At 42.7% G+C, this 576,716-nt stretch overlaps 4 protein-coding genes and 2 long non-coding RNA genes across 20 annotated transcripts; 2 read left to right on the top strand and 4 right to left on the bottom strand.

Annotated features, from left to right (window-relative positions):
• Positions 1-996: 996 nt before the first annotated feature.
• LOC138718952 (uncharacterized) lies at positions 997-16,078 on the top strand. The gene is made up of 3 exons (XR_011337165.1): positions 997-1,049; positions 11,996-12,133; positions 15,798-16,078. It is a non-coding gene; the product is annotated as an uncharacterized lncRNA (long non-coding RNA).
• A 704-nt stretch (positions 16,079-16,782) lies between these two features.
• On the bottom strand, positions 16,783-27,974 carry RBM24 (RNA binding motif protein 24). Of its 4 annotated transcripts, none has more exons than XM_069853639.1 (5): positions 27,820-27,974; positions 27,379-27,566; positions 26,742-26,865; positions 25,206-25,260; positions 16,783-18,912 (listed from the first exon to the last, which is right to left on the bottom strand). In XM_069853639.1, exons 3-5 carry the CDS (start codon positions 26,857-26,859, stop codon positions 18,582-18,584), a joined length of 504 nt encoding a protein of 167 aa, XP_069709740.1. In that variant the 5' UTR covers positions 26,860-26,865; positions 27,379-27,566; positions 27,820-27,974; the 3' UTR covers positions 16,783-18,581. The 4 variants fall into 4 exon arrangements, with proteins under 4 accessions (XP_069709740.1, XP_069709738.1, XP_069709742.1 ...); XM_069853637.1 differs by having other exon boundaries at positions 27,356-27,566; positions 27,820-27,932; XM_069853638.1 differs by lacking the exon at positions 27,820-27,974 and adding an exon at positions 19,783-19,834 and having other exon boundaries at positions 18,618-18,912; positions 27,356-27,686.
• A 143,454-nt stretch (positions 27,975-171,428) lies between these two features.
• On the top strand, positions 171,429-418,300 carry ATXN1 (ataxin 1). Of its 11 annotated transcripts, none has more exons than XM_069853662.1 (7): positions 190,771-190,902; positions 196,186-196,306; positions 249,853-249,979; positions 268,887-269,036; positions 321,653-321,776; positions 399,895-401,935; positions 409,610-418,300. In XM_069853662.1, the coding sequence occupies exons 6-7, from the start codon at positions 400,055-400,057 to the stop codon at positions 410,138-410,140; spliced, it is 2,412 nt and encodes an 803-aa protein (XP_069709763.1). In that variant the 5' UTR covers positions 190,771-190,902; positions 196,186-196,306; positions 249,853-249,979; positions 268,887-269,036; positions 321,653-321,776; positions 399,895-400,054; the 3' UTR covers positions 410,141-418,300. The 11 variants fall into 11 exon arrangements, with proteins under 11 accessions (XP_069709758.1, XP_069709759.1, XP_069709763.1 ...); XM_069853659.1 differs by lacking the exon at positions 268,887-269,036 and adding an exon at positions 311,597-311,673; XM_069853657.1 differs by lacking the exons at positions 190,771-190,902; positions 268,887-269,036 and adding an exon at positions 171,429-171,556.
• Positions 418,301-418,798: 498 nt separating this feature from the next.
• On the bottom strand, positions 418,799-468,390 carry GMPR (guanosine monophosphate reductase). The gene is made up of 9 exons (XM_069853691.1): positions 468,277-468,390; positions 462,006-462,125; positions 461,234-461,317; positions 459,395-459,568; positions 451,262-451,343; positions 448,875-448,981; positions 442,852-442,894; positions 435,106-435,265; positions 418,799-423,574 (listed from the first exon to the last, which is right to left on the bottom strand). The coding sequence occupies exons 1-9, from the start codon at positions 468,361-468,363 to the stop codon at positions 423,394-423,396; spliced, it is 1,038 nt and encodes a 345-aa protein (XP_069709792.1). The 5' UTR covers positions 468,364-468,390; the 3' UTR covers positions 418,799-423,393.
• Positions 468,391-508,868: 40,478 nt separating this feature from the next.
• Positions 508,869-524,917, bottom strand: MYLIP (myosin regulatory light chain interacting protein). Its single transcript, XM_069853642.1, has 7 exons — positions 524,752-524,917; positions 523,437-523,627; positions 514,498-514,683; positions 513,530-513,727; positions 513,054-513,218; positions 510,588-511,008; positions 508,869-510,231 (listed from the first exon to the last, which is right to left on the bottom strand). Exons 1-7 carry the CDS (start codon positions 524,836-524,838, stop codon positions 510,142-510,144), a joined length of 1,338 nt encoding a protein of 445 aa, XP_069709743.1. The 5' UTR covers positions 524,839-524,917; the 3' UTR covers positions 508,869-510,141.
• A 20,858-nt stretch (positions 524,918-545,775) lies between these two features.
• LOC138718950 (uncharacterized) lies at positions 545,776-569,303 on the bottom strand. 2 transcript variants are annotated; one of them, XR_011337164.1, is made up of 3 exons: positions 569,256-569,303; positions 546,688-546,806; positions 545,776-546,043 (listed from the first exon to the last, which is right to left on the bottom strand). It is a non-coding gene; the product is annotated as an uncharacterized lncRNA (long non-coding RNA). The 2 variants fall into 2 exon arrangements; XR_011337163.1 differs by lacking the exon at positions 569,256-569,303 and adding an exon at positions 547,571-547,646.
• Between the last annotated feature and the right edge of the window lie 7,413 nt (positions 569,304-576,716).

A 576,716-nucleotide genomic window follows, 5' to 3' on the forward strand; every position in this document is an offset into this window, starting at 1 on the left:
TACGCTGAATATATAATCCCATTCTCATTTCTCACTGTCAAAGATATCTGGTGATCTCATGTGGAAAGTTCAGTGTGCTGTGTCATGATCAGCATATTTAGTTTCTTTGGAACTAGGCAACCCCAGCTTAGTCTATTCCAAACAACAACATTTCTTATTAATAGGGTTCTTTTTAGAGTATTGATAGTACTTGGCAGGTATGGAGAACTGCGTGTGCTAGATGATGGCCTAGTTAATTGTGGAATTTGATTCTCTTCTATTTATGAGCTGACTTGCAAATTCTTTCTCTTTTTATCAGAGAAAGCTTTTCCTAGTGCTTTTCGGAAGTACCAGAAACCAAACTGGGGAGGAACCTGGGATTTTTTTTTCTCAGTTCCAGTAACAATCTCATGTGTTGCACTTTGGAAGTGTTTGAAAACATCTATTAATACACTTCATTAAAACCATGTAGTCTTAAGACCTGATCCAGTGTCCTGTGAAGGTATCTGGAGAGCTTTCAGTGATTTCACTGTACTGTCAAGAAGGCCACTAGACCTTTGAGAAGGAAACTGTTTTCAGGCACTTTGAAAATGTCTGTGATTCTGTTTAAAACCTCTGTTCCAGCCTTTCCTCTTCTTTATCCTGTCAATTCTATGCTCACTTCTCTCCTGACCACTGTAGTTACCAAACTGGTTCTTAAATTCAACCTGCAAGCTCCCCTTGGTGTTTTTAAAAAGCCTCAGGATACAGTTCTTTTCTCCTTCTCACAATTTGAGAATGAACAGTCACATCCAGACGTCCTTTTTCCTCTACTAGTGCCAAGGGTTTCAGAGAGGAAAAGGAAAGAGGGCGAGCAGAGAAGCCTTCCTCCACAGTGGGAGTAGGGTTTCTTTCTTGGGCACTTCCAAACATGTCCCCCTTTCTGCAGCCTGGCACGACATTTATAAATGGATTTTCTGAGTTCATAATCTATTTCAAAGCAAGTTCTGAATGCCAACACATTTTGTTCTGGCTCAACTGTAGACAGTGGGCAGCTGCTGCAGAGAAGGTTCTTCGCCCAGGCCTCTCCAGTGAGTAAATCTAAGCTTCTGTCTGGGTAACAAAAGGTCTTGGATAAAAAAGAATAGTCCTGGGTGAATCAGACAGAAACTGAGATGATGCACAAATAAGATCTTTGGGTTTTTTTAGAATTATTATTATTTTCTGAACTTTCAAGAATTTATATTCAAGTGACATCATTAAAATGGAGTTTGTAGAAAACCAGTTAAGATGTAAAAACTTTTATGTTCCCCAGATGGCCAGATTTCATTTTACTTTTGCCAAATATGGAGAAAAGGAAGGCAAATAGCTTTGAAATTTAATTTTGAATACATTTCAGTAGATGACAGTTAGATTTCCCTACAGCCATTTTACAAAGTCAACATAACATGAAAGTACTACTTGCTCTTAGAGTGCAAAAGAATGCATGAGAATAGCCATCAGGTGTGTGTCTTAACTGTCACACAGTTAAGAGGAATTTGTGTATAAAATTTTTTTTCGTGACCACTAAGGTCAAAGGATTGACATGTAACAAAATATGTTTCTGAAACATAAATAGAGCTTCTTCCGTGTCAGTTCCAGAGGCTGCAGTCTTGCAAGAATATGGTAAGGACCAGAGCACTGTTGGGCTAGTGATTCCAAATTTTTCAGCTGAAATTGGTTCTGAATTTCAGAGCTTTTGCACACAGTGAGGGAGATTGAGTAGTGCTTAGAGAACGGAGAACAAGATACATGAGATCTGTGAAACGGCACAAGATGAGGTTTGTTTATTTGATTATGTATTGTATTTTTTACCACCTTGGTGATTTAGCACTGTGCCCTCCTCTTCCTCTCACCTTCCCAGCAAAAGTCAACAGCCCAAAGAAATTTTCAGTTTGGTGCATGAAAATCTTGAAAGGACTTCGATGGGATTCCTATTAGGTTAGTGAGAGGCTTTGGAAATCTGCTGTAATCCCATCAGCCCACAGAAAGACTCCAAAATACCATATTCTGGGGGAGACAATGGAAAGTATCTAGAGCACCAAATGTGGCAGGTGGAAGCAATTATAAAGTACACAAGCTGGGTAGGCCAGCCGTGTTATGAGGGGTAAGAGAGGCAGCTGGGAGATTTAAAAAGAAAGGCCTGAGAACAGCTGAAAGATACCAGCAGTCAGCTAGTGAGAGCATCTGAGAGCTAAGCGGCTGTGTGTGATGAGAAAACATGCCAAAATGATAAGAAAAACAGCTGGAGAAAAACAAAATTTCAAAGCTTCTGAGGCAGGGATGGGTATGCAAATTCTGCTAACAGTAGAATTGTTATTGTGTGTAGTTGTATGAGTAAATTAAGTACTTTTTTCCCCTCTCTGCTTTCATAAGTTCCTCTTGTTGTCACAAATGACCTCTTTCTATAGAGACTACAAGAGTCCTTTTCTGCTGTTTCCTCCTCTTTACCTTTGAGGTTTTGATTGTTTCCTCCACAGAAAATAGATATATCTGAATAATTAATTGTCTCTTAAGCTAGCATTTTAACTATTTATTTTTTTCATTTCCTGACCTTCTCAATGCTCTTCCTGCTTCTCATTCTGAACTTGAGAAGCCCTTGGTGGAATACCATTCTTTGTGAAGAAAATTCACTAGTAGCAGTTGATTTTAATAGTTTCAAATCTCATTTGGGGTAGAACCTATAAGATTTAGATGTCTTTGTATTCTAGAGGACTAGCTGGAGGAGTTGGCGGGCTTGGAGGGTCTGATGAACAGTCTCTAGAATTTGGCAGGGTATAAACCAAGCTTATAATAAGAGCATGGTGACTTTGGAAAGTAAACAATAAAAATGTACAGTGGGGAAGATTTTCAAGGCTTTATGTATTACAACTGCACCTGTGTCTTTGCATGTATTTTGTTATACACATAGCTTATAATTTACTTGCATCTGATCACATGTTTGAGTCTAGTCTAGGTGCACGCATCAAAAATGTGAAGACATCTGCCAATATCTGTATACAGTAGTATGTTCCTTACCTTTGAAGTTGTGGCTCTGCTGTTTTTCAGCTGTGAAAGCAAGATGCAGTATATGTGTACAATTTTTTTCTGTAGATTATAAGGAATAAAGAGCTTATGTGAAGAGAAAAGTACAGGAGAAGATCTTAATAGATTCTGTCCTATCAAAAACTGAAATACAGCAACATGAAAAGAGCAAACATGCTGTCTAGCTTCTCTGAAGCTGTTTGCTAATGACCTCCAATGAACTAGAAAATATTAGAGAGCGTAGTCTCAGCTTGAAGCCTTAGAGAAGAAAAAAAGCATGCAGAGAGAAGGATGCAAAAAAGGGAAAGAGGGAAAGGAAATAACAAATAATTATTTTCAAACAACTACAAAACTGTAATCACGCAGGAAATTTTGTTATAGCTTTCATGCTGCCTGACCTATCCTGCTATGTCCAGGAGGAGAAACAGCAGCAGCAGTTTTAGAGGGCATGAGGTAGACTCACATAATTATAGAGCAGAAGAGCAAATTGAAAGGGGGAGAAAGTATGAAAGTGCAAATTAAAATATATTATACAGAGCATTTATGAAAGACATCTGAATGCTCACCACTTATTATTGGTGACATAACTCATTATGTATTGTACAGTAAATATTTTGAATAAAGAAAATAATGGGGTGAGGTCAAAAGATTTACAGTCCAATCTGATAAAATACCAATTGATTCAGAGAAAGCTAGAACATTTGCTAGGGAAGGTTATGTCTATCTGGCATAGGGAAAAATACTTGAACTGAGTGAGAAGAGATATGTTCATGGTGCAAATTAATTCTTTCTAAAGAAAGCATTTAAATTAACTTTTCAGACACCTGAAATCCTATGACTATATATTTTAAAAGAAGAGCTTCTGTTTTGGAAGCCCTTAACATTATATTCCCCTAACAGGAGCAATTAACCAAGAGCATAAACTCACAAGAAATTTTACATATAAGTTCTAGAGTTGCTCTTCTTATGCTTAAGTAAATTTCTCTCTTGGAATACAGAATTTCAACTTCCCTTCCTGATTTTCTCCATGATTAGCAGCAGACTAGGCAATTTATTATTCTGTGTTCTTCTGTAGATGGGCCCTGGTTTTAGGGGGTTTTTTGGGTTTTTTTTTTGTGTGGTGTTTTTTTTTTTTAATTAGTGAGTGAGAAATGAGTGCAGGTGCGCTTATCTGGAAAATAAGTGAGATTGTGGATTTGAAAAATAATGGGGGAGGCACTGTCACTGCTTTTGCAACTCATACTTGAAGTAGCTCTGTCTTAGAGGTGTCCTGCTTCCCAGCCTGTAGGTGAAGATCTTTGCCAGTGGCTTTGCACCACCTTTTGACTTAGGAGAATTTCCCCCCAGGAAAGCTGTCCAAGTTCATGTAGCTGTAGACCTTGAGAAAGAAGGAGGATTTCAGTTGCAGAAGGAAGAACGGTTTGGTCAGTTGTATTTTTAATTAAAATGAGGCAGTCATGGAGGGACTGGATTTGTGAGGCCTCCTACAGCAGGAACATATACCTATAAATCAAGACCAAGCTGCTATGAAGTTTATAAACTAGAGAGCTGCCTAGATGGTTCTATTTCAATGGAAAGCAGTACTTGGCTTTTGTAATTGGCATGGTCCTCCACATGCTGTTCTCTGAGTGATCTTACTTCATATTGTTTCTCAAAAAATCCTAAGATGTAGTGCTTTCTACCACTTCTCAAGAATGAGAACACCCACCTCACTACAACCTCCTTTCAGGAAGAATCATAGAATAAGCAGGTTGGAAGAGACCCACTGGATCATCGAGTTCAACCATTCCTATCAAACACTAAACCATGTCCCTTAGCACCTCGTCCACCTGTGCCTTAAACACCTCCAGGGAAGGTGACTCAACCACCTCCCTGGGCAGCCTGTTCCAGTGCCCAATGACCTTTTCTGTGAAAAATTTTTTCCTAATGTTCAGACTAAACCTCCTCTGGTGGAGCTTGAGGCCATCACCCTCCTCTCTAAACCCACCTTTCAGGTAGTTGTAGAGAGCAATGAGGTCTCCCCTCAGCCTCCTCTTCTCTAGGCTAAACAACCCCAGCTCTCTCAGCCGTTCCCCATAAGGCCCTTCACCAGCCCCTTCACCAGCTTCATTGCTCTTCTCTGGACTCGTTCCAGAGCCTCAACATCCTTCTTGTGGTGAGGGGCCCAGAACTGAACACAATATTCAAGGAGCAGTCTCACCAGTGCTGAGTACAGAGGCAGAATAACCTCCCTGGACCTGCTGGTCACGCCGTTTCTGATACAAGCCAAGATGCCGTTGGCCTTCTTGGCCACCTGGGCCACTGCTGGCTCATGTTCAGTTGCTGTCAACCAACACCCCCAGGTCCCTCTCCTCCAGGCAGCTTTCTAGACAGACTTCTCCTAGTCTGTAGCACTGCATAGGGTTGTTGTGCCCCAAGTGCAGGACCTGGCATTTGGCCTTGTTAAACTTCATGCCATTGGACTCAGCCCAGCGGTCCAGCCTGTTCAGATCCCTTTGCAGAGCCTCCCGACCCTCCAGCAGATCGACACTTCCACCCAGCTTAGTGTCGTCCGCAAACTTGCTAAGGGTGCACTCAATGCCTTCATCCAGGTCATTGATAAAGACATTGAACAGGGCTGGACCCAGCACTGAGCCCTGGGGAACCCCACTTGTCACTGGCCTCCAGCTGGATTTAACACCATTTCCCACCACTCTCTGGGCCCGGCCATCCAACCAGTTTTCCACCCAGGAGAGTGTGCGCCTGTCCAGGCCAGAGGCTGACAGTTTCCGAAGCAGAATGCTGTGAGAAACTGTGTCAAAGGCTTTACTGAAGTCCAGGAAGACCACATCCACAGCCTTTCCCTCATCCAGCAGCCGAGTCACTTTGTCATAGAAGGCGATCAGGTTAGTTTGGCAAGACCTGCCTGTTGTGAACCCATGTTGACTGGGCCTGATCACCCAGTTCTCTTGCATGTGCTTCATGATAGCACTCAGGATCACCTGTTCCATGACTTTCCCTGGTACTGAGGTCAGACTGACAGGCCTGTAGTTCCCTGGGTCCTCTCTGCGACCCTTCTTGTAGATGGGCACAACATCAGCCAGCCTCCAGTCCAGTGGGACTTCCCCAGTCTTCCAGGACTGTTGGAAGATGATGGAAGGGGGTTTGGCCAGCACATCCGCCAGCTCCTTCAATACCTTTGGATGAATCCCATCCAGCCCCATAGACTTGTGGGTGTCTAGTCAGGCTAGCAAGGCTCTGACCACCTCCTCTTGGATCACGGGAGCCTCATTTTGCTCCTCTAGCTCCTGGGTTTGTACACAGAGGGAACAACTTTCTTTACAATTAAAGACTGAGGCAAAGAAGGCATTAAGTACCTCAGCCTTTTCCTCATCCCCTGTCACTGTTGTTCCTTCTGCGTCCAATAGGGACTGTATGGTCTCCCTAGTCCTCCTTTTATTATTTATATATTTATAGAAAGATTTTTTGTTATCTTTCACAGACTTTGCCAATCTGATTTCTAGTTGAGCCTTAGCCCTTCTGATTTTTTCTCTACACAATCTCACTTCCCTCCTGTAGTCCACCCAAGAGGCCTGTCCCCTCTTCCAGAGCCCATAAACATTCCTCTTGTTCTTGATATCACTCAAGATCTCTCTGTTCAACCAAGCTGTTTTTTTCCCCTGCCGGCTTTTTTTCCGGAACATGGGGATGGCTTTCTCCTGAGCTGCTAGGATTTCCTTTTTGAAGAGCTCCTAGCCCTCATGGGCTCCCTTGCCCTTAAGTACTGTCTCCCATGAGACTTTGCCAACCAGCCTTCTGAAGAGTTCAAAGTCTGCCCTCTGGAAATTTAATGCTACTGTCCTGCTAACCACCCTCTTCACCTAGAACAGAAAACCCTATCATCTCCTGATCACTTTGTCCTAGGCGTCCACCTACTGTCACATCCCCCACAAAGCCTTCTCTGTTCACAAACAGCAGGTCCAGGAAGGCGCCCTCCCTGGTTGGTTCATTCACCAGTTGTGTGAGGAAGTTGTCTTCCACGCACTCCAGGAGCCTCCTAGACTGCTTCCTTTCTGCTCTATTGTACTTCCAGCAGATATCAGGAAGATTGAAGTCTCCCACAAGAACAAGAGGCATTGATCTAGAGATTAACTCCACCTGTTTATAAAAGAGCTCATCAGCTGCTTGGCTGGGTGGTCTGTAACAGACTCCCATCACAAAATCTACCTTCTTAACCCACAGGCACTCAATCTCCTCATCACCACAGTCCATCTCAACAGTGTCCAAGTCCTCCCTTACAAAGAGGGCTACCCTGCCTCCTCTCCTACCCGTCCTATCCTGCCTGAAGAGTTTGTACCCCACCATAGCTGCACTCCAGTTATATGAGTCATCCCACCACGTTTCCATGATGGCAATGACATCATAGGCTCCTTGCCCTACAACAGCTTCCAGCTCTTCCTTCTTATTACCCATGCTGTGTGCATTGGTGTAAATACACTTCAGTTGAGCTGCTGAGCTTTCAGCCCTCTTGGAGGGAACAGAGTTCGTTTCCAATTGCCTGGTAACTGGAGTAGCTAGCACCAGAGTGCCTGTATCTCCCTTAGCACCCCCAGGTGTGTTCTCCCCCTCTGTGTTCACCCTCTCTGAATCACCAGTGGCCCACGTCCAGGCTCGCTCCTGTCTAGCCTGGTCTCAACCCTCTCCTCCTTTCCATCTAATTTAAAGCTCGATTTATGAGCTTAGCTAGGTTTTTAGCAAGGGCTTTAGCCCCCCTAGGAGACACACGTGTCCCATCCTTAGCAACAAAGTCTGGGGGTGCGTGAGCCACCCCATGATCAAAGAAGCCAAAGCCCCTTTCCTCACACTAGGCCCGGAGCCAGGCATTAATCGAATTCTTCTTCCTGACTTCCAGCTCCTCTCTGTTTAGCCTTGGGATGGAGCAGAATACTATTTGTGCCCCAGAGTCCTCCATCATTTTCCCAGTGGCCCTGAAGTCATTCTTGATGGCTTTGGTCTTTCTGTTTACTAGATCATCATCACCAGTTTGGACTACTGTCAGAGGATAGTAGTCTGTCTCGTGGACCAGGGAAGGAAGTTTTCTAGCTACCTCCTTCCCTGATGCCCCTGGTAAGCACCAGACCTCTCTGTGGAGCAGGTCCGGTCTGTAAATGGGTCCCTCCGTTCCTTTTAGGAGGAAGTCCCCTACAACAATCACCCTCCTCTTCTTCTTGATGGAGGATGTTTTCATCTTTTTCTGAGGATGGTGCGGCCTAGGGAAAGATTCTAGGCTGTGGGAGCCATCATCCTCATCCTCAGGATTGGATTCCACCTGCATCACCTGGTACTTGTTCACCAGGGGGATCTGGGGTTTTGCTGTCTGGGTGAGGGGAGCAGGTTTCCTTCATCTGGCAGGAACTTGCTGCCATTCCCCATCTCTTGTAACCCCAGCCTTGCAGTTTGCAGGTGGATGGTGTTTGGACACACCAGCTCCAGCAGGCTGCTGAGTTAGTGAGAGGGCACTACTCCACTGGTCTATCTCCCTCTCACACTCCCTGATGGTCCTCAGCCTCTTTACCTCCTCCCTTAACTCCTCCACCATGTGAAGGAGTTGCCCCACTCGAGCGCAGCTTTCACACGTGGAGCCAGTACCAGAGGCCCGAGCTGGTGTGGGAGGGAGACAGTGCCTGCAGCCCAGGGTCTGGGTAGCTGCCTGCACCCACTGTGGCTCTGGCTGGGTGGCAGCATCCACCCTGCCTGCTGCAGCACACAGAGCAGCTTTAATCTTCTGCCGGGTGGCCGCCATAGTCTTCGGTCTAGTCTCTAGGTCCCCTCTGCGCCCTGCCTGCTCCAACTACCCCGCTTCTCTTTACGGCGCTCCCAGGGGACCGTTTAAATCTCCCGCGGTGGCCGCCGGGACCGCCCCCTCCCGTCAGGCACCGCGGGACCAGCGTGTGGGGCTGTCAGGAGCCCCGCCCCCGCCTGGGGTTTTCTGGGATTTTCCCGGCTCAGGGAAGCTCCTGCCGCCTCAAAATGTCCACCCCACTACAGAACTCACCGTCCTGCTGCCGGCTGCCGCCGAAGAAGCGGTAGTTGTAGAGAGTGATAAGGTCTCCCCTCAGCCTCCTCTTCTCCGCGCTAAACAACTCCAGCTCCCTCAGCAGCTCCTTATGAGACTTGTTCTCCAGCCCCTTCACCAGCTTCGTTTCCCTTCTCTGGACACGCTCCAGGACTTCAATATCTTTCTTGTGGTGAGGGGGTGCAGCCTCACCAGTGTTGAGTATAGGGGGACAATCACTTTCCTGGTCCTGCTGGTCACGCCGTTTCTGATACAAGCCAAGATGCCATTGGTCTTCTTGGCTACCTGGGCACACTGCTGGCTCATACTCAGTTGGCTGTCGACCAACACCCCCAGGTCCTTATCTGCTAGGTGGCTTTCTAGGCACTTTTCCCTGACTGGTATGACTGACAGAACTGAGATTTTGTAAGTAATCCTGCCTAGATTCAGTAAAATCTCACTAAGAAATATTTTTTTTCCTGTTGGCATATTTATGACTTTGTCCAAGTGCAAAGTCCTGCACATGGGTCTGGGAAATTCGAAGCAGAAAAACAGGCTAGGTGGAGAATGGATCAAGAGCAGCCCTGAAAAGAAGGACTTGGGGACACTGGTGGATGAGGAGCTCAGCGTGAGCTGGCAGTGTGTGTACTTGCAGCCCAGAAGGCCAACTGTATTCTGGGCTGCATCAAAATGAATAGCAGGTCAAGGGAGATCATTCTGCTGCTCTCCTCCGCTCTGATCAGAACCCCTGCCTAGAGTACTGCATCCAGCTCTGCAGCCCCCAGTATAAGAAGGCAATGGATGTGTTGGAGAAAGTCCAGAGGACTTTCCCAAGAGGACTTTCCCCCAGAGGAGGGGAATGAAGATGATCTGAGGGCTGGAGCACCTCTCCTATGAAGAAAGGCTGATAGAGTTGGGATTGTTCAGCGTGGAGAAGAGAAGGCTCTGGGGAGACCTTATAGCCACCTTCCAGTACCTAAAGTACCTGCAAGAAAGCTGGAGAGGGACTTTTTACGAGGGCATGTAGTGAAGGACAAGGGGTAATGGTTTTAAGCTGAGAGAGAATTTATTTAGATTAGATATTAGGATGAATTCTTTTACTGTGAGGATGGTGAGTCACTGGAACAGATTGCCCAGAAAAGCTGTGGATGCTGCCTCCCTGGAGGTGTTGAAAACCAGGTTGGATGGGGCTTTGAGCAACCTGATTCAGTGGGTGGTGTCCCTGCCCAAGGCAGAGGGGTTAAAAGTATGTGATCTTTAAGGTCCTTTCTAACCCACACCATTCTATGAATCTATGCATCACCAAATGGGAATGAGTACCCCCATTCTCAGCGAGTTAACACCTGGAAGAACTGCTCTTAGTTTTTAAACTCCAAAGTATTGTACCATCCTTGTAAGCACATTTGATACCACAGTAAATATCAAGAATCTATTAAAACCTTTTCATGTTTGCAATTAATCGCACCTTCACCACCACCAAGCAGACTGTACTTTCCCCTCCTTTAGAGCAAACCTCTCTGGCTCCCAGCAATTCTCTTAGGGTATATTCATGCAGGTCTTCTGTTTTCATTTTCGGCCTTGGCTCCAGTCCCTGAGTGTCAAGCTCATCTCGATTGTGCCCAAAGCTTGCTATTCTGTTCAAGCTGTCCTGCTGGGGCAAAATGTCATTAATACAGTGCAGCCACATTTCAAATCAACCATATCTTGAGTGCAAAGGAAGACAGAATAGAGACAGGGTAGTGCCTACTCCTCTCTATTAACTGCTGTTTGCTGGGTTTAGGAAAGTCAGATTCCTTGAGGCTCCTCCACACACTGTTTGTATCTCTGCCAACCCATGTTCTTAGAGAACTGCTGGCAAGCACTGCTGCCATTGTCCGGATGAGGCAAAGGCACCCCATAGGGTTTGCATTATATTGAAGACAAGATCATAGAATCATAGGAGCAGGTTGGAAAAAAGCCCTCCAAGATCATCAATTCCAACAGTCAGTCCCCTTTAGCAGAAGAGTTCCAGAACTTTAGAAGACTCAAAATAACATAAATCCCACTCTCACACCTAGAAATTGCCACTAAATAAAACCCTTCTGTAAAAGATTTTCCCAAAAGCTCTATATTTAAGATGGTGTAGGTACATTAATTGCATTAATGTGCTACTTAACATCTTCCAAGGCTAGGAAGAGAGCGTACTGGACAAAGAAAGCAGCCTGCTTTTAAGGCCCTTCACTGCTAGTGTGATGAATAAATTACATTACAGTTGAGACTGACCATCACTTAAAAAAGCTTTGGATATACCTTGAAAGAAGGCTTGTGTTTCGACTTGATTTTTCTTGGGTTTTTCCTCTTGCCCGTATTTGCTTGTCTGCATAAATGATTCCTAAATTGCCTGACTGTGCTCAGTGAAGATAAGATTTGCTTCTAGAGTTTCATTATTTCTAACTTCATTAAGAAATATTACTAGTGAATAAATCAGGAGAATTCCAGTGGTTTGAACAAATAGCCAGGGAATCCCAATTTTTGGCAAGCGTATGGTATCCATGTCCTCCTTTTGAAGGAGCTGGAAAATACACTGATGTGTTTCTGTTGAAAACCATTCAATTGTAGTGGTTCTTGTCAGGAAAAAGTCAGAACATTCTACTCTGGTTCTTTCTAAGTGCAGGGATAGTTTGTTATTGAACAATTTATGATTTTTTAAAAATAGCTTTTTTAAATGATCAGAACACAAAATATTTTAAAAATTACCTGATTTTTTTTTCTGGAAAGGAATTTTGTTTACTGCTGCATTTTAAACTGTGGGTTGTTTCTGTCATCACTACAAGTCCAGACAAAAAAAATAAAGAAAAAGTAAAAGTTTTCCACAGGGTGGCAAAATCCCATATCTGCAGTGCTGGATAAAAATGTATTTTGCTCAAGTGTATGGTAAAGATTGATTTGTGTCCTTGGCAGGTGCAGTGACAAAACTCTTCGAGAGTTGAATGACAGATGATGGATTCATTGAGCTTTTCTTATGATCTACCCCTGCCAGTTTTGGTATTTCAACATGTTTTGCTCTGGTTCAAACAGAATCAGTGAAATCTGAAGAAGGTGAGCTGTGGATGGGAAGAGCTTCTTTGTGAATATTTTTCCAGGTTTCATAAAGTTTATGGGGAAAGACTGTGGAGTTTTCTTAATGTCACTGAAACATTTCACCCAGTTTAAGTCTTAATAGGAAGTGTGTGGGGACCTGCAAAAGAAGTCTGGTCCAGAGGTTAACATACAGCTGCTGAGCTAAAGACTCTCTCCATGTGTGTATATATATGTATGTGTATATATATGTATGTGTATATATATTTATGTACCAGAGACCTCTCGCCAATTAATTTGGATAACATCTTTTGACTTTCAGATGCTTGGTGATGAAACTGACTCTGGTGGGTTCATCCCTACTCCCAGATTGTTTGGGTCAAAAATAATAATAGTGTAAGTTAGCCCAAATTCATGGCTTATCTCAGCAAAGTTGGCACATGGTAGTGGGTAACACTCCAGAGCTAATTTTCTTTATGTTGAGAAAAGCTGGTAGTTGTTCTACGTACACATTTGCATGTTTGAACATGGTTGTAGTTCTAGTTTTCTCCTTATTCTTTGACACTATGTCAGGATTATTTCTTCCTCATAATTTTAAACTGGGCTTTGGAGGTAAAAAAGAATCCTCAAACAAGCCTCCAGAGCCCAATCTTCTGTCATAGTAAGCATTCTGTAAATTCACACAGTGCTGTTTTCAAAATCCTTGGAAATCTTTAGTTGCTGCTGTTGGCAGGGGTTTTCTTGGATTTGCTAAATGTAGTATGTAACAATACAATGAATACATTCCTTGGGATCCATATGCCCAGGAATATAGTGGCATGAAAGTAGCTTAAAAGAGCATTTCCCCATTGTTTTCAGGGATATGCAAAGAGCAGCTGGATGTAAACTCCTCACATGCATCATGTGGAACTGTCTTGCTAGCCAATAGGATACAATATGTGGTAATATTAAACGGAGCATAAGGTTGAGTGGTTTTCCTTTTCTTGCATTACCCCATTCTTCCCTCTTACTGTATCCCATTCACAGCACAGCATTGTGTATTTTGGTGACAGTTACAAGGGCAAATTCCATTATAATCCTCAGTTTCTAGTTGCTCATAAATTTTTCATTAAAAATTTCCTAAAGGCCAGAGATTTTTACAGTTAGACTTTGCCTAGAGCCTACTTTATTGCTAGTTTGAGGAAGTATAGCCTAATAGTTTGAAGTTCAAACACCCAGGAAAACACAAACCAAATGTTACATACTTTGCAATCTGAACACACTGCTTACATGTTTATTTAAATCCTGGAATACAAATTGAAATTGAACTGAAGGCAATTCAAATCACACGTGCAGGATCTTTAGAACTGAAACATAGGTTTAGAATAGAATGTGATCTCCAAGGAGACCTTATAGCGACCTTCCAGTACATGAAGGGGGCCTGCAAGAAAGCTGAGGAGGGACTGTTTACAAAGGCTTGTGGTGATAGGACTAGGGGCAATAGCTATAAACTGGAGAGGGGCAGATTTAGACTAAACATAAGGAAGAATTCCTTCACAATGAGGGTGGTGAGGCACTGGCACAGGTTGCCCAGGAAAGCTGTGGCTACCCTATCCCTGGAGGTGTTCAAGGCCAGGTTGGAAGTGACCTTGGGCAGCCTGATCTAGTGGTAGGTGTCCTTGCCCATGGCAGGGGGGTTGGAACTAGATGGTCTTTAAGGTCCCTCCCAACCCAAAACATTCTATGATTCTATGATATTTTGGACAAAAAATTTTGAGTGTAACTTGGAAATTGCTTGGTTTTAGATGTCTCAGCATCTGGTGTACAATACCAAGAGGTGCTTCATATGGTTGCATCAGTATTTTATATAATATAATCCTTTTATGTGTTTGAAAAATCCGATGAAAATTAGATACAACGAACTCTAGTAATGCCAAATTATGTTCTCTAGTGAATAGGAAAATACAAATATTAGGAAAAACTACAATTTTAGCAGCTGGGTCATCAATATAAGCTTTCAAGATATTACACCCTTTTAAATCTACATATTCCTTAGCAATGATCCCTAGTTTTGACTTCTCTCTCCTCCCCTCTCTCTGTAAGGAGCTCAGCACTGGTCACTTTTCAGTATAAAATCTCTTTTGAAAGTTTTGGAAACACAACTGGAAATTGTATTGTGTGCAATTTCTTGCTGCTTAGGTGTATGCCATCTATCAAGTAAAATGCTAACGTTTCTGCTGAGTCTTCACATATTTCACAATCAAATGCTGCTATTTCTCAGTTATTTTATTTTGGTGCTGGCAATATGAACTATTGGCATTTTGAGTATGTGAGATGTTACTGAGGTATATTTTCTGTACAAAAGTATGCTCAGCTACACATTTAGCAAAACCAAGAGTTAGTGTTCATGTTGTATGCCCAAAGCTAGGTTTGCTAGTGGAACTTGCATATTTACATTTTTGCTGAGGTTATTTAATCTGTCACGTTATAGACCCAACATGCAATGGACCTTTATAAACTGAATCATAAACTTCTTTTCCATTCCTCTTGTAGCTTACCACAACACAGTCCCCCTGCCAGGGTAGCAAGTATTCCCCTTCACACCCCACCCTGAGGTGTCTGCCACCTCCAGATGGACATCCCAAGGACATTGTCAAGGATGTACACCAGTAGGATGAAGATGCTTTCTTCATGAGGCATCAAATAATAGGTTACTGTGCCATGTGGTTTCATGAGCCATCTGTGTCCTTTCTGTCTTCCATTCAGAGGGACTTTTGATTCTTACTTGATACTGTATCTTGTAGGCAGACCCTCTCTGGGGAAGATCAGGGCGAGGAAATGGGAGAACAGAGTAGAAAATGGCATTTATTGAGTGTTTCCTACTCACTCCCCTGCTGGGTGTTTACATGGTTCTTAGCGGAAAGAACACACTACATTGGGCTCTGCAAGGTCACAGATCTTAAGGTCAGACTGCAAAAGGCAGTATCAGAACACCTCTTGGCAGCCGGGCTATAAGCATCAGCCCAGGACGTTAGTGAGTTCTGAACAACTCAGTTCTGGACAACTGAGTCTCATAATGCTCTGCAGTGAAATGAAATCTGACCCCAAGGCCAGGAAAAGTCTTCTCTATCACTTCAGTTTCACTTCTGCCTTCTTTTGCTGATGGAAAAAAGACCACTTTTGTGGATGAAAGAACAGCTCAAATCCTGCAGTCAAGCCTGTGCTTCTGCTGAAGTCACTGTAAAAGTGACAGCTGCAGTAATAAATTTTAGTATGAAGATTATATGAACATTCTCCCCATTCCCCAAAGGACTGGCCAAGACTCTCATGCATTTCACACAGGCTTCTTTCAGGCATCAGGCAGCAACTGCTTTTGGTTATTAGTGGCTCGGTCTGATATTGAAATGTTAAGTATTTCTAAAGATTAAAAATCCATCATCATCTGGATCTGAGCAGCTATTTCAATGCTTCCCAGTTCAAGTACTATATGTAAAAAGGTGGTCTGGCCTTTAGGTTTTTCATAATATTTTGTACTCACAGGTGGGGTTCAAGAACCAGAGAAACTGACAGGCGTGAAAGGGGGTTGATTCAGGGACCTCTTGAGGAATCTCAATCCATGTAAGTCCGTAGGACCAGATGGGCTGCATTCAAGGGTACTGAGAGAGCTCGCTGTTATTGTGAGGCTACTCACTGTCATCTCTGACAGGTCATGGAGACTGGGAAGGACCAGAGAAAGGCAGATGATGCACCTTTTTTTCTGAAGGAAAGAGCAAGGACAATGTAAGGAACTACAGAATAATCATGGACTGAGCCATCTTGAAGGTAATTTCTGGGCACATGAAAGAGAAGGCGGTGATGGGGAGTAGCCAGCATGGACTTAGAAGGGTAAATCATGCCACACCAGCCTAATTGCCTCCTCAGATAAAGGGTAAACAGAGAATGTTGTCTACTTTGGGTTCAGGAAGGCTTTCCATGTAGTTTCCCACAGAATCCAATTTCAGATTGTCCAGTCTAGATAGGCAAAAAAAATGACTGGATTATTGGTCAAAAGGGCCCCTGCTCTGCCTGAAGGCTGGTTACAGTGGAGTTCCTCAGAGGTCTGTCCTGTCTGGTATCTTTGTCAATGACTCAGAGGGAAAGACAGAATGCAGTACTATCAGGTCTGTAGCCTGATGATGCTAAATGGAGATGATACTAAATGGAGGGTATAGTCAATATGGCTTGGCCTGCCGAATAACTAGACCAACAGGAACCTCATGAAATTCAGTGAGGAAAACCAGAGAGTCCTTCGTCTCTCAGATGGACTAACCCCCTGCACGCCCCAGGGCATGAGTGGCTTGGTAGCTACTCAGCTGAAAAGGACATGGGAGGCTTGGGGCACTATCACATGTTTTTAGGTAGTGGAATAATTACACAGAGGGGCTGTGCAGTCTCCCCATGGAGGATTTTAAGACCCTACCAGAGAAAGCCATAAGCAGCCTGGGACCTCCCAAAGTCCCTTCCACCCTCAGGATGGATCTTCTCCATCTTCTCTTTAGAATTTCCTCCACATAATACAGTTCATATCAATCTACGTATTTAAAGTCAGTGCGTATGTGTTAATTCACCTTGCAGACCAGGAAAATTACATAAAAATTGCCTCTTTAGTTTTAACTAAACAAGATTTAAGGCAATTTGAGCAAGAATATAACTAGAGAGGATGCGACAACATTTTTTTTATTGTTTTAATACAAGTGAATAGATTAAGAGATCTGAAATGTTGTAAAGCAATATACATACTGAATAAATAATATGCACAGGAGAGTCATGTCTACATTATAACACTGGCTAGTATTCAGAATACTTAAAATAAATCCAGTGACGTTGGATAAAGTCCATAAAAATGCTATCCTGTCTTCCCTTGTATGAAATTGTTCAAGTATAAAAAAATCCAATACAGTGTAAAATATTAAATTCCATTTCGGTCAAGAGTAAAAATTGCAAGTATTGTAGTTTCACAGGACAATGTAAAGCAGCATTTTCTAGCAAAGGGAAAAATAGGCTACATACAGATAAGTGAGAAAACAGTACTAATGTATTTGAGAGGTCTACATGAAAAACTAGTAGAGGGAATTCCCAAGAATGAACTAGCTATGTTTTCTGTAAAAACCTAAAAAAAGTGTTAATTTAAGAGTACCCTCATACAGTGCACATACTGAATTTAAATAAATCCAAGTCAACATCCTTAGTTAATTAGGTTAATACTTAATATGCTACATCTAAGCCTACTAAATAATTTATGCCATGAGATGAATACATAATTTTACAGTGTCACATCTAAAGTCGCTTTCTTTAGAGCGCAGCATAGTAAAACTTTCAAAATAAATATTTCTTTTTAAATAGCATAACAATTAAGGCACAGTATAATTCACATACCATTAACCCTTCAAGAACTGCAGTCTTGGTAACAAAAGTCGCCTCATGTACTGTATGTTTGTGAATAAATACTTTAAATATAATCCTGAAATAGATATTAAAATTGTACAAATGGTTTCAGAAAAGAACATTCCCTTAAAACAGTTCTTAAAGGTTTTAATTAGTTAAGCTTCTTCCTGCCTTTATTCACAAGTTACGAATAGATGCAATAAATAGAAAGAGAAGGCTGTTGTAGTAAAGGGCTGATCCTATTTTAGAATCAGAATAGCTGACACCAGCAGTCAAAGTTTCCCAAAAGTGAAACAGGATGGGGCGAGGGATTAGGATGTGACAAGCTCATCACATGAGCACGAGTGATGTGTTCTGTCCAGAACTGTCTGTGTTATTGATTGTCTCTACAGCTGTTGCACCCCTTACTTCCACATCACTTGCTCCATAGTTCCACTCATCCAGAGGACAGAGAAGAAAATAACTTTGGTGCCTGTCCGCCATCTTACTAGCTGGCCATCTTCCTTGCGTTGTTCGATGCCCTTAAATGAGACAGCGAGAAGGTACTGTCTCTGTCTCATGAAGACAACTTCTGAAAGCTAGAAAGGACAATCAGTGCTTTAAGCTTGTTTCCTCTTAAAATGGATAAAGATTACATATTGCTGACTCAGTTTTTTCCCTGTTTAAACTTTTCACATACCATTTTCTTACTTATGAAAGGCAGTTTTGCTTCCCTGATACTGTAAAGAGTACACCTTTGCTTTTTTTTTTTGGGTTCTTGTTTGTTTGAAAATATTAAGTCCCATTGCTACTCCTGCCACTCTTTCATGACAGTACAGTATTTTTTTTTCTCAATTTTCTTCTGGCTTGATAATTCAAACTAGACATGCCGCACTACCCCTCCCTTCTAACGACACGATTTGGATGCATACTGTATGAAGACAGTGAAATAAAAATCTTTAGTTTCGCAAGAGCATCGCTTTCCTTAAAGCTCCTTAGTTACTATCAATTGTCTCTGATTAACTACTTATACTGGAAGGCTGAAAAGAGGAAGAGAAAGAGCGAGCTTCCTTCGCGAGTCCATCTGCTATTGCATACGGTCTGTCTGCAGCTGTTGGGGCTGGTACTGGCCAAAAGCCGCAGCGGCCGCGGCGGCTGTCCCAGGCGCTGCTGCGGCGATGGGCTGCTGCACCGCATAGCCATAGCCCCCCGCTGCCACATACCCCGCAGCGGCAGCCGGAGAGGCAGCGTACGGGTACTGCTCATAGGCAGCTGCAGCAGCCGAGTACTGGGCGTACGCCGCTCCGGTGTAATCGATGTAAGGCGTAGTAGAAGCAGCAGCTGCTGCGGGCTGGACGTGGGGAATTACCACTCCGGGCTGCACAAAAGCCTGTGGATAGACATAGTGAGCAGGTATCCTGTTGAAAGATGGGAGAAGGAATTAGAATTGGTACGTGAGTCAGTGCCTAAGAGTCATATCCATACTCCGAACTACAACAAACTCAATTTAGTTGTTGTTATGTGCATAGGGTTGCCACAATAACAAGACTGAATAGACCAATTATCAGTTCACTGGCCCGAAGAGAAGCATTGCTCCGAAGCACAGCATTATAGCTGACTTAATTAGGAGGACATAATGTTGCTTGGGGATATTATGTTTAATGCTATTAAAATCTTTAGAAGGGCCAGGATTACTGATGTCAGTTTTAAGACAACTCTAAAGGAGTAAGCTTGATTACTCCATCTGGAAAATTGTGGTACTCGTTTTTTTCAAAACACCTGTAAGTCATTTTTATTACTCTGCTTCTCACTTAACTACTCAACTCTTAGTAAAATTATTTCCTGCAATACTTTTATTATTAGTAACAGAGCAGTTTGACAGCATCACTACAATGAGTTTGACAACAGCCAATGAGGCAACAAAGTGGTTGAACCCTGACTTTATGTGAAGCGTTCTCGGGGAGCAGGTGGAGAAAAGAGTGTATTGTGGCAACCCTACTTAAGTTGCTATGCAGACTCAGCACACATTAATTTCTCTGCAACCTCAGTCACCCTTATTAAAAATAAGAAAAAACCAACACAGGCGACAAAGGAGTTTAAATAAAGTTCACAAGTGTGGTAAACACAGCAAGAATCACACTTTCCAAACGAACGATAGTGCAGCTCACTCCGTCACAAGAGGCCATTGAGGGGAAGCTACATAGATGCTATTAAAATCCATAACAGTGACTCCTAAGTACATGTGCATCACACTTCTATGAAAGTTTGTAAGGACACAAGCGTCAAACCTGTTTGATTATCAGGCCACTGATGTCCTGTTTTGTGCCAGCTTGTTTATTTCTATGCAAGACATACAGCATAGAGTTTTTTGGGAGATGGCCATAGGATTAATTCTAAATAGATCTGGTGTTTAACAAAAACACCCCCCCCCAAATTTACAGCTTAAAACAATAACCATTCTAAACAGGTCTGTACACCTTTTCCCATCTTCTCCAAGCCACAAAACTTGCTTCCTTGGCTTGTTTACTTAGCCCTTCAGTTTTGAAAACTGGTCGTATCGTGTTCTTAGCACACAAGTGTATGTACAAGTTCATCTCACAAGTGTATTTTATAATATTTTTTTAAAAAATCATATACTCAATATAATTATCATTTTACATTCATAACCCTGTCTTGCATCTGGATTTCCACAAAGAAGTTCTTCATATATACAGCTACTTTCCAGTCAAGTGAATCTTTATAAATCCAGGAAAAACTGCTTATGCAGATTTACTACTATTTCTTACTGAACTTTACCTTTTCAGAGAACTCTAAAGACTGCACCAACCTTGAGGCGCACTATAAGCACAGATGCAAACTGCAACAGTAAAAACTGTCCTCTTTTCTCCAAATTCAAGATTTAATGTAAAAGGGCTTTTTTTTCTTGTTTGTTGCATTTTTAAAATAACTTCAAGATTTACTTAATTGGTCAACAAGGAAACATTTCAGTCAGAAGGGACACTGTCAACTAGATTCATAGCAAAACATAGGTTAAAATAAGTGATAGTCAGGCTTTAGAACAGCCTAGTTTTCCTCTTAAGAAAAGAAGAGCTCAGTTGATTGAATACGAATATTAGCAGAAAGAAATGTTCAACTGCTGTTTTTAAAACATGAACACTACAATCGTAAAAACCCAACATGTCAATGAATTTTTTTTTTAATTTCCGACTGTGTGCAGGGAGAAATGACAAAAAAAAAAGAAGAGTGACAAATAGGGATTGGGAAGGAAAAGAAAACATAAAGCAAAACCATAAGTTGGGTTTTTAACACTCACCTAATTTATGAAGTGAATAGCCAGAAGTGCATTTGAAGCATACTTAAGCTGGCTCTGTGCATTTAAATACACATCATTACCTGAGCTCCCCATACAAAAGGGATGAGTATAAACAAGCATTTTGTGTTGGTCACTGATCAAGTACAATCCTAATAAATATAACACCACGTTTTTCAAGTATTAAGGAAAAAGGTCTAACACTAAACTTGAAGTCACTGAAAGCCTCTTCTGAATCATTAGGAGTCCATTTAACATGACATCAAAGGAATCTTTACATACAGTGTTTATGAAAGACAGTAATTCTAACAGAAGAGACAGTAAGCAAGCTTGTGTTGGCTTGAGGTGATGTTACTAAGATCTTCTGAAGACATTAGGACACAGCCATATCCTTGAACAAGATAGAAAGATGCATGTGCTCCCGCTTAAACTCTTGTGACTTGTTTTATTTAACGCAAGAAGCTAACAGGTGGTGAAGTTCTGAAATGTTATCTCTTTGCCACATCTTACCCTACAATAAACATAAACCCTGTGCAGGCTCCTCACCACCATGCCATTTCACACACGGTGATTGACAGCCGAAGCTGCACTGGGGCTATTTTTGATCATCTGTCATGCTACAACTGTTTTGAGTCAAGTAAAATGGCTTTATATGGCCAGAGTACGTTTCTACCTAATGCAGAGGCCAGCGCATGTAGGTCTCAGCCATTCAGAACCCAACTGCTTGTAATGCTCTGCCAGGTGAAAAGCTGAAAAAGCAATCCCCAGTTATGCTGGATATCCTAAATTCTAAATAAAAGCTGCTGCTTTACTGTTGAAAGTAAAAGTGTGAGACTTATACAGTATTCCTTGCAGTACTTTTTATTTTAGTACATATTTATTGGTGTATACTTTTGCAATAAAGAAAAAGGGAAGCCACAGTTAACTTTAGCAGTAAGCGTAGCTTTGGGATATTAAAAACTGAATGACATACACTCCTGCCATTTGCCGTAAGACCGTCATTGTTGTTGTAACAGAAGATTTGTGTTTAACTAAGACCTCAAAAATGATCCTATAAGCAATAATGAAGTGAAATCTAATTGTTTCAAATGAAAGAAAACACTGTGTAGGCTAATGCAGACAGCTGTGGCATACAAAAAGTCAGCAGTAGCAGTCCATCATTGACTCTCGACATTAAATTCTTGTGAATGTAACTATTTAACTTTGAACTAAATGTTTTGCTTTGGCCCCTGCATAGCATCATCTGGTTTAGTAAGCATAATTAGAGAGTACGTTTTCACCAATGCGCAGCTTTCCTTATAGCAGAAATAGGTTACGTAAACATCATAACATACGAGACCCTTAAAATGCTTCCTTTTAAATTTGTGCCTGATACCATTAAAAAGACACTTAGCATTCTGCAAGTTAACTTCTGGCTTTTCTAGCTTCATTCCCTCTTTCCAGATTATCCATAGTCTAGAATTATACAAGTCTTTTGATCATAAACTCAGGAGAAGGGCAGAATTGCCAAACTCTTGGAAGTTAATACCAAGCAGGTAGTATCAGCTAACTAATGAACTTAATAACTTTGGATTTAACTCTGGTCTTTCTTACTAAAAACAGTGGGGAAGTTCTCATTTTGATTGCTATACATGTTTTCAACAGAAAATAAAGGAAAAAACCCTCTCCAACAGAACAAGTCATATCCTACACCAGTACTCCTGTACAACCCTGTATTTTCCTGCCAATATGAAAGTTAAAAGTACATAAGTAAAATGAGAAAAGCTATCTTAGAAGGCAAAGTCATGATCCCCCCTCCATAAATTCCTATCGAATTCAAAGATAGTATTTTAATAAACAATCCCGAAAACAGAGCTGTATAGATAACCAGTCCTGTGAAAAAACAGCTTTCTACGAAACACACCAACAGTAAGATAGATATTGAATGTAAAGAGCAGGGAGAAATGTTATTTGGTGGATGAATTGATCTCTGCAGCACTGAATAAAGAAAATTTCCTAGCATTTTAAATGCTGCATGCATTGAAGCTAATCTAGTTTCTGGCTCCCTCCCCCACAGTAATGTTGTCCTTAATTCAAAATATTGTTCTTCTGCACCTTCTCAGTAAAAGTAATGTAGCATAATCCAATTATTTTCAGTTTCTTGTTTGATAGGCAGGGAACCATATCAAAACACTGCTGACCACACCAGAATATGGCAGCATCTAACTAATTTGCAGTCAGTTAGGTAAAAAACCCAATGCCAAGCATTTGGGGCTTTTGTGTATGGATTAGCAGGATATTGGTAGTGAATCACCACTATGAGCCATTTTACCCATTTTACTTTTAAAATGTGCAACTGCACAGGGGAAAGGCTTTAAGGTGACCATGTATTTCAATGCAATCCGTGTAACATCCTGCAAGAGTGAACTCTTCAATAAAAATAGATTCAAGTTAGCACTGAAACAATCCCTCTAATTGTCAAGGAATATAGCAAATGAAGACATTCATTCATCCTAATGAATGCTGCTCTTCTTAATCTGAACTACATTCTTTAGAAAAGGTACAGGTCATTGGAAATTTTGAGGAAGAAGCAGGATTAGTAATCTCCCTTGTTTGCACATAGCAAAAGATAGGCAAAAGCCAAGGATTAAAAATGACCAATTTAATATACAGATGACCCTGGGACCAACATTCATTTTCTTCAGATTTATGTACATTGCATGATAAATAAAACCTTATTCAGCCTGCTGGGAGAATTTCCCTGATCTAAACACGATTTACATGATCTGTTGTTGGCTCTTGGTAAGGAAAGCAAGAAAGAGCCCTGCATTTGCACAGTCCTTTAAGCAAGGGATTGCCACAGGTTCTCCTTTTCTCTTATGCTCAGCAAAAACTCATTCTCTCCATGGCTGATCCCCAGGCTGTCCTCTTTGCAACAAGTGCTTTTATAGCTCTGGAGACAACGTGCTCCTCCTCCTGCCTACCTTATCGCAAGCATCATAAACTGATCACGGCATACACACTGATGTCTTCTCACACTTCAAAGAAGCCAAACAAATACAGAGGATAATCATATGAAGAAGAAGAAAGAAAAAAGACAAAAAGTTTTCCACAACGTCCCCATGTGTTTCAGAAGGATAAACATTTGAAAGCATGTGAAGTTTCTAGGAAAACTTTTTCCTACAGTTTTGAGGGCAGGAGCTGTTTCCTACCATTTTTACGAATCAAACTACCAAAATGCTATCATTGCTGGATAACAGCTAGGCAGAATATTCTAAAGCTAACTCAGTCAAATAAACAAAATACATTTGTGACGCGTTTTCCCTGCATTATTGTTAGGTTACTCATTAATTACCAAAATGCATTATTTTGCAATGAGTTTCTCAGTCAGTGTGTATTAGTGAATTGACACTGTATGGAAAGTTTAAAGCAGACTTCACCTCCTAATCTTATGCCTATAAGAAGCAAGAGTTAGATCGACTTAGGAATAGTATATCAAGTAAGGGAGAAATGCACTATATATTAAGGATAGATTGAAAAAAAAAATCTCCAATTAGAAAGCCCAGATGGACGCACATTGTTAATAAGGAGCTCCACACCCCTCCCAAGAACAAATTCCCCCCAAAAATTATGAACATGCAAGCAATACGTTGATTTACTTAAAAATTAAGAAGTCACACAATTTAGCACTCACTACAAAATACGGTTAAAAAAAAAATCACAGGCTACAGCTTGAAAGCAAGGAAAAAAAAAGGTCCCTTTGCTCCCCATGGCAAAGTCACTCCTCAACAACAAAACCCAAATTAAAAAGAACCACCCCCAAAAAACTTTCACTACAGCTCTTTCAATTAAATAAAAGCACACAGTTTAGCTATCAACACCACTTCATTACTGTAATAAATAAATAAATAAAGCACACGGAGGTCTATTGACTATATGAAAAAAAACATACATGCATCGTTAATCACCATTTTAGGTTGTTTGTGTTTGAGTCTACTGGTTACAGAGTTTAATTCCAAACAGAACTATTCCACCTCTTATCATCATATCCTTCTGATCAGTTATCTTAACTGTAAACGACCCCTGTCAGATTAGAAAGAGATAAATAACATTGAGTCAAGCTGAAAAAAGAGAAATGGGGCACAGCAATCTTGCATCAAGTCATACCTCCTTGTTTTATCATAGGGTCATACGGGACTGGACAGCTTAGGTGGAAGGGACACGTCCCACACAACTTGACTCAGCTGCCGCATTTAGAACATGACCGACAAGGTAAGTGCATTTACAGGTATGCATTTATAAGTCTGAGAACTTCAGCATTGCTGGTGAGTTTATAAGGCTGCTACTGTGAGAGGCCTTCAAGGATCATACTTTTTCTTTCCTTTTTCCTCCCCTATTTGAGGTCCCATTGAACAGACTTACCCAAAAGGCCTCTGTATGAGAGCGGGATGAAGCTGCTGGACACCAAAGGCAAAACCTACCAAGAAAAACACACGAGTGTTCTTTTGGCTGCTTCTATATGCTATATATACATACACACATAAACAGGGAGTAACAGCCTTCACTAACAACCTCCAGTGACGATGTCTGAAAGGCTGCAGAACCACAAATTATAAAGCAAAATATATCAATCCATACATACATGCAAAGAAATACATGCATGCAGAACTTAAAACAGTAAAGCACAAGCCTTCCTAGAGATGTTTCAAACAACTTTTTTTGAAAACAGGAAGCACAATGTTTTCATTCACATTTCATTTTGTGCTCCATTCTGGTCCCTAACTGCAGCCTCTAAAGGATTATATGGTACCTTCTGTTCACCAGCGTGTTGTATACTTTATACAGACTTAAATTTGAGTCACCTGTACTCACAAGGACTTGGCATGGGGGTCAAATCCTAACCTCACTTCTGTTCTTCAAGCACCTAAGCGTAAATCTCCTTCTTTCTTTGGTGGGCACTCAATTGCTCACACAAGTGTTCCCCAGGCTAGGCACTCGGGAATTCACAGCAGCCTACTTTAGAGCACAAATGTGCACACACTCTATGCTCCTGTCACTCCTGCTGCAAAGCAGCCGCTTGGGAAGTGGCTAGGACATGAGATTGGCTCAGATGTGGTCTTAGGAAGAGCAGTTTCATTTTAAAATCTGAATAATAGCTCCCATCTGTTTGAGGAATTGCATTAAGATATTGTTTGTATTAAAACAGACCGCACGCATTGGAAGCGATTCATTCCTAGGCCAATCTTTCCCTGCAAGGATACTGTAAATGGTCAGCGTCACACACTCCCAGCGTAAGGAATAACCAATGAAGTGCCCGAGCTGTGGAAGTCTTCCTGGGAAACTGCAGATAATTTATCTCTGATTGCTTTTGGTTTTTCAGTAATGCACATGCATGAAACAGCTAGAAAGTTACCACACGCTGCATTTAACAACCAAACCCAACGCACACCCACAGTGAGCGAGTTTCAGGGAAGTGCAGGGCAGCACCACCTTTTTTTTTTTTTTTTAAAGGTTTTAGGTTTTACTCCTTTTGGAAACGTGAGGTACAGAAAGGAATAGACATTTGGGGGGCCAGCTCCTCACCTGGCTGCATTATCAGCGCCTGGGCACCCAGGTAAATCATAGAATCACCAGGTTGGAAGAGACCCACCAGATCATCGAGTCCAACCATTCCTATCAAACACTAAACCATGCCCCTTAGCACCTCGTCCACCCGTGCCTTAAACACCTCCAGGGAAGGTGACTCAACCACCTCCCTGGGCAGCCTGTTCCAGTGCCCAATGACCCTTTCTGTGAAAATGGTTGAACCTTGAGTTTACGTGAAGCATTCCTGGGGAATGGGGGGGAAAGAGCATATTGTGGCACCCCTACTTAAGTCGCTATGCAGACTCAGCGCTCTGCAACCTGCCACCCTGATTCAAAATAAGAGAAGAGGCCCTTTGGGGGCCGCCCGCTCACCTGGCTGCATGATCCGCGGCTTGGCGCCCAGGTACGCCAGGTTGACGTTCGCTTTCCTGCCGTCGATGATGGGGTTGGGGTCCTTGCAGGCGCGTTCCGCAGCGGCTCTGTCAGCCATGGTGACCTGCGGGGACCACGCTGAGCATCAGAGCCCTCTCCGCGGGGGACGAGAACCCTCTCGCCCACCTGGGCGCCCCCTAAACCCGGGAGGCTCTCGGGGACGAGCGAGGGATGGTGGCCGCGACCCCTCCCGAGCGGAGCGGGGCAGGGCGGGGGGTGCGGGGCGAGCTCCGCCGCGGGGAGATAAAACCCCTATCAGGGAGCAACAGGCGGCTGCCGAGAAAGTAGGCGATTCCCCCCACCCTCCCCTCAATCTCCTTTTTCAGTAACTGCTTTCCTTGTCCCATCCCCCGCCTCTCTTCCAGGCTCCCCAGCAGGAAAAGATGGGGGGGGGGGTGTAACAAAAAAACAAACCAAACCAAAAAAAAAGAAAATAAAAAGGGAAAAAGGGAAAAAGGGAAAAAGCCAAACGTTAGACACCCCGTCTGCACCCCCCCGGCTCCCTAGAGCGCCCCCCGCGGTCTCCCCGCGCTGCCCCATCCCGGGGCACTTACAAAGCCGTATCCCCGGGACTTGCCCGTCTGCCGGTCGGTGATGACCACCGCCTCCTCGATGTCCCCGAACACCTCGAAGTACTTGCGCAGGCTGGAGTCGGTGGTGTGGTAGGGCAAGCCCCCGACGAAGATCTTGGTGTACGTGGTGTCCTTCTGCGTCGTGTGCATCTTCTGCTCTGCACCCACGCGTGGCCGCCGGGGCGTGCGGGTCCTGGGCGGCGAGACCCGCTTCCAGCCTCAGCCCCGAGCCTCTTTTTTTGTTTGTTTGTTTGCTTTCCCCCCTCTTTCTTTAGTTAATTGTTTATTTTATTTTTTTTTTCCTCTCTATCCCCCCCTCCCCGTCTCCCCCCCCTCCCCCCCGCCACCCAGTCACAACGCGATTCCCGTTCGCTCGTGCAAACAGAGCTTTCCTCCTCCTTCCAGAGCGGAGCCCCGCAGCCTCCCGAGGTTTTTGAGGTAGGTACCGGCACAAGGAGGAGGGGAGGACGGGCAGCAGCCAGCCTGGCGGCCGTAGCTCTGGGAACGAGCAGGAGCAGCGGCTGGAAGGGCAGCGCAGGGCCAGGGCGCTGACAACCGAGTGCCCTCCTCCCCCCCTAAAAGCCACCGGGTCGGGCACTCTCGGTTCCTCCTCCTCCTCCTCCTCCTCCCGCTGCTGCTGCTGCTGGCAGGGGCGGGGATGGGGCGGACCCCGCGCTCGGCCGCTGCCCAGCCGGGGCTGACAGCCAGATGTTGGCAGCAGCTGGATGCTCCCTCCGCGCGGCTGCAGCGGGACCTCGCCTCGGCCACCAGCTGCGGGGTCACCGCTGCCAGGAGGGACACGGGGGGCTGCGAGCACAGCTGGGACACTGGGAGCTGGAGGTTCTCCAGTCATGGAATCGTAGAATCTGTAGGTTGGAAAAGACCTTTGAGATCATCAAGTTGAACCGGACCTGTCCACTACTAAATCATATCCCCAAGTGCTTCATCTCCTAAAGAAAGCTGGGGAGGGACTGTTTACAAAGGCTTGTAGGGATAGGACTAGGGGCAGTAAGTATAAACTGGAGAAGAGCAAATTTAGACTAGACATAAGGAAGAATTTCTTCACGCAGGGGGTGGTGAGGCACTGGCACAGGTTGCCCAGGGAAGCTGTGGCTGCTCCATCCCTGGAGGTGTTCAAGGCCAGGTTGGATGGGGCCTTGGACAGCCTGGTCTAGTGGGAGGTGTCCCTGCCCATGGCAGGGGGGTTGGAACTAGATGATCTTTAAGTTCCTTCCCAACCCAAACTGTTCTGTGATTCTATGATTCTACCCGTCTTTTTAATACTTCCAGGGATGAGGACTCAATCAGCTCCGTGGGCAGCCTCTGCCAGTGCCTGATGACCCTTTCTGTGAAGAAATTTTACCTAATATGAACTTCCTCTGGTGCACCTTGAGGCCATTCCCTCTCATCCTATCACCTGTCACTTGGGAGAAGAGACCAACACACACCTCAGTACAACCTCCTTTCAGGTAGTTGTAGACAGTGATAAGGTCTCCCCTCAGACTCGTTTTCTCCCAGTTCCATGCTTTTCTCCCAGTTCCCTCAGCCACTAGTCATAAGACTTGTTCTCCAGCCCCTTCACCAGGTTTGTTCCTTTTCTCTGGACACGCTCCAGGACCTCAATGTCTTTCTTATAGCAAGAGGCCCAAAACTGAACACAGTATTCAAGGTGCGGCCTCACCAGGAGGAGAATCACCTCCCTGGACCTGCTGGCCACACTGTTTCTGACACAAACCATTATGCCACTGGCCTTCGTGGCCACCTGGACACACTGCTGGCTCACGTTCAGCTGGCTGTCAACCAACACCCCCAGGTCCTTCTCTGCCAGGCAAATGTTTTGATCCCTCCCCAAAACCTTGTGATGAAACCCCTGCCACCCTCACCTACCTCTCTCCCCAAAGCTATGTTGCTGCAGCACTTCCAGATTATTACTGTGGTGGTGACAGCGGTTGTGGTTCTTGTTATTGACTTGGACGCAGGAAGACAAAAAATGGTAAAGCTGCTTCCCTTGTTTTCTTCTTGCTTCCTCTGCCATGTGCTGGGACTGGGAAGGACACAGAGGAACAAAAAAGAAAGGAATGTCTGTGTGAAATGGAGAGGCAGAGGACTGTGGGAGTTGGGGTGAAGGGAGACAGGAAGGTTAAAGATTGCGTAAAACAGATGTGCACATGTGTATAGACTTCTAAGCCATTCTTTTGTGGTCCCAACGTCTTGACAAGTACTTATGTCTCTTCTCTCTCCCATTTCCTCTGTCTGTTAGACTTTTTCCTGTGAAGTCCCTCTCTCCCTTGAAAAAAGGAGCGATGCAGCCGTTTGTGGGAGTGACTGGCACCATTTGATTTATTCAGCAGTCATTATCCTAGTTCTAATGGTCTATACAATGTCATGCTGTCACTAAAACTAACCCCAAGCCCTACTTGATCCTTCAGACTCTCCAGATTAAATAATTTGGCTTAATATGTTAGGACTAACTCAAGTTGAAGCTTAGCAGCCCTAGCAGGAGCCATATGTAAATGATACTTTTCAGCTCAAGCTATGACAAGGCCTGAACCTTGGCCTGAACCCAGTTATGCCAGCTAACTCTGCCCCAAAATTTCTCCCAGCACGGCTCTCATGTTGGTCTGGAACATTGTTTTAAACCTGACACTCCAGCCACTTCTGTTCTAGGGGCTCATTGTAACCTTAAACTCTGGCTCAGTGACCTGAACGTAAATACTAGCCCGACTAGTCAGTGCTCACTGAGCACTACAGCATACGCACTGCATCAGAGTATGTTTAACTTCTCAGCCCCTTGTGGATCTGAAAGAGGAACTTCACCTAAAACCAAACATAACCCATCACATTCCTTTTCCCTTGTTGAGTCCAGCCCTCTTGCATGCCTTGTGTCATCTGCAGGAACAGTGAATCAGTCATTACACAAACTCCAGTATTAAGGCTAGAAAAGCAACACTTGGCTATCCCAGAACTAATTGCAGCTGTATTAGGGAGTTTGCCTCCTTCATCCCACACATATGGCCCAACAAAATTTGAGTTCAAGTGGAAGACAGGTGATGTTGACAGACTCAAACCTCAAACCTAGCCTTTTGATCTAACAGCAGTAGCAGGTCTTCCGGGATCCAGAAACGAAAGCTAATTTTCCACATCTAAGTCTCATCAAAGGACAAACTTCTTGCATTCTGATAGTCTTCATCAGTGTTAATCATGACTTTAACTCTAGGTTTATCTGAAGAGAGATTACCTCTATCATATGAAAATTAATTAAAGATCATTTGAACACTTCAGCATTCGGGAATGTATTGTATGCTTCTCTCCTAAACTGTATGTTAATCTGAAATTTTAGACTGGTCTTAACCCAAAAGAGGTCTCCACAAACACCCCAGAAGGGTAGTTCTTTCAGATTACACCCATCTCAGATATGTTCTGGCCTGATTAGGGCTTGTGTCATTGTGGTAGGATTAGGGATCAATACAGTGAAGCTTGAACAGCAAAGTTCATCTATGAAACCTGTAGGTACCATGGGAAACTGATGAGCTGGATCAATTTTGAGATGAGGATGAATCTAGAGTAAGCTCTTGCATGGTGAGATGGTGTGTACTTGTGTATGCTGGATATCTGACTAACTTTGCAGTCACATTAATGGATTTGAAGATTGAAAAGCATGGACTGTAAATCATCTATTATGCTGCAGGCAGGTTGGTGGGCAACTTCACCAGCGTTATTATCCTAATGGCTTGAGATAATATATATTTTGTGTTTTGGGATGGGTCACTGGGATGACTTACTGCTAGGGTTGTGGCTTTGGAATGCAAGTGTGGAAGAAAGAAATTTATTCCTATATCCTGCAAATTTCGCAGTAATGATGACACTGGTGAAAGCGTGACAGTTCAGGTGAGGTGTAGAAAGAGGGATGCATAGGCACAGTATTCTTTGGGACAGACGTGAACATGGGGTTCTTAAACTGATAAGGAGGTTTGGAAATTGAACCGGGGTGACGCACATCCTGGTAAGTACCACAAAGCGTAAACTACCTGAGAGAAGTATCAGTCTCATAGGTGGCATTCTCAGGATCTCAGTTTTGAATCAAAGTAGAACGTAGGCCCCTAGGTCCTTCTTCACTCATTCATATCACTGTATGTTGTCATTGTGGCTGAAGGCTGACAATCACCTTCTGTGTAATTTTAATGGTTTTAAAAAATATATCCGAAGCTATACATTAGAAAGTGGTCTAATGTTTCTTTTGGAACCTAGTAGCATGGTTTGACTGAAGGAAGCCCCAAAAGCTCTCAGTTACAATTAATTGCTTTTACTCAGAGATTTGGTGGTTTTGCTGTCAAGGTAAGATAGAGTAGACAACTTGCCAGCTTACCAAATGTTACCACTCACTAGTAACAGCATAACTGTATCATCATGCTTTTTATTTATTTATGAGCACCATATGCCTGTCATGTCAGAAACCAGTGGATGTCATGTGTTCATTCATTGGGTTTCTGAAAACAACAAAGACCCCTGATTATGTTGCACAGTGTTCATTCTTGCTAATGCTTTATTTCAGTAAATAATAGTGGTCTTCAGAACATTCAGTACACCATCAATTAAACAGGTGGAATTTCTCTATAAATTTACATATACATATACATATACATATACATATACATATACATATACATAGATTTTATTTGCTAACACCATGATTAGAATCCCTAGGGCCTGAAACTCCATGGTTTTTAGATAGGGCTGAAAATAAAAATGATTATTTTTCTGATAAGCTAGTAAGACCATTAATTTGGTCAATAAGACCTTTCTGCTGAAGTTCCAAGACACCATAGCTCCATGAAAACATACAGCTAATAACATTAAGCCCACCTTTGTCTGCTAATCTGTGCACTTTCACCAACCACATCCCCTTACAGAGAGGAGCAGAATGTCTAACCTCTGCTTTGTATGTTACATGGCCAGGAGTTTGACTTTGTCTAGGGAAGCACGAACTACAGTAGTATGTAGTACATACATGTTCTTAAGCAGTGTGAGAAACTTAGAAATCTCATTGTCTTCTCATGCTTCTTAGTGTTGTACAATCTTTATCTATTAATAATTCATGAATTGTCAATTTCTGCTAAAAATTTCCTAACTGGGGGAGGTTCCACCCCCTCCTTCAGATGGTATGTCCCCATTATGATAGATTTCATCAGTCTTTTTTTTCCCTGAAACCCATTAATCTTAATATTTTCCAAAGTCCTTTTTGCTGTAGTATTTAAGCACTAATCTGCATGATCTTGACTATTAAACCCTCCCTATGCCCAATTAAATCACCACATATAGACCACCAAGGGTCGTATCTATCTGATGGCAATATTCTTCCTTTTTCAGTGATTGAGAATTTTTGTGATTCAGCAAACAATCTCCAAAGCTTGTGAAACTGTGGATGCAAGACATATTGCCTACACACAGGAAAGTAATGGGCATGTCAGGTGAAGCAGGGGTGAATGGTAAGTGTACCCAGAAGGCTGAATGCATTCACAAAGGTTACAATGAGCATGTGCTATTGGTAGGGGAATACATGGAAAGGAATGGTAGAAAAAGAAAAAAAAAGGGAAAGGGTTTATGAATACTAAATCATGAGTCCTATACTGAATAGTGCTTCCCAGTGCTAGAAAGGATCAGAAGGTAGAATGAGACTAGCGCCTGGCATGAACTGAAGTTGTCCTATGATGCTGTAATGGAGAGGGTGCTCATGCCAAAGGCCAAAACTGCAAAATCAAAAAGCTCCCACATGCACCGTGTGACACACTGAGAGTCATGAGAACAATGATTCTTAATGTCAACAACCAAGGCAGTTGTGCAGGGAAAAGAATAAATGTGGGTTTGCAGACTGTCTGAAGCTTGGAAATTGGAGTGGGAAACACTGGACTCTCACACTTACCTGTCCTGCTCACAGGCAACTAAGAGGCAGGCATCTAACAACTCTGCAAAATTCCATTGCTGTTGATTTGTGTGATGTAATAGCTAGAGGACTCTAGGCTGAGCACAACCCTCTCTGCCCAACTCCTATGCATCCTTAAAATGTTGTACAGCCAACCCCATTGTGATACCTAATGGAAAAAACAGTACTCAGAGCTGCCTGCTGAGCAGTACACATGTTGCCTGGTCTGATATGACCACATAACTCATTGTTTACTTGTATTTTGTATGCAAAACTAGAAGTCCTAGCATGAGGAATATTTTTGAGAACAAATTCTTTGCCAGAGTAAATTGGTTGAGTTCTGCTAAAGGCAAAGAAACTAAACCAAATTACATCAGATTACACCTGGCCTCCAGTCAGGATAAACAGTTAAAAGAGAAACAGAAATACGGGGATGCTGGTGAGAGACTGAAGCCACTAAACCCTAGTCAGTTGTTCTTACATGGGATTAAACTGACAGTCGACAAGCTATACGCTAGACATTAGCCTCACAGCACAGTGCACATCTGTTAGCAGAAGTAGGTTATTAGAAAAGAAAAAAAAAGTAGGTAGGTGGATAGAAATGCAGAGAAGAACTCATTCACACACACTTCAGCTCCTCCAGTTCTTAAGCCATGTTGGAAAAATGCTACTGGGGAAAGTCCTTCATGAGCAACTAATTACCTGTCACATGAATATCCTAGTACTGCAGCTCTGGATTTGGGAATTGCCTTCTCCGTGGCCTCATGCATTCTCACTGCTCCAGAGAAGTGACTTGCACATTCCTGTCTGAGAGCTGAAAGGCTCTGATTTATGGCCAGGAGATACCACATCCTCATTTGCCAAGTTCAACCCAACACCTCTTTTTTTTTTTTTAAAGGGCTTACTTCTTGCATAGTTTGTGCTGGGGAAACTGAGTTTGCAAGCAACTTGGCTTTCATCTAACCTCTGAGGCACTGAAAACAGAGTTCAAAATGTTCCCTTGCCTACTTTTCATAAAGAGAGAAAGGGAGGGTCCAGCGTTTGTCAGTCCTCACCCAGGGGTGTACCTGCTAATACCAGTGTCAACAGAGAAAGAGAGGGAGAACTGCTCCACAGAACTGTCCTCTCCTTTCCCTTGAAGGTATCTGGGGCACAAAGGCACACAGAGGAAGAAAGGATGGATGAAATCTGTGCTCTGTCTTCTTCACCCCGAATCTTTTGCTAGGGCCATGGAGGAGTCACTCGTATTGTCAGTTGGACACTCAAGACTGGAGCTTGAGGCTGCCTTTGCAAGTGTTGGAAGACAGCATTTAGGAGGGAAAATGGACCCAGTTACATGTGGTTTTCTTTCAGGATATTGCCAGTCTCACACATAACCACCCAGGGAGGTGGTTGAGTCACCTTCCCTGGAGTTGTTTAAGGCATGGGTGGATGAGGCGCTGAGGGGCATGGTTTAGTGTTTGATAGGAATGGTTGGACTCGATGATCCGGTGGGTGTCTTCCAACCTGGTGATTCTATGATTCTATGATAATGTGCTGGTCAGTTGTGTTATAGGGGTATGTAGCTCCTTTATTAGTTCATCTATGTTTTCTTATCCAAAGATATCATATGTTGCTGTCAAGTATTTTCAGTCTGAACTCCTTAATAGCCCGTTTACAGTCTTGGTTTCAGCAACTAAAAATAACTCCAAGACAACAATAGCTTTTAGGTGGTTCCACTTTTTTTTATTAGACACAACTTGCTGAAAAAAAAGTAGCAACATGTGATGGTAGTTTGGTGCCTTCCTTCTAGAAGGATTGTGGAGTAGATTTCCTAGCCTGTGCCTAGTCTCACCATCTGCTGCTGTGGCACAGCTAACTCTCCTCTGTGACACAGCATTCCTCTTCTTCAAGGACTGTCAGAGTAGATTATCTTTTTGGGTTCAGAGGTTTTTTTTTTCCTGGCTGGAATTTCTTTCTTTTTCTGGTTGGTAGAATGAGCTAGGTTAGAATTTGGCCCAACCTCTAAAGTGGAATAAACTTCCATCTGAGAAAGATCACGGAGGCTTCCTTTGCACTGCTCCAAAAGATCAGGACCTCTTTAGTACATTCTCTTGGTAAGGCGATACCTGCAGGTATATAGTATTTCTCCCATCTTCCTGTTATACCTGAACAGAAGTGACTCAGAAGGGAGGAGTTCTGCCTGCACTGCCTCACCATCACCATTGCCTTCTATATTTACTCTACAAATATAAAAGTCAAATTCTGTCAAAAAAAACTCTGTTTAACCTGTAAGATCCTAGTCCTGAGAGCTACAGCTTCAAAACAATGCAGCAAGCTGTACGTGGTGTTTTTGTTTGTTTTGCAGTGGAAGTGGAAATTTGAGCATGTTAGTGCTTGGGCAGTGGGAGTTTCATCGGTGTAGCATCTTCACGCTCACTGCTGCAACCCAGTAAGGTAATGTGAAGTTTTCAAGCAACTCTTATAGCCTTTATTGTCCTCAGTTGGAAAATACATGACATTTGCCTTTAAAAAGAAGTAAAAAAAAAACCCTTCTGACTTTGTCATGAGAATAAAATTAGTACTGTTTGGCTGGTTTGTCATATTTGTCCCTTAGTCTTAAGTTTCACAGTTCATCTAAGGTGTGAGGTTATGAAGTAGGACACAGAAAACATGTCGTGCTCTAATGCCTCCATTTTCACCTCTGGAAAGGACCTTTGCTAAGACACTACATCTGTGAGTATGTTAACAGTACTGCAGGAAAGATATCACATTGCTCTTTGGTGAGCTATGTACAAGGATCAAATCAGATTTAATCCTACTGAAGAATTCTTATGGCTTTGAAAAATGGACCCTGTCAACATGAAATAACTAAAATTTTATATAATTGCTTATAAAGCTCAGGTACAGTGGTTGGATTTTCTAAAGACACAAAATGCAGTCTGTCTCTTCAGTCCTAAGATAAACATCCTGCCTACCCAATTAGCTTTTGTCAAGGTCTGTTAATTTTCACTGAGGTTTACCAATTCATGACTTTTAAAAATTAGAGCCTGAGCAATAATTTTTCTGAGATGTGATCATTTTACCAAGATCTGTCAAGGGGTCATCTGACCTGATCTTGCACATTGCCTTCCCACTGGGAACCACAAGTATTTCGCAGTGCGCTGTCGCCCTAGGGAATTTGGAAAAAGGTAGCAAATACTGGATCTTCTGCAGGAGTGTGTCTGGGACCTTGGTGAGGTCTGTGCAAAACTAACTTGCTGTCTGATCTGTATGTATTTTGCCTTTTGAATGAGCCTAGACTAGCCCGGACTGCCTCACCTCAAAGCACAATGGTGATTTAGGGGCCTAGAATGCAATACGGTTAAATGAGAATTACGAGAAGAAATTGGATTCCTGAATGTTGATAAACAGGATTTTGCTACACTGGCTTGCTCACTACTCTTAAACTGTCAGGCATTCCATATTGAAAACAGGTCTATTAAATGATAGAAGGAGACAACAAAAGCTTCGTATTAAAGCATAATAATTTTAACCTCTCTGGAATAAAACCTTGGTCATTTCAGTCCATCAGCTATTTCCTCGGTATTTATTTTTCTCTGTTCATCTTTGAAACTCAATAAGGAAATAAAATACCAACATAAATAAATCAAGAAGAAGGTTTCTCAACACAAATAAGCTAGACAAAAGAAACAGAACACTGGGGAATGTTTACTAATTCATGCTATCTTCATGAATGCCATACTTTGGAGGGAATGGGAGATTTTTGTTCATGTTTGACTCTCAAGTGTGTTAATCAGGTTTTATTAAAATGGAGGTAGATGACAATTCACATAAAAAAAATAGAGAAGCTAAATGCAGCCAGATTAAAAGTTCATGTGAGATACTAACAAGTAAGAGGAATTGTTTATTGTTACTACTATATGAAGGGGGGTGGGAAAATATTTTCATAATCTTATTTAAAGGAAGGAAATCTTTGTGAAAGGATGCATGTTTGCATGGTGGAAGTACCAAGTTTGTTCTGGGAGGTTTTTTCTGTTCTCTTAGCTGTCCTGTAAAAGCATTCTGTGTAAGTTTTAGTAGTTTTATCTGTGCTGTCATCCTATCTGCTATGCATCTTCTTAAACATGGGAGAAGGCCCCTTGAAAATAATGACATTCCTTATGAAGAGTTCAGTACATGCATAAATGTTTTCAAGATTTCAGATTACCAGCGGTTTCAATCCATACCACCTGTCTCCCTCTCTGTCCCTGTTTTGTGTTAGCTAGTAGCACAGGGAATGCTGTCTTAGGGTTTTTCTGTACTGCTGTGACCCTGGAAGTGTCAGGAAAACAGTCCTAAAAGTGAAATCCAGGTGTAACGCAACAGTTTTCTTATCTGGCTGATTGAGAATTGACAGCAAAGTACAGGAGGATAGAAGCAGGAACACCCCTCTTTTCTTCCCTCCGTATTGGCAAGATTATAAATTAAAATGTCAGATCAAGCCTTGTCTGGTGAAATTTCTCAGACCTTCATCTTTGCAATATGCCTCATAACTTCTCTTACCACAAACGATTAGCAACTCAGATTGTGTTATCTTAAAGTCTATGCGTAGCAAAGTCACCATGCTGCACCTCAGAGGATTGGATTCAAGAATACAGTCACTAGAGCCTGTTGGATGTTTGTATGGTCTGTCTAATGTCATTTCAAGTTATCTGATAGCGGTTCTTAAAATGGTGGCAGTTTCCATGCTGTTAGGCAAATGAGGCTTACAAGAATTAACATATATATATATATATATATATGGCCAGTGACATAATACAGAGCAATGAGTGCTTTTCATTAAGTGGTTTCTTTGTAGATCTTCTATTCCAGGATTCCTTTGCATTTGTTACATTTCCCTTATTCCTTTTTAAAACAGCATTAGAAAACAAATGTCAGACAATGCTACGTTACAGTTGTCACCCCACTAACAGCTACCCTGGGGCTGGGGTAACTTCTCAATTCAACCACAAAGGACTTCAGATTTTTATGAACTACATACTTATGGGGGAAGTCAGCTTATTCTTTAACACTGGACAAGTCTGTTAGCATTTACTTTTACTAGAAATATTTGCTTTTTAAAAGCAGTGTTAGTAAATACGGTAATACGATGCCAAAAGCCCAGCTGAAAGCTCTCAGAGCAGCCTGGGCTAATGTGCTGGTGCTGCTGATGTGGGTGAGAGGTCAGTTGTTTCCTTTGCTCTTTCTGCTGTCCCCAGAAGGTGACTTGTGTCAGGAGGAGCTTGAATGCTAAAGATGAGAGGGAGAGTAGTCATGTCAGCTCCAGTATTTTGATACTGATTTCTCTAAATATCTTATTTCAACTATAGCTCTTTCATTTGCATCAATGCCAAGAATAAAACACCAACAAAACCCCCAGAAGTTGCAAATCAGAGGCTAACCATGCATTTCCTCTGCTCTGGGGATCTCTGTACGGCTCTGCTGAAGTTTTGGTTGTGTGGAGGGTGTGGCTTGATCTTTGCAAACCTAACACCTCTCTTGCATAAACAGATTTCTATTCTCCAAGTTATCACATGGGAATTAAAATAAGTAAATGAATCTGCATTGCAATGTGATCTCAGTCTAAAGCCACACATCTGAATAGGCACAGGTAACTGTAAGAGACACTGAAAGATCAATATTAACTATTTAATTGTTCATGTAAGACTGGCAAGGTCAGGAACACTGGGATTTATGAAGGCTGATTTCATACAGAGACCCAATTGATACCAGTGTCTAAAAAGGGTGCCAGCTCCTACCAAACATCTCCCATGACTGGGGCAATCGTGTGTGTGTGTACTTTAACACCTTTTGCCCCAGTGCTAACGTGGGTTCTTGCATAGCTAACAAGACAGTAAACTAATTTTTCAAACAGTCAGGGCATAGAAGGGATCTTTTTTCTCTGTTTTCATGAAACTTTTACAAACTTAACTGTTTTTGAGAACTGACCGACTTTGCTGCATTTAGTTGACATTGCCAATGGATTTGCTAGTCGTTACGGGAAGGAAATACCTGGACAGCCATATGCTGTGACCACATACTTTTATAGTCACTGTTGAAAAAAAAACAGGGAATAAAAGACAGAGTGGAAACATAGACTTGCCCTAGAAATACCCTCTCGTTTGGCAATGGGCAAGGCTGGTGTACAGATGAGCTTATGAAACCCTCTGAGTTATCTACAAGCTACCAAAGACTCAATCCACAAAGCATGGCATTTGCAAAACTACATGGAGGTTGTGGCCCAGTTGAGTGAGTTCAGAGACTGTGCATGGACATGACTTGAATATTTTCACCATGTGCTGCATGTAGGACCTCGTTTTTGTGACTGACGTGGCCAGGAACATATTTTACAGATGGGATCTCGGAAAACTTCAGCACCTTTTCTTTTCTGTTTTTGTCTAGTGTGGACATAGGCGTCAGCCAAGACTGTCTGTTGAAAACATCAGTTTGTTTTGTGCCATCCTTTTTCTAGCGTTGCTTTTAGCTGATGCTACTGGTGAAGGAGTCACTTTAATATCCAAATTCAAAGTTGGAGCCCATGAAATTTCTCAGTGCAGCAGAGGCTCTCACTGTACTGAGGAGGCAGGAGGGAGGGAAGGGAAAACAATGGATCCCCATTTTGATTTCTTAATAATTTTTAAGTTAGTGTTGAATATTACTGAAAAGGAATTTTTTTTCTAAAATACTTGGATGTTACATTTTTTGTCTTAGTCTGTAAGAATATGTTCAATACAAACAAAAACCCAAGAAAAGCCAAACAACTTTTACCATTGTTAGTAATATGGGAAGGCCATAACTGATTAGAAGCAAAACTCCATCCAGGAAATATTTGTTGCCATAGTGACTATATTTAGTTGATTCCTTTTTATGCTCTACAGATCTGATTTAATTAATACAGATATTTATAAATAGCTCCCCACAGGGCCAAAACTAATGCCTGGAAAGTAAAGTTGTAAAGACTTAGGATATGCAGCTCTGTACGGACAGATGGAGACCCCACTTCAGCAAAGTAGTTAATGTGAGCACACAGTTTTAAGTGTTACATCTCATTTGACAGAATTGTATGTGTGCTTAAACTCATACATGTGCTGAAATAGCCTGTGGCGGTTGACAGCAGATAGTGAGCATTTCTCTTCTAAACTTTGTGGTTTGTTTTGATCTGACTTTCATAAGCTTCAGTGGAAATAAGTCCTTAAGTAGTTACACCATTAGTCATACTAGGAGTGACCAGTCACTTACTCAGCAGTTGCTGTGAGCATTACAGAGCATTACAGAAAATATGGGCATGTGCACCTTTCATGGTTTCACATTCCTTACATTAATCCACAGCCCCTGTGAGTTGTTCTCTACAGCCCTTTTCTCCTTTTAATATCCAGTAGTTCAGGTCTCTTCATTAGGCAGTTCTCTTGAAAGGATAGACACATGCCAAAAGTCTTGCAGTTACTCTGCATCATTTGCTTAGAATATCAAGTCCACATCCATTGACTCTGTGCTGTCCCAGATGCTAGTTCTGCCTTGTAAATACAATCACATGGTCAGTTTGGGAGAGAGAGGCATGAGGAAATATTTAAAAGATTTACTATTCCTGCTGCTTTTCAGAGGTTTTTATCCCTTCCAGTAAAGCATGGCATATGCAAATAATTCTCTCCACGTTTGGCCCATCAGGGGGCATTAGCCTGTCGTCCAGCATCAGAGTAGCAAGGGGTGGCTGAAACTGGAGGAACAGAAAGGGAAAAGTCCAGAAGCAACTTAAAACTTACAATGACGCAAATTGCCCTCTGCAAAGAGAAATAATCAGAAAACTGGTTAACACCTCTATCTTTATCCAGATCCCTTTCACATATTTTCAGACCATAGTTTGTATCAGTCATTTGACTCTTTTCTTAGCCTCCTGCACTCAGTCTTTTCTAAAATCTGGCTTTTGCATTGTGAATCTGGTTTTGTCTAAGAGTCAGAATCCAGGTGGCATCTCTGCTAAAAAAAATGGGGGATTTTATGCACCTCACACCCTGAGGGGTGGTTCTCACTTTCTTCACCCAGAAATTACATGGTCTTTGCTGTTTTCTTAGACTTATGGACACCCAGGCTGCAGGTCCTCCGAACTGCACACAGGGAGGATGAGTGAACTGAACTTCAGAATTCACTCTTTCACTTGCACTGTAAATCCACAGGAAACAGTCAAGACACCTTAAGATTGTATCTGCAAATGTCCCGTGGCCAAAATCTACCCCATGGTGCCTCTTACTTCTTTTCACCAAGGCAACACTGGGTCGGAGAATTTTGTGGTGCAGAATGTCCCTCTTGAAGCTGTATTGCTGTACAGACGTAAGGTCTTTTCCTGCAGCATTTCTTTTGGAATGTCCATCAGGTCTGGATGCCTAGTATCTACTTTCCTTATTTTACCGTGCATGTTTGTGGGCAGCTTTCCCTCTATTTCACCCTGCTGAAGTATTCTGGGTAGCTTGCAATGGTCCTCTTCAATGGAGGGGTTTTTTGGAGGAACAGCAGTCTGCCCAGGACTGAAGTGAGTGCTTGTCAAGGAGCGGTGCCAAAGCACTATCTGTCCTGTCCTCTCTCCTGTCTTATGGGAACAGGGTCAACAGCCTCTCCCACCGGAGCCTTTATGGGATAATTATTTGATAATTGTAGGCTTTTTTGCTCTGCAGTCCTTACTAGTTTTCTCTCAGTATCATTGCATTGAACTTAGCGGGAGAGTATTCAAATAAATAAAAAGTGCCTCTGTTTGGAACCCAGTAAGCTCATGTCTTAGAGCAGTGAAGTTGTGACAAGCAGATGCTTTTGTTCTCAGTGTGGTTTTTATCAGAGATTTGGAACTTTTACACACCCAAACAATGCAATTAGTGGGGAAAGGAAAAGTCCTCTTCTACACATCTCATCACACCTCTGGGTGAGGAATGCCATTTTGTGTTAGAAGCTGAAACAAGCAAAATCAAATGAAGGGTCAGGGACAGGCATTCCTCTGCTTTGACAAAGCCAGAAAAGGACATGCTGGAGGACCCCTCAGAGGAGGACCCAGACAATCCCAGAAGGATTAAGCTGTGATATACTGTACACGGTAACCAGAGCTGAACCTGGCAACATGCAGCCCCACAAATCATGGCTTCAGTGCTCTGTGTTACAAGAGGCTGTTGTCCATCAGCTCTGGTGTGACCCTGTGCACGCTGTTATGACAGCTGTTGGAAACTGTTATGTCAGTGTACCCTTTCGGTCTCTTCAGGAATAGAAGATACTGTGCTCTTTTGGTTTTTTTTAATGCCCTCCTTAGTCTGGATCACAAGTTAGTGAGACATTGATAATTTTAACCGTGCACTGCACAGGCCTATTTGTTTATATTGCTGGGACGTGCTCTGTGATTCTGGCAACACTTCCAGACGAAGCCTATGCAGATAGTGGCTGGAATAACTTCTCTTTCCTTACACCTTTATCTTCCCTCTTTCTTCTGCAGAACATTGCTATGTTATCACAGTATTATTTTTAAAGAAACTTCTCTGTTTGAAGTTTCTTTTTGGCACCATGTTGCTTCTTTTCCAGTAATTTTGTAGGGGAGAGTGTCAGTTTGGGTTTTACCTTCATAACAAATGCATTAGTTTGTTTCTGTTCTCAAACTTGCATAAATCCACTTTAACGCCAGTTTTACAATTGCATTCCCTGCTTTTCTGCCCCTGCTGCTGTTTGATTTTCAGAGGGAAAGGGAGAAGTTAAATATTTATACAAGGGAAACTTCATTTACATAGTAAATAAACAGAAAAAGCAGAAAAATATTACCCCCCTCCTGCTCTTTAAGTTTCAGTAACACTGCATGTAGGCTGTTTCAAAGATAATGTGCCTCCTACCCCCATCCCAGCTTCAGACATCCCTTGAACTGCTCATACTCCTTTTTAACTCCTTTGCATGAAAGAAAAACTCCCATTGTGTCTCAGAAATTCAATATGATATGGAAAACAGATAGGTTGTTTGTGGATTTTTTTAAAAAAAGAAATGTCTCCTGCCCAACTTTGGTATGTTAAGGAAATTTGATTATCACTTGTTGACAGGCACGCAGGTCACATCAAGTGCTTCTGACATGTCTATTTTTAGTTAAGCTAGAATTTGTATTTTGATTATGACAGAGTAAAAATACTTGAACAATAGATAGTCTTTGCCTGTGAATGAAAATTGGAATAAGCAAGTTACGGTGAGGCAGATTTCAATTAAGAGATGAGGCTTTGGTTGGTCACAGCCCAGATGTCCTAATTTGAAAAAGAAAAAAAAAGAAACAAAACCCCCTTACCACTGACCCTCCTCTTACATTCAAAGAGGAAAACATCATCACAGCAACACAAGAGAACTAACATTAAATTACTTGTGAGAGACCACTGGAGATTTTCCTCTTGCCCATTTTAGTCAAGCAATAAAGTATCCACCTCCTTCTGGTTAACCGTCTGTTTTATTCCACAAGCCTGCATTTCTGCAGCACACATGTTTTAAGTGTTAAATGCCCTGCAGGTCCTGGCTCACAGCAGTAACTAACTCAACCAGAGTCAACAGCTCAGACCTAGAATGAAGCTGGTGTGTGGTCAGGAGCAGGGCTCTTAACTGGCTTGTTGCATGCTGAAATCAGTTGGCTTCCTTCATGACTTCAGGAGCTGGCAGCAGCATCATCACTGCACAGCCCCCTGCAAGCCTCTAGCAGCTGGCTGAAGCAAGTTAAGTCTACGTCTGTAGGTCTGAAACTAGGGGTTCTCTCTCTGTGTGGAGTCTGTAATCTGTAACATCAGGAGCAAAGTAGAGAGCCCAGTCTGTGGCCATTTATCTGTGCCAATATCTGGGGTGAGAGCTCACCAGAAGTGGAGTTCTAACTTGCAGTGGGGTCATGGTAGAAAACCATGTCTAACAGGGACACTAGGTTTGAGAGCAGTCCTCAGAGGAACAAACCTCAAGTGTTGTTTTCCAAGCAGTTGTGTGGAGTCTGAAAGTGAGGACAGCGTTGGTCAGTATTCAGCTCACTCCTTTTGGAAGTGGACTGATTCTTGGAAGAAAAAAATCGTCAGAGGATGTGAATGTTTCTCAAGAGGGGGGATGCCGAAACTTTGCTGGATTCAGCGTCTGTTTGGTCTTTATCCAGCTCTGAGCTCAAAGGCAACACTTGTGATAATACATTTTCTTCACCATAGAGACAAATGCACCTCCTGAGGGAAAAACAGTTGCTTTGACATTTCAGGCTGGGAAGCCTGTCCTTGACACATGCACAAGCCCTGATACATGGTGTCTTGGCTGTGCATGCTTAGGGCTGTCTGGGAGGTTGGCACTGTCCTTCTTCAAAGGCAGCAGCATGCCAGCACCACAGCGGTGTGGTCCCCAGTGGAGATGTTTGCACTGGGAAGGCAGCAAATATCGTGTCTGTCATAGTAGATGATGTTCTCTGCATTAGCCATGGCTTTGTGCACTTGCTCACACATAGTAATGTATTTATCTAAGCAAAAGCCCCGATGGGACAGGGAAAAAAAGGAAACAGAGCTTATGTTATGTTGTGGCTGCCAGCAGTCACAAACTGCTCTGTGGCAGGAAGCTGAGTGTAAGAATCAACTGTGTTTTCAGACTTCTTCTAGGAGCTGCCGTCTTGATTTGCAGAGCTGCCAAAGACCTGCAGTGCTCATACGTTCTGCTGGAAGGGGGAGTAGTCACAGAATCGCTTATGCTGAAAAAGACCTTTAAGGTCAAGTACAACCATAAACCTAACACTGCCAACTTCACCACTAAAACATGTGATGAGGCTCTGATAGTTACGGAGACTCCAATACATCCAGCTTTACTGCCTGTTTGTGCTTCTTCACCATTATAATTCTCCTTCAGCGAAATAAGTGCTTATTGACTGGCTGAGAGGTTATAGGCCCATAGAACCAGAGGACACTTAAGAGATATCTGTACATGTGACAGTAAGATGAACAATCGCATCGAAACACGAACTGTGCCATTAGTATTACTTACTGTTAAAGCGTCATTATCCCTCCATTGTTCTCTCTCATTAACAATTAGTCATTCAGGCCCTTGAGAACTTTAATACAATAACCTCTACAAGCTCATCAAGCAAATCTCACACAGTCACAGTTGCATACAAGATTTATAAGATGGAACTGGCTGGATGTGAATGAGGGAGTAATGGTCCATAAGCAAATGTGACATAAAAAGAAGTCAGCCAGGAAAGCAGCGTACTGAACTCAGAAAGCCTAGCTGTAGTGGGAGATGCTGTTATTTCAGAATGGCTTTCTTCTTTTGAGGTAGAAGGGATTAATTTTGTCATAGGAGGAGAAGCAACTGCCTAATGTCCATGGCATTTACATACTGGTCAATGAAAGTCAGTCTGTAGTTTTGAAATCACGGATCTGTATATATTTTCCTTTTGAATCCTGTATTAGAAGAGTCTGTGCTCCTCCATTCTCTCCCCTTTCCTTTTCAGCAAAAAGAGACTCTACCAACAAAAAGAAAATAGGTCGAAGGCTCTTGCATCCAGACTCTTTAAAGCGAAGCTTGAGAGAGACTTTGGCACGTATGTCTCTAACATTATGTTCACTGCCCTTAGAAAGCAATAACCAAATACATGCTGCTGGCAGTTAGCAAGTGCAGTGATTTCAACACAGATGAGAGAAAAGAGGACAAAGAAAGAATATGCTTAGAGCATCCCTTTCCCTATGAACCTATGGGCCAGCTGGAGTGTTTACAAAGCTGTAACGCCAGCCAGCAAGGAGTTGCAATCATCTAATTTTAATTATGTGACAAAAGCATGAAGAATCATTTCAAGGGCTAACAGAGGAAAATGGTTGCAGCCTGCCAATATTCCTTAGATGGTAAAAGAAGACAAGTTAGCTCACAGAATTTAGTTGTTTCTCAAAAGACTAAATGGGATCTATCACAACTTCCAGCCTGTTGTTGTTAGAGAACAAATTGGTTGCCAGAAAAAGGCTTTAGACGTTAAAGAAAGTTCCCAAGAGGCATCTAGGCAGAACAACAATACCTATGCTTCTCCTCTTAAATAAAAGATATACTCTACTGGTGAGAAAACAAAGTCCCGTAAGCATATTAAACTGGCTAATATGAAATGCAGAGTATACATTTTGCTAGCTCTAAATTGACAGAGCTTCAGTCTGAGTTCTCCAGCATCACAGCCTTCTGGCAGGATCACAGTAATAAGGCAGCTGTTTTGCTGTCCCAAAGCAAAATACAGAAATACAGTTTAAAAAGCAAAGGAGAAGGAAGAAGAGGGAAGTAGAAGGAATGGGGTGGAGGGGGTAAGAGGAGGGGACAGCATAGTAGGGTGTGGGGGGGAAGGGAAAAGAAGGGGCAAAGCTCAAAATCCTCCTGCTTTGCACATATCACAGCCCCTTGGCAGAAAAGAAGTGTTGTCTCCTGACAACAATAGAACTGAGACCACAGGAATGAGCCAAATTATTTTGACTCCATTGAGCAGATGGCCATAGTGAAACATGGTGAAATGAGTTACATTTCATGCTAACAGAAGATGAATCCATGGGTTCTTATTTTAGGATTTTCTTTTCTCTGGATGCACCGAATACAAACTTTTAGTACAAGATTATCCTTAATTTTATTGGTCAGTAATACCTTATACTATCATGGCTTTCTTTCATTTGCAAATGGACAGGGTTTACACGCTTTGGTTTTATTGTTGCTTGAGACATCCTAGTAGTGAACAAAATTCAAGTCTTTTGCAAAGGCACTATTGGAAATACTGCATTTTCAAGAAATTCACATTCCATAATGTAACAGTCACTAGGGGTTGGTGATACACTTGAGCCATTCTCCTTGCCACGTTTTCACTTTGATGACAACACTACATAGTGCTACGTAGGATGCCAGAAAGTGCAAGTAGCGTGGTTTTGCTTCTACTCTTTATTATTCCACTAAGTGAAATAACATGCTGCTAAATATGTGCATGACTTTCAAGTTCAAGAAATGTTAACTTTGCTTTGCATGTGTAAAATCTTTTGTTAAAGTACCTTATAATAATCCAGAACAATTGCAATTTGAAACAGGAGTACACTACACTATTATGTGTATATTAAGCAAACACAGAATATGTTGTAGTCACTGTGTTAGCATAGTCCTGTTTACATATGGGTCTGCAATTTTGCACAGATGATGTATCGTGGAAATAGGATCTGTCTCCTGTATAGGCAATGGAAAAGCATGTGAAACTGGTGAAATATTTATTGTGATTGTCCTCACAATTAGTGTAGTTCTCTCCATAGAAGCAATTAGCGCTCTCTGTAGAGAGCCTTCTTAATAAAAGCCTCTACACAAGTGCAAATTATTATTAATTAGGTATTCTACAAATCATTAATTATAAAGCAACAGACTTTAAACTTTTCTCTGCTAACATTTTATACCCCTCTCTTTTTTAGAATGGTCTCAGCGATAATGACTACTGAACTGAACCTCAGAGTAATTATTCTGAACAACACTACCAGCAGATATTGCCATCTGCGAGTTACTTTTCACTGTTATGTGGCAGTGATGTTCTTATTTTTGATCAACATGGTTATTCAGATTTGCATGACCTGAGGTCTTTTTGTGTGAATTTAGCCACTCTTGCATGAGATTTTCTACTAACACCAAGTGCTTTTGGCTCAGGTTAATAGCACCTTTTTGCATTTCTCTGGAGTATGATTTAAGGTGTGATGTTATCATTCCTTTGCATGCTTTCAAACTTTTCCTGGCCCAGGTTTTAATGCAGGCATCTTGCATACACCTTGAAAGCATGTCTTCTGTCGCATGGTATTATGTACTGCCAGCACACCTTCAGGCGCAGAAAAAGAAGGCAATCTCCTATGTCCCAGTAGTCTGTCCTCCTCAGTGACTGCCTGTGGTACCTCTGTGCTAGAGGAGGTGGGAATGAGCTATCTGACCACCATATGCTGCTTGAGCATCAGTTCTTGCTACCAGTGACTGAAGGTGTCAGAACAAGAAGAGGAACAAGGTGAAGCAATAATTACTGTTGTGAGGGCTGGGAATGGGTTTCCCTTGCAGCCAGAATCACTGATGCATCGGTTGAGCGGTGCTACTGGGGCTATTGAGAGATGTAGCATGATACCATCTTGGGTCTTAAAATGTAAATTAAATCAGGTTTGCAGCTAGACAACAACCACTAGGCTGCTAATGGTTGAATTCAGCTAACTAACAGTTTACATGGGCAAAGGTAACTTCTATTTGAGTCCTTCTATCCAAGCTGTAAGCTATTTCTGCTTCTTTGAAGCATTTGGTAGGTCTGAAGTCAGACATGAATTCTGGGCAAATCATTGGACAAATTTAGGAAGCACTTGAGAAAATGGGAGAGTGGTTGGGGGAGGAAGGGGAAGTAAGAGGAAAAATTGGAGGTACCATCAGCTTTCTGATGATGTAGATTTTTGTATAAATGTTTATGCTTACCCGCTGACACAAATAATTCTTCAAATAGCTGCCAGGTAGTTGTGTTATACTATACTGTTATTTTGTTAGTAATGTAGTGAGGGACATCTGCAGTTTCCACAAAACTGCAGCCATTTGCCAAGAAACTGGCAAACTAGGGTGAATCTTGATAATTAGTCCAGAGGTTAAAAAAGAGGGAAGGGTAAGGCCTTAGAACAAGTGTCATTTTTTAAACAATCCAGTTTAACTTTTCATTTTAAAAGTGATTCTCCTTCATTTTTGCAGTGAGATTTAAAATGTAAAAGCATGGGATTTTAAAAAAATTTTTTTATTTGATGCAGAGCCTAAAGTGAAAAGTCCATTATTCAATCAGCTCCAAAGGGTGTGAGTTTCAGAAGCCAGAACAGGGAACTAAGGTGTGAGAGCAGGGCAGACTGGAGGGACTGATAAGCACAGCACTAGCTGCTGGTTGACATTACAAAGATTGTTTTTGTCAAAGGAAGAGGTAGAAATATCCTCTGTCCTTTTCTATTTTTTGTTCTTTAAAGAAAGCTGAAGTTCACAATGGCATTCCTGAGTGCTTAAAAGCTATGCATGTCAGTGCCCTGCTCTCCCTGAGGCACCACGAAGATGTTTTCTAACAATGTGCTTTTTCCCCTCCAACAAGATAACTTTTCTCCAACTAGGGAAATGCCTGGAACCCAAAACAGATGCCTTGAGAATATTTCTCCCCCTACGTACACATTTGAGTTTTCTGAATTCTGGGGTGCTTTACATTGGAAATTTTCAAGCACCAAGGAAGCCCAGAATCTTTGTGGACTGCCAGCTATGACAGAGCTGTGGTATTCCTGTAAGGCAGACAATGTGCAATGCAGCATCCTCAGTGAAATATTATAGAAAGGTCTTCTTTTGTTTTATGTTAACTGAAGTCCTCAGCAGGCTAATGACTAGTGGGATACTGTGGAATTATAGATCTGCAGTGAAAATCTTTAAAATAGGTATATATTTGTTAAAACTGTTAGACAAAGAAGTATGTACAAACATCTAAGAATGTGGTCACCAAGTTTTACATCAGCATTAACTGTACTGAATCCAAAATGTTATGTAATAGAGTTTAATGTTTCAGCCCTACACAAGGCACACCTGCATCTTTACAAAATACTGCCCTGGAGTCAGCTTGGCAGCTCAGATTCCAAGTGGGCTGTTTGGTAACTTCATAGATTGAGTGTAAGCAGGGGAAGAGCCCAGAAGTTTGCCCGCTGCTCCATCTAGTGCTTGTGTTTAGTATCTTAAAGGATCGTGAAGCATCTCTTCTGATTGCTGATATCCTAGGAGAGGCACGGATATGCCAAGGAGCAGCTTAATTGCTGGAGACCACTTGTAGTGACTTCCTAGCTCATGAAGACTATCTACCTATTAGAAAGTCTTCTCTTTCACTTGATTCAATTTTTCGCCTGTCATCCTGCTCCAGTGAGCAAGTGTTCCCAAAGAATGGCTGAACTGCCTTTGCAAAAGTGCGATCTTCCAGGAACTCCTTGAAGGAATAGATTTACAAAAACATGAGACTTATCGATCTCTAGAACCACTGTGATAAAGTCAAGCAGACTGGATCTAGTTTAGTGAATTTTGTATTTAATATGTTTATTAACTAAAATAGATAATTTCTATCAGGTTAGTATCAAATCATGGGAAAATTAAGTATTTTGTCAGTGTACTCACAGGCACATAATACAGAGGATAGAAGGTGGAATATTATTACACTAGTCAGAAAGGTGAGGAAATGGGTGTAAACTGGAGAAAGGCAGATTTAGACTAGATATAAGGAGGAATTTGTTCACGATGAGAGTGGTGAAGCACTGGCCCAGGTTGCCCAGGGAAGCTGTGGCTGCCCCATCCCTGAAGGTGTTCAAGGCCAGGCTGGATGGGGCCTTGGGCAGCCTGATCTAGCAGGAGGTGTCTCTGCCCATCACAGGGAGATTGGAACTGGATGATCTTTAAGGTCCCTTCCAACCCAAACTATTCTATGATTATATAAATACGTCATTTCATACGGACTTGTGTCCACTGTAGCAATTTAAACAGTGTCAAGGAAGGTTTCTGAATATAAACTAAGCTGTCATAAATTCTGTTGTCAGAACAGTCTCTGGCAGTTAAGTTGGCTAGCAAGCCTTTTCCCAGGCAGCTTCCAGGCACAACTCAGAAGATACTCTGGATCAAGGAGCATTTAATAGGATGGATGTTGGCATTCCACTCCACTTAACCCAGGCATGTTTAGTTTCCCAATGTAGAGGAAGTCAAAGTGTGTTACTGAGAATTTTGATCCCTTGTAGTCCTAGCCTGAGGGCTTTGGCTCTGTAACTCCCAACTGTAACGGCTCATGTTTCTACCTCTAAGCATCCAGGGACTGTAACAGGAAAGGTAATGGCTCTCAAAGCTAGGTGGAAAAACAACTTCAGGAGGAAGATTTTAGCATCTAGCAAGACTTTCTACAGTTTGCAATTCTGCAGCAGGTTCTCACTCATTTGATTTTTAAAAATGATTCTAATCTAAGCAGCTCTCAGAGGTGCCAGTGCCGATAATCATCGACTTCCATATCACTAGCTGGCTTTAATATCTTCCAGAATATAAAACGGCTTAAAATAGTGGAAGCAGTCCTATCATTATCCTGTACTAGCCAGGCACTACATATTCCCACAACACACTAAATACTCTAATGTGGAGGAGTGAAAATTTTCCCAGTGCTTTCTTAGTAAATCTTTTTCTTAATTTGTTTATGTTTATCTTAATAATTTACTTTCTCCCACTTTCCTCACCTCCAAAACAAAACAATTCTTCTGCAAAAACTGCCAGAGAGGATGAACGGATCTAGCACCTGCTAGAGATGTTCAAATATTAAAAATAAGGGATGGCCTGTTAAACCCAGAGGGACAAGAGAAGACAGAATATCAGTGGACTGGGAAGGTGCTGGTAGAGGGCAAGTTTATTCTGCTATTTAAATATCAGAAAGGGTTTTATTTCAGAACAAATCACTCCACAGAATAAAATTCCGGGCAGAAGGGTTAATGGAGTAGCTGTGAGTGAGTGCACGCAGGGGTCACACACTGGAGTGGGACATTCTAACTCTGCTGTCCTCACCCTCACAAAGATAGTGTCTGTCAGCTGGAAACACATCTCCAGAGCTGGCTGCTTCATGGTGAGGAGAGGCTGTGACCAGAGTTTATGTACAATACCTTGGTATCTTGGCAGGAGAGCTCCATTAATATCCCTGATAAGATCTCTTTATCCCATACCTTCCTAATTTTCAAGATGACAGGAAAAGAGAGGAAATTCATTGTGCTAAACTGAGTCCCTGCTGTGTGTAATTGGTACTGGCTTTACTTTGTAGAAATTGTCTCTTTGTTTTATCAAATGCTTCATGTTTTGAAGGTTGTGGGTTTTTTTTAAAAAAAGGAGGATGGAAATATTGTTATTCCCATTCTGAGAGGAGTTGCACAGCAGAGACTTTTCTATCCTAAAGCATCCCAGTATCCATCCCTCTCTCCTCAGTAATTGTGCCCTCTCCCACTGACCTCTGCCCCTAAACTTTCCTTAGTGCATGAAGACCTGGGAATATTCTGCCAACTGGGTTTTCTTCAGTAATTGCTTACACAATCACTAATGTCTCTTTTCAGTACTTGTTGATCTAGTGCAGGGAAGAGAAATTATGGTTTCTCTTGATGTTCTGTCTGAAATAAGAACTTACTAGTTTCTCAAAGGAAACCAGCACTTCTGACAGCAGTTGAAAAGCAGCTGAGTTATTCTGAAATGTTTGGAAATATAAAATTAACAAAGAAAAATGAAGGGAGGTTGAAAACCCTGATTAATTTTTTCATTTAAGATCCCTCTCTACCCTTAGTACTACACTCAGTAGTACATGACATAATTTACTGGCCCTTCCTGTCATTAAGCTTCCTGAACTCATGCCAAAGCTCCACATTTTGTAGCACAATTGTACCCCCAACATTTAGTAATTTGAATTGCTCTGAGGTACATTGGTAGAGACAGGCAGCTAAAGGAAAGCTTAAATAAAGGACTAACAACAACAACAACAAAAGGCTAATAAAACAAAGCTCTAAGGGCTGAACTTAGTTTCATCCTTCCAGATAATATTAAGTGTGCACAGAGCAAGTTAGGAGACAATGCAGCTTCACAAGAGAGAGCTCCCGAGAGCTGCTGCAGCGCACTAGTTCAGCACTACAGGCTGTTTGTAAAAGAGACTTAGACAAGGTAGAACCTTTTGGATGCTGAGTTCAAACACCTCAGAATCAGAGAGAGATCTCTGTTCCTGCCAGCTGGTTTTTGAATATAAGGGGTTTATTTGGGAATGCTCCTCTTGGTCTAGGTGTGTATTTCATTTCTCCCAAGAAATGTAGGGCATAGTGGTCAACTGGGTCTTGCTTTTTATAGGGCTGTTTACCCCAGATGTTCACACAGTGCCTTGAAAAGGGAAAATTTTGGTAGTCCAGCAGCAAGGACTGACATTTTAAATGGAACATTCTTCTTTGATATATAGAGAACTGCAGTGCAGCAAGGACAGGATAAAAACTAGTGACTCTCCTGCATGCTGGAGAGAAGGCAAACTGGGTGAGAAAGAATAACAACATCAGAGGAACAAATGAACAAGATGAGGAAGGCAAGAGAAAGATACAAAATCAGGTGTGAGGGAAGAAGAAGCACATGAAAGGACCTGCCCAAGAATGAACTCTACAGACAAACATGCGTGTTAGCCTCAGGAGGGGGATCTGGCCCTGCACACTCACATCAGCACAAGATCCATGCTACTGCTTGTCCTTCTGACAGACGCAAGCTCCCATCACAGCAAAATTTGTTCCTGATCCATGGGTTACATTGAATATTTCTTTCCCTTCCTTTGAACTCTTCATCTCACGTGGAACATTGTCCTTCAATAGAGGAGGTTTGTGCAGGAAAAAGCTTGTAGGGAGGTGTTGGTATTGCTTCAGGTGGTAGCATTGCCTTTGTGGCAAGAGATAAAGCAAACTGACAGTGTAGGCATCATTTCACTTCACTTTAGCTTGCCTTTCTGTATTCTTGGAACTCTATTTTTTTCCCTTGTTCTTCTTCCTAGAGACAGCGCTAACGAATAGCTGCTCACATCTTAAGTATCATAGGAAACTGTGGCTGAAAAGGAAGGTAGCATCAATGTTGTATGCATTCTGCCTTCTTGTTCAAGAACTCGTGGGGAAAAAAGAAACACAGGGCAGAAAGAAATGCCTGCCCCCGAGCCACAGCCGGTCCAGCCGTGCCGGGAACAGGCTCTGCTGGGTGTCTTTCCCTCTTGGAGACGAGGATGCTCCCTCGGCCAGAAGAGGAGGGGAAGGTGAAGGAGAGGAGCTGCTGGGCGTTCGGCGGGGCAGGGTGACACCTGCTGGGGTTGGAGAGGGAAGGGGCGAGCCCGGAGCTCTGCAATGGGAGAGGAGTCCAGCGTGGGAAAGCCTTTTCAGCCAGGGAAAGCTTTCCCAGCTTGGTCAGCCTGGGAAAGACCTTACAGCAGCCTTCCAGTATCGAAAGGAGGCTACAGGGAAGCTGGGGAGGGCCTCTTTACATGGGAGTGTAGAGACAGGACGATGGGTAATGGTTTTAAGCTGAAAGAGGGGAGATTTAGATGAGATATTAGGAAGAAATGCTTTCCTGTGAGGGTGGTGAGGCACTGCAACAGGTTGCCCAGAGAAGCTGTGGATGCCCCATCCCTGGAGGTGTTCAGGGCGAGGCTGGAATAGGCTTTGAGCAGCCGGGTCCAATGGGAGATGTCCCTGCCTGTGGCAAGGGGGCTGGGGCTGGATGATCTTTATGGTCCCTTCCAACCCAAACCATTCTATGGCTCTATGATTCTATGATTCTACAATGCAGAAGCTGTGCCTGGGAACAGCTGGATGAATTACACTTGAGAGGGATGGGGAGGTACCAAGAGCCCTGGTGAGGCCACCCATCTGCTCACCTTGGCTTTCCACTAGCAAGCTATCTGTGTGCTTCCTCCATCAGGCTGCACACAGCCCTGACGTACTTCATGCTGAAAGTCAGTAAAACCCAAAGAAAATCCCTATGACAGGCAGAGGCACAAAACCATATGCTCAGAGGAGTTTGTCTAGGTGTTGTACCCTGGCCAGTTCTTCATTGCGTGAGCAGCAGGCTCCAAAACACTTCCCCCCACATCTTACGTGAGACAAGGGCTCTCACAAAGACATCTGAGGGGTTTAGAGCAGAGATGACAACTAGTCCCCAAGTGCCAAGGGTGGGAATCCTCTAGCCTGCACGTTACCTGGATGCTGCTGATCACAGCGCTTGTCATGCTCAAACATCTGTAGCTCTGTCTCAGTTCACCTAGTTGCTCAGCAAGTTCAAGTTCAGTTTTGGAAAGTAGCTGTCCTCCAGCAAAGCTTAAGGGAGCAAATTCACGTAAACCGCTCCTGTGGAAATATTAACAGGTCCATGATGGTTTTAAGTGTCTGAGGAGAGCAAGCCCTGGTTGGCCGGGATGCTTCTGCCCTCCCTCCTATCTCTGCTCTAGCACAGAAGAAAAGGCACCTTTGCTCCAAGTCAGCCTAGTTTAGGCTTGCATGTCTCTCCCTCCATTCATGGCTAGCAGGAAGAGATTATACTGACAGGGAGACTACTGCTTTCTTGCAGAGTTGCTATGGTGCTGCAGACTCCTACTGCCTACCTGTTGCCTTTTCCAGATCTGTCAAGGGACAGGGTTTAGTGCAACTGTGGCTGTGTCACAAGTCAGTGGTGCTTGGTCATGTTGCTGAACATGACCAAGGTCTTTGGTAAGAGAACTAGCAGTCAAACAGGAGAACGTTAAATACTTTAAGGCATTTTAAAAGCAGACACCTAGCACCTGCTCACTGCCCTGCTTTTTTTGTACAAGCAGTAAGCCACGGGTGGGAGCCCTGCAGTTGTCAGCTATACCTCAGTGCAATTTTATATGCAGGAATATTCACAATGTTGTGTCCCTTTGAACTCAGTAGAAACAGCAGGCTGTTCCTTTGCTTAGAAATGTAGCTTTGTTCTCCCCGCTTAGCTATTCTCTTGCTGCATCAAAAGACAAGTCCAACATCCACTGAAGGTAATGGAAAGACATGGTTGGTTTTCAATGGGAGTTAGATCAGTGTTCAGATAAATACACAATTCAGTAAGGCAGGCGTAAGTTGATTCTCTTATTAGTAATACAAACATTAGTTTACTCAACAGAAAGATTTGATCTTTATTTTTAAATTATCTCCAACATCAGAAAAGATTTAAACTGCATGCCCAACCAAGAGCTTGTATCTTCTATTGCAGGAAAAGGCTCGGTAACTTACAATGCCAAAAAGTATCAAACGGTTTGTTTCAGTAGATCCTCTTAAAAGAGGCAATAATTAAAGCTGTTGTCAACATTATATAAGGAGAAATCCATGCGTGTTTTCTAAGATTGCCTTCCACTGTTTGCACAGTGTTTAGCCTCATCCAACAAGTGTCCTAGGAAGACTCTGCATGTTAGTCCTGCTGGTAACACAACAGCCCCTTGATAAAGCATATACCAGGCTACCTACCTTTCATACCCACACTGCTGCATAGAATCAAGCTCCTTGCTGTGGGCTTAAACTCTCAGATGTGCTCAGAAGGAAGAATTGAGTGTTTCACTTCTGAAATAGGTCTGTCCCCTCTGCAAGTGTAGCTGACAATCTGGACAGAATCGCTTCTCATCCTACCAGTCGAATTACACTGTGCAACAGCTTCATCTTGATTCTTTGATTCCATGAAGTTTTTCTAAATAGATTGCTATTAGTAATGACACTTGCAAAGGCTGTCTTGTTTCTTGTTGCTTTTTTCAGGGTGCCTTTGCATCATAGTTGATTTGAGAGACTAGCAATCATGTCTGACACACAGATAAGCCAGGCAGAACCACATGAGTGGTCCTATTACAAAAAGGCCCCTCTCTTGGTGTTGTGCTTCTCTCCCTGTATCACAGGGGCTTAAAGGGTTTTGTGTTGCAGGGAGCCAAGATCCTTGCCTAGGAAAACAGTGGAAGAAAAGGCATCAGCTGGGGCCATATTATCGTTTGTCCTTCTGAAACTATGGGAAGGCATGGGGAGACCATTAACACTTGAGTAACTTCACTGCAACGGGAGGCAAATTGCTCTAGCTTGGTGGAATATATATATCCATACAAACACTAGTTTTTATTCTGAGCCTGGCCAGTGGCTAATTCCAGCCTTGGCTTGAAATACCTAAGAGATAAAATTCAGTGAACAGCCTGGGTTAACTGTGTGGTGAGAATGTACCCTCAGATCTATTGCTTCTCTTTTTTTGTCAGGTTGTTGGATAATTTTGACCAGCTTAGTAAAGTTTCTCTGTTTCCTAAGGCTTTTTTTCTTTTTATTTTCCTGTTCTTTTTGGACAACACAGGGTGATTTTGGGGTTTACTTCTGTATTGCTAATAGATTTTTTTTTTTCCACAAAACCTGCTAAATTGGCCGGGCCTAGAGCTGGGTTAAAAGAATAGTCTCTTTCTGATGGGCTGCCTTACTCAGCTACTCAGGTGGAATCCCAGCTGCTCAGGAAACGAGAGGAGCTCTTGCTCCTCCCCTTAGTGATTTAGTACAAGTCTGGCAAGAAAAGAGAAAGCATGAAAGCTGTTTTTTTTCCTGAAAATGATAGGGAGCTCTATCCCAAGACTGTAAAAATAAGGACTATCTTTTTATTTGTTCTGTAGTCCCTGGTCCTGTGCTGCAGCTGAATTTCCTTGCTGTGGAAAGGAAGAATGTGTCACCTGTAGCTGGAGGTAAGAAAGGAAAAAGCTAGGGTAGTAGCAGAAGTGAGTGTGGTCTGGGATTGATGGGGGAGGGGAGTGGGTAGAGCCGGTGATCTAAATGGAAGTGGGGATGGACGTGTTTAGAGGTGGACCAGAAGGGGGTGGCAGGGGTGATAGCAGGGAGAATGTGAATGGCACAATTGCTTTACTTGCTGCTTTTGGAAGAGCTGGCTGTAGTAAATATTGTGTGCACATTGGAGGTGGGGTGTGGGGGATTCCAAAGTCAAAAAACTGACCAAACACATCGCTCTGCAACAGGAACAGTTGTATCCTTCCATATGAACAACTCACTTGTGCTTTGTGTATCTCAGCCTGTTAGTTGTTTTCTCCATTGTAATATCAGTGCTTGTTCTGCCTTTCCCTCACATACTCAATGCTTGTCAAATAGATGTTCTTAGGGACTGTTGTCACCTTACTATCTGTAACTCTCACCTCTTTGCAAGTTGCTCTACAGAATAAGTTAAATGCCTTTGTTCTTACTCTTAGGGCTCCACCATGTCCTACTCCCCCAAATCCCTGCTGGTCACAGCTTTTCCCCTGTGCGCACACCTGCTTTTGTGTCTTCCTGTGAGTATACAATGAGTTTGCAACCTTGCATTCCTTTCTCCCTAAGGAAAAGGAATCTTTTCATGGAGCCATCTAAGAAGTGAATTAAATTTAATAATAATAAAGTAAACTTGATAAAATCATGATAACGTGTACATGCTTGAACTTAGTGATAATCTAGTTACTAATTTGTGTCTTCCTGGCTCTTCTAATTTAGAATCATAGAATAGTTTGGGTTGGAAGGGACCTTAAAGATCATCTAGTTCCAACCCCCCTGCCATGGGAAGGGACACCTCCCACTAGACCAGGCTGCCCAAGGCCCCATCCAGCCTGGCCTTCAACACCTCCAGGGATGGGGCAGCCACAGCTTCCCTGGGCAACCTGTGCCAGTGCCTCACCACCCTCATGGTGAAGAAATTCCTCCTTACATCAAGCCTAGATCTGCCCTTCTCCAGTTTATACCCATTCCCCCTCATCCTGTCACCACAAGCCTCTATGAATAGTCCCTCTCCAGCTTTCCTGTAGGCCCCTTTCAGGTACTGAAAGGTACTTCTACTGCTGTTATTGCCTTCAGCAGTACCCCTGGCTCATCGTCTAAGGGTGAGGATGTGGAGTGTCTCTACCTACTTGACTTTCAAAACTTGGGCAGTTCTTCTCAGTCTGGTTACCCATAGTCTGGTGGGCAGCTGCTGGAAAAAATGTGACGTGTTGTGGCATTTTGTTCAGTTCCTCTTTCCTAACCTAGAACAAAACAACAAAACCAGCAGTGCTTTGTGATGATGGATGGAAGTAGGTATGTGTCAAACACATGTAGCAATTCTTCCTATCTGTTTACCCAAATGTAATCAGAATGCTACTCCGTTTAGCACTGAATTTAAGCAACTTATTCTTGAGTCTATAGAAGATGTACCTTTTGCTATAGGAATACAAAAATTCCTCAAAACCTGCTCCAGAAGTTTCATCTCCTATGCATATTTTTAGAATAATCTTCCAGGCTTTCAGCAAAAATAAACCTGGGCTCCCAACGTCTGTGATATGAAAATAGGACCCACTGTACTGCCATTAATCAGGTTTTGCTAGTAGGTTGTACATAAATTGTCTGCATTAGCTCGATTTATAAAAAGGAGAGGGGTTTAGGTGATGATGCAAGCACTGGAAAAAATCACAGGAGAGTTAGATGACATCTTTCTTTTTTTCAGCAGAAGTCTTCATGTCTGTCACTGTAAAATCACCCACTTCCTTGTTTCCAAGCTTAATATCCAGCTTAGCTGGTGATTTCTTCAGTGTCTCTTCCACGGCATCTCTCTGTAGAGACACTAAAAGCTTTCAGTGGAATATATTTTGATGTTGGGGTGACACTTTGCTGCTTGCCTTCTGCTTTTTTTTTCTTTTCTTTTTTTTTTTTTCCAAGCATGGGAAATGGTAATGAGGCCCTAAGCAGTTAGGGAATTTACTTTATTACTGCTGAAGAGATTTAAGAATGGTTTGGTTAGAGCTTGATACTGCTGGCCTCTGCTGCGTATAAATGAGCAGCTCAATCCTAGAGCTCCACTACTGAGCGTAGCACTTACTCCTGGAAAGATGTTGTGGTTGTTTGATCAGCTAAGAGGCTGAATTCTACAGCCTTCTGTAGGATAAGCAGTTTTAGCAGTGTTAAACCCAAACCAAGGACCTGTAGTTGAAATAATCACTATCTTGTTTCAAGTTTCCTGAGTTACCTGCTCCCCAGACTTATTGCCATAAATAACTCTACAAGTCAGGCCTCACTGCCAGAAGTGTTAAGTGCTGCAAATAGTATTGAGGATGACTCATTCAGTGAGATGAAGGTGGAGCATGATTCAGTAGGAAGAAAACTGATATACAAAGGAGACGTTTGGAATGCAAATGACACAAAAAATCTGAACAAAGTGGTGTTCAATCATGACATAAATGAAACAAAAGAGTTTTTCAAAAGAAAAAAAAAAAGAAACTCACTACTCTTTCTAATAACAAAGGCCATTCTAGCAAAAGCCCAAAGTGGGAAGGTATGACTGATTGTGTCATTCTTTACCCAAGATAAACTGTGGACTGCATAGGAAGAGATGAATGGAAAATTCTTCCCAATATGTCCAAGCTAAACAGAGTGTTCAGCAAACAGGTTGCTTTCCAGATTGTTCTGTGTCTATATAAGCTGAGAAAAGAACTTAGCTTTGAGCTAAACAGTTTTGGGAGATCAAGAGTCCTCTAAGCTTAAAGAAGCCCACACTGAAAGCTAACAGCAATGGAAACACTAAAGTAAAATAACCTGTGGGCATCCTTGTAAATGATAACCCATGGTAAATGGATCAAATTCTCATAGACCACTCTATTTGAAACTACAGCTTTTGGTCCTTTTGCTTATCCTCTAGCTCACACACATAGGATTGTCTTCAAAGGTAGACTTGGAGAAAAAGTACCCAACAGACTAACAAAGCAAAGTGTCCAGTATTGCCTATAATGCAACTCCTGCTGCATCTTGGGAGTAGGAGTGTTAAGAGCTTGATGAGGTGAGGATTAATCTTTTCCACCTTTTTCATGTTTGCCATCAGCTCAAATATTTTTGAAGCACTGGAGGGGAAAAAATAGCAGTTGCACCCTACCACCCCCGCCCCCCCCCAATGCATAAACCTATTAATGTAAAGAACTCTAGGTACAGGTATCTTGAATGGAAGCTCTGGCTCTGTTGGCATTTTTGAGAAACAGCCACTGTTAAAATTGTAGTGGCTGGCCTACCTTGTAGCATGCATAGCCCTTCCTTGGCTTTGTCATGCTAGACCCATAAAGTAAAGCTCTTCTAATGCCTAGAAACAGGTATAAAAAGCCATCTTAACCTGTACTGTTAGAAGTTCCTTTGATGAAGTGAGGGATGGTCAGAAGACTGAAGGCTTCTAACGTAGCTGTTTCACAGTGTTGGCAATGACAGGAAATCATGAGAAGATGGTTAATGCTGCCAAGGCTTAAGGGGTGCAGCTACTTATGAGAAGCAAACTATATATAGGAAGGGAAAGCTCTTGCAAGGATATCTCTTGTCTCCAATATTATTATGAAAATAATCTCAAACCTAGTCTTTCATAGTAGTGAGGTCTGTGAGTTTGTTTCCTTGTTGAAGCTGTTGCTGGACTGAAACTCAGCATAAAGCCATTCATGCTTATTGCAGAATCACAGATCTTTTTTTAGTTGAAAAATATCTTTAAGCTCAAGTCCAACTGTAAAAAAACAGAGAGGAAGAAGCTAGAATTCCTGGTCAGTTCTAACATTTCAGATGTGACTTTACCTGTGTGTTAACACTGAAAATCCAGAGCTGCATGTTGATATTTGGAATGTGTCTGGGTAATAAGCCTTTTCTACTGCATCTGTGTTCAGTGCGTTTAATTCCTCTATTCACAGGTAATCTGCTAGGTTTGAGCTCTAATGGAATACGTTATTTTTCCAGAAGTTAGCACAAGCCAGATTTTCTATAGCTGCAAAGGGAAGGCTAATAGTTAACATCTGGTGAGAGATTTATGTTTTCACTTGTAGGTTACCCAGCAGTGAGCCCAGTTCAAATGTAAAAGTATCATTTGGAAAAGTTGCCTTTGTTAGTGACAAATACGAGGTTTGCATTTAAAAGCTGTACTGATTTCAGGAGGGGGAAAAAAAATGCCTTCCTCCTGTTGGGAGGGTAGCAATTGTCTAAGGAGAAATAGCACAGACTGGGTTTCTGTCAATAAAAGAGTAGTATGTGTAATTTCATACCAGACAGGTTTTTAATACAGAAGGAAAAAAAACCCAAAACAAACAGACACTTGCCTGCCATATGAAGGGGGAAAAATACAAAAATCTACCTGCAGTACATTACATAAATTTAGCCACAGAGGGGATAATCCTCTTGGGTACTAAAAAAACCTCTGTGAAGGGAGTAAGTAAAGTCTATGAAGAAGCTGCACTCAGAGACCCTCCAGCACCATTTTCCAAAGTGCTGACAATAGGAAATGTGTTGGGCAATACCAGTGGCCAGACTGCATAGTGGCACTTGCTTGTTTACTCCTTATGAAAGCTTCCATTTGATCTTCAATAATATGTGGTCAAGGTTAAAAATGTGTGAATGGCTTTCCTTAAATGACAAAGCTACTCAGAATCATCCTTGATTTGATCTTGATCTGTTCCTGTGCCCAAGCAGTGGTGGGATTGTGCTTTGGACAACACATCCATAAATGCATTAAACTTGTAAACACCTTACAGACCTCCCTCCTGATGTCTGCATCTTGAATACCGTGTTCAGTTTTGGGCATCTTACTACAAGAGGGACATTGAGCTGCTGCAGCACAGCCAGAGAAGAGCAATTAAGCTTGTGAAGGGGCTGGAGAACAAGCCTTATAAGGATCAGCTGAGGGAACTGGGATTGTTTAGCCTGCAGAAAAAGGAGGCTGAGGGGAGACCTTATCACTGCCTACAACTGCCTGAAAAGGAGGTTGTACTGAAGTGGGTATTGGTCTTTTCTCCCAAGTAACAAGTGATGGGACAAGAGGAAATGGCCTCAAGTTGCAACAGAGGAAGTTCAGATTCAATATTAAGAAATATTTCTTCACAGAAGGGTTGTTAAGCATTGGAACAGACTGCCCAGGGAAGTGGTTGAGTTGCCATCCCTGGAGGTATTTAAAAGATGGGTAGATGAGGTGCTCGGAGGAATGGCTTGGTAGTGGACAGGTACGGTTGGACTCAAAGGCCTTTTCCAACTGAACGTTTCTATGATTCTGCTAGCAACCCTGTCTGGAAAAGGCATCTGATCCTTAACATAGTGCTTGACAACAAAGAATAAACTTGAATTCAGAGGCCAAAATAAAATCCAGATTATCATTTGGAATGAAAAGAAAATGAACACTAGCTTCCTAGTTCTGTAATTTTTTTTAAATCCATTTTGTAATGATCTCTTAGTCTGAGATCAAATGTAAACTGTAAATTTCTCAGAAGTGTGAATATTTAGGTTTTCTGAGCTCTTAATTGAAGGCTAATTGTAAGCCCTGACAGCAGTATTTCTTTTAGTTTCATGGACATGAGAAACAGGTTCATGGCACATAACTTCCAGTGAGTCTTTCAAAGAGCAAGTTCTTAATACTGTCGCTGTCTCTTTTGTCCCCATTTGGAACAAGCCTAGAAGCTGTAAACAAATGAAAACTGCTGCCAACTTGTGTTATTTTAACATCCTCATAATACAGTTCTCTGTTTAAGAGCTTGCCTCTAAGGTCCTGGGGAGGTACGCCTGGATGGTTTGTGTGTGCAGAAACTGAACTTTGGGGTGCTTGTAGCAGGGTCAGACCTATAGCAGGGGTCCTACCTCATATAAAGACACTTGCCACTGCCAGGACTGGAGAAGTATCTGAAAGCAAGGTACTCTGGCTAATTCATTATTCTCTGCTTCCTCAGTAGCTCAAGAATGTCTGATGATTTTTGCTTCTTTTTCTATAAGGCCATAATTTACTCATGTGAGTGAACTCATTGGTGAGGAGTACATCTTCAAAACATGAAAACATTTAAACTCAATATATGTAGAGCACCTGGCATTCAAACAAAACATCATGATATAAGTCCAATGCCTGAGTTTTTATTTAAGAGGATACATACTAAGATGATCCAATGGAGAAGGCCTGCTTGAGGCTCTCTTCACTGTTTAAAATTTGCAGCAAGCTTTTCAGTGGCTTGATAAACTGCGCAGGCATCTGGTTTGGTTTCTCACTTTTGTCAGGTACATCCAGGTGAGGGACATTCAGGAAAGTGTGTCACCATATGCTGAAGGCCTGTGAAGCCAATTTTTGAGTGCATTCCCTAATAGGGTCTTTGGGAAGCTTTTTAAGATTCAGTTTCTCAAGCGTTCTATGATCTGGTCAGAGAAAACCAGGCTGGGCTAGGATAATACAAGCCTACTAATAGGCTCTCTTGTAAAGAACACTGCACTCTTCTTTTGAATGAACCCAAACTTTCATATGCTTTCATAGTCTATGATTTTTGTTGTAATAGCATTGCTACATTTGAGCAATAAGCAATTTCATCATAAGCATGCCAATGCTTAATTATATATTTATAAACAGAAATTAAGAATAAAACACAAATTATTTTTGTAACCATGCTGAGTGACTGTTTAGTTTCCACATATTAGACATGAATAAACAACGAGCAACTTTATATTGCCAAGACCCATCAGGTTTTTCAACCCTCAGTTGACAGTTCTACCATCTGCCCAACCTCTATTGGCAGAAGTTAGAGCTTTTGTATGAATAATGCTTGGACCAAAACAAAATCGCAATTATTTGACATCTGCTGGTCTTTATAAGCAGAGTGGATATGACAACATTGGCTTGTTTTTTTGAGTGGTAAAACAAATATACACATCATCCACCATGTTGTGGAAGCTGACTCCATACCTCTCCTCAAATAACTGAACCAGTCACCCCTTAAAGCACTGGGATTCGGCTGTCAGTCAGCACACATAAATGTCAGAATCCAGTATACAGCAAAACATATCTCTACAAAAAATAAAAATATGATGAGTGGGGAATGTTAACAAATTGTAAGAGACAAGCCTCAAGCAACCGTATGGTGGGCTCGAAGGGAGCCCACCCTCTGTCTCGAGGGATTTCTTAACCATTCCTGTTGCTGGAGGGCAAGAGTATTACTGGGAGAGGCCTGGTGCCATTTCTTTCAATATGACAATTCTCAGTCACTCCTGAGGCCAGGGCAGGGGGGGAATGTCCAGAAGTTCTGGTGCTGGGGGCTGTAAACAGGGGCATGGGCAAGCCCTGTGGATACTCTACACCAAATGCCTGTTGGTAGGTCTGACTCTGGACAGGCTCTCTCTCTCTGCCCATTTGTTCCATTTAAATTTCCTATTACAGTTGTTTGTTTGTGTACGGGCCTTGTGTGTTAATCAATCACCTTTATTCTCACCGAGGGAATCCACAAATCTGAGTCACCTCTCCCTCTTCCCCGCCACTGATCACTTTGACCTAGAACTGATGTGGGGACTCAGTCTTGGGCAGTAATCTGGGATGTGACGCAAGTTAGGTGTGGATTTGTATTGGTTTTACTAATCTATTAATTCAGAAGAAAAATTTAGTTGAAATACTTTGGGATGGAATTTTTTTTTTGTCTTGAAATAGAAGATTGAAGCATGATTACAAAAACTTTGCTTAGAAATTTCCTATGGCGTTATCTTGTAGCAGGTGAAAGGAAAAAGAGCTTGAATTAAATGAAAAACTTTATTTCAGAGCAAGCAAATAATTTTATTCATTCTGAAATGAAATCCTTTCATCATGTCCTTCTGTGGCATTGGGAGTTAAGTCCTCTTTAATGAATAGTAAGCACCAGTAATTACTTCTTTTGTGTTCAATTTGAAATATTTTATTACAACCCTTGTTTATCAGGGTAAACAACTCTTGTAGATTTTGCATTTACTGCATGTGTTTGTGAAATTTAGGCTGTTCATGGCACTTGAAAACCACAAAAGTTACACTACAAAAGTAGGAGGAGTTAAATGTGCCAAAGATGGTGCCACTTTTCCATTAGCAACTCTTACTACAATGGTATCCTAAGATTATAGAAAAGTTTGGCTTTAAGTGTTCACTTGTACTTCAAATATAAAAAATTTCTTTGTAGACCATTGCTTATGTCATGACAACTTTAAGCATTTTTATACTTTTTTTCTATGTGATAACTGGCCCTGCAACTTTCAGTTGCAAACTTAAGGAATAACATGGTATTTACTTCCTGTCTCTACCTGATGCTAGTCAGGGGCATTGTGTTGATCATTCTGTTGTTAAAACTGACTCATTGTCAGAGCAGACTGATGATATCTTCTCAGTGTGCTGTGATCCCAGGTAGAGAAAGCTACCCCTGGGGGCAAGGCTGAGTTTGTTCTGTTGGTCTGTCCCAGGCGTCTGCCCTGAAAGTGTCAACCCTGCTGCCTGTTCTGGTAGTGGGGATTGCATCATGGAGTTATCAGAACATAATTGTGAGCTGGGAAATACTTTCTGCTACTATTGCGTGGCTTAAACCAACACTAAGAGCTCAATCCCTTTGCTTCTGGGTTGCTCCATTTCTAGAACTGGAAAGAAGTTTAGTTACTGTTTTACCTGTGCTTTGTGCATGGCTGCTTTTCTGAGAAGTTGTAAATCATTCTGGTAGCTCCCCAGGGGAGTCCCCCTCAGTGGTCTTATCTCTGAGTTTGCCTCCATCCTTTAAAGTGTCTGTTGGCCAAGCTGCCACATTCAGTGAGAGGACAGGCTCTGTTCCAGCAATGCTGTCATTTTCAGTCTACAAGAAAATGGAAGACTCAAATCAGAAAAGGTCCTTGGACTTCTAAACATGTAAAGTGGTGTCTAGGATGGTCCCATAGAATAAGCAGGTTCAGAGTCGAGTGGAAGGTTTAGGCTGGACATTAGGAAAAAATTCTTCACAGAAAGGGTCATTGGGCACTGGAACAGGCTGCCCAGGGAGGTGGTTGAGTCACCTTCCCTGGAGTTGTTTAAGGCATGGGTGGATGAGGTGCTAAGGGGAATGGTTTAGTGTTTGATAGGAACGGTTGAACTCAATGATCCGGTGGGTCTCTTCCAACCTGGTGATTCTATGATTCTATGAAGACAGAGGTGTCCCTGATACTTGTCTGTATTCTGTTGCAGCTGGATGTTGATGATGAGGAAATGTCTCTTAGAGCATTTCTGAAAGGAAGCAATAATCTTAAGCCAAAATGTGACCATGATCCAGCTGACTATATTGGAGTATTTTTTCAGTACTTTAAGTGCCTTGTGTATGTGAATCATTGGTTAGAAATTTAAAACAGTTTTAAATCAGCACTTGGTAAGGTGTTAACCTGGGTATCTTCTAAACAATAGCTTTGAATGGACAAAGAATGCAGGATTAGAGCCTAGATGTATTCTTTTCTCTATGTTTGGTCTTGAGCCACTTCTGCATAGGACAAGAGGGAATGGCATCAAGCTGCATCAGGGGAAGTTTAGAGTGGACGTTAGGAAAAATTTCTTCACAGAAAGGCTTATCAAGCACTGGCAGAGGCTGCTCAGGGAGGTGGTTGAGTCCCCATCCCTGGAGGTATTTAAAAGGCGGGTAGATGAGGTGCTTGGGGACATGATTAAGTAGTAGACAGGTAAGGTTGGAGTTGATGATCTCCAAGGTCTCCTCCAACCTGATGATTCTGTAATTCTTTGATTCTAAGTTTGCAGACTTCACAAAGCAGCTGGACCCATGTATCCTATAATATTTGCATATATAAAAGCCCCCTGCCTCCTAATAACTTCTTGAGGCAAAACCCACCTTGCCGCTGTGTTGTAGTTCATTGCTGGTGCAGGAGCTAAGTGCCTCTATTTGTATCTTTAATGTGGCAAGTGAGACAGACTGTGAGAAGCCACGTTTAAGATGCTGGAAAATCAAGTCATGGCCAAATCCTGATTCTGCTTCCCCTGTCGCATAAAGGTTGTATTAAGCTGAGTGAGCGATAGTCTGTCTCTTTAAGAGTTCCCTGACAAAGTCAGAGCCACCATTAACATAACCAAACCCGTTTCTCTCTTATGCATGCATAAGTATGCACAGTCCTTGTACATTGGTGTGCTAACACATCTAACATACTTTATACAGTCTGTTTGGGAGAAGTGACTGGGGCTTTTGGCTTCACAGTTGTTCTGTAGCTCCTCAGAAGGACATTGACCCTGTTAGAAATACTGCAGCCCATGGTGAAAATGTGACCATCTGCTTCTCCCTGCTGCAAGTCCAAGGGAGTAGGAAAACCATGGTCTCTTCCTTTGGAGCTTGGTTGTTCACTATCACCATGGAGTCTACCTGTTGCCAGGGTGTGTTGATACAATAAATAACACCACAGAAAGCTTTCTTCATATGTCCTGACATACCGACATCATCTTTGTCCAGGCACCCTCATCTGAAGTGAAGAGGGAATGTGCTGCTTCTGTGCAGCTGGGATGTTGGTCTGAGCACAGAAAATCTATACAGGTCATTTAGTGAGTCTCCTGTGGGAACTCAGGCTAAGACACTTCAGTATCCCCTGCCGTTTTTAGTTGTTTTCTTTTTAGATACAAGGTACAGTCAGGTATAACAGACACAAACTTCAGTCTCTGGTTCTGATTTCTTAAATAGTCTTCAGCACTGCTAGCAATTGGAAGCGATCAGTACTGAATCTGGAATTCCAAGCAGAAAGACAAGCTTTTAAGTGGGAGGAAAGGTGGTCAGGAGATAGGGACAGGCTGTGGTTTGGGAAACTGTTCTAAGGGTCCTTTGAAATCATTGTACAATTTCTTGATTACTGTTTGAGTCTGTTCACACTCTTAGATGTCTGTAGAAGATTTAAAAAAAAAAAAAAGAAAAGCAACTGTAGGTTATGCTTCCAAGAAGTTGCTATGAAAGAAAAAAGTTGTTAAAGCAGTGCTGTCAGCTGAAGATCATAACTGGTCTTGGGTCACTTGTGCTGGGATCATCAGCTGTTATAGTTGGAAGAAATGAAATCCTTTTTTCCCCCCAGATATTCACATGAAACAGACTCTTTGTATGAAATGTAAAGATTCAAAAAACCACCAAGTAATTACTAATACCTATAGGAATTGTTTTTTTAACTTCTTGGGACCGTTGTAACAGATGAATGTCAGCTTGTGACCTTATCCTGATTTGTAATGGAAAACTTACTGTAAAACTTGGCAAATTTCTTTTCCATATACATGAATCGGAGATGTTTACATGACTAACGTTTCTTTCAAGTAGTAGGGCTGGTGAACTTCCAGAATCAAATGAACACCACCACTGAGACAGGGTGACTCCAGCCTAAGAGATCACTCTGGAGGGATGGCTGCAGGGAGCCCTGTGTTCCTCTTGTCTGTAATCCAAACCCTCAGCTGGTCTGGTTGGAAAGCTGAGTAAACTCACTTGCATGGCAGTGAGCCTAAAGTTATTTTCCCTTCCTCAGGGTGCCTTATTTGACTGTGCAAAGCACTGCACTAAGGTTACTGTATGGCTTTCAGGTTGTACCTAGCATCTCTGCCCAGCTCATAGTGCATGTGTGTGATTGTATTATACCTACCTGTCCTGGCATCCTAGAGCTGCAAGGAACTCTCAAACATGCATCTACTATCTCTTGAGAAGCAAGTGCCTTCCAGGAAACTTTGTTCTTTTTCCATCCTTAATCAATAGGGCCCTGATTCTTGTGTCCAGTGTGAATTAACACAGAATGCAAGTCAAAGAATGCTTTGATATGTGTTGTTTTTGTTGCTGTTTCATTTTTTTCTCTCTTTAGCAGATGGTTACAGGTTGTGTGTGATAATGCTGAAATGTGAGTGCTGCTTGATGTATGACAGGACATGATGTACGGGCTGAGCTTCTTGTTTGCATTTATGGTTGAACACTTGCTGTGATGGTGCAGTTCTAAAACTTGTTCATAAGCAAATAATAGGTGAAATTTTAATCCCTCCAAAAAGGTGATTTGTATTTGTTCCTTCAAACACAAATAAGGTGATAAAATTGAAACAGTATCAGTTATCAAAGTAAGAAAATAGATTAAAATCATAGGCTATAGCATGATCAAAAAACAGGTAAGCTTTGTGAATTGTGCTTTACTGACTGATTATTACAGAACCACAGAATCACTAGGTTGGAAAAGACACACTGGATCATCGAGTCCAACCACTCCTGTCTTTTTATTGGAACATAAAAAGACAAGTATTAGTTTGAAGAAATAAGAGTACATGGGATGTAACAAGTGGTATGAAATTGACCCGCACTGATATTTATGGAAAGAATTTTCTTGGATCTCAACAGAATTTGTACACTTAATCTGGTCTTTTACTGTCTTGCACACGCGGTTAAATTGACATGGTGAACAGTATGTTTTTGAATAATTGGAGCTGCAGGCTTTCAAGAGCAGACTGCTCTCATGCTGATGCTGACTGATGATAGAAAATCTTCCTCTCATTTTAGCAGGTTTTCATCATTCTGTAAAACTAAAAATGAGCAAGTTTCAATGCAGTCAAGGCAGCAGGATGTGTGGTGTTGGCTGAAAAATAGAGGATAATAATTCATAAATACAAATAGAAGTTATTTCCCTTTAAGAAAACCTAGGGAAAGAGCCTAGATGAAGCACAACATTGAAACTGGAGAGAAGGAGGAGCTATGAGAAAGCTAGTCATAGTGGGAAGGGGAAAAAAAGGACAGGTCTCTTCATGCCTTGTCTTGGGAGAATGAAAACAAAAGCCAGTCACAGGAATGTGCATGGTTGGGAAAAATCACTACAAAATCAGAAACAACTGTTTCTATAATTGCTGGTGTTATGTGGAGGAAACTGAAATGTACGTTTTCAAAACTCCCAAATCCAAAGCCTTTTGGTGGCTTGCAGGATAATTAGGAAAACTAAATGGGAGGCAGGACATCTCAGTGTCAACAATGCTATTGGCTATCTCCAATTTATATTCCTAGATTAGTGAGCAGCGAGGTGAGAAAAGGACTATCTGTGGAATGGCATTCCTGATACACAGCAGCACTTTGCTGCTCTCAGTAACTGAAAGGTTCCCACGTAATATCACTAGCCTGACACATATGCAGATTAAAAGCACTCTCCTAAGACTTAGAGGCTGGCTGAAGTTATTAACTAAACAAAGCTTCGCTGGTTTCAAGGAGAGAGGCAGATTTCTGACATTTTTAGCCTGACAACACTCCTACAACAATAGAAAGCTACAGGGTTGATTTCTGGGGGACTCTGAGCAGCCACGTTTCCCTTTGAAAACAGGACTGAATAGTTGGGCAGCTACAGAGGAAGTGTCCTGACTGTTAGTCAGTACAAGTAGCTTTTTGGGAGAGAGTTTGAGGCCAAAAGGACTCTGAAATTCAGGCTGTGGCCCATGCAATGTCTCAAGAGGGAAAAAGGTGCCCATTTTCCCTGTACTCTGACTCTCCCCCTGCATGCTGCTGCAGTCTCAAAGAGGAAGCTGTCTGCTAGAAATACAGGTGATGGAGTGGAGGGGAAAAATCCACCCCAGGAGATGGAGGTGGCACCTGGGATGGAGTCTGGAGGCTGGTGGGCGTGGAAGACAAGAAGTGAGCTGAGTTGTGGGGTAGGCAAAAGGAAAGGACAGGGAGGGAGGTGAGGAGGGTGGGCCTGGCTCCATAAGGTGACTTGAAACCAGAAATGCTGGATGCTGACTAAAACTGAGAAATTTTGCAACTGAAGTCAAAGGCTCTGCAGACCATGTGAGAAATGCTGCACTTCAAAGACTGGTTGCTTAGCTAATTCAAAGTACACTTTCACAGGCACTTCTTTCCCTGTGGTTTTCTTGTTTCCAATTTGAAATCTTACCTGGATGGTAGTGGATTTGTCAGGGCTTCCATCTCAAACTCTTATATGTCAGGCTCTAGGTATCTCCCAGAAGGGCTAAACAGCTTGCAGAGCTGGCCCTTAATGTGGAGCTCAAGTTTTGACATACAGCTTAATATTTCTAAGACTGAGAAGGGGAAGATGGCTAGAAGGGGAGCTGCTGACTTGGTGGCTGTAGTCAATGGAGAAGTGGCAGCTGGCTGCACAATGCTAAACTAGCTCTCTGTGGCTGGCTCGTGTGTGTGTGTGTTGAATTTCAGTGCTGCATGTGATCCAAATGCTGTAATCTCTCCATGGTGACTGCACAGCATTTGTTTCTATTTAAGGATTGAAAGAAGTCTGGGTTTTTCTGCCAGAATTCCCACTCAGGTGATTACACTTCTGCCTGCAGAATTTCCCCATAGTTTCAATTGTAGTAGTCTTTCTTCACTCCCTCTCCTAAGAAGTGCATACGCAGACCTGCTGCTGTGTTTTAGGAATCCAGCAGTGGTTGCTCTGCTAAGGCAAGTGAAGTGACCCTGCCATACATCGTTTATGCTAGATTTGCCCCTAGCAGAGAGCTGCATCCCATCATGCTTCTCTGCAGCTCTCATCTTTCTGTGCTTGGCTTTGGCATAACAAGTTGGTCTTGCTAGTGATACTGCTAGATGATAGTGAGACAGCCAGCTGGAAGCCAATGAAAAGATGATTAAGAGCCAAGAGAAAACCATATGGAGAGAGAGGAATTTCTCTTTACAGAGTTATAAGTAAAAGTGTTTGTCTTTGGATCCCACTAGCTGTTTTTTCCCTTCTTCGCAATCAGTGTGCTGGGTGGGAGGTGGTTGCAGTTGATTAGCAAGTTCTATCGAATCTCTTTAGCTAGAACAAATGTTGTAAACAGTAGATGTTTCAGGCAGTTCCGTCAGTATTAAAAATCAACATTCCAACATTGTACTGATAATAGCAAATATTTAACAGTTATTAGGCTGATGTTAACTACAACATTACTTAAGATACCAACATTATATAAATAGTATTGTTCTTTAATATATGAGATGTATTAAATGAAGACTCTCGTCTCAAACTTAGATGTGTGGTGATTTTGTTATTTACTTATTTATTTTACCCTGAACGTAATATCCAAGCCAATGAAAATGAACCCAGTCTGGAAAACACTTCTGCAGATGCTTAATTTTCTTTGAAGTCAAAGTAAACAAAGACCTTGCTCACTCAGAGCCTTATACAGAAATTTAAAACAGAGGATGTCCAACATTAAGACTCATCGAACGTGGTGTAGATAGTAAACAGAGCCAAGACAATTGAAACAAATTATTGATTCATGGAATTTAGTCTTTCTCTACACAGAATGTTCACATGCGGATTGTGTTGCAATTGAATACAGTTCTTATTCGGATTTACTAAATGAATGTTATGGTGAGTGTGTGGGTTTGAAAAAAAAAAATCTGTTAACTAATTCTATATAGTTCACATCCTCAAGCTGTTTCACATATGTTATTGTTTCAGTTTCCCTGACTGAATGCTCTTCAAATGAATAGCACTGAATCCCTGCTTGAATCAGTTTTGAGAGCTGGAGTGCTTTAAAGGCTGTCTTTAGGGTTGCAAGTTTCTCCTGAACACGGGCTAGTTTAAGGAAAGCCCGGCGACTAGGAAGTGGGGAGTTTTTGACAAAACTTGGTGTCTTCCTCTCCAGTAAGAGCAAGTGAATTCTACTAGTTACTATTACTAGAAGAGTCATGTACTGTGCTACTTAGTTGAGAGCAGGATGTGCTGTTACATTTTTCTTATTGCAGTGTTCAAAGCAGCTTTTGCACAGTGCTCCCTTGAAAAAGGATTCAGGCCTTCCATGGTTTTAGTTGCAATATAGCGAAACACTGACTGGGTGTTTGTAGGTTGGGGGTACGGGTACCTGACTGTAAAACTGATGGTTTTGAAAGACAGATAGTGGTCAGAAACTCTGTATTGTGTTCCATCTCTGCATCCAGTTCTGTGCTGAGCACAGCTTTGTGCCTGAGAGACACAAGCTTTTCTTTCCCTATCCAACTGTAATAGCTTCTGAAAGTTGAAGGATGGTGCTTATCTGAAGTATATCTTCTGTCTGCATTACTCTTTCCTCTTTTTCCCCTCCCAAGCAATAGCAAAGCCTTCCTGCTCCTCTTTTACATGTGTTTTTGGTCTTAATGGGATCTGTGTTGTCAGCCCTATTTGAATTAGTGGGTGTTTTGGTCTTCTGAGAGAGCTTGTGTTTCTGCCACTGAAGAGTCCCTGCAGAGTGCATGGTATGAAAGAGTTTTGCACTCTGCATGGTATCTCACAGTGACATTTGCTCTCCAAAAATATTCAATGCAGCCAAAGGTACCTTTGGTATCAGGTAGGTCAGGAATAGTTCAGAAGCCTTTTATCAGTTTGTTAGGCTGAGCTTGCCTTTTTCCCAGGCCTTTTCAGACTTGTACCATTTTACTTTGAATACTTGATGCTGGGTATGGCTTTAGATTTGAAGCTAATGACACTAATGACTAAGTTCTCGAAGATGCGGTGGAAATTGCAAGGGATTCTCCTTCTAAGCTTTTGAGCTAAGCTGAAATACACTTTCCCAAGGGAATGCAGGTACGTGGAAGTGCAAACTCTTGTAGCGGGGCAAACTAAACCCCTACCTGGGGATGAAATAGGTGTGTAATCCCATGCAGTTCTGCTTGCTGGAACAGGCTGGGAATATCCCAGGTATCAGCCTCGCTCTGTTGTGAAGTGATGCTAGAGTTCCTTTTGCAGAGCAGGGCATGTCTGCTCCTGGAAGAGTGTTGTCCCAAGATAGCACCACCTGGCTCTGTAGCGAGCTAGAAGGGTGGCCAGCCTGGGTCGGCTGGCATCCTCACTTGCTCCTGATTACAGTCTGGGCTTTGTGAAAGGGCTCGGGAGAAATGTCGTTGTCTGAAATCTAGATGTCTGGCAGAAATATAGAGAGATAGTGCCTGGCTTAAATGTAATTTTCCCACACTAGAGGTAAGGGAGATTTGAGAAGTTAATTAGACTCCAGATTTGAACTTTCCTCATGGGCGAGACTGGTGTTCTCCTTTCAGCTTATTTGCGTATAGACCTGCTGCACAGGGCTGTTACATGTTGGACTTCAGATGCTCCTGGAATGAGAAATGGAGCGTATCATATATCTGCTTTCCAGGGACTGCCTTGTCAGAGTCTGTGATTCAGCTCTTTGCCTTATGGATTAAACTTGGAGTATTCATGTACTTTTAAATTTCTCTTAAAACAGTTTGCTGAGATGAAGTCTGTGCTGTTAATTAGAGCTCTGCTGCTGCTCACAGAATGTTGCCTGTGCTGAGCAAAGCTCTTCAAACACTGTTTCCCTGAATTTGAACAGGCAGAGCACTGGCCTCTCGTGCTCCCTGAGCAGGCTGCAGGGGTGAAGTGAGGTAAGGAGCTACTTGTTTCTGGTGGCATTTCTGTGCTGCTGGGAGATTGGCCATGCAATGAGGTGGAGCCAGCACTGTTCATCTCCTAGGTCTCTTAAGAGCACCGAGAGGCTTACTGCATTGCTGAATGCAGTCCATCATTACTGTGAGCAGCACATCGTAAACATGGTTTTTGCATAATGACCAGATACCATTTTAGGTGGTGTTTAATGCAAAATTGTCAGAGCTTCTAAGGAAACTGTGCCACAACTTTGTTCCTCTGCTCAATGGCAACTTACTTCAGACTCCCAGCGTTTTGTCTGTAACTGGTTCGTAGTCATATACTTTAACCTTTTGTGATCATTTCGTCCATCCCTTGATTCATCGTGTCCCTTTCTGTTGTCATGAAGTACCCATTCAGCCTCTGCCCCTTTCTGAGTGAGGGACCTTCATACTTCGCTTATTGTTGCCTAAACCCAGTTCTGTTTCATCTATTGCCTTGTTTTGTTGTGGGACGGGGACTATGACATTTTTTGCACAACCTGCACAGAGCTGAGGTCATCCTGCTAAGAGTTTTAGATATTCGTGTGGTGCAAAGTAGTATGTGGGAACAAACATCATAAATGTGTAGTCTAAGAATCTGCTAAATATTCCCTCTTATTTAGCTGTTGTTCACACTCAATTCCTTGAGTCCTCTGCTATACGTTTACATAGAGTGTTTTAAGTCCTAATGCAGAAGCTGTTCAGAAATAGATTGATTCAATTTTTCTGTCTAAATGGGGAATGGTCCAGATTTGTGTGAGAGCTGAGATCAAAAACTTGTTGTTTGCTTCTATTTAAACAAAATATGTTAAAAAACAACATCCAAAGAGGTTCCAAAATTTCTCCTGAAACATTTTGCAATTTCTTATATTTTGAAAAAGATTAGCAGAAACATAGAGCTGCTTCAGCAGTTGTGGAGATGGAATTAAAAAAACGTGAGTTAAAATACAACTGCTCAAGCTGGGGTGAGGGGGGTGCAGGCTGAAGAGTGTTTACTAGAAGCATATGAGCTGTGTGGCTCAGATAGCTTTTAGATTGGGAAAATATTACAAATCTGTTCGCTTTACATATGGACCAGTGGCGATAAACTAGAGTGCTGTGTGTCATGTGTAAATGCTGATTATAGAAATGCCTTGTTCCCAGGAAGCCTTCATCTCTGGAGTGGAAAGCAGCAGCTATTTTTAGTAGTGTGCTGCAACGTTACACGGGAGAGCACAGGATGATGCTGTTTCCCCAGCTCACTTCATGGATGGACATTTCTAATTTACTAAGGAAGGATTGTTGACAAACCAGTAGAACCAGATAAGCATGAAAACAGCTTCACGCATCTTGGAAAGAAGTCAAGCAAAGCTGTGCTGGGGAATAGTCTGAAACACAATAGCAAAAAATACTGCATTAGAGAAGAAGTCTTTAAGCTATGCCTGGGAACTGTAAGGGCTTGAAATACCAGCTTTTAGAAATAAGCATTACAGTGCAGAGCCTGGGCAGTTTGTCAGGTGCTCAGAGAAGTGGGCACTGACACATAAAAAGCTGATTGGTCTTGTGTTAGGATGGAACATGTTCCTTGTGTAACAGGAGACTTGCATCTTAATTTAAGTCCTGTTTCAACCCCATTCCTGAAGATTTAACTGATTCTTAGACTAGATAGTGCCCTCCATGCATACGTGCGATGTGTTTTGCATTCCTAAAAGAGAAGGACAGTCTCCTGCTTTTCTGATGTGTGATCAATCAGAGGTGAAATCCTAACATGAAACCTTTAAAATAAAGTTTGCGGTGGGCTTGTAGAACTCTTGGTGAGTGTTGCCAGGTTGCTGGAATTCCTAAGTCAGTGTTTTGCTTGGGCAGTGATAATAGAACCATCGCGTTTATTCTTCTACTGACAGCTGCTCTGCTGATTTCCCTCTGCAAATGACTTTGGGTTTTGCAAGTGTAACTGGTGAAGAGCCCTGTGAGTGTGACAGAACAGTATGTTCTGCAGTAAATTGAAGAAGCAAAATGCAAGCACAGTCAAAATTTCACCTCTTGTATCCTGACTGCTCGCTTTTAAAACTGGAGTGCCCTATGTTCGGTGCAGTTATTCTGTGCTTTTTCCTAGTATCTGTTTATGTATTTTTCCTACTCCAGGCTGTCTTCATTATTACATAAAAGAAGTTATAAGGCCGAGTGTCTGCTGTTGTTGAGGGTGGAATGTGGAATTTGGTGAGCTAGTTACTAAAAGACAATATTTCAGTAGCTGCCAGAGAATAGGTATGTAAAATGTAAAACTGTAGAGCTGTCTAAATTTGTCAAGTGCATCCAGAATCTGCATTTTCCTGATTAGCAGAAGAGCTAGAATTATTGTAAAAGCAAAGCGTAATTATAGGTTGCTCTGTTTAGACCATTTTCTTCAAGAAAACTGAAATGTGCACACAAAATCATGTTTAAAAATGAGGGATTTCAATGCAGTTCAAAGATTTGTGAAGATCTAGCCTTTTTGGCATTTATGAAGCCTTGCAGGAACATTTTAGTAGTTGGTCCTGGTACATTTATAACACTGCATGGTGGTGGTATTGGAAGAGGAAATGATGTTGTGCTGTGCATTTGTGAGCAGGGACCTTCAGTTGTAATCACAATATAAATATGAAAAATGTATTTATGAAATCAATATTACAAGCTTTGGAATTTGCATTCATGTAAAGGAAGACTGCAAATGGATTTCAGTCTATTTGGGACTGTGATCCGGTTTGTATATTTGTCATCACACATCTTTAATGCTATGTATAATTTAACATATGTCCTACATAATGGTACTAGTAATATTTCTCTTTAGAGTAAACTAAGCAAATGTTCAGCCTTTAAATATCCATGATTATTTCTCCTGTTGTTTACAATGGACTCCCATTGTAGCCATTAAAGAAGAACATATGGCTTATTGATACGTCAGCTTCTTAAAGTATTTCACACTGTGCCTGTTATAGAGCTGATGGGTATCTGACATGCAATCTGAAGCACTGAGAAAGAAAAATACCTTTAGGTGTCAAAAACAGTTGAGAACCTCACAGCCAGGTGAGTGCCTCACAGCCAGAAGGAATAACAAGTGCACTCTGGCCTTCAACTATCAATTACCTCCCCTGCCCCTGTGCTCTTCTAAGTTATACTGACTTATATTTAGCTTCCTCTGAAAAGAATTTCAAGCTTTTAATGCAACTTGTTTTATGCGAGCCTTTACAACACAATTCACCCTTAGTTACAGGGCATCTGTGCTGAGTGGTGGGAGGGTGAGAACTCTGTCCTTCATGAAGTTTATGACAGCCTTTAAAATGATAGTACTAGAATAAATTTCAAAGTGTGGCCTTAGTTATTTTCCCCAAGAGATCTGGTAGGTAAGATCTGGCAGGTTTTGCTGTGAGCTTTTACAGCATTACATTCTTGCATACAGCCAACATCTTGCCATAAGCTGCTTGTGAAGACTACATATGAGAATATTTTGCTGTTCCTACTATAAGAACAGTTGCCTCTGGCTGAAAGGAAGGTGGGGAAGGAAGAGTGACAATTTGGATTTACTATGGCTGAACTCAGCAGTGCCTGTTTGAGAGTCAAGTTTCTTGTTGGGTTGTTCTGGATGTGGATGAACTTTATTTTGTTTCCATAACAGCTACTGTTTCCAAATTCTCAGCTTTTGCTTACTTAAAGTAGAGTCTTTCTTCTGAAGCCTCTAAAGCTGTTGCACTCTGACTGGTATGAGACTGGGATCCATACTGACATCTGTAATGGGAAATATCGCAGGGCTTTAGTAACTGAGCTGTAAAGATATTTTTTTTCTTTTGTATTACCTACCCTAATTAAAAAAAAAAAAAAAAGCTGAAGAGCGAGAAGTTTGGGAAGGTTATCCTTTATTTTAGTTACATGGCTATTCTGGTGTCAAAGCTGTTCTTTCATGTAATTAAGCTATGTTCAAGCTAATTCAAGCACTTTAAACTTGCCTGCTGGGGTGCAAGCATTTTGGGACAAGTGTTACAAACCAGATGAAACAGCAGCTTCAGTTCCAGCTTAACTGCAGATCTGAAATCAAGTGAACAGGTGTCAGCCACCTGTTTGCACAGGGCACCAGACATGGTATGGGCTTGGCAGAAGGGCTGTGTTTTGTCAGAGGAGGGGCTCCATCATGTAAGGTACTTTGCAGTCCAGCGGTGTGGGGCAATCTTACTTAGCTTGTTGGACCACATGATCAATTAAATTGGCCCTAAGACAGTTTTCCTATGTTTCACTGAAGAAAAGTTTTGGGGTTTTATTTTTGATGGGGTTTTTTTCTGTGATTTTTGTTGTTGGTTTTTTTGGGGGGTTGGTTGTGTTTTTTCTTTGTGGGGTGGATTTTATTACTTGTTTGTTTTTATTGGGAAACCAAACCAGATTGGCCTTGTGAGTCTCTGCCCTGCCTTGCGAACAGTCAGGTCAAACATGGGGGACTTAGAATGACACAAAGTTAGTGGACTGCTAGTGGGGACCTAGCAGCGGTCTGCCCCAAGCAGAAACAGTGTTTTCCAGAAGCACTGACTCTTCCATGACCCAAACTTTTTTTTGTTGTACAGTACCTGACGTGTGGCTTTCTTGGGGCTGGTCCTTTAAAACAGGCAGATTCAGCTGAGCTTAGCATAATGCAAACTTTTGTCTGCATTCCTTTTTCTTGACTCAAGTCTGCTCTGCAATGACTGTATCTAGGGCTAGGAGAAGAGTTTGGCTTGTCCTGTCTCCAATACATTCATCCTTGGAATACCCTTGTGGGTAGGGAAATACTGTATCTCTAGCACAGTGTCGGGTGACTAAACCCCGAGGAAACCTGTGACAGAGATGTAAGAAACACTTCTTCACTGGTAAACTATTGAAAAGGACAAAGTCTTCGGAGCAAAGGTAATAATATTTTTATTTTACAATTCAGTGCTGAATTGGATGCCCTTCTATAAAAGGCATATCATCTTACAAAAGTAGTGGGTATATGTACTAGTTTTAGACAAAAGAACCATATAAATCTCTCCAAGATTGCTGATTATATTTTTGGAGTATTCGACCATGTCTGGAGACTCCTTTCAGGTTATCATTTGATCTAAGACAACTACATCTTGCTAGACAACTAAACATCATACCTGGAGATTGTCTGCGTATTATCTCTTGATACAAGACAGATTTATATGACAAGATAATTAAACATACCAACCAGCTACAGTAAAACTTATCAATTAATTCTAACTGAGATAAGACACAAACCTACTTTTCTCAAGGCCAAAGACAAGCCCCCAGGCATGGAGGTATCCTTCCTCTCTTGTGCAGTCCTTGCTGTTCTTGCCACAACCGCCAGTGACAGCTGTAAGGAAAAAATGCTCACGTACAGAAAGCTCCACTCACAACCCTACTGAACATCGGTTCTAAGTGTGTTTGTCATGCTTAGCATGTTTCACTTCTGCCTCTTTGGAGATCACATTAATGTTATCACCTCTAATCAAACATTACTCTGTGCATAATTTGCAAGCTGATACATAAGTAGGTTGCGCAGATTTATTCAGCAAGCAACAATTGCTGCTTAAACTCTGTGGTCTAGTAGTTAACAGCTGGCTGGTTTGAGTTGTGTCTTTAAGTGGAGAGCCTACTTATAGATGTCAGAACATGTGCACATCCTCGTCTGTGCTACTGGAGATCCTAGTTAATCTCTTCTGGTAATAAAGTCTAGCTTATCTGCTAGCATACTGTGTATTCAAATTAGTGTGGGAGAGTGTTAAGAGTTTGTGGGTTTTTTTCCTGTTTCCGTCACTATCTTGAAGCTTTGGAGAAGACTGATAGCACAGAGACAGGCTGCTTGTCTCTGAGGGCAAATGTTTCCCTCATAGATGGTTTCTTCCAGAAACAGAAGTGACCCATTTTGATGGTGTCTGACACAAAATGGCATCAAGAAACATTCTTGTGGAGAAAGATCTGATTTTAAAGATGGTATGTAGTGCATGTGCATCACACCCCACTCTGTACCCAAGGGAAGGCAAATTTCGTCAAAATCAGATGGCAGGCAAAGTGTCTGTGATGATTGTTCACAAAAGGCAGGTCTTGCCAGACTAACCTGATCGCCTTCTATGACAAAGTGACCCGGCTACTGGATGAGGGAAAGGCTGTGGATGTGGTCTTCCTGGACTTCAGCAAAGCCTTTGACACAGTTTCTCACAGCATTCTGCTTGAGAAACTGTCAGCCTCTGGGCTGGACAGGCGCACACTCTCCTGGGTGGAAAACTGGTTGGATGGCCGGGCCCAGAGAGTGGTGGGAAATGGTGTGAAATCCAGCTGGAGGCCAGTGACAAGTGGGGTTCCCCAGGGCTCAGTGCTGGGTCCAGCCCTGTTCAATGTCTTCATCAATGATCTGGATGAAGGCATCGAGTGCACCCTTAGCAAGTTTGCGGACGACACTAAGCTGGGTGGAAGTGTCGATCTGCTGGAGGGAAGGGAGGCTCTGCAAAGGGATCTGAACAGGCTGGACCACTGGGCAGAGTCCAATGGCATGAGGTTTAACAAGGCCAAGTGCCGGGTCCTGCACTTGGGGCACAACAACCCTATGCAGTGCTACAGACTAGGAGAAGTCTGTCTAGAAAGCTGCCTGGAGGAGAGGGACCTGGGGGTGTTGGTTGACAGCCGACTGAATATGAGCCAGCAGTGTGCCCAGGTGGCCAAGAAGGCCAATGGCATCTTGGCTTGTATCAGAAACGGCGTGACCAGCAGGTCCAGGGAGGTTATCCTCCCTCTGTACTCGGCACTGGTGAGACCGCTCCTCGAATACTGTGTTCAGTTCTGGGCCCCTCACCACAAGAAGGATGTTGAGGCTCTGGAGCGAGTCCAGAGAAGAGCAACAAAGCTGGTGAAGGGGCTGGAGAACAGGCCTTATGAGGAGCGGCTGAGAGAGCTGGGGTTGTTTAGCCTGGAGAAGAGGAGGCTGAGGGGTGACCTCATTGCTCTCTACAACTACCTGAAAGGAGGTTGTAGAGAGGAGGGTGCTGGCCTCTTCTCCCAAGTGACAGGGGACAGGACAAGAGGGAATGGCCTCAAGCTCCGACAGGGGAGGTTTAGGCTAGACGTTAGGAAAAAATTCTTTACAGAAAGGGTCATTGGGCACTGGAACAGGCTGCCCAGGGAGGTGGTTGAGTCACCTTCCCTGGAGGTGTTTAAGGCACGGGTGGACGAGGTGCTGAGGGATATGGTTTAGTGTTTGGTAGGAACGGTTGGACTCGATGATCCGGTGGGTCTCTTCCAACCTGGTTATTCTGTGATTCTGTGATAGGAGGCTGGGAACTGTCTCATTCCTGCCCAGGGGCTGGGCTAACACCCAGCAGAGGAAAACCTATCTGTATCTGCACACTTGACACCATCAGTGAGATGGAGAGTATAGCCTAATGCTTCTAAGCACCCAAGGACTTTGTCTGTGGCACTGCTGTTTAGAAGTGCCAATTGCCTGAGTCGCTCTTAATACTTCCATGCTTAAAAGGAAAATGCTGTGATGATAGAATAGCATGCAATTAAGTGCTTAGTTACAAAATTGAAAACAAAATTGAAGAGAAAAATGAGTACAGCACAACTTCAGATTATGTTAAATAGTAGCAGTGTTTTTCTTAGTTGCTTCAGCATCCCTATTATTTTTTAGGGACTATAACGTGTTCTAGAGGACAGGGAAACTGTATTTCTCCCCTTATCCCCTTGCTTCTTCCAGGATTCACATACTTCTGGGCTGCTTTTCTCTCCTTTTCTCCAAGAAGGAATTCCCCTGATCACACAATCTTTCTTCTCTGCTCCTTGCTGACTCATGCTGTTACTTATTTCCACATGTAGGAAGTTATATCTCCCATTGTTCCTGCCCCTGGGAGCTTTTCTGCTCTTATAGTCATGCTATAGTCTTTATTCAGCACTTTCTATGCTGCTGGTCACAATATCTTCAGGGGCTAGTCCAGCATTTTATAGGAATCCCAGGCTGAACGAAACATTTTGTTGATGGTAAATCTTACTGAATGTCATGTCTCTGGCCTCTGTAAATCAGTTTCTAAACTGTAAGGATTTTTCTCTGATGCATGGCCAGCAACTGAGGCAAGCACGGCTTCTCTCCCACCTGTGTGCAAGAGTTTTCTATCTGAGAAATTAAACGTGGGTGTATAGAAGGGTAGGAATAGGTCTGGATCATAGCCTATCATGACTAGCATGCATGAACAGACCCAAGAGCTGAGCACCGCTCCAAGCTACACTACAGATGTAGCCGTGGGATTATTGCTAAAGAAATTGTAATGCAGTCTGGGTGTTTGATTTTTAGAGGGCTTTTATTTTGTCTTAGGTCACTTTTACAGGTCCTTTATATTACCTCATGAGCACTTACTAAACAGGGAGCACTGTGTTTAGTTGCATTGCCCTATATTGGCAAATCTTCATGGACCAGGTTCTGAATGGAGAAACCAGGGAGACTTTCAGAAAGAGTTCTTTGGTGCAGCCTTGAAGTGTCTGCTGATGCTGGAGGCAGATTCCAGGGGAATTTTTCTTTCATCAGAGTGATAGAGTTTGTGATTTGTGGCCCTGAATTAGCAGGTTATTTCTTGTGTATTTATCTCTAATTGTGTGAGTGATTCCTATAGTGGGAGATATGTGCTTTTGTTTGTGAACAAGGTACAAATTAGCTGGGGGATTAGTAAATGTGCAAGTGTGCTTTGCTTGCCCAACTCAAAATGACTTAATCCTCCACACTTAAGATGACTGACCAAAGAAAAAGTTGGCAGTGGTTCACCCTGTGCTTTAGGAAATGTGATTCTTACTTCATGGGTTGTCAGGCCTATTTCTCTGGGCCTTTTTCCAAACTCCCAGCTGAGCTGTGTGTATGGGACACCTGTGAGTGTGAAGTCTCTGCTCCAGTGTATTATCCAGAAACTGCATTCCCTTTGGGAATACTGACTATCTCTTCTTACAAGAAGACTCTGTCTCTGTCTGCAGCAGCAAAACATCCAGTTCCTGAACAGAATTTGTATTTTGGTGTTATTCTGCTGAACAGGTATGGGCCAAGATATAACAAATGTGAACTTTTAATGGAACTTCTCAAGGGAAAAAAAGCATTTTCAAACTATTAGCCAAGTCTTACACAAATCGGTATTTGGCTCCAAGGCTACTGTCTTCAGCCAAGGGATATTGCTGAGTCATGTGCCCTAATAGAGGGAAGAAGAGAGATGTTCTGTCTGGCTGCCCTCTTTGTGGTAAGAGTGCTTCAAGCTGCTCAGACAGAAAGCACACAGCTGCCTTGGGAATACCTAGAGAGGGAATAATGCCATCCTAAAAGGACAAAGGAAAGGAGTGAAGTGCAAAGACTGGTGTCCCAAGAAATCCAGTTATCCAGTCTTTGAGGGACTGGCTACTATGAACAGGACCTGAGGATGGAAACAAATGGTCAAGCGGTTACAGCAGTAGAATAACTTTTTTCTGTTTGAAGTGTTGTTACTTCTGAGACATGCCTCATGCAAGTATCTTGTAATTTAAGGAAGCTAGTGACAGTTTACATTGTTCAACATTCATAGGTACATCTTCATTTTAATTCCATCCCAAAAATTATTCTATGTGTCTGAGGGGGGGAAAAAAGACAGCTTCAGTTCTGTATTGTGCAGAATGTAGAACAACATGGTTCATCCCTTCTCTCTGTCTCTTGTCACACAAGTCCCTGCAATAAGCAGTTTGGAAATAGCTTCAGTATGTGCCTGTGGAGCAGGAGAATGAAGTTCTGTAGGGTGAGCAACAAGTACAGACTGAACACCAACTAGAACAATGAGGACATGCACTTCATATTCAGACATACAGGCACAAGTATTGATATAGTAATTCAAACATAAATGAGTAGCATCCATGATATCACAGGGGTTCATTTATAGCAAAACACCCCCTGAACATCACTTGTGTAAGATCACTGGGGGTGTATTCTGCACTGACTGGCAATCTACTGCTGGCAAAGGATACAAACCAGCATAGGCTGTAGTGCTTTCTGCAGGGCACTCTGCCAGCATGATACAGATGATGGGAAAGAGATGAGCAGATGTGTAACAACTCTGTTTAAATCTTCCCTGTTCTGTCACAAAAGCACCCTGTATAAAATCAATAAAAGGTAAACCATGCCAGTCACAAAAAAAAAAAAGAAATCTGATGACTGATTCTGGCTGCCTGCCTTGTGCTAGGTTTTCCAGGCTCTGAAACATATACTTGTGTCTTGGAAAGTATTTAACTTTACCATGGACTTTTGAAGGCCTGGGATGATTTCTGAAGGATTTGCTATATGGAAATAAGACGAGCAAGACTCTTATCATGTGACTTAAACCTACTTTGGAGGAGTTGGCACCTCTGTTAGAAAATGATGAGGTCTTGTATATTGTAGCTAGTCAACAGCTATGTTACTGGAGTTTAATTGAAAACCTGAAGATGAAAGAATGTCTTAGGATCTCTGGCACTGAGTGCCAAGACCACCCTGCCCTTTCTATGCCAGGCTGACGTTGGTGGGACTTGACTTTGGTTAGTAAAAGGAGATTTGTTGGTGATTCTGTTGTCACATGTTTTCCTCTCAAAATCCAGAACCTGCCCTGGGTGATGATCAAGCTGCCATCATTTAACTTCCCACATCTGAGCAGGCTGCAGGTCTAGGGTTTTTTTTTTTTGCCTGGATGGATAGTTCTTTAGGCTTTTTTTAGACTCCCAGTAATCGTGTTGGTGCAGTGAGGACTCCCAGTTGCTTAAGTGCAACTTCTCTCAGAGATGCAAGAGTTGCCCTCTCTATATTTACAGATCTTTGTAGACAAATGGTAGTTAAAGCAAGTAAGCCCACAGACTCTGAAGTGTCAGAACCAGTCTCTTGGAAGCATGAGAAATGCACAGATCCAGGCTATGTGATACAACATCTGGATGTTTTCCCTCATCCTAGCTTTCTTGCTGCTTTTGAGCGCTCTTTGGGGTTTGGCTGAAGGTGAACCCCAAAATGAAGGGCATGCCATCTTATCCAGAGTGGTTTGTCTGTAAACATCCATTTGCTGATTCTGTAATTGGGGAGGACCCCTTTATTGTGGTAGGCATGAAGGTAGCACTTGGCAGAAAGCATGCAAAGTAAACCAGATTTGGGAAATGACAGGATACAGGTGTTCTTAAATAGGTTAAATCAAACTGTAATTTTTAAGTTGTACGTAGGCAGATTCTCAAATGCGTGTTCTTTGAGAAGACCTTGAAAATGGGAGATGAGGCTGGTTTGTTGCAGTGTTTGTAAGTGAACTTTGTAAGATGGGGGTTGCAGCGGCAGTGCTGAAGGCATGAAGTACATGCTGAAATCTCCTACCTCACAGCTGTAAGAACTCTCCCTGGTTCTCATGTGACCCTTTTGTTGGGAAACAAGACCCTAGATGTGTTTTCTTGATTCTTGGACCTATGGGAGCAAGGAAGGGGGGAGAGTCTGGGCTTGGAGAGCCAAAGATATTGCCAAAGCAGGAAGCTGAAGCTATTTGGTGCTTCCACTCCCTCTGACAGTTGGAGTAGACTTGTGGGTTTTGTGTGTTTCTTTCTGTGTAGGGCTGGTAACAAGTAACTTTTGCCTCAGTTAAGTGACCTCCTATGGGCTACATTTTGGAAATCAATAGAGCTGTTTGTATTGTTTTATTCTGATGTTCTTGAATCTCTTTTAGGAAGTTGCTATCGCTGAGCCATCTTCAGAGCAATCAAAAGACAAACATTCTGAGGCCTGTACTTGTTTAAACAGCTAAATTAAATTGCAGGGAAGCTATACGGTCTGGCATAATAGGATGATGATCATGTCCAGATTTTATTGGTAGACCCGTGCCTCCAGCCCCATTAACAGAAAATGACGAGCATGCAATGTGACCTGGAGAGGAAAACCACCTTCAGCATCAATCTGACCAGACCTCCTCCCATCTCACACGGCAAGGCAGGCAGTTCAACACAGTGAGCTTCAATGAAGAAACCAAGCAGTGCTAGCTGCTGCTGAGGAGAAAGCAAAGGTAGATGTGAGGGTGTTTCCAGAGTGCAAGTGAGCACCTGGTGGCTTTCAAACATGTGTAGATTTTAAATGGCAATTAAAAAACAGCCTAAGCTGAATTTTAGTTATCAGAAGATAAAAGTTGAGTTGAAGCTTTAGATTGAAATGTTCATTTTGACTACCTGGTTTTAACATTGTTACATGAGTTTTCCTACTGTTTTGATATTGTCAAAATCACTTTACAGCAACGGGTCCCAGCAGATTATAATAACATCTTGTAATATTTAGTCTGTTAAATTAAATCTTTATGGTAGCAGGATATGGTTTGAAAGCTACTCTTCCAGAAGTCTGAACAGGGAGGAGGAAGCTGACTGTTGGTTCCTAATGGGAAAGGACACACGGGTAATGGGATAGCTGCAGCAGGCAGGCAAGGGAGAGGAGTTGTGGTGTGCCTTAGGGTTAGCCTCTCTGTGAGTCTCAGACTTGGAGTTGCAGTAGAAGTGCTGGAAAGCAAAGTCCTGCTGGTGATGGACTTCCAACTTCCAAAAAGAAATTAATCACCTCCTTCCTGGCTGCATGCATTTAAAACTGTTGTAGGCTTGCCTCCACCCATTCCTCCTCAGCACCTTTCCCTGATAAGCCATAATTCTGTTCTCTTCTGCACTCGCAGCCTGCTGTGCTTCCCCTCCCTTCTCTCCAACCCTTGCCTTGTCTCCCACACCCCTGGTTACCTGGACTCGGGATCAGCTAAGTGGAGGTTTCTTATTCCCCAGTCATTCACCCTTTGCCCACCTCATTGGGGCATGCAAGAAAGCTGGCGAAGTACTTTTTACAAGGGCAATGGAGTGATAAGATGAGGGGGAATGGCTTTAAATTGGAGGGGGAAGATTTAGATTAGATGTTAGGAAGAAATTCTTCATGATGAGGTTGGTGAGACTGGCATGGGTTGTCCAGGGAATTTGTGGATGCCCCATCTGCAGATGTGGATGACTCATCCCCATTCGTGGTGCCCCCAGGGGTCAGAGCTGGGTCCAGCGCTGTTCAATGTCTTTATCAATGACTTGGATGAGGGGATCGAATGCACCCTAAGTGAGTTTGCGGATGACACTAAGCTGGGTGGAAGTGTCAGTCTGCTACCTGTAGAGGGTAGGGAGACTCATCAAGGGGATCTGAACAGGCTGGACCGCTGGGCTGAGTCCAATGGCATGAGGTTTAACAAGGCCAAATGCCAGGTCCTGCACTTGGGGCACAACAACCCTGTGCAGTGCTACAGACTAGGAGAAGTCTGTCTAGAAAGCTGCCTGGAGGAAAAGGACCTGGGGGTGTTGGTTGACAGCAGACTGAACATGAGCCAGCAGTGTGCCCAGGTGGCCAAGAAGGCCAATGGCATCTTGGCTTGTATCAGAAATGGTGTGACCAGCAGGTGCAGGGAGGTTATTCTCCCTCTGTACTTGGCACTGGTGAGACCGCTCCTCGAATACTGTGTTCACTTCTGGGCCCCTCACCACAAGAAGGATGTTGAGGCTCTGGAGAGAGTCCAGAGAAGAGCAACAAAGCTGGTGAAGGGGCTGGAGAACAAATCCCATGAGGAGCGGCTGAGAGAGCTGGGGTTGTTTAGCCTGGAGAAGAGGAGGCTGAGGGGAGACCTTATTGCTCTCTATAACTGCCTGAAAGGAGGTTGTGGAGAGGAGGGTGCTGGGCTCTTCTCCCAAGTGACAGGGGACAGGACGAGAGGGAATGGCCTCAAGCTCCACCAGGGGAGGTTTAGGCTGGACATTAGGAAAAAATTCTTTACAGAAAGGGTAATTGGGCACTGGAACAGGCTGCCCAGAGTCAGCTTCCCTGGAGGTATTTAAAAGACGGTGGATGAGGTGCTGAAGGACATGGTTTAGTGATTGATAGGAATGGTCAGACTCGATCCTGGAGGTCTTTTCCAACCTAGTGATTCTGTGATCCCTGGAGGTGTTCAAGGCCAGTTTGCATGGAACAGCCTGGTCTCGTGGGAGGTGTCCCTGCCCGTGGCGGGGGGCACTCGGAACTGGATGATCTTTGAGGTCCCTTCCAACCCAAGCCACTCTGCGGTTCCTCCCCGACCCTGCCCTGTGCTGTGCCTGCTCCCCCGCACCCAGCGCCACCCCGCTCCCTGCCCCTCTTCGCCCCGCGGAGCCGCCGTGCGGGGAATCGGCCGCCAGGGGGCGCGATGCCGCTGCCTGTGCCCAGCCGAGCGCCCGGGGCGCAGCTTCCAGGCTCTCCTGCCCCGGGCTCGGCCGCACGGGGAACGAATTCCCTGCCGTTAACGCCATTTTCCCCTTTTTACCAATTTTTTTTTCACTTTGAAAAATATGTTTTACCCCCCCTCCCACCTCCCCACCCCTTTTTTTTTTTAACACACTTCTCAAAGAATCATATGATCAATAAGGTTGGAAAAGACCTCTAAGATCAAAGAGTCCAGCCATCAGCCCAACATCACCCTACCTACAAAACCATGTCCCATGGCACCACATGTACATGCTTTTTGAACACCTTCAGGGATGGTGACTCCACCACTCCCCTGGGCAGCCTGTTCCAATGCTTCACCACTCTTTGAGTAAAGAAATTTTTCTTAATATCCAATCTAAACCTCCCCTGGTGCAACTTGAGGCTGTTTCCACTCTTCCCATCACTTGTTCCTTGAGAGAGAAGACCAGCACACACCTTGCTACAACATCCTTTCAGGTAGTTGTAGAAAGCGATAAGGTCTCCCCTCAGCCTCCTCAGCCCAGCTCCCTCAGCCGTTCCTCATGGGATTTGTTCTCCAGACCCTTCACCAGCTTTGTTGCCCTCCTCTGGACACACTCCAGCCCCTCAATGTCTTCTTTGTGCTGAGGGGCCCAAACCTTGACACAGTATTTGAGGTGCAGCGTCGCCAATGTTGAGCACAGGGGCGTAATCGCTTCCCTGCTTTTGCTGGCCACGCTAGTTTTGATATGAGCCGGGATGCTCTTTGCCTACTTGGCTACCTGCAGGGACTTGGTGGCTCTGAACTCTGCCTGGTGCCAAGCTGGCCCTGTGCTGCTTTTCATGCCCATGGAATAGCCACCTGGTGGCTGGTGTGGCTGGGCTCTGACCTAGAGGCTACACTGTGTCACTTGGACTACAGACTACAGCGGAGTTAAAAAAAATAATGAAGGACTGCAATAAGTAGTAAAGCTTTTTGTGCAGAACAGGTTAGTCATATACTGATGCTTGGACACTGAGAGTGTTACCTGCTAATGTAGCTGAAAAGCCTCAAGAGGCCAGCTTTCTAACAGGAGCAATAAGGGCCTGGATGATAATTGCCAATTTGACATCCATCCAAGTTATGCAACACTGCTGAAACACAAGATTGGAGTGCCCTTGAGGAAGTCATCTTGTACATCACCCAGCTTTTAGGCAGGATCTGTACTTAAACTCTCCCGACAGATGAATTTGTAGCTTTAAACCCTCCTCTGAAAATGATGTCATGACCCTCTGAGTAGTTGAGGCTACTGGTTTAATTAAACTTAGTTAAATATTGAAAGGGGTAAACCTTTCTAAATCCTCTCTACTTAAAATTATGTTCAAGGTAGCTCGTGAACAAAGGGTCACATAAAGTCTTTCGTTGTTTAAAAATCCCAGCCTTTTACATCTTGGAAACCTATTATAATCACTCATAGTTTTCCTTTCTCTGACTGAACAAACAATTGTTTCAACCTTTCTTTTTCATTAATGTTTTCCAAACCCTTGCAGTATCACTGCCCCTTTCTGTATTCTCTCTAATTTACCTGTGTTCCGTGGTTTGCTGCACCACAGTGGATGCAAGTACCATATAGTTGCCAATGTGACATGTAGTGATTATGTCTGCTGTGAATGCCTGCAGTGCACACTTAAGAAATCATTGGGAGTATTTTTACATTTATTGTAGTGTAGTTTTTTTTCAAGCTGGCATCCTTACAGCAACATTTTATGTTAGAGGAAAAAATAGCTGAGCTTTTATGCCTAGATAAAACCTCTTCCTCAATCACCTTATTTCAAATAACTACCTAATAAAATTAAATTGAATCTATATCTTTTGTGTGCCAAAAAGTGTTTCTTGGGGCTTGAACAAGGCTATCTCTGTTCAATTAGTCTCTAGCACATTCAAAAGGAAATCCTGAATATTTTTGTTTCTGCATTGTTATAAGTTTCAACAAGATTTCTTATAGCAAAGCTTACAACAACATGTACCTTTCTTGTGCCACTTCCTTTGGAATTTGTTTCTCTTGTAAGCAATATGAGCCTCAGGTCTCGGCAGGTATGCTCTGGGTTGTTCTAGTCCTCCACTGGTCCAGGCTGAGCGTTAAAAACGCTGCTTACAAATCTGTCAGTCGATACATTTGATTGTGGGTCTCTCGTGAAACAGGAGCATCGTATGCTGTGAAGGGAAGTAAGTTCCCTCTCTCGAGGTCAGTGGGTGTCAAGTTTGTGCGTCTGCCTTGAAGGACTACCTACCACTTTTGGGAGAGAATCACCAATCTGTGCACCTGTGCTGAGAAATGGAGGGTGATGGCTATGAATGATAATCTGTCACAGAATTCTCAGTTCCTCCTGCTCCTGGCTGCCCTGCAGTCCTTGGTTTCTGTGAGAAAAGGTGAATCTTGTTTGCTGGCTGGTCCCTTCAGCTCAGGCGGAGCAGCTTGGTCCTTGGGGAGGTCTTAAGGGTGTGCAGTATGGAAGGACAGTAGCAACAGACTGTTGCTGTTAGCCAGAGGAGATGGGAAGACAGTCAGCAGCCCAACCTACGACTCTCAGGCTGAGTTAAATGTTTCATGGGACAACTGAAAATGTGCTTTCTGATTTATCCCTTCAATGTACAATTGTTCCCCCCCAGTTCTGTGGCTTTGAGAGCATTACAACAGACAGTATGAAGTGACATGCACAATTGACCCTTCATTGTCTCCACATGCACTTAAGAGGCCTTGCGAAGAAGGGCACAGACAGTATCTCTATTTGCTCTCTACTCGGAGGGCCTAAGATCCTAGGCTGTTCCTTGGGCTGCTAGCTATTCACACATAAAATGAAGAGACTTGTTCAATAAAGTAGATTTGAAGTATTTATATACATCTTCCTGGGAATTTTGTTTAGCTCATCCTCTTGCTAAATGCTAGGCCCTGTATTGATGTTTGTAGCATCTTAGATGTTTGGATGATGATTTCTTTTTTTCACGCTGGCACATTGCTGTGTAACCTACTAGGAACAACACTTCATCTTTAATTTTGTGTGCAGCTTAAAAATCTTCTGTCTGTGTAGACGTTTAGAGTAGCAGCACATCTGCCTGCTACTTTCTTGCAGCATAACTTTTACTTTGTGCTTAATTCTGAGTTTTAGTAGTGTATATATATTTAGAAAATGCAGATGCTGCAATGGGGAAATGGCTTGTTATTACTCTTGGATTTTATTCAGATGCTGCAACTGGACCTTTTTATGCTTAAACTAAAGAGGCCAGAACTTGCCATGTAAGGGTACTGCTTCAGACCAGCATTGCTGTGCAGGGAGGAAGCGATATAACATGATTGCGGTCAACGTTCGTGTATTTCGTGGTTGTTCTCTTCCCCTTGCACTCCCTCTATTCATACCTGTCTATTTGGTTTCCTATCCTCTAGAACTTTGCCCTGACCTTCCCATCTGAGTACAGGTTTGGGGGTTCAAAGGGAAGCAGGATGGAGAAGACAGAGAAGGTGTTTCTTTCCTTTAATACATATATTATTTTCCTTTTAACTTCACTGTACTCTACAGCCTCTCCTCTTTCTCTTTCAAGTTGCTGCCATGCCCATGCTGTTCAGCAGTCACTGTGTTTATCTAGCAGCTTGGGAGGGAATAACTGCATAGATAGGTAGGAAAGATGGGGACACCAGTCCATCAGGGTCTATGTGTGGCCACTAATCATGTTTTCTGAGTGGCTGAGGAGTTTAGTGCCCCATGGGCCCTAGTGGAGCCTGACTGAGAAGAATCCCTGTGGGGTAAAAGTGGGGGTTGGACTGCAGTTTAGGGTTTGGATACAGTCTTGGATCTGCTTCTGACTAGCCAAGTGTGTATGGTCTGTGCAAAAAGAAATGGATGCTCGATAGCCTTCTGTGCTGTAGTAGCTTCCAAATAGAATTATTTCCTCGTATCACACTCGCTTTTCATGTGATCATGTTCTTCAACAACAAGGTCTTAGTAAGTAATCAAGAGGGATGAGAGAGATACAGATTTTATATATATTACGCTTTTTAAAAAAATCTCTTTGTGTGTGTATGTAATAAAACTGTTATAATAACAACAACAACAACAACAAAAATAATAATAATAATAAGAAGGTTGCTGGGGCCTTCCCCCATTACTTTTTGAGGTTTTTTTCATTCTATGTAATCTCATACAGTGGTGGACACGTGCAAAGACACGTTGTGTGCTGGGTAGTCCTCTGTCCATGATACCGAGCTCTGGCAAGCCTGGTGGTGGCTGACATAGTGTGGGCATCCCTGCTACTCACAGGTTATGGATGTGAAAGTGAAATTAAGAGACTGAACAAGTTATACAGGAGAGTTGTAGAAGAGCAGGGAGCTATCTCAAATATCAAGCTAGTGTACTGGTCAGGTTTTTTACTTTAATCAGTAACAATTTTATAGTTGTTATAATAAATGTGAACAACTTGTGAACATTTCCGTTCTGAAAAGGGATCACTTATGTCTCAAAAAAACCCCAAACAAGTGATGATTGAGGGTGGATGGGATGCTCCATGGGGGTGGTTTTTGATGTTGTTTAGTCTGGGTTTTGTTTTTATTTTTATCCCAATGCATACTCCACTGAAAATTCTCCCAATATTCTGGCTCTGGTCTTCGTACCTAATTCAGATAGGATGATACATTTGATAGAACTCTGAACAATTTCTTAAGTTATAACTTCAAATGCACTTAATGCAAATCTGTAGTTTCCAATTAAAAAAGATTATTTCTTTGATTCTTTTCTGTTTGTTTGGGTTTTTTAAAATATCTGAAATAATAGCAGATTCATTAGTTGCTCGTTGTATACCTAACCCTAACTCTGACTTGCTATGTGACTGCCTACATAGGATGCAGATATGAGTATTCTGAGTGGAATGTCTTGCAGCACCGTGATGCATCGTTGTTCTGCCCCTTAAGACGAGCCCTAGGGGAATCTCATCATCTGTCAAATTTGTGTTTCAGCTTTGGGCTTAGTGGTCTTCAACTCTGCAGCTGATGCAACTGAATATGCTGAACTTCCTTCTCCAAGCATGAATATTTTGGTGATAGTTTCAACCAGGGACACTTCAGAATTAAAATAATAATAATTTTCCCTCCTGATGCTTTTTTCCCTGTTTGTCAGAATTTTGGCAGAGAAACATTACCATTTTCTAAGGGTTTTGGTGGAAGATTTAAATACAATAGAAAACTACCTTAAAGAATGGTTTTGCTAGATCTCTATTTTTTTATATACTATCCCTATACAAGGTCACAGACACCAGAGAGGGTAGTAGCAGAGCTTTCGTACTTAGATTTGAGCATTTGTGAAAACAAAAAACTTATTGTTCTTTTGAAGCTCTAACTTTCCAGTTTTCCTGTTCGTTCTCTAAAGCATAAAATTTAAAACTCGGTTCATTCAGATTAATGGAAACCTGCAGTCTACATTGGACTTGAGACCTTGTACAGCTATTAAGCCAAGCAGTTCTAGAAAATGCAAGATTAAGATTAATACAGTGTGAATAGAACAACAAAATCTCTTTGAATTGTTTCAGAGAAAATCCTCAACTTTAATTCACAACTTCTTGGTGTACAGAATTAACAGCTTATAACAAGTTCAAAATAATTGAATTAAATGTGGCATGTTTTTTTTCCCCTGTGTACAAAGGTGCAACTTTCCCCTCTGATCTGTCTGAGAGATTGTGAACCACACCACAAAACAAAAGCAATGCGTTGCACAGTCTCGTAGTTCAAGATGACAGTGAAAAACAAATAGAATTTCTGCATATTTCACTGAAGCAAGTATTTGAAGTACAGAACTACTTAGTGAGATGCTGAAAGATGCCTATTGAAGATAATTCACTGTTTGTATGTCTGTGTTTATTACCAATTTTGAGATAAAGCTGCCGGAGTTGCTATGATGATCAATGATTGTGTGTGATAGTCATATGTGCTCAGCTTATGATTTTTGCACAAGAAATAAGGACAGTACATGAAATGCATCTATTGTTATTTGCTTTTTTAAAAGGTAATGTCTAATTAGCAGACTTAATTACTCTGATGCTTCTATTGAAAACAGCAGTAAGGCTTCCAATATATTGCTGCCTTCTTTTTTTCAGTACTCATTACAATGTTTCCTGGCGTTCATCAACGCTTCTAAATTGCTAGGAAGAATGTGATTAATCATTCACTTCCTTATGCTTTCTACCAGACGTACACAGATCATTGCAGGCAAGTTGAAGTAAGCCATTTCAAATTTTCAAAACATGCTGCAGCTAGTGGAAATATGGGGTAAGCACCAGTTTAGACAATCTATCAACAGATTACAGTACAAAAGGTAGCTCAGTGTCTGACTGCAACTGAGGATCTGATGACTAACAGTTGATGAGTTGTGTTTGAGGAAGGATTTCTCTGTCACTGAGTCTATAAAAATTCAGGCAAGGAGTCCATGGAATTCATTTTGAGTCCAGCTCAAATGTGTCTCAAAGCAACTTGGGAAACCAGAGTTCATATGTCAGAAGCCCCAGATTTGGAGCCAAACATCAAGAGCTGACTGACCCATGTTTGCATTGGGATTTATTTGGGTTTGCTGGATTAAATTGGAATTCATAGATACGAGTTTTATTCAGGCCCAAAAGGAACAGTAAACCAAATAAACAAGTTCAAACTACAAAGACCAGAGTTTTCATCTCTATTCTGCAAATATGGAACATTTGGAAAGCCTTGTGTAAACTAAAATTCTGCCAAGTTTTCTGTAATAGTTACTATCTAATTTGTCTGCATTATTTTTACTTGGTAAAAATGCATGTTGCTCTGGTTTTGGAAGTGAGAGCTTACCTGTGAACTGCAACCTTAGGGAAAGAAAAAAAATCTTCTCAAATTCTTTGTCAGCAGAAGATTAAGCCTGCTTCTGTCCCCATCCACCCGTGCTACTTTGCAAACTTGCATCACTGCTGGAATGAAAGCACCCCGGCAGTCAAAGAACAGCAGCCAAATGAATTTAATGTGCTGCTCCACGAGGAGGGAAGAGAACAAGAGTTCTGGCCAAGAACTGAGTGAAAGTATTTAGTCTGATTTCTTCTGAAAGAATTAAACAGTCCTTTCATGTCCTCGTCGGAAAGTAACGGCTTTCTAATCTCCCTCTGCAGCAGTCTTTTCTAGAAACCTGTTCTTCGAAAGAACATAGTGCAGCATCTTGCTTCAGCCTTCAAGGTTTCCACCTGTAGCCAAAGGAAATACGAGTATTTTTGAGTATTTTTTGAGTATTTTTGAGCTTAGATGAACAATGGTAATAAAATCCCAGTAGCTTAAAAAAACCCACCTTTGAGCGTTGTCGCTTGAATATAAAAGTCATTGTTAGTAATAGTTATCTCACCAGTTTTAACATAGTAATAAACTACCACATTTCACCCTAGATTCACCCTAGATAATAAATCTGTGCTAAAATAAGCATAAATTGTTCACAGCAAAGGATTCCAAATGAATGGAAGCTGCGAAGTTTCTTTTCAGTTGGATATAAGATTCCGCTACCATCCCATCTTCCCGACCCCTCTCTACCCTAAAGGAGAGAAGCCTGGTTGCTGGTTTGAAACATCAATAATGTGAAGTTTCTTCAATGTTTCTGTGTTAAACACTATTTTTTAGCAACTACTACTAAAAGAAGGGAATATCATAGAATCATAGAATAGTTTGGGTTGGAAGGAACCTTAAATATCATCTAGTTGCTGAATACTTGCTGCAGAACTGTTTTCTCAGTTAAATGTATAAGCAGACCTTAGCATATATGGACGCATGATACCAACAGCTTTTTAAAATTTTTTTGTCTGACTAGTCCCTTCTCTTTATTAACACTTAATTATACAATGTCATTAGGTAGTGGAAGGATAAAACCTATTGTTGTGATGGAAATAGAAGTAACCAGGCTAAGGATAGTGTCAGTGTTGGCCTTGCAACTGACTGATGTGGGAAATATTTAAACCTGCTTCAGGTTGTGGTTCTTAGGCTCAGCTTGCTGAAGGCATTTGGCTAAAGACAATCTCACACCTGGGCTGTGAAGGCCAGCCGGGGAGGCTCCCCAGGGGAATGACAGGACATGTACCTTGCTTGTTTAGTCCTGTTATAGCCCAAATACATTATTTTTCATAACCTGCACCCTTTAGACTTAAATCATGTTCCTTTATAAACCTCGTAATAAAGGAAATTAAGTGTTTTAGGTACTCTAAGAGTCCTAGAAGTAGATCCAAGTGAATCTCCATATGGGAAAATTCCAAGGATGTGAGTCCTGTGGGCTTTTAAAAAGGGGGGGGGGGGGGGGGGGGGAGAAAAAGAGAGAAATAGAATGTAATTGCCATGTTGGTCACAATTCCATTCCATGGAGGAATGGCTATTGCAGGAGAACTGCCTATCAGACAGAGTGAACTTGTAATCTGTTTGTAATGGCAAATTCCATGTTTGGCTCATTGAGGTGCCTCTGTCTGAGCTGATTATAGAGTTTGAGGAAAAAAAACAGCAATGGAAGCCTCTCTCAGAAACCCAGTTTCAGAGGAAAGCAGAGTACAATTCAGTACTACTTCTGTCTGACACTTCAGCTGCTGAAATCACTGCGCCCTTATTCACACAGACAGTATGGTCTGTGGAAGGGTCCTGTGTTAAGAAACAGCCTGTTGGGTGCAGTTTTGTGTTGGATACGCTTCAGGATTAAATGCTACCATGATGTTCCAGCATTACTTATTTTCAGATCACTCTGATATTGCATTCCCTTGCATGTTCTCTGTTTGTGACCTATTTTTGATGAGTCTCACATCTGCTTTAGCAGCTCTCTGACAACCAGAAAACAGAGCTGTTTACTGAGTTCATGGCTGCTGCCAATATTGATGCTACTAGCCAGAAATGACTGTTTTCTTGGTTAGCTCATGCTGTTGAATGAAGCTCTCCTCAGGGTTTGTTACAAGTTTGTTTCAACTGGAATGCTATCAGAAGTTCCCACATCTGTGAAATTCTCATACTTCAGCCTTCCTAGAAACCCGGAAACATATGCACCCTCACTAATTCCAGTAACTTCTTATATTTCCCATGGCTTAACTACATCAGCTTTTCACAGATAGCAAAAACATGACAGCCTGTTTGTACAGCACAAAATTCCTGCTGTCATTAGTTAACGCTAATGCAACTGACAGCCTTGCACTTGAACAAAGCCTTTAAGGAAATGAGTCTTCTAGTCTAGTTTAAGGACAGCATTAACTAACATTTCATGTGGTAATGTTTTATTATGGCAACTGAATTACCTTATTTTTCACGTTATTTTTTGCATACAGATGAGGTTTGAGCCAGCGAGAATGTAAATTAATCATGCAGTAATATGAGTTTCCTTGCATCACCTTTGTTGTTCTCTGGGACTGTCTTGCTCATAGTGCGTGGTTTCTCAGTAAGGCTGCATCCTTTAAGACTGAATTCCTATCTGTGCTGTCATCCTAGTGTTTATGGGCAGTTTGGCACTCTTGCACTTCATTACTCTATGGATTAGTTACTTCTGGAACACTTGTTCCTACCAAACAAAGAGATTATTGGACCTCTGTGGTTTAGGTGTAGGAAGTTGAAACTGTGTGAAGTCCAGATACAGTTTGGTTTTGGGTTCTTCTGTCAGTTTTGCACTTAGACATTGATTAATAATACAGTGTTGCAGGTAGTCTGTGTACGCTTCTGGAAGCAAACAGAGGTCCCAGGCTTTGTGAAGTGATTCAGCTCCTTCAGTTCCAGCTGTATGGGCCCTTCCCTGGAGACTGCCCTTCCTGATTTCGAAATACTCTTCAGAGGTGTTATTGATAATCTCTTAAGTGCTCATGTTTTTAATAATTGTGTTTTCAAAGCCCATGTCTTGGATCTCAAAAAACTTTCAAGCCTTTCTATTTCCTTGTAGGGTGAATGTTGCAGGTTAACTGTGATCTGAATTAGGGGAGTGGAAACAACATCACAAAGAAAGAGTATAAAAGATTTGTTGGAGTCATTTCAGTGCATTGGAGAAAAAATTAAGTGAAAAAGATTTCTGACTCCTACCTGTGTCCTACTCTTCCAGCAGTTTGCATGCTTCGTTCAACTTGGGAACTTCTGCTGTCACGGTATCTCATAGGTAGCTTTCATTTCTTAATGGTTTTAAAGATCGATTCCTCGCCCTTCACCCTTTTGTTTCATTTCCAGTTGCTAATGAAGCATATCTTGAATTTTCTTTGGACCACTGTGAAACTTTTGATGGTGACTCTAATGTGCTTTCTGATCCTTACCCCCTTATTCTTAGGGAGCGATACAAAATGTGCTGACCAGCCTTTGCTCTCACGTTGTCAGCTACAGCCAACAGGAGGTACTAGAATATTTCTTTGGGCTCTTCTCAAGATGGACTAAATTGTTTAATTGGTAATATGCTTTTCAGTTTGCCTTGTTTCAGCCCAGGTGACCAGTGCTGTGTGGTAGCTTAAAAACATTGGTTGTGGTAAATAAATATGGTCTTAATAAGTTTAGTTGTTTGTGCTGTGATGGCAACAGGAGACGCTAATAAGGTGAGAGCCCATCAGAGCAAGTGCTGTTCCAATAACCCTATAATCTTACCAGAATGCTCATTAATCACATTTTGGTATCTAGAAGTTGTTTTCAACCAGTACTGAAGGAAGCCTCGATGCACAACAATCCATTCTGGAACTGTATTTATTCCTTCTCAGGCGTTTAATCTGAGAAGGGAAGTCTTGTTCTTTTGAGATGTCTGCTTCTTTTCATTTGTTGTAAAGGGAGCCTAGATGAGTGGCCGATTCTAAACTTCTAAATTTGAGAGAGCTAAATCTGCCCAACGCCAATCCCACCTGAGTTTAAGGTAAAACATAATGGTGGTGAAACAAATGGATTGTGAGTGGGCAGTGTGGAGCTGAATGTGGCCAATGAAGAGCCTTACATTATCATTACACAAGTCTCAGTATTGCCTTGTCTTACTGAGAGGCAGGAAGAACTAGAAAATTAACCCAGTCAAGATGTCTGTTTGTGGAGGTTGTAGTATGACACGAACACAGCTCCCTGACACATAGATTCCTTGCCAATACATTACTGCTTCTACATCTGTGAATCTCCTGCAATCTTTCTGCACCAAAACTCATTTTTGTTACTTTAGCTTTCTTCCTCTCTGTGAAATTTTAGACTGTAGAGACGGCAGGTACCTGCAAGGTTAGCAACTCCACATCCTCTAGGCAACCTGTGCTGGCTTCTGATCACCCTTAAAGTTTTTTTTCTTCAATGGACATTTGAATAGAGTTCCTTGTCTTTCAATTTATAGCCACTGCAATTGGAAAGGAAGAGGCAGCTGCGTAGGTGGATTTCAGCAAAGTTAGAAGGATGGAAATAAAGTATCATACTTGCAATAAGAAAGGGAATTTAGTAGCAAAACCATCAAATTTCTATGACACAGTACAAATCAGCAGATTCTACAGACTGGAAGAAGGGAATCCTTCCAGCCTCAACTGAGATAGATGAGGTAGTTCACACCTTTCAGAATTGCAGTTTAAGGCTGCCTGAAAAATGATGGCGAGCGAGTTATGTCAGCATATGCTCAGTGCATGTTCTCACCTCATCTGTACATGTGAGTGCAAGAAAACTCTCTCGTTTTTTTTAGAGACATGCTGGGTTTCTGTGGCAATTGCTATTCTGTGGTAATGGGTGAATTCCACAAGAAAGCTTTACAGCCGCAGAACATATGAAGTCTGGAACATGGATAAACTGGTTAGGATAAAATAGAAACCAGCAAAACTCTCTGCCAAAATCTGAAGTGAAATGAATAGAGGTTCAAAAAAAGTTCATTCAGTATGCCTGGCTCCTTGTTTCCATCATTTAAGAATAATTACATTTTTGTCACTAACATTGTTTTTAAATGTCAATAGAAACCAGACGAGTACGTTTGTAAACCCAGCTCTGTCATATTGAATACGTTAGGTTTTCCAATAACAATCCCTTTTAAGTAAGAGTGAAGAAGCAATAAAAGCTCAGTAACTCTTGAATGTGAGGAAGCTATTGAGATAGCTTGTTAACCTTTATGAGAAGTAAGCTTAAATCCACTAGGGCTGGAGCTTTATGAAGGAGTCAGGCAAGCCGTCGTTGAGGAGAGGATAGTACCCAAGAGTTTGAAGACCAAATGATTTGTGCAAAGGCCATGTTGGAAGGTTTAGCGTAAACAAATGGGGCTATCCATAGGGAAAGTGTTAAGCTGAGGCCAAAACACTTCCTTAGCTTGGTTTCTAAACACGAGTTAGTCTGTCTAAGCAACGAAGGCATTTTCAGTTAGTATTTCGTCTCTTCCATACTTGGGCCAAGGAGCCATTTTCTGTTACCTAATTCACCACATTTGTTCTGACATGGACTTTCCTTAGCCTCTGTGGTCTCTCTGCTAATCTAGAACATTGCATGAGTTTCTTCTTGCAGTCCTAGATGGGGTCTGTTAACTCTCCTACCCCGCTGGCTCTGTTTTTGTTCTTCGTCTTTGGTATTCTGCTAAAATATGCCTTCTTCTTTGCACCTATAATTAATTTTCTGTTAGAAATCAGATTATTTTTGGTTCTGATGTCTTTTACTAGACCAGTTTGGGTACCTAGAAATGTAAACTATCTAATGGCAACACAGATCCTACTATCAAACTAGACATTTTTCCACATCCTTAGATTAACATCGTGGCTTGAGCAACAAGGTAATGATAGGAACAATCTTTTGTTCATTTATATTCTAGCTTTGAATGCCAATTTGAGGATTAGTTCAGTGTTACCAGATGCAGAGATACTTACGTGACTTTTGCAGGTCTCCTTGTGCTCTGTCTTGGAGGTGTGTGCGTAGTCTCCTTCATATAAACTGAAGATTGAGAGCTCCCCAGAAATTTCCCTTTAAAAAAGCCCTTGGTCTCAAATGGAGTTGCATTGTAAAGAAAATGTAGCTCTATGGAGACAGTTTGGGCTTGTATTAATCACTGCATTCAGTTACTGGGATTTAATTGTATATAATTCATAGACCTGTCAAAATGCAACAGAGCTTAAGTTATCTACCACTTAAAAACTAGGTTCTAGAGGACCTAAGCATAGATATTGTCATTAGAATATGTCAGCTGAAGAAAGAGTCCCTTGAAAAGTAGATCAGGAAGCTGTTACAGCTAAGCAGTTGTTATAGCTGTTGACGGCTAGCTAGAGAATATTACATTACGCTAACTCAATTTTTCCCAAAGGATAGGAATATTTTACACTTATTTCCTTTTTTACAGATATGACAGTTCTGGGATATGTAAAACACAAGATAATAGGGAAGCAGGAACACTTTAAAAATCAGTGGTTTGAAATCCTAGCTTTCTAATACCCTCTTGTATTATATATATGCTCTCTCTCTTTGCATAACATAGCTGGCTGCAGAAGAAACATCTTTCATTTTAAGATCATAAATTATCAGTGTCCATGACTGAACTTTCCGGATCATCCCTTATCAATGTACGATTACATTCTCTAACCCTTGCTGCACCTTAAACACCTCACCAGGCATTCGCCATCTGCAAGCGCATCTCTGAGTCACTGCAAACATTCTTCATGTAATCCTGTGGTTCCTGAGCAATTCAGAATAGGCAGACTCATTCCAGTCCTACCAACTTACTCCTAGCAGAGTCAGGGAGGACACAGAGCCTTTGTGTAACCCCACTATCATGAGGAAATGTCACCATCTATGAACAATGACAAATTGTTGTCAACAGATCTTCATGCAGAAAACTTAGAATAAAATGGAGAATCAGCTTTGTCTCCAGCCTATATGGAAATTGATCTGATCTGCCTGCTTTATTACGCCAGATAAAGCCCAGTTTGAAGAATAAAAGAAATGCCATCATTAAAAACCAGAGCAAAACTAAATGGTAGCATGCTCTATGCTGAATGTAGGCAAACTGGCATACCTTCTATGTAGACCTACATTTCTCCAAAATCACATACTTCAGGGTTTAAGGGACCATCCTGCACAGCAGCACATGGCTGCACCACAAAACAGAGACAAGTTTCTTTATTCCATGTTTATATATACCACAATTCTTTAGATGCTATCCTCTTACTGAATGCATTAGCTAGAACCTTATCCTGCTTCATTATATGCCAATAGCCCAGGTAAAAGTTCAAACTCTATCAACCAGCATCACTAAACTTAAAGTGTAGTCATCTCCCATCTCATGGCTCAGGAATTCATATTCTGCTACTGATCTACTCACTGACTTTCCTGTAACTGCAGTTCTGTTATGGTAAATTGGAGAATTCTATGAAATTCTAGAACTATCTTTCTCTCTTCTTTTTCACAAGATATGTTTTCTAGGACTTCTTTGAGAATTATACTGGGGATATAATGAAGTAATCTCAGAAGAGCATCTTATTTGCTGATTGCATTGTAATTATCGTGCCCGTCACAAAGTATATATTCATCATCTTAATAGTGGAGGTTGGAATCAGGGAAAACCGCTGCATGGTTAACCTTGCAGATATCCAATGTGTGTAGCAGATGCCAAGTGGAATGCTCTGTAATAATATAGCAAGTAAAATATATGAATATGTTATTTCTTCTTCTCTTTCCTGCCACTTGCTTGTGAGAAGCAAGAGGTTTTGAAAAACTGAGAAGTCTACTTATGGTTGTGTAGACCTTTGAGTAGTTCTGTTTGGGGTGTAATTTACAGCCTTAAAGACACAGATAGAAAGAGAACACTTCCAGGAGAAAATGTGACTTAGGTTACTCAGTATTTCTCTGCATGTTTGAATCATTTACTTGGAGGAAATCCAAAACTTTTTAACTGCTTGTAGTACCTAAATAAAGTATAAATTCAAAACTTCGAAAAGTACTTATCTTTGTATTATCTTTTTCTTTTGGATTAAGCGAATTCACTTGTTCTCTTTAAGGGAAACCAAACTAGCATTCTGGCCCTCTGCCAATCTTTTTCAAGATGAAATTTGTTCTTTATGAAAAGGAAGATAATTAATGGCAACAGTTAATCCTAAACATTAAAGTACCTTTCTACATTTGCTGGGCAGTGATTTGTTTATTTTTCACACGGATAAATTTTGAGGTAAAATGATTTATCTATGTCTAATTTCTCTTTTTACAGATATTGAACAGTAAAAAAGTTAATTGGAAAGGGCTAATGAAAGGCTTGCAGGAAGGGAAATGGGAGAGAAAATTAAGTGAACTTTAAGGTCTGTGTCATAAAGATACCAGCCTAACCTGATTATTGCCTGCTCTCTGGAGAGGGGAAAATCTTATAGAACTGCATTAAAGTTTAGAAAAATGAGAAGCTGAAAAGAAAAGGAAATTGTATTACTGTCTATGTCAGATTATGTGGTACAGTTAACAAATGATGGTCACTTACATTCTTTCAATGTTTGTGGTTTTTTTAACACCATGTAACTGAACAAGAAAATGCAACTATAAAAAATATTTTTTAATGCAACCCCCCCTTTTTTTAACACACTTCTCAGAGAATCATAGAATCGTTAAGGTTGGAAAAGACCTCTAAGATCGAGGTCAACTGTCAGCCCGACACCACTGTGCCTACTAAACCATGTCCTGAAGCAGTACATCTACATGTTCTTTTTAACACCTCCAGGGATGATAACTGCACTGTTTCCCTAAGCAGCCTGTGCCAATGCTTCACCACTCTTTCATTAAACAAATTTTGGCTAATATCCAGTCTAAACCTCCCCTGGTGCAACTTGAGGCCACTGCCTTTGTCCTATCATTTGTTACTTGGGAGAAGAGGCCAGCATCCCACCTTGTTACAACCCCCTTCCAGGTAGTTTGTAGAGAGCGATAAGGTCTCCCCTCAGCCTCCTCCAGGCTAAACAATCCCAGTTCGCTCAGCCGCTTCTCATAACTTCTGCTTCAGACACTTCACCAGCGTTGTTGCCCTCCTCTGGATGCACTCCAGCCCCTCAATGTCTTCGTTGCACTGAGGGCCCAAAACTAAACACAGTAGTCAGTTGCAATCTTACTAGTGCTGAGTAGAGGGGCAGAATCACTTCCCTGCTCCTGCTGGCAACACCATTTTTGATATGAGCCAGGATGGGCATCTGGGCACACTGCTGGCTCATGTTCAGCAGGCTGTCAACCAGCACCCCTAGGTCCTTTTCTGCCAGGCAACTTTCCAACCATGCTTTCTCGAATCTTGCACTATATCTGAGAAAGCGAGGTGGGATATCCCTTAATGTACAACTGGTTTCTTTTGCATAGGAAACCAAAGAGTCTCCCCTCAGAGGAATGAATTGTTGACAGGTTTGGAAAGGTCTGTTACATATCCTTACAATTATTTGGTAGTCATTTGATGTTGATGGCATTGTAAAATCTATATAGTGCCCCACCAACTGTTTTCACCAACTGTGAAGTTTCACTTTCTTGAGCATCAAACATTATTTCTAGGCTGATGTGCAATTCAACAAAAAGAATTTCTTGAGGAACTGAAAAGCAAGTCTCTCTCTGCTATGCTATATATCCTGTACCAGTTACCCAAGCCACAGGGCTACATCAGTTGTGGAAGAAGAGCACTGGGAACAGGCACTGCTTTGGCGCACAGTCTGAGTCCATCTTGCTGGAGGCTCAGCCGGTCTCTTCCCTGCTGTTGAGCAGTATCTGAACATCTTCTCTTGGAGGACGGGCGTTAGTGCTGCTGAGCCAGTGCTGGGAAACGGACAAGTCGAGGGACCGTGCCTTCACCTGATGTTTGGTATGGTGGCTAAGTACAAAGGGACCTCGCTCTTTGATTTTTCTATGGGAAATGGGCTTTTTTTCCTTGAAAAGCCTAGCTTTATGTACAGCCTCTGTCCTCTTGCTTTATTCAGAAAGCACAATTTTTGATTGATTCACACTGAAGTGCCCAAACTGAAAACATTTCCAGAGTTACACAGCATGGAAGAAATACAAAATTGAAGTCCTTCAGTGTAAAAGTATACATGAAATGACAGATATTTCTGCAACTTTTGATAAGTAGGTTGCCTTTCAACTGCTTCTACTTCAAATCCATTCTGGGAAACTTTTTCAGTAAAAGAGCATTGTTAGTTCCTTCACTCTCTTTGCTGGGAAGAATGACCAGCAACATTTTTACAAGTTACTATCTTGTCGTTGAAATGTGCTTACCAACAGCACAAAATTATTTATCTGTTGCAAAGAAAAATAGAAGCATTTAAATGAACAACGGTCCATGCACTATATACACTATTTTGTCTTTCAGCTCTGCTTGAAATGCAGAACTGTATGAAGTGCTAATTTTGTCACATTTATTTGTGCAGCGGCATGTATGTGTCTGGTATTTACCTTAAATTTCATGTACAATATTTAGCCTACCTGTTTGCCTTCATTAATAATGGAGCAGGGCAAGAAGGTGCACTGGACTCAGTAACATGGTTGCCGACTACTTTGATTAGATGCATCGGTGGGATAATATTAAAGTTGGATTTCTTGAAAGTGTTTTTGGTGCAAAATCCTTGAAAATGATTAAATAGTAGTGTTACTGTATGAGAAACTGTCATCTTTTAGCTAAGCCTTATATGAAGAGAAACGAGTTATTTGCTGCTGCACTGCTTTGAAATGCAAGAACTTAAAATACAGGCATCGGTTTACTTTACCTTTTGTTGGACTGAGAGCTTTAGAAATGTGCAGAGCAGAGAATACAGACTTTTTTTGCTTTTTTCTTTTTTTTTTTTCTTCTAACTGAGGGTTTAGTGCGCTGCTGACACAGTAGGAAATACCATTAGATAGATACAAGAAAAGCCAATATTCCACATTATTCGTGCAGACAACTAACATTTGAGACTTGCACGAACTACTTCCACTTAAAAACTGTCAGTCACATTGGTTATAAAAAGCCTAGAGCACTTAGAAACTGTCAATCACCTCCTAGAAGAGAGAGATGACACCTTAACATTTACTTTGCCAGTATTTACCAAATGCAGAAAACCAAAGGGTGAAAATGCAAATGAAAACACTCATTCTGACTGATCATATAATACAAGGGAAACATTTGGATCAGTTTCTGTAGCTGCTTACCTAGGAGCCTCCAATCCTAAAAAGATTTTTCTTTCTTGCTCTATGAATAGAACTGCTGCAGGCTGGCTCTGCTGTGTTGCAGGGAAAAGGCTTTTGCACACAGTGCCTGCAGAGAGCTGTCACAGAGTCATCAGGTGAGGAAACAGGTTGACTGACCCATTATGGCCAGGGGAGCAACAAGAAATGTGCAGAGGACTTCTGAAGGGCACATAAAGGGCGTCCACCTTGCTTTTTTTCTTATGGTAATAGAGATGTGGGTGTTGTAATTACCATGTTCTCATGTAAGAAGGGGATTGGTAAGGAAAGGAACAGGAGGAACTAGTTAATTCAAATACATCATCTGCTCTTTTTTAGTATGTTTCTAGATCTAGTTACATCTGGGTTGCTCTGAGAAGTGATGCTTTAGATACTGGTCTTCGTGCTTCAGTGGGACTGCAGCTGTAGGTAGCACTGTGCTAGAGTTCTGCATCTGGGACTGCCAGTCAGGACCACTATTACTGTCCCAGAGCAGGAGGTCTAGGAGCAGCAGTGAGCAAGGTGCAGAGCCGGTATGTTCACACGTCACAGGCCCTTACACATTCTTGTGCTGCTGTACTGCCAAACCCTGTCTCATGATGTAGCCTTTTGAGGTATATTGTCATGAAGGTAAAAGCGATGTTGTCATTGAAACTGCCTCCAGCAGTTTGCTGGAGCTGAGCAGCAAGGCTCACGTTCCCACAACCACATGCACCTAAAGGGATCCGTACAACTGTTGATCCTTATTCTGACCAGGCTGTCAGTCTGTAAGTTGGCAGAGCCAAACACAGGAATTAAGGAAATGTTACAGAACTTGACTTCATTTAAAGTTACTCATGCGAGTGCATTTTTACCAGTGTCTTCTGGAGGTACAAGCCAATGGTAAGGAGGTTCCACCATTGATTCCTCTTGGAGTAGTGCAGTCAGTATTTAGAAAATGTCATTCACTGTTGAGCCCAGAAGTTTTGTTCACTGTGTGCATCCGAACAGCTGGAGAAGTGGGCCTGTGTGAACAACATGAGGTTCAACAAGGCCAAGTGTGAAGTCCTACATCTGGGTCAGGTCAATTCCCAGTTTCAGTACAGGTTGCAGAATGATCATCAGAGGGCTGGAGCACCTCCCAGACGAGGACAGACTGAGAGAGTTGGGATTGTTCAGCCTGGAGAAGAGAAGGCTCCAAGGAGACCTTATAGTGACCTTCCAGTACCTGAAGGGGGCCTCTAAGAAAGCTGGGGAGGGACTGCTTCCAAAGGTTTGTATTGTTAGGACTAGGGGCAATGGCTATAAACTGGAGAGGGGCAGATTTAGACTAGATATAAGGAGTAATTTCTTTGCAATGAGAGTGGTGAGGCACTGGCACAGGTTGCCCAGAGAAGCTGTGGCTGCCCCATCCCTGGAGGTGTTCAAGGCCAGGCTGGATGGGGCCTTGGGCAGCCCGGTCGGGTGGGATGCGTCCTACCCACTGCAGGGGTTTTGAACTAGATGGTCTTTAGGGCCCCTTCCAACCCAAACTGTTCTGTGATTAGCAGTCTTGTAATGCTAACTGAGTCTATGCCTCCACAAGTCATTTTCTTCGCAGGGTTCCTCCTGCCATTTGGAGTGGAATTTGGCCTTCAATTAGCGCCCCTAAATGAGGCTTTTAAAGATGCAGTGTAACTGTAGGTATTTATATATAAATTCATAAACTCAGTTGTGTTTCCATTTCAGTTCCCTTTGTAGTCAATGAAGTTGAAGCAGTGCGGTTAATGAAAACAAATTATTTAGTTTACCATGGAGTAGACGCCTGTTAAATGTCAGCAGAATGGTTCTGTAGCCTTTGTGGACTATACCGAGTTGGTTTCCTTTGGCTATAATAGGAATTCAGACACTTATTAAGTGCTTTAATCTTGAATCCAATCTCATCCTTGTAGCCAGCCACTTAAGTGACACTGACCATCTCAGGGACATGCCCACTAATTTCTTTCATAGTAGGGCTATCTGATGTGAAATATGCATACTTTAACCTTTCTGGCATCTTTAGCTTGGATACGGGTAGTCCTACAGCTGTGGCAGCCCACAGCCCACTGGATAAGTAGACCAAGAATTTACTAATTATTTCTGATCTCTCTCTCACTTTGATTTATGGATTAGCTAGTGGTATTCTTCATACCAATTAAGTTTTGGGGTACGCATAAACTAGTTACGTGGCAGTCAAGATGGCCTTGCTGCTGAGTGTGCATAAGTGCATGTGCCTGTGCTTAAGGAAAGTAGTATGTGTCACAAGCAGATTACAGAAGGGTTCAGATAGAGCCATAGAATCATTCAGGTCAGAAAATACTTTTAATATCGTTGAGTCCAACTGTAAGCCTAACACTGCCAATTCCACTACTAACCCATATCCCTAAGCACCACATCTACACGTCTTTTAAGTACCTCCAGGGATGGTGACTCAATCACATCCCAGGGCAGCCTGTTGAAATGCTTGACAACTCTTTCTATGAAGAAATTTTTCCTGATATCCAATCTGAACTTCCTGTGGTGCACCTTTAAGCTGTTTTCTCTTATCCTGTTGCATTTTATTTGGGAGTAAAGACCAACACCCACCTCATTACAACCTCCTTTCAGGTAGTTGTAGGAGCAGTAAGGTCTCCCCTCAGCCTCCTTTTCTCCAGACTAAACAACTCCAGTTCCCTCAGCCGCTTCTCATAGGATTCGTGCTCCAGACCTCTCACCAGTTTCATTGCTCTTCTCTGGACACGTTCCAGAGCCTCAGTGTCTTTCTTATAGTGAAAGGCCCAAAGCTGAACAAAAAATTCAAGGTGCAGCCTCACCAGTGCAGAGTACGGGGGCAGAATCACTTCCCTGCTCCTGCTAGCCACACGATTTTTGACACAAGCCAGGATGCTGTTGGCCTTCTTGGCCACCTGGGCACACTACTGGCTCATGTTCACCCAGCTGTTGACCACCACCCCCAGGTCCTTTTCTACCAGTCAGTTTTTCAGCCACTTTTCCCCAAGCCTGCAGCACTGCATGAGGTTGTTGTGACCCAGGTACAGGACCCAACTCTTGGCTTTGTTGAACTGCATACAGCTGGCTTTGGCCCATCAATCCAGCCTGTCCAGATCCCTCTGTCATGCCTTTCTACCCTCAAGCAGCTCAACACTCCTGCCCAACTTGGTGTTGTTTGAAAACTTATTGAAGTTATGCTTAATCTTGTTGTTCAGATCATTGATGAGGATATCGGACAGAACTGGCCCCAGTACTGAGCCTTGTGAAGTAGTGCAATAAGTTCAAAGGGTAGATATGTCTGGGGACTTGACTGGAGCTATAAACTTCCCCTGTTTTCCTCTTGGAATGGAATAGCAGGCTCCGCTGTTTGTGACCTTTACTTACCAAGGAAAAAGCATTTACCAATTGTTTCTTACATGCCATCTCTTTATAAATAGGCCAGACGTATTCTCTAGTACTTTCTTTTCATATTAGGAAGTTCTTTCTTCCCTTAGGGAGGCTCTTCATCCTCCTTTCAAGAGTAAATAAAGAATGCTCTTCACAATAACAATGAGCCTAGAAAAAGGAACAGGAAAATAAAATGTTTCTATATACATTTCGAATACCTGTTAGTTAATTATATCAATGCTCTGCTACTCATCCTCAGATTTTAATGCCCAAAGCCAAAAGACTGTGTTTAGTATGGACCAGAGGTTGGGCCTAAGAGATGTTCCATAGCTTAATATAAGAAAATGTAGACTGAATGTATATTGAGTAGTTTCCTAAGACAAATATCCACTGCTATGTGTAATAGACTTCTGTGTTCCATAGAGGATGTTAAATGAAATGGGTTGGTTTGTTTTAAGATATATGGCTCATAGGGTCAGGAAAACTGATGATGGACTCCTATGTGCAGTGATTATCCTTGTATTCCCCTCCTCTAATGATACAGAAAATCAGAAAACTCTAGAAGTTGCAACATGGAGTTCTATCAAACAAAGAGGTGATTACAGCTAAGAGAGTCTAGGATGTGCCTCCTGCCAGTCTCTTGCACAGGTTTGGGCAAGACACGGAATTCCATGTAGCGCTGATTCCTCGTCTGCAAATTAAGAGATAGAGACCTGTCTGGGTGCCGTACAAGTTCTTGCTCCTGATTAAATGCCAGTGTGTGGTATCAGGGATCCCCTTGTGAAGAGCTAAATGCAAATTCCGTGAATTGTTGGAACATGTCCCCTATTTTCATCTGTGGATGATAATACAAAAGGAACTCCAACAAAATTATGCAGAGGAAGAATAGGAACTGACCTAAAATATTTACTTAGTTCTGGGAAAATAATCAGCTAAGAGTGGCAGCATGTACATAGGACTGCTTCTCTCTCTGAACGACATGATCTTCAGAAAAGATATTGAAATTACTTCTGACATGGTCATTTGATTTGATGTTTTTTGAAAAATAACAGGTTTTCTTAAGTTCTTTTTATTTAAAACAACTGTTACTGTCAGTTATAAGCAATGCTTGTGATGTTTTTAAAAAAACTTATTACAGTTCTTAGGTGTGCAGATATTGAAAAGAGGCAAACTTTTCTCCAAACTACTGTAAAAAGTTAATTTTGTCTTAAAATGACAAATAGAATAGAATTCAAATATATGTGGGAATTTGAGAAACCCAACCATTTAAGATGGTATAAGAAAACTTGGGAGCAAGACACGGCAAATGTAGGTTTCCTTTTGCAAATTTCAATTGACTTCTTAGACTAATGCAGTAAGACAGAGTTAGGATTTACTAATGTAAAACCCTGAATTGCTGTGAGTTTGGCTTTAAAATAAAACCATGATAATTTCTAGTTTACTTTTACTTTGCTTTCCTTCCTTCCTCCCTTTTTTGGGGACTTTACACTTTCAGGGTTTTTCCACTACAGCAATACATATATTATTGTATAATAGTTACATATATATATGTATTTAGCAATGATCAAGATTCCTATAAAACTAAATAGGCTTCAGAAAAAGGGCCTATAAGAGAAACGTCAAATAATGTGAGATTCATAATGCAGTCTTAGGAGTTGGCAGCATAAAATGAGGGGGTATTTCAAAGGCTCCCTAGGCAGCAGTGAATAGAGAGAGGGCTACCAGTATAGTTGTTAGGTTACTGTGCTGGATCACCTTGTTCTCCATTGGTGTTTCTTCTCCACTGACGATAGGAAGAAATGTGGCCTCACCAGGCTCAAGTTAGCTTTTTTGAGTAGCACTTCAAGTGCACATGAAGACAGGCTTTTAATGTAAGGAGCTGCTCTTCTAATCCCATGTGACTGTACTGATCTCAAAATACATGAGGGCTATAATTCTGCCCTGAATTAGATGAAGTGGTTCAGCCTACCAGAGCTAACACTTACGTGTGCATGTGTCCGTACTGAATAGTAGCTGCTGGATGCCTGCCTGAATTTGGAAAAGGGGTGATAAACAGTTTTGTGACAAATCGTTTGATACGCTATGATGCTAATAGCTTGAAAGAGCGCTCAGTAGGTAGAGAACCGCTGTGCAGACTTAGTCAGTCACCAATATGCTCACAGTGCCGTACTAGTGGTGGGCTGCGAATTTGAGCCAGACAGTTGGTATGCTGTCCTGTAGGCATCCAGACAAGCCTGTTCTGAGATGACATTTGCTTCACTACAGATATGTCACGGATCATTTTTCACAGCCCTGTTGAAGTGGCTTATTTATTATCATCTGTTCTGGTGTTATATCCTGGACATGGGAAAACTGTTTACTGTACCATAGTGCCAGGAATTCGTTGTTACTGTGCAATCTGACTCCCGGAGAAGGCTTAGAATAAGACTGAATGCTTTCCTCGAGGCTGCTGCTGGTAAAGCAGGGCACTCCAGACTGAAACAACAAGGCAAATCCCAGGAGTTACAGCAGAAGTTAGAGTTTTGATATTTAAGTTAGTGACCTCTAAGTGAAGAGGTTCTGGATTCATCACCATTCCACTTTCCCCAGCTTTAGAAATAAAATGCAAAATTGGGGCCAGCAGGACAACTTGGCCTTGGATGTAGGCAGCTCTGTCATTAATCCACTCAAGATCGGTTGAAGCCCCATTATGAAAAGCAGTGATCCACACATCACTAGCAGCTTGCAAAGCCATGCTGCCTTAAAAGATTGATGTTACAAGGCAGTTTGGTAACCTGAAATGCATTCAGAAAGTTGACAGTGATCTGTGAACAAAATGCCAGGGAATTGCTCCCGTTACTGCTCTAAAGCATGAGGCGTTTTCAGTGTTAATTTTCACAGGGAAAGAAGTTAATGAATCCAAGCAACGGCAGCAGGACCTGGCTGTTGTATTTTCTAGACTTACTGTATCATTCTTACAATTTTCTTTCCTTGCCCTGTATCAAAATAACATTCAAAACCCTTGAATACTGTAAAACCACATTTTGGGGAAAGTTGCTCACCTTTCTCTGGGCCCACTCCTATGATTTGATTTGTGTTGCTGTGCTAAAATAATATTTCCAAAGTTTCTATCAGCATATTCGATTAAGTTAGCAGCTGAAATCTGTCATCCCAGGTGACTCTCTGTTATTATCAGGAAGGAATTAGATTGATCTTCATTGAAACCAGTCTAGTGCAAATGTCAATTACGCTGTGTATCGTAGAATCATAAATAGTTTGGGTTGGAAGGGACCTTAACGACCATCCAATTTCAACCCCCCTGACACAGGCAGAGACATGTCCCTCCAGATCAGGCTGCCCAAGGCCCCATCCAGCCTGGCCTTGAACACCTCCAGGGATGGGGCAGCCACAGCTTCCCTGGGCAACCTGTGCCAGTGCCTCACCACCCTCATCGTGAAGGAATTCCTCCTTATATCTAGTCTAAATCTGCCCCTCTCCAATTTATAGCCATTGCCCCCAGTCCTATCACTACAAGCCTTTGTTAACAGTCCCTCCCCAGCTTTCCTGTAGCCCCTTCAGGTACTGGAAGGTCGCTATAAGATCTCCTCAGAGCCTTCTCTTCTCCAGGCTGAACAATCCCAACTCTCTCAGCCTGTCCTCGTCTGGGAGGTGCTCCAGCCCTCTGATCATCCTTGTAGCCCTCCTCTGGACCCATTCCAACAGCTCCATATCCTTCTCATGTTAAGGATTACCAGAACTAGACACAATATTCCAGATGAGGTCTCACAAGAGAGGAATAGAAGATGTATGCTGCAGAAGATGAGGCTGAATCTACTGGAGAACACCTATGTTCAGTGTACAGGTTTCCAAGTGATCCAGCATAAGAATAACTTTGTTTCTGGTTGTTATTACTGCCTGTATGAAGGTAGGTCTGGGAGATTCAAACAGTAGTGTTGGCCCCATTGTGCATGGTCTTGCACAAACATGGGTCGTTCGAACAGCAGATAAAAGCAGTCATCTTTTTTCTAGTCCGCAGCAAGGAGGTAGGAGAGATGGATTGCCTGTGATTATATGGAAGGGAACCGATCCCTGTTTCCTTCAGGCCCAGAGTTTCAACTGTTTGCTGCTTCTGCCATGCCCAGTACAGCCCAGTCTGGGCTGGAACAACACACACTGGGACCTGTTGGAGAGGAAGCCTCCTGTGACTGTAGGTAATACTGGCTTCCATCTGGTGAAATGAAAGGCTAGCAATCTGCCTGATTAAGGATAGAAGGTGAACAGGCTGCCTAGAGGATTTTTGTTATTGGAGGAGCCCTTGAGTCAGTTTGGCACAGCCGCTGAGCCCTGCCTCGCTGTGGCAGGAGGGTCTTTGCTGGGGCGGCGACAGCACAAGTTCCTCATTTCAAAATTGGGAGAGGGAGCATGTCTGGGGCTGCCTGCCCTGCTTTCCATAGGTGACATTAACGCTACCCTGAGCAGCAGGGAGGCTTTCAGGGCATGTAGAGGTGCAGTCTGATAGGTGAGGGGAGGTCCATAAACCTTCTTCTTAAAACATGAATCCACATCTTGTTCTTCTATTGGCAATGGCAGAGGTTTTCCTGTCAGAGCAGTCAATGATGGAGAAAGAGCAAGAATTCAGCTAGCTAGAGAAAATGATCTGGGGCTTGAAGCAATGAAGTGGTATAAAGTGTTAAAAAATGGGCTGTAGACAACTATCTGAAGAAGTGTTGTCACTTACTGAGAAATTTGTTTTGCCAGATATTCTAAATCCAAATATTAAAGTTGTTAAGATTTTTTTTTTAAGCAACTGTAGCATGAATGGAAAATCTATTGAAGATGTTGAGACTTTGTTTTTTCTAAAAAATAGAGCTTTGCTGCTGAGCCAGGTCATGAAAAGTGGCTAGAAAAAAACTAAACCAAATTAATCTGTTCTTATCCAATAGAATACAAAAGTAGGCTTAAAACAATGATAGAAAAAAAATGAACCCAAATTTATAATTCTTCTGTTATAATGTGGCAGTAATCATTAACAAAGGAAGCCTGTTTCGCTTCATTTATTTTGTGATGTTTTTTGGATTAGCAACATCCTGTGAAAATACTGCACCTCAGGCGATGTAGTACAGGTTTTTCCAGAATGTGTTTAAATATTCTTATTTCTTGTGTACTACTAAAATATGCCATGCAGCGCTCTGAATTCTAACCTGCTATTTTAAGTGTTTTAATTTACCAAATAAGAGTGAGTTGTTCTTCAAGGATTTAATATGCACTGTCCCCATTATTTCTCATAAACATACCCTGTTACCTGCTGGATAGAGATCTGCAGTAGTTTGGTGGTTTGTATATGTCAGTTCAGTTAGGTACTATGGGTTATCCTCCGCTCTCTCTGAAGTTAGCTGATGAATTAGAGTAATTCTAGGCTTATGACTATATAACCAGGAGCAAAATCTGGCCTGTAACAGGTTGTTAATAGTGCAGGAATGTGTTTATCTCTTCTTGTTAGGTATACTTCCTAATGAAAATAGTCATGCTTTAGGACAGACCATGTCAATTCTTAATCTCTCCTTTCACGTGATACGACCAATCTTTTAGGAACTCATGGTCTGTTTCAACCAAATTTGACAGTGGCCTGGGATGCGGCAAGTATCTATGAATTTCTGGAAAGGAGGTGGCTGGAGAGAAGCAAGAAGGCGTCGAGAAAGTTTCTGGGCTTAAAGGATCCAGAACTTGGTGTTTATCAGTCATCAGAGTGTCTATGGCAGAAGGAAACTCCAAGATGCAGTTGCCCATGGGATCTGCTCCTCATGGAGTTAAATTTCTCTGCAAGGAAGACAAAAACACCTATGGGTCCACATGAATTCTGTTTCTGCTCATGATTCTAAACAATTTTGCATTTTAAAAATACGTACTGCTTTCTGTTTCAGATAGAGAGAGGTAGAGAAAACCTCGGACTTCGCACACCCCATGCCATGGTTTTATAAGTGTCAGAGATGATTTTAAAAGTGCACTATCTACAATAAAGAGACCCAACTTGTGCCTTCCCTCTGCTGCTCTCCATCATCCCCTGCCCTGGCTGCACTCTGCTTCATTTCTGTGAGCTCCAGTCCCCCCCACCTTTCCAACCTCTTCTTTTTAGCTGCGCTCATTTTCTGCCAGGGTAGTGAGTTGAATCGACGCACAGGTATGGAAGGAGACAGCCTCTTCTCACCTACACCCAATTTCACAAAGGCAGACACCAAGTAAAAGAATTGGATGCTCACCCAGGCCCCTCTGCTGGCCGAGGAATGGGAAGCAGAAGCAACCTATTTAGTCTGTGGTAGGGCCTGATTCTGCAGATGTGGCTCACACGTTCAACATAATCCAACAGGGCAAGAGCTCTGAGAGCATTTTCTTTTCTATTTGCTTGTCACTTTACAACAATTGCTAGAGCCTGCCACAATGTAAGAAACATGGTGAAATCCGACTTGGTGGAAAATCCTCAGATCCTCCTCTGGCCTTGGAAATGTTACACGTATTAACTGAGGTACTAACAGCAGAAATGGTTATGCTACCAGCAGAGGCAATAACAGGCACAGAAAAAGCATCTGGGTTTCTGTGTGCTCTGTGCCTTGCAGCTTAAAAGCATCTCAACATTGGTTGTAAGATGCTGAAATAAGTAACAGTGCTATCTGCTGTGACTGCAGTGGTTCTTGTTTGCTCAAACAAAACCCAAATGCACACATTTTGCCGTTTGTGTGATGTTTGTATGCATGGCTGTTGTCTTGGCAAACCAGAGAACACTTTGTTTAAATCTTCTAGACTTGTAGACTCAATGTTTTTAACTGATTTCCTTTGTGCAGTAAATTGCAATACCTTTCTCTTGTATTCAGGGAGCAATATATGGCTCGTGGCTAATTTAACATCTCCGTTCCTGTGCACAGAAAGCTAAAAGATTCTGATTTCTTGGCAGAAAACAGCAGTGAGTTCAAATCCTATTGAACTCAAGTCATTAGGGTGATTTCTATTGCAGTGGGAGAAGCAGTAGGAGGAAACGATTGTACCAAGCCCACACCTAAGACAAATAAAAAAAAAATCTCCTAAAAGTTCCAGACTAACTGAGAGACCACAGCTTTATTTTCAGAAGTGCCTTTCTGGGTGCCCACCAAACCTTGGACACTTAAAAGTGAGGTCTTGTCACATGGAGCTCATTATAGGTTTGGGATGGGATGGAGTCTAGAGCTGCTCTTCAGTCCTTCTGCTCTCTGCATAGGGATACCAAACCTGCAGTCCAGATGCCAGATCTGCTGTCTGTACCCTCCTGTTTTCTTTCTTGAGGGTTTCACAGATCAATCAGTGTCACCTGATGGGGACCTTTCTTGGTCCTGGTGACCTAGCTACAGCAAGTGGTTTGTCCTGTGACGCCAGCCTTGCCACCCATTTTCCCACCCATCCTGCCATTTTTCCAGGAGAGAGCCTACCGTGTAGCTTGCTGACAAAAAAACTGCAGTATCAACTGTAAGGACATTTTAAGTGAACAGCTGGCTTCCCTAAGGCAGATTTTTGGGTGAGGTACATTGACAGTGCCAAGACCAGCTACCACAGTTGAAGCTCATATACTTCATTTTTATTTCTTTCTGACATTAGTTCTAAGCAAGGTTGTTCTCACAGTCCTGCCTCAAAGCTTGTCTTTGCTTCACAGGTCATGGAACCATGTCACAAATTAATATTGATGGAAATTATAAGTGGCAAGGTAGTACAGGTTCTCATGTTGTATCTGTTTGCTCTGGCACTATACTAATTGAGTCTCATTTTCTCTGTTTCTGTTCTGTAATGGTATTCCCTGTCTTATCACTCTGTTTTTCTAGTTGGTCCACCTCTGCTAAACGTGCATAATAATTCAATCAACAAATAAAACATTAAATGAGGAATTGTGCAGTTTAAATATGAAACTCTGATTCATATGGGAAGTGGTTTTTTCTTTGTTTTAATGAAAACAGTCTCAGTAGCTCACAGACAAAAAAAAAAACCAAAAAACCCACACATGGAAAATGTGTGTAAGCTGTTTGTTCTTCAGTTTTGAGGAAAATGTTTATGTTGTGTCATAGTTAATACAAATTAAATTATTGTTAGATTCCAAAATGATTTTTTTCTGTTGTTTGAAAATGGGATGGGCCCATGCCTTTCTTTATTTGTAGGAACAAGCAGAAAACAGAAAATGATCTTACTGAGATGATTTGTTGTTTCAGTTTACAACCATGAAAGGGAATGGCATTTTCAGGGCTGTATGTGTGCCTGGCTGTGGGCAGCTCACATTTCTATGGTTAGGATATAAGCTTATTCCTAGAAAAAAATATTGAGTTATTCTCTGTCACACTTCAAATAGTCATTAGCAGTCTGTTCCCAGCACTAACAAGTCAGGCTTTGCTGTCCTGCGTGTATGAAAGTAAGTGGCTAATGTCTGCGTGCAATAAACCTCACTCTTCCAACACCTGATAATCATAAGCAAACTTCAGCACATTTCTGCTCTCTTTTCCTTGAAGTTTCTAAAATATACATTAACTTTCTTAATGAACAGAATATGAATGGTACACAATTTAATTTAAGTACAGTCTACCTATAGTGCTTCCAAAACTACTGGGCTTGCTTAAAAGAGTGGCAGTTTCTGGATTTAAAACATAGAGGTTACAAAGTTAATGTAGCATTTTTTTTCTTTTCCTTTTTGCTTTGTGAATCCCAAATTCAATTATGCTTTCTGGGAGGCTGACTAAAGTTACATTTTAAATTCGAAAGTTCAAGTACAATTTATTTGGGCTGCCTGATTTCTGTTCAAGAGAGGTAGATACCATTTCTAAGTGCTATTTTTATCATCCTCTTTGTAACTACTAGATTCACCTGTGGATTTGGAAACAAAACATTAACAGCAGTATCAATATAAAAAAATGAGGAAATGCTGTTGTTGAGAACAGAGTAATCTAGGCTCCTTACTTCTTCCTGCTTCTACTGTCCATCTGCAGCGGGCTTGAAGAAATTATTGGTGATGCAGAAAATTGTACCAAGTGCCTTTTTCATTTATAGAGCATGTAGAGGTGAAGCTGGGGGTCCAGGTGTCTTGTGGCTAAGTTAAAGAAATAGTGAAAATAGGAAGAGGTAGTCCTCTGTATAAAACCATGCAATACTTAACCAAAGGTAAAAGCAAGCCATGCCACTGTCCTCCTTCTTGCCAGACCCTTGAACACACAAGAGTGGGCAAATAGGTAAGTTTTGTAGCATCTATTGCAGGGTCTTTGAAAGCAGTGTAGAATATTACTTCTAACACCATGAAATAATATTGTGTGGGTTATAAACTTTATTTGTTTTTTGTTCATTACTTCTGGCTCTCTACTTTTCTCTGTAGACAAAAACAACCAAAATTTCCTTTTCGCTAAGGTCACTGAAATTTTCCCAGGTGTGCAGTAACTTATGATCTTACAAAAATTTAGACTTGCTCAAAATTTCAATTTCAAGGGAAACAGACTCCTTAAACTTTGGTGTCTACTGCCATTATTAAAAAAAACCCCAAAACTAACATTCAATTAGTGTTTGGGAAGTATGTCCTATAGTAACTGAGATTTGGGGGAAAAAAAATCATTATGAAAAAAAGTAGCTTTCTGAGCATGCAGGATTTTATGATGTAACTTGCAAAATTAACTTAATCTTCATTGCAATGGGAAGTCGTTTAAAATTAGCAACTAAGGGATGAGTATACAAACTAAGCAACATCAAAAAAAATATGAAAGACAATTTCAGTTTTATATTAGCTGTACATATGGAACTAGAAGACTGCAGATCACAAGAGGCAGTGAATCCAATCCTTGCTTCTAAAGAGGGCTTCTAGTTCTCAGAAAAGATGTGCTTTTGTCTGAGAGAAGCCTTGGCATCTGCATGATGTACTGGAATGTATTGCCTTACTTCCAAAGCTGGAACTGTGTTATGGTCAAGATTTTCTTTCATGATTATTTTTCCATTTTATTTTTCTGCAAGTTTCAAATTTGCCTTTACATGTTTACTTAGGGGTGCACTAAAAATAGCCTTGTATACGTTTTTACCTATGTATCATCTCCTTTAGCATTTTAAGGAAACATCAGTGTTCTTGATGGGTATGACTATTTTATTGTTTACCCTTGCCCACCCCCCACTGCCTTCTTTTTCTGGACACAGGTAGTCTTTTCTTTAATTAGAAGCTTGTTTTGCTTTCTTTAGTTTTCTTTTCTTTCTTTTCCTCTGTCTGTACCCTCCCATGGAATTTGACTAGCAGAACCAAGATTTTTGTCTCTATAATCATACATTGTCAACAATGACAAGAAGTGTAATTAGCTTCAAAACCATATTATATCATGAATCACAATCTCTCAAATGTTTAATTCCATTGGCTGTGAGTCCAGACAGCTACCTGTAATTGCCAGCTACAGAAGTGTTTGCAGGTCTGTTATTGGTTTCCAGAAGCTCAAGTGAGACTGATTTGTTGAAAAGTGTTAGTCTCCTGTTTGGTTTTAAACAGCCATCTTTCTATAGCAAAGATTCAGTCACTCTAAAATCATCACACATGCAAATATCAGCCTATAGATTCCAGTAGGGAAGGATTTTTTCTTAAAAAAAACCCCAACAACTTAGTTTTAGGGTAAATGCTAACTCTGTGCAAAGTTAGATGTGCTACCACTTAGACAGCAGGGGAGCACAAGAGCACCCCGTTTACTGGATTAACCTGAACAAGGCTGAGGGGATTGGATAAAGCCTAATGAATTAAACTGACTTTTGAAAAGTCACCAGTATTTCGAATAGTAACTTTGGACTTGGTCATTTGCTCCAGAGAGTTAAAATGGTGCAGTAGGCTACTGTTGGAGGCTCTAGGTGTTAAGAATAAGGGTCAATTCTTGGTGCCATGGAAATAAACAATGCAAGTCCCACAGATTTCAGAAAGGAATCATGATTTAACCCAGCATCCGGCTTTTTTCCCTTGCCAAAGCAGACACTAAAATGCAAAGCAATTGCAGGAGAGAGCAAAGGAGAGGAGAGAATTTTCCATGCAAACAGGCATTAATCAAACAAGGCATTTTATAAAGAAAGACATAATAATGAAAGCTTACTCACAGTTAAGGGAATTTTTATGTCCTGGGTTTTTCCAGTTTTGCCAGATGCTTAGTTGAAAACAAGGCAGGAGGAGGAAGGAGAAGGCCATAGAAAGAAATATCTTGGCTGCTCCTAGACTGTGCAGAGGATCAAGCCTCTCAAGATCTTGAGCTAGGTTTTAAGTCTTATATGCCCAAAGGGAAACATCAGAAAGAAGTGCAGCATTGTAATGAAAGTATAAGTGGACCCAGATCAACGGGAAGTTTGCTGTGATTCTGACAGGCTTTAATTTGCCAAAACCTTGCTTGTACTGCAGTAATTTCTCTTTATCCCCACAGTGCAGATGTCTTCAGGAGTGGGAGGGATGCTCCTCCCATTCCAGTTTCCTAGAAATGGATGAAAGCTTCAAGATTTCTACATGCAGCATTACTTCCCCCCCCGCCCCCCAACTCCCCCAGCAGACCTATTTCTCAGTTGGAAATTTTCATTTCTCTGTCTTTGCTAAAGTGTTTTACAGTTCCTTTCCACTGGGGGCAATCTAATACAGATATTGATGTGGCCAGTGCTGCTTGTGCTTTGCAACCACAGTCCTGTGGAGTTCGTTATAGTTAGTCTAACTTAAAAGAAAGAAATGGTACTGTAAGACCAGATAAAAACCATGTCTACTGTGTTTCACTAGAAAATGAGAAGATATTTATCTCAGTAAGAAAGAAAGAGGATAGCAACTTCAAGATTTAAATTGATCCAAGTATATGATGCTAAAGATCTTAAATTGCGGAAGATTATCTTGTAATTTGTATATATTGCTTCTGTAGGCTGCTGAGGAAGCTAATTGCGATACATCCTGTGGTTAAGTTATCATCTTTCTCAATGACTGAAGATCATAATTTTATCTTTAGGTGAGTTTAATGCTACCCGTCTGTTATGTTCATTTGTATGCTGGAGCTGTGCTGACAAGCCTCCTGTTGTTCCCTGTACAATTTGTGTCAGCCAACCAAGTTAATGGAAGGTTCACCTCTATGAAACTACTGTATAGGAAGCCAGCTCAACACCCAGATATCAGCTTTTTTTTTCCTTTTTTGGTTTTCCTTTCGAGTGTGGCCAGTGAGTCGTAGCTGAGGCTGGAAAGAGGCTCTTGGGCTGCATTCACGTAGATTCTGACCAGCCTGACTGCACATTTACAAATAAGAAAGTATGCAACACCAAAGCAGGTGCTTATTAACTGCACAGCTGTAGTAGAGATGAGATATCCCTGGGGTAATGAGGAAAGCTGGTTGTTTTGTTGAATGGCATTCACATTGCTGCACATTGTCCCCAGGATAAAAGCAGCCAATACAGAAAGTCTGCTGAGAAAAAGGAATTGCTGCTCACTTCCATTTGCCCTCACCTCAGCAGTGGGAGCACTGGCATCTGGAGGAGAAGTCACACACGTCAGCTTCATTCCAGTCTTGTATTTTAATCTTTAACTAGCGCACTAAATGCAGATCAGAGAGACAGTCAGCGGGAACACTGGTTTCCTTAAGCAGAAGGGTAAATGAAACAGAAGAAGGAATTTTTTTTGATCCCTTGCATATGATACTGTTTACTTAGCTTATTAAGTGAAAATCATGTGGGAAATGACAAAAGGAAGATGCACATAACTACAAAGAAGGAGCAGGAGCAAATGAATTCCAGCTATGTTAAAAAGGCATGTAGGTTTTCAAAAAAAAAAAACAGACCCAAAACCACAACCAAACCCCAACACAAACAAAAGAATAATCTAGATGTGTATGGTTGTTTTTTTAAATACTCACACTTCAGTGTTGTGTTTTTGACTAGCCCAAATAAGACATGGCAATCCTGGGAAGAGTCCTCTGTAATAAGGAGTTAAGTCTGAGGAAAAAAATGCTAGGATAAAGAGAAAAAAATATCTCAGCAGTCTTGCGTATAGAATCATTTTACAGAGGAAGTGAAACCAAACCCCTGCATCTGAGTATGACCTCCAAAAATGTTGAAGAGTATTTAGTTTGGGTTTAGGCCTAACTTCAGATTGGGTGAAACTCCAGGTTGTCTCTCAAAGTTTGCTGTTATTCATGCTAATTAGAGGATAGATGTCAGGGCTTGTCTGTATTCAGCCACAGAAGACGAAATAAAGGAAACTCTTCTCAATGCTTCTCTTAAAATCAATAATGAGATCTGATGTCAACACACTCAAGCAAATGTTGCATTTCAAGACTAGGGCAGAAATGTTGCTGGGCATCAGGTTGTGGTGAGTAGGCAGTTTCCAATGGAGATGGCCAGATGTTTGGGCTGTTGGGTGATGAAATGTGAGCTGGAGATGGATGTGGGAAGAGGGAAGGTGACCAAGAGGTGTTAATTCTTGGCACAGGTACTGGATGGGCATGGCACCATTGTTGGACAATTTGTTGACGAGAGTCATGAACCATTTTGAGAGGAAAGGTATCAGGTGAAAAACCTGCCCACGCATTTCTGAGCCTCTGAATAGGCTTGGGTTTATTGTGAATGTTGATGGTGACTTGGATGTACAACAATTCTCACTTTTTTGAACATTGAAATGTAAGACTATCAAGTTCTGCTAATGCCATCTATGTTAAGTAACTTTTAGAAATAACTAACTTTTACAAATAGACAAGTATGCTAACATCTGTGTGAATGGAAACTTCCCACACTAATCAGATCTCCAGGCAGAAAGAAGGAAACATTGGAGAGACTGTCGGTCCTCACAGATGGGATTTGCTTAATGTATATGACCAACCTTGAAACAGGTACACTAGTTTGGCTAAAACTTTGGAAGCTACCTCTGAAATCCAAGTGTCAAGCTTAATGCTGTAAAATGTGATGTATTATCTGTAAAAATAGAAGTGAGCTATTTCTTAGCCATGTCCTAGCCACGATCAAATGTTGGTCTGGATGAAATGGCTGCAAGCAGGTTTCTAACCAATTGAATAGGCTGGACGAGCTTGTGTGTGCCAGCTCCACTTGGCCTAGTAAGCTGTACAGTGTTTTCCTACACACACAGCACAGTGGCTGCCCCAAGAAGAGACTGGGAGCTCCCGTGTTGGTTAAAGCAAAGGGTCCAAGCACTTCCCCAAGATGGGAGATCAGGCAATGAAATGGCAGGTGTACCTCCGAAGCCGTTTATGTCTAGTGTTGCAAAGGCTTGAGCAAAGCCTTGCTGTGCGAACTAGTGGGGTGGCAGGAACTTGCAGCCTTTCAGCTTTAGGATGAAAACACTTTTGATGTGGCCTTCTTGCTTACTCACTGTAGCAAGGAACGGGTTATTAGCTGCCCTTTTGGCTGCTCTCTGCCGTTTGGGTTGCGACACGCTTGGGCGGTGGTTGGAGGGGAAGGAAGCAGAGCGCCGTGTCTCTGACTTTGCACCACATGTTTCAGAGCGCGGTTGTTCACTCTCACATTTTACAAAATCAATTTCTATTCTGTCATGGTATTTCACACATTTGCGTTCTGAATAAGTTAGAGAATATTCTACAACTTACAAAAATAACTTTAGTTTTAATTTTTCCTGTTACATGAAGAAACCTATCCATACTTTATCTGTTACAGATGGAAAAACTACATATGGAGAAGTCAGATCTATTAATTAGTTTATAGGCACAAAGTCCCCTAAAGAGTGCCACAGATCCATGTGTTATTCTTAAGAGCTGTCTGAAGTACTTGCGCTGAATAATTTATTTGAATTTAGCCCTGTTTCTGCTGTTAATTATCAAAGATCAGACTTTGCATTTAGGATTTTTTTGTTGCCTTTTTTTAACCATTCTCCCCATTTACCTGAATTCACTGAAATGCTCTCTGCATATATTTCAATCTACTGAGGTATTCAAACAATCAACACTCATTGACTGTGCTCTGTTGTCTTTAAGATGTGATAAGATGATCACTATCTTCTGTTGTTTTTAATCCTTGAGTCATTATTTAAATCTTGGAAGAACAAAGAAAGGGGGAGGAAAGTAGGAGAGTCAGAAAATCGACCACATGGGATCCCTGAACAGTATTGTGTCCAGTTCTGGAATCCTCAACATGAGAAGGATATGGAGCTGTTGAATGGGTTCAGAGGAGGGCTACAAAGATGATCTGAGGGCTGGAGCACCTCCCATACAAGGACAGGCTGAGAGAGTTGAGGTTCTTCAGCCTGGAGAAGAGAAGGCTCCGAGGAGACCTTATAGCAACCTTCCAGAACCTGAAGGGGCTAGAGGAAAGCTGGGGGAGGGAGTGTTTACAAAGGCTTGTAGCGATAGGATGAGGAGGAATGGCTATAAATTGGAGAGGGGCAGATTTAGACTAGACATAAGGAGCAATTTCTTCACTGTGAGAGTGGTGAGGTACAGGTGCAGGTTCCCCAAGGAAGTTGTGGTTGCATCGTCCCTGGAGGTGTTCAAGGCCAGATTGGATGGGGCCTTGAACAGCCTGATTTAGTACGATGTGTCCCTGCCTTTTGCAGGGGGCTTGGAACTCAATGATCTTTAAGGAAGGTCTTTTCCAACCCTACTATTCTATGATTCTAGGTTTCCGTCTCTGAGGACTGTTTCAGGACCCCAGCTAAGAACCTGGCTCTGTAATACTAGGGAAACAGGATCAAACAGCATCTTCCCAGTGTTGTGTAGCAATTCTGTGTGGGAGAGGGTTGGGGCTAAGCCAGGTAGGAGCACATGGTGGGACCAGGGAACATAATTTCTATGCTCTATCTTGGTGACTTTTCCCTGGGCTGAGCAACTTCAGACTCCACTGTATGATACTTGCAGCAAGGGAGACAAGAAGGGCCAGGGCAATAGGTTGGGAAAGAGTTGTGTAAACAGGAGTGAGGCAGAAGAGCTGCAGTAGTCTGAGAGTTGAATTTTTAGTTGTGGATTATTTTACGTGTGAGATTTTAGTTGGCCTGTTTATAAAACAAAACCAGCAAAACACATGAAAAGCAAGGCAGCAGGGTAACGTAATCTGCACCTTCATTGAATTACTGTAAGTTTTGCCTGCTAAATTACAATTGTTCACCTTCTCTATGCAAAACTGCTTTTTCAGCATTTTTCATGCATCTGCTGTTGTGTAGTGCAGCGGTAGTAATACTTATGGAAAAGCTATCCAGAAAAACTAAATTAAAAGCTACTGCAATTGGTGGCTCTTTACCGCTATGTTTCATTCTTCTAACATTCCCCTTTGAAACATTGCCACCTGTGTATTAGACAACGGGCGCTCCCATCCCAGAGCATAGGGTCAGACCTGGTGAGGATCTACAGGCAGCTGAGGATAGAGGATATTTGCTGTCATTCTCAAGGGCAAAGTGAAGTGCCATATGGGATTGTTGAGAGCACTGGTTGCAACTTTAGCTGGCAGAACACCTTTTGAAATCTGTCTCTGATCCTAGATAGACAAGAAAAACAAAGAACACTGGAGAACAATGTCCATAATTGTGTCTTTCCCAGAGGGCCTCAAAGGAAAAAGAGTTAGATTTCTTGGAATTAGATAGAGAATCTGAAGCAGTGCTGGACTTTGAACCCAGATCTCCAAGTATGTTGCCATAAACACAGAACATAGAAATGCTTTGGGAGAGTGAATGGGAAAAAGGGTCAGAAATTCATTCACGGCTGTGTGTGAGAAAATATTTGCAGACACATCCTCTTACTCATTCCTCTCTGTCAGTTAGTACTACATGTTGCATTTGGGACTCTGTAATAACTGGAAGATTTATTTAGCTGTACATGATTTATTTTTTTTTAGGTAACTCCCTCTGGTACTATTTATGTAGTTGTGCATTTTCATATTCCAGTAAGTTGGTGAAATGCAACACATTGATGCACAGCTCGAATGTAAGGAAATAAGCACTGTGTTGGGCCCCACTTCTGTTGATTAGGTCATGTTTTAATTAAGTTTTCTGTATGTCTTCATATCTCTTGCTGGTTGTTGTGGCAGGCAGCAGGCTTTTAATACTGCTGCGATTTGGCACTGGGACTTCTGGGTTACCGCCAGTCCTTGTACACAAAGCCTGTGTTGATAGAGTTGTGATAAGGACTCAGGGGGAGATAAGGGTTATGCTTTGACCTTGCTCTTGTTGAGCCAACAGCAAGAGTCCTATTGATTTCAAAGTGAGTGGGACGCGTTAATACATTTCCATTCTTGAGCACTGTGTGTAGGCAGACAGGAGGGACTGCTTGTGGTAATGCTGAGTGCAGTTTGTTGATATACAGGTGCCTGTTCTTGCGAGAATCAGCCCTCCTTTTGGCATGGCAGCTTTATGTATCCATGTTTTGTGTGTGAGCACAATGTTTGTCAGGCACTCGTTTGGCAGTCCTGGAGACAGAAGTTCTCTGTGTGCTGAGTGTCTGTCTTGGTGGTGCTAATTTACGTTGTGATACTTGCCTGTGTATCAGAAGGCAGGTCTGAGACACTGGTGAGCATTCACCAAGCCTGTTAATCCTGTCAGGCTGTAGCCACACAGTTGAGTTTGGTATTCTCATCACCTAAATTCCTAAATGTACTTCTAAGGCACATTCCCTTCTAACGCAAGCTGCCCAAACATCTGTGGCGAGACTAAAGAAAACATGGAGAAAAAGACCCGAAGATGAATATTTCAGCAGAAACGTGGGAAGGAATGCAATATAGCTCACGCAAAACCTTCTGTAGTGTATGCCATAAATTAACACAATATAAATTTATACATATTTACACCACATAGACTAAAATATATAAATCCTCAATACTCAGCCTTCTGTAGTAGGTGTAAGCAAGCAGTCCATATGTTTAGCTGATTTCTGGGGAGCTCTAGGGAACAAAATGTATCTTTGTGGAACTTTTGATATTAAGGAGACTATAAACTAGGGTAATCGGTGCAGCTCTCAAAATGAGTTGGTTTTTTTCTGCAGGCTGCAAACGTGCAGCACTCTCCTGAGTTGCTGTCTGAAGATCTCATTTAGCCAGGTGCTAAAATGCACATGTAACATTTAAGCGCATGAATAGGCCTATTGATGTTGAAGGCCTAAAGATCAATCCATCGCTCGTTGGATTTTCCTGGCTTCAGGCTGCATGAATCCATTTTCCTCTTCAATTTGTGTACTTTCATTGCAAATATGCGCTTGTAACATCTCATTAGGTACCAGGTGTTTCCTTTTCCACCATTTTAGACTAACTTTTCTAGACCAGTAACTTTAGCCCCTTTTTTTGTACAGCTGAGCAGTACAGAATTGGATATCTAATGTTTGTTCTATCTCTGCTTTTTAAGAAGGTACATTTTTAAGAAGGTTTTTTTGGTACATTTAAGGTATGGGATCTGCAGTCCAAATGTCAGGATTCTCTTCCCAGCTACACAATAGTTTCCAAGGTTAAGGGGAATTGCATAATCCATGAGCAATCATTTGTGATTTCTATGTCTGGAATGTTGGGAAAACTTAAATTTCACAGAGATGCTAAGAGAAGGAAAATAAAGGTGAATGAAGGAAATGAAGGTAAATGGGGAGAAGGAAATAGAGGAATTGTTTGTAAGTTTTATGGCAAACTGTCCTGCCACACGTTCTTTGGCAAGGGAATAGTGGGGTTATTTGCAGCCCCTGACATTTGCCACCTCCTCATACAGCCACCTGTGATATCTTACTCCGGAGAGGAAAAGAAGCCCTTACAAAGTACTGTAGAGTTTTCTGGTGCTGTTTTATCAGCCTACCCTCCACATCATACTAAGGTCCTACTTCCCCAGCCTCCAAAAGTATCTTATCAGGCCAATCATCTCCAGGCCACCCCACTGAGGTGATGCTCTAGAAAGACATACATAGTGTGCAAGGTATAAAGGGATAAAGGGACACAGCATAAAGGGATACAGCCATGGCTTAGTGGGGACCAATGTCTTCACACATTTGTGATGTTTGTGTCCTGCTCTGTGCCTCTCATCCTGAGAGAAACTCCTAGTAGAAATATGAGCAGATACCAGCAAAGCTAGAAGGGGCTGGGTTCATGCCAGCCACTTTATGGTGCTATTTCAAATTTTTTTTAAATATCAGAAGCTGTGTACATTAAGTAAAGAGACAGAACCTGACCTGCTGGGCCGTCTCAAAAGGCACAGCAGTGTTCTCTGCAGCCGCATGACTCCTTTGGCAGGGTGTCAAACAGCAAGCTTACCTCTCTGGAGTCAGGGAGCCACATGTCCTTCTCGGTCACTTCAGTGATTGAGGCAGACCAAAACCCAACGGCGGGGATCCTCTTCATAGGTCAAAGCACCCTGCCCTGTCTTTCCTTCCAGATCATGGAAAAGCCATGAAATGTGTGACCAATAAAGACTGCCTTTCCAGCATACCACAGCAGTGCTGCTCTAATGAGTGTCCTAAGGTGTTGTCTCATCCTGATGGAGGGTAGGGTCACTGGAGACAAGCAAAGGCAAATGGACTCTGATGCAGATGATATTGTGAGTAGTACCTGTCAGTCAGAAGGTTAGCATTGATTAATTTCTGGGTCCTGAGGGAAAGAAGTAGTTGTGGAAGCTCCCTATTTCCACCATTGCAAATGGTGAACCATGGCCATTATGCTGGAAAGCATTTATTTGCAAAGCACTAGGACCAAGCGTTGCTTCACATTGCAACAAGTCCAGTTGTCTGTGTTACTGATAGCCAAACATAGCATACATGATTGAAGCACTGAGTACTGGCTCAGCACCTCCCAAAATGTCTTTATTTTATTTCTTTCCTACTTGTCTGTATATAAGAACATACTTAGCCCCATCCTTTGTCACATGTATGTCATTGGACCAATTATTATGGCTGCATTGTCCACAGAAGCTGTGATTACAAAATGTACTCTCCTGACTTAGGGGACTTTTACCTTGTTGGGACAAGGCTGGTGATGCAGAGAAGTGAAAAACTTTTGTGCAGAACTCTTCCCTCTTACTTGCTTATAGATATTATCTTGGGAAAGCACAAGATATTTCAACAGGGCAGGGAGAAATAAGGCTTCTAGTTGCTCCCCTCTTTTGTCAGTGTTGAGAAAAGGCATTAAACCATTTGATCTTTTATTAAATATATGAGCACAGGACCTTTAACTGATCACTTTAGTTTTCCTGATTCTTTCTGTAGATGTACATGTTTTGCTTTTAGCTGGGAACAAATCAACTGGAGAAGTCAGGAGGCAGTTCCATCTGATCTTTGATTTACTATAGTTCATCATATCTGCAAATTTATGTTGGGCCAGCCTCATGCTATCTGAACAGTCCTAGTTTGGTGTCATCGGCCTTTGACCTCCAGAGATGGTCACAAACTTGGAAGTTCTTGCGAGGCAGTGAATTCATCCCTGCCAGTTGGACTAACAAGCTTGGTTTAATGTCAGCACAATGAAGCATGTCTGGTAACCCATATTGGTAAGAGATTGACCAATAGAGATCAATAAAAAATGCTTATTTGCAAATCGTCTTATGAAATCAGTGATAGAAATGGATTTGTTTAACATATTGTGTCTAGCTGGATGCAACTTCTCTGAAGAACAGCAAGCAACACCCAAAGAAAATACAAAAGAGAACGTTAATGTGGTATGTCTTTTAAGTGTATTAAAGCAAACCAGTTATTTCTTACGGGGGAAAGAAAAGGGAGGGTTATCTTTGATGTCACTCCAGGGATACTGATGGAGTCCCAGAGGAATGAATTTTGGCCCTGCAGTCTCAAGAGGGGGGTTCCAAGAGGTACTTAGTCTAAGTGTTCTCCTTACTGGAACAAACTCACTGGGGAGTGGTTACCATCTGCCCCCTAGGGAGAACCTGACATGCAAGTGTGTTCCCATATATGACCAAGCGTTACTTGTCAAAAGATAAGACCCAGCAGAGTTTAGAAACTCCCTCCCCCCGCCACTTGCCTTCTGCTCCTCATGCCTTGCCAACGCACAGTCACAAGTGCTTCAGCATGACTCTGTTACCTGTATTTTGTTACCATTTCCTGTTCTATCCTGAGGGAAATCGGTAAGCAGCATGAGTTTACATGGAGAAAATGTTTTTTATGCTTTTTTCCTTTAGTTGAGTTCCTCCCCTTTGTTTTGCTCTGTACAATTATTACTGTATCGTTTAATTATATTGCCCTTTTTTATCTCTCAGTGCAGTCCAAGCACGCTGAAAATGAAAGGCAGCATGTAACCTTCTGAAGTCACTAATTGTAATACTGCAGGTGAGTTGAATAACAGACTACTGCAAATTTTGGTCTGAAGTTCTTTGCTGTTTAAATTGGACAACAGCAGGAGAGAGAACAAAAGCTATTTTCTACCTGATGTTCTTGGAAACCTGTTCCCAGTTCTTTGTGGAGGACTGCTGCTGTACTTGAATATATTCAAATAGGGACACATGAAAGACATTGATACTCTGCAGTGGAAATAGCTGAGCCTTTTGTATTCTTTTTACCATTGCATGAGAGTTATGGTAATCTCCTTCTTTCTCTAAATGGAAACCCTCCAGGGAAGTTTTGTGTACTCTAAATAGCATCTCTGTATGATCAGGGACTTGGCTTCATGTGCATGTAATGCATAATAGATAAAGATGCAAGAATATAAATGCAGATTAGAGGTTATTCAGTCAAAGCAAGCACGTTTAGTTGGGGGCACATTATAAAACTGCCAAAAAAATACAGCATTGCTGCTGCCCTTTCTGGCTGATCTCCATATTTTTCCAAAGTGTTGTGTTAATTCTGAGCAGTAAATGGGATCTGTCTCATGAGTACCTCTATCTAAACCATTTACTCTCATTATATGTATACGCAGCAGATAATCACATTCACTTTTTCCAGCTTTGTTGCACTGAGTTTCATGTAGCTATTTGAAGCGATCTCAGTGCTTGGAAAGAGTCTGCCAATCGAGATGGATGCAGACTTTCAGAAGAATACTTACATCCTCAAAGCATTGCATGAACGTTAATTGATCGAACCCATTAGCAGCACTGGGATACATATAAGTAGCAATTATTTGTTTTCTACAGTCACTTTGACAAAGAAAAGCCCCTGACCTTAGCCTCAATGTGAAAAGATACTTCTCAGCTTTGACCTTAGCAGGGCCAGTGGCTTCTCAGTTGGGTGAATAAACTCCTTTTTTCTGCTTGTTCAAGAGATGATCAGAGAACTGTCTTTGCATAGTCTGCATAGGAAAGCTAGTGTTCATGATGTTCAGATGAAAGCTGATAATACATTAACCATGTGGACTAATTCTCTGTGTAAGTGCTCTGACAGTTCCCTTTTTATTGGCAAGATGACCCAAACTGATGCTCTTACAGAAGCACCTCTGTCATCTCACTGCTACTTCTGTCTTTTTGTGAAAGTGTAGGACAGAAGTACCAATGCATGTGTTCTGTATGGCCCTGAACATGCTCTAATGAATGTGGAGGAATAAAGGTAATTGCCTCTGCTTAGTGAAAATCATATTTATTCAAGAAACAGGTGATGGAGGAGAGGTTTGTTTATTACTGGTTTTGAACACTTCCCTCCATACCCAGTTGACATTTTAGAGGGAACCAGTGGTTACAGCGAGAAACCACTTCCTATTTCTGGATGAGAGGTTACAACCAATGTAGGAGCTACAAATAATGTCTCCATAGAAAACCAGGAGCAGACAGGTGAATGCTAGCTGGATTTGCTACCTAGAGAGGGGCAGGACAAGAGCAGGATAAGTTCCATTTAAGAGGTTCTTAGTACCATCACAGTCTTGAATGATGAAGTCAATTACAGAAGCGAGGTTTATTCATGCAAGCGTAATCACTGTGTGTTTAAATCAGTTCTGAAGGTAGAATTATGTTTCTAGGTCTCGTTGGAAATTTTGAAAAGAACCTACTTCTCTGAGCTACTGCCAGCTTTCCTATTGTGTGCATATACAAAAATCTCATTTTGAATCACGATAAACTCTTGGCTTTAATAATATTTCTAGACTGCAACTTTCATTGCTTATTTATCATGCACTGAATAAGAAAGAATTCCTTTTGTTGTTGGTAAATTCACTGCCTTTCAGTTTCCTTGAGTAGCAGTATATATTGTCTGAGGAGATAAAGGGGAACACCCCACTTAACCTCTCAATATCATTCTCTACTCCCTTTTCAAGTAATTCTTGTATGCCTGTAGTACTATATAACTTCTATAAATGCTACCTTTTAAGAGAAAATAATGCAATCTCTTAGCATCCACATAATGAACTATCTGTTACTCCACTGCCTAATAGCATTGTGTTATTTTCCGTAGAGGGATGCCTTATTCGATCGTTCTGACAAACTGCTGTTTTCTTGTAGCAAAATTGTTCAACATAGTGTTTTTACTGTTTTGTCAATAAGCAAAGGAAATAAAAACCTTATGGGATTTGAACAAGAACATTCACACTCCGTATGTGAGCAGCGTTTGAATTGAGTGTGGTGGGGAAGCAGAGTATAGTATGCAACCTGTTTACTGAAGTGCATGCCAGCAAAGTGAGATTTCATTCCCATTTGCTAAGATGACACTTTGGGCCCATTTTCTCCCTTTTCCTTCCTTTTTCTCCTTTCCTTTCTGCTGCTCCCAATGTCTGATACTAGCAGCTTTTTTTTGTTTCAATTGCTCTTTGCAGACTGAATCCTTTCTTTATATATATTTGGTTTTAGAGTTCTTATCTTAACAGTGGACTTACAAGATGAAATTATGCAGTATCTGCTGTAGCAAAATGTTTCCAGTAAGACCTGCTGTTCCCTGGGGCATTATCAGGCAACTGGGAGCTCAGTAGAAGGGAAGAAGTGGATCTGTCTATGGGCAGAGTACTTGGGATCTCTCTGAATTTAGGCCATGTCTACGACTGAATTTCATCTTTTTGATGATGAATTAATAAGTGGTATAAAAGCGTGAATTGAATGCAACTATTCATTTTTTCTAATCATGCAAGAAAAGATTGAGTGCAGGAAACTTGTAGTTGATTTAAGTGACGCATTCTTATATAACAGGCCTGTGGAAGGCACTGCCACAAGCTACCTACAGATGCTTCTGAGGATAAAATATCATTCAGAACTGCTTTAGATAAGATTCAAACTGGTTCAAAGGACTGTGATTTTAATATGGAATAAGCCTTTCATTGATTAGCTGATGTTCCTACGCACCAGTTATTCCTTAACTGACCACTTCAGTGATATTACATGCACGTTTCTGACCACATGTTGGAAGCACACTGGTTTAAATAATTTTTGTGCTAGTTCTCTGATATGATGCTGCAATTCCTGTTTGCTATCAGTTGTGAGTTTAGACAGGTTCGAGTTATGTTAATTAGCCTATTTTGATGTCAGTGTCCGTATCTGTTGAGACTGACACAGCTCCACCTACCTATTAATGAATATGTTAATTAGTTCCTATTAGGCACCTAAATTTTACTCCGGAGCCAGTGAAATAGTGGCAGCTGATGGCCCTCCAGGGCATAAATGGTTTCTCGCTGTGATCAATGTTCTCCACTGTTGAAAATGCTTCTTACATTTTTGGACTTCCACTCACTTAACTCTCCCTCCGACTGTTGTTTACAGTACTGAAGTGCAACCGAGAGTTCAAACAGGGTAGCCTTAAAAGCTGCCTTCATGACATCTATAGAAAAATCGTCTAACTCAGCTTTCATCTTTAGACAGAAGGTCGGAGTTCACAGATTTTGTTGTTAGGCAGCTTCCATTTTGACCCCCTTCCCTCCCCACCCCATCTAGCCTGTGGGTTTAAAGGCTGCTTAAAATATCCAGTTTCTTCCTTGATGCATCAGAGACTCTGGAGATCAAGAAAAGTACAAAACCAATGTTTCAGTGCTCTCAGTTCCAGATGGACCTATTTTCTAATGGTGTTTATTTCAACTTCACAGGGGGAACGAGCCCTGTTTGGAAGCAGTATTTATGCTTGGCTTAGAGAGGGACAGGCAGGGTTTGAGATTAATGTAGTTCCATCAAGAGCCTTCTGGGTGGGCTTTGGCTTCGTACACCACAGGCTTGCTCACGGCCAGTAGAAGGTGGGTTATGCTTTGGGTTGCTGTCTTTCCAGGAATGTAGTCCTGTTTCTGCCGGGCACAGTGATGTTCCCTCTGACTGCAAGAAACATGTGAAAGGTTGTGAGGTGCAGGGAGAGGATGCTGTAGCGCACAGTTCTCCCCTTTCACCTAAGTCACAAAAGCAGACAAAAGCCAAGATAGCCAGGGCAGAGTGGGCATCATTCTGAGCACAAGCTGTGTGGTGGAATCTTAGATCATTGCACCTAACTCTTCGGTGATCTCATGGAAAAGTTTTCCAACATACTCATGTGACTTGGACTCAGCATTTCTGTTTTCAGAGAAGACTTAAGTGGGCTGGAGCTGGATAACCACAGACTGAGAGATGTGGACAAAATTTTCATTCCTGTTGTTAAAACAGATCTGATTTTTCAAGAGTACTGCACATGCAGTAAATAGCTCTAGTAACTTCAGCTCTAGGGATCCCCATGTGAAGTCACACACACACAACGTGTAACAAACCAACCATAGCTCACACATCTCTGGGTCCCAGAATCCTTCTCTCTGCTTTATGCTTCCTTTATGCAGTCAGTTTTTTAACATCTATTAAGACTTTAGATTCAGCTACCCTTCATGTAGCTGTGAAAGGGTCTTATGGAGCTTTCTTGGGACTTGCTGCTCTCTGACTGGAATATTCTGGCACAACTGCAATACATACGTTCATAATGGTATTTGTAAGCAGTATAAAATAGTTTTCCTGGATGTTCCTATGTGGGAAAGTTATAGGACTGGCAGCACTGCAGTTATTTACTCATTAAAAGCTACACTACTTGACTGTTTAGTGTTGGTCAGTATTAGCCTGGAGCAACCGCTCTGTCATGGGAGAAGAGGTGTTAATTCCCTTTCTGTGCCACAGCAGCCCAGGCTTTGAACAAAGACACCATGTACACTGAGCTGTGGAAACTTACAGGCTTTTAATTAGATGTTACATTATTGACAGTGATCTGTTTTTGTTTTTTTTTCTTGGTTATCTGGTTCAGATGAGACAAAGTTGTAAACGTGAAATTAATGGGGGACTGAGAAAAGGACACAGATACATGAGTTTTGAAGTGTTTCAGTGGACCTGATGGACACAGGAGTTTTGGTCATTTTGTGCAGAGCTGACCTTGTGTGTCAACTGACAGTTAAAGATGAAGGAGCTGCAGATCCATAATTACTCAGATTTGAAATAAGGAAGATGATTCATTCGGGACCCTTGGAAGCCAAGGAGTACCAGTGAAAGGAGCCAAGCTTTCTTGGCTGATGTAGGCGCATGAATCGAGGAATGTATGTTTGCTTTAGGGCATTACTAGTCAGACTTCAAGCAACACATGATTTCTCATTTGGAAGAAGGAAGGGATAGCATTAAATTTTTCCCCTTTTCACAGAGGACAATGGAAACCCTTATATCTGTGTCAGACCACTGTGATACTGCTTAAAACAGGGAAATACAAAGACTTCGTTATATCTGTATACTTTTGATGTTAATCTCTGGGGTGCTCCCTGTGGAAGATACCTTTATTGCCAAGGAGCAGGTAGTGATTTCAAGACTCTGACTAAATAGACGTGTCTAGGCAAAGAGGCTGAAAAAGGACATGAGATGGTTGCAGTATTAGGAGGAAGAAGGTGCCTAGGAGTCCTGTGTGGGTTCCAGCAGATGTAGGGCTTTAGTAATCTGGCAAATATGTGGGCTGAGTGTTTCCAGCAGTAGTTGTTTCTCCTTCCATGTTTCCTGCAAAAATTTTTATACTTTGTGGTTAGAACAGCAAAGCAGAGTGGAATAAAACCGTATGTTGCTCTTTGAAGAAACTGATAGGATGGTGTTGTTTCCTTAGGCACTGATCAATTGCTCAGGTTCAATTTTGGCGTTAAGTTACCAGCACTTAAAGCAAAAAGCATTGGCCAGGCTGCAAAGATGCACCAGTCTGAATACCCGAACAAAGACATTAACATTTGATCTTTTCTTCAGGAGAGGAAGAGAGTGAATGAGTATAGATCACATCACAGGCGGCCACCAAGCATCGTCAAAGCCAAATTATACACAGCGAGGATCTACCTGATAGACTATAGAGCGCTATTTGTACATAGCAGAGAATCTCAGAAAGGCAAATGCAAATTCACTTGGTTATTTTTTTTATTATGACTAAGAAGTACAAGACCAGCTGATGGCTTTGTTCACAGAGAGAGTTTTACAATACCTCTGACCACATTTAAAGATTTTTAAAAGAATGTACATAAAATGCTAGAGATCTGTCCAGTCATTACATTATTCATGTGGGGTATGTTGTAAAGCCAGAGGAGGGTGAAATCGTTAGGGCATTCCAAACTGAATAATGAGCCTGGATATGGAAGTATTTTGAAAAAAGATCTGTATTAACTGAGAATGCAAGAACTTTCATTTCCTTAAGGATGTGTGTGTAATTCTCTATATCCAGTCCTGTATATCCTCTTAAATCAGATATGTACGCAGTTATAACTTGGAGAAGTTCTTTGTAGTACATTTCTCTTTGCAGCCCATTTTATGTCCTTAATGAGGTCTTCTAAAGGAGAAAGAAGAATTTGTGATTAAGTCAAAAAGCTGTTCAGACTGAAACTATGTAACAGCCCATTCTGTATAAGAAAACCATTCTATGATTCTAAGAATAAATACATGACATACTCTCCATGTGTGGCTCATCCTGTAAAAAAGGACTTTTGTAAAATCTCTGTTTGCATCAGATAATCCAAGAATCCACCTGTTCTTAAAAGAGTTACTGTGAGATTTTTAACGGAGATATTGGTGTGAGTCTTGAAGACAAAATTCAGGCAAAAGAATGTCAGATGCTGAATGCTTATGTTGAAAACAAAGCCTGTATTTTGTATCTCTCTGTTCTAGAATTGACCAAAAGTTTGGATGCGAGCAAACCTGAAGATTTTTTGTAAGTTTGTCATCCTGAGTCGTGCAGCTTCTGTTCAACAAAAAGTCAAATCTATACATTCGTAGAGGTAGGTCAGAATAATTTTTGTGACTTCTTTGGAGTGTGTCTGGGAATTGGGGCAGTAAGACTCTCTGAAGTCCTTAAAGAAGATTTATTAATAAAGAAAGGAACAATTCCAAATGGAATGAGTTATGCTGTATTTTTCTTTGTCTCAAGAAACCACTTCCTTTCCTGAAAGCATCAAAGCAGCCAGAAGGCACTAGTGACCAAACAACATAATTACAAGTAGAAATAATTACACAAATTAGCCTTCTGAGACCTATTGCAGACACAGGGAATACATTTGAAGTTAAGGTCTATATTCCCAAAGTTTGGATATGTTTGAGTTTCTGGTTTTGGCATGAGCCTGTCCTACTTCCAGCTAACTAGTTTGCTAGTGTTTGCTTTGGATATTTTTCCCGAGTGAGCTTTTTCACTGTGACTCATGCAGGATAAAGCAAACTAGTTTGGAGTGTGTGAAAGCAGACTTCCGAAAGAGTACCAAGTCAAACTATATAAATCCTAGACATACTAAAGGCCTGTTGTCTTTGAAAATGCACATAGCCATTCTCTGGATGGAGCAACGCCTACAACTTACAACTGAGTCTATTCTTTATTTTGTAGCCCAGTTAGGGAATACGTTATCTGTGTTGCAGAGACGTACTGGTTGGAAAAGAACTGAGAGAAATGCAGTCCAGTGGTTAAATAAAAAAATAAATGAAGAAGGTGGGAAACCTGGAAATTTTCAAACAATCCTGTTGAAGCAATTCTGGGTTGTATTTTTTTTTTTTCAGCGAGTAGGGGAAATTTACGGTGGTGTGTAGAATGAGCCCATAATTGAAAATTTTAATACTGGACGAAATAGGGAATTAAGTCATTCCATTAGCTTCTAATGCCCTGGCCTGATTTTGTATTATTCTAAATGGTGAATGCCATATTAAAACTTTTTGGGGACCTTTACATTGTTACATAGTGATCAGATGAACCTCTCAGCCGTTTCATCACAAAAATATTATGTTGTTTTATGATGTTCTAAAATCCCATTTACAACTCAAATAGCCGCTAGACTCCAGTCCTGCTATAAGCATCTCTTAAATTCACTGATGAAATGTTAAAACACACTATCATGTTATGTTTAGGTAATGGATATTTGAGGAGGAAAAATATGTTTAGTTTTATTAAAAATACGCTGATATAGTGTTTGTAGCCAAGCAAAGGACATAGAAAACTTAGCCACTTTTATGCCATTCTGCTTTGTCAAGCCTACCAGTGACATAGCCCTTAGGCTATGAAATTTCCCCCTTTTTTTTTGAAAATACATCATACCCCTCTCTCTGTGCATGGGATAATCAGGAGTATCATGGCTTCTGCATTTGTTGGTATTCTTGTAAGGTTGGAAGACTCCTTCCTAGTTACATGAATGCCTTCTAGCAATGTATGTCCACTGGAGGAAGAAAGCGCAATGATTGGAAGCGATTTTTGGAGTCTGTTGCATTTTCCTTAAAGCTTGTACTGTATGGAATTGCATGGCTGGGGGAGAAAAGCAGTGATTTGAAAAGTGAGGTGAGGGGAGTGGCAATTTCTGGGCTTCATGCTTCTGGTGAAAGAGCCTGGAAACGTAACAATCCTAAGGCTTCAAAATCTAGGGTGCAAGAAGTCAAGAACTAAAAAAAGCCCCAAACCTCTCCTGACTTAAACCAGTCTCATTATTTGAGGCAGCATCACTCATGCTTGTTGACTGCTTCAGATTTAGTGCTTCTGAGTTTTTCTAGCTTGTATTTTTGTGATGAATTTACTTTATAGCTTGTTGGGGGGTTGGAGATGGGAGGGTTGTGTTGTTTACATGCTGTGGATTGATTGCGAATAGTTTCCCAGAGAATATTCAATATCCAAACTTTCAGCTGGGTTGATTAGCTGTGACTGCTTGCATATGCTGTGTGGCATTGTTCCAGTTCCTGGATTCAATGAGCATAACAACTTTGGCCGTCAGGATTTTGTAAAGTACTGATGGTGTCTGGAAGACACCAGGTTCCTTCAACTCCTGTTGGCAAAGAAAGAGGGTTCTGTTCAGGGTCCTGGATGGAACTGGGTAGAAGGAAACCAAAGACACTGCTTTCTCGGGTAGCTGTACAAGCTCTCCCGAATACAGGTTCTTTTATGTCCTGGAGAATACCTTGGGCAGCATGCTCCTTTTTTTGTAGGGCTTACTTAGCTATCAGAGGTGAAGCTCCAAGAGTGAATTTAAACGGGAGCAACAGTGGGAAGGGATGGAACTAGGGAGAAATGCTATTATGAACACAGTACACTACTGCAGATAAAAATCATAACTTCAGACCCTTTGACCACGTGTTATTCTTTGAAAATAGAGGGCTGCTCGTCTTTAATTTTCCTTTGGCATGATTGGCAGCATATCTGTTGAGAAGAGTCAGAATAACAGCCAGGGAGAGGTTCTGCAGGTCAGAAGAGTAGGCAGGCAAAGCTGCCCATTATATGGATGTCTGCAGAGTCACCATGCACAGCCTGGGACAGGTGCTCCTCTCTTAACATCCCAGAAATCAAGAAAATCAGTAAATCAGTGCCATTCCTTCAGTCTAACCAAACAGATGTTTGTCCCAAATAGGTAGGTAGGACCCAACCATTGTAATCAGACTATTCGTGGATTATTTTCTTTTCTTGGAAGTTACAAACATATGTGTTGAGACAGGTTCTAAATGGCAAGTAAACGTACTCTAAAAGAGGGCAACCAAGAGCATCTTAATAGAAGCAGCAATGTTCTTATTTCAGTGCAGAGCTAGTTGCATTTTCTTTTGTTCTTTCAACAGGTTAGTAATTACTGTTGCAGTAATTAGGCTTGATGGAGAGTATATAAGGCGATAAATGGTTATTCTGTGCAGTAGTGGGGGATATTTGGTGCCAAGCTTATTATTTTCAGTCAAAGCTAATTATCTCTATTATAATACACGACGCTCTTTCTTGAATTATGAGTGGGAAACTACTGAATAGATTTCTTTTTCAAAGTGCCCTGAACCATGGAAAGAACTGAAAATTAAAAACAATGAAAAGCTTGTTAGACAATGAGAATACTCATCTGTAAAGCTATTTCTGACAGATTTTTTTCTCTCTCTCATCTCCAGTTATATAAATATCAAATACTTACCATGAAATAAATTGTTGCTTTACACATGATACAGGTATAAAAGTTTAGTTCCAACATCAGAGAAACCACTTTGAGTTCAGAGGATTACAAGTGGTGAGCTGCATGGCTGGTCGGGTATGATGACACTGGCTGAAGGGAGTGGTGAGATTGCCCCTGCCACACAGCCGCACTGACACCTGAATGGCTGAGGTGATCAAGGGATTTCCAGATGTTCTTATCAAGCGCCTTTGGAAAACAGTGGCTGCCCAGATTAGGCATCTGTTTTAGAAATCTGGATAGGGAAGCTGTGAGCAATGCTGTAAGGGATTATATACCCTCTGGGCTGGCTTACCTCGACCATTAAGGTCAGTGGAGAGAGCGTGACTTTGATTAGTAGGGTTTGTCTACTCTGCAGATGCTACCCCATCATTTATTACTAATGCGGTTGTCCCCTCCTCCGCTTACATCATGGTTTCAATTTGTAGCAGTGACAGTGCTGATCACCTTTCCAGTCTTAGCCAGCTTACGACACACCACAGCTTTGCTTTGCCCCACACATCTGAATCATGCTGTAACTTGACTCTCTGACTGGTGGAACACGTAGTAGAGTGGCAGCTCGCTGCCAGCTACAGCTCAGCTGGGCTCTCGGCACCCCTTGCCTGAATTTCCTTCCCCTGGGAATTGGGGAACGAGGCTGGGCAGGAGGAGGTGGTGCACAACCACGCTTCTTAACGCACTGACAGCCGCTGCTAGTGCGGACAGCTGGACCCGAGAGTTGGGAAGCACTGGCAGGCTCCGTGCTCGCAAAGCAGTCTCTGAAATACCCTCATCGGGCTGTGTAGGGTGAGTGATGGGGCAATGGAAGAGGCAGCTGCTCGCTGTTGAATGTAAATACTCCCGTGTTAAGAAGGCATTGGGGGAGGGGAGGGAAGCTGCTACAGTTTCCTACTTTCCATATATACTTCTGCTAATTTTTAAAAATTGTGAGTTTTAGTTGAATTTTATTCCCAGAAGAGCATCAATAAAGCTTTCCTGTGTGTTTACAAGGCAGCTTTCCTATAGTGTGCTTTTCTATGTGCTACACAACAGATGTTTGAAGCTGATTGGTGTCATGTGTTGCATTTTGCGGTACTTTAGTACATGCTTTTGAGAGACAAGCAGTACAAAGAGGAACCGAGTTAGTAAGATGGATAAAATTTTCACAGCGCTAGTATTTGCCTGTCTTTGGTTATGGCCAGTAAAACTACATCAAACTATCACCACGCTGCTCATCTGCAGTCTGTGCTAAAAGCTGCTCAATTCCTGTTGGGTATTCCATCCTTTACCTCCACATTAATTTTTCCAGCAGTCACTTGCGGCTCACAAAACCTCTGTTTATTGACCTTAGAGATTTTATACCTCCCATAAACTCCAAATGAGACTCTCTCAATTTTCTCTGGTACTGCCGTTCTTATACAGGGATGGTGTAAGTGTTGTTTTGCTGACAGAGGTATTATCTGTTTAAATTTATGGTGCCATATAGATTATCCTTCTCAAATTAAGTGTGATCTTGTGAACTCTGTACAGGGAACTTACCCTGGTGATTTCTATGTCTGATGTTAAGTTCATCATTTTACACTCCTAAATCTTAGTTCAGGTTAGTGATGGTGTTTCAATAGCTGCCTCTTGGAGGTGACCGAGCAGATACCTTACTAAGTCTGATTCCTAGTATCACTGGAAATCCAATTTGATGAAAATTAATGGGGCTTTCCACCGAATTCTTTATAGATCCTGTTAGGCAGTAGCACTATATTCCATGAGAGGCAGAGAATTAAATAATAGTAAATTATTAAATAGTAAATAGTACTCAAAGGTGTTGTTTCAGATTTTTTCATAATGTCATTATCAGTTAAGGTAGTCACTGGGTGAGGAAGAGTTCACGTGTATTAGCATTTGATAATGGTTATTTGCATGAAAGAGGGTTGTAAGATAGGGCCCTGGACTAGGTATGGGCTGATTGAAGCTGTGTAAGGGCTACCAGGATGGCAGTATTATGTAAACTTAAGACAACACAGTCAGATATACTTTTAAATTGCATCAAAATAGGGCTGTTAAAATATTTATCCGAGATGTAGGAGAAGTGTAAGCCTCTTGACTTTCACAAGGCAAATATATCTGTAGCACAAACAGATGAAAATTGAGAGAGTTTTCACATAATCAAATCAAATGTGTAGCACTCACTCCTTCATTACATGGTCTGAGAATCCAAAATTTAGTAGCTAACAAGTAAATATTGCAAAACGTGGTATTAGCTGATTAGATCTGGCAAGAAACAAAACTGTAGGCTAGGAACTTGTAGTACCAGAGAGCAGGAAAATCCATTAAACACACATAACAGTAACTCATAACTATAATCTTGTATAGGTGTGTCTGTAAACTGTAACTCAAAAAGCCAAACTAACCCATTTACAACTGCAGACATCTCAACAGAATAGCTTTAGATGCTGTTAGCCTGGTTTTGTTTTATGTCTCTTTTTCATAGCTGCAAACTCAACTGTTCTAAAGTGTCTCTCTGTGGGAATTGATGTGGTTTATTATGTACATTTCTGTACTATCAGAACGAGAATGATCGATTTTGTTTATGCTGGTTGTCTGTTTGGCTGTGTGACAAGGTTGCTATCAACAGAGGGGATGAAGCATGAGGTAATGACTACAACTTAAATGAGAACACTTAGAATCATAGAATAAACAGGTTGGAAGAGACCCACCGGATCATCGAGTCCAACCATTCCTATCAAACACTAAACCATGCCCCTTAGCACCTCGTCCCCCCGTGCCTTAAATACCTCCAGGGAAGGTGAATCAAGCACCTCCCTGGGCAGCCTGTTCCAGTGCCCAATGACCCTTTCTGTGAAAATTTTTTTCCTAATGTTCAGCTTAAACCTCCCCCGGCAGAGCTTGAGGCCATTCCCTCTCGTCCTGTCCCCCGTCACTTGGGAGAAGAGGCCATCACCCTCCTCTCTACAACCTCCTTTCAGGTAGTTGTAGAGAGCTATGAGGTCTCCCCTCAGCCTCCTCTTCTCCAGGCTAAACAACCCCAGCTCTCTCAGCTGTTCCTCATAAGTCCTGTTCTCCAGCCCCCTCACCAGCTTTGTTGCTCTTCTCTGGACTCACTCCAGAGCCTCAACATCCTTCTTGTGGTGAGGGGCCCAGAACTGAACACAGGATTCAAGGAGCGGTCTCACCAGTGCAGAATACAGAGGGAGAATAACCTCCCTGGACCTGCTGGTCACGCCGTTTCTGATACAAGCCAAGATGCCATTGGCCTTCTTGGCCACCTGGGCACACTGCTGGCTCCTGTTCAGTTGGCTGTCAACCAACACCCCCAGGTCCCTCTCCTCCAGGCGGCTTTCTAGACAGACTTCCCTAGTCTATAGCACTGCATAGGGTTGTTGTGCCCCAAGTGCAGGACCCGGCACTTGGCCTTGTTAAACCTCAAAACCTTGTCATACTTGCTTTATGTTTGGACTGATCAGCAATTATCTGGGCATAGTCATGTTTACAAACTGGCAAGCTTAATGGAAGGTAAACTTTGACCTTTCTTAGCAGTTTCCTTCACCCCTGAAATCAAAGCTACTACTAGGGTGTGAAACTACTTGGGATCTACTGAGAGTTTGAGGAAAATGTTCTGTGAACTAAGCACAAAGATCATTTCTTACAAAGGGATTTTTTTTTTTTTTTTTTACACAAATTGTATAATACACTGGACAAAATTAAAGTTCAGCCTTCTACATATTTCCCTTGGTGAAGCCATGCTGACTACTCCTGATGATTTTATTGTCTTTAATGTGCCTGGAAATGGTTTCCAGGATTAGCTGCTCCATCACCTTCCCAGGCTCAAGTAGTTCCCAGGGTCCTCCTTCTCAACATTCTTGAAGACAAAAGTGATATTTGCTTTGCCCTGGACTTTGTGCACTTATCCCAATCACTGTGATTGATCAAAGATGATTATTGAAAATGGCCTTGCAATGACATCTGCCAGCTCTCTTAGTCCTCGTGTGCATCCTGTCACAGCCCATGGACCTGTTTGTGTCCAGTTTGCTAAAGAATTCTCTGACCTGATCCTCTTCCATCAAGGGTGTATCTTCCTTGTTCCAGCCTTTTCCTGTGATCTCTAGGACCTGGGATTCCTGGAGGTTAGTCTTGCTATGAGGCAAAGAAGAAATTCAACACTTCAGCCTTTTCCAAGTCCTGTGCCACCAGATCCCTAGTCTTGTTGAACAATATGCCCAGATTTTCCCTAGCCTTCCTTTTGTCACCTATGTACTTATAGAAGCCCTTCTTGTTGTCTTTGACATCCCTCACCAGACTGTTACATTGGGCTTTGGCTTTCCTACTTTTGTCCCTGGATGCTCAGAAAATATCTCCGTGTTCCTCCCAGGCCGCTCATCTGTTCTGGTTTGAGTTAAAAGCGAACCAGTTTTCTGACTTCAGCTAAGTCTTGTCTAAGTAACTTCATTGTCTGGAAGTTAACTGCATGTTTTTCAGACAGTGTTTCTCTCTAGAAGTGATAACGTGGGGCACTGTTATGCAGGAAGGCCAATGCTTATACTTATTCCTGTAGTAACCAAGGCCGTCCTCGAGCTGGTGGATGCGATAAGTCAAAGAGGTGAAAAAGGTCACACCTGCAGGGAGGGGCATACAGGATCCCAAACTGACCAACAGAGTACTCCATCCCATATACGTCATATTCGGTATAAACCTGAGAGATCACAAGGGTCTCTCTCTCTTCTTCAATGACTGACATCCAGTGAAGACCTCACCTGTCTGTTTGCCCCTGTTCCTGGATTTGTGTATTCATGAATCCAGTTCCCGAGTCCAGCATTCTCTTCTGCCACTCACCGTGTCTGCATCTGTGGTGACGTATCATCATCAAAGGGTGGGATGAGGGTGCAATTCCGTGTATTTGTATATATTTTATTATTTTCTTAATATTGGTATTTTCTTTATAACTGTTATTTCATTAAAGTTGTTTTAGTTTCCAATGTGTCTTTCCTTCTCATTCCCTTTTCCCCTTTCCCTAACATCTTCGGAAATCACTGGGATGGACCACTCTTGAGCTTGGAGGGGATGATCCTTAAATATTATCCAGGTTTCTTGGGTCTCACTTCCCTCCAAGGCCTTATGCCATGGGACTTTTCTGAGCAGATCTTTTCTCCTGAAGTCCAGTGTTGTGAGCTTGCTTTTCACCTCCTCCCTGCCATCAGGATCCTGAACTCCACCACCTTATGGTCTTTTCAGCCAAGGCAGACTTTGATCTTCACATCCCCAGTGAGTCCCTCCTCGTTCATGAGTATGAGGTGCAGCAGAACGTCTCTTCTCATTGGCTCTTCTTTCACTTGGAGGAGGAAGTTGTCATTCCTGCTCTCCAGAAACCTCCTGAACTGCTTTCTATCCTGCAGTGTTGTCTCTCCAGCAGATACTGGAGTGATCAAAGTCTCCTGCAATGACCAGAGCCTGAAAATGTGATGATGCTGTATAAGGTTGCTCATACTGCTAAGGCAATCTGACAAGGGAAAGGAAGGAATTGGTGATAGAATATTTATGATAGTCCAGAACTGCAGAAGCATGTTCTGTCTTGCATACTGCCCTGCCGTCTGAAAGGGTTGCTACCAATATCCCTCTTCTACCTGGAGACTTAGTACCCTCACTAGAAATTACTGTCCCCCTCATAAACCTGCTGAAGTTCCATAAATGTGTTCAAGTCAGGATAAAGTGAGTAAACAAAGACTAAATATTTAAGCATCTTAAGTCATCTTCGCTCATTTTGCCTGAAGCACAGTCACTCAGTAGCAGGTCAACTTGTTGCAACTGCTGGCAAGGGCAAGAGGCAGCTGGAAAGATCATCTTCTTCAACTGGTAGAGATAGATCTGTAAAAGGACTTCTATCTTTGGCTTTTTTCCATTCTAGACATACTCTGCATATGACTAATTTGGTTTTTAAAGGAAACCCACAGAACACTTACCCAAAGCTTTCTGCTGCTGCTGCATTCCTGCGAAGAAGAAGAATGAGCTACAGTCTTGTCTTGGTCTGGGAGGTGAGAAACCTGATGGTATTTGCATTTATTTGTCTAACCTGGAGAGGAATGGCCAGTCAAGAATTGTACAAAGCATGAGAGAAATGCTGCTCAGAGATTAGGGCTTTAGCATCCACTATGCATTAACTTATATCCCTGAACCTGCCCCGGTGTTGAGCAGTGGAATCCAGAGGAAGAGATACCATTTGAAAAAGGCAGAAAATAAAAATAGAGAAGAAATGCTTAATAAACTCGAGTCTGTCAAATGCAAACATCAGTGTACAAAATCTTTGTGAAAATGTCTTAAGCTTTTGATTTTTGAACTGAAAAGAGTTTTTAATAAAGTGCCATCATGACTTAAAATTTTTATTACTGGACGCCTATGGACCAGAAATGCTGGTTTCTTCTTATTTCTTCTTGATTAGCTGCAATTTGCTGTGAAGCACCTAAAGATCTTACAAAGTTTATGTAAGTTTTAAGTCAAGAAACACTTGGGCTCCTTCGGTGGGACCACATCACAAGCAAGTATGGTAGAACTGAACTCACTGCAGGAGAACTTCTCCGCATATCAAGGCAACATCTGGCACTGCTGCACCAATGGCTGGCTGGGGGCTACCTGAGGAGTCTCTGCAAAATCTAGTGTGAAAAGCTGAATTTCTCTGGTAGCAGTCCATGACAAATTGCCAGAGATAAGCAGAAAACCATCCAGGTAATCTTAAGCTCTCTGCTCTGGGGAGGTGAGCACAGGGCTTGCACTTCCAAAATGTAGTGTTGGACTGGTAAAAAATCCTGTGACAATATCTGTGACAAACTGGGCACATTCTCACATCCCAGTCACCATACTCACCCACTTTGCTCTTCTGCTGCATCTTTTTTTTTGGATTGTGAATGTCAAGGGGTCTCAAAAGTTCACTTGCAGGTTTACCATTATGCTCCCACCACTGCCACCTTCACATCTCACAAGGCTGAATGTTTTTTTCAAGATTTCCTGAAACCTTGAAGTCTAAGTTGGAAAATGGTATACTTGTTTCTTAGTCAAGCAATGGGGTCTTCATTCCACAGAGTAAGTCGAGCATGCAGAACGGTAACAGCAGGTAAAGTAGTGCCTTAGCACACTCATTAGTTGCAGAAATGAGGTAATTCAGAGTTGGAAGTTGCTTTTTAATAGATTCATGTGTTAGTAATAATGATGGATGTTATTGCAGTGATTAAAAACACGTATTCTGTAATAATAATAATATATTAACAATAATATGATAATAAGCATAAAGGGGTCTCATGTGGATCCAAGAGCCAATGCTTATATAAAAGTACAAAATAAAGTGGGAGGCAGTAAGTATTTAGAACTCGTAATAACTCAGGCAACCAAGTTGTGCATTTCTGGATGTGCTGGAGATTTTCCACACATATTTCCTATGGAAAGAATTTATGAATTAAAGCATAAGAGCTGTGCAGGGAAGATTGGTCCCACATGGATACTGTTGCTGTTTTAACGCATCCAAATCTTCAAAACTATTCACTATGAACAGATTGTATTCATAAGTACAGGAAGCATTTGCATTTAGTATAGCTAAATTAGCTGAAGCAGAAATTAACACGCTCCATGTAATGTTTAACCAGAAAATAGAATAGCTATATGGTCAGAATGAGACATTTAAAGGGAAAAGATACAGCAAGCCAAATTTTGTCCTTGGTTGGGGTTACCATAGGAGAGCAGCAGCATAGTTCAGGGCAAAACATGGCCAGATTAATTTGCTTTCTACTTGCATTAACCTTCTCATCAGTTATTATTTTCTATTTACAAAGAAGGAAGAGCTGAAACCTACATTTTTTTAGCATTGTGGAAAATGCCCTGGACTATTTACCCTGTAGGGACCTATCCTTGTAAGCATTTGAGGGAGGAAATAGATGCCATTTATTGTATTTTATTTTAAGTAACGCTACCTCAGTAGCAGTATGTTTCCCCCGTCTCCTTCTTCTTCAAAAAGACCAAAGTGATACCATACCCAGAACAACTTTTTTCTTGAGACTGTGAGGTTACAACCAACGTCAACTCTTCCAGAGATAAACAGGATGGAAGAGTTTTGTGAATACCTTTGGATTCTCAGGCTCATTTAGCAATTCACAAGGAGCTCAAGGTTTTCTTTTTAAAAAATATCTGGAGTTGTCTTTTTTTGCAACTAGCTTATCTGTATTAGAAATGTTGTAGTTGTTTAATTTTGTTAGATAACAAGCTTGCTAGAAGATTAAGGATGGGAAGAAATGCTGTCAAAGTTCCATAACACTTGAGCAAACAGGTTTTGGACAGAAACATCCTGAGCACTAGGTTCCCTACTGCTTCCTAGTTTCATCCTGGACAGAATCACTGGAGCCCAACTTACGTATGAACAAAACTTTGGAGAAGTAAGTATACCTCAGGTTAGAATTTTAGGAGTTAAACTATTTGTTTTAACTAGTGTTCCTGTCTATCAGGTGATGCAGAGAATTGTGCTGAAGGGGTCCAGAGAAAGAGCACTGGGATAGGTTGAAGTTGCCTTGCCTTTGCTGAAGCAGGAAAATTCAGCTCTGCGGGACTTTGGTTCCTTGTATGTCGTGGAGCTGATCCCTAATGGCTTTTTTGCTAACCTTCTCAGCAATGTGACTTTTTATCTGTTGTCTGAAGGGCTGCATCTTTTTATATCGATGGGAGATCCATGAACTTCTGTGGAGGCAGGAATGGTTACTAAACTCTGAAGAACTTTTCCATTGACATCAGTGGCAATTGTGAGCAGAGGCTGGGTATGATGTCTCTAATTCGAAGCTTTCTTGGGGTAGAAGCAAATGCGTTTCTCTGATACTGCCTATCTCTGGTGATTGTGCCAGTAAAATTTTTAATACATTGTATTTCCAAGAGTGGGCATTTTCACTCAGGACTGAATATGCCACAGACTTTTACTTCAGATCTAAACTGGGGCACCTAGAACACTCTGGAGCTATATAGATCCAAGCATGTGCTAACTTCACATTGCAGGGAGTCAAGGGGCATTTCTCTCTCCTGTCTCTTCTTTTCCTATGTCCCCTCTTGCACTTTGATTTTCACAGCCACCACTTGAGCTAGAAGAGAGTGGCAGTGCCCAGTTTCCCCTGATATGGAAAACAAACTAACTGGGACTGAAAGGACCCCTGCAGTGTGTGCTCCCACGGTCCCCAGCTCACATTCAGTACATCTTTTCAAAACAAGGTTCCTGCATGCTGTCAGCGTTATGAAGAAGTGTTTACTGCTGTTGCAGCTTGCTCTGTGAGACACAGAATATCTTTAAATTCCTCAGGTTTCTCACTCCAGCGTCTTTTCAAGAGGAAAAAGTGAAAGCCTGACATGGCAGTATTTTATTATTCTTATTGCACAAGGCACAAGCCAAACATCTACCGTTAATCATGGATGTTTTAAAGCCATAAACTTGTTGTCCATATTTGCTAACAGTTGGGGAAGAAAGTTGATCTTTCCTGAAAATACTGAAGCAGATGGGAGTAGCGTGAATGCCAGAATATCCCTACAAATTCTCCTAACATGAAACAGTGTTGGACAGTTCAGGACATCTGGAGTGAATATGGGAGAGGGTAATGAAAAATTTCTTGAATGTACTTACAGGCTGAAATAGAATCACAGTGGTGTAGACAGGCAGAAACCCTGAATGAAATACACACATGGATATGGCAGAATGCTTAAAAGGAAGTCAGCCTGCTAGGAGCAGAAGTATTTTTAGTCTTCTAATGAAGAAAGCAGCTGTATTTGAGAAAGACAGTCACTCGCTGCTTGGAAAATCAGCTGGAACTCTTTCTGGGTCCTGGTGTTCTTGGTTGCAAGAGGAAAATCTTATGGGTAAGCTCTTTCATCCCTGGAGAACCTTAAATGGCAGTCATCTTGCGTTGAAGCACAGTTGGGAGCTTCTTGGGAACAGATTCACAGACTTCTGTTGGAGTCCATGGTCACTTTGCGGTGTTCAGCCACTTTTGGAATGAGCTTTTCTTTAGGAAACAGCGAGGATCTGGCAAAGTCCTCTGAGATGTACATTGAACATAACATCAAATTCTGCCTTTTTTTGTTCTGTGCTGTGCTGCTTGTTATACAATGTTTGTTTCCGTTCCTAGTTTCCCCAGAGGTTTGCTGGGGTGCAGCAATCTGTCCAGTTTGCTGTAAAGCCTCTGTTTTCTTATCTTCAGGGTGCTTGTGTTAGGTATGGGAATGGAGGAGAGCCACTTCATTTTACTGCTCTGGTAAATCTTGAATTGTGAAAACTCACTGCTCTTTATGTACTATCCTTGTACAAAATGAATCCTTTTGTAAAGGGTGTGTGTGTGTGTATAAAATAGAGAGATGTCTTTTTCTGTCGTATTTCTGAGTTAAATAAATGATCACAGTGAATTATGCACATCTTGGCTGTCACAAGAATAGACAATAGTTATCACAAGGTCAAAACCATCAAATGTATTTGCTGGAAGTAAAGGAGACAGCTTGATTTTTCCACTGGCTTGAGAAACCATTTCTGAAGTAGTTAAAGTAGATGCATCATAAAAGGCCAAATGGAAAGAAAAGGGATTTTAGCTTAAAGTCAGCGTTGGGGAAGCCTGACCAAAGCCATCAGCCTGAGATGGCCTGGCATTTTTCAATGAGAGGATGAGATTAGCAAGGAGGAGGACTTGGTTTTGGAAGCCTACTTCTGCAGATGATCTTTCTGTTTCCATCAATGGCCACCTGCCTAAACCATCAGGAAGCAGACAAGATCTTAAACGTTAGAGGAATGCAGGGTATTCAAGAAGAAATGCCATGGAGAGGGTGCTAGGACCTGGGCTCTGCAGGTATCTGTGCTGTCAGGTGGCTTTGATAGGCTCCTTCAGTCACTTCCAGCTACCAGCCTTGCTTTGGTCTGCTTAGAAACATATTCTTTTCTTGCATGTCACGTACTTTAAGTCTTAAACAGTTGGGAACAGTTTTGTAGATAGGTACTTAAATGCTCAAAAATTAGAAAGTAGGGAGGATGGAGTTGTAAGCTTCAAGACGACTGTCCTGATCTCTCCTTTTTTAGTAAGAATATGGCCAGGGGAAGAAGTTGATGCTCTCGGTCTCTTCCCATCTGCTTGTCACCCGCCACGTGCCTGGAAAGGTCTACCCCTCTTTGGATCTCCTGGCTCAGTTTCTTTTATGATTGGTCCCTAAATCTGTTTCTGCTTGAGCAATATAGTTTTAAAAATAACCTCTATTACAAGAATCAAAAAGAGGGAAGATCATTCTGACTGAATTGCATAAGGGGCAATTACATGAGTATTTACTCTGGCATAAGTCAGGCAGCCTGGGAACAGTGACCAACAGCGAGAGGGATCCTGGGAAGCAAGAACCTCTATGAGGGGCAGCCAGAGCAGGACTGACCACAGCCTTTGCTTTCCACCACAAATACCTGAAGTTTTCACCTAGTGTCTGTAGAGCCTGTTTTGCATAAACCATTTCTATTTTCCCATTACTCGTATGTCCCTTTGTCAATAACATAATGTAAATAATTCTGTGCTAGATTTGCCATTCATTTAAACAGGTGTAACACTAAAGCTGTTGTAATTGGTTTCAGTGTTCCCAGCCTTCTCTCTGGCTGCACTTTCCAAAGGAGTTTACTTGGTTTTGCTTTTCAAGGCTTGTTATTACCATAATTTACCCATCAGTCTGCTGCTTTTAATGTTAGTTCAGTTTTATGACTTGGTAGGAGGCAAGATTAAATGTTTCAGGCTGCATCTTAAGGTTATTCTTTGAGTGGCCAGTGTTTTAAATGGATGTGATGGGCATTGGCAAGAAGAGGTCTGTGATATTTATAGTCTGTGTAAAAGTGAAAAATGCTTATCCCGATTCCGCATAAATACAACATCCAAAGCACACCTGTCTTCTGCGATGTGGGCCAGCTAATTGGTTTTTGATCTATTTTTATTGTTTTTAGCTGAAAGGCAATTTTTTTGTTAAGTTTCACAGAAACCTCTAGAGCTGTTTTAGGGATTTGTAGCTGTGAAAAATAGCCATGGTTCTGTTTTTTAAAAAGCATTCTCAAGGAATAATTACAATGATTGAGAATGCTTCTTTAAAAAAGCAGAAGCATGTTCATTTTTCGTAGCTACATGACTCTAAAATGGTTTTGTGGGTTTCTTCACATATTCAGGAAACATTTTTAAAAATAAAAAGGAGCAAATCTATCTCTGAGCTTGGCAACAGCTGAAGTTTATAATTCACAAGTATCTGAAAATGGGTTCCTCCCCATTTTGAGATACAGATGCCAAAGTTTTAAACTGACAGTGCAAAGTTTATACTGAAAGCTTCGTAAAGGAGCAAAGCAGCATTTTTTCTGCTCTGTGCCAGTCCTGCATTTATGCATGGCTAGGCTGAAGCCTTGTTGGACAGTTATTATTCTTTATGAATTCCTTGCCTTGTGGTCACGTGGAACAGCAAGTCGGCATTGTTGAATCAGGAACCGTAGACGTGAAAATAGCAAAAAGGTTGCTCTTGCTGCTAAACTTTTGGCAGTATTTTGTTTTCCATTCTTGTCTGTATTAAAATGCAGAAGGTAGTGAATGGGCCAAACCCTGAAATCCTTATTTGGTTATTTTAAAAAGACTGTGACTCATTAGGAAGGGGGTGAATAAGAGGCATCAGAGAAGGTTTATGCAAGGTAGCTCAGGAGCTCCTGTTCCCTTGTTTAATAGCCCAGCAATGCAGGGGTCATCTGAGCATAGTGACTGGTGGCTCTGCCATGATAGTCATCATGCTGGGGCAAAGAGAGGAGCGATGTAAGGAGGTGTTTGCTGCTTATGTGATATGTCTAAACATGCATAGGCAGGGTTAATGGGAAAGGGAGGCCATTGAGACTTCCAGGTAAATGCATGTCCCTGCAAAGGTGGAAATCATTGCATAGGATGCCCCTGAAAGCAACTATTTCAAAAGATTAATTGGGAGGTTTTGGGGTTTTCTTTAATGGGATAACAAAATACCTGGGGTTACCTATTATCTCAAACAAAAGAGGTACAGGGAAGGGAACCAAACCTGTTGTTTCAGCTTCAGAGTGGTGTCTAAGGGGAAGATCATTAATCCCACTTCAGTATTTTGCCTGGAGCAGCAGGAGTTACAGATGTTTGCTTGCATCATCACAGTACAGTCTCTGATGATGGTGGTTTGTGTTGTTGTAATCCCACAGAAATTATACTTTGGCTTCAATACTTTTGCCTGTCTAGGCATGACTGATCATTATCTGCTCTTCAACATTATCTGAAAGTGCCTAGCTAAATGCTCTGAACTTTGTGGTAGAAGAGGATGAATTTGGGGCTGGGTCTATGAAAATATTGCGTTAAAGAAGGCTGTTGTATTTATTCTGCTCTGCTGCCTGGCATAAATGAAAGAAGAAGAGAGCCGTGCAGAACTCAGCCTGTCTGCCTGCGATATATTCAGTTACTTAACTCATGGCACAGGCTACAGCAACCCTAGTAGTCAGCATTTCAGCAAAGGCCAGCGAGTGTTGTAAATGCCATCAGGAGGAGGATGTTTTTACGTTAGATGCTGAATGAGTCTTACATGTGTGTTTAGGGGCGGGAGGGAGTTCAGCTGATCTGCCTCGCTGCTCCCCAAACCTCCTTGATCCTGCATCCCAGAGAACCTCAGAGATAATTTTAGTAAAAGGCTGTTCTGGGTGCCATTTGGCTTGTCTGTTGACAAAGTCACAAAGTCTCTTCTCATGATTTTTCAGGGATCAGAGGGGACAAAAGTTTAAATATTAGCTCAGCTATTTAAACCCAGTGTCAATGCCAGTCTGCTTGGCATATAGTGCTGAATCTGGTGATAAGATATTCAGTCGACTGATGACTCTCGCAGCATTGGAAGAAATACACTGATAAATTTTGTGTGAGGGATAGGAGGGATGAAGCAGCTCTTACATTTTATGACAATCGTTAATCAAAGAATCTGCCAAAAACCTGTGCTTAGAGATGTATGCTATTGCCCTTCAGTAAACTCAGATTTCCCGGAGACTTCTAGAGTATTCCTAGATAAGCAGTATTACAGATGAATAATTAAATAAAAAAAGAGTTCTCCAGTAAAGGCTTCATGCCTGAAAATATTTTCTGATCTCTGATTACATTTTTGTCCACTAGATGGCTTTCCCCAGCTACCTGCAACTTAATAGCATGATCTGAGTCAGCCAAATATATCCTATCTAAAATGATATCACCTGCAGCGTAATTCAGATACTGGTAATGCTTTGGTCAAAAAATTCTTATTATGTACCGGGCTTATATATCCTGTGATGTATATTTTCCTGCATGGAGTAAATCTTCTGTATGTTGCCACAGAGAAAAATTGAAGTTAAGAGGTTTTAACAAATTGTTTGCCTGCAAACAGCGTTTGCTTATGATATGCAAATATTAAAGACCACAGAGCACATTCTGTGGTTATTAAATCTTCAGCATTGATACTGAAAAATAATGTAAAACTTTTCAGGACTTGTTTTGGTTTGGCCAGGGATTTTTGGGAATTGGAAACAGAGGAGTTCCTCCCCTTACCCACCCAGACTTTAGTGTAATATTAATTAATGATATTTGGAAGCAAATTTAGATTCTGCAATTATTATAATTAAAGACGACAGATGGGACAGAACTCTGCATTATGTGATTTAAGCCAAATCAAATGGAGTGCCAAAGAAAATAAATTACATTCTTTACATTGAGGAAAGTCTCAGTTTTAGTGATTGTGTGAGTCCTCTGACCACTGAGATATTAGCAGGGCTGTCCTTTCCTGTTGACTTAACCAGGTGAATAAGATAGTGAGGGAAGACTATCCTGGATTAGTAAAATGTAGTATTCAGACATATATAAGACATCCCAGCAAACATTTAGTTGTTCTTGTGTAATATTTACTTTCATCAAAAAAACATAGCACGGTAGAATTAAAAATAATCACCAGACTGATGCTCACAACTTTTCTGGAGAAAATATAAAGGAATTGATACAATTTTAGATCAGCAAAATGTTCTCCAGAAATGTACTTACACCAACAAAGCTGATGTGGGTACATACGCTCTGTCACAAGCTGCTGTTGCTGTCTTCCCGAGAAGTTCTGTCCCTTGCTTCTACCAGCATTTGGAATTTGGGGGATTTCTGCAAGGAAGTTAGAGCAGGAGCCTGCCTGGAGATGCAGTTCATTTTATAGCTAGTAAGTGTTCAGTGTGAAGCTCCCATTTCTATCTGTTGGACCAGAGTAAGTCTTTCTTTTCCCATCAACTTCCTGATAGCCATGGCGGGGCTGGGGGAGGGAAGAAGTGTGTACTCATTTCAGCATCCCTCACCCTCCTCCTTGCTTTTCTGGAAGAGGAAGCAAGCAAGTTATTTCAGTTACTCATCTTTTCCTTCAGCCTCCTTCCTTCAGGATCTTTATCTCTTGTGAATCATTCCAGTGCCCATTCCTGCCCCTAATTCTAGCTTTTGCAAGCTTCAGCATGAAATTAGGGGGGTGGTTAGGTTTCTCTGCACAGCATGGGGCCCCGCTGGAGGATAGGTTGCGATCTTGGTAATCTCCATTCAGTGGGTTTGGCTGGCAGTGCTGGGATGGAAGCTAGCACTGGAGCCCTTTCTCTTTTTTGTTTTTTTCCGTTTCTTTACAAAAGCTTAGGTTCTGTGGGAATTCATGACTGAAACCAGTGTCCACACTTGCCGGGGAGATCTTGCAACTGCAAAATGTCCGAGTGGATTTTTAAGCCCCATTTGACTAATACCAGAGGGAATTTTGTTTGATGCCAACACAAGAAAACCTTATATGCCTTAAAATGAAGGGTTACAGTTCCCTGGGTGGTGCTAAGCTAAGGTGATACCAATCATGGTGTAAAAAACCCGAGTATGCTCATGGTCCTGGGGTACAGAGGACTTCAGGCTGAGCCAGCCTATTGTGCTCCTGTCATGATTGAATGGGATGGAGGAGCAGGCTCTTCCAGCTCACAAGTGTGCTGACATGATTTGATGTTGTGAGTGTAGGAGATGCGAAACACTAAACTGAGACTGCGAATCTAATGGTGGTCAGCTGAGCAGTTTGGTCAGAAATGTCAGGAGTGATGCACAAGCACAGTTCTTTGAGCCTCTTAGCTACCTTCTGCTTTCAGTTACATCAGTATTGATCCATCACTTCTGTAGGGTTTCCACATCAGTGTTATTCCAGTGCTCCCAAGAGCAGAGCTTAGGGGACAGAAGGAAGGAGAAAGAGGTGAATGGAGCAAAAATGCGGTCTGCAATTTTACTATGCACATAGTATATTCCCTTCCATGGGTTTCAACCATTTGGGCTAGTAGAGGCTGTTCTTTCTGGCCAACAGGAACTGAGAAACCACAATGAACAACCAGTAGCACCTAAGACTTCTGCAGTAGCAACAGTGCAATAGATATGCTGTTATGGAAAACCTCTTGTATGCAACTATGTCCAAGCTACTGAACATGTAGTAGGAACGATCCCATTTTTTATGGCCACCTTACTCCTATCTAGCTATCCGCTGACCACAAGTAGAAGAGACCACATGGTCCTCCAAGCCTACCTAGATTCTTCCAGAAACCATAGCATTAAAAAAAAAAAAAAAAGACTTAAAAGGCAGAAAGTTAAAAAATGGCCTGGGAAGTGATGTGTGGGGTTCCTGTCACAGCAACTGTCTGGTGCACTGTGAAGCTGCAGCTTTTACTGAGTGCAAAGGTAATTGGGAAGAGCTAGTTCATGCTACTCTTCAAATTCACTGCAGCAGCAGATCCAAAAGGCAATAAATAATAGCTTAGCACTCAGTCCTTACCTGTGCTGATCTTCAGGGACTCAGGATAAGTAAGCAAAGGTTGACCTAAGCTAACTTAAATTTGTCTTCAGCCTCAGCATTGGCCAAAGATCTCCTTTAACCAGCACCAGTTTATTAGAGTACTGCAGCAGCTGTTCCAAAAAATCCCAGACTCACTCACAGCAAGTTCTCAGCTGGAGGCAGGCAAGTTGTGTACAAACCAGCTATGTTAGTTCACAGTTCTGTTGTGCCACCATGCACCTCTGTAAAGACCATGCTGAGGTCCTTTGCACCTCTCCGTTGGGCCTTTGAGCTCTGCCAGCACTGTGCATTCTGCTCCCCAGGGCAAAGAAATATGGCTTTTACCACCAAGGAAATATGTAAGAGAGATGTTACTAACCCAAACACTTCTACTTTGTGAAGGGAAAACAGATTCAATTCCCGTTGTGCATCTGAAATGCTGCTGCCAAACCTGTGCTGTGAAAGGTCAGGGAAAACAAATAGTAAGCGAACAAAAAATATTCAGTAATACCAGAGCAAGATGATGTGCATGACCTAGAAAATAAATTTGGCCTTGGGCTGAACATAAAAGGATTTGCCAAAATCTTTGTCTGTCTTTTCAACTGAGACAGAGGTTTACAACATTGCAAGTAGCCATCCGGGTTTGATCTAAGGTTGGCCTGGACGAGGAGTGGCTCTGCTGACCTGCCCAGGAGCTTGGCCAGGCCTTGGGAATGATTTTACTCTGAGTAACCTCAGAGATCCCCCAACGTTGACACCAGGATGTCAGACAAACCAGACTTGCTCTGGCTGCCCTGCAGTATCAGATCAGCTTCATCAAGGCAATATCACCTTGCTGTTTTCTCTCTCCTTTAAACCCTGCAGAAAGGTTGCAGCATTTCCCTGGGTCTGATGAGATCCAGTTTTGCTTACACCCTAATAATCAACCATGAGAAAAAAATGAGTGACATGTACCTGTTATGAATTAGCATATGCTGTTAGTTAAGCCTTTGAATGTGTGTTTAATTTTCAGGTGGATGCATAATTACTCTGTGACCTGTTTAGCATTTCAGACTCATTCCTTTCAAAGACTGGAGAGAAAAAAAAAGAGGTTACATCCAAGCTGAAATGAAAAACACAAAAGATTTTTTTTCTGTATCATTTTAAAAAGGTTTCCAAACAAATTTGTTTTCAAAGTAGTTTGTTCTCAATTCTAAAATGACAAATGCCAGCATCTGGCTGGGAAAAAACAAAAGTTAGCCTGGAAAGTAATAAAGCTCACATGACCTGAAACTGTACAAATCTGATCCATTTATAACCACAGCTAGATTTCTTTGTCATTCTGGAAAAAATAGTGGAGTGTCTGGGGTTTTCTTTGTTACAATTTTTCTTAAAGGGATTTTTTGTGGGGGGAAGCAGCAGCTGAAGGAATCTTTGTTGGTTACTTTTCTTTCAAAGCTTAGTGATAATGAGCAAGCAACATGATTTTGGCAGGAAAGTATCACACCCCATGTTAGAGAATAAATTGTTCCCTTGATTATGTACCAAATGATAACCCTTTCTGGATTTATGGATTTTTCTATATGTTTGCTTAGAAAGCCTTTACAGGGCCCTTTTAGCTGATAACAGTAGCACATTGTTGCATGTTTCTCCATGTCTTACAACTCACTGGACAAGCTATTGATCAGGTAGGTCACTCTCATGAAGCAGAAAGTCATTCTGTGTGCTCTTGCTTGGATGGGAGATAAGCCTTGTTGCTAGTTGACAGTGTGCTGTCTCCCCTCTCTTTGCATAGAGTGTGATAACTTCAGAAATCACTTGCTCCCTCCTGTTTAAGATTTCCAGCCTGACGCATCACAGGGTAAGAAAGAAAAGAAGGAAAAAGCATAGCTTTTCAAATGGAGGAAAGTCAGTCCTTGTCCTTGCCAGATTCAGAAAAAAGCAATGCTTGCCCAGCTCTGCCATCTCTGTGTTGATTTCAGGGCTAAAAACAATGCACACCTGTTATATTGGAGCGGATTTCTTCATAGAGTATATTTTCATTCAGATTCATTTAACTATTGACCAGAAGCAAGGTTAAATTGAGCTTGTTTAAAAATTAACCCTTTTTTTAAAAAAAAAATTGCATAACACAGTAGCACTCTTCAGGCAATTCTTCAGCTTTCTAGCATCGAGTCATCTCTGATGATGTGCAGGCTGTGTTTAAAGGCAATGCGTTCCTAACAGCTCCTATGCCTGTGAAGTTTCATGCTGTTGCTTTAAACTCGTAATTCTCTGATGGTCTTTATATTGTTATAGTGTGGAAACAAGTATGCATGCTCATTTTCATTAAGAAGATACTCATCTTCTTAACTTTCCTGGACACGATCTTTCAAAGATATACCTTTAAGTGTGCCTGTTTCTAATTCCATGCCCCTAAAACAGCTCAGGCAAGGGATATAGGGAAATGCAGGAAACTTCTAAGTGCTTTAGGAATCCTCTTTGTCAAAACCACATTTCAACACTGTGTTTTGTCTGTCAGAGCATGGGCAGGTGAAGGAAGTACATTCGGAAGCAATAATCCGAAGCTCGTTGCAAAGTTAAATCCCATAATTCAGAATTATCTGTGATTCCTTCTGTCAGGAGCACAGAGCTAAGTAAAGGTTAGATTTCTTCTCATACTGTATTTTCATTCGGATTAATATTTAAGCCATGCTGGTGGTTGTGTCCAGGAGAACAGTTGGTCCTTTTACAGCTATAAATGGTAAGAGGCTGGGTCTGTTTAGAGCTTGCCTGTCAGCTGTTTGAGCAAGGCGAGCACCTTGCTGCAGCTGGCCCCAGACCGAGCATTTTCATAGCTCTCAGGCTCTCTGCTCTCACCAGCTTCACTCATTGGTTGTAGCTATCGCCCTCCTTGCAGCGACTGCTGCTGACAGTGTATCTCTCCTCAGCTGAGATTACTGCGTATGACCTACTTTGAAAATGGTGTGAAGCAAGGTTCACAAATTGTCTTGGAAGGATGCCACGAGGTTGGTGTGCAAACATGTGCGGTCTGGGAGGCTTCTGGCGGAGCAGAACTGGCTGTCTCCGTGTCCTTCCAGATGCAGCGCGCGTTCGTTTGCCAGCCCCAGCTTCACAATCCATCTTTGTGCTCTTGAATGAGGCATATTGATTTCCCAGTCAGGCCTGCTAGGTTAGAGAGCCTCTGGCCAATAAGTCCTCCATGCCTTTTTGCTCTCAAAACAGCTGAAGTAGTAATAAAGATGAATAAAGGGTTTCAGGCTGAGCTGTCAGCTGAAGCCTAGCGGTAGTAGTAGTAGTTGTAGTAAAAGCAGTAGTAGTGGTATCAGAATACAAGTCACAAAGGAGAACTAAGCGGTGATATTTTATTTACACAGTTCATCTGTTTACTATAATCTGCTCATTTATAGTGTAACGTAAACTTTCAATTACCAAAGCTGCTTTCCATGCCAGATAAATGGTTTAACCTGTATGTCATTCCAAAATACTGATAAAGGTGAAAATTCAACAGAAAGAAACAGCCTGGAGAATTGCAGACTGAAAGCTGTACGGGTTTGGGGATTTTTTTCTTTTTTTTTTTTTTTCTTCTTTCTCTTCCTTATATAAGCTCTGTGCTGCAGAGGAAAGTTTCCACAGACTCAGAAAGATCATATGCAGTTTCAAATCTACTTGAAAGATAAGGCTTTTTTTTCTCCCCTCCCCAAGGCTAATATATTACATACCTACTCAGCACAGGGCTGCCTGTTATCTGATAAGATAATTAGCATCAGACACTAGGAGAAGCATACGTACTTTTAAAAAGGAGCATTACTGAATGTTCACAGTGACTTAAAGAGCATGCTTCTCAGAGCTTTTCCATGCAGAAGACTAGTATTTGACTTTGGGTCAAGAAGTCCTTTATTAAATTAGCAATGCAAATGTGTTTTACTTTATACATGTGGAATTTAAGTGTGCCGGACAGCTTCCCTCTAGAGTACTTTGGGGCTTTTTACAGATTTACAAGGGCCAAGAGTTCCAACTTGAGCTCTGAGTATTTCTTTTTTGTTTGTTTTATTCTCTGTAAAGACATCTGTTCTACATGGCTTTCCACCTTGGCCGCAGTTCAATTTCCACTGACTTCCATGAACTCCATTATGAAACCCAACAGCAAGCCTCCCTTTGCACCAGGATCAGCCCGTGACTCCCGAACATAGACCTGCAGCTTACAGATGCCCTCGGCCACCTCTTCCCAAGCACGTGGCTATGGGGAGCAGCCACTGCCTTGAGGAAAGTACAACCCATCCTCCAGCTTGTCCCTCCCCTGCTGACTGACAGTCCTGAGCCCTTGAAGTTGAGCTGTAGTAGTTTGAAATTAGGCAAAACTGAGACAACCTTTTATCAGCTCTGAAAGCAAGACAGCACTGATGCTTACCCTGCCCGATGTGGTCTTTGGTGGTTGCTAAACAGCTAAAATGATCAATGGGGAAGAGGGCAGGACCTGAAACAAGAACTTGCCATCTGACATTTGCCAATTCTGTTCGTGCAGCAGCTGGCCCATAGGCTGGGGCTCCTGTCTGAGCGTGCCTGCTGGATCTTCTGCAGCAAACCCTTCTGGCCTGACAGTTGTAATAACAAATACCATAACTAGACTGATATTTTGGCCTGGCAGGGTCTTTCATAAGTCTCAGCTGGGAGTGACTGTTTTAATGAAAAATGTTAATAGATGAATTGTTTGCCCATGAGTTGTTACTTCTAGTGTAGAAGGCACGAAGCTGTTTTTAGTGGTTGTTCTTTTATTTTAATAACATATGTGGAAGTTTCTGGGGATGTGGCAGTGCTCCTCACCTAAAAGGTGGGGGAAGGATTCTGAAAACATGTGGTGTCCCTGTCACTTGCATCATTCTTTGAGACCATGTGAGGTGCGATGGCAGCCCAGGGAAGTGGAGCCAAAGGAGGGGAGTTCAGTTCTTGTCCCTGTTACGGGGCTGCTGGCAAAAGAGGAGAGTTCTCAACTGACCCCAAGGGGACTGGGGTATGCATATGCAGGCCCAGGTTATTTGCAGATGGGAGCATCAACTGCACAGGACACATGTATCCTCAAGATGTTTTTCCAATTGTCTTTCCAAAGGAAGAAACGGTTGACTGATGCAAGGAGGCAAATCCTTCCCAACCCTGAGAAGCCTTGTTAGTTTGACTGAAAGATCTGATGCATCAACTTGTGGGGCTTTGCTCGTTAGGCAATCAGCCAGTCTGTTGAATCAGCAGATCGCAAACAGGGAATGTGGTTGGAGCGGTACAAAGCAGGTCAAGCCAACGTTTCTTTTTTTCTTTTGTGTTGCCTATGATTTAAGAAAACATTTTGGAGTAACGGAACAGATCAGAGAGATAGAAATACAACTGCTGCCAGGCATGCTTAGCTTTCAGCTCCTGTTATTCTGTCTGCCCCCAGTGCCTCCCAAAAATGAGGGAAGACTTGAGCAGAACAAAAAGACAGCTCGTGGGTAGTGGCAGAAATGTTGTCTGACGCAGACAAGGATGCAAAATACTGCAATATACCTTGCCACTGCCAGATCCTACTTCTCTGACATTACAGAAGGAGCCTAATGTTGTTTTATAAACCTCAGCTGACACTACTCACCTTGTCATGTCTCTTGTATGAGGTATCTTATTTCACAGCCTCTGCTGAAACATCCCGGACATTCAAGCTCAATCAGGAGAAGAAATGTAACACGGTCTTTCCAGGTTTGAGTAAATGGGTACTGAAACAGGGTATTTTTCGGCAGAAGTAAATGGAGGTTATGATCTCCCCCTTTTGATTTGAATCTTCCATCACAGCCAATGTGTGGTCTGCTAAGACTCATTCATGCATCTGTCTTTCAAAGAGCAAGATCATACAAACTACCATGCAAACCTTAACTGTCCTCTAGCTAATAAAGCTGACAAAAATTAATCTCTAGCATCAGCTGTGAGGCAGCCAGTAACTTGATCCCTGTCACTGAGGTTTCAGGGTAGCGCAGGGCACTGAGACTGTCCTTGTAACTTTGGCCAGTGAAAACTGGTAGTGTGGAATTATTTGTTGGGTCACACTTGGTATTTGATACTGTTGATTGTCAAACGCTGCTAACCTGTGTGGAGAAGCTGTGCGTGTCAGTGGAAGCTCCAGGAAATCATTCTGTTCCTTCTCCTAAGGCAGAGCCAGAGGACTCAAAAGCAGCAGCTGTTTTCCTGTGTCCAGACCCCTCATCTCTGGCAGCTGACAAGGCTTCTACCATGCACATGTGAAACCATTGGAGAGCCGGGGAGATTACATGGTGAGCTGAAGTGCCTGCTTTTCTGTAGATGCTATCTAGGTTTTCATATTCTTTATTGCAAGCGTAATTACTACCTTTCCCTAATTATCTTAGTGACTACCTGAAGCTGGCATTGTGCTGCAGAGCAAATGATCAGAAGTGAACTAGACAAGTCTAACATTGCACTTGTATTAAACAACTGTATCAACATTACTTAAAATCACATCTAATCTGAATTGACTGCACTGGCTTAAGACTGACTTATTTGCAAATACCAAATCAGCTTCTAAAAGGATGTAAACCTAAACCAAACCAGACATGGTTTAATACTGAAATATGAGAACGTCCACTGTCTTTTACATATGTTTGACTAAAATGGATTTTAAAGTATAACTTTAGAGAAACTAATGTAATTTTTCCTAGCAGTTTAGAACTAGGTGATGACTGTAGAAGCAGCGGAGTACTTTGAAATTATTCATTCCATAACTACTCCAGGTGCTGAGGGCCTTTGACATCTGCTGCACCTCTGTGAACTTGTGGGCTTTAGTACTTGCCCATAGAATATTGCACAGAAATAGGGAAGTTCCACCTCCATTTCACAGGGACCAGACTGTTGTCTTCATTCTGTTGGGTGCAGTGCAGCCGCGATGGTCCACATAAAATGATAACTGCATTTGAAATCACATGCTCAGAAAACTGGAACAAATGGGAGCAGTCTGTCAGTTTACCATGCACACATTGCCATAGGCCTCTTGTTCATAAATATCTCCCCATTTTCTTCTCTCTGCTGTGCACGGAAGTTCTGCTTCATTGCATGGAGTCCTGAGTAGGTTTTAAAATTTTATCCTGGAAGGCCTCCAAGGAAATGGCCTTCACTGTTTCTGAGATGGGACCTTCCTTTGTGATCATGATTGCATGCAAGTGCATTTTACAGAAGCAATGAAACTATCAAGCCACAGAAGGAAGCTTCTGGACACAGGACTTTCCCAGAAGCTGTGCCTAGACTGAGGAAATGTATTTCTGCAATGAATAAGATGTCTGTAGACATCATCGCTTTTGGAAAATGTCAGACTCTCTCTGTAAATTACAGAAATACACAGGGGCATGTGTAATCCCTACAGGATTAATCAAGCTCTTTCTCCTATGGGGTGCTAGGGAAGGAAAAGTGGGAGAGATTATTGTTGCTATTTTTACATGCTTGGGATCTGCTAAGCGATTATAATAATGGGAGCCATAATTTACTTCACCAGTGCATTTGGGGATGAGACAGTGAACTGACTCCTCAGAGAAAGACAGGATACGTATTCTGAATGGCAGATGCTGCAGAGGAGAGGGCTCAGGCACTGGGAAAGGGAGACTGTATGGATGAAACTGGATTTCTGTTCTGCTCCCCTGCTTTAATTTGTTTCTGGTGCAAGCAAAGCAGGCACCACATTTGCAATCTGCAGGTTTGGTGAAAGCAATCACACCTGCTGCCTGAAGGATGGTTCAGCAAAAGAAATTCAAAAGTTTATTCAGATTCTTTTTTTCTTTTGCTGTTCCGAAAAAAGAAGCTCATTCATATGCACTTGACAGCAAGAGGTAAATTTTCAGTGCAGTGCAAGGTGACTTAACCACATGATTCCCAGGAACAGTAATGGGAATGCTGCAGCAAAATCCTTATGCCAAGGCATGTGAAAACATCTGCAGGTGAATCCACTGCCCTGTGGCAATGGGAATCCTGGTCAATGAATTTTGTGCTGGATGCTGAAACAAATAAAATCCATGCCACAAATCTCCTGTTTGCAGCACTCGGATTCTCTCTCTTTGAGATTCTGTGCAGACTTCTTCCTGGTGCATTGCATTAATACTAAATTAACAACACACTACTCACATGGAATTTACATTCTAAAAAAAGCTCACATTATGCTGTAAGCCTTTTATTACAAAATAATAGCAGTCGTGAGGTTAAAGTTTGTTCATACAGTTTTCTATAGAACATCTGTACATTTTTTATGGAGGATAAAAGCTACGTACCATGTGTAGCTTAGTCATATGAATATAGATAATGAGTAGTTTATTGAATTTCCTTTTTGATTTTACCATTCACTTATATTCATATGAAGCCTTTCCATGCAAAACATACCAGATTTTTCTAAGTGGTGCTTTCTTTTCAGAAACACTAATTTCTCTGTCAGTATTCTGTAGAGGATATGACCTGATATGAAAGGGACCCATTCCTCCAGGATTTAGCTTGTAGCTAGAGGCATAAATTGGAGATTCTATGAAGTGGATTGTAATCCACACTGGAGAGAATAAAGAGAAATCACTAGATCCATATGGAGCGGGACCTTGAAAAGCTTTATAAGGACCACATTCATCGGAATAGTTACCCAGCATCCAAGCCATGCAAGCCCACACAGGCTTCAAAACCAAAATATTTCAGGGCTTTTGTGGCCTTCCATGATGCAGAAGCTGGATAGAATTTTTATTGAATCTGGCCCTAAATAAGCACAAGAATTTTGTAATCAGTGCATGGTTTAACAGGAAGCCAGAAGAATTCTTTTAATATTGGAGAGATATGGTGGGAAAGCTTAGCCCTAGATACAGTCCTGGCTGCTGAGCTCAAAAAAAAAAAAAAATTGCCTGCAAGCAAAACTAGCTGGGAGTACAGAAAACTCCTAATTAAGCAGAATGGGAAAAAGGTATGTATCAGAATGTCAGTTTTTTTACTGCGTATATGAGCATCATACCTTATTTTTCAAATGCTGACCCTTCACTCCATAAAAATTCTTTCAATACCTTAAATACACTTAGTCCTTGACTGCTGATTTCCCCCCCCCACGCACTTCTTCTCATCTTGTAGAAGCACTTTCAATTATTGGTAGAAAACCCTGGATACAGTGCCAGAGCTCCTTAATGCCATTCCAGGTGTCAAACAGCAGGGACTGTTAAAAAGTGATATGTAGCAATCCTCAGACCCTGATGGTATTTCAGCATTAAGCTTAGATTCTGGAACAATTGTTTGCTGTACTGCCAAAAGTCTTAGAGATTACAGCTTTTGTAGTATTGATATGAAACAGGCAAGTAAGGGACCATGGAATGATGGTCTAGATTCAAAAGGGACTACATTATATTATGCCATGAACTTGAAATCGTCCCAGTGAGCCTTGTGCCATGGCAGTTCACAGAGGTACCAGGAGGGGTAGGGGTTCTAACTGCAATTGTGTTTTTTCACCTTGAAATTTTATTTTCACGTTTTTAGATGCAGATACTTGGGTAGTGTTAAAATATGTCCAAAGGGGCATTAACCAACATCTGAGAGCACTTTGGAGATCTCAATAAGCAGACGGGGCTCACTTGGGGTCTAGATAGGTGGATCTGAGCTCATTCCTTTAGCTTCAAAGTATACCTGTAAGTGATGATGATTTCACCCTGAGCGGCATGTAAGCATTTCAATAAACAGGGTGTGCATTGTGTAGCAAAATCAAAGCTATGCAGTAATGACTACCCTGCAGTTAAATGGATGCTTTTATCCACAGCTGAATCCTCAGAGGGATGATGTAGTTTTTAGTCATTCATTGCCATGTGACTTATTAAAACAATTAACAGGCAAAAAAAGTGAGTATTTTGAGTGGTTTTGGCAAAGACTATACAGAGTGAAGTTCAAGCACAGTGAGTTTCTACCTCAGTTGGTAGCAGAGTTTGTGAAATGGCCAGGGCTGCGGTTCTCTTCTTAGCTCCCCTTCTAACACACTGTTTAACCTTGGAAAAGTCCCCCGGCCATTTTGGGTTTGCCATTCATTATGAACCTGAAAGTCAGATCAGCTTCTCTATAAGATTCACAGGCTCCCTGGGCAAACCTGGGTCGAGGTCTGGGGCTGAGCCCGATGGGTTTATAATTTGAGCCCTGTGTACACAAGGTTTGAGGTTTTGACATGTAACCAGATGAAACATAATGGTTTCAGCTGAGTTTTGCTTTGAATTTTTGGGTTCAGCTGTACTGCTCACTTAAACGGAAGGCCTGAAGGTGATGAAGATAACCGAAGAAACTGTCCACTGAGGGCTTCTAGGGGAAATCCAGATAGTTTCACTCAGTCCAGTTTAAAATTAAAGCCCTAGGTGTATGGTTTACTGTGTTTTTTATATTCAGTGCAATTACCCGTAAACTGTTCCAGGAGGAGAACATAAGAGAGGCAGGTGTGTAACATCAAAAACCTGCAAGATGCTTTGGATGGAAGATCTCTGCACACAAACCTGCAAACATTGTGAGTGACAATGCAGATTCTCCCTTTTTGAACTTACTTGCTTGCCTCCATTTCTGCCTTCCCAACCATCCAAACAGTACAGTGCAAACAAAACTTGAGGTGATTTTAACTGTGAGACACCCCAAGACCTGCAGGACTGGTCTTTTATATTTCCTGCTGGGTGGCAAACAGATACTTGGTTAGTGTGGTCGTGGCCGTGGTTGAAATGCACCTCACGTCTGTTGTCCAGGTTACTCTGCTTGGTAGTAGGACTTTGCTAGCTCTACATGTCTCTGTCTGGCCTTGTACGATCAGGACCTGCAGATCTTTTTGAGGTCTGAAAAGTCGATGGAGCCTGAAATCAACACTAGTTTGTCAGTGGTTTAAACTCATTCCGTGCTCTAGTCCTGTGGACGCTTCAGCCTATACCCCACGCCTTGACACACAGTTAATGCAGAAAGCTAAATAACGCCAGCTTAGCAGAAGGGGTTTCTGCAAACAATTGTTATTTTCTTAGGCAACAGATTTCAAGGGCGTGAAAGCTAGGTGACCTCTGGGCCTCGGTTTGCTCAGGCTGTGTCTGCACCACAAGCATCGAAGCAATTGCCAGCGCTGGATTTACCTGGCTGCCCTGGGCTGTGTCCAAGCTCAGGCAAGACACGGGTACTGTTCCCCCTGCTCCCATGCTGGAGGGACCCTTGGAGGCCAGGCTGGCTCAGGCTGGAGTCATCGCCCCAGTTTGCACAGTGGTTGTGCAGGGGAAAGGAGCACAGGGGCTTCGGGGCCAACTGGCTCATGGGGATGCAGCCAGCTGCTCCTCAGCGCTCAGGGGAGGACTTTGGAGGGCAGAGTCTGGCACTGCACTGTGTAACTTTATTTTAAAAGCTAACTGTGATTTTTATACGGAGCGTTTGTGTGCCAAAAATACAGTTCTTTTTATTTAGTGAAATATCCTTTGGAAAACTATAAAATCATGACAGGTTTTCATATTTATTTTACATTCAGTTCAGGATTATACACGATCAGCTTTAGGGCCTTGTAGGAGCCAAGAGGATATAAAGGTTGTCAGAAAATTGGAGGCTTTATACCAGGCTGTTCTGATTTAACTGGCAGACCATTTAAAGTTACTGAGATCTGGGGAGAAGCAGAGCTTTTCAGAAATGTCAGTCTTCTAAGGAGAGAGCTGCAGCTTCTGATTGGCACCCACTCTCCAAAGTACTGACCTCAGCACCAGCAGGAGAACGGCAGCAGCATCTTTAAGCTATATTTTGTTATTATTGTTCAGAAGTTTCCCTCTTTCTGAACAGATAAGTTTCCCCCAGAGATGTAGCGGCATCTGGGCTTTCTTGCAGCTAAGTTTAAAGCCGCCTGGTTCCCTGAAATGAAGTGACAGCTTCTAGTCTTCCACAAGAACGTGTGAATGTATTCGGGTTCATTTATAACACACAGAGAAGAAAATTGATATTGGGGGGAGGGGGAGAAAAAATAAAAGGATGAAAGACAAAAAATCTTTGAGGGCTTCATCTGCCCAGGCCGTGAAGTAGTATAATGCATCCACATACTTGAGTCCACGTGAGCAGAGTAGCGATGAGATACACATCCACACACATGCCCATGCACACACACACGCGCGCACGCACAAGCTGGGATCCTTTTCAGCCAGTGGAATTATTCCTTGGGTTGAAGATATTTTTCTTAGTTCTAATAATAAATGCTGAAATCTGGGGTTAGGGCAGCATACAAAGATAGCCTTTACTATACCCAACATGAGTTATATCAAACTGTATCCAAAATACAATGACCACATTGTTTCTCTTCCTCCCTCCCCATCCCCCCTCCAAAAAAAAAAGTATAAAGGAGTATCATGCTACAGACAGCACATTTTAGTCTGAAGTGGAACTGGCAAAGGATTTCAATGGAAAGTTGATTTATTTCAAGGGATTATGGGAGTCCAGGGATAAAGCTGGCACCCGGCCACAGGGAGAGCCCTTGACCTAGAAGCAGGAACAGTTTTCAAAGCTGTACATATACATAACTGAGCAGAACACTTTAATTTAGTGCAGAACATAACCCGAATTCCTTCTCTGAGGGAAGATGAAAGAAAGAAATTTTACTTCTTAGTAGGACGTTGGAAGCTGTATCCACAGCTCTTTGCCTATTTTACATCTTATTCTGCAGCATTGCAGGAAGCAATTGTTTGTGACAAAAGGCCCCTTTCCTCCCTGCTTAACTGGGAAAGCAAATTGAGCTGCCACTCATAAAACCAACTGGTTGCAGAATTAATTGGCTTTTCCTGATAGACAAAAGAAGTTAACAGGCCACTGCAGGTTACTCTCTGAATCAACATATGAAACATAATTTCATTGTCTTTCCTCCCCCCTTCCTCTAGGCCCTGAGCAGTAATTATAAAGACTTCAAATCTCCCTAGTGACATCAGCTGGTTAAAAAAAATTTGGATCAGAGGGATAATGTAACCCAAAGCCTGCTTTCAGCAGCATTGTTCACAGTCCAGATAAGGTAATTCTACACAAAATACTCTTCTGTACCTATGCTCTATTAATGTTAGTAGTTTTCGGTAAGCTTCATATTGGGATTCACATGATCTGGCCTGTTCCTTAGTCAGAATGTACGAAGCATTAACAGAAACAGAACAAGTCTTTAAAATGATATTTTGGAGCATTTCACAAAGACTGTATATTATATCAAACATGCCATAATAATTACATTTACTAAAACTTCCTAAGCAGTAATAGGCTTCTAGCTCAGCTGGCCTTGAAATCAATCATAAACTTCAGCCGCCTAATTAAGTGCTTTATTCTGCAGCTCTTGGTCCGGCCAGACGTTCACAGGCATCTGTAGGTATCTGACCTGAATCAAGGACTCTGGGTTTGAGCCCTGTGTTTCCAGACAGTGCGTCTGACTGATACTGCAAAACCGCAAAATGCCAGATGGTTTCAACATGTTACATAGCTCCCTGTATGGGCATCTACTGACAGTGTGTGCCTTCCTGTAAAATTTCACATGCTGAAACAACTTCTTGCAGTATGGAGACAACACTGCGCCTGAAAACAAAGATTTAACAACTTTGGCGTTGCTCAGCCTCTTGTCAACTTCTGGTCTGGGAAAAATTTTCTGCTGTTCTAAAATTAGAAGATAATGTAATGCTGGCTCGAATAGGGCATAGTCTGGGCAGGCTTCTTCATTATCAGCTTCCTTGTTGAACTTTAATCCTTATTTTATGACCCTTCCGTTGTTTTGGATTTACCTTGAATCATGGGCACAAACTGCCCATTGTGGCAGATTTGCACATTGATTATGCTGTATTAAAATGAGACTAATGGATTCATGTCACTTGTCAGCTATAATAAGTGGGGACTGAGGGACCTTCCCACCACCCGACCGATGGCTGGGGTGGATCGCAGGAAGAAGATATGGAGTCTGGGGGGCCAGGGAATGTGGTTCTTTCACATTACCTATAGCAATCTTGACTGAGACCACCAAGTCCCCTTGAATGCTGACTGGTCTGCTGATTTCCTCCTAACTCACACAGAAATACCCTGGATCTCTAGGGAACTGGGAAAGAGCCAGGAAGCTGGCTCTGTGCAGTGGAGGGAGTCTCTTTCCTCAGTGGATGCATACACCCTTTTGTCAGGCTCTGGAGGGCAGATCCTGACCCTTTGCATTTCCTGAGCTAAGTCTTTCGCCGCTGGGAGGTTCTTTGAGCACCCAGACCATGCCTCTGGGCATGCCCTGAACTAGCACTGGGCAAAGGATCGGATTCCTGCCTGCTTCACTGTTTAATCTAGGAAGGAGATAGAAGGTAAATTCAGCTCTCAGAGGGGAGCCATTTGGTTAGTCCTGCTTCCTTAACACTAGCAGGCAAGGCAGCTTTACTCATGCATACTTTTGTTAGCTCTGGTATTTTGAACCTAGAGCCGGGTACTGTAGGAGATGAAAGATATGCAAGTGCATGGGATAAAACCTGGATGCATTTGTCATGAAGAAGAGTTTGAGAGTCCCTCCAGGAGCCCCATGAAATGCAAGGGTATTAAATCCTGCCTGCAGACAGTTGCCAGAAACTTTTCTTGAGCATACCTGTTTCTTCAAAAGATGTAAGCATCGTGCCTTTCATGCCTGATCCTGAACTAAGCGACACAGAAATGTCTCCCAGGGCACATTGAAGAAAACAATGAACTGCTAACTCATTTCACCCCTGATGCAGCTGCAGGGTCAGTTGCATGTATTTGGTAAGGCTGGCTTTGTCCTCACCATCCCTGCCATGATGCTCAGAAATCCCCAAGAGCCTGAAAGGGGCAGGAACCCCTGTACTACATAATACAGCATACATCCCTTTGTCCGTGCTCCCCACCAAGCCCTCCATGTCCTTTCTAAAGAAGTCTTAGATTCAAGATGGCACAAACACTCCAGCTGTTGCTGCAGACCTTGTAATCTAGGGTATTCATCCACAGTGCATCCTTCAGGAGAATTTTGCATCACGATTTCATGAAGAGATACGGAGAAAGGAGGAATGCATTTTCTTTAAAGGTTAAAAAAAAATTAAACATCTTTGTGTGTGGAATGCTTTTTGCAGCCAGGTTACCAGGGGCATTCTTTGTGGAAAGCTGGGCTTGAACTAATTTTCAGCTTATGTTTTAACTCCCCTCCTTGGCATTAGTACTAGTAAGTTTGTAATCAAATACATGGCAGCTGCACCACTGGGCCAACAAGGTCAGTTTTAATTCACAGCCCTGTCTGTGGTTTGGTGGGGAAAACAAAATTCTGAAATCCCTTGGAAAAGGGCTGTCTTGATGTGCCCAGGCGCCTTACTAGTACTAAATATTTATATAGCCGCTTTCTACAGATAGAAATTTTTAAAAGGGAGAATAGAAACACTTCATGTTGTTTTTACATAGTAAAGAAACACCTAACTGATTTTACTATGTGTTGCTTATAATTGCCCTCTTTCATATCTACTAATCATGGCAAAGAGCTGGAGAACTCTAATAACAGTAGTGTTAACTGAATAAAGTTGTAATTACTTTAGCTTTAGTGAATAATTTGTCTTCCTCAACTTGATTTACTGGTATCTTAGTTGACAAGACTCCCCATTCTGTGTATTCATTTTGTAGTTAGAGAGGGATTGTTTATAATTTACAGTTTAAGTGTGAGTGCTGTTATTTTGCACTGTCAAAGAGCATCTGTTGCAGTAGATAGCTCTTCATATGTTAGCGCCACGAAAAAGTAAAGCACACCAGCCATGTTAGCAGCCAGTTTATAAGCACCCTGCAGCATTCAACTGTGTAAAGGTGAATTTCTTATGAAAGGGCAAAAAATGGAATTGCATTAGTGAACTCTGTGAGGTCATCTACAACGGGATAAGCCTGGGTTACCTGCATCGGACTCACTCACACCAGCTGTGCGAACCAGATTCAACAATCTGGTTCTCTGGGTGGGGTGAAGTCCATGCTAAAATTTGTTTGTAGGTATTTAATTGTTACCTCGTTATCACTACAGACATCCCAGGGTTTTAACCACAAGCTTTCCAGAAGACAGCCTATGTACTTTCTGCTTCTATAGGGCAGCTTATAGGTAGACTGTAATTACAAGATCTGAATTAGGTATAATCATGTGCAGGCAAACTCCAGCATGGTTTTATTGGTTGGCTTTGCCAGTACAGACAGGACCAAGCCATTTCAAAGCACATTGACATTAATGTTGTTTACCTTGTGACGAAACCTCAAACCCCTTCAATGAACCCTAGCAAGAGACCTGTCATATTTGGGTCTGGTTATCAAGCTTTACTTCTCTTATGCTTTATTAGAAGTCTTTATTTCTGTTTGTTTGTTTGTTTGTTTGCCTGCAGAGCACAGTAAAAACAGTAGTTTATGAGGATTCTTTTTGCTATACCTTGGTGGAGAAGGCAAGCAAGGGCTCTCAACTGTGCAGCTGGCACCAGGCAACTCGTCTCATTTGCCCGAATGGTACTGTACAAGGTTTTAGTACTACTGGCAAGGTCATCACCCTTGTTTAGCCATGCTGCAGCTCTGAACTCCTAGATCATACCATCACTATGTGTATTAAGACTCTTTTTAAAGAAATACTAGTTGCGTCCTCACAGATCAAATCAAATCCTATACTGACTATAGGTGCATAATTGCATTCAGCCAGCCTTAACAGAGCTTTTTTTTTTTTTCAGAGTAAAGCTGATCATGTAAAATCCGCAACACTAGTAGCTCATGTTGATCGCGTCTGTAGTTGTGGATCCTCCTAATTTTAAGAAATCAGGCCTTACGTTACCTGCTAGAGACCACACAGCTCGATAGCGATGAGTGCTGTACTTTTTCCATCTACTCATAAACTTGCACAAGTATGAGGTTTAAAAGAACATGAAGAAATGTCTTTGAATGTAATAAAGTTTAAATAACAAAGAATTGCATATTCCTAGTTACATTGAGCATTTGTTGTTCCATTCTACCTCGCATTTCCTTTGATCTAGTTTTAAGTTATTGCAAACTTTGTTAAAATCCAAATTCCACAATCCCTCACCCCCAAAAGTGTCCTTTTGTCTTAGACTCACATTTTGAGAAGACTATTTCTTTTGTGTTACTAAAATGCCAAGATTTTAATGGAATGCTTTATTAGGTTTCCAAATGCTTCTGGCCAAAAACAAGCAAAGTTCAGCTCAGTAGTTTTAATCTCAGAAACATCAAATCTGTTTTCCCTGCATGTGAGAAGAGCCATGCAGCTCTTAAGAAGATTAAAGCTATAAATTCTAACATTACAGGGGCCAATGCTTTCACAGTTTAAATCAGGCTGGGTTATTTTACACAAGTTTTTCCTCATGTGAATTTCCAAGACTATAGATAGCCTTCAGTTTTGCCTAGGCTCCCCCTCTCCTCCATACTCAGGTATGCTATTTGTAGTAGGTGAATACATTGCTTTTTCTTCTGTTCTGCCTCTCTGTTTTATTTTAATGTTAAGAGGCGAATTATATAATTTTCATTACCAGTGCAGCTCACAAAAACATCTGTTACTCAAAAGCATCAGGATCACCAGTCAGACAACCTCAAAAAAAACAGCTGTAAATCTAGAGTGCCCATACTTTCTAAATGGAGGGAGGCTTTTATATTAATCTCCTGGACTTGGCGAGCAGCTGGTACAGTGCCCAAACACAAGTAAGTAAACTCAATTAGTAAAAATAGACATGATGTGGCAGTTCAATACATGTCGCTTAAGCATGTGTGCTACAAACCAGAAGTGTTTGGTTCAAGTCCCAGAGACTGGTTTGTATGTATGATTCAGGTATTTTCCTGGTTGCCAAATACCTTGTAAAAAACAATAGTAGTATTTCATTTTCACGAAGAGGTAGTACTGCTACCATTTATGCAGGTGTAAATCTGGGGAAACTCAGCTGACTTGCTAGGACTCTGGACATTCAGTAACTCTGAAAAAATAACACTTTTCAACTGATGCTTGAAAGCTAATATGCAAACCAGCTTTAATGTTCATGTGTTTATATATGCAGAATTACATGGAATGTATTATTATAGGCAGATAAGAAACATTTGCAAGAAAGAGATACTTTCTGGAGCCTTGTTCTTCGTAACAGGGCAAGCTTGGGTACATTAATTTACAGCTTAAGACTTAAAGGAAAGTCTCCTTCTTTACCACCTTTAGCAATGTAGCAGACTACACGTCTTTTTTTTGTATGGCAAGCTGATCAAAGTCAAATTATTCAAGCGCAAATTCTTTAAGATCCCTGTGCTCCACTGCATAACAGAAGGGCTTAGGTCTGGGTGTGGTGTTCTTGACCTTCTAGTCTTTTGTCTTTCCAGCCTGTTTTACTTCCTCTGTCTGCCCAGTTTTAGCCAGGAGAGTGATCTAAAGAGACCCTGTTTGTTTCCAGGCACATTATGATAGGCTGCCATTGTGTAATGACATACAGTATGCAAGATAAAACACCCTACTTATTATAGTGTAGTTAAAAGGCCTGTCACTATTTCCATTTCAAATTCCTATTTTCAGGAGTTTACTACTGAGCCGTAACAAATTGCAGGCAGGAAACTTGGCAGTCTTATTCCCAGCCTAAGAGCAAATTCTTTTACCAACTTAAAATAAATAAATTAATTAATATTAATGGCATGCGCTCCCAGCATGCAAGATAAAGGAGGTTTTGTTATTGTTTTGTTTTGGTTTCGTTTATCCTTGAAACAAAAGATGAAGATTAAGGAGAGTATTTACATACCAAGCATCCCTATACAAAAGTTGTACAAGTACCAGGAGTTGTGTTACCAAGTGATGGAGATGATTATCTGGTGGGCATTCCTAATTCTTCTAAAATGAATATCAGTATAGAAGGGCTATACAAGGAAAAGCTGGTAAAGAGCAGAAGAGAGTTGTATATCACAAACACTTACAGCGCTAACAAACTACAGCTTGATAACCACAATGGGCAAGAGTAAAATTCTTTGGGGTTAGCTTAAAAGGAACAAACATCAAAACAAAACAGTAACACGGCAGAATTGATCAGTTTGAAGTAGAATAGCTAACAGGTAAAGCATTTTCATGGCAAACGTATTTTCAGTATATTTTAACAATTCAGATTTTAATTATACAACCAGATATTAAGAGTTTGAAGTCCTGAAAAAAACCATTTTTGGTCTGTTGTCCCAGCAGCAGAGATTTCAAGCTGTTAAATGCTCAGAGCTTATTTTTCCACTCACTGAAGGTTTGATCGCTTTAAGGAATCTAGGCACTGGTGACAACAAACTACATTAATTTAACATGCTTTTAAGGGAAAGTAATGCTACAAGAGTAGCAGATTCAGAGGAATCAACATACTGGAACTTAAGAAAGCGAATGAATAGTTTGGCTAGTGAGAAGCATCAAGAATGCTTACATATAAGAAGATAAGTGAATTCTTAGAAAGAATAGTAAGTAGGGAATATCAGGTTACAGTTCTTCAGAAGAAAAGGGGTTTGGTGGTTGTTGGAATTTCTTTTTTCATTTTGTTTTCAGGAAATTATAGGCTTTATAGGTTAAAATAAGAAAATACTGTTATTTCACCTTCGGAGAAATCTACTTTTTTGTTCCACTGACCGTTTGCTATTTCAGAAAAATCAGCTGGTCTCAAAAACGCAATCTTTTTCTCAGGATAACTGTTCTGATAGATATGTCAAATAATGGAGTGTTTGACTGCATCATTTACTGCAGACAACATAACCGGTGTGCCTATGTTGTAAACTGCCTGGAGAGGAAACTTGGCCTCATAGAGCTGGTTTGAGCATCTAGTTCAAACAGGAAAGGGGCGTTGACCCTCATTTAGGGATCTGAGGGATTATTAGAATATAAACAATGATTTTAGGAAATCACCAAAGGAATAACTTTCATGAGAAGGTTTTCATTTCAAGCCACATCATGCATATTTTGTGATCTCACTTGAGAGACCTTAAATGTGTGCAAGGTTGAGATAAATGTGTCTAGGTTCAGAAGGATGTTTTTAGAGGCCAGACCATGACTCGTGTACAAGCTGAGCCTTTTGAGGACTCTTACAGAGCCTGCAAGCTCCACTTCTGCAGTTTTCAGAATGATTGCTCCAAAGGACTCGAAGAAACTGTTCAACTTGGCAGTGACTCATGCTGAGCTAAAAGCTTCTGGGAGCATTCCTGGGAACCTCTGATACTCTGAAGAGACTCTAGCGGGAGACAACACTGGGGCTGGGATGCTTGCCCAGATTATAAACTATGCAGGAATTTCTGTACAGCTGATAAACTCCACGCAGGACCCTGCGGAGTATATAAATTTTGTAACAATACCTACAGGCTCTCAGAAGTTATCTTTGGGTCAGCAGCCACTGGTATACAGAGTTCTGTCCCCTCTGCCCTCCTCGCCCCACAGCGGGCACACTGTTTGACAACAAGAACTATATAAGGAATTGCTCACTGTTTCCCACCCTCCCTGCTCCCCCTCCGCTATACATTTTTAACCAGCAGAGGGAAACAGAGCGGCTCAACAATTAGAGGACTTGTGTATATTAACCGATGAAAACTACAAAGAATATACCCTACTATATAAACTGTTAAAAAAGGCCAAGCTGTAATACAGCAAGGGAGACAAGGTCCCACAAATATGACTTCAATTTGCAAGATTATAGGGGTATATTAATATAACCATGTGGTCTGGGCAGTGTCTGGAGGTTGGATCCCTTTGGATATAAAGGTGGTGGTAGTCCCTCTGTACACAACTATCATGTTTACTTCTAGGTGTAGTGTTACTGCTGGGGAGAGACTGGCAAAAGGAGTGGTATTTGGTGAAAAGCAGCAGAAGCAACTGTGGGAGGCAGAGGTGATCTTGGCTGGGACTCTCTCTGGGCTTGCCTACTTTGCACTTACTGGCAGGCAAAGGGTGTTCATCTGTGCAGAGTAGCTGGTGTCCTGTAAATCCACGCCCTTGACTGCCTCACCGTAACTTGTTCACAAAGGCGTACCCTCAAGCACATAGCTAACTTTAAATGTATGATTCAGAATCATTAAGACAACGGGACAACTTGTACACCTTAAATCTAACACCAAGTTTACACACCTAGTTGAAGATGGGCCAAGTAAGGGAAAGAAATTACTTAATACTAAGTTCTAAGAAAGGAGCTGTATTGTGGGAAGGGGAGAGACAGATTAAATGGCAGGAAAACCACTTTTGTAGCATGTCACATTTTGCAGATCTGTTATCCATGCAAATGTGTGAAATAATCTTCTGAGGTTGGTAGGAGATGTCCCATCACTTCAAATTTTTAACACCGGAATGGGTTGGTTGACAGAGATAGTTTATGAAATGGGAAGGGTTTTAGTCAGTCTGTGTTGCTAAACAAGTATGAAAAAAATGTAGATAGAATCATGGGGTTATTTTTGTTTATATTAATACTGTTTTCTCCTGTCCTTGATATGTGGAATACTTGCTTTTCTGAGTCCTTGCTTAAGCCTTGGGAAAGAGAGCATTCTGTGGTGTTTTAACAGTAATAATACTTGTGCTTCACTGTATGAGCACTGTTTCATGAGATAAAAGGATAATTGGTACTATCCCTATTCTACAGGCAGAAGAAGGAAGGGAGTGAAGAAGTCACAGGACTAAGACCAATACAGAGGGACTCAAAATCAAGTTAGAATTGCAGCAGAAGCAGTGAAGTCTTTAACAGAACGGTTTGTGTAACAACCTTTCCAGCTTCGATGAAGAATAATTTTGGGAAAATATGATTGGTGTCTGCAAATTTCTGGGTAGCATGGGGAGTACAGGTATGGACTGGCCATTCTCTGTCTCAGTGCAAGAGCAAGGCACATTGAACGAAGCAGTCAGGATGAGGTGGTTCTTCTTGCATCAGGGACTTGACCTGTACAGTGTGACAGAGGAGATTGTGGGTGCTTAAAATTTACACACACTGAGGGGGAGACTGTTCGAGTCTTGGAAGATAAGCCCATTGAGGGTTACTAAATAGGCAGAAACCACATCCTGCTCAGGAAGTCCATTGAGCTGAAAATAGTGGGAGGCTGGAGACTATGTGGAGGAAGTAGTATGTAACACCCATGTCTCCTTAAGTGCCTGCTCGTGAGGACTGTTGTCCATTCTTATGTCCTTCTGCACAAAGAAAATAAGAGTATAAACTGTGAAAAAGCTGTAGTGAGGAGCCGTTTCAGAATTAGCATCTCTTGAATGGGAACAGCTTGCCATGAGATGGTTCTGCCCCTAGGTGTCCACTTTCCTGGCTATGCTTGATCCCATGGCAGAGCAATGCATGCAGCAGCAAGTCTATCCCTGTGGATAGAATGGACACTTCACAAAGCTTTGAATTTTACTGTGTTTCTAAGGCTGAGAATGTGTTTTCAGTGGGCAGGTGCTTCTGATGTGGCTAGATTCCCAGCTAAGTTCCTTTTGAGGACACTACTTCCATGCTGTTGCATTTTTTCTTGTTCTTGCTATGTGCCAGGGCTTCTAGAGCTTTGAATAGGTATTTTTCATTATCTTTAATATAAATAAATAAATAATATCATATGAGGCCAGTATGAGAACAGATCCAAGGTAGGATAACAGCTATATAAGGGGAAGCTCTCCTGTGGAAGAAGTGAACACGGAGAAAGAGAGAGGAGTTATACGGCATTTCAGCCAAGATGAGGACAACTATCACCTTTAGTAAAAAGGCTGTCTTCTGAAGAGTAAAGAGAGAAAATGAGGATCTGGAAAATTGCTGAGGGAAAGATGTTGCCTCTGTGCAGCAAGAAGTCAAAGCAATGCCAGTCCAGTTATGAAATGGTCTGTGCAAGCAGAAATAACTCTGATTTAAAGTAATATCCAACCTCAGGTTTCTGTCACTTTTTCCCCAGGACAGTTTTTGTTTAAACTATGGAGTTTCGGGATTCTTTGGACATATCCCTTTGACCTTGCAGAAGGAACAGGAAAAATATCCCCTCAGCTTGTAATCATAGAATCATAGAATCATAGAATCACCAGGTTGGAAGAGACCCACCGGATCATCAAGTCCAACCATTCCCACCAATCTCTAAACCATGCCCCTCAGTACCTCATCCACCCGCACCTTAAACACCTCCAGGGAAGGCGAGTCAACCACCTCCCTGGGCAGACTGTTCCATTGCCTAATGACCCTTTCTGTGAAAAATTTTTTCCTGATGTCCTGCCTGAACCTCCCCTGGTGGAGCTTGAGGCCATTTCCTCTTGTCCTGTCCCCTGTCACTTGGGAGAAGAGGCCAACTCCCTCCTCTCCACAACCTCCTTTCATGTAGTTGGAGAGAGCTATGAGGTCTCCCCTCAGCCTCCTCTTCTCCAGGCTAAACAACCCCAGCTCTCTCAGCTGCTCCTCATAAGACTTGTTCTCCAGCCCCCTCACCAGCTTTGTTGCTCTTCTCTGGACTCACTCCAGAGTCTCAACATCCTTCTTGTGGTGAGAGGCCCAGAAGTGAACACAGGATTCAAGGAGCAGTCTCACCAGTGCTGAGTACAGAGGGAGAATAACCTCCTTGTACCTGCTGGTCACGCCGTGTCTGATACAAGCCAAGATGCCATTGGCCTTCTTGGCCACCTGGGCACACTGCTGGCTCATATTCAGTCAGCTGTCAACCAACACACCCAGGTCCCTCTCCTCCTGGCAGCTTTCCAACCAGGCTTCTCCCCATCTGTAGCACTGCATAGGGTTGTTGTGCCCCAAGTGCAGGACCTGGCATTTGGCCTTGTTAAACCTCATGCCATTGGACTCTGCCCAGCGGTCCAGCCTATTTAGATCCCTTTGCAGAGCCTCCCGACCCTCTAGCAGATTGACACTTCCACCCAGCTTAGCGTCATCTGTGAACTTGGTAAGGGAGCACTCAATGCCTTCATCCAGGTCATTGATAAAGACATTGAACAGGGCTGGACCCAGCACTGAGCCCTGGGGAACCCCACTTTTCACTGGCCTCCAGCTGGAGTAAACTCCATTTACCACCACTCTCTGGGCCCGGTCATTCAACCAGGCCAGAGGCTGACAGTTTCCGAAGCAGAATGCTATGAGAAACTGTATCAAAGGCTTTACTGAAGTCCAGGAAGACCACATCCACAGCCTTTCCTTCATCCAAGAGTCTAGTCACTTTGTCATAGAAGGCGATCAGGTTAGTTTGGCAAGACCTGCCTTTTGTGAACCCGTGTTGACTGGGCCTGATCACCCGGCTCTCTTGCAAGTACTTTGTGATAGCACTCAAGATCACCTGTTCCATGACTTTCCCTGGTACTGAGGTCAGACTGACAGGCCTGTAGTTCCCCGGATCCGCGTTGTGCCCCTTCTTATAGATGGGCACGACATTAGCCATCCTCCAGTCTAGTGGTACCCCCCCCAGTAATGCAGGACCGCTGGAAGATGATGGAAAGGGGTTTGGCCAGCACATCCGCCAGTTCCCTCAAAACTCTTGGGTGGACTCCATCCGGCCCCATAGACTTGTAGACATCCAGCTGGGCTAGCAAGTCTCTAACCACCTCCTCTTGGATTGTCGGAACCTCGTTCTGCTCCTCCAACCCCTGGGGTTGTGCACAGAGGGAACAACTTTCCTTACTATTAAAGACTGAAGCGAAGTAGGCATTGAGTACTTCAGCCTTGTCTTCATCCCCTGTTACTGTTGTTACCTCTGCATCTAGTAGGGACTGGAGATTCTCCCTAGTCCTCCTTTTACTGTTGATATATTTGTAGAAAGATTTTTTATTGTCTTTCACAATCAGAGGGAAGGCAAATGTTTACCATGCTCAGCTAGACTGTTGGTCAAAGCCTTGTAGGCTGAGGACTTCTTGCCCTGCAGGCAATTCACTGCCTTGCCTGCAGTCTGTCTCTGCCTGAGGATTTGCCAATTGACCATGACTATGGCTCAAATCTAAGGGGATACAGTGATTCCTTCATACCAAAATTATCCTACTTAAATTTTTGTTTGATGCTTGTGTACCATTCAAAGTTGCCATTCCTGTGCTGGAGGTGACTGCAGTTTTGTGGCATACAATACCTACTGAAAACAAAGAAAGATAACTCTTCTCTGTGTAAAAGATGCCTGTATTTCAGGAGTACTACTGTACTTCTGGTTGATATCATATTAGTTACTAGTATTCTTTTTGACAGTACAGTGAAAATATTGATAGGAAATAAGTCTGGTCCTGGACATAAAGCAACTTGCACTTATGTTTGTCTTGAAACCAAGGCATAAGCCCAGATTTACCGATATTGGTTGAATTTGGTAAACTTCACTTCTGAATGTGCATGAGAACTTTGAGACAAAGGCCCTTGTGTATCATATTTTGTGAAGAGGTAGAGACGGTGAGGGTAGCAAATAGCTGTTACTCATATGTTGCAACAAAAGACAAAGACTTTTAGCACATGAACAAAACGCGAAGGCTTGGCAGCAGGATTGGGCACATTGGCTCTGAAGGTCTGGTAGGTCAATGATCCATGAGGTAGGAAGGATTTGTTCAATAGACCGGAACAGCTCAGCTGGGGCCATTAGAGGCCTTAGGAGTAAAAAACATCCATGTTTTCAATTCCTAGGTCTGTTCAAACAGGTAAGCAGCCCATTTTAGCCCATTCCCCTCCCCCCCTCAATACTCATTGCACTTATCAGAATATGTACAACATTGATCACTGGGGCTTTAGAAACCCCACGGCCTTATGTGTGTCTAAGATACTTTAAGAAAGGTCAAGAGTTATTTCCCAACCCTAAGTGTTTACATGATAGATGCTAATCTAATCTGTCTAGACCATAACGCCCTTAACAGACAGAAAAAAAAACCCCTGGCAAGTAAACTCCCAGATAAGTCTCCGTACCAGGTATGATTTAAAGGGACAACACGTGTCTCTTACAAGGGCTTGTGGCCTCTGACTGCTCCCTGTTAGCAGCCGAGAGCCCTCCGCAGAAAGCAGCTGGTGAGCTCTCCTTAGGTCTCCACCATCGTTTTGGTTGAATGTTAATCCTTGTTAACAGTGCTGCCTTGACATTCCAGGAAACCAAGTAATTTCCAGAGAGTAGAGGTTCCCCTCTGTGCCCTGCTGGTGTACTTTGACCCCAAGATGAAGCGAACACTTCTAGGAATGAGGCGGCAGTTTACTTTCCATTCATGCTTGGCCTTTCTGCTCATAGCACCTGTAGGGGTAACTGCAGTGTCAGATTTATGGAGACCAAGACATGAATGGAGACCACATAGCTTAAGACCACAGCCCATAAAGCATGTAACAGATTGTAATAGTTATTATGTGAGAGGTGCCTAGGCCAATTAAGCACCTCTAGAGAAGGGCTTAGCACTTTTATTTTCCAGTGGTCCCTGCTGGATTAGCTTACAGGGCTAGCTGTGGCTGTGGTCCCTCCTGGTGTAGTGGCTAGTAGGTTAGCTGGTCTTCCTTTCAGATGAATGACCTGTAACTGACTGACAACTTATTCAAAAGATTAAATCAGTCTTGATTTTAAGACTTCAGAGGATTCATCAGTTTTCTTGTCCCCCAATGAATTGCTTTCCCTGTTTAAAAAAGCAACCACACACACACACAAAGTATCTTATTTTAGATCTATGTCTTTCTAAGGACCTATTGTTATTTTAGAGCTATTGAAGCTATTGTTATTTAAAAAGAAACTTGATTGCTTCTTTTAAAAAATCAAGACAATGATAAGGTAAACATTTTTTTCCTAAATATGCCATTACCTACACTAAAGCATGACAAATAATGATTTGTTCAGGGACCCTACAACCCAAACCTACCCACAATGTGGTACAATAAAGACACTAATGGCAGCCTTTCCTTTGAATTCACTTGCAAAGGACCTCAGTATTTTAGACCATAAGATTTTTCTTTTTGAGTCACAGTGTAGTACTACACACTTGCTTAGGCTTCATGAATGCTTTGCTCTCATTTCAGTAAATGTTAATTTGCATGAGACACTTGTGGCTTTAAAGAGGCAGCACTGGTTCTTTGTGTCTACCGATCTAATTTCCTTCCATCTGAAAACAATCAAAGAGTTCTGGAGAACATAATAAACATCCCTGTTCTGACAGAAGATGCACTTATTTCTAAGTGAATACACAAAAAAAAATAAAGACATTAGTCATATTTTATTATGTTCATACAAGTGGCACTTCAAGTTATAGAATACATTCCAAATACATTATTGTTTAGACTTTGTATGTTTTTAACTTCCTAGAGGAAAGTGTGCCTTAATTAGACAGCTGTAATCCAAATTGTAGTTTCTTATTTGTTAAACCCGTTAGAATTCCTTAAATCAGCCGTGCATGTCTGAAACAATAATGAAAATAACTGCATTTAGCAAAAGCTACCTGAATGCAAGAGAGCTATAAATAGATAGGATTGGACAGTCGACAGATTCTGAGTTGGAATAGAAACGTCTTACTTATGCCAAAAACAAGGTAACCACAATTTTCTGTTATAAAAATATTTGAGATAAATTTAGCTTTTATGAAAGCTGTCTGAAACTGAAATGAATAGCAGAAGTTCTCTGTTTATTTACAAGTCACTGTTAATACCTGAAGTGTAAAGCAAGGCACCTTATGAGCAATGACAACAAACTTTTGATATGTGAAAGTCCTTTTTGCCAGGGGCTAAAAATGAATGTATGCTCATGCTGTCTCAGAGTTACCTCCACCTTGATAAGGCTTGTCATTTGAGCAAATTGTACAAGTCTGTGGATTACTACTGTCCACTAGAGGCTGTAATGAGACCAACAATGTCATTTCATGACAAATTGAAGACTTAGACAGTAATGATCAATAATTGTGAAATTACTTTTCACACTCAATACATTGTCAATCACTGGATTTCCCTGAGTGTTAATGTTTAAAAAAAAATATCCAACTTCTTATGCGTTTTATTCTCCCATTTTTCATAGATCCTATTAATTGTATAAAACATGCAGTGGAGATGACACAGTACAACTAGCAGACTGAAAGTCAGTTTCTTCTAGACAGTGTGCATCTTGCATGTCAAATTGATTAATATCTTTTGGTCAAGACTGTATTCAGCTGGGAGTCATAGCAATTTCAGCACATCACCAGCAGTAAATAAAAACGCTCGAGTCGATTTGAGTTCTGGCGTCACACTCACCACTGTAGGGTCGGAGCCCCTGTTCGTACAGCTTTCAGCCACCTGGCTGGCATCTGCCATGTGTCTCTGCTCTCCTTCTCCTCCCAGGGGCAGGAAGGTCTGCAATGGAAGGGGGTTGTTTTGGAAGTTTGCTTTATGCCCTCCTTAGAGGGGGCAATGAGATGGGGTTTAGGGTGGCTCTTAGCTGCTGTGAGACTGTACTGCAGGTATCTGGGGTAGTTCTCGAGTGGGTCCTGACAGCTTCACTGCTGAGCTGCCTCTCACCACTCCTGTCATCTGAACTATCCTGGTGGCAGGTAAAATCCATGCTTACTTTCCACAGCAAATGATTTTCTCATCTGGCTTACTTCTGCACTTTGGGGTCAACAGGCTGCACTGCCTTTATAGGTACTAAGGAACCTTTGTCCCGCTCATTTAGCAAAGGTCAGACTGAGGTGCTCTTTCCCACCCAATCTGCCTTCGCCAGCATTTCCATAATTTGCAATATTCTCCATGGAGGGAACAGACTGAGTGCCAATGTAGGCCCTCCATAGGGGAGCTGGCAGAGGCACAAGGACACCCTGAGACATGCTAATATATCCCATGTGTCAGGTAATGTCTGGAGAGGCATAGTCCCCCCATCTGCCATCTGTTAATGCAACCAACATATATTAACTCCAAACGGAGGTGAAGTGTAGCTTATGAACCTGACGCAACCATCAGCGGTTGTGGCGCTTCCCAGAGCCACGGGCTGAGGCTGCCTGCTGGCTCAGGAACACAACACTGCTTTGACTTACAATGGACTTACATGTTAGCGGTCTCTTTTGAACACTGAAGCAGAAACACAGATCAAGATTTAAAAGCCTAGAGCATGGAGCATGGCAAAAATTGTGGGTCCTGTGGCAAACACCGTAGCCACAGAGTGGAGGAGTACACAAGCCTCTTACATGAGCCTCCTGCAGAAGGGAAAGTTGCCCAAAGCTTGCTTCAGCATGAATGTGGCTTCTCTTTCTCTGCTCGTGCCACACCTCTTGGCAAGGTGAATGTTTGAGAAGGAAAGATTCCTTTCTCCTGAGGTAACTCTCTGTCCAACTGAAATAAAAAGGGTGGCAGATGGGAGAATGCCGTGTACTCAGCATTGAACCCCGACAATGGCGTTGCAGCTTCACTTCATTTTCAGTAATCTCCAGTCTCTGCCTCTCTCCTTTGGTTCCTTTTATTGAATCAATGAACCTTGCATTAGCTGGGTGCAGATAATTTTGCTGTCTGGTTTGCTGCTGTAGATTCACTGAGCACATTTGTCCAGACATCTTGGCCTGTTGCCGCTTCTGTCCCCAGACCACTCCTAAAATGGAAAATGATGTTGGATTTCATAGTGAACCTGAACTAAAGTTGCAGAAGATGCTGTGGTAGAAGAGCCTTACGTTTCATAAAGCCAGTCTATATTACAGTATCAACTCTAAATCAAGAGCACTGCAGCTTACAGTGTTATTATTATGTTCTTTAGCAATTACGGTGAACTAGTACAGTCATTTATAGAAGGAACTACTTTGCTGATCTGCATAACGACAGACTGAGTCCTAGGGTACTTTGCACATAGACTCTAATGCTAGATTTAATGCTAAAATTTAATGCTGATATATAATGGGCACGTAGGAGATAGGCCTGCACTAAAACCTGGATCCTCGAAGCTTATTGTTGTGGCGAATTGGTACAAGGTACAGTAAACAGCCTGGTCTGGATGGCCACGTCGCAGGGAGCACACATCTCAGGCCCTTCTGAGGCTTGAGACCTCACGGGGTCCAGCTCCGTGGACCTGGTACATAATGGCCTTTGGTATTTATGCAACATTTTTCACAATGTCCTTGAGGTGAGGGGAGGCTTTCTCTGCGCTGCAGCTCCCTTCCTGATGGCAAAGCAGGGAGCGAACGGCTCCTCACGGACCAGTTAGGTCATATGCAAGCATAGCAGCCCGCTGTCCTTTGGCTGTATCCCTCCCATTCATTTCTTCCACAATTTGCTTTATTTCCCTAAGTTGTACCTGGCTTGGTAATTTGATGCTTTGTCTTTTCATCTAATACTCGAAGATCAGACTGAGCCAGCCCAGAAACAGGTATTCCCTCCGGTTTCCATCCATGCTTGTTATTTGCCCATTGCTGCGGTTTACGGCAGTGCAGAGACCTGCGTCGAGAGAAGTAAGAGAGTAAGGAGCTGATGCTGGAGTGCTGGGGAAGCGTGAGTCGCCTTAGTTTGGGGGAGAGTCTGGGAGAGAGGCTCGCTGGGAGAGATGTGAGGAGCCCTTTGATAAAATGCGTGCTCAGGAATCCAGAGGGAGTTAGTACCCAAACATGCGTGGTTCAGCCCTGCCTGTCTTGTAGTTCAGTGACGGTATGAGTCAGAGCCTCTCTGCTCTGAATGAAGTAGAAGGTACTTTCTACAAAAGCAACTCAAGCATATGCCAAGGATCCGGGTAAATAAAACTAATTCAGAAAAAGGGAGTGGGATGCGGGCTCTTGCTCTAAATCACTCTGCAGTTCTCCACAGTGAAAACGCAATATGGCATCTTAAAATCACCCTCTCCTGACTCTCACAGAGGCTGCTTGAGAGCACTGCCTGGCTTCCAGCAGTTTTATTTCCTCCCTTAGAGAGACAGACCAGCCTTGACTGAGCGACTGATTTTCATGCGTCCCTTAAACCAGCATTCCCTGCCATTTCTGAAGGACAGCACGCTTAGCTAGCTGTCTGTTCCTTCCCCCTTAAACAATATAGGTTTGGATTTGGTTCTTCCCCCCCCCCCCCCCTCCTTCCCCAGCTCATTTTTTTCTGCCTGCAAAGTGCTTTGAGATCTCCGCGACGCAGCGGGGACCGAGCGGTGGCGGGGCGCTCGCCAGGCGTTTATTCCCCGACCTGGGAGCGCGACCGGGGGACGGAGGAGGTAAGTGGCGAGGCGACACCCCCTCCTCCTTCCTCCCTGACCCCTGCCAGCCCCTCGTCCCGCGGCTGCCGGCCCCGCAAAGGGTTAAGGGCGCCTTGGCCCGGCGGTGCTGTGCGTGTGCAATAATCTGTGTGGCTCTCCTGGCCGCCTGCCACGGCGTTGCCTTGCCTCCTCCTCCTCCTCCTCCTCCTCCTCCCTTCTCTTACCCCCCCCGCTTTTTTTTTTTTTTTTTTTTTTTGCATGAAGTAGGATCCTTGAAGCTGTTGCAGAGGCAGCCAACTGCTCCATATTTGGCTTCTCTCTCCCATTTACACGCCGGAGAGGGAGGGAGAGGGAGGCGAGAACCGCAGACATCATTCCTACTACGCTCCGGGGGGGGGAGACATCCCGGACCTGTGTCACTGCGGGGGGAAGGAAAACAGCACAGTGAAAAAAAAAAAAAAAAAGCCAAACAAAACAACAACAAAAACGGCCCCTATCCCCGTGATCAGCTTAGGAAGACATTTGTGTGCGGGGCTCTCTGTGACCCCCCCTGTCCCCGCCACCCCCACTGACACTTTACAGTAAGTGGGTTTTTTTCCCTCCTGTGCTTTCTCGCTCTCCCCCACCTGCTTCCCTCCTTTCGGCTGCGATTTCCAGCTGGGAAAACGGAGGGAGGGAGGGGAGAGAGCGCGTCGGGGCTATTTGCTCGCCGCGGGGCCACCGCTCGTCAGGCTGCGGTCGCCCCTCGCCCGGCCCGGGGAGGGAGGGAGGGAAAAGGGAGAGGACGACGACAAATGGCCGAGGGCGCCGGCGCGGGGGGGGGGGGGGGGAGTTCGAACAGCCCCGACCCTGCCTCCATGTCCCCTTTGTGCCCCCCTTTCCCACGGCGCGGGGGGGGTGGGGGGTGCGCCTGTCGCGATATGGAGGGGGGGGTGCGTGTGAGTCTGTGTGCGGGACTGGGGTGGGGGGGATTATTCGGTGCGTGTCACGCGTGTCGCGACACTGGGGGTTGCGTGCGCGCTGGTGGGTGCGGAACGGGGAGGAAGGAAGCGTGCGGGGCGGGGGGGCGCATTGCGGGGAGGGCCGGGCCGGGCCCCGCACTCGCATCGAATCGAATCGCATCGCGGTGCCCGGCGGGGAAGGGGGGGGAGCGGGGAGGGCCGGGCGCCGCACGGCGTATGTAGTACGGGGCTGGGCGGCTGCCGGAGGGGTGAATGAAGCGAGGAGGAGGAGGAGGAGGAGGAGGAGGCGGCGGTGGAAGAGGAGGAGGAGGCGGCGCTGGGGCTGGGATGTGCCCGGCAGCGGCCCCGCACCGCGGCACTCAGGGCCCAGGCCGGCTGCAGGCGACACCCGGTACTGCCGGGAGAGAAGGGAGGGAGAGGGGGACGGCGGGGGGGGCACGAACGACACCGGGGGGAGCGGCGGGGGAGCGGGGTTCCCCGGGCTCAGCCGCGGCCGCTCATCCTCCTCCTCCTTCCCCGGGTCTGTTCGGGGGTTGCTGTTTTGTGTGTGTGTATGGGGGGGGGGGGTTGGGTTGAGCTTTTTTATTGTTTTTATTGTTTTTTATTATTATTATTACCTAAGGCGTCGTAATTTAGAGGCGGAAAACCAAAAAAAAGCGACCCCAAACCAACGACCCCCCCCGTCTGCTCCGTGGGGGCTGCTGAATCCGCCGATGCGATCCCTAAGAATATTAAAGTCTAAATTAAAGCATGCTGGGAAACGCCGGCTCCCACCGCAACAGGGATAGCGATGATGATGATGATAATAATAATAATAAACCCGGCAGAATCGGGAGCGGTTTGCGTGCCGTGGAAGGGGAGGAATTGCTGGAGAGTAATAATAGGAAAGAAAACAAGTCGGAAGCCCGTTATATAATGCGCTGTGCAGATAACGAGAGCGACGGGCTATTTTTATTTTGTTTACCGTGTGCTGTGTAGCAGGGACTCCGCCGAGCAGCATCCCCGGCCCCGCGTGGAACTGGGGGGGTGATGCGGGATTCACGCATTCCTGTGATGCTCCCAGATGGAGAAATCCGGCTTCGTAAAGCCTTCCTCCTTCCAAATGTTTGGGGTTTTTTTCCGCCCCCCCTTCCCGTGTGTGCACGGATCGGTGTGCAGGTAGATGACCTTTGCCGGAGACCTTTTCCCTTCCCGTACGGTAAAGAAATTCATATTTTGTAACGCGGGTTACACTTTAACCTTTCGGCGCTCGGGGTTACGTGTTGTATGCGCTGATGGTTACTTTTACGTGTCAGATGTGGTCAGGCGTAGTGAGCTACCCCGCTCGCACACGGAGAGGACTCAAGGACTTTTAATTTCAGTTTCAAACGAAGCCTTCCCCCCCTCCCCGCAGGAAAATCCCGGCGTTTGCCTCCAGCTTTTTCCCGTTCGGGTGATGGGGATGGCTCAGCTTTGCCGTAGGGAGCGAGGGTTATGAATGAGGTGGGGGGGGGGGAATTGAGAATGGCCGGGGAAAATATTACGCCGTGGTTATTTTTGCGATGCTGCGAGATAATAGTAAGTTGTAATCGCACACGCGATTGCGCCTAATTCGTTCGTAAAACCGGCCTGGCGTTTTGCGGCTGCTTTTCAGAGGGAGGCTGCAATCTCCTTGCTTTTTACGTAGAAGCAGAGGTCGATAGGTTTTTCCTCTTCGTCCGTCTGTCTGTCTGCCTCGTCGTGCAGCGACATGTCAGCAGTGTAGGCTTTCAGCACGCTTACTCCATCCCTGATCAGTCATGTAATTAGATCAGGCTGCCATGGCAACAGGCGGTGCTCACCGGGCCAGCCAGGTGTGTGTGCGGATGCCCGGTGGCCCGCTGGGCGACCACCGGCCTCTCTCCGTGGCCATCGCCCAGGGCTTCCCGAAAATCGAAGGATGGTGGTTTCCTGATGGCTGAACTTCTCGGGGAGGGTGTTCTTCGCCCAGAGTAGTGTCAGGCGGACGGGGTGGATGGTACGTGGCAGGCTGAGCAGGTCAGCCAAATCAGCCAAATCCTCGAGTCCACTGGCCTTTATTATTAGCCAATCCACAAAGGTGTTGTGCTTCATAAAAATGCTTTTTGCTTGTAAAATGCTTGCATAAAAGTTTCTTGAGAGTTTTCGCTTTTTTTTTTTTTCCCCTTCTGGCAGGCTGGTTTAACTGTTTGGTGGCTGTAATTGTTTGCTAGTTTGTGACAGTTCCCATTCCAGCATCCCTGTTTTAGGCCACGAGCTTGTTATTCTCCACTCCTGTACTGTACCTCACACCTTCTGGCTAGTAAAATTAAAATCACTGTTACCTTATACTGCTATTGTCACTTAGATTTGTGAGGCCTCTTCGTAGTTCTTAGCAAGATCTAGGTCCATTTATGTTTTAGGTAAAAGCTGTCTTTATTTACGCTCGACAAAATGCTATTAAAACCAGTTTTGTCTTTGTAAATAACTCATTTCCAATGTTGTTATTTTTTGCATTTTTTTTTTTTGAATTTGTGGTCATCAAAATATTATAACCACAGAGCAGGAGACCTGCCACAGAGTCTGTAATACCTTGAAAAAATATGCAGTCTGATTAGCTTCAAACTGCATGCTGTTCTTAAGAATTTATTCAACCAAACAATGTACATTTGTCTTCATTCCCACTGCTCTTTTGAGGCACTTTTTCACAAACATAGGTCTAATTTTTTAAAGGCACCGAATTTGGCACTCTGTTCTAATGTCATAAATCTGGAGTGACTCCAGGGGACGGGATTGTGGGCCACTTACATGGGTGTATATCTAGAATAACTCGATTTATTGGACTTAATCCAGGCATGTAGTAGAGTAACAGAGCGCAGAAGGTGCTCTGCTGCGTGTCACTGTTATTTTCTCTATATCTTTTTAGGGCAAAAAGCACTGTGGGCTTAAATAGTATTTTTGCCTGATTAAGGAGCTGCATTAAGCATCTGCAGAAGTGGTTAACACTGCTATTCTAGTCACTAATCTTGCGTGCACTTACACTAACACTGAACTTGGCCTGGAGGATTTTGTGTCTCGATGATGAGAAATCAGCACCCACAGCTCGTGAGCATTTGTAGTACCAGGCAGGAACATAATGCAATCCAGAAATATCTCAGTAAAACAGATATTTTAATCGCTCTGATGGTAAAGCACCGGAGCTGGAGGAGGTAATGAGAAACACCCATCAGTGGTTCAGCTTTTGCGGTGCCAGGCAGCTGGTGGTCTTGGCTTCGGTGTGATGAGTTTGCAGGTCTCAGCCTGCCAGCCAAGCGCAGGTGTTTATCCTCGGAGGGGTGAGGGGAGCTGACAGGCAGTTTCCTATACCTGAAGCGCAGCTTTTCAGTGCCTTGACTAACTCGCCCTTCTTGATAGGAAAGAATGTCCTCTGCTCGGCACAGCCACCTCTGTTTTGGGCCTCCATACTGAGGGGGTGGCTTGAAATAGAAGAGCCTGTTAGGAGGACCGGCTGGAGAGAGTGGAATAATCGTGTGCAGGACGATTCCTGTAGAGTGACCCTTTGTGTGCTGCATGCTGCTTATACATATTTTATTGTAAGACAAATCACCTGCGTGACTAAGATCATTAGAAAGTAATTATTTTCAAAAGGGCTATATATAACTAATTAAAAGACTTTTTGAAAATAAACAGTGCAACTTTTTTCCCCTTGCCATTCTGGCCTGATTGAATTTATTTAGAAAGGCTGAAAAAAATAGTTTTGTTTTCAAAGATATTTACAAGAGACCTGGAATTTCACTTAATAAAAAAATTTTATGTAATAGGTTCAGTGGCCTAGTTTCCTCTTAATTAAGAAAGTAGACACTTCGATGCAGTCACCTGAAAAGGAACTGAGGATTTAAACGTTAGGATTTAAAAATAATTGTTTAGTAACATAGCTAGTAAAACAAAATCAAGGCCTGAGTTTCCCCTTGCTGAAGTTTAGCAGCACATCTTAGTAGACGGTAGTCAGGATTGTCATTGTCATCGTTCGTACAGTGTTACAGTGTGCTGCTTTTGTTGTGGTGTACTAATTGAAGGGGAAATGCAATAAAGAAGTATGGCAGGCTCTAAAGGAAATGCCTGTCAGAATTGCATAGATGAGCTGAAGTACTGGCTGGCTGCAAACCTACTCCAGCGTGTAAGGCAGCTCTTGCTGATGCTGCTTGGGAGAAATCAGGCTGTGTGACAGCCTTAGCTCAGCACACAGGTTCGGAATGATATGGCTGCTTGGGGGGACCCAACAGGTACAGCGTGTACCGTTCACAGAGAGCAGACAGCAGATTTAGTTGTGGGTCTCTTCTGAGACTGCTGTAACCAGCTCTGCTTAAACAAATACAAATATAATTGTCAGGAGAAGCACAAGTTCAACAGGCTTGGCACAGGTAAATATTCCATTGCAAAGAAATGACGTGCTGTGTTCCAGTGAATTCAACAGCCCGAGCTTTGCAAACTGAAAAAACCTGACCTCGTCCTTTCATTTTACTTTTATGCAGGACTATGAGTGTGATAAATAGAAAGTAAGTAGGTATTTTGCACAAAGTCACTGTATTTTGCACAAAGTCACTGTATTTTGGAGTCTTGTTCAGTGGTTCACATTCATTATGTAAAGAAGTTGATTTTGACGTGGTTTTGCCTGAGCTGCTACATGGCTAACGTTTTAAAATGTAAGAAACTTTGCCAACTCCTGACTTTTGCAGAAAGACAAAAAGTGCATTGATGACCATTATTCATTTTTTATCTGAGTGCGAGTATTGAGAAAGTAGTGCTCTACGGTTTGCTTTTTTTTTTTTGTTATCTCAGAGCTGTAGTCTGAGGTGATTGTACAACGTGGGCAAATGGTCCCCGTCTGCAAAGTTACTTTTGTATGTGCCCCAGCGAGGGTTTTGCTGAATGAGGATTGATTAAAGAACCTATCTAGAGTTAAGCGTGTGTGTCAATCCCTCCATAAACAGGAAAGAGTAAGCATGCTTGTAAACTGAAACAACAAAAAATTCTTCTCAGTGAAGGAGAAATGGTCCCACTAAATCCTTTTACTGTTCCTAGTGTGATAAAAATAGTTGGTGGGGTTCCAAGTGAAAAAGCAGAATAATTTTTTTAATATGCAATGTCAGCAGAAATTCAGTGCTGGCGTTTTATAAGTTTACTGACCAAAATAAAGAAATAGAAAAAAAAAATCGCATTGACAGAGCTTTCCTTTGTTTGTAGTATTTGGGAATTTGCAGTAATATGCATCGACTCTAGCATGCCACCACTAACGACAAAATAATGCATAAGGTAATATTCCATTCCCAAAGCTGATTATTTTTCACTTAAAAGTAGTAGTTGCAGCAGTATGTTTTCTGGATGATGCCCCTCTGCAAATAAAGTGTGCTCTATTGGCAGTGAAGACAGTCATCACAACTTGCTTATGATTCTTCACTTCATTAAGTTCACATTTAGGAAAAGAGCACTCAGTTTGAATGAACAGGTTCTGCTCTCTACTGTATGTACTCTGTCTGCAGGATTAAATCTGTAGTTCATTTGTGCTTGAGTAATAGCAAAAGCAGTCTCTCTCAGTCTTGGTTGAGATGTCTTAGCATGTTGTAAATTGTTTGACTCTTAACTGTGCTTTCGTTTCTTTTTATTTTGGTTTCCATCTCCTCCACTCCTGGATCAACAGTCACATTGCAGGCCAAGCCAAATGGGCAAGCAATACAAGCTGTGAATTTATTCTTGACCCCTGCAGGACAGTGAACACCTCCATTTTTGTCTTCACCGTACGGATATGCACTGCCTATAAGGTGAGAATATAATGCTTTTTATTTCCTCTAATGAGTGTATGCTGTCTGCTCTGGGCTTTAGTCGACGTGGGCGCCTTACCGATGTCTGTATGATTACCTTACCAGTGATAAGTTTGTACTTCCCTTGCCTGGCAGCAGAGGTCCTTTTGAGAAACTCTCGTCAGAAATATTCTATTAACTCTGGTGACTCAGTTCAGTGACTTACAGGACAGTGGGTTCCAGATGAGTGGTTTTATGCTCACCTCAGGTCAGAGCATATTCAGTTAGTAAAAGATGATAGTATGAATGGAAAAGTTTACAGGATTTATTTGTGTTGTAAAAAGCCACGCGTAAAATTGTATCAATCCTTCCTGCACTTCTACAAATGTTTTCAGTGGTTCTTGTTGCTTGCAGCTTGCCTGATTTTCTCAATGTTCTGAGTTCCTCCTGTGTGCTATACTTTGTCCGGCATAAAGATACTTTCTAGGATGACTAGTCACTACTGACGTGCCTGGATGTCTTTTACTCTGGTTTGAGGAATGGTTTCAATTCTTCTGATATTTTTCCTTGAAATGCTGTAGCCAGACAGGATGTAATAATGCACATATATCAGTCTGCTCTTGCACTCCTCGCTTTCTACTTCCCATATGGTTGTGGAGAGTACCTTGAAAAAAACAATTCTCAAGGCTCGAGGATCATACTGCCAATAAAAAGAACATAAAATTTTATTTTATTTCTTTAATCTGATTGTCATTAAGCCAGCTTTTTTTTTTTTGGACCTGTTATATGATTTTTGTGTGCTTGGGATTGGCAATACTGCTAATGCTTAAAAAAAAAAAAAAAAGATAAAGGGTCATAAGAAAATTGTCCGTGTCTTTAAGTAAAAGAAAATTAAATGTAGTGGTTACGTGCAGAAAATCAAAGGGTTTTTTATTTCTACTTACAGCCAGAAAACTCAATTACTGTAACATTCTCCTAACGAGGGGCTGATCAGAAAATCTCCATTAAAAAGTTATTCTGCAATGTATACAGCATGTTGTAGAAAAGTATGCAGCACATAATTTACATTTTATTATGGCTGCGGGGAAGGGTGCTGTGCTTTAAAGGGAAGTTGCCTAAGCAAGTAGTTACATGCAAAGACGTGCCTGTTACAGTTTACAGATGAGCTTGAATGGTGGGGGTGGGTTGTAACCACTCTGTTTCTTGGGACCAATAAAAATGTCTTGAGAGTGAAAAAAGCAGACCAAGTGACCGTGCGCTGACACATTTTGTCTTAATGTTTTGGAAGAAAACTGAGTTGGTAGCAGCTATTGACTTGGGAGATGGAATAGATGGAATAGAAGGAAGATTTTTCTTATGACATTATCATTTCTACAGAGCTTTTTTTTTTTTTTTGCTTGGGTTGTATGAAATTGTATTTATTTGCAGAAGTGATTACTACAGGAAAGGCTTATGTCTTAATTAGAAGTAATCGTTTGTAGTGCATTGGTCAAATCCTGTGAATAATCAGATTGTGGTACCCACAATGTATTGCTAAGTCACCTCGAATATTTTAGCATCTGGCATTTCCTGCGATTGCATGAGAAAGAATATTTTAGATGTTAGGCAAACATTTGGGATAGAAAATATAACCTAGTTAAGCCCGGTGCAGAGGCATGACAGGAATAGAGTACTGTGCTGCTTTTTTCTGTACTGCTGTAGCTGGAAAGTGTAGTGTTGGTTTTGTGGACCTTATATCAGATTTGTTTTGGCTTCTTTCTTATTGTTGGACCATGTTAGTCACTGAGTTTGGGGTATCTCTGTTGGCCTCATTAGTTCTCATTATTTCTAGAGAACGATGGAAATCAGGCCCACTGTGTAACTAAATAAGTGAAATAAAAATTATTGGGGTAGAGACTGCCTGCTTGTCTGTCACTGGATGTAACAGGCAGGCGTTTGCAGTAGCGATGTGAAAGAAACGTGACCTGGTGCCGAGCAGTGAGCAGCCACAGAAAGGTTGCACAGCTCAAGATAGAGCATCGCCTGCTTAAGAGCCATTGCATGCTAAGACCCGTCATCTTTCTGGCTTTCACATTTGTCTTGAGGTGAAGGTAGTGACATTCCTGCTCTGTTTTAGGCAGTCCTGGGTTATTGCTACAGAGTCTGTCAGAGGGACCGAACATTGGGCATGTTTTGACTGAATGCATCCAAAAGCAGATTTCGGAAACCTTACTTTAGCCCTGATGACCCTACATGTGTGTTCATGGCTTCACTCGCATGAGGAATCACCTGGCTTCAGGGAGCAACGTTGCTGTTGTGTGTGAGCTCCAGGTGTGCTTACTTTTCTAATCCAAGTGTTCTTGCAGAGCCTGAATAAGGACATGAGGATTAGTAAAAATAAAACAAAAATAAATAAATAGATACAGGTTTGTGTTGTTTGGTTGTGGTTTTTTTTTAATCATGACTTTATTTAATTTTAGCCTGCTCTAAAAAACATACTTACTGTTACTTGTTCAGAGCATGCACTGCCTCCTTCCACATGGGCAACTGATTCAGTGCTTTCTTTTAAACAGTTGTGTTGAGAGGGTTTTGCGTGAGACACTGGACATTTTAACAACTAAAGAGTTCTTTTTAATCTTTGCTACTACGGAATCACTTGATATGTATTAATCATATTATAGTATTGAGTTGAACTTACAGCCACAGCCCATTTGGATGAATTTTTTTTTCTGAATTTTCCATAAGTATGTCTGTACACTGCCCAATATGGCTTTTTTTTTTTAACATAAGACATGATTTCTATTTTATGCAGACTTCCAGCTTCTGCTCTCTGTAAATGGACAACTGCCTGTCTGTTTAAAATCATTTGTAGTGAACATAAAAAGAGCTAATCCGTCTATATCAGTGTGTCCAGTGATGGCTTTTTGATTGCAATATAGGTGTCCTTTTATCCTAGCTGTATTTATTTCTTCCCTCTCATACTGTTTACTAAGGCCTGGAGTAGTTTCAGAGCTAAAATAAGGTGTGTGATGGGGAAGGTATTAAGGGCACAAATTAAATGGAGATATGAACTAGGTATAATTGGATAGTAATTAGAAATAATTTTTTTTAATTGTTCGTTTTGTGTGAAAATGAATAACTGTAAGGTCAGCTAAATGAAGTGATGTGAATGCAGACTGTCATCTTAGAAATGAAGCTTTGCCATCCCCTCAGCCCTGACCTTTCACGTCTTGCTTTGTTGCTCCTTCAGAACATACCGAAGGTCTGGTGTCTGACTGAAAGTTCTGTAACACAGTCTGAAGTGTCAGTGGAGTTGGGTGTAGTGATCTGTATGCATAAAAACGCAAGGTGCACGTTCCTAATGCAATATAAGCCAAGACCTGAGGTTTAATTCATTGTCCAACTTCTGTTTTAAAAAGATGTATCTGTGGATGGAGCAAGAGACTTGCTGCCCATTCACTGTAACTTGTTAGCATTACTTTAAAATATGGGGTTTTGGAGGTTAGAGTAAGTGTGAGAGAGACCAAAAACTTCTACATGCCAAGGGCTGAAAGTGGTGAGATGACTCGATGGGATGTGCAGTTCTGTGTAAGCCTCAGCGTCTGTGCGTACCCTCCTCCTGCCCTTTCCCTTGCTCTGTGTGTTGGGCAGGGATGTGCTGGTGGGTTTTGCTGTGCCTTGATACCAGGTTGAAAGCCCAAGCGGCAGCATCTGCATTTGAGTGGGTGAGCTGAAGTGTTTCTCACGGTGGGGTGCTGTGATGGAGGCAGCCCCCAGATGTCATAATTCCTTTGTTATTTTCTAAGTCAGTTACTTAGCAGTGACCAACTCATTCTGGGACTAGCTGAAAACCTGACTTAAGGATTTATGGAGTTGCTCTTCACGCTGTGAAAAGGACAAACGTTGAAGTGTTTATTACCGGTATTGGAGTGTGGTTGTGTCTGTTACAATAAACGTGGTTGGTTTTCAGGTACCCATGCATGAAGGCCCTTGTAGTTTTGTAGATACAAGGTTTCTGTGAGGCTAGCTACTTAAAGTTAGGCATTAAAGGGGAAGGATAATTACAAAAAGCAGGCATAATTCTCATTTACTGTGCTTGTAATTTTTGTGCTAGTGATTGTTTTCTCATTGGCATGGTTCCTTTTCAGTGCCATGTGTAGTAGCTGAGTAGAGAGTGATTTTTCAAATTAATATGATAGTAAAAGCGTTCCTCCTCTTCCTTAGTCCCTGAGCACATCCCCTTCCTGGAACTGTGCCGTGTTCATAGCTTTCCCCAGATAGTTTGAGAGCGAGTAGATCCAGAAAATTCTCTGTATGTAAGAGATAAAATAAAAAAAAAATCCTAGTGGATTATTGCAGTAGAAGAAGTTGTAAGTTTATTCTCCATGTACCACTAGCAGTTAAAAACCCATAGCGCTAATGGTATGTAATGCATTTTTATTTACAGATTAGTAGGCTCTACTCAGACATATGACTAACAGGGAAGCCCCTCCCTTTAACAGTTGTATGTCATCTGCTTCAGAGAACTAATTACTTGGCAATTCCCATTTGATAATTCCCTCTTTATTTTCTGATGAGTTACTTAACAGTGATGAGCTTGTTGAGCAGAATACCGTGCTTAATCTGTGCTTCAGAAACTACAGTGCGGGCCTAGGGATGTCATTGTTTTCTAAATGCTGTTTAGCCTTGCCATAGGAACAGGGAAACCACACTAAGACAAGTTAACAGTTCAGTTAAAGTTAAGCCTGACGTGAGTGATGTGCAGCATTTGCCAAAAATTAAAAGGGGTTTAGGTTACTGTTACACTGCAAACAAGATGTTAAATACATAATTCCTTGAAAAATCAAAGCAGAACCTAACAGAATATAGACATTAAGAAGTAGAAGGTTGTGTCAGAGCTATGTTCTGTGTATCGTTTCTCCCCTCCAGTGAGATAATCCATTTTAAAGGAAATTTTTTTTTTTTTAAAAAAGAAAAAAAAAAGAAAAATCACTGTTTTTTTGTAATACTCATTTGACAGTTCAACTGATACTGGTGATTGTTGTGTTGTTTTAATATGAGTTATTTAAATAAATTATCGCTCTGTTTTCTCTACTGTTACCTATCTGTCTTTATTCTTTCCCAGTGCCTTTTCACATTCTTTTACTCTAGTGGCCACAGCAACCCTCGTTTCTGGCAGGGGAATGCATTACAAGTCTCACTGCTAATTACAACATTCCTAGAGGGTACCTGAGTTCAGCAGTGCTTAGCTACAGCGCCAGGTGAGCGGATTTATGGGGTGAAGTGACATAAGTCTGCCCAGGGCAGTCCTGGTAAGGTCAAAGAGAGTCTCTTCTGCAGATTAGGAGGTCAGATGGATCCTGTTCGAACCCAATGTCTCTGAAATTCAACCATGTGAAACCATGCTGCTGAATCTGATTAAAATTTGATTGTTGACTTGAGTAGAGGAAGGTTTGTGGATCAGCTACAGGCTAGCTGATGGCATTACCCCACATATAGATACCTGAAGAACTACATTTTAGCTGATCCAGTGCTATGAGCTGAGAATTCGGCTGTTTTTTTCACTTACTTGACTAAGAAGTGTAGTATTTTGCCTATTAGCTCACATGACATTGCATCATCAGGCTTGCTGATTTTCTTAGGTATTCACAATGATATCTCTTGGCCAGCACTGGAAGCTGTGTCACAGGCTTGTTTTATCAATGAGAAAAATGCATTTGTACATAGTTACATGTGTTTTTTGTAAACTTAATCAGAGGAACGGTAATTTTATGAAACGGAATTCAGAACAGTTTTATCTAATCGTGTTCATGAAGTGTACCAGCTATAAAATCTTCTGAAAAGAATATTAATCAAGTTGATCAAAGGTGGCTTGAAGTGCAGAATTCAGATCCGAACACAATTACTTTCTATCTTTTCATATGTTTTCTCTAGCTTGGTTGATTCTTTTAAAAATTTATTTAATACAAAAACAAGTTCCATTTTTTTATTTTTGGATTTTTTTTTTTCCTACAGAATATGTCACATTTTTAAAGCAAAGATGCAAGAGAGTAAGATGGATTAAATTTTGCATTTTATAAGATGTGGTATGTAAGGAGCATAATAAAACAGTCAAGTAAAACCCTACAGAAGATTATCGAACCATTTAAAAAATTTTTTTTACTCCCTATTTGCATTTTTTAATGACTCAGAGTGTCTCAGGTAGTGCTGTATAGGCATGGCTGAAAACAGAAATCTTCCATAAGAATCGGAAAAGAAAAGTATGACCATAAGCTGAATGCCCAGTCTACGATCCAAAAGGTTTGCTTACATACCTGGGGATTGTGCCTTGACAGACCCTTTACAAACCAGTATAGCTATTGTGCAGGGGCCTGCATCACAAGCCCTGGTGTCAGATTCATTTTACAGAGACAAGCAGAGAGTTTTTCAATGGTGATTTGGGCTGGTCTTCAACCACCTACTCAGAGGCAAAAGGTTGCAGTGGCAGTTCTCTGCCTGTGAACTGTCAAAACAACCCTCTGTTCGCCTTCCTTTTTGTGCTTAGCAACATTTTCTCAAAGACCAAGACTGTACTCAGGCAGCATTTCCTATGATATCAGAAGAGATCGTGCCTAAGGACATATAAATTTCATTCAAGTTATTTTCTTCCCTCAGCAGGGAAAGGCAATGTTCCTTGTCATTAGGGTAAATATAAAAAATAGAAGTAAAATGTTTGGCCCCAGACAATCCGATACTGGTAGTTCTGTCAATATTTATGCAAGCGAAAGACTGCCACATGAATATCATGAACATAATCTTTCAGTGAATACAAGTTTTTAGTTGTGTACTGATGTCTTAAGAATTGAGCATCTGCTTTAAAACAAACAAACAAACCTCAGCTCATTAACATACGGTGGAGGTTTTTCTGCTGGTAACTACTGTTGAGTTCCTGACACCCAGATGAAACGGTACTTTACTTCAAATGAGGGAACTAATACATCCTAGACTTTGTCTGTCTATTCTCTGGATTTTCTTTCCATTTTTTTTCCCACCAGCTACCCTGGCCTGCAGCTCCTCTGTGAGCAACCCTTGCTGATGGAATAGGCAAAGACGAAGTGGTGGATCTGGGCAAACACTTTGACTTTGCATTTCCTAATCTGCAGAATTGAGAGGCTGCTTCACCTCTCTGCTTAGGTCTTGTCTGTCTCCTCTTTGAATCAGGGATGAGTTTCAGGTTTCCTGTTTATCAGCCTTGCTAAATTTTCTTGGATCTCTGCTGTGATCTGACCTAATATTTTTGTTGTTGATGAGGCAATCTTGGAAATCACTTGTGATTGCCTTTGTCAACGTGACAGTTGATTAATTAAATGGTGGGGAGATAAGTGAAATGGCAGTGCCATCTCTATAACATGTTTTGAGGTCTGTGTTGTGTATTAAGAGGAAAGAGGCTGATGGTGGATCTTATGGACCAATAATCTGTAGTTAAAATTGCACGGTGTTTGTTTGGATAGCGCACAAATATATTACATTTTTACTTAAAATATATGTGATGATACAGTACTGGAAGGACAAAAGAAGGAGTGAAAGTCTGTATCTTGCTCCATATTTGCACAAGCTGACAGAACAACGCGGTCCCAGTGCCTGGTCTTCGGCTATAAGTATGATACAAACCTGCATGGGTACATCCTGCTATTTGTTGGTCGCTGCCAGTTTGTATCATTTGCAGCTCAATAGCAGGTTCAGTGGCAATACCATGTGTAGTGACTAAGTGAATTGAAGTAATTCTTGAGTGGAAGTATGACATTTGTTACTACTATCCAGATGTTGTTATCTCTTACAGAGGAGCCAGAAAGGCCCCTAAGGAAAACTCAGGTGGGTAGAAGGTTTTTAGTAAGCATCTGAAATACATTAAACAGCAGCAGTCAAGTACGCCCATGTTACCTAAGGAGTCAAACTTGTCGAATGTCACGTTGGCTGTGTGGAATGGGAGAAATGCAAACGAAGACACACTTCTGCTACATGTACAGCTCTGCTATGAAGTACACTCATATGAGCTGTCAGCTGGCTGGCTGCAGTGTTCGGTGCTGTTTATACAGCTCAGCCAGTGTGTCTCTGTGAAACCAGTGGTGCTGTGCAGCCCGTTCTGCAACAGCCAGGTTTTTATGCTCCTTATCTTCTTTCACGTGAACTGTCCATGTTGTGTGTTGAACAGACACAGCCAAAGGCAGCAGTGGAGTACGGATCTGGTTCCCACCTCCGTTACTTACTTGGATGCTGTAGATGGAGACATGTGGGTGCAAATGTGATGAGATAGAGTATGGAATCTGGCCTGAGGCCTCTGGGGATTGTTGAGGTCCTCTGGACTCGGAGTTGATGCTGGCAAGTCAACACTACTGATCAGTCTCTGCTTGGTTCGTGCTGCAGCAGGTGGGCATTCATTTGGCTTTTCCTTCAAGTGAAAAGGGAATGAGAACTGTTACTCAGTCCAAGTGTTGTTGGTCTTCCTCCTGTGCTTCAAGCAGATGTGTTGGTGAATTAAACTAATCTTTGTATATTCCAAGCAGTGTTTTGCTCTGTCATCCTTCTGTCCCATTTTAACCTTTTCCAGACTTTTTATTGCTGGCCAGTTAATTTTTCTCCTCGTCCCCTTCTCTACTGAGATTCTCCTGTGTTCAGCAGTTCTCGCTGGTGCGTATCTGACCTACTTGTGCAACTCCCTCACCAGATTTGTTACCTGCACGATACTTTGATTGTGTGTTGGCCCTTTCTTTGGCTCATTTATTGTGTGTATTTCTATGTGTCCAAAATCCATTTCTGCTTGGAGGGTTTCGATACCTCAGTTATTTTCTGCAGAACTGCAAATTTGAATGTTGTTTCATCTGCCTCTTCCTTCCTTGTTAGTCACAGTTGAATTCTGAGCTTTGCAACCCTGATGATCTGCATGGACAAGCCTTTCACTCCACACAGCCTTCTCCTTCTCCTCATGGGGAAAAAAAACTGTATTTCTTCTCTACGGCTTCATTGTGGGTACCAGTTTTCTTGGCTGAACGTTGGATTTTCATTGCTGTGTGACCTTTCCAGTCCTCCCTAGTTTCCAGCTGCAGTGTCTCTTCATCACACATCTTGCTTTTAAGGCTTTAATGAATCACTTGCATATATTTGTGTAATATTACATGCTGGCAGTGTTTAAAAAATTAAAAAATAAAATTCAGTTGTTTTTTCTGTACCTGAGTATTAGCCAGGAGTCACCCACTTTGAGTCATTGTTCATAAGTGGTCAATGTTACATTATTATCATATCATGGGATCTGGTGATCAAAGGATTCATTTTCTGTGTTAATAGCAGCACTTGTTAACGTTAGTAAGCTTTGAAAATGTAGTGTAGTTTTCACATGTCGTACTGGTGAGAGAAAAGTGACAGCTTGAGCAGTTTTCCTTGCGTTTCCAGTCGTTTTTGTACCATGATTCTGCTCCAGCGGCAAGGTTCTGTAGTAGCAGGTAATTTCAAGATAAAATGTAAGCTAAATGAAAAAAGAATGTTTGAAAATCACTTCATTGAGAAAAAGAAAAAAAATGGAACATGGTATGCATTTTGAGTGAGGCTCTTTGGTGAGAGAAAAATTCCTGGACTGCTATGGGAAAGTACCGGAATGAAGCACTGTATCACTGAATGAGTGAAGTTCACAGAAGGTATGACGTGAAAAAAAAATGGGAAGTGTTCTTTGTGGATCACTGTGTTTTTGCCAAGAACTGACTGTTGAAACGGTAATGTAGTTATAGTAGATTTTTTAAGGAACTCCATTAGTATTTTGGTTTTATAATTTTGGAGATGTTACATTTTCTCAAAAAACGAGGCCTTTATGAAAGGAAAATTATCAAGTGCTGCTTTCATCTGGAAATTGATAACCCTTCTTGTTAGAGGTAACAACAAAAGGATGTTATATTATCATTACATCAGAGGAAAATAAACATTTTCCCAGTGGGTTTACTCAGTGTATTTAAACAATAGCTTGAATATAGTTAGTTTCACTCTTCATTTAGGGTAGACAGTTTCTCAAAGTGAGAGAAATGTCTGATAAAAGCCAACCACATGCTTGTAAGATTATAATACATGGTTGCAGGGAGCTTGGAGGTATGAGTTACTACTTTTAAAATCCTACATTAAAAACAAGGCTAGACTCCATATTGATGGAGTCCCTTTAAAGGCAGTGCCCTTTTAATCAGCAAACAGGTCCTCTGTGCATCAAATAATTAAAAATAGAGCAAAGTTTCTGAACAAGGCGTCTGGCAGAAGCGTCTGTACTTCCATCTGTGCATGATTAGCAGAATGTTTCATGATATTTAAATAGCACAAGCTTTGCTCTCTTTTTTATTATTTGTTGTGCTGAAGACCTGTTTGGTTGTTAAGTGGTCTTTTTTGAATACTTACTGGCAAGGAATCAGGAAAGTGTATGGAGACATCTTGTACACACTGCAAATGCCAAATTGTCCCTTTTTTTCCCCTGAAAGAGACAATGCCCTTACTACTTTTTTTTGATAGGAGTTTTACCACATCCTTCACTTGGTTTTTAAGCTTTCTCGTGGACCAGTTCGTTTCAGAATTAACTGTGGCTGTTGCTCATGGGCTGTGTTTTCATTGACTATTTTTCTAATGGTGGAGCTCAAGGCACGTTACAGTGTGAGTACGGAGCAGGATGTGTTCTCAGAGCACATGTGGTGGTTCAGATCTGCAGCTTCTGCTGTCTGTGCATGGGAACCATGCATCTGATCTGCTGCGGACACTACTCTGGAGCCTTACCCTTTCAGCAGGGATGTAATCAGCCCGACAACAGCTTTCCAAGTGGTTTTCAGTCCTTAAGCTGGGACTCCTCCTTACTGGCAGCCCTTCAGCGTTGTATGGCATGCTCTCTGTCTCTGTCTAGCAACATGGTGCTTTGCAGTTGTAGCCACTGATTTCTTTCATAAAGCTCTTGTGTGTGTGTTTTAGAGACCTGAACAAGTAGGTATGCAATCAAAAGAAGCTGATGTCTGGATGCTAAGTGTGTTGCTGTAGCTGGTTGAGGGCAGTTCTGTTAAGTGCAAGTGCATGGTTTGGTGCCGAATGGCTGGCAGGGAGCTGGGACACTCTATCAGGCTCAGAGGTCCTTTGTGGAGAGCTGGTATTCAGTCCTTAAACAATATGTGTTCCTGGATGGGCATGGAAAATAAGAGCTTTTGTGGCATGTGTAAGTTGCATTTACTCTGTAGCTGGGCTTTTTGTTGCTGTTTTTTTCAAGGCTGTGGTGTGGGCTGTGCGAGTACTGACCTGGTGGGTCACCTCTTAACTTCGGCTCAGGACTTCAAAAGAAATTGTGGTTACTACTGAGAGCAAAGATCTTCACCTGTCAACACAAGCTCCTAAACTCTGTGTGTCCATACCTCAAACAAAGCACTGGGAAACTTCTGCTGGAGAGAGTCTCCACGTAGTTTTCACCTCACCTGGCTTGTGCAGTGTGCCTGGTGTCCATTATGCTGTTTCTGGTCCAGCTTCTGCAAAGCCAGGTGCTGCAGGCTTTCAGAGCAAGTTTTCCTCAGCAGAATTGTATCTTACGTGAGTGAGCAGTTTGAAATTCAGACTAAGGGGCGGGTGGTGGTGGGACCACTTTGCAAATGACTTTCCGTTGCATGGTTTGACTTCCAGGTGCCCAGGGAGGCCTGAAAATGAATGACTAGATGTGGAGGACTGCTGGAAGGACAAGAGAGGGAACAAACGTATTTTACTGTAAAAGCTCAGGGAAGCACGTGTGCCCATTCCTTCAGCTTAGACCTCTCTACTAGGTCATGAAGCTGCTCCACTCATATTTTACCCATCACTCTTAACACCTGTTAACACTGGCCATCTTAACAACTCATTTCTGCATAAAGAAGGAGAAATACTTTCACAGCTGATTCTTGATCAGTGCAGTTTGCTGGGCCTCATACTGGAATCTCTCCAGGAGCAGGAAAGGGAAGGAAGACTGGGGCTCATTTTGGAATGATGTAGAAACTTGTGTTGATCGGTTAGTTAAACGAAGCCAAGTTTTGTGTTTTGCTCCTAGTGCTTGTTCTCAGAATATACCATAATGGGTTTTTTGGAACAGCGTCAGCTTATGTTGTAAATGTGAATTCATTAACATTAGTATGAATCACGTTGTCAAATGGAATTTGTTTTCCTGTGTCTTCTGTCATGCTCAGGGTACTTCAAAGACTTTCAAATAATGCGTTCAACTATGATGGCCTGGTGGCTCTGTAGACAAACACAGATGCCCTTCTGGGTGCAGTGGGAGATCAAATTCAAGGATGGTTTTGCTGACTGGAGTGGGAAGAATACTGGTCGCGATGTTAGTATTACCCCCACTATTTTTAAAAAAAAGCATTTATGACAGGCTCCTTATTTTGGCAGGCTGGATTTTGCTGTTTATTACTTCATTTATAACTCTCAATGCAGTGTAAACAGAAAGATGAAGAATGGTAAGGCACATTATTGAAACTTTGTTGTTGCATTTCTAGCTCTCATAAAAAAGCAGGTAGCCCTTGATTTCCTGAAACTAAACCAAAGCTTCCTTTTATGACCCTGCAAAAGCACATCATTGCAAAGCAGGTAAACCCAGTTTCAGCCAGAGGTGGTAAGATCCTGTCCATTCATGTGAAAAATGAGGGTTCTGTTAGTTTTCTGCAGGTGTCAGGAGGACAGAGTGGTGCCTTGTATCACTCAAACCCAATTGTTTTCAGGATTATAATGAAAATGTTGATGACCAGGCAGTATAAAAATATTAGCAACTATTTTTATAACTCAGTTGTTGACTGCTGTAGACATGTTGGTTTTGGCCCTGTTTCCATGGGGGTTCCTTCTGTTGCCTTTTGGAGGGCTTTGAGCAAACCCCTTTGAATTGAATTTGAGGTGAAGTTAATTAGGAATGAAAGAGGTGTGCATGTTCTGAAATCGGCCTCCAGTTTCGGAGGGGAGAGAAGTGGAAATAACTGACCTGTACAGTGATAACTGAAGTACTTCATTACATGATCAAACCATAGCCGTAAGCTGAAAATTAGGTTTTCCTTGGGTTATTTGGGATATTTTATTTTGATCTGTAGCTTGTAGTGTTGTCTGTTAATGGAAAGCTTGACATGGTTTTTGTGTATTCCTCATAGAGCTGTTCTTTCACAAGGAGAAAAAGTTACCTACCTAACATTCACCTTTCTGTATGTGGGAACAGACATTCATAATTTTCAATTGGAACTGTTGTAAGAAAGCTTCTCCAAAACTTTACAGCTTGGTAGGGAAGAATGGCAATTCAGTGGATTCTCAGCTGTGCAGCTCTAATATATATTGCTTTTAAAGACACCTACATGTTATAATGAAAATACTTCTTACAGCCAGAGAGATGTAACCACAGACTAGATAATTACAGAAGAAATAGACTCAACTAAGTACTGAAACAGGAAGAAAAAAGCAAAAATGAAAAAAATATTTTTTTTTTAAGAGCAGTAGAAATGATAAAGAATTACTGTTCCATATATATTAAAAAAAAAGCTCAGTGATTCGCTATATGTTAAAGTTGCAATCAGTTAGAGAATACATGTGGAACAAAGGTCTGAAATGCTAAATACTGCAAATTGAATTGATATCCAGGGTACAGTTGTGCTCCAGAGAAAAAAAAAATTAATGTAAAACCAACAGAAGCCAATTTGGGGGAATGTATGAGTACTGTTAGGAAAGCTGAACAATGCATCTCTATGTGAAATTACGAGTGACTGGCGCGAGTGCTCTTCTATCACAGCAATGGCTGCTGAAATATTAAGCAAGTTAGCAAAAATTTACTGTTTAATATTTCTCAGGTAATGATTGTTCTGAATGCTTTAAATAGCACAGGAAATGTAGTGTCACAAGCTTGACATTTGAATATTAATATTGATACTGAAACAGCCTCACCACAAAGAATGCCAGCACTTGCAGGAGGAAGGACAGCATTTTGATCACTTAAAGGCACAAAAGTTTTAAGCCCTTGAGATAGGTTGAAAAAATACCTTATGAAAACTAGGGCAAAATTCCCTTCAGGATTGGACTTCTTATGTCCAGTTTTGGCAATATCACTGTTCCAGGTAAAGCTGGAAGCAGAGAGATGTCTTTCTGTCATTTCTGTCTTCCCCTGTCCTTTCCCATTTGCTATTTTTGAAGACTGTCTCAAAAAGATTAATATCACAGGGCTACAAAGTGTTTTGGATTCACTTGTAGAAATATATGAGTGTGTGGGTTCAAGAAAAGATGCATGGAGATGGATAACTTTTCTTTTCCATTCTCAAACTTGCTTGACATGTTGCAAGTTGTCTTCTGTAATGTCAATATTTGGCTAGGGGTTGCTTTAATTATTAAAGACAAACCTTTCTTTTCTAAGCATAAAGTAGGGCTGACTTTCCCTCTTTTAACAAGCAAGCTTGCTGTCCCCATGTCTGATGAGTGTGTGCACAGTCCTTTACTGTAAACTTATTATGGCTTGCCTAGTCTTTTTAAAAATGCGTGGTGAGATCAAAAAGATAATACAGCACTTCATATACAAATAAACAGTAAGGTGCAACCTACTTACCTGATGGAGCGAGAGGATGGTTGCCTCTTTGCATTCATAGTATAACAGACTTCCCCCAGAGAGGATGCAAAATAGAATCATAGAACCACCAGGTTGGAAGAGACCACTGAGGTCATCGAGTCCAACCATACCTATCTGCCACTAAGCCATATCCTTAAGTACCTTGTCTACCTATCTTTTAAATACTTCTAGGGAAGGTGACTCAACCACCTCCCTGGGCAGCCTGTGCCAGTGCCCAACGACTCTTTCAGTGAAAAATTTTTCCTAATGTCCAATCTGAAGCTCCCCTGGTGCAGCTTAAGGCCATTCCCCCTTGTCTTATCACCTGTCATTTGGGAGATGAGACCAATACCCACTTTTCTACAACCTCCTTTCAGGTAGTTGTAGGCAGTGATAAAGTCTTCCCTCAACCTCCTCTTCTCCAGGCTAAACAACCCCAGCTCTCTCAGCCACTCCTCATAAGGTCTGTTCTACAGCCCCTTCACCAGCTTCATCGCTCTTCTCTGGACACGCTCCAGAACTTCAACCTCGAGAGGTGAAGACTGGTGAAAATCATTGATGGTATGGTACTTAGCAAACAGAAGAGGCCAGCCACAGCCAGGGAATAGGAGTATTTCTGTTCTGTCACACTGTGTAGTGCAGTGTGGTTGTTGATGGTACCCCACTGTTGATAAATCTCTTGATAGCTTTTGGCAATTATGTTGTTATGTAGATGATTTAGTAAGTCACTTAGCTGGATAGTGCTGGTTGCTTTCCAAATTTCCTTATCACAGAGTATGTAGAGTACATTTTTGGCTTTGTACTGCTGTTGTAGGTTGCACCAGTTTGCTTCCAGCTGTTTGGCTATGTGCAAGCTAGTTAAAGGAGTTTTCTTTTTTGGGGGGACAGGAAGGAAAAGTTTGTAAGCCTCCTTTCTCTAAGTGCTTTGGTACTTGTGACTTTTCTTCCCTTCAAAAATATATCTTGCACTTTCAGGCTCTCTTATTTTCTGGCATGATTAATGGTAAGTTTTATCTTTAGAATGCAAATGCAGTTTTAGCATACTTTTGCACTGTATAATACTCCTTTCTGCACAAACTCTTACCAGACCATTTGAAAAGATAGGTATGTATTTAAAAAACAAACAAGCAGCAGCAAAATCCAGCTTACCTTCTGAAATATTTATATACTCATAGTCGTAGGTGCTGCAACGTATTTATGTCAGAGTTGTGACAAGAGTAAGCAGCTCCCTTCAGCCGTGTGCTACCCTCTGTTAAGTATGGGCAGGTCGCTAGAACTGCTGTAGTACTTTTGTGTCTCAGAGGTGAAAACCCCCACAGAAACAGCCCCTCTGATTACCTTTTGCCAGGGGGATGTTGGGGAATCCCAGATCCCTGGCAGTCATCAGCATTGCTGTCCAAAAGGTAAAATGACAGCACTTTTATTAAGAAATGCAAATCTCCCCCGCTGCCTCGGTGCATGTACAGACCAGGCAGATCCCTGATCCCTGGGTGATGCCAGTGGTGTTTAGCCTTCTTGAGTTATTGAATTCATTAGGGACAATCTCATTTTCACTAAGGAGGTATAGACAAGGTAGTAATGCGTGGAGATCTTACTCTTCAGAGTTGTGCTGTTTGCAAGGTGATGCACAGTGTGTGCAGAGTGGATGGAAAATGTCATCCTGGAAATGTTGCTGTTTGTTATTAATTTAACATAATTTTGTTGAGGCACAGATGCTGATGATTGTATGGGGAGCCTCTAGAGTGGAAGGTGAATCTCCTGCACCTTAGGATAGGTTGTAACTAGTAAATAAAATGTTATTTTGTGGCCAGCTATTTGTCTGACTATCCAGACCTCTATTCTAGAAAAAAAAAAAAACAAACCAAGGAAATAAAATACTTAGGAGACTTTGGCCTATTAGGAGATATATTGCTGTTGCAGGTGATTATATAGATCTATTTTGCTGCCTGTTACTAGCACCAAGATTTAGAAAAGTATCTTGATTTTGAGGTGCCCAGAAACACTGCACAAACTGGGAGCAATCATACCAAAACAAATTACTGTTTTACGTCCTGTGCTCACTCTATTTCTTCAGCTTTTTCCCAAAGTATCAGTTACATCTACTGTCAGTGCTAGGATAATAGGTTAGGTGAATCTTTATTTATTTTTTTTTAAATTTTTTTCCTATGCTCTCGTATAGCTGCTCTTAGGGACACAGAAGTAAATTGTAAAGATAACATTAATCTTCTGATTTCATGCCTGAATCTGCTCCCTTGATATTACTGCAAATTAATGGAATTAGTATCAGACCTTTAAAGAATAAGATTAATAAAAAAACCAAAACCTAAACCCCAACACTAGTGTCTTAGAGCTGACCAAGTTAAAAACATGAATGAAAAATTGTGACATATGCCTAATCCTCAGCTAATTTTCATTATTAATGGAGTAATCTCCCATGGAGCTGTGAGTGGCCAATGTGTTATTGTACATTAGGGCCCTATTAATCCATAGATTTTTGACAGAGCATATGGCAACTGCTCCAAAGCATGCCATATACATAATATGCTTTTATCTTTGTATTATTGTTTAAAACTACATTCTAATGTGTCACTGGGGATATATGTAATCTCGGAAAAAACTGTTTGCACTGTGGTATCTGTTACCAATATTGTATGTGGCCAGGATGTACAGTAACTATTCAAATTACGTGTCTTGTAGAATTTGCAGAATTTGTGAATTTGCATTTTAAAATACTTCTCATTTCTGGAAATACCCTGAGGTGTAACTGTCCACAACTTTCCTTTACTAAGTAATTATTAAAAATTTGCTTTCAAAGCTGAGTCATGAGCCAGCTGGGGAGTGGGTTTCCCATCTAGTGATTTTAAAACTTTACAGTCAGGACTGTGACCGAGAAAATTTTCTTCACGCTCTTTCTGTCCTGCTAACCGAGTGCCCTGTCTCCCTGAGTGCAGTTTGTTACTCTGCCTTTTAGAAAAAGTGATAGCTAGAGAGAGGTGCATGCAAAACCACAGCCTAATTTAGTTTTATCTGGAGATATTTCACCTGGCATCAGTTGCCTAAGGAGAAAAAAGTGATTTCCGGCTCTAGTTAGAGCCAGCTATTCCACATGTGAGCCCTTGGGATTCAGGGTTCAAGCCCTGCAAGAGTAGATTGATGTCTGTCCTTCCCAGGGGGACAGTCTGGAGGCTGGAGTGTGGGCTATAGGGGTGCCTAAGGGTCTTCTGCCAGAAACTGTGAAAGCTGGGGCCTCACCTGCCTGTGTGCTGTGAGGGATGGGGGGCTGCCTGGAGGCGGACAACCAGCTTTTCATGTTTACCATCTAGCCCTGTCTGCCTTCTGCTGTTGCATTTTGGTGAACCTCTTTAGTTTTTTCTGTGGATCTTGTAGGACTTTTGTGTGATAAAGAGCATTAAATGGAAATGCCCTCATTCTTCCTGAAGCTGGGTCCTGTAGGTATCTCACTAGGTTTAGAGATTAATCCACCCTACCTTAAGCAAGTCTGGACCTGACTTCACCCTTGAGCGAGCTGCACCAGGTTTGCATGGAGTGCCCATTAGCCCTGGCATAATATCCATGGCATTTCTCTGAACTCTTTCGCAGGCATGGGAGATGCTGATGGCAGGATGCATCACTACCTGCATCCCACCGAGCTGGCCACTTCCCCTGCCCTGCCTTGCTTTCTGAACCCCAGCTCCACTACATTTCCTGGAGTGGTGGTGTGTGGGTGTGCAGCAAGGTGCTCCCTGCTCGCTGGACCAGAGCAGTGGCTGCTCCTCACACGGTTTTTTTCCACTGCTTCTTGCTAGTTCAGGGTCACATTTATCCCAAGTGCGCCCTTGTGGGTGTCCCAGCGCTGGTGGTGCGGATGGAGCATGGTGTAGTGAGAGGGATGAGGCATGTAGGGGGTGCCTGCAAGTCTGCACACGTTCTATAAAGTTTCAAGATACCCAGAAAATATTAAGACAACTAGTTGCTAACCCTGGAGTTTGCTTAAATACACCCCAAATGTTGCATACTGGCTATAACCCAAGTTTCTCCATCCTTTGAGGTAACAGGCTACAACGTGGTGTCATGGATATAACAGTGCATAACTGTGGGGAAGGTACTCACTATTGCAGTCTTTGCTGGACGTTGCATGCTGCAAAGTGTTGTTGCAAACCAATTATTCAATGTAACCAATGTAATAGTGATTTTTAGTTTGTGCTGTGTGGTTGCAATGGTGACCAGTGACTGTGGTCTGTGAACTAGTTGGCCAAGAACCTGCCTCTGAAGAACGGTCCCTCAGGAAACCAAGCTGGGAAAACACAGTTGCTCCGTGGAGGGTTTCACTTTTACTGGGAAGACTTTAGGGAGCTTGGAAATGGAAAAAGTTTGAAAGCTTGTTCAACTTTTCCACAGGTGAAGTGAGATCATGAAGTTATCTTTTTGGTGTGCCAATTGTTTTGTATATTTTCATTTTATTTTTTCATTTTTATGTCATTTCTCCTGCTTCTTTCCAGTACATTTTAATATCTGTGTTTTTCTTTGAGTATACGTGCAGTTTTTTGATATCCAAAATTCTGTATTGATCTAGTAAAGTAACTAAACTGAGTAACTTTGAAAACATGGTAGGGTAGCTTAGTGAATTTATTTTAAAACTAATGTTTGACATACAGCATCTTCTGTAAAGTTACCAGATGTCTGCGAGCAGTGTTGTAGTTACAGCGGTTTTCAGAGAACTCGAGTTTGCTGCACAAAACATCCTTTGGAGGAAAATATTTTCTGCTTGTTTTCATTATGAATGGGAATAAACTGTTGACTGTTGGTGTTTGTGGGAATCCATCCATTTGTCAGACCTTGTAGTATATGATAATACTCCCCTGGCCATTTTTGAGATACTGAAGTGTGGAAATGAAAATCCCCTCATTTCATTATTTACATATATGCAAGTAATCCTTCTTTCCCCCCTTTTCTTCGTGCTTTCTCTGGTAGCTTTTTTAGAATTTAACTGCAACCCCTGTAGATGGGCACAAAACAGAATAAACCAGTCCTCAAAGTTTAAGCTGGTTTGTATCTGAGTGTGCTGCCTCTTGCTCTGTTGCAAATTTACAGCAACCCACGGGCACAATAATGTGGAATGAGCTGCAGAGTCACCTGCAACTTCACTTAATCTTCAGCAGTTAGGCTGGCAAGAGAGTGGAAAATGCTCTTCAGCGGGAGGTTTGTTGTTTAGAAAAGTCTGAGGTGGGGCACAGAATTGTGCTGTGCATGCGACAGAGGAGGAGCAACAGGTTGAGCCCAGTGTTCCTGCTTTCTTGCTGTGTTCCCCATGTGCTTTGGTCAGCCTTGCCCACAAGCAGTGGCAGGAAGGTGCTCACCAGGCATTTGCGCAGGCAATGTTCTTGGTGCTCGGACACATAGGACTCATGGAATTAGTGAACTAGTATAGTGAGTGTCATTTTAGCTTCCAGTAAGCTTCAGTAGTACTAGGAGGCTGTTTCTGCTTTGCATAACTTGTTAGAAAAGATATTTTTACTTTCCTACATGTATGCCTTATATAGAAGAACGTGCGGTGTGGCTTTTTGTCAGGAGACAGCATGAACTCTATTTTCCAGTGTCACGACCAGCCAACGCAAAATCTGCATCAAAATGCTGTTCCCAAGCATCCTTCAGTCTGACTGAGGAGAAGTACTGCTGGATGTGTGGGATGTTCATACCTGGTCTTGGGGCAAATGCCTACTCTAGTCCCCACTGGCGTCAAGGGAGTGATGCCATTGAGTTTGTTGGTAGTTGAACTGGGAGTGTGATCTGAGAAATCTTCCAACCTGAAAGATGGGAAGTAGTAATGTATGGGAGGAACCCTAAGTGATATGAGGGAAGAAGTAGGCTAGGAGAAGGAGGGTCCGATGAAATCACATCGTAAAACACACCCAAGAAATTGCCGGATCTTAAGTTTGAAAGAGTAGCTCTGTGTTTACCTGCTTGGCACAACTTTGATTTTTAATTTGCATCCTTGCTTCAGGCTTCCTCCTGCCAGAGAGGTGGTCTGTGTGCCTGTCCTCTGCAGCTGGAGCTGGTCCCTGGTCTGATCATGCCAGCGATGGCAGACTGCCATAGGCAAGGGAGATAAAAGTCTTTACTGTAGCAGTCATTGCTCTTGGGTGGCTGTGTTTGGCTGGTTTTGCAGATCATAGACTTCGGGCAGTAGTGCTTTAGAAATGTTAGATGCTATTAAATATATTGTTGGAGCATTTGGCTGCCCTTACTGCTGCTTTTAATAGAGTTCAGGTTTGAGATTTTTGGGACTGAGAGGATTTGGACGTAAACTTTGTTAATTTGGTTTTGAAAAAGGAAGTTCTTTCGTGCTTTGAAGGAAAAAAAATATGAAGACAGAACTGCAAGTCTCTTCCTTAAATCAAAGTTTTCAGCCTGAAATGGGAACAACTCGGTAGAACAGTTTAAGTAAACATGACCATAACTGCTTATCTGAGACACTGGCATCCTCTCTCCTTACTGTGTTACTTTTTTGTGGTATCCTGGCGTCTCTCAGTCAGTGATGTGTTTGTTCTCACAGCACCTCCTTCACAAGCATATACTTTTACATCCATTTGATAGTCGCCACCGAGATTAGAGGCTTCGTCTGAAGAGCATGCTCTAAGACTGTAGATTTTATACACCTCTGTTCTTGAGATTTTTGAATTGCTGTCTGAAAGGTCTTTCTTCTTCCAGCCCCCACTTTCTCTCTACCTCTGCTGTGGCTTCTTTATTTATTACGGGGGAGAAAACCAGAGGCAACTGTTCCTGAGTCATCTCAAGTTAGTGCTCAGCACAGAACAGGATAAAATCTAGGACAGAGGCTGCAAGTGACTGATGATGTCCAGTTGCAGCCTATGTGGGGAGTCAGTGAGTGTAGTATTGACACCGGGAGAATTGCTGAAAATCACATAAGGATATGAAAGAGCAAGGAGTTAGGTACTGTTCTCTAAAGCTAGTGTCTGAATGTGGGGTCAAGTTCCTACCATTAGGTAAAAATGATGTGCTGTATGGCGTATTGAGAATGACAATGTCATATTAATACCTAACAGTACAGCTTGGGTGGCTTTGTATGTGTGCGTTAAAATACTGCAGAGTCACACTGGGTCTCTTATCCAAGGATCGCTGCCACTCGTAACTTCTGTGCACTGAAGTGCTTCCATTGTATTGTTTCTTGAAGCTTCATTATTAAAAATAATTTTTATTTAACATTTTGCTCATACAAATAGCTTGTAAGTGACCAATTTGTTTTAATCTGTGCCTGAACAAAAAAAAAAATTTAATTACAGAATGAAGGATAATGATTTGGTAGGTCTAGTAAAGTAAAAAAATGCTGTAATATTCAGTAGAGTACTTCTGAATGTTCTGTAGCATGTTCTTGAAATTAATGGAAGGATAAGAAATGAGGACTGAGTGCAGCTTTTTGGTTTTTTTCATGGGTATTAATGTTTCTGTACATATGTGAAACTCTTAATACGTTTTTCCTCTTTTTGGCTGTGTTATGAGGAGTAAAACCAATTAAAGAAAGAAAAGATAAGATTGTGCCTCTCTTTCTGCCAGTTCTGTCATGCTTCAGACAGTAGTGCATCAGGACATGGGAAGTGATCTCAGATATATTTTTAGTCATAGTTCAAAAAAATATTACTTCATGGTAAATTAGTCTCCAAAATTATAAAGCTAGTTCACATAAAAATGTAAGTATATTGCAGTGCTAGTGTCAATCTACTACATAAAGAGCTTCACAACTGTTTGGATCTGCTCTTCTTTCATAATGGGCTGCAACTTGTTTAGTAATGCTTGAAAGCATGTACACATCAAATAAATCTCTGGTATTTGGGCCATAGTGTACCAGCATTATGCAAAGGGAAGATTAACCACACACTATATTAAGCTACGATCCACTTTACTTTTGGTTCCTAGCTGTACTAAATCAACCAAACCATCAAGGAACAAAATTAGTGGAAGGATTCCTCAGACAATAGATTTATTTCCATGTTTATTTGTGTTATTGTTAAGAAAAGGGCAATCACAAAAGCAAATCTCCCTGGGGCCCAGGGTATTATAAATTCATCATAAGACGTGAAGGGAGCTTTTGGGTGTGGAAAACTAGCAAAGGATGCAGATACTGCATAGCTGCATTGCATGGTGTGTACGGAGTTGCTGCAACAACTGAGAGACAATAAACTCACTTTGACTGCTGATGCTGATAATCGACAAGTATTTAGCAACCATTATATTGGCAAATCTGACACAGAATGAATTTGCAGCAGTGACTCAAAAGATTTTCTTAACACATTGCATCTTTATTGCATTTCGCTTTAGCTCTTTCCTGTTTTTACTCTGCTCTCTTTCAGTGAAAAGGTCAAGAAAAGCAGTAGTTCAGTGGCTGACTTTTTCAGAAGTTTTTTACAGCAGGGAAAGTGGGGAAACTTCTTAAAGTGGTGTCTTATTTAGTAAGTTAAGCCTTTTGTTCTTCACTTAATTTATTTTCCCATTTTTTTGTTGAATCTTAAATATCAGGTTAATTAAAGTGACTTTTAAAGTATCCCCAGGCAGATGCGGAACTCCTTGTCTCCACCTCAGCTTTCCCCCTCTCCTAGAGGTAGCCTTTGCCGTATGAAACCTGTCAGCCCAGCTTCCTAGACATGGTAGCATTGAGTCAAACCTGTATTTTCATAAGTGACTCAGCCCATCTGTGCTGAGTGTGGTTTGTTGCCATATTCAAGTTTGGAGAATTACAATAAAGAGTGTGTGCCTCTTAGTGCTTCACTTTTCCTGCTTGTCTATGTGCATGCACTCACACACATGAATAATGCTCTCCGTTTGTCATTGCACTCTGCAAGCCACCAGCTGTGTTAATGAGGGATACTCAAAGCCCCAGATGGAAGCTTTTGGAGTTCCCCTAAAGCAATAAAATAGGTATATTTGATATTACTATCACTGTAAGGAATTAAAAGAAAGAGAGAACTGTATCCTTTACAGTGACAAACACAGGTAAATGGAGACACACGGGGAGATTTTCTTGATGTAGCTAGGGCTCAGCTACTGCTGGTGCCTCACTGTTGATTTAGATTGAAGGTCAGAGCTGTAAAAAGTTAAGTGCTGAATATTCAAATTTAATTTATACCGTTAAATTAGTACAGCTTATAAGTTTAACTAGCCTTCAGGCTGCTGAGTATTTCCAGCTGAGGCCAAAAGGACTTTCAGCTGCTCAGCAGTTCTTGTGACTGGGCCTGATACTACTCAGTGTAATTTTCTAGCACACCTGATACTGCTGCATTTTTCACAGGTACGAGCTTCTTTGCTCACATCTTTTCATGCCTCATTTGCTAACTCTTCTGTTCTGCAAAATTGGCAGGATGACAGCAGGTGACTCCCTTATCCTTTAGTGTTGGTAGTAATCCTTGGGGTTCTTTCTGATGTGTCTCCAGAAATATGTATTCAGCTTAGGCTGAATGCTGATTTGATTTGTAATACTAAAGCGTGGACAGTGCAGTTCACTTTCTGAGTATTTTTTGTCTCTTATAAAGAAATTGTAGAGGTGTACATGAAAAGTTGCAGGGTTTTAAGCTTTCTGGCACACAAAAAATGTTTTAAAAATACACATGTTTTTTGGCACATGCTGATGTACGTTGCTGAATCTTTATGTCTGGTTTCATGCAGCATACTTGGAGCCTTACAAATAACAATTACTTGACCGGTCATACAGCAGGTTGTGGTATCTTCATGCTCTGAATGATGTTTTTCTGCTTTGGCATGACAGACAGAATTGTATTTTGATTTCAGATTATATTACTTGTTTTTACTTCAGTCATTTTTTACTTAACATATGATTTAATTTTGTTGCAGTGATTGAAAGTTGCTTTATTTGATACCTGTTTATAGGCATTTATTCATTACTTTTCCACTGTACTGATATTTGTCAAATAGAATGGTATTATTTCTTTTGTGACTAAAAATGAGGCTATAAATGACAGTAATTTTGGGATACATTTCTGGTATGAGCAAACAGTATTCCCTGGGTGAGTTTTCCGCTATGGAAAACTGGGTTGTGCATAATATATTTTAGAAAAGACCTGTATTCTTCTAAAGAGGAATGGCATTGTGCAACTGCTGGAAACCTTAGAAGAATTGAAGTGTATGTATATTTGCATTCTAAGTCTGCCTCAACATCTGCAGTGTTGTTTGTCCTTGTTCATCTAGGGGACTCAAAACGGTTGACTGTGGATTCTGTTCCTGATTTTTTTTTTTTTTTTTTTTTTAAACCCAGTTCTCTAGGACATGAGGTGACTGGTTCAGCTCTGTGCACTTCGTTGTAGTCACCTGCCAGGTTGCCTGGTGTCTGCTGCTGGTGCAGCTGCTTTAGCTCCTGAGGTGACGATACCCAAGATCAAAATGAAAGTCACACAGATGTGTGACTTTGTATTTTGCTGACAAGTACAAAAGGTTTTAGCAAAATTACGACTCAAAAGTGAGCTGTGGAAGGATGGAGGGTACGATTTATTCTTCCCTGCTAAAATCATAGCGTTAACATTCTTGGCAGCATCACTGAGCTCTGCATTAACTTCTGGTTTACATTTTAAAAATGCACCAAATAGCATATACAGTTTAATTCCGGGTTGCATTACGCAACAGAACATGATTGCCTCAGTGAAGCACATCTGCATTGCGAGAGTAAACTCTCCTGGGAAGCAAGCGCATCTTCCACAGAAGTCTGAGTGAGGCATGGGCAGGGCATTGCTGGCTTGGCAAGCAGAGGGAGCCAGCATTGGAAAGCTGCCTCACCTTTCACTTTCCATGGAACTTACCCTTTCTCCCTGTTTAAGGCACCAGCTGCTACCGCCAGCTTCTCCTGGGGCTGGTATGGGGCTGGGGATGCTTTCAGTGGTTGATTAAACCCTTAATTTGGGTTCTGGGAGCCCTGGTCTTTGCTGTCTGGTTGGCTTGTTTGTGATGCCTGTGCAGGATAGGCTATTAGGGAACAGTAAGGAATGCAACTCAAAAAACATCTGGAAAAGCTAAGTAAATATTTTTATTTAAAAACAAAACAAAATCCCCAAACCCACACCTCTCTAACAGTATCTTTAACTGATAATTAGACAGCAGTTGATAGCAAGTACAAAATCGCTGTCATTTTTATATGGTGTTTCAGTTTGCATCTTCCAGGCCTCTCACTTGCTGGAAGCAAAGTCAGACTTCTGGTTTCTTCTGTTCAGTTCAGCTGAAATTCCTCCTGTTATCCTAAGGCTTGGTTATCAGCCCTACTGTTCCGCTTAGCAGCATGCATTACATTTTCATGGCTGTGTTTAGCAAAGACTTTCCAGCAGTGCCTATGACAATGGAATTGTACTTTTCTGATAGAAATTACTCCCTCTTTAATGGAGGGCTCTGGATGCATTCATACATGGATTTCTTTGAAGCAAGCTGGTGGGCCAGTCTGTAATGTGGGTGCACAGAATTTCACCAGGCACTATTTGAAGTGGTTATTCATGGTTAGCTGTTAAACTGCAAGACTGAGGTGAGTGAGATTCCTCAAGGGTCTGTCCTGGCTTTGATAATGCTTGTTGTTTTCATTATTGGAATGATTGATGGAGCAGAGAGAGCAGTTATTAAATTTACATTGCATAAGGAGCATGGAGGGGGGCTGCAGGCTCCTTGGAGAGCAGTATTGAAGTTCTGAGCTGCCCTAGCTAACTGGAGGAATGGTGTGGGAAAAAAACCCAAAACATACCAGGATAGAAGTATCCAGTTGCATGAGACAGGATGGGGAATGGCTGATTCGATAGTGGTCCTGCAGAAGGAGGTCTCTGAGCTGGAGCTGGGCTGTGCTGGAGGCAGTTTGGCCTGGTTTAGTTGAATAGGGTGTTAAAAATCATAGCTGGTTCCCACACCACTAGAGAAAACCAGCTTGCAGCGTGTCCTCTGTCCCCTGGGAGCTGAGCTGCCAGTGCTCCCCTGAGTGGGCAGCTTCTTCTTCACTTCCCTGCCTGCTTTGGCTCTCACCGTGGAGCTGGTGACCCTGCAGCTCCATTGTGAGCGCTCCTCCTAGAACTGATCCATGTGTGCAGGACAGTGTGTCTGAGAGTGAAGGGGATCACAGACTGAAACTGTGGGTGTCATAAGTCATGCAAGGAACAGTGTTTCCCCATCCCTGCCCCGTGCTGTTTTGGGGTGTGTAAAGAAAAGACAGGAAATAACCCATCCGCTCTTCTCAGTGTTGGAAATGGCTCAACTTCTAGTTTGGGGCACAACATAATCGAGAGCCAGCTGGACGGCATCCAGGGAGGAGGCAATGAAAATGATCAAAGATTTGGAAAACACTACGAAAGAACTGGAATTGTTTAGTCTATGGGGGAGAAGGACGGTAGCAGACATGATAGCAGTGTTCAAGTATGTGGAAGGTTCCTGTGAGGAGGAAGGCAATAAACTGCTGCATGACTGCTGGGGTTAGGACGAGAAAAAATGGACTTAATTTGAAGGTGGCAAGACTTTCAAATGATAATGGTATTTTGGTGCTGCAGTCATTTGCCTTTGAGAAAGCTGTGAAAGCATTGTCACTGGAGGTTTTTATAAAACAGACAAACCTCCTCCAGGAATATTTTGGGCATTGCTTTGGGGAGGGAGGTGTGATGCATACTTCTGAAGGTCGTTTTTGAGGAAGTATTGAAGCGTTTTTGTTGCTGTTGTTGAGTTTTGGTGATCCTGTGAACTTGAATAATCTCTAATAACCCAACAAATAACTCAAAAGATGGTGGCAATTCATTATTGCAACATATCAGTGGTAAATAGACAGCTGATTTATGCACAAAACCCGATTATGATACTATCCTCCTGCTCTCTGTTCTAGTTCTTTTTTTTAAAAAAAAGCTGTGAGTAAGCTAATTTTACTGGAATGTTTCAAAAGGCTATTCCTGTAAATATATTACTCTATACAAAAATAGAGGAAGTAATGTTGGTTTGCTCTGCTTATTGAAATATTGTGCAAGTACAATCAGCACCCATTAATACATAGCATGGCCATAGTAAAGCCAGCAGTACTCCGTGAGTCGCGGGAGTTTTACACTAGAGTGTGATGTTGTCTTTTCAACCTAGGCGTTCGTGCACTTGTGTACTTCTTTTATGTGGCACTTGGGAGCAGGCTGAGAAGAACTAGGCTTTAATTACCTCATTGCTATCTATATACATGAGTTATTCTTCTCCATTGTCTCATTACAATAAGTGCATGAGGCAGCAGTTGAAGAACAAACCTCAAACTCGTCCTTTCTTCCTTAAGCCAAAAAAGCACGTTAGCAGCTCCTGCAGTCACTGTGATTGTATCTTCCCACGCATGTATTTGCCATTCAGTGGTAGGGGGTGTCACGGGGGAAAAGTAGTTCTTCCCCATAGCATAACCTCCTGGCACGAGAAATGGCTTGCAGTGTCCCCTGTGGATAACTTCCTCCTCCTTTTCTTCTCACTGAAAGATCACCTTCATGACTTCGCAAGTTTCTGCCGGTCCCCTGAAGCCTTCTAACTCAGTTTATGCTATAGAACGATGAAGTATTTTTCTTTTTGAAACAGGACTTCCCCTGCCATCGTTGCTGTGCAGGGCAGGGAAGAGCAGGTGTGTGCTGCTGTAGCCCATGGGAACAACTTGGGTGGTGGAGGTGCTACAGAACACCCGTAGGGCCAGGCAGTTTGGGCGCAGTGGGAGCTCCTTGTCTCTTGCTCAGCGCAGCTCCTGGCTTGTCAGCCCTGAGGTGTGTTTTGTCACTGTCATCCTGGGACTAGGAGCACTGGCAGTGCAGAGTCACCATGTGCGCGGCACGGATTTAGCAAGGCTTATCGTAATCCTGGCAGGATCCACGCTAACCCTGAGCGGTCAGACATCACCACACGTTCATGTTTCCAGCCCTGCAGCTCTGGCCGTATGGTGCTGTGCTCGCGTTAAGAAACCCCCTGCTGAGCCAGTCCTGGTGCTTCTGCATCTGGAACTGCCTTGAGCACTCAAGAGTTCCTGGCCATTACCTGTTTGCAAAAGCTTCCTCCTTCTAGTCTGCTGCAATGCGGGACTGTGTCCAGATGGAGCGTGATAACAAAATGAGGGCATGTGTTCACACGTGCACATATGTGCATGTATTTTAGCCTCTTACCTTTTTTAAAGTTGAAATACTGGCATGCATTTTTCTCTGTCCCAATGTGTCTGCTATGCATCAGCAAACTAACATTCTTCTTCGTGATCTTGCGTGTCCCATCTCAGGAGAAATGGATCGGCACTGCTCGTCCTGTGGAGGGTTCTTCAGGGGGATTTAAATTGCTGATTTCAATTGTGACTAAAATCAGCAAGCAGGAGAACTTTATTAAAATAATCAGCTTCTAAATCTTCGTTTGCATTTACTGTTTTTAGTTGTCCTTAAGGAAGGGAATGGTATCTGTACTTGAAATAATTTTATGTATTATTTAAACTTAGACTACATTATCTTTCTACGAATGTTCCACCAGTAATCTGCTCCAGCATAGATTTCTGTGGGCCTCTAATTTTTCTATTTTTTTAAATTTTAATCGGTACACTTTCACTGTTTACTAGATCGTATTTCTGCATGTGACTTGTATCAGGCTACATTTGCCTGAAAATAAATGTTCAGCAAAACTGCACGAAAAGGAGATTTTGAAACATTTCTGTCATGTAACTAAATGCTTCCTTAAAACAGGAGCTGGGAAATAGGAGGGAAAAAAAGAAGAAAAAGTATTAAACTTGTTTTGCTGTAAAATTAAGCTGTTTTTAAAAGGAGTGGTTAATTGTAATTATTAAGTCAATTTTTTTTTTTTTTTAAATCACAGTACCTTAGAGAGCTTTGGGAATCTGAGATCCTGAACTCTTGCACATCACTTTGGTTAAGAAATAACTTGAGGTCCTATTTTCTTTCTTTTACAACTTCCAGTTCCTTTCTCCTGTTTGAACTAAGTATTGAACTCGGCCTTCTAAATGCACTGAAATGAAGAAGATGCCCTCTTTAGCCTGGCAGAGGAGACTGCTACTGCAAGCTGATGTAGGATGTTGATCAGTCCTGGTTTAAGAAGTGTAGTCAGGAACTGCTATCAGATCCAAGGTTTGATTTTCTTTGAGACTTCAGAAGCAAACACTTCTTTCCCTAAATTTTATTTAACACCACCCTCCCATCCCCCTGAATTCAGACAGTTTTGGTAGATGTGAATGTAATGCGAATCATCACAACCTAGTGTAGAATATGTCTTAACTTAGGTGCATAAATGAATGAGACAGAAGTCACTTATTTATTAGTCTGTATGGGGAAGGTGGTGACTTAGCTCCGCTGTGCCCAGAGGGAGAGAAGAGGTTTACAAAACAGGCTGAGGAGAGGAACATGGTTTGAGGCTTTGTCGTCGTGTTCTCAGTCACGTTCTTGGATCTTGCAAAAGTGACTCTGTGTTTCAAATTCATCGGTTGTAAAGAAGGAAGTGAGACTGAGCACTATTGACAGATTTTAGGAATAAAATTAGTAATTTTGTCTTCAGATGTGCTACTCTTCTATGTAATCTCTCCAAGGAAAAGGCAAGCAGTATTTAATGCCACTGTCCCTTCAGGAGTGCAGCGTTGGCTGTTGGTCCCATGGGGAGCAACAGGCTCAAGGCACAGGTGGATCAAGTGTGATAACACTGATCACTCTTGGAGTCTGGTGCTTTTCTTCTTGGGAAATGGCAAACGTGAGCTGGAAGTAAAGATACTAGACAAACTCCTTTTCTTTCTCTAGTGTGTGTATGAAAGGCCAATTCTTGGAAACTGGGGAAGGAATTAAAGATGTGGTGCTGAGGCAAGTCTTCAGAGATGTGCACAGGCCGATGATTTGTTAATGGCCCCCTCTTCCATCTCTTTTAGCCATGACTTGCTGACATGGCTCCTGGTCACAATTCTCACGGGAAGAAGTTATTGCTCCTTGCACGTACCATACTGCTTAATTCTTAACAATGTGAACTCTCTGTTCTGTCACTTACACCTTTGCCTTCTGCTCTCCTAACTCGACATCCATCCTCAGCCATGTTTGATGCAGGGTGTCACCCTTGGCTGGCTGTCTTGCATCTTGGATTAGGTGGTTGAGCGCATCTGATGGAAGCGGATGTGCCAAAGTGTGTATATTGCCAGGTGCCTGTGGCTGAGAGACATAGGAAGCTTTTTGTGGAACTATCAGTAATGGTTTGTCATTGATTTATCACCATTTAGCAGCCTCAGTGCTGAGGGCCTGAGAACCCCATGTTGGGAATTACATGGGTGCAGCACTTTCTCTGGGACAAAGGCAAAGAAGTCCTCACTGAGCCCGTGTCTGCATTCTGATCATAATTTGTCACTAGCTGTCTTTAGGTTTGCAAGCACTCTGTGTGCATATGCAAATTGTGCAGTGCATTTCAAGAATTGCCTGCAGAATATACAGGAGGACTTGCATCATGAACTCAAAGAAAATCGAAGAGCCCACGGGCTGTGAATACCAGCAGTAAAATGGGTATAAGGGTATTTCTGCACGGCCAGACCCTTCAAAGGGTAATGGAGAGATTAGACTGTGAAAAAAGTTGGGCATCAGCTTCCATGAACCCTGTGCATTTATTGTTTTAAAAAACCAGATTGCCAGTGGAAGCTGTAATCAGGGGTATGTTTGTAGAGCTACAAGGGGGAGGCAAACACAGTGATTTGTAGTTGCAGGCTGATTCACTGCTGCTACAGCCAGTGAATGGTGGGCAGGGTGGGGTAGATTTCAGGAGCACCAGAGACACTTAACTGCAGGCAGTAAGAGGGACGGACCATCTACAAATGAGTGAAGAAAGCAGTTCCTCTGTGGGCCAGCCAGAAAATAGAAGTAGCAGCTAGCAAAGCCCCTAGACAAGATTAAAACCGACAGGAAATGAAAACTGACTTCACTGTTTTTCTTACAGGCTGACCGCCCTCCTCCCCCTTTGCTAGTGCTCGCGACGTCCGTAGCAGAGCAGTTCCTCTACCTACTTCTTGGAAGGTGTACGCTTGGGTTAGCGAAGTGTGTGACCAAAGTGCAGAGCCAAGCTCTGCTGTCAGTGGGGCTGTATGAGCCTTGGCTCTTGGTCTGGCTTTGGTTTAGACATGCAGCTAATGTCGTTATCTCTGTAAAGCTGCATTTGAAAGCAAAGACATGTGTAAAGAACAAAAGTAGGGCTCTTTCCTGTCTCTATTTCTCTACCTGTTCATCTTTTACAACAGATCTGTTGCTGTGCAGAGTACGTTAGGCTCAGCAACTGCTCTTCCTTGCTGTATCTGCCAACTTATGAAATCTATAAATAAGGATGTTCGAAGCAGGGGGAATAGACACACCTTATAATTCCATTAAAACACTTGGACGCAACGTGCTTTTTTTGGCAGGACAGACTGGGAAAAATTATATATATATATGTACATTGCTAGAATATAGGGACCATGTCTCCCAAATAGAACAGCTGGCATGTATATGTGGCTAAAGGTGATTTGTTTAGATTTATGCCAGTCAGGCTATGAGCTGCACTAAAAGAAAATGAAACAAGTAATCTTTCATGCCTCTCAAATACAGACCTTTGCCAAAGTTTGTTTCTTGGAAATTCAGTGAACCTGATGAAGCGGGATCTCATGTCTAAAAATAGAGCATTTTACTTTCCATCTTGCCCCTTGCAGGCAGGGTGTAATTTTACCTCAGTCTAGAAGTGAGATGAAAGGGGTTTGAGCTTAGTCTTATGTCTCCGTCCTCTTTTGAGCTGGTGACAGAGGGCCCTCGTCTTTCCTGACCCGGTTTAGAAGTGCAGTCAGTAGGGATCCTGGGTGCAAAAAAACCACCATTGCATGTTGTTTATGCGGTCACGGCAGCAACTGGATTTTGCAGGTAATATGGCCTTGGGTATGACTGTTTGATTTCTGCTATCCAGGAATGTGGTGCTTGGTCTCTTGGGGCTGAAATGGTGTGCTCTTGAAGCAAGATGGGGTTTGCAATCCTGAACAAAAAGATGGTGCTTTAAACCCAAGTTCTGCAAAGCCACTCGAGCTGCAGGTATACTGGAGCATAGCTCTGCAAATATCCCCAGCTGCCCTTTTGGCTTCTCAAGATGTGCTTGAGCTCTGCAGGTGTGTGCTGGGCAGGCAGAAGGGGGCCGGGTGGGCTGCAGTTCTGCAAGCCTCAGCACCCACCAGGAAGGCCGTATCTGCCTCGCAGGAACAGAGAAGCTGGCTCTTGGCCAGATTGAATGCCATGATCCCAGCGACAGCTTCCTTCCCGCCTTCTCTTCCTCCCCACCCGTCTGCCTGAGCGGTTTGGAGGGTGGTGTCCCAGGGTGCTCTCAGCGTTTGTGTGTGTTGCCAGGGGTGCTGTTGCTTTGCCTTTTTGTGCTTTTTTTTTTTTGCATGTGGATCTGTCCGCAGCTGTCTGCCTGCTGCTTTTCTAACCTCCATGCGCGGTTCTCTTTGATTCACAGGATCACAAGAGTACGAGCCAGGTTGGCATGACCGTTTCATTACAGCAAAGGAAGCCTGTGTCCTGCAGGGCTGTTACAGTAAAGACATGTCCCATCTGCTGCTTCTTATCACCCTTTTTATCTGTGCTGCTGACTCGTGCAGTGTGGTCTGCTCAGCTCTTCATTACTGTCATATCACACTTCGAGTTACCTTTACTATGACTCACACTTGTTTTTTCACTTGGCAAGTGTCAAGCAAAAAACAACCCAGTCTTGTTCCTCTCACGTGTTCTGTCCAATCTTACCCTTTACTTCTGAGTCTTGTCCCTCTGTCATTCTCTTGTTCTTCCTCTCAAGTAAATCAGCTGTAACTAAGTTTTAAGCTGTGTAATTTTGTCTTTTGTAGCATCTCTGCACCTGAGGCTAGTGAGATTGCCAGGTTCGTCCTGAGTCTGATCATTCATCTTACTTGCCCTCACAGTTATGTTTAGTGGGGAATATTTTTTTTTGTTTCCTCTGTTGGAAGAAAAAAGCACATTTGTTAATGTTTTGGTGTGATATTTTGCATTGGGACATCATGTGCATGTCTTGATATGTAGTATATGCACACAGACCCAAAGCCTCTTGACTTCAGAGTTGCCTACTAGTTGTTGGGTTAATGAGACCACAGCTTCACACAACTTACACTGAGGTTTCTCTTGCTAGCTTTTGGCATGTACTTCCAGAATCAGCTCACATGCATCCTGCATGGGCAGTTGGTAACTTGGTACAGCAAGCTTGAAATCCCCACTTGAAGTGGGGATTGTTTCCAAATAGCATATTGTTTCCAGGTTGAAGAGGATGGTCAGATAATGCTTCTAAAGGCTTGATATTTCCTTGCTTCAGGTGAGAGGAATTTTGCCAGAGATTTCTTTGTGGACAGATTTGTGCTCCTTTGGCCCTTTTCAGTGCTGAGATCCCCAAGTCCTTTTCAAAGGAAAGCCGGGTATATGCTCCACTGAGGACAGATGATTAGTGAAGCCTGCTGTACGGTTAAAGTGCTGCTGAGTTCTTATCTTACTTTCCTGAACCCTTGGTTGTGTCAGACTTCTGCTAAAACTGGCAGTCTGGTTGAAACCTGTTTGCCTTGGATAAACTTTTGTAGAATTGGGTTTGTATATTGCTGTTGTGATAACTACTTCAGAATCACAGAAATTGCCCTAGAAATGAAGGACAGAAATTCTAGGAAAAAGTTTTAGAACAGGAAGGAGGGGATAATGCAAGATTTTTTTATTTTTAAAAAGAAAAAAAAGTTTCCCCTCATATTTTTCTAACAAAACCCTGGGCTGGTTTAGATTGCTGTGTCAATTTTCTTTTCTAGGAACAAAATCAGACTTTTTTTGTCACGGTGCACACGAATGATAAGAATGCACATCTGTCTTTTAGATTTGTGTGTAGAAAACCCTTTTTAATGTTAAATGTGTAATGTTTTTTTTGGATCAAGCTGCTTTAAAACTTTTCCAAAGAGTAAGTGTGTTGTAGATTTACCTTTGCCTTCAGATGTAGGCTTTGAAGCAGCGCCACCTGATTGAGTAGACTCTCTTGTCCTGTCCCAGCTCTCCAAGATGGAGGAAAATCCTTTCTGTACACAATTTTCAAGGAGTTGCATTGGTTAGAGACTTGGAAGTTCCTTCCCGTGGAAGGCACCAGACCATGTTTCAGCATTTCCCTGGTGGTGCATGTGCTGAACAATGGCTTGGATGGCATTAGCAGCTTGGCCTGAAAACATCAGGGGATACGTGGTGAGTGCAGAAGTTTCACCCTTCCAGCGTTGTGTCCAGGCACTAGCTTTGATCTCTGGGTATAGGTATGTCATGTCCTCTCCCATTCCCATCTCTCCTCCCTGTTTCTCTTGACAACCTCATGGTTCTGTGAATTGCTGTTGCTGGGTCTCCCTGGTGGTGTGCTGCCAAGCTTTTTTGGTCCCTGGTGTAAATCAATGGGGCTAATCATGATCTTAAGCAAAATATTCCATTGTTTCTGAGAAGCACTTTTTTTTCGTCAGAGCCTAAAGTAATACACTCCATAACTCCAAACTGTAAATGTATGACCCTCCTGCCCTGCTTCTGGCATCTTAGCGGGAATTGGGGGTTTCTCATTTGAGTCCTTGACCCCTGGAAGTTTTGCCTTTGTGAGAACATGACCACGGATGGTGTGTCCCTGACTTGCTGCAGGTTGCACTGAGCTACATCATGGGCATGGCAACATGGTACGAAGGAGATCGGTGGTTATCAATGGAAGTCCATGTGCCTTGCAGTCACGTGGTGTGGCTGCACCTTTGGGAAGACGGTGGCATGTGGAAACTCCTCCTATTTCTGGTTTTACTTAGGGCATGAGGGAGGAAGTGTGGGTGTGCAGGTGGTCAGTGCTATGTCCTCCTGCCAGTTACTACTGGGAGGCTCTTGCCTTGGCAAGAGCAAATTAGTGCACCTCCTGCCTCGGGACACTGGGCAAGATCGGTACAGGCTTAGGTTTACTCTGTGGCTCATTTTACCCATATGCAAAATAGATGTGTAATGATACCTGCCTTTGTAGTGGAATTGAGACTTAATTAATTAATTAATTGATGTTTGCTAAATGCCTTGAGATCCAAGAATCACTGCATATGCCCCAGAGCAGCAACAACACTTCGAGGCTGGTGAACCATCTCCTCTCCCATAATGAGGTTTCCCAAGAAGGAGAAGCTCTGGCCTCTCTCTTCCCAGCTCCTCTCATCTTTTTTTTTTCTTTTTTTTTGGGGGGGGGGCGTTGAAGCAGTGCTGTGCTTGGTGTTAATTGTATGGCTTGGTCCCTCTGACTGCTGCGTAAATAAATAAATAAATAAACAAATTGATGTGCTTAGGCACATAGGGCGCTTGCCAAAAGAATTTCACAAAGCAGCAGAGCTGGGTTGCCAAATGTCATGTCTTTTATAAAAAGCATTCTTCAGGAAGCAAAGTTGCACAGGGGAAAGAGGAAAAAAAAGAAAAAAAATGTTATAAAAACTCTCACTGCAGTAAGAAACATTTTCTTCCCCCACAGGGAGAATGTCTGGGCCATGTCATGGTGGGATCAAGGGAGTCTATTTTTATTTCTTCTTAAAGGCCCCTCTCTCATTTCTTTACGGTACTCCCCCTCCCAAAGAGTAGCTCTCAACCACGCTGGCTTGGAGAACTCAGTTTAGATTAGCATTTAAAAGCAGGGTTGTGGGTTGGTCATCTTCTATGTGAAAATATTTGCCAGTGGATTTTGGGTGGAGAGACGCCTGCTTAAACAGTGTCGGTGCCAGAATGTTTAGTAGTTTAATGTGATTAATGAATGAGGAAAACCAATGGAGATTGTTTTCTGTCTTTTTTTTTTCTTGAGGAGCATTAGGGAGGCAACAAGGCTACAAAATTAAGTCTTATTTTTAGATCTTGAAAATGCATGCAAATGTGTTTCTATTGAGAGCACTTTTAGGTACATTTTATATGTTTAGGTGTGTCTGTGTTCACGTATGCATTTATCACCTTGGTGAGTGTCAGCTGCAGTGGCTTGACTCTGGCTGTCCTCTGACAAGTGGGGTTTGCTGTGGGCTCTGCGGTGTTCAGAGGAGCTTGGTATCAAACCTGCTTGAACTGCACTCAGAAACTTGCTATGGGCTAGCAGGAGCCAAAGTAGAGGTGCCCTGGGGTGAGGCAGCCTCTGATGTGGCTCCCCAGAGGTGAAGGATGCTGGAGAATGGGTGGATGTGAGTGGGTGGCTAGATCGGCATTTTGAGGGTCAGTGTTGTAGCCATGGAGGTTGGGCTTGGGTGTCTTGGGTGGCTGGACTGAGCAGTGAGTTGGGTTTCACCCCATTTCAGGGCCCTGCAAGGGTCCTCGATGGCAACTGGTTGCTACTGCTCCACTCACCCAGCTGCTTCTTGGTAAAGCTGTGGGAGGATACAGTTTGGAAATCGCTCTGTGTAGACTCATAGCATTGCTTCTGTTTATCCACGTACTCCCAGTTCCTATCTCGGGGCGGTTCGTAACTGCTCCAGAGGCCAGATTTTTTTCCTCTAAATTAAAGCGTTGTTTTGGCAGTGTGTTGTCTCTAAGTGCCAACCCTCCCTGTGGCGCTCTCAGCGCTGTGCACTAACCAGTTGACTTCCTAAGCCTGGCATGTGCTTGCAATGTAAAGGTACTTCATTGAATTGGTATCGGTAACAGAGAATTGGAGCTGTGCTGATATTTACAAAACAGGGTTGAAAAATTGATTTTCTGAACTTCACCCCTCTACAGTGTTTTAGCTCATGGGAGTATTTAATAGCATAATGTGAGATCATTTTGGGCAGTAGTGCACCCTCACAATACAGTCCTCTCATCCTATAGCTGCAGACTTGGCAGGCTACAAATTTAAACTATTTGTAGTACTGTTTCTATCTGTACCCTCATCAGGGTTACTGCGTGGCGCCACAGAGTAAGTATCGCAATATGCATTAGCAGTATGTTAATTTGTCCTGTATTTTGGCAGGAACAAATCAGCACCAATAATCTGATGGGCAGCAGGAGCTTCTGCTTTTGCATTCTTAATGCCTGTATTGCCACAACCTGATAACTCACTGGCAATGAGCCTTTTTAAGCTAGTAGAGTTAAATAATTTAGAAGTGTTGTGAAAAAAAAATCTTTTTTTTTTTTTTTTCCTTCTTCTTCCTTTTTCTAGGAGGAAAATTTGAATTCACTGCAGTAAAAAGCCCACATCTCTGGGTGTGGTATCGGTGGGGAAGTCCTCACCACGTAGGTCATTGTGACAAGTGCTGGCATTTCTTCTGAGTTGTGCTGTGTCAGAAATAGGGACTCTTTTGTCATACTTTTTCTTCCTTCCTGTAATTTCATGGTCCTGAAGTCCTGCTGCTCTCCTTGGCTTGCAAGCACTTAAATTTTCACTGCTGCTAGTGTGAGTCCTCACCCATGCTTCTTGTTTTGTGTATTGAGCTAATGAACAACGAAGGAAAACCAATTAACTGGCTTTGGTGTACATAGTGTCTTTAAATGTAGAGTGCTAGTGTTGTAATGTAATGTCCGAATGAGAAGAAAAGTGTCCTGAACAACAATTTCTAGTATGTATTTGTATGACCAATGCAATGAGTTTGTGAAACAAAACTCATTAAAAGCATTATTTTAGATTAATTCATGAATTAATAAGTCACATAGTCTCTGAAATACATGAAAGTGAAAATATTTGCTCAAAGAAAGAGAACATGGTATGGAACCTTTCCATTTATGCTTCAGCGCGGATGGTATGGCGGTAAGCATAGGAAGAGCCTGCATTGGTCAGAGTTACACTAACCCAAGTTCACCATACACCTTATCCCTCTCATGTTCCCCCTTGCTTACTTCTAGGTTTTTTCTTCCTTCTTTCTTTTTCATTGGGGATTTATTTCCTTTCTCAGCATTTTGCTTATATCGTCAGTATAGCAGTGTTTGTTCAGCTCAGATCAAGGAGGGTATTCAGTTTTGCAGCTGACATTTATTTACAGGGTTACCTTTTAGTGCCTGTGTTAGACTGCCATTCCCTATAAACAATATTTCATGACCAACATAACTCCTGGCTAAGAGATCCCATAGAAGAACACCTTTCTCAGAGTCCCTGGTAAAAGGCAGATGGATTCATACTTTGGACATTATATTATCACCTTTACTGGAGCTTAGATCATTATTTGAGATGTAAGAAACCTCCAAGATCACACCTGGTTGAACATTTCCTAGCAGTGCACTACTGTTACTGGATTGTGTATGTAGCTCAGCTTGTGTGGATGGTTTTGAATTGAGCAACCTGATGTAGTGCAAGATGTTCCTGCCCATGGCAGGGAAGGGGTTGGAACAGATGATCTTTAAATGTTCCTTCCAACCCATTTAAATACCATTCTGTGATTCTATGGATCGCTTAAGGAGTTTTTAGTGCTGTTCTCCTCCAGTGTAAGGGCCTCCTTTGCATATTCTCAGTCCTTGCTCCTTTACTACTTCAGAGCAGAGGGTACTGTGTCTTTGAATGTTTTGACACTCTTTTTGCCTTAGTTCTTGAGTCATGACTTATGTAAGTATCTTGAGTAGGTTTCAGGTTGCTATTTAGAGGTGATGATATGCTTCTTGTGAAGATACCGAGGAGGGAAGGAGCTTTAGGCATTGATTGTCTTGCTTTGTCCTTTTCTCATGATTTTTGATACTTTTTTGTTTGTATGAGTAGTTGTGAAAGACAAAAGGTGAGAAAATATCTTATTGGAAAATGTATTTGATTAAATTCAGATGTAGGCTTGTAAATATTAGTAGTTATAATCAGATATTAAATTTTGCTTATTACTGAAGTGATTGAAAGAGAAAGGAAAAATTACTAAGTATTTCCAGGTGAATGGCCTCAATTATGAAATCATTCCTGTTAAGGTGCTCAGGTATGAACGTAGGAAACTTTAAGTCTAGGTGTTCAGTTTTGAACATTTGATGTAACATTATGAAAAGGGGAAGTGGAAAGAGGAAGAGTTGGGAGGTAAGGAACAAATAATACAGCGGCTTGTGGGGAACCATCAGATAGTAAAAAACAGTTACTCTAGGCTTAAATATTTTCAGCTTTTAAAAAGTATCAACTTCCTGCACCGTTTTATTTGATGTTTTGTCATGGTCTTCAGGCTTGCCCTTGTTTGCTCTTCTTTACAATTCTGTGAGCTAGAAACCTAAAGGGAGAGAGCAAGAGAGAGTGAACGTGACTCAAGGAGTCTCACATTATCATGAATGCAGTTGGAGGAGTGGGGGGAAAGATAAATTTTTGAGTAATGCCATGAGCAAAAGGTCGGAACCTGGAACCAATCCAGGCCATGGGAGATCCTGTAAAGTTTCATGCCTTCTTTGTGTGAGATGGTCAGAAGGTTATTTTTTTACTTGTCTCTGAAAGAAAATGACTCCATATTTACTTGAAATCTTGTGGGATCTGGTAACAAAAGCCCAGGGTGAATACAACAGATAACTATAGGTAGATGTTTGTTTTGGCTCTCTGCCTTAATACTTCTAAACTTATTTCCGTTAAAATGCTTGTTGTACCACTTACAAAATGTTTTAAGAGTCTTTGTAAAGTTTCGTGAAATTATCTGTGGGGAAAATATCAGGACCATGTTCTTTGTGAAAACTATTTACATCGTTTACAATGCATAAGCGCACAGTTTATGTATATACATTCATCAAAAGGACAAAATACTTACCATCATGAGCGTTTTGTTTTGTTCAGTAGATTTCTTGTCAAATAGGAATGCAGATTTGGGACATATTGTGACTTTCTCCTGATGTTTTGTGCTTGTGCACCTGTAGAACACTTCATTGACTTTGCATGAAATACTGCACATGGTTGTGTGAGGAGGCTCCATTCGGAGTTTTAAGGGCTCTGTAATGCACAAACCTAATCTTTAACATGTAGTTTCTTTCTGTTTACTATGATGGGGGCATTGCTCTGTGGTACTAGCATGACTTTCAGTTTTCTGTAGTAGTAGTGGTCTTCACCTGCCTTGCTGCAAATGTGCTGAGTGAGCTTTGCAGGCATAAGATTTACTGCTTACTTTAGCAAGTTCTGCAAGCAATATCTGACTTTATAATTTTGCTTTCTGCTTGTAATTACACATTACGTCACTTTGGTAATGCCTTCTGAACTTCTCAGTTCATTATCAACTCTCAGAACATAATTTAAGGAATAATGCATATCCTGACTGGTCATAATGAGGCTGAAATTCCATCTTGGGCTTCTGGTGTCATCACAGAACTGGGATGGAATTACAGCTTTAATTTATGTACTATGGAGGATACATTATTTATTACTGTGCATTAGAAAATGATTAATCTCTGCTTGTGTTGCAAGGCTATCCTACTGCTCTGAGTCCCCAGGAAGTGCTGAGACATTGTAGAACTTCTTGTGCTGATTACAGCTTTACAAAGCTGCCAGAAAGACCATTGCATTATTCAAAAACTGCTAGAGGTGATGAAAATTTACGAAGCCACTATGGGATTTTTTCTAACTTGTAGTATTTCTACAAGGCTTTAGTTTGCTAAACCTGAGCATTTCCTTGCCTTGAGTCCCTTTCAAGTGTTTAATTTCACCTAAAGCCTTGAATAAACAGATTGAGAAGCACTGTTTTTTGAGGACCCCGATTCAACAGAGCATTTTAACCATAGTCAAGTTCCACTGAATATAACAGAAATTAGTCATGTGCTTAATTGGTTTGCTGAATCAGTTTTTTAATTTCTACTTTGGTTGTTCATAAAACTGATTTCTTACTGTTTCATCTACTTCCCAAAATTGTGTGTGTACATATGCATGCATGCAACCATGAGTACAGGGGAGCCGCATTGGAACAATGTGAAGTGACAGAAAACTGCTATAAAATGTACTGATTGTTCCAGTTTTCACTTAAGTGACTTTTATTTTATCTGTTATGCTCTGAGAACGTGCCATTTTAGAAGCAATTTCAATACTAGGAAAGTCAGTAATCAGGTTCTGGTAGGTAGTTACTAGTACTGTGTGACTAGTTGCAATGTCCACACGTATTGCTGTGATGGATTTTAGTTACAACATTCCTTCCAGCCAGTTTTCAGTGGGGTTTAGCTTTTCTGTTATACTGGAGCTGAAAATTTGTCCTTTTTTATTTTACAGCCTACAGAGACTGGTTTTTTTTTGCAGAGACTTAGTACCAGCCACTACAACAAGCAGCTGTTACCAAATAATGTAACTAATTTGTGCCTTTTCATGAAAAAGACTTAGGGGTGGAGGAGAGTTGCAATTTTGCATTTGCAACTGCTATGCCCTGGTTTGGAAAAAGAAGAAAATTAATGAAAACCCAAACCTTATAGGTTTGCAGGAATTCTAATTAATAAGCTCTAGGAGAATGTCTTCAAAGTACTCAGCGCTATTAGATCTGTAGAAAAGAACCAGATATTAGTAAAAGATCAAACAGATACAAATACCTGAAGAAAAGAAGTCACTGATGTAAATTAAGTGAATGCTTTATACTAGTACAAAAGTATGATAAAAAATTAAATACTCCCACTTTCTAAGGTGGCATTTTTATCTAAGGCTCTGATGACATGTATAAACCACTCAAGTTTCAGTCTTGTGGGTTATATTGTCACCAGAAGCTCTGACTAATAATACAGTAAAGTCTTAAAAATGACACTTGGATAGAGTATGACTCTAAATTACTTTTTTTGTTCTTTTTATTATTGTTGTATATTTATGGGGAAAAAAAAAGAGAAAGTCGCAGTGCCTACTGACTAACTGGACCTAGTGGGGAAGTGTTATCGTGGATTTAATTTGTGTGGCCGTATTATAAATCACAAATGTGGGATCTAAAACCCAGTGACAAAGCTGATAATCCTTGAGCTGTAAGAATCTTGAAGCTGGTGTAGAGAAAGACTTACAAGACACACCGGCAGCTCTCCCCCACGCAAAATTAAAATGATTGTCACTTTTGCAGGGAACACCATGGGGATCAGAATTAGAGACATCCACCCCTCTTCAGTTTGAGAGCTGAAGAGATGGCTGCAGTTTCTATGCAGAGTTTCAGCTTGCTGGAGCGGTATAAATAGATCTTTGGCGCTGTGCAGATCTATGTGGGACCAATCACCATTCCCCTCAACATCACAAGGAGATGCAGAAGAGCAGTCCTCTGCAGCTACCTGTCTCATGCCACTCATACTGACCAGTCAGGGCAGGCCTGCTGAGGGCAGAAAGGCTTGCTCAGGTGATGCCTTCTGCTCTGAAGGAGTCAGGCATGAGGCCTATGCAGATTTAGACTAATGTTTTACAGCCTCATTTGGATGTTAAATGGGACATGGCATTTGTGCTGGCTTTCTCAATGAGTTGCAGCCTTGGGCGAATCCAATGTCATGTGAATCAAGATAGTATATCACATCAACAGAGAGGAAACCAGCTGTTTAGCATTGGGGGAATTGTTGAATTGTGTTATTATAGCCACATGAGGCTGGAAATAAATACTGAGCAGCATGAATATTCTGCATACACCGGAATTTCTTTTCTCCACATTTGCTGCAAATAGTGTTGCCGGTTTTGTGTAGGGAGATGCTTTGCTCTAAGTTTGATATGAGACAGAGAAATGAGAACGAAGGTAAAAGTTTAAGGGCAGATTTCCCAAGGTCCTTAAGCTGCCTGTCTCTCCCTGTGTTCGTAAGGGCAAATTATGTTGAGACATCACAGTCCAAAGAGTTGGATCCTGCTTCTGGCAGCCAAGGGTGAGACCCTAGATGTACATTTCTGCACACATGAGAAGGACCAGATCCTCAGTGCTCCTCTTTGTGAGAAGCAAAGTGGAAGAGAGGAAGAGAAACAATGACAGTAGGTTTTAACATAGGATTTAACATAGGATTGGGGTCGAATAACTTCTTGGCGTAGACACCCAACTCTAGGAAATGAGGCTTAAGGTAACATTGCTGTGCACGTTGGAAAGAGTGCCAACCACAGCTTGATCTGCAAGGCTTCCCTCTTACCTTGCCTGCAGAGGTAAACTACACCAGCGTGGCTCTGCTCACTCTGGCGCAGGGCGAGAGCTATTCCAAGCTTTGTTTCTCAGAGCATGAGCTGCTTTATCGGCCCAGTTTTCTTTTAAGATCGGTAAAAGTTGGGGAGTTTCATTGGACTGTGCTGACACTTGGGGCTGGGTCGTGCCTGCCGTGGTGCACTACGTGAGCTTGTGGAGTTGTGTAATTGCAAGTTTACCGTCTTACAACAAATGACTGATGGCATAATTTCTATTTTCAAAATACATAAGCAGCTCAACTTAATCAGGTGGTGTGGTAAATATTTTGAGGAGATAAAAACAAAGTATTAGGGCAGTGAACAGAGTTACAAACTTCCTTTAACGAGCTGCATATTGTTTGGTCATGTTTTTTCATAGACGTGAGCTTCTGCATGCCAAATTCTAGTAATAATTGGCAGCTATTTCACAGTCCTGGGGAAATAATATTATAAATACTGGTAACAGTCAAAATAAGTGGATATGTCAGTCTGCCTTTCAGACTACTGTGACTAACAGGTGATTAGTACAAATAGTAAAAAGCCCATTTTTCCTTCTTCTTGCTCCTGGAAATACAAAGATAGGGAGAGCTGGGGGAGTGGAGGGGACGTGTTCAGTTCCTGCAGACAGTTAACAGCAGTACCGCTGACTGGCTTGGATTACAGGTCTGGCTGTGCAGGTGTTTAATTTGCAAATCTGAGCAGTCCTGCTCACTTCCCGAAGCCCCTGAAGTTAAGCACATAAATGGTTTGAGGCCTGAAAGAGCCTCATTGGCTCACTTTGGAGAGTCCAGCAAAACCTTATGATGCAGGAAACCTCCCAAATTACAAGTCTTTTGCACTTCCAGTGGGTGGCTTATGATAACAATGGGATATGAAGTGGAGGGAGTTCACATCTTTTTGTTCATGAATGCCAGTAATTGTCAATGCTCAAAAAAACTAACAAATTAAAATATCTCATGTTTTTGTGTTATTTTTCAAAGATACACATTTTGAATGGTAAATGTTAATTTAAGGAGGTTTTAAAGATATGTGGAAAGCATTTCTGAAAAAATACTCAAACGAGAGTGATGGATTTTTTTTTTTTTACATTAAACATTTTTATGTAATTTGAATGTGTCAATGCCCAGTGAAAAACACACTCATTGGAACGTGGCAGAGAAGGGGGAAGAGTTCACTCTTTCACAATGAAGAAGAATTTTTTTTATAATGATAATGAGAAGATGACTGTGAAAAGGCCAGTGAAAGAAGTACTTCCACAGGTGGATGAAATCTTTCTATAGAGTTTGGATGTCTTTCTGAAAATGCTATGCTGCAAATCTTTGGCCTTGGTGCTACTTGCTCATATGCAGTGGAAGGATGATTCCCGCTACGGAGGGGATTCCAGGCAGAAATTACATGGCCTGTTATATGAATTAGCATAAACCAATGGTCGTTCCCAGCTTTAACAATCTCTTAATTTTTGCTTAAAGTCTTAAGTTTCTTAATCTAGTTTATATTACATTTAAATATTTACATATATGTTGAGGTATGTCCATTTTAGCATAAGACATGAGTCTGAGGACTAGTACAAGGAGCTGTGTTTGTAGCTTTTTAGTCATTGTTCTACTTCTTTTAAAGCAATTATGTAATGGTCATTGGCTTTTCTTTTTTTTTTTTAAGTAAGATAGAAGTTACTGAAAGTTAAGTGTTGTTTATTTTGCGCAGTTGAAAGTTGTGCAGCTGGTTTCCTTGCAAACCTTTGTTATCCTGCAGAGACTGGCTGAACAGTTACTTTCATTTTCTGCAGGACGGTGGTGATGAGAAGGTTATGATGTCGTGTAGCAGTCACTAGCTGTAGACACTGAAGAGAAACCCAAGATGTAAAATTGATGAATACTGGAAAAAACCAATATAATATTAATATTCACAGTCGTTGGTGCTGGAAAATGAAACTGTTGAGTGCTAGCTTTGTCATGACAAAAATTTGCAAGTTGGAAGTGTTTTCATCCTAGGTCTGAATAAATACTGGGGAGATTAATTGGTACTGCATCACATGTGTGTGTATATAAAGAGGCACAATATCCTAAATAAATTAGAGGTTTGGGATTTCTTATGTTTACAAACTGTTCACGAAAATTAAGATGACACAAGTAGCCATATGGAGCATTTTGAATGTTCCATAAACTTAGCTTTGTTCCTGATGTTGTTGTTATCTTATCTTATGTTATTAGTCATGTTAAGGAAAAACACCTTGTTTCGATTCTCCAGGGGAAAACCCCTTTCTCTATCTCACCTCTCCCATAAAACCCCAAACACCTACTTGTTCTGTGTCATCTGAAACCAGTCTCAATGTTGTCTATACCTAAATCTACATATGCTCTTTTCCTGTCCTCCTGTTTCCCATGTTCTGCAGAGGTGAACGGAGCCCAAGAGGGACAACCAAAGTGACATGACCAAGGCTGTTATATGGGAGATGTAACACGGTGCTTGGCTTGTGCAGCTGAGCTGGGAGGTTAGAGCCCACGGGACAACTCACCTGTTCTGTCCTGTGTGTGGTCACTAGTCAGTGTAGTTTAAAGATCCTAGACCTTCTCAGATGGCTCTCAAAAATGAAAGATGAAGAGTTAGGCACAAAGCTGCGCCATCTTAAAAACTGACCACATAGGAACCATGTCTCTGGTTGGTTTATAGCAACAATTACTTTTGAAGGAAGCAAACAGAGATCCACAATGTTTTGAAGAGAGAGGATAAACAACGTGCTAGCAGTTGTGACAGAATCCAGTTTCCCTTGCTGATTTTGTCTCTTTTCATTCATGGAAAGAGACAGTGGTGTAGTGGCGCTGTGGATTTTACACATACTATCTCTGTGCTTGGGCTTTCTGCTCAAGAGCTTAGTCCTCTTCTGTGTGGCAGGCCAGCAGAAGGCACATGAAGGAAAAGAGAAACTTTCAAGTAGTGTTTGAGTACTAGGCAAGTATTTCACTTGGCGTTGACCAGGTCCTCAGCACAGTGTTTAGTGTCACTCCTGCTCACAAATTTGCTGCTGAGTTCAGAACTGTTTAACAAAAGTTGATGGAGCAATGAGGTTTAGTTAGTTTCCAGTGCTGGGGACGCAAGTTGGTTTCCATCACCAGGTATTTCTTAGCAACTTCCGGTGAAACTTCTGAGTGTTGTGCTCTCGTTATGGCCAGAGACAAAAAAATTATGAGGAAAATATCCTTTTCCCCTTCCTGATAATGTTTTCAACAAATGTGGTGGATTGTGTACACAGGTGGCTTCTCACCAGCGGCCTGCAGACCATAGGCTCAGCAGATAACTTCTTAGTAGGTGGCAGAAGGTAGTGGAGAAAGTTAGACATCATGTCATAGGATTCTTAGCCCTTCACACACTGAAAAAAAGTGTGATGACTGTTTTATTACTTAAATTAGTAGTGAGAAATTTAAAGATTTTGGGAGTCTTTTTAATGACATTTGAAAAGAGAACATAAGATCCACTGAGAGAAAAAATGCCAGAAGATATTTGACATAAGCTCAGATGGCAACATAGTCATGAAAAGTCATACTGCCTAAAATTTTCTGCTGGCTGTTTTTACAACTAGTGCCTAAAGTTTATTATTTTTCATAGGGTTTAGTGGAGGAAAGGTAATATTGTTTACATTTATCCAATTTGTTTTACTTTTTCCTTTCTGTAACCATTCTTTAGTATTTTAGCGTAAGACGAGAAAACTTGTGAAACTACAGGAATTAGGTTAGTTATTGTAGCTGAAACTACTTTGATCCGTGCTCTCTTTTCTCTGTACCGTTCATTCAAGATACTCTGGCAGCTGTCACTACTATGCTGTTGCAATGTTACAGTAGAATATGATATCATCATCTTATTTGGTGGCATAAAGATGAATGACAGCAGAATAATTGTTTTTTATGATTATGCCTACATTAGCAGGTAGTATGGACCCACTAAAGATTATCTGTATGGTGAAAAACTTAGTGTTGGGATCCTGAGGTTCACACCAGGCGCATTTCAGGGTTGCTTTTACTTCTGAGCAGCCCGGTGCTGCTGTCTGAATGCTGTGGAGAACATGATGCATCTAGTTTAGTTCCTCCCAGGAGGGATTTCATTTGCGTACTTTGAGATCACCCCACAACACAACCCAGGCATGGCATGTTATCTGGAGACTTACTTCAAAAGCTGCATACCTTATCTGAACAAAAGTAGTAGGTGCTTGTGCCCTGTGGGGACTTTGTGGGATGAAGGGATGGAAAGAACGGTGCACTTCAGCAATCTGGTTTTGTAGTTGTACCAGTTAGTAAAACATGTTTCATTATTTTTCTTTCTTAATGGTCTTTCTTCCCTTTTCTGTTTAGTTATTACTGAAAGGGGAAGGTTGGTGTAGGTAGGCCTCGGAGAAGGAAGGCTGCTATGAGAAGTTAGGAAGAAGAAATCTGCTGAAAGAAGGATCGTATCTTCTTTAAGGAGCTTGTACAATGCCAAATGTATGTTATATGCTTAACCGGTAATGACCTGTGTCTAGCAGTTGGTGCTGACTTGCTGACAGGAGCATGTGCCTCTGAAGGCAATACTCGTGCCCTTATGTTAAGGAGGGTGGTCAGGTACCTCACTGAACTGAGGCCATTGGTCATCATAAGACTCTTGCTGGGCATCTTTTACATGAAGGCACGCAGGCTCTTTTTGGTGTGTGTCCTGAGGCAGAGAAGGAAGATACAGTATGGTGAGATGTAATGTCACATTATTACTAGCATGACTGGGAAAATATATCATGTTACCTTAAAGAGTAGGTGTGACACCCGGTCTGGCGGTTGCGACAGTCCTGCTTTCTGGATCTGACAGTTGGCACCCCCAAAAGCCTACTACCAAACCTGGTACTTGCTGAAGTGCTCATATTATGGTTTGTGCTGAAGAAAAGGAAGTAAGAGTAGAAACAACTAAAGCAGTAGTATAGTGTGGGTTTTTTTTAAAAAAAGAAGAAAAATCTGGTCAAGTGGATTTAAACAAAAGCTTCATCTTTCTCAGTGTCCTGTCTCTCCTTGATTGAAAGAGTAGATTTGGCTGCAAAAGCCAACCAGCTTTTGTAGCCGACCAACTTGCTGAATCCAGGCAGAGGACGGCATTTGTTCCTCTGCCTGGAAGATTTTAGCTGCTGGCCAAGCTGCTGGCATAGTCTTGCTGATCTCAAAAAGTAAGACCAAACTATAGTGGTGCTGAGCTGGTTGTGGCTTAGTCAAATTTCTCTTCTAAAAAAAGCTAATGGTCAGGCTTCCAAAGTTTCCTGCAACAAAGGTCACAACAGGTTTCTGCTGAAGTGTCCTGTACTCTGTGGCACTGGAGATAAGTGTATGTATAAGGAATATTGATTGTTCAGTCTTTCTATATTGTAGCAAACAACTACGTCTCAGAATCCAATCTCATATAGCTAGAAGGTAGGTAAACTGACTAAGTAAAGCAGGAGGTAATAGGAAAAAATACCAGGCTCATCTATCTGAAAGAACATGAAATGCCTTGTTTTTTTCTGGAGACTTTCATTTGAAGAACCCAGAGTATATCTGGATATTGAAAATCCATGCCATACTTCATTTTCTTAACATCTCTTTCTGAACTAGAAAGTGCCCTGTAGCAGAGGGACACACTTGCCTGTTGCTTTTCATGGGCATACAGAAGGATGTTACTGTCCAGACCAGCTTGGCCGGTGAGACGATGGGTGGATGGTGTTCAGCTCTTCATCTGTCGGCAATCTTGGTTTTCACTTGTGCTGTGGTGAGTGCAGACAATTGTATGACAGGGTCACCTGCCACGGGACGAGGCCGCCGACTTGTCATGCAGTCAGTGCTGTGCTCTAAGATGATGGTATAGGGAGGCACTTAAGAGGGTGCTAGGGAGAGCCTGAGGTCAGTGCTGGGTGAGGCTGAGCTGATTACAACTTGGAAAGACCCGACACCCTGCTGGGGAAACAGGAGAGTGTGACTGTATGTCAGCTTTTAGTGATAAACACGCTGCATCAAGGCACAGGGGCGCTGTGGGCCCGTAGTCCTCACTCCAAAAACCATGTGATAAAGTCACTGTCAGAGTGTTAAGGAAAAGAGAGGACTTTACAGCTCAGTGCTGCCATTGTTCCATCCAATCAGAGCTGGTCCCACAATGAGATCGTATTCGAGCAATCTGCTCTGCTCTGATCCAGCCTTGGCTCCATCCTGTCATGCATGATAGTACCACAGTGGTCCAGACCCACCCCAGAACTGCTGGCCCTGAGGACAGTGGGGGAGGCTGGCAGCCCTCTCTGTTTCCCAGGCTTGGAGGTGGACAAGCCTGCCCAACTCTAAAAATATGAGCCGAGTCTTGCACTGTAGTTTGTCCTGGGACTTTATTCCTATCTTTACTAGATTCTTTTGTTTCCACTGCCATAGGTTTTCCTCAGTTTTGATTAGAGTCAAGTCATGCTAACACAGTTAAGGTACAAGTTGACTAGAATGGAAAATCAGCTCAGTCTGTTCAGCTGCATTGGCCTTCTGAGAGAGGCACCACTGTGAAATGAAGGAAAGCTGGGGTAAAAATGAAGTCCCACCAGTGGCATTTTATCAGGCTGCTGCTCTCATGATATTTAAGGTTTTCTTAAGAGCCCAGATTGCCAAAGCAGGTACTACTGTCTGTCTCCCCTTTCTTTGAAAAGCAAAATATTTCTGCCGTCTGAGTGCAAACTGGCACAGCACCTGTTGCATCCCTTCGGCTCCACAGTCAGAAGGCAGAGAAAATTATTTTTATGTAGTCTTGTAGCTTTTGAGGGAAGTACTGCATTTTGGAGAGATGTGTGCTGATTGACTATTGTTGAACTCTTGAGGGCTAGCAGTACCACACAATCTGCTGCAGTTTTCAGGAGAAACCGGCAGAATTTGGCTTCTTTGCAGCTGGCAGGGTTTCCGCTGCATGTATGGGTGGAGGAATAGGGATTTGTACTTCAGAGTGAGCCTTCAGCTGGCTCTGTTGGGGGCTAGAGGAGCCAAGCATCACCTCACTTACTCCACTGGGAAGAATGAAAAGGCTGACAAAATACTCCTTTAATTTGTTAGAAGCTGCATTCATTTCTCCAGAAGGTGGGGAGTGGAGTAGTTGAATGCTGGGAGGAATGTGCTTAATTCAGGACCGTCCTTCCTCCCTGACTCAAGACCACACACTAAAGAGAAAAATAAAGCAATTTAGGAATGGACTGTCAAATCTGCTCACATATATGCTGGACTTGGCAGAAATACCTGTTGTGTGATGCTTTGTATGTGTGACTAAATAGTTCGGTATTAAGGGTCCACAGTTGTTTTTAATACCATTCAGGTTACTTGGCAAATATCATAAACGCACAGAGATACAAGCCGTGAGCGGCCAGTGACTGCAGGAAGAGCACCCTTACTGATGGTGAAGTTTGGCTCTCGGTATGATGTTGTAGCAAAAAAAGGCAGAATAACCACTTTAAAGTTGGGGGGGGGGGTTTGTTACACTGAATTTGGCAAACCCTGATTTTGCTGCTCCTGTTTTTGTAAGGATCAGATGGGTAATGGGAGCTGTACAGCAAATTAATGTATGCTACTCAAGACAGTAAAATGCAGAGCTACAATAGGCCTTTTTTTCAGAAGCTGTAAAGCTGTTGTGTGACTACAGTGAACCCATTCAGTCTCCCCCACGCTTGCTGGGAGCACCCAAGAGAAGGGAGTCGTACTAGTGAAATGACTATCCAGCAAAACAGTTTGAGCGACATACTGATGACTCACTTCTCATTTTGGTTTACATGGTCCTTTTCTGTGGACGTGAGGTTTCAGCCTCACTTCAAGTTGAGAGATCTTTAACTTATTCCACGTTATCAGATATCCACTAAATCAGCATGGGTGTTGCATTCCTTGCATCAGCCCTCTGAGACTGGAGAATACTATAATGTTTGCTGCAGAGGAAGGGGAAACTGAGGCACGGGAAAACTGAAGTGAAGCAATAATATGCATTAGGAGCCAAACTCTCATACTTTAGTTGCACTGTAGAAGCTCAAGTGTCATTCAGAGCTATTTCAGCCCTTCAGGAAGTGTCACATAGCATTTGCCCATAGGTCATGCAAAAACCCTGGAGGATAGTTGGGAATCTGTCCTTCAAACAACATTATTTGTCTCTTTAAACAGAGCATAAGTATGTAAGTTAGAACTGGAGGATTTTATGCTGATTTTAGTCTTAAAATAGATCACCAGCCACCTTGTATTTGAGTTGCCGGGGGGAGGGGGAAGAGGGGGGAAAGGGGAGGGAGGGAATGAGATTGATTCAGCAGGGTGACACTCCATAAAATAATCCCTTTAACACTTTTTCTTAAATTAAGAATGGTTTCTAAGTAGCATGAGTCATGGACAGAGTGTCCTCGTTTCACTTTGAACTTCCAGCCTTCTGTGGATTTATGTTACAGCTTTAGAGGGCTTTGTCCTATTCCTGGAAGTCTGTAGGCTTGACTGTTGCACCCTTTGCTCGTGTAGAGTGAAAGCAGGCTCCTTGAAGCGAGCAGCAACACCGCATAAGCGAGAGCAAGTAGGGCGGAGTCAGGGAGCTGGATGATTTAAACAGAGCAATTTGGATTTGTGCGTACCACAGGCAACTTCAGGGAGTGGTGACAGGCTCAGCCTCTGTGCAGGTGTCAGGAGAAGTCCTTTTGCCTCCTTATTTTTATGTTGGTCTTTGCTCTGAGTTTTCTGTTGTTTTCTGCAGGGGTGAGGAGGGCAGGGAGTGGTGGGAATAAACTGATGTAGAAAGCTGTGCTATTTGAGTTTCTGTCTGCTTCTGGGAAAATTTTGTTTTCAGAAATACGTACAGCCACAGAAGACTGTGGATAACATCTCCGTTTCTTAATTAAAAGCAAGGGAAAATATTCAGAGCTAGCTGTTTGTCTCTTCTAGCTGAGGAAGAAAACCAAAGCAGTCTGGCTTACATGCAGGCAAGGTCAAGTCCTCCTCTTTGTTGTGTTGTGAAAGTTTGTTGGCTTCAATGGGGATAGTTGCAGGTGTAGCCATGGGAATCTTTGTCTTTCATTATTTTTACAAAGCAAGAATGAAATACAGTTATTGGTCCTAAAAACTGTTTGTAGAGAAATAACTGAGATACCTGTAATCTGGAGGGGCCGTTCAAATGCAAGACTGTGCTCTCAGAGGGAAAGTGAACTCTGCACTGGCTGGCAGCCTTTGCTTCTTGTAGCCAGGGGATTTTCCTGCTGACAGAGCCTGGTTTGGAAGCTTGCGTACCCAGCTGGCTCTTGGCCTGCTTTGCTGCAGGTAGTCGAGAGGGAGGAGGGTGAGAAAGCGTTCTGGTAGCAGCACTTGCTGAAAAGTAAAAACCCTTCAGCCCTTTTTTGGTGATGGTGGGGAATGTCAAAATTGATTGTATTAGAGACCTGCCAGTTTCTCTTACTCATTTGGTTTGTTGCTCCTCCTCTCTTCCTTCCTCTCTTGTCAGCTGGGCTGGGTTTTGTAGTGCTAGTGCTGCATTGCCACTCAAGCACGGCTACTACTTCCCCCACGCTGCTACTACAGAAATACTACAGTAACTCAGTGAAGATCTAGGGAAATGGCCGTGTATGTGTTCTTGGTGGTAATAACAGTAGTAGTAGTGGTAATAACACCAATGATTGCTCTCCTGTGTAACAGTTTGATAATTTACATTATGATTCTTCTTCTGATTTGTATCTCGAGCCTTTCTTCCCTTTTCACCTTTGCAGATTTGTGGAGTCTGGTATATACTGGATTGTACTTTAAATGAATACTTTAGTATGCTGTCTTGCAGGTTTTAAAAATAACATGTTTTTGAGTGGTCTAAAATAGTGGGTTTTTTCATGTTTGTTTTGTTAAAGTACAGCCCACAGAAGAACATTCATGCTGTTTCTGCTGGGGAGAGTTATCACACTTGCTTTAGGTATTGAAATATACATTGGAGAAAGGTCAGGGATTTCCCCTGAGCCACCCACCAATCGCTTAAAATGACATTTTCATTCTGAGTGTTTCTTATTTTGTTTTTGTTTAAGATCCTGGAGCACAAGGAAAGTGTTTTAATGCAAAACAACAGGGAAAAAAGGCTGCAGCATCTCCTGTGAGAGAGGGGCGAAAAAAGTAGATTTACAATTGCATCTTGAAACACTCATATGATTTGAGGTAAGTGATTAGAGGTTCTTGTCATAAGTTGCAGTTAGTTTGTAATTAAACTGATCATTATTTACCTCAGAGTGCCGTGATATTTCTAGCAAATGCAATAAAAGCAGATGGGAGAGGAAGGGAGAGAACTTTAATGGCAAACCCAGAAACAGAAGTAAAAGTATGTAATGCACATACCTCTTTGAAAATGGGCCCCACGAGGTCCTGTCCTGCAAACAGGCAATCATTCTAACATTTATAAGGGCTAAACTCTGTTTAAATCCATGATTCTCCTCCCAAAAAGTTAGGCATGTGTCTAAATATTTCCAAGTTTGGAATCTATGTCATATGGGAACTCAGCAACAGAAAGCTATTGAAGAACGTACAATGCATAGCCAGAAACATGCATGTGCAGTTTTCTTACTGTTGGTGGTAATGTCATGACTAATCTGATTTTACAGCATTCTTAACTGGTATTTTTGTATTAAAATCATAGTTCTCATTTTTATGTTTAAACACCTCATTGAAATACCAAACTTTGTAACAGAGACTGTAAATTCTACACTAGCTTTAATAATGTCTCCCTTAATTGCCTTATCAGTGTGTTTTAGAGCAAGTAGAGTTAAAAGTATAAAGAAAATAATGTCCCCTTTCATAACTAGAGTTGCAAATTGCACTTGGATATTTGAATAGCAGCTGAACTAAGAGTTCCCTGACTGAGGCTGAATTGTGTTGTCCCGAGTGAATACTTTTTTTTAATAAAAGTAATTGTGAGTTGCAGGGAAGAGCTCACCTTTTCCCCTCTAGGCTTAATTTTTTTAAATTTTCATTTCTTATTAGAAAATAATTACCTGATTTTTTTTGTCTAGTAACGAGAAAATATTAACAGCTTTAAAACTGTTAACCACCGAAAATGGTGCATAAAGGAAAACTAAAATCCACCAGACTTTCTTAAATAAAAATTTCAAGTTATTTACTCTGTTGTGCCCCACAAGCGTGCTGAAGTACGCAGAATTACTGTAAGAAAACTGCAGAATCAGAAGAACCCGTGTAACATGGAAGAAGCAAGGGAATATAGTCCCACAAACGTGCCGAATATCAAAACCCATCAGCTGGTGGCATTTGTAGACATTTGCTTACTGGGTTTCAGAAGAGAGCATAGCCTTCCCCCAGTGATTGCCCTGCATTTGCTTTGTAGGAATAGAGCTATTAAGTTTCTTTTTGAAATCAACAGGCTTGCTGCAGGGAGCTAAGTATTTCCTTTCTGGTCAGTGGAAAAGAGCCATTGCTTGGGAAATTGTAATAATACCATAGACATTTGTACTGATTTATCCAAAAAGTTCAAAACTTTTGCAAATCAGTGTAGACAACTCCTTTTTACGCGTAGGTCTTGCACTGGGGACTGTGGGCCTGAATGCGAATACAAGACTCTTTCAGTAGGAGTTTGAAGTGATTTTTGTACTTGTGAAATGAGGTATTAATGCAAATCAGTTTGAAACCACTGCCTTACAACCTTTAGGGACTCTGGTTCGTGCCTGCCCTTCTCTCCCACTATCCCTGTGGCTGGGGATATGCCTGGCTCTCTGGAGCACGCCCTGTTTCAGGCATAGAGTGACAGTCCTGACCAAACTGGTGAGGGAGGGAGAAGTGCAGTGCTCACTCTCAGCCCACCTTTGCTTTCGCTCCATCCCACTCTGCAGGTGGCAAGCATTCTTCCTTAGCCACTGCAGAGCATAAATCAAAATACCTTTTTTCCTATCTTTTTTTTTTTCATTGACATCGCACCAGGATAACGTGCATGATTTTCCTTTCGTAGCTGCTGCCTTGTTGCTGTCTGAGGAGGCAAGCGTTGAAGTTCAGGGAAAAGTATCTTTGTAGCATCTCAGTGGTGTTTGTAATCAATTGGCCCTCTGTTCAGTCACAAAATTATTGAATCCTGTTTAGTTGTCTTTGTATTAGAGAATGCAGGAGCTCATTGGCAGAGTATTAAAGAAAGGGAAGTTCTTTGGTTGCAAGAGACACATTTTAAGATACATTAAATTGTATTGCTAGTCCTGCCCTTTCTTGATTAATTTTTTAGCATGTGGAGAAATAATGCCCCCTTTTATGTGCCTGGGGGTCCTGTGATGTGTGCCAGGGAGTTACGTGGGTGCTGAGCTGAACAGGCAGAGGGACCAACTTTCCAACAAGTTGGACCAACAAGGGACTTGCCTTGTGTTTTTCACTGGGAGTGAACTGAGCCTGCCCGGATTAAACACATGCCAGTTTTGTTTTGCTTTCTCTGCTCTTCTTTCAGCTGTCAGCATGCCATGTTCAGATGGCAGTGATCAGTCACAACTTGTCCCCCATCCATGCTCCTTAGCTCTCCTAACCCATTAGTTTTGTAGAGCTCTTCAACAAAGATGGCACCAGTTTGGAATTTTTGTTTCTTTTTTTTTTTCTTCCCTGTAGCTAATGAAAAAAAGAGGTTGTTTGTTTGTTTGTGTTTTCTCCTCAAGTCAGCTGCATTAGTTCCCAAAGCGACTTGTGTTAAGTGCAAATGAGGCTTTGATAATATGTGTGCTTGCTGGAGACTCGCTTAGATTTTTTGAATTTTTTTTCCCGCTGTATATGGATCTTTTCAATGGAGCGCCTCTATTGTGAATCAGAAAGAAAGTGCACGGGCTGCCAGGCACATAATGGAATTGTTCATTTGTTTCTGTAAGTGTGTGTGAGCCTTTGTAAAGAGGAGATGGTGGGGACAGAGAATGGAGATCTTTGCTGTGGGAAGCTGGGAGAGGGCAGTGGCACAGCCCAGGGCAGCGTTGGGGTTGGACACAGCTGTGCCCCCTTTGCTCGGTGCTGGTGAGCGTTACCTGGAGCTTGCGCTGCTTAGCACGTCACGTGAAGATGAGTGAAGCTTAGGCAGCCATTGACTATGCTGGCTGTAAACCACATATGGCAAAATATTGGAAAGCTGTAGTATTTCCAACACTTTCCTTAAACCATGTGCGTTGGCTTTCAAAAGAGTGATGTAAATGTGAACCATGCCAACACTGTGCTTCCTCACTGTGATGGTATTTATTATAAAGGACGTATGGTATAAGTCATTTTAGCGTGGAGTAGATAAGAGCTTGAACCAAACCCTTGGATCCAGGCCCACCAGCAGTTATGCAGAAGGCAGGATCCAGATCTGAAGTCAGTGGTTCACACAATTTCTAGCAGAGAGTGGTTTTAACTTGCTCCATAAAATGGGAGTAGCCAGAAGCTCTAAACTGGGGCTTTTAAATAAGTTCTTTCCTTTTTCTGACCCAGTGTTCTCCTTTGCCTTAGAAAGCTACTGTGACAGCACAGCAGACATTTTCTCCAAGCCACTGTGGCTAAAACACACCAACTCGGGGAGTGGAGAGGGGCCTCTCCTCTCTTACAGCAACCATATGCTTTTTTTTCTTCAGAGGAGTTTTTCTTCGAGTTAGACCTCTCTTTTGGAAAAAGGTCTTTGGAGTCATGGTGGCAGCTTTAGAGGTAGGACTTTGAAGATTCACAGACACTAAGTAAGAGTTGATCGGCCTGTCATGGAGAAAACCGGGCCACTGTGACTGAGCTCCCCTCCTCCTAAGAAAGCTTTCTCTTGTGATACCGTAGCTGAATTACAGACATGAAAAGATACTGCAATTTAAACAAGAACTTCATAAAACATAAACTTTTCTTTCCTTTCTATATGTGGGACTCTGTTCTTATTTTTCCCCTCCCACTTTGCCCTTGGGCGCAACATTTTTAGGGTTTTTCATTCTATGCTGTGCATTTACTAGAGAGGCATCTAGTTATGTGTTACTTTACATATGTTACATATGTCAGAGAGTCAAATCCAGCACCTAGAGACTTTACGTGGATTTGCAACACTCCCTGTGGGACTTTGAATCCATAAGCCAGTGAATAGCTTATGAGGATACAAAAATGCAGTATTTCAGTCCATACTGCATATGTTACTGCAGTTTATTCCTTATATATTTATTGTGTAAATATACTACAGTCCCCTTTGTGTTTGGCAGAGAAAAGCTGGTGTGGGAAAGACGAGAGGAGCTGGTGATTGGGGAAGTGTTCAAAAGATACAGCCCAAACTGCTGATGTTGTGTATTTTGAACTTAACTTCGGAGCTGTCAAACGGCAGGGAGATGCCAAATACCTGCGGCTGCATTGGTAGCTGAGGCAAAGCTCAGGCTTTGTAGTTTCACCTGGAGATTCTCTACTGTTCACAGCCTGTATTGGAGGGATGAATTAGAAATAATTATCTTTGAGTGTTTTCTTCTCTACTAACCTTACTGTTCAGGGTTTTACATTTATTTTCCTCTTGTTGTTAGTTCTGCAAGTGTATGAAATTTGGAGAAAACGTGGCTCCTAAGCTGGTCTTTTTTAATGATCTGTGTAGAAACCAAATGTGATGGATGCTGTTTCTACAAATGATGGTATTTCTACAACACTGATTTGTGTGTTGTGCATGCGAATGAACGAATTGTAACTTTTCATGTTTTTCTGTTTGCCCTGCTGGGACTGTGCTGGTGGTCTTTGGGTAGAGCTATCAAGAAGAGCATTGTCAATAAACTATTGTGCAAGCCATCTCCTGTTTTGCTGATACATAGTGGAGCAACTACTCACCATCTGTGGAGGTGAATGATCGCCATCGTAGCAGCAGCATGTTTCAGCTGATGTTTGGGAGCCTCTTGTTAGCCCATTGTTAAAAGTGTAAGAGGGGGCCGAGTAAACACAGAGGTTAGCACAGAGGAGTTGGAGCAGGGAGGATTTTTTTGAATAAGAGAGACTGTTAAAATGCAAATATGGCAGAAGGCATGCTATGGCAAGAGCCCGAAGGCAGAGTGAACAGAGAGGCTTCCCGTTTGCTAGAGGGCTTGTTGCTGGAGCTCATCTGGGAGCCCTTTGGTACCCAGCAGTGGTCCTTCATGGCCCAACAGGGAGGAACCAGGGTGTGAGGAGAAGCAGTCCTGAGGGCACGTGGACCACCTACCCTCTGCAGTGAGGAGTCCTTTAGCAACTGGCTACCCTCTCTTCCCCTGGCTCTCTGCAACGTGGTTGCTCTGAGCAGGGTGCTGCAGTTGCTTTGTTTGAAATGGTAATACTTTACACTGTTACTGTGGAATACTGCAGTATTTTTTGTAATTATGGGCTGCATGCCAGTAATGTACAATAACATTTTGCTCTTCCTGTGCTGTTGCTACTGTAGGCATTTGTTCCAATTTGGGCTGCATTTGCACTACGTGGTATGTTTTTTTTCTCTAGACTTTGCTCATTATCTATTGTGGATATTTTTGGATTATTCATTTCTACCCACGACTGTCCGTACAATTCTATCTCAGAAAGCACTTCAGAGAGTGGCAGTCTCCGTTGAACAAGCAATTGTTGTGGCTTTCACAGAATTACGTTCTTGAGAAAGTATGAGACAAGAATGAGATGAAAATGAAGACGGAAATTGCTTTGTAAATTTAAAAATGGTGATGGTTTTAAAAATGTTTCAGGCAAATATGAAGCTAAGCCTTTCTTTGACTGATGTTAAGCGTATTCAGCGCTGCAGTTCTGGTCTGCACTAAGTGGTAGGTGGCTGAAACCTCTGGGATGGCAGAATCTGGGAGGCATTCACCACTGTCAGAGCTTGTAATGATTCTACACAGCTTTGGTTTTAAATATTAATATTTTTTTAAATTTTATTTCTAGAGGAAAGTAGTTGTAACTTGGAAGGTGGTTATTAGCATTCATGCCAATGATTGTTTATTAATGTTTTCATGGTCCAGAGATGAAATTTTTGTGAAAGGGAAAATAAAGTCCTAGACATCAGAGTCCACAGCTAGTCAACCTGCGTGCAGTTTGTTTCTGGAAGGTAGAGGTCATGTCCCAAAGGAGGCAAGGGAGGCGCAATGCAAAGGAGACAGTGAATTTGTTTTCTGGTAAATTTGAAATAAAATGTGTGATACAAGAAGGGTTGCACTTTCCTTGTGTGTAATTTTAGTATCCTTTTACTGTGCTGACTCACCAAACTACTTAAGTTTCAGCCTGCATTTGGTTTAAATTACCTCAGAGGCCTGTATTTGTACGCTGCTCTGTAAAGTACTTCTTGTCTGCTATCCAGATTTTTTTTTGTTTGTTTGTTTCAGCATTTCAACTGACTTGACTTGGCTTTTTTTCATTTTCCAGGTCTCTGTTTTACTAACATTTGAAACCAGTCACTGTGCCTGCTTGAGCTTTGCGATAGGCAAAATTCATGTTGCAGCAACAGATAGAACAAGGAGTGAATCACTGCTTTCTGCCTTTCCATTAGATTACCTAAATCACTATGCATAAATGTTGCTTTATGTATGATACAGCAGCATGATTATCTCGCTGCATTGACAGAACAGTGCTGGAAGTGAATATAATAATTCTTCTACTACATCTTTAATGAGCTACAATTAAAAATAGTGTGTTGGCGTGCCAGATTAGATGTGTTATTCTCAGAACATTATTCAAGCCATTTCAGCTTTTGGACTTAGTTGACATTTTGTGTTCTGAAAACCTTAAGAATTAAACTGCAGAAAAATCTGCTTTGCCACGTGAAAATTAACTAGACAGTAGAATCTGTTGACTAAAAAGATTTAGGTATGTACTGAGTGTGAAAGCCTGCTTTTTGTCTCCCTTTGTGGGGTTTTTTTTTTTTTACTCTATAGTAAAAAAAAAAAAAAAATCCAAAGCAGCAGGTTTCTACAGAGCTTCAGTGAGGTCCCAGGTCTCTTGACACCTGTGGCAGCAAGTCTGAGTCACAGATAGCACGAAGCTGTGAAGCTTAATGCTCTCAGTATTCAAAAGCACACCTACGCGGGAGTTTAAACTCAAGTGCCTCTTTTAACTCTGGGGGCTTTTTCCTCCCTCCCAGACTAACAAAATTTAAAAGCCATTCTTAGAATTTTGTAGAAAAATTTTTTTCAGCACTTGCAGCTTTATGAAGGATAGACATCACTTAGAGACCAGAAAATAGCACTGTCAATTTTAGCTTGATGGCATTCCATTCGCTGCTCCAAAAACCTGATGAACAACAATGGATGACTCAAAGATTTCTTGGAATTTTCTTCTCCCCCTGCCCCATGCAATTCCATTGCCATTTTTAGCATGGAGAGCAGATCTCCAAAGAATGTCTGTGTGCTTGAACTGTGATTTCTTGAAAATTCAAAAAAACCCCAAGTTGAGTGTCGATCGCTGAATGTTTCTATGCATTTTGATAACATTACATGAGCTTTATTGAAGAATCCACAGTAAAAAGGCAGAAGGCATTTGATAGAGAGCTGTTACATCTCTGCTTCAGCGGTACAGGGATCTCCTGATCATGCTGCTTCATTATGTTGTGATGAGTTTTTGCTTAATTATTTTCTGTGTTTTGTCAGCTGTGCTCAGGGAAGTTGCCTGACAAAACAAATTATCAGTGGATTTGGGAGACTTGGACAAGCTTGAAGCACTCGTTGAACCACAGCATCCTGAGTCTTTGCCTCCGTTTTCAGTGTGAAAAATGAGGGTTGTGCCTCTTCTGTATTTTAGCAGGATGTTGACAGTAGAAATACGAATGACACAGAATTGTGTGGCTACTACTGTTACCTAAGTGATGTGGTATGTTTAAGATAAGCAGTGTTGTCGGCTGTTCTTGGCAGAATCACTGAGGTTGCCATGAGTGAAATTTTTTAACGCTGAGAATTTTTTTTAAGTGGTAGAAGTGGCCTGTATCAGACATGTTCTGACATATCAGAACGATATGTGTGAAGTATGAAAAATTAAGCTGCTGAAATGAAGTGTGAGGGGAAAACAGTTTAGGTTGTCGTAAAGGGAGGATCTGTACATTCTTCTTCTGGAATAGAACAAGTAAATAGCTTCTATTTTACTTAGTTTGGCAAAAAAAAAAAAAGAGAAGGGGAAAAAAGGCAAGTGTCCCCTTAAGAGCTGCTGTGTCAAATTTGAAGAATGATTTGAATTCAGTCATTAAAGTGTGAAATGTAGGGATTTTAGTTCTGCTTTAAATTATGCATCTCAAATTAACCTTAGCTGCAGAGTCTCTGCCGACGCCCCCGTAATGACACATTATTGGTACTAATGGCTTCTTTGTGACTTGAGATACAAACAGACATTCTAGACAGAAACAGTTCAGCTTTGAACTAAATAAGATGCACAGCATGTGTTTCCAACTTGGGTTTCTAGTGACAAAGCCCTGCTCTCCTGGTGGCTGGAGCTCGTGAGCCCTTCTTTCCAGCTTCCATGCACTGCTCCTTGTCCTGGCAGGAGGGGGCAGCTGAGTGGAAACCTTCTTCATAAGTTTGGAAGAGCAGGAGGGCAATAAGCTTGGGAGTAAGTTTGGACCTTGTCCAAACAGAGAGCATTGTAAGGAGCCAGGATGAAGACTGGGATGTAGGCAGTGGACAGGGAGGTGGAATTCCTGGTAGATGATAATATCGGAGGAAAAGGACCCCAAATTATGAGGGAGATGAAAACTAGATGCCAAGACTTAAGGAGGAAACTGCTAAGTAAGAGAGGAGCAAGATTAATAAATAACACAAGGAGTAGCGGTTGGTTAATCCTTTATGTGCCATGCTGGCATGAAAAGGGGTTGTATTTTTGGAGCTCTCTGCCCTTAAGTCTTCCTTGTGACGCTCACTGTTGTTTGAAAAACTCCACCTCTCTAGAATTTCGCTTAGGGGTTTTGCAGCTTTCTCTGTGCTATTAGTGTTTCTCTTGGGACAGGAGTCATAGTTGCTACCTGCTTGTAGCTACTGGGTGGGCAGCCTAAACATGGCTGGAATGAGTGACAATGGCACAGCCTAGGGAGCTGCCTGCAGAAGATGCACAGTTTGACGTGTTGATGGAAAAGGGGTAGTAGTTATGCATGGCAGACCCAGAATTTAGACCCTAGCTTCTCTTCCCAAAGATATTCACTAGCTCCTTGTTTTATCCTCATTTTCTCAGTGGGATGTCAAGATGTGGGATATTGTCTGCCTCCTCTTTCAAGCTGCAGCTCTGGGAATTTGCACATTGACTATGGCAGGAGCCATGGAGAGCTGCTCCTGCCCTGTCTTTGTGTCCTGTGGCTGTTACAGGCTGCGTGAGAGTGCGTGACTTTCTTTATGGATCTGCTTTCAGCAGAGTGCTGAGGAGCAAGTGATCTTGTGGCATTCTGGATCCAGAACAGGACAGCATTTGAGTATGTAGAATCAAATACAAAAAAGTATTCAGGTGCCCCCTCTGTATTCCTCAAAGGAACGGCATTCCTGAAGTGGGATAGAAGACTTAAAAGCAGGGAAAAAAAAGGAGATATGCTATACCTCACATTTAGTAATGCATTAGAGTTATTCATATGAATAATTAAAACACCATTTAGCATTGCCACAGTAATAGAACAGAATGTGTTTTGTCATTTTTTCTGTTCCTTTTTGTTGATTGATGAATTTATTGATTTCTTCCATTAATTTAGAGTAGGTATCCTAAACATTTAGCAAGGCCCTGCTTTATGTTAACAAGCTGTTGAGAGCACTAGTAGAATGAAAAGAAGTTAGAACTCAATAATAAAGGTCTGAAAATTTGAGGCCTTGAACACATATCTAGTATTTTGCATCAAATAGGTTTGTAAAATATTACAGCCTTTGTTTGTCCTAATTGTTAATTAAAAAAAAATCATTTTATATTCATTATGAATAGCCTAATAGCACATTGGGAAAAAATGGAAAATAAAGGCAACAAGCTATCTCAGATTTTCCATTGTATTTGTAATTAACCTTAAGCTGGTTAGAGTCAGTGGGAATATGTTGTGTGAACTGAAGGGCAGAACTTCACTACTGAAGAGACAGCAGTCCTTCTGAAACCGTGTGTGAAAAAACAAAACTTTGGCAAGTAAGGTCTGAAAAACACAGAAAGGTGTGATCCAAGAGTCCTGAAGTAGGAATTGTATTAAATTTCACACGCATGTGCACACGAAATATTTTCATATGTCTTAGCTCAGATTTCTTCTGACTTATGTCTTTGATTTTTTCCTTATTGTTTACATTGAATTCATTAACCCATTTTCTTGTATTTTTTCCTGCCTTCAGAAGTACCTGGTTTATGAATATGCTAGAATGCATGTTAAATGTGAACACTTAACAACTGTTAGGTCAGTGTTGCTTTTTCGGGACTAAGTCTCTCTGTTTTTCAGCTACAATAGACAATTCGTCGTTAACACTTGAATTAGTATCATATGTTTTGTTTGCTGCTATTGTTTTAGACATTCTTGGAATATGTGTTTGCATATGTATTTTTGGGCCCAGTTTTGGATGCAATAATATGATGACTGATACTAAATGATACTTCATCCATTGGGCTGTGTTATCTTCTGAGTGCTTATGACATGTCGTGTCTGATGATAGCATTGATGTTCTTGTGCATCTTGCTGTCTGCTCTAGCTTTATTTGTCATTGTACACATTAACATTACAGGAATTGTAACTGATGACAAAAAGAACTGATGACAAAAGGAACATAAAATAACAGCGGCTGGTTGGGAAGAATTTTTTTTTGTCTTTTATTGTTTGGTTTGGATGTTGTGTGAGTTGGGTGTGTTTCATAGGTGGTTTTTTTTTTTGGCTGAATGTTTTTTCTTTCCCATTGGTGAGCAATGAGAGGGGAGAGTTGCTGTCAGTCAAGGCCTCTGCTCATCCCCACAAGCTCTGTGCTAATAGCAATACACACTTCTTACTAGCATTTTTCCAAGGCTTTGCAAGAAGCTCATGCATCGTAGTATCTAGCAGCTCTCCTGCATGTGCCATCCCTGAGAGGTTTTGTCTGGGGCAGGGCTTGGCCCCATGTATTGCTCATACTGTTGGCTGCCTCTGATGGGGAGGGGAGTTGTGCCATCAAGAGGCACGTGCTTCTGCCTACCAGCCATGAGTGATGCCCAAACTTTGCTCTGGATAAAGAGATAAAGAGAGTCTGGTTACAGACACAGCCGCTCATTAGGCTAGATTTTAGCCCTGATTCTTGGGAATGCTTTCTTTTCTGAGCTTAATTTGAGGTGCCTTGCTCTGTTGCCATAATACAAAGCAAGCTATAGAAATTGTCTGCTGTACAAGGGGATGTAGAATAGCTGTCTCAATATGGAAAGTGCTGTATGAAATTGTTCCACTTACTGTTGTTACTTGTAACACCTACGATGACTATAAATGAAGGATATTAGAGGGGAAAAACATCATAGTATTTCAGTTGGTTTACTTTGTGCATATGTGACAGCCCTCTGTGTATAGTCAGTTACATAATTTCCTGGGATAGTCAGATTTCTCTTTATTTGTGTGGCTCTTTCTCTCAGCAATAGGGGAAAGAAAGTACATTAGGGATCAGAAAATGTGGCTGTAAAGCCAGGAAAAAAATTGTCGGCAACCTCAAGAGCAGACCTAAGTACGTGGAACTGCTTTTGACTCATCTTCCAAAAGCAACTCAACTCTAGAATAAGAGTGCCCTTTTGGGATGCATTTCAAGATGGTGTAATTGTACTCAGACAGGAATTATAAGAAGCAGTAGCATGCCCAACACATCCTTTCTTTTCCTGACAGTTTTGCTGATTGCCACCAGAGCACGAATAGGGTCCTGGTCATCGTAAACATCAGAAGCAGTAATTGCAGATTTTTCTCTCCGTCCCACTGTGTGTTTAGGGTTATGCTGTTTGTTATGGTGGGTTTGCACCCCCAGTCTGTAGGGAAGACGAGTTCTTTTACCCATTTAACTTCCCCTCTCTATTGATTTTATGTTCCCACCTTGAGCTGGAGCTCAGCTATTTGGTGTCTCTCCAGGGACAGAGCAGGGCAGGGAGATCATGCCTAGCCAAAAAGATAAGCAAATAAGTCATTTTGAGATACTAGTGTTTTACAAGGTGCTTTTTTGTTTCCCTGCATATCCTGCTTAGGAACTAATAAGGGGCAAGATTTTTCCCTGTGTGTGTATCAGGAGCCTTTCTGCACTGGGGCTGTGGTGAAGCTGAGCACAGGGTTTCTTTTCCTCAAGGAAAGGCCCTGTGTGTTCTTTGTGTTTTGGCAGTATGATTTGGCAGCAGTTTGGTAACCTGTATGCATGTTGTTTTTTTTCACCTGCCTTCCTCAGTTAACTGAAGCTCTGTGACTTTTTAACCAGCTGTCCATGGGCCCTTGTTTTACAAGCTCATTAAGGTGGCCAGGATGGTGACGGCAGCAGTCCTGCCCTCCCCTTGGGTGCTCATTAGATGCCTTTCTTGTGCTGACATAAGCATTGTGTAGTTGTGCTGTGAGCCAGGTCTGGGAAAGGATCCAAGTCAAAAATAAAAAAGGAAAAAAGAAAAAAAATACGTTTTCAGCAGGATCTGTTCCTGGATCTAGCACACCGTCTTTCTCGTACCAGCCTGGAAAGTGTGAGGGTTTGTACTGGCACGAGGGGAAGTGGGGATGAGCAGCTGGGATGGGGTGGTCAGGGGTGCTCTTGACAGCTGGAACACTGCCTGTTTGCGTGATGTTGGCCTGAGGAAATGAGGCCTTTGTGAGCATGCTGCCTGGCTTTCCTCTAGTCTGTTGGTGCTTCCAGTAACTTCCAATGCTGGGAGTCAGTTTTGAGCAAGTTTGCCTGAAGAGCAGGATCTGAAGGTGTGAAGACCTCCTGAGCTCAGCGATGCATGGTGGCTGGTAGGCAGCCCCAAATCAACTATCCCCAGTTTAGTTGTCAGTAGGGGCTCAGCTGCTGACCTCGTCAGTCCTCCTCTTGAAAGCATGGTCTTAGAATCATAGAATGGTTTGTGTTGGAAGGGACCTTAAAGCCCATCCAGTTCCACTCCCCTGCCATGGGCCGGGACACCTTCTACTAGACCAGGCTGCTCAAAACCTTATCCAACCTGGCCTTGAACACCTCCAGGGATGGGCCATCCACAGCTTCCCTGGGCAACCTGTGCCAGTGCCTCATCACCTTCACAGTGAAGAATTTCTCACTGTCCCAGTTTGGGTTGAATCGAGGCTGTATTGAAGGAGGTCAACTGTTGAACAGCCAATGGGGCAAGAGTGCAAAGTGCTTTCTGGGAGCAGCTGTTCATTTCAAGGGGCAGCAGGAATGGTTCACCTCCTGGGTCCTGACTGCTCAGGGGACAGTGCTTCTAATTGGGGTGGGCCGGTTGTATTTGTTTTCTGTGCTGCTTTTTGTTCTGTTTTTTTTTTTTTTAATTCTCTAGGAATCAAAATTTCTGGAAGCTGGGAAGGTTGGTAGGTGAAATTCGCTTCAGTTTTTACTTGGGTGGCCAACTATTTAACCCTTAAGTCAAACAGGTCTTTCTAGCCTCACCTCTACGTTGTTTCCCTTGAACACCTGGCAGCATCTTTGTACCCTGCTGGGTCTAGCGTCCAATCCCAAGGGGCTACATTCTTCTTTGTCCAGTGTGCCTGGGTTTCACCTGCCCAGCCTGTCCTGCTTGCGCGGGCAGCACTGCTCTACACCACTGCCGCAGAGCTAATGTGAAGACACACATTGTGGTTTCCTGCTGTTTTGCTTTGTAACCAGTCCGCTGGTAAATATAGCTTGTGTGTGGTTATAAATTCATTCTCTCATTATGGGTGGTTGTTGTGCAATAATTATGTAGAAATTACGACTGAGGATTGTTGTGGATGGGGGGATTAGGTGCTTTGTTTTGGTTATTTATTTATTTTTGTGCTTGACATGCTCTGCAGTGGAAAGAGCAGGCTTTAGTATCTACGCTAACTAAGACAGGGCCCCAAGCAGATATCAGGACTTGGTGTGGCCACAGGTACCACCTTGCAGGCTGCTGACTTTCATGTGGCTCCCTTTGTGTGGCTACACAGGCACTGCAAGGCAAATCGGGACCTGTGCTATTCACACACTTTTTTATTCTTGCTTCACTCAGCAGACAGACACGCTGTCCCCTCCCTGCAGGTTTGATACTGTACATGTGTTTATTCTGAAACAAACCCCTCCCGTCTCTTTGGAGATGTGGTAGTACAGTTCCTGAAGCTGTTGTATCTCTGGCTGCTTCCAGTCCTGCTCTCTGGGCAGAGTCTTCTGCGTCCTGCTGCGTGGCCAGGGCTGTGGGCTTGGGGCATCTGTCCCCAGCAGAAGTGATCAGATCCTGCTTGCCGGAGGTCTTCCCTTCAGATGGGGACCTTCCTGCAATCCCTTCCTCTGTTTGGATATCCAATTAAAATAAGAATTTTTTTTTTTTTGTAGATGTTTCCCCCCTGTATTCCTTTATTTAAAATTCCAGTCAAGCAGATCCAGAACAACGCTGCTTGTCCCTGCTGTGTTCTCATTTTCTTCCCATCCCTCCTTTAATATTACATTATCCCCTGCGCTGTGTTTGCAGGCCATATGTGTCCTTTGAACTCTGAAGAAGCTGTGCCAAAAGGAAGCCTTCTTCTCCTCCCCTCCTCCCATCATGGAGCCTCTCTTAGATAATTGCAATTAGTATACAATGTGGAGCAAACCCAGAAGTGAAGTTCACGGGTGAGTGTCTGCAAATTTCCCGATGGCTTCAGAAGTGCTTGGTCTTTGCTTTTGTTCTTCAAAACTGCAGCAGTTCCTCAAGTCTGAAATGGCTGCTCCTGCTCTGGGAGGAGTTCGTAACCCAAATTTGCGTACCACGCCTCTGGTGAGGCACAGGGACAGCTGAAGCCACTGGCAGGATGCCATGGCTCAGCCAGGGCTCTGCATCGAGGATGATGGAGCTGCCCATCATTGTGTGACGGCGGTTGGCAGAAGCAAGACGGGGGAATAAGCGACTTCAGGAACATGCTGTAGTAGGACAAGCCCTTCAGCTGTGCTCCTGGGGAGAGGCAGGCAGGTTGCCCGCCGCAGGCTGGCGGAAGTGGGAAAAGTAAAATTTGTCCCATTAAACAACAAGTGGGAGGGTTACTTCTCATCATTCACGCGCTGCGGAGAGGAGCAGCGTGCTGCTGGGCCAGCATGTCCCCGTAGCTGCTGTGCATCAGCTGCTGGCTCAGCTGGAGGGATCACTGTTGTGTTGGGCTTGAGTTTTCAAGGGGTATGTCCTCCGTGGAGAAGGGTGGTGGATGCCTTTGAGGTCCCTTCCTCTTCAGCCTCCAAGCAGTGTCTTGTGCATTAAACCAGGTTTCTGACCTCATTTCTCAAAGGAGTTTTAAATAGGGAGAAACAGGAGTATTAATTAGCACCTCATTAAGTACTTGTAGTCAAGTATGATAATTCTCTGGAAAGGATAATGTATTAGATGAATAAAATACTCTCCATTAAAAAATGAATGCAGTCATTTTAAACCACAAAGATTATTGTACATTTCTGAAAAATTAATGTGATTAAAGCACAATATATCTAATAAATTAAGAATACCCTGTTAGGCTGTTTAACTTGATGATCTCTAATTAATTATTTTCAAATCTTAATACTTCAGGACCTCAACCTTACCTGCAGGAACAGGAAACAATTTTTCCCCCACTTCATTTTTTGGCTTGTAGTTATTACTTTTGAGTTGTGGGTGTGGTGGTTTTCCTGTTTTTTGTTTTCTTTTTTTCTTTTCTGATGTCTTTCTTGGAGATTGGCCACAATGAAAGATAAGATGCTAGACAGGGTAGAGAGGTGATTAAAAATGATATGGAGATTTCATTGATGGGTTTGATTAATGTGACCTACCCATGTGCTGTTTTCAAAATTTGGAGCTGAGAAGAAATATTTTCATGGATATTTTCTCCTGTCCCTTTTGTCTGTGATGTGATATAGGTCGTGTCTGCTAGGATCACATAGACTTGCTTCAGTTACTTTGTATGACTTCATGCAAGTTGATTTAATTTTTTCCACACGTAGTTTGCTCCTTAGCTTAGTTTTGGATTAGGGATTTCCTTTAACTCTCTGCTGAGTTGCTTCACATTCAACTGCTTAATGAGAATTGCTCTGTGTTTTGCAGAAGACAGTAAAGTAAATGGTTGGAGCTGGAGACATAACCCAGATCCGTGGATTTATCATAGTCGCTGATGAAGCTTGTGTATTTATTCAAGGAGGACATAACCAACTATAAAAAAGCTCAGTGTAAAATGGAGCTGGTACTGGGTTTACAGCAACCTATTTAAAAAAGTTGTGTGTTAATGCCATTGGCAATGAAGGCACTTCTCCACCAGTCTCATCACAAACTGTGCAATGTTTTACCCCTTCTTGCCTGGCATGTTCCCTTGGTAGAGGTATTTACCAGGCAAGTGTCTGGAACCTGAGTCCCCCAAACACTTGTTCCTCATAACAGGTCTGTGGTATAGATTCAGAGAATGCCAGCAGTCAGTTTGCATGGTTTGCTAGTTTGCTGTTTTTTATGGTTTAGGTACCTGAGATCCATATGACCTTTTGAAAATGTTATTAAACATTTTCTAACAGGCAACTAAATAAAATACACTATGGGAGTTAGGGTACCATACCATCCTCTCTCAGATGCCTTCCAAACTCTCAGGCTGTTTGATGATGATGACTGTCAATTTTCTTTCATCATGAGACACATCTTTAAGTAGTCTCCCTGTCTAAGCAGACAAGCTTTGCATTTGTTTCTCCACCTTTATATTTTCCTTTCAGATTTACTGCTCTCGTCTTATTGCAGCTTTGCCAAGTTTAAGCAATTGGGGTAAAAACTGCGGCCTCCTGGTGATAGCAGCATTGATTTCTGTTGTATCTAAGGGTGTTTTTCTCAGCAGAGTCATTACAGACACTGTGCCCCGATCAGCCATCTCGTTCAGGCAGCGTATGGGTGAGAAAGACATTTTCCTTGTCTTTGGGAGGCTTGCAGAGCCTGCAGTAGCTGGATAATTGTCTGTTGAAGGTTTTGAGGCATCTGTCCTTTTGTCTGAGAAGATGGTGATGGTGAGGGCTTCTTGTTGGTGTATGAAAATAGCTACAGTAGATAGCTCTGGAGTTCAAGGAGCCTGTCATCTGTGTGGAGTGGTGCTCCTGGACATTTGTAAGAGCTCTGTTGCCATTATACAAAGTGCCTCCCAAGATGAATGCTTTGTGGTGCCTTAATGTTCCAATGTATGATTAATAGTCTTTTCTGGTCTTAAATGAGACCAAATCTATCCGTTGACTTACCTTGAAAATCCTCTTAGTGCGAATGATCTCATTTCCAAAACCGCCTTCTAAGGTTACAACTTGAATGTAAGCATCCAACTGGTTGCAGTTGTGCCTGCACCATGGCTGCTGTAATGACACCCCCAGGTGTAGCTGTGTAGATTTGTCTGTGCAAAATCCATTTTTCCCAGTTCTCAATGTACCAGCTACTTTCCCTTGTTGTTTGTGTGTGTTTTTCCCACCTCTTGCAGAGGACACAGTAAAGTTATTTTACTTTATTTTTTTTAAATGGGGACATTGCAGCTGTAAATTTGTAAAAGTTGCAAGGACATGACAAAGAGTAGATCGGACCGATGGCACTGTTAAACTTTTTCTTACCATTTCCCTGGATCTCTAGCTGACATCGTCCCCTAATAAAAATACATTACTTGTGAGGAGCTCTGTTGAAGCTAGCAAATTATTGTGGCAATGTGTGAGACTAACTGTACCAGAGAATAAAGAGCGGTGCAGCATTTATGATAAAATAATTTCAGGTCATGTCTTTTTTTCTTTGTGCAGTTTTTCTTTTATTACTGGTGCTAAAATGGCTCTTGCAGCGCAAGTGAGAAAACCAGACTCAACCTCCTGTTTTTTTGTTGAGCTCCCAGCTGGAAACCCCTCCCTCGATTTTTCCATTGATAAAAGTGCCACAAAGGGAATCTGGAGTAGAGGAACAGGCGGAAATAGAACAATATGAAGTCTTGGACTTGAATCACAAAAAGAGTTAACTAATGTAGGTACAGTACTCGACAAGCTGCTGCTCCTTTCATGACCAGGTTCATTTAACTGTGATCTTAGCATTCCTTGCTGCCCTCAAAGCCATGTAACAAATCAGCTATTTATTGTCTTTTTACTGTGGAGCCTGTTTAAAAGGATATTGCAGAGCATTTTCTTCTCTCCCTTTCTACACACCGCTTTATCTGACCTTCAAGAATTCAGCCACACAACAGGGGCTGAAAAACCTGACATACAAGAATGCTTTTATTGTTAATTTATAAAATAAGTCTTTCACTAATAAAATAAAGTTGTGACATTTATAGAGCTGTGATAAGGAACACAGCAGTAGAAAAAGCTGGGGTCTCCTGCTGTTCAAATTAAGGGCAGCTGATTTCAATGAGAGAAGGAGCAGGCCTGTTAGATCTGCAGGTTCACACCTGCGCTCAGGTGTTCCCATGATGCTTGGAAAAACTTCCAGGAACATTTTGCAAGTATTGAGAAGTAACTTGGTAGAGGACTTGTTTCGGTGAAGTTAGGTAGGGTACTTCGTGCTCTTTCAGAGTGCTTAGAGGAGCAAGATTACTTGGGTTTAGTTCTGTTAGGTAGGAAGTTTATACTTCTATGACTTTCTTAGCATTGTATCACTAAAACAGCAGCTTCTCTGTTGCTGCTGTATTTAACCTCTGTGTCAGGGTAGAGGAGCTGACTGTTTGCCGCAGTGTCTGTGTGGTCATCTCCCCATCGCACGGTGTGGGTGGGTGTCAGCATGTGATGCTGGTGAGGAAGGGGCTTAGAATCAACCGTGGATGGTAACTGGTGCATTTCTCCTTGTGCTGAGTGCTGCAGGGAGCAAGATGGTCCATGACTCAGAAAGCTTGATCCCGAGAGAGGCAATGATCTGCTTTCTGTGCCTGCAGTGGGAACAGGGAGTGCTCAGCACCCCACATTAGTGCACAGCACCCTGCTTGTTGCAGACCTTTTAGATCTCTTGAGCTTTTCTGTGAAGTACTGTGGTTGTCCTCTTGGCATACCCTCCCATGTGAAAGAGTAAATGCTGTTCTCCCTTGTTCTCCTCCTCTTTTTTTTTTTCCCCCATTTCCTTTTTCCAGTTTTGGTTAAACTTGCCAAAATGCCACAAAGCCGGACACCAAAGTCTGTTACCTTGTTCTGACAGTTTATTGTGATGGGGCAACAAGAATGCACACAACTGTTGAATTATGGGGTGATAATCTATCAGGAATCTGTTGCATAGAGAGCAAGTAAGTGTGATATGGTTGGCCTATCCATATGTTATTGCAAGGGTATAAAGGAAAGTATGCAAAATAGTAAATGATCAAGCAGGAAGACTGGAAGTAGTGTTTGGATTTAATGGACATTTCTGATCTCTTCATCTGACTGTATAAATCAGAGCTGTTGTATTTTGTGCAGAGTTTTATCGTTACGTTTTTATTGGGCCATCCTTCCTTTAAGCACAAAGAGGAAATGCAAGAGGCAAAAATACTTTTTGCTGAATAACAATGCTTAAGTATAAATCATAGTGTGCTACCATAATGCTATAAAAAACACCCTTCTATAAAAAAAGGTACTCTTCTGAAACCTCAGAAGAGTAAATCATAGAATAGAATCATAGAATAACCAGGTTGGAAGAGACCCACCGGATCATCGAGTCCAACCATTCCTATCAAACACTAAACCATGCCCCTTAGGACCTTGTCCACCCGTGCCTTAAACACCTCCAGGGAAGGTGACTCAACCACCTCCCTGGGCAGCCTGTTCCAGTGCCCAATGACCCTTTCTGTGAAGAATTTTTTCCTAATGTAATGATTGGGTTAAATGATACAATTTGTCTAGTGTTTTGACTCTGCAGGTTTTTTTTACTCCTTGTCAGTATAGGGAGATAAGAGTCGATATAAGTCGGGTTTCGTATTGCTGCCACTTGCCCAACACGCTGTTGCCATGCAGAAGGATGGGCTCTTCATGCCTATGCCTTGTTAGTCATTATGGAAGTACAGGAAAGGCAAAATGTGCCCTTGCCTAAGGTATGTACTCTGTGTATGAGTAAATGCAACATAGACCACTTATTTTCATCACTATAATTTACAATATGCAGTAACCACGTGCAAATACTATGTACAGCAGAGAAAAAGGCCAAAACCCAATTCTTACTACATAGTGAACGGGATACTAGCTAGCAAATGATTCAAAATAAAGCCACACTGCTTGTCCTTAAGAGACTCCAATTTAGAAAAGGCATGTTATCTGTAGTAGTGGGCAGCGCATCCACTGGATCGGAATGGTTTGGTTTAGGAAAGGGCTGCCAGACATTGAAGGGGTAGGAAGCAGTATTGCTTTTTAATGCTCACTGTGCCAAGAAACAGCATAATGTAATAGAGGAAAGCAGTAACATTCTGAAAGTGGGGTTTTTTTTTCTGTTACATAAAAAATTAGACATTTATCTGAAATTATGGCAATTTTGTTGAGTGTTATGCTTTGGACAATTGTAACACTAATAGGATGGAAGCAGTATAAGCAGTAGCTACATTTATAGCTGCAGTTACTAAGAGAAATCCATAGTCTCTTATTTGAATGCAGCATTCCCTGTCTGCTTGAAAGGCAGGCAGTATCTTAAAGAGACAGGGGAGGCAAGTTGTCCTCTTTTTTTATTTTATTGTCCACTTGGTTTTTTTGAGAAAACTGGATTTGATTCATCAAGGAGGTCAAATCCAGTCTTTCCCTTGCACCCAAAGCAGTTTAAAAAAGAGAGTAAGTATGTATTTAAAAAAGCATATGTATATGTATATATATCAGTATGAGACCAAAATGAAACTGTTGAGTTTGTATTCCCTGTAGCCCACTAAAATTCACGGGTCATGCACAAATTATGCAAAGGGTAATTTCCCTTACATTTGTCATCAAGTTTCTTAGTATAGCGAGCCATTATTTGCTTCTTTTCAGTGATGTGTCAACAAACAGATTTCTTTGTAGATATGATTGAATTTTATTCAGTAGAGAGACTACAACACACGGCTGTGCCTTTAAAGTACTGGCATTTAAGCTGTTTATAAGGAACATGTTTATGCTTTGGATAGAGATCACTTGGTACTGGTCTTAGTCAAATTAGGGCTGGAGTCATGGAAATCTTGACTTTCCACTCACTTAATGAATCCTGACAATTTAGCATGTATGGTAGGTGCCTCACTCATTGCAGTTTCTAAATGTAAACAGATAGTCTGCTCAGGAAGACCAGGACATAAAAAGACAGTATTAATACTGGTTTTGTCTGCTGTATCTTATAAATGGGGGGGGTAGGTGTATGGCTGGTATAAATTGGCATATTCCCATCAAGTAAAGTTATGACAACAGAAGCAGAATGGGAATCTGTTCTCTTGGCTACTATTCTTAAAGAAAATGCTGGAAACTGCTTATATGTTTGTGTGTTTGTTTCTTCTGTTCTCTCACGCGATCTCTGTAGCAAAAGGTGTTCTTTATTCATCCTTTTTATTCCTTTTTCCACGTGACCAAACTTGCTTTTCCAGCAGATCTCACCCTCATCCCCTTCTCTAAATTCCTATTATCTTATTTTTTCCAGTTTTCCCATTTTGAATATCAAAGGAACTTCTCCCATCCCTGTGTTTCCAGTTACGGCAGCAGGACAGGATGTCTTTACTCCTCTCCTTTCCTGTTCTCTCGTACCTATGCCCCTGCATTAACACATCCTGAGGAACAGCTTGAACTCAAGCTCAAGTATTGTCTTCATTCATTGACGCAAAAAAACCCAGCAAAAGATTACAGATCTGAGACTTGAAGTTACATTTCCATAGTGCAGAGCAGAGGAAAGGTTGGTGCAGGTAGCACAAGGGCTTGCTGTGTGACTGGATAGATGCTTTGCAAATCTTGCTGTACAGGCTCACAATGTATTTCTCTCTGGTCTTTGCAGTGGGTAACATTGCACCAAACTGGATGAGCCATTCCCATTCAAATCATCAAATTTGTGTTGCCTAATTTCCAATGAGGATGTAATGTGATAGTAAAATTCTGTGAAGGGTCATACACTGTTTTACTGTCAGTTTGTGAGTCTCAGACAGAAGGAAATGATCAAAACCACTCAATCCTCATTATTTATTAATTGAGTTCTGGCAGAGCCTTTCTACATTCTGGCGTTATGTTTGTTTCTTTGTTTACAAACAAAAAGAAAAGCAGAGTTGACAAAAACAGAAAAAAAACAAAAAAGGGAAATTTGTTAACAAAGATTTCTGACAAGGAAGAAATGGTATTTGGGGACGTTTGAGTGCAGGTGCCTTGGAGTACAAGGGAGGGCAACTTGGCATTGCAGTGTCACCCTCTCTGAGTGTTGCTCTTGAAAGACAAGAATACTTTAGAGAACAGCAGACCATGAGTTTTCAATACAGGCATGCTGGGTTGCTAGAAAATATTTACTCTGGTAAGTTCTCTGTTGGGGATATCTGAAGTGCTAGTACTTCCTGACTCGTATGGATTTACTTTCTTAAAAAAATATGAAACTATCAAGAAGCTGCAGGTTTTTCTTTGCTTTTCTCTATTTCTTTGTTTCTGTACATATTCGGGTGAAGAAGAGTTTATCAAAATAATTGTGTCTTCCTTTACTAACAGTGGTTTCTTGACTTCAAAAGTCCCAGAACTGCTCTGACCTCAGTCCTTTGTTCTGCAGGGAGTCCTGTGAGGACAGAACATTTCATAGATGCCATGGCCTCTATGGAGCTGAGTTGAAGCCTGAGGTATAAAATTTGCAATGAGGAAAGGTCTGAAGACTTTAGCTGCTGATTTGTTTTCCTCTTTGGGATTTAGAATTAACCAAATATAGGTGATTTTTCACAGGAATGTCTAAAATCATATCTCTGATCAGCATAAACCTCTTGCCAAATTTTCAGGGTTGCTCCAGAGCCTGAAGCCATTTTTATATCTCAATAAATTAGTTACAACAGCAGCAGAAGTAAATTAACACAATCAAAGCTACATATTTCCTTGCCTGCTCTCTTTCACTAAGATGGATGCATTTTTTTGCTCAAATTTTCCCCCAAAAGATCATTGTTAAGCAGATGTTAGCATGGAAGATTTTAATTACAGTATTTGCTGGAGTTGTAAAAGGCTAAAACCGGGGTTGTTGAGGGAGAAGGCGGAATAATCTTCAGTGTCGTGGTGGCTATGAGAATTATGTTTCCTTCCTTCTTTTGGATTAAAGGTGGAACTTAAAAAGGCAAAATATGCAGCAGGGCCCATTGGACTTTGCCCTGTCCTCATCACTTGAGGCCCAGGGGTTCATCAACATTGTCCTGTTGTCCTTCCTCAACAAAAAAAAAAAAAAAAGAAATCATTGGCAGCTGCTGAAGCTCCTGCTGCTTTGCTCTGCTTTTCCCCATTAGTGCTTTTTTGGACAATTGTGGAAGTAGCACTACCCAAAAAGGGTTTGTGTGCAGTTCCTCTTGCCCAGCTAAATGGCTGCGGTGGCTTTTCTTGGACTGTGTCAGAAACAGTGAGCCTCCTACTTTCCTGATTGTGAGTTAATGTCCTGCTTCTGGTTGTCTCCAGGCCACCTCCTACTTCTTGACAAAATGGATGTGCTTGACTCTCACCATTGAGTTTCCATGGGGCAGGAACTCCAGCAAGGGAATGTTAAAAGAATGGCAATATGTCCCTGCTGGGCCTCTTGGTCGGGACAATCAGGACCTGGGAGGTGCCATGGGGTGCACCTGTGCACACCGCCTTGTTGATTTTGGCAGTGTAGCCAGTTGAGATACAGAGAATATTTGTTCATCTGGGTCTCCTGAGGACAAAAAGCAGAGTTTCAGTTTCAGGCTCTGACTTACAGCGTGTCTAGGAAGTTGGTCAGGACAGGACTATCAAAGGTACCTGCAGATGTGTGAGATTCCAACTTTCCCTGGCTGTGAGCTGTCTCTGTAAAGCAGTGCTGAAGATCCCCCTTGCCATTCCTCTATGCTCTGTCTTCCGCATTTGAAGCTGGGAGTAATATTTGTATACCTCACTGGTTGTTCTGACTAAATTAATATTTGTAGAGCACGCTGTGTTCCCCGTATTGAAAGGACTACATGAAAGCCACTGTTTCTGGGCAGCTGTATCTTATTTTTGAATGTTATAAATGTACTTAACCAGGTCAGACAATACTCATTGCATTTGTTTAGAAAAAACCTGTCAGTCCCTTGGTATATATGTGAATGCATTTTTTATATAGGTTATGTATTTATACTAAAGCAAAAACTCTCTTCTGTTTAAAGAGTCCTGTTTCAAACATTGTTTTGGTGTTCATTTGCCACTTGTTATTCTGGTTGCCATTGCATTGCGTACTGGGAGGCAGTATATGTCATTTTTTTCAGACTCTTTCCCTGCTTTTAGAACCCTTGCAGTGCATGCATAAATCATCTAGCAATGTTTTTTCTTAAGCTGAGAACATAAATAGAGGTAATTGTCTGATAAAGCTTATTGGTATTCCTTAAATCTTGATCTTATCCCTTGCTTATTCACACATCATCTGCACAGAAGATATTTCTGCTGTCTTCTGAATTCTGTTTCACACAGTCCAGCGAGATGTTAAAAAAATAATAATTTTATAAATCTTTGCAAAACCAAATTAGAGCATTAAGTGAAATCGGGGGGGGGGGGGGATTAAATCTGAAAAAAAAAAATATTTCAAGCTATTAAATGTTCTTCTGCTCATAGATTGTCAAAATTCTCCAGAAGTGTTTGAAAGACGGTGGTGTCCCCAAAGGTCCTGCTCACAGAGCACCTGCTGGAGGTGGCAGCATCAGGAAAAATAGAACCAACCACAGCATCAGTGCTGTTGCATGGTTAGCATCACAGCCCTCAAGAGCAGAGCAGCACAGTCTCCTGCAGGAAAACCTAGGCTTGTAGCTCTTAACAGCTGGGATTCTTCTTGTTGTGTCACGCTGCCATAAATCCTGACCAGCTCCATTGAAACAGAAGGAATTACTCCAGATTCATGCCAGTTTCGATGAAAAGAGGCTTTCTGCTGAATGGATCTGGGCAGCCACTCACCAGGTGGAAGGGAAAGAAGTGACTCAGCATTCGGCAGTTGTTTCTCATCTCTGGCTTTTGCCAAGCACAGAATCACGGATTTCTTTTTTTTTTTTTCCTACTCTCTGCTTCCCCCCCACCCCGCCCTGTTTTCCTTCCCCGGGTGAGTGACTGCTTTGTGTACCCTGTGGAAAAGAGGACTTTAATTCTGATTGAAGAAGGGATGCAGGGCAGGGAAGGACCAGCAAGGAGCTTGTGGAGGGGCAGACCACCCTTGCTAGAAGCAATCCGCCCTTCACTTCAGAGTGTGTAATATTGACTGCTTCTTCTTACCCCTGGGAGATGAGCATTTGTAAGAGGGAGTTAGCTGCATAGCAGGCCTCTTGTTTCTGTCTGCATGGTAATAGACCGGCTACTGCCGGTGACAGCAGCTCCTCCTGCACATAGATACACACAGGGGAGCCAAGTGTGCAGCAGAGCAGGGTGAGGTGCAGGCAGGTACTGTCTGAGCAGCGTCTTGCATTGCCCCCCATCCAACACTGTTCCATTCCACCTCCCCTGCAAGCTCACCCTCTCTGAGCCAGCAGCAGTGTCAGTTACCTGCACATGAACAAAAGCAAAGGAATGGGGAGAAGACTCCATTGCTAGGTTCTACTCAACTGCACTGCTGGTTGAGTAAATACTGGGGGGTTGTTTTGGACTGCCCAACAAGGGGATTCCAAGTTTAGAAATGGTGTTAAATTATTGCAATGAAACCCAAGATTAAAAACTGTAAATGGGGAAGACAATAGTTCACTGTAGATCTTTGAAAAACATGGGCTGATGAACTGAAGCTCCCTGAATGTTTCAGCCCATCTGTCTTGTTAGTTTCTGTGTCTTAATCACGGATTTCATGAAGTATCTAATTTTCTTTTTTTAGCTTTCTGTCCTCCTCTTGTACAAAAGTTAAAGCAGGGAAATCATCTGAGCAGGATTTACTTTTGCGTCCGAGAGAAAAGCAGTCTATAAAAAGAAGCGGGTGGTGTGTGAGCTGGGAAACCAGGCTTGTCTGTTTTGGGTTTGGGGGGGCAAGATTTTCCCACCCTCACTTCTACTGCTGTGTGGTGGTTATCAGGACAGCTGGGAAGTGCAAGTATAGGCACATACCCAGTAGCTGACAGTGTTTTTAATTGTCTGGCTCTGGTCCGTGGTTGTCTAAACAGTGTGGACTGAAATGCAGGCTCCACTGAAGTCACCAGCAAAATTCCCTTGCTGTCCCTCCCGCTGTGGCCGCTGTTCTGGCAGCTGTTGAGATATACTGGCAAAGTCCCTGCTCTGTCTTGCAGCTTGGGAAGTCTGCAATGGCTCTTCCAACCCGGAGAATTACTTCCTGTTCATATTTATTGTGGGGTAAAGCACAAACCAACCAACAGTAAAGTCCCACCAAAAGTCAGAGCATTTTAATAATCCCTTGGGAGCATTGTGTGTCTCCAGGTTCTTCCTGCATTAATCTGTCACGTGGAGCCCACTCAAATTTTAGCAGCAGTGGAAATTTTTGCCACCCCCTTCCCTACCCCACCCCCCGCCACGGCACAGATAAGGCCATGTATATTTGCAATGTGTACTCTGCAGAAGGCACTGATTGACGTTAATTAGGAGTGGGTGGTGTGAAAGTGTAAAAATAAAATTCCTTTCTGCTGGGTTTACTATTAGAAGTGAAGTACATGGTGTGACACTGAGTGCGTGTGAATGTGCACATGTGTGCATATGCATGTGTGTAGAGTGGATGGTGTCTATCCAGCACTTCAAACAGCATTACAGGTTTAAACATATATAAAAGTCCAGGGTTACAGCCTTTTTCTTGTGAGCTGCTCAGTGGAATGCACTTCAAAATTGTTTCTTTTTGGTTCTGAGCTCAAAACGCCGTGCTAAAAAGCATTGAGTGCCAGAGATTGCAACTTGTGTCACTTCAACTACCTCTGCCTGCTTTGAGCTGTTAGAAGTGATAAGGAGGGACAATGTTTTTCATGAATTCTAGCAGGAACAGCATTTTGAAATTAAATGGATCACTGTTCAGCAAGCTAGTATGGCTCTGGTTGGTGTTATTACTTTCTTCTTGACATGTATATGGAGAATAAGAAGCCACAAATGAATTCCACTGCATTAATGGTTCGTGAAGTTTGTTATTGGATGTGACTGGCCGCCTCTTATGAAATAAATGGACAATCATCTGTTCCACTGTAAAAACGTATTCTTTGGATTGTAACTGCATTATGATATCTGAGCTCCAGAACTATTGCCTATGTTAGTTTCTCAATTTCACAGAATCATTTAGGTTGGAAAAGATCTTTAAGATCATTGAATCCAGCCATAAATCTAACACTGCCAAGTCCACCACTCAACCATGTCCCTAAATGCCACATCTACGTGTCTTCTAAATACTTCCAGGGATGATCATATGATCAGAATCGTTTGGTTGGAAAAGACCTGTGATATAATCGCGTTGAACCATAAACCACTAGTGTCCACTACTAAACCATATCCCTGAGCACCTCATCTACCCATCTTTTCAATACCTCCAGGGATGTGACTCAACCGCTTCTCTGGGCAGCCTGTTCAATACTTGACAATCCTTTCCGTGAAGGAATTTTTCCTAGCAGAGTGTCTCTGTGTTGACAAACTGAACATTTGCTGGGGGAAAGGATGGGAGCAACACCTCTGCTGTTCTCTCCAAGCCTACAAGGTGCTGCAGTACGTGCTACAGCTGTTTGCATTGTGCCTGTGGTTGAGATACATAGCTGTTACTTAGGCCTTCTGGTTAAGTATAATTTTTTAGTACATTACTTAAAGTGGATTTAGAATCATAGAACCATAGAATCATAGAATAACCAGGTTGGAAGAGACCCACCGGATCATTGAGTCCAACCATTCCTATCAAACACTAAACCATGCCCCTCAGCACCTTGTCCACCCGTGCCTTAAACACCTCCAGGGAAGGTGAATCAACCACCTCCCTGGGCAGCCTGTTCCAGTGCCCAATGACCCTTTCTGTGAAAAATGTTTTCCTAATGTCCAGCCTTAATCGCCCCTGGCGGAGCTTGAGGCCATTCCCTCTTGTCCTGTCCCCTGTCACTTGGGAGAAGAGGCCAGCACCCTCCTCTCCACAACCTCCTTTCAGGTAGTTATAGAGAGCAATGAGGTCTCCCCTCAGCCTCCTCTTCTCCAGGCTAAACAACCCCAGCTCTCTCAGCCATTCTTCGTAAGGCCTGTATTGGAGATTAAGTTAAGGGATTTTCCTGCTCCTAGAAGGAAAACACCAAAGCTAAAACACTAGTTTTCATTGGACTAACTAACATCGGTGGCGTTTAAGCATCATAATATGTCAGAACTGGCTCAAAACCAACCAACCAAGAAACTCCCAACCCCTCCTGTCTTGCTGATGCTGTTCTACTTACAGGCTGATATTTTGGGTGATGTGTCATGTGTTGCTGAGAAGGAGCATGTGGCTTCAGCTACGAGAGGTTGCTGACCATGGGAACATGGAGCTGAGAGTAGTGCTGGCAGCTATTTTCCAGCCAGCTTTGGTGTCAAGTGTACAGAGTGCATGTGATAAAGCACTTCACATACTGTGTCTTGGAGACAGGAATTCAGAGGTTGTTTCAAATGCATACCAAAGGTCCCTCTTAATTAACCTGACTGCACGTGGCTTGTGTAGGGGTGCATAGGCTTGTAGACAAGATGTCACTACGCTGCTCCTGCGTGAGCCATTGGCATGCCTGGTCTGTGGCAGCTTGATTGATGTGAATGGGGAAAATGTTTGAATTGACTGCAGAAGTATAAAAAGCAATTCACAGGCAGGTTTCCCCTGCATGGAGCAATATGCTGTAGTTTAGTTAAGGAAACCACAGGGAGGTTGATTTCTGGGTTTTGGTTTTGTTTTATTTGTTAGTATAACACTTCGCTTGTGTTTGAAAGGGTTAAGCAGAGAAAAGTTAATGGTTGGAGTTGCAGCAGTGTGCACAGAATGCATGGCATATCTAGTGTCAAAGAAGTCGCTTGTAGTCACATATGTGTAGATAAAAATATACTGAGTTTTAAGCAGTGTGGTTTTTCCTAGCTAGAATTGTGATGTTACTGCCAGTTAATCATAGTTGAGTTTCATGACTGTATTTTCTTGCTGTAAACCTAAATTCAATGAATTGAGCAAAGATATATGAACTGTGAAGAGAAAAGAAAAAAAAAATGAGAGAAGGCAGGACAGAAAGACCATTTTTAGTCATTCTCGGGCTGTTTCTGTGTTTAAGGCCCAGGCAAATAGTGTTCTTGGTTATTCAGGTTAAACAGAGTTATTCAAGGCTTAAAGGGTTCCATGCATATTCAGTGTCTTCTAGAATGAAATCTCTAGTGACTGAAGAACTTGTGGCCTTTGGCACTATATAACCATAAATATAGATACAGATAGGATCCTTCTTGAAGACTGTAACAGCTGAAATCAACCTGACTTGTATAGCATAGGCTTTTCCCACCAGTAATATAAAAATATAAAATAATATATCTCAAGTTTTGATCTTCAGACACATAAAGGCCACTTTACACTCTTGTGGCAGGTGAAAAGATGTTGAACCAGGTATAAATCATCTGATTAGTTTAGCCTTTTTGCCCTTTTTGCACTGATAAATATTTAAGGCTCTCTAAACAGAAAATACACAAGTAAAATGTGTGTGGGAACACACTGTGTAGGTACATAACCTTCAGTGATTGGGTAGCTGTTTGTAAGCTTGATTTAATTACTTGGGCTGACATGCATTCCGTTCGGTTTTGTGGGGGCTGGACAGTTTGTGGGTAAGCAGGAGGGAATCCTTCCAGTAAATACCTTTGAGGGTTGTGTCACTGTAGGACATTCTCATACTAAAATATTTTGGGGGGGAGGGAGGTTGTTTTGAGGGAAGTTCTCATAGAAAATGTTCTCATGATCCTCAGTGCCATAAAAATCCTTTAAAACCAGAGCCTGTGTTTCATATAGTTCTTCAGTTGTCATCTTGTTTTTCAGTTCCCTGTTATAAAACAGAGCATGAAATTACTTCTAACACAATGTATAGGGACACAGCTTGAAATAGTTTTTAATCAGCTAGACAGAGTCATGGCTGCATTGGTAGGTGCTTTCCTGTTAGTGTTTATAGAAGGAAATAGTGTTTGCACAGTTCAAATGCTTTTCATGTCAGCACTGATCACATTTGTTTGCAGCCTAAGAAAACAGAACATCAGTTTTCACATCAAAACTATTCCAACAAAACTTCTTAATAATAATTGATTGTATTTCAGAAAAGACAGTGGTACTGAAAATGTTACAATAAGTATGGCCATAGAGTTAAAACAGAGCTGCTATTATTTTTGGAGTATGTCTAAACCAGTGATTTTTCAAGTGGAAAAGTTGACAGAATTTCATTGTGTATGTTAAATTCAAAGTTACTCCCTTCCTTCTTCCATCCCGTCCAGTTATAGTTATCTGTTAAGTGAAGAGCAGAATGCAGCAATGCAGGATTTGCTTTTCAGGGACCATCTAGGGACTCCATGTGCAAAACACCAATAAATATCCTGAGCATCTAGGGCTTCCCTGAGTCTGTCCCCATGGTGATCCCATGAGATAGGGAAGCTGTAGTGACTCCACCACTTGGCTGGCCAAATCAAACCCTTAGATAGGCTCTCCCGTGTCCCACCCTAAGCCTCTCTCGGCACTGTATCGTTCTTCCTCAGTTCTGCAGTTTAAGGATCTGGGATGGGTTTAATACTGAGCGACAGTCATAGGTGTGCTCTTCAGTGCCATTGTTTGCCTAAGTGAAACTCATCATGAGAGGATGCTGTGGAGCTGTTAATACAGCTTGTCCGGGAACCTTTCTTTGCTGGAGGCTGTTAAAGCAGCGATAATGATTCCCCTTTGCTAGGGTGTTTTGTTTTGCTGTGTGCATCAGTGATGCTTTGGTGGGTGTGTTGCTTTTTTCAGACTAGAATTCAGAGCTGTGCTTTTCATTTTTCAGTTGCACTTAAATAGTAAACCAATGTTTTGTAACACCAACGTTTTCAGATCCTGTGATCACTGAAGTTGCCAAATGATTATTTTTTGGGAGCAGAAGTTTTTCATTGTGTAATCTTTGTGCTAAATCAGAAGGAATAGTGCTTCAGGAAGTTTTTTAATAGAAAAATATAATAATTACTTGACTCCACAGTGCACATAAATTGTTGAAAGTCAAAAGACGATTTGCTTCAAGGCTGCGTATAATGATCTCATTTGTTATTATGTGGTCTGCACAGGCTACTCTCAAGACGTGTAGGATTTCTTCCTCTCTAATGTTTCTGCATCAGTGTAATAGATCTGAATACACCATAGATACTTGGCCATCTGGTTCTCTTAATTCCACTGAATTTACCAGAAGAAAAAGTAACGTATTATGCCTTTCTAATTATAGTTCTTTCTCCATGATTGAAAATAGAACCCCTTATTCTGTGAAAGACTCTGATGTTCTGTAGTTTACCTTTATTGCAATTTGAATATTCTTAGGAAAAGTAAGCCCTTGATTTCTTGGTTTTGTTGTGTTTTTTTTTTTTAAAAAAAATTCTCATCTTTCCTTGTCATTTTGGCATCCAGATGTTCTCCAGCTCTGCAAACCAAGTAAAGGTATTAGTGACCTCTTCTATTCTTTAGACTGTAATAAAAAATAAAGGTCTTAAAGTGCCTTAGAAGAATGGGAAGGTAGTGTAGAAAGAAAGCCTGCTGGGAGGGAATAATTTAAATCAGAAATTTGAGGTACTTCTGTAATAAATCCCAAGCATAATAAAAGTCTTCATGATTGGGGCTTGAGATTGAAACTGAATGTCTAGGTTGGAGCCTTCCATTGGCATGATGTCTTGTAATAGGGTTTAGTGTGTGTTTCGGGGTTAGTATGAGCGGTTTCAGTTGTGGAATCGGGAGGCATGCTTGAAGCAGTTCAGAACTTGCCATAAATCTGTACAGTGATTTCACCAAGTGAATATGAATGCAACGATCTCCTCGGTGCCACTAGGAAGAGAGTGGTATTACTAATAATAAGAAGAGGGACTAGCACTTGATGTGATGACAGCTTCTGTTTGACAGCTAAGTAAATGTGTCAGGAGGTCACTGAGGAGTATCTATGGCAACCGAAGGATGGAGAATGGCTCTGCTGGGCCAGTGTTACTTTCTAGGCAGGGCCCCAAGCAGTGAACTGTGATATGACCTGATTAGGACGAAGTTACTAACTGAAATTGATAGTATTTATCAGCCATAGTCTTTAAAAACCAATGGAAAGCACAAAGGAAAAAAAAAACAGAAAAAAAAATCAGTGGAAAGCAGTAGAAAAAGGACCAAGGAGGCTTGTCTGATATCTTTCCAACTGAAAGAAAAATAATTCAGTAAATGTTAAAGTGTGGTAAGCCTGATCTCTGGGGAGAGGAAACATATTTCTCATTCTTGCTAGGAATGTTTTTACTCCATGTTGTCTTAATTTTTCTTTCAGTTTATTTTTTTAAGGAAGTCAGGCTTGTCAGGATTCTTACAAGCCAACCCCAGACATGCCATTGGGCCAGCTATAAACTTTATAAAGCGATATTTCTCATGTAGTTAGTAGAAGAAAAAAAAATGAAAAAGCACCGAGTCTTTCAGATGTTCGATGGAAAAGCCAGCAGCTTAAATATCTCTGAAATGCGATTTGTAGGATGAGTTAACTGATTTCCCAATTTCCCAGTGTAACGCTATTGTAGCAACCATCTTAGATAATAAATGTTGATATATTATGTGATTCACTTGAGGGTTTTTGTTTTTTTTGTTTTAAAAGTTGATGCTGTTTGCTGGGCTATAGCAAGGGAGGTGTCAGCCTGTACCACGTGCGCAATCTGAGTGGCATAGCAGAGGGGAGAAGGCAAGTTTCCTTGGTGAACACTCTGGATGGGCGAAGGGGATGAACTGCTGTTTCTTTGGCCTGTAACCCAAAGGATTAAAATCTGCTATGAAAGTACTGTATGTTCCCTTCCCTTCACCACTATCCATTTTGTACTGCAATGTGGAAGCCCCAAAAGTAGTACTGCAATGTGGTGCTTCAGGGTTTGAAGGGTTCTGGCGTTACACTGCGTTGTGGAGGGTTTTAATGATCTCCTGAACACACTGTGATTTGCTTTATATTAATGAACATGCACATAAATAACGTGGTAAAAATCTGTATTTTGCCCGAGCCCCCTCCTTTCCAGGGGTCTGCTGCACTCTATAACCCAAAGTCTTGCATCTGAAGGAATTCTTACTGCTGAGGTGGTCTTCTGGCATGGTCCCATGCTCTGATCCTTGGTTTGCTCAGAGTCAACCTCAGATCCAGCTGCCTTGTGAGCACTGCATGTTTCTCTCAAACCACATTTTGCACGTTCCTACATTTCATCAGGTGCCAGCCATTGCCACAACCGCAGGGGTCACATGCAGAGGATCCCACGGTCACTGTGAGCTCAGCAGGGCACTGGCTACTGCAGGGGTGGCACCCTCATCCACAGGGGAGGTGGGAGAGGTACATTGTGTTGCTCTTGACGTGTGTCTTCTGTGTGTGCATGGAGCAATACAAATAGACTGCTAGGTCTTCTGTCTCTCTGCCAAGCAGAAGGTTACTATAGCGCACTGTCATTCAACAGGAATAAAGAGAAATAAAAAGCAGAAATGTTTGCAGGATTGCCAAGTCATTGACTCTTTCTAAACCCATACTGAAAGAACTGATTGGACAAGTCGGCAGCTATTTCAGTAGGGATGTGCAGCTCTAGCTGTAAATTTCCATTCCAAGATAAAATCTGATTATTGTTTAATATCATAGAAAGTCAAGGTTTTGCAAACAATTTAGATAGTTTTCTTCTACGAGAATGTGTGGCATTTTTTATTTTGTTTTCTGTCTTCTCGTGCTGGTTTGTAAAAGTTTACTGTGGATAAGTCTGAGTGTCAGAGAACATGGTTTGTTCCTGGCATGAGGAGAACAGCCAGGCAGTGTTTCTCCAGGTTCAGAAAGCCTGGAGGGAGGAAAGAAGTAAATCAAACTTGCTGCTGCAAAGTGTTGCTGGAATTACTTCATAAAGCCTTTCCCAAGTGCCCATGAAGCTTTTCTGTGCTACTGAATTTACCGTGCTAAGGCTGCGTGTGCTAGGACGGTGCATTCTTGCAGAGCTGGAACAGAGTGCCTGTCTGTGACTGTAGAGTGACCTTGTTCGTACAGTCAAGTCCAGCTCACTTTATAAACCTGTCATGATACCATTGTATTATGCTATGATACTGTCTGTAGTGGCGGCAGAAGCTGAAGCAGAATCTTACTTGAAAAATCTCCTGTCTGGAGCAGGAGATGATGAGTTTGAAGTAATTTATGACTGATGATTTTAGTACCATTTTTATCCATATTTTCAATGCCTATGGATCGTGTTACAATGGTGATTCTTAAAAAACCCAACAAAATATATTCCTCATAGTACACAGAAACTGCCCTAGAATTGTCTTTTATCTCTGTTTTGGGGTTGTGTTTTGTTGGCAGTGTGGTACAAGCTATAGCAGGCACCCACATCATACAGTGCTAGGCTTGGTGTAAAAATACATGAGAGTGATTGTGGGTAGGGCTGTAGCCTCTGCAGTTGCTCTGTTTGTAGTGCAGCTCCTTCAGCTTTTGTATGTGGTATTTGGACAGATTTTAACAAACCTGGCTTAGGGTCTGAAGTGGCAACCAGCGTCAAATCAAAGCGCTTAGTGTATTTGGGAAGGAACTTGCTTATTTAAGCATGAGTTATGTATAGCAACCTGTGTTCTTTGACTGACAGAAGGAAAAGTTGTTCGGGAAGTGTTTTTAAAAATCTGCAGGTTATTATTCTGTGTCAAAACACAGAGATTAGGAATCTCACCATGGAAGGTCACTGTGTTTGGTTGCTTTCACTCTTGTGCTGATATTGGAGTTCAAAGGACCGGCCGTGTGGTCTGTTCACCCACATTTGGTGTGGAGGGTCTACCCTTAGTAATTGGGTGAAGTTCTTTAGGGAAGACAGGAAGGGTTTCAGAAGACGCAATATGATGGGTGAAACCCATGCAGGGTCACCAGCCGCATCTCCTGCTAACTTGGACAAAAATGTTTTAAGAAATAACCTGGGTTTTCTCATACTTAAACACTTGACTTGAAATACTAGGGAAAATAAAAATGGATTTCCTCCCTTCTAAATGCAAAAGAGCCATTGGAAATGTTTTTCAACAGGCAAACTAGAGATTCAAAAATACATAGATCTATTTTATTGCAAACAAGGCATGCTTATTTCCATGCTCCTTTGCTTCAGAGACGCTGTAACAAGTTTGTTTTCTGAGATGGTAACACTTGTAGGCACTAAACAGAGAATAGCAGAAAGCAGAGAGGACTAACAGCAGTGATGGCAGAAACACCACTTAGCTTCTTATTAAATAAAGTCTGGTTTGCTTCCAAATTCTTAAGTTGCTATAGTTATTTAATCTAGTTTGCCCAACCTCTTTCTTTAAGACATTTGTTCCACTCGGAGTTGCAAAGAATTTTTTTTTTTGCCAGGATACTGTATTGGTTTGGATAATGACCCTTTTTTCCCCCCCATCTTTTTTATTCAACACATGAGATAAAACAGTTTCAGATTGAAGCTTGGCCCTCGTTAATTGGAGTTTCAGGAAGCAGAAAAACGGAGTGCTAACAGAGTGCCTTCAAATAAATCATGATTAATTGCATGTAGAAATGCTCTGACTTCATTTGAATATCCTTAACAAGCCTTTACTGACTACAACCAGTGTCTGCTCTTCAAGAGTAAAACTGAGAGTGTGTGTAGCATCAATACCTATTTGAATATATGCCTGGTCCTGCTTTCGATGCTAGAAAGCGCAAATAGTAGTTCTGCTGCAGTCTGCTCTTGGCAGTGAGAAAGAGCTGTCAATGAGAGCAGGCTGGATCCTGAAATGGAACGTCTTGTGTGTACAATGCAGGTACAGCTCTTCTTCCCCACCAATATTGAGCATCAAAGTCTATTTTTTTGGATGAGGATTCTACTTTGTTCACCTTCATTTCTCTGCTGAGTGTCCTTTTCCCTACTGTCTTAAAAAAAAAAGAAAGGCCATTTCCAATCTCCCCTACCTGTTGCACCAAAGATTTTCACAGCATTTCTTGTATAAATTTGAGTTTTCCATTGCTGTTAGAGCAGCCTGCATACCTTTCTGTGCTCTTGCGACACATTTGCGTTTTTTTCTGTCTGTGCCCCATCACACTTGAGACCCTGGGGCCCTAGTCATTTTGGAAGGCAAATCCTTTCTTGCTTGTGGCTGCCAGGATGCAGCTCTACTTTCTTTAGGGTCCTTCCCCCTGAAAGTCACTCTTGCCATATTGGCAAGTGGAAGATGGTCATTTTGAGGATGAGGGGAAGTAAAGGGTGAAAATAATAGCTGATGTCACTGGAGTAATGCAACACACTTGTTATATCAGCCATTGGTTAAGCTATTACACAACTTCACTGTTCATCATCTTCATCAGTGTGTTCAGTGTTTGGTGATGAAGGTTAACTTGTGAGAGGAGGTTGCAATTTGTTGAGATGCACTAGGATGAACCCCTCGTTATAAAGTGACGCCCAGTGGAGCCCAGCTCCTCAGCCTCAATAGGAAAAAACATCCCCAGAAAGCAGTTCATTTGGCTTTGGTGTGATCTGTACTGTCTTTCTTTAACCAGGGTCTGTGGTTAAGTCAGAAAAGACAGTTGTCTTCTACAGTTTTGTCATACCTCAAAACTACAGGGAAAAGCTTTCCTCTTAACAGCTTGACATAGCCAAGATCCAAGAAGCACCAGATTCTCTGTAGTTATTCTGTTGCTGCCAACTTGTGGTCTCATTTCGGGGCAATGTACTTAATCACCTCTTTTCCTCTTCTTCTTAAGCTGTGCGGTTGAAATCCCCTTCCCTTATATATGGAAAGACATCTTGCAAGAGTCAGCTGGGTGGCATTTTCCATGCTTTATTCTGAGCTGTGCAGCCTGAAGATCTCCTAGTTATATGCTGATGAAAGTGCCTTCTTTCTTAAATCATGTAATAATGAGGTGCTGTGAGCCCAATGCTTATCTGCACAAGAAGAGGTGTTAGCCTGTCTGTCCTGAAAATTGATTCCAGTTAGCTTTTATAAATTTGTTCTGTGCCTTTGATGGTATTTTTCATGTCCTGACTTCTAAAGAAGTAAAGGCAAAGGCAACTCTTTAATCTGTTATCAGCTCTGTAGATTCCTGTTACTTTTTTTTGGAGTTTTTAGTGTTAGCTAAAAAAAAAAAATAAAGCCCTGTTATTAAAAACAGATTTTCAGCAGGAAAAGGAGTAGCAGGATGGTAATCAGTTTCTGGAAGAGAAATAGAAAAGCCAAGTAATGTGGGAAAGAGCTACAGGTTGACAGTTGGGTTGGGAACATAGAGGAGATGGGATCTAGAGCATCAGTCAAATGTGTAGGGGATAGCTGAAAATGTTGGCCATGAAGGAGTGAGAGAGGAAAGCCAGTGTATTGGAAGGTGCTGGCAGTGGATTGAGGAGTAGGAGGCTCCTTAGTTGGATATGATTTAGCAGTGTAAAAGACTGGAATTCATTCTTGTTGATGGGCTAATAAGGCTCTGGAAGCAGAGCGGCTGCAGAGTGAAAAGATTTGCCACAGAAGACATAAACCATTTGTTGGAAAGGTCTTGTCTTCTGCTTTTGTACATAGTCAAGGGAGTAATAAAGCAATGGGAACAGAGATGTACACAGTTTCTGTCCCAACCCTTGTTCCACCCCTTCCTTTTGAACTTTCTTGACCTTAGCTGGCTAATGTTCCAGCAGCAAAATGCAAACCATCCTTTCTGATGGGCAAGCAAGGCTTTGTACTGGAAAGGGACCTTTACAGGTCATCTAATCCAACCCCTCTGCAGGAGTAGGGACATCTTTAACTAGATCAGGTTGCTCAGAGCCCATCCAAGCTGACCTGGAATATTTCCAGGGATCGGGCCTCCCCTACTTCCCTGGGTAACATGTTCCAGTCTTTCACCACCCTCATTGTCAAAACTGTTTTCCTTATATCCAGTCTAAATGTCCCCTCCCTTAGGTTAAAACCATTACTCCTTGTTCTGTTGCAACAGGCCTTGCTAAAAACCCATGATTTTTAACGTATTTTTAAGTGTGTTTTAAAGGAATCCCGTGGTGAGGTTCTTCAGGATAAACGTTTACATTTTAGTTTCGTTGTTTAGATTTCCAGTTTATTCTTCCTCTTCCTCAGTTCACTTTGTGCAGATTGTCTTTTTCAGATAACACAGAAGAAATAATGTCCAGTTCTTTTGCTCTTTCCTTCTGTTTTCTTGAATTAACAAACTGTCTTACTAGAAACACATTTTGGAGGAAAAGGTTATTCTTTGTGGAATTTTCGTATCTTGAGACTAATATATCTCACTAGCAATTAAGAAACAGCTGCATTTTTCATGGCTATATTGTATTTCTTGTTCTGCCATACATATATCTCCTTTCAACCTTTCTTATCTAGCAACTTTTCATGAAATTCAGTGTAATTTAATTTTAGTTGCAAGTTTTTACATTGTTATTCTAATCTTAGTTCTTTCCAACAGAAAGGCAAATTACAGAAACAACCCTTGTGAGTATAAACTCCTAGATGATGATATCAATTTGCTCTTCACAGTTAGGCACAATAAATTACTTTTCATTGCAGGTGGAATTTGCTGCACTGACATGTTTCCTCCTCCACAGAACACAGTTGGGTTCTGAGACAGGAGTAAAGAGCTAGCATTTGTGAAGCTGAAGCAGCATTTAACTTTTTATTCAACTTCATATTTATCTGCTTGATAAGCTATGTGTATGGTAAGCTGTATGGATGGGTTATTTTCCTTTTTTCATTTCCTGATACCTGGGAGGAATTTGCACTTTGTGATGAATTTCCCCAGGGAGCATAACATTATAGTCCAAAAAGACACCCAGAATCCTACAGGCCTTGCTTTTTCAAAAGTCCTCATGTAAAAAAGTAGAAGAAGAACTTTTCTGCATAGGGTACGAGGCAGGAAATCTCTCGAGTCAACGATTTTGACAAAGCAGATTTTATTTTTTATGGCCTGATTCAGTAGTAGATTACCGCAGTCTCATTCCATCTTAATTTCATCAATCAGTGGAGTTATTTCAGCATAAACCTGGCACAGGGGATGACAGAGTTAGCTTCTCTGTGTGTAATTATTCTCCAGTCTGCACGGGTAAAAAGTACCTTCTGGAGGCCAGCAGTACTGCCCTATTAAATCTGCTGTAAATGTGATCTGAGTAATTGAAGACTTTGAACTTTAAGTACTTTAAACAAAACTTTGAAAGTAATTTTTTGTTATTGTGAGCACACCAAGGATTTATTATAAGAAAAAGGGACTAATGCCCCTATCCTGTAATGAGCCCCATGGTGGCAGACATTGCCTTGCTATTCACTCCAAAGGCAGTGGGCTTGCCTGCCTCTTCATGAGAGGCACACAGGAATAGGTCCTACCCCCCAGAAAAAACATAGTTATTATTAATTACTTTGCCCTAGCCTGAAGTAAAACCTTCTCTCCAAGTGCATTGCCATCTCTTCTCTGGTGCCATGCTATTACTGACTTCTCGTGTTAAACACAACCACTCCATGCCCATGTGTATATAGGGAGAAGATGGAGCGATACAAAGTGTATACCCACTGTGCATGTCTGACAGTAGAGTTCTGCTTAAGTCAGGAAGGTTGGCTGTCCTTCATGTTATAGAGTTATACCCTGCAACATCAAATGATTTAAAACCAAGCATTTTAATTTGCCAAATCGGTTCTTGCCCTTAGAGGCATTTCAGGATGTGCAGCTGCAGTTGTATGTATTTGTAAGGTTCAACATTTAATTTGTGCTTTAAAAACCTCATATAATTCCCATGCTGGTGCTAGATTCTTGTCTGTGTTTCAGATCCATATCTGTTAAGGTCAGAGCTATCAAGTCTGGATAGCCCTGGCCTGATTTCCAGAGCAAGTAAGTTGCCTGCACCTCTCCACTTAATTTTAGTGAGCCTCTGGGTGCATGCAGCACTACTGTGAAGGAGGCCAGCTACGTAGACACCAAACTATGGATTAGTACCTAATTTAGTGTACCCAGGGATGAACATGTCGGCTTAGTATTATCTCTCCCTGAGAGTTCTGTTCTGTATATTGCTCTTTGTATTTGAGACAGGAGTTCAGGAGCCAAGTATGTCAGTGTCTCTAGGTACTGCTGTGTGTGATATATTCCCCCATGTGAGGGTTATTACCCTCTTGTTGAATCTTACTGTAGGTATATTTGCTGAAACATTTGAGTGGGACTCTGCTCAGGCTACCTTAGTCCCGAGGATTACTTGAGACCTGGATAAGCAAAGGCGGGCAGAGCAAGTTCCATCTTTTCAATGGTTTCCCATGAGGGAGGGGCAGCAATTTGCTCCTTCCTGAAGTTTTAAGCCAGAAGACAGCCTGTGGGCCCGAACTGCAAATAGATCTACTCTACCCTAAGCTGATTTGTTTTTTGGTCCAGCTTTCCCGCTTTCCCTGAGCCTCATTTGCTCAACCTCACTCTTAACTGGCTCATCTTTATCCTCTTTTGCTTGGACCTTGGCTCACTCTCCTTACATTCAGCTGATCTCTTCCTCACTGAATGCAGAGTCTCATATTTCACTCCCAAACCAACTGCAGGAGAGCAGAAGACCCAAGGACTGTCCATTTGAAGGATGTGGAACTGAAGACTATGGAACATAAGAAGGATATGAAACTGTTAGGATGGGTCCAGAAGAGGCTATGAAGATGATTCGAGGGCTGGAGCACCTCCCATGTGACGACAGGCTGAGAGAGCTGGGGTTGTTCAGCCTGGAAAAGAGAAGGCTCCAAGGAGACCTTATAGCAACCTTCCAATACCTGAGGGGGCTACAAGAAAGCTGGAGAGGGACTTTTTACAAGGGCACGGAGTGATAGGACAAGGCGGAATAGTTTTAAATTGGAATGGGGAAAATTTAGACTAGATGTTAGAAAGGGGTTCTTCACGCTGAGGGTGGTGAGGCACTGGAACAAGGGAAGTTGTGGATGCCCCATTCCTGGAAGTGTTCAAAGCCAGGTTGGATGAGTCCTTGGGCAGCCTGGTCTGGTGGGAGATGTTCTTGCCCATGGCAGGAGGGTTGGAACTGGATGATCTTTAAGGTCCCTTCCAACCGAAACCATTCTATGATTCTACAATTTGCGCATCTTCCACTGAGACACAGTAGCTTGCTGTCTGCTTGCTTCAGGTGTGTTTCAAGGCAGAGGAAACTGTCATAGCTTAAAACACTTATTGCTGTTGAAGGTTAACATGTGACTGTTCTTCAGATGCTTCACCACCAAAAGCTTACAGAAATGTGGTCTGCTGCCATCCCCTCCACCTTCTGTTGTTCTTGTCACTTAAGGCTGCTGTAAGCTCATCAAAGCAAAGACTTCTCTGCCTTTGCAAAAGGCGTGCCCCTGCAGCACCTTCTCCTCCCCATTCTTGCTTAGCTCTCACTGTAGTGCAAATAATAGTAATATAGTTGATAGCTTTATAATGTAATCTTATTGGGGATGTGGGCTGAACCAAACAGGAGTTGCATTTTGTGGTATCTACCCAGTTGTAACTCATCCCTAACATGAATTTGTGATAACACTCAGATCTCAGCTATTGATCAATGATGTAATTGTCATCCTATAGTAGGACAGATGATGTAATTCTTACCCAGTTACTGAAGACAGTGACCTTGAGACAGATCAGATGGTTGAGCAGCATAGATGGGTCACTAATTATAAAATGTCCTTGTTTTAAAACTAAACTCTCATCTGTTAATTATTGGGGAGGAATAACTATAAGAAAATGCCAGTGTGTCCCTAAAGATGCAGCATTTATTGACTTTCACCAGCCATTACATACTGTTGTTTTGACAGGTGACTTTTGATGGATTTGCTGCATTGTTGCTCTGTCTGTCATTTTGGTTTATGTTTGGGGAGCATAAAAGCTGACTTTTTTGAGCCCAAGGAAAACATTTGCTTCTGATAACAAGTCCCACGTTAAAAAAAAAAAAAAAGAAAAAGTAGAGGTGGATGTGATATGAGAAATTCTGGTACATGGTAGGAAAATAAATGGCACAATTTAGCCAATGGAAAAACCTAGTTACCCCCTAAAACTAGAGATGTCTTGAATATACATTTGAATAAAAGGTAGCGTCACTTTTCTTTTGAATATTTAATAAAAGAAAAAGGTGACAAGTATCAAATAACTTTTGCTTTTAGATAAACAGTAGGCAGAACTCGAGGAAGGTCATTGAGAAAAAGGAAATAAAATCACTTGTTATGATTGCTAATAACATGACTGAGAAAAAGACACATTTTTATCTTAGTAGAAAGAGGCTCTGAGAGACCCCAGTGAAAACATAAGAAATATTCAGTTATAAGAAGCGTGGATCCTGACAACTACAACCAGATTTGAAACCAGGTTTGAAAAAGACAAATGATTGAAGAGCTATTTTTTGTTCTACTGTTGGTATTTTCTTAACTACTAATGCATCTGTGGCCTAACATTTGCTGTATCATGTCAGAATTTTTGAGATTTTTTTGTTCCTTAGTAAACTGGCGCATTTGCAAGATAAGTATTACACCAAGGAACTTGCCAAACACATTTCTTCAAATAGATCCTTACTGAAAGTAGTGGAAGAAGTTAATCATTTGCATGAATTTGTGACCTTATAAAGAAGACTATAAAACAGTGATCTGACTGATTAATTACTACAATTAATTGATCTTGGAAAGTATAGAGACATAGCTCAGTTGGATTCTGAATTTTCCACTTTTCTTTGAGGAAGATGTCTCTCCAGTAGCTTGTGTTTGAAACTAATGAATATTAGGGGCAAAAATCTATTTTTCTGAGTTGCATATGCTTTGTATTGTTAATATATGTTCCCCTGTTTCATGGATTTTAAAGGTTTTCTGGTTTCCTACAGTATTTGCTTGTGGATAATGTTACCGAATGTCTAGGGGACTCATAACGTGTAATATCTTATAGTCTGTTAAAAGTCTGTCCAGTTCTTTGTTTGCAAAGGGCCTTGCCTTAGCGGGAATTTCAAGTTTCAGAGAGATGAAATATGAACTATGATGGATGTAGTCCCTCCAACAGTACTTCTTTTATAAGTATGCAATAAATCTAGATGTGGATAATTGGAATTGTGAGAAAATCGTGAAAACAAGACAATTAATCCCGTAGTGCCAATGGAAACAGAAAATCTCTCTCACACACTCTTTGCCCCAAGGATTAAGCAAGTGTCTTCATTTTTAAGCAAGTTTCTGTAATGGGGTGCAACCACTTAAAAATTAAGTTTGTTTGGCAGGTGGAGGCTTTGGCTGCATGGGGAACCATTCCTCACTGAGCTATGAGCCCAACTTCTGAGTGCTCTGTTCTTTATGCTTTCATTCCCACAGCTTTGTATGAGCTAGGCAACTGTTCTTACGCCTCTTTTGCAGATGAAGTACAGAAAGGCTGAAGGACAGGCTCATAAAAGCCCACTGATACTGAGGTTTGAATTCATCATTTTCCTAAATCCTGGACAACTCTTCAGTCCTGTAGGTCACTATTCTGCTTGAATTCTTCCCCAGTGCTTTTTGTTTGATGCCAGTATCTCTCAGTTGCTCTGTCTGCTCGCGTTTTTCCAGCATGGTTACAGCTCAGTTACCTCAGCTAACTTGCATCCTTGACAAGGAGCAGTTACGCATTTGGGGACAGCAGCACGTCACTGAACAGTTTCTGTCTCTCAATTACTGCTTCAGAGAGTGAAATTTGCCCGGGGGCTGTGGAAAAGACTTCAGTTTGTGTATCAGCTCCCAAAGTCCAATAGTCTAACTCGCAGTGTACCCTCTGCATTTCGCTTCTGCACTTGGTTGACTTGCTTTGTTGTTTCAAAACAAAATGGGGTGACAGTGCTTGTCCATGAAGCTTCCACTTATGCAAATTCCTTTTTAGTTTCTCCTTTCTCTGTCAGCTGCTGCCTTGCTTTCATGTTTAGATAGCAGTTGTTGGGAGACTCAGACCTTCAGATGACCCTTTAACATTAACTATTTCTCTCTCTTTCTCTCTCTTTGCTTGCTAAGATGACATAAAAAAACCCAAGCTGATAACAAAAGTATGAGTAACAAGCCATCTGTCCCAAATTTCACTCCTCTCTCTATAGCTTTTCAATGTTGTTTTACAGTGTGGAAGCAGAGGCTAAACCCTGAGCTGTTTTCCCTGACAAGGGAGCTGTGCATGACTCTTCTCACCTGTATTCTGTGTATGAATAGTGACCCTGTTCTTCAAGCCTGCTTCAAGTTAGCTGGGAGAGGAGAAGAGCTCAGACCTGTTCCATACTGCATTTTGCATGATCTCAAACTCAAGGATGCATTTCCCAGATGCTCACTCTCATGCCAGGAAACCTCCCTTTTCTTCAGAAGTCTTTGCTTTCCTGCCCTGCACGTGTCTTAGACATGTTGGGTAGGCTGTCCCTTGAGATTTCTTGTTCCAAACTTGCTAATGTTTTAGGGTATCTGTTGTGGCAAGTACATAGGCATGTGAACCCTAAATAATAGTGTTTTATAAATCATAGAATCGTTAGGTTGGAAAAGACCTTAGAGGTCATCAACTTCAGCTGTACCTGTCTATTACTAATCATGTCCCCAAGCAATTCATATACCTGCCTCTTAAATACCTCCAGGGATGGTGATTCTGCCACTTCCCTCGGCAGCCTGTGCCAGTGCCCAATAACCCTTTCTGTGAAGAAATTTTTCCTAATGTCCAATCTAAACTTCCCCTGATACAGCTTGACACCATTTCAGCTTGACACCATTTCCTCTTGTCCTATCGCCTATTACTTGGGAGGAGAGACCAACACCCATCTCTCTACAACCTCCTTTAAGGTAATTGTAGACAGTGATAAAGTCTCCCCTCAGCTTCCTCTTCTCCAGGCTGAACAACCCCAGTTCCCTCAGCTCCTCCTGGTAAGACTTGTTCTCCAGCCCCTTCACCGGTTTCATTGTTCTTCTTGGGACATGCTCCAGGTCCTCAATGTCTTTCTTCTAGTGAGGGGACCAAAAATGTGCACAGTCTTCGAGGTGTGGCCTCGCCAGTGCAGAGTACAGGGGCGCAATAACTTTGTTGGTCCTGGTGGCCATGCCGTTTCTGATACAAGCCAAGATGCCATTGGCCGCCTTGGCCACCTGGGCACACTGCTGGCTCATGTGCAGTCAGCTGTTGACCAACACCTCCAGGTCCTTCTCCTCCAGGCAGCTTTCTAGCCACTTTTCCCAAGCCTGTAGTGCTGCACGGGGTTGTTGTGTCCAAAGTGCAGGACTTGGCCTTGTTAAGCCTCATCCCATTGGTCTCAGCCCATTGACCCAGCCTGTCCAGAGATCTCTGTTGAGCCTCCCTGCCCTCAAGGCGATCAACACTTCCTCCCAGTTTAGCGTCGTCTGTGAACTTGCTAAGGGTACATTCAATCCCCTCATCCAGATCACTGATAAAAGATATTGAACAGGACTGGACCCAGCACTGAGCCCTGGGGACACCACTTGTTACTGGTCTCCCATTTACCTCCATTCACCACCACTCTTTGGGCCCAGCCATCCAGTCAGTTTTTAACCCAGCAGAGGGTGGCAGGCAGTTTCTCAGGTAGGATACTGTGAGATGCTGTGTCGAAAGTTTTACTAAAGTCCAGGTCCACTGCATCCACAGCCTTTCCCTCATCCATCAAGTAGGTCACCTTGTCATAGAAGGTGATAGGTTAGTTTGGCAGGACCTGCCTTTCGTGAACCCGTGCTGACTGGGCCTGATCACCCAGTTGTCCTGTATGTGCTGTGAGATGGCAGCCAAGATGACCTGCTACACGACCTTCCCCGGCACTGAGGTCAGACTGACAACCTGTTGTTCCCTGGATTGTCCCTCCATCCCTTCTTGTAAATGGGTGTAATGTCTGCCAGCCTCCAGTCCAATGGAACTTCCCCAGTCAGCCAGGTCTGCTGGAAGATAATGGAAAGCGGTTTGGCAAGCACCTCCGCCAGCTCCCTTAATACCCTCGGATGAATCCCATCTGGCCCCATAGACTTATGGATATCTAATTTGCCTAGCAGGTCTATAACCGTTTCCTCTTGTATGAAGGGAGCTTTGTTCTGCTCTTCCTCCATGTCTACTGGCTCATGAAGTTGAGTACCCAGGGAACACCTCACCTTACTATTAAAGACTGAGACAAAGAAGGTATTGAGTACCTCAGCCTTATTCTCATCCTTTGTCTCTATTGTTCCCCCTGCATCTGGTAAAGGATGGAGATTCTCCTTGGCACTTCTTTTGTTATTGATATATTGGTAGGAGGATTTTGTATTATCTTTCACAGAATGGGCCAATCTAAGTTCTAATTCTTAGCCCTTCTGATTTTCTCTCTGCAAGATCTCACTTTATCTTTGTAGTTCTCACGAGTTGCGTGTCCCTTCCTCCAGAGTTCGTATATTTTCCTCCTTTTCCTGATTTCCATCCAGAGCTCTTTACTCAGCCAAGTTACAGGCAGGCACATTCTCATCTGATGTAAGTTGCTGTAGCTTCTCAACCTAGAAAAACGCATGTGGGTTAGTGCCAAAGCACTATATGTGAGTTATGGTGATGGAAATCTTCCTCACACTCCTTGGTAGTCCACATTTCTTTCATGCTGCACTTAGGAAGTCTCTCAAATTAAAACACGTATCCTCTGTTTCCTAACATTCCTCTTCATTAAGCTGTAAAGAGGCTTGGACACAATCCAGGTAGTTCTGGGTTATTTTCTTGCCCTGAATTTCTTCACTAGTCCACATCTGCTCACTGCTCTGCTAGCCAAAGTGGAACATTACAGGGGCTTGCTGTGTAGTCTAGAATCTGATGAATTGTCAGTATGAGAGGTCTGTATATCCAGTTTACCTGGAAGATTCAGAGAAAATCAGGATGATTTTAAGGACGTGGAGGGTGAGTTGTTAATGCTTGCCTGCCTCAACTATTGACATAACTGCCTGACACTGAAGGATGTAGGTGCTATTAGGTAGGTTATCTAAACCCACGTGAGTCAGAATTAATTCCAATGTGCCCCATGAAATAAAAGTCAGGCCATGCACATCTATGTCTTGTCTTGTGATCTGAACAGTTACTCTTTTTCAGACAACAAGCATATCTATGGATTTGATTTGCTCTTTCTTGCAGTAGTTCTGCTTGAAAATGAGAGGGTTTGGGTGAACCTGTTGCTTAGCCTGGCACTTGCACCAGGTTGCAGCTATGTTCCCTTGTACTGCATTATTCTTTCTCTCGTCAAGATACACTCACCAGATGGAGAAATGGAGCTTTCCAGCCAGAGACCTCACCATGAGACACTGTGATAGAATACTCTTAGTTTGACTTACTTTCATTTCATCTCCAGTTGGAGGAAGGTTTCCATTTTCCTTGCTGCTTCTTTTGTCTTAACTTCAGGGTTACCAGGAAAACCTAGTATCCTGTGCTGCATGCATTTTGTTCTTTCCCACATATCTTTACATGTCCAGTGGAGCAAAAGTTCAGCTTAGTCCACGTAATAGATCTATATAATAGGTGAATGCAGAAGACAATAATGTTTGCAGAGTTTGTTTGTTGCATTCAGATAGATGGGAGCCAGGGAGTCCAACTTATTCCAGTAGTCCACAACTAAGAGCTGTTTCTAGATGGGGTTAAAAAACCCTCACAGACTTTCGTTATACTACAGCTCTCATTTTGGTTACACAGCTACATCAGTAATGGTTCTTACTTCCCCACTCTAGATGAAGTCTATGATGGGCAGTAAAAGTGAGATATTTCTATATTTGCTGCTAGAAATATGGGGTTTATGATATTTGAAGACACCTGAACAAGACAAAGTTTAAGTCATACAATACTATGGGGCTTAGATCCCTGACTTCTATCTTAGGCTTTCAGAAAGTCTCAGCAGTACTTTAAGACCCTCTGAAGACCTCTTCCCAGTTCCTTGGTCTCCAGTGGATGGCCTAAGAGATCAGTCCATCTGTAGATCTGCTCCACCCCTGCATTTGGAGGCTGCAAAGCAGACATGTGGAATGTTCCATGGGAGAATCTGTCTGCCTACCTGTCTTTCAATAAAATTAGGAAGTTAGAACTTTTGCCTCTCTTTCAGAAGGGCTTTCTGAGGAGCAAGTGACTTTATAACACCTCCCTCCCTCATGCTGCAAAACTGGGTAGCAGTCACCTTTGGGGAAAAGATGTTTCATACCCTGTTGCTCTTTCCTTCAGAGGCTCAGCAGCAGTGGTGGTCCCCTCTGCAGACGGTTCAGGAGTGAAACTGGCACCGTAGAAAATGCAAAACACTTGAGTCATTTGCATAGTGGATAAGAATCCAGCCTGCCCAGCTGCTGGAGCAGTGACCACAAACTTTCGCATTTGAGTCATCTGCTGTAAAGCTACATATTTTATGAAGAAGAACTCAATGTTTGTTTAAAGTAATTTTATTTGCTTTCTTGCAGCTGAAGCATCTGACTTTTAGATGGTGATCAACAGGATTTTCTTGCTGTCTTTCTGTGTCTGCTGAAGTGCAATTACCAGAGTTTGACCTTGCTTCCAGTCATAAGAACAATTGTTTGATTTTAGTGTGAATGTAAATGTTTGTGTCTATAGAAACCAATCAACACTTCCTCCTAATTTTTGTAAATAGGCTGGGACTGTGACACTTGGATTTTCCTCTCTGTTGCATGTCTGAATCAAAAAGTCTCTGCAGACAATGATGTCTTGTAGTCCGCATTCACCATCTATTGCCTCATTAATGGCATCATCTTTATTACAGTCTGTGATTCTCCTGTTGAGATATGTGCAGACATCACTGGAGCCTATAATTGGCTTTCATTTTTATTCTGCATCATGTTTTTTTTTAAGGGACTTTCTCAGTAATAACTGTAGGAAATAGCAAGTAATGTAAGAAAAGCTGGCTGAACTGCCTTCAATCAGCATTGCACAACAGTTAGTATTTTTCCTGGATAACCTTTTAAAGTGACATTTTTCCAGACTCAGTGGCAGTTTAGTGCTGATGTTTTATTCTTTTTACCTTTCAGCATGAATGATTCGGGTTGTCTTGAGAACAAGATACAAACCCCTGCATTTTTGTTTCTTTTTAAAAAATAGGCCAGCTGTTTCATTGAGTAACTGTGTAGCACCTTCACATTTGGGGGTGGATATTTGAAATTTGGCTGTAGAGTTACGCTGGTGTTAGGAATCTGCCTTCTTATTTACAGGAATATTTGTCCTTAATCAGTCAGTTCCTAAATTCTGAAATGTCTCATTCTGCATCTGCACAGCAGGAGCTCGTTAGGTAGTGCTGCACTGAGTATATTGTATTTTATAGCTGAAGGACCTCCTTTAATATTACTGCATCAGCCTCCTGAGGAGTGTTGTGGTCCTAGACATAGAAAGCAAGAGGAAGTCATCCGTTGTTTTCAGCAAGCTGTTGGTTGCGCAAACAGGGTGGAGCTGAAGGAAGGGATTGAGAGAGAACACAGGCTATGGGAGATGTTTTCAGAAGTAGTGTTGGAGAATATGGGACTGTCTGAACAAGGAAATGAGTGAGGTTATGGTTGCAAACACCAAATGTAGAGACAGCATTTTGGAGGTGGTGTGACTGTCAGGGATGGATTGTGTGATGGGATTGGAATTAAAAAGAGAACTCAGGATGAAACCAGGGTAAAGAGTCTGAGGAGGGAAGCAGCAGACCTGAAACCACAGAAGAGAAGGGCAGAGGGAAATCTCTGTTCTGTACATTGGGATGGAGTTTGGAATTCCTGAGGCTGCAGTTGGATGCCTCTTGTCTATCTGGTGAGAAGATATATGGCCATTCCACCTCTGGTTCTTTTTTATAGTCCAAGTGCTGATTTCAGCCTTGTAGCCCTACTGAGACAGCAGACTGAATTACGCTGATGCTGTCGCTCTGCATCAGGTAAAAACCCTGATGTGATACCACACAGAATAGCTTAAACTCTGCTAAGTCTGTTCAGACTGTCTAACTTCATACTGAAGTGACTGAGGAGTATTCATGCAATTTGTTCGACTGGCCCTGTGGTAGAGAAGCAATCTCTGGCAAAAGGATGCAACAAGTATCTTCCTGGCAGCAGTACCATGTGTGTACACATTTATTTCCACTTGTTTTTATCCCTTAGTCTTGCTGTCCCTGTGCTGTGGGTGGGTATCTGTGAAGGCAAGTTGTGCGTCTTTAACCCTGCAATTTTGTTTCACATGTGATCCAGTCCTCTGCTCCTGTTTGTAGTTAGCTCATTGTCTCCAGTAGTAGAGGTCTGTTTGCATTTAAAAGTTTCATTTCTGGTAGTGATTTTGACCTGTAGCTATGTGCAGATGTCCTCTTTTGAGTCTTATCTGCGTCAGCACGAGCTCACCACACCTCCCTTTGGAGCTTACCCTCTTTGGCCTCCTCTGGAGCGCAGTGAGTGCTCCCCAGCTGGTCGGAGGCAAAACTGGGTTAGCAGAAAAGAGCATAAGGAGTAGTTTATAGCCACTCCAGTTTATTTTCACCATAACAGACTATAAAACACTTAGACACTAGACTGCCAGCACTTCTGAAGGGAGATGGTCATCACAGGAAGAGGGGCAGCTGGTGCCGAGCACGTGTGTGGGAGGACAGCCACATCAAGCAGTGTAGCTGGGTTTGGAAGGGACCTTTGCCCACAACCTCAGGCTTTCCGAGTCTCATTTCTGCCTGTGCAATGCGGAAAAAAACCCTTTTCAGATGGGTGTTGTGAACATGCACTAATTTTAGTATATCAGGCAGTTAGGTAATATGGTGACAGCCAGAGAATAACCTATAAGAAAATAGCTTGTTCTGTCTTTAAAGCATGAGGTTTAGGACCATTTTTAATAGTGAGAATTACTTGGTGTTGCTTATTCAGTAACACCAGCTCCACTATACTATTAATGACACCATTTCCTGTGGGGGAAAAAACCCTGTGTGATCATAAAATTAAGAAATAAGACAAAATGTTGCACAGTTGGCCATATTTCTGGTATTTCCTTGTCATCTAGTTGTTAACTTTTTTGCCATATCTATATATGTTTTCATGTGTAATGAACTGTATGTGACCAAGTTGGTAGTTGCTCAGTATGTTCTGTCCAAAGATGTTAAAGAGGGCTTTAAAGATACTAAGGCATCTTACACTTCTACCAGTATACTTCTTTAAGCGTGTTTCTGTCTCCAAAAGTGCTTGATTCTTGTTAAAGATGACTGCAATTTTGATTGAAGGAGGTAAGAGAGGAAATGAATTTTCTAACTTACTGTCTTCTTAATCTAATAGAAAATAATTTTTTTCTTTTGCAGGTATCCCTAATAAGTCAATTCATTCCTCTATATTTGTAAGTCCTTGCATAGCAACCACTGAATGGGAGTTACAAGAAAATACAGCTGTGAAACCGCCAATGTCAGTGAGGAAGTAGAATCATAGAATAGTTTCGGTTGGAAGGCACCTTAAAGATGATCTAGTTCCAACTCCCCTGCCATGGGCAGGGACACCTCCCACGGACCAGGCTGCCCAAGGCCCTATGTAACCTAGCCTTGAACATCTGCAGGAGCTGGGTTGCGTCTCATAACTAGGTTTAAATAGTTTTGAAAATTACACTATTTGAAATTATCTATGTGTCTTGCACAGTGTTCAGGGAGCTGGGTCTCTTGGCGTATAACAGAGAAGATAGGTACACCGATAAGTCAGAAAGATCGGAACACTTGTTGGCAATTTCCTTGAGTGCGGAGCATGCATCGCTCCCACTGATTTCAGTTGGAGCTGCGAGGATTCAGCAACTCTGAAAACCAAGCATACAGAGTCTAAGGTGCAGAAATCAGTTGGCATGTAAGAAAATGTTAAGTTTAGTTACTGTATTTGCCACAGAGTAAGCAACATATGAACTCCCCATACCAAGTGACCCCTTGGTAACTGCCTTTGTGAGCACTCAGGCTGCTGTGTGGGAAACAAGAGGCCACTCACCACCCTGCCTGGAAGGAGTTGCTCCTCTGTGTTTAGCTGGGGTTAAGATCCAATGTCTGGGCAGCAACTGCAGAACCTGTTGGCGTTCCACCAGCGTGCACCCTTCCGTGGACTCATCTGCCTTGTTTGTCAGCCCATCTCAGCACTCTTGCTCTGGCTTCATTTATGTCTGTAGGATAGCTAGATTAAGCACAGTAATGGAGAATGGCTTTGGCTATTTGTTTTTTTTTTTCTTTTGAGGAGGAAAAGGTGTACTTTGTCCAGGCAGTCTGATGCTTGAACAGTGCTGGGACTTTTGTTGCTGGGGCTAGAGTGTTTAGTAGTTTTACTTTTCTACTGTTCTGTTTGTTTTATTCAGCCAAGGGCATATTACAGATCTATTTTTTGATCATTCAGTGTTCTTGTACTGTAATAATTCAGAAGCACTGTTTACACGCTAGTTCTGTGAAACACCTATTGTTCGTTTGTGTAGGTGTGCTTCTCACCCTTGTCTTCCTCTCTTACGTACCACTTACTCTGTGCAAATTGTAAACTCCATGAAGCAGGTGGCGTCTTCTAATGTGTGTTTGTATAGTGCATAGCACAGCAGGACCTCGGTTTCATTGCGATTTCTGGACACACTGTAATGTAAGTAAGAGTACTCAGTTTTGCTGGGTAATTAGAATTGTTCACGCTAGCTGAACTTGCTGAGCTTCCTGCATGCAGGCTGGTGAGAAAAGGGATTTTTCTTTCCAGGATGAGAGGGGCTTTGCAAATGTTCTCCAAGTCACAGCAGCAGCTGGCTGTTTGGGCACTGCACAAAAGACATGATTTGAAAATAGCTTCGAAGTTTTAGAGATGGCCCTTCACGTACTAACACTCCCAGATGAGTTGAGTGGGGGAAGTTCACACCTCCCTCGGTGCCGTTGTTTCAGTCTGTCAGGCTGCAGACTCAGCGAGAGTGCAGCATGCAGGTTTTCATAGTGAGAGCTTTTGTAGCTCCCAGAAGTGCTAGAAACTTAATTGCTTTCAAAGGCAAGCCGGGAATCTGGAGGACCCAGTACAACCTGCTGAGAGAACATAAATCATGAGATACTATCGGGTTTCTGTGCTTAAGCTTGCGTGGAGTGAGTTTGCTTTGTGAGCGAATGCCTTTGGAATACACTGGTATGTGGAGGTTTTGTTGATTCTTAGACATAGTAGTAATTGTTGTTGGCTTTGTTAATAGGCATCTTATGTTCTGCTCTGTAGTTACTGTTCATGTTTTCTAAATGTGTGCAGACAAAAAGAATATTTGTTCTGCCTTGAAATCAGGAAAATGTTTCTGCATTTAAATGGGTTGACAGCCTCGATCCAGGTGGTTCCCAGACACCGTCCCTTCAAATAGGCATAGGGAGTAAGCTGTCTGGTGTTCTTCGACCATTGCTGTTTGTCTTTGCTTAGAGAAAGTGCTTAAAATGCCAGTATTTGCTCGTTCCTTTTTTACACTAGCTTGCCAGCTTTTTTTGTCCCTACCCAAGTGAACCATTATGGTAACTGAGAAGAAACTGTCTTTTTTTAGATAAGGAATAGCATTTTCAAATGTTCTTTGGTAGCATGGGTCCCTAAGTTTTATTTTCCAAAGTAGCTCTCGTAAAAATCTGCAGAGCTGGTCCTTAAGTTGGTCTGGGTGGTTTGTAGCATTTTTAGCCACAGCCCAGTTTTAAATGTAGTTTCCCATTCTCCTTAAATGCTTAGTTTATAGGCTCTCCATTGGCAGGAATAAATCTTTTGATATATTTAGCATGGAAACTAAAGCAGGAAAAGGTTTTAAGGTAAGGCAGCCAAATAATGTTGAGTCTTTTGATCAGTTTCCATTAGTATTAAACTAGTCATCTGCCCTATTAAATGTTGTTTGAAAGGAAGTTCAGTGTTGAAAGAAGATAAACATACTAGCTGACATTCAATACGTCTTCTCAAGTCACCAGCAGAAACCTTGTTGAGGCTTGTTGGCAGAGGTGTCTTCTGCAGAGGGTTCCTAAAAACACCTCCCTAGCTATTGGATTAGTTTCTGAAATGCTCTGGCACTGCAGTGGGTCTGATGCTGGCACAGGACACTTGGTCCAGCTCCAGTTGGAGCTGAAGAAGGTCTGAGTTTTAAGAACTCTAGGATGCCTTTGTCCAGAAGAAACTGAGCACTGGAATAACATGTCATCCAAACTGTGGTATATTCCTACAAATTCATGAATATGCTGTTTCAATTTGGGGAGCTTATATAGCTGAAGTTATTGAGACATCAGCTCTTAGAAGCGAAAGATCTGTAACTCTTAAGTTTGCCCGGCGCACAGACAAGCGAAGATGTAGGTTGCTTTGAGGTGCTGACAGTTATCACAGCTTTGTGCAGACACACCTTTGCCAGTACTGACACAACACAAATACCAGTTTCACATCAACGTGCTCTCCCTGGCTGGTGTACGGATTGAAACTGTACTATACCTTCACAACTTTGGCTCAGAAAATGGAAACGAGGGGTCAACAGCAACAGTAGCCTCTTATCAAACAATTGGTTTTAAAGGCTCTAAGTAAAGACAGGATTTAAAAAAAATTTTGATCTGTTATTTGAAAATCGGACATTTGATGCATTACATCAGTCTAAGTTTTAGCGCAGGCCACTGTGCTGAAGTTGCACTGGATGAGAGACTAGACTTTGGTCCATGATAAAAGACAGTAGCAAAGGAAAAATATTTTCTTTCTGCAACAGTGAGTTCCTCCAGACATCACAAATAACTGAAAAGTCTGTTTTCAAAACAGCTCTGACCCTATATGCAAATAAAATTTCTGTGATTTCAGCATTTGCTAGAAATCATATCCATTATGCATCGGTGCAACAAAGCAAGTGCTTCCTGAAGAAACTCATTTGAAATCCAGGGTGGGTCACAAGTGAAAAGGGATTGACATTCCCCTTATCTACATCACGGACCTCTTTGTATTTCAGTACAGTTGTCAGCAGTAGCCTACATGCCTTAGAAATGAACAGGCAAACTCTGGCTGATAACTTTGGTGTTGCAGTGTGGGTGTATTAACTTTACTGATTTGTGAGGAAAAATAAGTGTCACAGTTTTGCACTCCTGTGGCAAAATTATTAAGGTTCCCAGCTGCTGTTAGTACTGGATTTAATCTTGGCAATTTTGTTGTCTGCTGTGAAAGCAATGTAGATGACTGGAGGGAGATTGCACTGGCTTTGGGTAGCTTTCAGAAGAGCTGAGGCGATTCTTTGATTTGCCATGATCAAACATCTTGTTTGCCACAGTGTTACTCAGGTTTGCTTTTTTTGGCTCGGTGACTGAAGTCTGTCATGAATTCTTCTAATGAAGTGCACAACCTTCTTGAGTTAAAATTACAGTGGCTCTGCTCCCAAGGTGCCGCAGTGATGGCACAATAGCAACACTGACCGAAGGCTCTGCCCTGGGTACACATCTGCTGCCTTTGTCTGTTCTGCCGAACGTCAAGGTAGATCCCACAGCAGGCATGCAGCACATCCTAGGCCTTTGGCAGCTGGAATATTTTTTTACTCCTGTTATGTTTCTGCTGTAATGTGCAAGATGCTGTGGTGATTTGGGTGACTGTTTTTTAGCCTATGACCTGCATTTTTACCATTGTAGGCTCTGACTGGGTTTTGTCAGTTCTGGATTGCTTTGTGGCTCACCTAAGATAGTTGTCTCCTATATCTTCAACAAGCACAAAGCTCACAGGCATTAATCAGTCAATAACTTCAATGAAAGGTAAAGGCAGCTCACCACTTCTACAATTCTCAGTCTTCTGAAGAGCCAGTAGATGGGGTGTGTGTTCTTGTGCAAAATCACTGCACTTCTCAACTCAAAGATCCAGCTTTAATTTTTACATTTTTGTTTTGTGTTTGTTTTTTTTTCTCTTAGAGCTGGCCCTCCATGCAAGTCACAAATTTAATCACACCTGAGCAGAACCACCCAAAATTCTTGATTTATAGATATGTATGAAATACTCTGAGCACGAACTAGGAAAGTACTGGATAACTGAAAATAGACTGGGTTACCACAGACTTCTGCTTAACCTGAGGTTGCAGTGTTGGGTATAGATGCCAGGGCCAACTATGAAAGAACTTCCTCTTTTTGTGTCTCCAAGCCCAACGTGTAAGAGTAAATGTCTATTTGTATGAATAATTCTCTTGATTATAGATGTGAAAAAATGAATTTACTAGCAGTGTAAATTAAAATACTTTGCTGTTGTTAATAATGTTAATAATGGTGATGTAAATAATAATGATAATACAGACTGTAGAAAGGGTCACTAGTCACATACCGGGGTGGATTTCAAGCCTCTAGGTCAGTTGTGGTAGGCTTGAAATAAGAGGAATCTAAAACAGGGGATGAGTGGGTTTGGGACAAGTGGGTCCCTGAGTTGTCTTCGTCACAGGAGGTCACAGCAGAGCAGAGCATGAACCAACATGTAAATGAGCTGGCCCAAGGTCATTTATGCCATTGAAAATGAAGTTACCTAGAGATGGAGTCCTGTTAGGTAGGTCCTAGTTGCTTATACATGATTCGTGATGGAGAAACCTTCAAACAATTTGGTAATAATTAACCAAGGGAACTCTTCTAAAACACAATCCATGTCTGACATGTTTGCATCAGAATTCAGTTATCTTCTGAGAAGAAGCATGAATCCTGATGGCCAAAATCTAGAGCTGAACCTTCCTGAGAGATTTTGTGAAGAAATGATCTGCATACATACACTCTCCTCTGAGCTAGTAATGCAGTTGCGGGAGTGTGAAAAACTTCAAATAGCAGAGTAGCCTCAATTAATTCGAAAGAAAAATTTAACAGTGGAAGATGACAGAATCCTGAAGACATCAATTTTGCTTATGCCTGTGATGAAAGGGTCAAATAACAAATGTGACGTGGTGCTGCCTTTAAGATGAGAACCACAGTAGATGTTTTTTAATCTGGTGTGGTGAAGTGTGCCCAAAATACTCTGAGCATTTAACAGGTGCACAAATGATTTGCTTTCCTAGCAGTCTGATTTTGTATTATAGTATAATCTGTTTCCCCTCTGTCTTTAACGTGCAGTTCTGCTGAGCGTGCAGTTCACATTGGCTGCTTCAGGCAGACTGCAGGTCAGCTTTTGAATGTAGGAGAAATCATGAAATTTAAGTATTTTGTGTACAGTTAATGGCAGTTGTGCAAGTACAAAGACTTTGCTTTATCAGCAGATGTGGTCTAGGTTTACATTTATGTCCACATTCAATTCTTAAGTTTATTGCAGTCGAGGGAAAAAAACAGGAGCTCAGTTTGGTCTTCAACAATCTGCCTTGGTCGCTGGCCAGTCCACTTACCCTTGCGTGAAGCACATGCTAGGGTGGTTCTTCCTTCCATTAACTCTTTGATGCTGGGGAACAGAGATGATTCACATGACATGCAAAAGAGGGCAAAAAACCCAAAAATAAATGCAAGATTAGCAAAACCTTTGTACTCACCTTGCGCCAAGCCAGGAAGGGATTTGTGTACTGTGGGAATGATTAGATGGTAATGTTTGCTGGACTGCTGTGGCAGACACGAGATATTTGAGAAGGTGATCCAGCTCTGTTGGAGTCTGCAAGCTTTTTCACTTGGAAACTAGAACTGGATTGGGCACTTTCTGGTTAGTCAAAAGGATTGCTGGCTGTTGTTTGTGATAGCTCAGCTGTTTCCCACGTGACAAGGCTGTGTTTTCTCACTTCTTGCCCAAGCTGGTGCTGGAGTTTGGAGCAGAAGGCACTTTGCCAGTGTTGTTTCTGGTTAAGGCTTTTTTTCATCGGAGTGGAAAGAGATGGGGAGGAATCATACCCATGCATGGAGAAACGGTGATGAGAGGAGTGCAGAGGGAAGGCTACCCACCCCTGCTTCTCAAGTGCGGAGGTAACCAGTGCCAATGTGAGAGTCTGTTTGTAGCATCTCAGCTTGGCCCAGTCAAGAACCCTTCGTGTGGTGAGCAAAGAGTGGGGTGGGGCGTTATTGCAATGTAATTAATGCGATCTCCAAGTGCTATAAGGGGGAGTCATTTGCGAGGAATCGTAGATTTTTTTTTTTCCCATGGTTAAGTACTGTGCTATCCTCCTTTATACCAGAGAGATGAGAGGCTGGGAGAAGGGTCCTAAAAATATATTGACTTAAATTGAGACCTGACATCTGGAACACTTTGAACTTTGGCAGACCTTGAGGTAATACTTCAAAGTTGTTCTGCCCCACAAGGTACAGTATAATTTCTGTTTGTTGAAAGTATTACTTAGGAACTGGAGTCAGTCTTGGGACTTCCTTCTGCTGGGCACTGTCCCACTAGCTAGCAGGTAGATTTTGGCTGAGGTAACTGTCAGCCTGCATGCTCTGAGCTGGTTACATGCCTGTTCTCCATCTCCCCAAATACTTAACAGTAAACGTTTACCCTGAATTGGTTGTACCACATGGAGCAACAAAGTGTAAATATGCCTGAGTCTTACTTAGCTAACTGTCTTTACTGTCCTGAAATGGTCTTCTGTATTTTAAAATCATATAGTCATAGAATAATTTGGCATGGAATGGATCTTGAAGATCATGCAGTTCTAACCCCCCTGTCATGGGTAGGGACAAGTCCCACTAGATTGGGCTGCCCAAGGACCCATCCAACCTGGCCTTGAACACTTCCAGGGATGGGGCAGCCACAAAAATCATTAAAACTAAAGCAATGTAAATATTCTTTTGTTTCATGACATCATGGAGCATGGCCTACTAATTACCCTGAAGTTCAGGCACATGCAGGGGCACTTGGAAAGCGCTAGACTCTCTCAGCTCCCTGCAGTTTGGCAGGTGTCTCTCTCCTTGATTGGGTTTGGGCACTAAAGAGAAATTTAGCACATTGGGTTATCTGTGAAGTTACTGTTCTGGCACTGATTGGATGATTCCCCCACCTTAGTGCTCAGAGGCAGAGAACATCTTTCCAAGGGCGGTGAGTGCCTGTAATTCCCACCTTAGTACGTGGTCCTGCTTTCTCTTTTGTTGGTGTACAAGGGAGAAAGCAAGTCAGCCTCGTTCCAGTTTTTCAGCCACGTGCATCTGGAGCTCATTCTGAAATACGATTAATACATGCCTACGCGTATGTAGGATTTTAGGTTGTAAGAGTACTAATCAGTTTCAGTGTTGTTTGCTGCTTGAATGTTGGGTTTTTTAAATCTAAGCTAAAATGAACGTAATTATTTTTAGCTTATAACAAAGAAAAACACATTTTCTCTTAAATGTCTTGATATGAAGTAATTTAAGCTAAATTTCTGTACTAAGAATTACCAAGAGATTGGCTGTCAAATGCGATTAAAAAAAATCTACACTTTTGCTGGGACCCAATGAGGTGTTGCAAATTTACATTTATCCTCAACATTAAATGTGCTTGAAGATGTCATTTTTTTAAAACTGCACTTTTAGAAGTAGTTAGCTTAAAAGTATAGCAATTCAAAGCACAGAGGGAATGATTTTGAAGTGTAAAGTCTTGAAACACAACGCAGAGGTTGACAGTTTCACTACAATTAGAAGCAAGGCAGGCACAACTCCCACTTCTGAAAACTTTCCTATCGCACTGCTTCCTCTCTTGGCCTAGAAAACCTCAGGAAAAAAAGAACATTGAGTGGCTTTGCTTATTGACTTAATGTAGTTATATTCAATAGCATTAGGACACAGGGCAGAAAGGACTGCCAAATCTGTCTGTGAAGAATAATCTTTACAGGAAGCCTCACAGAGGTATTTTTTCACATGCTTTTAGTCTCCTGAGAGTGTTGCTTTTTTGAGGAAAGCAAGTTTTAGGGTTTTGAGTGGGTTTTTTTTCTATTATTTTTTTAACAAGGCTTGTTTTGTTAGGAAACCACTCCCTTCTGCTTCTGCATTTAGGCTCGCTGCTAATTGCCTTTTGGTCGATGACATTTTCCATGAATTGCCACATTCTCCCACACTGTTACAACTTCACACTGATTATGCCATGTTATGTGGCACTTCTGCCTGCTGCCTTTGGGAGGAGTGGCTGAGAGAAGGATATGGTGTACCTGGGAAATTGCAATTCATTGCTTTCTGACAGAAGTTTGCTGGAACTGAGTTTTTGTAGCTGCAAAGACATAGCAAAGGCTGTTCCTAGCAGACTAAGATGGGTGCCTAGGGTAGGTGGGATCAGGAGGGCATCCTGTTACTGCATTGGTTTAAGCACTGTTTTACTGTGTGCTGCTGCTGAGGATTTTGCGTAAGAAGTCAAGACAAGGCAATGTGTGGCATGCCTGGCTGATATTTTGCATCCTAGTCACAAGCTGTAGTGGAAAGCCAATCCCAAACCTTGGTGCCAGAGTGGGTGCAGGCAGGGGCAATCTTTATGGACACTAGTGGCTCACTGAGCCCCTTGGGATGTTCACTGAGCCTAAGCTGCAAGCCCATCTTTCTCGCAGGGCCTGGGGACAGCTCATGTTTGTCTTTAGCACAGCTCTGTCCTCTGCAGCAAAACCTCCTGGAACAGCTGAATGTAAGATCATTGCCGATTGAAGCTTGAGTGCTGCCAACGTGAGAACTGGTTGTAGCGGAGTTGTTCAGCACAACTAATCCACTTGAACTGTGGAGCTCATCTGCTGATCTGCAGGGGTGATGGTTCTCCTAGGTGGGGTAGCTAAAGAGGCTTTGGCTTGAGCTAGTGCTTCAGGGCAATCAAAACCTGCAGACAGGGCTGAGGATCTGGTTACACTAAGTTGGCCCTGACCCAACCAAACACGGTTGAAAGTGAGAGGTGAGGTGAGATAAACCCCTCTACTTAAGCCTTGTCTTAGCTTGGGAGCTGATCAACGCCTTCAAGTGCTTTTCCATTCTAACTGCTTTGATCAAAGGTAGGGTTCTCTTGGTTTCTGAATTGGGATAAGCTGTGATAGTAAAAGCCCTTTTTAAAACCAGGATAATTATATCCACGCTGCTAATAGGTAAGGTTTCTGCTTTAATCGTGTCACTGCACATAAGGTTACCGATCTTTCACAGGTAGAAAAACTGTGATTTCTGAGGTAGTAAGTGCAGTTGGGTCCCACCTACGCAGTGGCTGGTGGTGGTGGTGCAGGATGAACAGCTGGTGGTGTAACAGGATCTCTGACTACATTACTTTGTTGTCCAGCCTGTGACATGAGGTTTTCACTGCAAAGAGGTGGTTAAGAAATTCAGGTTCATCTGACATACCAGCAGCAGCTGGAGGCTGCAGGCAAACCCAGCATGTCTTTTACTGCCACGCAACTGTTGGCAGGGGTGGCAGCTGCCTGCAAGAGCAGGCAGTGGGCACTGTTCTTGCCCTGCCACTGTTTACCCTGGAGAAAACCTTTATTTGATCAGTCTTACTCCTTTTTGTGGTTGAGGGGAAAGAAGGGGAAGCATGAGGGGAGGGGTGTGGTGTACGTGAGTCTTTTGCTGTAGTCGCTGTGGTACTCGAAGGTGTCTGCAGAGACTAAAACTTGATTGTCTTTTGTAAAAAGGGCTCATAATGTTCCCGCAGACTGAATTCTTCTCTGCAGCTAATCCCTGCAGGGAGGTAGAAACAGGAGTGCCGTGGCTCCAGTCAATTCTAGTCACACCGCAAGCCGATGCAACCGGGGACTGCTCTCGCACCGCCCACGTGCAACCCGTACTCCTGGGTAGAGGGACCTGCTCCTGCCTTTCCTTCAGCAGCAGAAAAAGCAGAAATGAAGGCAGTACTCCAACTCTCTTCAATTTTCAGGAAAGGCTGAAACAGGTTTCTTGGAATAAGGAGAGAACCAGGAAACAGGAGCACCTGTGTTGCATAGCTTTGGGCAGGTCAATTATCTCTTCTCCAGTGAAATTCCCCTTTGCATAAGGTATGAATAGTAATGCTCAACTTACCTTGCAGGAATGTTACGGAGTGTGGAGTTACATTTTTTTTACAGCATTTGTAATATGTAATACCTTAAATGAGTGCTAAGTAGTATTGTGATTTAATTTTATTGAGGGTTAAACATCGGTGACATGCCCAGCTGAGCATTTGCTGGCAGTGAACTAGGCAAGTGACCAGCAGGAAGAGTGTTTGGCAGCAAGCAATGGACAAAAAAGGAAAACGGGGCTAGCTTATTCCAGTCCTACATTTTTTTTTCTCTGTTGCCACCATACATTTCCCATGAAGCAAGTGATCAGAATTCCGAATTGTAACTCTATATTTTAAAAGACTTATATTTTACTGTATAAAAGGCAAATAAAGGTTAATGGCATGAAAATTTGTCTTGTAAGAGGTTGGGAGAGTAGAAGTGCCTCCAAGCATGCGTTGAATGGCCCTTAAATGATAGCTTTCAGAAACACATCGTACCTGAGTAGTTAGGTGGCTGATTTTTCTCTGGATGGATGGCAAGCCCAGGGTGCTGTGCTGGTGCCTGCATGTTTCATGCTGTTGCTGATGAGGGGGTTACATTACTAAAAACTGGACTAAAAACCTGGAGGGAAATCACTTGGACAAGGTTGTAACCCTGTGGCAGTAGCATAAGACAAGGGATGGAGGGGGAATGTGGGTGCATGTGTTAGAGGGTGCTCCTGAGTTTGAAACGTGAGTCAGTGCCAGACTCCAACATGTTTCTGTGTGAGAGCTGCTGATTGTAGAGAAGGAGAGATGGCGTGTGTGATTTCTTCAGCCTGCTCTAATTTCATGTGAAATGGGGGCTTTCCAGTGGTGGGGTAACTCGAAGTGTGATCTCACCAGAAGGTTTCTCGTTGCACCTTGCCACGTGTGTATTTCCCATACATTTTGTTACTGCTTCTTTGTTCTTGTTAATTTTTATTAAGTGTGAAATGCAACGGCTTGTCCTAATTACCGCTAGTAGATGATAGCATGACTGAACAGTCTTTTGATATTCAAGGCTAACTTCTGCCCTCAGATAATTGCACACTGGACTCGCTACACTGGGTATTTCTGATAGGGTAGGAGGACGTCCTCTGTATGCATTAATTCAGCATCTTTTCTCTGTGACAGTGTCCTGAGGAACAGGTCCAAAGGTCAGTGAAGAGAGGAACTTCCCAGTGTCTTTTTAAAGCTTTGGACTAAAGTTTGCATCCTACGCTTGTTCTCATTGCATTTGAAAACATCACTTGGCCCTGGATTTTGTCTCAAGTTTTGCTTTCTTCCCCAGGTCTAAAAGCTCTCATGGTTGCTTACCCAGACATAGTGACAGCATCAGTTCCACAGTTTAGTTCCCGTTTAGTGGTGCTTCTGAAAATATCATTTGCTGTGAGAAAACAAATGGTAGAGATGTAGCATATGTTGCATATAATAATAATTTATTGGCTTTTTTAAAGAACTACAGTATAAAATTTAGGGGGCAAATATCAAATCCTGTGAAATTCATGACATGATGCCAGTTTATTTGAAAGAACCTTGCATTTGTCCCCAAATCTTACAAGTCCTTAACTATAATTTCCTTTCTTGCATGCCACTCACCTTTAAGATGATACTCCTTTTTTTGGTATTATTAATTATCATTATTGTTGTTGCTGTTGTTATTCCAGGAGATCTGTATGGGAGGAACGCTGAAATCTAGATTAAAAATAGCATTTTCATGTCCTCCCACTCACTGTACTTTGTGCACAGAATGCCTTTTATAAATGCAGACTTGCTGCTTGGCTAGATAAAAGAAGCTGTCACTTCATTTCCATAACGAAGTTGTTCCCAGGAGAATTTCATTGTTTTAGCAATAAAATTTTTCTAAAAGACCTTTTATTTTGCCTGAGAAAGGTAACAGAAATGAACTTCCGTGTAGTTATTCCACAGAACTGTTGGGAGAAAGCGAGACTGTCTTGATTTGATGTAAGGAGATGTGTATGAGTATGAATTCCCTTTCATGTAAGACAAGAATACATTCCTAACCAAAAATCAAGTTAGAAAAATCACTAGTTTTTCCTTACTTGCCGAGACATCACAGGTCTTTATCAGCACTCTCCTGAATAATTTTGGTCATATCCTTAAGTTCAGCCCTATTTCAAAACGCACTTGCACGACTTCTGACTCGGGTACTTTCTTCAGTTCAAGGCAGTCATGCATAATCATTACCAATTATTGCAGTGCACTAATTTTGTTATCAGATATGTTCATATTCTTGACTAATAATGATCGCTGTACCTAGGCTGAGTGGGGATTGTGTTTTTGCTGTGTGAGCATAGGCTATCGAGCATGGTGGCAGACCTGGTCCTTCGCTGCCCACAAGCAGCATGTTGCCATGGCCTCTCTTGCCACTTCTCCAGCATTTCTCACCCTTTCTCTCAGCTGCTCTGTATCCCATGCCAGCATGACGTTCCTTTTCTCTGAATGCTGAACATGCGAAAGCATGTCAGAGTTAGAGCATCGAAGAAGTGCTGATACAGAAAGCATATCGAGTAAGTGAAAGGCACTATTGCTTCAATTTATTGCTCTCCTCCTCCTTTTTCCTTCCTTTAGGGTTAACTCTGATTTTTCACGCATCTTGAGCCATAGTTGGTTTTTGCTAGTATGAATCAACACAATTACCACTTCAGTCACTGTAGACAGCCTAGTACTTACTATAGGTAGGTACATGTAATCAAGTACAAAAGGGAAGAGGAAAAAAACCATTTTCTTCATAGTCAGGAAAGCCTTTATAGATTCAGCATCACACTTACAATCGCATGACATTAAAGAAATGCAACAGTTTTGGAAATTATTATTTATAGGAAGGTGTCTGAATTCAGGATGTGATATTCTGACTCACCCAGAAGCAAACATGTTTGCACTTTGGGTGGTATGACTCACATTGGCATTTCTCTGTAGTGTAGCAATTGTTTTAGCCCTTTGCTTGGTGCACAATGAATGAAATGGCTGAGATCCCTTGTTACAGATTTACTACGTGTGGCTACACTGGTAAATCGCAGGCTCAGCTGTAGAGTATTTCCTGTAACACACACACATGCACATACACACACAGGCGTACGCACCCCCCACAAGTAATACTTTAGTAAATACTAGATTCATAGAAAGGAAATGCATAATTACAGTGCTGGCTTTTGCACCACATAAAGCAACCCACATCAAAAGGTGTTTGCCATTAATGTTTCAACAGGTAATCTCTGTATTTATTGCCAAGCTGTGTTGCTGTTACTTAGCATTCAGTGTTGAAATCATCAAAATCTCTGTTGTAAGCTAATGTAGTCATCTTAATCCTGAAAAAAGTTAGTCAATAGTGCCTTTGTTTTCCAGCGCTGTGTCTCACATTGCATCAGCAGCAGCACAGAAGACGTGGCTGCGCTGGAAGCAGGGAGAAGGTTAAGGGTGGGTTCTGGGCTGGTTTCCTAAGGAAGCGAGGCCCACGTGGTGGCATTGTTTGTGCCCGCGCCCACTTGTGTGTCCCTGGCCTGGCAGCTTGTGTTACTTGAATCCTCCTCAACCCAACCTGCTGCATGGGTGGAAGCTATAGGGAAGCTGCTCCCTGAGAGCTTTGTGTAAGTAGGCAGACCAATAGCTGTGAGAACCTGTGGCTGAGCCCAGTAAAGCAAAATCCATGGCCCAAGCTCAAGTCTTACTGACACCAGGGAATTGGTACGGTGAACATCGATTGGGAATATTGCTGCCGCCAAGGATCAAGCTTTTTTGCTGGTATTTGCTAATCCTACAACACACAGAACAGATGTCTTCAGGTGGTTTATCTTTGGCTTGTTCAAATACTGCAAATAAACAGAACCTCAGCTGTTGGTTTTGGTGCTGCTGTGCTTTGGTACAGTATTTGGATTCCCCCTTCAACACTGTGTTTGTGGGAGAGCTGTGGCCATCATCTGAGAGATGTGTGTTTAACAAAGGCCTAGACTTTGAGCTCCTTCTCCTTCTTGTAACAAGTTACAAGAATGCCAAAGTTCTTCACATATGCAGGAGGCTCATTGGCTCAACTCAGGGCTGAGCTGCATTTTTTTGCGTAATCGCTTCCACAAAAGAAAAAGAGAAATATTTATGTCATGTAACAGAAACATCCAGAATGGTTATTTTCATTGCTCATACCTGTTCAACATTACTGCCTCTGAGCCTGAATTATTATGGACCATTTGCATTCTTTTTCCAATCTCTTCTGCACAGAAGACCTGTATGAATGACTGTTACAAAAATGCAGGCAATAGAGTTGTTTTCACTTAAAACTTCTGTGAGAATGAAGAAAATTGGCATGCTAAGAGAAATGTAAATCTGAGTTGAAATCCCCCCCTCCTGCTATTCATGCTTTGATAAGCATGAGAAAGTGGCAAATAGGGGTGCTGATGTTAATGGGGTGATAGATTTTTTAAGTAAAAAATACATTATTGACATCTGATAGGAGATATTTGTGAGATATTTTTCTTCTTCCGATTCTGTACTGTTGCTTCTTAGACAAAACAACTTAGACACACTCTTGTTAACTTTCTTTTCACTTGGTGGCATTGTGTGTTGCACTCACTGCCTTCCTCTTTCCTTGTTTTTTTAATGCCTTAATGCTTCACTCTTCATGGGGAAAATCTCATAGAACTTAGAAGCTAAGCACAGTAAGCGAATCACAGAGCTAAGCAGAGTTTAACCTTGTTAAACTTGTTGGAAAAAAAACTGGGAATTACTGGACACAGATAATGAGTATGATTGTGATTGCTGTTATTTGTGTAAAGGTGATGGCTCCTCAGATTTGTGTTTGTATTGTTATTGGGCATCATGGGAATAGAGAGTCTAAGTTGGAGCTGGCGTGCATATCTTTGTATTTACACCTGCCCCTGTGGTGATGAAACTTGATCTGTTTTCAGATCGCGTGTTCAAAGATGTTGAGTGAAGGAATGGGTAACGAAAGCAGCGAGTTCTGCTCTGGGAACAAAGTTGCTTCCATGGTTTCCAGATAATAGGTTTTGAAGCACTGATAGCCAGTGAGCAGGGTCGAGAAAGCCCATTCCCAGTCTGCTTGCACAGGTTGATGCTAAAACCAGGGGCTATTTACGTGAGTCTTTAAGTTGGGAAAAATACCTGCTGTGGACAAAAAATTATGAATAATGGGGGTTTTTAGATTAAATCTTGGGACACTGATCTCTAGACGACCAACAGTTAACACTGGTTATGCACCATTGGTGGTCATCTTCAGTAATGGCTCCTGCACTGGAGAGTGTGAGCTGTAGCCTTACCCCCTCAGCCCCGTGTGCTGGTCCTGTCTGTCTGCTCTTTGCCGACAGATGTTCCCATCCTTCAGCACTTCATTTTCCGGGTGAGTAAGCACTCACACTGGAAATGCCATTCACACAGCAAAGATGAGCAGTGCTTGGGCAGCCTATGGATGTGTTCACAGAGCTGGGGAAACTAACATGTATCATCTTCCCTCTACTACAAATTCCAGGGGCAGGATGGATTGCTTCCTTGTCTGAGCACCATGATCTGCATGCTATTCTTCTGGTTTAGGACCGGCAGGATAAACAAAGTGCTGACAGCTTGATTTGCTAATTCCCTTACACCCAGATGCAGTTATTCACCCTGCACAGGTTGGGTGGTTGTAAAGCTTTGTGAAGTAGGGCATTTCACGATGGACCACATGCAAAGCCATGGGAAGTGCTTGTTTACTTGGCAAAGCTGTGGTAAATCAGGCTTCAGATGTGGATGCTATCAGGAGTGGATGCTATCCAGAAATCAGTGATGCCTGCCCGTTTTATGCAAATGACACCAGTTTGGTGCAATATTCCTTCACCATAGCCTTCAAGTAGGCATAATTGTGATTTAAGCCTTTTTTCACTAGCAGAACAATTAGTGTAAAGATGACTCAGCCCCTCAGGAGCAACTAGGCAAAATGTCAGATTTTCAGATGGGTGAAGTTTGATATGACTGCTATAGAGAAGCTTATGTTAACTTGAAATGTGGGAGTGTTAGTTCTTGGTTGGTTTGGGTTTGGTTCGGTTTTGTTTCAGGGTTTGTTTGGGTTTTTTTTCTCGTTTTGATTAGAATTTTTTTCTCTGTGTGTAAAATCAGCTAAGACTGTTGAAAATCATTTAGAAGGTTTTTTTCCTGACGTGTTAGATGATATACACATTAGGTAATTGAAATAGCACACACTCCAGGAAGATACAACCTCGCCTTTCTCATTTGTGGTGGGACAGGATTGAACGTGCCTAAAACTTATTTCATGCAGAGGGAGAATAAAGGAGGAAATGAATTACAGTTTTATTTGAGTTGAAGGATTAGTTGTGGGATAATAGCGAACAATGAAACAACTTGGGAACAACGCTACCATCTCTTAAACCGTTTTATTAGCTTATGCTGATTTGTGAATTAGGAAAACCAAATTACATGATGCAAGAGAGCAAGGAATGGCAATTAAAAACCTGCAGGAAAGGACTGGAAAAACGGTGATCTTTCACTTTTCACATCTTCAAAGCAAGATGAAGAGCATGACCTTTTCTTGGAAGAAATACAGGCTATTGCACAGCCAACTTCTGGTTTTCAGTTTTGCCAATTTGCAGTTGCTGGCTTGTACTGGGGTTCTTATTTGTTGATTACCCTGGGGTCCAATTTTAGTACCTAAATACTCCCAAGAATTACTTCCATGTTCTTTGATTTGAGGTCTGTTCATCTCTTAATTATACTTCTAATCTGCCAACTCAACGTCCCTTCGAGCACTCAAAGGTACAGCTATGCTGTGACATTTGAGTAACTCTAATGCTGTGGGACCATGAAAAACAGCATCCTTGCATAGCACTTCCTGTTTATAGCTGAGATGTGATGGGTAACAGTGTATGTGATAATGATTCATTGATTATGTTGAAATTTCAGTTGCAAAGCCCGGTTAAAACCTAGTTGTACTGCAAACCAGCCTTCCTCGATGGTTTCTCCAAGCTATGACTATTCATGTTCCAGGAGGAGCATGTCATCGCTGCCCATCAGATCTGCATTGCAAAAAGGTCGTCCCAATTAGGGAATGAGCGCTTTGCTCTTCAGGCGAAGATTGTGCTTCAAGAAGTAGAGTTTTTCCCTTATTGTCCTGAAGTTTGTGCCATGCTGTCTTTAAGTCTTAACCATAAAAATGTCTGGAAATATTTGCAGACAGGCATGCCTTGTCCCTTACAGAAAGAAGCATCTACGGGTAAGGTCAAGTGAGCAAGTTGTAGCAGATTAAACTAGCTTGTGAATTTACAGTGCAACATCTGCTCCCTAATAACTGGCCGTGTGTGTGGTGCAAATGCAGCCTATGATAAATACAAGATCTCTCGCTTTTTTTCCCCTGAGGGGTAGGCTACCTTGCTTCATGTCACCTTGTGACTTGTTCCCATGCCCATGTGCTGGCATGGGTCTGCAAGTCGAATTCCAACAAGATAACTGTATAGTAAGCACACAACGCTGCTACTCTCTCAGTGTTCGGAGGCCCAGTATGGGCAGTCAGAGCCTTATTTAACCTGAACAAAATCAAATGCTAACCTTGCTGGTTGAAATTATTGGAAAGTCTTTGAGTGTGGTTGGGGTTTCAGCCCAGTGTTATACCTGATATCTTGTGAAATAGGTAAAAAAATGAAGAGCTTGTCCACAAAGAAATTCTGCCATAAAAAATGAGAAAACATGTAGTTCGCACTCTGGGGAGGCCCAGAGGAGTCCATGTGAGCAGGACCTGCAAAATCTGGTATGGGAGACAAGATGCACATGTAGTAAACTTCCCTACTCCTACTAAAAATAACTAGAAGTTGTCTGATTTTGGCAGAAATATCAGCTTTTTTGTTATAGTCTTTTGGAGTAAATTTTCAGGTCCTCCTGAATGTTGAAAGAGAAGAGAAAATTGTTGGGGGAATTTTGGAGGGAAGTCATGGAGATTTTAAAAGGAATTTTTTGAAGTTTTTTTAGTTGCCAAATTATTGGAAAAAAGCAGAAGTAGGAATTCTGAAAATGCCAAAATCTTGCATTTAAACACCTAGAAACAAAATATTTTGAGTAACTTGAGAGGTTTTTTTCAGTCTTGAGTTTAACCTAGTTGAAAGAAATAAACATTTTGAAAATAAATTGGTTTGAGTTAAACAAAATGTTGAGGATTGACTTAAACAGGATTTGGGGTTGTGCTTCTTTTGGTCTGCGTTCTAAAGTTAAAAAAGCTTGTGGGATTATGTCTGAGGGTATGTTTCTCTGTCATGTGAGCAGCAGAGTTCCATTTTAGTTGAGGAGAGAAGCTATTGACCAAAGTCATGGAAGTTTAGCCAGGGCCTGGGTATCGGAAGAATTTTGAGGTTGCAGTGCCTGTGTCACACAGGAGCTGTACTTCCAGCTCAGAGTTTCGTAAGCCAGAAAGGCTTCATCTTGCAATGCTAAAATTCATCAGGGAGAGGACAAAGATGTGTGTTACAGAGACCGATAATCATCATCATTGACAGCGTGCTATGGAGAGTTGCAACCAGCTGGAGATGGCAGACATTCATGGACGGTGCTCTGTGAGGGCTTAGCCTCAGCTAGTAAACCTGGTAGTTGTCTTACACCAGAACTGAATCAGCTGGGAAGTGTTGGTTTGGGTTTTGAACAGTCTTGTACTCGTTACTTTGTATGTTCATCTAAAACAGACTATCTCAGGGCTATAAACTTTTTTGAGTAGTTTCATCTACCTACTATGATTGTGGTGCCTTCCCTCTGCTCTTCACCCGTGAACTGCTCTTGTCCATCTGTCTGACTTGTTTCCTGCTTTCATGTAGGGTGAGATTCATCTGCATTCATCTGTAGCCACCTAGTCTGAGCTCAATGTCTAGACTCATTTTATGGAGGGAGAGAAGCAGAACTTTCTAGAGAGTGATTCATTCTGTCCTAGAGCAGATGCTTACGATAGGTGAAATTAATCATATTCTGGATTGCCTAGTTTCCCTTGTCTGAGGTGTAGGCTTCTGTCCTGTACCTTTTTTTGGTTTAGGGGAATGGATTCCACCATAGTGCTGATAAGATGGGGTCTGCACACACGAATCCTGAAGTTACATGGGAAATATTTGAGGAACCTTACATCTAGGAGATAGGAAAGGTTTGTGGCACAAAGTGAAACTGAGAATTTAGGAATGACAAGTAGACCGTGGAAACCCAGCTGAAGGACAAAATGTTCACTTTGGACCCTGTGGAAATACACACTCTATTTTAAGTATTCCGTGTGGGGTTCACATAACAGTGTAGCAAAGCAGTTTTCCCAGACCCCAGTAAAAAGGTTGAGGATAGTCTGATACCTTGTACAGTAGGTAAAAAAATGAAGAGTTTGTCCGCAAGGAAATTCTATCATAAAAAATATGTATGAGAGAACTTCAGATGTGCAAACTGTTTCCTACTGAGGAGTAGTGAGTGTGTGTGCTTTTGATTCCAGTACTCCTCTGTTGCAATATTACAGATAGCCAGAGAAATAGAGAGGTGTTTGCGTCTCCTTAGAGGTGTTCGTTGAGAACAAAAATCTTCCTGTGTGGAGATCTCTGCACACTGTGGGCTTTCTTTGCAGGCACTTTAAAACAAGAACCCCAAGTAATTTTTTTCTTCTCTTGTTACGGCAACAGAAGTATCCAAGAAGTATTTTAATTATTCATCTGCCTCAGCAACTCTGAACTGGATTTTAATTGTTGATAATAAGAAATACAGAGTAAATGACTCTTCCTATTCTAGACTAGTGTTTGACATACACTCAACTCACTTTGTACTGAAATCTTCATCTTGGGAGCTCATTAAAAATGCATTTGCTTCAAGGAAACGTGGGAATCAATTGTTAATTTACTAAATATCTGTATGGGGTTTCCTCTTTTTAGTCCTTGCTTTCATTCCTTACTTTGTTTTGCTTTTCTTTTACAGCTCTATCTTACTTTATTTGAACGAGGAAAGCCAGTGCGGATCTGTGGGCAATCCAGCAGCTTCTGAAAAATCTTCATGCTGAAGGATAATCCAGAATTCCCCAAAGAAGAACATAGTGAATGTTGTGAGTTCCTAGCAGCAAAAGCGTGTGCTCGCATTTTTGTCTTCTGGGGGGTGATATCTGCTCTGTAGTGTTTGCTCCCATCTCTGTGATGTACTAGCATCTCTTCGCTCTGCTGAAACCAAAGGCAGGTGTGTTCAGGTTGGGTTGCAAAGCCAGACTTGAATTTCTCTCCCTCTCTTTCTTTTTCTTGTAATGTCTTCAAGAGCAGAATAAGGGAAGATACTGGGTTTCTTTTCCTGGGACTGCTACAGTTATTTAACAAATTGCTGGTACTTTTTAGACAAATATGTAAGCCTGCATTTGAAGGCCTTGTGCCTGCGTATCCTAACAAGAATGAAAAATATTGTGGATAAGATGGATAAGGGGCCTCTGAGACTTGGAGCTTCTCACTGTCCACGTATCCAAGCAGAGATGGCCATATCAGTGTATTCCCACACTTTGAAAGACTTCTGTGAAACTACAAAGGCTTACTTTGCATGCTGAAATCCTGAAGCAGAGGAGGGCAGCCTTGAATAACAACAACAACTGTCTTAACATGCAAAGCTATTTGGATAACAGGAAATGTTTGTTCAAGAAGTTACAATTACTTCCCACTGATTGCAAAAGCAGCATCACCTCATGCCGAGGAGAGCATTTCCTGGGTCCTCTAAGGTATGCGATGTGCCAGATCAGCCAGATAAATCGCACGAGAGAAGGCAGCAGTCTTTAGCCGTTACAGGGGATGAAGTATCTGTCAAAGATGCTTTTGTGTAATTATTACGTTCTGCCCTGTCCTAAATGGTTTAAAACAAGCCCACCTGAAGTGCAGCAGGGTAGTGTACTATTACAGTGCCAGAACCCCGAGTCTTGGGTTTGTGCAGAAAAAGCGGCACTCTTCTCACCAGGTACAGATGGAAAGAAAGTGCTCTTGAGAATGGCTTTCACCCTGGCATCCAGAACTGGTTTCTTTCAGGGAGTTGTTCGTAGGTGATGGAGAGCTCTTTAGAAGTTCCTTGAGAGAATATTTTGTCACCTGGCTTCTGCTTGGAGGACAGTGCTGCAATGGAGGAGGCAGTCAGCGAAGGCTTAGGCTTCTCCTCTCCTTCACTCTTCATCCTCTTGGGGATACAAGAATACAAGAGATGAGGAGGGATGGTGTTTCTGCTGAAAAGAAATGGCAGCACACAGTGATTTTACTGAGAAATGCTGTTCTCTCTTTCCATTGTGTTTACAGGGTGTTTTCACATTAAGATGTGCGGAAAAGTGATCAACCTTTCCCGTTGCGGATGATAGCTGTTCTCATCCCTTCCACCTCCTCCTGCCACCTAGGCAGATTTGAGAGGAAGGGGAGTGTGGAGGGGGGAGGAAGCAGTTAATTGGGACCAGTGTCTTGTATCCACCTAGAAACTGCCTGTTTACTAAACAGTCCAAATATCTCGTTTCCTTTCTCCTGCCCTCCTCATTTGGATGAAATGCATTTCTGGAATAGCAGAGCTGGTACAAATCAAGTCCATATTCTTCTTTTGCAGAGAGAAAAAGAGGTATCAGGAAGATTCATTAAGGATGAACATTTATTTCACTTAGTGAAGGGTAAAAATGAAGTGAGGTGAGGCTCCTTTGGTCTCGCAGGAGGGTACCTTCTGACTTCCAGCCTACGGTTTTGTAATTTTCTAGTAGGAGTTAGGTATACTGAGGTTCGGGTTTTTTCCATCGTGAAAACATATGCCATAGCTTTTTTGGAGCGCTAGCCACACAAGCACAAAGACATTCCAACATGAGCAATGAATAAACTCTTCATGTTCCTCACTCACAGGGATTTCTTCACCTTTTTGCGCATACGTGAAAACCTCTGGCATGGTTTGTAGGAAATGGAAAATAAATCTCTAAAGCAGTATGTGTCAATAACTGAGATGTTTTCAGTTGATCTTTTATCTATAGCTGTTATTTTGAGCGAACTGCAGATGGCAGGATAGTAAACATCACCGCTCCTTGTTCTGACAGGCTTTCCCTGCCCACCATCAATGGGAACCTGCTGCCATAAAGGCTGACCTTGCAGAGGAACTTGAGGACTGTGGCTGTGCAAGGCTTAGCTCCAGCCCCATCCCATTTTTGAGCTGCTGCCTCATTTCTTTGCTCTTTGGCCCTCCTTGCTCCCTTCACCCTGGTCCTATCTTATCCATACTCCTTCTCTGGCTGCTGGCTGTTTATCCTGGCACCTGGACCTGTGGTGGGGCTGGGAGCGACGGCTCCTGGAGCTGATGTCAGTGCTGCTTCCTGAGGCGCCTGGCCAGGCTGGCGGCAGCCTGGGCACACCCTCTCCCCAGAGCATCACCTTCTTTGCCTGCCTGCGCTGTCGCTGAGACAGCCCCTCGAAGAGAAGGTGTATACAAATTACGAGGATCGAACATTAGCGAGCTTTTTACAGTGGTTTTCTGTGAGGAGGCATCTCCCATGCCTTGAGCCTCAACGCCAGGTTTGTGTTGTGATGCCCAGTGTCTGTTCAAACAGTGCACACTTTGGAAGAGCATTAGAAAGTTTTGACACAGGCAGCCTTAATGTTTCTGAATGCCTTTGCTTTTGAAACACTTTGGTATTCGTATGCTAAACCACTTCATGCTTTTCTCCGGAAATTGTCAGGCTGCCGACAAAAGAGAGCGCTGTGTGTGTCTGTTCTTCCAAACAACTGCCCAGTACATGCCACTTGGTATTTATAGGGAGAGGGAAAAAGGGAAGAATTGCTGTCATTTGAGAAATGTCTCTCAGAAACAGCAGTAATTTATTCCCAGGCATTATTCTTCATTAAGAGCAACAGACAGCTGCATCTTCCTTTAAATAGAAATTGCACTCTGTAGGCATCCTATACATAGGGCTTCAGGTTTCTGACATTCTCTGCCAAAAATTAGAAGTATTTCTCACCAAATAAATGTTTATTCAGAAAGTCTTATTTCCTGGCTTTTATTTCATGTCACATGCTTCCGCCGGCCAGACAAGAATGGCTCAAGGCTGACATTTGGGAGGGGAAGCTGAGATAGTTTGTGTCTCTTTCAGCACTTCAGAAAAAGTCTCCGACTGTAATTCCACGCATTTGGTTTGGCAGTTTGTTTTAACTGATGAACATTGGATTAACATGGACATAGCAGAAATACAGCAGAGCTACTGTGTCTGTGCAGAAGGGAAGCGGGCAGTGGTAGGTGTTTCTGCATGTCGGCTTGGCTCATCCCCTCTCCTCGCCCTGAAGCCGCTGTCCTCCAAGTGTGCGTGGGGCAAGTCTGCCTTTGTGGCAGGCAGCTACTGAGCTGTTTTGGTGGTGGGGTATCCCCAATATGGTCAGTGTATGGGCACCTGCAGACAGTGTGTGAGAGCTGAGCTGTGTCTGCTTGCCCCTGCCACCCAGCAGAGGGATGTCCAAGGTGGCTTTGAGTCCTGCAGAGGGTTGTGCAGTGGTAAGGCTGTAAGCCGCCGGCACTCAGGGACCTCAGCAGGGTTGAAAACCTTTTTATTCACCTCTATGCATCTTCCCCAGATTTACCTCTCTCTTCTCCACATTCCTGCAGGCTGGCTCCTCGACTCACTACTTCCTAACCTGTTTTTTCATAGAATCATAGAACGGTTTGAGTTGAAAGGCACCTGAAAGATCACCCAGTTCCACCCGCCCTGCTATGGGCTGGGGACACCTTCCACTGGACCAGGTTGATCAAAGCTCAATCCAACTAGGCCTTGAACATCTCCAGGGATGGGGCTTCCACAACTTGTCTGGGCAACCTGTTCCAGTACCTCATTACCCTCCCAGGAAAGAGCTTCTTCCTGATATCTAATCTAAATCTCCCCTCTTTCAGCTTAAAACTGTTGATCCTCATACTGTTGCTGCACTCCCAGCTAAAGAGTCCCTCTTCAGCTTTGCTTTAGGCCCCACTTTCAGTAGTGGAAGTCTGTTATAAGGTCTCGCCAGAGCCTTTTCTTCTCTAGGCTGAAAAGCCCAGCTCCTTAGCCTATCGTTGTGTGGGAGGTGTTCCAGCCCTCTGATCATCTTCATGGCCCTCCTTTGGATTCTCTCTAACACATCCATGTCCTTCCTGTGCTGAGGACTCCAGAACTGAAGGCAGTATTTTTCCCTGCTCTCTTTCCCAGCCTGGACTGTTGCGCTTCATCGTCCTTTGTCTCCATTGCTTATCTGCTGGATCCGTACTTTCCATTCAGTGTGCCAGCCCCTACCACTCCAGTAGATGACTTGGCTGTTGGAGCAGGCCCAGTCGGTTGCTTTTGTAATCTGTGGTTATGCTGTTCCTGTCAAATGCTAGATATCTTCCCTAACTACTTCCCATACCCCAGGCACCCCTAAGTTTACAGCTTGCAGTATGCAATGCATGTATTAAAATAATTTTTAGTTAGGTCATTCATTACTCTCTTGCTTTCTTCTCAGCCGATATAGCTTCCAGAGAACTGAGAAGTTGTAATTTCTCCAGGGCTAAAATCCAAGTCTTTGATAGGCAGGCATGATGCCTGGGGCCACTACATGTTGCTACCGGTTGTCAGCTTTGTAAAACTTACCCTGCAAAGCAAAGAAATATGGGCACAAAGATTGTTCTCTTCTCTTACTGTGGCAAGCTGTAGTTTCCCAGTCTGTTCTGCCTTCCCTTCATTGTCTTCCAAGCAAATGGCTGTAGGATTATGACTCCCATGTTTGGACTGAGAACAGCTTTTGCCTGAGCAAACAGATTTCTCTTTGGCAATCACTTCAACTGCTGCCCCAGCTTTTCGCTGTCAGCTTTGTTTCATGATTTGCTGTTGGAGAAGTCCAGGCAGTGTTAGTGCATTGGAGTGAATAAACAAAGCAAGCAAGGCAGGTGAATGCATTTGTTAATGATTACAGTACCAGAGTGGTTGCAGTGTGGTCCACGAGTGAAAAGCATCTCCTGTAGTTTAACAGTGCAGCTTATGGCAGCTCTTATTTTTAGTTTGGTGGTGTCGGCTGGAGAAACTTCAGGTCCTTGCTTACAGCACTCTTTGGTCCAAGGGGCTTCCAGTGAAACCAAGAAGCAGCATTGGGAACCAAGCGCAGTCTTCACAGATTGATAGCATGGCGGTAAAACTGCTCTAGTATTTGCCACTCGTGTCTGGGCTGAAGCTGACGAAAATACAGGTGTCCCATGCTTATTAGAATATTTCTGCTGCTGCTGTTGTGCCACTCCTTTGTTTCACTGCAACTTTGTTGTGCTGCTGTGTTGCTGAGCGTCACTGGTGGACTGATTTGCTGTGCCCACAATGACCCTAACAGTATCTATTAGCTTGTTGATGCTTCTGTTGGTGGTAGCAGTAGCAGAAAGAGAATATAAATTAAGCTCTTCTATAGGAGAGGTTTGGGGTTTTTTTTCTGTTTGGAGTGTGCATTCAAAAAGAAAGGCTGCTGCTGGTAGGTTCGTTAAAAAGGATCATGAGCCGTTTGTAGCAGAATACTATTATGAACCACTAGTTCATTCATACTTTTTCAAGATTTGTTTGCAGCCTGCCAGGCATGTTGACTCTGGATGCTTATGTTGGGAAGGAATATTAGATGCTCTTAGTCAAACTGGCAGTATTGATGCTATCAGTGTTCCTTCTCAGTGAGTTTTTATGTTTCTGGTTGTTAATCAGCATTGGTGTTTCCAGCTGCAGACACTGATGAATGTTTCAGAGGCATCTGGTGGCACAAAGGTCAAGTGGAAGAAGATAAAGCAGTAAGTTACCAGGCTTGTTGTTAGCTTCTTTCCCTGTTGAGGTGTGAGAACTACAGGTAGGCTAAAGAAACCTGAGATGCTGTAGTGTTTTATGGGTTCTCCTAGCAGAGAACCCGTTAGAATAAAGAAATCCTCCACACTATGGGAATCAAGCTTATTGCACCTGTGCAAGTTATTACCAATATTGCACCAGTAATAGAAGAGATCTATTTGGGGAGTAAAGGTTGGATTAGATGAAAAGAGGAAGGTTATTTGTGGGTTTCTGTGCCAGGCAACCTTCAGTCAGAATTGAGGTGGTGATTTACAAATTCCCTTTGTCTCACTTCCAATAAATGAACTGCAGAGAATCCTGCTAAAGCATTACAAAAGCTTTGCCAGTTCAAAGAAGCTGGGGAAAATGTGGTTTGGCTTCCCTGATGGGTGGACATTTGTTACTAGAGCTGCAGAGATTTCTTGCTACTGAGAGATGTCCGCAATGGAGGCAGCAGGCAAATTGTGCTTTAAGCCTTCATCTGCTAGGGGTTTGTTTCTCTGGGAGGTAAAACCTCCCTTGTCAACAGCTTGTTTTAGCATTTCTGATACAAACTGTTCACAAAAAGGCACCTGAGGTACCATGAGCGTCTGGTGAATTAAAAGTGAGTTTGACACTCAGGATGGAGCAACAGGCAGAGCACTGGAGAAGCTAACATTTTTCATGCATACAGTTAATATGTTTAGGATCTGATTTGCATTTGTTGAAAGGAATTAGGTTTGTTTTCTTGTAAAACCATGGACTGCAAACAAAAAAACTTTGTCAGCTTCTTATGGGGGAAAAAGGTAAAATTATATCTCTTTGTCATTCAGTCAGTCATGTACTGCTGCTGTTCGAGGCAAGAAGGTCCTTGTAACTCATTTCTGAATTAATACATGTCCATTAGATCCACAGTGAAAATTAACAGAATTCCTTTTTTACTTTTATTAGATCTATAAAAATGTTTGTATGGCTATCTTTATTCAGCCTGAGGGATAGCCTGCAGAGTGATCAAGGATATACAAGTAAAAGCACTTCCTTCCTTTTGTCATTTACCAGTCAAACCAGTTCAACTGAAAGGGTTTGGCTTAGTGAGCAGTCCTGCTGCTCCTGATGACATTCATAGAAAGGGTGAATGAGCTGCAGAGCTCTATATGTCTTCATTATAGGGTGAAGTCTCTTCTTAGATTAAATGAAGCACAGGCGGTCTTCATTAGCTCTGGGTTTTCTTGTGGTTATTATTATTATAATGTAATTATCACTTTTCTTCAGTCAGCCTTCTGCTTTCCTACTTACAAATAAACTCTTCCCATCTGGAGAGTGTTTTGAGATGGGGAAGGTACACTAAAGTAGTAAAACTGTTGTTAGCAAGGTGTTCTTCCTCTCTTTCTCTTCAACTACCTAGAATGCTATAAAAGGAAATAGAAAAAACAAATACATGACAAACATAATGGGATCTTCCTCTCTCAAAAAAGGCTATGGAAAGGAAGACTATTGAGTTATCTGCCTAAGTACGTGCAGTAGGAGAAAGCATCGTATGTTGATATCTAAGACTCCTGCAGTTCTTTGCTTCAGAAAAAGCAGCATTGAGAACTGAGGAGTTGCTGTACTCTGCTCTCAGGTGACAAGACACGTTGCTTTAGCAGTAAGTAGTTCTTGCGCAGAATGAGATACCTGCTGACTGCAAGGAGTAAGAAAGGCTCGTCACGGTGAGTACATCTATTTGTGCATCCTAGCCCCGTGCAGAGATTCCCAAGCTGACAAGCTGCTTTTCTCGGGCTAATTAACCGTATTTCTCCCCTTACATCTTCTCTGATTATGCTAATTATAGTGAGCAGGGTACTGCTTGACACTGGTGAGAGTCAAACGAGTGTGTCTGTACAGCCTTGCGCTGCAGTGTACCATATAAATGTCTGAGCCCGCTCAGCCCAAGCCCAAGAGTCTGTAGCAAATTGCTTGCAGCACAGGTATTTCCTGATGTTTTATTGTATGTACTATCAAGAATCACTCAGCCTTGGGTGGCTTGGCAGGACTACAGTAAAGTGACTAAGCATTAGGGAAGATCTTGAACAACTAAGTGCCAGTATCCTCCTTGTTCTCGGAAAAACACGTGCCTGTTCATCTTGTTGCATGTGAATGATTTTCCTGGTTCTGGAGATGATAGTCTGCAGCTCCAAGGGTGCAGAGTGGCGAGGGGGCACAAGTACCCAGGCAGACAATCAGAAATGGTGAAACTGAGGAATGGAAATGTGAAGAACTTGGACTTTCTGCTTTTCATCAGATTTATGTGTGCAGGACTGGCAGAAAAATGTGTTGGCTGGTTGAATTGGATTGTGAAACCTCACTAATTAGCTGTGCATTCCCTACTCCACCTTCTTCTTCCTTCCCAAGCATGATTCTTGCAGAATGAAACGAGCACAGGGATAGGTGACTTTCATAATTTGGTGTTTTAATATTCAGTTCCAGCTGTGCTATTGCAATGTAAGTAAGTTTGCTATCAAGTATTGCTACTAAGACATTGATTGAGCTTGCTGAAGACAGGCTTTAGAAGAAGCTTCCTTCCCCCTGACAACAGCAAAGTGATAACAAATAAAACTATTTTTGCTCATCATAGCAGAAATGGCTTTTTGCACTCCTGACTGTTCTTCCTCTGACTGGCACTTTCCTGAGAAATGCGTTTGAGAGTGGATGCATATGTATACACACACATGCCTGGCTATATATACATTGATCTTAGTGAGCCTGGAAATGTAAAAGCAAGTGCAAAAACGTATGTTTGTTTTAGTTGCACAGTTTCCTGATTTTCTTGGCTTAAAAGGTGCGTTAATGTTCTATGCATGAAGCCTAAAGTGTGATAGTTAAATCTCTTGTCAAAAGATGGATGTCCATATTGAGAAGCGGTAGTCCTCAAAATATCACGGCAGGCCACTACCATGAATAAACAGCTATGCTGTATTATTTTGAGGAGTAGCAGTTTCCAAGACAGTCAGTGTGATTGCAACCATTAAGTGAGTAGAAAGTATTTTGAAAGAGTAGAAAGTGCTTTGTTGACTGAAATGGCTGGGTCAGTTCTGAAAGGAAGAGTTTGCTGTTTTAAAACATAGCAGACATTTTAGACATTCTTATTGGGATGCTTCAGTAACGTAGTTGTGTGAAAGACTGGTAAGTGCCCAAACTTGGCACATTCTGTGGTAATGTAAAATAGCAATAAATATAAATTTCATGTTCTCAAATTCCCGAGTCTGCATACTAGCACATCGGTGTGTAAACACTGGCTCAGTGTGTCTAGTACTAGAAGGATGTGTTTTGTTCTTGCAAAGGGCTGTGCGCTGACTCTGCACCCTTGTAGCATGTGTAAGACAGGCAATATTCAGACTGAGCTATGTTCTGCATTTTCTAGAGGAAGTCTGTTTTGTATAAACCATGCATGAAAACAATATGTAGATAATTTTTCAACCTGATGCAGTTATTTCACCACTTTTAAATCACAACTATTTGTTACTGGTTTTACTCAAGCTGCCTAATAAGATACTGTCAGGAACACATTGACAGGGCAATTCAATCAGAATTGCAGATTTAATGTTGCTTCTTGGTCAGGTTGGGAATGGCACTTTGCAGTTCACTCCCAGATCTGCACCCATTAAGTACATAAAAAGGTTTGAAAGGTTCACTGAAACAACTGCTTTGATGTTGAAAGTGAAGAAAGGCAGATGAAAGAGCACTGGACTGCTAGTGGCAGGGGACAAATCCCAGTGTGTGAACCCCATGGCCCCCATAGAACTGTAAGGGCTGTTTTCTCAGTTACAAACTTGAGCCTTGAGCCTGTTTGTGTACCAGTACAGGCCCTTAAGAGTGTTTGGTGTGTCAGGGCTGGAGCCTTGAAGCAGTAGGAAATGGTGTTTATCCATGGTCAAAGAGGGAAACCACCACGACAACACAAAGCTTGTTGTCTGATGAGACCAGTGCTACAGGTAACAATGGAAAGCAGTGGTGATTGCTTCTCTGGGAAAGTTAATGGAAACAGGATAAATGGTCCTTAATTGAGTTACAGTTGGCATTTTAAGGTTTGTGGCATAATGCATTTAAGCTCAGTAAAGGCATTTCTTTTTAAACATTCCTTCAGGACTTCAAAATGTTGCAAAAAGCAAAACAAAATATCTGACTGTGGTTGTGCAAAGCTGGTATGGTATCAGTGTAGCCGAAACTGAAATTGCACTCACATGAGTTCAAGTCTCAGTGCTTGTATTATGCTGGAAAACCCAAGTAGTTGAGTATAGAAAAGATTTGTCATATTAAAGCATCTCTTTTTGGTTCTGTGGGTTTTTTGGCCTTTCCATTTTTGTTTTGGTGAAGATGATGTGGGGGATGAGGAGTTGCAGATTGATGATTGTCTGTGAACTGTCTTACTGGAATGGAGGCTGTAGGAGGCTTTCTCATGGCTCTTAGTGAGACCAATGTCTTATCTAAATGGTATTTGACCATTGAAGATGTCACGCGTGACTCTCACCCAGCCTACCTGCCTGATGAGAGTGAACGGTATTGGTCATGCTTGCAACAGAGCAAGAGGAGCACTCCTTTGGAGAACCATTCCCTTGCATCGAACCACTGCACTCATGAGTCTTTCCTTCCTGATAGCACCCTTGCACTTGATTTATTTTACTGTATTTCAAAGGCATACCAGGAAGGATAATTTGATACCTTGATGAAGCAAGTCTCAAAATGAGGACAATGCTGTGTCCTGACATCACCACATGGTACTTTTTTTGACATTGCACTACTAGGCAATAACTTGTAGTGGGAGCTATGCAGCAGCTCAAAACAAACACTGCAAAAACTTTGTTCTCAGGCAGTGTTTGTCACTACAAACGTAATTATCTGTGTGGACCATCAGTCTTAAGACTAGTAAATAACAGCAGTGTGGGAGAGCTTGTGGTATCCAGTCTGAGGCATTTCTGCCCCACTGATGTCAGACAGGCTGACAGCAGGTAGGAGACTTTGGTCAGAGGTCAAGTCTTGCTGGACTTGTTACTTGCCTTGTGTTTTATGGTGGAACACAGGGGAGAAATTGTATCTTCACCTGAAAACAATAAGAAAGGACGAGATACAGAGAAGGTTATACAATTATAGAAATAAAATGCCAATTCACACTGCTCTTTCATACCATTTCTTACATTAAAAAGTAAATTCAATAATTCCTATCTTATTTTATAGTTTTTTAGATTTGGCTTTTAATGATATGAACATTCATCCCTTGGTAAGAAGTAATTTTGATATGCAAAATTTGAAACCTGAGATAAGGGAAATGGTTTTGTTTTAATAAATAAGGACTAGTTTAAACATTTTGTGACCACTTTGTGCTTTCATATGCAAAGGGTACAAAAACAAGTAGTAAAACTTTTGCCTTGGTAAGGTTTGGTTGAAGAGTGCTAAGTGCCCTGTCAGAAAGCTGGAGTTCAGATCTCACCTTCTTCATGCCTCAGACTTCTTTGGATTTCTTTTTTGTTTCGTAATTCGAGCAATCACCTCTGTAGTGTATGCTGGTTGCAGTCTTGTCCTGTGCTGCCTTTTCATGAAATGCATCTACAACACCTAGTGCACCGAACCTGGTAGAGGCAGATGTTGCCATTTGGAAGGAGAATTGCATTTCTTGATTTCTGTCATACCTTTAAAATTTTTCTCTTTCCTTCCTGTCTGCAAAGACACTAGCCAGCATTTAGATATTCACTCCTGCAGCCCTTTCCTCTCTTGCAGCCTGTAGTGTGGGATGATTCCACTGGTAGGGCACTGGCTTGCAGTCAGGAGATGTAGTGGCAGAGCCAGAAGGAAAAGCTATCTGATGGGTGACTTGAAGCGTGTCATGACCAGTCAGTGCTGCAGCCATAAAACGGAGATGATAATACTGATATCACTCCTTGGTAAAGCATTATGAAATGCTTTCATTATTCTTTCTGCTCCAGAGCCTGGATTCCAAGGAAGTGAGGTATGTATGGTGGTGGTGATGTCTGTCTGTTTTTCTGTCCCCATTCCCATCCTAATTCCCACAAAATTGGTCAGGAAGTAGAAGTCTCAAAGGCAATAAAATTCCTACAAATTTTTGTGTATTGCTAAGTTCAGCAGGTAGTGAAGGTGAGAAGGCTGGGCTATTGGAGTATGCCAGAGGGAAGATGGTGCAGAGACAAGTGAACACAGAGGGACAGCAGAGATGCGGAGCACCAATCCCACACTCTGTTCTTCAGTAGAATGGGATGTGTTACTAGAAGAGCTCCAGCTGTATTTGCTGTTAGAAATCCTAGTGGTGGTTTTGTTTCTGGCTGCCCTGAACATGCCTTCCTCATGTTCCTGGGATGTTTTCACTCCTCTGTTGTGCAGATCTGGGTTCCTTTGCCTCAAGGAGCTCTGAATCTTTCCTAGTACCTTTGGCAGAGCTCTTTCTCTCCACACTGCTCACATTTTACTTCTGCAATAAATGCAAATCTAGAGCTTCCTTCTTTCCTTATAACTGTGGGGTTTCTCCCCATGTATCCCAAGGGGAAGAGCCTTCCTGTTCTCATAAAGAAATTCTCTCTTTGTCTTCATTATACACGTTTAATGTCTGGCAGGCCCAGTTTCCAGTGACTGCTGAATTTTTGCCTTGCACAGCTCTGTTTGTGTCTCCAGAGCACTGGCCTTTTTCTGCATAGGGCCTCTCACTTACTTGGCACAGCGCTCTGGTTTTGTATTGCTTTGTACAGTGAATGCAGCAGCTACACAGTAATAATCGCAGGGATGCAAATTTATTATCTCATGTTTAGTAACTCAGTGGAGTCACATGTTTATCTTGTACGCTCAAGTGGTGCTTTTAAATAGTACTGTATATACAATAGGTAGATTTAAAGTTGAGTAGCCAAGAAAACATCCTCAAGGCTGAAAGAATAAGCGTGAAAGATAAGCAAGAGTTGCAGCCTGAGTTTTAGCACTACTTCGTGTCTGGTGTGCTGATGTAGATGGCCATAGCAGTTAGAGGTTTCATTTATGTACCCAGATAAGGCCAAGATAGTTCAAAGCAATCAGATTCATCTTGTGTCTTGGAAGAGCACATTTATACTTTGCAAGAGAGAAGAGATTTGCAAGTTGAACTTTTTTTTTTAAAAAAAATAGGAATATTTAAGTAAGCATCCTTTGACTGGGAAGAAGGGACAAGTAGATGAGTAGCCAGCTGATCTCAGGCTCTGTGGTTTCTGCAGAGATAATTATATGAAGACCAAGGCTCTTGAACTACCTTCAGGTCAGTTGTTTTCAACTATGTTAGGTTAGGTAGCTTTAAAATTCAATTGCTTTGAAATAAAGAAGTCATGACTGGGAGGGAACATGACTGGAAAGCATCAGCCATGGAAAAATACTGTAGCCTGAAGTCAGCTTTGAAGCCTCTATGTATTTTTATTGTCTTCATAGACTTTAGGTTAGGCCTTCAGTACAGAAAGTCAAGATAAGGCATGTCTCTGAACAGGGATTATTTATACTTGTGTGATGTGTACTTCTCTAATAAGAATTACTCAAATCAAACTTGTTATTATTACTATTATGACATTAGGTTTGTAAGCTTCTGTCAAAGCCCAATTTGGCTAGGTATTTGAAAACATAAATTGTAATGACAAGTCTCTCCAAACCAAAGAGGTCATAATGTGCCTGTGTATGTGCGTGTGGAGTAGAATGAAAATTTTGGATAATGGGTACGTTGGCTCCCAAATCAACCTACCTTTGTAGTCATTTTGCAGATGGGAGCCTGTGCTGTTGTGCAGTGAGTGGACTAACTAGTCCAGGAAGATCACTAATTTCTAGCCAAAAATCTTGTCTTCAATTCAAAGGGAATTTGACTACAATGGTTTAAAATCTTTCTCTAATAGCTCATGCTTTATTATTCTTTTTGTTTTATTTTCATGTTCCTCCTGTTTGCATTGAAGGAAGAGGTGCATTGAGGAATAGGTCCTATTTATGTAGAGCACGCCATGTCTGTTTTTCTGACAAGATGGGACAGTTCCCTGCAATGCATTTTTAAATGTTCTGCCTTGCTACGTTCCCAATGTCCAGACCTTGTGACTTTCTGCACTTCCCTTAAGGAGTTGTTAATAAGTCTTATATCATATGCAGCCTGATTTTCACTTTTTAAAATTTCCTGTTAGTCTTAAACTGCCCAAGATACCATCTGACATAATTCTGTCTTATTCATTTATGATGTTGGAAATATCAGCAAGAGTGGAAGCAGCAGTAATGGGATACTGCAAATCATCTGTCCCTGCAGTACATGTTGGGAGATGCTCCTGAGAAGCTACACACATAATATGTCAGACCCCATGTATTGACCAAAGGAGAGGGAATATGCTCTGGACAGGCACTGAAACTCTGAGGTGTCTAGATTTATCTGAAGCAAAGTGGCTGAGCCTTTTTTGTACTGGCTGATTGAAGTGGTGTTGCTGCACTTGAAAATTTGTGAAGGCCTCATTTAATCACTCTGCCTTTTATTTCCTTCTACTACTCTCATTTCTTCCTTATTTTCCCGTCAGTCCTACATGCTCTCTCAACAGTACGTTTTCATTTCTTCCTTTTTATTTCCACGGTAGATGGTGGAGTCACATCCCACATGGCTCTGCCATCTGGAGCAACTTCCCTGACTCATATTCCTTTTGAGCTTCAGCTTTCTCCTTGGCCTCTATGTGTTAATCTTCCTTCTAATAAAACATCTCATGCCCAGAGGCTTCCAGTTCTGCTCTGCTCAGTCTTTCTCCTTGAGACACATAGCTTTTGCTACCCTATGATACAAAAGGTATATTGTAATGTGTTTAGTGTTAGACAAGGAAGACCTGTTTTAGAGACACTTAATCGCTTATTTAAGTCTAATTCCAGTTTAGGACAACACTTCAGGGCCCACTTACCTTTTTAATACCCCCTCATCCCTTTGATTTCAACTGGCTTCACTGATTTAAAGTTAGGTATGCATCTAAGTACTGTGAACGTGATAAAGCCTCAACTGTGAACTGTGTTTTTTTTATATTTTGAACAAACAAATAAACAGAAGTGTAGTGCAAAGTCTGAAAATAATGAAAGGTTCAAGCAGAGAAGTAAGATTTCAAATATGATACTACATCTCCTAAAGTCTCATCTTGAAAACGTCAGACATGCTGTAAAATCAAACAAAAATCCAGTAGCCTTGGTTTTCAGTCTGTTGACTCAAAATATTTTTTGCTGTGCACTGAGATTTTCAGCAGCTGACATAGTATGCAGTTGTTCTTGCTAAATTAAGGATGTCTCATGCATTTCGGGATCCCATAGTAGAACTGCTGGGCTGCATTAAAAAAAATTGAGGTTAGTTTATTGAGTGTTTGGACACAGTTTGTTGTGCCACTGCTTTTCTCCTTGTGATTCCCTGAAAGCTTCCATGAGATGGAGAGAAAATACAGCTAATAGCAGGCTGTGCCTGGCCACCACACAGTCCCAGCTTTGTGCATAGCATGGCTTTGGCATTTGGAGTTGGAGCTCAGTGCATGTTAGCAGCAGTACATTCGTTGACATAAATCGCTGTCAGAGGAATGCAGCTGTATATTTTGTGGACGCTGGATGCAGCCTGTCTCAGACTCATCATGAAATCATGGAAGATCTGCTCAAACTTGTGTCTCGGACTGCAAGTCCTGGGTGCGGGACACCACAGCCGGATAACCACCCACTCACTTGTGAAACAAATGCAAGCTCAGTTACAAGGCTCCTACCCATTCTCCCTATTCCTGCCCCTTTCTTACCATTTCCTGCTTTCTTCCAGGCAGAAGATCTGTCCAGAAAAGACACGTAGAAACACACATCCTTCCTAATTCATGAAAATTGAGGAGGAGGGAGCAATGCCTGGCCTCAGAGCAGGCTCATTTAAAGGAGGCTCATTTTAAGTCCAACCAGTAGTGAATTTGGCTGTCCTCAGGGAGAACATGTCACCTTCAGCAGGGAAAATGCCTTCCACTTCATCCCCAAGAGTAAAGCTGTCCTGTTGTATCTAAGCTGCATCTTAGGAAGTCACAGTGTTGTTTAGGAGAGGGGGGAAGGGAGGTACATTCAAAGCAAAGTGGCTCAGACTGCTCTTGTAGCCCACAAAGGCAACCAGTTAATTTATTATGGAAATCTGCGTGGTGCTGCTGTGGCCTGACTGTGGGCAAATCAGTAGAAAGACGATAGTAAAGCCATAGGCTGCAACGTGTTTTCGTGGGTTTCTCAAGGGTTTTTTGTTTGTTTTCATTTGGTTTGGGTTAGGTTTTTTTTTTTGCTTGGTTTGCTGTCCATACCTAAGTGTCCAGCTGAAGTTCCTACAGTCGCGTCCATACTATCCTTATCCTGGATCACAGGGGAGTGATGCAGTGTCTTCTCACTTGTTTCTGGGGTGATGACACAGGCAGCATTGTAGCATCAGAATATTTTTGAAGCCCTAGTGTGGGTGTATGATTGTCAGAATTGAGGGGATTTTCGTATAAAATTTGAACCACAGTGCTTCGTTAGTGAAAGGTTTGCCTTTGTCCTCCTTAACATGAGGAAAGTAAATCAAGACTGTATAATACTTGGTTCCTTGTGAATCATGGGGGTTGCATGGCTTAAAGTGTATTTGCTAAAGTCCTTTTAAAATGTGTTGCTTTTGTGCGTCTCATATATTCCCCTCTCTACATTTTTACCTTTCTTAAATGATCAGTGAATGTGAAAAAAACCTTCCTGTGTGTGGAAGTGGAGTTGATTTTGTAAATAAAATAATACTCATGTGCTGTTTTTCCCATTTGTCACAATTCTTGGAGATTTTTGTGGAGGATTTTTGTGGAAGATTCACAACCCAAGGTCCAAACTAAGCCTCCTTCTTCACAACCTGACATGGGTAGACTGTGGTATTAAGCTAATCAGAAGCAGTGCTTTGGGGAATTTCTCAGAAATCCACTGTCCTCAGTCAAATCTCTTCTTAATCTGCTTCCCATTCTGCAGAAAGAATATTCCTCACACCAGCGCTGCCATGCTTGTCAGTTCAGCAAATGTTTCCTTGGCATTGCACTTGCTGTTTTTGAACCACAAATGCTTTTAGGTAAAGTTATCATAATATAAACTGAAAATTGACAGGCTGAATAGTTGTGGTTAGTATGTGCTATAGTGGTGATGACATGGGAAAATATGTTGTTTTTCTCCAGATGACTGTTTGAGGTTAGTTCTAGACCATTTTGTTCATGAAGTGCCAGCTAAAATTATGAGAGCATGACTTTGAAGTAAGCAGGTTAGTTTGATTTTATTTTTCTTTAAAAGCCTGATAAGGGCTTTGTGTCAGAGAATGGTTGTTGTTATTTTGGGATTTATAAAGAATGGAGCCAACAATTAGAAGGAGTAAAAGGTTAAAAAGACTAAAATCCCCTTTCCAAGAAGTTCATCTCACTGCATAATCTAACCAAAATTGTCTCACTCATGGGACTAGCATGGGCAAAGCATGGCCCTGAGGGCAAAAGCTGGCAGAGTTCAGGTGCTGCTTCTTCAGCAAAAAATGGTAGTGTGAAAGGGGATAGGTAGCAGCAGCAGCATTTTGTAGACCTGCTCCTTATGTTCCTTCCCCATATTCAAGCTCAGAGTCTTGATTTGTGTCATATCTTGCCAGGATGGCAGCTTAGCAGAACCATGGGTGGCAGCTCACACACTCCATCAGTTATAGGATGATTTGCATGCACCAAAAAATGTCACGGTGCTGAGTCAAGTAGGCAGCGCTCTAAAGGACCACAGAAACATGTGCCCTGTTCATAAGACAGAAGCAAGAAAAGGAGGCATCGGGCAGGAGGTGGTGTTTGATGTCTTCATATCTAATGATAAAAACAGAAGTGACTCAAATGTCACTTTCTTCCCAAACAGAAGTCTTTTTTGGTGTGGGCTGCCAGTCCATGTTAGGAGTGATATGCAAAATATACAGAATTTGTGTGTGGCTAAATGATGGTTTCTTTTTCTTTCATCTGCCTCCATTTCGCTTTGTGCTGCAAGGTTGCAGTTGCATGTAAAAGGCTTGACATGTTTAATGGAACCTTGAAACAGCTCCAGTGAACTGCAGCAGAAAGAGAAGCAGAGGAAAGCAGAAGGATAGCAGAAGACACATTAACCAAACTTACATTTTGAAATAAACCCCTGCAGTTCTGGAAAAGCCCTTACTTCACCTGCTACACACCAATGTGTGAGTTTGGGGTTTGAATTTGCTCCAAGGTCTTTGTGGTGTTTGGGCACAGAGAGGCAAGTTAGCTGTGGAGGAGCTGCTTTAAAGGTGAGTTTGTCCGCCTTCACCCTTCCTGAAATGCTGTGCTGAAATGATGTTGTTAGGACAACAAGTGAATATTTTTCTGATGTTTTCATCTTTTCTCTGCTTGCATGGGCTAAGTTCATCTCTGTTAGTGTTGTGGGGAAGGTCGGGAAGCAGAGCATATTGCTAACATGTCCCCTGAGCTGAGGAGCTTCTAAAGCTTCTTGAAAGTTAGATCACGCTGACTTTTGTATGGTGCCCTTTAGCTCAAACAAATGCAAAAGGCATACAGTATGGATGGCTTGTTTCTAAAAGACCATCACAGAGCCAGAGGAAGAGTTGTTCTTCTAATCCTGATATTCTCCTAATTCTGACAGTCTTCTAATGACTCCTGGAGGGAACGTTCCCTTTCCCAGAAATTCCTTCTTCACTCTTTTGTGTACTTCATATTAGTACAACCAGTACTCTGAAGAGTTAAATTTTTTGGCACTACCTAGGAAAAGCTTCAATTTTCCCTACTTCTGAATAAATATTATAGAATATTTGAATCCTTTTCAGTTAAAATAATGATAGTGAATTGATTAATGTGATAACATTGGTAATATTGACCAGTACAATGTTTGATGAGGTTAAGCATATTTCAGTTCTGGAGTCCTCAGTCAGTTCTGGAATCCTCAACATAAGAAGGATATGGAGCTGTTGGAACGGATCCAGAGGGGGGCTGCAAAGAAGATGAAAGGACTGGAGGACCTCCCATATGAGAACAGGCTGAGAGAGTTGGGAATGTTCAGCCTGGAAAAGAGAAGGCTCTGAGGAGACCTTATAGTGACCTTCCAGTACCTGAAGGGGCTACAAGAAAGCTGGAGAGAGACTGTTCACAGAGGGTTGTAATGATAGGACAAGGAACAATGGGTATAAACTGGAGAGGGTCAGATTTAGACTAAACATAAGGAGGAATTTCTTCACAGTAAGGGTGGTGAGGCACTGGCACAGGTTGCCCAGGGAAGCTGTGGCTGCCCCATGCCTCGAGGTGTTCAGGGCCAGGTTGGATGGGGCCTTGGGCAGCCTGATCCAGTAGGAGGTGTCCATGCCCATGGCAGGGGGCTTGGAACTAGATGATTTTTAAGGTCCCTTCCTACTCAAACCATTCTATGATTCTATGATTCTATGATATTTGGTTAGAAATAAAAAGTCCAGCTTGTTCAAGGGCGATGAGTGGTTATGACTATCCAAATGGTGACCTTTCAGGGTTGGCATTTGTATGTCCAGCAATGAAGGCAGGTGGACTGGACAGCTACTTTTCTCAGGTGAATATACTTCAAAGTTCACTGCAAGGAAAAAATGTGTTGTTACACATTGTGCATCTAAAATAAAAGATGAGATTTTGACTGTTCCCTAGATCAGTTGCTGACACATATCGTCTCTCTTTTCTGGAGCCTTTCATCCCACATGTGATTTTTCTCATTCACTGGATGATGGTCTTGTTTGTAAAATAGAAGCAAGAGAAGGCAACAGTAGATAGGAGGGGGTGTTTGTGTCTACGTGTTTAATTGTAAAAACAAAAGTGACTCAAATGTCACTTCTTCCAAAATAGGAGCCTTTTTGTTGTGGGCTGCCAATGCAAGATAGGATGTGGTGGCTTAATGCACCTGCTTCACTTCAGCAAAACTAGTGCACTTTTAATTTCCATGGCCTCACTCCCAGTCTTTGGGGCAGGCACTTCCATAACAGTTTGCAGGGATGAGGCCTTTCCCTTGAAATTACACTGGGGGGATGTTCACACGCACGCAGTGGGATGCCAAGCACAGCAGGATCCTCTTCCTAACTGGGGCTGTGCACAATGCTGTCATAAATTTTAAATAATAATACTACTGTAAAAAGTTAAATAAGCACGTCGAGTTAATTTTATGCTCCCCTCCCCTCAGGCAAATCAGCATAAATTGAAATTTCTAATAATTAGCCCAAGCAGTTTCACTGAATGGTTATACCTGATTTCTATGAATCATGGTAATACATCAAGGGTTGATCCTGCAAAGAGCAGCCAGGTTCCCAGAAAGACCTGGGAGGATCAGATCCAGTTGTACAGATACTATATGGATGCGTTTGCCATTAATTGGGTTAGTTATATGTGTATTGCCATACATTTCAGATTTTGGTCACTTAACAGTTACAGCCTTAGAGAATAATGCACCAAACTGTCTGCACCGGGCGTATTAAACTGCCATCATAAACCGTTTTACAATTCCAGGCAGCCCTTCCCAAACGTATTGTAGACCCTATTAACAAACACCTGTCAAGTTCAATTGAAATGTCTAAGTGGCCTGATATACAGTGTCTGCTGCTGTGCCAGGGAAAGCAGGACTCGCCCTGCACGCCAGCCGCAGCAAGAAACATGGTCAGAGATGGGGTGTTTGGGAGGAGCGGGGGCTTCAAGGAGCTCTGGGCTTGCCTTTCAACCTGGCGGATTTCAGTAGCTAGCAGTAAGGGAAAGTCAGTTTTGTGTAAGGCAAACAGCCTTTATGTTCCTTGTTACCCACTGTGACATAAGTCTCAGAACATTTCAAGCTTTTCTTTCTCTTTTTTTCCTCCTGGTTTTTTTTTTTATTATTATTTTCAAGTGAAGATATGAAAGCGTAAACATATCTTTTCCTCTGTTACTGACTTGAATGAGGGCTGGCCCCTGGTATATGTGTGAAAATTGCTTGGCTAGGAAAGATCTAATGTTTGTTGTATCGTAGCTGTGGAGATAAAGTCCAGACTCCCTAGCTGCTTGTCTTGACAGAAAGTGCTACTTGTACGTGTTTGCTTCCAGAGACTGAGCTTACAAAAGAGGAGAGGAGGAGAATTAGCCTGGTAGCATCTCAGAAATGTTTGTGGAGGGTTTTTTGTTTTGTGTTCAAGGATTTCCACCCTTTCTCCCCCACCCCCCCTCCTTTTTTTTTTTTTTTTAAAATTGTGAACTCCGAATCCAAGGAGGCTCAGCACTCAGCATGTTTGAATGCCAGCCAAGGCACTAAACTGGCAGCCATCCATTCTGATATCAATGTGAGTGAAATGTGTACTCAGTAACTGGATTCAGGCCCTTCATAGTTTGCAAGCAAATATTTCTGCTTTTGCAGATGAGATGAAAAACAGAAAAAGCTGTGCAGCTCCTGAGCATGTGAGGGGGGTCTGCACCTTTGCAAAGAGGCATTAACATTTCTGTGTCCTACTCAAAGTCCCGTGTCTTATGTTATCACATCAAAGGCTGCGTTTTATTTCCAAAAGGCATTTAATTATATCTTATAACGTTTTAACTACTAAATCTGCCTTGCATAGAAGCTGTAAGTACCTCACACTGTTAATAAGCTGTAGGAAAGTGAAGTAAATTGGCATTTTGTAAAAAACGTTGTACAACACCAATGGAAAGCTATGCAAATCAGCTATGATACAGCCAGATTTGCATTTTGTCTTGGGTTTAGTGATACACACAGCAGGACTTTGGCAGGTGTGCCTCTTGGGATGATGCATGCACTGGCAGCATGGCCCTGTAGCATCAATTTAACAAGTGTAGTGGGATTTTCCATGCAGTTTCTCAGAACCACTGAGCAATGTGCAACAATATATAGAGACAGAGGAAATCGATTTTTTTAAGTAAATACATTTAGTGTGTGGGGGAAAGTGTTATACAAATCTTTTGCTTTGCCAAAAGAAGGTTAGCAGTTTTGTTTGGTGCTGCTGCTCAACTTTACAAAGTCTTCTGCTGTCTTACTCTTTTTTTTGCTGCTACTCTTTGGTGTAGAAAGCACCAGAGTGAGGAGGTGATTTGGAGTTCTTTCCCTCTGGGTGCTCAGCTCATTAGAGCAATATATGGAGAGAGGAACATGTTACAAGCAGCTGACAATGCAGTTTCACAGCCTTTCAGTTCATTGAAGCAATGGCGTGCTTAAGACCTGTTGTTTTGCCCAGTTGAGAAGGAAGATGGGATCATACTTGGGGTTTCTGGAGATAATAATGCTACTCTAGGGAGGATGACATGGAAATGCACTCTCAGAGCCCTTTGTAGTCTGTTTTATATTGTAGAGATGTACTCGTGCTTTTAAAGCATTGCAGGAAAGTACCTTACTTGCTTTTTTCCCCCTCATAGAAGTTTTATTTCATTTCAGGAATTCATTATGCTAAATTGAAAAAAAATGGATTTTTGTTTTTGCATTGGCCTTCACATGCTGCATATTCTTTACAGCCAGCTATTTGAATGCAGATTTGTTGTCTTTTCTGCTGTGAAAATGAACAAAACAAAAACTTCTATGTACGCTTTACCTGTAAGAAAGGTGAATTTGTTCCAGCATCCCTTCCCAGTTCATCAGTGCTGTGTGACAGCTCCATCCTGTGGGGTGCTCGGCACCTGAAAGAAGCACTGGGTGTTTTCACTTCCCGTGCCTGTGATCCTGCATCCCTTGAAGTGAGTGAAATGTCAGCCGCTAACCTGACATAGGCTTTTGGCTGGAGTCCTACAAGGGCATATGAGGCAGTAGGTAAGCAGCATCTGTCCTTAAGGCAGAGCTTAACCGGGAGTTCGGTAGGTTTTGGACAAAGCTTCTGGTACAAGGCTGTCTCGAATTTAAGCACAAGCCTGAGTACTTTCTTCCTGTGACCTCAGCACACGCAGTGCTCTGTTAGTTTGTATTACAGAAGCAGAAGGGAGTTTGGCTGCTTTCAAGTGAAGTCTGCCAAAAAACCAGCAAGCAGCATCTTCTCTTCCCCTCTCCCCTTGGCTTCTGTATAAATAGTCAAAACATCTTTCAGAGCAAGTTTAGTTAATGTTTTGTGGTAGTGAGTGAACATTGTGATGCTGCAATATGTTTTGTGCTCCTGAATCTCGTTATAAGATACTTGAGTGTAATTTAGTTCAGGTTTTTAAATGAGAAGAAAGAGTGCTATGAGGTCTTGCCTGGATTTTGTCCTTGACTTCGTGAGAAGACGTTTTGAGTGCATTTGGAACGGTTTGGCTTCTCATTGGATATATGTTGAAAGTTTTCCTTTCTTATCCTTACTGCACAGACAGTCACATCATTTTTTAAATGAATGGTCCTTTTGCTGTCCATATGCAAGAAATTATGCGAACATCTGTGTAAGTCGCAACATACGAGAAGGCAATTTCTTGCTGGCAGGCTGCAGAACCCATCTTTCAAAACCCTGTCTGCAGAGGGTCTGTGCACAGCCATCAGCTTTGTTCTCGCATTGCACACTGTTGGTTTCACGTTCCACCGCTTCACTACTAATAACAACTGGTAGGGTTTTGTCTTTTTTTTTTTTTTAAGCACCAAATGTATAGTTTCATTTAGGCAGCTGGTTTTATCAAGAAAATGGTATCAGAATTGTGTGGGATTTTGTGAGTCATTACCAGAAATATTGCAGTGGGTGGATTAGCCCCTTTAAAGCAGCTGCTCTGAGTGTTTCTTTGGTAGTAAGGTGCAGGGAAAATAGGGTCACGTTTGTGATTTTTTTTTTGCACACATCCTTGGGAATACCCTCAGTGAGGGCAATGTCCTTGTCCTGTCAGCAGCTCTCTGCTGTTTCCACTTGGCACCAGAGGGAAGGTGAGTGATGCTCCTCAGTCTCCCTGCAGAGTGTTTCTTGTGGCTGTCCCTGCGTGACAGGACATTGTAACAGAAGACGCACACGTTTCTGTCGTGGGGCTCTGTGACTCAAGCCCGTGGAGAAGCTGGGACAGCACCACTTGCGAAAGGTCCAAGAAGAGTGCACTTAGATGTCTGCACATTAGGTGTTGAGGCTTTCAAACTACCCTCCCCAGCTCGTAGCTGGGTTTATTTCAGTTGCAGGTATAAAAACTTCTTCCTAAAGGTTTGCTGCCTCTCCATCTGTGAAATGCAGACCTGTTTCCATCCCAAATCTCACTGGAGAACACTTTCCCTGGAATAAATAACACCCAAGTGCCGTCTCCTTGCTTTTAACAGTACAGCCCTGCCCTGGGTGCTGGGGCTCTCACCATCAGCCTCGTCTCACAGGAGCCACACATCCTCCCAGTTACAGCCCATTAGTGGGATACTTGTAGAAATGTTTGCTGGTTTCTTCATGTGTTGTGCAGACTTTCATCAAGTAAGCCATTCAGGAATAATATGCAAAACTTCTTTAGAGTCCTCCTGCCTCCCAGACAAAATTCCTGATCATTGGAGGCTAGTCCAGGAGCTGTGTCTCTGAGCCTGCTGCCACATGTCCCTGTTGCTGGAACCCAGAGCCACAGCGTTTTCTGATTAGCACATCCCACCACTGCTGTGTTTTCTCTCTTACGTAAGGCTGAGGAGGTACACAAGCATTTAGTCTCATGTGCTTCATGCAAGCATTCAGCAGAGAGGTTTCTTACTAGAAGCATGTTTGTTTTGGGTGAAGGCTCTCCTATTAAGTCCTAAAGTATCACAGTCCTGTGCACTAAGCAAAATATTTCCCTTTCCAAGAGGTGACCGAAGCAGTGTGAGGAGAATGTTTTGATAAAATCGGAACAGGGGTGGAGAGGAGGAGCAGTAGAGACCCATCTCCTGCCAGTGTCCAGTTAATGCTCCTAATGAAGTGTAGTGCAGCGCTCTAACACGCAGCAGAAACCTCTGATGAGCAATGGCTTGTTGTGCCTAATGGTCTCCCAAACATAGTTCATGACAAATAAAATGCATGGTGACCTTCTCTGCTTCTTCCTATTGCTCTGGTGCATTTTTGTTTGTGTGTTTGTTGGGGTTTTTTGGGGTTTTTTTGAGCTTAGTTTGGGAATGTCAAGGGAAAAGAAACAGCATTGTTGTTTTCAGCTCCTGGAGCCCAGAGGAGCTGTGGTGGGAGCAGGGTGCAGGTAGGTGGCTGCTCTTCAGCTTTCCTATGTGAATAGATCCAAACTGAGGTAAGTGAAGGAGGCGTCCCTTAGTGGTCCCTTCCACACTTGAGCACACATCCTTCCACACACAGCCCTTGCACATGCACCGTGTCGAGCAGTTGCTTGATGTGTCAAGGAAAGACCAACCTCTGTTCCCCCCTAAACCATGCCCGTAGCCCCTCTATGCTTCTGGCAGGGTGGGTGCATGAGACAGATCCTGTTGCAGTGAGCAGAGGGAACATGGTAGATATGTTTTGTACCCAGCTCCAATTTTGTGTGTACCATGAGAGGCACCAAGACATGGCATGAAGAGAAGCAGAAGGAGCATCTTCTTGATATGCTGCTGCTTCACCAGGTCATTTTTCTCTCTGGCTGCACCAGGCATCGATGGTTGGGCAGCAGCTCTGGCACTTGTTCCCTGCCTTGATTAAAGCAGCAGCAAGACCTGGCTGCTGCTGATGGATAGGGGGAGCAACAACCTGTCTGCAAAGATTAAAAACCCATTTTCAGCATGGCTCTGGAGCAGGTGTGGGATTAGCCTACTCTGACATCGCTACAAAGGGGCCCTCCGTTGCAGCCTGCTGAGACTTCTGTAAGTGGGGAGACGGTGATGGTCCCCTGCATACCCTTGGGTGGGCTATGCATGAGAGTCCCAGTGCAGTGTTTGCACACTGAAGAACAGTGGGACAAGTCCTCTGATGTTGTCCCAGCTATGGAGAGACTGCACAAAAAGGCCTAGGGCCGTGCCAGCTCTAGGGGTGCATGTAGTGGGGAAGTGGTGGCCCATGTGATTGCTGTGCCAGCAGGGCTCACAGCAGGAGCAGTTTAGAAATGACAGCAAAGGTAACAGCTTGCTCAATGAAGCAAACTGCAGCTTCTTGGCACCAGAACCAATAACCAGTAAGGCAAGTAAGGTGATTCTCCTTTACTCTGAACTTGTGAGACCTCACCTGGAGTACTGCATTCAGTTCTGGAGTCCTCAGCACAGGAAGGACATGGATTTGTTAGAGTGTGTCCAGAGGAGGGCCATGAAGATGATGAGAGGGCTGGAGCACATCCCGTATGAGGAAAGGCAGAGAAAGTTTGACATGTTTAGCCTAGAGAAGAGAAGGCTCTGGGGACACTTTGTAGCAGCCTTCCAGTGCTTAAGGGGAACTATAGGAAAGCTCGGTAGGGTCTCTTTATCAGGGAGTGCAGAGATTGCATGAGGGGTAATGGTTTTAAGGTGAAAGAGGGGAGATTTAGAATAGACACTAGGAAGAAGTTGTTTCCTCTGAGGGTGGTGAGGCACTGGCGTGGGTTGTCCAGAGAAGTTGTGGATGCTCCATCCCTGGATGTGTTCAAGGCCGAGGTTGATGGGGCTTTGAGCAACCTGATCTGGTGGAAAGCATTCCTGCCCATGGCAGGAGCTTGTAACTGGATGATCTTTCACTGGATGATCTTTTCACTCAAGTGCATTTCAACTCAAACCATTCTGTGATTCTATTCTGTGATTCTTTGGGATGCTGCAGACAGGGCAGGGCTAGGTACAGTTCTAGTCCTGGCAGAAACCAGCTTTTTGTGGAGGGCTGGCCTATCCTATGTTGTTACATGAGCCTTATGTGGAACAGCCATAAATATATTTCTGGATTTTTCCCAGACTTCTTTTGTTTTCTTTTCTTGGCAAGAGATTTGCCCTGCTTGGTTCTGAGGGCTTTTTTAGAAAATAAAATAAGAAGAGTAATGTTAATAATAATTTCCCCTCCCCCTTTTGTTCTGTTTTGTTTTGGTTTTTTTGTGGCTCTGGTAGCTCATTTGGAGCCATAGTACACTGTCTGAAACTGTGTGGATTTAGGTGTCGCAACAGCAGCCCATCCCCCACACAGGTATAAACTACCTGCATATTGTGTGTGAACTGTAGGCTTGGTTTATGCAGATTTTTTTAGTCCAAAGCGTAACTGTGATCCTGCATGCTCATTTTGTATGCACATTCATGCATGCACTTACCTGGCAAGTCCCAGTTAGAATTAGGGCAGCCCCAAAGCAGTGAGCCTCTCCATTGACTCCAGCAGGCAGCACCCCTTTCCAGAACCAGGACCTTCTCAGATCAGCCCTGGGGAGAGCGTCTCGTGATCTCACAGCATGGCATGTCTGGTCCCTGATGCAGGACAGCATTTTATGTATATGCAGAACATGTGTTGTCATGTTCCCTTTTGAGTCTGTGCTGTGTTGTAGAGTGAATATTGCTGCTGTGTTTGAATGTAGTTCTTCACAGGGTAGTCAGCTGCATCATGAGGTCCAACAAGGCCAAGTGCAAGATCCTACACCTGGCTCGGGGCAATCCGTGGTTTCAATACATTATGGGGAATGATGTGATTGAGATCAGCCCTGCAGAGAAGGACTTGGGGGTGGTGATTGATGAGAAGTTTGATATGAGCCAGCAATGTGCGCTTGCAGCCCAGGAGGCCAACCGTACCCTGGGCTGTATCAAGAGAATCGTGGCCAGCAGGTTGAGGGAGGTGATTCCGCCCCTCTATTCCTCTCTTGTGAGACCTCATCTGGAGTATTGTGTCCAGTTCTGGAATCCTCAACATAAGAAGGATATGGAGCTGTTGGAATGGGTCCAGAGGAGGGCTACAAAGATGATCAGAGGGCTGGAGGACCTCCCATATGAGGACAGGCTGAGAGAGTTGGGGTTATACAGCCTAGAGAAGAGAAGGCTCCGAGGAGACCTTATAGCGACCTTCCAGTACCTGAAGGGGCTAGAGGAAAGCTGGGAAGAGACTTTTTATAAAGGCTTGTATTTATAGAACTAGGAGGCAATGGGTATAAACTGGAGAGGGGGAGTTTTAGACTAGATATAAGGAGGAATTTCTTCACAATGATGGTGGTGAGGCACTGGCACAGGTTGCCCAGGGAAGCTGTGGCTGCCCCATCCCAGGAACTGTTCAAGGCCAGGTTGGATGGGGCCTTGGGCAGCCTGGTCTAGTGTGTCCCTGCCCATGGCAGCGGGTGTGGAACCGGATGATCATTAAGGTCCCTTCCAACCCAAACCATTCTATGATTCTGTGATCATGGTCATAAGCACAAATGCAAACACGAAAGATTTGCAGAGGCAGGTGCTGGCCTGTATTTTTCTTCCGTTTGCAGTTTCTAAAAAAAAAAAAATCTTTTCAAGATCTACACTGTCAAGAATGTGGGTGTCTGGCTGAATGAAAGAAAAATAAAATAATCTTGCATGATAAATACACTAGAAAATCTGCAGTTTCCCTAAACTCTTAGCATAAATACAACCACTTCTGGGGGCTGCTTTGCTTGGTTGCTTATCCAAGGGAGAGGAGTAACATTTTAAGAAATTTTCCCTGAATGCCCTTCCTTGTTCTAATTATCTTAATTATTAGCAATGTACATGCTCTAGTTCCAGCATGAAATGCTACTTTCTGACAAAATCAGATCTGCTTCCTTTTACATCATATCATATATCAAGTGTGGAACAAGAATCCAAAAGCCATGGGTATATCTACAGGTCTTTTATATATGTGATTGTTTATTTAATACTGCTGGTTTTTCTTTCATCATTTTAAAAGTTGACTGCCTCAAGGTAGGCACCTGGATTTATATTTAGGGACTGATGTAAGTGGGATGCCTTTCAAAGGCTTTGCGTACCTGTAGCTCTTGGTAAATTAATTAAAAGCAGATGTTCTTTTTGGCAAGTTTGATGGGAGCGAGTAGGGGATGCTGAGTGCCCAGCACCTTCGAAACACTAGCAGATTCAGATGTCTAAAGATGGAGTTAGGCATTTAAATTTAAGCACCCAAACTGGCTAAGTTTTGGTCCTGTAATCATAACAATCATTGTCCCCTCTGTCCTGAAGTGCTGTAGCAGGGATTCATCTGAGAAGCGGGAGGTTCGTACATGGGAGTGAGCAGGGACAGAGTATGTGTCTCACTGCAGTGGAAGTGGGCTTGGCTGGCTGCCTTATAGCAACATGCAGATGAGGGTCAGGTGGCTTGACGGTTATGAAACTAAATAGAAGGTATGCAAAATGGGATTGGTTTTGTGCATAGTTTTAGGTTTTGTCTTTTAGGACTATGAATCTTTAATTAAAATACCAAAGAAGAAAAAAAAAGTACAGACGACAACTGCTACGTTTCACATATCTGCTGGATGTAAAGTAATAGCCTGCTATGCTCTTTTTAGGGATCATTTTTATCCTATTGCAACTGAGAATATAAAGCCATTTTACAACTTGCCAAAAGTGACACCTGCTTTCATACTTCCTAATAATTACTTTAGCTTTAACAGCAAGTTCTTGGCAGGGTGCATACAAATTATAACTCATTTCAGGGTACAAATAATGTCATAATGGCTGTAAGAGTTTGAGTTTCTCTTAATGGTCAGGATATTTGCATGTGTGTGTTTTGTTGGTACGAAACAAGCGAATGAAGAAGAGTTTTGGGTGACTTCTAACTTCTGAATAAAAATGTGTCTTGGATAGTCTAAGTGTACAAATAGACTAGAAAACATAAATAGTAAGGGGGGTTTTTGTGGTTATTTGAGCATGTTTTTTTATTTTTTTTTTCCTGTGAAAATACCCTGAACATTTGAACATTTGCAAGGAATAAAGTGGCTTCTAATGCTAGATGTTGACAAGTGGCATCAACCTGCCACCTTCTTTCAGGCACTCTTCTCCCTCTGTAGTGAGTGAGTGTTCAGTTTAAAGTACATTTAGATGTTGTAGGTGATCTTTTCCCTTATTTTTTCTATCCTTGCTGCAGTGAAGTAGATCTTGAAGTCACTTGTATTTTAACTGTCCACTAAATCAAGGTCTTTATTACATATCTCACCCCAAACTATAGGTAGGAAGTGAATCTTCTGCAGTGGTTGGTGGTTACTGAATAACCTTTAAAGTATTCAAGGTTACCTGTGTGTTGTATACAAAAGCCTATTTGGGGATAAAGTAGCGGCAGAACAGAGATCAGTGCTACACTTGCCCAAGATCAGCGCAGAATCGCTGGTGGAGCTGGAGGTACTTCCACATCAGGGTGGCAGAAGTTCTGCCATGAGATCTAAAGTAGACTTCTCTTCTCTGATTTTTTTTTTATTGTCCAGCAGCAACTGGAGTTCTGAAAATGCTAAAGCAGAGGAATGTCAAATTGGGTTTCCCCGTTCCTATCTGCAACCTATCTCCCTGCCCTGTTTTTAGAGCAAAAAGGAGGCAAAGGAGAGAGGCAGGTAGAGGGTGCTGTTCAGCACTCACCCCACCTTTTCTGAAGGCAAGTCAAACAGTTTCTGAAAACCAAAACATGAAGTTTCCACGTGAGCTTCATTAAGAACTGGAAGAGAAGGGCATCGATAAATGCTTCCTCTGCTTTTGCAAGGCAGACCGAGCAATCATGGAAAGCAGTTGGGAGTCAGACAGTTTCTTATCTGTAAAAAACTGCTGTGTGTTACTTCTCTACCTCTTTTAGGGGACTTAAAAAGGCAAATGCCTTTTGCTTCCTGCCTGAAAGAGGCTAAGGTCTTTCTTTGAAGAGAATGAATTTGGAAAATGTCATGTGTGTTGCTGTGTGCATGCACATTAGTCCGTGTCTTTTACCGGACACAGCTTTAGGAGATGCTAAGTTCATATTTGTGTGGGTCTTTCATTACCAGAAAGACTTCGGCAAATTGCAGAGAATTCGGACAGCTGCAACAAAAATGGTTAATGAACTACAGAAAAGAAGAAAGATTAAGAATTATTACGTATGGTTTGTCTGAATGAGAAAGAGGGTGAAGGAAGCGGGTGTTAAAACTACCAGTCCTATACTTGAGGGGTATAAATATCTGAATTTGGAGAAGGCTTGTTTTGGGTGGCCCAAGCAATATGACAAGGAGTAATGAGATAAAATTCAGTGCAGAAAATGTAGAGTGAAATCCAGAAACACTTGTAGCTAGTAAGATCTGTTGGACTGTAGAATAATCCCCAGTGGGAAGAGGTGGAAGCCTCCTTGCTTGAGACATTTGAATAAAATCAAGCAAAGGCAGAGCTCCCTGAATATGGCATGGGAGAGGTCCTGTGTAGGAGTGGGATCCAAATATCACCTTTGTTGTCCCCCCACCTCCCTGCCCCCCTCCACCCTGTGTTGTCTGTAGATAGTACCAACAGTGGCATTAGCTGCAAATCACACAGGGATTTCCAAGAACACTGTCCTTTAGGATGTATTTGAATAGGGATTTCCTTGTGGAAATACAAAAACCCCTCTCTGTTCAGTTTTCTTCCCTGTAATGGTCTCTACTTGTTGTATTTGTTTTAAAAAAATCAAACAACAAAAAATAAACAAAACCTAATGGAAGAGAACAGAAGTTGCTTTACTGTAAAACTACCTAGTGACAAACTTTTTTTATACTTCACTTGGAACAGGCTCATTGGCTGTTCTTGAGGCTGAGGAAGAGCTCTTGGCAAGCTGCATACAGCCATTACAAGTGAGAATGACTGAGCAGAACAGGCCTGTTTTACTCATTCACTTTTCCACTGTATCTAAGCAAGTCATAAGTTCTTAAATTCTGCTTTTCATGTAGGGACTTGGTCTCCACAGTTACCTCATTTTTTGTTTTGTTTTGTTTGGACATAAAGCTAATTTTCCAGTGCATGGCTAGAAAGCTACAGAGTGTATGTTGAAAATGAGGTGTTTAGTTTTATAATAAGCCTATGGATTTTATTGTTACTTATGTTCATGGCACTATATCCACCATAGTTTTTCCTTCTTGCTAGGTTCTCTTTCAAAGAATGATGTGGAAAGGAAATGTTTACGTTCCCCTTCCTGTACTGCTGCAGCACTGGGGCTTTGGATTGCTGACGCTATATTCCTTTTGCGGCTCCATGAATAAACTAAGGAGCTAAAACTATCACCTCCTTCTTTTCACTTGCTTCAGGTCAGGTCTGTGCTATGAAATTATAGAGAGAAAAGTCTGCTGTCAGAACAGATGTTCACCTGGAGCTTTCAGGGTTTGTATCTTTGGATGCTTTTTGAGTAGAGGGGAGCAGGCACACAATTCCAGACAGTGTTCCTGTTGCAGAGCTCCACTGCAGTGTGTGCAGCATCCTGCATCTGTAACTGCCTGGTGTTTCAGTACTCTGTTTTCTCTCCCTTAGAGTTTCCAGAGTGGGTAAGAGGACTTCTGTGGCTTTGTACAGGCTTAGGTGTCACAGCTGGGTTTTATATGGTTTTCAAAGTCTCTGAAAAGCAAGGTTAATGATTTTCTGCTGCCACCTAAGTACCAGTTCACAGATGGGATGCTGGAGAGAAATATATATCAATGTGTTGTCGAAACATTTATTTCCTTAGCAGGAAGTATTGATCCTGCATACTATATTCTATTACAACAGCTTTATTTCTCTTATATTAAATGACTGATGCAGACTGCATTTAATCAGTTTGTGTGATGTATGTTTGTGAACCAACGTAGCAGTTGGTCACCATGCACATCTTCCTCTGCTGCTGTCTGGCTGGCAGCTTTCAACAACTGAAAAGTAGGGTTTGGCCCAAAAATCAAGATTTTAAAGGTTTGTTTTGTCACTTTGTAATATGCTGAGCTTTGATTGCCCGATTTGCTCATTTTTGTATCAACATTTATTGTCACTGAGTAATGCCTACAACTAGTGAACCATGCTTCTGGTTATTAATGTGCTTTTGTTGTTTTAATTGTTTGTAAGCCTGTTTCAAAGGAGCAGTCAGGGTCACTTCTCAGACAGTTTTGTATCTTTCTAAGTGTAAACTTGTAGAAAACAATGGTTTTTGTTTTCTTTTAAAATTGATAACACAGTCAAGAAGCAGCTGAATTCCAGCAGTGGTAAAGAAGGGTAGAAACAGGAACAATGTTCCTGCTAATTCTTGTAAAATTCAACAGAAAATATGATCTTCCTTATGTTGTCTTGAGCATTTCTGTAAGCAGTAGTGCTAGGCTCAGATTCTGAGAAGGTTTTTAAATGATCCCATCTGTCATTACAGGTAGATCTCAAAAGAATAATCTATGAAATGCCTTTCTCCCCCATCCTTTGGTGGACTAATTTTAACCTAATGAATCAACTGCAGTGCTGCCTTGCTTAGCAGCCATTACAGAGAGCATGGTATGATGTTGCTGTGGCACATGCTTAACTTGCTCTTCAGAAGCCAGCCTGTTTGTCTCTGAATGAAATGAGAACATTTTAGGATATAGCAATACTTAGGTTTGCTCAGTGAAAGTTGTTTCTGAGGAAGAGAAATCATTTAACTGGTAAGAGTAGCTTTGGAGGCTTTCTGCGTGGTAGCTTCCCATTACTGCTGCCCTCCTCTCTCTTTTAGTGCCACCTCCTTCTACTAGGGAATCGGGTAAAGATTTTGGCATTTGACTCTGCTGACAGCAGAACTAGAAGGTTGAAAGCCAATTTTTTCCCCTTTGAGAGAAAACATGAGGGTCTCGCCCCCACAAGAGGGAGTGAGAAGCAAGATGTTCACAGGGACTCTCACCTGGGTATCTTGACTGTGCAGGCAAGATTCATCTGGGGATCTTCTGCTAGTGTGACTTCTGGGACTGACAGCTGGGAAGGCTCCGCCTGGCCCTGGCCAAGAGCAGAGGATTTTGTATTTCTAGGCTCCCTCCAGCTCTCTGCTGAAGCTTTCCTGCACAGACACGTCTTGGACCGCCTTTGTTCATTGTCTGTGGAAGTATAGGGCTGTATAGAAATGGAGATCAACCCCTTCACCGGTTTAATTCATCCCTCTAGGTCAGGGATTTGAGTCCTGGTCCTTCAAAAGGAATTTGTGTGGGCAGGTTTGGTCTTGTACCTGCCTGTCACATCGGTTTGGTGAACAGGGACTTTTCAGTGACTAAGGCAGACTGAAAGACGATGCAGTTTCTTACAGTACAACAAAGAAGACAGAGAGCTCGCCTTTAGCTTTTAATAGAAGAAGGGAGTTGTGCTTGGCTTCTCTCCCTGAAATACCCTGGCCTCCAGAGCTGTCTGTCTGAGATTGTTCTCAGCTGAAAGTTGCTTAAAATAGAGAAGAATAAAGGAATGAGGAAGGTGCTTGGAGAAAAAATTGCCTGTGTTTTGCTAACAAACCATAATGTGCAAAGTGCTGCTTTGCAGATCAGGGTAAGCACACTGAAATTAAGAAGCACCAGAAAAATTGCAGTGGGTCAGCAGAATATTCTCTTAGAGATCGCCTTACAGATTTCAGGGGCAGAGGAAGTGAGCAACAGACAACTCAGAGCTTGGCCTGACATTTGCGGGTGGCGTATCAGGGCGTATGGGTTGTGACTATAAAGGTAAATAGGACACTGATACGGATGAGGTGGCACTAAGTGTAGAGCAAATCAGCCTCACATGGCAGCAGCTCCCTTCAGGACTCATCAGCTGTGCCAAGTGTGAGACGAGCATCTCAGATGAGATATAAATGGTTCAGCAGTAACTGTATTTTGAAAGTAAAGAGCAGGCACCAAAAGGTTGTAGAAGCAAGGAGAAATGTAGGAAGTCCAGGGATGATCGTGAGGGATGGGATTATTCAGAGGAGGGAAAACCCAACACACCAGTCTTGTGATGAATAAAAATGCATGTTTCAGTATATCATAAACAGTCTTTGCCTTTTACATGCTCACACATTAACATATCTGTAATTACCAGCAGACTCACCTCAAAGAAGATGGTGTTAGTTTCCCATCACACTTTATATATATATACACAAGGGCTACAAAGATGATGAGAGGGCAGGAGCACTTCTGCTATGAGGACAGGCTGAGAGAGCTGGGGTTGTTCAGCCTGGAGAAAACTCCTAGGAGATCTTATAGCAGCCTTCCAATATGTAAAGGGGGCTACAGAAAAAATGGAAAGGGACTTTTTACAAGGGCATGTAGTGGTGGGATGAGAGGGAATGACTTTAGATTGGAAGGGGAAAGACTTAGACTAGACATTAGGAAGAAATATTCACGATGAGGGTGGCGAGACACTGGAACAGATTGCCCAGAGAAGTCATGGATGCTTCATCCCTGGAGGTGTTCAAGGCCGGGTTGGATGGGGCTTTGGGCTGCCTGGTCTGGTGGGAAGTGTCCCTGCCCATGACAGGGAGAGGTGGAACTGAATGGGTTTTAAGGTCCCTTCCAACCCAAACCATTCCATGATTCTATGATTTGTATTTGTGAGAAGAGCTGAGGATTTCTTCTGTGTTTCCTGGTAACAGCTGCATACTAAAGGCTGTGTTAGCCAGTCTCCTCATCCTTCCACCTTCCAGCAGTGTGACTGGGATTTTTGCGCACACCTGGGGACAGGCTTCTTTAACTGTATGCATAACTTTTCTATTAGAAAAGTTTGCACATGTGTGCTTACGTAAGGGTGTATGTGTGCGGGAAGAATTGTCAAGCTGAAAATTACTGCTTTTCTTTTTTTTTTCCAAGTGACTTTCAGAATTATTTTTTAAAGCTTCAGTGCACATGGGAAAGACATCAGAAAAGTGAAAAAAAAATCTGGATTTCACTTGTGGGGTGCTTTTTTTTTTCTTTTTGTCTTAACCCAAGGGAACAAAACACTGCATCTTATTTCTTTGTAGGAAAAAAAATAATTCAATTCCTGTGTTTACTTCCAGAAAAGAAACAAATGCTTCTGAACATGGTATGTGTAGTTCATTTTTTAATTGTGAGAGGCGGCTTTTTAAACATTTAAAAAGCTGGAGGTGAAATGACTGATGTAGGCACCATCTTGTAGCTCTGGCATCAGATCTCTACTCCCCTTTTAGTATCATTGGGAGCTTGCTTGGTGTGGTACGAAGAGGAGAGTAATATTGTGCAAGTGATTTTCACATGCAAGGAGATAATCTTTGTAATTCATGCCAGTTCTGTCCTGCATGAATTTATTGTCACCAGAAATAAGCAGAGTTTAGTGTTCATTTTCTTTCTGGGCTTGATGGTGGGTCTATTGCCAAATGATTTATGCTGGTTTGAATGTTAATGGCCTAGCACCCCAATATCTCAGGATGAGGGCAAGGAGCATGCCTGCTTACATGCGCTGCCAAAGTGCGGAGAAACATCAATCTGTTGGTGTATCATGATAAAGCATCTCTCTGTCTTCCCACCAATGACAGAACAAAAAAAAGGAATAAAAAATTATCTGCTTTTGCACAGGAGCGCACTCTGCAGCCTCCTGATAGGAAAGGGAAAAAAAAATTACTTGGTTGAGCAGATCCAGCACCTTGGGAGTGAGATGAGAGATTGTGGTTTGCCCCTGGCTGGGGTTTAAAATCTTTTATCTTTGGCTCAAATGTAAACCGAGTAATCCTTATGGTTTGGCCACCCATCCCCCTTCCTGCAGCCTGGGTTTGTGTGTTGGGGCAAGGAGGGTGGAAATTGGCTCTCTCTTTCTGCATTTAACAGTGCATCTTGGGAGACAGCTGCTTGGTGCCAACCTCATGGAGCAGGATGAGGGTTAGTGCCTGGTGCTGTGTGTGCAGCCCTGGCTGGTGTGCTGGGTTCACTTCACTGCCCTATGTGCCCATCTGTGTTGCTTTTTGTGGTAGACCAGGGAAGGGAGGAGGGAGCAGAGAGGTGCAAATCCGTGGCTGTTTCAAGGCAAAACCCAGTATTTGATTGCGTTTCCTGACAAGCTCTATCGTGGGCAGTTTCATATGTCGTACTTGCATGCCGTGGAGACAGCGTACCCTTCAGGCATGTTGGACTGAGTTGCACTCTTCCCCTTTGTGCAGTGTTGCCGGTTTGTTAGCTGCAGATTAGAGACAAAAGCTTTTACAATTAGTATTTTAATGGGAGAGAAGAGGAGTGACATTGTGACCCGCTTACAAATGTGCTCAAGATCGTCTGGATTTCAGCCCACATTTGGGAGAATGAGGTCCTGTTTCCTGGGGATCAGTCCAGAAAGCTACCTCTTGTTATCAGTTCTCACCATTTCAAGCCCTAGTGAGCGTATTCTGGTGTTTCCAGGTATTCAAGAAGCATATGCCTTAGAATTGTCCAATTAAAAGAAATTCCAGACAGCGCGGGGATCGTTTCAGATTTCCTAAGCACAGTATTTATGAGCCCTCCTGCTAGAGAAGTGGAGGAAAGAGCTTCTTTCCAAGAAAAATGTAGGCTTGGTAATCTGACATCATTTGGAGTCACATCACCCTACACCCACCAGAATTCAAAGATAGAATGGAAATGGCATAATCTGTTCTCACGGTAACACTAATAGTACTGCTCCTGCAGTTCATTGTACGTCGTCCCCACCCCACCATCGCCACAATTAACATTTCTTGCAGTGACTTTGAAAAGTGTTGCCATAACAAGGTTGCTAATTGGCAACTACAAAAATCTTAACAAGGTAACTAATGGAGCTTTTTTTTTTTTCACTTATTTCTGCTTAATATATTCTGAAAAAGTCAGGAGGTTTTAACCTTGCCTTCAGCTGCAATAGCCTGGCATGTTTAACAGAATACTACTTCATTCGTACTGCAGCTAGCATACGCTGAAAGGGCTTGGAGACCCCTCCATGTAGTCAGTCAATTTGGTGCCTGAAGCCAAAGAAAACATATATCCGAACACATGTATTTGGTCTTGAGCTAAAAAAAAATTGCACTTCATGTTGAATAGCCTCCTCCAAGTGCCGCAGTTAATAAGCCATGTTGTGTTTTTACTGGAAAAGTATGCTTCTAGCCAAGCATTCTTTGCATTTTTCCCAGGATTTAGTCATAAAATCACTTTAGACATATTGCAAGTATGAAATGTGTGCACATCAGATAAAGGGCAGCAATTTTTGTTTTGCTATAAAGCTCCATGGAAACATTTTTATCGCTGTCAAATGCATTATCCCAAGAAGTCTGGCCCCTTTCTTTACTGTTAACGTCTAGCTGGATAAGAAAATGCTTAATGACAGAGACCGCACTAAGAAACTGCAGGTGATGGTGGCTTGACAATAAATGCATAGCACCATCTCCATGAGTTTGGTGGCATCGTAATCCAACTGCATTCTGTGTACTTAATGCTAATAGCTGGCCAGTCTGCAGATGTACTTGTTCAATCCTGGCTGCCTAATTCTACTTGCATAAAAAAGTGAGAAACCTGGAGACTTGATCAACTATTTTAAGCATTATTATTTCAAGAAATGATTTACGCAAGCGAGAAAAGCCTCTAGCACAGTCGGCAGGCTCAGCCCTGCGAGGCGGTTGCATCTCACAACACACTCTCGCAGCCCCCTCTGGCTGATGCTCTCAGCATTGTTGCTCTGCTCTGGAGCCAGCTGCAAAGTCCTGCCGATGGCTAGAAGAAAAGCAAAGGGACAGAAGGGAGTGAGATTCCTGGAGGGAGCCACTACCAAAGTCAGCAGCAGTGAGGTTTTAAAAGAACAAGCGTATATATGCGATTTTATGTATTGGAATAGAGCGATCTAGCTATCAAACATATGTTCACACATACACAGTATACAGAGTAATGTGTATATACCACCTCACCGAGCCAATCTGTGTTCTGAAGAAGAGAGATATTTAAAGCAGCTCTGCAAACTTTATAGCACTGGGAGAGACTAGCTGGGCATGTCTCTGCAGAGACTTGCAGTAAAGCTGGTCCAATCTGCGTTTCTTTGTGTATACAATTGAGTATGTATTCATGGGTAGCTATGTAAACCCTAAGAAACAGACACATGGAATAGGAGTACAGATGAAGGGGAAAAGTTCAAGGAACAAAAAGGGTAACCCAGCCAAAAATCTAATTTGAACCCCATGTGGGTGTCATGGAACAATTAAATGTGGAAAGAGGTCATTTAAAAGCCATCCGCATGGGGTAAGGGAGCACTGGGCATGCTGAATCATCACCACCTCACTTCTTTGGGACCAATGTCTTTATCCTCACTTCCTGTGGCAGGCAGCCACCTGCCTGGTTTGAAGAGCAGACAGGAGCTAGGAGAAAGCCAGGACCAACTATGCCACACTTGGGTTTTGCTTGGGGAGGCAGAGTGTATGTAGCACGGTGACAGCTACTTGTTGGTAAGCTCAGCCCAGAGGACTCAGGAAGCCCTGCTGTGCACCAGTCGTGGTGCAGGTTGCTCACCACCTGCCCATGGTGAGTCATACTTTTTGGCAGATGAGTAAAACATCAATGTTATCTTATTCGTTATTAATCATCTTGGGAAAAGTTTAGCTGATAAGTTTGGGGCCTTTTCCAAACAGCACATTTTTTTGTGAAATTTTTGCTATGATGTAATGTATTGGGGTAAATTTTGCAGGTGTTTGTGGATCTGGGTTAGATGTTGAGTGCGGTTATCACCTTGTGCAGAGGTCTACAATGAGAAAGTCTACGATGAGAAAGTCAACAAAGTGGTTTTGAGTATGCGGCATTCCCATACTCAGCATGCAACAGAAATGTTGGTCCTAACCTGTTCCTTCAGCTGTGGATCATCCTGTGAAGGAGCTGCCTCTGTGACACTCAGCTGGACTGCTCCCCTTCACCCCTGTCTTCCCAGGAAATAGCTGGTTTCTAAGCCTAGATCTCCTGAAACAACACCACGGGGGAAGAGATGGAACATGGGATCATTAGAGTAGGGGCTGGTTCACTGCAGCTATCTCTCTGCTTCCTGGAATCCTGCTTGGGATGTGTCAGCTGGAGCCTTCTGAAGGACGGCAGCTCTCCAAGGAAGCTCCCTCTCTTTTTGCTGGCCAGCCTCCACCGACAGGAGCAAAGTACCAGCAGAACTCAGAGTAAGATCTCAAAGGTAAACATCGCAACAATAGTGAGAGTAGTTGGTTTTGCCATTTCAGGGTCAACGCTGGAGATATGGTTGCAGGTTTGTGTGTAGTGCACTAGAGATATCACACCGTGTTCATTTGCAGTCAGAAAGGGCGGTGATTTCTCGTGTTATCAACAAATCTCTGAATTCCTTATTAATTTACTACCTGAAATATTTGAGCACACTACTTTTTTTTTTTTTGACAACTTGGCATTTTTCACTCTCAAGCACTGTAGCAGCTTTTATAGAGGAGGAACTTTATTCCATCGCTGTCTTTCTAAATGCCTGGGTTTTTATTGTACCTAATCAATCTTGCTGTGTTACTAAGAGCAACATCCCGTCGACCAGTCGAAAAGCTGGAAGTCTCACATGGCCTGGTGTGTAGCCAGGCACAAAGCTCCCTTTCATGGCTTTGGCTGGCTGCATTACCAGCCCTGCCGAGATCACAATCCTGATAAAACAGTGTTGAAAGCACTGAGAGTTTCAGGCTTCATGCTCTCTGCCGAAGGGATAATTTTAGAATGTTCTTCCCCTTGATAATAGTAATTTTACAGCAATGTAGCTGTTGGATTTAAGAGTGAGATCAGTGTAAATGAAGGCAGAATCAGATCATTTCTTCTGAGGCAAAGAACAAAATTCTTTGTATCAGCAGTTATAAAGCATAAAAAATCCAAATGTGCATACACACACAAAAGACTACATCCTCTTAAGGCAAGACTGTAAATAATTAATATAATAACCTGCTTACAAATTCAATCTAGGTATATTAAGTTAGTCAAGGCATTTCAGAGTAGTCCTTTTTTATCTTGTTTTGCTTCCTATGCTCCCATGATTGCAGGTAGCTTCCACCTGCATGAAGACCAAGCAAGCGTTTTTCCTTCTGCTTTCAGAAGGATTTTACACCTCTGTTCCAGGTTTCCGAACATGTTTTTCTGGGACTTTTTTTGTTTGTTTTGTTTTTCTGTTCAGATTTTTCTGTTTCCAAAGATAACATTGTATCCACATTCCTAGGGGCAATTTTTGCAGCTCTCTGCAAATAAAACACTTAAAGACTTCTTGCAAGGTGATTTTATTAAATAAATGTAGTAAATAATCCTGAAATTGCAATGCATCTCATTTAGATTTGAATGGAATTGCTTAAATGTAGGATGTTGGTGGTACAAGTGGCTCCAAATAGGCTGTTTGGGGTTTTGTGTTCACTAATACAGGCAGTTCTATCACTTGGGTGTATAAAAAGCATGACATTCTGAAAAGGATGTGAATCTCACTTGCTCTTCTACGGGTGACTGAAGTTAGACATCTAAATAAAGCTGGCCCCATACTCAAAGGTGCTGAACAACTGCATCTTCTCAAGATGCAGCTGCTCAGCCCATCTAAAAATCAGGTGGTTTTTTAGGTTCCTAAAAATGAACTCAGAAGCCTGACTTAGGAATATGAGGTTCAAAATACTAGTCTGCACAAAGTCCGTTTTCAGCAGTGAACTGAGCAGGGATGCAGGTGGACTCTGATGTTTGTGCAGAGCTACCTGTTGTTACTGTAAGCCCTTTGTGAAGCAGTGTGGGACAGAAAAGGCTTTTTTTCAAAATACTGTATTCACATTGTTACAGAATAACTTTGCTTCTTGCATGTAGAGGTTATGAGATAGAAGCTCCAAATTCTGGCATTTGAGGGCTAAGAAAGAAAACACCTTTGCTTCTCCAGAACATAATGGTTGCCTCTAACCAGCATCCCAGCTTTTTCATCCCAGCTTTGCTATGGTAGTATGGCTCACCTTATCAGGGGCATGACCTAGAGGAAGAACATAGCTCCTTCCAGCTGATGAAGAAACCAGATTGAATTGAAACGAGGAGCGGCTGAGAGAGCTGGGGTTGTTTAGCCTGGAGAAGAGGCTGAGGGGAGACCTCATTGCTCTCTACAACTACCTGAAAGGAGGTTGTAGAGAGGAGGGGGCTGGCCTCTTCTTCCAAGTAACAGGGGGCAGGACAAGAGGGAATGGCCTCAAGCTCCGCCAGGGGAGGTTTAGGCTGGACATTAGGAAAAAATTCTTCACAGAAAGGGTCATTGGGAACTGGAACAGGCTGCCCAGGGAGGTGGTTGAGTCACCTTCCCTGGAGGTGTTTAAGGCACGGGTGGACGAGGTGCTGAGGGGCATGGTTTAGTGTTTGATAGGAATGGTTGGACTCGATGATCCGGTGGGTCTCTTCCAACCTGGTTATTCTATGATTCTATGAATTTGGCCTCCTGTACCATGACCTGGTTGCAGGATCTAAAAGAATCCTTGCCATAGTTCACTCTGTCGGCAAAGGCTTAGCAATTTTGCAATATTGGATATTTTTTTGTAATTTTTTTTTTCAGTGCATGAGGGTACAGTGTTACTGTACCCTAAAACTATCCTCATGCAGGCAATCCAGTGGGTGTTTCGGAAGGCACTATATGTATTTGCATATGAGTTGTGGAAGTACTACCAGAGGCCAGGTGAGCCAGCCACGCTGCTGTCTTAGTGATCTAGAGGTGAGTTAGATGAACTGGTAGTGCAATGGCAAAGCCTTCTTCTGTGTTGGTGATGTCCACCTAAGATCCCTGCAGCTGCCAGAGGCTTGCTCTGGGCTGGAAGACTGTTCCATGTACATGGAGGCAAGAGTGCCGAGTCCTCCAAAAATGAAGTTTGCTAAACATCATTTACATTTAAGAGGAGAAGAACAATGATTCCTGCTCTCAGCTACTTGTCAGCCAGCCCTCCAAACTTGCGCTGGATTTATCTCACTAAACTAAGCTGTGAGCAGACTGTATGCACCAATAACAGCAGCATTTATATGCTGTTTGCACAGTAGTGAAGTTGGAGACAACATGACAAATTGGCATTCTGCTCATTGATAGGTAATGACAGATGCTGTAGTGTGTAGTAAACCTTTCCTGCATCTGCTCCTTTGTAGTATCCTGTGTGCTGTGTTGTGATATGGCTAATTGACCTGTGAACTCATACCGGATAAATTCAGTGACTTAGCCCCCTGCTCCTTTAGTCTTCTGTCATGTTGACTGTTTCCAGAGGGAGGTCAGCAGGCTTAGTTAGAGCCAGTGAGTGTGGAAGTGGACTTCTGGGGATGAGTGTATGGTGCTGATTGATTTCAAGTCCTCTGGGAATTATACAGTCATCACATGCTCAAGAGATCACTGCTATGGGCTGTGCCTTTCTGAGTAATGGAAGAGATGTGTTCTTGGTCACACAGCAGGTTCTTGAGCACCTACTGCTGTTGCTTTAGCATGGTAAGACATTCTGCCTGGGCTGACGTTGACTTATGAGCTTGCATTATGGCCGGAGTCTTCTTGCCTCAGTGTTAACAGAGAGCATGCATACCCCCCTTGCTTTTGCCCTTGTTTTATGTCTTTTTTTCACATTTGTGACCACTCAAGTGGCTGGGTTTAGATAGGGTGAAGTGAAATGTCCTCAGATCATAGCTAGATTCCAAGGAAGAAATAAACACAAAAATGCATGCATAGCTTCATTTTATTTTAGGAGAAGAGTTTGGAAGATCTGAGAGTAAAATTTAGCCCAGAATGTTTAGATTAAAAAAATATATATTCTTCGCCTGACTTGCCTTTGAGCACTTTCTTAAAAGTACTAAAAGAACTCTTTTAATGAAGCATAAAAATTGATTGTTTCTTGCCAGGAGGGATCGTCTTCAATCTTCAGATACTAAAGACTTCATGAGAACCACAAGAAGAATATCTTCTTGAATCATTTACATTTTTCCCCTTTTGCAGGCTTATGTAACCATGCAGAAAATCTAATAATAAGTGTGCTATTAGTATCCATTGTGGCACCTTCTGCAAGCTGAGGTGTCATATTATTACAAATAATGGTGCAGAAATGTTGTAGATGTGAAAAGCTTCCGTACTGAGCTTATTTGAGTAACCTTTATTAAAAAAAATCCTGGGCTAATTGAATCCATTTTGCTTCTGCTTTACTATTCTATTTTATTGTTAGAGGGAGGAAGAGCTTGGCTGCTTGCTTTTGTTTCTGTGAAGTCTGGCATGCTATTAATGGTGTTGGAAGGAATAGGCTCGTAGCAGTACTCAGAACCAGGTGTCTTGTGGTCTTTTATTTTTACATACACACCCACCCCTTCTTTGTTCACCCACCCACAGGCTCTTGAGGATTAAATCTGACCTGCAAGCATCCCTTTTGCTTCTGGTCTCAAGTTCCTTGAGCAGGACTTGTGACAAGCTCTCGCACAGGCAAGGCTACCTGACTGATCTCTTTGTGCAACCATACAATGGGCGAGCTTAGACTCAGCTCAGCTCCATGATCCTGCTAGGACTGCAGTCCTTGCTTGAAGATGAGCAGCCTACTGAGCATCAGCAAGAGACCTGCAGGGTGATTTTTTCCCTAACTGTTGCAGGTGACTCCATCTTTTCTATTGCAAGCAACTCGTGGATTTTTTTCCCTTTTGGCTGTTCCTGTCACTTCAGGACCCCACCAGCAGCGATGCCCATGCCCAGAGTATTACCTCCTTTTGCAAATGACGACAGTGTTCTCCTCCTGGCATCTCTTCCTGGTGAATATTTAGACCATACGTTCTCTCCTCCATGCCTTACCCTGTGCCTTGAAGACACCATAAAGAAACAATAATAATGAAAAGCGTGATGCTACTTACGTGTAAATTGCCTCTCTAAGAGGAAATAAGGGAGTACATGAAAATGTGGTTGATGGTATCTCCCTGCTGCTGCAGTGCCAGCATGCTTTTCTTAGCAAAAATGGTTTAGCAATTGTCCTAGGCACCAAAAGAAACTCCTGTGTCCAGTTCTGGAATCCTCAACATAAGGATATGGAACTGTTGGAACTGGTCTATAGGAGATTACAGAGATGATCTGAGGGCTGGAGCACCTCCCATGCGAGGACAGTCTGAAAGAGTTGGGATTGTACAGCCTGGAGAAGAGAAGGCTCCAAGGAAACCTTATAGTGACCTTCCAGTACCTGAAGGGGCTACAAGAAAGCTGGGGAGGGGTAGTGATAGGACTAGGGGCAATGACTATAAACTGTAGAGAGGCAGATGTAGACTAGTCATAAGGAGGAAATTCTTCACGGTGAGGGTGGTGAGGCGCTAGAGCAGGTTGCCCAGGGAAGTTGTGGCTGCCCCATCCCCGGAGGTGTTTGAGGCCAGGTTGGATGGGGCCTTGAACAGCCTGATCTAGTGGGAAGTGTCCCTGCCCATGGCAGGGGTTGTTGGAAGTGGATGATCTTTAAGGTTCCTTCCAACTCAAGTCATTCCATGATTCTATGAAACCTCAAGGTATGTCAAATGTCAGCTGCCCATGGATGCTTAAGTTGGGTCCCTCTTTTGTTCATGCAGGGATGAATGTCCATCCCAGGTTTGCTCAGCAGTGCTGCCTGGCACAGCTTGGTGCCAACCACCCCTTCCTGGCTGTGGTCTCCTTCTTTGGAGGCACTCCCAGGGGGCCATGCCATTCCCTGGGTCAGATCTGGCCAGTGAATAAGAAACCCTGCCATGGTCACCCTACTCCGTGCCAAGCCTTTATTCTTAAGAAGCTGATGGTCCCAGGTTTAACAATGTGCTTAAATGTGAGAGTGGCCTAAGGCACAAGGGATGTAACTGCTGCCTCATCAACCTCATCCCCCAGCAGTTTGGAGTAACTGGTGTTTTGGACTTGCAGGCTTTGCAAGATGGTGATCAAGAGGGATGATTTGGGACAGGAGGTAAAATAAGCATTGCCATTGTTAACCATTTCCTGCTTTTAGAAGCAATGTCACTGAAAAGAGGGTAAACGTGCACCCCAAAACACACAAGAAAGACCCTGTTTAGTTGCCTTAAGCTCACATGAAACAACTAAGGAAAACGGTGCATTTTTCAAATGCATTCAATACCCCACATGAACATAGCAATTTCAGTCTGAGGTATCAGACACGTTCATTACTGCAGTAGCTGATAGTGTTCAGTTCTATGTAAAAGATTGTACATGCTGTAATTCCCCAGAACTGTTTTACTGTTGTTTTCTCCTGTGTGTTTTCCTAGACAATTTAGTGCTTTGTGGCAGGGACCTAACCCTTCAAGTCACTGTCCTTCAAGTCACTGTGCACCATGAAATCCCATTAAAGCCAGTGCATTCAGCTTCTTGACGAATTGTAACTTGATTTGATGCAGGTTGTGGTGGTGCTTTGGCAATAGAAATAAAGCTGTTTTTAAAGGTCGTTGTGTTGTAAGCTTTTATAAAGCTGTACTCACACAATGGATCTCTCTTAAATCTGTACTTCTCCCTGTTAATTCCAGAGAATTATTTCTTTCCTCCTTGGTGTTCTTCCTTTGATTTTTTTTTTCTTTTTTCCTTAATAATGTATTTTCTTTCATGGCTTCTCCCAGTTCCTTAGCTTTGCAGCCCTTCTCCTGCTTGGGTGGGTCTTTTTATGTCTTTGTTAGCTGGGGATCATTTCCCAGCCGTGATAGCTATGGGACTCCTGAGGTCTCTGCCGCTTGAAACACTCATTCAGAACCATATTGGATAATTTCCTGGCCCATTTTCCTTCTGTTTTGCTTTTAAACATCTGATAAGTCTGTTTATAGAAACTAGGGCGGTTGATGACAATCTAAAGAGGAGCTTTATTCACAGGCGAGCAACATAGGGGAAGGGCTGAGCTGAGTGACCGTGATGCTCCCGTGCTCACAATAATGGAAGGGGAAGCCATTACAAACTTCAAACCCAGGTCCAATATTGAACCCTTCCTGGAAAAGCCTGGATTTTGCTGTTCAGGAGGCATTTAAGCATGAGGTATTTGTACCGTCATCATATGTATGTTTCAGTTTGGTTTTATTAGAAGGATAGTAGCTTTCCTCAAAACTCTCCTTCAGGGTCGTTTAGGTGCTTTACTAGGTGGCTTTTTTGAGAAGAAAACTAATTGTGAAACCAAGACAGTAGAAATTGCTTTGCTGAACTGGCAAAAGGCACTCTCTAGCACCTAGCTGTTGTAAAACCATCCTTTGTAGGGTAACCTCTTGACGTATCTAGGGACAGCAATGCAGCTCTTTGTTGTAGTTGTGAGGTTCAGACCTTTATACTGCAGAGCCATGGTCGTGATTCCGTTTGTGCCATGGAGAGCCTGCTGGTGGAGCAGCATAGTGGCACTTCTGCAGGGGAAGAGCTGGCCCCTGGCATGCTGTGGAATGCCTTCGGCATTCCTACACATCTGTCGGGGCAATCCACGGTTTCAATAGGTTATGGGGGATGATGTGATTCAGAGCATCCCCGCAGAGAAGGACGTGGGGGTGTTGGGTGGTGAGAAGCTTGACATGAGCCAGCAATGTGTGCTCGCAGCCCAGAAGGCCAATGGTATCCTGGGCTGCATCAAGAGAATCGTGGCCAGCAGGTTGAGGGAGGTGATTCCGCCCCTCTATTCCTCTCTTGTGAGACCTCATCTGGAGTATTGTGTCCAGTTCTGGAATCCTCAACATAAGAAGGATATGGAGCTGTTGGAATGGGTCCAGAGGAGGGCTACAAGGATGATCAGAGGGCTGGAGGACCTCCTATATGAGGACAGGCTGAGAGAGTTGGGGTTATACAGCCTAGAGAAGAGAAGGCTCCGAGGAGACCTTATAGCGACCTTCCAGTACCTGAAGGGGCTAGAGGAAAGCTGGGAAGAGACTTTTTATAAAGGCTTGTATTTATAGAACTAGGAGGCAATGGGTATAAACTGGAGAGGGGGAGTTTTAAACTAGACATAAGGAGGAATTTCTTCACAATGATGGTGGTGAGGCACTGGCACAGGTTGCCCAGGGAAGCTGTGGCTGCCCCATCCCAGGAACTGTTCAAGGCCAGGTTGGATGGGGCCTTGGGCAGCCTGGTCTGGCGTTCCTGCCCATGGCAGGAGGGTTGGAAGGTCCCTTCGAACCCTTACTATTCTGTGATTCTATGCCAGTGAGAGAAGATTGCGCTCCGTCGTATTTCCTCTGCACGTGGGGTTTTGTCTACTTAGCTCTATGTGAGGTCAAGACTCTACTGTTTATTTTATTTCTCAACTAACTGAAAAATACGGCCTTGCCTCACTGCAGCTTTCCATGGACCAAACTTAATGGTCAGTGTTTTAATTTAAACAACGTCAGCTGCTGGGTGAGCGGCATAAAGGGTATGGTCGGTTAGCCTTCCTTCCAGCAGTTGGCTGTACATCGTAAGCTATTGACCCCTTGCTCACAGACAGCACTTGGCCAGCACTTGACCAGTGGCTGGAGGGGAGCTGCTGTGCCAGGAGACCTGGGACTTAGCTGTGCACCCATTCCCACTGCAGAGACCTCCTGTCATGGGAGAGGAGCCCGCAGAGTACCCTGAAGGTCCTTCTCTTCCTTGAGGTGTCAGGAGTGTGTTTTGTGTTTTATGAGGGCATGAAGGCTTTCCCGTGGCTCCAGGAAAGGCTAATGGCACTGGTTTAGGTTCAAGGCTGCTTTTCAGAAAACGCAAGCATAAGGGCTTTGGTCATACATGCAGAAATAGAAACATATGAAATGACAGGCTACTGGAAGGCTTTTGTCTTTTAACCCGCTTGTGTTTCTGCATTGAGGAGATGACATGAGACTTACTGTGAGATGGCACGATGAAAGATACTGTGCTGGGAGCTTGCAACCTCTAGGAAGCTGCTGGGAGGAGCAGCAGGCTCCGTCCCTTCCAGCGGGAGCTTTTCTGGTACTTGGTGATCATCACATTCCTTCTCCCGTGACAGGGAAGGAGGCTGCTCCCCTTTCAGCCTCTCCCACTCATAAGCTGTTTATTCACATTAAGTGGTGAGGAGGCTGGATCAGCCGTACTTCTCTGGTGTCCTTAGTTAACACAAGGATCTGGCAAATGCATCTCTGATTATTCTCTCACCATCCCTAACTTTTAAAAATATTTCTCTTTAATTGCTGCTTTGTCAGCTGTGTAATACTGTACTGGGATCCAAAGGTGCTTGTTAAATAAGGGATTTGAGGCTGCAGGGGATTGAGCTGATCATTATGACTCTGAGAATGGGACTTGTGAAGCATGTTATCTGAGGCCTCTGTGGATAGTTAAATTAAATGAATGCTTTTGTGATAAACAGTTTTTTCAGACTAATCAATTGTGTGAAAGCAGGGAGTAAGCCTTAGCAAGCTGGATGGTGAGGACTGCAGAGCCACAGCTGCTACCTGTTTCCATTGCAGTGCCATTAGTGAGCAGTTAAAGACTATATCCCAGTCCAGTGTTTCTAAATCCTTTCTTTGTTTTCATTGACCTTGCATAAATGTGACCCAGAAAAGAGGCCAATGGACAGAAGGCATCAGGAAAATGGAGCAGGGAAGCAACATCCCAAGATGTTGTGGGGCTGTCATCAGCTTTTCTGAGTTGCTTGCTCAGTGGAGGTGGTCCGTGAAGGAAAAGAGCTGCAGGAGAGGGGTGGAGAGTGACAAGGCTGCAGTATGAACTGCATCTCCTGCCAAAAAGCAATGTAACAGCTGTCGTGCCTGCTATAGATGGTTTGCTTTGAGGATCTTTTCTTTGCTCTGTGTAGGGCATGGGTTGATAGGCTTCAATACGATGCCGTGGTGTATTGCTTGGGCCCGTCAGGTCTGTGTCTTCCCTGCATATTACACCCTGGCTATTCTTTTGGGAAGCAGGTACAGCTGCTGTTTGTAAATCAACATGCATCTGGATGCCACACAGAGTTGGATGGTAACTCTGGGGCCTATAGACTACACCGCTTCTGTGGGAGACCCCATTGAGGAGGCTGGAGGAGAGTCAGGGCAGGCTGCCTGCAGGTATAGAGGCAGGGAACCCTGCCCAAGCAACATCAAGTTCCTTCCTTGTTTGCTCTAATAGTTATACCTAGAAAAGTCAAGCTCTGTTTTATATTTGCTCATTATCTGTGCTTTAGAAAAGAAAAATGATTCAGTGCCAACTCAGGTGAGGAGTGGCTTGGGCTGTGCCCTCCGAGGCTCGCCTTGGCCCATCCATACAGCCACAACGAGAGGGACAGTGTTAGGCAGTTGCAGGTCTGTGCTGCAGGGTGGGGATAAGCATAGATCTGTTTTTTTCTGAGGCTTTGGGAGATAAGTTTTGCATGGGATAGAGGTAAGAGGGAGTCAAATCTGGCAGAGGTCTGGTGCAGCGGAAGACAGCAGAAGTTTTCCGTGATCTCCAGCACAGGCGTCAGATGCAGTCTGCCTTGCAGTACTGACTGGCCAGCAGAAGCTGTATGAGCCCAAGAGAAAAGGACCTAGCTAGAGAACACAAAAGGTGAGATGAGATCTGTGGGATTGCCCTGAGAATACAAAGGTGGTCTCATCAGCCAAGGGCCAGTTGGCTGCAGAGACCAAATTTCATTGCTGCCTGGCATCAGGGCCAATAGCATTTGTGTTGTGTATCCAGTGGGAGGTTATGGTCAAGACTGATTCTTGCCTTGTTTGCCTGAAGCGCTATGAGCCATCGCTTTCCAAAGGGAGGGGGAGGAATGAGCAAGGGTGTGGGAACGCCCTCTTCACCAACGTGCTTTGCAGAAAAAAATGTCACTCCTGTGTGAGGTCTGGACTCCCCGATAGCTGCAAAGGATGTCATGGGTGGTAATGCTTCCTACACGTATTCTCTGTTGCTAATGGCCGTGGTTTTACCATACACAGGCATGACCCCTTTGGGGCAATAAAAAGCTAGTCTTCGTTCCCTTAAGCTGTCAGCAGTGGTTTTTTTTCTTTCTTGTTTCCTTCATAATTGCTTTCTCCATGAATACAGAGGATGCAGGCTTTCTCCACTCTGGTCCCTGTACACTCTGTGTGTGGGGTGCAAACGTATTTCTTCTGGCTATCTCCTTCTTGCATCAGTAATTTAGAGAAGGTATGGGTTTGTAGCACAGCTGTGTGAATTCACTGGGAAAACAATAGTGGCACCTGCCTCATGTTTTCGATTTTCATTGTGCACTGCTCAGCCAAGGCTTTCATGTGGCAGGTGAGGCGGAGTCTGATCGTGAAAACAGGGCCTGATAAGATCACAGCGAAGTTTGAATCGACGCCTCTCTCACCTTCTAGAGATCTTCCAGCCATGAAGTAGAGGTTCCAGGTGCCCCGTTTCTTCTTTCAGCACAGAAAACTGGGAGGTCATTGGATGAATGAGCATAGAGCGCTATACTTTGAGCATCTCTCCCCTTTTTTCATTCAACGTGATTTGGAAACAGCAGCTGTGTTCAGGCTAAGATCTGGAAGGGAATGAAGTTTTGCGCCTTCTGCAGGTAACCTGATTTCTGTCCGCAAGTTCATGACTTGTGGTTCTTTTTTGCTTGCTACAAAAGTAGACTTTATTTTTCTGCTGTGTGTGGCTCCAGAGCTATCCAAAGGAAAAATACAGTTGTAGGGACAGTGTCACACCATGGCTGTTAGCCCTCTGGGGTATGTCTTTCCTATGATGAATACAGACTACTGAGTAGAGAGACTGTTTGACTGTAGTTTTCCTCTTTTCTTTTCACTTCCCAGGAAATCAGCTTAACTTGCCATTTTTAATTTTTAAATCTGAAACAATAAACAGCTCCTGCCTTGTACTTAATAGTGCAGGCAGTGAGCAGCTTGTCCATGTGGCAGTGCAGGAGGCTATCAGTGAGGGATTTCTTCAGCCAGGCGGTCTGGAGGCAGTTCAATTAATTTATTTTCTTCCCTGATCTGTGAACCCTCTCAGTCACTGGAACATTGAGACCTTCAGCTGTACGACATCCTGGGTCTGCCCTTGCACACCTCCCCATGACTGCTTGCCCCTGGGGCTTCTTCACTCCTCACCTAGCCCAAGTGCCTGTGATCATGTGCCCAGGCTCTCCCCATAAACAGCTTTGTAGTTGCAAGAGGTGACGCCTGCAGACCTGGGAACTCCATAATTTATGCTCCCCAGGCAAACATGCATATGCCATTCGCACTCCCAGTGTATTAATAGTGACAGAGCAACATGTGTTTTCCACAAGGGCAATGCACCTGTTGAGGTTGTTCAGGGTCACGAAGTGCTGCAGTGATGCTTTACTGCTTTCTGTAGTCAAGGAGGAAGGGAATTGGTTTCATTAGGCCAGTGGGAGGGTGGGGGGCTAGGGAACCATCCAGACATTTCAAGTCTGCTCACTAGGTTCATACGCGCAGCCTAAGGAGGGCAAGTGGAGGAACTGAGGTCATCATTTGTCCTGTGTTGTGTATCATGCTCCTTTGCGAGGTGCACTGATAAATACGTTTTGTTCCATGATTCCATGTATCTGCAACTCTGAAGCCACCACTGCAGTCACTCACACCCATTTTATAGGCCAGAGATGGGTCTTAATTAAAGCTCCTCTGAGATTGTTTGAAAATAATCGAATTCTCAGTCACCGGGCAAGTAGCTCCAGGGCATGAAGGCTGTCCCTGTGTGCACTATGTGAAACAAGGTGAGCCAAACTTTGCCCAGTATTAAGAGGAACTGAAAACACCCCTTAGTACCTCTAAGCAATGACTCATCCTCCTTCAATGGCGTTTGGGCACTGTGATATCCCTTGGGTCAGATGGTCTTAGACAGAGATTTCACATGTATGATGTTTCTTGCATTTCTTTTTACAGACCTAAGTCTACAGCCATTGTGCTTTGTCTCCTAGAGAAACTCCTGTGGGTTCACCTTGCAGGAAAGAAGAAAAGCAATGTCCTAGCTGTTTAATCCAGGAACTCAGAGAAACGCTATCTATAAACTGGAAAACCATTTCTATCTGAAACACGATAACTGAGGAGGAGCCTCATACATGCTTCCTGGGTGCAATCCTCCCCTTCAGGGACCAGAGCAGTTGTAAGTGGGTAGGGAGGAAAGGGAAAATGGGCTATGCAACCAACTCCTTCCCACAGGATAGTGATATTTGGAGCTCTCTCTATTTAGGATATTGGGTCACGTAAGATGTGAAGAAAATGGGAGAAGGTGGTTTGGTGTGCTCCACTTGCTTATGCACACAGAGCTTTAGAGAGTTTTATGCAGACGTTGAGGGTGATCCTGTTGGCATCGCCATTGGCAGCACCCTGGTCCTTGCAGGTGTGTACGTGGAGGGAAAATCATGACCAGTGGAGGGTTTGCAACAGGCTGGGCTGAGGAATTGTCTCCAGGATCTGCGAACTGCCTGAGTAGCCTGAGCTTTCAATGATAACTAGGGGCTTCTGCCAAAGAGCTGAAGAGCTTTTTGTACCTCTTCGGGTCCCTGGATAGGCTCTCTAATAAGATAGCTCTTATTCTTTGGCATTTCTTGTTTGGTTTTCCATAATTTTATTTTACTGGGAGGGGCAAGGTTTGACCTATAGAAATTCCATTCTTTCAAGGTAATCCAGGTCCTGCAGGAGATTTTGATGATAGTGTTCAGCAGTTTGTAAATGCAGAACATCTTTTAGTTCTCTACAGACCAAATTGTACAAATTAAAACTTTACGGCTAAACAAAAAGGAAATTAACTAGATAGAACCAAGAGGAAGCATTAAGAAACCAGATTAAGAGAATTGCATCCTTTGTCATTTCTGTTCTTAACTCATATTAGAATGGGTGCAAAATACCTCCTTTATATCCCCAAATGTTCAGGCTAGAGTTACCTAGAAAGAATGGTTGTGTGCACAATACACACCCTGTATTCCTCATTGTATAGTTTCCATTGTGGCAATCCCTGCTGGTGTTTTCTATTCCCGAGCTTTATCAATCTGAGCAAGTCTGTTCCTGAGGTTCTGCTGAAAAGCAAAAGGGTGAAAGAACGTTATGTCTATGGAAATGTCAGAAGAAATACTTTCCAATGTGCTGTGGATCATTAATTTAGCTTCAAATAAGTGTTTTATACATTGGGATTTTACTGAGCAGCTCCATGGAGGATTTTTTGTTATTGGTCAGGGCATGTTCCCCACAAGGTAATTTGTAAAGCATTTTCTCCACTAACAGGATTGCAGACAAATAGTTTCTTGCCTTTATCCTCCTGTTTTATCTCTGTTCTTCCCAAGAATCCCTTTTAATTCTTTGGTTGCTCTTTGGGGTGACATAAGGACAACGCACCCGGAGTGGAAGATGAGAGAAACGCAGTGTTAAAACAAACTGAAGCGGGGATGATTTGCCAGGACTGGGGAGATAACCCATGCAATCGGGGTCATTTCACAAACATTAGGGGACAAGGTTCAGGAGTAAAATCTGTCATTAATGAATCTGAAAGATAGCATTGCCCTGAAAGTACTGAGTCAATCAGAAACTGGCTAGAGTTTTCTATTGAGCGAGTTTTCAGTGACATGGTCATCAATATTATTATGAGAAAACAGAGTATCAGCAGTTATTTTTCAGTTTCAGGGGTTTAAAATATCTTACTTCTCTGCTAAAGTCAATTTAAAATGGTATTAAATGATGTGCAAAGGAACACTTTTTTTTCAATAAATGATGATTTTTGATGATTAATGACACTTAGCTCCTTCTGTTACTTCGCATGAAGGTGTGTTAGGGGTTTTGTTTGTGGTTTGGTGGTTGCTTTTTTTTTTTTTTTTCCTGGATGGTTCATGCCAGTGCACTGGAAAGCTTACAAGAGTATTAATAGAGTAGTGATGAGGGTACTGACTGATACTCAGTGCTGGTAACTGAACTGGCAGCAGCCTCCAGCTGTCCACACCCCACCTCCCTCTTCTCCCTTCACCCCATTTTGCTGGTGTTTCAAAGGTCTTTTCCTCAACGCTGCTGTTTCCAGCCTAACCTTTTAATGCAGCCTACTGCCAGTGCCAGTTTGCAGCGTCCCCTGAAGAACTCCATGTGTTTGTTCCCATCTGTGAAGTGAAAGTAATAAGAAGAGTTTTCACTCTGCTGGGAAGTGATGGGGCTACACTGTTAAAATCTGGAATAAGTTTCTTGTGATTTAAAGATACATATCATTAGCCCATGAGCAAATAGAGAGTTGGAAATAGGATCTAAGAGTCCAGAGTCTTCACACAGAGCCATTCATTCCAAAAAGAAAATATTTTAATTGCAGTGATTAAATTTTAAAAAACAGCACGTGTATGACCACATAACTATAAATAGCAAACACTAGTAAATAAAGCAAAAGCCATCCTCTAGAGTTGTCAAGGTTCTGTAAACGTTTTTGTCCGTTTCTGCCCTTTCTCTGGAAAGACTGGTTTTCTGGAAACCCAGAAAGTGTCTAGTACTGCATTATATGAAGTAGTGCTGAGGAAAAGACGTATTTATGGCTTGTGTTTGGTTACTTAAAAAAAATCCAAAACAAAACAACCAAAATGTGCTTCTCCAAGCAAGATTACAACATGCTTCAGTCACAACTTTACTTGCATCCCAGGAAATAAGTCTGTCACTTCGCTGTTGTGCTAAAGCACACTGCACGTGTGTTGGGCTCAAGCTTGTCTAATGTTGCTTCATTGCATGAAGATCAGTTCCATAGAGCAATAAACACTGCACTGCATTGGACATACTCACTATGCCAAGCAGTGGACTAACAGTTTCCACCCACTTAAGGAGGGTTTTTGCCTGTGCCTTCCCTCAAATAGCCCTGCAGGGCACAGTGGCAAGCAAGTCTGGAGTTCCGGTGGTCTAGTTCAGCAGAGAATTTCAGCTTGCCCTTCGAACTAAGTCACTAACTGTTCTTGATGATAGGACTTTAAGCACACTGGTTCCCCGTGGTTTCAAGTTAACAGGTCCAGATCTAGAGAAACACCAGCTTTGATCTCTTCTCAAATTAAAGTCACCTAGGTAGCTGTTTTGTGCACACAGATATCCAGTCACAATCTAATTAGAAACGTGATGCTTGGGCACAGGCAAAGTTTTCTACTAGAGAAAAAAAGAATCATTACTAGATAAGGAGATCACAAAATTAAAATTGAGAAGGTTTGTTTATATAGGTTTGTTTATACAAGTTTTGAGGACAACCGCATTTTTAGCATAGGAATCTACCCAGCTCCCAGCAAACTCCCCTAGAAAAATTCTTAAGAGTTTTCTTTAGGGCTGATAAAAAGAGAAAGAAAAAAAAAAGAAAGGACAGGGTTGAGCAGTTTAGGAGGTGTTAGGGCTGTGCAAAATGGTGTTTGCTTTTTCACCAAAGCTGAAGTAGTTATGCATTATGCATATACATGGGACAAGCTTAACCAGTGCTAGATAAAAAAAGGTATAACCATGTTTTGAACAGTTTCAAACCTGTACAGAAATTACTGTCCCCTGCATATACTATTAACACCCAGCCTTTCCCTTTCATACAGTTGTTTCCCACAAGGAAATCTAAGATACTCTCTCTAAGGTACCATATTTCCTGCAGTCTTCTGTGGGACACTGGGTTTCCATCTGCTGTTTTACTCATAAGACCAACATAAATGGCATCCTGATCATAAGATACAGAGATGTAGTTCATGTGTAAAACTGGTACGCTTTTCTGGAGGACCACGTTAGTGGCCCTGCAGGCGGCAGTGTCTTGACACTGTGCCTAAAAAAGCTTTTCTGGGGGTAAGACCTCCCAGGGTATCATTGGATAACTTCTGTTCACCTAACAATATTGACTGCCATAGGCCAGATTGCATGTGGCAAAATCTTGAACCTGACAAATTTCACAGAGGATTTACCTTTTGTTCCCCCAAGGCCACAATTTCGTCTGTGCCTCTAAATCCTGCAAAGCTGTGCAGCCCTGGAGAGGACAGGAGCTTGCTTATGGAAGATGACTGCACCTCTGGTCTCCCAGTTTGTGTCCAGTCTTGACTACAAACAGGGATAACTGGAAGTGGAGTCTGAACTTAGGTCTCCATCCCACTGCTCACAGGTGTTACACATTCAGTGGGGCAAGGCAAGTGGTTCCCCAAAAATGGCAAATGTAAAAAGAATGTAGTAAGCAGGAGTGAGTTCGCTTCCCTCAGCAAGAGTTGAAAGTATGTTACAAATCACATACCTGTCATGTTCACGCCCAGATCTTAAGTAGCATGTGTGCGCTGGAGCAGCTGCCTCTCATGTCAGCGATGCAATTCAGCAGTCAAGAGTAGAAACTGCAGAAGTCAGATTAAGTCTGGGTTTATGTTGCTTTACACTGGCTGCCTGGTTGCGTTATTATTGCTTTCAGAGCTTTTGCCTTTCTGGGAGGTACCGGGTGTTGCCCACTGCCGGCAGCCTGGGAGGTCGGAAGTGCTACCATGGGAGCTCTTATGAGTTGATGGAGAATGCGTTCGCTTTGTTTTGCTGGAGGTGTGGTGCAGATTGAGTGTTAGATCAACTTTTCACCAAATGGTTACAGTCTAAATGGAGAGAACAAGAACAGGAAACCATAACTGGTACAGCATGAAGTTGCAGGGAGATTATGCTATGTTCATAAACTTGTGAGCCAGTGTCTCCTTCTATCCTCATAGAAAGCTATTTATAGAATCAGTTAAAAGGCTGTTTGTTTCAGTAGTTCTTCATTTAAAGTCAGAAAAGGAAAGCGGATATATGTCAGGAACTAAGTATTTCTTCTGCATTGCGTTCACACATATACACTTTGTTCATTCATTTCTTATTGCATCTCTTAATGTTTTAAAATTTAGAAAGGTAAAACAATGTGAAGCTCATGCTACCAGCTCATGATTGCAGCAAGTATGTTATTATGTCTTTGCCATTGCTGAGAAACTGAATTCATCATCTTTGCAAAGCGGTTTTGGAAAAAAGTGGTGGTCAACAGTGTGTTATCAGGGATATGTTGAGAAGAAATATCCTTAGGAATCCAGATGCACCATCTGAATAAAATGCAGGTTGAATTAGCAGGAAAAGGCGGAACTGGCTTAATCTGATTGTGTTGTTTCTGAGCAAATGCTTCCATAACTCAGAGAGATAGAGGGAAGCATAAACATGAGTACATCATGCACAGCCAGCCATGGTGAGAGGACTTAATTACAGCCTGTAGGTCCAGGGCAAGGCTACTGTGAGTTCATTTTCTCTAGACCAGACTTTAAGCTTAGCTGCCCTGCAAGAAGACACAGCCCTGGGAGAGGACAGTGAGACTTCAGCAGCACCCATACAGTCAGGCTTAGTGGAGGCCTTGGGAGCTTTTAATTGGAATTAATTTAATTAGAACTAAATTAATGACTGTTTATCCTAAGAGGCTGTTGTATAGTGGATATGTTCAGCCCATTAAAATGGCCAGGTGGGTGGGAGGATGGCTTCTTCTCCGGCATTAATTAGATGAGGAAGTTTGTGGTGGGATATGTGTTACGTCTGTAAAAGGTAGCTATAATTTTTAACCATAATGGTTTACCCTTGCAGTTCCCAGTGGCACGTGTCCAGGGCCTGATGGCTGAGAAGTGCAGCTATAGCCAAGGACGCCTCTTCAGCATGTCTGAAAGGCAGGCTGTTTGCTCTCTGTTTTTCCAAACTAGATGGGGGTTGTAGTGCAAATCTGTCCCTCTAGGGAGAAAGATGACTGGTCAGTTTGTGTAAAGCAGTGATGGAAGTAAGGAGAGGACTTGATGAAGGTGGTGCCAGAAGGGTGCTGAGGATAAGCATCTCTTTGAGATCCAAGATTGTTCTCGTATAGGGTAGGGAGCTAAGTTAACGTCCTGATGCTTTGTTTAGGTCACTTGGGCTTCAGGCCCTGGGCAGGAAGGCCAGCTACAGACAGAGGTTGCCGTCCTTGCCTGCAGTTAAATCTTTGTGAAGTTAAAAGCAGTCCTGGAAAGCACTGGGGTAACATCTGGTCAACAGGAGACAATGTCTGGACTGGCCTGGACCTCTTCTAGGTTCCTGACCTAGGAATGCAGTCTGAATGTCAAGACTGTGAGGTATCTGCGTGCTTGTCAGCATCCACCACTCATACATGAAAGAAGGAAGAGAGAAATAATTCACTTTGCATCCAGGCCCCACAAGCAGTGCGTGCAACTGCGTGGTCTCCACTCCAGCCAGTTCCTGCATGGTCCCTGCTCTGCTTGCCATGGTCATCCCCGGTGTTTTATAAGCACTTCTGGGGAGGTGCCCTGTCTTTATTTTGTTCTATAAAATGTTTAGTCCATTGCAGGAAATGGAGCACATTTAAGGAAAACCAAACTGCACCGCCCCCATCAGTCTTTCCCTGCCTGCCAGGCAGGAGGGAGAGACACTGATGGGCTGAATATCAGCCCCAACCAGCAGCCCTCGACAAACCCAGCCTCGCCTTTGGAGGCCAGCAGGCAGCCTGGGATCAGAGGGGACACCAGGGAAGGGAGCGGTCCAGTTCCACGGCATGTGGATGGTGGGACTGTAAGCAAGGACTGCTGGCTTCATCTCGCCAGCTGGCTCACTCAGCAGTTTTCAAAGGAAGTGTGAAGAGAACACATTTTATGGGAGATACTTATCATTACCCTGTACTGCTTAAATATAGCCTGAGTAGCAGGTTAGAGCTTGTTAGGCTTTTATCTTCTCAAGTTAGAGGATGATGTATTAATCCATGAGTGTTGCAGCCTCTAGTGAATTACAGAAAGTCATCCCTGGTGAGTAAAGATAAATGACATTTGGAAATTAACCCATTGCATAGTCTCTTCCAGTAAAGTGCTTACTAAAATATTAAAGTGTGAATGAAGATGCTTCAGGTCTCATTTGAAAGTCAGAAAGACACTTATTTTTAATTCCAGTACTGGTTTTCTTTTTCTTTTCTTTTTTTTTCCTCAGAGATTTCATTTCTCCTGTAAAGGTTTGGGCCTGACAGCCCCAGAGGACAAAGTCTCTATTAATCCACCAAACAGACAGAGCAGCTACAATACAAGCCACTCTGTCTCGTTAATGTGCTGCAGCCTTTGCTGAGAAAGGGGCAGTCCCGAGGGTTGTGGTGTTAGCTTAGACATTGCAGTGTCCAACCTAAAAAAAAAAAAAAAGGAATTCAGTCTTTTATCGACCTGCACCTGCATTAATTCAGCTGGGTTTAACTGTTCATTTAGCTGGATTTAAGGTGACCTACTGGGCAATGCAGACCCACTATAAAATTTTCTGCCAGAGAGGGTCTTCAGCCTGACCCAGAATGTGTCTCGAAATTAAGCATTGCTCAAGTATTTTAGGGGTAGCAGCAATAATAATACCGAGATGCACATTCATCCATCAGTGTTGCTAAAGGCTGGGCGGTCCTGGTGGTCTCTAGTTTTGTAGTTCCACACCAAAGTAACAGGGTTACATGGGAGTAGAAATGCCCCTGTTATTCCAAGGCAAGTCATTCTAGTTTTAAACAAGTATAAAGTGCGTACAAGTTTCATACAGTCACCACTGCTGAGATTTGCTTTGGAGTAAATATGCGTGTATAAATATCCTTGTTCCAGGCCAAGATGCATGGTAACAAAAAGCAAGAGACAAAGCATTTTCAAGAATTCCCTCCTCCAGCACGCCCCATTGCTCTGGCGATGCTTTTCATTCTCTGAACTTGGAGTTGGACCTAGCCTGACAACATCAGCTCACTTCAGAGAGGTTGCCCATCAGGAATGACTTTCACTTCCAACCCGGGGTGGCTCCAAACCAAGGACCCAGAGGGCAGAGACTCTCCTTCCCATTATCTATCCTGTAAGACATCACAGCCACTTTCCCATTTTCTAGCAGCTTGATGATAACAGAGAATTATTACAGCCATATAATATTAAATATGATGGTAATTAGGTAATCTTCTGCAACTGCCAAACTGTGATTTTTAAAGACTGTTGTTCATTACTGGCTTTTTTCTTTTCTCATGGCGAAGGACAGACTTTGTCTTCTCTGTTCTGCCACTGCTCCCACTGCATGAAAATAGCCTATGCTCATGGAGGGAATCTGTTTCTACTCATTTAATCGCATCCCAATTCTGATTTTGCTGCAAGGCTCTCAATTACCTTCATGTGAAGGGTATTTGTAAGAGCATATATGGCCTATAGAGGTGTGGTGTCACACATGCTTTTGGACAAGTATAGAAGCAACTGATGGAAATACTGTATCCAAATAAACTTGTACTTGAGGTTCTAGGGCCTTTTAGAGGTGTTGTGGAGGCAGAATTAGGCCTGTGTTTACTGAAATCTTTGACGTATCATTTTACAAAGGAAATCTCTAAAAGTCTGATTTGCAGGTCTCTTACAGCTGATTTTGTAGTCACATCACTTGTGTGCTACAGCTATGATTTGGCTTGTTAATAAATTCCTGGTATAAGAAAGGCTTGATCTTGTTCCCACTGCAACAAACAACTTCTAACAATAAAGGAGCAAGACTTTAGGTAGTAACTCTCAGGAAGTGTTTATTATAAAGCACTTTCTTAGACGACCAGAATAATCCTAGTTGTGTTAGCTCCTCTGCCTCCAGTGTCTTCCAGACCATATTCTGCAGGTAGGAAATGAAGAAAATGGAGAGGTTGTCTTGCATCAGCTCTTCTCTATAAACATTATACTTAAATACCATTTAATCCAAAACAAATGGGAATTCACATACGCATTTAACATTGCTTAATCCCTCTTTGAGATCAGCAGTTTGAGGTTTTTCAGAAATTTTGTACTCACATGCCTATGAAATGTGGATTCCCTGCAATGAACAAGAACAGAGTGATCCCCCCATGCAAGGGTACAAGAAAACCCTCTGAGCAAGGTTCTTTTGCCACTGCTTTATGTGGTTAAAATCGGAGTAATGCAAAACAAATCAACCTTAAGAACATGCTGAAAATGTGAAGCAATGCTCATATGAGCCTGCCAGTCTTGTCAGTGTGTTTTCCATAGGCTTAAGGTTGGGGGTGTAGGAACAGATAGGACAGAGCAAAACTTTTTTTTTTTTCTTAGAGTGACACAATAAACACTTCATAGCAATCATATATTTTTAATGAAAGCCTGTACTAGTGCAGTAATGCTGTTCTGGGCATTGGTGAGCAGGACTGTTATCCACAGTGATTTTTTTTTTGCTTTTAGTAATTTTTTCCTAGAGTCAGAAATGAGTGAGTGCACAATCTGAATTCTGACTCAGTCTCATGCTGTTAGTGATAGTGGCATTTTAACTTATACTGAAGGAAGGACAGAAATTAACATTTAAGAGCAAGCAAGAATGACAGAAATTAGGAAAATAAAGAAGAACACTAAAACTGTAATTCAGAAAAGAACAGAACATGTGGGGGAAATAATTTTAGACCAGGATTGTAAAAAGAGACCACAGATTGAGAACTGGAAAAGCTGCTGGTTTTTGTCAGGCCAGCTTGATTTTGAGTTAAAGCTGCTGAGTGACAATTTTTCTGTAGTCTGTCCTGTGTCTTTTAATTAAAACAGGGTTGTCATCCACATCTTAGAGATTTTGATGTGAGCAGGAGCTTGTCTCTGTTGATCTGCTCAACACTCTGTGAGCAGAAAGCAGCAGCTGCTGCTGGTGATCCCAGGGCTGATTTGTCTGCATCTTCCACTGGAAATGTTTCTGTAAACGAAGTAAGCTGTGCAAGGTGGCACCTAGTCTAATTGGAGCCTTAGGTCTGTGCTGTAGGTGGTACGCAGGTGTTTTTTCGTTGGTCTTCTGTGAGCTCATAGTTTATCTGTGACATACATGGGATTTTGATGAATGTAGGTATGCAACTACATGGAAGAATCATTATGTGCTGGTGCACAGTGTGGCCGTGCTGCAGCGCACAGTGTGGCCGTGCTGCAGCTTACAGTGTTTTCAGGGTGCATTGCTCCCCTTGGAATCTCACACATCGTACACTTCACGTAGCAGCTACTGTGAGTGTCAGTGGGGGTCCAGGGCAAAATCTTGACATAGGTGAGACATTTGAGTCACTAGTTCTGTTACTCTCACTGTGGTAGGTCCTCTCTAGAGTGTTTTCAGCACTGTTGTGCTGAGTGGTGTCACAGGGCATTGATGTCAAAATCACCTGCTAAAACCGTTTTTTAAAGTCTTCTAACATTTTTAGTGGTTAAGTGTAATGAGCATATTCCCATCCTTGCTAGCAGCCCACTAGTGAACTGAAATTGTTTAGCTGATAAAGCTGTAACAATGCAGTCTATGTGAGAAATGTCTTTTGGACCAACAGAAGATCTCATTAACTTGCTTCTCTGAACACCAAAAAGCCTCATCCTGACAGCAGAGAAATGCTGTGGTGCCAGTTCTGTTCGCCATGCCAGCAACTTGCAGCAACAGCTTGGGCAACCTATTTGTAGGAGATGTGTTTTCTTTCCTTCCCTTCCCATTGAATGGGATGGACCAGCAGTATGGCTTCTGCTGAGATGTTGCAGCTCCTTCAGCCCCAGTTCACCATGCACACCAGCAGTTCCCTTCCCTCTCTTTCTCCTTTTCCCTCTCATTAAACCAATGCAATAGCTGTCATCTCAAACCAGATGTACATCAGAGAAGAAACTGTGCTGTTTCAGCAGCAGTTTGAGCCGAAAGGGAAGATTTTGCGAGCAGAATTGGAGCCTCCGGGAGAGAGTTGAATGATGCCATCACAGAAAAAGAAAGATTCTTTTTCCAGTGCAGCTCATGGTTTTTACCAGCCAAGAACAAGGACGGGAATTTTAACATACATAGGTAATCAACCTGGCGATGTTTCAGAATACTTGGGTAGGTCTTGCCCCAGATACAAAAGATTGAAATCTAATTAGTTACCAGAGCTAAGAGGAAACAATACTTCTGCCATGTGTCATACTGTAGTGGGAGGAAAACTTAAAAAAACTGAGATACAGTGAAAATCAGATATTAGGTAATAGTATTTAATAAAACTGTACAACAAAGCCTATAGTTCTGTAATCCAGCTAGAGGATGGCTTCATTTCAAACCAAATTTCTCTTGCAGTTGCAGCATTCATTAAATGTTTAAAGTAAACCTTTATTTTGGGCCCAACAAATGGATTATTGTTTTCAATATTACTGGGAAAATATTTGCAAAGAAATTCCAGGAGTTTTCCGCAGCTGTAAACATATTCAAACATTTTTTCCCTCCAACAGATTCAGGTTTGAAAACAAGCATTTCCTAATATGAATTTTCATTGAAAGATTCTTGCCACTTCTATTATAATTACTAACTTCTACTAACTTCTATTAGTCCTTATTTAATTTTTACCTCAAGGCAACAGTGACTGCGTAGCTTATTTTCATTTTAGTTTCACTGGCCTCATAGCAGAGCATTAAGAAAGTTTTTCGTCCTCAGGAGTTGAATAAGTAGTGACTGTTGATTATGATGTTTTAGTCACCCTGGTTGTATGATCTCATGGTTCACGGAATCACAGAATGCCAGGTTAAAATGGACCTCGGGGATTATCTGGTGTAACCTTTCAGGTAATATATGGTTTAAATGAGATGGCCCAGAACTCTGTCAAGCTGAGCCTTAGAAGTGTCCAGTGTAGGGGAATCCACCACTTCCCTGGGGAGATTATTCCACTGTTTAACTGTTCTCATAGTGAAAAATTTTCTTCTGGTTATTCCATATTTTTCTAATGTGTCCAAAGAACCAAAGAGATTATGTATCATGCGTTGTAGTAGTTACTTCACGTTTCTAAGAAAATCTAACTTTTATTTGTAAACACAATGATCACAAAAGGCAAAAGAAGCAGCATTATATTCCGCATCTACCATAAGGAGTCTACAAGTGAAAAACCGCAGATAAAAAAACCAAAAAAACCCCAAACCAGATTAACAGATGTAAAGTCATTATGCATTCAGAAGGAAAAAACAGAGTAGGAAGAGGGAGAGAGTGGTAAACAGATCAGATGCTGGAAAATCACTCAGTCCAGGACTATATGAGTGTAAATAAAACTAGGGAAAAAACAAGTCCCTTTTTCTTTTCACTGTAGGAATGACAGTGGCAAGTAATTAGCAGCAAAAGGAGGCCTAAGTAGAATCTTTATGTGGATGCGAAACATAGTGACAAAGAATAAAGAAAAGGTTTAGGTACTTAATGCCTTCTTCTCTTCAGTAGTAAAACCGGGTACCCAGACCCCTGAACTGGAGGACAGGGATGGAGAGCAGAATGAAGCCCCCATAATCCCAGGGAAAATGGTTAGCGACCTGGTGCAGCACTTAGACACACATAAGACCGGGGGGTGAGATGTGATCCATCCAAGGGATCCCCACTGAGGGAGCAGAAGTGCTCACCAAGCCGCTTCCCATCATTTATCAGCAGTCCTGGCCAACCAGGAAGGTCCTGGTTGGCTGGAGGTTACCAAAAGTGATGCCCATCTACAAGAATGGCTGGAAGGAGGACCTGAGGAGCTACAGACCCATCAGTCTGACCTTGCTGCTGGGGAAGGTTATGGAGCAGATCATCCTGGGTGCCATCATGCGGCACATACAGGATGACCATGTGATCAGGTCCAGTTAGCATGGGTTTAGGAAAGGCAGGTCCTACCTGACTAACCTGATCTCGTTCTATGACAAGGTGACTCATTTAGTGGATTAGGGAAAGGCTATGGATGTTGTTTACCTAGACTTTAGTAAAGTCTTTGACACCCTTTCTCCCACTATTCTCCTTCAGAAACTGGCTGCTCATGCCTTGGATGGGTGTACTCTTCAATGGGTAAAAAATTGTATGGATGGCCAAGCCCAAAAAAGTTGTGGTGAATGGAGTTAAATCCAATTGGCAGCCAGTCACAATTTTTTCATGTAAGAGTTATTAAGCATTGGAAGAGGCTGCCCAGGGAAGTGGTTAAGTCACCCTACTTGGAGGTATTTGAAAGACATGTAGATGTGGCGCTTAGGGAGACGGTTTAGTGGTGGAGTTGGCAGTCTTAGCTTTACAGTTGGACTCAATTATCTTAAAGGTCTTTTCCAACCTAAATGATCCTATGATTCTATGATTCTGATGTCTCTGAGGCCACAGGGGAAGTTGTGGTACAGTGGGATACATCGTGTCTATAATGTAGCTGTCACTTCTGAATATTGTCTCCACAAGCAGCCTTGACCAGCTGTTAATGTTCTTGTTTATCCTCATTGGAGCAGACACCTTGGTGAGATGAGGCAGGTTTTTTTTCAAGGGACTCCTTCCTTCTTCTCCCAAGAAAGTCTCCTCAGTGGGTTCTACTTTGCAGTGGGAGAATCTGAACCTATTTCAACTGTTCTCTGGGAAAACAGCACTTAAACACTGTTTTGAAGAGGAATGCTGAAAGGTTTTGAGCGCTCAGACCCCTGGCTGAATCTCTTTCCCTTCCCCTAATTTAGTTGGAGTGGTTCTGAAAGGTCCTTAGCTGATGCAGAAACTGAAATCCTATCATTAGATCACTGTTGGTTAGAGGACGAGCTTTGACACTAAGCTTTTCCTTAGCCCCAGTCTGGAGGGAGCACTTCAAAGCGCTGCAGGTAGTACCCACTGAAGCGCACTGGCAGACTTCAGTCGGATGCGTCTGTTGCTACAAAAGGGCTAAATGCAGTTTTACTGGGCGCTGTGCAAAAGGCTGCCCTACCTGGTAGGAGAGCTTTGTCAGTAGAAGATGCACAGTCATGAGCCAGATTAGCTGGTGTGGGCCCAAGAACTGCCAATAAAATCCAGAAACGCACCATCATGTATTTGTGTATGAAAGGAGCTGTACAGTAAGTTGTACCTGCTCTGTATAATGTGATATAACAAATTTAAAAGGTCAACATCGCAGTCCATTCATATTATAAATAATACTCCAGAAAGGTGAATTTCTGTGCTTAGAAAGCTGTGAAGTCCCCCTTTGTAGCTGGATCACGAGTTAACATATTTAAAATGAACAACTAGCTTTTGATTGCCTCTGCACCACTTTCTAGTTCAGACCAATGGATACAGCTAAAGCCACCAGCTTTGATGAAGGTAATCAACATTTCTGTTTCAGGCTGTGTTTGTATAAACAGGCAGCTGCTTGAATATGCTGAAGTGTAAGGAATGTGAGCAGCAAAATGGCAGAAGCGAGTGGAAATCTCTAAGAAATACCACTGAATACATTGGACTGCAGTTCAGCATTTTGTTATGGGCATCATTTGTATATATACTGTCAACACTGGGTGGATAAATGGAGTTACAATAAATGATACATACATTTTGAGTTTTTCAGTGTGTGCTTGAGACGTGATCCTGTTTCCCCAGCAAAAAAGATGATTTTTTTTTCTGCTATTTCAGGGATTAGGTTAATCCCATGAGAGATGACAGCAGACAGAACTGGGACTTGCAGAGATACAGCAGGGAAAATATACTTGACACTTGTGAGAAGTGAACTCTGAGCTGGCGGTGCGGTTAGACACGCAAGCTTCATTTCACAGTGCTGAAATATTGCCTTCTCATTCTCCTACCTTGAATCATGAAACCTCACATTCTTCTGATGATTCTTTCAGAGTGAGAAGTTAAATGATTCATATAAAGAAGCAGATCTGCAAAAAACACATCCCTTTTATTTATCTAGACCAAACTGTAATCTCTGCCCAAGTTTGGATTGTTTGGGATAAAATACTCATCACGTTCCTGGGCTGGTTTTCTTCTCCTGCTTTGTTGTGATCCCATCCTTCTTCTGATAGCCTGCTTTAAAACCCACGTAGCTACTTCACGTGTTAGCAGTCATACCTCGCTGGGTGCTCCTGTGTGTGGAGGAGAGGCTCAGAAGGTGGATTCTGATGGTGATGCTTGTCCGGATACTTGGAAAGAAGGTTGCTGCGAAGAGGAAAGGCTTGAGCAGCTGTTTAAGCAGGAAACGGGAAGCTAAGACTGGTGGCATGAGCAGAGGAGGAAGGAATCAGATTGTGTCTTGAATGAAGTAGTTCTGTCAGGGCGGCAAGAGAAGGGAGGTGAAGTGAAAAGAAGAGGAGGAATCTCCAAGCATCAGACCCCGTTTAGAGAAAGGTTAGAGACGGGGACCAATGTAATGAAAGAGACAAAGTGTGTAAGTGCTTGGATAATTTAAAAGCCTTTAGCTTGAGATTAAACTTCTGATGAAGGAGACTAACTTGTGTGTGGAGTCCTTTGAGGCTGCTCGGCTGATGGCCTATGGACTAAGATGACCAAGGACTAAGATGACCAAGGACTAAGAACAGTGTCGCCTTTAGACACTTTTTCATCTCTTTCTCTTTTTTTAAAAAATTCTTTTAATGCATTAAAAGCATCTTGAGTAGTTTTTGTTTTCTATTCAGCAAATTCCATGTGGTCATGTAGCAGCTGAAGAAGCAATATTCGGCCATACTTGCTGATGAGCTGGAATACATGACGTTCACTTATAGCCCTTGCATGTCTCAACAGCTGGTTCCCAGAAGCTGTGCGTTTGCTTGTGTGCTGGGTACTTAGATGCTCTTCAGTATGTACACCTACAGAGAACTTCAAGAGGAGATCCATATGTTAACCATGGGCTTCAGTGGCATGGTCAGAGGAAGAGGCAGGGTCAGAGTAACGGGTGTTGGCTGGGGGTCTTCTACATGCTTTTGCCAAGTGCATCTGAACTGCCTTTGTCTGACTTGCCATTTATATTGTGGTTTGTGGCAGTGGACTTCAAAGATCTGGGGTGTTGTTTTTTTTTGTCTGAAGAGAAACGGTGACTTACAGGCTAGCTAGAGAAGTGGTTAAAGTTCCTGCAGGGAACATGTGCTGTCTATGAAAATAGAAGATGGAGGGTTGTGAGGTCTGATTTGCATCACTGGAGGAAGCTAAGGAGTGCAAATGCCCTTGGGGCATGTCAGCCAGGTTTGTGGCTGAGGATTTGGAGTTGAGTGTATAATTGTCATCATTTAACCAGTTTGCAATACTTGGAGTGCTTTGTATTTCCATGTTACTTATGGACTTGGTCAGAGTAACCTGCCACCTTGTATTTTTTTTTGCACAGGGCAGAATGAGATAAGGAGAGATGCTGACTGCTTTCACACTGTTGCTCAGCTCCCGCTGTGGGAAATGTAGCACCTCTCCCCTGTCCTTAATGCCCAGCCTGGCTCGCTGCACAAAACTCTTCACAGTAAAATCAGAGCTGACTCTGAAGGCCTGCTTTTTAGTGTAGTCATACAGCAGCTTTCTTGTAGCTTGATGGGAAAAAAAAATGCATTGAAAGTCATTCTGATGACAGCTAGAGGGAAGAAATAGCGTTCTTTGCAAACTTACATGTAAAGACTAAGAAAAACAAGTGCAAGAGCTGTGGAAGGGAGGGGACTTGATCTGATGCTTGAAAGCTACAGGCCTGCGGGAAGTCTTACATTTACGGATACAGAGGTCAAACAGAGATTTCCATTACCAATTTCTCTGAACTCTGGCTGTGTGATGCTTCTCCTTTTTATTCTTTTTTTTTTTTTTAATCTTCTGCTTTGTTCCCTTCTGTCTGGACCAAGCTGTGCAGCATATGTGGTATGTGCAAAAGAAAGGGTAGGAACCTTGCAACAGAATGAGCTGAATTAATCCTGCCACAATTCCTTTTTCCCTCCTAAATAATCAAATTCATTCATTAGTCCATTGTTCTGGGGAAGAACTCTACTCTGTTGCTTGCTGGCTGCACTGACTTGCAGGGCTGCTCTCCATTCCACAGTCTCCAGAGTCGGCTTCTGTCCCCATTGCAGCTCCCGTGCCCTCTGTGCTTTTGGGAAGGCTGGTGGCAAAAGTGCCTGCTCACCTCGGCTGCCTGCAAAAGCAACGCCTCTCTCAAAGTGCAATGAACATTAGATTGCCCTTTTTATTCCAGCTCTGGTGACTGGTGTGAGCACGCTCCTTGCATGCATGGCACTGGCTATTTGCCAGCTTTAGTGTAAAAAAAAATTTTTTTTGAATGAGTGAGTGAATGAATGAATGAATACCTGATTAAGTTAATGAAGCTGAGCCAATGGTGGGAGGGAGTGACTTGGCTGCTGCCTGCTCTAAGAGATCTGGCAGCACATTAGACTTGCATAACGCTTTACAGCTCCATGCTGTGCTCCATATGAGCCACAGGAGAGGGTTGCAGTAATTATTCAGCTTTTTGATTGAAACCAGCTGCAGGTAGCTAGTCATCCTTTTGTCCATTTCACCGGTGTCGGGGAGTCACTTGTCTCTGCGCTGTGGATTTCCAGTGGCAGATGGGTAAGATGCTTTCACAGAAGTGATTGCAGCAGTGAGAAGGCATGTTTGTGGCTCAGTGGCTTTTACAAAAGGTCCATTCGGATTTCCAAGCTGTGATTCACTGGACCCACATGTCCAATGCAGGAATGTTTTTAGTTCCTGAGTTCAAAACTCCTATATAAATAACCTTTATAGGAGCTGTGTGATTTTTATTTTCTCATTGCTTCTTCAGTTGGCTGGGAGAAGGGAAGCTAAAGGTTTTCTTCTATCATTTTTTTTTTTTGTAAGAGAAGTAATTTTTAAACCCTTCCAGTTCTTTTTGATTGCTGTTTAAAGCGAATTCTTTCTGGCAGTCCTGGATGGTACATACCTTTGTTTCTCACAATCTTAAATTAAGAGCACTGGCACTGCCTGTTAGCACACCGCCTTCATTTGTCAACATTCCTTGCTTGAGAGCAATGCTGATGATTTGCATTCTTAGTTGGAATGGGTGGGTTTTTTAATTGCAACTGGAGCCTGTGACTGTGGAACCTGCTATATTGTTATAAACCTGTATTATTTCAATTTTCTTTTGATCGTTTTCTGTGTTGCCTTGTCAGATAGAACGGTTGGGGAAATCTCACTCTCACCATGCTGGCCTCAGTCAAATGGTGCTGGTGATGGATTTGGCCTCTGTGCCCATTTTATCTGCCTGCCACATTCCCTGTGAAGCAGGAGGGAGGCTCCTTACAACTCTGAGTTGGGAAGAGTGACTAGGCGATTGGTTTTGTGGGCTGCGGGGCCAGGACAGGTGTTCTGTGGGTAGGTAGAGTGTAGAAGAGCTGATCTGGCTTTAATTTTTTCCCCATGGTCATTTGTACATGCAGTGACCCCACGATGCTGCCCGCGTTTAGATTGCCAGTTTGAGGGTCTGTGCGGGACAAGTGGGGAGGGCTGTTGGGCACACCCGCATGTGGCTGACCCTGAATGAAAAAGAAATGGATGAATTAGAGAAAGACAGGCCCAAGAGGTGGCTCGGGGAGGATGTTGAACTTGCTGTCAGCCTTCTGCAGTGCTGGGGGAGCACACTGCATGCCTTGGAGCCGGGGTCTGCTGCCGGCATTTTCGTTCTGTCAGTGGTGACAGTCAGTGATCCTGATTTGGGAGGGCACCGCGTGTGTGCTGGGGCTATGAGCAAGGGCTCATGCAAGATTACTTCAAGTTAAAGCTTTGCTGAATGAAGCCTGAGAGAAGGCAAGTTGTTTGAATTCATTTCAATGGGAATTTAACGTCAATTCATGTTTTGCGCTTTACAGATGGACTAATTGTAGTCTAATTTGCTAGCACGTGGAACCTACCAGACAAGCAGTCTGCAGGGAGGGCTTCCAAGGAAAGGCATGGAGCGTGCAGCTGACCTTTCCAAATCTGACCCTAAAGCTGTGCTCTCACATCAACCAGGCTTAAAGGTACATTACTCCCTAGGAGAGCCTGTCCTCATCTGTAAAATGCCTCCTCCAAACAGGCTGCATTTTTTGCTAATATTACTGGCTGGATCTTCAAAGGAGTGAAATGCCCCCAGTTTCTGTAATTTTTCATGGTGGTCTTACTCACCTCTCCTGGCAGCATTTGTGTTGCCGAAGAAGAAGAGAGCGTTAGCGTTTTCAGACACATGGAAGGAGACCTGTGTGACATATCTGCAGTGCAAATGTGTTCATACAGGCATGACAGTTTCTGTCACAAGTTAAAATGAGCGTCGAGTGGGTGTCGCTACGTTTATAGTCACTCGTGAAATTTTCAATGGAAAATTGTGTAGGCAGTTCCCATTGTAGCTGGGCACATTTTAGATAAATGAAAAACATCAACAAAGTAATTTTGGCATTATGCTTGTTTATAAATGAACTCTAATCACTCATTTAACTGCAGAAGCACCTCTAGGGGATGAGTGTAAGAGGGAAGGATGTCACTGCAATACCAGACAAGCTGGTCCTGTAAATCTGCCATCCTGCACTGGCAGCAGTCAATACGGTGCAGGAGATAGAAGGTTAGATGCTCCATCTGGCCCCTTGTGGAGCGACATAGGTGGGAACTGCCTTTCCACCCTGCTGTGGGGTTAAAGGAGCGCTTTAAAATGTGTATGTTGGCACCACAGCTTCCCTATTGCCACCAAAAGTGCTGTGTGTGTGTGAAGGGGGACACTGCCTTCCTATGATCTTGAGTTGGTGGTCCTGATGCTCTTGACACAGGGGCCTCTGAGGCTTCAGGAGCATGGCTTTGGAGGCGTTTGGCAAACCTCTGTCAGGTCGTAGAAGTTAAATCCTTTTTCCCCATCCTCCATAGAGGCAGGAAGCTCTGGATTCCAGCCCTTCATCCTCAAAGAAATTTAGCTGTAATCAGTGTTGTCAGCTCTTGCTTTTTTATCACTAGACTCTAGATATCTGATGCTGTTTCACATAACTACAGTTCCTGGTGTCAGATGATGAGATGGGAAATTCCACTGTTAGCTAAAATAGCAAGTTTCTGGTCTTGTGGGTTACAGGGAAAAGCTAGGACCACGAGCCTGAAAGGCCTTACAGCGCAGAAGGGTGAGTTAAAAGGAAAACTAATTAAAAATGCATTAACTTCCACCATTATCAGTATTAGAGACCCTGTATTTGGAGATCGGTATCATGTGTTTCAGGGGCATGAAGAGGGGCCTGACTTGTGATATTTGAGTGCCTGGGTTTGACACTGGGAGACAGGGGATTTCTGTTTTGGGGAGTGAGGTTGCTGCCTGTGGGGTGGACTGGGAAGGGGGAGAGCTGGCTGACATGCAAAACTCTCCAGCAGCAGCCCTGTCAGGGGATGACTTATGGCTCTCTTCCAGCCTGCCTGCTTGGCATCTTATGCTGCACTTTGTGATGCCACCTCTCTGCAAAGCATGCTGGAAGAGGAGCAATCACTGTTGCTAATAGTTCTTTTTTTGTCAAAAAACTTGGAATCAATGAGTAGGCAGCTGTGAATCTACTCAGATCACCCATGATACTCGTAGTCTTGTAAGGCTTACACGTAGCTGCATTGCTGTACATGTGCATGGAAAAGCATGATGTGCATGGCATGACTTTACAGACGCTGAGAATACAGGCATCATTCCTGTCGCAGAACCAGGTGATGGCACACGGGTGAACTGATGGCAGAAACCTCCAAACTTCTGCAAGTTAATTGAAGTGTCATTAATTTAGCAGTTGGTCTGTCTGAAGCTTAGGCTAATTCTACCATACACCCATCACACAATATAACTACGTGTGTGTAACTGTAGTAGGACAGGACTAGAGGAGGTGTGTGCCCTGTTCAGAACATGAAGATCTCTCCCTAGCCTTAAAATTAAGGAGCTAAGCAGCAGAGGAGTTAACCAGTGGAGTAGCTCTCTGGTAATCTTTTTCTGTTGCCTGCATTCATGAATGACATCGAGTGAATGGCTGTCCTGGAACTCCATCATCTGTCTGTCCTTTTGGGAGCATATCTTAACACTATTTTTTCTCTCCGAAATGTTCCTCTCTCAACACTGTATCATCATACTTATATCATCTTGCATCATAAAATTCCATGGGAATGTTGAGCCATTGGGCATCCGACACCCACTGATGTGCTCGCTGAGGCTTGCGTGTATCACTTGTTTCTTATATTACGTGGAGGCTGTCTGTTCTGACTGAGGAGAGGAGGAACATGCAGAATAGCTCCTTGCTCTGCAGAAACCTGTGGCAAGTAGCTGTGGCAGATTCCCAGCCGTGTAATAAGAGCTCACACTACAGCGGACAGTCTGTCTTGCAGATGCAGTTCTGATCAGCAATCCTTTACTTTCAGGAGGAGAATTTCAAATGTTATTAGAGGTTTTCATGTTTCTTATTAATGGATCTCTGCAGTTGGCCCTCCTGGGAAATCTGCCAGAGAGCTGTGAAATTGGTTGGATTGGACAATAAACTCCTATAGCTGTTGTTGACATGCGCTGAGCTGCACATGGCAAGGCTAATGAAATCTGTAGCAGTTACAATTATGAATATGTAGCTGGCAGTGGGCAGGGTGTAGAGTGGGGCAGGGGGGTGGGGGAGGAAGCTGGCGTATAGAGTCTGAGAGCTAAAATGCAGCTGCGGAGCCCTCTGCAATGTGTCTGGCTTTTTATCTCTCTGAATCTGTTCCTGCAAGATGCCAGCCTCCTCCGAGAGGAGGGACAAAGTGCCCTCCCTTCCCACTGATTTCCAGCGCTGCCAAAATTACTTGCTCATGCTATCGTGATGGGATGGGCGGGCAATTAGAGGCAGGAGCATGAGACCACGCTGCTGCTTCTGCCTGGTAACACCTCAGACACAGACGGGTGTGCGTCACACTCGATTCAAAGGATAGTTTTTTTGGTGTACTCTTTGAATATTGCATTGATGTTTACTTGCCAGGCAGGACAGTGGTGCCTGACAGAAGGGAGATCCGTTTTTTTTCTTATTGAGTGGATAAATGTGAGAAATTACTGATCATAACTGGAGCTGGAAGGTCAAAGTTAAAAAGTCATGATCTGTATCTAATTAGGGTTTGGGGTCAAAGGAGCCTTTTGACAACAAGAGACTGATTTGAATGAATATCTCTGAAGCTGGAGGCTGATGGGTGCCCCCCTTGGGTGCTTTCTCCATGTAATAAGACAGGCTAGTGGGTGATCCAAGCCCTTGCTCCTGGTGGCAAATGTCAGCGTGAATTTGTTAAAGCAGCTGAAGTAAGGGAGGATGAGGGACCAGAAGGTGTTTTAGACACCTAAAAATGTTGCTAGCTACATCATGGGACTGCAAAAAGTGACTGATTTTTGAAGGCAGTGAAAATTTCACCATTTACCTAGCCAGGTGCTGTGGTGGTTTGTGAGTCTGGTCCCAGCTTCTCTGCACACCAAGACTCAATCCTGGATGGTGGGACACAGTGCACCGTTACGGTGTGGATGGAGGTTTATATTGCTAGTTTCACCCTTGCTGCAGTGAACACCAGATAAATAAAAATCAGCCCCTCAACCCAGTATCTCATGACTTTTAAATTTATTAGATAAAAAAGTAGGAAAATACTGTTTCGGAAGACATAGTGAAATTTAAAGTGCCTTGCAGAGACGCTGGAGTTTTGCATGAAAAAATGCACATCCTGAGCTCCAGCGAGCAATCCCTTTGGGACCAGAGCAAGCCCAGATGGTGACTCCTCCAAGTGATTATTTTTCTGCCTTAAGCCTTTCCAGGAATTCAAGTGTGGGCAGGCTGCCAGCGGACACTGGCTGTCCAGACACTTTAGCAATGTTCCGTGTGTACTCGCTGCCAGAGATACCAAAGTCCAGCTGCTGTCCCTGATCTCTTTGTCCCCTCTACCTTCCCAGCCATAATTACACAGGCATGCACACACGCACACACCCATCTGACACACGCACACACGTACAAAACGGGAGCAAAACAATCACCTGCAGTTTGCTGCTCGTGTGCATGTCTCGCAAGTCATGATCAGCATCCCCGAAGCTAAAGAGAAAGGAAATCTCGAGAGTCAGAAAAATTACTTGGATCAAAAAAAAAAGTGTACAAATAACAAATTGTGCGGCACACTGCAGAAGGCAGGCGTTCGTCTTTCTGGGACAGCTAGCAAGAAACGGTTTATCCAGGTCTTGTACCTCTTTCCTTTGAGGTGCTCTGTCTGGGTTGTCTCCCTTTCATTGCTTCCTGAGCAAATCAGTACTGTTTTATCTTTGCTGTTGCTGGAACTTGAGGTATGCTGAAAACTTACCGTTTTACTTTTAAGTCTTGAAGTACAAGTAGGCTGTTTTATGCTGCACATTTGCATTTCTGCAAATCCAGTCCTGTGTCTGTTAAGAGTTCAAAGTCTAACTGTGAAGTACTTGGGCTTGGAAAAGTGGGGCAGTCTTCACCGTTCCACGGCTGTCTCATCCCTTGTCTGCGTTAAGCTTATTCATTCCTCCTTTGCTATCCAGGAGATTTTGGACAGCCCTTTTGTTACTGATGATGATGAAGTCAGCCCTATGAAAGATTTACACACATCAAAAAAAAAAACGCTGGAAGATTTAGTATTTGGTGTTTTTGAAGGATGTTAGCTTTGACTTTGGAGGCTACCCAAAACTTAGTGATTCAATGCTGTCTAGCAGAACAAAACTTTTGCTTCAGTTCCTGCAGAGTAAAACTTCACCGGGTTTCATAGTAGTACTTTTAATGTGGAGAAGCTGAACACAAACACCTTGGGCTTTTGGAACAACTGGTTTCAGGGAGCCTGGTTTGTCCATCGCAGCTAAAGAGTGGCCCTATTCAGAGGAGCCAGCCCTCTGCTCCCAGCTTTTCCCGCAGGAGTGTATTTAAATTCTGTGTTTACAGCTCATGTGCATCTCCACGAGAGTTGGAAGGACGGTCCCAGCCCTGTGCAAGCACCCTGTGGCAAGGAGAGCAGGACGAGTGCCTCATGTCAAGGGCATCCCCACATGGTGTCCCCAGGCAGCCACCTCAGCCAGGAGCTGCTGACTTACCTACCAAAGCCAGCTGCCCAGGGCAGAAGGCTACAGTGAGCTAAAGTTAACCAAGGATGACTGCGCAAATGTGAGCTCGGCGATTTTATTTTTAGCCAAACTTAAAAATAAAAATCTGTAAGTCATGTGTAATATAATAATTTTAGCTGTTGCCAAGACACGCTGAGCAACTGTTAGGAGGAGGGGGAAGACCTGTGCTGAAATAGCAGGGACCCTGTCTCCTGGCTGTCCTCGTCTGGCCGCAGTTGCAGCACCACGTGCCGGTGGGTCATGGTAGCGATGCCGAGCTGCTGCTTGGAGCCACCATGCTCAGGGCATAGCTGGCCCTTGCTCTTTTGAAGCTGTTTTGAGTCCTTTCATCCTCCCTGTCACCCCAAAGCCAGGGCATCCTCCCTGAAACAGTGCTTCACCACCATGCCCTCTCTGCCAGCTCTGTGGCTACTGGTGTTTCATTACTCTTTATCAATATTTAAACAATGGAATAATTAACTTAAGACTGATTATATCAAACTATTAGCAGGTTTAGACTTTTCCTGCAGGCTTACATCAGCTTGGAGGACCATAGACATAAGGAGTGCTCGTAAAGATAGGTTTTATTGTGGTCTAGTATGTCTTCAAAGTACTGCATATGCATATAAACATCAGGCTTATAGTTCATTAGAAGCAAGGCAGCAGGGAAAGAAATCTCCCAAAGGAATATTACTTGCCATAAGTGTTGTTAACTGCTGCTCAGCATTTACTTTAAAGTGGGCTATATCCTATTTCCTTCATATTTCCCATCCTCTCTTAATTCTTTCTCTCTCCATTTTTCTTTCATATAATGCACACTTTTCTTGTTGGGGTGCCAGTTATGCGAGGTGCGTGGTTTCTCAGCGCCCATTCTTGCATGTCTTTCAAAGCAGCCAGAAATGCAGATGAGAAGCAGTGGCTGGACAGGGGCTGTGGAAGGGTTTCACTCTCCATAAAGTTTGTTGTGGGACAAGGCAGGGGAGGTTTCGGGAAGGCACAGGGAGACTGTCAGCTCCCTTTCAAAGCATAATGTGATTTAGTTATGGTATTTTCCTTAGCAGATAAGGAAGACTTTGTTGATTTTTTTACCTTTGGGTAGCTGAAGTCACTGAATTAAATGATTCAGAGCAGAGAAAGCAACTGGTTTGCTCCAATAGCAAAATCAGCCCAACATAAAATCATGAGTTTTTACAGTAGTGTTGGAGTGGTGCTCCTGATTTGGATGAGGAAGCCGAAACTTGCTTTTCTAAGTGGTCCTAGCTAGGTATCCCTAAGGCCAAAGTTGCTCAGAGTTAGGACACGTGGTCTTGGCTGAGAGTGCAATACCCACAGCCTCCTTGGTCTGGCAGTTGCTAAGAAAGAGAGGAATTGGATCCTGACAGAGGTGGAGATGGTGCCGGCAACTGGCTCTGCCCACCCTGCTTGCACTGGGGTTCATCACCCAAGTGCAGAGCACTGCCCAGGTACCTGGGCGTGAGGTGCCAGTGGCAAAAGAGAGTTCACAGCACTGGGGGGAAAGAAAACCCCACGCGTTAAAACCCTGGCTCAGAGCTATCTCTGGCTCTGGACTGCTGCTGTAAATGGATCGTGTGGCTGAGGTTCATTGCCAGACTGGTAGATGAAGGGCATGTGTGCCAGTAAGGAGCTGTGATGTGGCAGGGAGGGGATGGGGGCAGCTTCTGCCTCCACAGCCCTGCCCAGCTTGATGTAAGCTCACCTTGCTGTTGACACTGGGATTCAAAGGTTCAGGAGTGATCCACCATCTTCTGCTAGTAGCTACTTGTTGCTAACATAAATATTTCATGTGTTCCTGTTACTCGGGGCTCCCATGCCTTTTAGGACACAGCAAAGTGAAGGCAATGTTGTTGTTGCAGGGGAAGGAGAGGCTGGAAGAGCGAACGAGGCCCATTAGAGACATGGAAGACTTTCCCAGAGGAAGGGCCCTTGGGAAATAAGTGACCACCACTGAATATGCCAAGTTAGGTCCAGAGAGTTTCTGATCTGCCTAAACCTTCAGTCATTTTCATTATGCATTAGCAGGCGTGCCCAGGATTTTCACTGCTGTTTGCAGTGCAGCTGTCAACTGCTCCTTGACATGAGAGTGGCAGTGCCTGATGAGTTTTGTTTTTTTCCCAGAGGTGTTTCTTTTACTCACTTGCTGTTTCAGGGTGTCTGCTCATTTATTCTCATTGTCCAGTGCTGACAGTGTGACTCCCCCTTTCCCTTGCCCACCCTCTCGTTGCAGAATCCAGAGGAGCCGTCAGAGAATCGTGCTCACGGGGAGATGATTCCTCATGAAGTCACTGGACCCCTTGCAGAAATCAAATTTGACTTTCCATTTATCAGACTGAAATCAGAGCCAGCCAGACAGTGAAGCAAGCACAGTGGAGGGGGGACGGCAAAAGATGAAATCCAACCAAGAGCGGAGCAATGAATGCCTGCCACCTAAGAAGAGGGAAATCCCTGCCACCAGCCTGCCTTCAGATGTGAAGCCGGTCCTGCCAAATGAAAACCACCGTGCAGATAACCTAGCATGGCTCCCCAGCACACCCAGTGGCCAGGGCGGCCTGGGGGGCCGTCACCGGCCTGGGGGGCCATCTTCGGTGGAGGCAGGCTTGCCACAGGGTTTGCACAAGTCGCTGTCTGCAGGGCTGGACTATTCCCCGCCAAGCGCACCGAGGTCTGTTCCAGCGTCCACCACTCTTCCCACAGTGTACTCGCCTGCCCTCTCCCAGTCAGGGACCTCCGTTTCCCCCGTGCAGTACACGCACCTGCAGCACACCTTCCAGTTCGTCGGGCCACAGTATGGTGGATCATACACCGGATTCATCCCCTCACAGCTGATTTCCCCAACGGCTAATTCTGCGACCGGCACCGTGGCGGCGGCTACAGCCGTTGCAACCACTCCATCCCAGCGCTCCCAGCTGGAGGCTTATTCCAATTTGCTGGCCAGCATGAGCGGCTTAAGCCAGCAGGGGCACAAAGTTGAACCGCACCTGGTCAGGACACCTGGTCTGATCGCTGCAGGGTCTCCTCCACCCACCCAGCAGAACCAGTACGTCCACATTTCCAGCTCTTCGCAAAGCACCGTCAGAAATGTCTCTCCTCCAACCATCCCAGTCCCCCTGCACCCTCATCAGACAGTGATCCCGCACACCCTCACCCTCGGCCCTTCGTCCCAAGTGGTGGTGCAGTACACCGACTCGGGAGGCCACTTTGTCACCAGGGATCCCCCCAAGAAGCCCGAGAGCAGCCGGCTGCAGGTGATGCAGGCCAAGGAGGTACTGAATGGTGAGATAGAGAAGAGCCGGAGGTACGGCATTTCACCCTCTGCCGACATGGGTCTAGTCAAAGCAGGCAATAAACCAATTCCCCATCATTACGAGACCAGGCATGTGGTGGTCCACTCGAGCCCTGCCGAGTACGGCACACGGGATTCCTCAGGTGTCCGAGCCTCCGTCATGGTGGTCCCCAACAGCAGCACCCCCACGGCAGACATGGAGGTGCAGCAGGCCACCAACCGCGAGACCTCTCCCTCAGCCCTCAATGACAAGGGAAGCTTGCACTTAGGAAAGCCAGCCCACCGGTCCTATGCTTTGTCTCCGCAGCAGGCTCTGGGCCACGAGGGGGTGAAGGCGGTGGCCACACTGTCCCCTCACACTGTCATTCAGACCACCCACAGCGCCTCGGAACAACTCCCTGTCGGGCTGCCGGCAACAGCCTTCTATGCCGGGACCCAGCCACCGGTGATAGGCTACCTGAGCGGCCAGCAGCAAGCCATTGGGTACCCCGGCAGCCTGCCGCAGCACCTGGTGATCCCTGGCACCCAGTCCCTGCTGATACCAGTCGGTGGTGCGGATGTCGAGCCGTCGGGAGTCGCGCCTGCGATCGTAACGTCGTCTCCCCAGTTTGCAGCAGTGCCTCACACGTTCGTCACCACCGCTGTCCCCAAAAGTGAGAACTTCAGCGCGGAGCCCCTCACCACCCAGCCCGCCTACCAAGCCACCATGGTGCAGGCGCAGATCCACCTGCCTGTGGTGCAGTCCATCGCTTCCCCCGCCACCGCGCCTCCCACACTGCCCCCCTACTTCATGAAGGGGTCGATTATTCAGCTGGCCAATGGGGAGCTTAAGAAAGTAGAGGACTTGAAAACAGAAGACTTCATACAGAGTGCGGAAATTAGCAATGACCTGAAAATAGACTCCAGCACTGTGGAGAGGATTGAAGACAGCCATAGCCCAGGCATTGCCGTGATACAGTTTGCAGTTGGGGAGCATCGAGCACAGGTAATGGCAACGCATGGTGGGGTGCGGGGAGTGGACTGGGGCATGCACTGTGGCACCCCAGGTGCAGCTTTCCTCAGTGCATCTCAGTTGTTTTGGGGTCGTGTGGGGTTCCTGATCATTCTCTTCCATCTGCGAGACCAGCTCTGTGTCGAAAATCATCTGTCTTACTGTGCCAATGAGCCATCAGGGTCACGCCAATGAGCCGTCAGGGTCACACCAATGATAAATGTAGACGCTTGGATATAAACCAGTTATTTCTTATAGCTAGGAAACCACCTTCCACATGAACAACCTCAGGTTAGATTCAGCTCGAATCCTACAGAGATAGGCAGGACACAGGGCAGTGAATTTCCATGGCTTGAAAACTTGGAGCTGCCTAGGAATGGCTCCACCACACATTAAGTTACTGAAATGCAGTACAAGTTTTATTGAGGCTTTGGTTGCAGGTAGTTTAAACACTCTACGGCTCATATACACTGCGTATTCAAGGGAAATTTGGAAAGAAATCCATCTAGTTGGCTGGACAGACTGTGCTTCTGACCTTTGTTTCTTGTTGGTTTGCAATGTAGGAAGAAACTCTGTAACTTTCTAAAGGTATTTTTAGGTTGAGAATGAGTACATATTGATCATAAAGCTTTACCCTGATGCTGTCCATTTTCTGAGTGATGTAGGTTCTGCTGTGTTGAGGCTGGAGCAGTTCAGAGGTACTGGAGAATACCAAGAGGTGTTAATTTTAAATAATCATGTTGAAAATCTTTTTGGTGTGGTTTGAGTGTTCTGAACTGCAGCATCTGCCACCCTGATGCTGCACCCTCAGAACCAGAATGGGGAAGAGAGGGAGGAGCTGGATGTGGATGCGTATAGTAAAACACCTCAGGCTGACAGCTTGGAGAAGAAAAACAATGATGGTACCGAGGAGCAGATTACACAAAACATTCCTTACAATTGTAGCAGTCTGTGACCTGTCCTTCCCCAATTACACATAGATGGTAAATTGCTACATATGGCACATCCCCTTTCTCATGTCAAGTGTGGAGATTACCTGTGTGGTTTTGCTCATGTCTGTGCATGCATTTGCACAGCTGAAAGAAGTTAGCCCTCCAGTGCTTTCCCTATAAAGATGTGATCTTTTTCCCCACTGCTTAACTGTGTCTAGGTGCCTCTCAGGTTTTGTGATTAGAGGAACTGTCCTTGGATTAGGATCAGTTACTATAATTTGCCCTGGTGCCTTGAATAATGAGGTTTCAAAAGCAGCAATCTCCCATCTGCAGTTTTCATCTTGCTCTCATTTCTCTGCCTACAGCCAGGCCACCGGTCTCTGCACCAGCAGGAGAGGTACAAATTAGCAGGTAGCATTTCTGTCATGTCTCGTTGGCAGATCTGTTAAGCCAGGCGATGTGTTGTAGTCCTGGGTGCCGGGAAAAGTGCCTTTGCAGGGGGTGGAGTGCCATCCTCTGGCAGAAAGCAAGTGAGACCGAGGCTGTGAAAATCCAGGCCAGGCACACACACACATGGGTCTCACCCAGCAAAGTGTCACCTTACGGAGAAGCCTATCAGCAGCGGGCTGACATCATCGCTGCCGAAATACTCCCCAGCTGTGTTTCCCACCGGGGATGCTTCCAGAATGGAGAGCAAGTCACGTAGAGATATGATTAGAAATGGGGGTTTAATTTAGGTTTCCTGCAGATTCCAGGGCTTGGGTCTCTTCCCAGATCAGCTGTGTCCCTGCATAGCGGGAATGGCTCTGCTGGTTTTCCCTTGCCTGGGCTGAGAGAGAGAGAGAGAGAGAGAGAGAGGTATCGTTTCTGCATGCTTGAAGTCTCTGGTGACCTCACCCTCCACCCGACATGGCTGTGTGAAAGCATTTAGCCTTACTAGCAGGCATGCGGCAGTCATTACTCATTATAAAATTGCCTGCATGAAGACGGCTTAGTCTTCTCGTTGAAAGAACAGTATTCAGTCGCGCTGCTTTGAGCAGTGGCATTGTGGGGCTGCTGCACTGAAATATATCTTATCTGCAGAGCACAGCGGGGATAGATCTGTGTGTGTAGTGTAGCTTCGCAAGGTATTTTATTACAATTAAGTTTCAGTTGCGTGCACACTTCTGGAAGGAGGGAGGGTTTCGAGTGGCGTTATCAAGGGAGCGTAAGTTGTAAAGGGTAAGTGGCATACAAAAATAGCATTGTTATCATTAGCTTTGGCTCACTTACGTACTCCTCCCAGGGATCTCTGGGAAGTCATTATAATATTGATGAATTTGTATTTTCAGACTCTGTGCAAACATTAGGTAATTTTCTCACCGAGTGAGGGGCAGAGGTAGGAGATCATTTTTAACTGAGCATATACAACTCCAACATAAGTAAGGAGGGTCCGTGCAGCTGCTATTTTATTGTATCACAACAAGCCCACAGCTGCCCCTCCCCAGCACAGCACTTCTGCAGAAAGAGGTCACCCTCCCTCCTTTCTCCATCTTCCAATCACCTGGCAAATCCAGCCCTCTTCCAGATGTGGAAACTGAGAGGAAAATTAACCCGCTGCTTAACTGCACATAGTTTTCAGAACCACTTCCTTCTCTCTGTTTCCAGCCTGCCACCCCTAGTTTCATCACATTTTGATAACATCGGAAGGAAAAGCACTTAATTGGGAAATGCATGCCTACATTTATTAAAATACTGTTCACACAAACCACTTTTATTAGGCACCTTTTGCTTTAGTGTTTGTTACATTGGTTGGAGCAGTGAGCCCCAAGACTCCATTTGCTGTGTTTGTGAATGATGGGAAGGCCATCAGACTTTTCAGCAACCATCATCTGTGTTCCAGCTCCAGCCAGGGTTTCCTGAGCAGTCTGAACTGCCTACCTTACTTAATGAGTTTGGCTGAGAAAAAAAAAATTATAAAAGGTTGTAGGAAATTGCAGGTATTCAGCAACTGCACTGAAGTTTTGGGGTTTTGCACTAGTCAGTCTTAAAAAATAGAAATGTAACTGTAGTTTGCAGCAGAGCCCCACTGTGTTTGAAGAGGGATCAGCATTCTGGTTTCTTGCTTTATCATCTTAGTTGGAGAATAAGTTTGAAATCTCTTCCTCTCCTACAACAATCATGGCAAGATATTGGGGAATAGGCAAAAAATTATTTTTTTATGTTTTTATGTTTTTATGTTTAGGAGTGGTCGGAAAAAAATAATGTGGGGATGTTTTTACTGCATTTCCACTTTTAAATGGTCTTTGACTCCTATTGCTTGTAGAGAATGATTACTTTAAATCCCAAAGTAGCTGAATCCAGAAATGACCAGGTAAAACAGGTCCTGGTAATTGTAAGGGAACCCATTTCAAAAGAAGTGTTGCCGTCTGGTCGAGGGAGGTGATTCTGCCCCTCTATTCCTCTCTTGTGAGTCCTCATTTGAAGTAGTGTCCAGTTCTGGAGTCCTCAACATAAAAAGGATATGGAGCTGTTGGAACGGGTCCAGAGGAGGGCTACAAAGATGATCAGAGGGCTGGAGCACCTCCCATACAAGGACAAGCTGAGAGAGTTGAGGTTGCTAAGCTTGGAGTAGAGAAGGCTCCAAGGAATCATAGAATCACCAGGTTGAAAAAGACCCACCGGATCATCAAGTCCAACCATTATAGCGACCTTCCAGTACCTGAAGCGGGTTACAAGAAAGCTCGGGAGGGACTCTTTACAAAGGATTCTAGTGATAGGATGAGGGGGAATGGCTATAAACTGGAGAGGGGCAGATTTAGACTAGACATAAGGAGGAATTTCTTCACAATGAGAATGGGTAGGCACTGGCACAGGTTGCCCAGAGAAGTTGTGGATACCCCATCCCTGGAGGTGTTCAAGGCCAGGTTGGATGGGGCCTTGGCCAGCCTGGTCTAGTGGAAGGTGTCCCTGCCCATTGCAGGAGGGGTTGGAATTGGATGATCTTTAAGGTTTTGAATTGGAAGCCAACTCAAACCATTCTGTGGTTCAAATTGATAGTAGTACATACACACGGTGACTAGATCGTGGAAATGCCAGCATTTTGCCATCTTTATTATCTGATGTTATTCATGTTCACCACTACCAATTCTGGGATTAGTTTCACTGACTGACAATTCATTCAAGTGGTTTTGGATGCCAAGTTAAAATAAAAAAAAAAAGTATAACGTTAGGTGGAAGCATGTTTATATCAAGAGGAACTTGTTTATCGGTGAGGATGATGCACGCAAGCATGTATGATGCCCACAGATACAAATAGCTTTTGACAAGGATGAGAAAGTAGAAGAGGAAAGAAAAAAAAAATACAGCACGCAAGAAGGGAGAAAGAAAGAGGAGAGACGTAGAAATATAAAGGAGAAAGCTGTGTCCAGCAGGTGGTCCATGCCTGGAAAGAAGCCTACAGCTCTGTGTAGACAGCAATTTGCATTTAAGTCCATGGGAGATGCTGGATATTCACCACTCCTCCCAGTCAGTCCCCTTACTGAGATGCATATCTATGGAATAGGATCACAAACAGTGGGCAAATATTTCTGCAAATCCTGGTGCTAGAGTGTTTCCTCCCAGCGATGTGGAGGAATGAGGCTTTCACAGTTACCTCACCCCACTTTCTCCATCATTCAGAGAATAAACCAGACCTAGAGACTGTTCAGTTTCCACCATTTCCATGAGTGTAGTTGACTGTTGGCAGACAGTTCTGATTGTAGAAGGTTTAATATAACAGCAATTGATGTGGGGGCGGGAATCTTGCGCCTCTAAAATGTTCTTTTTGAAATTTCTTGTGCAGTGGCTTGCTGTGTTGGCCAGGTGGAGTGGCAGGATAATACGTGCAGTGTTACTCATTGGCCTAGTTGCGCAAGTACATAGCATGTATTTATAGACTTCGTAAGTTCTTTTCCAACAGAATTAACTGTCTCATGGACTGCACTTGACTGATAGTGCTTGACATGGACTTAACCAGTCAGAGGCAGAGTTGACATCCAGTGGTTTCTGGGATCTAGAGCCTCTGTCTCTGAGCTGTAGGACATCCCTGGTCAAGTCTTCCTGCCCCAAATGAGCCAGCGGGTTGTGGGAGGAGCTATATTGGGCCCTGCTTGCAGGGAGGGCACATCTGAGGGTGAGCAGCACTAGTAGAGAAGTGGCAGGGCTGCTGGGTGCCGTACTGTCGTTCAGTCGCACCTCTTCTGAGAGACAGGCCATGCAACTTCATCCCAAGGTTCACACTTAATATTTATAAACAAAGGTGGCTTAGAATTGGGCTGCGATGCGCATCTCAAACTGCTTCTGTTCCTTCACGTGGATAATGTATATTTAATGCTGCAAAGCCACGCTTGCTGTGACAGTGTTACTCGCTCCCAAAAGTGAGAGGTGGTTTTGCAAGCCTGCTGTGATGTTCCTAGTGGTGGTAGATGGAGTTAAATCCAGCTGTAAGCCAGTTACAAGTCGTGTCCCCAGGGCTCAGTGCTGGGTCCAGCCCTGTTCAATGTCTTTATCAATGACCTGGATGAAGGCATCAAGTGCACCCTTAGCAAGTTTGCAGATGGTACTAAGCTGGGTGGAAGTGTCGATCTGCTAGAGGGTCGGGAGGCTCTACAAAGGGATCTGAACAGGCTGGACCACTGGGCAGAGTCCAATGGCATGAGGTTTAACAAGGCCAAATGCCGGGTCCTGCACTTGGGGCACAACAACCCTGTGCAGCTACAGATTAGGAGAAGTCTGGCTGGAAAGCTGCCTGGAGGAGAAGGACCTGGGGGTGTTGGTTGACAGCCGACTGAACGTGAGCCAGCGGTGTGCCCAGGTGGCCAAGAAGGCCAATGGCATCTGTACTTGGCACTGGTGAGACTGCTCCTTGAATCCTGTGTTCACTTCTGGGCCCCTCACCACAAGAAGGATGTTGAGGCTCTGGAGCGAGTCCAGAGAAGAGCAACAAAGCTGGTGAAGGGGCTGGAGAACAGGTCTTATGAGGAGCAGCTGAGAGAGCTGGGGTTGTTTATCCTGGAGAAGAGGAGGCTGAGGGGAGACCTTATCACTGCCTACAACTACCTGAAAGGAGGTTGTGGAGAGGAGGGATCTGGCCTCTTCTCCCAAGTGATAGAGGACAGGACAAGAGGGAATGGCCTCAAACTGGACCAGGGGAGGTTCAGGCTGGACATCAGGAAAAAATTTTTTACGGAAAGGGTCACTGGGCGCTGGAACAGGCTGCCCAGGGAGGTGATTGAATCACCTTCCCTGGAGGCATTTAAAGGATGGTTGGATGAGGTGCTGAGGGGCATGGCTTAGTGATTGATAGGAATGGTTGGACTCGATGATCCGGAGGGTGTTTTCCAACCTAATGATTCTGTGATTCTGTGGTTCAAGTGAGTCCATATTCCTGGAGAGGGAAAGTTTTCCAGGCAGCTGGTATGCTCCACACTTGTGATGATGAGCGTATGCATTCAGGTGTTTGCCTGCCTTTTAGCTTCTACCAAACGGGTTACAGAGAGCAGGATCCTGCCCCCAGTGCCTGAGAAGAGCTCCAGAGGACACAGGGCCTTGGGAGCAGTGCGGTAGGTATCTGACTTCAGCATAAGCCACCGTCTTGCAGTTTCAGACCTTATCGGCGTTAGACGCAGCAAGTTAAAAACACATGCCAAACTTCTATAAAGTGTTAATCAGGATTCCTCACCCTCATATTGTGGTGTGCTGGAGGTCTTGGTCCCGTGGGTTGGAAATCACATGAGCCCACAGCAAGTGTTGGAATCTGCAGACACAGCACTGTGCAGTGAGTGCTGGACTGCTGACATGTGCAAGGAGAAGCGGATATTTAGGTGCCAGACCTCAAGGCCTGGCATTTGCAAGGTCAGGGAGCAGTGGGCACCTGTTGCCGATGTTTTCTCCTGGCTATGGCAGCTCCCTGTAGGATAGTTAGATAGGATTCATAACCGGATGTGTTTTCGGGGTGGGGTGAAGTGGAGGGAAAAGGGGACACTGCAGAGAAGGGCACCCAGTGCACAAACTGCAGGAGATAACGAAAGGAGGAGGAGGAGAGATGATCCTCTCCCTGAGGGAGGGCAGGAGGTGAACTTGGATGCAGAATGGGAAAGTAGGTGTAAAAAGGGAAGAAACTGGACTGAGAACTGGACTGCTGGGGGAAGACAGGCTCACACTCGTTGCTCTTATGGGTACAACTCTTTACGTACACATGGCCTTTCCGTGGAGATCAGCATGCATTCAGCTGCTTCATGCTGGTAAGTACGCACTTGTTCAAATGGAGCTAAGGATGATGTTCCCAAGGTCATTTAGGAAATTGTGTGTCAGAACGGAGAGCTTCTCTTGGAAAGTGTCTTCAGATGTGGATGGCAGGGTCTAGGTACCACTAGGTGGTGACGGGGAATGGAATTTGCCAAGTACCAAAGCTCTTTCACCTCTTACACCTCTCTGAACCACTGGGTAAAGGTAAAGTTTGGTCCTTGCTGAGGTCTTGTGCTAGGAAAGGCTGAGCTTAGAGAAACACTTGTGTGACAAGGACAGGTGTAAAGTCTGGTAGTTGACGTACTGATTTTATGGGGACTGAAGAGTGCTTTTGCAATTCCTGCTTTATCCCTCTCCCCCGCAGCAAGTGCCACCTGCTTTACACATGTGCGAGGGCACATGGGTGATCTCACACTCTCCCCTCTCTCTCCCTCTGTCTCTCTTTCTGTTGTCCCCTCTCTTTCTGCAGGTCAGCGTGGAAGTCTTGGTAGAATACCCTTTTTTTGTATTTGGACAAGGCTGGTCATCCTGCTGCCCTGAGAGAACCAGCCAGCTCTTTGATTTGCCATGCTCCAAACTCTCGGTGGGGGACGTCTGCATATCGCTAACGCTCAAGAACCTGAAGAACGGCTCTATTAAAAAGGGCCAGCCCGTGGACTCAGCTAGCATCTTGCTGAAGCATTCAAAGAATGACAGTCTAGCTGGAAGTAGACACAGGTATGCAGAGCAAGAAAACGGGATTAATCAGGGAAGCACTCAGATGTTAGCTGAGAACGGTGAACTGAAGTTTCCGGACAAAATAGGATTGCCTGCAGCACCTTTGCTCACCAAAACAGAACCCAGCAAGCCCCTGGCAACGAGGAAGAGGAGGTGGTCGGCCCCTGAAACACGAAAACTAGAGAAATCAGAAGAGGAGCCACCTTTGACTCTTCCCAAGCCTTCTTTTATTCCTCAGGAGGTTAAGATTTGCATTGAAGGTCGATCCAACGTAGGAAAGTAAAAGTTGTTTGGGGAAAGGAAATTAGGCTACCCCTTGTCATTTTTATCCAGATTACTGTACTGTAGACTAAATAACCCAGTATTTACATGTTATCATCTTATTTTAGGTTTATGTTATAACCTTGTTGTTATAGTTGCAGCTGGTATTATGCAGGAGACTGGTGCATATGTTTTTCCACAAGTGTTTGTCAGTGACTAGGTTTATCAAAAGCTATGGAAGGGGCAGTATCTGCTTCACACACCCTTAGTGGAAATGAATGTGTTGTCATGGCTCCTGTTTTCTAACACCTTGTGTAGGACAGGGTCCAGCTGTGATTTTGTTTTCTTTTTGTTTTTTTTGTTTTTTTTTTTTGTTTTCTTTTCTTTTTGTTTTGTTGTTTTGGTTCCTGTTCTAGGTCCTCCTGTTCTAGTGGGGGGAGGTGAGGAGAAGGGAGCTGTAGCAGAGGTGTATGTCACACGTGGGGTGAGTGCGTGCGTGCGGGGGTGTGTGCAGGGGGTGTGTGTGCACGCCAGTCCCGAGGAGGGACCGTGGCTTGGTGACAGGTTGCTGAAGAAGTTTCCTCACCCCAGGTGGATGCTGAGGACACAACCCATGGGTGTCATTGGAAAGGATCAGACCGTCTCTGATGTTTTCAACAACAAGCCAACTTTTACTCAAGGCTCTACAGTATATATATATATATATATTTGTGTGTGTGTATATGTATATATATATTTTTTTCCCCCATGGGGTCTGACTGCACTGATTTTTATTCCTAAAGCAACTGCCACACCAACATTTCCTTTCTGCTTGCTAGTGCAGTTCCATTGCCTGGAGTCAGCAGATGGGGAGGCTGTACGGACTCTTGCACCGGTCGCCCTGCAAGGTTTCCCTTCCCGGCGGTGGGTGGGCGGGTGGGTGCGTGCATGTGGCGTGGGTGTGCGTGGGTGTGCACGAGGAGGCCTCTGGCTCTGTGGATGTGCCTGGCTCAGGCTCACTCCTCTTTCTGTGCAGTGTTAGACAAATCAACCGGGTTATGCCATTGACATTTGCTTCCACAAGGTAGACGCATACTGCCCCTTTGAGATCACAGGCATCCATTGTTTGCAGTTAGGTTGCAAATCTTTTGTCTTTAACTCTAGTACTGTTTTTAGTTCATGATTATGGACAACTGGTGCCACTTTTTTCAAATTTTGGTGTGACACAGGAATCCGCTGTTGAAGATGAACCTAGAATGTCTTTAAGCACTTAAAATGCTGTTCACACTTTATTGCTGAGCATCCTGGTCTAACACTCAGTATGTACTGTATCTCACTTTAATCTGCTTGGAAAGCAACAACAACAACAACCAACCAACAAATCTCTTCAACACTGTAACTACATGCAACTATGTAAAGTTTTCTCACAGGCAAGAGGCTGAAAGTTTTAATGTGGTTTCAAAGGGATGAATGTGAATTATTGAACTAGTATGTGACAGTCATTGTCCACAAAGGACTACTTAATAGGAGGCACTTTTTAAACTTTAATGCTTGAGAAAGAGTTAAAGGCATATGCGAGCTGACAGATAATAAGGAAAAAAGATAAGAGAAAGGAAAAAGGAAAGAGAAAAAAAAATCGTTGTCCAGTGTTTTTGAAAAAGATGGACTTTAAAGAATCTTGCAATTTGCACATCTTGAGTTTATCATTTGTGTGGTATTCCTGCAGTTTTTACCTAATAATGTTGTGGGTTGGGGGGGTTCTGAAAGAGCATAAACAAATGTAGCAATTACTCACTAACCTGCCTACGCTCTAGGCCGTTTCATAGGGTTATGTTCCTTTCAGAGTTCATTTTTTGGTCTTTCTACCCTATCTGCCACACAGAACCAGGTCCTACCGGGACAGCTCTGAGAATTTTTTCTTCAGACTTGCTGAGAGAGTTTTCCACAAGAAACATTTCTATACGTAAGCAAGGTGTTTGTTTGTTTTGAAAACAAACCTATTGTTATTTTATTATTATTATTTTTTGTTATTTTAATTGCATCCTTTTCCATGGGAAAGGCGCGATTTCAAGAGTTTGGTACAAACCAAGTAGGACTGGCGGGGGGAAGGGATTCACGCCGTTCAGTCTTTTCTTTCCCCAGGTAGGGCCGGATCCTTTGAGGTGCTGGGCACCCAGCCTCCTGCACAAGCCTCAGGGAGGCGCAAGGATGAAGTACTTCTGGGCTGAGTGCTAAAGCCTGTTGCTGCCACTAGAAAGATCCCGTTAATTTCAGTGGGATTGCGCTTGGGCCCTACGCAAGCAAGCGTTCCTGTCGTCGTTTTTGGTTGACGAGTTCGCATCCTTCAGGTAGTTTTGAAAAAGCTGTACCGATAGAGAGAAAAGGCAATGAAAGTCCATCATTAGAAACGCAGTAACCTAAAGTGAACAAATCTATTTAAAATCTTGTTTTCCCCCTCCCCTAAAATCCAGTGCTTTTATTTAAGAGAAGAAATGTTAACCCCAAACCCCAGCTTTGACTCTGTTATCTGTTACTTGAAATTTAGCTCACACCAGAACTAATTGTTTTTATACCATATTCTGGGGTGCACCAAAAAGTTGAAAGACATTTAAAATAGCTTGAAACTTTTCTTGAATTTCCTTGAATTTTATTAACCTCTCGGCAAGCTACCAAATAGCTGAGTGGGTTTCTTCTCACAGTCACACTGCTTAGTTAGTGCTTATTTGTTAATATTTCTGCTCAGAGAAGTTGCTTAATCTTCCATATACTCTGCTCAGGGCACTTGCAATTTATTGTTTTGTTTTGTTTCCTGTTTTGTTTTTTTTAAGCTTTGATGGTAAAGGAATAGAAAGAATTACAGATTTTAGTTCGCAGTCGTACCACTATTTCCATACTTCACGCATACTCGGGAAAGAAAAAAGAATCTCAAGTAAAACCATATGCATTTGTGGTTAACTAAGGAAGCAGGGGCTGTTAAACTGACTGGATCTATTCAACTAACACTAAAAAAATAATAATAATAATAAAAAAATACATTTGATGCAATAGGAATGTATTAGTTCTGTGCTTGTATTTCAGACTGAGGAATTCTGAAATAACTGGTTCTTTCCAAACATTGTCTCTTTCCATGCTTTGGCTTTTGTAGGATGTGCAATACTTTACGTGCCAACTTAGGCTCACCCGTGTGGTGTTAGCTAGATCTCATACCCACTTCTGATTTCCCCTGGTTTTCTTCTTTGTTTCTTTCTACCTTTTTGTTTTCCCTGTTAATAACCCCCTCTCCATCCTCCTGGCCCCCCATCCCAAAAAAAACTAAAATCATACTAAGGGTCAAGCATCCTTTGGCCTGGGAAACACCAACTCCTTTTGTATTTGATGTTAAAAAAAGATCCAGGAAGAAAAAAAATAGAGGGAAAAAAAAAAAAGTTGTATTAATGCCTGTGTGTGGTCCAGGCAGAGGGTGGCACTCGACTGTATGGCCCCAGTGCCACCCTCCGCCTGAATGGCACGTGGGTGAGACCTGGCTCCACTGGGGAGAGAAAAATGCCCTCTGGGACCAAGTCCTTTGCAAGGGGGGGCTTTTCCTCTCCCCCCGGCACCAAGCATCCCTCGCAGCGAGTCCCCGTACCTGGGGAAGTGCCATCAGTCCCCAGACACACACAAAAATACCACTTGCAGGCACAGAGATGCCGAGGTGAAGCTGAAGGGGGACGTTTAGCTGCTGCTGCTGCACAGCGTCTGCTTTGCAATAGTAACTGACAGTAGTTTTCTTCTTCTTCTTGACTTTTTGTTTTCTTTCTTTCTTTCTTTTTGTAGCAGACCTGTTTAGTTTACAATGAAATGCATACAATCACCACAAAATTAGTCAGGGCAAAGAAAAATAAAACAAGAACCTCTTTATAGGGATTTCTAAAGAAAAAAAAAAACCCTATCTATCTGTCTGTCTATCTATCTATCTGTCTATCTATCTATCTATCTATCTATCTATCTAATCTATCTATATATCTATATATATAAAAAATGACTGTTCCTTACAGTGTTTAACTTAGGCATTGTTTCAGTTTGTCTGGGCCACATCATGGGGAATTTGAGTTTGATGTCACTTACCTCAAGTCCTCTGGTTGAGACCCAAATCGGAGTCGCTGTTGACCTGTTTTACCATTTCGGACATTGCCCTTGGGCTCTCTTTCCCTTGAAGATGCAGACCTCGGGAGGAGGGGGGGACACGCGTTCCTTTTGGTTTTGTTTTTTTTATTCCTTTAATGCCTTCATCCCGCTGTCACTTCATTTGTTCCCGTCATTTTCTCGGCATGGGGAAGTGACATCACTACTCTTGTTTCCCTTAAATCAAGGAACATTTAGAAACCTTTCACACCTTTTACTCAGGGATGGGGCTGGCATATGTGTGGTACACTGATGTGACCAGAAGCAGCACTTTTACTGCTCCGGAGTAGGGATGTACAATGTTACAGATGAAGTTTGGATTTCCTGCATCTCATGGTTAAAACTCTGTAGATCTCCCTTAGATTGCAATACAAAAGCAGCAGGCTCAGCGCGAACTGTAGCTGTTGGTTACCATGAAAATTCACTTTCTGCAGAGATTTATTTTTGCTTTTAAAGTGTGTTGCCAATACTAAAAAGGAGACGGTGAAATTCTGTTAATACTTGCAACTGCTAAAATAAAAAAAAAACCAACCAAACAAAGCCAGCCTGGATCAAGGAGGGCGAATCCTCAATATTTTTAAACACTAATGGTGTTATTGCAAAGAGGGTGGCTCTGCAAGTCCTGGGACCCAGTTCTGCAAGCACTTATACACGTGCTTACGGGTCCGGGTTGGCCGCCAAAGGCTGCTCGGGAGCTCACTGTGACGCACATGGTTAAATCCTGGTGAAACTGAAGCTTGGTTCAGTCAGGACCAGATCCTGACCTTAATCGGGCAGCTGGATACCTTTGTCCAGGTTCACCAGGGTGGAAGCTCCGGGCAGGCAGGGGGGATTTGGCCCATTGAAACACTTCTGCTGTCCTAGGAACCTGGAAAAACAGCAAATTGGGGCATGCACTCGTACAAATAGTTTCCATTTCTTCCCTCTCCATCATCACAGATAAAAGCAGAGTCTGCTCTGGGCTCTGGCCAGTGCTGATGTGAAAAGCAAAGGGATTGAACGCACCACCAGAGTGCAGGCAGTGATTTCCTTTCCTCCGCTTTACCCAACTCTCCCACCCCCCCAAAATCCTGAAATGAGAATCCGTTGATGCAGATGCGCATACGTGCACACACCCCCACACACCCAGGCACAAGTGTCTGTTTGCACATGAATAAATATGTGTGAATTTTTTTTTACGCGTATGCCTACGTGTCCACTAGATTCCCTGTCCCGAGGACAGCCTTGCTTTGTCTCCATAGGGAAATTCCAAACGCGTTGCACACCTCTACTCCAGAGTTCAATTTCTTTTACATAGACGACCTCGCTTCAGATGTGTTACCTTTACTGATAGGATCTTTTCTTGTAGCACTATACCTTGTGGGAATATTTTTTGATGTAAACCTAATTTGAGAAGCTTATTAAAAATAGAAACTTTTTTTGAAGCACTCACATTGAGGAATACAGGTAATGTTTTAAAAAAAAATTGCACAACAGAAAAATGAATGTTGGAATGATTCATTCAGTGTTTGAAAAAGAGATGGCTCTGTTTGAACAGTGAGTTTCATACCTTGTTTGTAAAAAAAAAAATAAGTTTTTAAATACAAAGCAGAGAAAGGTTGAAAGTTACGTGTTTTTTGTATATAGAAAATGTCATGTCTAGATGATCTGATTTGTATTGGCTTTGGCCAGGAAGAATTATTACTTAAAAGGCTCTTAAAGAACAACTGTGCTTAATTTTCTGTTCGTATTACATGGGTCCCATTTTTGGGGAATGGAATCATGCTTCACACTGTTTATTCCTGTGCTGAAAATACACCTTGGAGCAGCAATTCTCGAGTGCAGCTACCGGGCGCTTCAAAGGGTGGCTACTGTGCAAAACTAGACTCTGTCTCCAGCTTTCTTTCGGCTTTAAGTCTCTCCTGCCTGTGCCGAGGGAGCCCCTGGTTTCGAGGGCGGCCTCGGCCGTGCCCCTCGGGTCGCGAGCCGCTGCCGGCTGAGCGCAAGCTGCTTAGTTCCCGCCTGAAGCCTTTCGGTCCCATTTTTTCCCCCTCTCTCTGGGATGCTGTTCCACGTTTTATCAGCATTTCCCGTTCCAGATGAAACCCAAAGAGTCTAGCCCTGAGCAAGGGATGCTCGGCACAAGGGATCCGAACCCAGCACGAGCAGCAGAGCGATGGCCGAGGCGACCCAGACTCCCACAGCCCCTGTGGCTGCCCCTCTCCTGCCCTGCTGCTCTCGGAGCCGCCAGCGAGCAGCGACTCACACAGAGCACGTTTCCAGTGACAGTCTCGACTGATGACGAGACCAATGTTTTTTTCAGAAGCCAAAAGGAGAGGATCCTGAAAGAAGGTCCTGAGGATGGGGTCCTTTTCCTGCCCGAAGATTTTGCTGGGCAGCCGGGAGCCGGCGTCAGGGCAGAGCGGGTGAAGGTTCAGGCTGCTCCCGTTCCCCCTCCCCAGAGGTGACCCAGGCTTCAGCTCCCGCAGGCTCCCGGGGCAGAAATACTCGCCCCGTCCAGTGACCCCCGCGTGCACAGAAAACCGGCCCCGGTTGTGTTGCGACAAAGTGCATTCAGCCAACAGGTAGTGTTTATACAATAACAGTCTCTAAGGTTTCTGTAGTTGTTTTTTTTCTTTCTTGTCGTTAGCTGAAAGGACTCAAGTCTTCCACTGAGGATTTTATGGAGGCTTCATCCAAGGTTGTTCCTCTTTTTGTTTGTTTCTATTTTGAACGGTCAAAGCTCCTGTGCCCTTTCCCTCGACCACGCGGTAGGTTTGCTTTGGAAGTGTTGTTTGCAGCGAGCGTTAGGCACTCGTTGAAGCTGTCGTGGCTGTACTATGGGATTGCTGAGGAGCAGAAACTGCAGGGTCCGGACCCCCAGCTGGTGTGGAGCCGGTGTGGGACCTGTGACTCCCTGGGCAGCGCTGCTCTGCCCCTTCCCAACCAGCTGGCGAGGGGATCTCGCCCCAGCATTTGCTTTAAAAACCCACGTACCCTCCCTTCGAACATGCTCTGCAGAACTCCTGTCCGGGTCAGTCGGGTTTGGATCTGTGTAGCTGAGAGCAAAAACGGGCCTGGGGCAGCTGCAGGTGGCTGAGTCTGTGTCTTCTGCCTGGCCCTCGGGCTGGCCTCGCAGCGGAGTCACTAATCTGTTAAGGCATAGATACGACTCTTCCCGACCATCACCTAATGTTGAAACTCACTAATGTATGTATTTGCTCTTTTTTTTTTTTTTTAATTATTGTTGGAATAATATATTAATACTGATTGAACACTGTTCTTTTCACAGTGTTACAAAACGGGGAGGGGAGGGAAGGGGGTATTTCCCAACCTTTTTCAGTTCGGATGAGCTACTGAAAACCATTTTGTACTAGCTATGTCACCGCTCCGGCAGCCGGCGCGGGGCTGGGCCGGGGGTAGGTTCAGCCATTCTACAGCAGCCGTTTCTAAGGTCTTATTTCAATTATTTTATTTTAAATCATCTGGTATTACTAATGAGGGTTGTTGCAAATCGCACTTCCAGTGTAGTTCCTTAGTGTAGGCCCAGTAAAAGGGATCTCGCAGCTTTGTGTTGGGGGGGGGAATCGAGCTGACATGGCCAGTACAAAGGAGAAATAGGGAGGGAATAACGTTTTGCACCTTATTGAAAAGAGGAGAAGATTTTAAGTGCATACAGACATAGTTAAGAGCTTTTATTGTGACAGGAGAACTTTTTTCCATATGCGTGCATACTCTCTGTAATTCCAGTGTAAAATATTGTACTTGCACTAGCTTTTTTAAAACAAATATTAAAAAAAAATGGAAGAATTCATATTCTATTTTCTAATGGTGGTGTGTCTATTTGTAGGATACACTCGCGTCTGTTTATTGAATTTTATGGTCCCTTTCTTTGATGGTGCTTGCAGGTTTTCTAGGTAGAAATTATTTCATTATTATAATAAAACAATGTTTGATTCAAAATTTGAACAAAATTGTTTTAAAGAAATTGTCTGTATACCAGTACAAGTTTATTGTTTCAGTATACTCGTACTAATAAAATAACAGTGCCAATTGCAAATGCGTGCTTGGTCCTTCTGAGTTCTTAGAATCTTAGAATTGTAGAATCAGGGAATGGTTTGGGTTGGAAGGGACCTTAAAGATCATCCAGTTCCAACCCCCCTGCCATGGGCAGGGACGCCTCCCACTAGATCAGGTTACCCAAGGCCCCATCCAACCTGGCCTTGAACACCTCCAGGGATGGGGTGTCCACAGCTTCCCTGGGCAACCTGTGCCAGTGCCTCACCGCCCCCATGGTGAAGAATTTCTTCCTAATGTCTAATCTAAATCTTCCCCCCTCCAACTATCCTCATCCATCCCCCCTCATCCTATCACTACACGCCCTTGTAAAAAGTTAGGACTGAATACATGAGAGGTTTCCTAGGGAAGTCGTTTGCCTGACCCAACTTCTCCCCACCCCACTGGCAATGAATGCATTTTAGGGTGTTTGCTTTTATTCATGGTCATGCAGAAACATGTGTGCACCCATCCATGGCCATAAAACCCTCTCCAGACAGGGTGAGAGTGAAGGTCTTTATTGCATAACAAAGACTTTCCATTTACAACTTTTGAACACTGGCGATGATTGTGCCACATGCGCACTCACAGCTGCTGCGCACGAGGGGAGGCAGCGTCTGTCATCACCGCCTCCAGAGAGCCAAGCGGGGCAGGAAAACATCACACATTCATCAGCTCTTTTTGACCAATGAGGCAGAAGCGCTTCACAGTTACCGCAGGCAACACCGAGGAGTTCTGGACTCTGAATTATTTATTTACGTATGAAAACTTCAACCAGTAAACACTGTGTCAAGTAAATGCTGGGGAGGGCTCGCTTAAACATCTGAGTGCCTACAAGCGAAGCGATGTGAAGGTAGCAGGGGCTGGCCCACACTGTGCTCAGGGGTGCAGAACTTCACCAGCCCCTAACCCAGATGTGCTGCCACCCCTCTGCCCCTGGCAGCTCCCCCCCGGTCCCTGCCAGCTCTCGCTGCTGCACAAGGCAAACTGCTCTTCTTGGGCCTTGGCTTAGGCTTTTTTTCTCTCCTACACAAGCAAGGCCAAACCTGGCACTGGTTGCAAAAGCCTCCTGGCTTCAGCAAAGAAACTTATAGTATAAAACTGATACCAGTGACTCAAAAGCAACATCCCTGGGGCAGAGGGTAGAGAGGCGGTGATGGACACACACTGGACGTACGCTGGCAGCAAGCTGCAGCAGCAGGTCTGTTCAAGAGAGGGGAGCTCAGCGGGTGTAAACTAGGGAGCGCTTGGTTTGGAAAAGCCTTCAAACTCTCATCAGGTTCGTGACTGAAAAACACCAACCCCTCTCCCAACAGAGCAGGGCTTGGCTTATTGCTGCTAAGTTTCTCACTCGGAGCCATCCTTTCTCCCTCTACACTATTAACTAGCTGAAAGGAAGTCAGGGGCATGTGTTCCATGTGGAAAGCAGCTCAAGTTGTAAGCAGAGGCTCTTCCTGCCCCCACTTACAACTTTTCATACTTACAGGGTGACCCCTTCCTACACTGAGGCCTGACATGCGCTAATGTGAGAAGAAAGCTGCACAGGAGAGCTCAGCAGACGTAGCTGATGGGGGACAGCCGGCTGTGCCAGCAAGGGCGGCGGGTGGCGCACGCTCCCGGGGTGTCTGCACTTGTTCCTTTCAGAGAAGAGGGACCTGCGTGGCTTGGTTTGCATCCGGCAGGATGCTGGTGCAAGGCCCACTGGTCACCCACGAGGAGCTCTGCACGGGCCCTCCCTGTGACCCCTCATGGTCATTTGGACAGGGGGGAGGCCGCTGCTGTGCCAAGAGCCCCTGCCTGGGGAAGGTTCGGGTGAGCCAGAGGCCGCACAGGTAGGAGGGGTGGCTTGCATCTCCGTATGCTTCAAGAAGCCAGAGACGGACACATGCAGCAGCGGCTGCTTTAATGATGTAACATCACCCTTTTTCAGCACTGTTGGTTGTATGGCTTTGGTACGTTAAACTAAATGACTCTCAAGCCACTTGGCCAAACCTCAGTGCTGCTCCTGGTGTTCAACAATTGCCTGGCTGGGGGAAGCAGACATGACCTTGGCCTACAGTGGTTATCATGCTCACAGCGGCCCTTTAGAGAGGATGGGGCTGGGGTGACAGGGTTAAAGACACTCTGATTATGCAGAATCACTCAACACTAAGCTTTTACAAATGTCATTTCCCACAGAAGAACGTCAAGGAACAGAGAAGCCAGATAAATGTGCAGGTGAGGTAGATCCACAAATGGCACATGGCATTTGTCACTGCCTGTGGTCTCTGTTTGAACCATCCTGCCCTCAGCTCCCTCTCTGCCCCAGTTCCTTATGAGCGTGACAGCAGGTTTGAGCAGGGCACAGGACCTGGGGCTAAGTAAAGAGGACAACTACTACAGCACAGGACAGCTGGTAAAAGAGAGCCCAAGCTCATCTTTGTTTGCATTTTCCAGCCCATCTGAGAGCTGGACATGTACAGCATCGATGGTGAGTACTCACATAATTGAAGGTTATCCCTGAATAAAACCCGCATATAACTTTGGGTGAGGTGCAGACATGCCACCAGGTCAGCTTTTCTGCAGCCATTCTCTCTCCTGATCACTTGGAGAGAGAAGGGGAAAACGAAATCGGAAGGAAGAAAAAACACTGCTTATCAAAATGATGGCGAGCCGCTATTTAGAAAAACCAAACACTGTAAGTCAAAGCTTTTTCAGTAACTACTCTCAGCGCCGATGTCATTCTCAGCCTGGAAAATTCAGGGAGCAACTTAAGATTAGCCCATCCCCATCCTTTCCTATTAGTCCCTGGTCAGTCAGAGGTATGTGCGGAAGGGGAAGGAACACAGGTTTAAGGTCGCCTCAGGCCAGGCTGCTTGTGTAAGTGTGCAGCCTGCCCTGGAAGGAGGCACCACGCTCACCACCCCTGTGGAGAGGCAGCCCCTCCTTTGACCCCAGCACCTGCTCTTTGGAAAAGAAACTGTTCTGAAGACATGTCCTGAAGCGGCTCTGTTCATGTCACAGAGCTGCGCTGTTCAGTGTGCGTATGATCTTTAAAAAAAAAAAAGTTTACAAATATATATATATTTTTTGGTATGTATATGTAATTCTTAAATTCCATTAGAAATGTAGCTAAAAAAAAAGGTAGAAAAGCACTAGCGAGCATGGGCGTGAGGCCAGCGGGCTGCTGCCCTTCCCACGTATGAAGGCACGAGTGTGGAGATGTCCCTGTGGTCAGATCAACCCCACTGCTGGCAGAGGTGTTGATTTGCCTTTGCACCTCTACCCTTCACATCATGTAAATAAAGGAACGGTGACCTGCAGCCATGCTGATGCAGAGCAGGAACGCTGCCTGCCCTCCGGGCTTGGTGTAGGTAAGACCAGCCTGTGGCCCACGGGAGGGTCTGTGGTGAAGCAGCCTGGCCCTTATTTACCTTCAAAGCACAGGAAGGGGTCATACTACAATTAAGAATTATGTCCCAGATGTTACGTGGAAGACATTTAAAGTATCAGGCTATTTAGAAGATATTCTGTGCCATTTCTAATACACACGACACATTTCAAAATCATCAGGGATCAGATTGTGGCCTCCATTTGTTCCTCAGCGTGGCCGATCGTACCAATCCTTGTGCGTCGATTAATTAAACTTAATTCTGTGAGTTTAATTCTGGAGTTTCTCTTTGCTATTCCTCTTCCTGCAGATCACTCTTTCCCTTTTCAAAGGAAGCCTGTCTCTTTCCACGGGCATCTCCAGGAGGGGGAAGTAAGACTCTGAAGTAACATCAGCTGTATTACGATCTCAGCAGCACTTTAAAGTAAGTGGCCAAGTATTATTAATTCATTGGTGCTCACTTTTACATCATTTATCCTAACGAGCTACTGTGCTATTCATGGGGATGCAATGTGTATTTCCAAAGAAGTTTCATTGTGATTTATCAACTAGCTAGTGGGCCATTACACTTTATTAAAGTGTTACCTAGAGTCTTAAACATTCATTACTCATTTTAGAGCAAATGCTTTAACTCCATCTCAGCCTACCAGTGTCTTGCAATCCGGCTGTTCTGTTGAAAGCTCTTTTACTTTTCATTTTGTCAAGGACTGCACAAGGAGTGGTACCAAATAACCAGATGCGAGTTTGATCCCTCTGGCTTCATTCACCTGGCCACAAACGCAAAGCACAGCACTTTTTTACATCTTTGCTAAATGGATATGAACAAGCAGGGGAACAAGGAGCGGTGCAGAGAAGTGCCTCCCTCCCTCCTCGGTGGGGTTACTGAATGCCTTAAAAATCTGGTCACAGCCAGCAGATAAAACCAGGAACCCAGCTAATTCACTAACTGCATGCACGAAAAAGCAGGCAAGCTCTGAGACATTTTCTCCAGAATGATCTCCAGAGATGGGGGTGGAGGGACAGCATGGGTTTGCTACATTCAGGGTCAGCTTCTCTGAAGAAGCAAATCTACTGAACGGGGAGATGTAAGTGAATGGCAGTGCCAGCCCTGTGAACGAGAGTAAAAGAGATCTGGCATTTTTATCATCACAGTAAGAAGTCATCGCTAGCCAGGCCTTCGCGTACCTCTGACATTCCACAGGCTGGCAGCCATTCTTTTGGTAGAACAAAGATTAAGAGAATTTGACTTTTTTTTGTTTCTCCACGCAATTCCTTGCACCTTTTTCCTCTCCCAGCCTGTAGTTTCTGGAGGGTGCCCTGCCAGAAGTGGTGGTAGCTGACAGGTCAGTCTTAAAAAAGGGAATGTGTATATGTGTGCAGGCCTAAAAGCCATGTCTGTAGGAGCCAAGTCCTTGTTAAAGGAGGTTTCAGCAGCTATTTATCAGAGTGGGAGGGGAAACCAGGCGAAGAAATGTCAAGAACTAAAAAAGGCACAGCAATAAAAGATGAGGCTATTTCACTTTGAACCAATGGCACTGTGTTACTAGCACGACCTTCCCCTTCCAAATATCAGCCATAGCCCCTCCAATGGCTATGATGCTGCCTTTCTAAAAGAGAGGAGAGTTTGCCACTAACACAACATGGAGGAGAAAGCAAAACAGAACAGCAGCCCTTCCTGCTCCTGCTCCTCTCCTCCACCCCACTCTCTCCAGCCCCCTAGTCCTGGGCTAAGAGAAGACCTGGCTGTGCTGCTGGGTGACCCGGATGAACGTTGTTCTTCTGCTCAGTTCCTTGAGTTTGGCAGCTCCCACGTAGGTGCAGGTGGAGCGCAGCCCTCCGAGGATGTCCAAGATGGTGAGTTCTACGTCCCCTCTGTACGGCACCTCCACAGTTCTGCCCTCCGAAGCCCTGGGGAAGAGATCAGTTACTGCATTTGTGTCTATATGTAAAACATAATAATGTGCTTACCAGAGCAACATAGAGCTTAATATTCTGTATGCTGCAGCTCAGAAAAAACTTGCAGCTTTACTGCTTGCTTGCTTGTTACTGCTTGATGCTCTCGAGGACTGACATGCCTCGACTCCAGTTGCGATCAATGCTGGGAACTAGATAAATCCTGCAGATGCCCCAGTATCCCATGGAAGGGCACCCATGGCAGCGGGGTTGGAACTGAATAATCTTTAAGGTAACTTCCAACCCAACTCATTCTATAAGTGTATTTACAGATCTGCCCCTTCCCTCCCCTCCACCACCTACATACAAGCAAGTAAAGCTTCCAGATTTATTGAAACGTATATTTGTCCTTGAGAGTTGCAATCTTTAATGTATAAAGAATGGCCAGGCTCAAGTAACTTAAAAAAAGTGGTAGAGCTGGTTCTCAGCAGACACCACTCAACACAGCTCCGCAGAGGCTTCACAGCCCCTGGGCTCTGTCCCATGTCACTGACCAGACACAGATGGAAATGGTCTAGCTGTCTCCTACCAGCCTGATCCTCCAGAGTTCACAAAGATGGAGTGGGAAACCTTTTATGGAAACCCGCTGCAGAGCTGTCCCCTGAAGCTAAATGCTAAGCTAGCACAGTTCCGGGCAAAGTTCCGGGGGAAAAAAAAGCCAAAAAACCCAGCAGAGCTGTGAATACTGTCAAGTATGCGCACATGCCAGCACAGACTGCACTGTTCCCAAAACACATCTGAAGAGTTACACCACGGAAGAATCCAGGCAAGTAGCTTTCACTCTTTCCCCTTCAGCTTTCTTTCTCCAGCCTCACACTCAGCAATTCTTCCTGCAGCCACCAGCTGATCTCACTGGGCTTTACAGCTCTGCAGGGCATACTAGCTCCTTTGGCAAGGTAAGCCTTGGGAATGGGGGTCTGAGAGAAATGCTGAGGGGAAAGGGGATTGCCCTCCTTCTCCCCTACAAAATGGAGCCAGAAATCACAGCAGGGATCTGTCATTGTTGTAAATGTGGCTTTATTTATTGCTCCCTTAAACCATTTGTCCAGGGGATAGTGCAAGAAAGGAAGGGCATGCCTCTTTGGAGGCTCCATTTGCAAATCATTAACAATAGCAGCAGTGGCTACGTGGAGGTTCTTCAGTGTGAGCCTGGCTATATTTCATGCTGTTGGTTTAAATGTGAGGTCAAAGCCCTAGGGAGACAATAAAGGAGAAGTGTTAATATGCCTTGTGAATAAGGTACCATGATTAATCTCCCTGCATCTGATGAGTAATTGACTCTTTCTTGAAACTCTTAAGTAAACACTGTAGTAAGTGGCCGATGGGAAATGTGTGTACCGCTGCCATCAAGCTTCTGCATGGGGCTCAGGGGCGTGTAAGGCTGGGAGTCCACAGGCGTTTATTTTCAGGTCCAGGGCCAGCAGGAAAAGGCCTGGCCCACAAAATGACACAAAAGTAGTCATGTTGCTATTCTGCAGCTTCCTTTGCAGCCATGCACACCTCCTCCAGTCAAAGTCAGGAGGTTTAGGTAGGCCACTAGGGAGCTTCCCACAAGGATTGCGAGAGCCAGAGCATGTCTGCAATTTTGGGAAACCAGTGCAAATTTTACCTACCAGATTCTTCCCATCTGATGGGCTCCGCATGCTGTACTGGGCAAGAAATGCAAGGTTTACTGCATTCATGCATGACTGCCCATTCAGCCCACGCATGAGAGTCCAATTAATTTATGCATGAATGCCCCATCAGTTCAAACCTGACTGCCCTGTTAATTCACGCTTGATCATCGTGTGGGGCATAAGTTACAGGGGCTCAATAGCAGAAAGCTGACTGCAAACAAACGCAGCCCCGGTTAAAGTGGTTCAACAGACCCGCAGAGGTGAGAACACTGCTCCTGAGAGGTTCAGTGCTTGGCGGTCCCTTTTTTGGGTCAGAACTACAGAAATGTGGGACACGTGCAGCTGCTGCTCCCGCAGTGGCTATGGTGGATGGTGTTATAAAGCTGGAGCTTGTAGGATGCATTTTGGCTTTGGAGAGTAAATGCCTAGTGTCACAGCCTCAAAGCTCTGACAGACAGTTTCACAGTTTGGCTGCAGTGGGGCAAGTGGCATTCAGAAATAATCTGCCTAGTGGACTTTCTGTTGGCTACATGATGGCACTTGGGGGTTTTAGCCCAGGCCCCAGACAGCAATGTCAGCTGCTGAGAGACACCATGTTTTGAAAAGGGGGCTTGGGAGAATAAACTCTGGATGTTGTTCCTCCAGACAGACAAGGCTCAACCTTTGCTGCACTTGTAGAATCGTCTTGTTTTGTTTGGTTGGAAAAGACCTCTGAGATCATCAAGTCCAACCATACCTCTCCCCTACTAAACTATATCCCTGAGCACCTCATCTACCCACCTTTTAAACACCTCCCGGAACGGTGACTCAACCACCTCCCTGAGCAGCCTCTGCCAGAGTCCAATAACCCTTTCAGAGAAGAAATTTTTCCTCATGTCCAATCTAAACTTCCCCTGATGCAGCTTGAAGCCATTCCCTCTCATCCTATCACCTGGGAGACCAGCATCCACCTACCTACCTTGTAGACAGCGGTAAGGTCCCCGCTCAGCCTTTTTCTCTAGGCTAAACAACCCCAGTTCCCTCAGCCACCTCTCATAAGGCTTGTTCTCCAGCCCCTTCACCAGCTAGTTACTACTGCTCCTCTGTCAGCTGATAAGCTGGTGGGATGTCCTTTTTATCAAGGAGTAGCCTGTAGTTACCCAGATACCGTACCAGGAGAAGCACGCTGGAAGGGAGGTATGAAATTAGCTCCACAGAAAATACTGGGATCTTTTGTTCATACTTGGAAAAAAGTGTCAAAAAGTACTGAAAAACCTCCATGCTCCCATCCTACATGCTGTTCCAAAGGGAAAACGAGGAGTAAAGCATGGAAGTGGGACAGAAATCTAGAGCTGTAAGTTAAGCAACTGTAAGCACAGCAAAAAGGTCAGAGCTCAATTAATGTTGTTACAGCTGTGGAGCGAGTCCCGTGACAGCAGAGCTGTTTGGTGTGTCCACTTACACCACAAATGGGGAAATGCCCACACACTGCTGCACGTGAACATTGTTCACCCCTCCCACCTCATTTTGGGTGTAAATGAAACCCTGCTGGACTCATTAACGTACTGGTACCTTCAGCAGTGGTGTTAGTTTTTGCTTGTACAATCTTAATCATAACTTGAACTGCTATTATATTCTTGGTTGTTGCTTTTAAAGGGACAAGTCTTACAATTTGTAGCAAGTATTCAAATCATGATCATAGAATCAGAATGGTTTCAGTTGGAAGGGACCTTAAAGATCATCCAGTTCCACCCCAGTCATGATGGGCAGGGACCCCTCCCACTGGACCAGGCTGCCCAAGGGCCCATCCAACCTGGCCTTGAATGTTTCCAGGGATGGGGCAGCCACAGCTTTACCCCATGGCAACCTGTGCCAGTGTCTCACCATGTTCATCCTGAAGAATTTCCTGCTAATGTCTAATCTAAATCTTCCCCCTTCCAATTCAAAGCCATTCCCTCTCATCCTATCACTCTACGCCCTTGTAGAATTCCCTCCCCAGCTTTCTTGTAGTCCCTCCAGGTACTGGAAAGCTGCTATAAGGTCTCCCCAGAGCCTTCTCTTCTCCAGGCTGAACAACCCCAACTCTCTCAGCCTGTCCTCAGAGTAGAGATGCTCCAGCCCTCTGATCATCTTTATGGCCTCCTTTGGACCTGCTCCATATCCTTATGTTGGGGATTCCAGAACTGGACACAATACTCCAAGTGAGGTCTCACAAGAGTGGAGCAGAGCGGGAGAATCACCTTCTTTTGATGCAGCCCAGTATACGGTTGGCTTTCTGGGCTGCCAACACATACTGCTGGCTCATGTTGAGCTTCTCACCAACCAGCATCCCCAAGTCCTTTTCCACAGGGCTACTCTCAATCACTTCGTCCTCCATCCCGTTAACCCTGATAGGGGTCCCTAGGGGCAAGGCAGGAGTTTGTAATGGGTATATATTCAAACTGCTGGGGCTTCCTGGGTTATGTGTTCTGCAGAAATAAAAGAGTGAAGTTTGTAATAAGCATGTACTCAGATTGCTGTAATATAAACCTCCACAGTCTTGCCCACAGGGATGAGGGGGTGACAGTTGTGATGAGTAGATATTCAGGCTGTATTAATGTTAACCCCAATACTCCAGTCCCTAGGGGCAAGAGGTAGAGTTTGGAAGAGATAACATGTTCCCAGGCTGTGCTGATGAGTCCTGTCATCTGGTTCCCAAGGGAGAGTGAGTGGGATTTTAGTAAGTGTAGGCACAGGTCATTTAATGATGAACCACCAGTCTGGTCCAGGGGTTCGGTCTGTGATAGGTACACAACCACACTGCGACGTTAACCCATTAACACGTGCTCAGGATGGAGGAGTGACATTTTACTAAGTGTACTGTTACAGCATTAATCCCTCCAGCCCAAAGGGAGGAAGAGCAGAGTTTATAGCTGAGGTACATCAAGATTGTGATGATGTTGAAAGGGTCCGTAATGGATTAACACCCAAAGAGTTCTCTGATACGTGCCTTGCCAAGGTGAGGAGTGCCATACGGGCCGTAAATCGCTGGGCTTGCTGCGTTCTTGTGCGAGCGCCAAATTAGTTCATGTATGAGCACTGAATAAATTAATGCATGAGTGCCCAATAAATTTCTGCATGAATGTCCAATTAATTTTTGCATAAGCATCCAATTAGTTCATGCATGCATGCTCAAATAATTTATGCCTAAGCACCCTGTTAGTGCACGCACGAGCACCTGATTTGTTAACGCACAGGCACCTAGTTAATTAACATAAGAGCTCAACTGTTTCACACATGGGTGCTGTGTTGGGCAAATATGGTAGAGTCTGGGTAGGAAGAGGGAACAGTGTGACCTGTGTGGGAGAGGGCCATGACCTGCTTCATGCCAGTCACAGAGATGGTTCCACCTGGCTCTGAGACTAGTACAAGCCACCAAAACTTCAGCCAGTGACGGGAGCACGACACCTCTGCTGAAGTGTATTTAAGGAACAGCAGCAGCTGCTGGGAGAGGAGACATACCTGGACACAACTGAGGAGATACGCAGCTGGAGAGGGACTCTTGGAAGGAAGTGCTTTATGCCAAAGGTGCTTCCTCCCAAAGGGAGAAGTGACCTATGCCAGAACAGGGACAGCCAAAAAGGGACTGTGGCCTATGGACAACCCACAATTGAGCTGCACAGTAAGAATGAGGAGTAGCAGAAAGAAACCATCACACACATGACTACAGTGTCCTGTGCCACCACTTTCCTCACTGAAGGAGCTGGGACAGACTGAGTGTGACCTGTGATGGAAGTAAGGGAAGTTGAGGCACGGCCGGTTGAAGAGAGGCGTCAGCTTAGGCGGAGTCTGGAAAAGCAGGAGGAAAGGTCCTTACTCACATGTTTGTTTAACTACCCAACAGAGACCAGAAGTTTGTGTTAGTGGGCAATAAATGAAACTAAGTAAGAAAACTTCCGAGCTGAGATTGTTTTGCCAGCAACAAAAGCCTGCGCACAGGTCATGCACGGATTACACGGGGTGTCCCAAAAGCTGGCACACTTGGCAGAGAGCTGCATAAGCAAGTCAGCAGGAATGGCTAAGGGATTTGCAGCTCTGACATCACTCCCAGAGTTATGACCCGAAACTAACCCTTTTACAGAAAAGAAAGGTGAAGACGGAGCAACTGGGCCTCCCAACAGGTGGGAAAGGTGTGCTCAGATGCTCTCAGCAGAGACTCAGGGGAGGGTTAGATTGGATATTAAGAGAAGGTTCTTCACCCAGAGGGTGGTGGAGCCCTGGAACAGGCTCACCAGGGAGGCAGTCATGGCGCCAAGCCTGACAATATTCAAGGAGCATTTGGACAATGCCCTCAGCCCATGGTGTGAATGTTGGGGTTGTCCTGTGCAGGGACAGGAGTTGGACTCGATGATTCTTGTGGGTCACTTCCAACTCAGGACATTCTATCATTCTATGATTCTATGACAATAAGTGGCAGCCAGCTACTAGTGCTATTCTGTCTCTGTGGCCCAAATTCTACCTTACAGTTAGAATAAAGAGCCAAAATCCAGCTTAGGAGCAGCTGTGAATTGCTGAGTGACCACAGGACTGCAGCGTTCACACAAAACCCGTGAAATCTCAAAAGGGTTAACAAAAGCAAATTGGCTCTAACTGAACAATACTGTGTGTGGTCTCTGTTCCTGCTTGCCTATTTCTTTTCTCCCCTAAAAGAAACTTAATAATCGCCTTTCAGAAATTCCCAGCTCGGATCCATGTTCCTCATGGAAGGAGGTAAAAATATAAAAATAAACCTATATATAAATGACATAAAAGTAATGAAAGCAGGCACACAGATTTCATACAAAATTAAATGGGATCAACTTGACATATTCATTACAAAACCAATCACTCCTATGACTTTATTCCCTGCTACAGCCATTTCACTTTACCTGTCAGTTTTAATTTAACTGTTTGCTGGAGGCTCAGGTTCTCCAGCCAAAACGTGTAATTTTGAGAAGATGAAGTTACACGACAAGTAGCCTGATCCTGCAGGGGGATGAGCACGATGAGCTTCCCACTGCTTGAGTAAAACACTGTGAGTGCTCAGGCTCTTTTAAAGACAAAACAGCTTATTGGGGCCACTGATACAGACTTACAGCTGGGCTTTTTAAAACGTGTATAAAGAACCCCACCAACTTGACCAGTTTGGGGTACCCAGTTTTTAAAATGCTGACTTAGAACGCTTTTGGTTCAAGTTTGCCATAAGCCAAACTAGTAAAAGTGACTAAACTTCCTGCAGCTTTTCCTGGAAGAGTAACTCAAAGCACAGTCTTGCTCTGCTTCCAATTGTTCCTTCAAGACCCAGAACATTTCAGTGCTGGGTAACTCACAGCTGCTCTTTTTAAACCACAGTGATGCTCATGCTGGGATAGGCTGAGCAAGACCAAGACTAAAGCTATCTAGACTGAAAAAAACACAGCGCGTTTCTGTACATCCTTTACTTCTACAAGACAGGGAGGTTATTCTCCCTCTGTACTCAGCACTGGTGAGACCGCTCCTCGAACACTGCATTCACTTCTGGGTCCCTCACCACAAGAAGGATGTTGAGGCTCTGGAGCGAGTCCAGAGAAGAGCAACAAAGCTGGTGAAGGGGCTGGAGAACTGGCCTTATGAAGAGCGTCTGAGAGAGCTGGGGTTGTTTAGCCTGGAGAAGAGGAGGCTGAGGGGAGACCTCATTGCTCTCTACAACTACCTGAAAGGAGGTTGTAGAGAGGAGGGTGCTGGCCTCTTCTCCCAAGTGACAGGGGACAGGACAAGAGGGAATGGCCTCAAGCTCCGCCAGGGGAGATTTAGGCTGGACATTAGGAAAAAAATTTTCACAGAAAGGGTCACTGGACACTGGAACAGGCTGCCCAGGGAGGTGGTTGAGTCACCATCCATGGAGGTGTTTAAGGCACAGGTGGACGAGGTGCCGAGGGGCATGGTTTAGTATTTGATAGGAATGGTTGGACTCGATGATCCGGTGGGTCTCTTCCAACCTGGTTATTCTATTCTATTCTCATTTTTAAAGGGGATCAGTGTCAAGTAATTCTGTTGCCAAATAGCATGCACACCTAACTAGGAGGAGCAAAACTTAGCAGCTGCCTTAGTCCTTTGGCCCACTAGTATAGCAAGCTTTCTCAAACATCTCCTGCAACTGTGACAAGCCCTGTGGTGGCCAGGACCTAAATGACTATGCTGCATAGACTCACTAGGTTGAAAAAGACCTTCGAGATCACAGAATCACAGAATAACCAGGCCCTTTGCAGAGCCTCCCGACCCTCCAGCAGATCGACACTTCCACCCAGCTTAGTGTCGTCCGCAAACTTGCTAAGGGTGAGATCATCAAGTCCAACTGTAAAAATCCATGCAGCACATTTGGGCTGCTCTGTGATCTCTCAGGGAGTTGCCATTAACTACATCGGGCCTTTCCCACAGCCGACACAAGCACAGGGTAGCAAGGGAGAGAAAGTTACCGTGGTTCAGATAAAAGGTTGCCAGCACCTCTGTCTAACTGTCAGCTGTCACTTTTGAATAACGAGACAATTACTAGTGCTGTCCCCTCACACCATTTGTTCAGCAGCTTTGATGACAAGCAGATTTGCAGGGGAACTAAAAAAAGCTCCAAAACTGTACGCTGCCTCTGGGAACTAGGATAGGAAACCAGAATGAATCAAAGCTCAGAGGTAAGCAGCATATTTTTCTGCTGCATAATTTCAGCTTGTCTCAGATGCAGGTGGATTCTTGTCCAGCTCTTTCTTCTGCAAAACAGCAGTTGTGCTCGAAAGCAAAAGCACATTGAACCCACACTGCCAGAAGAGTCTTGCAGGCCAGCCAGGGGGAAAGCCAGTCACAGACTGGATACTCTAAGCAATCTGCAAGCTGAGGTCAGGGTAGCCAGATAACCTGCAGATGCCGGAGCTTTTAACTGGTACAAATGCAGCCCCATATGAGACTGAAAAACCCCAAAATCTATTGCACATTGCTCACTAGCTTCTGATCTCAGCCCCAGAAAGAGGCACAGGGGCTCAGGTAAAGTAGGAAGGGTACACCCCACTCAAGAAAGACATATATGTCCTCCTCAGGTAGAAGGTAAAGCTATCCCTGTCCTCTTCTCATCTCCCAATGCAGAAAAATTCTGGCTTTACAAATCTGCCAGGATATGTATGTTCTCCTCAAACTACAGCATTCACTGCATAGTTTTCCTTGCTAAGAAATACCTTTTTTTTTCCCTGAAAAAAAAAAATGCCCTTGGAACTTGCTGAAACTTATCACAAGCTTTTTTACATCTGGAAAACTCTTTATTGTTATCTCTCATCCCTATGTTCTTCTCTTCAGAAGACATCTTCAGAAAGCAGTACTGAACCAGGCTGTGTCCAGTAGGTGTCCACAACCTCTCCATTTCCCCATTTTCACATAGGCTTCTCATTTAACGAGCCTGGGTTTTCTGTTGTTTCCAGGTCCCTCATGCACAATGTCTACCACTAGCCTTCCTTAGACTCCATTTTTATTGCAATCTAGGAGCTAATAATAATTTAGTATCTTCATCAATGACACAGACAGCGGGATCGAGTGCAGTCTCAGCAAGTGTGCTGACGATACCAAGCTGAGTGATGCAGTTGATGTGCCTAAGGGATAAGATGCAATCCAGAGGGATCTGGACAAGCTCAAGAAGTGGGCCCATGTGAACACCATAAGGTTCAACAAGTCCAAGGGCAAGGTACTGCGTACCACGGGTTGGGGCAATCCGTTGTATCAGTACAGATTGGGGGACGAAGGGATTGAGAGCAGCCCTGTGGAGAGGGACATAGGGGTGTTTGTGGATGAAAAGCCAGACATGAGCGAATAATGTGTGCTCACAGGCCAGAAAGCCAACCATATCCTGGGCTGCATCAGAATAAGCGTGACCAGCAGGCTGAGGGAGGTGATTCTGCCCCTCTGCTGTACTCTCCTGAGACCTCACCTGACTACTGTGTCCAGCTCTAGAGCCCTCAGAACAGGAAAGATGTGGACCTATTGGAGTGGGTCCAGAGGGAGGCCACAAAAAATCATCAGAGGGATGGAACACCTCTCCTACAAAGAAAGGCTAAGAGAGTTTGGGCTGTTCAGCCTGGAGAAGAGAAGGCTCTGGGGAGACCTTATCGTGGCCTTTCAGTCCTTAAAGGGGGCTTAAAAGAAAGATGGGAACAGAGTTTTTAGCAGGATTTGTTGTGATAGGACAAGGGGCAATGGTTTTAAACTAGAAGAAGGTAGATTCAGACTAGATAGAAGGAAGAGAGTTTTTACATTGGGAGTGGTGAAACACTGGAACAGGTTGCCCAGAGAGGTGGCAGATGTCTCATCCCTGGAAACATTCAAGGTCAGGTTGGATGGAGCACAGAGCAACCTGATCTAGTTGAAGATGTCCTTGCTCATTGCAGAGATGTTGGACTAGATGAGCTTTAGAAGTCCCTTCCAACCCAAACCATTCTATGATCTTCTCATTTAGGCCAAAGGAGACAGGTGTAAATGCTCTGAAGCAGGCTGTGTCTTACCACTTTGTAAAGTGCTAGGTGAATTAGCACACATTTTCATGGTGCATTTTAACTCTTCAGAAGTGGCAGACAAAAGCCATCACAAGAGCCAATGCTGGGGTGGAGGACAGGAGGTGGGATCAAAGATGCTTTCTGTCTAGCATGATGTCTGGGATTGTCATGGTCCCATCAGCATGTCTGTGTCCAAGTGGGAATTCCGTTGTTTAGTGGATCCCATTCTGCTCAACATTGTGCACTGTCACCTTCACAGTTCTGCAACCCTTACCCGTGGCAGCAGCTGGACACATTGGGAAAAACCCACATGCTGGACTAGTTGTAGCAGACAAGGCAAACAAAACCCATGAATCCTGAATGTCTGAAACAGTAGCTAAAGTCACTGGCTCTGAGACTCTCACAAACAGCAGTTTACCAGATTGGACCGGAGTCTTAAGCTACTGCAGCAGAGAAGAAACAAAAGGAACCCCTGAACTATATACTAGAAGACAGGAAACATGCTTTAATGAAGTATGCATGAACCATTTTGTCTAAGGGCAGTGACTATACCTGCCACTCATAAGAGAGAAGACATGGAGGTTTTCTGGAGGCATCTGCTATTTCAAAAAGTCAAAATTCTAAGCACTTTCTGGAGTAAAATAGCAATGGACAAGAGATTCCTTTGCAGAGCCTGTCTTCCGTTCCTCTCCTTAAGATTATAGCTCAAAATCTAAGCTCCTGCATGTTGCCTGATGTATGATGTAGGGCTACTCTGATGCTCTGCTACCCAAAAAGGGGTGGGGCATCCATGCAGCAGGATTCTGCTGCCTAAGAAGTCTGCCCAGGAAATGCAGGAGGGAGTCCTGGGGGTTCCACTGAGAGTGCTTACAGCTTCGACTCAACTCCACGCTGCTGAGCTTTGCCGATTCACCAGGCATCCACTTCTTGCAAACAGAAGGGAGCATGTGGGCTAGTCGAGAATCCATACACCAACAGAACAAGCAACCAGGACAAGCAGAAGGCCAGACGCTGCAGCCTGGTATGCCATGTCGCAGCACTTAATTTGTCCATATCTGGAGAGACCCGTAAGTCGTAAAAGTGCCTTATGACTTCCCAGATGATGCAGCTAGAGCTGCAGTGACAGCACACTGCACTGGCTGCAGTCAAGTGAACATGGTTGCTCTCAGCTAGACACCCCTAGCTCTTTCTCCCTGTCTCCTCCTTGATGTCATCCCTCCCTCAGATCTGTTGCCAAAGTGTTGCTAGCAGCTTCCTAAATGGGAACAGAGGCATGGGCTTGTTTCCAACAAATGCCTTTTGCACAAGTCCACTCCAGAAGTTACTGGATGGATGGCTCATTGCAATCATTCCTGTGTAGAATTCATACCTGTATTCAGCAACCCCTCCAGCATGCTTCTTCATGGCTGTGTCAGAGCTCATTCCATAGAACAGTTTCACCTTCTTGCCATTCTTTTCCATAATCTCTCCAGCACACTGGTCATGGCCTGCAAACATTCCTCCAAGCATGACAAAATCAGCACCGGCTCCTGTGATCAGCAAAGCAACATGTAAGAAAGCATGGAAGGGAGAAAAGGGTGAAAGACAAAGCAAGAACACAGTAGCCTCTAGAAACAATGGCCCTAAATAGTTTGGTACAGAGAGTCCCCTCCTGTAATGCACGCAGCCAACTTGGAAGCAACGCTTTAGTGAAGAAGTGACACACACTGAATTGTATCTCTCACGTATTTTAAATTGAAAGAATCCTTTTCTATTGTGATGACAAAGATAAAGGTTATTCTACTCTCCCCCCCACCTTTTAGTTTCAAATTCAGTTTTAACCCTTCACTTCATAACAGTATCTGAGCACAGTTTCTTATTTACTGCTACGGTGACTGCAGTACTCCAAAACCCTAATCACAGGGCTGGGACCTCTTGAGCTCAATGCTGTAGAGAGGAGAGGACAGCTTCTACTTCAAGACCTTTCTAGGCTACAAGCTGTGAGTGGCAACATATTCTGAAGGAAGGCATATCCATGAATGTAACGTACTCCTCTCAACACTGACATAAAAGAACCAGTTGTTTTTTAATGCAATGACGGATTTTTCAAGTCCATCAGCCCTGTGTGCTCTATGTAGGTCTGGGTGATCCCTTGCCAAAGAGATCCTAGTTGGTTCCTGTTGTTTAAAAACTCTAGGCCAAGGACCATCGCCCCTGAGTTTTGTGGTTCTCAACAGGCACCGCAAAGGAGGTCTAACCCATAGCTACAACTCCTAAATACATTCCAGATACTGAATAACAACACTGAATACTCAATCATTCTTGTTCAGTCTGTCCATCTTCCCTGGCTCTGCAAATCATGAAATCAGTTCCACTGGGAGTAAGATCAGGAAGTAGGTTTTTGGAATCACTCCTGATTTTTCTACTGTGATTTCCAGCATTTCCAGCTGGGCTGGAACTATTCCACCAGCAGCTCCTCCTGTGATATTTTGGCATATCTACTCTTGCTTGGAAAAGTTTGGCTTCGACTCTTTTTATGAGTCTGTGGTGACCCATCCCTGAAACAAAGCACTTTCCTGTTCAGACTCTCTGTTTCTTCAATGTGGATGTGTCAGAACAGGCCTCCCCTCTGCCCAGCTTCTCCCCAGAACTGGCAAAATAACAGGGTTATAAACCTCACTTCATAGAAAGCAGATGAGCCTGGACTAACCCCACCACGTTATGAACATGTCTGTACTCTGAGGAGATCCCAGGCTAGGTGAGTCTGGCATTAGGAATTTGATCTGGTCTCTGTCGCTATCCAAATAACAGGATTGGACCCTGACATCTGAAGAGTAAGCGCAATCATTATCAAATCTGCCTAGCTTCTGCCATCTGTTTAAAAGCTCTGTAGACAAACATGAATTTGGGAATATTTTGATCCATGACAACTGTGGAGTGTGCACTGATTTATAAATGCCAGTTCCCTCCCTCCACGCGTGTGCCAAAAAGCAGACCTAGCACCAATGCCTGGGAGCAGAGCATCCGGCTGCTCCACTGATCTCGCCTCCCTTTGTCTGGTTGTTGCTTGAAAAGAATAGTATGTCCGTGGCAAAGGGATACTAAAAGTGAGGCTTGTGTAAAACTGCTGAGCACATCACAAGCAATATTTCTAGATAGGCACTCATCCAGGTGCCCTATCATGCCAGCTACCAGGCAGATTTTTTTCCTAAACTCTCTTGTTTCAGATGGCAGAGTTTTAAAGCCTCAGTTGGGCTCACGTCTGATACTACTATTAACCTGCAAACCAAAGGGAGCACTTATCTTTTAAGGTGTTTTCAATTACTGATGGGGAGCTCCCATTGACACCTGGCACAATCTTGTTCCACCTTTGCAAAAAAGTAAGTACCCTAGGAAATCTGGTTCGTGTCTGCTTCATGGGTGGAAGAAAACAACATGAGGAAGGAGGGATGGATTTGTGGTCAAGGTTTCAAAGAGGGCATCTAAACAAGTCAAAGGTTTGCCTGGACTCTGCCTTGTCAATAGTATCCTCTGACCTCCAATTCTAGATCTGTCTCTGGCTGTGGGTCTCACAGCCTCCAAATTATGAATGCAAACCAGTCACATGAAATCTACACTTCAGAATCACAGATACTTAAGTGTTTATTCCTTTTCTTTTTTACTGCGTATTTTAGGAGGAAAGCAAGTATGTTTGAATTAAAGGATTGAAACTCATCCAACGTGAGTAACTTTTGCAAACTACAACATAATTCATCAAGCTCTTCCAGAAAAGAGGAGCTATGTTACAGCAGATGCAGCACGTCTAAACAGTGGAATGACACATGCTTACTGCCCTGCAGCGCCAGGAATGACAAGCCCACATTAAATATACTTTTCCAATGCTCTCCAGAACTTTCCAGCCTGCTTCAGTGTTGCAACATGTTTGAACATTTCAAGTCTGTTCCACTACTTTTGTACCAGTTAACGTCCAAATACGGGGCTGTACTTTTTAGCGTGGCCTTTCTTTACTTCTGCATGGTTTTTTGTAACACCCAGCTGCAGTCTTTCATTTTCAAGTACAGATAGACAGTGTGCCATTATTTTACGCTGTGGGGACTGGGGACATCTGGCAACAACACCCTACATAATACAGGATGTGATAGGTATGTTGCACGCAAGTATCCCAGCAGCTCACCCAGAGTTTGCTACACTCGTCCTGTTTCTACATAATGCCACTTCAATACACTCACTTCTCCCCTGAGGCCTACGCTGCATCTGGGTTGATCTTGCTCATTCACGTTTCACAGAGCCTTCTCTTTCAAGCCATTACAGAATATGCATGCTGATGCCAGCCCAATCTTGCAGCACTTGCACAGTTCTGCTGGATCTGGATGGAGTCCCTCAGATGTCTTTTGCATGCCCAATAATACAAATTACTGATAACCAGATTGGCTCTGCACAAATTCAGCTGGAGTCAGCCTGGATTTGTAGCCTGGGCAGTGCTCCAGGCAGACGCAGCATAAGTTTGCCTGGACCACAGATGGCCCTGGAATCAACATTCACCTGTGCTCCAGCTGAGACAGGGAGCCTTTGCAACAGTTCGGGTCATACACACACAACTATTGGAAACAGGAAAACAAGCCAGTATAATCTGTCAGGTATATTTTGGAACCAGTATATGTGTCCCCAGTTGACTTTTCCATGTGATCTTTCCTTCCTTTTCCTTTCCTGCTTCTGTATCTCTTCTCACCACTGCTGTAAGGAACAGCAGTATTGTGTTAAAGATGCTGGCATAGGATTAAAAAGGCACATTCTGTTCCTGGCTGTGTCACAAAAATATATGTGACCTCAGGCAACTGAACTTTGTATTTCTGTGTTTCGACTTCTCTTCTTTAGAAAAGGAGGCAGTAGTGCCTCCCTGGGGCATTCTGAGAAATGTGTTTATGTTATCAGCCTTTCCAAGGGCGCAGTTATGTGAACCATGTGAGAGCCCACACGAAGTTCTTTCATGTTTTCTTCCATTCCTGCATTGGAATACCTCTTCTTCCTGATCAACCTACATCTTTTACCACTGTCACCTCCAGTACCCAGACGGCAGCGACATCTCCACTTTATCAAATGCCTATGAGGCTCCTACCCAGCAGATTCAGTATTCCAGCAGCATCCCCCCCCGCCCAAAGTAGCTGTCACTCCTGGCTTTTTCGTCCCACACCTTCAGCACTTCTCTGTTCCTTGCCTCTTTAAATAGGCTTCTACTTTGTTTCCCCTCTATGAAAACACCCAGTTTGCCTCTGACTCCTGACATCAGTCAATGGTGTCAACTTCCACTTGTAAGCTTCTCAGCATCTTCTTCGTGGTGCTTCACGGCTCTTCACTTGCACTCAATCCACTCTATCCTCCTGTTTCCATGTGCCTGCCTCCTCCAGTCACATCTTTAGCCATTTGTCACTGCTAGTCTTCACATCTGGGACTCCCTCACACTTTTTACGATTCAAACAGCTGCTTTGTCACTGCTTTACAATGGACATCTCAACATCATGAAGCACATGCAAGAGAACCGGGTGATCAGGCCCAGTCAACATGGGTTCACAAAAGGCAGGTCTTGCCAGACTAAGCTGATCGCCTTCTATGACAAAGTGACTCGGCTGCTGGACGAGGGAAAGGCTGTGGATGTGGTCTTCCTGGACTTCAGTAAAGCCTTTGACACAGTTTCTCACAGCATTCTGCTCGAGAAACTGTCAGCCTCTGGCCTGGACAGGCGCACACTCTCCTGGGTGGAAAACTGGTTGGATGGCCGGGCCCAGAGAGTGGTGGTAAACGGTGTGAAATCCAGCTGGAGGCCAGTCACAAGTGGGGTTCCCCAGGGCTCAGTGCTGGGTCCAGCCCTGTTCAATGTCTTTATCAATGACCTGGGTGAAGGCATTGAGTGCACCCTTAGCAAGTTTGCGGACGACACTAAGCTGGGTGGAAGTGTCGATCTGCTGGAGGGTCGGGAGGCTCTGCAAAGGGATCTGAACAGGCTGGACTGCTGGGCAGAGTCCAATGGCATGAGGTTTAACAAGGTCAAATGCCGGGTCCTGCACTTGGGGCACAACAACCCCATGCAGTGCTACAGACTAGGAGAAGTCTGTCTAGAAAGCTGCCTGGAGGAGAAGGACCTGGGGGTGTTGGTTGACAGCCGACTGAATATGAGCCAGCAGTGTGCCCAGGTGGCCAAGAAGGCCAATGGCATCTTGGCTTGTATCAGAAACGGCGTGACCAGCAGGTCCAGGGAGGTTATTCTCCCTCTGTACTCGGAACTGGTGAGACCACTCCTTGAATCCTGTGTTCACTTCTGGGCTCCTCACCACAAGAAGGATGTTGAGGCTCTGGAGCGAGTCCAGAGAAGAGCAACAAAGCTGGTGAAGGGGCTGGAGAACAGGCCTTATGAGGAGCGGCTGAGAGAGCTGGGGTTGTTTATCCTGGAGAAGAGGAGGCTGAGGGGAGACCTCATAGCTCTCTACAACTACATGAAAGGAGGTTGTAGAGAGGCGGGTGCTGGCCTCTTCTCCCAAGTGATAGAGGACAGGACAAGAGGGAATGGCCTCAAACTGGACCAGGGGAGGTTCAGGCTGGACATCAGGAAAAAATTTTTTACGGAAAGGGTCACTGGGCGCTGGAACAGGCTGGGGACAGGGAATGGCCTCAAGCTCCGCCAGGGGAGATTTAGGCTGGACATTAGGAAAAAATTCTTCACAGAAAGGGTCATTGGGCATTGGAACAGGCTACCCAGGGAGGTGGTTGAGTCACCTTCCCTGGAGGTGTTTAAGGCACGGGTGGACGAGGTGCTGAGGGGCATGGTTTAGTGTTTGATAGGAATGGTTGGACTCGATGATCCGGTGGGTCTCTTCCAACCTGGTTATTCTATGATTCTATGATTCTATGATCCCTTTCACGAACATTTCACAATGATCCACCAAATAAAGACTTTAACCAAAAGCCCTCTCTGGGTCTCTTGTCTGTGCTTTGTCCAGGTCTCCATCCCCAGATGAAATTGTACATCCCCGTGTTTTATCGTTGGGTCTCTGCTATCCAACATATTTATATAACTACTCTCCTTTAAGAAACTCCGAGCAAGCAGAGAGGTCTGTGATAGACAATTCAGTATCAGTACCAAGGCTTTGGCTTGTAAATGCTGGACATGGAAGCTACCTTCTACACAGCTCACATAGCCAATCACCTCAACAGCACTCAGTAAACACCAATAGTAATAACACTATCTAGAAGATGATTTTGTGATCCACCTTTGCCAAATGTACACCTGGTTCCAGCTAGTCAGATGCCCACAGTGCGTCTACTTCAATTATAAATAAGCAGATAAGGTGAGTTTATTGCCTCAGGATGATCTATATCAGTTCAAGTCCCGCACCTGTGACACACAGGTCAGACTGACCTGCCTGGCCTACTGTCAGAGTAGAACTACTGCCTGTATAATATCAGCTTTCTGATGCTTCTATGTCCCAGGGACAACCCACAGTAGCCTTCAAACATGTCCCACTGTGAATCCCAGCACCTCCTGACAATCAGCAAGGCTGGTTTCCGTCCTTTCACAGGTTTGCAACCAAGTTTCTGTTCAGTTAGCCCAGAGAGATTGCAAGGAGCTTTTTGACTTGCTATACACATCGCAAAGGGAAACATCTTAAGCACTCTGAAGTTTCTTCCTGTTGTTCTAACTTCTGGAAACGTTCTTGTTTGAAGAAAGACTTTTTACATGGACCAGCTCTCAGTGTAGGCAGCTGGGAATGCAGCGAAGTCACAACCTCAGTTCACAAGCTCCCACTGACAACACCACCAGCAAAAACTGGGCAACCTGTGAAGCCAGAGAAGATCAGGCAGAACAAAGGCTTGGCTGCAGGCAGCATGATGTCAGAGTGGGCTGGGCTGAGGAGAGGTTTTTTTAATACAGGCTTGTTGTCAGAGGGTGGATGCCACTGTTCCACTATGACAGAATCACCCAACCAGGAGCACCTATTCCCTACGTCACATCACCCACTGGGTAAACACAAGGTGATGTGAAATCCTGTGACTGAACTGATTCCTTGCTGGTAGCAACTACTCCATGGCTGTGCTTAAAATTCTCTAATTAAGTCTTCGTTGTCATCTGACCTGTCTAAAAACAGGAGCTATCTGCAAACTTGAAAGACATATTTTGGTTTCAACCTTTCCAGGAGGCCCAGAGTTTTTCTTGGCAGGTCTGTAATCTGAGTTTAGTCCTGCCCTTGCTTCCCATGCTTGCAAAGCTTCTTGCCAAGCAGATATGCTGTATCATAATGTGCTCTCTTGTACCATTCTACCCTAAAACCCCAATGAGAGACTGTGCTCCCACTGTATTCCGGGTATTACTCCACTGTGACATCTCCAAAGGGTCTGTCATTCCAGGGGGTGGAGGAATGTCTTTAAATGTCCTGTCACCCCAGGATGCATTTAGCGCCTGGTTCACACACAAGGTTATGGATAAGCATAGTCCTGACCTTGACCACTTACCCCCCACTGTAACTTTCCAGCCCAACAGAAAATACTCAACAGATGAAATATTCTATTAGCAAGAGCCGCTACAATTCGCTGAAGCTACTGGCATGAAAGTAATATCTGTTAACTATTAACTTAGATGTTTTAGACATCTGCTCAGCTCTACAGAATACAGTATAAATAAAATCCCATCTTTTCAAGCAGACAGCTGAACCCAAGAACTCCAGGGATCTGGCCTGCCTTTTAGTTTTGCTTTTCTGTCCAACACACATTCCACTATGTCTTCAACCATTTAAGGCCCAGGTCAGCCAGATCTGGCAATGTTACAGGCATCTTTGAACACTACTCAGATGCAACTCTTACCAGTTTTCTTCGTATAACTATCTCAGCAGCTGCACCCCACACCCACCTAGTGGGTAGTTTCTAAATAGGCCTTTGACCACTGTATGTCTTGCACTGCAGAACTTGGACTGTCTGGTCCAAGAAGCGCATTCATGTCTGGCGTATCAGTTTCAGTGAAGTCACCCACAGGGATGAATGTAACCTATTACTGATTACATTACATTCAGGGTCAAATTGAGTCAAGCATCACTGCTGATGGTGCTGGCCATACACAAGGTATAAGGGGTGAACTTCACACTGTTCTTACCAAACGCTTTGGCGACATCTCCTGGGCAGCTGCATCCTCCATCCTGCATAAAGAAAAGACGACAGTAAGAAGCAGTGAGCTCACTCATACCTAGCACACTGGCACTCTGTGACCTGCAGTAGAATGGTCCCTGCTCAGGAGCAGCGCGTCAAGAGCTGACTGTGCACCACTGGTATACAACACCCTGGCCGAGTTCTTTAGGGGACCCATATTACCGTTTTGATTGCTTTCCTTCTTTAGGCTCATTTACTCTAAAGTGTAGTCTACTGATAATACCACTGCAACGCAAATTGCAGGTGCAACTTCCTCAGGCCCAGAAACCGTGAGAAAAAATGTAAACCTTCTCTAATGATCTGAAGCATTCCTTGCCATTTCAATGAAAGACTGTTTGATGCAGAGGCATCACAAACCCCTATCTCAAACCACCTAAGACATTTAAAATAACTTTCTCAGCAATTTACAATACATTAAAAGGTCACAGTGGGAGGGCTGAGGAAATACACCATCAGCTATGTTGGATTTTCATCTGATAATCTCTGAGCAAACTGGGTAATCTAATCTTAGTAAGTGAAAAATTAATATTTCATCATACTCCTCGCTGTTTGCTATGGGTTTGGTAAAGAAACAGAACTTCGTGATCTTTAGCATTTTAGACCTGTGCGTTTCAGTTTCAGTGCAGAGTAAAGAAGTGGCTGATGAGGAGGTTTCGGTTGGGGTTTCAGGGAGGGATTATGAACATGTGACAGGGCTGTAAAAAGAAAAAAAAAAGGAATAGCACATAGCAGAGTTCATCATGTGCTATGGTTCTTTAGGCTTTGTAAATGTCTGAGCATCAGATGAAAGATCCTTCTACTCTACGGAGTCACCATACCAACAGGGCTCCCCAATCCTTTCATGGCCAGGGTCCTGCTGACAGCTTTCCTGCCTTTGAAGCTACTCCCCAGCCTGTACGGTTACTTGGTTTTGTTTCACTTCCCTGTTGGCAGATAAGCATGCCTGGGTATGACCTGCTGCTGAGCACAACCAGACACCCCCACCATCACCCATTTTAGAGCTGGCTTTTGCTGACTGAGCTGGCAGTGGGGCTGAGTGTTACAACCTCTCTGTGTGCAGAAAAAGGATTCAGACACAAACTGAGCAGGTGGATCTGAAAGTGAGGCTTTTCAAAGGGTATCCCACTGCAAACAGTGCCTGGTAGAACTTTAAAGGTTTTTATTCTATTTGCTGATAACCTCTAGCACATTATGCCTTTTATTGAGCTAGACACGCATTGTCAGCTCTAGAAGGAAGTGCTGGGCTGACAGCTGAATTTCTCTCTCCTGTTAAGAGCTCTGCTTGTGCAATTCTTCTCCCCGACAAGTCTGTCAGAGCCTGGAGGAGGGCGTGAGCGTGTGTGCATGTGTCAGGAGAGGAAGAGCCGAGGTAGAAAGAGGGGTCTAATAATCTTCAAAGAGCAGTGTCAGGAATTTGTCTGACTCTCACTGTCTGGCTGAGACACGCTGGCTATGAACACTCTCTAGTAGATGGGCTTCAGTCTGGCTCAGCTGAGTAGCTCAGTGTCTGACTTACATAATTAACCCAGTAGTGGCAGTGATGGAGGCTTCATGCTTTCAGAAGTACCATGCGGATGGGGGCCTTACCGTGTAATCATTAATCACTAGCTTAAAAAAGTATTACTTTGAATGTCACCAAATTACAAAATGCTGAGCAGATTACCAGACTTGCCCAAAAGCTCATGAGTTACCATTAAAGATAAAAGGAACCAATGATGACGAGGCACAGGACTTCTTTATCTGTAGAGGTCTCCACTTGGGTCACATAAGCAGATAAATGTTATGATTCACATAAAGGAAAAGAAAAAGGGGACATACTAAGTGGTCATGTCAGAAGACACAACATAATAAAGCTATATGCATTAAACCACCTCAAAATGAAGTGCTGCATTTGGAAAATAAAACTGTGCTTCTGCTGCATTGCCTGGGAAGCTTCTTCCCCTTGCAGTTCAGCTTGTCCCAAAATAAGCCTGGCTCTCAACTCAAAACGACTTGCAGAACTGCTGGGTGTCAGTCACAGAACATGTTGCAGGCTCAGAATCTACCTCAGAGCCCTGGGAAAATATATCTGTACAAATCCCCCTGTGAATTCAGGAGAACAGGCATTATTCTGAAGTAAGCCTACTGGAAAGAGTGACCACAGGGATGCAGAGGGCATGACAACTGGATGCTAGGCTGACGGAGAGAGAACAGCAGTTTTCCAGTCAGAGTTATTTTAGCATGGCTGAAATAATGTTATTTTCCCCAGATGAACCTTTTTACAACAATAAAATTTAGCCTAAGGAAAAGAAATACAGTATGGAAAACCAGTATGAAGTGGTTGTGTATTTAGTACTATGTTATAGTAAGTTTTTAACTATGATTTGTATGTTTCAAGACACCTTTATTATAAATGTATAACCAGCCCTTCCTACAGTATCAGCAAACAGATAGCTATTTATTACACAGAAGATATATAAAGTATGTGGCATACACAGGAGTAGAAACAATACACATGGTGCTTTATTCTGAACTCCATATGCTGGGCATATTTCTGTGTGGAAAGTGTTCGGTGTGGAGGAAGGGATGGTACAGCAGCAGCTGGGTGAAGAACCCCTCGGTCATCCTATTCACTGAACGCTGGTGGCTCTTCACCCAGGCAGGGTGAAGGCGAAATAAGGATCTCTAGCAAATGAGAGGGCACACATGCAAGGCTGCTCTCCATTCCCCACATTGCTGGCTTCCTAGAATATGCAACTGCCTCTCTATCCAGCAGAGTATCTCTCTGACCCACAAGAAACAGAAACTTTATCCCAAGTAGGGCATTTCTGAAGGAGCTCTCCAGCTAAAGGAGCCCTCCACTGTAACTCACTGCTGCCCTTTCTCAAGGCCAATGGATTAGCAAGAATGAAATCTGAGACTACTGGCTCTCAGACAAATAGCACAGGACAGAAACAGTTCCCATCTCTTAGACAGGGCTTCTTCTCTTCTTTCAGTGAGTCAAGAAAGATTAATTTCTGAGGTGAGCTCTGGGTCTTAAAGACAATTTAGCATGAGGAAAGTAACTGGTGCAACTTCACCTCCCCCTCCTCTGCATAAGTGACTGTAAAGAGACACCAGGTATTCACTTGGATTATCGTGTTTGCCTAAAAATTGTCACCTTCTTTGTCAATTTATCAGCTCCAAAAATCATATGTGATTACTTCATTAACACGAGTGTTTAAAATCCCAGTTTGTGCTGCCACGCTAAGCAGAGCTACTGCAGAATGGGCTTCAAGCGTGCCATGTTCCTTGCAGTGCCTTTACTGTGCTCAGGATCATCACCTTCTCATTCATGAGTGGGACTTCTTTCCCTTTTTACATAAGCTGAGCCAACGTAACAAGAGGAACAACACAACGACGGTACCAGACAAGTCAGAAGTGGATGCAAGGAAGTGCCCTAAGGGATTAAACCATATCACACCATCAGCTATAACCTACATGAAGGTAAACAATCTACTTTGAATCTCTTCACATCCTTCCTGCAACTTCCATATCAATATAACAAAAAAAAAAAAAATGCTGGGCATGTTTTCATCTGCCCAACTGACAGTTATGTGGTGATGCTCTGCCTGTAGAGGTCTCCATTAGCTCAGGCAGGGTGTACCCCTTCCTGACTCTACCTAAGGACATGAGGGATGCCATGTATATTTAAAGAATCATTAAGGTTGGAGAAGACCTCTAAGATCATTAAGTCCAACACCACTACGCCTACTAAACCATGTCCTGATGCACCACATCTACATGGTTTTTGAACACCTCCAGGGATGGTGATGCACTCCACAACTTCCCTGGGCAGCCTGTGCCAACACTTTATCACTCAGTAAAGAGTGTTTTTTCCTAATATCCAGCGTAAACCTTCCCTGGCACAACCCGAGGCTGTTTCCTCTCATCCTATTACTTGTTACTTGGGAGAAGAGAACAGCAACCAGTTCACTAAAACCTCCTTTTAGGTAGTTGTAGAGAGCAATAAGGTCGCTCCTCAGCCTCCTCTTCTCCATGCTAAACAATTCCAGCTTCCTCAGCTGCTCCTCATTAAGATATTTTTTTTTTATTTCTTACTTGTTGCCACTAGACCTAATTACATACCTAGGATTGCTCCCATACAGTGTTTTTCCCTCAGGAGGATACTCCTCTTTTGTGATACTCTTGCCAGAGCTCTGGAAATGACCATGCAGTCCAGCCTTCTCTTTCCTTAATAAAGACACCATTATCTATCTGAATGCTGCATAATTCAGTCATAACATCTTCCCCCTTGCTTTAGTCTCCTTAGCTTGGGTGACGGAGTTGAGTTGCAGTGGTGTTAGACACCTCAGCTACAGCTTCATTCTCTTGGCCCAGATGTTGTTGCAGACAGGCATTAAATTGCACTCCCCCTATAATGGCTTGGGGGTTGACAGTGTGGGCTCACTAAAGCCAACGTGACCTAAGCAGGTCAGGAACTGATTCATCCCCAAAGCAGGAAAGCAGAAGGTATAGTACAGAACCATTTCATTTTTCAACAGTCACACAGTACACACTCCTTGTGTTTTCTTGTAAAAGCAGGCTAATAATGTTGTTCTGAGGATTTCTAGCAGAAAATGATTATTGCAAAACTAAGATGGGTCTCCAAGCACCACTGCTAGAATGACACCTATAGTTATCCATTCCTCATGGTAAAAAGTCATGTCTTTCATGCTCTATTGCACACATGTTCTGCTGTCTACTATAGACATAAATGTGTAATACCATCCAAGTCATAAAATCACAGACTGCTTTTTTTTCCTGCAAAACTCATACAAGGGAGCCAAGGAGAAAAAGAGACTGCATAGGCATTAACAATAGAAAGCAAGAGAGAGCTGACTAACAGATACTTGGTTTTCTGTTCCATTATACCCACAGCTCCAAGAAATACAGTCAAGCCCTTTGCCAATCCAGTCAGTTTGTTCTCCTCTCCCCTCCTTCAACAACACAACACATCCCTTTCCTCATATGGATAGTAGGCACAGCTGGGTCGAACGACTCGGAGCGTTCCAGCAGTTTCACTTGGCAGTAGATCTAAACTTCAGCATGTGGTCTCTCCTAGGGCTTCAGAAGGAGACTGCTGGCTGTGGAGGGTACTGGTGAGCACAGCACGTTGGTTAGCCCCTCTACCTTCCTGAGGGCCAGCTGCCTCACAGCCAGCCCGCAGAACCTGTGCAAGTCTGACACAGCCAAGGGCACACAGCCTGGCTGCACCTGCCCAAGCACACAGGACCTTTAGGTGCCGCCAGCTGCAGTCCAGCTCGGTTTGAGGCCGTGCTTACAGATTTAATTTTTCTATGTGAAATCAACCTGGTCTTGCCAGTAGAGTGGAAACTGCCATTAAAAGCCAGTACAGATACATGCCCTTTTTTCTCCACAGGCTCATTATTTCCCCAGAGCTTGGTGAGAACATACGTGGCTCACGTGCCAGCTGTGCTCAACAGAGCCGCTTCTGAAACACTCTTGACCCTGCACAGATTGCTCTGTGAGGATGTTATCTGAATCAATCCAGCTACTAGGGCACAGATGGGTTCATATAATTTTACCTCGTAGTCTCCTCTTCTGCCTACCTGTCCTTCAGTCCCACTCCCTGGGGAAAGCCATGTTTACATTTCAGTCATTTTTCAGAAACCTTTCATAGGAATAACTGTTTGCTTCAATGTGAAAGCACTATTAAGCTTCCTATTCTGTTTACATAAGAGCTTACTCCATTAAGAAGCAGCTTTCCAAAGGCATCATCACGAGTGAGGTCCCCAAGCCTTTTTAAGCATTGGAGAGAGTTGATTTCTTTACATTTAAACCTCACTGGCTACCCTAGGAGCTAGTGTAGGGGTCAACTGGACATGACAGAAGGATAGCCTTTAATATGCAGGGTACTGGACTGTTTGATTCTCCTATTCCACAACGATTTTCACAGTGGGAATTTAAGAGCAGATGATATTTACTTACAGAGATGATATGTCCTTTCAAGCCATGTGCTGAGTCTGCACACTCGATAACAGCACTTAGCTGTGGATAGCCCACCCCTGTCTTGATCCGAGTGGTACACACAGAACCTACAAAAGAGAATCAGAAAAAAAAAACCCATAGCCCGTTACATGAAAAGAAAAGATACTACTAATTTTCTTTTTCTTGCGGAAAAAAACACATTTTTATCCGTAGCATTTTTCCCCTCAGGAAGTCTCTGTTGCCAATGTTGGCTTCTCATGGATAAAAGGAATACATCGGAACTTGTGCTTTGAAATGCTATCACGACACTTCATGGGAGCTGTAATTGAGGTGACAAATATCCCCCCTTTCTTCTCCAAGGCCACAATTCCCGGTTTAAGTCTCATCAGTAATGCTTCCTAGTGAGGGAATCACTGCATCACGACTGAAATGCCTGAAGGGAAAGGGGACAAAAGGACCAGAGTCACAACGCCTGAGACTCAGCAGCAGGATTTAATACCTCAATATTTCTTCTAATAAATACCTCTCTTTTCTACATATGCTTTAAAAATAATTCTCAGGGAAAAACTGTGTTTTCTTTTTTTGGTAGCATTTTTCCACAGGGGAGAGAAACCCATCATCTTTTGCCTAACACTTCAAGCAGTTGATCACAACAGTTTGAAATATAAGAAAATCAACACATAGCATTTAATCACCAGGAAGTTGTATAGTGCAATATTACAGGAAAATATATCTGATTATTAAACTATATAATTTATATACGTACATCTATATGGGCATATATAAAAATAAAGGTATATACATATATATGAAAAACTCACTTCAATTACAGGTCAACATTGTAACATGGCTATAGATCTTTTGGAATACCTTCTTTATTTTTCTCCTCAAATTAAAAATCAAAATGTATTTTGCCAGTCCAAGTTTCATAATTTAGGATACAGACCATAAAGGTCTGCGGGATAACAAGAATTTCAAAACAGTGAAATCTGGATCCCTTCATTCAGCTGATATCCAAGTATATTCAAGCTACCAGTAAAGTAAAAGCTTCCAAAGATCTTTCAGAGAACAGACAAGGTGAAAACATTGAGAAGTACTTTCGCAAATGAGGAAGAAAAAAAAAATCAGTTTTAAAACACTCTCCATAGGATATGTACTTATATATGTAATGCTTTATAATAAACCATTGCTATTTTCCACAGGATGGACCATTATCTGGAAAAGAGCCTTGAGATCAGATCTTCTGTGAGGAAGATTTGTTACTTGTGGTATTGGGTGTTCAGTTTGTACAGATCCATTCAGGAAGATGCCCAGGGAGGGTCGTATTGCATTTACTCCTAACTGTCTCCACTGTTTGAAACTACAAACTATAATTATCCTTCTTTTGTATCTGAATTTGCCTGTGACAATTGCACCATGACATCTCAGTTGTTACTCTTCATATTTTGCAATATTTATTATTGTTTGCTGTTTTCCTGGGCACAGCTGCAAACTTTATTACACCATTTGCCCTGCTCAAATTATCCATGAACGGACCATAACTATTTGTCATTGCAGAGGAAATAATCTGCTTGCACCACACTGACTGATCACAGCTATACTGTCAATGGCGCTTGTGTTAGACAGTTTAATATTTAGTCCATGTACGGTGATCCCGGCTGCAGTCCAAGAAAATCTCAAGAGGACAGAGCACATGAAGAAACACACAACGAAGGGGAACTAAAAAGTTAAGACAACACAGCAGTATTTGTCAGACAACACTATTAGGGAAGGGAAGGTAGGAAAAACACTAAGTTTAGGGTTCTCCCATTTATCCATGGAAATGTTACAGTGATAGGTAACATAAGCACATTAATTTAAATTTTGGCTCCCAGGCAACAGTAACAGGCAAAGGCACTGCTATACAGACATCACAACGAATGCCATTTCACCTTTGAAGATATTAACAAGACGGGAAACCTCAGCTTAAGAGGATACAAAGCAAAGCTATTAAGGAACCTCCCTTTCCCTGATGGAAGTAGATTCCTGAACACAGTACCCTTTGAGCTTTAGCTGGGATGACTCAGCCTCCTTCCAACCGGCAAGAAGAAGTGCTCCTAAACACAACACACTATCAGTGACAATGTCAGCAACTCAGTGCTTCAATAATAGGCACCTTCGCTGCCAGAAGATGCAATGTGTAACAACACTATATGACACACTAGCATCCTGCCAATGTATTTCTTAAATATACTGTCTGTAAGGGCAATGTTACTTTACTGACCTGAGTGGATCTAGGCATCCTAACAGGCAAGCAAACAGTATTGTCCTCAAGTTGAGGTTTCATCTGGCCAACTCCTCCACCAACATTACCATAAGTCACTCTCATTTGACCGAATTTGACTTACCTGGTCCAATACCCACTTTAATAATATCTGCTCCGGAAAGAATAAGTTCTTCTACCATCTCTCCTGTCACCACATTGCCTGCCTAGACAGAAGGAACAATATCACATATACGGGAGGTTTCAAGACTACTGCAGTAAAGACTAATGACGATAACGTAGTTTTATCCAGAGCCTTCCAAGCTGAACTACACAGAGGCAGGAAGAATACCATTTACCATATAGGTCACTGTGGAGCAGGCCACAGAGATTAAACAAATCACACAGGCACATTCTCAAGTCAAACAAATTTCATGGCTGGTCCAGTAAACCCTGATCCTTAAGAACCCCCATCAGGATACCTGCTTTGTCTTTCATCCCCCTAATCCTCACCTAGAAGCTTTCAACCACCTCATCCATAACAGTAAGGGCTATACAGTCCAATTTCTCCCTTACATACAGTACAACTCCACCTCTCCTGCCCTGCCCACAAGAACAGCCTATAGGCTTCCATCCCACCTGCCTTTACAGGAAGACGTTCAAAACTTACTTAAAACCCCAACAAACCTCATTTTCCTTTAGGATTTAGAATTTTGAGTACTGAAAGAGTAAGGAAGGTATTACTTTTGTTATTTTGTATGTTGGTGCCAAAACTGGTATGTATACATTTAGACTGTAAATAAGGGCACCTATACCATATACACTCATTTGTGGTGATGCCACAGGTGAAAGAAAGGGGGTTTGTTCCCTCTGCATGAACTTTGCAGAGATGTAGAGAGCATGCTGTTTGCAGTGACATCTTCTCTGAAAGAAGTCCTGAATTGTTTTGTGTTCTGTACCATCTCTTTTCCTTGCACTTTTCCTCCTTTCCATCCTCGATACCTCTTCCTGAAGTTGATGGCAGCCCTCTCAGCCTTGGTCTTCCTCTTTTGTCTTACCCCAGGGCATTGTGCCTGCTGCATTTCAGAGTGGTGGCACTGTGCCATGAGGGTGACAGGACCCCCACCTGCACAGCCCTGCCCACCTGCCACCTCTCTAACAAAGAATAGAATCACAGAATAGTTTGGGCTGGAAGAGACCTTAAAGATCATCTAGTTCCAACCATCCTGTGATGAGCAGGGACATCCCACTAGATCAGGCTGCTCAAGGCTCCATCCAACCTGGCCTTGAATACTTCCAGGGATGGGGCAGCCACAACTTCCCTGGGCAACCTTCAGAGGAAGGCCTTGGAGGTGCTGGCCCCAAGGCAGTCCCTGTGCTCAGGGAGGCAAGGAAACTTGTCCCTGCCACCCTTGGTGGCTGTGCACCAGGCACAGCAGCTGAGCATCCCTGATGCATCCTCTGCCACTCAGGTCCTGAAGACAAATCTCGTGCCCTTACTCTTTTGCGAGGCTATGGCAGAAACCAACCCAGTGAGCACCTGTTAGCCATCCCCTCTCTGTGCCAAAGCTAACGGCTATGAGTCCATGTAGCTAGGAAGACCAGGGACTTGATCTGGTTGGCCACAAACCCTCTTCTGCAGGCTCACAGGGGGTGCTTTGAGCAGATGCAGCCAGGAGGAAAGCCAAAGGGTAACTAGAGTCATAGGTCGAGATGGATGGTGCCAACAGACTGCCATGGACATAACACATTTGAAAAACAAATGAGTGTAGGTTACACTGCTGTGATGGAAAAGCTGGTCATTTTCAGACCTAGAACATTTGAATCTGTCCCCGAAGCACAGTGAGGCAAACAATTCTTTCGAACTGTAAAAACAGCCATTGCGGCTGTCGCCATCACACCCTCTTTTACCTCTGAAACCAAGCTGCAAAGCTCCTCTATTTAACACATCACTTAGCCATCTTTATACAGAATACAAAACACACTAAACCATAGGGTTAAACTTCCACAGCTCATTTGTGAGGAGACAAGAGGAGGTTTATTACAAAATAAACCTGCATGAAACACTAGTGCAGTTGCACACATCAGCTGCTTTGTGCCTCTCCTGAGATGGGCTATTTGTGGAGACCTGAATTTAGGATCTAGAAATGTTCACAAACCCCCTTACATAATGACACTCCAGTGTTTATAGCAGTACTGATACAGGCAGAGGAGGAGGCAAATCCCAAAATTGTTACTGAAAGTTTTCTTAGTTTTTAGTGAAACAAAAAACCTGCTAAAGTCAACAGGAGCTGCCCTAGGAATGCTGGGCAAGGCCTATTCTCCACTTACTGATTTTTGGCTCTTATTTCAACATTTATTTATTTATTTTTAATGAATTTTACTTCCCAGCTTTATTAGGTGATGCCTGACAAGGTATCACCTGGGGCACTTACAAAGACAATGACACTGTTACGCAGAAATTTGCTGCCTGTGATGCAAGACCACTTAACTTCACTCAGAACTGCACGATATTGATTAAAAATAAAATATAACAGAACAGTCAGGAGATAAAGAATATATAATAGGTATGGTGTTTCTAGCAAAGTGCTGCTTCCTTTCTGCTCAGTAAGGCAATTTGATACACTAAGTGTTGTATGCTCCAAGGTGGGGTGACAAGAGCACGCTGCTCACAGCATGAAGGAAACAGTTCATACCTGGAAGGCAGAAGGCTACCCACAAGCTGGTGAAATGCTGGAAGGCACGCAACAGATACATAAACAGGAATGAATGGGTAAAGTCAGTGCCCCATGAGATTTGGAATCAAATACATATTTAACGCAAACAGCGGTACCTCCTTATCAGCAGAGTATATTGGGTTGTCAAACTGCCTCTTCGGAAATGCTAACCAGATGTTTAGTGTTAAGATACGGCTAGAGAGGGTTGGAATTGCATATGTTGATTCAAAATGCTCATCCTAGCAGGGAAAAGCACTTATGCCCCAGCCTACTTTCTATTTTTTTCCCTGGAATGCATGTACACACATCAGTGCTTCCCACCTTTCTGAATCCACAGATCCTTAACAAATTTTCAGGGAAGTCGTGGAGCTCTGCATAGCAGACTTCAACCTGCCAATGACCGGCTTGCCTTCTTTTAGGTATGTTTTGCAGACCTCAGAGCACAAAAAGCCACTACAAGAAGGGCACACCAATCTGTATGTGAAGAGACTCTAGTATCACAGTTGAAGGGTGGGGAAAGCCGTTTTCTCACATCCAGCTGAACTCTGCTTCCACTGAAACCAATGCTTACTTTACCACTGATGCCAGGATGACAACTAAATTGAGGCAAAAGAGCTTTTGAAAGCCCCATCTGTGAGGTAAAGCCAGAATACTTCAACCAAAAAAACCAAATCTGAAACATAAAGAAAGACTGAGACTACAGAGATGAAAGCCTCTTAAAACGAGCTAAGAATATGAAGCAACTAAAGTAATTGGAACTTGTGCAAAGAAACTGCTACAGACAGCATATTTTGCAGTGTATTTGGGCAAGCAGACAGTGAACACAATTAGTGGAAATACTGTAGCACTGAAAACCGTGCTCATCTTAATGATGAGCTCATGTAAATGGATTAGAAATCCATTTCTAATCTGCTGCAGAACTGGCTTTTTTGAAAGAGAAACAGTTCAGTCATTACAGAATCACAGAATCACAAGGTTGGAAAAGACCCACTGGATCATCGAGTCCAACCATTCCTATCAAACACTAAACTATGCCTCTCAGCGCCTCGTCCACACGTCCCTTAAACGCCTCCAGGGAAGGTGGCTCAATCACCTCCCTGGGCAGCCTGTTCCAGTGCTCAATGGCCCTTTCAGTCAAAAATTTTTCCTGATGCCCAGCCTGAACCTCCCCTGGTGGAGCTTGAGGCCATTCCCTCTTGTCCTGTCCCCTGTCACTTGGGAGAAGAGGCCAGCTCCCACCTCTCCACAACCTGCTTTCAGGTAGTTGTAGAGATCAATAAGGTCTCCCCTCAGCCTCCTCTTCTCCAGGCTAAACAACCCCAGCTCTCTCAGCTGCTCCTCATAAGGCCTGTTCTCCAGCCCCTTCACCAGCTTCGTTGCTTTTCTCTGGACACGCTCCAGAGCCTTAACATTCTTCTTGTAGTGAAGTTACCTTACTGTTAATCCAACTTTGCTACCCCAGCAGTAAAATAACAGCATCAGTAATAACTGAAAGCCAGGAAAACCATGTTTTCAGTGTGGTCAGTTATTAGGGACTAGAACAAATTACCCTGGCTGTGGCCTGGCCTCACACACTCGGGGTGACATTCAGCTGTAATATCACACAGCACTGAGGTTTCAAGCGTCACCCTGGCTCATTCTAGCACTATCCAGGATAACTGAAGTGTGGGTCAGTCCTGAAGGAAATCTCGGCCTCAGTGAAGTCAAAGGGAGTTTCACTACTGACTTTAATGGGATCAAGATTTCATCTAACAGGATTATAAAGGCTACAGCTGCTCTGACAGATACAAAATTAGTGAACGCAGTAGGGCAGTGCCTCTGAATTTCAGTCAGGCATTTGATACTGCACCTCATAATACCATGCTATAAATATCGACTCACACTGACTAAGACAGGAACACTGCTGCATTGATTGAAAGCTGCTGGCAAATGGCAATGGATCAAGCTGGGGAGAAGCGTCTGTGACAACAGCTCTCAAACTTTCTTCTTGTATCCTAGAGGGAAGCACAGCCTGTGCCTCCATGCTATCAGGAACTCTGCCAAAGGACATTTGCCACCCTCTAAACAAGGGGTACTTTACCATAAGGTGGAGAGATGGTGACTTTTGTGAGGCTGAGCAAGTGAGTGTTTGCACTCAGCATTTGGACTGACCCAAGATCTCCTCAGCAGCATCACTGTCTCCTGCCCTGGAACCCAAGCTGGTCCTGCTCTGAGACCCCACCCTTGATGGACATGCCACAACTGGATTGACTCTGCTGCTAGTTCCAGAGAAACTGCAAGCAGTCTGCATGGCTTTCTAGGACTGAATTCTGCCTCCACTAAGGTCCTGAGAAGTTCTGCTACTTACTCCAAGCGAAGCAACAGTTTCTGGGCCGTGCTATTTCCCCTCTGTTCCTGCTTTGCGATCCTGCTTGCTTTGCTATCTGGTCTACATCTTGTGGGTGCTACTGCATCTCCAACTACGCTCCTGTCCCAGCCTTTTCCTTCCTGCCACAGTCCCTGCTCTCCTCCCCAGGGTTTCTTCTGTATAATTAAAAGAGAACACCACAAAAAGAAAAATTCAGGCTAAAAACTGAGCAAAGCTTGCTGGCAAAGATATCTTATCTTGCTAAACAGACTTCCAGTGAAACATAAGAACCCTAATGTCTACAATTACGCTAACAAATAAAGACTAGGCTTACTGTAATATAAAGGCTCTGACCTTCCATGCTGAATGTCAACTGAAGTTTTGCTTTAGACTTCAGCAAGTAGGCACAACCCAAGCACATGATGCCGTGCTACTGCCAAACACCTCACCGGACCTCTACTCTTGCTTCTGGGAGGCAGTGCTGCATCTGAGAGACACTGAGGAGATTTCAGTACTGTTTCTTCCCCCATCTGCAATCTCAAGAGTGATTTAAAACAAGTCATGTTAAACTTTCATACCCCATTTTGTCTTCCCTACCCTTTGTGTTCCACAGAGAAATGGATGTTCTTTTTAATTTAAAAAGAAAGGCAGGTGTGAAAAGAGCTTGTGTCAGATCCAAAAAAAAGTAAGGTAATGAGATTATAAAAGCAAGTATTTAAAAAGGCAAATACATGCATTTGTAATATTGTTACACAAGAGACACCCTTCACCTGCACTGGAGTATCAGCCACAGAGCACTACGTTAACCACAGTCACTTTGCACATCACCTTTCGGCCTCAGAGCTAAAGCTACACGGCCCCAGGAACATGCATTCCCCAAGACCCAGGTTTGGGTTACTCTTATGTACTGCGCTCCAGCTGACTGTGGAATGGATTGTCATTGCTCAGGAAAGCAAACAAGACAGCCTGCAAGGTCCTGGAGATCACTTCCAGCTATGAGAAAGCTTCTTTATTTTTATACCTTCTGTTTAACTGCTAACCCTTTTGTTTGAAAGCCACAACAGCAGAGAGCATATTGCAAGCACAGTATAGAGACATCAAAGCAGACAGAATAGGTAGCAGCAGGAGATGCCTTCCAGGATATCATAAAAAGAAGCCTAGATGAGCTCCTGCATTTCAGCCACGAACAGCATCAAAAGGCCATTTAGACACAGAGTGTAAACTCAAATTGTTTGGAACCAAAGAACCTACCCCAAAGTGTGTGTCCCAAGTTGCATCACAGGCTTTCAGGGACTGCACAGACTCTAAAGGTTATGGAAAACAGAAGGCTTTTGAACACCCAGAGTTCGTTAGCATGCTTTTAGGAATGAAAACTATCCCTGTGCAGGAGATGTGAAACATGAGCCATACTTAACCATGTTCAGAGAACAGAGCTACAACTACAAACAGAGAAGGCAACTGAACAGGTCAGGGGTGTGTATGTGCTCAAGCAGGTGGTGCTCTGAGGACAAGGAGACCTGAAGTAACAACCACGTTAGTCACAGAAGTAGAGAAACTAAGCAGGTAGCTTAACAGATGTGGGAGGTGGATGAGACTGGCTTAAGGATCTTGGACTAAACCCTGGGCTTGATACCAGATTTCGACATTGACCTTCTGTGCCTTCTGGGCAATTCATCTTGGTTGAGTTCCCTCCTCAGTCAGCCAAATCAGCAGTCTGCTGAGGTGGAGGAGGGGATGACACCCAGTTTTCTTTTCTCTCCTGACAGGGAAGATTTTATTTTTAACTATGTGGTTAAAGCTCCCTCCCACAACTCATCAAGCCAAAGACACTGGAGTAATGATGTCATCGGGGACAATACTTCAGATCCAAAGCAAGGAAACAAGTCCTTCCCTTACTGCAGTGTACTAGGAGAAGGAAGCTCAAGAAGCCCACATCCATCCTTTCGTATTTCAAACAGCTCTCCTGAAAGCTATAGAAAACATGGCCATACCAAAAAGGTTCCTGTATCTGCTGGCAGCCGTTGAAAGATGCCTATTCACTAAGTCTATGGTAACCCAGAACCCCACAGGCATTTCAGCCCACTTCCATTTTCAGTGTCACCATCAGAGAAAAGAACGCTGCTGCTGTCTGACGTGGGAGGATGGAATGTAGTCTCTCCTAAGCTGCTTGAACATACAGTTCCTTATTGAACCAAGTCAGAGGGTGCCTTTATGACCATTTTTACTTCACATTGACTTCACATCTATGAGACTTTGCATCTGGCATAAAAATGTGAGGAAGTGTTGCCTAAGCACATGATTTTTTTCTGCACTGGCTTGAAGAAAGGCTGGTAGCCTCATTAAGAATCTGCTTGATTGAGAATTTCTGCTGTTCTCAAGGCAACAAGTTCAGACATTTCTTCAAGGGCCCTGGGAATCAAGCAGTAGCAGCAGGGCTCTGCTGCAAGAAGTCCCATGTTGATGCAAACACCCTACTCAGTGCAAAAGGGGTGGGGGAAGCATGGCATTAGTGCTATGAGAAAGGACAGTAATATCATAGAAAGAGCCTGAAAACCTCCAGCATTGACTATTTTGCTCCCTGATGACCCCATTCACAATGGCATAGCACTTCTATGATTCTCATCATAGGCAGGAAATAGCCTACATTCAGCTGTCTTCATAGTGATCTAATAGATGAAAACAGCCAGTGGCCTCCATTTGCCACAGATGTTGGCACATTCCCACAGCAAACCTCGGCTCAGAATCACCAAAACAGACCTACACACTTTATGATTAGAAGTCACATCTGGTGTGGGAAAGAGGATGCAAGTAGGAAAAAACTTGATCGACCCAGCCTGTCATGCCAACATCAAACTGCTGTATCAGACTGCACACTGAACATTCCCACAAAAATTATCAGCAAGGGAAGACTGACAATGCCAACACGTTATTAAACAGCCATCATGTGGTTCAGAGTAAACATCCTGCTGAACTGAAAGGGTACATGAATAGAGATGCCATCTATGTTCTTGTAACGATATTTGTCTGTAAGACAAGAGGTTTGAGTTAGACCTCTTTTCTTCTCTTTCCTCCTTTCTTTCTTTGCCTTTTTTTAGTGAGGAGTTAGAAATTGATGGAGCTATCACACAGCTTCTGGTGCCTACCAACCATACTCTGGGCCCCATTCCTGGACAGAATTCCCACACACCACCCTCCACCCTTTCTACACACTTACCATAATGGTGTGATGTGGAAACTTTGCACGTACAGACTTCACGAACTCCACAAAGTGCTCTGAATAGCCATTTGCCACATCTAGGCAGATATATCTGATTGGTGGAATGGCCTCTAGAATGCTTGTTAACTTGTCGAAATCAGCTTTTCCACTACCTGAACTTGCTGCTACATGCTAGAAAGACAGGGAGGGAAAAAAAAGAAGTAAGTAGTAGTTTTTAGAAACTGGGATACACACTCAATTTGCTTGTCTCTTTCTGCATAGTCTTGAGAAGACTCAGGCTGGAAACTAGAAAAATGCATACTATATAATATGAAATAAAGACGTCTCTGAGAACACCGGTGTGTTGTTTCTGTTAAGCTTGAAGGCTCTAAGACAAAGCAAATTTAGCATTTTATCAGCTCTTAATTCACAAGTGGATTCTCATAGGCAAATATAATGACCTGAGATGGATGAACACCCAGCCATACCCATACGAACACAAACACAGAAGATCTGACTTGGCAGATTTCCAGAAAGGCAGAGCAGCAAAATCTGGAGCACTGTTAGAGAGTGGAATGCGGGTCTTTAAGTCCACCAAACACTCCCTTAATCTACAGAATCACAAATAGTTGAGTTTGGAAGGGTGCGCTGGAGGTTCACCCCCCCTTGCTCAGGCAGGGTCAGCTACCATTGAAAACAAGCAGATTGCTTCCTCCTTTGTCTTCCTGCAAGTTCTTTCCAATAGAAAAATAGTTTCCACAGCTGCTGGCCCACAAAACGTCTGCAGAGATCCAAGGTCACAGAGAAAGTCAGTATTTAATCACTAGGAGATCCTTCTCCAGTGATTATGAACCACAAATGAGCTAAGTTCCAAAGTGCTAAGACACAGGATATTCCTGAGACCACTTTCTATCCTATAGTGACATATAAGCAATCCTGATGAACATTAAGTGATAGGCTGGCTTTCAGACAACCCTGTAGTCAATAGTCTTTATACTATAATTCTAAAATGTGCCACAAGCAAAGACACAACAGCTGTACGGTATTTTTTTCTACACAGAAGTTTCAAAACTGCACTGAACTCTAAGGAGGAGGGAAGACAGTGAGGAACACTCTTATACTGCCTCTCCTGGCATAGCACCCTGCCAGAAGAACACAGAAACCTGGATATGAAAGAGCTGGATCTTAAGTCAGTGTTTAAATTTACTAAATGGTGCTTCACTGGAATGGCTCAGGCCAGGACCTTGTGAACAAGTGGGAAGCATAGCTAGTAGCAGCACAGCATGAGCTCTAGTGCAGGGAGGTAAACAGACTATGCATGCTCTGACAACTTTCAATGCTCATCCCTGCTTGGGCCCAGCACCCAGGCCCCACCAGCCTGAAGACTATGGGTCCACTTGCACACCTGACAGCAAAGTCTCTGCCTAGCACAAGGGTGTGCAGAGACAGTTTACGCTTGGTTTACTCAAGGCTACTTGCATTTGTGGTCATGGGCTTTTCCTTCACCAGCACTACCACAGCTCCCAACAGCAACAGAAGCAGAGCATATACAGCACAGGAATACTTTCCCCCAGTATTTCCTCTTTTTTTGTTCAGGATACTTCTCTATTTCCACTCCAGGCATATATAAACTTGGCTTTTTTGCATCTTAATGTAAGCACTTTCATAATGGACTCAAACTATTCTTTCTCAACCAGGAGAAGCCACTTCCCTTGATGCATTTAAGAACAGCAAATATCTTCATTTCCCAAAACCTCGCCTGACAACAGCATTCCCAAGAGACTCCAGTGTATGTTAGTACAGAACAAAGCAATAAACTATAATAATTTACAATAATTTACAGTACAAAAAATGTACCTCAAGGCATTCTGGGTGATTGGCAGCAAAGAGTTTCCATTCTTCCAGAGAATAATGCTTGTGAATTGCAGTGAACATTGAATGCTAGCAAAAATAAGAAAACAGATATTAATGTCCAAGTTAGTCATCTTCCCCTCATTTGTGGAATAACAAGATATCAAAAATTCCCACTTTAAATATAGTGTCATCCCAGTTGAAATAAATGTTAACAGTGAACAACAGACCAGGCAATTCCAAATGGCTCTTCAAAGGTAACTTAGCAGAGTTAGCCAATCTTTCAGGATCGGGCTTCTGATATGTTCCATGAAGCTATGGTCAATATTTTGAATGTACTTAAGCACTCCAAGAAATTAAGGTGATCCCCGAGGCCAGAGGCTAATTAACTGCTGACTCTTGACTGCTGCAGCTTTATCCAGTAACCTACATTTTCAAAACCATTGTTAGCTAATAATTTCTTTCTGGGAAGAAGCACAACATAGACCATAAAAACTAAGCTCTAGAAGCTCCACCCAAGATGGAAGCTTCCCAGGAAGCATCTCCACTGAAACATTTATATCTGGACCCCCATTTCTGGTAACTGTATTGCTGTAAAAGCACAGCTGCTTTGCAACAAAACCACATCTTGTTATGGATTTAACACATGCTCCCCTGTTCTGGATTTTTTAACTTATGTCCCCCTGTTCTCCAACAAACGTAGCTAAAAATTAACAAAGCCTGTTCACTGTCACTCAGTGGCTTCCCCACTGTTGCAGAAATGAGAACCAAGACTTACTTTTGCCATAACCATGGCCATTTCAAATGTCCCCACAGTGTCCATGTTAGCCACTATAATGGGAATTCCTGTGTATGTCTGCTTGGAGTTGCGGAAAGTGAAGGTGCGCGTGAGGTCGACCTGCAATGAACAGACACGAATTCTTTCAAGTAATTGATTGCAATGTAACAAGAGCTTTGCCACTTACTTCAGGTACAGCAGGTTTGGACGCTGCTGCTTAAATTATCTTCACGTTTCCTGTTCTCCCTCCTTTCATTCTACTATCATCTCACTATTTATTTTGTTACAACTCTGTATTCCAAATAAGAAAGAATATAAAATAATGCTTTATCTGTTAGAAAGTTCTTGCTGAAGAAAATGATAATCGAAATCTAAAAAGAAACAAGTCAGAGGAAGTTGGAAAGGACAGAAAGGACAATGAGGACTGTGGATTATTTTACATAGAAATAAACTCAGCTTTTTGTTTGGCTGACTGAGAAACCCAAGTTGAGGTCCAAACTCCACAGAAGTCAGAACTGAACATTCCTCTGTCTCCAGGGCAGAGGGGGCTTTGTCCCAGTCTTTAAAGTAAATGACAATATGATAAAGCAAGCTCTTCCTTTTGGCTATAGTTATCAGCAGTCCCACCATACAATATGAACAATCACTCTGGCTTATTACATTTGCAAGGGATAATACCAAATTTAGATCAGTTCCCACTGGTCTACCTAGCATCTTGCAAAAGGGGTAAAGAAACCCTTTAAGAAATGCACAACTGTAAGATATCACGTTAGTCTCTTTAGTATCAATGAGAATGAAGGCTCTTTCATCATTTTCATTACTTCACTTCCACTTTAATTCAGAGACCTGAATTGAATTGAAATCCACCACCAGAAAGGAAGCAATATAAAAAGTATAAGACTCCAATTATTTATCTACAACATATTTTGAGTACTGTCACATTGCAGGCTACATTCTGATTCGTTAACATGGTAAGGGCTTTATTATTGATTTGTATATGAGAAAGAACTTATTGCCTCAGTGATATACTGGAAAACAGGTACTCATTTTGAGTAAGTTCACAAGGGAAGGGTCACTTTAGTGAACAAGCTAAAATACATCTTACTGAAGACTCACTCTTCTTCCCATTTACTATCAAAGGTTCCAGTTCTCCACCTATCACCGACAACAATATGCTTTCAGGAATTTCAGCTGCACCTAGCACAAGAAAATAGTATGAAGATACACAGAAAATAAATATGAAAATCGAACGCATTTTACCCCCTGTCAATGCAATTTTTTAACCAGAACCAAGGAAAAAAAAAAGTGTATCACACAATCAGTTCTACACAGGCAATAGTACCAGAACAGCCTTAGAGTTTTACAATGGGAAATGAACTTAAGAAAGAAGCAGAGGAGTATGTTTAAGAAAAGACCAAGACAAGATGCAAAGCTACGCAGGGAACACAAAGCCATGACTTTCAGGGGTTTTCACCTCCACTTACTATAACGTCTCACATGTGACTTCCTCTAGCCAGTCAGCCAGATGGGTCTCATGCAATTATCCACACAACTGATACTAATGTAACAGCAGGCATTTACAAGGGATAATTGCAGGGCTTCCCCTAATGAGACTTTTTCCTATTAAACCAGGAGAAATGGCACACTGGGTTGGAGATGTTTACGTGATGCCCCAATTCTCCAAACAGCCAGTACCAGATGTCTGGGAAGGGAGCATAGGAACGAGGCAAGTTTTGAAAGACTCTTTCCTTAGCCTGCCTTCCCAGGTCCCAAGAAGCTGATGTTCAGAGACCTTCAAAGGTCTCTCCAATCCATTGTGCTAAACAGCCACTCACTGACAAAGAATTTGCGTCACAATTTTTTTAATACTTCACATCTTAAGCCTCTCCAATATCCCATAGCAATAAATTCCAAAGATTAATCATACATGGCATAAAAACAACCTTTGCCTGATAACTGCATTCAGTGCTTCCCACTTCTTGATTTGTGAGAGACAATCAACAGCCACTTCTCAGTTTCACCTTTTCCATTCCACTCCTCACTTCATAGACTTGGCATATCCTCCACAACTGCTTCTTCTACATAATGTATATCCCAGTATGTTTATTTTTTCTTCATATGGAAACCAGTCAATACTGCTGATCATCCAGGCTACTATCTTCTGTTCATATTTTAATACATTATGCCATTCTTGTGAAAAGATCACCAGAACTGTGTGCTCAAGAAGAACACACAGAGGAGCATCACATATCTAACTGGTTTTCCTTAGTAGCACCTTGATTTGTCTCTTTCCTGACAGCTAATTTACATTTTACAACAGTTAAGAGTTTCTTTAGAAAGAAAATTATGAAATGTATTTTATAACTTCTACCTAGACCTTCAACATATGAAAGCAAAAGGACATTGGCTGTTGTGTTATAGCTCCCTGAACTTTGTTGAACTTACAAGTTTAAATTAATGACTAAACTTCCTACGGGACACTCCTCTGGTAAACTTAAAAGGACAGCCTGCAGAGGCAAGTCCAGCAAAGACAAGAACAGCAGGCTATGCGAGTACCAAGACCCCACAGACAGATAGTGCTGCTCCAACTCCAATCATCCCTTGAACCAATTTTGACACATGAATTCAAGCTTCAAATTTTCTGGTATCTTCTCAAAAAGAGAACACAATCATGGAAAATGAAGACAGCACAAGGAACCAAAAACAAGCACCAACGCAGCAGCCTACAAGAGGAGCTGCAAACACCCCAAATCATGTCTCTAAGAAGCTTACTTAATCCTGGTTACCGCAATAAAACCTATCCTTGTGCAAAATGAGGCATTCATGCCAGAGAACCAGATACTTGCTGATATAAGCTTCAAAGCAGCAGCTTGCTGGGTAACAGGCACTGTAGTATGCTGCCTCTGTTCCTCTGCCAGATCTATTTATTTATGTTCTTGTTTTGAAGCAGCCTGGGGCTGTCCATTTCAGATCTGGCTAGCACGGACACTGTTTATTCTCGTTGCTACAGCCTCAGTGATGGTGTCCAATTTCTTAACCTTCATCGGTTTTCACTGACCCCCCTCATGACATGCACTTTTTCCTCGTGTGAAATGTCTTTAGCAGGTCACCACAGCCACCCACTACAACCCTGCTCTATCAGCTCATGTTCCTCCTATCATTTTCCCTTCCCGGCAGCCCTTCTTTCCGCAGCCTGCACACAGCTAAATATGCAAAACACAGCACTTGAAGCAGGCATGTGTTGCTGGATGGAGCACAGCTCCACCTGTTTGCCTGGCCAGCAGAAGGAATTTTAGAAAGGGACCACAGGTCCCCTAGCAACTGCACGTGATGGGGAGTTACTCAGCTGGGACACCGTTCTTTATAAAAGAAAATGACAAGCCCGAGATTACCTTTCTACCGAGAGGGCCTCCCCAGTCTTACACCTTCATAATAGCAAAAAAAATGTTGTATGGGTGTCGCCCTTACAACCCCTGGCCATGGGGTTGCAATAAACACGGCCACCCCACTCCCCTTTCCAGTCTTGTCTTGCTACCTCACTTGATTTGTCTCGCTCTCTCTCACAACTCCGCTTCCCCCAGAGAAAGGCTTAATCCTCTTTCCATCCCCCAACACAACGTAATTCCTTCATTAGTCAAGCTAAATCCTTTGCTAACCTTGGGGTTATACAAGGTAAATGAGAAGGCACCTTCAATCCTTGAGGCAGCCATCTCTTTGTGAGAGGCAATCCTCAGGGGATTCCCTAGGGTCTTCCTTGATCCCTCCTGAGAAGTAACTACAGCAGTATCTTGGCTAACAGTGGCCTCGGGCCAGCAGGGACGCAGAGCCCGGGCAGCGTAAGTACGGCTGGGCTCTGCCTGCAAAGGTCACACAGCAGCAGGTCCTGGGGGGTTCACAGTCGTGAGGGTGAAACGCACCCCATGCACCCTGGGCTTCCAGCTGATGGGAACCCAGCCTGGGACACCCATGGGAAGCACTCCCCGGCATCTTTGCACCTCAAACACTGTGTTCAGTTCTGGGACCCTCACTACAAGAAGGATGTTGAGGCTTTGGAGTGAGTCCAGAGAAGAGCAACGATGCTGTTGAAGGGGCTGGAGAACAGGCCTTATGAGGAGCAGCTGAGAGAGCTGGGGTTGTTCAGCCTGAAGAAGAGGAGGCTGAGGGGAGACCTTATTGCTCTCTACAACTACCTGAAAGCAGGTTGTGGAGAGGAGGGAGCTGGCCTCTTCTCCCAAGTGACAGGGGACAGGACAAGAGGGAATGGCCTCAAACTGCACCAGGGGAGGTTCAGACTGGACATCAGGAAAAAAATTTTCACAGAAAGGGTCATCGGGCACTGGCAGACGCTGCCCAGGATGGTGGTTGAGTCCCTATCCCTGGAAGTATTTAACAGATGGGTAGACGACGTACCCAAGGACAGGGTTTTGTGGCAGATAAGAATGGTTGGACTCAATGACCCAAGAGGTCTTTTCCAACCTAGTGATTCTATGATCTTCACTATTTTTTAAAAAAGAGCATATCAGTTCTTTGCTAATAGCACTGCCCATGACCCCTGAGGCTGAGGGGGGCGATGCCCACTGGCCCAAGCTGTGGGGTACCCAACCAGACAGACACACACTCCACACCCACCACCTCCTCAGCTGCAAGGTGCCCAACTGGACATGGGCACAAACACACCAGCTGCAGGGCGCCCAACTGGACACCCAAAGGTCACACAGCAGCAGGTCCTGGGGGTTTGCAGTCATGTGAAACACATCCCCCCAATTTAATGGCTTTAAATTGGAAGGGAGGAAGATTAAGACTAGACATTACGAAGAAATTTGTCACAGTGAGGGTGGTGAGGCACTGGCCCAGCCCATGCTGCCCAGAGAAGTTGCGGATGCCCCATCCCTGGAGGTGTTCAAGGTCAGGTTGGATGGAGCCTTGGGCAGCCCTGTTTAGTGAGAGGTACCCAACTGGATGACCTTTTAAGGTCCCATCCAACTCAGATCATTCTATGATTCTATAGCTGCAGGGTGCCCAACCATACACTCCTCACCCGCCCCTACCCCCCGAGCTGTGGGGCACCCAACTGGGGACACACACACCCCCCTCCCCATCTGCAGGGCATCCAACTGGGGACCCACTCACCCCCCAGCTTTGGGGCATGCATCCTTCCCCCCTAGCTCCAGCAAAGCCTAATCAGACACACACACAGACACACATCCCTTCCTGGCTGCAGGGGAGCCCAAGTGAGCACCCCTCAAATCCTCCTGGCTGTGGCGTACCCAACTGGACACCTCCCATTCCTCCCACCTGGCTCTGAGGTGCCTAACTGGGCACACACATGGATGCAGGGGGAGAGCCCAACCACACACCCCCAGACCAGGGCACCCAACTGGGGACACATACATGTGGCTGCGAGGTTCCCAACCAGACACTCCCCACCCTGGTTGCAGGGGAGACCAAGCAGACACTGACACCCCACTTATGGCTGTGGAGCACCCTACCCGACACCCCTCAAACTTCCCTTGGCTGCAGGGGCAGTCCTCAAATGGACACACACATGCATTCTGTTCCTGGGCACCCAGCCTGAAAACCCACCACCCTCCCTGCAGTGGCACAGGAGACCAAGGGGGCACCCCACCATCCCTTCCCTCCACCAGGCTGCGGGGGGAGCCCAACAGGACACAGACAGGGAGCTAAAGGGCTCCTAAAAGGACACCCTCATGCCCCCCAGCTGCAGGGGTGCCCAACAGGGCACAGACACGGAGCTACAGGGCTCCCAAAAGGACACCCCCTTGCTCCCCCGGGACACACACACGCCTACAAGGCTCCCAAGAGGAGCCCCCGCAGCCGCCCTATTGCGGGCAGCCACTCTCCCCCAGAGACGGGAGATCACCCCACACTCACTCAGCGCGGCAGTAACCCACAGAAGCACCTGCTAGGGGCAAACACCATCCTCCTCTCCCTTTATGCCCCCTACTTCTCCCCCCCCCCCGCCTTTTATTTGCTGCAGGGGAGCGGCGAGGGCAGCGCGGCACCGGCTTGCAGCGCCTCCCGCTCCAAAGGGGCTCCCTCTCTCCTCCCCAGCCCCCTTCTTCCCAGCAGGAGCCGCATCCCACCCACCCACAGGGCGCCTGGATCGGGAGGGCACCGCTACATTAGATTGGGGAATAAAAATAAAGCAGGGAGGGGGGGTTAAAAGGGAAGTTAAGGCGCTGAGAAGGAAGGGGGGGTGGGGGGAGGAAGGAAGGAAAAAAATAAGCATGCGAGGTTTGAACGGCCCCACCTCTGATCTGCTTTTGAGGCTGCTTCGTTTAGGTCTGAGCAGGACATCTTTGAAGTCCAGCTTGAGGTCTGCGTCCACGCGGGGCATCTTGCGGGCCGAGCCGGGCGCGCCGCGCTCCGCGCCGCCTATTTATAGGGCATCGCTTTATAGGGAGCGCTACGGCCCCGGCTCGGGCTTCTCTGCCCGGGGAGGGGACAGAGAGGGACGCCGAGCGCCCGGCGGGAAGGGCGAAGCAAGGGCAGAGGGAATGGGGCCGGGTGGGAGGCGTCCCTGCCCGCGGCTGGAGATGGATTATCCTTAAGGTCCCATCCAACCCGACCCGTTCCCTGCGCGGGGCGTGCGGGAGGCGTCCCTGCAGAGTTGGAACTGAATTATCCCTTCCGAGCCGAACCCCCACGGGGAGGTGGAACGGGACGCTCTTTAAGGCTCCTTACAACACAAACCATTCAATGACCCTGCGCGCAGGATAGGTGGGAAGCGCCCCTGCCCATGGCGGGGGGTTGGAACTGGATGGTCTTTAAGCCCTCCCCCTCTCCTGAGCCGCCCTGTGACAGTGTGAAATGGCGCCCCGGGGTGACATTCGGGCGCCGGGGGGCGGGCAGAGCCCACGCCGCCCTCCCTCGCTCTCTCCTTCCCTCCCTCCCCTTCCGCCGCCGGGGTTACCGTGAAAGGCCGGTTCTGGCCCCTGGCGCCTCTCGCTGCCTCTCATCCTGCTGTAAAAATGAGCGTGTCGCGGCTCCTGGGACCCTCTGAGATGGTTCCCTATCCCACTGCAGGGCAAAGGGACCCTCTGAGATGGTTCCTCATCCCACTGCAGAGCAAAGGGACCCTCTGAGATGGTTCCTCATCCCACTGCAGAGCAAAGGGACCCTCTGAGATGGTTCGTCAACTCACTGCAGGGCAAAGGGACCCTCTGAGATGGGTCCTCATCCCACTGCAGGGCAAAGGGACCCTCTGAAATGGTTCCCCATCTGACCGCAGAGCAAAGGTCTGGAACGTGTTTTTGGCATTAGAAACGTTGAGAAAAGTGCAGCTGGTTGGTCATAGGAGAGCAGTCACAGCACCTGGAGCTGCTCTGCACAGTTGCTTTCTGTTTCGGTACATGTAGAGAAGCAATAAGGAGTTTGGGTTTTTTGGGTTTTTGTGTTGGTTTTTTTTTCCCTCCATAGCACAGAGGAGCCTGATCTGTGACTTTATGTGACGATTTTCAATGGATGACCACTGTTTAACACACAGTCATAAAACCCCCATAGCAGCACTATTACACATGCTGGGCCTGTCTAAATCTGTTGCCACAAGAGGGATCAGTACAGGGGTACTAGGTATCATACGATATGACTTTCACGGGAGCTTTAAGCCTTAAAGTACATTTAATTATGAAGTCAGTGGGTTGTAAGATTTAGACTTATTTGGAAAATGCATGAGCTAAGCCTTGCCAGTGACTGGAAACTGAAGCATGGGAGGACAGTTGGCTTCCCTTCCTCAGACACTTTGTAGAATGAGAATGAGATAGTGCTTTTTTTTTTTTTTTATCTGAAGATTGCAGATGTCTGGTGAACACCCTGCCTCCAGTGGAGCTCTTCTACACCTCTTTGCCCAAGTTTCCCAGATAGTTCAATATGACCAAGCGTGAGGCCTCACAGGCACTATTCACTTGGCGATTTCTCCACTGGATTCAACAATATAACACACTGCTAAAATTTTTCCTTCAGGCAGATAGCCATATCTCCACTGCTTACTTTTCAGAAATAAAATAACATTTTGTTCAGGAGCCGGGTGTACTGATGAGAATGGGTCCTGTGAAAGTAGCATGCCTGTAGCAGAGGATTAAGAATGGAGAAAAAACAAATGCTTTCTGTCTGTGCCTGGCACCATGTCTTCTCATTGCCCACATGGCAGGCATGTGATACTGGGAAGAAAGAAAAAAGCCACTGCACTGCACTGTGAATTCAAAAGGTCAGCACTGTCATGGGGAGTAGGACGTGGAGGCTAGCGGTGATACTTGTAAGCCAAAGAAAATCCATGTCTGTTGCTTCTTTTCACTTCTAGTATTTTAATTATAGTTTCCACACATAGATCTCACCATGCTATGTTTCTGTAGATAACCATATCTGCTGATGTCCAGTATTTTCTGCGTGTGCACATACCGATGGACTAGTCAGGTCTCTCAGATCAGCTCTGTTTGTCTTAAAAATATACAAAATCCTCCAGTTTCTGACTTCAAGATATATTTTCTGTAATTAAAATTACGCTTTCTTGCTGAATCACTGCTGTCTTTTTCTGTGTCCTTTCTCAAGTATGGACACCAGAAAGAGTATGATCAGTAATCACATTAATATCGTAGCCAGAAATGAAGATAATCTCATTATGCATCTTTGCTATTCCTCTTTACACCTGCAGTGATTCCATATTATCTCTTTGTGCTATGGAAAAAAGAGCTGTTCAGCAAGGCTGTATGCAGTTTTGGTATTTATCCTGTAAGTACCAATGAGCTAACACTAATTTCAGAAATTAGCATATGTAAGTTATTCCAGCTACTTTCCTTCAGAGCTGTTCTTTTCTGTTCTTCATTGGTTTATATTTATACTTGAAAGCAAATGGAACAATGCACTCAGGAGAGAACTTGTAAGTCACTGTAGCTGAAAAGACCAAGGCCAATGTAGCTTTGTAGGTCTTCTGGCAGTTTCCTGAACTTGATGTTTTTGAGAGAAGAGAGAAGTGGTCATAATAATGCAAATAGTTATTACCATGTCTCAAGAAGAAGTATCTGACTTCAGCCTATGATTTTCCAAGAGCTACTGTCGTCCTTGTGATTTTCATCCTGTTAAAGTAATTGTAAATGCCATTGTATTTCACAGTAGAAATGAGTTCATAAATGGGATCTGATGACAAAGGACACGGAAGAGACAAAGGTGTTCATTGCCATCTTCACCTTGGTCTTCTCTGGTAAGGTTTGCCTCAGGAATGCCAGGCTTCTGAGATCCTTGGGAAAGTCGGGAGCAGTGGAGACTTACCTTCAGAAGAACAGGATCAGGTGGGAAAGGGAACAGTGGGGAAGGCTTCCTTCGGACTAAAAAAGCAAATGTCAGTCCTGTCTTTGGGAAAACCAAGGGAGGATCTGGGGAGCCCCAGGTCAGTCAGCCTCACTCTGATGCCTGGGTAGGTAATGGAGCAAATAATCCTGAAAACCATTTCCACATGTGTGAAGGACAAGAAGGTGACTGAAAGCAGTTGGCATGAATTTACAATGACAAAATCATGCTCAGCTAACCTGATTACTTTCTACAATGAATTGACTAGCTTGGTGGGTTAAGGGAGAGCAGTGGATGTTGTTTATTTTGACTTTGGCGAGGCTTTTAGCAGATTCTGGTAACATCTTCATAAACAAACTGTTGAAGTGCTAACTAGCTACAAGGACAATGAAGTGTATGGAAAACTTGACTAAACTTCTGGGCTTAAAGCATTGTGATCAGTGGCATGAAATCCAGCTCAAGGTCAGCCACTGGTGGTGTACTGTGTTAATTGCACATGGTGTTAAAACCACCCCTTTTTATTCATGCCCAGTTCTCTTCTAATTTAAATAAGACCAGTTTCCTCACCAGCTCCTTGGTACTGAAAAAGGCATTCAGTGATAACCTTAAAGCACAAGCACTTCTGAACACCAGAAACACCTCTAGGGTAAATGCTTAATGAGGTTGTCATTATTTATCAACAGAAACCCTGGTCACAGCAGATGCACAGCTGACACAACTGAAGACACATGCTGTTCTTCGCTGTGGTTCCTGGGGAAATACTGTACTCTCATATAGCTCCATACAGACAGCCTGTAACATAATTAGCATGCGTGTTTAAGGAGTGTGGTGAGCAGTAGTGAAAGCATTGCTCAGCTGGCAAATGCTCCCGCAAACTGTGTCATCACTTTCCAGCAAAATCCCATATCTGGAAAGAACAACATGCTGCAGGACATGTGTGATGAAGATCTTTCACTGTTAAGGAGAAGCAGTGCATTTGGGAAAAGAGCCCTGAGGTTTGGGTTTTTTTTATGAGAAGTGTAAATTGCTTTTATTATTTTGTTTGAATTTGGGCCTTTTCTATGCTGAATAGCGTTTCCCAGTAGATGGATCAAGAGACCTAACTCAGCAAACCCTGCAAATGCAAGCAGAAGATTTCTTTTGGTTGTAGAGATAAGGGGGTTTCTCTGAACTATCACTAGTATTACAGCATCCACACTAGGGCTTTTGGTGGCCTTGATAGCCACCAGAAATGGGAGGGGTGGGACTGACACCCCTGACTTACATGCCTGTGCCAAGCAGACCAGCCACATGCACGAAGGTGACTTGTTATGAAGTGAAGAGACACACATGATATTAAGCATTTTTGTTAAATTCAAAGATCTTAGGGTAGACCACTAGTCATAAGCTAAATCCCAGGCCCGTACTAAATTCAGTAGGAACCTCTCATTCAAGGTACAATTCACTTGTAAGTAAGTGACAGTATCCATTCCCATTTGATTTCAGCAGGTTTCAAATTATAAGTAATCACAGCAATTAATAATTAATAAGATGCTGATCTTCCTTGGCTTATGGAATATGTTTAGAGTCTGTCTGTGCTGATAAATAAAATGGACCCAGCCCAATCTCAGTTCCTGCAAGGCAGGAGACAGAGTGTGGCTTACACATAGCATCTGTTTAGATACCCTGTGTGAGCTTCAAGGGGTTTCATTCATTCTGCTTATTGGAAATGGTCTGATACTGTTCTTGGAACTGTCCTCAGACTGCCTGGTGGAGTGCTAGCTCTCTAAGTTGTCCAAAGGAGTGTGATACTAATTAAAGACTATGGGTCACTATGGTAAAGCTTACAGCCATGCACTGGTCCAGTTTGGTTTGCTATATGAACAAGGTTTGTTATGAACAAGGTCTGTAGGATTTATTTAAATGGGACAAAACCTGCTCTGTACTATCCATTGTGAACTGATATTTCTGTAAATTGCATCCAAGTCCCACATACTGTAAAAGAAAGTGAGATTCTTTTCATGGATATTTTAAGCCATCTCACAGGATGTAGCAGATATTCTGTTGCTGCTACAGGGCTTTGTATACTGAGCCAGCCTCTCCTCAGTGGTAGCCACTGGCAACACAAGAGGCTTGCCCAACTGCTATCCACGTTACACATCAGAATTCTGATTATGATCACACACTGCCTTTATAGCAGTAAAACTCCACTGACTGCAGTGGAGTTGTCCCATCTTAATATGACTAGGAGAAATAAGACTGTGGAGTAAATTAACCAGAGACAAGTGGCACAGTGCTGTAGCCTACTTTGATTTGGCATTTATAGCAAGGTTGCTTCAGGCAACAAGTACAGTGGGCTCTCTAAATTAGCATCATTAGGTTTTGTTACCACCAAAGCACGGTGAAATTTGTCCTTCAGTTGCAATCCCTCTTGTCTGAAGTCATACAGAGAGTCATTTTTAGGGCTGGTACTGAAACTTAGGAGGGCTTCTCAACTGCCATCCCAGGGTATATTCAGCCCAGCAGAGCTCCTTGTTGTGCTCTATGTTTGAGCTTTTCCTCTGCTCTTATGAGGGTTTATCTCTGTATTGTATACACAAAGTCACTTCATCAGCCTGTTCCTAGCCGCACCTAGTGTGGTTATCCACAACATCACAAAGTTCAGTAGGGAAGGGGCTCTCTGATAATGGACTTTCTCTATTCTTTTTCCTTACATCTCTGAAAAAGTTCCTTGGTGTGGCGTTCATGGCTCCTTGGGTTTCTTTTGTGAGGGGTGGGCATTTCTAGGGCCTCTTCTGTGTTTTCCTCCTTCCAGATCTTGTTTTGGCCCTCGAGCCTCATGTGTGCCCAAATTTTTGCCTCTAAAATCATTAGACACCTGCCTACTTTGGCCTCCCAATCTCAGATTGAGGAACTGGAGGTCTTTTGTCTTGACTGGACATCAGCTGATTTGCCAAGATTTTCCAGAAGGTACTGGACCAAACAGAAACCCAAGCGAGGTAGCAAAACTGCCTCAGCAAATAAAGAACTATATTTCCAAATAAATAAACAGAAGCAGTAGTGCAAAATTGCAGAAGGCTTTGGACTGAGAAGAACTCAGTGAAAATGAACCTATGATGTTGCCTGCATTCCTGCTGAGGACTTTTTATCAGTAGATCACCTACTATCATGACCATCTGTGATAATTTTGTCATGTTACAAGCCTGACTCCACTGGGTCTTGCTGTGCACTCTCCTTTCCCCAGTGTTTGCAATCAAACTTGGATTCAAGCTTGCCCCAACCTTCACCCATCATTTCTAGCCTAACTCCCAAGAATCCATTGTCAGTCAATCTACTCAAGTAAAGAGAGGATAATATGGGATTCGAGAATCAGTTTTACACCAGTGTTTTTCTCACCGACAGTTGATTTTACACTATGCAATAGAGATGTAACAGCACTGCTGGGGCAGCACAACTACTAATGTTGCTGTTTGCCTCTTATCTAATTTTTATTTTTAATGCACCGATATCAACATGCTGCTTCCTTCATGATAACCTCTTTCTTGTGGAATTAGGGAGTTGTTGGTTTAACCTTGAGTTTGTGTTATTCAAGATCAAGGTGGTTAACAAAGAAAAGAAAAAAAAAAGTTCGCTTGTGCTTGACACTATTGATTTGGTTAGTCCCTTGGGTGTAAGACAAAGGTCCTGAAAGTCCATTTCCTGCTTATGGAGAAGGGTCAGGACATTAACTCTTTCAACCCTGGTAATTGTCTTTTTTGATTTCGTGCCTAAAGCCTGCTTGAATAAGCACACTGCCATTGCTGTATGAAAGAAATGGAAAGCACATCATTCTTTTAAAAACCCACATTATATAACCAAAAGGCATTTTCTTTATTCTCTGGGCTTTTCTTGACATTTTTGTGTTGTGTGGAAATCTTGCTACAAATTTTAAACTGGAGAAATGTTTCTAAACTATGAACATTTGGTAATGACTAGTTTTCAAAGCCAATTTAATCTTTAGTTAAAGAAAAAATAACTTTGCTGCCCAACTGCACCATCTACAGGCAAAAAAATCCCACGCTGATATTGCAAAATGTTAGAACTGTGTTAAGTGCTTTCTTTAATCATTGCAATTAATAAATGAAAGTGGAATTTTCCCGTTTTAGTCTCAATAAGTATGAGGGCTTTATGCCTTTTGTGTTTAAAATTACATCTCCCACAACTTAAAATACCTTGTACGCTTTGGACAGGGAGTTTTGCTTCAGCAGAACTTGTGTTAATTTGCATCTTATCATGGAGAAATAGAAAACAAGATTAGCTTGGACTTCTATTTCTTTTTAAGAGTTTAATGGGATGTAGATAAAAGCTGCTGCATTTATCAGCTGTCACACTTTTTCAGAAAGACACCTACATAGGGATTATGATTAACATCAACTCAGTTGTCACCACTATGCCTTTTTTACCCATGATTCTTCACTGCCTAAAGTTAAAGATATTCTTAAAATGACCTAGAAAATGCTGCCTCTTTCCCACAGCAAATAAAACCTTGCTAAATATTCTCATATATCATTATGATAAAAATGGGAAGGGAAAATTTAGTGCCTGAGCTTGTAAAATATGCACTAGTTTTGCAAGGCTGTTAAATTGAAGATTGTTAGCATGTGAGGCCACGGTAGCTGCACATCTGTCGCTTTTGGATTATATTAACATGCAGTTTGGGTGTCCATGATATTTTCAGTAATCTAATAGGACAAGTATGACGTGAAACTGATGGATCAAATCTCATTAATTGCCCTCCTCCTTTCCTTAGGAAGAAAACAGATCCTCTTTAGCTGTTCTCTCCTTCCTGTGAACACAGGAAAAAACTATATCCAGAGGTAAACTGAAATGAAATACAGTCCTTAGAAGTGGTTAGATATATGCATTCTGTCAAGAAAATTCAAAGCAATTTAAGTGATTTTGTTCTGGTAGAGAACAAGGGGCTAAATTCAAGATCACTTCTTTATCTGGATTTTAGTCTCCTATGTAGTGCCTTTACTGGAAGCTCTGTGAAGCAAGAACGTTATTTGTCGCAGTGTGTATGCAGCGCCCAAATTCAGTAAGGCATAGATCCCCATTACAGTCTTTTCGCTTTAGTATAATGAAGATTTAAAAAAATATGACATGTTTTAGGTCTGTTATTCCTCATCCTTGCCTAGCAAATTATTATTTTGCATCTTGATTTGTGCCTACCTGTCTCTCACTTTTTCACAAGCTGCTGTGCAGCAGTGCTGTTTTCTGACATTAGAAGACTCAGGATGTTTCACCCCTGTCCTCCAGATTTCAGTAAAGGCAGAAGTCCCTTCCATACGTGGAGAGATCTGGGATCCTTCAGGATGAAAGGTGTGATATAAATATAAGATACAATTCATTCCCTTTTTTTCTGCAGTACACACAGTGCTAATAGGTTTTGCTTTCATCTTGAGCTCCCCTGACTAGATTGTCAAACATCTCAGTAAAAACCGTGAAGGTTTGCTTTAGGCACAGTCATAATCACTGTTCTGTTAGCTCCGGCCTTACAAAAGGATGGCTATTCTCCAGGCACACAATTGACTCTACTACCAAATGCCTTTTTATTCTTATCGTCCTCAGTTGCTTCTCTGACAATTCCCCTTGAGTTTTCTTGCTTCGGTCTAATCCTCTGGATCATATTCAGGTCCCATTTCCCATTTGCCATGTCAATTCACCTACAGTACATTGTGAATTCTGTGCTGATCCTGTATCCTGCGGAAAAAGGAGCGACTTAAGGGTATTTCTTTGGACTTCTGAGTCTTGTGTATGTCTTTCTTCCTTGCACTGCGTTTAGATGGTAAAGGCTCTTCAGGCAGAGCACTGTGAGGAAAACAATAATCAGCTTCTCCAGGCTACCTAAGCAGCACCTCATTCTCTTCTCAGAAAGAAAGAGGCAAAACACAATTGCTTTTGTGAGCCCTTCTGCCCAGCTCTGTGGGAAAGGGAATAATAAGCTTCATTAAGCTACTGGGCCAGTAGCTCCCTGCTTCTCTTTCTTGACCTCACTGTGTTAGAGCTGCAGCTGGTTCCACAGTAAATAGAGCTGAGCAGGTGAGCTGCTTCCAGCTGTGGCCGCATCCACACTCCCTGCTCCTTCTCATGTGCTGCTGTGGCACCCACCAAGCGCCGCACAATCGGCCCTTAGAGAGCTCAGATGGTAAATGCAGAACATAGCAGGGCATTTCCTCACATTCTCCCTTTTTCATTCTTCATTATTTTAGCTGGATCATTTCTGCTCCCATGTTTCTGGACCCTCTTGCATTCAGCTGTGGGCTACTTCTTTTCACCCTGTCACACAGCTGTCAGGTGGTAACATATTGGTCACCAGAGCAAGAACTTGTCAAGAAAATTAATGAGCTGCAGTGTCTCTTTGGAGCCAAGGAAAAAAGTTTTGTAGAATTTGTCAAATGAGATGCGTGGGGGCTATGCTGTCATGTGGAGGGAAAGACAGGAATAAATAAATGGCTATAAATAATTGATTTCCTCATCTTTGAAACTGATCCGCTTTTATTACTGTGTCTGGTGCTCAATTTGGCAAAAAGACGTCTTCCTTCACTCCCAATTACTTTCCTGAGCCTGCATTTGGGCTGTGGTGTAGCAGACTGATATAGTTCATAGCATGGAATCTAGCTTCCTTCAGTTACGTAGGTATAAACTGGGACTATGTCTATAGGAGCCAGTCATGATGTCATCAAGTAGAATGCTTGTGTGTAAGATCAAAGGAGTTCTTGTTTTTCTTCTCCCACAACTCAGAACAGATCTCAGAAATGCAGAACCATTTTGATTTTTAAAAACCATTTGATATTTAATCAGAACAGAAATGTGGCATGTGAAGAACATGGACATATATTGAGCTGAGCTTTGGGAGACGTTAATAATGAATTATGCTGATAAAGAACAGCTGTATTCTTACATCAGAAACCATGGGGACAAATAATTAATTTGCCTTCATTAATTTACCAGTTCTTTCCTGGCAAAAAGTCCAGAAACACTTAGACTACAGATCTAATTGTCATGACAAGTGTATGCATGAAGAGATTGTATCAATTATTGGGTCATCGGACATTATTATGAAAGCCAATTTCTACTTCTGCATTGTCGAGACACCCTCCCCCCACCCTGCATCTTTTTTTTAGCTGGCTACTAGCAGGAAGCTTGGAGAAAATAATGTGATAAAATGTTGATGATAATTTTCTTATTTAATAGTTTCTCAATCTCAGCTGAGCAGGGCTGCACACAGCTGTGAGGTGGAAGGGAGGTACAGCGTACAATGTTGATTCCCTCTTGAATGACAGGAATATGGAGGCCACAGCTTGTTTGTCACCCTGGTGACTCTGTATTATGAAAAGTAATCCCTAGGTTTCAATTTGCTTGTTTAAATGTGTTTTTTTAAAAAAAAGAAAAAGGAAAATCAAACCAAGTTGATCAGTTGAACTTGGAGTTGAGAGAGAGGAGAAGGTTAATGGAGGCATGATGGTCTGTGTAGCAAATCTTTTTGCAGGGAAGATGGAGATCCCACCTATCATGCTGGAGAGGAGCACAGTGTTGCTGCTACCATGGGGAGTGCAAGCCAGGGGGCAGGGAAGGTACCGTGACACACTCAAAGCTCAGCTGTCCCTGGCTCCCAATGAGCCATCTCCAGCTATAACCCTTTTCCAGGAAGGGGTTTGCCACTGGCTTCTCTGCCCAGCAGTGACCCACGATAGCATTGGAGGATATGATGGGATATGTGGTGGTGGGTTTGACCAGAGGAAAAGTGCATTCAAGGCTTTGGTTAACTTGTCTCTGCTACAAATGGAGCCTTCTTCCCTTACATGCCTCTGATGCTGAAGTGTAACATGGGTTAACTTTGTGGTTTAGAGAACAATAGGCACCTAGACATACACAGAATGCCTACACAGAAAAACTATACATCAAAATAGTCCTCTTGCAGCAAGCCTACAGACTGAGGAATTTATTAGGAAGAGTTTCATATTCAAAGAGTGGGACTCCTATTCCTGGGAAATACAGGCTAAACCTCAGCTGATATAGGTCTTCTGAAGGATATAGACCTTGTGTTTATAATTTATCAATTTATAATTTATGCCTTTGAATGAGTCAAACTTTACTTCAGTGGCAGGCAGATCAAAAATCTTGGCATGTCATGAAGCAATCTTGGCAAGTATATATGGCTGGTACTTAAAAATTCCTACTGTGTTATTGAAATGCTGCCAGATATCACTTAATCAGGTGAAGGAGATCTTAGCTCACTCCTTGTTCTCATTCAGGTTTGCCAATTATAGCTTGTCTAGAATTTTGTCGCCTCTTACTTGCAAACGTCTCTTCAATTCTTGCTAATTTTTGCAGCTAGACTCAGTGATCAGAACCAATGTTTCTGGCGTGCACAATATGTGCTTTCTGTTGGATATAGGTCTGGTATTTTGTTTAGCATAGGGTGGGAGGGCTTGAGAGGTGGGAGTGCATGGCTGCACGCCACTCTTTTGTTACATGGAGCAGGTTACACCTCAGTGCCAGGAGTGCCAGCTATGTAGCTTTCCTACAAAATCTGTGCACATGGAATGCTTTGGGGAAGCTATTTATGTATAGTTTATAAATTAGGGGTTTTTTTACTGGAAACTCTTTATGCATATGCACTGGTTGAACTGGATTCCATTTTGGATATCTGCTGCTGGTTTTCTCCCGTGTCGGACTGTAACCTCAGGTGCTAGAGACACAAGGCTGCCCTGACAGGGGAGCTACCTGAGGTGCTGCCTTCCAGACAACAAGATGGTTCCTACCCCACAAAAGATTTGTCAGAGAGCGCTTGTTCAGCATGAAAATAATCTGGTAGAAGTCTTTGTACTTAACAGAGCAGATACTATTCTGATTGGTCACCCAGTTTTACAGCCTTGTTCTGCAGAGGGCTGGTATGACAAATGCCCTCGTTGACTCTATAAAGCAAGACTGGTGGAGTCGAGGGAATGTGTGCTACATTTATGACAGGCTACAGTAGTGCGTGTTGCTCAAGAGGTGACCTTCAGGAGAAGTGGAAACTTGAAGGAGACATCGCTGCTTCTACTGCCTAAGCAGCTGGATGGGAGCATCAAAGAGAAGGCTCAGAAAAGCCATCAGAACATGGTCTTGTGCAACTGGCTCTAGGTGATGCTGCTTGAGCAGGGGGAGTTGGACCAGATGACCTCCTGAGGTCACTGCCAACCTCAACCGTTCTCTTACTCTGTGATGTAAGCATGCAAATGTGCTATGTACCTTAGCAAGCTAGACCTGGAAAAGATCTTTAAACATTACCAAGACCCATGAATCTAAGATCATATAGAATGAACATCTGATCCTTTCACAGAAATTTAGTAATCACCCACCAGGGAAAGCTCACCAAGAGCTGACATGGAAGTCACTGAAACAACGTAGAGACATCAAATGGGCAACGATTGACAGCAGCCATCTCCATTTCTATGACAGCACAGCTTGTAACAAGTCTGTGATGCCACAGCTGTGGATTCAGGGATTCTGGCAGGTTGGTGTCACTGCTGGTTATGTTGAGCTTGTGAGCTTTGTTGTCAAAGAACAGGACTACATGTAGTACAGCTGCAGCAGTCCTGTCCTTACTTTTCCATGCCTTTGTGGCCGTCTGTGGTTCATAGGCTCAGGTTTCACGTTTGGCTACAGGATTGGTCCAGCTAGCTTAAGTACCCCGAGCTTTTTACCTCCATCTCTTCTTCCTCCATGCTTCCCTGCACACCTTTCATTGCTAAAGTCCCTCTGCTTGTGTCTCTGCCCAATAACTGCATTAGAAGTGCTGCTAAAATTGAAAGATAATCTAGCAGCAGAAGTTTTGCTTATCCCATGACCTGCTTTCATGTGTGGCAACATGAATGGCTGGGCCAGAGCTTCAGCAAGAAAGGCACAGGAACTGAAGCAAGTGGAGGTCTAAGTGCCTTGGCAAAATGCACCATGCAGCATCTCTGGAAACTATGGGCGTGCTGAAGGGATTGCAGAAGGCTTCGGAAGTGGTTGTGAATATTAGACGAGTTAGATGGTATTAGCCAGGTGACTGCCAGGGGATGGTACGTGTGTCTCCCTCAGCCAGGGAACCGCAAACTGGTCTTAGTCATTAGCAACAGCTCAGTCTCTTCTGAAGTGAGGGAAAACTAGCATCACTTCTGCAGCCAGGAGCAACTGAGCCTTCTGGGGAATGCACAAACCAGAAAGGGGGAAAAGCCACTTTCAAACCATTTGAGAAATGCCTTCTGTATGTTGGAGGCTCCACACTCCTTGTTCAGCACCTCGCATTGGGGTGCGAAGGCAAGGAGCCCTTGCAGCGGTGATCTCTACGGCTCTGGCTCTCTGCCCGCTGCCTGTGGACCCCTGCTCACGGGCACAGGGTTTGTGTAGCTCGGTGGGGTCCAAGACAGACACCCGCCTTGCAACACCAGCTGGGAGCCAAGCCCTGCATTTGGCCAGTGCTTTACTGTGTGGAGAGGTTCCCACTGGAAAATAGTCAGGAAGCATCTGTCGGATTCTGTGATGGTTGCTTAATTATTATTTTTCCGGTTAAGATGGTCTGTTAGCATCATAGTAGGAAGGTATTTAGCCCCTGCATCTCTGAGCCACTTCATTGCTCCTTTCGGATGCAGTGAACGTGACTTCTTGTGTGTGACAGTGACCTGCAGAGGGCAGCTTTACCCTTGCATCGCGCTTGCTTTGTGTCACCAGCGCTGCTGATGCCTCTCTTTCCCGCAAGAGAAAATAACAGTTTACATCATGTAATTTCCTTCTGTTTCTTTTTTGTCTAGCCTGCTTGTGACAGAGGAAGTCACCCAATCGACTATAATCTATTTGGCTAAATAACATACAGTTCATTTACGTGGCATGTGATTACAAGGTTCCAGAGGACACTAATTAGGAAGAAAATCTGGGGAGAGAATAGGGATTAGAAAGTATCTATCAGTCAGATGCCTGTCAGCCAGCAGAATAATAATAATTAGTCAGAATTAACAATACGTTCAGTGTCAGTAGTGCATCTTATCTGAGGACTCTACTAGCATTTTGTAGTTAATCTATGCAGCTCCTTCTGAAGGGAATAGACATGATAAAATATTTAGAACTAAATTTGCAAATGACATTTTTTAAATGAGACCCCTAAGGCAGTTGTATACAAGCACCAAAATAAAGTGTCTTATATTCAGACGTGCTATGCATCTGCAAACCCCAGAGTTTCATAGAATCATAGAATGTCCAGAGTTGGAAGGGACCAACAAGGATCATTGAGTCCAACTCTTGTTCGTGCACAGGACAACCCCAACATTCACACCATGGGCTGAGGGCATTGTCCAAATGCTCCTTGAATACTGTCAGGCTTGGCGCTGTGACTGCCTTCCTGGTGAGCCTGTCCCAGGGCTCTACCACTCTCTGGGTGAAGAACCTTCTCCTAATATCCAATCTAACCCTCCCCTGGTACATCTTCCTGCCATTCCTTCAGGTCCTATCATTGGTTGCCAGTGAGAAGAGATCACTTAATTGTCTTTTAGCTCTGACAACATGAGTACTACCCATCCCTGGTGAAGGACAACATTTCAAGTAATATGTAGGCTGTGCTGGGAAATGCAACTCTGATTCAGCGGTTGTGACTGGGTTTACCTCTCACCTTCCCTGTGTACCCAAACACATGCACTCTGCAAGGAAAGAGCCTGATCACATGTGCAGGACCAGCTTTTTATGGGTGAGCTGCATGGGCAGTGTGCAAGGTCATGTGTGTCATAGGACAGTTCACCTGCAAATACTCCAGTTCCTGTCCTTCTTAACCATGATGGTGTTGCCTGAAAAGTGGGCTCCATTACCCGGGGTACAATAAGCTAATAGCCACAGCATCAAGAGAGACATTGTTTTATTCAGGTTTGCGCAAATCCTGGGTGCCTGGAGGTTTTCTTCAGATCGAGCAAACCTCAAGGAGTTTGCTGCCTTCATTGCTACACAAAGTTACACAAATCTATACATTATCCATCATGCATGTAATCACAAATTTACATGTAATTATAATAAAATCAAGTCATTCATTGTACCTACTGTGCATGCTCCAATGGGGTCCTTCGAGGTGTCTGGTGGTTGTCACCTCAAAAATTACCTGCCAAGTTCACTTATTGGTCAGCTTCTCCCAGTCTCATCCCATTCTTCTCCTAGTTATTGGCTCAATATGTACAAACTGCTGGTTTGGAACTTTTTAATTTACTTAAGTTCCCAATGCCCCATTTAAAAGTCATGCTAATAAATTGCACTATTATTTCCAAAAGCCTAGTTTTTCTTATCTGTAGAAAACCATACAGCTGAACAAAGTTTAATCCCATGCTACAACAATTATGAAAGATAATCATTGACTAGAACCCATCTTGTGTAATTCTGCCTGTCTGATGATCCTAAGATATTTTGAAGATACTTAAAAATATCTTGGGCTTTTACCAACAGTGTGAATGCTTTAAATGCAGCTGGGACTCTGCCAGGGATGGTGGAAAATGTGCTGTTTGCAGAACTCAGTGTACTTGCTCCTGCTAAATCAGCTTTCAAATCATTGTATAGACATTGTCCAAAGCACTAAGAAGTGTTCTGGTGATCAAAATACTAAGTTGCCTTACAAGTCAAACTTCTGAGTCATAACCGAAACAACGGCTATGAGAAAAATCTTCCAGTGGTTTTGTGAAATATCCTTTGTTTTGTATCTACAGTTTTTTCCAGAGTTTTCTCCCCTCAGACAGGATCTCAGGATGTGTAGTGCTAGTTTTACTAACACCGGAAAAAAATCCAAATCGATCCAGATTTTGGGCATGGATGTACAATGCCTTGCTGCTGCATTTCCCCCACACAGAAGAGTTTTGTCATTTTCGTACTCATCAACCCTGAAATCAGAAGCGTTACACCCTTAAAGCTCTTCCACATCTCTTCAGGCTCACTGGAGAGATACATGCCATTTCAGGTGAAAAGTGTTTGTTTTGTCCAGCTAATAGTATGGTTAGTCACTTAATTGGATGCTACCCTACGTCCTGCAGATCTGGCAATGAATAAAGGCAAATAAACCTGTACCACAAATGACTCTCCACAGCTCCAGGGTATATAGCCTTTCTGGGCCTATGTTCAGCATTTTTGCCCTTTTTTCCTTTCACCATCCTTTACAAAGAACTGGTACACTCTGTAGGGGAAGCCTAATTTCTGCCACGTGATCTCCTAGGTCTGTAGCACAATAGCAGAAATCCTCCAAGTTCTGTAACAAATGCAGATTAGTGTAGAAAATCTCTCTTTGAAATTAAGTATGGAAAGAAAAAATAATTCCAGTGTCGCAGCTTTAATGCTACTTATTTGAGATCAAATATTCTTCTCTCTCTTTTGCTAGTTCTCAAATTTTCTGTTTCTGTTGTGCTGCAGAGCTTTTGAACCAGAATAACACAACTCCTTAGAAACTGATGGATATAGGACAAAAGGTTAGAAATTCTGGCAGTGGACCAAGCGGCAGATTATAGCTTTTATAGCTCTATAATGTCCCTTTTGAGTCTCAGAGTTAGCACCACTTTGTAAACAAATGGGCAAGCTTTCCAATCCTCCTAGCTATTGTTTAAAATGGCCTGGGAATACAGGCAGAGCATTCGACACTGGTGACAATCTGATACTGATGTCAGTAATAATCACTACCACGGGACCCAACACATTTCCTCTCTCTTTAAAGATAAAATTCTGCTATTCTGTTTAACACAACACATAAAAATCTTCTTTGTAGATTTGGTGATGTGGCTGCAGAGGTTTCTGGGGGTGTTGAGGGCCCGCTGTGACTTTTCTCCAATGCTCAGCTGGAAAGATGTAGCCTAAGCTCCTGCAGAAATATTTCTTTGAATTTTATGCAGAAGGGTCCTTTTATTTCCACAGATGTTACTGCCTTTTCAAACCCTATAGGGAATCTCAGCAGTGCTGCGACTAAATCCACTTAAACTACAGATACCCCTGTGTGTTCAGAGGGCATTATCACTCGGGGCGGGAAGTGAAAGTTCATCCCTTAAGAAAGAGCTCGCCATGATTTTGCAAGGCACAGCAGTAACCTGGTAACCGACATATCCATTCCAGCTACATTTTCTAGGTCAGCGTGAATCATTCTTAAGGGAGCAAATTTAACAAGGCAAGTTACAAGGACTGTAACTACTCTGCGCACCCCATTCCCTGGCTGGTACTGCCCAAGGAGAGATTTGTGCTTTCATGGTGTGAGGTGTAGTCAGGGTGATGCGGTCCCCATCCCCTCCCCGCCCTCACCCCTGCTTTGCTATTGACAGCAAGGTGAACCATTGTTCATGGTTCATCGTTTTGGTTCTGAGGTGCCTGTCCCTGGCATCCCACTGAACAAATGCAGAATAAAAGGAGGGAATAAAGCATTTTCAGTCTGAGCTAGGAGACAGAAGGTGTGTGTGTAAGAACACAAGGAACCAGTGGGAATACACTGCTCAAAATGAGAGGCAGGTCCCAAAGCAAGGCACCAGGCAGAGAGGCAGTACTGGTGTACACCCAGTCTAGCCCTATATCAGGACACAAGAAGGAATCCGTGAGCTTGGAAATACTAAGGGTTCTGCAAATGATACACATTCAAAAATGACACACATCCAAAAATAATAACACACATATGAAACCAATCCTCTTCCCTTTCTGTATGCTGTGAACAGCAGCATCAGCACTAGACACATGACTTGCTTTTATCTAGTTGAATAAGGCTCTCCTGCAAGACAACAGTGTATAGCATGTAAATTTGACCACACTGCAATATTTCTTTGGGGTTGTCTCTAAAGATACCCTGTGCCAGAATCTTGGTTGTTTTAAAACCTGAACCTCTCACACCATAAAGCTGAAAAATTTGCTGTCAGGTGTTACAGAATACAATGATTTGGGCTGGAGACCAACAGGGTATGATATACAGATTAACATTCACTCTTGGTACAGTATTTTGTGAGCAAAGAGTATCTCCTGGCAGGAATAAACCATGAAAAATGCAGAATATCTTCATCAGTTATGAGTATTTCTTAGTCAGTGGTTATCACCAATTGGAAAAAAAAATCTTTTTGCTTGTAATGAACTTCTTCTTTGACCTTTTAAGATATTCCACTTCCTTGTGCCTCAGTTTCCACACAGCTGATAAAAATATTCCTTTACCTTGCAGGGATTTTGTACTGATTAATTAATGCCCAGGCTGCTCTTAAGCTCTTGAGGTGAAAAGTACAATGTATGTATTTACTTTTAAAACTGTATTTGACTATCTGGCTTAAAAAGTCATCATTTGGACCACTGCATGAGTGGGGAGAGAAGTGCTCTCAGTAGTCACAGGAAATCAGAGCTACACATATCTTGTGTGACCTCTAAACCCTGCTCTTCCAGGACTTGTTCAATGCTCATTGCAAGACCAGAACACCTGCAAAATATGAGCTATCTCTATCCAGGTTTAATTTTGGCTAGATACTACTCAGGGAACAAATTATGACTGCCGGTCAAACACAGCAGGCCTCCTGTTGACATCAGTAGTTGTTTGAGAGACAAATTTGGCTTGCTAGCTCATTTTAATGAGTGTGTGAGTGTATGTATAGCCTATGTGTAACACTGAGACAGCGTTAAAGCAGGTCAGGATTTGATTTAAATTCTGCAGCCTCTGGGGCTCTCTTATTTTCAGCTGAAGAAATCATCTCTTCAGTAAAATGTATGACACCATAGCAGAATCAGGGGTGCCATCTGCAGTTAGAAAGCTGGACTCCACAAAATGATGCCTTTGCTTTCAATGACTGCATTGAAAGCCTCTTGCTTGTGCGCCTTCGTTTTGAAAGAGAGGTCCAAAATTGCTCTGTTGAAGGAGCGCTCGCTGTTTGGAGTACAGTTTTTCTTCTAATCTACTTGTGCAACAACCCCAAGAATTGTGTAAAGAAACAGCTCCACCATGCAGAGGACAGCAGGCTCCACAGTGAATTTTTAGGTACAGGGGATGTGTAAGTTGAATGAGTACCTGAGCAACAGCTGAGAAGCTATGGATAACAGAATTTTCCTAGATCTAAGAGGTTTACATTTTTTGACGGGGAATAACTGTGCCCTATTGTAACAAAGCTGAATGTTTTTTTGGACTGTGTATAAAACCCTTGATTTTGGCAAATAACGGCTGATTGGGAAGCTGGAAGCCATGTGCCGTGCATGCAGTCTGTAAGCCTTTTGTCATTCTGAATGTTGGTTCAAGTAATCTTTCTTTGACAGCTCATTTGCATCTAAGCTATCCCCAAAGAGTCTGAGAGTTTGGAAATAATAGAGATGACATTTGGGTAAGTGTTTAAAAATGCACAGCAGCAGCATGCTCGGAGGCTTGCATTAACAAGCAGAAACGAATCCCGAAAGTAAGCTATAAAAAAGGAGTAGAGAATCTGTCTGAATGAAGTAATCTTCACTGGGCATCTGATGACTAAGTAGGAAATGTTTTGTGCCAAAATCTGAGAAGGTAAGCGTTACTTCTAAGACGACAGTGCCAGAAAATAAGCCAACACCAATGAGGCTTATGGCTAGAATGTGGTATTGAGCACAGCGTACTCCCAACCTCTGTGAAGTGCTCCATTGAGAAAATTGCTTGCAACTCAGGCTGAATGGCAATGGAAAAACAGGGCAACAGAATGGTTTCAATGAGCCAAAAAAATTATGTGATTTTAAATGTTCCTGTCCTCTAGCACAGGCATGGTGCCAGCAAATCTGTTCAAGCAAGCTTTGAGGATTAGGGAGATGTAGTTTTGCTAGTTCCCAGGCAGTCAATGTCATGTGCAGCTCTGGAGATATTGCTCAGTACCAGTAGGGTGTGTCCTGACAAGAAAAGAACTGATGGGTGGTGAGTTCAGAAGAAAACTGCTTGTGCCAGGATGGGTACATTAAAACCATCAAGGTATAGGTAGCTCCGTGAAACAGAAGCACCACAGAATCATAGGTATCAGGAGCACTAGAGTTCATGAACTGGATTTACCGCTGGTGTTTCTATGATTTGCAAATATTCTGATATTTACTCTTATCGCTACTTCAGTAGCTCATAAGGGCAGCAGTTCAGCTGAGGTCCTGATTTTCAAACCGTATAATAAGAGACAGCATTTGCCTGAAAGCTGTTTAGTCCAAATGGGGTGAAATGAATAAAGAATTAAGAAGAAGGAAAAAAGCCAGATGAGAGGACAAATTGCCCTGAAGTAAAAAGATAAATTAGGGCAAAGCAAAAATTTCCAAGTTCGATATCATGCCCATAACAACAGTATGGAGCTGCTCAGTGGATATGAACCACAGCTGTATCAGGCCCAGCATTTTATATCCATTTTGCAAAGACTAATTCCCTTCATAAGAGAAGGCAATGTGACCTGTCAGGCCCTCTGAAGAAAGAGGACAGAAACACTCAGAAATTTAGTTCTGAAAAGGATATTTTGGTCTCTAGAATATTACAAAAGTATATTAATTTGTTGTGGAAGAATGGAGATCAAATTGAGTCTTCTGTCTGCAGATTCAGAACCTAGCTATGAGCACCAGGGCCTGATACTGCTAGGGGAGGCACAAGGATGCACGATTTATGTGGTGTTCACTGCAGCCTTGTCATGGCACACTCCTGCCCAAGCTCCTGGCTGCCACTGTGTATTCTCAACAAAACACAGCAGGAACTGCTGAGTGTTGGAAATAAGTTTTAAAGGTCATTGATTTTAGCCATTTATCCTTCCCTGTTTTCCACATGCTGGATCATGTGGTTTTACCTGGTGTTTTTTTAGAGCTTTCTTTATTTTTTGTGATATAAAATGTCAGCCTGCAGTCTTGAGCTATTTTGCCCAGCAGTGTCATGCTCCAGAGCACACAAAAGCTGGAAACCTCTTATAAATTACCTGCAAAGAAAGATCAAAGGCAATGAGATGGTATTGACTGTTCTCATTTGTTTCAGTAAGCAGCTGTAGCATGGCAGAGCTCCTGCTGAGTGCCAGCATAGCCTGCCCTATTTCCTTCAGACCTCTCACCCCAAATAGTGCCTGTTCAGCTGTATTGCTGGCTTATTTTTTTCCAGTGGAAACACTTGATTTGTAAGGAGGTAATAGTGTCATTGAATTATGGAATCACAGAATCCCCAGATTGGAAAAGTCCTCTGAGATCATTGAGTCGAACCAATAAACCATATCCTTAAGTATCTCATCTCTTTACAGAAAGGGTCATTGGGCACTGGAACAGGCTGCCCAGGGAGGTGGTTGAGTCCCCTTCCCTGGAGGTGTTTAAGGCACGGGTGGACGAGGTGCTGAGGGATATGGTTTAGTGTTTGGTAGGAACGGTTGGACTCGGTGATCCGGTGGGTCTCTTCCAACCTGGTTATTCTGTGATTCTGTGATTCTGTGATCTACCCATCTTTTAAATACCTCTAGGGATAGGGACTCAACAACCTCCCTGGGCAGCCTCTGCCAGTGACTGATGACCCGTTTTGTGAAATTTTTTTTCCTAATGTCCAATCTGAACCTCCCCTGGTGCAGCTTGAGGCCATTCCCTCTTGTCCTGTCCCCTGTCATTTGGGAGAAGAGGCCAGCTCCCTGCTCTCTACGACCTTATTTCAGGTGGTTGTAGAGAGCAATAATGTCTCCTCTCAGCCTCCTCTTCTCCAGGCTAAACAACCTCAGCTCTCTCAGCCGCTCCTCATAAGGCCTGTTCTCCAGCCCCTTCACCAGCTTCATTGCTCTTCTCTGGACTCACTCCAGAGCCTCAACATCCTTCTTGTGGTGAGGGGCCCAGAAGTGAACACAGGATTCGAGGTGCAGTCTCACCAGTTCCGAGTACAGGGGGAGAATAACCTCCCTGGACCTGCTGGTCACGCCGTTTCCGATACAAGCCAAGATGCCATTGGCCTTCTTGGCCACCTGGGCACACTGCTGCCTCGTGTTCAGTTGCTGTCAACCAACACCCCCAGATCCTTCTCCTCCAGGCAGCTTTCTAGACAGACTTCTCCTAGTCTGTAGCACTGCATAGGGTTGTTGTGCCCCAAGTGCAGGACCCGGCATTTGGCCTTGTTAAACCTCATGCCATTGGTCTCAGCTCAGTGGTCCAGCCTGTTCAGATCCCTTTGCAGAGCCTCCCTGCCCTCCAGCAGATCGACACTTCCACCCAGCCTAGTGTCATCCGCAAACTTGCTAAGGGTGCACTCGATGCCTTCATCCAGGTAATTGATAAAGACATTGAACAGGGCTGGACCCAGCACTGAGCCCTGAGGACACCATTTGTGACCTGCAGTAATACAGGGCAAGACTCTCTTGTATGTGTCTTCCTGCCTGGAAAGCCAACTGGCTTACTTAAATCTAGATGCTGGCAATAAGCCAGCAGGTAGGCACCATGGGTAACAGCATCTTTGGGCATAGCAGGACAGACCCCAAACTAACACAATAGCAGAGACAAAATCCTTCTGCAACATCAATTGTTTGGATTTTTTTCCATAGGTCAATTAGCTGTTAGGGGGCATTTTTACAGAGAATCTCAAATGACTCAGAAGGGAAGAAGATTTTCTCTACAATGAGAAAGATGGAGACTTTGAAAACTCATCTATGTCCTCTTTGTCATGACCAAAATCTCAGATATTTTTGTGCAATACCTGCCTGTATCCTCTGTTTCCCAGCCAGGCAGATTCTGTTCTTTACAAGTGGGCTGCATGGGCAAATGGCCAGATGAGAGATGAGCTGATTTGGCACTTAAGTGAGGAGTGGACTGGGCAAAGACTTTGATTTCAATAACTGATATTTCAAAAAAACCAAACATTTTTTGTTCAAGAATTTCTGGATTCCAATGGGGAATAAAATAAATAAGATGCCAAGTATCTATCCTGTAGCACCCAATTGCTATTCTGGGATGGGATACAAGTGAAAATGTGATGAAAGACTCAGGTGACATTCTCATTCAAAAGAAAAATTTGTATTAAACAAATAAAAGTTTTTAAAATACCAGCAAAGTCAGTTTAAAAAGGAAAATTCTTATTATTGGCAGATATTGTACAGAGGTTGTAAAAACTATAAAAACCAAATGATTTGTCAAGTGTTCTGTGTTCACCTACTGAAGATAAAATTATTTTCTAGTTTTGTTTCTTTTTTCTTATCCAGCTTTTCATCAAAGGTTTGAAATTTTTTTTGAGAAAAAAAAAAACTGCATGGAAACCTTTAGGGTTGCATTTTGTTTGTAACGATTTCTGCAGAACCCAACCAATTTCAGAGTATGACCAGCTGTAATGAGAGTACAGAGAAAAGTAAACAGAAAAGGATAACAGAACTGTTCCTTGCCATGGAAACCACTACTCAGAAATATGGGCAGAAGTATCTGGAAAGTTCTGAAGTGGTCTTGGATTTTGTCTTGGTGTGATGAGCTGGAGAAGTATCTATTCCTCAGTCAGGGAATAAAGAACCAGAGAAATGATTCATGGGATACTAGGCCTGCTGAATGAGACCTGTTTGGAATGACAGCCTAGTGAAGAGTACAGTATTTCTTTTGTCAGTTTAGAGACTCCTTGTACAACTTCTTTCATCACAAAAATACCTTAAAATCTTTTTTGTTTCCTTGGTGCATCAACTCCTGCAGGTTCTGGACACTCCTAAACAGAAGCAAGCAGGTCACTTGCTTGTTCTTCTGAAGTAATATGAGAAGCAGGATATGTAGTTTAAGAAAGCAGGGCTTCATGTGCTTCTTTGGTCCACATGCTATCTAGGAAAGTCCCTGTGCTGTTTCAGAGCAGGCAGTTGTGACATGCCTTGGCAGGGGTTTTGCCAAGGAAGGCAATATCCTCTCCACTTGCCTCGTTCTTGCTCTAACCCTAACTCGCTCTAGAGCAAGGACTTCTCACAAACTGGCTGCAGCCTGTAATATTCAATAAAATTCACAACTCATATTCGTATTTATAAATTACAAGTGCCTCCGGAGAGATTATTGAATGCTTTATTACCAAGGTAATTTCCATGCTTTTTCTAGATTTTATTCTTTCAGGCATCTCCACAATATTTCCAAATCACCCATGTCACAGACGTCATCTGGGAGAAATAAAGACAACTCTGAAGAGCACAGTCCTTAATCTGAATCCTTTTTTGTTATTTGCTCTTGATTCAGATAGATAAGGTTGAACAATATGATCACATACATAATTAGTATGTATGGTTAGTAACATGAAATGCCTTATCTGTGTCTTCATTTACACCTGCATTTTGATGTGACACAGAAGTGTAGTGTTGAAACAACCCCCTTGGTCATTCCAATTGCTGGTACACAGAATTTCTTGGAACACAGGAACTAGGCTGATTTGAAAGGAACTGCACCAAAAGCTCTATCCAAGATGTGCATCAAACACACTCCAGGTCTCAATGAGGTTATAAGGCCCTGGACCTGTGACCCATCCATCAGAGAGCTTCAGACCACGTGCCTGGGGATGGTCAGATGGCAGCCTACAGGAAACTAAATTAATTCAAGCTCTAGATGTTCCTTGTGCAAAATGCAGATATGAAAAAAAGCAGCCTAGACTGTCAAATCAAGTCAGATAAATGAAGTCAGTAGCAATGGTACAGATCACTGTCTTCCCTGGAGATATTTGCTGTGTGTCAGTCTTCCTGACTGACTGATTCCCTCATTCCCTGTGACATTTGAAAACCAAAAAACAAATTAGGAAATTCATATAAATAAATGCAGGGAAGCCTGTAAAATCTGGGCTAGGAGCCCTAGAAATTGCACTACTGAAGAGCAGGTCAACCTAGTAGGTCAACGAGGCCTGGTCAACCATGCCCTTTGCCTTCACAAAGCACTGATGCCAGCATTTCTCAGGCTGAACTCTGGGTCATGAAGACTTTGATGTGGCTTCAACTGTGCCTTGCCAGCAGAGGCAATGATGCATAATTGTGGCGTTGTCTTCTCGCATGTCTTAATAAACCCTAACATTGCCATTTCTCCACTTCTGCGGTCTGAACTTGTTTGGTAAGTATAGCTCCAATTTTGGGGAGTAGTTCAGTGTAAGTCGATCTTATTTGCTGTTACTTTGCCTGTGTTAAGCATTGGATTTCTCTTGGAAAAGCAGTGATATTTATTGTCCTGCCTCTTGCATGTGCTCCATTCCCCAAATATTTTACAAGGCCAGAGCACTCCTTGTGGGCTTTGTATGCTGCAGATGCTCAGTGTTTCCCTGGTTCTGCAGTAGGAGACTGGAGATTTCTTTGCAATATGAATTGCATTTGTCTGCTTTATGATTGCTCTGTGTTTCATGCCAGAGCTTCTCTGTACTCTTGTCTTCTTCTCATTATTCTGAACAAGACGACAATGAGAAGGCGCATCCTGTACACTCATGACACATCAGGCCAAAACAGCCTGGTGGGATAGTTTCTCCAGTTGACAGCTAGAGGTATGATTGCACCGTGTTGAGCTGCTTTTGATTCACCACCTAAAGAAACCCATTGTAGCTAGTCCATAAGGGGCTAGCATGAGTTTTGAGCCAGGCCTCTGAACCTGTAGCAGAAGTCTGTGTGACTCTGTACCAGCAGACCCTGCCATGGGTGTGGTTATTCCAGACTACACAAACCCTTAAAGCAGGAAATCTTTGCAAGTTAATATTATCTGCCTTCTTCTAGTTCTTGTTGCTTAAGGAAATGTCCTATAAGGGCTGCCAGTGGTACCCATCTATTTTTAACACAGTCAAAGCGTCCAGGTATCTCTCAGGGTAATCTGACTTTCAACCTCTTCTGTTTATTCTCAGAAGCACGTAAATAAGACTACAAACCTTCAGGTCTTGCTCTGTTCTCGTGAGATAACAGTCACCCACGAGGGCCTGTGACACTGAGGTTGTGATGGGTTGTCTGCTGCAGGCTGATTCTGTAGGTAAGAAGGCAGATCAAAACCTGCCTGCCCTCTCCAAAAATCACTGAGGTGGAATGCTATGCATGAAAAATAGACTCCATGAAAAGGGCAAAATCATAGCGCTTTTTTTTTTTTCTGATCTGTTCTAGCTACAACATTAAATACAGTGAAGTGATTGCACAGCATGAATAATTGTTATAGTCTTATTTGCCTTTCTGCTGTATGGAAGAATTAAGATCCTTGAAAAGTTTAAGAACAATGTAGTTACAGTCCATTGGAAACAATTGTGAGGGCAAAAGAACCTGAGATGCAGCATTGAGTACCTTTACTTTTTTCTTCCATTTTTTTCCCCCTCTCCTTCTAGTTTTTCTTTACATGGCTTGCTAACAGCATTATATCACATTTTTCCTAGATAACTTTTGCTGTGAATTTTGTAAGCTGTGAATTTTGTAAGATGTTTTTATCCGTATTTCAAGGCCAATGATAAGAAGAATTACTCAAGGCATTCTTTTGTTCTGCAGTTCATATTGACCTCATAATTTAATCATTTGACATGGATACATTCTTTGTACATCAATACACTTTATTTTCTATATATAAATCAAATGGGAGTCAAAATAACAAAACAAGACAACTTATACTGCTAGCAGACTGGCAGACAAGGCAAGCCTTTAACAAAGATTATTGATATATTTATGTGAAGAATCCTCCATTTCCATCTCAATGTACAGTTGATTTGAATGTCATTAAGAAGTTAATTGCTTAGTTTGGGGAAAAAAAATCCATTAATTATAAATAAGCAATCAGTTCTTGATTTTTGCACTGCTTAGTATAAAATTAGTCCACAGATAAAGCAGCACACACAAAAACGTCTAACTTGTGGCTGAGCTTAGGTGAGAGTGAGGTGCTATCGATGGGCAGAAACCTATAAGCATTCAGACCTGTTTTAGGTTGTCAACTGAGGTGGTGGAGCTTATTTCCTATAAGAAGAAAATGATGTTATTACTGATTGCTTTCTGATTGATGAACAAAATTCAGTTATTGGATTAGGCTTTTCCCAGGAACTTCTTTGTATACACGTTGTTGTTGAGGTGAACGCTGTCTATCACATACAGGTAGGAGCAGAGCAAATGATCAGCGAAGAATCATGTAGTGTATTTTTCCTGCAGGCTTTGAGGAAAGAAAAAGAGGGCATTATAGCATGGCATATCCAGGTGAATATATCGCATATGAAACTAAAAGCCTTAATTTTGGTCCTTAAGTACCTCTGAATTCCATGGTCAGTCACCTTGTGGCCTGTGTTCAGCCAAAGGTCAGCAGAGTTTCTCCATCAGCGCATGTGGAAAGGACTCGCATCTTTCCCTCAGGAGCCCTCAGGCTGTCTCCAGGCTTGCAGTGCAGTTTTACCTGCAGAGATCATGGCCATGTGGTGGTTCTGAATACATTTTGTAGTGGAGAGGTAGCATAAAGAAAGGTTTCCATATGGTTATGCCTCTTAACCGAGTGAGACACTCCACATGCAAGTTGACTATGGGTGACTGGTGGCTTCTTTCAAAAATACTGCTGGTCATTGAAGTAACTGTTCTTTTTGCTGCTATTGTTAAACTGAAAAATATATCGAATGTTTGAGGGTGTGCGGGAAGGAAGGCAAGTAAAAGAGAAAAGAGAAAGACAGAGAGAGGCAAATCCATACAACACGGAGCATGAAAGCATTCATGGAAGTAGGTTGTGTGTTGCGCATCTTTCAGCCTGCCATAGGATGTGGGAAAATCTGCCTCACAACATGCTGAGACACTGGAGGAACACAGTAGGTTCCTGTTCTCATTCCTTGAGAGACTTAAATTTACTGAGACTGCCCTTAATTACTGAGATTGAAATGATAATCAAAGAAGAGCTTGAATAGGGATATTGATACTTTTCCTTGTGTCAACAGAAGTGAGAAAAATACCTCAGGCCAAGGTTGCTTCCTCAGAGACGTGTTTGCTTAGTTACCTAACAGATCTTGCAGTTGGCAACACCTATATTTAATTACAACTTCAGCATCGTGGTAATAGAAAACTGTTTTTCCTCTGCCCTCAGACTCTTAGATGTCAGCATCATCTGCTGCTCTTTTCCAACTCCCTGATGGAGTCAGTGAATAACAAGCCGGTGCTTCCGGATGCACTGTGCATAAATACTCCTGGAAGCTACCCAGAAAATACCCTCCAGGAAAATTCCAAAGACACTCTTGATGATTCACTCAGCCTTAGCGAACCACCTAACTGGATGTGAGCACTCACCCTGTCAGAAAGGGCTTAATCTAATAAGCAAAACAGGAGACTGACTCCCAGCTCTTTTTATTTTTTTTTTCTTCTTCTTTCAAAGCCATCTGCTTCTCCGACCTATTTCAGAACATGCAAATTCACAAGTGAGGTGAGATTTCCCATCGACCAGTAGCCTGTGAAATTACTGTGCTAATCTTGAATTCCAAGTGGTCAGCACAGGCTAGGAGCGCTCGCTTGGCCAACACATTAACACAATTGCAATGAATATTAAAAACAGTCGCACTGAGATTTGGCAATGACTCTGGAAAATGGCAGGTAGCTTTCAGGGGGGATCAGAAAACAGATAACAAAATGCCTGATGATAAATGTTTTTGCTTCCCAGAACATTGTGCAGTTGCATTCTCAGTAGAAATGGTTGAAGGCAAAAGGAAATGATAGCAAGAGAACATTGCATCCAGGCTGCTTACTCAGCAATGCTCAGAAAACGAGAGGCTGTTACGAAACCTGTGCTCTCTTGTGAGATCTTTGCTACCTTGCATGACCTCTGTCAAGTTCTGTGCTCATTCAGCACTGCAGCCTGTCTATAACAGGGGCTAATTGACACTAAGCCTGCTGGATAAATCCATGTGGGATTTATGGCTGTGCAGTGCACAGTATTTCAAGGTATACAGCATGCCAAATTGACAGTATCAGTGACAGGGGGAAGGCTGTAAAGCTGTTTCAATAAATCTTAGAAAAATCCTGCTTACAAGATAATTTTCCTGTTGCTTCACAGTGGAATAGAAGAGTTAATACTATATTTTCATGGGAATAATTTTACTGCTTCTGGGAAAGACAGTATATGGCTGGTTTTTTTAATTCTTTCAGTAACATCCTTGGGAATCATAGAATCACTATGTTGGAAAAGACCTCTTAGATCATCAAGTCCAGCCATACCTATCTGCCACTAAACCATGTCCCTGAGCACCTCGTCTACCCATCTTTTAAACATCTCCAGGGAAGGTGACTCAACCACCTCCCTGGGCAGCCTGTGCCAGTGCCTGATGACTCTTCCTGTGAAAAATTTTTTCCTGATGCCCAGTCTGAACCTCCCCTGGTGGAGCTTGAGGTCATTCCCCCTTGTCCTGTCCCCTGTCACTTGGGAGAAGAGGCCAGCACCGTCCCCTCTACAACCTCCTTTCAGGTAGTTGTAGAGAGCGATAAGGTCTCCCCTCAGCCTCTTCTTCTCCAGGTTAAATAACACCAGCTCCCTCAGCCGCTTCTGGTTAAGACTTGTTCTCCAGCTCCTTCACCGGCTTCGTTGCTCTTCTCTGGACTCACTCCAGAGCCTCAACATCCTTCTTGTGGTGAGGTATCCAGAACTGAACAGAGGATTCGAGGTGTGGTCTCACCAGTGCCGAGTACAGGGGCAGAATAACCTCCCTGGAGGTTATTAATGTGGCATTAAAGAATGCGTTTTTGATAGCGACAGCAGGTGCTACATGAGCCAAACTCCAGAGTAAATTGTATTAGCATGGCCTGGTCAAAGTAACCAGGTACGTCAGATTTGCCCATTAGCATCTCTAACACTGGTGGTCGTTCCAGGCTGTGATGTGTGGCAGAGGGAGCCCAGCTCAACAAAGAAAAGCCCAGCTCACTTCTGGGGAAGGAACAATCTTTAACTTGCTGCACTGCTTACCTTGGAATAGCAGCTACAGGTGCTGCTCGTGTGCTCGTAGCGGGGCTGAGGAAGCAAATTAGCGAGTGTTTTGCATGTTGTCTCCATTTTGGAGAGGGCACGTGTACAAGGTATGCATGGAGTGGAAGGGGCAGTATGTCTCCTTGCATCCAATACCAGTTTCAATCTATTGTAGCATAGACAGAATCAGAGAAATCAGCAGAAAATATGTGGAAGAAATTCATAACGCAAAGATAAGATGAAATATACTGACAGAAGAGGGGGAAAATCCATTTTGACATGCATGCTTAAATCAAACAGTACAGTGATTAGAGCGTTCATTCAGATATAAACTGTCTTTTGTCAGAACTGACTGAAAATTCAGTTACAAAAGGCAATTTCCTTGGCACTGCATAACTGCAGAGCAGGACCTGGCCCCAGAAGACAACCTCAGGGTGCAGCTAGATGGAAGAATCGGGCAGTACAGTGATGGTCTGCTGCAGGTACCCATGGGAGAATGTAGAAGTTGCACTGCGGGCTCAGGACAGCAATCTGCAGCATAAATGTGTTTTAACAACCAGCTGGGAAAAGCATCCTGCATCACACGGCTGGCATCCTGTGGGAACTCCAGGTAAAAGCAGAATTCAAATCCATCTCTCCAAAGCTGAGAATTGCTGTTTTAAGCATAATAGTGTTTTTGTCCTTCCTCCCCAACAAATCAGAGCCATTTGAATAATGCAGGATAGGAAGAAAAATAGCCAAGCCACAAGTGAGTTATGTATATATACATATACACACAGATACTTAGCTATCTGTGAATACATGTGCCCCTATGATGTGGATACTACATGTACAAGGAGTTTGCATAGGCAAGGGTTTATAGGATGGAAGAACAATGTATTAGCATCATCTTTAGAAAATTTTTGGTTAATGTTTGGAAAAAAACTCCATCAGTCTGAAACAGACAGGCAACACAGTAAAATAAATCTTAAGTGATGCAAATTGCTATAGTTACTTGAATAGGGTTAGTAAAAGACATAATAATTGTTCCCTCCTGCCTATATTGAAATGTCTCTGCTATACAAAATCTCCAATGAGCTGCAGCTCTCCTTTCTTTCAAGTAGTTGTCTGAGCTTGTTTACTCTCCGTGGTAAAACAATACTGAACATTTTGCTGTCATGTTGGGTCACAGGACAAATATAATGGCGAACAAATGAAAGAGCACAGGCAAACAAAACCGAGGGATCAGTGTATAGATGATTGACATTATACCTGACTGGAAATCATTCCAAAAGTCAACATATGCAAGTAGTTAAATGTGGCTTTAATTTTCCCTTTGGTCCAGGGCCTGACTTTCTTAACGACAAACACTCACAAACACACCATCTGTTGTTGGAGAGTGAGCAGTTTAATGAGGAGGATCAGGTGCTTTCCATCTCACTTATTCCTTAGTGCCTATTCCATTTCCTGGGCAGTTGTTGTCTGCACCTAATACAAGATTTCCTTTGGTTTTCTTAAGCTGTTGTTCAGGCTCTTAATTCATTAGATTGGTGATTCGGGATGCAATCAAGGATGTCAAATACATTTTATGATTTTTAAATAATTTGGTTTTAAAAGCAAAGAGACCCAAGGAAACCACTCGCATATTACTGTCAAAGCAGTCACATATACATGCACCAGTGCACACAGAGTTTCTGTAGTCACCTCACTCCAACTTTCACCAATCTGATGATAAAACTTCTTAGGGAGGTGACACTGGTTCCCATGTCCTTCTTCATCTGGGCAATTTTTTTCTGATCTTTGGGACCATGGTATGGTACATCTCCCACAGCACATTGCCCACGCTGAGCTGCTGCGCTCATCTCTCGTACACCTTTTCCAAATCATAGAATAGTTTGGGTTGGAAAAGACCTTAAAGATCATTTAGTTTCAACCCCCCTGCCTTGCTTTACTTTTGCCTCTCCCTGGCTAAAGGGCTTCAGGTCCTTTCCCTGCAGTTCCCAGTGCTCTTTTCCTATTGCAAACCTGTCATGAGGAAAAGCAGGACTTTCTGCTTGAGGAGATGATGATCCTCACTCAAATTTTACCCAACCGTCAGCCACATTAGCAACCAGCAAGGAGCCTGTGAGCAACCTGAGGCTTAATTTTCATAAAACTGACCCATTTATTTCTCTAATCCCATTGTATGGATAAAGAAGCCTGACTGTGCAGGTGGAGCAGCAGAGGCTGCCACGCTCCATCTCTGCCAGCTCCTGCCTGTGGCAGTTTGACATTACACGGTGTTGGTGCCAAGGAAAATGCCAGCAGGGGCCATGTCCAGACAAAGACATAACTGAATCAGTCCTTATGTTTGAGATGAGGGTCCTATTATGCTGCTGTCACCATGAAATAGGGCCTCAGACATGCCTCTTTTACAGAGTCAAGCTGGTTTAACAGCAGTTTGGAGAAACTGGGAATCCAGTTGGTCATAGCAGCATTGGTGGCAATGTATGTTTTGGCGGGATAAGAAAAAAGAAGCTCAGAGAAGAACTGATATCTCATTCTAATTAATGTCCGTACAAAGCCTTGCACAGTAAAACAAGATGTATGACTCACCTCCCTTAGCACTGAGGAGCTCTGGAGGAAATGTTTGTTTTACAGAGAAACAAACATAAGGCAAGAAGCAAAGCTAACCCACCCACTAGGAGCACTTCTGTTTGAACAGAAAGACCTATCTTTTGTAGGAGGGCACAGCATGTTCCAGAAAATGGAAACCCTAGGGTAGTAGTTACCTGATTCTTCAACCTACAAACCAGAGGGAAAGAATGAGTGTCAGGGGGGAAGAACACATCTTGGTATTTAACAAAAAATAAGACACATGCCTGAACTGCATGCCTGATCATCTGAGATCCTGATTCAGATGGCAGTCTCAACTTTGAACTCTAAAACTGGAGGTTTATCTGGTTTCAGTTCAATGCCCCTTACAGATAAAAGCCAGGACTAACACACAGGGAGCTCAAATGCTGGCCTTGGGCTTGTGCCTATTTTTGCGGCAAACCATGATACCTAATCAGAAGATCACTAAGAAGAATTATATGTATCACAAAAAAACTGTCAGGCAGATGGCTAAGAACCAAAAATTCCAGCCTAGACTGGAGTCTGCTGCAGGCTAAGCCACTTACAGCAGAGGGAAACAAAAGTTTAGTGGATTAAACCATTAGCAACTTTCATTTATTAGAAAATGTGCCAGAAACATTGTTATAAACTCTTGTCTAGGAGGAGTTAGCTACGGACATGTTTCCTCTCAAAGCTTTTTTTTTTTTTTGGAGATTCAAGAACATTACTACCAAATCCCAGAATTACTGACAGTAGTTTAGGTCCTTACTTGGCTTTTTCCTGAAAGACATATAGCAACACCACTCTTTTTGGACTACGCATCTGGAAGCCCAGCTGTCTTCTTTTTCTTTGATGCCCAGTTCATCAAAGATGCAAGCGCCCACACTGTGGCATCTCATGTTTTAAAAAACGTAACAACGTTCTTTGTGAAAAAGGAAGAAGATCAGGAGGAACAGGAAATTTTTTAGGAAGAGCAAAAAGATTATGGGTAACTGTAAGGACTTAGGGGTTTGGTTTAAATGAAGAGCAGTGAAAATACTGCTGTGTAACAACATAGCAGCATGCAGACAGAAGGCGATTTAGAGGTGACAGATTCTGTGCTTCTGGGGTTTGGGTTCAAGGTATCAAGAGTGCAGAAAAGAACAACCTGAAGCATGACACTGAGCCATCAGAGATGAGCAAGGCAGGGGTTTCGGAAACAAGGGGAGCAAGGAGACTACAGGTAAAGAAAAGAAGTGCTGTGGAGAGCAGAAGACCCTGGTGAAGCCAGAACATTACATTTTCAGATACGAAGTGAGAACATCACATCTTCAGAATCAAGACAATGCCGTGCAGCATGTGAGAGGTAACAAGACACACAGCAGCAGCCGTAAGTCAGGGTAGAAAAGCTTTACTTTGGATGATATGTGGAAGCTGAAGGTGCAGTGATGGTTTGGTGATAGAATTAGATAGACTGAATTTGCAGAACAGTTTCCCTTATTGCTGCTTGTTTAACAGCCTGCAAAACTGAAAAATAACCTTTTCTACAACTAAAACTATTTATGTTTGCACTGAAGCAAAAAACTGTGTGTGCTTGTGTGAATGTCCGAGTCTGGTTTGAAGGTATGTAAAACTTGAAGACATCATTTCTACAACAATTTTCACAAGCTGACCAGAGCTAAAACAAAAAAATATCCTTTCACTAAGATGCTAAACTTTTTCCCCTTTGAATACACTCATTTTACTCTAATTTTACTCTCACCCTACCAAAGTGAATTTTCACATGCAAATCAACCTTATTCTGTATTTTTATAGGGCTGAACTGAAGGTAGAAAAGGGAGTTTGCAACAGCGTGGGGGAGAAAGTCTTAAAAGTCTGAAACGTCACCTTGCACGTGGATAATAGTTCTTGGTAGGTATCCAGTGGGGTGGTGGTGCTGCAGGGTGTTTCACCTGGCAGTGCTGTATCCCTTCAACAAACAGGCTGGGCAAGAACATTCTCCACTGCTCGAGGAAAAATGCACCACGGTGCAATTGTAAAGGGCTTCAGTCATCACAAGAAATCAAGGGAGTCAACACTCTGCTGAGGATTAGCTGCCAGGGTTGTATCTGCAGCACCAAAGCAACATTGTTTCTCTGTGGCTGTGACTTATACTAGATAGAAGCTTTTGGCAGCCTGGGGTTGTTAATTTAATGTTTGCATAGCGAAGAGTGGGAAAAGGAACACATGACAGAGTACCATTTGTTATCAAAACACGCAGCAATGCGTTTGTTGGGGAGTTGCCCTTTATCTTCCCATCTCTTGTTCCTTACCCTTGTTGGTTCTGCTTTCCACAGTGATATGTTCCCCTCCAGCTCAAGGACATGATTTTTGGTACGAGTTACAGCTATGCTCCTGGTTTTACATTCGTTACAATGCCCTCTGTTTCAGGCACTATTCTGCCCCTTTCCATCACTACAGAGCTCCTTGACACACGAAGTAAATGTTCTTTGCAGTAGTGGCCTTGGTTTGCAGGACGTGGCGCTTGATTTTGAGGGAAATCCTTCTGGTAGGAAGGATTTGAGGGCAAAATGCCAGCACTTAGTAACCTACCCAAGATCATAGCCTTTTGGGAAACAGTGTCCATTGTGGCAAGACATTTGTCTTTTTATATCTTCCAAAAGCTTTTCCATACCTCTCATTCCTACCAGTCCTAAATGTCTCCTTCAAGAAGTAGAGGCATTTTTTCTTGAAAACAGGAATGAGTAATCATCTCTTTCTTTTTTTCTTCCTTTTAAAAACATTGGGCAAGAAAGACAGTCATCATCTTCCTCCTGTTGTAGCAGTGGGATTGTCGATGCAGGGAACCAAAGAACTGTGCTCATTTACTTCTTCATTTGCAGGAGAAGGTTCTAATGCATGTCTGCCCCAGAGGAGGAGAGCCCTAGAGACAGGGTGGTGAAGCATCACTTCCAGTGTGTTAATTACAAAGAGCCTGCAACTGCCCTTCAAGAGTAACACGTGTTGTCAGCACATTGCCCAGACAGGGTGTTCTCAGGATGCTTTGGTTTTGCTTCACTTTTGTGGATCTGTGGGGAGGAGGAAATCAGCTGCTCAAACCACAGCAGAACTGAAGGTGTTTTCAAAAATACCAATTCAGACAACGACATAAGCAAACAGTTTTAGGGGCAAACATGGACACATGGCATGTCAGTGTAGGTCAGGCATGCCAGGGCTGGTTTGCTGCTGGGCATGTGCTTTCTGCATTGTCCTTTGGAACTTCAGCATCTGAAGCAAGTGTTCGGTCTGCTTTGGAGCAGAAGTCCGATTTTGGGCTGTGTCTCTGTGCCTGCATTACTTCAATCACCAATATTGTTTGAATGAGAGTCCTATATTGACTATTTGTAGTTCTAAACAAGGAAAACAAATACTGTCTCTTCAGATGAGCTGCCAATGTCTCTAACTCCCGCAGTTGTAGTGCTATGATTGGAATTTGGTGCCAGATGCATGGATTCCTCAGAGAAACAGCTTTCTGGCAGGAGAGAGGAAGATCTGGCTCTGGCAAGCCTGTTTGTGTAGAAAGTTGCCATGTTACTGCCTCTCATTACCTGCATTGGTTTGCTTTGAAGGAGCAAAGAAGTGAGACACCAACCACTCCATAAAATAAGGATGGCAAACACCTTCACACGTACACACACCTAGTTAACCCCATTGTAACCACTAAGTGACCCTGGAATGCGGAGAAGCATTTTTGTTTAGGCACCTTCATGGTAACAGGAAAGATTAATTTATACTGATTTGTTTCTTGCTGCCACAGACACAGGAAAGGGGAGGTCGGGGAGTGGGGGCAGAGTGTGTCGGGGGGGAGGGGCAGCTGGTGGGGTGTGTGTGATGGTGTTGACCAAAGAAATTCAGATTCTTTTCCACTGTGGTGTTTATGTGGGCCACTGCTAGAAGAAGAAAGGTTGGCTTCAGAGCCTGGTGATGGATCCCAGAAATCAAGGAAAGGTCAGCAAATAGTGGGACAGGAGAGGGTCGAAGTGAAGGCAGAGAAAGGCATCAGCTTTCAGAGGCAGATTGATTCCCGTCCTGCTTGTGTCTTACCCTCCCTCGGTCCCCAGGCAGCTGAAAAGTATTCTGTGTTTTAGTTGGCAAGTGATCAGCAAGTGACCTGTTGTTAAGTTCTCGGAAGTCTAGTATGGTTTGTTTGTTTGACCTTTTTCTTTCAGGAATGTGGTGTACACATGAGCGCTATGGCCAGCTAGCTGCTGGCCAAGCCCCACAAGTCCCCAGTCCCAGCAGGAAAAGGAGGTCACACTGAACCTTGCTCGCCACCTGAGTGGAAGGGAGCAACAGCCCTATTCACTCTTCTGGATCCCTCACGTCCTGCTGTCACACGGAGAAGAATCACAATTTCCGCTGAGTTTTCTGAGTTATCACAGTTTGTATTTTCCCACTACTACACCAGCAGTGATGTCTTCCAAGAGACAAGCTCTCCAAGAGCCCTTCCTCAGCGTTACTCTTGGCATGTCTTCCTAGCTCACACCACCCTTTGCGGGGAACTAGAAGATTCTGAAACCATGATGGCTTTTACCATCCAGTACTCTTTAATGCGGTGTTGAACCAAGGGGCTCCAGCTGGTGGTTTACCTTGAAGTCATGATGATACGAGCTCCTTCCAGATGGGGATGTTTGGCTGTGGCCTCCCTGGAGTGTGCTTTGGTGGGAGTTTCCTTGGGGACTTACTGGCCTAGCAGTGGCTAGCCTGCTCCCACACATCTCACCTCCCGCCTGGCCTTGTCCTGTACTCCTTCCCACTTCAACCTGCTCACAGAGCAGCACTCCCTGCACTCCCTGCCAGGCCTCCTGTCCCAGGGGCAAGCACAGCCCCAGACCCTGCACCCAGAGCCCTCTGGAAACTCCCTACTCACACTTCCTCCAGCAAAGCTGCACTCAGGCTCTGCCGTGGAGAGTCCGCCTCTCGTCAGGCAGTCTGCATTCGTTTCAGAGTTGTTCCACACACACCCTTCCACAATTTCACTTTTAAATCCATTTGTCAGTTGCTACTTGCTGTTCTAACAGGCTCCAATCCGTGCACACAAAGGTGATGGAAGCACTTACCTGACACTACAGCATCCTCTCGAAGAAAATGGGGCTGGGGGATCTTTGACCAGGCATTAGTGAAGCTCAGATTTGTCAATCCACATTTTTTAACACTCCACGGCAAGTCTGTTGTTTAAAAACCATAAACGGGAAATCTGAGCTGTAATTTTCCCCTGTCTTTGATCAACTTGCCAGCGTGCTGCTGTGAAGTGAAATAGCGTAGGCTGACGGATGAGAATTTTCCCCCGAGGGCATTCTGTTAGGAAACTCAACAGTGCTGATTTAGCAAGAATGTAAATCTTGAAATATCTGAATGCTGCTGTGTTTGTGCTTTTATGGCACTTGGGGAAGAAATCAAAATGATTTCAAAATACAGAAGCCTTCATTTTACAGTTTTTCAGCATTTTAACATTGGCACCTCAAAATGAGCCACTCCATGCTGGAAGATGGGAGTTGTGCTTTTTTAACTGTTGTAACTTGGAACATCTCAGCATCCTGCCTTTGTGCTCTCTTGCAGGCTGAGCTCTCCATAAACACAGATCTTGGTGGAGCAAAGGGAGGATGAAAGCCAGGCAGGTGTCAGTGGAAGGCTGGGAGTTCGCAGCCCTGGTTGCATAGGTGTAGTTACTGCTAAAGCTCAATCTCTTTTTTAATAACATTTAAGCGTAGCTGTATTTAGAAAGAACATCTCTCCCCCCAGTTTTCCTACTCTCCACACAGCTGCTTTTGAATGCTATCTTACCGTCTGGAGGTCCAAGTAACCAACAAGGCTCCTGCTCTTGAATTTACCCAGCAAGTCATGCTGCCTCTGAATGTGAGTTTTTCCCATTTCAGCTCTTGTAGCAGAAACCTGGGACTGGAGCCTCGTAAGATGACACTGCACACGCTTGCTGGGATCACAACAGCTGCAGCGCAAATTTGAAGATAAATGAAAACTGATTTATCTCCAAGTTTTCCTGCCAAATTACACCAGCTTTGGGTAGGAAATACCAGTATAGGAACTGACATCACTGTGAGTGCCAGTACGCACTGATACACTACTGCAGGGTGTGAGGCACCAAATGAAGCTTTGTGATCAGCCCTCCCACTCCTGAGGAAGAAACATAAAGGACACAAACTACAGCTGTTTCCAAACTGTTCTGTTCGGGGCTTTTTTCTTTTGATTTTGTCCCCCTCTGCCCACTATCCATCACAACATCAAGACAAAGCTTCTTACGAGAACTAACAGCACTTCAGCAAACAAGACCTGACTCTTTCTGCAGCACAGCTACGTGGCACAGAGGGATAAAGATTTCCTATTGTTTCTTTTACACTCTTCACAGCTCTTGGCAGCTCACAGTACTTGTTATAAGAAACAGTGTACTGGAACCACAAACATTGAGCAACTCATACCCCAGCAGTTTCAAGTGGTTAAGCAACACTTTTCTAGCAGAGCAGAGTATGATCAACTCTATTTCAAACAATGTTTCTGCAGGCAGCTGCCTGTGAACAAAACAAGGTTATTCTTGTATTCCTTTGCATCCTCGTAGACCTTGTGTATAAATGCAGTGAGGCTTTTAGTGGTTTGCAGCATTCAGGATTCCTGGTGCTCAATTCGCAAAGCAGGTAATGTCTGTTAAAATCACACTGGGTGTGGAGCATGCTGATCTCTCTTTCTAACTGGGAGAAGCCATTCTTGCTCTTGACACTCTCTTTTGCCAATACCCAACTAGGCCCCCAGCAGCCTCAGATACAACCAGCACTTGCCAGACTCTTGTTGGTACCTGCCCCTCAGTCTGATCCCACGCCAAGCTTCTGAAGAGCAGGCAGGTGATGTTTACAGCATACTTTGCCTGTATTCCACCCTATGGCATATAACCTCTCAAACCTCACCATGATTAGAGTTCTAACTACTGGAAGGATTTTTATTAGGGATGTCTAATTACACAGCCAATTTAATTACAAGGACCTGGAGTTAACGCTTGCCTCTTTTAGCAGCTTGATCTTGTTGAACACTATAAATGAGATGCCTGCATTAACATCTATTTATATCAATTTACAGTCCATTTTAGGTGGCTGCCATAGGATGATGGATTAGATGTTACTAACCTAATTCTGTTAGCACAGCAGACAGCAATCTTTGGAAGCAAGGAGGGTTGGTGTTGACACTTTTGTACACAGGGACAGTAGCTGAAGACAGTTTTCTCTGAAGATGCTCGAGTGCTCATTCATTCCTGTAAATCGCTTATAGGGACAATGCACCTTTCCTTCAGAACTTGCCCTATTTGAAAGGGAAGTCAGTAGCACCCACATTTAAACTTGACAACATCATGTCTTGATAAGTGCAAGTTATCTTGTGCCTAGGGCACTTAACATTGAGACAAAAGGCTCTTGTACTCAAAAAATCATTGCCTAGCCATCAGCCAGCTTCCCTTGGCCCTACTCAGCAGAGTTTCAGAGGTAGCCTTAAATAACTTTAGGTCCAGGGCCACAAGATCCAATCCACGATGGCAATAGGACATGTGACTCTGCAACAACCTGTTGCAAATAGCAATACCTTTCTTCAAAAAGGCCATAGTTAAGTGACTTCAGTTCACACGCACCAGAGCAGAGACCCATGGATCCTAGCACTGTCTTAGCCCCCCCACCAGTAAGCTGAAGGATGCAAGACAGAACTCCGTGCTGGGAGGGCTCAAGCACCATCTCTTCAAGAACATGACAGCAGGGTTAGTAAATGTGAATAGCTTCAGCCAGAAAAGACACCAAAACATCCGCAATTAACACCTTTCCTAGACAAGACTGCTGAAACTCTGAATCTCAAGCTGCAATTTTTCATTGAACTCATCTCACTGGAACATACTCCATGTATTTTTGGCAATTTACTGCAGGAAAGCTCTTCAGAGTTAATTTTGAAGGCTATTTCACAGTTGGATTACATCAGCTGTTTCAAAGAACACCATGTAAACAAAAGTAGTCAAACTAGATCTATTTTCTTCTCTCCCTTGAAATGTGCATGCACCTGAGGAAGCTTCATTCCCTTTGAAAAGGTGACACAACATTCAAGACTAAACATGAAAACAATTCATACTGTATTTTCAGATCAGTAATGCCTCAGATTAATTTCAGAACAAAACTAGTCTTAACAATAAAGTAGGTTTTAAAAGTCCTTTATTAATCTGAATATAAAAAGACAGAAGTTGCCTATGATATAGGGCAAAGCTCTTGCTTCATGAGGAAACAAAATTTTCTTTACAAAGTGAAAAAATAAATACCCTCTTCGAGTAAGGTTTATATGCTAATGTGTCATAAAAAAGTAGAGTTTTAATATTTTGACAAAATGTCTGTGCAAAGAAATAGATGCATAAACACACATTACTGCTACATTAAGGCAATATGAAAAGTATAGTCAGAAAATTTCAGTAAAGTGACAGTGTACTTTTCTAGCTTTGATTAAGCCAGTATTGCACCCAAACTTGGTCCCTAGTTTCCTCTGTACCCTGGAGAATACACTAGGAAACCAGAGCCCAAAATGCCCAAGTAGGAGGGTGGAGATTAAAGACATTTTAGCAGGAAATGACCTACCCAATAAAGATGTTAACTGAACAAAGCATTTAAAATTATATACACACTCCTGTTTTAGAAATTAACGGTGCATGTTTAATAGTTTAAAATTGCTCTCCAAAAATAAAGCCAACTAAAAGGGCAGCTGACTGCAGCTCCCAAGATCACCAGCCAAGCTGGATATGGGAAACCTGGGAGCAGCTTGCCCCTTGACAGCTGTGAAGTCCTATAACTGTGCTTCCACAGGACACTGCCAACCAAAAGATTCTCCTGCCCCGCCCTCACCACTGAGATCAACAAACTTATTCTACCCTTCCAAAGCTATTCTCAATTGTTTTAACAGTTCAGAATTGAATACAGCCGCTTGATGAAGCCTTGTAACTTTAAGAACCATTTTATTTTAAAAGTTCTCTCCTCTTTAAAGCAGTTTACTAAAAGCAGAAACTATGAGCCATACTAAACTGATATTTGTAAAAGCTAGGCTTACTATTAAAATAAATGGAATGACTGTACTAAAAAGGACTCAGAAGACCATAAGACAAAAAGCTGCATTGCTCTTGCTGGGTATATATCAGTATGTGTACACCACATTTCTCCAGGGTTACCTAGCTTTCTGGCAACACTGCCATGCTACTTATGCATTCTCCTTTAATTATCATGAATTGATTACACTTCCAGTCTCAAGAGATGTCCCAAATCATTCTGGACATGCTAAATGAAGAATGATTATGTTAAAAAATGCAGTATTTTCACTTTTGTTCGTGAATAGGTGCCAGAGTGATTGCCTTCGTCACAATCAAAGGTTGTATTTTATATTAGTGCAGTTTAAAAAGTACATGATGGGTTTAAAGTGTATACGTAGATCATATCACAGTCAGGTTGAGAAGACTGGTGTGGGTTGGCAAGTACACATGCTGGACATGCTCTACACGAGATCTGCAAACAGGACACGACTGGAAAGGAAAGACATTAGGAAATTAGGTTACTTCATATTGAGAGTACTATAGTTATTGGAGGCTTCCCTCCATGTACACACTAACAGAGCACTTATCCATAATCTCCATATTTAAACCAGGATACCACAAGAAACATGCAGCTAATTCTTACCCTTACCACAAGCTTGCACAGCTAAAGCTTATTCTTCATCATCAAAACAATGTTCTTTGGAATTAAGTTTCCCACAAACTAAATTTTTAAAGTAAATTTTATTAGCATCTCAATGTAACTGATTAACCCATAACTTAAGCAGACAAGAAACCAAAAGCTTCCACGTATTTGGTAACTCGCACCTTAATGGCACTGCCATTACCTGTAACTGGGCAGCACAAGTCTTGCAGCAGACTGTGTGGCCACAGGGACAAAAGGTTGAATTTATTTCTTCTTCACAACACACCATACAAAGCATGGACTCCTTTAGCTTCCGCAACTTCTCTTGCAGAGCTTTTGTTTGTTGGCAGCTAAGACCCTCACAGTTGTCACAGTTCATGCTACTTTCTGAAGACTTAAGAGGAGAACTTGGTGGAGTTTGGTCACTTCTTGAAACAAGATCCACAATGCCTGCATTATAAAGAGCTCGCCTCGCATGATCGTAAACTTCTTTTGATGTTCTTTTAATGTCAAAGACGTATTTTTTACCAAGATTAATGTTTTCATTCAGGAATAGAGATGCTAAGTGGCCCTTTAAGTCTCGACTATATTGCATCATGACAGCACTGGTGACAGTGTCACACCTACAAAACAATAGGACAAATGCAAATGTGGTTAGTTAGTACCAACAAGCCTATTCTGAAGGTTGCTCCTGAAGCTGAAGTAACAGCACTGACATTTAAGCAAACAGCATTCTGAGATATTTAAGCTTTTGAATGTTGTCTGCATGACAACACTACTTTGAAAAGTGTAAAATGGAAAAGTGACAGTTATTTTACATCAGAAGTGTGATGTGTCTGGTAAAATGGAGTCAGTCTATGGAAGGCACTTAAGGCATTATGTTAATATAAACAGCCAACATTTAATTCACATTCAGCTTGGCAACACCTCTTTACATGGTGATTTCCAGACACTGCATTAAAGTATTCCAGTTAATAGTCTGTGAAATACCACCTCTTTAGACGGGCTCTCAAATCTTTAGCACAGAGTCAAGTAACATCTTCAACCAAATTTCCACTCAGTACCTTATGTCTAGTATTGTATCATGTGAAAGAAACCAGTGTGAAAGCAGCACAGAATTGAATTAAGCCACTTCTATTTGCCACCAGGTAGTTTAGCTACCTTAACCATGCTTGCCACATTTAAGTGATAGTTAAATCTGCAGAAGCATATTTTAGGAATAGCGCTTCTCTAGACAATGTAGGAAACATGAGAACTACAGCCTCACTAGGCCTAGGGTCCAAGATCAAAGTGCACGGCCAAATGCTACTGCTTAGCTAAAATTCTGCCTCAATTAAAATAAACTGCAAAAGGACAGTTAAAAGCAGAGACAAAGATCAAGAAGTTAATCTTAAGTTATGTAATGCTTTAATCGCCTGGAAAAAAAAGTATGACGAGTGCAAGCCAGCAGTGCAAGGGCATATAATTACAGAGCAGAACAAGACATGCTTAGCATCAACCTCACAAAATAAGACGGGGTTAGAAAGGCAACTGCCCAATATGAATTGCTGTAACTACTAAAGTTACCTAATTTGAGAAGCTGGACAGGTCTTTGCTTGGTGTATGCAATTTCCTCTGCCTTAAGTACAATTCTTCTCTTACAAAGTAATCAAAACTGATACATGGTAGCTAATTTAGAGAAACCACCACTAAGTGTCTTTGACAGTTCTGTTGATCAATGTTGGACCTCATCATAATAATGAAACGGGGTTTAAAAAAAACACCAGCTGTCAACAAGTGATTATAGCACCCCTTCCTTATAGGACAATAGGATAAAGACAATGGAGAGATGCTGGTCCTGGTCAGGTGAGCAAGGGCAGAGGAATTGTAGGAAGATTTAAATACATGGTATCAGGTGACATACAGATAACATCTAGCAACTGGAAGATTCAAAGGAGAAAAGGAATACATGGGCATATGAGGTACCCCTACATATTCCAGCAGCGTTTGGCCAATGCCCTCAGCCCCACGATGTGAATATTGGGGTGTCCTGTGCAGGGACAGGACTCGATGGTCCTTGTGGGTCCCTTCCAACTCAGGACATTCTGTAATTCAATGGTCCTGAGCCTCTGGGGCTGAGTGGGTGCTAGGGGGGCATCTGCTGGTGTGGTCCAGGATCCTGAAGCATCGCTCCCCTGATGTATCTGCCTTTAATTCACCTTCCCTGGAGGTGTTTAAGGGATGAGTGGATGAGGTGCTGAGGGATGTGGTTTAGTGGTTGATGGGAATGGTTGGACTCGATCTGGTGGGTCTCTTCCAACCTGGTGATTCTATGATATTCTGACAGGATCTTCCTCCTTTGCTCTCTCCTACTCCCTCACAGGGGCAATACATGTATACCTATTGTTTACAAAGTATCAAAGAACACAGTATGCCTATATTCTGAAGTGCTGTTATTCATAGTGTAGATTGAGAAGTTTTGCTTACTTGTTTTGTACTCCCACCCCACAAAATGTAAAGCAGCAAAAACCTGTTCAGCTTCTGGACTTAAGAGGAAAGTAGAGGCTGCAAAGACAACGAAATCTTGCAGAGAATTTCTGAAGCGTAGTCAGACCACTGGTTGCTTAAGCACTTCATTTAAACACTATGGAGAAGCACAGCAGCAGTTGGCTCCAGTGGCAATACTGACCTGTAAAATGCATGTGTCTCCGTAATTGCTCTATAGAGTCCACTTGCTGCCCTTGTACTGATCATCTTAAACAAGAGAACAACACTATTGCCAGATTCCTTGGTAACAGTCAGATACACATTCTTCCCCGACTGAGTTGCCATCTGAACAACAGGATAAGCAATTCTATAAATGAATATAAAAAAGGTTATTTAGCTTTTAATAAGGGCATTTTTCTACAAACTGCAACAGTGCACTTAAAAGTTGCAATGATTTCCACCTGACATTGGATTGAAGATGCTGCCTCAAAAATACATATAGAAATCAAGAGTATTAAGGTCAGTTGTTGTCTTGATTACAAGCAGGCAGTGTCCTCAGACCCTAAGTTCCAATAGTTCCTTTCAGTAATTCACAGAGCCATTCTGTAAATTTATGTAAAAACTAGGAGCATGCTCAGTACTTCTGGAAAATAGAAGATGAAGAGTTCTACAACATACCTGTTGATAGGGCTGAAGTCATCTTTACAAATGGATATGCCTTCAGGTCCAACACCAATAAGGAGTTTTTGCCCTTCACTGTCTCTTACTGAATGCCATTCTACCCCATAGTTCTCCAGCATTGTTACAATCTGTAGAACCTGGTATTCAGCAGAAGCTTGACTAAGACCTTCTAGTTCCTTGTGCTTTGCAATAATGCTGCAAGTAAAAAGATTAAAGATAGGTAAATTAACTCAAGTACATGCTGTTACTGTCAGCAGCTGGTTTTAACATGGGTTTTTAGATGACCTAGTTAAACAGATAATTAAATGCTCCTGACCTGCTTTATCAGGCTATAGATTTCCAGTAATCATTGACTGGAAAGAACTGAGAATTACCAAAACATCCTGAGAATGTTTGAGACAGTACTGTACATTTGCTTAGAAATGAAAAAGCTACATATAACTAAGGCTTTCCAACTAACACCACCACCCCCTCCACATTTACCTGAGAAAACACTGGAGTTCATAACTAAGAAAATCTACAGGAAAGCATGACACTGAAATTTTCTTGATATTCAGGAATTGAGCTATGATGGTGTACCTGTCTATGGTGAATCCTGTCTATTTCTCAGTGTAAGGGTACTATGCCAGATAAATTGTTGTGACTTAACATCCACAAGCATAGGTCGAAGACACTTGTGATTTGATTACCCTGCTCCAAGAACTTAGATACCTACATTTCCCCAACAACTGGTGTTCAACAGCTTTTGCTTTTCACATCTCTCCTTGCCTACCTCATAATAGACCTTAAGAATGAACTGAAACCAGAACACTAGTTTAATATTCAGGTTGTATTTTGACCTCAAAGTTATAAAAACCCCTAATTTATATATCACAAGGTACACTACAGCATCAGCAAGTAAGAGCATAACATTCTTGTGCTTCTGGTCTCCAAAAAGGAGGTTATATCATCATGCTTTTTTTTACCTCTCCAAAATGGTGGTGGTGAGTTCTTTTGCACACAGCTCTTCATAACTGTACTTGGCAGTGTTCTGGTTATAATCTCCAAACTTCATCTGTGCCAACAATGCACTAAGTTCAATTGCATGTTCTGAAGAACACTGAAGATTACCAGCAAGAAGATCCTCTTTTATATGCAAGAAAAACATATGCCTGCAACAGAACCAGAAATATTTGCTTATACAAGATGTTAAAAGATGTTTGTAATCAAGATAAATATCAAATAACATCTCATATGTTTGGTAACCTTTAGTTTAGTGATCAAGAATTTGCAATGAATGAAACAAGTAGAGAGGGTTTAGCAAACAGCAAAGGGTCTCTATCTTATTGTTATCTAATTAGACAAATCAATATTTCCTCCAACAGCAGCCTGCCTATTTCCCCTACAGTCTACCTTAACTCCTATAAATTCTTCCTTATCTCCCCTCATGGAAGGCAATATAAATTTCCTACCATTTTTTCTTAATAGCCATTTATGGGAAGCAGATGTAAAAGTAGTTACACTGTAGTATATTGCTGGAAAGAATTTCTCAATAAAAGAAGCCTCATGCCAACAGGGATCTGGTCTTAGCTTCCACAGTAATGGGACATTTATTTTACTTTTCTAAAATTACATGTAATCTACTTGTCCTGAAAAGCTCTATTGAATCACTTATCACTGAACTTAAAGATGCTAGTAAGCAATTAGCTTTCCTTCCAACAGGAATTTTGGATACGTATATCCTGTTGTGGCAGTCTACAATTATACTGAAGAACAGAGCAAATAGGGCTACTTTTTCAGCACTATAAGCAAATACATAACTTGCAAGATTTTTATTCATTTTTAGCTCTACTAAGAAAATACTGGCCCTAAAGATGCCCCACATTCAGAGCTTTTGCAATCAGGAAAAAAGTATTAAATTGTCCCTACAATCCATTAACTGCAACAAGACTCCAACACCATTTGCAAGCAGTTTGAGGCATCCCAGAGCTTCACTGCAGTTGTGACAAGTGCTTAATTGCCTCATTGATGCCTAGACATCAATCTAAACTTCAGCATTTCTAGTTGGTATCTGGTGAAAGCCAACATCCTCATCCTGTTCAGGATACAAGTTTAGGTGGCAAGAGTATTTGAACTTCACCCAGTACTGTTGTCTCCACAGGTAAGTTATTCCTTGTTTAGTTTTTTTTTTTTTGGAGCAAGTCCCAAACCTCTGCTCCAATTCAGTTATCCTACTTTGCTAATTCATAACTCTCCTTGCTTAGGCTACAGAAAGGCATTATCTACAGCTTTCAAAATCCACTAGTTGTACACCCTCCTTTTGGGTCTCAGTCTATAAATCCGGAAAAAATATTTGATAAATTACTAAAATACTACTACAAAGATACATTAAAATAGTAAGCATTTCCCTAATTCCAATCAATATTTCATAAAATCCACGGCTTCTTGTGCACTTCTGATCCTCTGTTAATACCAGAACAGGTTTTCCATTCATAACTACACACTAATTACACATAAAGTATTTCAAAGATATGCCTGACAATTTTCTCCTAATTAGCCAACACATGTTTACAACTACCACACCTAAATGCTCACTTCTTCATTTTTTTTTATGCATACAGCAGCACTGGCTACACAGGGAAAAGTCAGTCCTCTGCTCTTGCTGGGAAACCTTACTGACAGAGAACTGAAACAAAAGATTGCTCCTGCAAACAATGATGCATTACAGAAACAGCTACAGCAGAGGCATGGCTTGTCAGAGTCCATTACTAAAAAGCCAGTAATGGCACAGGTAGACAAATAAGTTTAATGTACAACATGAAATAGTATCACACCAGTTACTGCGCAGTAACTTTCTATAACTGGGTCCTATCACAGGAAGGAAAACATCTTGGAGACTAAGCAACTTTGCATTTTTCTGATAAGGGGACAAAGGTATGGCATGTGTAAGGGACAGTTATGGCAAAGTAACTAAAGCTATGCCAGTTCATATACTGGCTGACATTATGGTAAGCCATTTTGTTGAGTCAGAAACCAGCCATATTTAACACTCCATCTCACAGTCATTGGTCTGCATTTTATAAAACAGTTGCTGGTCCAAGCCCATTGCCTAAATTGCACCCATCATACATCAGAAACTAGTTACCACAGGACCTGTCAGTGAAATTAGTTTTTGAACAACGTACTAATCTGCTACAGCAGCTGCCCTGAGCCAAAATTCAAACAGCAAATTCACTGTTGCTTTTGTTCTCCATTTTGAGAAATCGAGAGACAGAGGATTGCAAACATTTTTATATATCAGAAAGTGACCCTGATTAGTGCAGATTCTGATTTGCCCATCCAGCCCAGGGCTGCACTTCTCCAAAGTTATATTAATAGCTATTGCAAAGTCATCTCCCTTTGAGGTTCAAAACACACAACCAGCCAGAATCTGATTATAAAGGCAGATTCTTTTTACAGAAAACAAAAGTCTTTTGATCCTTGAACAGAAAGGCAGAAGAATTGAGTTTTTTAACTGCTGAATATAACCAAGAAAAGCTAAAGCACCAGGACCCTTGAGTCAGTTCCTTACCTAGTTCTGGAAACAGATTTTCTGCAAAAAACCTTGTCATGCTACAGATTCTATTTATTACCAGAAACTTACATAATTTTTTGTAAATGAGGTTGTGACAATCACTTAATAGCACTCAAGCCACTGTCCCTCTCCTCTTCAGGAATCTGGAGGTATGATAAAAAACATTAAAGCTTTTCCCATCTTTAAATATACTTAGGTTGTGCAGCAAAACAGTACTCGATGTCTCAAGAAATCACAGAATCACAGAACAACCAGGTTGGAAGAGACCCACCGGATCATCGAGTCCAACCGTTCCCATCAAACACTAAACCATATCCCTCAGCACCTCATCCACCCGTGCCTTAAACACCTCCAGGGAAGGTGACACAACCACCTCCCTGGGCAGCCTGTTCCAGTGCCCAATGAAACTATTTCAGTGTTAGTATTTTATGCTTAGATTTTTTTTTTTATCTAGCAAGTTTTAAAACAGCAAACTGTTTTCAAACTGAAAACTGAACTGTTCATAACTGAAGTCCTCTAAAGGTTAGAATCCAAACACTACTGGTAGAATGTCTTAGTTTGATCACTATATAAAAAACAATTTGGTTTTGGTCCTGCATCATTCACCACTTCAGTTAGACATGATACATTACCTGTTATAAATTTGAGAAGAAGTCAGATAAAAAATATGTTTTTCTACTCCTGCACCACTATATTCTTAGCACATTGTGCGAATTTGTTACTACTTTGTCCTCAGTTTCATTTCATCTTTAAATCTTCATAGAAAACAAGTCTAAAGAACCCTGAACCTCACCAATCAATTGCTATGGCTCCTAGTCAGCTTAACACCTGCCAGACCTGTTGGGACACTGCACAACTAGTGACAGCTTTAAGAACAAACAATTTCCCATTGCACTTGCAGTCAAGAGTTCTACACACAACAGCATTAGTACAAAAGACAGTACTACTAGTACCCATAGACTACAAACAGCACTAGAGTGTTCCCCAATCTCTAATTCCTTTACAAAGGAAGAAAAAGCAATCTTATATTTAGAAGATCACATGCTTTCTTCAAGCACTAGTTACACTGGGGATTTTATATTGATTTCGTATCCTTGTTTTTGCTCCTGTACCTTTCCTAAGTTTTGTATGTAAACTCAAATGCACAGTGTGATTAATATATTTTAGTTGCAAGTAATTTGATACAAATGCTGTAGAAAGGGGAGGTTGCAAGATTGCAGATGGCCCATTTTATAAAAAACCTACAGCTGCTAACCCAGAGTCACCATCCCAGATATCACATCAATTGCTTTTTGCCTCTCTTTAAAGTCATTTACACAGCCTGACTACACTGAACACTACCAGAAATGGATGTCAGTATTTCACTACAATGAAATCCCTACAGGAGGCAAATCACCTACTTAGTGTTCATCTAACTGAATTGGAAGTAACAGCCTCACCAAATAAGTGCTATGAAAAGCACAGACTATACATAATACAAGATTATTTTCTCTTAACTCATTGAGGACAATTCTGTGCACCAGGATTCAGTTCTCCACTGAAAATTGTTTCTACTACTTTAACCAAGGAAAGGAGAACAGGCACATACAAATCTAAAGACTATATTGAAACCTTTAAGCTCTAAACTTAGCTGCCAGTGGAAAAACTGACAAACCTTAATCCTTTACCAATAAAGTATCTGTACATGACTAATGATTTCTAAACTAAAAATATAGCCAAGAGAACCCATTCTCTTGCCAGGTACTGGCAAGAATCTCCACATACATCCCAAGGAAGTGTCTGTTCTCTTTGGGGTATGACACTCCTTACCACAGGGTAAGGCTCTTTCCAACTCTGAAGTAAATTCACAACACCATTGCCTAAAGAAATCAAGAGGCATAATTGTTTTCCCTAAAAATATATTTAGATATCTAGATCTAGAAAATATATTCTGTTTTTAAAAGCAGATATAAGCAGATGTAAGACCATTCCATATACAAAGGCCACCACAGTCAATTACATTCCTCTTTGCTCTCATTTGCTCTCAGAGTGGGTGAAAGGTTAACAACTGCAATTCAACTCTGATTTAGACAAACAGATCCATTAAATTCACCTTAGTGTCTTACAGCAGACTTTTATTGCACTGTAACAAATACCATGACACTGCTGCAGTGGCTGAGCCAATGCTACAGGATAATATGATTTTTTTTAATTATTATTTTTGACCTACTGCATGTATTTAACTGCCTAAAATATTTTACAAGCGAGTTCTTAATTTAACTAATTCCTCAACAGAACTGGATAACACTGCAGAAACAGTGTACTTTACAAACACAATTCAAATACTGACCAACATCAGACAACTTTCAACAAGTTACCTCTGTCAGGGCTGGCAAAATACACCTCTCCAACACTTCATGAGATTGTATGTCTCGTTAGAATCTGACATGCTACCTTAAATTGCCATAACTTATATATGAATATTTGATTCAGTCATATTACACCAGAAATAACTCCACCCATTTTGATGTACATCTGGGTAAATGCTACATTGCTCAAAATTATTCACTTTAAAATTATTTCTACTTCTGTGTGTTAACAACAATGTTGACTTCACCCTGCCAGACTTAAAAAGAATTGCTTTCATGGATGACCAATCAGCACTGTTTGCCTCTTAGGCGGCTCGGCAAACACTCATTCCTAAAGTGGATGCAAGCCTCAGGACTCCTCTGCCACACGTTACACTGCAACTTTGCGCCAGAGCAGAACTTTCTGCCCCGAGACAGCAGTGCAGGCCAATCCGGAGCCGAGCTCCTCGGGCCGCTGGGCTGGGCCGCGGCGCCGCGGCCGCCGATTCGCCGGGCCGGCCGAGGTTACTCGCAGTCAGTGACCCAGAGTCGGGCCGCACCCCGACACCGCCGCCCGCGCAGCGCCCGCAGAGGCTGTACGGCACCTCCCGCCCCACCGGCACCACCGCGAGCCCAGCTTCTCCCACAAAGTCTCCGGAGGACACCGGGCAGTGAAGGATAACCGTGGCTCTCGGTCCCAGCTCCTCGCTGGGGTTCAGTGCTTCATGCAATTCGATACAACACCCGTAAATCATTCGGGCAACACCCCTCCCCCTCCATTTTACTAACTGTTGCATTACCCATCAAGAAACAGAGTGAAAACGAACATGACAGCCAGAGCTTATGATCTAGATCTTGGACCATCACACATATCTTTAAGCAAAAAAGATAGCAGTCCTTTTCAAGCCAATGTGTTTTGCCATTAAAAAAATGCATAGTTATTCAAATTCCTCTAAGCAAGCACGATGTTCACATTTCAGACTTGTTTGTAAAACTCTAGTTGACAGCAGATTAAATTTGAATAGCATTCTTGCACTGAAGCACTTTCATTCCACTGAAAACAATTCTAAGCTACAAAATCGTGTGGTGAAATTCAATACTAGGCAAATAAAACTCATAACTTGAGATCCAAAGAACTAAAAGAAATACACTACTTTTAACCCTGTAAAAGGAACAAGCGTAATAAGGTGCTTTTTTCCCCATGCAATTCTCCCACTGAAAGTGCTTGGTGAAGGTGGTTTGCTGCCATAAGTGGCCAAAGGTTCAATAACAACCGACCCTACACCTAAGCACTCAATAGCCAGAAGGCTCGCGCACATAAGATAAAAATGCATGAGGTTGCGATCTTCCACTGGATTGCATGCTGATTAAAAGTAACAGAAGCAGAAGCTGATGTTCAGTTGCCAGATCAGCTTTTCACACAGCATGTATAAACCTGAACATTAAACTCTTACAAAAAATCATACACCTGAGTTTTAAAGTGCAAGACAAAGTTCTCTAACAAAGCAATGGAGCTGGAGCTGACAAAGCTTCCCACATATATTGAAAAAAAATGGTAACAACTCAAGTCACAATATTTGCTATTATCATCACGATGAAGCATATCAACAAAATCTAGAATTACTTGCAGCTTCCCAGATTTCAGAAGCAGTCTCAACATGTATCTAATTTATATGTAAAACCAACATCAGAGGCAACAAGTAAAAGATTGGGAGACTTCCTCAGCATTCTTCAAACAACGGACCAGAAGGCAACAACTCCGCCAGGAACAACCTATACATCAGTTGTGAATATAACTGCTAAAGGAAACCACTTTCTTTGCTGACCTGCACACTGACTTGGCATGTGAAGGTAAGAAGCAAGGTGTCAGCTGTAACTGTGCAGCTAATCCTTGCAATTTTATTCTACAACAGACCTACTGATGTAAAACTCATGACAGGCATAACAAGCTTGTCTTCTTTGATACCACACATGCTTACATGCAAACTAAACACAAATGCAGAGTTATGCTATGTAAATCCTCAAGCAGACCCAAGTAGGAAAAAAGTAAATCTACTGAAACTCAGTGTCAATGCTACAGAAATTATACATTAATCACAGGCACTATGGAATTCTATGCCTGCTACATGTAGAGTGCTGGGAATACACAACTAAAGAGGCAACTATTGCAAACCATTTTACAACTTGTTTGGTTTTAGCAAGAACAACATTAAAGATACTTAGGTTATAGACTGAACAGCTTAACTGGAGCCTCACAACAATTCATGGTAACAAGACAGTGACATTAAATACTGGTTTCAATGCCTGTTGCTCTCCAAAATTATAATTATTTCCAGAGCAGAATTTTAATAGGGCTCTGCTGATGACTGAGGCTCTATTAATTTTAAACTTGTTTAAAACTACTCTAAAACTAGTATTTTTGTGTATACACATAAGAAAGCTCATGCCACCTACAGCCTTTTGAAGTTGTCTTTACAGTGAAGTGCTTGCTACTTTTTATAGCAGTTACCTAACCTGTCTTTTAGGGCCTTGGGATATGTTTCACCAGTTCAAGCTCCCTATTAACTTGCACAGCCTGCCAAGTCTTGCACTGACAGTGCTGGAGGCACAAACACAGGTGTCTGCAAAACCCTTGGGAAGCTGAACAAGCATTCATCAAGGATAGCAGGAAAGCAACCATATTGGCTTTAGGTTTCCTCAGATTCATACTGATTTGGTCTGTGTGGAGACAAAACCAACATGTTCAGGCTAATCTCTCCCATCTCAGCAGGCACACAATTGTGTTGCTCCTTTTTGTTCTACATAAAAATCCTTGGGTTTATACTTATTGTCATTGAGAATATTTAAATAAGAGGACAAGTTTCTGTAATGAAAATACTCAGAAAAAGCTCAAAGATATGCCATAGATAGAATTTATTTTTCAAAAACAAGGTACATCAAAACTGGAATTTTATTAGAATGCATTTGCTTAGCTAAAGCCATTATATAGGACAACTATGGTCTAGCTCCACAGCATTCTGAAAACTTCAGACTGGTGAGCTGAAACAAGGGTTCCCCAAAAGCCCCTCTCCTGCACATTAGTTGGAAAAAATAAAACTGTATGAGTATGCTCCTAACTCAGAGCTTCTTATGAAATAAACACCAAATCACACTGCCAGCCCTCTGATCAAAGCCTTTAAACAAATACTCTGTGCAGAACAACCATGTTGTGTCTATGGGCTGAATTCTGCAAGTACCAAGTTAATACAAGTAGTGAAAACTTGTTTTGGTATTACCATATAGACACTCCATTTAAATTTGCCCCATTTATATTAACTGCACTAATAGGAAAAGAACAGTTGAAAGGTCAGCCTTAAATATATACATGCACAGCTTGCTTTAAAGATTACCATATGAATTTCAATTGAGGATCAAACTCGAGGAGTTAAAGCAACTGTTCACTACTCTTATAGCCAGTCACAAGAATTAGTTCGCTAAGAGTATAACAATTTAGTTAAGAGGACTGCCCTTAGAAGCAGCAGAACAGCTGTTTCTTTTGTAGCCTCAAAGGGCCTGTAGCTATTTAGAAGTTATTGTAACATAACACCAAACAAAAAGGAATTCAGCAAGGTTTTTGCTCTCTGAGAGGAATCGTTTCCTGCCTTTCTGTACCAGTGGTTTAGAATGACCTAGAGTAACACCGCTGAACAGGGGTTACTGTCGGACATGCAAATACCATATAAACAATTCCTACTGATAACTTAGTTTCTTCCACTTCCAGGCACTAAGGGCTCATGAATTACCTATGCTCATTACATACTGGCAGCTACACAAGACTTATAGTATTATCAGTGTTATCAGTGTATTTTTTTCTCTAAAAAAAGGAATACTACATTTAAATAAAGCTGATGTTTTAAAATTAAACAGAAACGTCAAGCAAAGCTACTAGAAGATGGAAGGAATAAAACCAGAGTGCAATCACTCTCTTAAGTTATAAAAATTGAAGCCAAAACAATAAATCTACTTACAACCACTTTTACCTTACCTCGTCTGCTCTTGTAAGATAAGATGTGGCTCTACAAAAAACTTGACTCTTAGTTTCAATCGGTAAGGGGGCAAACCATCCATCTGCTGGGAGATCCTGTTCCTCAAATTCAGCCACAGATTCTCTCCTTTGCCGCCAGTGAACTGCAGTCCAAAATAATCAACTTCTATAATTCCCAACCTTCTGCAAACCTGAAAGAAAGAGGTTCTTTACGACATGACTACAACATAACAATGAAATATACCAACTGAATTATAGTGTTTCAGACTGCTCACTTAAAACACACAAAAAAGTAAATCATAGAATGCCCTGAGTTGGAAGGGATCCACACGGATCCAACTCCTGTCCCTGTACACAGCTTTTTATACAAAAGGTTAATTACTTCAGTGTCAGGTTACATACAAAAGCACGTAGACAAATAAATACTAGAATCACACTGGGAATTTCTCCACAAGCCGAAAACAACACACGGACTGCCTTAAGTCAAATTCCATGGCCCCTTTTTGTCCCCAGGACAGCAGCTTAAGAGGGTCAGTGGATTTCCAAAGAAAGAGAGTATTCGACATCACTACCAACAGCACTTTCTAAGTAAAGGAAGGAAAAAAAGTACAACCCACAAGTTTTATATTTAGATGCCACCGCCAGACCGGGCTGCTGCGTTTGACTTCTCTCCAGCATCCTCACGGCTGCCGCCGCCACATCGACGCAGCGGCGGCAGAAGGGCGAAAGCACCTGGACAGCGGTTCCAGCCACTAGGGCCCCAGCAAGGCCCGGGGAGCCCCTCCTCGGCGGCCTCTGTCCCCCCACTCGTACTCCCCCACACCCCAGTGGGCGCAAGAGGCTGCCGCAACGAGGCCGAGAGGCCTGCGCTTCACACGCCAGCGCCGGGAAGGGCCGGAGAGCCCTGAGGCGGGGGACGCAGCAACCTCAGCATCCAACATGGGGGTGGGGGGAGAAGAAGAAATGAAAAGAGAAAAGGGAGGAGGAGAACAAACGAAAGGAGAGAAGAAGGGGGGAGGGAGAGACTGGCCCCCCTCCCCGAGGCGCGCGCGCTCCTCGCCCCCTCCCTCTCCCCACGCGCGCGATGGCTCCGAGTGGGGGGGAAAGAGGAGGGAGGGGGCAGCGCGCGCGCGGTTCTGTCAGGCACCAACGGCCTCATCACACGCTGCCCCCTCTCGCCCCCCACACGAGCTCGAGGCCTCGCGCCAAACCCCCACCCAAGGAAGAAAATGCGGGGGCGGGCGCGTGCGCTCCTATCAGGCACCGACGGTCACCGTTACCCCCCCCAACCCCGCTCCGCTCCCCTCCTCCTCACCTGGTTGAGGCAGTCCTCCCCGTTGGCTTTCGCCTCCACCTCCACCTCCATCACCACCGCATCCGGCCTGGTCACATAGCACAGCATGGCTGGGGAAACGCAGGCGGGCAGCGCCGCAGCGACCGCGGAGCCCTCGGGGGGTGACGGCGGGGTGGCGACAGGCTGAGCCCCGCCGCGCGCACAGAGCCGCTCCCACACCCCCAAACACACACACTCTCTCACTGCCTGCGCGCCGCCGCCGCTCCCTCCTTATATATCCTCCGCCTGCCCCTCCCGCCCCGCCCAGCGGCAGCTGCGGACCAATCGCGAGGCGCAGCCGGACCCCGCCGCAGCCAATCAGAACCCGTCTCGGGGGGGGGAGGGAACAGGAGGAGACCGGAGGGGGGGAGGGGGTTGTTGCCGCCGCTCTCTGGCGCCCCCTGCGGGGCGCGCGCCGCTCCCACGTCCGCCCAGGCGGCCCGCGCGCCGCCTCCCGCGGGCCCAGAGCTTCTTACCCTGGCGCCGCGTCTGAAATCGCAGCAATTTTAATGTCTTCTAAACGCCACCAAAAAAAACCCACCAAAAAAACCCAAACAAACCCACCCTTTTCTTGTGAAGAAATTAATTTTCTTCGGCCACAAAGAGAGTATCGAGCAGTTGTTTGTGCTCTGGGAAGTGTGAAGCTGAGGTGGTAGCACTCAGGAGCGGGCACTGAGCGCTTCTTTCCGGCTACCAACGATAGAACCCGAGGGAATGGAGAAAGATGTGCCAGGGGAGGGTTAGGCTGGATGTTAGAATCATAGAATCATGGAATGGTCTGGGTTGGAAGGGGCCATAGACGTCATCCAGTTCCCACCCCCCTGCCATGGGCAGGGACGCCTCCCACCAGACCAGGCTGCCCAAGGCCCCATCCAACCTGGCCTTCAACACCCCCGGGCATGGGGCAGCCACAGCTTCCCTGGGCAACCTGTGCCAGTGCCTCACCACTCTCATCGTGAACAAATTCCTCCTTATGTCTAGCCTAAATCTGCCCTTCTCTAGTTTACACCCATTGCCCCGTGTCCCATCACCACAAGCCTTTGTGAACAGTCCCTCCCCAGCTTTCTTGTAGCCCCTTCAGGTACTGGGAAGTCACTATAAGATCTCCAAGGAGCCTTCTTTTCCCGAGGCTGAACGAGCCCAACTGTGTCAGCCTGTCCTCTGATTATCTTTGTAGCCCTCCTCTGGACCCGTGCCAGGGAGATGTGTCAGGGAGGTTTAGGTTGGATATTAGGAAAAAGCTTTTCACCCAGAGGGTGGTGGAGCGCTGGAACAGCTCCCAGGGAAGGAGGTCACAGTGCAGAGCCTGACAATATTCAAGGAGCATTTGGACAATGTCCTCAGATATGTGGTGTGAATGTTGGGATTTTTCTGTGTAGGGACTTGAGTTGGACTCGATGATCCTTGTGGGTCCATTCCAGGACATTCTATGATTCTACAATTCTAAGTGAAGTTGGAGACCAAGTCTAATGACAGGGGCTTTCTACAGAATAAATTTTGAGACAACCAAATATTTTCATGGCTCATCTCTACACTTTTCAATGCTCATTTTATTGAGAGAAAAATAACATTCAGATTAATTCTTTCTCTCCCTTACTCTCTTTAGCTTTTGTCTGACTTTGTCTTATGCAGTACACAAAGCACTGGAAATGCAGAAATTTTTAGAATCATAGGATCATTAAGGTTGGAAAAGACCTCTAGGATCATCAAGTTCAACCGCCAGCCCAATATCACCATACCTACGAAACCATGTCCCACAGCACCACATCTGCATGCTTTTTGAACACTTCCAGGGATGGTGACTCCACTACTTCCCTGGGCAGCCTGTTCCAATGCTTCACCACTCTTTCAGTAAAGAAATTTTTCCTAATATCCAGTCTAAACCTTCTCTAGTCCAACTTGAGGCCATTTCCTCTCATCCTATCGCTTGTTACTTGGAGGAAGAGACCAGCACCCACCTTGCTACAAGCTCCTTTCAGGTAGTTGTAGAGAGTGATAAGGTCTCCCTTCAGCCTCCTCTTCTCCAGGCTAAACAATCCCTGTTCCCTAAGCCATTCCTCATAACACTTGTGCTCTAGATCCTTCACTAGCTTCATTGCCTTCCTCTGGACACATTCCAGCATCTCAATGTCTTTCTTGTACTGAGGGGCCCAAAACCGAACACAGTGTTAAAGGTGCGGCCTTACCAGCGCTGAATATAGGGGCATGGTCACTTCCCTTCCCCTTCCGGCCACGCTATTTTTTATTTTAAGAGGGAAGAAATTTTAAGAACCAGCCAATTGATATTGCAGCCTCTATGCCACTGTGATGCTAATGGATGGTGGAGTGTTTACACCTGTTGAACTCCATAGGTATGAGTCTTGTAGGTGGTTGCTGGCTGGGGCAGGAACACCTGCACTGGTGAGGCCTTAGAAGTATTTGTTTGACAAACGTACACAGGGTACATGGAGTAAAGTAGTTTATGGCTGCTTTAACAACGTAAATTGAAACGGCAGGGAGGACTAAGTACAAAATTCATGCTGTGCAGGTTCCCCAAAAGGAATGCAGATCAAAGAACTACTGAGCAGTGCAGTGGTGAGGAACAAGTAGGCTGTCAGGGGAAGAACTAAGAGAGAAAATGGAGATCTGAACATGCAGTGAAGGGTAATAGGAAGAAGAACAAACAATAGCACTGAAGCAAGGTCAGCACAGGGCTGGTTATTAGCTTGTTCCCATGTGTATGGGTCACTTGCTTCTGTCTGGGTATTTCTACTGTGCTTGTCAGGGTTGTTAGTATTTTCAATTTGTACTAAAGGAACTCTCAGAACAGATTCTCATTCTGCCGGGAATTCTGCAAGCACAGTGTATGGCTGTCCTGATAAATGTAGATAGAGCTGTATCCATTTTGTTCATGTGAACTCTGTAACTAGAAGACTGCTCAGTTCTGAGTGAGGCAGAACAGTAGGATGGAGGTAAGAGTTAGGATGTTAGGCATCAAACCTGAATGGTGCTGCATTTCACTTGTACACTTACTAGCTCAGATTTTTCCTGCCCAGGTCTATAGTGTTTAAGTTGTGGAGCTTCAAAGGCCAGGCTTAGAGAGTGAAGGGTAGGAAAGGGAAATAACATGAAAGAAAGGTGAACAAAATCACAAAATGGTGTTAACTGTATGATTTTATCGGAGGTAAATGCCTCTTTGGGATGCACTTAATTATGAGGGGATTAGTCACTAACAAAAAAAAAGTCACAAAATATTTTGTGGGGGAAACAAAGCCTTATTTGTTCTTTTGTTTCTGCTGAAGTGGATGCAGGAAATAAGATTTTTGTGTTTTGGGTTTTTTTAGTTTTTACTTCTATATGTTGTGGTGTCATGGTGTTTTGTGTGATTTCTCTATTTCTGTCATAATCCAAGGAGTCCTAGAGTTCTTATGAAGAAGCAGTGCAAAAACTGCCACGATGACTCATGCCATTAAATATTCTCATATCCTCTCCCTGGCAGTAGCTCAGATCAGATGCTGCAGAGGAAGGTGTAAGAAATCTTTATGTAATTGTGAGATAAGGTTCTTGTGTATTTTCTCTGGCACTAAAGAGTTAAAGCTGGCTTATACCTAATGGATTAGTCTTTGTGGTACTTGCATACTCGGAATCAGTTCATCTTGTGCTAGGTGTTGTCCAGACAAATAGAAACAGATGGTTCTTGTCCCAGAGACCTTAACTTTTTTGTCTATATTAATATACTTTCTGTGCTCTCTTTTTATCTGACTTAATGTAAATGCAGGTGTTCTTATTATGTCTGTAAATGTGTTATCCTGCTTTGAAATCTGCTGAACTGCAAGCCACAAAAATAGACCATGGCAGTAAATTGCATAGATTGGTTAAGCCCTGTGTGAAACAAGGCTTTCTCCTCAGAGATGTCATCTGGACACCACTGTCATAGAAATATATTCCTTTTCACAGTTGCTCTGTGATATTTTATTCACGCTGTACAGGAGAGAGTAAAGCACCATGTCCTGCATTAGCACACAGGAGACAGCTATTCTAACAAGTGCCCATTGCAACACTTTGGGCTCTGTATGAGAAAAAAACCCTGAAACATCTTACAGCCTCCTGCCCAATCTCTTTGATGAATCAACACCAACCAGTGAGGCACACTGCCAAGCTGCTCATAGCGTGGACATTCTCCCTTTGTGTATCATAAAAGAACATTGTTTATCAACATGTTATCTGAGTGCTTTATGTCATGGAATGCTGTCTGCTGTATGATGGTTATATCTCTATGATGGGTCAGTGTTTTGCTATTGTGCCAATTTGTGATGAAGCAATTCATGATATATAAATGAACATATTTAAAGTTCCTTGTGTAACACCTGTTGGTTTGTTTTCCTTGATGTATTCCTTCTGCAAGGTTCATTTTTGGTCACATCCTACTTCACTTAGCAAGCATTACTTGTAGTGCCTCCTCGTCTGATGTTTAAACAGAAAAGCTGTGATAAGTCCAGTTGTTTGGAGAGGGGAAATAGTAAGTTCTAGACCTTTGAATTTAGAGCCCAACATGGCAATATTGACCCTTGTTTCCAATGAGAGCTAATATTCTCCTTGTACAGATTTTTGTTCACAAAGCTCCCCAGGTGGTTCCTTCCAAGCTATTGCCATGCTACCCCATCTTGTGAGGAATGCGGCACGTAGCTATGTTCCCATTATCCAGATATTTATGCAAAATCTTCTCTATCTAGTCTCTTCTGTTGCTTGTGGTGGTATCGAGTCTGATCAAATTCAGGATACTTTACTGCTATAGAACACTGTACTAGAGGATAAAACGTTAGAAATTCTCAGCTCCTGCATGCACTCAGGATGAGATTTCACAGAGTATTTAGAAGTAGCTATCATTTTCCTTTACTGCCCATTGGTGGTAGTCACATTAAAGGCATGCATGGGAGTATTGTGTCATCCTAGCCCTTGGTGCCAAAGGTGTGCTCCGCAGACTGTAAGCCAATAGCTCAGGAAAGTTTTTAGCTTCTGCAGGTCTGTGTAAAGCAGCAGCCTGCCCTTCTCTGGGAAAGCTAAACACCAGCAGACTTCTCACAATGCTAGTTGTGTGCGGTGACTTTTGTTCTAGCAAGAGTGAATGGCTGCACAACAAAGTACTTTTAATTGTAATCCCAGTTCATTTAATAATCAGAACCAGTATGAGAATGTTAGACCTTGGCATTTTTGTTTCCCTGTTCTTGTGTTTTGTATATGCTCTTCTCTGTTTCTGATTTATTGCTTTCTTATTTGGTTCGGCTTAAATAAGAGATATTAAATAGGCTTAAGTACATACAGATCGTTAGGCTATTGACAAGTTGTTGTGCCCATCACGAGAGGGCCATGAAATGCCTCACTTCATAAGCACAGAGGAGCACAGGGGCACAATGGCAGGCAAGAGCTCAAATTAAAGACTCAAGGGAAAGGAGACCCCTGCCCAATCCCTTTTGAGGGCTCTCCCAGTACAGCTTCAGCCCCACTGTCCAGGCGTGAAACCCATCGTCATGAGCCATGGGGAGTAGGTCTCCAGGTTATTTTTGGACTGTGAGCCTAGCTAGCTGAGGGTGTGGGACGCATCAGTGGAGGCAGAAGAAAAGCTTTTGGGGATTGAATGAGACTTGTTATGGGGTGATTAAAGTAAGAATCAAAGGTGAGATAAAGGAGGGATTTGGGTTATTTGGGCAGGAACAAGTGTGTGTATTAGAAGGATAAGGAAATGAAAGGGTCCATCTATGTGTCAAGGGTTGGCTGGCCAGTACGCTTGTCTGGCAATGCCCTGCAGCTCATCAGCACAGCCTGTCCTGTCTCCTCATTAAACTCCACTTTCAACTATTTTGCTGTGAGGAGCTCCTTATTCTTTGTGTATATGGGGGAGCCTGTGGTGCAGCAACTGGAAAGGGCGTGGGTGTGGTTGATAGTGAAGATCATGCTGGATGAGCCAGTAAGCCTATTTAGTATCTCTTTTTTAAGCTGAATCAAACAAGAAGTGTGCTGGGGGCCAGGATGGATTTGGAGATCTGTAAGGTCTGCCTCTGGGTACAAGTGTGGCTGCATGTCTGTAGGGAATGGGAGCACAGGGGGGCAGCCACAGGGACCAGGGGAGTCCTGGACAGCTGTGTGTGTGATTGTCTGTACCAGCAGCTGAGGTGGCGTGCAGCCTCGAGGGCTTATAAGTTCAGGTGCAGCAGCTGGGGAGACTGGCAGGGGCAGGTTGCCTAAGTCTAGCTGCTCGAGGATTCCACCTTTTAGACATGTTTATATATGTTCTCACTCACAGACCTCCATCCTGCTCAACCAAAGCAGGGAGTGGGATGAAGCTGTTTGTGCTGTCAGTGTTGGTGTGAGTGCTCTGTATGCCTGTGATCTGTACATCCAGTGGTATATATACATATCTATGTGTTATATATATGTGCTTTGTTTGCATGTGTCTACTGGAAACACATGTTCAGCTTCACTACTGGTTGAAGCCAGGGACATTGAGTGGCAGTGTCCTCACTTCTCTGTGCTGACAGACTGGGTACATTTTCCACTAACACAAATCCTTAGAGAAAAGAACTGGAAAGCACGTGCTGCACCATTATTACTTCAGTTCTGCTTTCCTTTTTTTCTTTTTATTTTCTGACTGTCTCTTTGTATTCTGCATCAAACAGTAACCAAGGACCAGGTCAGCACAAATGCATTTTAGGATGATTTGAAATGAAACTCACATGTTTGTAGTCAGTCTCTTCTGCTGTCATCTTCCTGAGTGAAATTGCTTTGTGCATGAACACGACAGTAGTGTCTAGCTTCTTCCTTATCACTGTCAAGACTTCTGGTCATGTTGCAAATGCACATCACTCACATGGATGATGATCTTCCGACTGAGAAACATGGAAAGAAGCATAAAATGGAAGAGCTGTTCTGACAGTGATGGTTGCTTAAGGGAAACTCCATCACCCATCCATAAATGCACACTTTATTTTATACCTGAAAGATTCTTTTAGTGTTCTTATACGCATCATGCGTGTGTCTGAACATTTTCAAGAATATTCTTCTGCTCTGCACAGTCGGCAGTGCTTAATAAGCTCCTATGGAAAAGGTGTCAGTGGTTCCCATGCTTTCTACTGTGCTGGTTCATCTCACACAGCATAATATCAATGTGGCTAACAGGCCATAAGCTGGTTCTATTACAAGGCAGTATCTGGTGGTCGTTCCCCAAGACTCTTGAAACCAAACCAAACCAAACCAAACCAAACCAAACCAAACCAAACCAAACCAAACCAAACCAAACCAAACCAAATTATTAGGGATATCAGTTCAATTTTGGGATGCCTCATCTGGGACATTTTAAGAACATAAAATCAGTCCCACCAGATCAGATCAAGTATTCACATAGTGCTGAATCCGTTCAGTTGGGGATTTAGTCTGCTGGTGGTAGACTGCATGCTTAATGTGCAAGAGGTACTTGTTGAGGCCTAGATGCTGAACAGTGCCTGAGGCCAATACCTTATGGTATATCAAGGTACATCAAGGAAGAATTTCTTACTCTTACTGCCCAGGATCCCCTCCCACCTCCCACTGACTGGCAACTCAAGGACTTCCAGTCTATTTCTATGCTAGATAAATAATCCCTTGAAGTAAAATTGCATTTCCCGCTTAAAAATCTACCCAGTTTGAGACTAGACTCATTGTAGAAACCCTATTGTAGTTATTGGGATATCTATCAGCTGCTTGTGAAATCTTTTAATTCCATTTCATAACCAATTTATTTATAATTGATAGCAGAAAGAAATCCCTCAGTCTGTGCACTTTTTTCAGAAGCTCCTAACATCGAATCACCTTTGAATTTGAGCTCGTTTTCCAGGTCATCGATTCCATTTCTGAGCATTTTCATTCTTTTAGTCCTTGTAGAATGGAGTCGTCATTGATTATTTTGATGTTGTTAAAATGTACTCTCATGGTCTGGAATCAAAGCTTTCACAAATAAAATTTTCAGTGATATTTGTTCCTATTACTGTCACAATAAGCTCATATACTAAAGCTGTTTGCCCTTCCCCATAACACATTCAGAACTGCCAGGGCATTGAGAAAAGTCGGTTGGAAATTAAACAGGTTAAAATATCAAGAAAGACTTGGTATAATAGATATTTTTGTACATGTCAGACAATCAATAACCACAATTTAAAAAAATTATATATGTCTGGGAAGTTTTTACGTTGTCATAATCATAAAAATCAGTTTCACAATATTCAAAGGGATACAATGAAAAAATAAGACATATCAAAGGTATTTTTTTATTCTGCATTATCAGAGCTGTCAAACATTGATTTTATAAATCTTGTAGTATAACCCTTGTGTTTTTAACTCTGTCAATCAATCTATAGCACCCTTTTAATGTGCTCTTTTTGCAAGTAACACCTATTGAAGAGACTAGACTAAATACATACTTTTCTATTTTTGGTTTATTTGATCTGTGCATTTGCTTTAACTTTGCTTACACTCATTCCCACTGTTTCTGTAGTGCAAACCCATCAATTGTTCGTCTGAAAAAAATGCAACACACTGTCACTGATGGAAAAATTGAAAAAAGCCCAACAGTGTCTTTAAGGCTTCATATAATAATGGAGAAAATAAAATAGTAAAGTAATGTAAATGCTCATAATTCATTATTATATCTTTTTTCTGGTTTTATTTGCAAGGTTGATTTTTTATTTGTATGTTTTTTCCAGTGTTAAGGCATAGGGCTTTCAGGAGTAGTTGAGTTTTAACGTCATTTAATGGGGACCTACAGGAAAGATGGGCACAGACTTTTTAGCAAGGCCTGTTGCAATAGGACAAGGAACAATGGTTTTAAACTAAGGCAGGGTAGATTAGATTGAGACTGGATATAAGGATTCATCCTCACTTTCTAAGCATTTGTCTAGCTAATCAAAACCATATATGAGAAGGCACATATACAGGTAAGGTGGATACTTGTGGCAAAGATGGTCTCAATGTATCATTTTTAGAAATTAGGAGTTTATTACTTTGCAAATACACTAATGACTCAACAAACTATATTGCAATAACTTTAAACTGTTTTTCACAGAAAAAAAAGTATCTTCTCTCACTGCCTCTTTTTCTTCTTTCCTTTGTTACATTTTGTCTCATCAAAAAGCCTCAGTGAGACATTCTTACACACTACAGAAATGTTAGCTCCACCACACTGGCCTAACTGAAGTCAACGAAACTATTAATACCAGTAGTATTTTATTAAAAATAATAAATCATGTCTTCCTTTTATGACTTGAAGATACAGACAGTATCTTATGAGACTACACAGTGGTCAGATGATGTCACACTGGATATTTTATTACGTGAAGGGAATTCCTCGAGAATTTTGATTACAGAAAAGGATCTATTCCTAATTCTATTGTCCTGTAATAATGGTCTGTTCTTCTGATTTTAGAGCTACTTGTCAGTTTCAGGAATCTATGTGCAGGTCAAAGAATTTCACATCAAGTTTTAAAAAATATCCTATCTTATGATTTATTGACAAAAACTCAGAAAGGGAATTGGCCATTTTCTGCCAAGGAATTTAACCGTAAATATTCCCCTGGCTTCTTTTAAATATTAATTCTGAGGAAAAGAGAGTATTATGGTTATTATTATCAATTCAGTTTATATTTTTTATTTCACCCAGAGTCTATAGAAACATTATACTTCTCTTTAACCAATGATTAAATGATTAGTATCTGTAAAATATTTAGTCATATTGTTTTATTTTAAATTATAATATCTCAATTACAACATTTACAAATTTAATTCACAGTATTCTTATGAACAACTGAATGCATAATTTGCTTATGGTGTTAAAAGGAGAATTAAGAAATACATGCGTTAATATATCTCTGTGTCTTGTGATATACACCGAGCAACACCGTTTGCTGCTGAATACCATGTCTCCCAAGGATTATTATCAAAACAGCTTGTCTGAGAAGATGGCATTTGATAGCTATCAGTTGTATTTACTCCAAAAAAACATAGTCTCTAGGAATTAATGTCCCAGTATTTAGCAAATGAATGTCTGAAATAAAGGCACATAAACACAGAAGGGTTCTGATTGCACAATTTTATAAGCATATTTTTTCAGGAAGGTCTTTCAATGTACTATTATCTTGCAGTTGAAAGTATTTGCAGTCAAGGTAATTACATTTTGTTTTAAATGTTAGCCAACAAGATTGCCAACAAAACAGAAGCAAAGCTGGTTGCCCTTAGAACCAACATAACTCACTGTGGTTAATCATTTTTTCTCGAGCAATATCTTAAAATTGGTCTACCTTCAGTAACTTCAGCATTCTTGTTTCTTATTTCATGACTAGAAAAAAGTTTAGGGTCTGTAGCTTTCATGACTACAATAAAGAACTTATAAACTAATCGGAGGGATTAACATTGTCATCATTTTCAAATGTTGCTCATTGTTCTTAAAAAAAAGTAAAACTCTAATCAGACAATATAACAAAAGTTCCTCATCTTTAGGGCTTGAAACATGCATGGGATTAATCATAAGCAGATATCTAATTGTGGTAATTCCAGCAAAATTGATATACAACAAGTAAATTAAGGTAGGTCAGAATCTTCCAACTCTGCCAAAAAAGGGAGGTAGAGCTTTTATAAAGGTGATTATTCCTCTCTGTGGGTAAATAAGCTTGTGCTTTCATAAGAAAAGTCAAAGTAAGCATCAGTAGATAGAGTAGGTTTGGAGGAGTTAATGCAGTGTCTGTGGGTTCTCTTAACATGCCGTGTTTTATGGAAAACTTAGGTCAAAGTCAGTGATTTTGTCACTTGGCAGATCCAGTATGTATCACTTCTACAAAAGATCTAAGTGACACAGAATTATGCCACACTGGTGGCAGAGAGTATTTTTCTCTGCTAGGGTATGGACTAGGAATGGCTTCTTTCACAGCTCCGAAGGAGAACTAGCTCACAGCCTAGCTGCTTAGCTTGTATACTTATATCAAAGATATTACATTGGGGGTGGGGGAGGATAAAAAAGAAGAACACAATGAGCTATTTTTTCATTCAGTTAAAGAAAAAAAAAAAGGTTCCTACAAGAAAAAATAGTTCTTTGTAAAAATACACACATATGTGCATGCATACATACAAACAAACTTTAATTAATACCTTCAGCATGTGAAAGTTTAGTTATCTTGCACTGTAATTGCTTTCCCAAATGGATTACACCAATTGCTTCAGGAAGTCAATGAAAAAATTGCCAGTTTCAAGAAATGGGTAAAGTGTGACAATTGATTTTGTGAAACGTTTGTCTCGCAGTTACATGACACATTCTTAGCAGGATCAGGAACTTGTTAGACAGAGGCAAAGCTCATGATACCGTGTTGTGAATGAATTTGTTCACATGAATCGGCTCCCCAAGCTGACACTTCCTTAGTGTATTCTTGAACAGAAAAGCAAAACAGTAATAGTTTTCTGAAAGCTGTGATCTGATAGGTAGACTGCTTATTACAAATAATTTTAATAAGCTCATGAAAAAAAAGATGTCTATTCAGAGAAACCCCTCAAGCTTAGCTGTAGTTGTCTTTGGAGCAGATAATGGAACTGTGAACAAAGCTGGTTGAAATAACTTGCTGTTATTTGATTAATCTAGTACAGTAAAAAATCCAAACAGAAGTCATAAGTGTTATGTCTTTAGAGCTATGTAGTTGATATAAAAGGTCCAACGCAAAAAAAACCCTGAGCCTGTGCCTGTATATCTTTTTATTAAACAAATTAAGAAAATCAGCTATGATCACCTTAAAAATAGTTCCCTTCTGAGTTGACACACACCTGCATATGATGCTGGCAACATTCAAAGCAGTTCCACAGATAATTTTCTGAAAGGCTTTTTACTTTCACATCATCTATGAACAAAAAATAGTTTCTTTGAGCACTGACTTTGTTTTTGGGAAGAGGTAGAAAGATGATATTATTAGCTAAAAAATGCTTCACAGACAAAGCATTGTGGGCTGGATTGTTGTCTTGAAGTTAACTCTCTGTTCACCACTTCACACCAACATTTTCCAACTGAAGGTAAGAAGTCTATATTTGAACAGACATACACTCATACTGAGTAAGCCAATCAAGTTGAATTTATCTCACTGTGACAGGTCAAAACATGATCTATAACCATCTCTTTGTCTCTCCTTTCCCTCTTGGTTCCCAAGCTGTAGGATTAGTCTTGTGTTTTTATGTTTTGGACCTCTCTTGCAGCTTATTGGTACTGCAGTGCTACAGTAGTACAGGGATGAATCTACCATGCAGCATGAAAAGAACATTAGTGAAGAGAAAAAAAAAACACAACAGGGACTTTGGGAGGTGCATTTGTAGAAGCAGAAAGAGATTGTTTGCCTGTCGCAATTTGGGACGCTAGCTGGAGCAGTCAGTAGTGAACTAGGGATCTATGAAACCAAGGCTGTGCAGAGGAGGTAAAACAGACTAAATAGTACATACAAGTTTAGAAATAGAAAGAGAAGCAATGAAAAAGTTATGTGCTTGATAATTAAAGAAGATAAATACAACCTGCTTTTCTTCCCTTGTGAAAGACTGCAGGAAGAAAGGCAATAAAAATAAAATATGAAGAAAACTGTATGAAAAAGATATGTGGATACTCTTCTGGGAGAGCTCTGTACATTAACCACATAATACATAAACAAATGCAATACTATACTAAGAACATAATCTCTTGATTCGAGATCAGCAACACCATAAAAAAGACTTCTCAATTAATTAATTTTTTTTGCATTTGTTTTCTTTTGTACTTGATTTCAAGCTTGATGAGAGTTTGAGAATGCCTACCTGAAGGTAGCAAAAGATCTTAATATCCTCTTATGCTACAAGTGAAAGCATGTAAAATTGGTCAGAGATTAAGGCAAAATCCGAAACAAGTCTACCAGAATTGTGCTTTTAATTTTACAAACAAAAATAAATACTCACATTTCTCAAATGGTAAAATGGAAATGCAGAAATGGCTATCCTATATGAAAATCTCTCAAAATTATGGTTGATTTACAGTCAAACATAGCTGGGAAGAGAACAAATAGATAAGTAAAATCTTTCTTAAAATAAATATTACAAAAGTAGAAGTCAGATAAAGTATTCATATTCTCAGAGGCTACTTTGTGTGTCCTATGGCTTAGCAAGAAAACCAGTAATTTCTGTTGACTGGTTTTGTCTCTGCAGTTTTTTGTGGGAAGACTGTACTGGTCTGAGAGAATTCCAATGTGTTTTGTTGTAGTCTGTGTAAGTCATGTGCAAGTCATTAAAGTCAGAGCCTGTCTATTGTAAACTCAACATTATTGTGTAGTCCAAGGTTAAAAAGAAAATGTCTGGTTTATGATTCCACTCACTCTTCTAGCTCTATGTCAATTCTTGTAGCCAGAAAAATGTGCTTGACAACTGATAATTCTTAGCAATTTCCAAAACCTCAATCCAACATCCATTAGACAGCATCTTTCTGAAAACCCTCTTGGCTAAAATCTTATGTTTGCACCTGGCAGCTTTTACAAAAGTTTAAAGGAAAGAAGTGCAGCTAAAAAGCAGTACATGCGCATCTCTTGCTTTCAGCACAGAAAACGCCATTTCCCTGTCTCTTAGAGATTTGGAAATTCCGTTTACAAAGAGAATCACATACTCCTTATATTAATTAACATTTTAGACTAAGGAGAAAACAAAACCAAACCACAAAAAAAAAAAAAAAAGAGGCATGCCCATGAAAAAGCACAAGGACTTTATCTCTTGCTTGAGGAAACCTATTTTTCATGTGCCATCACCATGGGTTCCTTCATTTGACTTGCTCTGTATTTTTCACCGAGCTCTAACAACGGCTTTAATGTCAATGTTCATTTAAGGCCGATAAAAAACATCTATCTCTTCCCAGAGAGTTTTAAATCCCTGAATGACCTCCAGATAGTTTTTAGAATCCCTAAATGACCTGCAGATAATTTTTAAAAGTTTTTTCTTGTCTCTGTAGGGTCTTTAGAATCCAGTGCCTTTAGATAACTCCCTCCTCTTGTTACTGAGGCCTTTGGATTAAATGGTGATCGGAAATATGGTGTCCTGTACATTGGCCTAAATTACTGGTATGGGAACTAATTTTTAGTAGGAACTCTGTGAGTCAAAACCTACAATTTTAAGTACCCAGTTCCCTTTTTAAACTGTTGGCACGTAGGTAGCACAGCCCTCGATCTTGGTTTAATATCCCTTTATCAAATGTTGAATAGATTGTGTTGTGGTTTTTTTAAACAGCAGGTCACTCCCAGTTTTGCATTCAATTTGCAAACCATATTTTGATAGGTGGAAAAAAAAAATCTGTTTGTGAAGCTGCTTTTGGCTGTGGCAGGAAGTCATTAATGACCAGTTTCAGTGAGTACTGGCACCCCAATGAAGCCTATGGACTTGTCTTGTGGCTGGATTCTCAGCTGTTTAATAATCCACTGCCTCTTAATGAGGCTTTTCTTTTGACTGGAGCATTCATAGTGGTTCTGCCATGTGGTTTATCTGGTGTCTGATCAAGGCTGAGCTCAAGCTGCAATCTTTCCTCAGTGAAGAGACTATTGTCTCTCTTCTTTACACGAGTACCCAGTTACAAAAAAACTTATGTAATAACTTGATATCTTTGAGACAACTGCTCTTCTGTCAGAGTTAGTTGAGACTGGTCAACCATTTCAGAAGTTACTGGATTACAGGTGAGCAGAGTGAAGAATACATTTAATGTATTTTCATGATAAATGGAAATAACCAGGCTTGGTATTTTGTTGTTTGGTTTTTTTTGTTTGTTTGTTTATGTTTTGGGTTTTTTTCCAACATCCAGGAACTGAGGCCACCTTCTTGAACTACCCATGGCCATTTCCCATATTTCCCATATGACACTGTAATGATCCTTCAGTGTCTTAAATTCCCTTAAATTTTCTGTTCCAGGCATCGTGCAGTATGGGCTGCCTGGCACAGCACTGCCCTCAGATTGCTTATGCAGGCAAACTAGTCTAGGCACGAGTTTTTCAACAGCAATTGCTTTTCTAATGACTACTCACACACCTTCTCTGTTGGAAAGAATTCTTGGTGAAGACTGGTGCCTGAGGGAACATCTATATATCTTATGGCATTTGCTAATTCTAGTATGCTAATTCTATTATCATGTGTTCGCATTTGTGTTTGTCCAGCTTTGGCCCAGTTAATCATGTTGCTATCCCAATTTTTAGGTGAGTCTTATATCAAAGCCTTCCTCTATGCGAACTTTCATGCTCTACATCTGTGGTACTTCGTGGTGAAACACCTCATGCTAAACAAAACAAGTGTGACAGGTGTGTGGTAAAAGTCTTATAAACACATATTTAAGTGTGTGCTAATACATATTCTGCTAACAGATTCTGACAGAACCCTGCAGGTAAAAAAAAAAAAGAGAGAGAAAAATGTTTGGCATCAGTCATTTCACCTAGAAAATCTTCTTTTGTAAACAGTAGAAAAAAAATCCCCTTTATATGTTTATTTACTTGTTTTTACTATGTGAAACATTAATTCAATGAAGTGTTTAATTTCTTCTTTAAGTGTGGAAAGTTATTCCCTCCATTTTTCCCATTGCTCCCTGCAGAAAACCCATTGCAAACATTATTTTATCTTATGCTTTATCTTGGCCTTTTGCTGGAGTAGCAGAGAGCACAACCCTTTAAGCTCTATTCTGCAAAAAGCTTCCTTTTGCCTTGGAAGATAATCTTAAATGATTCCTCAGTTGATCTGCTCTTCTGAACTTCATCTGTGATCAGCCTCTGAATGAGAGCAAGAACTTGCTATAATTTTTAAGTCAGTAATGGGTACATTAAATTTAACACTATTGCAAATTACATGTCTCATGAAGACAGAGGCAAGGGCTTATAGTAGTTTCTTTAACTGCTGATAGTATTTCTTTCAGTGCCCCATTACTTTTTGGGGCACTATATTGTCTTGTAGACCTTCGTCCAATTAAAATGGACAAAAAAGTATCCTGTCTACTGTCAGGTCTCCATCTTCTAGAATAAGTACAGACTTTTGCAATGATGGTAAATTTTTTTCTGAACTAAGGGTGCTGTTGTCCTTCTGTTTCACTGTATGTACACCAGCACGATCCACTAGTACTTGCAAATTGTTGCAAAATGATATAGTTCACTGAAATTGCCCTATCTCATGTTATGGCTAACAAGTCACGCTTAGCTTGTGTTCTTTACCACAGCATGTGCTGGTTTTTTGCTGGCTTACTTTGACCTCCCCATGCCTTTCTGCCTCATGTTTCTTTAACCTGAATTACAACATCTGAGTTTTTTCTGTTCTCCACAATGGTTGTTCTGAACAAAATAATTTTTTGTTAGCAAATTCTGGTTGCTTTGTTATGGATTAATTTTAGCCTGCCTCTCTCAAGTGTGCTGTTTCTCAGACTTTTTGTCCCATGTCGCAATCTGGTATTTAATAGGTGATGAATTACCCTCCCAAAGTTATCAATGTCTCTCTTCCCTCTTCAACTGCAGACTCTGTTTTTGAAGCCTTTCTGTACTAATTGGTGGATATTTACATACCTTACTTCAGATGACTAAGTTAGAAGGCTAGTGCCCTACAGCTTCCTATACAGTCCGTGAAGAGGCAGAGGAATTCCCTATGAGGATAACTACAGCATTTAAACTACCTTCTGCTCTGAATTACTCTTTAGAGGAGCCTTCCACTGCCAGCCCTGCCTCTCTCTTTCCAGTAATAATCTATGCAGACTATCCCTCTAATTTAGCTACCTAATTTATAAGACTAAATTTAGGCAGTCTGAGCACCCTTAAATGATCAGTAATCTATTTTTCATGTGTTTTATTTCTAGATGCTATAATGCTACCTTCCTATGAAGTCTTACAGTTAGCATTTTTCTGCTTGGACTAATTGGAAGCTATTAAAATTGTGCAATGTTTCAGATGCATTATTACCCAAAATAAAGAAACTTTTTGGCCAATCATCCTGTTTTGCTATCATCCACTGATTTAAACTTCCCCTGTTGTCCTCTGCATGTTACTCTCCTGCAGAGCTTTAACTGCTCCATCCCTTTACTGAGGTTATTTTGAGCATTTGTACTACTATTCCTGATCTCACATCCCATAGTTCAAAAATCATTCAGAGCCAAATATCCGACAGAGCCCTGTTTCATTCAGCTTCTGATTCTGACTGATCAGCACTATCTGCTGTAAGTCCCTGAATAATCTCAGTGTCCACTTGCAGCTGGCTCGTGTCCCAGCTTCTTAAAAAACACAGTTATTGAGATACAGTTCTTTCCCAAACATTGGTATTATAAGCCCAAATATGTCCTTCAGAGCAAATCTAAAGAAAGGTCCAGGACATAATAGTCATAGCCTTTGAAGCCTGTTCTAACCCCAGCATGCCAGTTTCTGATAGCATCTGTCTATATTCAGCCACAACTAATAACTGTAATCAAAAAGAAATAGCATTGTAGGGTGAACTCTGCAAAGCATATTCCTAAAGCACTTTAGCCAGATGGCTGTGCTAATCCATGAAGACTAATTTACAAAACAAGACAAAGATGTTCGGATGTTACAAAACAAATCGTAAACAGCAGTACTGAAACAGGACATAATTTTATTGCAAGTTACATAGAGTTCCATTAAATTATTTCCTATGCTTTAAAAGATGTAGAAATAATGCCTATTTAGCATCACACGTGCAACTACAGCTTTTGAAAACTTGCATCATTCATACTCATGGCAAACAATTATTGAACAGGGAGAGAGGGAATTTGTGTTTGGAGTTTTGTGCTTACTTCTTGCAGGCAGTTTATTGAAGAATGTAAACTTTTATTTTAAATATTTTTAGTTAACATTTCAATGAATCTTTTATGATTTCTCAAATTTAAATAATTTGCTAGGAATCTGACTTCCAGCATAACCTACAGTTTTAAAACTACCTGATACTGTTGTTCTTTGTTATTTAAAATAGTAAAATATTTAGGCATCTTCAGCATGGATCGGATTCCTACTGCTTTAGGTACTTCAAAAGATGAGAGATGCTGCTTCCATTTTTCATATTTGTACAATAGGTTTGAATGGCCTACAACAAGAACTGCTTTCATGGTGTATTGAAATGGGTCAGCACCAGTCTAAGAAATGGAGATATTTTAAATGGGTATTGCTGATTTGTCAAATCATCTGTTTAAAACAGAAAGTTGTTCTTCAATCGTGGATACCTACACAAAAGTACAGCACAGTATCATAGTCCTGCATTCGAGGCTTTGATAAAGTTTTGGGTAAAGCTTATGAATTTCTGTACCTGGAGAGTGCAGAGTGCTTTACTGGTTGTATCATTTTGAAACAGACTCTGAGTTCTTCAACTACGTTGATATAAAATGGGTTGTTGCAGTTTGTTAGCCAGCAGATTTATCAATATTTTATGCTATTTTGGATCTAAATAGTATTAATACGGGCGACATCTGGAGGGAGGTACACTTCATGTGAAAAGACAGAGTGCTGATAATGAGAAAGTAGATCTGAAGGATAAAAAAATGTTTTATCTTCAGTGGTACTTATAGGCCAAAGTGGCTTTCATCCCTTCACCAGAACTAAGTAAACCAGAATATGATAAAACTTAGTTATATTAATTAAAAGAATACAGCAACCTAGGAAATTATGTATTAGAGGAAAACATATTATATCAAATCTGGCATGCTGCAAATCCATGCCCCCAGGTCCAACCAGCAGTGAGGACAGACTGTGCTCATCAGGTGCAGGGCATTACTAGACAAGTGTCCTGGCAAGCCCCTGCTCTCCACGGAGCATCTTTTGGAAGCTTTAATGCTGTTAGCTGGAGAATTTTGTACAGCTATCATAACAACTGTAATTATCCATGATGGCTACACAGGCATTATAGAGGATCATCCTCATACCCTCTTTCCTTAGAATAGTTGTGAGAAGTTGAACTGGAGTTTGCAATGCATTGTACTTCATGGGAAAAAAAATCTATGAAATGCATAAAGTCCTATAGATTTGTTCCCCCACTCCTAAAAATAAATTAAGAAAAGATTGATGGGGCATGAAGAAGTTCTGCTTGAGGAAAGGAAGGGCTGGTTTTGGATTATGCAGCAAATGGAAGAGAACACAGAATGGACAGTAGATAAGTAACGTGGATCATCTCAAGGGATTATAGTTGGTATGGTATCTTGCCAAGATTTTAGACTTAAGACAGTTAGTCATCTTGTCTACAACACAACAGCAGGATTGAAAGCTGCTTTTGAGTTTCAAATAGGTTTTACACTTCTTGAAAGGACTGTTCACAAACAAGTTTCAACTGCCTCCAGGCACTTTTGCTTATACCATGCACATAAAAATAAGGAAATATGATAAGACTTACTAATAAGACATTCATATGAATAAACCTATAATTGTCTTGAATTAGAAGTGTTTATGGGGTCCTGAACATGATACTTCACCTTCACAAACTGTAAGACAGAGAGAGTGTTTGACAAGCAATTAGGAATCTCAAGATAGAAAGCACTATCAAAGTCCAAGGTATTCTTACTATTAATCATGTGTAGCTCCCCTCTACTGTAAATCAACACCAGTACATTGAAGTCAATACAGTAATTGAAGCAACATTGATTTTTCACAAGCTGCAAACCTGTCCCAGAGCATTTCATTTTTATTTGATTTTCTTTAAAGAAATATAGTTCTACTTTTCCTACTCTTCCCATTTTTTTAAGTTGAAGAAAGTAAATACCAAAGATAGCATTAATTGTTTAGAATTGAGCACACGAGAGGATTAAGAATGTATATTAAGATATTTTTTCAGCCTTTCCTATGTATCGTGTTTGAATTCCTGGTTCTGAACTAGGTTGTAATTTCAGTTATGACAATGTAGTTATATAGCACTGCTAATGAAATACAATGCTATTACTGAGTCAAACATCTGATTGATAGTATTTTACATGCACTGCAGTGATAAATTTACATTGTAGTAATTTTTCACAGAGGAAAAGTTTGCTGGAATACATTACAAAGATATTTGTGTAGTCATAGAATTATAGAATGGTTTGGGTTGGAAGGGACCTTAAAGATCATTCAGTTCCAGCCTCCCTGCCATGGGCATGGACACCTCCCACTGGATCAGGTTGCTCAAAGCCTCATCCAACCTGGCTTTGAAGAGCTCCAGGGATGGGGCAGCCATGGGTGCAACCTGTTCCTGTGCCTCACCACCCTCGCAGGAAAGTTTCTTCCTAATATCTAATCTCATTGCATCCTCTTTCATCTTAAAACCATTATCCCTCATGCAGTCATTACACTCCCTGATAAAGAGCCCCTCCCCATCTTTTCTGGAGGCCCCTTTCAAGTACCGGAAGGCTGTTACATCGGCATTTCTTTGTCTTCAAAGTGGAAAATAAATGTAATGGATTAATAAGAGCGAGGGAAGTTCCTACATACACTCAATAAAATGCTGTGCTTGTTGAAAGTAAACTTTTGTGTGTTGATTGTTTGCTCAACATTAAGCATACAGGATATGCCAGATAACACTAGGGTAAAAAACATTTATACCAGTCTTTTGGATTACCTGAGTTTAAGGTACTTATTTTGAGACATGGCATTTCCAAAAGCTAAAAAGGTGGAACAGGGGGAGAGAAGAACATCCCAGTAGCAGCACTGGAAGGTGTAGGTGGGGAACAATGCTGTTAGTGTCTGTTCTTCCATACCTGCTTTAGATGGCAGTAAGGACATTGACTGCCATCAAGTAACCCCAGTGACTCTTGATCTGCAACATGCTGTGCTCCCACTCCTCTCATCACATCCCCATCCCCTAGTGCTTCTTCTCCCAAGCCACAAGTCCTCACTCTTCTCCACATGTCTACACAGCCCAGTCTGTTATTGCAATCCTCCTCCTTTCCTGTCTCTTCTCACAAACAGATGTTACAGTCTCTCACTCCTCATAACATGCTATCAACCCACTTGCTTTCTGCTAAGATCAAGCTCCTCTCGCCTTGGAGTTCTTTGCTTGTTTCACGACTTATACCTCCTTCTTGGGTCCAGCTTCCCTAGGAGGCCCTAGTGCATGTCACACCAGTGTGGTCTCCTCCAGGTTTTCCCAGGCAGCTGCTGTTTCTGCTGTCTTTCTCGTTGCTATCTGTGCTCAAATGGCTAGAAGCACACACTGAGTCCCATCCTGATTTCAGCACCTTGCCTACAAAATCTTTCTTCTGGCAGATGAAAAATCCAGGTACATGTTGTATTTACCAAAAAACCACTTGGATGGGACTCTTAAGCTAAAAAAAGTAAGATATGTTCAGAAGAAAAGCCCACAAATGTATCATGGCCTGACTATTTTCCCAAAATCAGCATTGTATTAATATATTATTTGTTTGAAGGTAGTGTTAAATAGATGCAGATTCTGTTGTGCAACATACTATACCATGGAGAATACAGTGTACCATGAATTTACCACATCTGACACAGAATAACCTCAAGTAATGGGTCAAAATTAAAGCCCTTTTTTGATTCTTACTCACAGTCAAACCCAAATACCCCACGGAAAATATCCAGTTTTTAAAGAATGGGTCAGATTTTGAAGCCTGTAAAGAAGTCATTTATGAATCTGCGTAGGGTAGTTCACCGGGTCTGTATTTACCCAAGCCTTGTCAAACTGCCCTCAAACAGGTGTTGTAAATAACTCATCTTGAGTAATTTCATTTTATTGCTAATGTAAATGAACTGAGGAGGAGATAAAGAATGCAGAGTAGAATAGAAAAGATTGGTGTTGCTCTTTGTACAGTCACAATGAAACATGCTAAAGTACCAAAACAGAGGCAGGTGGGAGTACAAAGGAAGAATACCACAGTACCATCTTGTAGTAGTATGTGATTCATAAAGCAGCAATGCGTGAAGAGGAGAAAGGGTGATTCACCTGAGAGATTGCTTCTCTTTAGTACTGCAGCACCTCTCATGCCAGCTGTCTGAAAGGATACATCTAAGCAGCTTGTGCTGCCCTTGGTTCTATGCTTTCATTCTCTGAAAGCAGCAAGTCTGAGAAAAAAGGACATCAGATCTGATCAGCTGCCATGGAAATACTGCCAAAAAGTATTGTACACCAACTCTCAGTATCTTTTTGAAAGAAGTATTGTAGTTTTACCCCAGTTTCACTGAAAAAGAACTGAGACTCAAACAGATTAACTGCTTTTCCTGAACTCAAAATAAAAGTCAAAGGCTAAGCTTTCATTCAAACCCAGATACTTTCTCAGCTGTGTACCTTCACTACTTAGAAATAACCTGTAAAAATCTATATCACCTCAGAGTTCCCTTGCATTAGCCAAACAGCAGCAGCAGTTGCTGTTGCAGCAGCCGGTTAGATCCATCCATTCTGCTCTCCTGTCACACATTTCCTGAGAAGAGCTGCTTAACTAGGAACATTGTACATTTTAAAATCACATTTCAAAGTGAATAACTGCAATTTCTAAAATTGTATTCCTGTATTGGACTACCACAGTATTTAATTAAAACACAATGTCTGCTGACACTTGCGCGTTTCATACACACGAGAGTTTCAAATCTACTAAGTGGAGAAAAGAAAACCACAGGAGTAATGGGTAGCATCGATTTTCAAGTAGATTGATTGAATTTAACAAATCATGAGAGAATTTGATTTTTTGGTCAGCAAACTGGTAAGCCTAGCAAGTGCATATCCTATTATTTCCATGCCTGGCTCTCAGAAAGATTGAAAGGAGAAGAAACACATGATAAAACGGCAGAACTTGCTGCACTGCTGATTAAGAGGATACCAGAAAGCTTACTCTGCAGTACTGAGCACTCGGATACCATCTGTCTCTCCTCCCCAGAAGATCCAAGTTCTGCAGCGCTGAACAAAGAGATGGGAGGGCTCTGGATAACCCAGCCAGCCCCAGCAATTCACTGCTGCTCCTGATCTGAAAATGAAAGATTTAACTCATCTCTCATTTGCATGCATGTCTGAGGCATAGAAAGGAGGATTTTATTAGGATTTTTGCTTAGAATTTCCACAGAACTGATCAAATCTAGTGACAGGAGGGGAGCATTTCTGTGCTAGGTGTGCCAGCTACTGAGAACCAATAGCTGTGATGTTACTCTGCAAGCTACACGTGACACGCTTAGTATACGTAAGCGTGTCATCATCTATCTTCAAATCAGACATCTCTTGGTGAAGGATGTCCCCTATTTGTAATCAATTAAGAGCACTGTAGCAGTAAATAAGGCAGGACTGGAAAGTGAGAAATGCTTCCCCCAGTTATGAATGCAAGGAGCAATTAGTTAGGCAAATTGTGGTTGGAATTTGGCCAGTAAAATCAAATTCAGTTTTTATGAGAAGCAGCACAGGATCCTTAAGAGCACAAGTCTAATCTGAAAAAAAAAGAGAGGATATGGAATAACTGCTCTTTTTTCTTGTCTTGGTAATGTTCTTTCATCTTCCCCATTTTTGCTTATAAATTACTTAATTATATTCTCTATTCATAAACATTCTACTATACAGTTGCCTGGAAGTCTAATCCTACAATTGTTACTGCAAATTACCAGAAATATGATTTGAAGGGCTATATATTCAGACAAAAATATCAGAAGGAATCCCTTGATCAGGAAATGAAATGTATTTTACTGAACTGGGTTCAGGTCTCATAACAAACCCATATATTCTAATTCAAACGTGGAAACTCCAAATCTTAATTTGGGGATTTGTTTAATTTTTAGATCTGAAACATTTTTTGTTTCTCTCATGATTACAAAAGCCAGAGAAAATAAAGGTACCAATTTTGACACAGATGTCGATTTGTGTTGTCCTGGACATTTCTCATTAGCCAAGTAAATATTTGTTGCAGTTGTGTAGGCAAATTTCTAAGCAAAATGAAGAGCTAAGCATAGTCATAATAAGCAATGTTCCCTGAACCTGGTAGGGCCATGGTTTGTTAGAAAAAAACCCCTATGATAACAAAGTACTGTACAGGCAAATAAAGGTTTGTTGTTAATATGAAAGGTATGAAAGCTGAACAAAGAAAACCAACAGGGTAAGATGATTTTAACTTTTACCTGTACATATAAATATATATGTGTGTGTGTTATTGAGAATGAAAGGAAAATATTCCTTCAGATGGGTTTACAAAGGGAAGAGCTGGAAGAAGCAATTTTCATTTTTCTTTTGTAATCTAGATAGTGTAAAATTATTCTGTCTTCACAACCTCAAGGCAAAGAAGACAGTCTGCTTCTCTAGCTATAAAAAACAATCTGTCAGATTTTTTTTAAAGGAAGACACAATGATTTCTCATAAAATAAAATGCATGAGGATTAGAGCTTTGTGGCAACAATGAAATCCGCTCAAAACTTTTACAGTGAAACGCATAGCTCCGGCTAGGTCCTGCTTGAAGCATTGATTCTGAAATAAAAGCCGTTTAGATGCTGTAGGCTCAGGGCTTGAACTGTCAAACATTTAGACCTCCTTATTCATCCAGATTCAAGTTTTTGCAAAAGTACCTATAATTGAACAGAGCTGAAGGTTAATAAAATTAAAGCAACCTGCAACATGATTCCGACACTTACAACACCTACATAATCCCTTTCCTCCCTTTAGAAAAGCTGTTGCAAGGCAGGAGGAAAGATATTTTTCTGAACACAGAGTTCTAAACAGTATAGTGTAATGTGTTAAATCTACTATTCTGCAATTTTACATGCTGCTATGTCCAACTGGCATTCTTTTTGTGTACTACTTCTTTTCCTGTAACAGTTAATTTCTAGCTCTGGGGTAATGCTCAATTATTATTATTATGGATTTGAATTTAGTCTCCTCAAAATTTTCAAGACCTGCAAAATTAAGTTATTGGATTACCCTCTAAGAAAATAAATGTTCTTCTCCTGGTCTAAAAGCCACTCTAGTGCCTACAAGAAGACTGATGAATTTTTAAACTCTAAGCTCAGGCACTTGGGACAGAGTCAAAGGAACTGAGGCAAGGATCCAGCTTTTCTGCTCAAGCCCTATTTGAAAAGCCTGCACAATAGTCTTGCTTAGAGCTGAACAAGCTCAGTTTGTGCAAGTAGGGTGCAGGGAGATATCTCACTCCTGCTCACGCATGGTCATTTGACAAACAAAACGGAATCTGTTTCCAAATTAGTGAGTGCTTAAGATCAAAAATAGTACACCTGTATTTGTTTCTTCAGTAGTTAGTATGCCATGGAAGATGTGCAAACGATCATTCCTAAACATCCTGAATACAGGCACTTCTCTGTGCCAAGTTATTCAAGATCTAGGAGAGTATTTAATTTACCAGTTTACAGATATTGCAGCTGTGTTAGATGGTGGCTAGCAGCGTTAGTGCAGGTAAGTAAGGTACATGGTTGTCACTGATAGTTATGGAGGTATTTTAAAGGAACAAAAGGAACAGCAGCTTGTAACTCCTCGAAGGACAGTTAAAAAGGTCATAAAATCATAGAATAGTTTGGGTTGGAAGGGACCTTAAAGGTCATCCAGTTCCACCCACCTTGCCATGGGCAGGGACACCTCCCACCAGACCAGGCTGCCCAAGGCCCCATCCAACCTGGCCTTGAACACCCCCAGGGATGGGGCAGCCACAGCTTCCCTGGGCAACCTGTGCCAGTGCCTCACCACTCTCATCGTGAACAAATTCCTCTTTATGTCTAGTCTAAATCTGCCCTTTTCCAGTCTATATTCATTGCCCCCAGTCCTATCTCTACAGGCCTTTGTGAACAGTCCCTCCCCAGCTTTCTCGTAGCCCCTTCAGGTACTGGAAGGTCGCTTTAAGGTCTTCTCTGAGCCTTCTCTTCTCCACGCTGAACAACCCCAACTCTCTCAGCCTGTCCTCATACGGAAGGTGCTCCAGCCTTCTGATCATCCTTGTAGCCTCCTCTAGACCTGTTCCAACAGCTCCATAACCTTCTTATGTTGAGAATTCCAGAACTGGATGCAATACTCCAGTTGAGGTCTCACAAGAGAGGAATAGAGGGTCAGAATCACCTCCCTTGCCCTGCTGGCCATGCTTCTTTTGATGTAGCCCAGGACAGGGTTGGCCTTCTGGGCTGTGAATGCACATTGCTGGCTCATATTGAGCTTCTCATCAAGAGGATGGAGTTAAAAATTTCTTGGTAGTTCCAGACAATGTAACAAGAGGCAACTGCCACATGGGTTCGAGTTAGGCATTAAGGAAAGTATAGAGACATGGTGGAACTTCTGTCCATGGAGGCTTTAAGAATTTGGCCAGGCAAGGCCATAGCTGGCAATGTTACTGCTTCAAGGATACTTCCAGAGATGACTTCAACTGGCATTTCTGTGACACGATGGAGACATGGGGCCAGGTGGTGATTTGTTAACTAAAACCAATAAAGATATTATTGCCCTTGTAGGCAGGAGATTGTGGGATACAGAAGGGAGGAGACTGCAGGACCGTGGTTGTTGCTGAGAGCCATAGATAATTAAGCTAAAAACAGACTTTGCAAGGCTGGAAAACAAGAAAGCATAACTGAGCTATTTGGGCAAGTGGAAAAGCACTGCCTCAATGAGGCAGGGATATAAATGGAATTGCTTTTGCTTAATAAAGGTCTTCAATCAACACTTGGAGTCTGTGCCTCAATACGCCACAGAGACAGATATCAATTTTCTGTAGGCCAAATTACATAATCTTGTGCTTTTGGAAATCCCTACTGAAATAGGATTTTAACCTTCACAAGAGTGGAGATGGAAGAAATAACAACCTGTAGGAAGGAAAGGATACTCTTTGTGCTTACCTTGACTGATACTTTCCAAGCCTTAGGACAAATCTCAAGTAGGTATTTTGTTACTCACTGAAGAGATATAACATTCACATAACCTCCAAATAGGCAAAATTCAGTACTTTTAACAGACCCTTATATGCATTTTATGCATGTATACACAAACTTCAAAATTCAGGATAGGTGAAATCTAAGTGACAGAACCTGATTACATAGAAAAGGCTGGTATTTCAGTCTTAAAGTAAAAAGCGTATTTTCCAGATAGATGAATTCCACTGATACTGCACATTGTATTCAGGTAGTTACCATGCTGCATCAGTCTTCTGAGTGCAAGCAAGAGCAGAAGTTGGTCCCGGAGCGATACATTTGTTTTATTTTATGGAATTGGCATTCTCCTCCTGTTTATTTTAATACAAGTTTCAAAACCAGTTTTGGTACCACCTGTACTATATTTAGAGATATATACAGTTCCATCAGAAAGAAGTTTCCACTCCCTCATCAAGAAGTGTGTGATAACTCTCAAAGCCCAAGCATGCAGCCTGTCTTCAGCTTGAAGTCATGTCTTGGAAAATGAACATCTGTATTCAGTTACTTGAGTAAACTTTGGTTTGGGGAAAAGGCGAAGGCTAGAGGCTGAATTATTTTGCTTGCAGTCAAGTGGAAGAAGTCTCATCCAATGTTACTGTAACAGAAACACAAGGAAGGAACAAGAAATGTGGAAATCGGCAAGGCTGCCTGGAGGCCAGAGCTGGTTTACAGCAGGCTGCTCACCTCTGATTGCAACAGACTGTAGCAATGCCAAAACGCAAGCATTCATACCAGACTAAGCAGAATACTACACCTATTTACAAAGAATAATATGTCAAGAGCAATTTTCTTTAGAAACAATCTTATTAACCACAGTATTTTGACGGCTTCCTGAACAATTTCAAAAAAAGGAAGAGAATATGTTATAGCAGAACTAGGAATTCACCAACCACATTACTTAATGTTCAATGGAATTTTAAAAAGATACTCAACCATTTTATAAAATGACCCTATTACCTGAAGAGTACCTGAAGAAAGCTGGGGAGGGACTGTTCACAAAGTCCTGTAGAGATAGGACCAGGGGAAATGGCTATAAACTGGAGAGGGGCAAATTTAGACTAGACATAAGAAGGAATATGTTCACGATGAGAGTGGTGAGGCACTGGCACAGGTTGCCCAGGGAAGCTGTGGCTGCCCCATCCCCGGAGGTGTTGAAGGCCAGGTTGGATGGGGCCTTGGGCAGCCTGGGCTGGTGGGAGGTATCCCTGCCCGTGGCAGGTGGATTGGAATTGGATGACCTTTAAGGTCCCTTCTAAGCAAAACTATTCTATGATTTTATGATTGTATGACTTGTGTCACACCATTTCTCTTTGCTTGCCTAGAAAAGGAGATGTTATTTATAAATATGAGAAAGATTGAGAAAGTAGCTTGGGAAGATGTCTTGTCACATACTTGAGACCAGATTCCTCATTTATAGTCTGTAATTTCATATGGCCATTCAGTCTGCGATTTCCTTTCTTCCCTTTTCTGTCACTGAAATGTAAGACAAAGACAGAAATAATATATCAGAGAGAATCTTTAGCCTCTAGAAATACTCTACGCCTAGAACTACAAATCATATTATAAATTTATCCAGTGAAGTAGAACAAGATAATTAGGAAGTTAAATCACGGAAGCTTCAATTTTGATACATACATATTTCTATACAAATTACATATTTTATAAACTATGAGTCCACCTGAGGTATATGGCAATGGTACTCACCAGAGCTGCATTCTAGGACATCAGTGTCTGCCTCTGCAGCCTTGTGGTGGCTCCAGAGACATTCTGCTTAGTCTTGGCCAGTGAAAGGGACAAATGACTACTGTCTTTCTGCAGATGAAATAGAAAGAGCTCAAGCTTCCTTAAATAGGGCTGCTATGTTCATCCAACCAACCTGAGGCATACCAGCAGACAGAGTAGGCTGCATTTTCCTGGCATCTTTAAGAAAGTCTTGGTGCAGACAACAGCTAAAATGCATGATCTGACCCTTCCCTGGCACCCCAGGAGATGTTGCTTCTCCTGCCTTTGCACTAGTGCTTGCACTCATGCATGAAGAAGAGCAAAAAGTGACCTGGGGGAAAACAATTGCTTTTTGCTGTGTTTTCAGACAGAGCAGCCCCCTGACCATGAGGGTGCAACACAAGGATGCATAGGGAAAACATAGCATGGAGCAGAGGGATGGGTAGAAACCATCTCTTTCAGCAGCAGCTGTTACTTTAGTTAGCTCAAAATATTCAGGCAGCCAAAGTCACACCTACTCTTCCATGGTCGCTCCTCTATGTGGATAGGAGTAACAGTGAAGCAGTGTCCTTCCTGGCTGGGCACCCTCCCAGGGGCAGATTGCAAAGACCAACAAATTCCTTAACCTTCCTTCAGGGTCTTAATCTGTGGCATACAAAGCTCTTGCCTCAACTGCTCACCTTTAAGTGTTTCTGTTGTCTTTTATAGGTACAGTATGGGCCAAAAAGAGACAACACTTTAGAAACACAGCTGCTAGGAAGTAGGTTAGACATGTAGTAGAAGAAAACATGCTTGTTTTATGAGAAACTTCTCAGATTTGTAGCTGGACTTCGGTTCCCTTATAGCACGCCAGCAATGATAAAGGCTGAACACGTGGTATAGATACTGGATTGTACTATAATAGAGCTGGGAACTGAAAATATTCATCTGGCTGGAACATTTTGGGACAGCAATACATTCCAACAGCTGAAGGAGAAAAGGAGGAATGAAAGGCTGATGCTATAACACTACATCTTTGTTACTGCAGGTCCTGAAATACTGTTTGTCTGTAAAATTTCACTGTTTGTGTCCCTCATGAAATGTAGGCAAGTCTATATCAAGCAGTCAAGGGTTTTATAGGAATGGAAAGCTAAGGCTGAATTAGTAAAAGTGCTCTGATTTATTGATAACTTGCAGTTTGCATACAACTGAACTGTATAATACGCATTTTGATAGAATATACATGACAGAACTCAGAAAATGGAATAATGTCCTACCTTATCACCTGTGGGACAAATACTGCCCATTGATTTGTGTGGCATTTGCACGTACAGCTAAGAAGAGAATTTGAAGACATGTATATCTAAATAGAAAGATTTTTTTTTTTTAAATAAGAACTCCAGTTTGTACTGATGCAGTTCACTATAAAAGACTGAAGAATGCTTATGGTGGCCTATTCTGATAAGTCTTCAACTTTTTGGACTGGTTAAGTTACAGTCTCTTTGTAAAGGCCGTGTAGCACTGCAAGGGAAAAGTGAGTGGATTTGAAATCCACCTTAAAATTAGTGAGCTTTATAATTTTATCATCATTTTAGTCCTACTGGAAGGCTGTTGAAGAACTTAATTGCTCTTAGTATTAGGATTGTTCTTAATTTTCAGCCCAAATCAATACACTTCTTAAAACAAAAACAAAAATAACCAACCCCCAAAGTTGGTCTTTCAGCTGAATTCTCCTTTGTTGCAGATTAACCTAATTTCATTTTGCCATTTCCCTTAGCAGAAATGACAATTATACAGGAAGTTTTATTACTCACTTCTTTATAGCCTCTTTTTTTTGTGCTAGAAGACATAGATCTCACTTGACTTTTCTTGCTTCTATACCAAAGACAGCTAGTTGTTTCCACCACTATTCATAGGCCCTATTTTCTGACCCCTTCTTTCTCCTGTTCTCTCCTACAGCCTCCTCAAAGCTTGGTGTCCTAAGCCAGCACACACCCAAGCCAGCACACACCTCCTGCAGAATCCACTACAGGAGAGTGAAGAACAGTCATTCTCTCTCAGGTATTTTAAATAACACATTTTGCTAATATGCCCCAAAATACCATTTCCCTGGTTTTGGCATCACATTGCTGGCTCATATTACACCCACAATTTTTTATATCAACATCTTGGTTTCTGCCATGCTGTTTCTCTGCCAGATATTTCCTAATTAGTTTTTCTACATTTCGTTTCCCTTTCCTTATCATTGCACTATTTATTCAACTTTCCTGCAGGATTTATTCTGGAGGTGACATCCATATGAATATCATCACTCAGCCTGATTCCTTTTCTTTTTAGAAATATGTAGCAGCTCTTCAAGGAAACACCGCCTGCAGATGTGTTCACAATTATTTACATCTGCTGGGGGAAAAACAGACAGGTAGGGCTGAATCTGTTGGAAAAACATTGATCAACAAATATACAGTTAAACTCTATTTGTATTCAGCAGGCCCTCAAAGCTATTTTATGCCTGTAGATGGTTACCTAGAAGTGATCATGCAGGTCTCCTGGAGACCATCACAGAAATAAGACATTTTCACAGTAGATTTATGACAAGAACAAACACATACATTTGTGCAGCACCCTGTTAAACCGATGGATTGTGGCAGAACAGCAGGGCTGTGGGAGTCGTTTGCTAGTGAAAAGTGTGCAGAGCTGGTTTAAACTTTTCAAAGTACAAAAGGGAACAAGAATTCAAGCTCAGGCATGATAATTAACATATGCCAGGGTTTTTTTTTGGGATATACTTCCTAAGAAATAGAGGGTGGAGGTAGGGGGCCGAGGAGAACATTTAATTTAGGCATAAACTGCCCTAACTTGCATTTATGGGAGTGTGCAAAGAACTTCTCCCTGTCCTTAGAGCTCTGGTCACTCACAGAGCAACGCTGATATTCCAGAAACCATTTATTTCCTCTGCTTGTCCTACTGCTCACCCAGGGAGGTTGTTAAGCCCAAACAATCAGTGTCACTCAGCCCTTCTGTTTTCACCACCCAGCAGAATAGGGCAAGGGGAATACACCTTAGATGGTCCAGTTCACAGACTACCAAACACCCTTCATTAAAATCTTGAAAATTCATTCTTGCCTGACATCAGAGCTCCTTCTGATCAGGAGGTGGCACTACATAAAAGATTGTGCTAATTGTGACAAACCAGCCTTGGTGAGGAGTTCTTTTGGAGGTGATGATGTCATTTTCCCAAAGAAACCCGAGATACCCCTTTCTGTAGCCAAAACAATGTTTTGCATCTGCATAGCTTGATGCATTTCATCATCACACCTGATGATTTTTGCCCTCTGTAATGTGTATCTGCATTTTATCCGTTCTTAGTTTTCTTGTACAATTGGTGTTCAATGGGAAAGGTACTTCTTTGCAAAACCTACATTTACATGTATATGCACACATGTACACACATGTAGATATATGTAAGTACATACACATGTATATATAAAAATGCAGACACAATGTTGCACTTGAACTTCTGCACTTGTAAAAAGTCATAAACCCAGCATTTTAAAATGTCATACCAACCACATGCATTTTCACTTCAAAATTCCTATGAATTTTCTTTACTCAACACTGCTTTCATTATCATTTTTCTGTGAAATTCTTCTTACTTTTTTCCTGATCCTTGAAGTTAGTACTCAGGTTGAAATACAAAGCATTATGAATGAACTACAAAGCTTGGATATCACTGAGAGCTTGCATGAGCTCTGGACCAGTGAAATCACATTCTTTCAATATTCATGTCCTTGAGGGGCTGTATGTGCCTTGGTATTGAATAGCATCCACAAGTACTTGATTTGTTAACATAGAGTTACTAAAATACATTCCTGTATGTCATTATAGATCTCTGAGACTTCAGAAACTGAAAGAACAACCTATAATCTTCCATCCTGAATGTTACATTTATATATTAATGTTCTTCGGGTTACCTGGATGGTCTTACTCTGAATCTCAAATAAATGCTGGTGGGAATTTTGCACACTCTCCATCAACTTGTGCAGCATTGCACAGTCTGCTTTCCCAGTTTTTGTCATATTCTTTAGCAATCACATTTTTTCCTGTTGACTGTTTGCTTATCCTACAAGTGCCAGATTAGATGAAGTCTTTTTTCCTGCATGCCTCAGTCAATAGATGCAGAGCTCAAGCTGTACCTGCTGAACTACTTTGTAGTCAAGCACTGTTTAAGTGAGGCTGGATAAAACGATTTTAAGTAGGACTCACTTTCAATATTTATCATATTCCACAATGAAAACTCTCTTTGTAGAGGGCCAATATGCAGACAATATTGAATCAATTGTGGCAGCTATTAAGTCAGACCATTTTCTTCAACTTTGCCCCTGGATCCTGTTTTATGGCATTCCATCAAATCCAGTGCTCTCCAGTATTCTTTCCATAAAACCAGAGTTACAAAGCCAGCATTGCCCTTACAGCTTATGACTGGCCATTATATTTCTGGCTGACAGACTTGCTACAGACATACTAATAGTAAATATAGACTCACACAGCCTCTGATCCAGCCATCAGACAAGGACCTAAACTCACACTATTGTGATCAAGTACTCCAGCTGTAGCTTAAATAAAGCACCTGGGATCATGACAGTTCTCTGCCTTACTACTATGGATAAGGACTGCTTGCTGCAAATCAGAAAATCATGAGCAAAATACTCAATCAGCTGGAAAGACACTAGTTATTTGTAGGCAAAATAACTTGCTTACTACACTGGCAAGACAATCATTCAGAAAGCAGTCTTATCTCTTTCTGACTACAGCCTGGATATTTTATCCCAGAGTCCAAAACAGATGACAGGAATGTCTCCTTGTATTTTCTATTGCCTGGCACTTGCCTTCCACCAGACTTCAAACTTCAGGGGCATCTTCTCTCTTATCTAGACAAGTGTAAATACTAAAAACTGGCAAGGTAGATATCTGATCTAGGCCACTGGCCTTTGAAAGGATTTTATACTTTGAACTTCACCATTAGTCACGCTGCCAGATCAGATGAGCATTAGTGCAATGACTTGCTGATGCATCAAGTGTTCATTATAGGTGCCACTAATGAAGGCAATATCAGTTCGTGTGGATACAAACTGGCATGTGAGCGTGAAAGGAAGTTTTTTATCTTCAAGCTGCCATGGTTCTCCTGGATGTCATCAATGTGGAGTTCATGGCTCACGCTCTGTTTTCACTTTCTTGTTCCCTCCATGTCTACAGCAGGGTCATTCCCTGATGCCTGCTAGATCAGTGCTGGCTTTTTCCAGGAGGAAGAGTAAAATTCCACAGCTGAATACAGGAATTGATATGCAAGAGCAAAATAAATTGAGAAAGGAAGAAAACGTAAAAATGGTAAAGGACGGGGAGACAGGATTTTTGCAGTTTGTCAGATGACACTTACTGCTGATACTGTCTCAGTTTAAAACTTATACAGAAAGTTCTTTGTCAGCAACTCTTTTCACCACAATCAACACTAATAATAAAGTTTATAAAATCCTGATCTTCCAGCTGATCTTCCTTACTCCCCATTATTTCTGCTCCCTGAGGTGCAAAAAGCCAACCTGTGAGTCCACCTCACATTATTTTCTTACTCTTTGGATCTTGTGAAATGCACCTTTTCTTTTTTTCTTTTTTTTTTAATGAGCTGACATGAGTATGAGTCATATGTTCCATTTCTGTTTTCTTTTTTCGGCTATTCCACGTATGTGAGAATGACTCACATAAAGGACCATAAAGATACGCTCGTGGTTTGCCAAGAGGAAATCTGCACATCACCTTTCCACTCTCTTTTTAAATTTGTTGTTTCTAAAAACGAATCATTAATTCTCCTGCCTTACTGGTGCACTGGGAGATCGATGTGTCCAGTTCCTCTATGTGTGTAGACCATCAGACTAAGCCCAATCTTATCAAAGTCTTTGCACATCCATATAATCCTGGTCATTATCTATGCCATAAGAATGCAGAGAGCAGAATAAGTGAATTTTGAGGCTCTCATGGAAGAAACTGAGACTCAATTAAAGTGAAAGTATTCAAGTCTAGCCCTACAGTAAATGAAAGAGTAAGAGTTAGGAAGTATCAAAGTCTTTTAGTTGTCTCTGAATGTGCTGGACTCAAGCTTTCAGCTGGCATTAATTTCTTCTTAATACCGGGCGCTATTGCACTTACTGATGCACTAAAACAGCAAACAATAAATATCTTTTTCTCTGTTAATGAGTTTGCCAGCATAACATAAGGGCTTATTTTTTAAAACTTAGATTTCTTTATTTGTCTCTAAAATGTGTTTTTCAGTTCTGGAGGACAGAACCATGGCTCTATAATCTTTTCATATGTTGTCATCTTAGGAGTTGCTGGCAAAGCTTATATTTACAGACATGCCATAGTTAATAAACTACACATAACATAAGAAAAAAAAAAATCAGTGTTCTGGCCAGCATCAGAGCCACACTGAAAAAGAGACAAACTAGAAGAAAAGCAAGTATCTGAGGATGGGGATGCTTCTGGTATGGTCTAAATGGAGAGATCAGAGAAAATGTCTTTTTCTATTTATGATTAGATCAAATTTATTTTCTTAGGCATTACAGGTAAAGTTGGTACTGCAACACAGAAACCGTGGGCTTTATATTTCAGGAAGAAGACTGCACTAGAGATATCAGTTCATTAGAATTACACTCCCTCGTGCTTCACTTTCACTCTCTACTGCATGTCAGGGTCTGGTCTTTGGTGGACAAGTGACTTGCTAGACCACGGTTCCCTCCTCCTGCTCCCTTCCCTCCCCAGCCCTAGGGTTTCTGAAAGGTGCCAACCTGCCTTTCAAAATTTGCTCTGCTTTGCAATTATATATAGAACATCTTTAATCACAGAGCCCACAATAAACAAGCTTTTGAAAAATACGCATGTTATATTTTTTCATAAACACATTTTATACAAGAACAACGATATTCAGTTATGAAATTCTGTCTAAGCTGCAAAGTAAATACTTTGGCATTGAATTGAAGTCATACAACCTCCTGCTTCTCTCCTCTTCTATTCATACCACGTCGGTGGGAAATAATTTCCTTGCATTCAAAATGTTACAATCTTAGGCCATGACGACAAATTATTTGTCTGATGGGAACATACCTCATTTGGTACATGGCCAGACAGAGCCATATGAGTGAGCAGCTTTTCAATGGGCTGCTTTCTTTTTGCTTAAAATGAATTAACATCACCAGCCAAAACCTAGTAAAAGGACCACTATAAAATTTCCCAGGGGTTATCACTGACCCCCATCCCTACAGCAGTGAATCATAAAGCACCTTTTTTAAGCCTGATGTTTTGCGACTGCTTGATATTACACAGTCCCATTGATTTTGAATGCAGCCATGAATGCTGCATCACTTTCATGTATCAGTCTCCTTAAACAAGGTGCTTAGAAAATTAAGTATACAAATTTGAAACTGTTCATGAATAATCTGGCTTAAAATCATCACTTCACATCACAGGAATCTATTGTATAAGCAAGGCTAGTGTACTTGGTATCATTTTTGTCTTGTACAGATAATTAAAAAATAATAAACTTGAGAGTTTAATAACCTCTCCATCCATCTGTTCACCTTGCTGCCTCTCTCCCCTGACAATGGGTGAACCTTCTGGGCATTTCAGCCCAATTTCACAGGAGGTCAAGGATGTCAAAGATAAATTAATACTCTTAAGACTGTGCACACTTGGGTAGAGGCAAGGACATTCATTTGCTAAGGCAAACAGTGAAGTTACAGAAGTAGGGAAAGAGGTTTAAAGAAGGGAAGTCTGGGAACTATGGGACATCAGTTGTTATTTGTTCCGTAATTCATGAAAATATTTATTGTCTATGGACTCACATATCTCCCAAGCTTTTTACGTAGGGCCTTTTTTTTAATTTTATTTTTTTATTAATGTCCTTCACTATTGAACCCTAATTCATTCCTAGAGAAAGCTTAGGGGAACAAAACCAGAGTAACTGATTAGATCTTTGGCCAGGACATATATGCTTATATATATCAACAGGAAAGGTGTGTATAGCCAATTAAACCTGCAGAAGGCTGTCTTAATTCTGGCATTTTCTACCTTATAAGTGTTTGATGCTTGAACCTTTGCTTTTAATAAGGTGTTTTGCAAATCTAATCTTTACACATACACAGATGGGAGCCGCAGGACTAAGGTTGCGTGCAAAGCATTTCTGACTGCAATACCATTTCTGCAATTGAGAGTTTGAAATACAGAGTTCTTGACATTGTCTTATTAGTGAATTGCCAAATCTGGCATATTTTAGATTCACAGTTGCACTATGTTATTTGAAAGCAGGAAACAATTACTGAATTTACTTTTAGAAATGCTTAAGTAATAACACAATGTGCAAAGTCTGACAGCTTTTACATGTTGGTGCAGCTGGGTCCTGAGTTTAGAAACTGATTTATTTTATGGATTTCAAATAGCACATTTAATGCCTTGCATCTTGAAAGAACTGAACAGTTTCATTGATTTCAGCATATTGACTTACAGATAGCAAGAGGGTAACAAAGTTCTACTTGCACATTTTGTTTCTAGTATTCCTCTTCCTTACAGGAAAAATATTAGACATCAGGAGCTAGACAATAGTTGATTGGAGAAAAAAAATCCCATAAGACATTGGTAGCTAATTGGTGTTGTAATATATGAACCCAGTCAGAAAGACATGGCTGTAAGCAGGATGTAAGCCTCTATGCTGCAGCCTCTAAGCTGCACATACAAAATATACTTGTATGAAGGCAGGTATTAATTACACAAACATTTGCGCTTGTCCTTCTCTTCATATAGGTTTATGAGCAGCTACTCATATATGGAGATTAATTAGGAAAAAAAGCCATACTGAGGTAAGAAGATTTATGAGGTCCCAGATCAACATTCAAGGCAAATACAGACAGTCCCAGGCACTCTCAGACTGAAATGCTCTTGACTCCTGGGGTCCAGGTCACTGAGAAGAGTTTGACATATGCTAATGTAAGTCTGGAAGGCAAAGGTAGAAATTTGCATCTGTGCATGACTAGGGCAGGAATTAAAAAATACTGAGAGGATGGCATAGAGAAAAGAAGAAATAAAACAGTGGTGCAGGAACCATACAAATAGATTAGATGAAGCTTTTGTAAAGCGAAACACTAAGGATATATTTGAGATGCCTTACTGACTACACAGATTAACTTGAAACAAATAATTTTGAGGCCTAACTTGTGGCTAAATGTTTTGAGTCAATCTGATGACAGAGGGATTGAAAACAGCAGTATTCAGTGGCAACAAAACCGTGTGCCTGAGGTTTTCTCTCTCCCATGATGCCTGTGGTCTACAGTTTATCTAGGGAAGATAGTTTTGAAAAGCATGGTTAGCATCACACGGGAATTCGTGCCCTAAATCTCACTGCAACCCTAGACTTGCCTCCCCACCCCCAACCAGGAACCCTTCTTAGAAGTACGTTCCCTTTCTTGAGAAACAAGGTTTTGCTGCTTTGTTTTCCCACTAGCAGAAACCGATATAATATGGGAAGGAATAATACAGGACTTGAAACAATATCTCCTGATTTGCTTAAAGAGAGGAAAATGCACAGGGACTAACTAAAAAAGGAAAGGAGAAGTTGTAAATGGAAGTGACATATCAAGGCATTCACTTAAACATTTCATGGTTTTAACTCCCTGTGAAATTCCAGGTGGGGATTTGAAAGCAGGAGAGTCTGCTGCCCACGGCCAGGTCAGTAGTTCATCATTTCTAACGAGGTGGAATCACACAACTGGACAGAAATAGATTGCTCCTCCTCAGAATCTCACAGCCAAACAAAATCTGCAGGAGTTTCTTATAGTTCATAAACACAGTCAGGCTACAAACCCATGATTTAAAGGCCTTTAAAATCACTGATTATTCAAGCATCTCCTGTAATAAACTGTCATACGATTTAATTATCTTCCACGGTATTAATGTAGTACGATTCCTCTAGACATACCATTGCACTCTGTCTTCACACTGAGCAAATGGTTTAGTTACATCCTCTTCAGACCTTTAGACACAGAGAAGCAGATTTGTCAGTCACACACATCACTGGAGTACCAAGAAACAGTAATCATCTTCAGCAACTTGTCTTTGCCACTGTTTTTTTTTGCGCCTGTGCCAGCTACAAGCCCTGTGCCCCACTGAAGAGCAGAAATCAAGGTGGAGGAGAGTGGAGGAAGCCCCCAGGCAGGCTCGGGGGCCAGGCTGGCTTTGCCCCCAGCAGGACACTTACTCTGCCTCCTCTTTGCCTTCTTTCCTGCCACATCTTCCTGAACCTGTCTGTAAAGCAACTTCCAAAGGAATAGTACTTCCATCTTACTGCCTTGTATAACCTGCTGGTAGTTATGGAAAGAGGCTACAGACTAGGAGAAGTCTGTCTAGAAAGCTGCCTGGAGGAGAGGGACCTGAGGGTGTTGGTTGTCAGCGACTGAACGTGAGCCAGCAGTGTGCCCAGGTGGCCAAGAAGGCCAATGGCATCTTGGCTTGTATCAGAAACGGCGTGACCAGCAGGTCCAGGCAGGTTATTCTCCCTCTGTACTCAGCACTGCTGAGACCGCTCCTTGAATCCTGTGTTCATTTCTGGGCCCCTCACCACAAGAAGGATGTTGAGACTCTGGAGCGAGTCCAGAGAAGAGCAACAAAGCTGTTGAACGGGCTGGAGAACAGGCCTTATGAGGAGCGGCTGAGAGAGCTGGGGTTGTTTAGCCTGGAGAAGAGGAGGCTGAGGGGAGACCTTATTGATCTCTACAACTACCTGAAAGGAGGTTGTGGAGATGAAGGAGCTGGCCTCTTCTTCCAAGTGACAGAGGACAGGACAAGAGGAAATGGCCTCAAGCTCCTCCAGAGGAGGTTCAGGCTTGACATCAGGAAAAAATATTTCACGGAAAGGGTCATTGGGAACTGGAACAGGCTGCCCAGGGAGGTGGTTGAGTCACCATCCCTGGAGGTGTTTAAAAGACAGGTGGATGAGGTGCTGAGGGGTATGGTTTAGTGACTGATGGGAATGGTTGGGCTTAATGATCCAGTGGGTCCTTTCCAAACTAGTGATTCTGTGAGGCTATGAAAACAATCAGAGATAATTTCACTTAAGCAAGGCTTTGTTCCCACACATTTCAAAGGAACCCTCCTCCTCTTGTTTGATCGTGCAGTAAAGTTGCATAGTTGGTACGCAACAGCCGCCATAAATTTTGTAATGACAGATTCACAAAATCTTGTGTGAGACTATAAGAATAGCATATGGTTTCATCACAGAATAAAGCAAAGCTGAACAACAACAAACCCTCCCCCCTCCCACTACCCCTTAGTTCACAACGTAGTGAGGGAAAACCAGAAGGTGAACATACTTGACAGCAGAACGTCTGGGATTATGAATCCAGAACAGTGAAAGAAACCACAAACTTTTTCTATTGTGGAGATGTTTATGAAGAAACCCTACATCAAGCAGGCCAAACATCGGAACAGCTTGGCTCCAGACCTAGTGTTGTGGCTCAGAGTTATCTCTGCTTATCACACAGTATGTTGTTTTCAAAGAAGCATCCCGTTTATCTGAGGTCCTCACTGTGCCCGAGGTTGCCCTTTAATCCTGCAGTGCAGGTTAATTCTTCCTGGCTGAAGGGTAGAGCACCAGCAGCAGGTGAGGTTTGGGCAGCCAGGCCCTGTACACATACCTGCTTTACCTAGACATTGCCCAGATTCCTGTTGGGTTTTTAAGAAAACCTGATCCTCCTTATACGAAGTGAAACCAATGTTCACATGCTGGAAAACTCATTAAAATCAACAAGGCCAGCAGGAGCCAAATAAAAAAAAATGTTTTCATCTTTCCAAAATTCAAACACTAGATCCCTCAAAATAACTGAGCACCACACAAGGTAGTGATGCTGAGCCAGCTTCCAAGCAGCTCTGGGACTTGATGAAAGCAGATGGATACAGGGAGATGGGTCTGTTAGGTCTGTAAAGTCAGCACTACCCTGCTCCCTCACTTGGTTGAATTCCTGCAAAGTTGAGTTCAAGACATTCAGTGGTTTTGTGGATAATCAAACAAATTATTTTTATTACTAATATTATCATATTTAAAGACCCCACCATCCATGGTCTGTCTCCTACCTTACATGGCCTTCTGAAAATTATGTCAGTTTGTTACATTCCGTCAATATGAATTGCAGCTTGCTCAAGTGCATAAGCAGTACAGCAAGGAGAAAAATCATTTAAATGAGGGAAACAGTCAGTTACTGCACTGACATGTGCCGTTTTATAGACTTTTCACTGCCAATCAGTGTCATAGCTTTTAACCTCTTTTTCCGAACAAGTGCACACTATTTCATGCAGTTCAACGGATTTTAGCCTGGCAGCACTCTGTAAATAAAGCTGTCCCTTGTAAAAAACGTTAACTTCTTTCCCTTTGCACATCACCTCTGAATATTGCCAGAGAAACAAAGCACCAGCAGTGGTTATTGGCCCAAATAGGGACCAGAAGGCAATCTGACCATCTCCATTTCATGTCAATGCAAAACACAGCTGAAGAGTATGAAGTGTGTTTGTAGCCTGGGAACCATCTCAAAGCAGAGCAAGGCTAACAGGATACTCCTATGGAGCCTTTGGGCAGGAGGCAAACTCTGATTACTTGGTGCAAAGTTCAGTTATTTTGAAATGCCAGAACTGAAGAGGGATTTGGTGGCGTGTGTTTTTGTGGGTAGGGTTGTGGGGGGTCTTTTTGAGGTTTTTGGGTTTTATTTTAAGTAGCTTAGTGATAAGCAGTTTGATGGTGAAGCAGCAGCTGTTTCATCAGGCTGGCACTGATTTTATCTGCACTGCCCTTCGAGCATTTTCTTGCAATCTTTCCTAGGTAGCAGTTTCAGCAAAGTTTCCTGTTCAGCTAGTAAAGACACTATAGCCATACAAACGGTTGAAGATTCTTTCCACTTACAAAAAGGGCTCTTGAATCTCTGAAACAGCCCCTGTTGCACCAGAGACCTCTGTTTATACAAACTGCCCTAGTCTCTGGCAAAGGCTGTGCTGGAAACAACAGGAAATTGTTGTGTTCCTCCAGACAGAAAAAGGAAAATAGAAGCGGCATTCAACCAAGACCTCTTCAAGAGGGTCTTGCTTTAGTGAGAAGGTGCTGATAACTCGTAAAAGCTTTGCAATGTCCTATCCAGCTGGGAAATGTGCTCACTACACAGGAGACAACTTAGTTCAGTCATGCTGTACAGCAACATTCACATTTTTGCAGCTCAGTGACTCTGACATGCAGACACGGGTAAAGACAGCGAGGAAGAAAGACATTTCAGCTTTTTTCTCCAGGCTTTTAACTCTAAGACAATATTATCCAGTGATTAGGTTACTGCTATCCAGATCCAGCTGTTATTTTTGGATTTACCCTTTTTGAGGTTTCTGACATCAAATACTTGCTAAATTCCCATGCGCCTTGGTTCTCTCCTCTATAAAAAGGGGATGAAAACTGCTTTTAAATATGAGGGCACAACATTTTTAAAACTCTGGGATGTTTTCCTATCAATAACTCTGTGGAAAGACAAACTGTTTTTATCTTAAAAGCTGCTGTTATCTTGTAAGTGGACCTGTCATCTCTCCAAATACATGGCAGAATTTTGTTGTGACTGTGTAAATAGCTTTTATTGTGTCCCCTGGGAAATGTGGTATCAACAGCTCTATTTAGCTGCTTGGATCCAGCTGAACCATCACAAACGGTCTGATCCTGCACGTCTGCACTCGGAGTTACCCAACAATTCAATTGACTCACTTTTATTCCTAAATAGCTCCACATAGAATCATGCCCTTAAGGTTCACATGTTTCACTGAGGTCAATCAGCAATATAGGATCAGGCCCTGGTAAACAGCTTTAGAGGCACTTTGTAGATTGATTTGCTCGGTCAAACTGTTATTTAATTTAATATAAGAAAACGTTCTGTCTCATCTCTCTTCACACAGCTCCAGAGAGATGTCACAAGAAAATACAGTTTTCCTTGGAAGAAAAGTAGAAAAAATGATTCATAGAATCATAGAATCACCAGGTTGGAAAAGACCCATCAGATCATTGAGTCCAACTGTTCCTATCAAATACTAAACCACGCACCTCGGCACCTCGTCCACCCGTCCCTTAAATTCGTTTTATTATTTTCTCGTTAGAAGCCAGTTTGTCTCTGACTCAAATTTTCCCCAAAATCCACACAGAGAACTGATTGGAGCATGGGCTCACTTCTACAGTTGTGGATTATTAATAACCCTGGAAAGGGAATAAGGAACTTTGACTTTTGAAAGAAATTTCCCTATAATCCAAGTACTACCCTGACCTGGAGGAATGAAGTCAGAACATATGTATCTGCTTAACTCCACCAGCTGATTAACACAGGAAATTTTGTTATGGTATTTTATAATTTGAGTAAAAAATAAAATTACACCAAGCATAGAGAAAATTTATCAAAGCTTTTGTAGAACACAAGAATGCAGGGATGACTGTGCTACTGCTAAAAAAAAAACAGTGCCATTTAAATGTGCCATGCAAAGGCAGATGAACAAAAAAATGCACCTTCATTACATAAGCTATTGACACCTTTTTCCTCAAGACCATTTCCTTAAGGTTTTGATAGTAAACAGTTCAAAGTATTGTGAGAATTGTCTTTACTTACTCTTCCTTACAATGAGCATCTTTGTCCTTCTGCCCAGATTAGGGATTTCTGTATCTATTTCAATTTTATTGCAAAAGCAGAGGAAAGGGATGAAAAGTGTATCACTGGAGAAACCAAACGTTTCCCTAATTTTCAGCCCATGAAAGATACGTCTGCTGAGCTTTTGGACCATAGCATCAAATGACAGTCAATATGTTCCACCAGTGGTTTAAGATGAGAAAGGATGTATAAGGATTTTATGAAGAAGTGTAGTGGGTACATAAGAAACAAGAGAAACATAGGATGCAACAATATTGAAGGAATTATTATAGAATAATTTAAAAATGTAGTTGGCAGAGGCATTATCTGACCTGGTCAGCAAGGAGAAGTTATGTTTTCAATAAGAAAGTAGAAACGTATCATACTGGTCAAAAAAAAGACAAAGGCAGCGTTTTGGAAACTGAGATTCAGGTGCACTTACTCAGATGCATCATTTACCTGTGAACTGTGCCACAACACTGCTCAATACTGTTGCTTTATGGTAGTGTTTAATTCTGGAAAAGTTATGCAGGAGTTAATAAACTTTAAAGGAGAATATTTGCATTTTAAAAATCTAATAGATACCCTTTTCTAATCCAGTCCACCTCTATAGCCATGATTTCTTCGCTGTTTTATCAGAAGGAAAGAGAAATTAGAGAGCCTGCCAAGGCTTAACTTGCACAGCAGAACCCTTGTAAGGCTGCAGGCATTAGCCTTGTAGGAAAAGGCTTGTACTGGCCTTATCTGGGGAAGGTCAGCTCCCATGGGGACTGGGTGGCAGCAGCTCCAGCACTCAGTAAACGCATTAGTTTGCAGTCTCTAGGACTGCTGCATACCTCTTCCTCTGCAAAGGAGGAGCATCAGTCTCCTTAACTTATTCAGGAATGGTTTGAGTCTCTTCATAATGAAACTTTAATCTCAGGTCCTTATAAAACACACACACACACACACCCCTCCTTAATAGGTAAGAGATTCCCCAAAAAAGGATGCTGAAGGTATTCCAGCAGCACAGCAAGATGTCTGCAGTATAGCTCAGCTCTGCCTTACCCTGTGGCGTCCAGAACGTGTCTGGTTTTATCTGTTGTTTTTCCACAGCTTGCCTCTTGGCTTCCTCAGCCATCACAGCCCTATATTTACACAGCTGCCTCTGAAGCTGTAAGTCACCAGCAGCGATTGTTGCATAAACAAACAGAACATGTGGATCTTGCCAAATACCACTTACCCCAGTTTTCCTCCTCCTTCCTAAGCAGTTTATGTTTTGGCACTAACAGTCTTCCTGAAAATTAAAAAGAAAGTGCTTTCCAGTATGTTTCATGTATAATGCATATCTGTTTTGGCAGAAAAAAAAGTTTGGAGACGCTTTAGGATGGAAGAAAATACAAATAAGAGAAGTCTCACTGTAATGCGGAAAAAGTCACTGTCACTCTGAAAGCAGCACTGAGGATGCTGTGCCCATTACCAACCACCTGAGCCACAGAGACCACTCCACTCCCAGCCCTGTGCACAACCATTCAGCTTCGGCTGGAGAAACAATCCTGCCAGGTCAGCCTTACTAACACAGTCTAACGCGTTGGAGCCAGCCTCAGCAGTTGCATTTGTTTCTCCCCCTCCTTCAGCCATAATCTGGGCATGGCAGGATATCAGAATGGTGAAACAGCTTTTCACAACGTAAGGATGCATTATAAAACATTACTTGGTTTTTTTTTCAGTGGCATTTTGATGCTCAATTGACTTTCAGCACAAGAGATAGAACAGACCTCCAGCACCTGTTTTCTTAATTTCTTTTCTTAGTTACACGAGCTGTAATGAAGAAATTGATGCCATTGTCTGCCTTTGGAAGTGGAAAATTAGCCTCTGCATGCTGAATTAACACTGTGCAACAGGGAACACCACACACTGAATATGGAAGGCAGATCACGATGAAGAGATATCTGTATTCTGAAATCAAATTAGGTGGGGTAGGGTGGGGCTGGGCCTGGGACCTCTGGCAGCATCAGCATCTCCTGCAGGTTGACAAGGGTCTAAAGGGAGGACTGGTGTCTTTCACAGCTTAGCAAATATATCTGCAAAGTGATTTTTCACTTTGTTTCCCATCATCTTCCCTATCAGCCCTAAAACAGTGTTCTTCTTTTGCTTTCAGTGCAGTCTGAGCCCCAGTTTGCATACAGGCAGCCTGCAAGACCATCTCGGGCTTGGCTGCTGGACTGATGCAGGATCTGTGAACACAACTTGGGCTTTACAGTATGCTCCCCACTGCATGGGGGCTGCACAGAGGCTGTGGACGTGGGGCAAAAAAAGAGGCTTTGAAAAAATCCTTCACAACAGATTACGATCCAGGAGAGAGCCAGCTTGCTCCTTAGACCCCACTCTGAATTTGCAGAGCTGCTATCAAGGAAATAGTTGTACAGGAAATACCAATACAGCCCTAGCATCCATGAGTGTGGACTGGGCTGTCATGTGTATCAAATAGAGCAGCCACATTTCATTGTTCCTGCTAGCAATCATTTTGAGAAGAAAAAAAGCCGAAGCAATATAACAGTAGGGAATCTCTAATTAAGGTCTCTCAGATTGCCCTGAGGGATTAAGCAGAAAGAGCTGTCTCTGAGCTGTGAGACATCAAGACAGACTTTCCAATGATGGGGCCAGCAGGTTCAGCTGGGATTGGTAGAAGCCCACTCTCTGCAAAATATCTGTACAAGAAAATTCATTAGCATTGAAGATCAATGAAAGCTATTCTTTGAATAACTAGAGGTTCATGTAAGCCTTAGTGAATTTTATTTTGCCCAGTAAAAAAATAAATCTTTTGCTGATGGATTTTCCTATCAGACGCTTTTGGTTAATTACACTGCAAGTATCTGCAGCCAGAACAATACCTTGTCTCTCTTTGTAGTTGAATCCTTTGTTAGCTGAGGTCAAGGGAGTCTTCAGCTTTTGAATGCACCTGGAATGGTGAGAAGCTGCTGTAGCCAACAGTGGTAGCTTCTTACAGGTGCTAAAAATATTCGGGAAGACATTCCTTCACACTGAATTTAAACTGGGCGATGATACCTAAATCAGTATTATTTTAAAGAGTAATCATCCTTATCACATCCTTAGGGACTAATTTTTCTGTAATCAGCTTCAAGTTCCAAATTAGAATATTCCTGTATTCAATTTATGCAAGTGGTTTCCCATAGTTATTATTAGCAGTGACAAAAAGTAAGTCTGGTGCATGTATCTTTAATTTTCATAAAGAGAAACTGCGAACGTGGATTTCCTAATACAGTTTAAGGCTTCTGATATTTCCGGAACTTCCTTTGACTGCTCACTGTTAACTCCAGCCAGAAAGTCCAGTACAACATACCCCATGCTGCCAAAGAGTAATTATTAAGTATTATGCTAACCCATAAGGAGGTCAGACTTCATTAAGTCTAATCTATTTCACACAGATGTTAAAGCAAATTAATTTTCAAGTTTAAATAAAACATAGGTTTTAAATATAGATTAACAACATCTAAGAAACCAAAGAGTGTAGTACTACTCTTCTTGAACTTACACCCATGGGAATTCGACAGATGAACAGACACTTGCATTTCTTCTTTAGTTAAATGCCCCAGATTCAATGGCATCGTACACAACTGATATGTGAAAATCAGGTATTATGTTATCCCAAAGTACTGTTTAGAGTTGTAAATTTTGTAGCTAGGAGTGATTATTTAATAATCACTTTTCAATAATTATTTCAATAACGCTCCAAGTCCTTGCAGCCAGTTCTCTTCCACCACAATAAAAACTGAAAGAGTTCTTACAATGCTTGCTCTCCCTCATTTTTTGAAAGCAATGGAGCTTTTGCACAATTCTGGCAGGAATAAGCAAGTTGAGCTGAAATTAGAGATAACCGTTGTCATTGTAAGGAAACCTACTTATGCAGGTAGCACTTAGGAATATTTATATTGGAGACAAAAAGTTGAGCTTTTAACATATGCCTCTATAAACTGGAAGAGCCATAGCTGGATGGAGGTTGCTGCCTGACTCACCTGATCTGCCAGATCAACACGTGTCAGTAGTGTGACTCTGCCGAACACAATGGAAAGTCTCTAGACCACACAAGATTTCTGCTGAAAAAAAAATCAGCTGAGAAAACCACGAACAGTGCCCAGTCGAAGCATACAAGGAGTAAGAATACGGTGCTTTGACAGGGTGTTTTATGGTTATGGCAGTGTGTTTACTTACCTGAAGCAGATGGGATCCTTGAACAAGGCACTGAAGTTGCTCTGGCAGATGCCCATGTCAATAAATAGTATTAATTAAATATTATTAAACATAAATTTCATAGTGTCATGAAAAGTGTTTTAAAGATCAAGAAGCTTAGTCCTGCAACTCGTTGCACACTGGGATCTCAAATAGAAAGAATGTCCAAACATGACCTCTACAAGGTCGCTTAGTGCTTGCAGTTGTGTGGCAGTTAAGGAAGTGTTTTATTAGGTACAGTCTAAAGTACTTATCTTGTTTGTAATCTTAAAGCCAACAGTGGAAATTACATAAACTGTAAGCAAAAAAATAATCACGAAAAGAGAGGCACATCATTTCCCAGCAAAAATGAAGATATAAAAGGAAAATAGTGTGTGCAACAAGCAAGCCAAGCACAACTCTCCAATATGTATCATTCACATATATTTTGTGTTTGCTTTAGTGTTCCATAGTTTTTGCTTTTATCTGCTTCAGTTAAAGAAACTTTTGCCTGTATCCTATCTAAAGGACACCCCAGTGAAACATTCCTTTGATGTATTGTACTCTAAGGAGACCCTCCACTTGCATCATTTTTTCTGAACAGTAGGTTTCAAGTTATATTGAAATACATCTCAGAGACTAGTTAGTCATGCTGGCTGAGACTGACCACTGGACACTATGTCCTAATGTCAATAAGGAAATGCAGGTCTGGATAAAGAGAGAAGATAGACACATGGCCTTTTTCACACTCACGATCAACCCTGAGCATTAAAAATGTATTGCAATGTTAGTCACATGTTCCAAGTATTTCTCTTGTGGGGAAAAGGTCGGTTTATCTATTAAACTCCTGATTACCAATATGACTTTATTCACCCAAGTAAATATTTCTTGTGAACAGGGGACTTGAGTCCTTTTCAGCAGGAAGGTAGCCATTTGAACATGGAAAGAAAACTGGAGGCATTTAAGACAAGAATAAGTTAATATCCAGCATTTGTGAGACCTTGCTGATTCACTCTTTGCATGCTTATTGCCTATAAAACAAACAGGAGAAACTGCAGCTCAGGGGTAAAAAGCAGGTAGCTAACACTTTTGCACTGCTATACAAAGCAAATACCATCATTATTACATTGCCCAAATATTTCTTATTTGAAGAGAGGATGCTTTGTAGTTCCAGAAAGACTCTTTTGCACTGCTGATTTTGAAGGCTATAATAAATTATTCCGATGACAACTGGCAGCAGTTTTGAAAAAGTCCATCCAGAATAATTGAATGAAACCTAATATTTCAATAATTTATCGTTTTGTTCCATTCTAGCCAACGACATAAGAGAACAACAGAAAAGCTAGTGAAAAATTCAGCTGTCCCAGCCTTATTTTCTAGCACGCAGCTGCTAGGCTCTGACAGGAGAGAGCTATTCACCTCTTTTGAAAGGTTAATGTTTCTGGATGCTGTTAACATACATAATAACCACATACATCTTCAAATCTGAAGACAGTAAACCTATTTTGTAGCCTTCCTCTCGGTGCCAGAGGTCATCAGCTTCCATCCTCCACCTTCTCCAGAGGCTGCACTTATCTTAATACTGGGATGCATACACTGCAGCCCTCTCTGTTGCTGATAGGATTCAGGGTTCTTCAAGCTGCTGCACTTCAGAGAAGACCCTGTCTATCTCCCTTTCCTCTTCTTTGATGTTGTTCTCCTGTAACTCCTCCACTTGGTAGCACATTTCCTGCAGGACACAGGACCGTCTCTCCTCAGATAAAGTCCTCAGGCACTCTCTATGTCCTGGGACACTTGCAGGGCTGCAGCTACTATGTGAAACTCACCCTGCACTGAGATCTCTACCTTGGCATGAACAGCTGCTAGGGAAACTACTCCGTGGCACATTGCCAATGAGTCTGAGCCTGTTAAATAAGAACAAATTACCCCAGTCCCTCTTCTTCATACCCTTCTGCATAAAATGCTCTATCTGCTGACTAAGCTTTCATAGAGTCCTTACCCAAGCACTGGATAAAAGGGTGCTTGACCCTCTCCAACCATGGTTAGCTGTAGCAAAGGCTCTGGGCAAAGGCAGCTGATCATGTTCAGCTCCCTTTACCTCATCCTTATCTGGCAACAGCAGGTGCCCTGGAGTTTCTTAAAGGGTTCCCAAGCATTCCTTGATGATCTTGGACCTTGTCACCAGAAGGTCAATAAGTTCCCAAAGCTGAACCCAGAGACAGCTTTGTAAAATGCTGCATCTATTGGCTGACTCTGTTAGTAGTGCTCTCATAATATCCAAATCATAATACTCTGAATTACTCCTCTTCTTAAACCATACATGGGACAGTAGGTCAATAGAATGAAGTGATTTACAAAACATGAAAAGTGACTGGGAGATATTTTTCACAGCAAGTCCAGCTCAGTTTGTAACTGCCTCTGACTCCAGACAGGTCTAGATATTGCAGACGACCATGAAATACTTGCATTTCTTATACTTCAACTTTAAAATACCACTTCAGATGCTGAAGCTGGAAGATTAAACCTCAATTTGCTACAATGATTTATGGCACCATTGGGATGTTTGGGAAAGCCACACCACTGCCCAGTTTTTAATACTACTAAATTCTTGTTCTTCACAGTGTATTATGGCAGTGAATTCAAGAGTTTTTCTACAGAAAAAAACCACGACGTTTTCCAGGACTCATTTCACTTACACTTGTCATCATGAAAGGATCTCTTCTACTGGAAATGCAAAATCTAGGGGTTGTATTAACCCTTCTACTTCATTTAATACAGGTCTTAAAATGAAAATGACACTTGGTCCCACAGGTCTAGAACAGTCCTTCTCTTGCGGATCAATATTATGAGTCTTATTAAAAGCCAACCCAGACCCTTAGTTAGCTCAAGAATGTTGCTCGCTTCTGCTGTTTTTCTGATTCAACAAGTATGAAAAGTGCTACTTCTCATTTTACCAATATCCAGCACAAGCAAATATGGTTTATAGTGCGATAGTCAAACCAGCTGTAAAACTTAATAGGTACTTCTGCTGAAGTTCACTACTCTGTTCCACTCCAGCTGGAATGGGACTCATAAAACTTAAAATGCAGTTGAGGGAAGGCTTTCACAACTTCATTACTTGATGTTGACATATGAATCATTATGCTGCTATTCCAGCCAATGTGATGACCATTGTGTTTTGCATATTTTCCAGCAGACTATCAATCATGGAAATCAACCGGTGCCTGACAGTGAATGCTAAGATCCCAGTGATGCTAGAAAGATAGTGACTTTTGAAGAGATACCAGGTTTCTGGGGGTGGGCAAGGATGCTCAAAGGGGCAAAAAATTGAGAAGTTTGGTAGACTGCAGCAATGGTTCTGGCACTGGGTAAAGGTACATTGCATGTGTTGACTCATATTTTAGGATTTTCTCATTTGCCTACAATGAGTGACTACACTGTTACTCCATCTAATGTCTTCACATCAAGACACTGATTTGATGATTGAAGCAGCACTGGGGGAAGAAGCATCAGAAGGCATTAGAAGATTACTCATCATATGCATTTAATGTATTACAGGGCAAATCAATTGTGATGGATGGAACTTCAAATACTGTGATTACAGAGGAACAGAACCAAGAAACACCCAGGGAATTCTAGAATATGGAAAACTGGCAGATTAAATCTAAAATTAGTCTTAACTAGATAATTGGTTTTGTATTCTGGATTTGCATGCACAAAGCCAACTGACAAAAATGTATGTCACCCCAAGGGTCAACATAAGAACCAGGAACAAAAAGCCTCCCTTCCTTGGTGAACATCAGTGTTGCCATTCATTTCCAAAGCGCTTGCACATACCAAGACTGAATTTGGCTGTATAGCTTTTCCATACTCAAGGACACATTTCTGTTATACCCCATGGGTTTTGGTCAGTCCAGAGTGTTATTATGAGCTCTTTGCAAGGGGACAGTCTAAGCCCTCTGTCCTGCAGTCACTTAAGCATGTCCTTGTGTTTAGGGCTGTGAATAGTCACACTGACTCCTCTGGGATTACTTGGATACTGAAAATGAAACACATATCAAAGTGTCTGCAGAATTGCTGCCTAGGGAATGAGACACAAAAGGCTGTAGAAAAAATATTCTGTAATGACAATCTATAAAAAAAACCCCCACAAATGTTATTAAACTTTGGTTTGTTTGTTACTGATTGAGAAGTGTACTGACTCTAGCAGTATTTTCCACTGTAAGATCTATTATTTGGATACATGCTATTATGCATGCACACAGTGATCTATCTACACCTATCTCTCAGATATTTTACTTTGAATGTCATAAGCACATAAAAATCAGTTAATTCCTTCCATATTATGAACGCAGAATACTGATTGCAGAGCCACTTGTAATATGCATTCAGAGTATACACTGCACTGACTCTGAAGGATCCACAATTGAATGCTGAATAATTCACAGAATTCAACAAAATGCAAATAAGGTGA

This window comes from Phaenicophaeus curvirostris, chromosome 3, assembly GCF_032191515.1.
Source record: "Phaenicophaeus curvirostris isolate KB17595 chromosome 3, BPBGC_Pcur_1.0, whole genome shotgun sequence".
Classification (NCBI taxonomy): domain Eukaryota; kingdom Metazoa; phylum Chordata; class Aves; order Cuculiformes; family Cuculidae; genus Phaenicophaeus; species Phaenicophaeus curvirostris.

What these genes read in the sequence shown, in the direction of transcription:
- RBM24 (XM_069853637.1), bottom strand. Translation starts at nt 27,523, where the DNA reads ATGCACACGACGCAGAAGGACACCACGTACACCAAGATCTTCGTCGGG. An exon ending in GCCGCGGATCATGCAGCCAG is followed by an intron (nt 25,261 to 26,741) that starts GTGAGCGGGCGG and finishes TTTTCTTGGTAG; the next exon opens with GTTTTGCCTTTGGTGTCCAG. An exon ending in CTCATACAGAGGCCTTTTGG is followed by an intron (nt 18,913 to 25,205) that starts GTAAGTCTGTTC and finishes ATCTTTCAACAG; the next exon opens with GATACCTGCTCACTATGTCT.
- MYLIP (XM_069853642.1), bottom strand. Translation starts at nt 524,838, where the DNA reads ATGCTGTGCTATGTGACCAGGCCGGATGCGGTGGTGATGGAGGTGGAG. An exon ending in ATCTTACAAGAGCAGACGAG is followed by an intron (nt 514,684 to 523,436) that starts GTAAGGTAAAAG and finishes GTTCTGTTGCAG; the next exon opens with GCATATGTTTTTCTTGCATA. An exon ending in CTTGTGCTGCCCAGTTACAG is followed by an intron (nt 510,232 to 510,587) that starts GTAATGGCAGTG and finishes TTTCCTTTCCAG; the next exon opens with TCGTGTCCTGTTTGCAGATC.
- ATXN1 (XM_069853657.1), top strand. Translation starts at nt 400,055, where the DNA reads ATGAAATCCAACCAAGAGCGGAGCAATGAATGCCTGCCACCTAAGAAG. An exon ending in TTGGGGAGCATCGAGCACAG is followed by an intron (nt 401,936 to 409,609) that starts GTAATGGCAACG and finishes CTCTTTCTGCAG; the next exon opens with GTCAGCGTGGAAGTCTTGGT.
- GMPR (XM_069853691.1), bottom strand. Translation starts at nt 468,363, where the DNA reads ATGCCCCGCGTGGACGCAGACCTCAAGCTGGACTTCAAAGATGTCCTG. An exon ending in TAAAGTGGGTATTGGACCAG is followed by an intron (nt 448,982 to 451,261) that starts GTAAGTCAAATT and finishes TCTCTTTTGTAG; the next exon opens with GTTCTGTGTGTACCACTCGG. An exon ending in AGATGTCGCCAAAGCGTTTG is followed by an intron (nt 435,266 to 442,851) that starts GTAAGAACAGTG and finishes TGCTGATCACAG; the next exon opens with GAGCCGGTGCTGATTTTGTC.